The sequence below is a fragment of the Natator depressus genome, chromosome 8 (assembly GCF_965152275.1).
Source record: "Natator depressus isolate rNatDep1 chromosome 8, rNatDep2.hap1, whole genome shotgun sequence".
Lineage (NCBI taxonomy): Eukaryota > Metazoa > Chordata > Testudines > Cheloniidae > Natator > Natator depressus.
Genome location: NC_134241.1, coordinates 12,436,388 through 12,987,307, shown reverse-complemented (window position 1 = coordinate 12,987,307; position 550,920 = coordinate 12,436,388). Strand labels below are relative to the sequence as shown.

General features: G+C 42.4%; 6 protein-coding genes across 12 annotated transcripts; 2 read left to right on the top strand and 4 right to left on the bottom strand.

Annotated features, from left to right (window-relative positions):
• Window positions 1–15,931: 15,931 nt before the first annotated feature.
• Window positions 15,932–31,412, bottom strand: C8H5orf15 (chromosome 8 C5orf15 homolog). The gene is made up of 3 exons (XM_074960456.1): window positions 31,073–31,412; window positions 20,080–20,645; window positions 15,932–18,613 (listed from the first exon to the last, which is right to left on the bottom strand). The coding sequence occupies exons 1-3, from the start codon at window positions 31,368–31,370 to the stop codon at window positions 18,482–18,484; spliced, it is 996 nt and encodes a 331-aa protein (XP_074816557.1). The 5' UTR covers window positions 31,371–31,412; the 3' UTR covers window positions 15,932–18,481.
• Window positions 31,413–37,801: 6,389 nt separating this feature from the next.
• Window positions 37,802–64,782, bottom strand: VDAC1 (voltage dependent anion channel 1). 4 transcript variants are annotated; one of them, XM_074960454.1, is made up of 10 exons: window positions 64,698–64,724; window positions 63,661–63,761; window positions 55,548–55,617; window positions 54,647–54,696; window positions 50,590–50,742; window positions 50,442–50,494; window positions 44,276–44,503; window positions 41,494–41,644; window positions 40,866–40,923; window positions 37,803–39,999 (listed from the first exon to the last, which is right to left on the bottom strand). In XM_074960454.1, the coding sequence occupies exons 3-10, from the start codon at window positions 55,612–55,614 to the stop codon at window positions 39,908–39,910; spliced, it is 852 nt and encodes a 283-aa protein (XP_074816555.1). In that variant the 5' UTR covers window positions 55,615–55,617; window positions 63,661–63,761; window positions 64,698–64,724; the 3' UTR covers window positions 37,803–39,907. The 4 variants fall into 4 exon arrangements, with proteins under 4 accessions (XP_074816556.1, XP_074816553.1, XP_074816555.1 ...); XM_074960455.1 differs by lacking the exon at window positions 63,661–63,761 and having other exon boundaries at window positions 37,802–39,999; window positions 64,631–64,707; XM_074960452.1 differs by lacking the exons at window positions 63,661–63,761; window positions 64,698–64,724 and adding an exon at window positions 64,123–64,256 and having other exon boundaries at window positions 37,802–39,999.
• Window positions 64,783–195,197: 130,415 nt separating this feature from the next.
• Window positions 195,198–314,579, top strand: TCF7 (transcription factor 7). The gene is given in 12 exon segments (XM_074960451.1): window positions 195,198–195,350; window positions 195,352–195,473; window positions 195,475–195,763; window positions 195,891–195,957; window positions 196,638–196,744; window positions 282,948–283,080; window positions 286,739–286,829; window positions 294,095–294,205; window positions 294,611–294,773; window positions 295,710–295,817; window positions 304,672–304,720; window positions 314,493–314,579. Coding segments are annotated over 12 exon segments (1,473 nt in total). The 3' UTR covers window positions 314,573–314,579.
• Window positions 314,580–322,509: 7,930 nt separating this feature from the next.
• LOC141991963 (S-phase kinase-associated protein 1) lies at window positions 322,510–439,490 on the bottom strand. 4 transcript variants are annotated; one of them, XM_074960450.1, is made up of 19 exons: window positions 439,335–439,490; window positions 436,281–436,466; window positions 433,678–433,872; window positions 432,722–432,900; window positions 431,583–431,695; window positions 429,875–430,014; window positions 424,105–424,193; window positions 418,648–418,801; window positions 417,772–417,849; window positions 415,272–415,606; window positions 414,209–414,302; window positions 413,076–413,238; window positions 412,029–412,126; window positions 368,626–368,835; window positions 366,400–366,573; window positions 366,084–366,173; window positions 365,446–365,607; window positions 364,781–364,899; window positions 362,637–363,361 (listed from the first exon to the last, which is right to left on the bottom strand). In XM_074960450.1, the coding sequence occupies exons 2-19, from the start codon at window positions 436,443–436,445 to the stop codon at window positions 363,289–363,291; spliced, it is 2,631 nt and encodes an 876-aa protein (XP_074816551.1). In that variant the 5' UTR covers window positions 436,446–436,466; window positions 439,335–439,490; the 3' UTR covers window positions 362,637–363,288. The 4 variants fall into 4 exon arrangements, with proteins under 4 accessions (XP_074816549.1, XP_074816550.1, XP_074816551.1 ...); XM_074960447.1 differs by lacking the exons at window positions 412,029–412,126; window positions 413,076–413,238; window positions 414,209–414,302; ... (8 more) ...; window positions 436,281–436,466; window positions 439,335–439,490 and adding an exon at window positions 385,447–385,785 and having other exon boundaries at window positions 362,660–363,361; XM_074960448.1 differs by lacking the exons at window positions 362,637–363,361; window positions 364,781–364,899; window positions 365,446–365,607; ... (14 more) ...; window positions 436,281–436,466; window positions 439,335–439,490 and adding exons at window positions 322,510–323,686; window positions 326,689–326,829; window positions 327,552–327,695; ... (1 more) ...; window positions 337,071–337,167; window positions 385,447–385,774.
• Window positions 439,491–444,554: 5,064 nt separating this feature from the next.
• On the top strand, window positions 444,555–456,651 carry UBE2B (ubiquitin conjugating enzyme E2 B). The gene is made up of 6 exons (XM_074962083.1): window positions 444,555–444,799; window positions 449,214–449,294; window positions 450,152–450,177; window positions 451,730–451,819; window positions 454,073–454,161; window positions 455,311–456,651. Exons 1-6 carry the CDS (start codon window positions 444,756–444,758, stop codon window positions 455,437–455,439), a joined length of 459 nt encoding a protein of 152 aa, XP_074818184.1. The 5' UTR covers window positions 444,555–444,755; the 3' UTR covers window positions 455,440–456,651.
• A 7,488-nt stretch (window positions 456,652–464,139) lies between these two features.
• CDKN2AIPNL (CDKN2A interacting protein N-terminal like) lies at window positions 464,140–469,227 on the bottom strand. The gene is made up of 3 exons (XM_074960446.1): window positions 468,946–469,227; window positions 467,641–467,740; window positions 464,140–465,459 (listed from the first exon to the last, which is right to left on the bottom strand). Exons 1-3 carry the CDS (start codon window positions 469,149–469,151, stop codon window positions 465,448–465,450), a joined length of 318 nt encoding a protein of 105 aa, XP_074816547.1. The 5' UTR covers window positions 469,152–469,227; the 3' UTR covers window positions 464,140–465,447.
• Window positions 469,228–550,920: the final 81,693 nt, after the last annotated feature.

The following is a 550,920-nucleotide window of genomic DNA, read 5'->3' as shown; positions in this document are numbered from 1 at the left end:
GACTTCTGGAGATATCTATCAAAGTAGCAGCCGTGTCAGTCTGTATCCGCAAAAAGAAAAGAAGGACTTGTGGCACCTTAGAGACTAACAAATTTATTTGAGCATAAGCTTTTGTGAGCTACAGCTCACTTCATCGGATGCATGCGATGAAGTGAGCTGTAGCTCACGAAAGCTTATGCTCAAATTTTTTAGTCTCTAAGGTGCCACAAGTCCTCCTTTTCTTTTACTGGAGATATCAAGTTCAGACTAGGTATACTCAAACTTAATACACACATTAGAGTCGTGATAAGTCACCATTCTAATATCACTCCAAAGCGATAGACATGCTACCTATCCTTGCACATCTTGATGGCTCCAAATGATCTGGAAAAAAAATGCATTTTTAATAAACAAAAATCAGCTCGCCTTGAATCTTCCCACCATTCTGCGTTCTACTCTGCATTGTCTGATAGGTGAGTGTAGAAGTGGGAAACCTGGAAGTCAAGCAGCAGGCATGGAGGGTTGGATAATGGGCATTTTCTTTTAATTCTTACAGTTTGATGAATGCAATTGATTTCCTAACAAAAGTTAATCTTTGGAAAGAAGTCGTGTTAGTGTTCTTGTCAATTTAGTGGGTGTTTTTAAAATTCTTTTGCATACAGCTTGAAAAGTATTCAGAACTCTGACGTGCTTCAGAGAAATATATTAGACTGCTTTGAACTTTAACAAAGCTCCCCGTTGAAAACTTAGTGTTTGGAATTACAATTGATTTTAAAACAGAAAAAAAGTGGTACTGTAAACATGAAAAAAAATCTCCAATACAAGGTTTACTTTGGACATTCTGAGATTAAGGATCCATGCTTCTAAAAACAGGATATGTAAAGAGACCCTTACAGCTCTCTTGTTTGTCATGAGCTGACTGTAACATCTGCACTGTGCCATAAAGCCCTTAGGAAAGTTCAGCCAGTCACACAGCATTAGAAAGAGAGAGAAAAATATATACACTTCAAATTTGTGACTGGAGCAAGTGGACCAAATTAACAGGTCCTAGGAGAGCTATGTTAAATGAGCATGTGTCCTCTATGACAGGTTGTGGTGTACGGCTCCTGTCGCTCAGAAAACATTGGCTTAGTCTCACACTACCCAACTTGCTCACCCGACAACACATTTTGAAATGTGCACGCAAAAAAAATGTGTGCGGTTCACCAGGGAGGCAACTGGGGGGGGGGGGGGGCTAAAGCTCTGCTCAACTGTATGTAACAGAACAGGGTTCTTCTGCTTATCTTCTCGGGGGGCAAGTGTTGGAACCCTGCAATGAAAGCTGATGGGCTCCTAATGACTTGATGCAATGGGGTTCATTAGTCACACCCTGGATATAAATGCACATGAGAGCATCTAAGCTGAACAGTCCAAAAGAAGGAACCATAGAAGTAGCCAAGCCTGGGGGAGGTGACTCTTGTTGTATTATAGTTAATTGTAAACAAAGTCAAACCTCAAGAAGACTATCAGTTGTGTCCCTGTACAGCATAGTGGGCTGCATTTTGTAGTAAATTGGTACAATTGGTAACAAACCTGATAGCAGCCATGGAATAGCAGGCATCGTACCTGTTTGTATTCACGGGGCTGACTTAGACCAGCATTCGTCATTCTGAATTTGAACTGAGAGGGGCTTGTTTTTAATTGTTGATCTTCACAGAAACAAATAGACACAGACCATGTCACAAACTAGGTCACAGTGTGGCAAAGAAGGGGGTAGAGGTTGAACAGGAGTGGAAGAAAAAGGTTGACAATCGTTAGTAAGTAGGTTACTCAGTAGGAGACATGGACGGACCTCTCTGGTGCTATCGAATTGCAGTTTTTCATTCATTTTTTAAATTTGTAATTTCTCCAAAATGATGAACCAGGGGTGAATGTGCAGGAAGCATTTGAATAAGCTGTCAGATTTTGAGAGATAATGCTTATGGACAGTAATGAAGCTCCCAAAAGATGCACAGTGGCTCTCATCTGTGGTTATTACACGCTACAGCCATTTCAGTACTGTTACAACTGGGGAGGGGAGAGCGGAGAATAAAATTTGAGGTAGTGTTTGATTAATTAATTTTCATGCCTCCAAGGTTTACCTCTCTGAACTTGAGGGAAAGGGGTGGCTCCTTCACAGCACTGGGACTGTCCTGCAACTTCAAAGTGCTCTACCCTGACACTACAACTCTTCAGCCCTTAGACACTTCCATGCAATTACTGCATTTCTGTGCTTAATTGAAAGGAAGTGGGGTTAGCCACATCATTAGATGAGCAAACTATATACAAATATAAAATAACCACTGTTCAGACACCCAGATCAATAAAGAAATGGGGGGGAGGGAGAAATTGATTAGATATTAGCAGAACAAATTAACTAGTCCACTAACCAGTAATTTTGATAGTCTTTCTAAATCTATATTTACTAGAATATCCAGCAATATCTCAAAAAGCTGTCAGGTAATAATAATCATATAACCCCATAATTATCAACAGTTTCTCATTGCAGTTATTACTCTAGCATGCAGTAATATTTAGAGAGCTCTGTAGCTTCATATTTCAATGTTTTCCTTGAACACACAGTAATAGAAATATACATTCTGCTGAGAAAGCAGGTTTGTTTTCCCAGGGGTAAGGCAGAATATATTCTGAAATCAGTAAGTTAATGTGCTCACTAATGGAACAGGAAAGCCTATTTTAGTTGTACAAACTTAAATATTAAGAATCCAAGATAGAATACTATGTTTTCCTTACATTACATAACTTTGCAGAATCATGGGCTCTAACCGGCAGGGCCTTGCACGGTGCACAGAAAGGTCATTGTGTTTGGGAGTAGGCTATGAATGGGCACAAGTTAGTTAACTGCAAGGCAGAGTCCTTTGCCCTAGGTAGTAGTGCAGGGCAGCTGTTGTGTAATGATGTGCTTACAGAGGTCAGATGGGCCACTTTCCATCTTGGAGCAGAGCTGTGGACTACAGAGGATGAGCTGCAGGCTCTGGGTTCTCTTGGGCTAGAGCAGGGGCGGCCAACCTGTGGCTCCGGAGCCACATGCGGCTCTTCAGAAGTTAACATGTGGCTCCTTATATAGGCACCAACTCCAGGGCTGGAGCTACAAAAAAGGCGCCAACTTTCCAATGTGCCGGGGGGGTGCTCACTGCTCGACTCTGACTCTGCCACAGGCTCTGCCCCCATTCCACCCTTCCCATCTCCTCTCCCAAGCCTGCTGTGCCATTGCTCCTCCCTCCCCCGCAGAGCCTCCTGCACGCCACAAAACAGCTGATCGGGAGGGAGGAGGAAGCGTGATTGGTGGGGCTGCAGGTGGCTGGGAGGCATTGGGAGTGGGAGCAGGGAAGCTGACAGGGGGCTGCTGACATATTACTGACTCTTTGGCAATGTACATTGGTAAATTCAGGCTCCTTATCAGGCTCAGGTTGGCCACCCCTGGGCTAGAGTTATGTAATCCTTAAATATGAGCTTTTAACACGAAGAACAAAGTACTCTACCTTAACCTCTTTGCCCACCTCCCCTTACCTACAACTACACTGGATAAAAAAGGGGGTAGAGTGTGGACAGAGAACAGAAATCAGGCTTTAAATGCTAATGAAACACTTTGCTTCACATTTCTTCCCTCTATGTTCTCATTCTTTAGCCAGCATCTCCTGTACCGAACCAGGTTGAGGAGGAAGACTGAGGATCCCTGCCTGGCTTTTCTCCATAATCATTCCAAGCCATCTGATCTCTCAGCATCCATTAATCCAGGGAGAAATACAGACCAGAGCCATCTGCATGGAGGCCCTCTGCTTCTGCACCAGCTCTAAAGCCCCACTCATATCTGTCTGTCTATCCCTTTACCCCCAGGCCCCAGAATTCAGGCTTAATATCAGGGACTTTCCCTAAAGGCAAATCTTCACCTCTTGGCTGGAGTTGGGAGTCCAGCATCATGCTAGAGCCTTACATTGGCAAAAATAATTCCTGATACACAACTAATACATCTCTGTAATGGGGTCAGCAACCCCCTCTCTCAGGCACCCCCTTTCTCTGGGGGATAGTGCCTGCAAACAATTCTTTTTCATGGGGCAGCACCCACCTCTCATGGATGGCCCCATTTTCTCATTTGGGTGAGCCTGCTTTTGCTTTTTTGTCATATATTGGGATGGCACTCACCTCTTGTAAGAGCCCCCCCTCAGCAGGTCTTCAGCAGCTCAGTCCTCCGACCGAGCCACCCACCCACCGTCCCCCCTTCCGGGGTACGCAGTCCAAGTTCTTATCTCGGCCTAGTATGGGGCCATAGATCTAACACTTCTCCCAGAGGCACTGCCTTCTTCAACCACCCAGCTGGGGCCCATCTCGGTACCTTCGCTGGCCTGGCCAGGTTCTATGCTTAGTACCCCTGGGCTTCAGCCTGCCCGCACTGACTTTCTGCTGGTCCTGCTGCTCTTCCTGCCAGCCAGGCACCTGTTCTTCATTCCTCCAACCCCACACAGCAACTGAACTCCCTGCTCTGCTGCTTGTCTTATATAGGGCTTTTCTGGCCCCTGATTGGTCTCTCCAGCAGCATCTCTGATTTACTGTTCCTCTGCAGCTACTCTAGGCTGCCTAGAGACCTCTCGCTGCTCTTATTCTAGGGTGGGATAAGGCAAGGCTGCAAGGCCTCTGGACCTACTCCACCCTGCCACAATCTCCAAGAGGTATTATGTAGTGTCAACCCACATCAGGCACTTGAGCGTTATGGTGGATCTCCAAGAATCCTTCATCCACTTTAGAACAGCCAAATTTTTCCCATATTTAAAAAGGTGACTTGTTAAAAAAAAGCACCAAGTATTCATAACCGCACTAATGGGGGGCCTGAACCAAAACCTCCCACACTTGGAAGACTAAGATCTGAAGGGCAGGAACTGCTGTACTTCATATCCATTCAGCACAATTTGGATCCATCCTGTAGCCATTATTCTTCTAAAGTACAAATAATAAGGTCAAAGGTAGGGTCCAGATGGGGGTCCCAAAGGAATCATGGGAGTACATGGGACAGGCAGAATTCCAAGGTACCTCATGCAAATCTGACAGTGTCCACACCCGTCTCAGTGGAACAGCAGGCTAAAGGGATTGAACCTCAACTTCCTATTATCTGCACTGTAATATCAATTAGCTGTTCCAGTTTGGGATCACCAGCCTATTGCACTAGATGTGGTGCACAAGCTGCACAAAAGAATGGTCTCCTACCCAAAGAGTTTGCAAGCTAAGTAACGGGGAATGCAAGGCAAAGCTCAGCACCTACAGGAAATGAAAAGGAACCTTCACAAGCTATCAAGCATTCTTACAACTACAATACCCACCTGCAGAAGTGAAGAAACAGATTGATAGAGCCAGAAGAGTCCCCAGAAGTCACCTACTGCAGGACAGGCCTAACAAAGAAAATAACAGAACGCCACTAGCCGTCACCTTCAGCCCCCAACTAAAACCCCTCCAACGCATTATCAAGGATCTACAACCTATCCTGAAGGATGACCCAACACTCTCACAAATCTTGGGAGACAGGCCAGTCCTTGCCTAGAGACAGCCCCCCAGCCTGAAGCAAATACTCACCAGCAACCACACACCACACAACAGAACCACTAACCCAGGAACCTATCCTTGCAACAAAGCCCGTTGCCAACTGTGCCCACATATCTATTCAGGGGACACCATCACAGGGCCTAATCACATCAGCCACACTATCAGAGGTTCGTTCACCTGCACATCTACCAATGTGATATATGCCATCATGTGCCAGCAATGCCCCTCTGCCATGTACATTGGTCAAACTGGACAGTCTCTACTTAAAGAATAAATGGACACAAATCAGATGTCAAGAATTATAACATTCATAAACCAGTCAGAAAACACTTCAATCTCTCTGGTCACGCGATTACAGACATGAAAGTTGCGATATTACAACAGAAAAACTTCAAATCCAGACTCCAGCGAGAGACTGCTGAATTGGAATTCATTTGCAAATTGGATACAATTAACTTAGGCTTGAATAGAGACTGGGAGTGGCTAAGTCATTATGCAAGGTAACCTATTTCCCCTTGTTTTTTCCTACCACCCCCCCCCCCAGACGTTCTTGTTAAACCCTGGATTTGTGCTGGAAATGGCCCACCTTGATTATCATACACATTGTAAGGAGAGTGATCACTTTACATAAGCTATTACCAGCAGGAGAGTGGGGTGGGGGGAGAGAAAACTTTTTGTAGTGATAATCACCCATTTTTTCATGGTTTGTGTGCATAAAAACATCTTCTGTACTTTCCACAGTATGCATCCGATGAAGTGAGCTGTAGCTCATGAAAGCTTATGCTCAAATAAATTGGTTAGTCTCTAAGGTGCCACAAGTACTCCTTTTCTTTTTGCAAATACAGACTAACACGGCTGTTACTCTGAAAATTGTTACTCCTGTGCAGGAAAGAATAGGACACGAATCAGGAGTGCCCAGTAAGAATTACGGCCTTGTGTATCATCCACACCAGTTCTATTCCAACTACTCAGAGCCCCACAGTTTGTTTGTGTGCGTGCTCAGCTGAATATTTGTATCTCAGTCAACACCTCAGTGCAAATCCAGGCATTCAAGAGCAATCAAAGCTGATGAGACAAACTTTTTTTTATTATTATTATTATTTTTGGTAATTCAGTTAGCAATACTGCTCCTCATTTCCTAAGAAAACAATCCAGAACAAAGGCGTATGCTTTATGGTATCACACAATATGTCTTACAACGTCAACTTTTATTTAAGGGCTCCCAATGAACAATTTAAAAACTTACTTTGTTCTTTATTTTATCATCTCTGTTCAATGTGGTCAGATTGCCCCCTGCTGGATAGTCATAGGATTGGTGGAAGCAGTTATAGAAAGTGTGCTTTTAAAAGAGGATCTCTTTGTTTTTAAAAAGTAGACATTTTTCCTCCTAGCTATTACTCAAAATTTTTCTTCATGAATGGCAGTTTCACAGAAGCAGAAAGGTAGCTTCTCCACACTTACAAATGGCTGCTTGAGTTAAATCCAAACTCTTCCAGCCTCATCTCCCTCCCTGGCACCTTCCCGAGGCAGATGGCATGGCCGAGGTTGCATGTTCTGAGACAGAGCATTGCAGCACTGAGCAAAATGCTTGGGGTGTGCTATAGACCACCGGGATCTAATTTGGATATGGATAGAACCCTTTTTAATGTTTTTAATAAAGTAAATACTAATGGAAACTGTGTGATCATGGGAGACTTTAACTTCCCAGATATAGACTGAAGGACGAGTGCTAGTAATAATAATAGGGCTCAGATTTTCCTAGATGCAATAGCTGATGGATTCCTTCATGAAGTAGTTGCTGAACCGACTAGAGGGGATGCCATTTTAGATTTGGTTTTGGTGAGGGTAGTGAGGACCTCATAGAAGAAATGGTTGTAGGGGATAGTCTTGGCTCAAGTGATCATGAGCTAATTCAGTTCAAACTGAACGGAAGGATTAACAAAAATAAATCTGCAACTAGGGTTTTTGATTTCAAAAAGGGCTGACTTTCAAAAATTAAGGAAGTTAGTTAAGGAAGTGGATTGGACTGAAGAATTTATGGATCTAAAGGTAGAGGAGGCCTAGGATTATTTTAAATCAAAGCTGCAGAAGCTATCGGATGCCTACATCCCAAGAAAGGGGAAAAAATTCATAGGCAGGAGTTGTAGATCAAGCTGGATGAGCAAGCATCTCAGAGAGGTGATTAAGAAAAAGCAGAAAGCATACACGGAGTGGAAGAAAGGAGGGATCAGCAAGGAAAGCTACCTTATTGAGGTCAGAACATGTAGGGATAAAGTGAGACAGGCTAAAAGTCAAGTTGGACCTTGCAAAGGGAATTAAAACCAATAGTAAAAAAGTTCTATAGTCATATAAATAAGAAGAAAACAAAGAAAGAAGAAGTGGGACCGCTAAACACTGAGGATGGAGTGGAGGTCAAGGATAATCTAGGCATGGCCCAATATCTAAACAAATACTTTGCCTCAGTCTTTAATAAGGCTAACGAGGATCTTAGGGATAATGGTAGCATGACAACAGGAATGAGGATATGGAGGTAGATATTACCATATCTGAGGTAGAAGCAAAACTCAAACAGCTTAATGGGACTAAATCGGGGGGCCCAGATAATCTTCATCCAAGAATATTAAAGAAATTGGCACATGAAATTGCAAGCCCATTAGCAAGAATTTTTAATGAATCTGTAAACTCAGGGATTGTACTGTATGATAGGAACTATGTTAGCAATTCTCCAATTTTTAAGAAAGGGAAAAAAAGTGATCCAGGTAATTATAGGCCTGTTAGTTTGACATCTGTAGTATGCAAGGTCTTGGAAAAAATTTTGAAGGAGAAGGTAGTTAAGGACATTGAAGTCAATGGTAAATGGGACAAAATACAACATGGTTTTACAAAAGGTAGATCGTGCCAAACCAACCTGATCTCCTTCTTTGAGAAAGTAACAGATTTTTTAGACAAAGGAAACGCAGTGGATCTAATTTACCTAGATTTCAGTAAGGCGTTTGATACCGTGCCACATGGGGAATTATTAGTTAAATTGGATAAGATGGGGATCAATAGGAAAATTCAAAGGTGGATAAGGAATTGGTTAAAGGGGAGACTACAATGGGTCCTACTGAAAGGTGAACTGTCAGGCTGGAAGGAGGTTACCAGTGGAGTTCCTCAAGGATCAGTTTTGGGACCAATCTTTTTATTACTGACCTTGGCACAAAAAGTGGGAGTGTGCTAATAAAGTCTGCGGATGATACAAAGCTGGGAGGTATTGCCAATTTAGAGGAGGACAGGGATATCCTACAGGAGGATCTGGATGACCTTGTAAACTGGAGTAATAGTAATAGGATGAAATTTAATAGGGAGAAGTGTAAGGTCATGCATTTAGGGATTAATAACAAGAATTTTAGTTATAAGCTGGGGATGCATCAATTAGAACTAACGGAGGAGGAGAAGGACCTTGGAGTATTGGTTGATCACAGGATGACTATGAGCCGCCAATGTGATACGGCCGTGAAAAAAGCTAATGCGGTCTTGGGATGCATCAGGAGAGGTATTTCCAGTAGGGATATGGAGGTTTTAGTACCGTTATACAAGGCACTGGTGAGACCTCACCTGGGATACTGTGTGCAGTTCTGGTCTCCCATGTTTAAGAAAGATGAATTCAAACTGGAACAGGTACAGAGAAGGGCTACTAGGATGATCCAAGGAATGGAAAACTTGTCTTATGGAAGGAGACTCAAGGAGCTTGGCTTGTTTAGCCTAACTAAAAGAAGGTTAAGGGGAGATACAATTGCTCTCTATAAATATATCAGAGGGATAAATACCGGAGAGGGAGAGGAATTATTTAAGCTCAATACCAATGTGGACACAAAAACAAATGGATATAAACTGGCCACCAGGAAGTTTAGACTTGAAATTAGACGAAGGTTTCTAACCATCAGAGGAGTGAAGTTTTGGAAGAGCCTTCCAAGGGAAGCAGTGGGGACAAAAGATCTATCTGGCTTTAAGATTAAACTTGTAAGTTTATGGAGGAGATGGTATGATGGGATAACATGGTTTTGGAAGTTAAATATTCATGGTAAACAGGCCCAATAGCCTGTGATGGGATGTTAGATGGGGTGGGATCTGAGTTACCCAGGAAAGAATTTTCTGTAGTATCTGGCTGGTGAATCTTGCCCTTATGCTCAGGGTTTAGTTGATCGCCATATTTGGGGTCGGGAAGGAATTTTCCTCCAGGGCGGATTGGAAGAGGCCCTGGAGGTTTTTCGCCTTCCTCTGTAGCATGGGACACAGGTCACTTGCTGGAGGATTCTCTGCTCCTTGAAGTCTTTAAACCACAATTTGAGGACTTCAATAGCTCAGACATAGGTGAGAGGTTTTTCGCAGGAGTGGTGGGTGAGATTCTGTGGCCTGTGTTGTGCAGGAGGTCAGACTGGATGATCATAATGGTCCCTTCTGACCTAAAATATCTATGAAACATCAACATCCCTTTGGGGCCAAAAGAGAGTGATGCTATAAGCTAGTGGTTAGGGTACTCAGCTAGGAGAGGGAAGATCCAGATTCCAGTCCCCCTGCTCAATGCATGCTTAATTATTTGTAGAAGAGTGAAAAAGCTTCAAGGGGAGAGACTGAGGAAGACATAACCCAGTAGTTAAACCACTATCATAGGAGGGGTTTCAGAGTAACAGCCGTGTTAGATTGTATTCGCAAAAAGAAAAGGAGCACTTGTGGCACCTTAGAGACTAACCAATTTATTTGAGCATGAGCTTTCGTGAGCTACAGCTCACTTCATTGGATGCATACTGTGGAAACTGCAGAAGACATTATATACACAGAGACCATGAAACAATACCTCCTCCCACCCCACTCTCCTGCTGGTAATAGCTTATCTAAAATGATCATCAAGTTGGGCCATTTCCAGCACAAATCCAGGTTCTCACCCTCCATGCCCCCACACACACACAAACTCACTCTCCTGCTGGTAATAGCCTATCCAAAGTGACCACTCTCCTTACAACGTATCATAGGAGGGGGAAAACCCAAGTTCTAATCTCTTCTCCAGAGAAGGAAAATGAACCTGACTCTCCCAGATGCAACCTGATGTCACTACCACCACTGCTTCATCCATGTGGGTTTACATGTGCATCACGCACACCTACCAGCTCAGGCCCCACAGGCAAGAGAGGGGTGGGAGAATACTTAATTGGAGGATCCTGCCGGGGCTTAGGTATGAGACAGGCATTTAGGTGCCTAGAGCGAGGCAGTTGTACACATGCTTACTGACAGATTTTCAAGCGTTGACAGTGTTAGGCGGCAGCTCAACAGTGGTCTTAGGATCGCATTGGCACATACATGTTGAACTCAGGCATCTAAGTACTTTTGTGGATCAAGCCTTAGACACGTCTAAATTTTTACCCAGCACCACCATTTTATAAATGGGGAAACTAATGTACAAGGAGCTTAACTCATTTGTCCTGGGACATACAGCTGTTAAGTGGGAGAGGCAAAAATGGAGTCCAAAGAAGTCCTCACAATTCTCCTGCTCTAGCCCCTAGCCAACACTACTTCTCCATTTGAACCTGAGTTTAAAGCAGTGGTGGGCAACTTGTGGGCTGTCAGGGTAATCCTCTGGCGGACTGCCAGACAGTTTGTTTACGTTGACTGTTCACAGGCACGGCCACCCACAGCTCCCAGTGGCCACGGTTCGCCGTTCCCGGCCAATGGGAGCTGCAGGAAGCAGCACGGGCCACAGGGACATGCTGGCCGCTGCTTCCCATAACTCCCATTGGCCAGGCATGGCAAACCACGGCCACTGGGAGCTGCAGATGGTCAATGGAAACAAACTGCCTCGCAGCCCGCCAGCGGATTACCCTGACGGGCCACAGGTTGCCCACCACTGGTTTAAAGGCTGTTAAAGAATATCCACAATACTTGTAATTCCATGCTCCGAGCAGAATTAGTTGACCAACCCAGGAAAGTATTAAAAAAATTCCCCTAGTTAATGTAACGTGAATTCAAAACAATATCTTAACATCTTTAGTACACCTGTGCATCAATTAAAATCCTTGGCCTATTAATTTCCATAAATGGTTAATAATGTGCATTTCAGCATTGTTTACAGAATTGTGATAAGTCTGCTGATTAGATCAGGTTTCGATTTAATCTATAATAAATTAAACCATGATTGCTCCCCCATCAGAACAACATGACCTTGGTATATTAATTTTAATAAAGATAAGAAATTGCCAAGGTAAGTAATTTCCAGTGTTAATAATTTAATAAGGCAATAGACCTTGTAATTAAAAATAAGTTTAAGGAGGCTGCTAAGTGATTTTGATAATGATTTAAGGACCAATTATAGAAAAGATCTCATTCTCACCATCCTAATTAAATATCGGGAACAGCGCAAAGCAGAAGATCTGAAATTAACCATTTTTATTATATTGAGGGCAATCACATACTATATTTATATCAGAAAAGTTTGACTGAAAAATGATAATGGGATTGTTAAAGAATGCTCTGCTGCTTTGTAATAGCCCACTAGGAGAATTGCAGTGGCAGAGTTGCCAGAGTACACTCATCTTCCAGATGCTCCCTCACATCTATCCCTCAGGGATTTATGTAAATCCAAACTACACCAGCATCATGAGTCAAGGATTTCACCCACAGTAGCAATACAAAAGAGTGACCTCAGCACAGATCCGAATCTGACACTTCAGCAGTAAGCAAAGCTTAATATTGAGATTGCCTTTGTATGATGGGTGTTAGTTTACTAGAGGCTACTAACTAAAAGAAATCTCTTTAAGATGAAGGGGGACTTGTGGGGAAAATAACTCATCCATACACCAGTACTTTTAAGAACGGAAGCTGACAAGCTGTAATTGGGGATTAAAACTGGTGTCCCTCAAGGGCAATAGGAGAGCTATAAAGCCTGGTCTAAAAGGCACCTGGAGAACCCAGGCTATGAAACCATGTAATTGTTGGTTTCAGAGTAGCAGCTGTGTTAGTCTGTATCCGCAAAAAGAAAAGGAGGACTTGTGGCACCTTGGAGACTAACCAATTTATTTGAGCGTAAGCTTTCGTGAGCTACAGCTCACTTCATCGGATGCTGTAGCTCACAAAAGCTTATGCTCAAATAAATTGGTTAGTCTCCAAGGTGCCAGAAGTCCTCCTCTTCTTTTTGCGAATACAGACTAACATGGCTGCTACTCTGAAACTTGTCCAATGTCACTCAAGAAATCTACTGCACATCTGGAAATTGACCCCAGATCTCTAGGGCTACAAATTAATCTGCCTCCCTCTAACAATTTTTGTTATCCTTTCTTATTTGAAGCATTATTAATTCTCTTCTTTCACAACCCATCCAACTCAAATAAACCATTCTCTTTTCACCCTGCATGCAGCTGAGCAGGAGCCAAGGACAGATGACTTAGCTGAACAACATGCACTGGTACTAAATGAAAATTAAAAACTACAAATTTTTTAAATATCTGATTTCCTATAAATGAAATGTATTTGTTTAAACTCTCCTATTATTTCTTTCCTCATTTCATAAAATCAAATCACCCACAAAAACCTACATAAATAGAGCTTCAACTCTCATCTTGAGAAGTTTAATAAGAAAAAACTCTTCAGGAATTCTATTTCTTTTATCAGAATACTGATGGAAGTCATAATTCACCTTAATAGAAGAAAGTTTCCTTTCTCCAGGGGAAGAATTCATCAAGACTTCTCCTGTAGGTAAGATTTGACACATTTGCTTGTTTCTTCCTCTACCATTTGATCTCAGTACTTTATGACTATTTGATTGTCTGCTACTAAATTTTCAACTGGCAAATTCAATTAAAAACAGAAAGCAACAGTTCCATCCTGCTTACCTGATCAACAAATGGTTTTGTTTATTACACAAAGGATGATACATGCCCCACTCTTGTGGTGGCGAATTGGATTATATGAAATATTTCTTCCTTTATTGGAGTTAAGGCCATCAACTTAACAGGCCAACACCAGACAGGTGTGACCTTATCCAATTAAAGTAACAGTCCAGGCAATATTGCAAGTGACAGAAAATTCCTTAATGTGCAGAGGGCTTCTGTCTACATTACAGATCTTTTTTCTCTACAAAGATGCATGTTTTGTCCTTTTACAGAATGAGGATAAGAAAAGCACTGCAACAAGTATTGCGGAAGGTACAGTGATTGTCTTGCTTTGAAGTTAATAGAAATGGTCATCTCGGGTTTTTTTTATTCCGTACCTCTGCCCTTATACACACCTACAATCCAATGGAATATTTCTGCTGTCTTGGATACTCTCAATAGAATTCTTTCTTGGAATTCACTCTTCCAAAGCCGGGTTTTGGGACACAGACTAACACAGTTGGTGCCACTTACTAACTGTCAGTTGGGAAGTGAAAGTGATGGCAATCCACTAATTGGCTTGAAATTTGTAGGATACCAGTATTACCTGATCATAATTTGAATGAGTTTTTGTAATGCTTAACAGCCACACAAACAAGGGAGAGCTTTCTGTCAGACTTCAACAGTTGTCTAATCTTATATTTTCAAACCTCTCTCTTGAGACAGCAGGCTAAAGCATTTGTCAATTATATGATTATTCAGCCCCAGTTGATAATGGATTAAAATTCTGAAAATGAATGTCTCCAGTGATTGCCCAATGTAAAACCCACAGTGTATGTTATTTAAAGAACTTCAAGGATTTCACATCCATGTTAATTTCTTGTGAATTTAAAACATACAAATAAGTATCCCTTAAGTACCATTTGCAGGAGCCTTATTTAAAATTTGAATATTTGCATAAAACAGTTTAAACAAGATGAAAACTGTATATTACAGGCTAAATTGCATTAAAGGAAAGGAGCAGCAACTTTTGTCAATACGTATTCCCATCTCTGCGTTAGAAGAGCCAGCCTGGTTGCTCACAGCATGGTGGGGGTTGGTATGTGCACGCATGCATGTCAGTTTGGGTGTCAACCTTTGTCACAGATACTTTATAAGCCAATGTACTCTCTCAATGGCATAGTGTTGGGATGGGGTTATTTTTGTGAATCCAGTTTAAGATTCAAAGTCAGCCAGCTCAAGACTTCACTCCTCCCTCATCCGATTTCAGAGGATCAGTAAGTTCAAGATTATGCAGTTTCTAATTTCAGGCCTATACTTGCAAGAGAATTTTCAGAGAAGACTGCAGACTATGCCTTTTTAAAAAAGACAATTTATAAATATGAGCACTCCAGTCACATGAGCACTCCAGTCTTAGGTTAAAAAAGGGACAGAGAATAGTAAGATTGAGGGACAAGTATGACGAAAGTTAAATATAAGACCAATAAAAATAAAGTGAATTCTATTAAATGAATTTTAAGAAATAAACTTAGTAATCCCAATGATGAGAAAGTGAGGGAACAGGACATGCTTTTTTTCCATGAATCATGGCAGTGCCTTTCCCATACATAATACAAACACTATGTGGGGTATGAACAAAGGTAGCAGATGTATCTAACCACAAAAGAAGGGGCGGGGGGGGGGAAGATACGGCATTCAACAGTACATACATTCTTCTCTTCCATCCAGGCGCCCACATCCCTCACCACTGCAACACTCACCGTCACACAACTTCACTCTTTACCCTATAGGGATGCCAGCTTTCTGGGACCCCCCCTTCCCCAAACTTGCAGCCACCATAAACAGATTCAGCTCCCCCACCTACTCTCCATTCAAGGGCAGGGGGGCAGAAAGCACACTGAAGGACTTGTGTAGTTTTTTTAAAGTGCATATCACATATTCTGAGGGGCAGACCTGTTTGATCTCCACCAGGAGTTAAATCAAAGGAAACTGTGAAGGAAGAAACCAACAGGAAATGAAACAATGGCAAAGATAAGAGGCATCTTCAAAGGAGTGATAATGGCAGCCATAGATTAAGTAGCAGCTACCTAGCTGGCTCCATTGAGGCTGCTCTTCCTAAGGCGAAGCCTAGAATCAAAGGGGTTCCTAAACCTTGAAAATGGGGGCCTCAGGAAGGAGGATGGGTGAGTTAGTTGTCAGCCAACAGCAGCCGATACCAAAACTGACAGAATATGGCCACAATACCAAGACTATACTGGTATAACTACAGTTCTGTAGCTACAATGGTATAAGTCCCATGCTATAGACGCACTGGAACGATGACACAGATGCACACATATTTGAGCCTTCACACTTGAACCATCTTTGATCAATCAGTTAGCTCAAAGACATTGTAAATCTTGGTCTCCCAGCTAACCATAGTGCATAAAAATTCATTTAGAATGACCACCAACTTTTTGTTTAATTAACAAACCACCCCAGAGAATCCACCTAATGTGCAAATTGTTGGCTTTCAAAGTGTAGTTCTTAAGCCAGAAGAACAAATCATGAAGTTCAGAATCTTTTGGGGAGGGGGAAGGGGAAAAGCTACTTTGTAATTAATAGAACTTTGAAATTGGCCAAGTTTTCTTGAAAGTCATTAGAAGATTCAAGATTTACTGAATTTGTGTGCACATAGAACAGACAAGACACTCTGTACTTTAAATGCAAAACCAAAAGACAATTTCAACTATCGCATCACAATGGCTGTCACAGAATGAGGAAGGCACATTTCTGGAAGAAAAAAAAAAAAGACAGTATTGTCAGAACTGTTACAGTTTTAATCATTTACATTTCAAGACACCATTCTTAGTCTCTTAAGGAAAAGGGATGGCTAGAGGGTTAGTTTGCCATCTCACTTTCTCCAGAAAGCATTTGCTACAATACAGGCAAAGAATGCATATCTTGTAATAGGATATTGTTTTTTCAGCCCTTCTGAGTAGGGAGTTATAGCAGGCCTAATTAAAGCTATGGTTTACCAGTAAAGCTGAGAACTATACTTCACAGAACTGAGGATGGCTCAAAAGGAAGGAGAAAGTAATGCATCCATAAACTCCACAAAGAGTTAAAAAAAGATATTTTTGTTTTGTTTATAACTGTTTCAATACAAATTTATCATATCAGTGCCATGGCTTCAACACTTTCCTCTCCCTAACCCCCTTCCTTTCCCATATTCTGTAAACTATAGTTAAGGTGGTTTAAAATAACCTACCCGACAATTTTTCTAATTTGATATTCTTACACATTTCTACTGGAAAAAAACACAGCGATACTGCACAAGATGACACTTATTGAAAACCTGACTCCTTCACAAGACTGGGTTGAGATGAATGGCAGCAGAGGCGCTGGAAAGTGCAAATGGTTTGTCACATATACCATGCCTATATAATCATATAAAGGATTCCATACATAGTGAATCCACACATAATGAATGGCAAAAACAGTTGTTTTGAGTGCCAAAAGAGAGTTTGCAATGCTCTGTTCAACCCTAAACAAAAGATAAATTATTCACTGTCATTGGAATATGCTACATAACATGAATATGTTCAAACTGATCCAGATATTATAAAAACAAAAGCTTATATTTTCCCCATTTATTTTAAAAACATTATTCAAAATATTATGTGAAAATCCAAGTATGATAAAAATTACTGCAAGGAAACAGTTCGGGCATATTGTTTATGCTTCACTTTCTTATGGTTATCAAAAGAAAACATGTAACTGTAGGGGTTTACTATTTATGAACTATTTCACCCATAACATATCATGCCATCACAATTCTTCTCACGCTAACATCTGTAAAGTTTTGACCTTTTTCAAAACAGCACACCACCACTTGTATACCAAGTCATTAATTGTGGTTCTTATTCACCATTATTTACATATTTATCAGCTCTGAAAATTAAATCAAACAATGTACAAAAAGGAAAACTATGAAATTTTATATTTTACATCTCATGGAAAAAACAAATAGCTGCACTACGTAGGACAAGGTAAAAAACCAAACATACCAATAACTTGCTGTACACCTAATTCACGTGTAAAATTAGTTTTGACAAAATTAAATAAAGGTGCAGTGTTGTCCATAGATTGTGGCAACCCATACGCTTTTAATTTCTACCCCACCTGCCAATTACTTGGGTTTAGGATAATATCAAAATTAATCATACTAACATTCCCAGACTTAACATGTTTGTAGTATACAAGAAACCACATGATTGCATAGCATAACTGCCTTAAAATTCAGGGGAAATTTTTGTTGCACTTGCCTGCTAGGTATATTTTTATTTTATAAATTATACCATGAAGCTTATTTTCAGTTTAATAATCTTAAAACGATAGATGAAGTTTCCATAAGTAGAGTTACAGAGTAAATCTTGGGCAATCAAGAAACAGCAATACTTTCATACAAACCTGGGATATTCCAAAGAAATGTAAGGTATAACTTGAAATCAAGTCATGCTTGGTACATAATTATTTTAAAACACTTTACTGCATGAAGCATCTAGAGAAGAATATCAGCATAAAGTTTGTCACATTAGGTAGCCTAACATGAGAAGAGTCTGAGTTTGCCTAGTGCTGCAAAACTTTCATCTAGATATCTTTTGGCTATCTATACATGGAAAAACATTTAACTGTAAGATAGCTCATAAATCCAGCTATAGTAATGATTTGCAGAAAGAGACCATTAATTTAATTCAGTGATGGCAGACTCAATTTATCAGATCTAAAATGTTTTATGCCCACATTTTTATATTAGCCCTGTTGGCACTGCTCTAGAGAGAAGGACAGGATGCACAAAAGAAAATGAAATAAAGGAAAAAAACAAGTGAAAAATTGTTTAAATCTAGTTTCTGTACATGTGATTTGAAACTTGACTGTCGACAAAGAATTTAATGCTAATAATACATGCCCTGTGTCTTACATAAGCTTTAATCTCAAACCCGTCCAGGCAAGAGAGACATCTCATTTCAGTACAAACTTTTTATGGCTGACACTGCACAACATTATAGAAAGTCAGGCAAAGAAAATAATTCAGCAAATTGATGCTTTTAAAAAATGTAATCATTGGTTATCTTCAGCGAAGGCATTGCTTCATTAACATTTTGATCTAAACGATGATATTCCACTGTTCTAGAGCAAAGACCATCACGCCACCTTCGGCTCTGGACCAACAAGAAGATCTGGAAGAAATCACAACCAATTTTGATATGGATGAAATGACAGTGTTGTGCAAACGTTTCACTTTTGTCAGCTAACGTAACAGCTACATTTGTAATCACACTTCCCATCCAGAGCTACCAGCATGACTGGTGCTAGCACTGTAAATTTTAAGCAATTCCTCCCCACAACTAATCCACTCACTGTTAACCCACCTCTTGTCCACACCAAGACTTCTCCCACAATTTGGCTAGCACAGGTACAGCTCCATAATGGCAAAAGCATTAGTATTAACAGCATGCAAGTTTTCAGCACAGTCAGCGTTAGGTAACCTTGGTAAAAACCTTTGTCTGATACACCCTGCAACTTACACTGTTACTGCCAGTCAGAGAATGCTGAAAAGATTCTGTAGTTTCAGAACTAGAGTATTTTCTGCTGCTACTCTCCAGCAATAAAGGAGCATGCAGTGTCAACCCAACCGAAGTCTGTGTACTCTCAGCATCAAGCTGTAGTTATGGGAGTTGTGAAGACAGAAATCTGTCTCTGTGCTGACACAAGAGACAACCAAGATAAAATTTTCAACAGCACCTAGCAATTTAGTCTTTGGTCCAAGTCCTATTTCTAAACATGTCATATGCACTTCTAAAAATTTTACCTATACTCAGCAATGCACTTGTTTTTGGCATAATATGGTGTTATAAGTTAGCCATGTTCGTTTCAGACCCAACAAAACATAAGACCAAATAAAGTTAGCTAAAGGGATAAAGAAAAAAAGAACAGGGAAAGAGAAACATATTTAAACTTCTTGGAGCATTAAATTAAGAAAATGCACACACGTTTGAAATAAACTGTGGGCTGTCACGTCATAGCTGTAGATTCTGAAATAAGATAACACTGATTAGACTGCAGAAAAATATTTCAATGATGATCTGATTTCATCATCAGACAGCTACAGTCAGAGATATTTGTTAGAACTGCGAACAAAAGTAACCCACCATGCTAATTATCAAGTTGTGATGGGCAAGGGTTAAATCCTAGGCATACCTACAGTTCAAAAATGGTCTCAAATTGTAAGCATTATCACCATCTCAGGAACATTCTCACTTTACTGAAGATTAAATTTTCCTTAAATTGAGGTTTATAATCCTGTGCAGACCCAAAATTAGTTCATCAATCTCCTTGCCCTTGATCTTATTTCTAGAAACCATATATATCATCATAGCATATTACTGAACTGATTGATTCTCGATGTTAGCATTTAATTGATTTTCCCAACCTAAACTGCTTCTAGTTCTAAATTAGCTTTCTTTTTTGTACAGATATTAATGATCTGCACATTAAGATCACAAAACAGAATACTGTTTGTAAGTGTACTTAGACCATTAGCACAACTAAGTTTTTATTTAAAACATTTTTCAAGGTTTCAAAGCAAAAATTACTTTGAAATATTAAAGTGGAATTTTTCATCTCGCTTTCATAGTACACCTACCTTTCTCTTATTATGATATGTGATATAAACAACAGCTACTAAGAAAGCAATAATAACCAGGTGGAAAAAGAAATGGGTGTCGTCTTCTTCCAATCCTGAGACGGAGTCCTTTATCTTGGCATCAAGAGATTTTGTGTGCTCATAACTTCCAAAGCTATCAGTCTCCTCATCTTCTGGCAAATCTAGAAGGTCTGTATTATATCTGGAATTGGACGTCATCTCATAATGGCCATAGTCATCACGCCCATCAGGCTCCATAGTTTCTTTTGCTGCTGGTGGTGAACTATTCAGTATGTCTTTGAAGTCTGTTAGGAGACCCTCTTCCTCAATTTTAGAATCTTCAGAAGCATCCACATCCATTTGTGAAATGGGGCTAACAGATGTGGCATGAGTTGCAACAGATGTGGCTGCGTCATCCTTCACAGTAGCTGGTCTAAGTGTGACAATATTATCGACTTTAAGAGTTGAGGACATTTCTTTTGTTGTAATCAAATTGTTCAGACTGGCTGTTGAACTCTGAGATGTATTGAACACTTCACTGTCTTTTTTAAGAGCATCTGCAGTATCTGGGCGAAAGGAGAAAAGACATTTATTCTATGTTTGTTTTTGTTCTTTAGATTTGTGTACAAACAACATACTCACTAAGTCTCTTGACTTATTTTACAAGGAAGTCATACCTCAATGAACTAGGCCCATTTTGGAGTGCAAAGATTTTATGGATTTTAAAACCAGAATATACAATTCTGCCAGTTCACAGAGAAAAATGGAACAGGGATCATAAAGTATGCTATACTAGTATGTTAAACTGTTTAGTGACTTGAAATATAGGTTTTGGTTACTATTCAGTTTTACAACAGTAAAAGATCTCACTGTGGAGTTGAGAAGTCTTGCAGTGTATAAACCCCAAGATTTAAATAGATATTACTCTAAAAACGTCAGACCCCTGTAAGTAAAGTTCATTCCATTTTCAAATACCATATTCACACCTTTTCTGAAGAACTTTTAGTATATTTATAAGTGGACGGAGTTGATTAGGGCAACAATACGACAGGCACATTAAATTTTCCCAATCTGCCACAGCACACACAACCATTAGCAAAGAAAAGGTAGATGCATTTACAAATTCACTCTGGACTGGTATTTAGAATAGAAGATGTCTATATGAAATTTTAAAAGTCTCAAATATTTACTTCCAAAGAACCAAAAAACAAGTCTATCAACCTCAGAAACCACTTTTCATCACTAAGTGAAAAATGGATTTCGTTTCAATAACTCATTTTAAAAGACCCACATGAATCAAGAGAAACCAGGAACTTGAAAGCTTAGCCTGACACTTCACCTGCAGATCAAACTGTTCCCTTTCCACTTTGCCCACCCGTGAAAGTTACTCAACTATCAGCACTAAACTTTGATTGTCCTTATTTTCAATCTGTGTCATGGTATTGAAAGGTGATATGCAAAGCAATGAAGTGCGTTGTATTCTTATGGTGTCAATGTTGGGTTTAAAAAACAACCCTACACAAACAGAGTTTTTGAGACTTGCCCCACCTTCCTAGAAGATAGTAGTAATCTTTGGAGAACCTGGAATAGGACATCAAAGCTTGAGGATGAAACCTAAGGTGCACTTGGCATCCCATTCCCACTCACCTAGGGGCCAGGAAAGCTTCAACTCAGGTTTCAGCCTGCACCTGTAGTGTTATTTTCCTGCTCCTCAAGATTGCGAAACTCCTCACTCCTCAGGGCATAGCTTCAAGAGATTCTTAGGAGGAGAGAATTTGCATTCCACTCACATCCAGGTACTTCCTAGGAAATCCACTTCATATGTATTGTTCCAAAAAGCCCTCTGAAATTCCTACTAACTTCCAGAGTAATCTTGTCTTCCTGCTATAGCGTTCCATACAATCTCACAGTAGAACATAAAAATTTTAATTTTTAATACAATTAACTCCAAAAGATATTAAACTAATTCAATAAGGTTTAATTTAATTCAGTAAAATTAATTCAGGATATTGCACAAATGGTCAGTATGTCACACCACTGTCTTCCATCAGAAGTATATAAACACTAACTTACATCATTTCTCTATGGAGTATCTGCTTAAACCCAGAACACTATCTGGAAGTTCAGCAAACAAATGATGAAAAAGACTACACTTACAGAAGAATGAAGAATTAATCTATTAATAAATGTAGTTTACAGCCAAAGAATCACAGTTCACCTCAAAATTATGGCTTTTATAGGGCCCCCATTTCCCACTTCATCAATGTTTTCCACTGAAAAAGGAAAATTTGTTTTCATCTGAGAATTTCCTTTCTTTAATTCCTCATGTCGCATGATCACAAAAGTGGGTTTTTCCACTCTCTTGTAAGCGATCAGGGGGAAAACCGACCCCTTGTTCTGGCTAGGACATGTGACTGCATCTTCTGCACCTTTCCCAGAAGGGTCTCAAGAAAGTGTGTAATTCCCTGAAATGGTAGCAAAAAAATGCAGATACCTACAATGATACATGTGGATACGAATGTGGAGGTATACCTCTTTCAGTCCTTTTGATGAGGAAATCCCAACAGAATAAGGCAGGTATCAGAATCATGGAAGAGACCTCTTCCCAAAAAAAAAAAATTTTTGTTGTTGTTGTTAAGGGAACCAAAGTTCCATATGAAACTGGGTAAGGAAAAGTTACTACTTTAAGAATTAAAATACTGTCAAAGCTCCGTAACAAGTAGAGGTCCATAACCTACCATTTGCAACAGAGGCAGAGAAATCTGGGAAAGACTCAGAAGGGGCTGTCCTGTTCCCTGGGCAGGACAAAAAGTCTGACCTGCCTCAATCATCCAAAAGAGAAGGGAAACCCACTATTAATTAAGACTGTGAGAAAAATTATTTTCACCACTTGCACGTAGATCTGAAGTTACATATAAGCAGCACAAGCAGTGAAGGACACTGTCAAAGCTTACACGATCTAAAACGATCAAGAACCCAAATTGAAAAGATCCGAGCACTGATTTTTTTTCCAGAGTCTGACCCATTTAACAAAATAATCAGCACTCCAATAATTATATAAATAAAGTCAGATAATATCCATATTCCAGCTAAACATTCTAAACGGGCACTGGGTTTGTGTGATGTGCACACTATGCCTTCACCCTGCAAACGTGCTCAACTGCCAAGACAATGAAATTAGTTTAGGGGAAAACGTTGCTTTGCCTGCTTTATGACTGGTGGTAAAAAGGGTCTCTTTACTCAAACTATGAATTCACTAACAATGTTACAGGGCAGAGGTCACATGACCATACATAAGCACACAGAAAACTAATAGAGAAGTTCTATTTTAAGAGGTGATTAAGACATTTTTCTTCATTTTCACTTCCAGCAGTTTTTCTGTTCAATATTTTTGTGTGTTTGCAACTGAAGTGTTTAGCAGGTTTACAACACAGTACTAAAAACCACATACCAAGCTATTTAACAAAGTAGCAGATCTCACTGCATTTATTCGTAGTACATTTTTCTTTGTTAATGATTACGCTGTTCAACGCATGGCACATGAAATAAGGTTGACTGACTTATTATTTACTTTTTACTCCACATTAAAATGTCAAAGTGCCTTTCTTGAAAGCTGCAATATAAAACTGCTCTGAGTTTTAGGGAAAACTGAAAAATTCTGTCAAAAGACTTCCTTGGCACGTGACAATAACTTTCGGGAGCTACAGCAGAAAATCTAGCACAGATTTTTAGCGTGTCAGCAAAACTTCACTATACACTAGATTTTAAACCAAGTACAACTGATAAAATTTCTCTATGTATTTCACATCAAAACTAATCAGTCTGATTATCAGCAGTAGACTTTACTTTTAAAAAGTTTTCATGTCTACTGCAGAAATCTTAAAATACTCCAATTCACCTGCATTAGCATAATCTTGCAGTATCATTATGTCCAGGATCACAATTTTGTAACAAGTGTATAGATTACATTTTAAAAAAAACTTAAAGTGGAACATAGGAACTGCAAGATTGGATCAGAGCCAAGATTGAGTCCAGTATTCTGTGTCATAGTAGTCAATACCAAAGGCTTCAGAGGAAGGCATAAGAACTCTGCAGATGCAGGTATCATATAAACCTGGCCCCCACATTTGGTCTCAAATTGATCTAATAGTTAGAGATTGTAAGCCTTTGCGTTTCAGGGCATAAGCCAAAGTCCTAAGAATATTTATATTATGGTTTGGAAGACTTATTGTTTAGAATAAACTAAGTTGGCAGAGTCACTACATTCTGTATGGGAAAAAAAAACTTAATACATTTCAAGCCAGAACCTTTAATTCAAAGTGATTTTGGGTGGGATTTTTACAGTAAAAAAAAAATAACTGAGTGACCTAGAAGCACAAGTCTCAGTGAAAGTCAAGGGAACTCATACTCCTGAGTGAATTTTTTTGGTGAATATTAAATTCACTGAAAAATGCATTTTTCAGACCACTGAAACTATTTGTGATTTCAGGTGGAATTCAGCAATTTCATTTTGACAATTTTAAAACAAAACATTTTGAAGTTTCATCCTGAAATGAAGTTCTCTTGAAATTTATCTAACCAAAAAAAAAAAAAAAAAGAGGGGGTGAAACACCAAAAAAGTTTCAGGTTAACTAAACAGTTGCTTTGACTCTACACAAAACAGGGGAAGGGGGCAAGTTCAGATTTGGTTTGAAACGAACCAAAATTATGGAATTTTTCCATCATCCCCCCCCCCCAGGTGTAAATGTCTACACTTGGGCTTTTGGTCACATGGTTACATTGGTTAGGGGTGCAATTTTTTCCTCACTCCTAACCAACATTGCTATGCCAGCAAACTTTCAAGAATAAACCAGCTTTAGGTATTTCTAAAAATCCCATACCACACAAGATGTGTTTTACCCAATGATTTTAAAAGTCAACATGAGCATTTGTTCATTCTTTTACCATATCACCATTCAACAATTTCCACATACCCCCATAAGTTTAAATTCTTCCATTGCTGTTATCTTAGACTACTACAGTGGACTAACATAAATCCTATATTATTAGGATGTTATGTAATCATTATCCATGTTAGCTTGCATAAAACTAAATTTTTCAGAAGACTGCAATGCTATCAAGTTGTTCTTAAGAACCTAATTGGGACTCAAAACAATTTTAATACAAGTGTTTTACCCCAACTAGACAAAGGTGGAATTTTAGTGGCACAACTCACATTAAACACAACAACAAATAAACACAACAAATAAATACTCCGCACCGTGCTTGAACATTCATTCCAGAGGAGAATTGGAAGTACAAAAAAAAAATAATGAGTGATATTGCAAAACAGTCCATCCATGAGAACAAAGCTAATGACACGATCTATGCAGGATTGGGACAATTTTGCAAAGTGCTGCATAAAAGCAGGATAAATATGAAAACAACATGAAGTCCTGGATTGAGATGCATCTGGTTACAGAAAATCAGATTTCCCTCTGTAAGGAGGGGGAAAAAAAAGCTCATAATGGCTAATAGGTCTAAGTGTGCAAAATAAGGAAAATTCTCAACACCTTGTAGGATCAGACCATAAAACTGCTCATTTTTATGGCACTTTACCTCAATCACGAAACATTAGGAGACTGCTTAAAAAATAAAGTCACATTATGTACAGCAGTTTGAAAAAGCATTTGGCATGCCAAAAATACATAGGAATGTATGTTCTAAAACAGTGCCATTATTTATGGTTATTTAATAATTTATTAGTTCTTTGGCATATTGAAAAATTACGAACTTCGGCACCTAAAAAACTCTAGGAATGAATCATTCACAACCAGCCACTTTTTGTCAGATTACTTATCAATAAAATGTTATACAGACACTAGAATGAATCAAGTTACTCACAGACCCATGTACATTTATAAAGGACTAGAGCTGAACAAGCTACTCTTTGTTTATAAGGCAAACTTTTCCAACATGAAATAGGCTTTAACCAATTGTAAAAACAAAAATCCCTCAGCTAACCCCAGTTGAGTTAGACATCACGGAGCCTTCTAGCTCCTAAAATAAAGGAGAGTCACAAATAATCTAGCCCTGACTAGAGGTACCATTTACCAAATATAAGGAAACTATTTCTTTAAACTACTACCTTTGCTACTAGTGATGGAATTTTACATAAATTTTAGAATTTTTTTTTAGTTTTTACTAGCAGAAAAAATAAATACTTGATTGGTGATGCCAAGATGAGCATTCCCCAGATCTAAAGCTACAGTTCTGCCAGGAAATCCATCAATGCCCTATTTCTGTTAGCTGGCACTGTAACTGATGGCATTAAACAGGAAAGACTTTCCGTATGAACAGTCACATCTTATGTGAATGCCTCCAAAAAAATCATTACACTTAAAGGCTTCAATAGAGAGCCAACAGGCCACAAGGAAGAAGTCCATACAGGGAGCCAATAAACAATTTATCCCACATTACTCCATCAGAACAGATGATTCATTCAACCAAGACTTATACCATATGATAAGTTTACAATAAGATCAAATAGTGTATTATTGAGACATTCACAGAGGTCACACATTGTGACAAAGTCTGACAAGGAAATCGGTATAGCCACTGAAAATTCTTTACCTTTTCGTAAACAGACAGAACAATACTGGCAAGTGTCAAACATTTAACACATTATATGAAGAAAATGAAAGAGGAAATATGGCTTACTGTTCAAGTCACTTCCTTTTAGATTTGTTTGTATATCCTTGTAAAGGAGATATTTAAAGAGATACCATCAACTTGAAATCTAGTCAATAAAAACAAATAAAATAAAAATAATTCCTGATTCTCCTTATGACAGATATTGCAACCCCATGCAATATCTTTGGGAACCAGGTTTATTAAGTTTATGTATCACTACCTCCAGAAGAAGAGCATGGACAGCTCGACCAGGAACTAAAAACAGTGGGGGGTGTTTAAGGTGAATCACTTAAGACAGGTTATAAACATCTCCAGAGAGGTACCACCCCTTCAGAAGCCAACAGAAAATCTTTTGATCTAAATGGCTGGATTTAAACAGACTCAGGACCTTCTATCCAATGGAGGCCCTGACCCTTGCAGAAGGGCTGGAAAGAGTTTGGCCTACCAGGGCCTCATATGACTGAGCAGTGACCTCTGGTAAGCTTTTAGAATGCATACAGGAACTTTTATTGGTTTTTATATTTGTTTTCTCTTTAATTCTTTTACCTTAAGAATAGAGATCTTTGCTTACAAAGAGTAAGGTACCTTGTAACTGCTAGCAATACCCTGTTCATAGCCCTCAGAGAGAAAACAAAGCATGGGTGTTGGCCTTTAGGAAGACTAGCTTGCTGGAGATATCGCTGTATAAGGCAAGGAGCTCCGCAGCCTTAAATCCCCCATCAAGAGGGAGACAGCCACAGCTCTCCACCCAAGAGAGGTGATGGCTGGGAGCCAGAAACCTTAAGTGGGTATCCTTGAGGGACCACAGAGGGGGAACACATGCAGTTACCCTGAAAGTGAGACACCCCTGAATCTCCCTGCTATTTTTGTGAGGCTCACAAAGACAGTTTCCTATTTTTAAGAAGGTTTCTCTGTCCCTTGTTGTTTATCTTTCACACAAACAATGGGGGAAAACTGACTATACACAAATGTTGGACAAAGTAAAATGAAAAAGCGAAGCTCATTAATCACTTTCAATTGCAAGAACATTACATTACATGCAACAACAGTAGATAAAAAAAGTCAGAAAGGATTGTGATAGTTAAGTTGACAGCGTCCCTTTAAGTAAACTCTATGGCATACTGTACTAGGATCATATGAATGGCTTTTCTGGACATGCAGAGTATTATTGACTATTGGCTCTAAAGTGGTTAAGACATTTAAAATTCATAGCATAGTAGTTGAACTATAATCAACTTTTTGGTTTAGGAATGTAACCAGATGTCTAATCCAACACAACAATCCTCAGCAGCCAATGATACCACTGACAATTCATGCCATATCTTAAAACTTCTATTCACATGCATGGTGAAAGAAAATACATAGTTTATTTGCTGCCGCTACATGTGGAATGGTATTTAAAGTCAGACACATGAATATACGGGTGCGGTGAGGCGCATACCATGAAGCACCAGCGTGCTTGTGGACACTTTGGGGAGACCTATATGAAGAGGACCTTGCTGCAGCGACGGAAAGAGCCATCACTCGTGCACGGTTCTGGAAAAACATCTAGTTCATGACATGGGCACAAGAAAACAAAGAAGGCAAACGTAAAAACTTTTCAGGGCATGGGCCATATCTTCATGCGTTTGCACAACACCTAACATGATGAGGCCCTATATATAAACTGAAGTGTATCACTTTACATTTGAGACATTTGTTCATGCTGTAAGACAAATGTATTCATTTGTCTTTTCACCTCAAACTATACCTTTTTAGCTCACTGCTTGAGAGAAGCTTATGAAAGTCTGCTCCTCAACTGAATTTATATGGGTGGACCCTGCACTGAAGTCAATAGCGCTGAACTGACTTGGATGAAAAAATTAGGAAAGAGTTGCAAAAAAAATTAATTTTATCCAGTTTCATATTTGTAGTTACTGGTCATGGGATATGCTGGGCAGCTAACTCTAGGAAGTGACCTCACCAGATAGAGTTGGATTTTGAAGGACCCTGAGGTAACTGCTAAAACTAATGAAATGCATATGTAGCAGAACTTAGCTTTCCCTTTGAACTATCAAGTTTTGTATATCCTCACATTTTTAATTCTCACAAAATGAGTGGTTTTGAAACAAACCTTCCTAAAGCCTACATGTATGCAGAAGGAAGAAGTTCTTATTAACCAGCAATTATATTTATAGAAATGGACCTCCCTTTCAGAACTAAAACTATCAAGCAGTTACTACTGTGTACGGTATAAAGCATTTGACTTTTAAGAAACTCAAATCATACTATTTGTGGAGTGATTCAGAAAACAAAAGAGTTCTTTTCCCCCCCATAAGCTATTTTTACATCAATACAACAGGTAATTAAGGAATAAAGTTTAAAATTCTTATTAAACATACATCATTCAATTGGCCATATATCTTTGAGCTGTGATCTCTGGGCTTGTCTGTACTTAGATTTTATAGCACTCTAACTTGCTGACTCAGGGCGTGAAAAATCATACACCCACCCCCCCGAGCACAAGTCTGAGAGCTTTACAGCACTAGTGTGGACAGGCTCCGAACGCTGGGAGCCGCGCTCAGGGGCCGGGCAGGATAGTCCCACGGGCCAGATGTGATCTGTAATTTGCCCATCTCGGATATAAACAGTGTGTTCACATTTACCTTTTAACTTTTAAAAAAAATATTTTAAAGGTATACTTTATGCATAGGACAATGCTGTTAAATTAAGCAGTCTGTCAGCATTCCTTATTCACTGGAATGCACAACATTAAAAGCAACAAAGACAGGTTAAAACTAGATGTTGCTGAACAGAAACAAGGTGAGAAACATCTGGTGTATCAGCTGATGGGAGTGACCTATATATTTACCAAGGCCTGGGCTGGGGGGCAGGTCCTACCCCTTGGAGCAGAGAAGAGCAACAAAAATTATTAAAGGTCTATAAAACATGACCTATGAGGGAAAATTGAAGAAATTTGGGTTTGTTTAGTCTGGAAAAGAGAGGACTGAGAGGGGACATAACAGTTTTCAAGTACATAAAAGGTTGTTACAAGGAGGAGGGAGAAGAACTCTTCTTCTTAACCTTGGAAGACAGGACAAAAAGCAATGGCCTTAAATTACAGCAAGGGCCGTTTAGGTTGGACATTAGGAAAAACTTCCTAACTGTCCGGCTGGTTAAGCACTGGAATAAATTGCCTACGGAAATTGTGGAATCTCCAATCACTGGAGATTTTTAAGAGCAGGTTAGACAAACACCTGTCAGGGACGATCTAGATAATACTTAGTCCTGCCTCAGTGTAGGAGACTGGACTAGATGACCTCTCAAGATCCCTTCCAGTCTTAGCCTTCTACGATATCTAACACATCTGAATGATACCAATGTTTTAAAGGCACACTATCAATTAGTTTTGAAGACACTTCTCCCATAATTTCTACTTCACTTCGTCTTTAGACAGTATGTCAAACTAAAGCTATAGCTACATTACGAGGCTTTGAGCGATATGGCTGCGCCGCTACAGCCATGCCGCTAAAAGGCGCACAAAAACTTCCACTCCGCACGAACAGCGGCGGCTTTGTCAGCAGGAGAGCTGACAAAGTGCTGTTCACACCAGCACTCTGTGTCAGTAAAACTTTTGTCATTGGGTTTTTTTAACACCCCCTGAATGACCAAAGTTTTGCCGATGAAGTGCCAGTGTAGACAACGCCATACTGCAGAAAATGTAACATCTACCAGTAAAGTTAATTGTGTGAGATTCCTGTCATCAACACCTCTCTCCAGAGGTAAAATAGCAACAGGAATCCTCCTAATTTTATCGGGATAATATCATTAGGCAGTAGTTCACAAGACACAGCTTCCTGGGTTCTTTGCCATTCATGATGAGACTGGAAAAGAAAAGCACCTGCAGCAGATTTTCAAACTTCTGAACTCAAAAATGCTAAATTAAAGCCCTAAGAGGAAGGAAGGCAGGAAACGCGGAACTGGTTTACCACAGGATGTGGGGGGAGAAACTACTCATGACAACACACTTGAGTAAAATAAATGGAGTGTCTCCCCGATTTAAACATTTTCCCATTAACGGAATAGGGGTCCCCCCCACAACGCCGTCTCCTCCTCACCCTCCGACAGGTGCCCCCACTTCACCCCGAGCCATTCTCTTACCTCTGGTGAAGTGGCTGCCCAAGGGCCTGGGTTCCCACCGCAGCCCTCCCAGGCGCCTTCTTCTGACCCTCCCCCCTCCGACCCCGGCGCCCCTCCCTGCGCGGGTTCCCCCCATTCCCCGAGCCCAGGCAGCGCCTCCCCGGTGCCCTCCGCGGCCGGTGCCAGCGCCCCCCGCACTCACCGTTGGGCAGCTGGCTGCAGGCCGGCACGGCCAGGCCAACAAGCAGCAGCAGGGAAAGGGCCCGGCCCGGCGGGGACGCCGCTCTCGCAGCTCCCCGCAGCCTCTCCCCGGCGGCGGCCATCTTTGCGGGCACAGTGGGGCGATGGACTCGGAATCGGAACACGGACGTGGCTAGGTCCCGCCTATCGTTGCTAGGATGTGAGGTTCCGCGACGGTGACGCGCTCCCTCTCCACCACCAAGCGCTCTCAGAACCTCGCGCCCCTGCCCCGTGGCAGAGAAAAGGCAGGGACGGCGCATGCGCACCGTAAGGGGCCTGACTGCGCACGCGGCGTAGAAGGCTCCGCGTACGCTTGTTTGAAGGGGGCGGCAACTTCCCGGCAGATTCGGCGGCGGCAGCCAGAGAGCTGGAGTCGGAGTGCGCATGTGCCAAACGGGGCGGTTCGTGTGCGGCGCTGCCTGACCGTTTATAGGGCCGCGGCCGGCGGCGCACCTGTGAGGAGGTTTGTTGCGGGGCTAAGCGCTCCTGCTGGGGGGTGGGGCCCTGGCAGTCCTGTGGGCGCCCCACTGAAAGTGCAGGTCCTCGGCTCCGCCTCAGGATCCTGGGCCTCGGCGCACCCTACCTAGTACCGCACCGAGACAGGCGTATCCACCGGCAGCGCCGCCCCCGGGGGTCCCGGGCTCTCGTGTCCGGCCTCCAGCGGGCCTGTGGGGCCGGGCGAGCTGCTCCCTGACTAGGGTGACTATAAGAAAGGAGGACTTGTGGCACCTGAGAGACTAACCTGCTGATTTGAGCATAAGCTTTCGTGAGCTACAGCTCACTTCATCGGATGCATTCAGTGGAAAATACAGTGGGGAGATTTATATACACAGAGAACATGAAACAATGGGTGTTACTGTACACACTGTAAGGAGAGTGATCACTTAAGATGAGCTATTACCAGCGGGGGCGGGGAGAAAACTTTTTGTCATGATGATCAAGGTGGGCCATTTCCAGCAGTTGACAGGAACGTCTGAGGAGCCCGGGGGGGGGGGGGGGAATAGATTTACTTTGTGTAATGACCCATCCACTCCCAGTCTCTATTCAAGCCTAAGTTAATTGTATCCAGTTTGCAAATTAATTCCAATTCAGCAGTCTCTCGTTGGAGTCTGTTTTTGAAGTCTTTTTGTTGTAATATTGTGATCTTTAGGTCTGAAATCGAGTGACCAGAGAGATTGAAGTGTTCTCTGACTGGTTTATGAATGTTATAATTCTTGACATCTGATTTGTGTCCATTTATTGTTTTATGTAGAGACTGTCCAGTTTGACCAATGTACATGGCAGAGGGGCATTGCTGACACATGATGGCATATTTCAGAGTAGCAGCCGTGTTAGTCTGTATTCGCAAAAAGAAAATATATCACATTGGTGGATGTGCAGGTGAACGAGCCTCTGATAGTGTGGCTGATGTGATTAGGCCCTGTGATGGTGCCCCCTGAATAGATATGTGGACACAGTTGGCAACGGGCTTTGTTGCAAGGATAGGTTCCTGGGTTAGTGGTTCTGTTGTGTGGTGTGTGGTTGCTGGTGAGTATTTGCTTCAGGTTGGGGGACAGTCTGTAGGCAAGGACTGGCCTGTCTCCCAAGATTTGTGAGAGTGATGGGTCGTCCTGCAGGATAGGTTGTAGATCCTTGATGATGCGTTGGAGAGGTTTTAGTTCGGGGCTGAAAGTGATGGCTAGTGGCGTTCTGTTACTTTCTTTGTTAGGCGTGTCCTGTAGAAGGTGACACTGTGTGGGGCTAGTCTGAGCACCCCCCCCTCCCCCCGCCCACTGGCTGGCCCAAGTTGTTCTCCCGAACCCGTCCCCTGCATGGGGCTGGCCCAAGCCACTCGTGTGTCCCCCCCACATTCCTCCACACCCCACTCTTTTGACAAAAATGGGCATTTGTCACGTTATCAGTTGGCAAAAGCAAGTGGGACAAATGCTCACCTTTGCCAAAAAAAAAAGTCAGGACAGCCGGGACAGAGCTTAAAAAGGGGGCTGTCTCAGTCAAAACTGGACATATGGTCATCCTAGGCCTCATGCTCCATGACTCACGTGAAAATGTAAATGCCAGAACAAGGCACAGTTCCCACTTTCACGTGGTGAATAAGCACCCTGACTTTCACAATAAGTTAAAAATCAAGCTAATCTCATTTCAAAACAAGGTGAAAACAAATCAATCCCTAAGAACCCCAACACTACATGACTAGATCCCCCACCGTGCAGGTGGGGACTGTGGTGGGCCGCTGTGCACCCCTGATCCTCCCCCTGCTTGCTGGCCGGGAGCTGATCAAAAAAAAAAAGAAGCAATAAGCCAAAAATTAGCCATCAAGCAACTCACAAGCCAGTTAAGCCAAAAACAAGCCCAATTTCTGCATTTTTTCCGTGGGTTTGGCATATCTGGAATGAGGCAGTGTCCGGTACAGCAAGGAGAAGGGGCACTGCCTCGCCCTTCCGCTGTCCACGAGGGCTGAGCTGCACAGACGAGAGGCTGCCTGAGCAATAGAACTGCTCCTGAGTGAAAAGTTAAGCACCCAGCTAAATGACTGCAACATCAGGGCGTAATTTTGCATTGCAGGTTTCGCAACCTCCATCTGCACCCCTAGGTGTTAGATTTGTAGAGTTAAAAAACAACAGCAGACATAGATGAGGCACTGCAGGCAAAGGACAAGACAGATGTTTTCATCTGAGATCTAAAACCTTGCCAAGAGGTGGAGGAAAGTTGTTGCAACTGACAAATGCAGCAGCTCTGAAGGTTCCTAAACACATTTTTGAGCGACTGTGTGGAGGGATAAACAGGAGACAGAGGAACCATGCAGAGAGTAATGAGAGACACAGGTTATGTTGAGATAAACAGGAGGAAACTTTATAGAACAGGAAATTACATATTGAGAGTCTAGAAGATAGATACACATTTTGAAAGTAAAATTGTTACCTTTCCCTTAAGATAAGCAAGTAACACTCTTGGCCTTTTAGTCTTCACTAACCAGTACATGTAAATAATGACAGGTTTCAGAGTAACAGCCGTGTTAGTCTGTATGCGCAAAAAGAAAAGGAGTACTTGTGGCACCTTAGAGACTAACCAATTTATTTGAGCATGAGCTTTCGTGAGCTACAGCTCACTTCATCGGATGCATACTGTGGAAACTGCAGAAGACATTATATAACACCGAGACCATGAAACAATACCTCCTCCCACCCCACTCTCCTGCTGGTAATAGCTTATCTGGATGGGCTATTACCAGCAAGAGAGTGAGTTTGTCTGTGGGGGGGCGGAGGGTGAGGAAACCTGGATTTGTTCTGGAAATGGCCCATCTTGATGATCACTTTAGATAAGCTATTACCAGCAGGAGAGTGGGGTGGGAGGAGGTATTGGTTCATGGTGTCTGTGTATATAATAATGTCTTCTGCAATTTCCACAGTATGCATCCGATGAAGTGAGCTGTAGCTCACAAAAGCTCATGCTCAAATAAATTGGTTAGTCTCTAAGGTGCCACAAGTACTCCTTTTCTTTTAGCTTATCTAAAGTGATCATCAGGTTGGGCCATTTCCAGCACAAATCCAGGTTTTCTCACCCTCCGCCCCCCCCCCCCCCACACACACACAAACTCACTCTCCTGCTGGTAATAGCCCATCCAAAGTGACCTCTCTCTTCACAATGTGTATGATAATCAAGGTGGGCCATTTCCTGCACAAATCCAGGTTCTCTCACCCCTCACCCCCCTCCAAAAACCACACACACAAACTCACTCTCCTGCTGGTAATAGCCTATCCAAATGACCACTCTCCTTACAACGTGCATGAAAATCAAGGTGGGACATTTCCAGCACAAATACAGGTTTTCTCACCCCCCCCCTTTTCCCAAAAAACACACACACACAAACTCACTCTCCTGCTGGTAATAGCTTATCCAAAGTGACCACTCTCCCTACAATGTGCATGATAATCAAGGTGGGCCATTTCCAGCACAAATCCAGGTTTTCTCACCCCCCAACACACACACAAACTCACTCTCCTGCTGTAGTCTTTAAGGTGCCACAAGTACTCCTTTTCTTTTTACATGTAAATAGCACTTTAGTCAGATTTACAGATGTAAATGAACAACAGCCCAGGATTCTGCTTTAGCCAGTACAGCCTACTGGTACTTCTTCCGTACCTTATTTTATTTGAAAAAAAGTTTCTAGCTGTTATAGCTGCTGAGGTAGCCCTGACATTTTGAACCTGGTGTAACTGATTTAGTGATAACTGCTCACAGTTGCAGAATCTGAAACCATACTCAGGAACTGTTCCATTTGTATCAGTGGTCACTAACTGATGACATTGCTATCACTGGGCGATACATAAAGTACTATTTCACTGCTCATAAAAACATGTAAGAAAAGATATTAAGGTCATACAATCTACTGTGAATAATACAGGGGTGGGCAAACTACAGCCTGTGAGCTGTTTTAAGCCAGCCCACGAGCTCCCGCTGGGGAGCCAGGTCTGGTGCCGCACCACGTGGCTCAGCCCTGCTCCAGCTAGGGCACCGGGTCAGGGGCCGCACACATGGCTCAGCCCCGCTACAGCCGAGGTACCAGGTGGGGGGCCGCACCACGCAGCTCCCGGAAGCCATGGCATCGCCCCACTCTGAGGGTCGCAGGCCACTCCATGCCTAGGAGCAGAAGGGACATGCCACTACTTCCAGGAGCTGCTTGAGGTAGGCGCCACTCAGAGCCTGCACCCCTGAGCCTCTTCCCATGCCCCAGCCCTGATGCCCCGCCCACTCTCCAAACCCCTCAATTCCAGCACAGAGAACCCTCCTGCACCCCAAACCTCTCATCCCCAGCTGGAACCTGCACACCTGACCCAGCCCTGATTCCCCTCCGAACCCCTCGGTCCCAGTCCAGAGCACTCTCCTACATCCCAAACTCTTCATCCCCAGCCCCACCCTAGAGCCCTCACTTGCTCCCACACCCCAACCGCAATATTGTGAGCATCCATAGTCCGCCATACAATTTCTATTGCCCAATGCAGCCCTCAGTCAAAAAAATTTGCCCACCCCTGGAATAATACCTCCTTTAGGCACCATGAGAGTAGCAGACTTGGGAGAGCATGACCACTTTTCCCCAGCTCCTAATCAATGAGCTGCCTAGTTCAAGGAACCGAGCATCTGCGGCCCATTTAGCAAAACTCAACCCCCAAGGGGAAGCCAAGCAGGAGACCAGCAGAACATATAGATACATTTGAATCACATGAAGGCAGAGAAAGTCTAAGGACTCCAGAGAGCATCTGCACAGTCTGTTGTGATCAATGTCCTATATGAGTAGAGCTTATTTTGTTGGCAGAACTTGAAAGAGTATCACCACCTTTTTTAATCCCTGCATCTGAGTAGTTGGTCAAGCAATATAAAAGAACCTGCAGTAGCTTGTAACATGACCTGAATCTGGCGGAAGTGCTGTAGAGTTTTGAATCTGTCATTAAGACCCACTACTACCTTTTTGGTCCCTTGAGTCTGTTAAATTTATTTTGGAATTTTCACTCCCAGTATGTTTTCAGACTGTCTCATGACCACATCCTCTTCTGTTCAATGATCTCATAACATTCTCTGTGGCAACTAAAGCATTTGTTTATAGGGGACTAGATTAGGGCTGTATTTCAGCATTATAAGTGTGTTAACTCTTTCCAAAAAAGGACAAGTCACACTGTTGGTTTTTGCTTTTCATTACATCTTCTACCCCCTTGTTTCTTTCAGATGGAAATGAGGAAGAGAGCTGGCTCCACACAATGAGCCAGTTTTCTGTAAGTGAGCATCAAGTGCCCTAGTCCAGAGGTTCTCAACCTTTTTCTTGTTGAGGCCCCCCTCAACATGTTATAAAAACTTCAGGGCCTGGGGGAGACCCTTGGGCATAGGCATAGTTTTACTTCTAGTTTTGTGGCTGGCAGGGCTCGAGCTAGCTCCATACATCAGGGTCCAGAGAGGGAGCACCACCTCCACCCCCTGACTCACTCAGGGGGCCACCCAGCCTGTCTGGGCGGTGGGGGGAATGCAACCAAAAAAATATAACTCCAACGGGGACCTCAGTTCAAAAAGTTTGAAAACCACTCAGGGTGCAAGGACAGATAGCTAGGGGCTATGTACGGGCAGGGGGGCTTCCAGTGCAGCTCCCAGCTTCCGCAGGGGGTGCTGGGACTGCCAGCTTCAGCCTCCCCGCCCCCCAAGTTTGCTAGCTTCAGCCCCATAACGCTCCCAGCTTCAGGGGGTTGGAGGGGTGCCAGTATAGTGGTACAAACTGCTTTGCTACACCAGCTTCAGCCCTGTGCTGCTCCTAGCTCGGTGTGGGGGGGAGCAGCTTCAGCCCCATGTCGTTCCCAACTTCAGTACTGGGGCTCAGGGCACTGGGTTTCAGCCGTGGAGCCCTGTGGCCCCCCTGAAAGGGCTCATGGACCCCCAGGGACTGCAGACCTCCAGTTGAGAACCACTGTCTTAGACCACTGTTTGTCAGAGTTCCAGGAAGACTATCCTTAGCATCATATACAAAAGGAGTAAGAGTTTATTTGGTGGCAGCACAATTCCTTTAATTTTTCCTTTAAAGAGGTTCCAGTTGCTATTTGAAGATTGAGGAGCTGATCATGACATTTTCAAAAGTATTGGAGAGTTTGATTATTGCATTTTCAATTACTGGGAAAAGCTGTATATTGATTTTTGAGTTTGTATCTGATCTTTGCTAGCTTTGTAAATGGAGAACCAGAAGAAATGTGCTGAATTCTTAAATATTTGCTGTTTTATGGAAAAGGTTGAATTACAATTCTTTTCTGAATGAGTTACTCTAAATTTTTAAGTCTCCCAAACAATTTATTCATCACGTACAAGGATACAAGTTAGAAAAAAAAACAGCAATAAAGTAAGATGATGCAGGACTGTTTTTGTACAAACCAAGAGGAATTAATATAAAGACAAAGTGTTGGATCATATTAAAGAAGTTCTGTATTAAAATCACAAATGAGTTTGATTCCCCATAGTTTAAATTCCAGGGTATTACTAATTAAGAGGTCTCTTGGTTTTTGGTACTGTTTCTCTCCCTCTATGTGTGAAACTTGCAAGCTGCTAATTGCGTTAGTACATTCTAAGACAGAGTCTGTTCTCAAAGCAATTCACAGAGAGAGAGACTCAAAGCAATACTCTAACAACAGAAACAGCACCCAGAGGCTCCCCACCCTTTTGTTGTATTAACAATTGTGATTAAAATAGAGATAGAGGATGTATGTGGATGGATGCTTGGTGTGGATAATAACTGAATGATCAGGGAGGTGCCAGCCTAAGAATCCAGTGTCCATCGGCTGAAGAAGGCGTCAAGTGGAAATAACTAGAGGACCCCCCGGCGGGCAGACTGGAATCCACCCAACAGCCTCAAGAATGGGAGAACCAAAGAACAAGATAACATCTAGCAGCACGGAGCCGTCAGGAATGTGCCATCTGCTGATTGATTCAGCAATAGCATGATGAAGCAATTCCCACAGACTGGCCTAGGAAGAAATTCCTATAAAAAGAGACTCTAAAAAGTGAGAACTTTGGGGTCTGATTCTGCAAAGCAACTTCCAGGAGCATCAGATGAGCATCTGACAGGGCCCTGCTCCCTCCTCATGTCCAGGCCACCTGGCCAGTGGCTTGGCATGAGCAACTCTAAGGCTGGTAACTATGATAACTTTGCAGAACCTCTGTGTGTATGAACGTATGTGTGAATAAATATGAGATTGAATGGAATGTTATAGCTATAACTAACTGCTTATTATGATAACAACCTTGCAAAACCTGTGTGTGTGTGTGTGTGTGTGTGTGTGTGAATAAATATGAGATTGAATGGAATGTTATAGCTGTAACTAACTGCTTACTATGATTCTTTCTGAATTCACAGTAAATGTGGTATTTTGCCTTTTTCCCTTTAATAAGATCCTGCTGGTTTTTAATTTATTGGTACAACAAAAGTAGAAGGTGAAGTTTCAATATTTTATTCAAGTTGGGTTTTTTGTTTATTTCATTTTAAGTAGTGTCAAGTACAGCATTTTGGGGGTCTAGTTCCACACAAATTGGAAGACTCTAAAAATGTACCCATTAAATTGCTAAAAAAAAGTGGTAATAAAATAAAAGACCATTTTAAATTCAGAGTGATGTGAGGACAGTTACAAAGACTCTTCCCTGCTTATGGCTCTGTCTTACAAGCTTTTCCATACTTAGTGCAAGGGAAAGGAACCACAACACAAAACAAGTATTATTGACTGAGTCACATCAAACCTTCTCCATACCAAAATTACACAAGGTGAACAATCTAAAGCACTCTGAAGACAGCTGTAGATATCAGACAACTAAATAAGACAAACAGTTAATGAAACATCTGTCTAAAAATATATTTTTTTCCTGACAGTTTTGCACACTCCATCATGGACTGAAACTCTGATAAATTAATATCCAAAAACTATGCTTCATGAATTAAGAGTTCACGATGGTGGCTTGCAATTCTCAGTCACAGTTTCTATATCACTTTTCTGTCCTTATATAGCCACCACTCTGGAACAGGTAATCAGTACCATCATTGTATCCCTTGTAAAGTTGTAATTAGCAGCTGTGATGGGCAACAAGCCTAGAATTAGGATTTTGATTAATGTTTTCTTCTCAAAGAACAACACTTTAAAGCTTAGCTGTCTTTAACCAGGTTTAACATGACTGATACATAACAATACTTGCATCCCAGACATAAAACATTGAAAGGTTCACTAAATTCTGAAGGTAGCTATACTGTAAAGTATTTTCAGATTAGTGATTGTACAATCCCTTTTTATGCTTCAAATTCCAATCCTAGACCAAGTTTGTGTCCACCCGCATTGACATTCTTGCCATCCAACAAAGCTGACAATGTCAGTTTGATACCTGCGTAAGAGAACAAAGAGAGAAGGTAAATCCTGGAATAGAGGTACAGTGCCACATAAGATATGGTGTGTGTACATTTTGCTTCTTTGAATTATTGGCTAGTTATGGTAATTTAATTTGGTTGTATGGGGGTGACTCTTTGTGTAAGGATTTTTCTTTTAAAATAACTTGTAAAATGCCTAGAGCAGTGGATGCATTTCTATCAAAAGAAATAATAATGAACAACATAGGGCTAAATTCTGCTAGGTTTTTACTCATCTGGGTGGTACTTTACTCCAAGTCATTCTATTGATTTCAGTTGGACTAATGGCAGAGTAAGGTATTACTTAATGTGAGTGTGAATGACAGAATCAAGCCTATTATGTCTACACAACTTCCTAAAGCACGTTTAGATCTATGTATGAAAGTGCAAAATGCAAAAAAGAGTTATAAAAATCTGTATCCATCTGGTATTCTGACAGCAGCATCATTGTGCTTCAGTAATTCTGTGATCAGCAGCACTGAAGTTTTCCTCTGGGCCAGTGGAACTCAAGCGTGTCATCCTTTGAATCAGAAGAGAGGCTTACAATAGGAGAGCTCCCAGTGACTATGAATGCACTTGCTAAATCAGGTCTTTACATGTACAAAAGGCCTGTTTGTGTGTCTAACCGGTCATTTGAGGTGCTGCATGCCTCTGGCAAATCTGTTCCTCATTGAATGTCAAGAACTTTTGAAAAAAATCCAGGCCTAAAAGGGTCAGTTCTTGAGTTGGCAAGTAGGACAACAATGTTACAAAACCAAATCACTTTTCTCCATGAAAATTCTCTGCTACTTAAAGACTAAAATGTATCTTTCTCAAATTCTGAATTCCTTCTGTCCACACTTACCTGGCTTCAAAGTCTGAGTGTATCCTAAACCAATCAGACTGGAGTTGTTCACTTTAGCCTGGGGGGGAAAAAAAACTGTCATTTTAATAATCTGGTATATTTCTTCAAAGTCTTTGCTGTTTAAAAGGTAAGTAGCTTTTTTTTATTTTTTAAAGCTTAAACTATTTCAGATTCCAAATCATGAACAGAATTTGGACCAAATTTTGCCACTACTTACATCTATGCAATTCCACTAAATACTTCCAATATACAAAGATGGTTTTGTTAACCAACTTAACAACTATTGTAATGAGTCATGAATACCAGAGAATACTCTTCCACTTCACTTACGTCAATTCTTATATGCCAGTCTGCTGGTAAGACAGCACTTTGTGCTACTTTTCAGAAAGTACAGGTAATCGTGATCTCAAAATGTCTGATTGATGGATAGCAGGCAAAATACAGAGAATGGGTCAAATTCATCCCATGGAATTACATCAAGGATGTATCTGACTCCAAATATTATGACATTTGGAGCTTTCTATCATTACAGACAGTGCACGTAGCAACACTTATAGTTGAGGTTACTCAATTTCCATTATAATAACCTGTTTTCCATTGCTTATAACGCCACATGTACAGTACTCACAGAGAAAGATGCATCGGGGTCAATCTGATATTTGGCTGCTATTCCAAAGCGAGTGTTGCTATTTCCAGCTGTCCAAGCGAGATTGACAGCAGTTTCCAATTTATCATTCACCTTCTGATAAATGGAGCCTCCAAATTCTGTGCCATCATTCCTGTAATGAGCAGATTAATTTTAAATTGCACAGGAAACTTTAGGTTCTTCATCAGGATCCAGGTAAGTACAAACTTCATTAATAACTCATTTAAGAGCTGTGTAGCAACTATATAGAATGAAAACAATGGACCAGATTGATTTTGAGAAGTCATGCATTACTGTTTTGTTTTTTAAACGCTGAATTTCATGAATTGCTTATTATATTTCAATAAACCCATCCATTACCTAAAGAGAAGCCAGGAGAAAAACAGAAATGGGCTCATAACTGTGATGGTTTCCAGTTTCCCCTCCTCAGTGGTTGAAATCTTTGCAGCAAAGTGGGTCCATCAGGCTTGTTTTTATCTATACATCTAAGAAATCTGTTTCCCTAACACAAACACCTCTTTTAGTGCTCATGGAAGGGGCTACAATGACAGTCCTGCAGACTGAACCTCCTGTTTATCCACAGAACACGTGTAACACTGGCAGTGTAATTTCCTCCTGCTGCTTCATCAACACGTCTTTGCATAGACATGGAAGTACCATCTCTAAGGGTAAAATGACAGTTCAGTTTCCAGGTCCATGCAATCCTTGCCCTCCCTTCTGCGAATGCAAATTAGTGCCATTTGCAGTAATAGCAGTTTTATCGTGTAGACACTTTTGTATTAAAAACTTATTTCCATTTCGTTCACCTACCAGATGGTAAGAACTTTCAGTTAATACTAGCCTGGCTTAAACAGGCTAGATGAGAGGTAAAAATGCTCCAAATTTCATTTAACAAATTTATGAACCCTCTCGGCAAGAGTGGGTTTTTTTAAAAGAGCAAACCATTTTTACTGACGCACAGCTCATGGTAAAAACTGTGTCTGGCTTTTGCATTTTCAGTATAGCTCATTCTGCTGAAAGAGGGTGCAAATATATTGCCCAGAACAGGTAGCACATAGGAGTTTATGAACTGATTAGAATTGGATCAACAAGCAAACTTTGTGCAAGCTTCCTACACAGCTCTGTCTGGACCTGTACTCACAAAAGCTAGGAAAGTTGTATTTAAGGTGGAAACTCTGTCTTGCCCTACCTAATACTTAGATACCATAATTAATATATATGTGTATGTTATTTTATATCACGATTTTGAAAATACTGAAATATCCACACAGAATATGGCATGCTAGGAATGGAGTTCTAGGTATAAATCAATTTCCTGGATGTTGTGGATTACACATCAGGCCCTTGGTTTTATTCGGACGTGGATTTTTGTTTAAATTTCTTTAAAAATGCAATTTTAAAACCCGCTACATAAAACAAAGTGCCATCAGCTTACGATGGGGTCCAAGTCTTCTTCAGACCTGAAATCATGTCAAAGGACCTATTAACCCACTAGTACCAGGAGTTAACATTTTTGCCTTGTAAATATTACATTTAGTATTTTTGTGTATTATAGATTGATGATACCAAATGCAAAAATAAATATCCTCTGGTGAATAACTGCTAACTAAGAAATACATTTCCAGGGGGCTATGAAAGGGCAGTGGAGTCTGAGGTATTGTTTAGAAAGGTCTTCCAGCTGTTGCCTTCATTTAAAAAAAAAAAAAAAAAAAATCTGTATTTTATAGTAATGGCCCCAAACATAATGTTTTGGACTACTACACACTACTGTAGTTGAAAGCCATTGTAAGTGTTTGTTTGATGGGATAGCTCATAACTTCTGATAATCTGTAGGGACCAATGCGTACACTTAGAATCCAAGTTCTCTGCTCATGCATTTGCGATTTGCCAGTCATTCCTTTCTGGACTATGTGGATTCAACTGTTCTTTAAGGCAATTTAAGCTTCCTGAATCATACTTTCAGAACCATGGGAAAACTGAACAGAAGCAGGGTTTGAATAAGCAGCTCCTAGAAGGCAGAACAGTTGTTCAAGTTCCAAATGCAAATGGCTTGCAGTAGCCCTGCTACATATAAAATGACTGTTATCAGAAAAGGGTGAGGACAGAACTGAAGATTTTAATTAAATTTTGCCCCCTTTTTTCCATTTGTGCAGAAATGACAAGTGCTTGTGTAGATGGATTATTAGGAATTCCAATTCTGAAACATCTCACGATTAAGGCTATATGAAGTTTGATTAAACGCCCTCGCTTTTGTGTTTCATTTCCTTCTGTTTCTGTTCTTGTACATTGTTTGTTTTCTCTCTCTTGGGCCAAGCCATTAGTCTCTATTATAATTTACCTTGCATAAATGGAGAAGTAGCTTTTTATTTTCTCGTGCATGAAGGAAGTGTGTGTAATTGAATATGTTTGCTTCTTTTATTTTTCCAATAAAAATCTGTTACAAAAGTTATACAGTTGAATGCCAAGCCAATTAATTGCTCACAATCTGTTCTTATTCCCTCCAAAACTGAATGAGTGCTAAAGGTTCCCTTTGTCTCCCACGCCCTCACCCACATACAGCAAACAAAGGCCCAGTGCAAAACAGCATCTGAAGTCTTTAAGCAGATCTCTCTCCAATTTCTGGAGGCTCGGAGCCTTCTCAGTAAGTGAAGAGTCCATGGCAACTCCATCATTCTCCCTCTTATTAATTTTGATTAATCTCCCTCCCCCCTTCATTACTAAACCAAGGAGCAATATACATTAATGCTCATTTTCTGGTACTTACACATTAGTGTGAAGCTGGAATTCATCAGTCTTATAACCAACAGCGAAGTTGCTCTGGGTTACTCTGGATTTAGTCGTCTCAAAAGTCATTTGGTAACCTGCCAACCAACCCTCATAGCCGAACACAAAGGCTCCACGTATTGAAGGTCCAGCAATATCAAAATCCATGTCACAGCCAAGGTTGATGTGTTCCCGTTTATATCCTGTCTTAATTTTAGCATTTTTTTTCCTGAAGGAACGGGGGGGAGAAAAAGGGTAGATATGGGGTGGCAACAGAGTTTTATGACAAAAATCATTCATACATAGTGATTTTATCAGTACATTAAAAGAAAAGGAGTACTTGTGGCACCCTAGAGACTAACAAATTTATTTGAGCATTAACTTTCGTGAGCTGTAGCTTATGCTCAAATAAATTTGTTAGTCTCTAGGGTGCCACAAGTACTCCTTTTCTTTTTGTGAATACAGACTAACACGGCTGCTACTCTGAAACCTATCAATCCATTGTTACTTTTAACAAAACAGAACGATGCCAGAAGACAAAGTACACATACCCAGAGATCTGTGCTTTAAAATTTGTTTCACATTGTATACATAATTTATTTGCAGTTATATGCACATGAAGCAATAAAATTGAAAAAAAAAAAAGTTTGGAATACTGAGCCTTACATGCAGATCTTGAAACTAAATTACAGTATATGAAAGTTGCAATGCAAAAAGCATGAAACTCCCATTTATAAACCTAGTTTGTACTGAATTTTTTTGCAATTAAAAACTGAGTTATCTAGAATCTACCTAATTGCTTTGTAAACTGGTGTAGGTGAGAGAGAAGACAACTTAGCAGTTTTTATTTAAATATAATTTTAAAAGCTTGTTTCACTGATAGCTCCTAAATGCCTTAAACTGGAAACTTCTGAGAAAACATGAAGCAGAGAGCTTGCTTAGTCAAGTTTCGTAAGCAGACTGCTGTCAATCAACAGAAGTCCTGTTCTGGGTTCTAAATAGGTGGGAACTGTGTCAAGAAAAGTCCATTGTTAACCATATAACAACAGACAGCTCCACCATATCTTACTAACTACGCCCCCAATGCAAAAAGATAGCCTTCAACTGGACTACTCATGTGCTCAATGGTACACAGGTGCCTCAGTACCTTCCTGAATCAGGTCCTAAGGCAGAAAGTGTAACCTTTTCCCCATCTTTCTCTTCCCAAAAATATTATTCAACTCTATGGCATTAACAGCAGTTATAATCCCATTTAACACTGTGTTCACCTTCCAAGATCAATTTCTACAAGATTACAGCTTGACTAAACTCTGCGTTTGGTGGTTCCCTTACAGTCATATTAGGATTTGATTATTAAATATCAAAAGATTTTCATCCCATGTTAATTCTTTGCAATTAAAGACTGATTTATATATGATCGTACCTAATTGGTTTGTAACTTGGTATAGATGAGGAAGAAGATTACTTTGCATTAGACAATTTTTATTTGAATATAATGTTAAAAAACTGTTTAACTGATATTGCCTGACTACCCAAGACTGGAAAACTTCTGAGAAAAACAACAGGAAGAAAAAAGTTTGTTAATCAAATGACATATGCAGATGGCTGGTTGCCTAACAAATTCATACAAACACTTTCATTCAGTATAATGGGTTTGCAACCCAAGGTGGAAGGTCTTCCTGTCACACATCTAGTCTTTCTGTATATAAGTATTAATTTAGGGCATTCATTCTCTTGAAATACTCTATACCTACTTAATTAAGCTCTTACCCATTAAAAATAAGCAAAATGCCCTACTTGCCATCCTGTTCAATTTCTATTAGCAACAATGAATTATCCACAATCCATGTAACAGTAAGAGAAGGACACTTCTAATGACTAATGATCACTTGTGGCTAATGGCCTTGGCAGCTGCTACGTATCCCTCTGCCTTGATTATCAGATATTTACATCAATAGCATTTTAGTCTCCAAAAATAATGCAAGATATAAAGAATCACAAATTTTCAGAAGTAATCAAACTCCCTGCCCCCTCCCACCTCATAGCTATTCCCATTATTGTACAGCCACCCTGAGCTATTGCAAACATTTTTAATTTGAACATTTCCATTAAACATGAAAATTGGTGGAGGGGGGAAAAGGATAGCTGTTCCATTAGTAATCTCTCAGAAGAGGTCAGCAGAGCATTGCAATAAGGAGCTGCTGGCAACTGAAAACGTATTTTCCAGTCTTGCCCCAATATTACTCACAGAAATATCTCCTTTTCCATAAACTAGGATAGTTCTGAGTAGTAGGAATTTTTGAGCCAGTCTATGGAAACAAATGCTCTACCATACCACCCTTCTTTCACAGTGACTATTAACCTTTCAGCTTACTGCTGCTTCGGGGGGCCTACACACCACAGAGGTCTTCATCCCACAGCGCCATCTGTGTAGCAAAGAAGTCTAGTTTTTCAATGGATTAAGTAAAACTCTGAAGACGTTGGAGGAATTTGGGTCTTGTGGCAGCTATGCATCAATCTATGCATTTCTAGTGCAGATGTGCTAAATGCATTAGGCACCAAATACAAATTCAAGAATGCATAATCTTAAATCCACAAAGCCCCTCTTATCCGTCACTCTTACTTAGCATTTCTTTCTTTGCATTTACAGGAAATTATGCTGTGTCATGCTACCACACCCATTACTGAGGGAGGCTTGCGCAAACAGGGTGGGTCTTGCATCGTGATCTGAAAATAGGCTCAAGACCAACACTGCCCCTGGAAAGTTTCATCTTGTGCTCTCTTAACTCAGTGGGTCACAGAGGGAGAGGCATTCTCTCAGACAGCTAGGTCTTAATCTGTTAAGGGTTTTAAAGACTAGTACCAGGACCTAGAACATTAGAATAGAAAGCCAAAAGGAGCATGCTGAGCCCCCCTATACTGTCCTTGTATCTTTCAACATAGAGTTACACCTACAGACAGACCTACTGCCTGGAGTCACTTGCTCCTTGCTACAGTCTTGTCCAATGCATATCTCTCTTACACCTCCTTGGGTTTGTTTACATTAAGGGAGCAGATTCTCATTATCTGGTGGACTCACACTCCAGAATTTTTGACTGTCATTTTTAAGATCGTTTCATTCCTTTGAACTTACAAAGTTCATTCCATCAACAAACTTAAATTTGGGGGAAATTGTATCAATAAGTTTCTTCTGCCACTTTACTTGGTCACTTCCCAGAGTCATTCCAAACATATGGCTCAATCTAATTGAAATTTCAAAGTAATGTTCTACTTCAGCTGGGGAGAAAGAAAAAAAAGTCTTTCACTTTAATGGCTTCAAACTTGCCTGTATCACACTTTTATAGAGACTGCACCCTTCCTTCTACTCTCAGGACTTCTTAAACTTTGCATTGCTCAGCTGATGTTCTCTTCTGAGGTCATCTCTTCTGCAGAAGTGTAGGAGGTGGAAGTCAAAGACTGTCAGCAGCACTCAGCATTGGCCTATCTCTGCTTCCACTGAACTCAGTAGTAAAACTCACGACTGCAATGGGAACAAAGACAGGCCAACACTGAGCGTGTCTGAAATTCCCATTCGTGGTTAATAGGTTCATCCAGGAAGGAAGGGAAAGTAAAAGATGTGTCAAACTCATGTCTTGTGTAATTCTACTGAATCAGTGGAGTCACACCTGATTCTGGCCCAGTTTATTCAGATAATTTTTAATGGCCCTCCACAGAGGAATCCCCATTTCAATTATAAGGCAGCTGGTATAATGTCTGGGGAACTGTTGTGAGATAACTGCTGAGCTACAATTTCCCATTCATACATGATTATTTTTAAAATCCGATGATGTAATAATTCATTTTCAACAAAACTTCAGGTTATTATTAGGGCTGTCAAGTGATTAAAAAAATTAATCGCAATGAATCGCACTGTTAAAGAATAATAGAATACCATTTATTTATGTGTTTTTGGATGTTTTCTATATTTTCAAATATATGGATTTCAGAATACAAAGTGTACAGTGCTCATTTTATATTATTTTTATGACAAATATTTGCACAGTAAAAAACAAAGGAAATAGTGTTTTTCAGTTCACCTAATACAAGTACTATAGTGCAATCTTTTTAACATGAAAGTTGAACTTACAAATGTAGAATTATTACAAAAATATAACTGCACTAAAAAACAAAACAGTATAAAACTGTAGCGCCTACAAGTCCACTCAGTCCTAAGTCTTGTTCACATCACCTGAAAGTGACAACAGGTGTTCGCATGGCACTATCGTAGCCGGTGTCGCAAGATATTTATGTGCCAGATGTGCTAAAAATTCATATGTCCCTTCATGCTTCAGCCACCCTTCCAGAGGCCATGCGTCCATGCCGATGATGAGTTCTGCTTGATAGCAATCCAAAGCAGTGCGGACCAATGGATATTCATTTTCATCATCTGAATCAGATGCCACCAGCAGAAGGTTGATTTTCTTTTTTGGTGGTTCAGTTCTGTAGTTTCCACATCGGAGTGTTGCTCTTTTAAGACTTCTGAAAACATGCTCCACCCCTCATACCTCTCAGATTTTGGAAGGCACTTCAGATTCTTAAACCTTGGGTCGAGCGCGGTCTATCTTTAGAAACCTCACATTGGTACCTTCTTTGAGTTTTGTTAAATCTGCCGTGAAAGTGTTCTTAAAATGAACAACATATGCTGGGTCATCATCCGAGATTGCTATAACATGAAATATATGGCAGAATATGGGTAAAACAGAGCAGGGGACATATAATTCTTCCACAAGGAGTTCAGTCACAAATTTAATTAATGCATTATTTTTCTAACAAGCGTCAGCAGCATAGAACCATGTCCCCTGGAATGGTGGCCGAAGCATGAAAGGGCATACAAATGTTTAGCATATCTGGCACTTAAATACCTTGCAATGTCGGCTACAACAGTGCCACGCGAACGGCTGTTCCAGTGACGTTGTAAATAAGAAGTGGGCAGCATTATGTCCCGTAAACGTACACAAACTTGTTTGTCTTAGCGATTGGGTGAACAAGAAGTAGGACTGAGTGGACTTGTAGGCTCTGATGTTTTACACTGTACTTAAAAAAAACCCCAAAAAACCATCTACATTTGTAAGTTTCACTTTCATTATAAAGAGATTGTACTACCGTACTTGTATGAGGTGAATTGAAAAATACTATTTCTTTATCATTTTTACAGTGCAAATATTTGTAATAAAAATCTAAAGTGAGCACTATACACTTTGTATTCTGTGTTGTAATTGAAATCAACATATTTGAAAATGTAGGAAAAAATCCAAAAAATACAATTTCAATTGGTATTCTATTAACAGTGCGATTAATTGCAAATCATTTTTTAATCACGATTAATTTTTTGAGTTAATCGCGTGAGTTAACTGCGATTAATCGACAGCCCTACTTATTATGCTATAAAACTAAAACTGAATAGACTATCTGCACATGGGATAGCAAGCAATTTGAAAGGTAGAACATGAGGTCTGCAACCTGGGGTGAAATGCCTCGGTCGCTTGCAGTGCCGTGTACCACTTTCAGAGGCAAATCTGCATGATATTCTCAATCATCACAACATTTGTTTGTGTGAGGGAGGGAAATCAACCAACAGCTGCCTTATCCTCCTGGCCCATATAAAATGTCACTGTCCAATCACACCAACCAAAACATTCATCCAATCCCAAACCATGTTACAGCCTGCAAGAATTTAGGCTTTACATCCAGCTTGAAAGAAGAACCCAATTACTGAACTGAGTTATTGGAGCAGGCAGCCAAATGGCTTGCAGTGCTCATTAATCTGAGTACTTCAACTGATTTGTTTAGGGTTTTTCCTGTTCAGATGGTAGTCAAGTGTACATCTTATGATACGAACTGCATTAAGTCACAATGACCAAAACAAAAAAGTGTTTCACCTGACACCAGTTTGGACTATAATTTTCAAATTATTGTACTTAATCCTTTGCTTCTTATAAATGTCAAAAAAAGAATTTTCAATTCCAAGATTTAGTAAGATGTGACGTGATTTGATTGTTCAGGGCATACCTGCTATCTGTTCTTATACTTCAGTTTGAAGGGAGTAAAAGACTAAGCCAATATTCAGGAAATAAAAACAAGCAAAATATCCCTTTTTGGTCACCCATGCAAACTTACTCACTTCTTACCCAGTGTTAGGAGAGAACGAGGAGTCAAAGGTCAGCTTCAGTCCATGTGCAAGCTGAACAGAAAAGAAATTCACCAGTTGCATTTATAATGAAAAAGGAGACTGTGATAAGTGAATTGGTAAACTGTGGCTTGTGAGCTAAGAGTTACCTGATCTTCAAGAGTAATCTCTGTGCCTAGTGTGTTGTCAGTGTTCCACTTCTCCGTGAACGTCAAGCCATATTCCCCCCATTTGTATTTTGTTTCCAAACTGCCAGTAACTTTGCTTGTCTCTGAGTTTGCTGACCCTGAGCTTGTAAATTCCTAAAGCAAAGCAAAATAAACAAACAAAAATGCAGAATGTACTGATTACAGTAATTTGGGGGAGTACTCAGCATCACAATGCTTTTCCAAATGCTTTTTCTATATTTGTTTCCTTGTCGTTAATATAAGCATACGCTTGCTCTGACAAAACTGCAAAATAAGAATGCTTCACATTTAAGGAATGCACTGGTGATGGGTGTGTGAATAATTTTCTCTACTGACATATCACAAAATAAGACACTATTTCAAGTGTTACTATGCAAGATAAAGCCTGTGAAATAAAATAATTTCTCTCTCAAGTCTTCAACTACATCTTTCATCAGATATTTCAATCAGCTTAAGTAAGCAATCAAATAACAATTAATGCTTATTTTGTAGCATAAGCTACAAAGAGAAAAATGCATCAATTCTTCAGACATTTTTGGGGGGAATCACATTTCAAAAGTTCTGACACAGTGAAGAAGAGATGTTGCAAGTCACAGCAGCAGCCAACTGCATGTACACTTTATTTTAAAACAAGTGACGGACAATGCTGCCAAATGGTATTCAGACATAGGTTCCCAGAGAGCAGTGGCTCAATCCTGAACACTTTATTGAAAACCAATTCAAAGTCTGCAGGGGGGGGGGGGGGGGAGGGAGTCGAATCAGCAGCCTTTGCAAGCTGGAGTTCATGCAGTTTTCTATTCATCCTATTCAGCTGGGTAGAGAGGGAAAGACAATCCCCTCATCATCATCTGGGCAGGGGACCCAGCCTAAAAAAAGCACAGACAGTACGAACACAGAGCACTCCTAGGGACCCTTAAGTAATAGGGAAAACTCTGCATTCTTTTAAGGAGAGACTGGGAAAAGGGGTACTCCCTGGGCCATCCCTTAGCAGGGGTACTAGGAGGGATGGAGTTTGAGATGAAACTGGAGGGGTGGGAACAGAACTACTCTAATCTTGGGGACAGGGGGAATTCATGAACATTTTCACAAAATGTTATTCTTTTGGGGGGGGGGGGGGAGATGAAGTGGCAAATCATCAGATTCATCAAAAAAGGCCATGGAAATTTCAACTAGTGCTGGGGACATGTAGGAGATCCTGGGGTGTGTGAGAAAGAAAGGTGAATAAAATTCCAGAGGGGTTTAGGAGGGACTATTACTCTGTCTTCTGTAGAGAGTATGAGTGTGTCCGATGGACTTCAATAAAAACGGGAGCCAGATTACACATCACAATACAGTTTACATAAGAACAGAAGAGCTGCCATGCTGGTTCAGACCATGGTCCAATCTTGCCCAGAATCCTGTCTGTAACAGTGGCCCACACCAGAACTTCAAGGGGAACACACAGAGCAGGGCAATTATAGAGTGGGTATATCTGTCTTCCAGACCTAGCTTCTGGTAGTCAGAGGTTTAGAGTCACCCTGAGTATGGGGTTGCATCCCTGGCCACCTTGGCTAATAGCAGTGGATGGACTCCATGAACTTACCCAGTTCTTTTATGAACCCAGTTATACTTTTGGACATCACAACATTCCATGGCAATGAATTCCACAGATTAGTTGTGCATTGTCTAAAAAAGTACTCGCTCTTATTTGTATTAAACCTGCTGCTGATTAAATTAATCAGGCAACTCTTGGTTTTTGTATTGTGTGAAAAGGTAAACAACACAACACTTCTCTGTTCACTTTCACCACACCATTCATGACTGTATAGACCTCTATCATGTCCCCCCCTTAGTTGTCTCTTTTCTAAGCTGAACAGCCCTAATCGTTTCCTCACATGGAAGCCATTCTATACCCTCAATCATCTTTGTTGCCCTTTTCTGAACCTTTTCCAGTTCCACTATATCCTCTGTAAGATGGCGTGACCAGAACTGGACACAGTATTCAATGTGTGGGCATAAAATGGATTTACATAGTGGCATTATAGTATTTTCTGTCTTACTTTCCATCCCTTTCATAATAGTCCCCACCATACTGTTAGCCTCTTTGACCCTTGCAGCATATTGAGCTGAAGTTTTCAGAGAATATCCACAATGACTCCAAGATCTTTCTTGGGTGATAACAGCTAATTTAGAACCCATCATTGCATATGTACCGCTGGAATTATTTTTTCCAATGTGCATTACAGTACACCCTTGACATAACACCCTCCATAATAACAAACCTTAGGAATATGAAATCCCAGCCCATTAGGAGTTGTCAGCTGCCCCCTTCCCCCTCCTGTGGGTGGCAGCCTGGTCGGTGGGTGGAGCCCCCCCTTCAGGGACGCTAGTCCCCAGCTCTGCCCCTTCCTCCCGCCGTGCACACACCCCCACAGCCGTAGACCTGAGACCCCTCCATGTCCTGCTGCCCCCCACCTGGAGGAGCCCTGATCACCCCAGCCATGGGCTAGCCAAAGGCCCAAGTGTCCCCCCCACCTCAGCCAGAGCCCCAAGCCTCCCCTTGGCCGGAGCCCTGAGACCCTCCAGCCCAGAGGAGCCCCGGGCCAACTGAAGTCCCAAGCCCCCACACCACCTGCCAGGAGGTAAACCTCTCCCCCCCCCCACACACACACACACCCCCCACCTGCTCAGAGGAGCCCTGGGGCCAGGCACAGCTGCACCTCTCCTCCCCAGACCCCACGCCGCTGTGGGAAAAAGCTCTCACTCTCGCAAAGAAGCTTTTGATATGCCCCATGCAGGTTCCAGGGCAGCTGAGGAGGCGGTATTTGCTACTCAGCTTCCTGGGTGCCTCAGTAGTCTCTCTGGGGTCCAGGGAGATTACTGATAAACCCAGGAAGCTGAATAGCACATACCACTTCCTCAGCTTCCCCAGAACCTGCCTGGGGCATAATAAAGCAAAAACTTCCCCCGCCAAACCTGCAACTGGGGGTCCAGCGGCTGCGGCAGTGCCAGGGTAGGCAGAGCCTCCCCTGGCCTATTTTACCCACCGCCCATGGGTGGCAGGACTCTTTCACTGTCTATAACGAACCTCTGGCTATAATGAACAAACGGTGTGGATCCTGACATGTTCATTATAGCGAGGATGTACTGTACTTTGCACTTTTCAATGCTGAATAGCATCTACCATTTTGTTGCCCAGTCACAGTTTTGTGAGAAATCCTATGTAACTCCATACATTCTGCTTTGAACTTAACTATCTTGAATAATTTTGTATCATCTGCAAACCTTACCATTCCCTCCTACCCCATGGCTACTTAGTTCCCTTAGGAGCCTTTGTTAAGGGACCTTGTCAAAGGCTTTCTGAAAATCCAAGACACTATTATCCACTGGATCACCCTTATCCATGTGCTTGCTGACTCCCTCAAAGAATTTTAATAGATTCGTGAGGCATGACTGCCCTTTACAAAAGCCATGCTGATTCTTCCCCAACAAATCATGTTTCTCTGTGGGTCTGAACAATTCTGTTCTTCTCTATAGTTTCTTCCAATTTGCCTGGCGTTGAAACGAGGTTCGCTGGCTTGTAATTGCCAAGATCTCCTCTGGAGCCCTTTCTCCAGAATTCTCTTACAGAAGGACGGTGCGTTGTATAGTACCATGTTCTCTAGCAAATATTATACCATACTACAAGTCTATTCACCAAAATTGCACCTACTAAAAGGGAGGAATTTTTTAAAATGGCAATCAAAGAGTGGAAATGATAACCTTGAAATTTTAGCAAGTAGGAAAAAAATTAAGTCGTTTTGTAATTTAACTGCTCTCATAAAATGCAAGGTATAACTAGTATTTTATACAAGTGATGCATAACTACTACGTCATACATACCTCATTACAGAAAGATAACTGCAAACCATAGTATAGTCACATTATAATATAATCCAGAGTGTAAGAGGTGTGAAATTCATATTTTTCCACTTTTAGAAATGGGGACATAATAAACATATAGTTGATAGATACTAATGTTCTCTGTTTCCAAACTCACCAGTCCATTTTCAGATTTTGTTTTCAAATCAAGTTTTATTAATCCAAATCCTAAAAGATGGCAAAAAAACAAGAATTTTACATATTAGCTTGAAACAGCAACATACAAAAACAGCATTTCTGTTTTATCTCTTACAGCTCCCAGCTACATCTCCTTTGAACCATCTAAGAAAATTAGGATTTATATAAGAGTCGGCAGCTGCTCCTATTACTTGTTTGCCAGGACAGATTTTGCCATTTATATTCATATTAGGTAGCATCTTCCTACACTAGTCCTAGTGATTTCAGTGGTGCTACTTACACAATGCTAGATTGGAATACCTCTACTACTACTGAGGAGTACCTTGCTCCACAAATAACCCTATTGACTTCAGTGATACCATGCATAGAGTAAGGTAATGTTCAACATGAGTAACAAGAAGCTCCCTTATTGGTCTTTACCAGCCAGGACAGACAACATTCTTAATCTCAACTTGTGGGATGCAGTTCCTCCAATACTCAAACTCAGCCAGAAAGCTCAGCCTGAACCCAAATATTATCTGCAAAATACTTTAAAATGTCTTCATCACAGAAGGCACTCAAATTAGCAGTCAAGCTGTCACCAGCTCAAAACAAATCTGATTAAGACTGGGTGGAAATTTCAGATGAGATTTTTCAATTGGTTGCCACTGGTTTCAGCTAGTTATTAGGTTTTCCAACAGGTCTATTGGTTGACCCGTTCCTGGGATTACTGGTTCTTCATTAATAACCTATAGAGACCACAGTAGCAGAAACCAGGTAATGGGTTCTAATAGAATATACTGAAATTTCTAGTAGGGAAGAGAGTAAAAATCTTAGGAAGACAGCTTCAGGAGTTGGTTATTCAGTGCTAAAAACTGTGTGTTCCTCCTGGTATTATTTACCATAGCCCTTGGTGAAAACATCTCTGGCAGACTTTCCTAGATCAGCGTAAGCAGGTGGAACAGCCATTTTCTGCAAAAACAACAACAGAGATTACAATATTTAGATTCTAGCAGATAATTTAAGCAAAACTCCTACAGTACAGCCACTCTCCTTTTTCCAACCATCAGCTCTCAATTAGCTATAGAGCTGGATAAAGTATCGGCAACGATATTGATATTTTCTTTATTGGCCAGTATTAGTCACTGAGGCATATATGCCATGTTGAATCAGAAACAGTCTGCAAAACAAATACAAAAAGGATAATAAAATGTGAAGAAACTTTCTGTGCCTTTGAAGACAATTAAATGCTGTTGCTTTTACAAGAACTGCATGATCTACTTCCTGGTTTTTGTTCTCAGTAAAGTTTCTCTTTATGTTCGCTACTTGCCATTAATCAAGGTGAGTATCACAATCAATCGGGACTGTGAGCAACCCAGGTTTAATTCAGAACATTCCTAACGTGGGCTAACCTCTATAGTCAGTTGCACCAAAATCCCTCCAACTCAGAGGATCTGATTCCAAGCACAGAGTAAGGTAAGCTCCTCTGTTACATAGTCCAACAGGATACAATTTATGCCAGCAAAAAAAAAAAAAAAAAAAAAAAAATCTATGAATGGCTATTCTTTACCCTAAACTTTCTTTTACTTGGTTATCACTGCTGCTCCTGGATCAGATTTTTAAACCTCCTTAGACATTGATCCCTCGTTTCCCTTCTGTTGCCCAGTGGGAAGAAAAACTGAATTAACTGTGCAAAACTGGAATTGAGGGGATTGCATAGGGAGTAGAGTGGCTACGTACAACACATCCAAACAGGCAGCCATTGGCTACCCCTCCATACCAACTAGATACAAAATCAGAGCACCACGCAAACTCTGAGGCCTTGCCAGGAGATGAGGGAAAATGGAGCCTGGGAGAGGTGACTGTATGAGAAGCTTTGTTTGGCATGGATACCCTGAGAACCGTAGGCTTTGGCCCAGATTTTCAAATAGCTCTTCAGTTTGTATGCACTCAGCAGAACTTGCCCCTGCTGGTTTAATACTTACCAGGAAGAAGAAAGGATTCATCACATTTCCCCTCGCTCCCCACACCCACAGAGGTTTGTAAGATATGCCATGCCGGGGGAAAGAAAACTGCCCCCCCCTTTAAAAAAAAACAAAAAAACACCAAGACATGAAGCTGTGAGCCTGACATGTTTTGTTTCGTTTTTTTGAAGGGGACAGTCGAAGTCAGCAGACCTGAAGTTTTACAGACCTTCTTCCCTCATACAGAAGTTCACTATTCCCCACACATTACAATTTAAAAACCACAAAATTGATGGTTTCTCCCTGCCTATCAATACCAGACATTGCAGTAGGATTTCATATTCCTAAGATCCTTCTTGGTTTTGTGACATTAATGACATAATTCCAGTAAAGGAGAGTGCAAATGTGATAGAGGGAATTTTCTGCCAGGAATAACCAATCCTGACTCAAAACAATGCCTTAATATAAGGCCTAAAGCCATAATGAAACAAAAAGACACCAATCCCACGCACACAAGAGGGTGCTGCTTTTACTTTTTTTTTTGCTTCAGACTTGGATGTAATTTGTTTCCACATGAGCTTCGCCACCCATTAATACCTGGCAGGCACTTTTAAACAGCCACTTAAACCCTCAAGCATTCACTTCAACAAGTTGTTGCCTGCCAAAATAGGATCCTGCTGTTACATAAGTGAAGAATCCCTATCCTAGCGTGTACAAAACAGCCGGGGTAGTGAAATCAAATTGAACTGTCTTCTCAGAATGCACATAAAGTAGTATACAAGGGTGCATAACAGACATATTAAGATCCAGATTCAGTTACCCAGACTACATTGTATCTGGATGCATCAAAAGACCCTTAGAGACACAAAGTGGGTAAGGTAATAGCTTTTATTGGACCAACTTCTGTTGGTGAGAGAGACAAGCTTTCCACCTCTCTCACCAACATAAGAACGGCCATACTGCGTCAGACCAAAGGTCCATCCAGCCCACTATCCTGTCTACCGACAGTGGCTAATGCCAGGTGCCCCAGAGGGAGTGAACCTAACAGGTAATGATCTAGTGATCTCCCTCCTGCCATCCAGCTCCACCCTCTGACAAACAGAGGCTAGGGACACCATTCCTTACCCATCCTGGCTAATAGCCATTAATGGACTTAACCTCCATGAATTTATCCAGTTCTCTTTTAAACCCTGTTTAACAGAAGTTGGTCCAATCAAAGATATTACCTCACCCACCATATCTCTTTAATATCCTGGGACCAACACAGCTACAATAACACACATCAGAAAACCCTTTATTAGTCGGGTGCATCACAAAGTATCTGAGAAATGATAGGCGGACATCAAGCAGCTAAAAGGTTAATAAAAAGTTCAGGCCATATTCCAAAAGATTTGAAGCTGCTTACAACATTAGGGCTGAATTTTGCGCTTTTTTTTTCCCCCAGCATGAAAGTCGGGATTTAATTCCACTCCCAACAGTGAAAACCATTTTTAAAAGTTGATCAGATGTGATTCTGCAAAAAAATAAAAATAAACAAACAGCCTACAAATCTGTTGATGCTTCTACTTTAAAAAAATTCCTCTGCTCCGCAGACCGCAACATGTCATCAAATTTAAAAACATAGCACAACTATGGCCCTCAGTGCACAGCTCACTTCACAGAAAATAGAGTCAAGGTAGGCCCAGCAACTCCAGAATCCTGGACATATTGAGATGATTCAGAATCAGGACCACTTACAGTTTAGACAATGCCACTTTCCAGTAATAGCAGCCAAATCTCACTAGAATCCAAAAAACCTAGCAGCAACAAATCACAGTATTAAAAATCCCCACATTTGAAAAGCAGGTAAGGATTGCTGTGAAGGGCAACTCATCTGCTGTCATTGGACAGAAGCCCTAATTGCTCTCAGTACAAGGAGCATTTTAGTATCCATACGCATTTCCAATACACACTTATGAGCACATTGGTTCGGTTGGTTTTCTTAAAATCAAAATGTTACACTAACTTGTTTTCACCAAGACTGTGTGTTAATATTATTGTTTGAGTTATATATTTGTAATAATTCTCCTGTATAAAACTCCAGAGTGCCAAATTCTGCTCTCACTTACACTTGTGCAACTCCACTAACGGCAATGCAGTTACTCTTACACAAATGTATCAGAACGGAGGCAGGCCCCAGGATTCAGTTCTAAGATATTATCCCCAAGAAGCTATCAGCAGGGAGAGTCAGTCATGCTTGTCTGATGAATCAGCTGTGACATGCTGCTCCAATGCAGCAGTTGTCTGTGGTTCTAGGGCAGTGACAGATGCCTAGTCTCCTCTTATGCAATCACTATAATTAAGAAATAATATCGTAATGCTAAATCCATGTCCACTGTAAATCTATTTGTAAGGCAAATCATTTAAGTAACACAGAAAGAGGTGTCTAAAATTGGTGAAAAAACATTCTGTGTATAAGGTGGTAGTTAACCTTATTGTTGTCAGTGACAAAGAAAAGATAATTATTTCTGTTCAGATTAGCTTGTCAACAGAGGCCTACTGTATTACAGGAGAAAAACAAATCCATCGCATCATATAAGACTGCAGCATGCTTAACCGGAATAAAGGGCCAGGGACGAAGGACATACCAAGCGCATGCCCTCGTCTTTCACCTCTGGAATACCAGGAGGTGAACTCAGACTACGTCACAAGTGAAACTGAATGTGCTCGTCTTATCCCCATCCTGCTGTGTGTATAGATCATAAAACTACTAAGTGACTCAATCCCTGCTCATAGGAGGCCAAGACTTAAACGGTAGGAAATACTGGGAGTCACTGAGGCACTGACAGCTACGTGGGGAAACTCTGAACAGACTGCCTGGCTCACAGTAGAGCTAGTAACCTGAGCACTGATTTCAGAATTGTCAAAAGAGAAAAAAATGGGAAGCTTCCTTTCGAGCAGTGGGGGACAACCTGTGGCCCATCAGGGTAACTCGCTGGCAGGCCACCAGACCGCGTGTTTACATTTGCATGGCCAGCCGCAGCTCCCAGTGGCCGCGGGTTTGCCATTCCTGGCCAATGGGAGCTGTGGGAAGCGGCAGCCAGCATGTCCCTGCAGCCTGCGCTGCTTCCTGCAGCTCCCATTGGCCGGTAACGGCGAACCACAGCCACTGGGAGCTGCGGGCAGTCATGCAAATGTAAACAAACTGTCTGGCGGCCTGCCAGCGGGTTACCCTGATGGGCCACATATGTGGGCCACAGGCTGCAGGTTGCCCACCACTGCTTTAGAGTGTGCAGCAGCTTCTACTTATTGTAAACAACAGGGGCCAAATTCAACCCTAGTTAAGAAAATTCCTCTGAAGTCAAAGTTCCACCTGGGCTAAATCTAGCTCTAGATGTTTCCAAATATTGTGAGGCTGGCAAGTTTTCATTGTATAGCACAATTTTGGGGTCCTGTGTCAGCAGTTACCCAACTACATGCAAACAACCATTTATTTACCTGAGTGTCATATAAAGTGGGTTTTTTTTTACCCAGTAATTTTAAATATGTGTTTGCTAGCAGCCTCCCTTCCCACAGTGAGGCTGAAACGATATAATTAATGAGGATACTACCTAGCTATTACATTGAGATCTACTGATGTGGAAACTGAGGCACAGAGGCAAAGTGATTTACCAAAGAACACCCAGCAGGCTAGTGGCAGTGCTGGGAACAGAACCCAGATCTCCTGATCCCAGTCCAGCACTCTAGCCACCAGCCAACATGCCTCTGCTATGATACTGGAACTTTCCCTGCATAGACTATTGGCTTTTCCTTCAGTTTTACTAATATTTCTATGGTGGAAAATATACCACAAATTTAAAAATAAGAAGGAAAAAAAACCCATGCAGGACCAAAATTAGTGGGAGTCTATGAGTAAGGATGTCTTGATTTAGACCTCAGTTCAGGCTAATTTTCACTTATAAATTTGAACATATGCAACAATTCTTGGAAATTGTGATCCCTATTGAATTTCAAAGGATTTCCGATTACCATTTCCACATTTTTACAGCATCTTAAAGGCAGACTTTGTGCCATGATATAAGCCAATGATAGATTTCACTGAACTATCTGTACAAACCACAGTGACATACTATCACAAATTATGAGACAAATGACAATCTCTCTGCATAAGAAGGAAAGCAAATCAAGGACCTTGTCCCTTACAGTCCACAAACCTAAGAAATTTGATTCATTTTCAAAATAGTTGCTAGAAAGTTACAACTTGAAACAATGTTCTGGATTCTTTGGCCATGAGATAATTTACAAATTACTAATAATTTTCAAAAAGCATGAGGGATGGTGGGTTTGTCTTACAGAATTACAAAAACAAACCAGACTTCAGGGTCTCAAAAAACTACTCGCAGTTGAAAAAAATAACAAAGCCTGCCCAGGCCGTGTTTTAAAAGAAATTTAAGAGCCTCATACAAAGCCCATTCAAGTCACAATTGCAAAGATTTATGCACGTGCTTAACTTTAAACACAAGTCATCCTACTGAAGTCAAATGTGAAACACATGTTAGCCTTTGCAGGACCTGGGCCTAAATGCACATATTTATGAATACTCTGAACTATGGATCAATGGGAAACCAAAGTCCAAATTTTGCCCCAACTTGTAATTTCACTGAAATCAATATACCATAATGACTCAAATATAAGTCCAAAGCCTGCAAGCTGTTCCACACAGGAGGACCACTAAACCCTTGCAGAGTCAAACTAGCTAAGGTACTTATATGGCACCCATTTCCGTAGTATCTGAGCAATATCCCTGCAATACTCTTGTGAGGTAGGGAGATACATTTAACAGATAGGGAACAGAGGCACAGAGTTTAGTTGACTTGCCCAAGATCACACAGGACATTTCTGACAGAACAGGGACTTGAACCTTAGTCCCACACTGAATTCATGGAACTGTGTGCAGCATAAGGGCCCTATTCTTAGTTTATTGAGCAAATATTATGCATTTTAAACCCTCTCAAACTAGTTACATTATCATCCAAATAAGTAATCTATTTAGTTCTTAAATACTGATGTATTTAACATACTCTAGCGTCTCCTTTGATTAATCAAGCAATAAGCATTTTAAAAAAACCTTTAGCACATATTTACAAGAACAGTTCAATGATGTTTGTGTTTAGGGAATTAAAGAAAGAGGTGATTCTGATCTGAGTTACATGGGTGTAAATACAATTTCAATTAAGACAGTTTTTATTATTATATTATTTAAGATACTAATTAAATAAAAAACAGAGGATACAACTCTGCTCTCCCCTCTGTGGCAAATAAAGTTAAAAAAGCTGTGAAAGCCGAACAAGTCCCAGGGATCTTATTCTTTACAAATAAAATCCCACACATTAGCAACTGTTCATGCAAATACATGTTTAGGAAGCAGTGAGCAGTAATGTGATCACTGGCAGCACAAGGATGGGAACAGAATTAGGACAGTTAATTAGCTGGCCAGTAAAGTCTGAGTTACCACAACTATATCACCTATGCAGTGCAAACTAACCAGGTACAGAGGGCACAGTAGGCATGGGCAAAGCACTGAAGAAGGGACAGAGCACTCCCTAAACATTCTGGGTCTTCTTATATCCTCTATTACATCCGTGCTGCCTCAAATCAATGGGCCTGACTAGTTAAAACTGAGGGAAATATCTGATCCTTCAGGGTATTTTTGTTTGCTCGTTCCTTTCACACTGTAGAAAAGCATTTACTATATTTAATCTTAAATTGATCTTCTCCTTTATGTTTTTCATCTGCCATGTTCTCAAAATATGTATGTTTGGGCTTTGCACTCTCGCTGCTTAGATTCAGCCGACACCATCCTGCAGGGAAGTCACAATACTGACTTGGGGACATCACTCATGTTGCCATACCCAATTCAGACTCAACTGTTCAATCAGACAAAAGTTGAGGCTGGATGGAAGAAAAAGGAGAACAGAAAATGATGGACCAAATAAATGACTTTTCGTGTAAGTTGGAGCAGGTGTTGTATTTTAAAAAGAGTTTTCAAAGAGATTCTGACACAGTTCATACCAGGGAATAACAGAATTTTCATTTCTGATCCTCACAAGGCAATCTGGAATGCAACACAGAATCAGAACAGTTTTTGTTGGTATCACTATCACTGCTCTTTAGAAATAGCCTGACTAACAACAGCATGGATCCGTTCTACTCCAATTTTATTTTAACTAATGGCCAAAAACAGAAAGTACATGGAGACAGAGCTACTTCACGCCACCAGAAATAGTTCCTCCAGGTCACAGCTGTGACAGGACAGGGTGGGGAAACTCATGGCTGCTGCACAAGGCTGAGCCTTTTCTGAGGATAAAGGAATTCAGTCCCTAGCATTCTCAAACTAGCCCACTGCCCCAGTATTAAAATACAGTTAAAATATAAATATTTTTTTTTAAAATTACAAGTATTTTGGGGGTTGGAGTTTTTGTGTGTTCTTTTAAATATTTCATGCTGAATTTTCCTAACTTCTGGAACTCCACTAAGCCCCATCATTTATTCACACTTTCCACAAGAATAAGGAAGATAATGAGCTGGTTAAAATAAGGCAAATTACTGGCCATCAAAGACTCTGTGCTGAGTCATGCTATCATACAAGACAGCCATATAGGTGGAGACATAGCCAGTGGCCTTTGCTTTATCTGGAAAAGGAAGCACACACCTCAGGAAGCGAGGCCATTCAGAAACATGAACACCCTTCAAGGGCTGAAGGACAATTACCTTCAAGACAACTCTCAGACTGATTAGCACCTAGTAACTTACAACTCAATCTAAATCAATGGGATTGCACAGAGCGTTAATGACAGAATTTTGTCCACTGCATGGAAGTACCCTAGTATAACCAACACTCTGTCACGTTATTGCTCACATTTATATTAACCATATTGCAAGTCATGGTTTAAAGGATCAAAAGCCATCTGATATCAAAGGTTATCATCTAGACATTGGTTTCAGAAAAAGGTTATATATAGTTGTATATTTAAACTGTTAGAAAAAATATTCTTATTTTGCCTCCACATACATTTTAAAACATGCAAATCTTAGCTGCTATGGAATTTCCTCATATCATTCCTGAGACCAAATGAAGCAGTTCACATTTCAGGATCCTGCAGTTTTAACAGCCTGATGGATAAACAGCAAGCGTTATTTTTTATCACCGTCAAGCCTCAAAAAATAGGCATGAAAAGGGCATTAAGCTCATTCAGAGTGCATGGAAGGGGCGGGGGGGGGGGGGAGGGAGAGGGGAGAAGAGGAAAATACTGGACGTTTTAGAGCCCAAAATCCAATCAAGAACAGTTATAAACGCAGTATAGATAATGAACAATAAAATCTTGCTAATGGAGAAGTTAGGATTTGTAGGCACTATATTTATAGCCCTATCATCCTGGCTGTGAAAACAATGTATATATTGCATCAGCTAGCACAGCCCTGCATTGAGATGTAACCAGCTCAAGCCTAGTTATTCCCCAGGAAGCCGACTTACATTTTCTTGTTGGGGCCTGGCACAATGATAATGCATCAAGGTAAACCACAGCGCTGAGCGTGCCTTCCCCAGAGAGAAGGTCACCTCCTGCCGCGGGTTACGGGGTGGGGAAGGAAGCTGCCGACACCCTCCTGCAAACCCCTCCCTCTCTGCCTCTGAGCCGGCGGGCAGGCTCCCGGCTGGCAAACCGAGGGCGCTGCCTAAAATCGGTGCCAGCTCCCCAGGCTGAGTGCCGCGTGACTGCACCAGCCCCGACGGTGACTGGGGGCGACCGGCTGAGTCCTTCGGGATCCAGGCAGCTGGTGCATGGGCCCAGGCTCCCCTCCAGGGAGCCCCTCCCCACCTCCTCCCAGGCAAGGGCCTGGCTTTCCGCTGCCGACTGCGCGACCGATGGCACCGCGCACCAGGCTTTCGCACGGCACCACCCGGCCCTGCCCCGTCCACCCTGCCTGCCCCTGCGGGCGGCAAAGGCGGCCGCCGCCTCGCCCGCCCGCCTCCGCCCGGTTACCTCTGCAGCCCCGCCGCGGGACGGGAGGCGGCTGCGGAGCGGCTCCGCCGCCGGCCCACGCGCTTACCTTGCTCGCCGGGCTCTGCGGCGGCGGCGGGGCTGAGTGACAGCAGGCGGGAAGGGGGAGGGAGCGGGGCGGCCCTTGCCCGGCAGGAGCCCGCGAGAGCCGCTCAGGCGCGCCCTGGCGGCCGGCAGACGTGACTGCGCGCTGGGCTGGGCGGGCTCGCCCCGGAGCTGGGTGCGGAGCCCTGACAGGGCTTGGCAAGCGTCGGGAGGCTCCTCAGCTCCCCGTGTTTCAAGAGCCGGTGCTGGGCAGAGTCCTAAGGCGGGCAGCGGGTGGGCAGGATTGTTCCCAGAAGGCTCCTCCAGCTTCTGGGCGTCCTCGAGGGCATGCTAGCCCTTGTCCACAGGTGCTGGAAGTGGGGGTGCTGCCTCACCCCCTGCCTTGAAGCGGGTTTCCATCCTATACAGGGTTCTACAGTTTGGTTCAATGGCTCTCAGGGGCCCCCCCACACACACACATACACATATTATTCAAATTGCTCCAGCGCCCCCTGCTCTTGTCACGTTAAAGGGGAAAAATTAAGGTCAACCGTGGACCTAATAAAACCCGGGGGGTGGTGTCCTTTGTAGGTCTAGTGGCAACAGGATGCGTGTTTGTTTCGGCTTCTGTTTTTTACTGAAGACACAGCCGCTTGCCCTGTCTGCTACCTAGCCGTGGTATCCTGGTGCTGGGGGTAGAACCAGAAAGGGAAACACATTCACTTATTGAATACAGCATCGTACCCAATGTAGAGGAAAATATGCTCCCTGCCCCAAGGACTTTACAATCTAAGGCCCCGATCCAGCAAACACAGACATATGTAACTTCACTCCAATCAGTAGTCCCTGAAGTCGGAGGGGTTACTCATGGAAATAAAGCTTTTCACATGCTTAAGTGTACGCAGCGTGGTAGTCAGCACTACACTTGACAGAAAGGTTGTGCTGGATCAGACGTGGAAGATAAAGTTAGAAGCTGCGTTTTGTATGGACTCAGGCAATGTGTGTGTAGGGAGACCCACTATGCTGAGGCTGCAACAATCAAGTCAGGAGACAACAGGGCCTGAAAAAGAGGAGAAAGCTATCTGAACAGAAAATAAAAAAAATCAGATCTTAAAAATATTGTGGAGGAAGAAGTGGAAGGATTTGGACAGTGGCTGAATTTGGAAAGGGAGGGAACAGGGAAGAGTTAACAATGACCCCTGATGAGGCAGGTGATGGTGTCAACAGTGACAGAGACGGTTTCAGAGGAATAAGAAGTTCATTATTGGCCACGTCAAATGAAAGATGATAGCCATCCACCCATGAGGAGCTGTCAGACAGGCTGAAATGCAGGACTGCACGGAGGGAGACAAGCAATGTGCCAGTCAACCACTGGGGTGTGGGGCGGGGGGAGCACAGCCCAAAGTCATACAGATAAAATCACTGAGATTTACATTGTTAACCATTTCCAGCAAACTCATGAATGAGAACCAGTGGTGATTAACAGGAATATTAGGACTGATTGAGCCCTGGGTGAAATTCCCATGGCTGAGGAAATGCATCCTTTTCAAAAGGTCCTCAGCTGAGGAACTCCCTGCTATCAGAGACCAGCATCACCCAAGTCTTGTTTCCTTCAGGGCAAGACATAGATGCTGGAACTAGGGGTGCTGGGGGTGCTGCTGCATCCCCTGGCTTGAAGTAGTTTCCATTAAATACAGGGTTTACAGTTGGTTCAATGGCTCTCAGCATCCCCACTATAAAAATTGTTCCAGCACCCCTGGAAGTAGAGATACTGGGGGTGCTCAATGGCTCTTGGAACCCCCACTATAAAAATTGTTCCAGCACCCCATGGGCAAGATGTACTGGCTGTCAATACCAGTCACTGCAGGATAGCCTACCAGCATTACCCCTTCAAGTACAAACAATGATAACCCCACCTAAGAAAAGGGTGTTGGTTTTGGTACTGTTACTATTTCTGGCCCGAGCCATTTGCCAATATTTGAGACCTTGCATTAAGAGGAGAAATTCATGATACAGTCAGGTTATTTCTTTGATGCAGTCTTGTTTATTTACAAAGAATGTACACAAAGTCCCATTTCCCTGAACACAATAGGTGCAAACAACAGGAGCCAGTTTCCTTGTTCACAATCCCAAGCCTCCCTTTGCAGCCAGCACTCTGCCGAAAACACTCTCTCTTGGCTTTCTCTCAGGGCCACACTACAAGTGCTTCTCTTGCTGTCTCCTGGTTTTCTGCTGCTCTTTGCCTGCTTCATAGCCGCTTCTCATTGAAATTCACAGCACTGTACTGGAACTCCTGGAGCTCACTTTCACCCCTTTCTCCCTTGCATTTACTAGATCCACTGGTTCTTGTTTTTCCACTGTAGTTCCCTTTTCTAATACTTGCTGTTTATCAGAAACGTTTAGTAAATGAATAGGAATCCATTCCCACTTCCCACCCCCAAGAACCTTAGCAACTAAAATTCCTCTGAGAACCTGGGTTTTAAAGCAGGCTTCAGCCACTCTCCATCTTCCTTTTGCTCGAAAGCTACCCCCAGCATGCTGCTGGAGGTAAGACAACTTGCTTACTGCAAACTAGATGCCTAAAACCATTTGTCTTATTTGTGCCACATCTTTAAAGGGAATTTCCACAGAATGAATTCACAGGACACCGTTCCTGGTATTTATTAGCAATTATTAGTCATAATGAAATCCAGACTAATTATTACCTCATCCACTGTCTCGCTATCCAGAATTCTTGCTAAAATTACAGAAGTCCAAGTTTCAAACACAATTGCCCCCATTTTTGGATGGGTGGAAATTCCCCAGTCACTGTGTCCTTTGGAGACCAAATAGGTGTTTTAGTTTTAGATCCCCTCTTACCTAGAATTTTGCTAGGAGAGATTTAAGGAGCTAAAAAGTCACCTTGAGAAAGAAATCAAAGGGTCACAGACCACAGTGGAAGAAGTCAGTCACTTGGATGAGGAATTGGGCCAGCCAGAAACAGGACATTTACATCAGTTTTCTACCCCATTCTCAGCCTACGTATTATACCTAGATGACATTCTGGTGCGTGCTAAACCCTCTGAACAGGAACTGATATAAATGGTTTGTGATTGAGGCTGCCAATCTGAAATCGAACCCAGAGAACTGTGAGGTGTTCCAAAAAGAGGCAATCTACCTTGGGCTGGCTGGAAAGGCAGGCTTGGAAGTGTGAGCAATGAAATTGCCTCCTGTCATTTGATCCTACTGTGTTCAGTGAAACAGGACTTTGTGCACATTCTTTGTAAATAAATAGGATTGTGTCAAAGAAATACCTGACTCTATCACCAATTTCTCCTCCTACTGGAAACAATCTGCAAGACGCCAAATATTGGCAAAGTGCTCAGGTCAAAAGGAGTAATTTCTTATGGACATCGTGGCCCTCTCAAATAGAAAAGTGCTATTCTCATTCACCATTGTGGGTCGTGCCTAGATATTAGTATGATGGGTGCATTATAAAGATTAGATTAGATTAGATTAGATTAGATTAGATTAGATTAGATTAGATTAGATTAGAGGAGGTGAATTTACTTAAAATGTGGCACACCAAAGAATTCTCAGACCTTGCCAAACTGCTTGACATACAAACCAAAAATGTTGGCTGACTAACAGAGCATGAAACCAGCTGAAACTGGTTTTGGATTTCATTACAAAAACTTCGGGCATGTCTAAAAAGAACCTTAGGAAAGGGGGAGAGTAAAAGAGAGACTGTGGATAAAATATTGCTGTTCGGACTAGCCTCCTTCCATTCTCCCATCGATGAGTGCAGGATTCAAAGTAACATTTTGTTTTTTTAAATGCCTGTGGATGGGAGATAAGTGACAGCCACTGCTTTTACTGATCACAGCTACTGTTGCCACAGTACTAGGTTTGCTTACTGCCAGGAGCAACTCAGTTTGGAAGCTGTGCACAATACGAAATACCAAATTAAAGCCTCAGCCCTGTAAACTGCTTTGCATGGATGGACCTTAGTGTCCATGCACAGCAATGGGGCCAGTTGTTCTTAAAACAGAGCCTTTGTATTAATGTTCCAAGGTGACAGTTACTTAGGGACTTGGGCCTGTTAAGGAGACCCCATCCTAATAGCACCCACTATCATCAGATAAAGAAACAGATCTTAAGATGGTTAAAGAAAACTTAGTTTGATAGCATTCTGTCTGGCAAGAAACCACTTATCAATAATTGTGGCTGTGAAATCCTCATTTCTTTATTATTTTGTCATTATGGTCCCCACTTCCCTATTGTTTCTCTGTATGATCTCTGTCTGGTTCTTTGATTGTTTCTGTCTGTTACATAATTGATTTTGACAGGTGTAAATTAATTAGAGTGGTGGGGTATGATTAATTGGAGAACTTTGTTACAATATGTTAGGATTGGTTAGCAAAATTTTAGTAAAATCATTGGTTAAGGCATAGCAAAGCAGGACTTGAGTTTCACTATATAAACTGGGGTCCAAGAAGGAGACCAGGAGAAGGAACAGAAGAATAAGAAAAAGGAAAGACCTGAAAGAAGAAGAACTCACCTCCAAGACAGAGCCTAAGATCAGAGCTGTTAAGAATCCTCTGCACGACCGTGACGTGCAGCAACCAGAATCCAGACAACACTGACCTTGTCTGGCCAACAGGGAAAGTTCGCCTGCCTGATAAGGATTGGTGAGCATAGCACTGTATGCTTAGCATGCGAATTCTGCTTGGTAATTGTCAATAAATAGAGGATAAGGATATTACTGTGTAAGGCTCTGTGGAGGAGCAGAGAGACGGCTGCCAGGCACAGCAGGGGTTAAAGAAAACCTGTGGGTTCAGCTAGCCCCACCCCATTATACCTGCAGCCAATGAGAAGCCTGGAAGGGGAGAAAAGAAGGGAGCCTGGCTCAGTCAGGGGCTGACTGGCAAAGAGGCAGGAGCTCTGTGTGTGTCTGCCTGAAGACACAAACACAACCTGCCTGCCAACGCAGCCACTGGAAGCCAGCCAGCCCTCCCTCCCTCCCCCCCTCCCCCCCCTGTGAAGGGGAATCTACTGCCAAGTCCCATCTGTGAGGAAACTGGACTACCAGGGCCACACCCCAAACTAAAGGACTTACATAAGGAGCAGCTCAGACAACAGGTACTGAGCACCCCCCCCCCTGATGCCTGGGGGCTAGATCCATCTCCCTGTCTAGGGGTGTGAGTGGCCCAGGACTCTGAGACAGGACCTGAAGGAAAGGAGGGCAGGTCCCCCACTCCAGCCCCTAATTAATGATCTAGCTGCTAGGCTGCCTGGCCAGTGAAGGCCCTATCACAAATGGTGGAGAATGTGGGCATTGACCCCACTCTCTGCTGAAGGGAGTTAAAACAAAAAAAAAAAAGGAGAGGGAGATAAAGGGAGAAGAAGCCCTGGGCCAACCCCTTGAATGGAGATGGAACAGCTACTTAAATGGATGGCCAAGCAAAACACATACCAACAACAGCAACTCCTGCAACAGATGGCCAAGCAGCAGCAGCAGCTAATTTGTGAATTGGCACCCCAGCAGCAGCAACAGGAGCTGGTCCAACAGGTGGCCTCCATTTTGCAACCCGCTGCCCCAGCAGAGCTGCCTAACCCTGCCCCTATCTGGCTTGCAAAATGGGGCCTGACAATGATCCTGAGGCTTTCTTAGAGACTCTTGAGCATGTGGCCATGGTATCCCGGTGTCCCTGAGACCAATGGGCTGCAGTGCTGGCCCTGTACTTAACCGGAGTAGCACAGACCGCATAGCGAGCTTTAGACCCCACCACTGCCCAGGACTATGCCCAGGTCAAGGCAGTGATCCTCGACACCCTAGATATCTCGGAGGAAACATTCCAGCAACGCTTCCAGGGGGAGCAGTACCTGCCGGGGGCCTGACCCAACTTGGTTGCCCAGAAGCTGTGTGGCAACCCTGGGGGATTTTAGACCTTATTTGAGAAATGTGGGAGGAGCAACCATCCCGAGCCAACAATATGGTACAGAATGTGCTAAACCTGTGGAAGAAACTTGAGGCCCTAGGTTCCTTTGCCAGGAAGAACCTCCTACATGCCCAGGATACCCAAGAAGCGGCTAAATAAACAGGCACGCCTCCGGGAGTTTCAGCCCAGTGACCAGGTGCTGTTATTGTTGCCCAGTTCGGAGTCAAAGCTTCTGGCCTGCTAGCAAGGACCATACAAGGTGATCCAGCATGTGGAGCAGGTGAACTATGAAATCAAGCAACTGGACAAACGTAAGATACAACAGATCTACCATGTGAACCTGTTAAAACTGTGGAAAGCTCAGGAAGGCTTACTAATAGCACCCTACCCATCAGAGCCCAAATCTGATGGCCTCAAATCCCGGGATAGTCAAGATTGAGGACAATCTTAACCCTGAGCAGAGAGGCCAGGCACAAGAATTGATCACCGCCATTTCTTCCCTTTTCTCAACCCAACCAGGGCAGACTCACCTGAAAACTCATCATATTCAGATGGAGTTGGGCATTAAGGTCAGAGAAAACCCCAAGCCCCTTCCCCAAAAGCTTAGAGAGACCATGAAAGAGGAACTCCACTCGATGCTTGCATTAGGGGTGATTGAGGAGTCATTCAGCAACTGGAAAAGTCCCATGGTCCTGGTCCCTAAGCTCGATGGAAGCACCCACTTTTGCATAGACTTTCGCAAGGTCAATGCAGTATCGAAGTTTGATGCCTACCCGAGGCCTCGGGTTGATGAACTGCTCAACTGGCTGGGAAAGGCAGAATACATCACCACTTTAGACTTAACGAAGGGCTATTGGCAGATTCCGCTCGCACCCGAGTCCAGGGAAAAAACCACTTTCTCCACCCCCTTCGGGCTTTTTCAGTTCCGGACCATGCCCTTCGGCTTGCATGGGGTCCCGGCCACATTTCAGTGGCTAATGGACTGAATTCTCCGCCCCCATAATGAATATGCAGCCGCGTACTTAGATGATGTGGTAATCTATAGTCGCAACTGGCAGCACCATTTGAAACATGTGACCATGGTCCTACAGTCCCTCAAGGAGGCTGGCCTGACAGTGAACCCCACCTTGAGAAGCATGAGACCATGTACCATAGGTACACACTGGGAAAAGGTATAATCCAACCCTTGGGTAGCAAAGTCCGGGCCCTCCAGTTTTGCCCCACGCCGTCCTCAAAGAAGCTGGGGCTAGTCGGATATTACTGCCACTTTATCCCAGAATTCTTCTCTATTGCAGCCCCCCTTTCTGATCCCCTCAAGAACGAGAGTCGTAAAAGGATCCAGTGGACCACAGCCTGTGAGAAGGCGTTTCAAACTCTGCAGACCCGGCTCTCTCAGGAACCTGTCTTGTACAGCCCTGACTTCACCAGGGAGTTTTTGTTGCAAACGGATGCCTCAGACATAGGCCTAAGAGCGGTTCTATGGCAGGTAGTAGGGGGTGACGAACACCCCATCCTGTATATTAGCAAGAAACTGTTCCTGCGAGAGAAGGCCTATTCTGTAATCGAGAAAGAAGCCCTGGCAGAAAAATGGGCCATGGACTCACTCCATTATCTTTTGGGCACACACTTCACCTTAGTTACCGATCATTACCCCCCTCCGCTGGCTCCATGCCATGAAGGACACAAATGCCCAAATCATGAGATGGGACCTCTACCTCTCCAGCCTTTCTCCTTCCGCATCCAGCACCGGGCCGGGAGAGCCCATTTGAATGTGGACTTCTTTTCATGAAATGGTGGACGACAGCTGGAGGGAGGGGCAGACCCCAAATGGGATCATGAGGGGGGGATGTGTGAAACAGCAAAGAGATGGCTGCTAAGCACAGCAGGGGTTAAAGAAAACCTGTGGATTCAGCTAGCCCTGCCCCCTTATACCTGCAGCCAATGCCAGGCCTGGAAGGGGGAGAAAAGAAGGGGAGCCTGGCTCAGTCAGGGGCTGACTGGCAAAGAGACAGGAGCTCTGTGTGTCTGCCTGAAGGCACAGATGCAACCTGCCTGCCAATGCAGCTACTGGAAGCAAATAAGTCTTCCCCGTGAAGGGGAATATACTGCCAAGCCCCAACTGTGGGGAAACTGGACTACCAGGGCCACACCCCAAACTAAAGGACTTACATAGGGAGCAGCTCAGACAACAGGTCCTGAGCATGCACACCCCCCACCCCCACACAACTGGAAGCAAGATCCATCTCCCCTGTCTAGGGGTGTGAGTGGCCCAGGACTCTGAGACAGGACCTGAGGGAAATGAGAGCAGGTCCCCTCCTCCAGCCCCTAACCAACAATCTAGCCGCTAGGCTGCCCCACCACTGAAGGCCCTATCACAGGCTCTTTCGCTGGTAAAAGGCCCTGCAAACCTGCAGAAAATTACACCCTGAGCCCTAGGAATTGGGTAAGGGTGAGTGACTAAATTGACAGGGTTACACCTGAGCCCTAGGAACAGGATAAAGGTGGGTGCCCCTAGAGTGTATGAGTTTCAGAGAATTTTGTGCAGATAAGTCCAGGGCAGCAAACCAGTTGCTGTGATTCAAGATGGAGAGGATAGTTGCTAGGGTGACTACATGGAATCTAATGTATGTGATATATTTGTTGAGATCGCGGAGGTCTCATCCCTCCCTTGGGCTTGGGGAGCAGAAACTACTGCGAGTAGAATCCCGGACCCCGATGATGCACATGGACCTCCTCTACAGCCCCCAAAGCCAGCAGAGACTAAACCCATTCAAGGAGCATTGTCTCATGAGAGGAGTCCCTGAAGAGGCATAGGTTAAAGGGGTGGAAAGAGGGATGGAGAGGAACCATCTGACATAACCCAATCTGATGGTGCTCAGGACCCAGTTATCCATGGTAATCAAGTCTCAAACACTGTAAAAGTGGGCCAGCCTGTCCCTGAACAGGGGAGAAGGAAAGGTTACCACTGATGATGAGGCAGTGGAAGCCATGACACCAGTGAACCCTTGAACTTGTAGAGAGTCTGGGACTGAAAGGCAAAGCAGTGCTAGTGCCACCTAGGAAGCTGCTGCAAATGCACAAACTACATAGGGGATGGGAAAGTATCTGTAGTTAGCTAAAATCTAGCAGCTAATCTCTGCCATTTTTCCTGTAGAAAATCAGGCCTGGGGAGATGAGGTTCGTGCTTATTTATTATATATCAAAACCATAGCTCTACTAATCCCCAAACTTGGTGTTTTTTACTTTTAGTTAGTTTGGTAAATCAAGTTAGTGCTTTAGTGATCAATCAAATTTGGAACTTCCATTTTCTGCCTGTTTCCTGGCCTGGCAGGCACTGCCCCACGTCTGCCAGGAGGCATCAGACCAGCGCTAGAGGACAGGCCAGCAGAGGCACAGCTGCCGAGACCCTGCCTGTAGAAAAAGACACGGTGGTAGCTGTGTGGGATGGTGCAGTGAGGGGTGAGCCCCACTGCTACTTGGTGGAGTGGGGGGCATTGAGAACTTGGCAGTGGGCTAAGGCAGAGCAGAGAAAGCAGGTGTTTATAATGGGTGAGTAAGGGTGAGAGCTACACTATACAATAACTTGATTCTCTACTTACATAACATGCATCCACCGAAAGGTGGCAGCACATCCCTCAGTATGTTAACTAGAAATTTGCATCATTCTTTTCTAAGGTAATAAACACAGTGAACTGCAGCTTATCCTACTAAATGCTGGCTGAAGTGAAGGATTGTGCTGTCTACTGTCACAGGACAAAAATCTATGCTTTCAGCTCTGGTTGAAATGGAGGAGGCTCATAAAAAATAACCAGTGTGCTGTAAAGGCACAGGTCCTTCATTTATTTAAGCTGTCTGTGGTTTGGATAATGTTGCATCTCTGTTTATTTTGTCATTGACACAAGTGAGGCTGGAGTGTCAGGGAATCCCTGCTCTGCTGTCAGATACTTCAGATCTTGCCCTCCAACAGGCTTGTTTAGTATGACAGCTTTTATTGGATGCTTACCTTAGTAGTAAATCTGGAACTGATTTACCATTGGTTATGTAAGTTAGCATGGCAGCTGAGGAGTTACTTTTAAACTCTCTACTGTATTACTTAAAGATGCACCTTTTCAATTCTGAGCCTGCTTATGGGCCTATTTACACCAGTATAGATCAGAAGTAACTCAACTGAAGTCAGTGGTGCTGCATCCATGGCATAAGTACAATCAGATTTGGGCCCTGTGGGTCTGATTCTCCTCTGCATTACATTTTGAATTCTCATGCAGATCTGGCAGCATTTTACACTTATTATGCACAGGAGTCAGTAATGACACAAGATGCAAGGCAGCAAGGAATCAGGCCCTACCTATTATAAAATCTGCTTCTGATTCAAGCCCCTTTACAAAACAGGAGTGATTAAAGCTATTTTTGCTTACCAGTATAAACCATCTCTCTCCAGTAGTATATAACTAATCTATACAAAAAATGTTAACCTCACCCCCACCCTCCCTGTAGACTTGTTCCTCCCACTTGTTGCATCTGGTTTTAAACAGATTGTAAATTCTTTGGGGCGGGGACTGACTCTCACTATGTTTGTACAACAGCTAGCCCATGGAATCCCTGATCTACTTGGGCTCTGTAGACACTACTGTACTAGAAATAATAAGCATGTCCTCCAGGCCTTAAACTAGGATTGTTTTCTCATTCGGTAATATTAATGGGAGTTACATGGATGCAGCAGAAGAAGGCATTCCTGAGCAGGGCTGGATCACGTAATGGATACTCACAGATCAGGCCCTGCGCATTCAAATGCATTCATGTCATTTTAATTCTGTTGCTAACATTTCCCTTCCGGTGACCGACAGATGAGTTTCATTACAGACTGTGATGTCGTTACTGAGATCAAGAAGGATTTAAGTCTGGCTAGTATCTGGGCCTTTGTCCCAGTTACTCAGAGCATTAATCCTGTCTGGCAGGGGTTCCCTATGAATTGTGTGGTGATAGCATTTCCAGTCTAATGCAATAGTTCACCCTGCCAGTTCCTCCCAGTAAAATGAGACCGTTTTCTGTTTCACACAAGGCAGTATAGATAAGATCAACAGGCTTGCAGCAGAAACAGGTGTTATAACTGTGGGTTCTCTATCATGCATGCATTTGTAATTTATATGCTATAAAATCCTAAGGCTCAATCCTGAAAAGTGGATCTCCTACAAGCACTTGCCATGAGCCTCTCAGCCACTGACAGGATCAAACCTCTTACCCCAAGGGGAGATGAGTAGTATAATTAGTGTGAGCCTGTAAATTATGTTATAGGAGGTCAATAAATTCTGCATCTCCAAAGGTCTGGACACAGTTGTTTGGGTACTGGCCAGTCTTACAGCATCATAGGTGACAATGAGGTTCACATTTTCAGCACTGCCCTGCCCTCTGGTTTTGCTTACTCACTTTTGCACATGCAGCTGATTTTGCCCACGGAGCTGGCTACACAGGCAATTCCTGCATTTGCGCAGGCAGTCCCCTAACCACCTCGTGTGTGTGCACAAATGGTTGTTGGAGCACGCAAAATGGGTGTGTACCTCTCCTAGCAGGCCCAAGCAGTTTTGTTCTGTAGGCTGCTTCATGGAAACCAGAAGAAGCCCATTTACGTCAATTGCAGTAGAGGTGTGGTGGTCTGTTATGCCCTTGCAGATGCCAAGTAAAGGTATGTGTGCTGTTTGCCTGTCACTACAGCTTTTATGTAGCTCTTGCAGTTCTCGTACATGCCCATTCGCTACGGTACATGATCAGCAGGCATTTAGGATCTTCATTTGTTTTGTGAAACAAATATTTTATGTATGTAAAAGCATGAGCCTTACTCATCACCCAGCAGCAAGGCATCTGGGTGCCGACTATCAATTAAAGCAATCAAATACAGATCAAATGAACATAACTGAATTCCCTGCGTGTTAACAAAGAAAAAAAAATATTTAAAAGGTCATGTCAAAACTTGGCAAACAAATAAGACTTAGAGCTGCAGGCAATGAATTTTCAGTGGCTCAAACCCTATATATGTATGAGTATTTGAATTATATCCAGTCATTTAAAATTAAATGATCAAGTTAGGGTCATCTCCAGCAAATACTTAAGAACATGAGTAAACTCATAAAAGTCAGGGCCCAGGGGATTACTTCGGTAGGGAAAGTTACTCAGGTGCTTCAGGTTTCAGAGTAACAGCCGTGTTAGTCTGTATTCGCAAAAAGAAAAGGAGTACTTGTGGCACCTTAGAGACTAACCAATTTATTTGAGCATAAGCTTTCGTGAGCTACAGCTCACTTCATCGGATGCAACAGGTGCTTCAGTGTTTGCAGGATCAGGTCCTTACATACCAACTGTGAAACATGTGGGGATATAGTGTGGGCCAGATTCTGCCTTCAGTGACACACGCACAACTCCAAGTTGGGAATGCAAAGGCTCAAAACTGCAGTTGGCAAACCAACATACCCAATTCCAAAAGAAATTAAGGAAAAAGGTTTTATAGCATCACCTATCCCATTTTATTGATTTTGGCAGTGGGGAGGTGAGGACGGGGACAGAAAGCCAAAAACAGAAACAAAAGGAAAATGTAATAAAAGCGAAACTACCAAGCCTCTTTTGATCTAGGAAAACAACAAAGAAATTGACCTGGCAATATTTTATCTTTCCTCCTCCCTCTCTTCCTCTGCCCCCCGCCACATTAGGTTATGTTTTGATTTCCTGTAACTGGCAATGATCAAAGTCAAGATTCTTTCTGTCACTGTATATTTTCCTTTTTACTCTGAACAAAAACTGTAAAGGCTGCAACACTATCTCCCTTGTCTGTCCTGGACCAGTACTCTACTTCAAACACAGCTGTTTAGAGGAGAGCAAACTCCTGTGGTTTCTGTAATCGCATCCTCACATTGCAAAGGCAATTGCATGCTAGTTTAGGCAAGTGGGAGAAGAATGTGGTAGGTATCCTGCAGCCTTGGAAGCAGGATATCAAAACGCATATAATGGCCTCTAAGACTTTAATTATTTTGGAAGGGTCTGGATTTTAATATACCATGCAAGGAGATGGCTGCTTAGAGTTGTTGTCTGTTTGATTATGGGCCCTGGACAATATTAGAGTCAATGGGGAAGTCAGTGAGGGAGTGATGACTGACACTGGAAGGAATTTGGGGTAGTATCATTGTAGTGTGATGTGACTGCAGGTACAAGAGAAACCTTCAAAGAATAAACTAAGAGGAAGAGATGAATATATATCAGGTGGGCTGCTGAATTCCAGGTTTGATTGCTCAGTGGATATCTTCTGTTGATTGCAATGAAGAAGACTGGAGGGGAGGGTAGAATGAAAAATCAATATCTGGTTGACTCACAAAAACATGTCATGGACCCTTATCTTAGCCAAAGGATCACCACAGGTGCATTAGTAGTGTTACCTTCTTGGAGAACCCTTTATACAGTGTGCTCCAATGCTGACCCATGGTCCCCAGGATATTGGCCTCACATGATTCTTTAGATGTGATGACACTTAGGTGTGAAAGGAAAGACTATGTCCTTACTGAGTAGAAAAGAACACACATGTTCAGTTGCTCCAGGACAAATTGCAGGTTTTATTGCTGTTGACACTGAAGAAACTCAATAAGCCTGACGGGATCAAGGAACAAGATGAGCCACACAATGGTACAGAATTAAGAGGGGATGCTATTTCACTTTCATCAGACAATACTTTGTATTTCTGTAACACCCTTCATCTGAGAAACTCAACACACTTTAAAAGCAAGGAACTGTGAAGTAGGTGAGTCACAAGCTTATTTTTATAGATGGGTAAACTGAGACACAAAAAATTAATAGTGTGATTTTTTGAGGTAGTGAACTACTGCAGCTCCTAGCAATTTCAGGGGTCAGCATTTTTGGAAGTCAGGTCATGGTTGACTTACATAGAAAAACTAAAACCAGAACCCAGGAGTTCTCTCAGCCTGTCTGTCTTTTAGACCACGCTTTCTCTCACACAATATCATGACAGTTTGTTGGAATATAGATCTTGCTGGTGTAGTTGGTGTGAGCTGACAGAGATTAGTGGCCCACCAATTTACAGGGGACCCTTTCTATTGTTAGAATTCATCCTGTACTGAACATTTCCTTTAGAAGAAAAAGTTGAAGCCAAGCACTTCTAACACACTCCATTTCCGAAGGACATTCAGCTCTGTTAATCCCCCTGAAAAATGCAGAACCAAGGACAAAGTTTTCACAACCACTAATTTTTTTAAGTGTACATGATTATCGTATTTTACAAAACAGATTATAGAAACAGAAAAGGTATGGTATGCATGGCAAACAGATAAGTATATATCAAGCAGGAGATTATTTGTAGGCTATTAAATTCAGAGAGCTATTTTTTCAAAGGAAGTAGGAGTATTAATTTGGCAGACAGATCCACCACACTGATTAGGCTTGCAACACAATGTCATAGAATCATAGAACTGGATGGGACCTCAAGAGGTCATCTAGTCCAGTCCCCTGCACTTGTGGCAGGACTAAGTATTATCTAGACCATCCCTGGCAGGTGTTTGTCTACCTGCTTTTAAAAATCTCCAATGATGGTGTGACACTCTGTATCTCGGGGGAACACCCTGCACCCCCATGTTCATCCTTATAATACGATTGTGTGGTATCCAGTGCAAAGTTTGTCATGTCGGGTGTCTTTGGAAGGCTCATGATGCAGTGAGCATTGTTGTTATAGTAATGTTATAGGTTGTAATTTCATGTATATAGTTATGAGGCTGAAAATGTGTCCTCATGACTTAAAACAAGCCCAGGCAAAACCCTCCAGGAACAGAGGGGCAGTTCACACCATATCAGGGCATGTATGGGACAAACCCAGCCCTGCCTCACAGGAACAAAGGACACTGCCCTAGGCAGCAACAAAGGATCTGTTGGACTCTCAAGTGACTCGCTCCCCTTCCCTTGGCCAATTTGGGACTACGATGAGGTAATACTCACCTGACCCTGAAGAGGGGGGGCAAAGCCAAGAGGGAAGAGAGAGCATGATAAAAGGGACAGACATTTGCCATGCTCTTCCTCTCTCTTCCACCTCCATCTACAGACATCACCACCAACTGACTGAAGCATTGATCAAAGGGGAGAGCCTGGCTGAAGGGCAACCAGCCAGCCTGTGGTGAGAAGCATCTAAGTTTGTAAGGGCACTGAAAGTGTTAAGATCAGCTTAGCTTAGAATGTGTTTTGTTTTTATTTCATTTGACCAAATCTGACTTCTTGTGCTTTGACTTATAATTACTTAAAATCTATCTTTTGTAGTTAATAGATCTGTTTATTCTACCTGAAGCAGTGCGTTTTGTTTGAAGCATGTCAGAGACTCCCCTTGGGATAACAAGCCTGGTGCATATCAATTTCTTTGTTAAATTGACAAACTCATATAAGCTTGCAGTGTCCAGCGGGTTGTGTCTGGGACCGGAGATACTGGCTAGTGTCATTCGGTTGCACAATCCAAGCAGCTTACATGCCAGAGGCTGTGCGTGAACAGCTCAGGAGTAGGGGTTCTCACAGCAGAGCAGGGAAGGCTGGCTCCTAAAGTCAAGGATTGGAGTGACCTAGCAGATCACCAGTCCAGATAACACCAGGAGAACGTCACAGATGGAGACTCCACAACCTCCCTAAGCAATTTATTCTAGTGCTTAACCACCCTGACATTTAGGAAGTTTTTCCTAATGTCTAACCTAAACCTCCCTTGCTGCAATTTAAGACCATTGCTTCTTGTCCTATCCTCAGAGGTTAGGAAAAACAATTTTTCTTCCTCTGGTTAATAGCATTGCAATAGAACACTCTGTTTACTGCAACTACTTGTTTAGGGCTAAATTTTCTTATGTATTCTCACAGAACAGTACCTTTCATTGAAATGAAGAGGGCAACTCATGGAGCAAATGTGGCAGAAACTGGCCTTTGGGTGACAGTTTTCTACAACCACCAGCTAGTGAAGATGTGTAGATTATGCCCCTGAGAACTAGGCTCCAGGTGACCGCTCAGATTTCTCCATGAAATATTATTTCAGCAGAAAGAGAAATCAGTGATGTGAGGTGGGATAGGTTTCACTTTAGCCACCTCTTACATCCTCCATCCTTCCAGTAGTGAAACACAGCCACTGAGATAGATTTTGGAGCGGGTAGAAGAAATATTGGCAACTGTGGAGGTCATGTTTGCGATGTAAGTGCACCTCACTGGAAGCATCTCTGCAGAGATGGACATGTGCTTTTGATATTTCTCCAACACATTCCAATGACTATTACTGCCAAGACTTATAATAATGGCTGGGAGTCACTAAATAAGCCTCTAATACACTGTCAGTTTTTTCTAGGCAAAAATTTACTCTTTGAAAGACTGCATACTTCTGAAGGAAAAAAAATGGTTTGAAAGAAAGAGAATCCTCTCAATGGATTAGCAATGTAAAGCCTACTATGAGTGATGTGCAATTCTTCCCTAATCTGGGCTGGCCTCATCTTTCTGGCACAGGGAGATGTGATGTGTGCCAATGAGCTGTAGTTACCAGGAATAACTTCCGGGAAAATCTGAGCACAGCCTCATCTCTGATAGAGAAGGAAAAAGTACCTGGTGTACACCTCTGTCTGTTTCCTGAAACCTGGCTTCCTCCTGAAACATATATTTGCATATATTATACCAGAGCTAGCAACTGCAGCAAAATCTTTGGGCACAGTCAGATGATCTGTAGCAAACACCACTTTTGTAACATGTAGTTTAATAAGATTTACAGATGTTCAGTGGACATCACAGATTCACCCACTTCCTGTTACCCAGACAAATCCCAGTTTATCATACTTTGCAAGTTCCCAGTCCTCAATTACGTCTCCATTATTCTAGTTGGAAGTAGTATGTACTATCATTGTTTTAGCTATAATGCCACAAGGGATATAAAAAGTTACTGGAAACACATCATATGTGCTGTCCATATTAGCATCTTCTTGGCCTTAGCCTGCAGATTTGAACAATTGGTCCTTTCCATTAAAATAAAATAACACAGTATCCTACAGTAGGGACCATTAGATCTAATCTGACCTCCATAGCATTTTACCCTGTATTGAGCCCACTAACTTTTTTGGCTAGAGCATATCTTCTAGAAAGGCATCCAGTTTTGATCTGAAGACTTCAAGAGACAGAGAATCCATCACTTCCCTGGACAGTTTGTTCCAAATGGTTACTCACCATCACTGTTCAAAATTTGTGGCTTTAACAGAATGGCTTTAACTTTCAGCCATTGGCTTTTGTCATGCCTTCCCCAAAGGCTGGGGCCCCTTAATCTGAGTTGGTTACAATTAAAGATAAGTGAATAATAAATAATTTGACAAATTTCTCTTTTGTCCATGAATTATCCATGAACAGATTTAAGAATGTCAGAGGGTACTTGTCATGCAAAATTATTCAGGAGTTCACTCAATGATTAATTCTTGGGCTGCAGAGCATTCAAACTGCGAACACTCAACTATTCAATTCACAGCTCTTGCCATGTTGGTTAATTACATGGCATGTTTCTGTTCCCTGACTGAATAATTTCTACAACTAAAAGTTAGCCAGTCTCAATTGTATATTAGATTATAAAATTGGCAATTCTCACTGTGTTCCTTAGCAAAAAAAAAAATTAGAATTGAAGATGCAATACAATAAAAATGAACTTTTAGCAAATGTGTAAGACTTGAGCTAAAATTTTGCTTTGTATATCTATTTTCACAAGTAAAGCTTCAGCACTTGAATGTTGCTGGAAGCAAATACAAAATAATAGTAATGTAGGGCTGGAAGGGACCTGGCGAGGTCATCTAGTCCTTACCTCTGCATTGAGGCAGGGCCAAACATCCCTAGACAGGATATTTGACAGGTGTTTGTCTAACTTGTTCTTTAAAACCTCCAGTGATGTGGGATTCCACAACCTCCCTTGGAAGCCTATTCCAGAGCTTTACTACCCTTATAGTTAGAAAGTTTTTCCAAATGTCTAACCTAAATCTGCCTTGCTGCAGATTAAGCCCATTGCCTCTTGTCTTGTCCTACCTTTGGTGGACACGGAGAACAATTGATCACTGTCCTCTTTATAGCAGCCCTTAACATATTGGAAGGCTTATCAGATCCTCCCCACACCACTCCACAGTCTTCTTTTCTCAAGACTAAAACGACCCAGGTTTTTTTTAAACTTTTCCTCATAAGTCAGGTTTCCTAAACCTTTTATATTTTTTGTTGCTCTCCTCTGGCTTCTCTCCAATTTGTCAACATCTTTCTTAAAGTGTGGCACCCAAGTGGTCCCAGTGCTCCAGCTGAGACCTCACCAGTGCCAAGTGAAGCTGGACAATTACATCCCAGGTATTATGTATGACACTGCTGGTAATACGCCCCAGAATTATATTAGCCTTTTTGGCAACTGCATCACATTTTTAGCTCATCATCAGCGTGTAATCCACTATAACCCCCCAGATCCTTTGCTGCAGTATTTCTGCCTAGCCAGTTATTCCCCATGTTGTAGTTATGCATTTGATTTTTCTTCCTAAGTGTAGCAGTACTTAGCACTTGTCTTCAGTGAATTTGTACCTATTGATTTCAGAGCAATTCTTCAATTTGTCAAGGTCATTTTGAATTCAAATCCTGTCCTTTACAGTGCTTGTGAACCTCCCTTGGTGTCATCTGCAAATTGCATAAGCATACTCTCCACTCCATTATCCAAGTCAGTAATGGAAATGTTGAATAGTGCCAGACGCAGGTTAGATTCCTGAGAGACTCCATTAGTTATGTCCCCCCAACTAGACAGCAAACCATTGATAATTACTCTCTGAGTATGCTCATTCAGCCAGTTATGCACTCACCTTATTACAGTTCCATCTAGACCATATTTCCCTAGTTTGCTTATGAGAATGTCATATGGAACATTGTCAAAAGCCTTACTAAAATCAAGATATATCGCATCGTCACCTGCCCCCATCCACTAGGCCAGTAACCCTGTCAAAGAAGGAAATTATGTTGGTCTGGTATGATTTGTTCTTGACAAAACTATGTTGGCTATTACTTATAACCCTATTATCCCCTAAGTCCTTACAAACTGATTGCTTAATAATTTGTTCCAGTGTCTTTCCAGGTATCTATGTTAGGCTGACTAGTCTTTAATTCTCTGGGTTCTCTGGGTTCACCTTTTTAAAGATAGGTACTACGTTTACTCTTCTCCAGTCCTCCATGTCTTCTGGAATATAATCGCTAACAATTCCAAGATTGGTGCAGCTAGTTCTTTAAGTACTCTAGGTTAAATTTCATCAGGCCCTGCTGACTTGAATACATCTAACTTATCTGAATATTCTTTAACCTATTCTTTCCCTTTTCTGGCTTGTGATCCTTTCCCCTTGTTGTTAATATTAATTGTGTTAAGCATCTGGTCACACTTAACATTTTTAGTGAAGACTGAAGCAAAATGGGCATTAACACACTCAGCCTTCCAGAAGTCATCTGTTATTAGCTCTCCTTCTCCACTAAGTAGAGGACCTACACTTTCCTTCATCTTTCTCTTGCTCCTAATGTATTTATAGAACCTCTTCTTGTTCCCTTTTATGTCCCTTGCTAGGTGTAACTTATTTTATGCTTCAGGATTTCTGAGTTTGTCCCTACAAGTTTGTGCTTTTTTTTTTCCCCCTGTACTAATCCTTAGCAATTTGTGCATGTTTCCACTTTTTACATTTTCAGGTAATTAAAGAGCTCCTGGCTTCAGTAATATTGGCTTCTTACTATTCTTCCTCTCTATCCTTTGCATCACTATAGTTTGCTATTGTGCCTAGAATATTGGCTCTTTTTAAAAACTGCCAGCTCTCCTGAATTCCCTTTTTCCTTAGATTTCTCTTCCTATGGGACCTTACCTACCAGTTCTCTGAGTTTCTTAAAGTGTGCTCTTTTGAAGTCAATTATCCTTATTCTGTTGCTTGAGTGTGTAATATATGTCACAAAAATGTTCAAATCAAAATTCTTTAAAATTCGAACAAGTATTTTTTTTTTAGAAATCTACTATTTGTTCCAATCTGGTTACAATATGTAATGTAATCTATTCATATTAAGCCAGACTGACTGAATAATCTTGTATATAAAGACAAAAATGTAATGTTGATAAAAGAGCCCATCTGGTCATTAGCTGCAGTGTTTATTCTGTGCATATTAAAGCCAAACAGAATACTTGAGATGTAATTTACTTTGAGTGGTTTACATGAACCCAGCTTCAGCTTTAAATGGGGTATTGTAATTTTAGTATGTAATTAAACAGGACACATTTTAAGCTGTGATTCTTTAAGTATGTGATAAATGGCCCCAGCCATTAGCCTGGCTTCATGGCCAATGGGAAAGTGATGAATTCAGCTCCTTTTTCAACTGTAAAAAGAACCCCAACATGACATTGTTCATCTTTAAAACCACACGTTCAGAGTCTGGCTTTGAGATACACTTGCTAAATTTAGCATTTGCAAGGGTGAAATCACTAGAGAGAGAAAAAAATGCATTCAATTGCTTTCTGTAGCATTTTTTCCCCAGTTCCAACACTAGGTGGGAGTTTTCTCTGCAGTTTGATCAGCTTGACCTCTGCACTACATGAGCTTTTCTGTTCCAGTTCCACCTGCTCTATGAGTTCAGGTTCTGCTCTAAACTCTAAAACCTTTGCAGTTAGCTCCAGGTCCCTTTTTCTGATCACATGACACACACAAAAGCCTGGTAGAAAGAGTCAGGGGTTTAGCACTTGGATCACTTGTTTCTTTTGGCAAATATGTTCAGCCTTTATAAATCCTGCTTGGAGTCTTTTTGTTCTGTCTGTACAGTGCCTAGCACAATGGGGTCTTGGTCCATAACTGGAGCTGCCAGGTGCTATGGTAATACAAAAAAAGTGACACACAGGGAGTGACCACCAACAAAAATGAAATGATTGCTGTACATCTACACAGCATAGGTGCAAACTCTGTGAGTGCTCTGGGGCTGGAGCATCCACGGGGAAAAATTGGTGGGTGCTCTGCACCCACCGGCAGTTCCCCACCCCACCCCTGTCCCCCAGCTCACCTCTGCCTCCGCTCCGCTCCGCCTCCTCCCGAGTGCACTGCTGGGTTCTGCTTCTCCTCCTTCCCTCCCTCCCAGCGCTTGCGCCACGAAACAGCTGTTTCGCGCAGCAAGACTGGGAGGGAGGGGGAGGAGGGGGGAACACTGTGTGCTTGGAGGAGGAGGCAGGGCCGGGGCGGGGATTTGAGGAGGGATCCAATAGGGGCAGGGAGAGGCGGAGTTGGGGCAGGGGTGGATGCAGGGCTGGGGGCGCAAGCACCCACTGGCGCCAACAAAAATTGGCGCCTGTGCTACACAGCACCTGTCCTCCCAAAGCACTTCACAACTATAAGCACACAACACACTGAAACGTAGCCAGAATGGTAGCCAAGTAGTGCACAGCAATAAGGACAATAAGAACATTGCGGCCACTGGGGCTAACTCCTCTTCTTACACGAAGCGCCTCGAGATCTCTGATGCCTCCACACAGTAGGACCTCATTAGTTAGAGAAACCATGTTGTTTAAGTCAAGTCTTGCCTCCTCCTTGGCCTCCCTCTTCTTGAGAATAAGGGAGGTGAGTATTATGGCCTTCCCTAGCACGTATTGCTATCTAGTCTCCTCTTGAAAACAACACCTCGCAGAGTTCCCTGGTTTGAGGCTCAGCCAAGATCAGGGACATGCCCCTCCTTTAAAGGGCTTGAAATTAGACAAGGGTTTCTAACCATCAGAGGAGTGAAGTTCTGGAACAGCCTTCTGAGGGGAGCGAGTGGGGGCAAAAACCTAACTGATTTCAAGACTGAGCTTGATAAATGTATGGAGGGGATGGTATGGTAGCTTGCCTATAATGGCATTTGGCCCATCTGTGACTGCTAGTAGCAAATATCCCCAACTGCCACAGATGGGACACTAGATGGGCAGGGCTCTTGAGTTACTACAGTGATTTCTTTCCCAGGTGTCTGGCTGGTGGGTCTCATCCACCTGCTCAGGGTCTAACTGATCACCGTATTTGGGGTTGGGAAGGAATTTTCCCCCAGTCAGATTGGCAGAGACCCTGTCGGGGGGGGGGGAGGGGGGTGTCTCACCTTCCTCTGCAGCTTGGGGCACGGGGTCAATTGTTGGTATGAACTAGAGTAAATGGTGGATTCTCTGTAACCAGAAGTCTTTAAATCGTGAGTTGAGGACTTCAGTAACTCATCCAGAGGTTATGTGTCTATTACAGGAGTGGCTGGGTAAGGTTCTATGGCCTGCAATGAGCAGGAGGGCAGACTAGATGATCACAATGGTCCCTTCTGGCCTATGAGTCTCTGAGAATGCCCTGCATCAAACACCCAGCCAGGGACCCACATGATGTATTTACATGGCCCATGCCCATTTTCAGATTTTGCTGAATCTAAGTTTTTGATTTTTAAGAAAGTTTCTAGCCCTCATGGTTACAAAGAAAAGCTTCCAAATGTGACTCAACTGTTGGTTTCCTGAGTTTGCAGGCAGCTGGAACCATGACTCTAAATGGTATGCTATCTGCTCATCCCCATTCTCATTGGAATGTTGATCCTAAAGCCTAATAATGACATTTTACACCTCTGCATTAACTATTTAATCACTGATTATTTTAGCCAACAGAATGGAGATGGAGGGAACCCACACGGGGCAAATCAGCAGTTGCTGTGGGTTAGTGCAGAATGCACTGGGAAGAACAAAGGGTAAGCACAGGTGAGGAAAGATGAGTAACAGAAAGGAAGATGGAGAAGGAAAAGAAGCAAAGGGCAGGAATAGCAGTTCTCTTAGAGGTGAGAATATTTTCCCATGGGGTAACTATTGAACATGATTTATAAGTAATAATTAAAAGCTTAATTATTAGATGATGGCTGCCATCTAGCCTTGATCTTTATGCAACCTCCTATTGGCATCAGTGGGAGGTCTGCTGTGGACTGAGGATGGCATGCAGTCCTAAATTTACGCACCAATCTAGGAACTATAATTAAAAATGGAATCCACCCTGCTGAGACTGGACCTTTTATAGAGAGCATACACGCCTTTGCCAGTTCCCCTCTATCTATCTATCTAAGCCCTGGTCTACACTAGGACTTTAGGTCGAATTTAGCAGCGTTAAATCGATGTAAACCTGCACCCGTCCACACGATGAAGCCCTTTATTTCGACTCAAAGAGCTCTTAAAATCGATTTCCGTACTCCACCCCGGACAAGTGGATTAGCGTTTAAATCGGCCTTGCTGGGTCGAATTTGGGGTACTGTGGACACAATTCGATGGTATTGGCCTCCGGGAGCTATCCCAGAGTGCTCCATTGTGACCGCTCTGGACAGCATTCTCAATTCAGATGCACTGGCCAGGTAGACAGGAAAAGAACTGCGAACTTTTGAATCTCATTTCCTGTTTGGGCAGTGTGGCAAGCTGCAGGTGACCATGCAGAGCTCATCAGCAGAGGTGACCATGATGGAGTCCCAGAATCACAAAAGAGCTCCAGCATGGACTGAACAGGAGGTACGGGATCTGATCGCTGTATGGGGAGAGGAATCCGTGCTATCAGAACTCCGTTCCAGTTTTCGAAATGCCAAAACCTTTATCAAAATCTCCCAGGGCATGAAGGACAGAGGCCATAACAGGGATCCGAAGCAGTGCCACGTGAAACTTAAGGAGCTGAGGCAAGCCTACCAGAAAACCAGAGGGGCGAATGGCCGCTCCGGGTCAGAGCCCCAAACATGCCACTTCTATGATGAGCTGCATGCCATTTTAGGGGGTTCAGCCACCACTACCCCAGCCATGTTGTTTGACTCCTTCAATGGAGATGGAGGCAACACGGAAGCAGGTTTTGGGGACGAAGAAGATGATGATGATGAGGAGGAGGTTGTAGATAGCTCACAGCAAGCAAGCGGAGAAACCGGTTTTCCCAACAGCCAGGAACTATTTCTCACCCTGGACGTGGAGCCAGTACCCCCCGAACCCACCCAAGGCTGCCTCCTGGACCCGGCAGGCGGAGAAGGGACCTCCGGTGAGTGTACCGTTTAAAATATTATACATGGTTTAAAAGCAAGCATGTGAAAGGATTAATTTGCCCTGGCATTCGCGGCTCTCCTGGATGTACTCCCAAAGCCTTTGCAAAAGGTTTCTGGGGAGGGCAGCCTTATTGCGTCCTTCATGGTAGGACACTTTACCACTCCAGGCCAGTAACACGTACTCGGGAATCATTGTACAACAAAGCATTGCAGTGTATGTTTGCTGGCGTTCAAACAACATCCGTTCTTTATCTCTCTGTGTTATCCTCAGGAGAGTGAGATATCATTCATGGTCTCCTGGTTGAAATAGGGTGCTTTTCTTCAGGGGACATTCAGAGGAGCCCGTTCCTGCTGAACTGTTTGCCTGCAGCTGAACAGAAATGTTCCCCGCTGTTAGCCACGGGGAGGGGGGACAGTTGAGGGGGTAGCCACGTGGTGGGGGGAGGCAAAATGCGACCTTGTAACGAAAGCACATGTGCTATGTATGTAATGTTAACAGCAAGGTTTACCCTGAAAGAGTGTAGCCACTGTTTTATAAAATGTGTCTTTTTAAATACCGCTGTCCCTTTTTTTTTCTCCACCAGCTGCATGTGTTTCAATGATCACAGGATCTTCTCCTTCCCAGAGGCTAGTGAAGATTAGAAAGAAAAAAAAACGCACTCGTGATGAAATGTTCTCTGAGCTCATGCAGTCCTCCCACACTGACAGAGCACAGACGAATGTGTGGAGGCAAATAATGTCAGAGTGCAGGAAAGCACAAAATGACCGGGAGGAGAGGTGGCGGGCTGAAGAGAGTAAGTGGCAGGCTGAAGACAGGGCTGAAGCTCAAATGTGGTGGCAGCGTGATGAGAGGAGGCAGGATTCAATGCTGAGGCTGCTGGAGGACCAAACCAGTATGCTCCAGTGTATGGTTGAGCTGCAGCAAAGGCAGCTGGAGCACAGACTGCCACTACAGCCCGAGCACAGACTGCCACTACAGCCCCTGTGTAACCAACCGCCCTCCTCCCCAAGTTCCATAGCCTCCACACCCAGATGCCCAAGAACGCGGTGGGGGGGCCACCGGCCAACCAGCCACTCCACCACAGAGGATTGCCCAAAAAAAAGAAGGCTGGCATTCAATAAATTTTAAAGTTGTAAAATTTTAAAGTGCTGTGTGGCATTTTCCTTCCCTCCTCTACCACCCCTCCTGGGCTACCTTGGTAGTCGTCCCCCTATTTGTGTGATGAATGAATAAAGAATGCATGAATGTGAAGCAACAATGACTTTATTGCCTCTGCAAGAGGTGATCAAAGGGAGGAGGGGAGGGTGGTTAGCTTGCAGGGAAGTAGAGTGAACCAAGTGGCGGGGGGTTTCATCAAGGAGAAACAAACAGAACTTTCACACCATAGCCTGGCCAGTCATGAAACTGGTTTTCAAAGCTTCTCTGATGCGTACCGCGCCCTCCTGTGCTCTTCTAACCGCCCTGATGTCCGGCTGCGCGTAACCAGCAGCCAGGCGATTTGCCTCAACCTCCCACCCCGCCATAAACATCTCCCCCTTACTCTCACAGATATTGTGGAGCACACAGCAAGCAGTAATAACAGTGGGAATATTGGTTTCGCTGAGGTCTAAGCGAGTCAGTAAACTGCGCCAGCGCGCCTTTAAACGTCCAAATGCACATTCTACCACCATTCTGCACTTGCTCAGCCTGTAGTTGAACAGCTCCTGACTACTGTCCAGGCTGCCTGTGTACGGCTTCATGAGCCATGGCATTAAGCGGTAGGCTGGGTCCCCAAGGATACATATAGGCATTTCAACGTCCCCAACAGTTATTTTCTGGACTGGGAATAAAGTCCCTTCCTGCAGCTTTTGAAACAGACCAGAGTTCCTGAAGATGCGAGCGTCATGTACCTTTCCCGGCCATCCCACGTTGATGTTGGTGAAACGTCCCTTGTGATCCACCAGTGCTTGCAGCACTATTGAAAAGTACCCCTTGAGGTTTATGTACTCACCGGCTTGGGGCTCCGGTGCCAAGATAGGGATATGGGTTCCGTCTATGGCCCCACCACAGTTAGGGAATCCCATTGCAGAAAAGCCATCCACTATGACCTGCACATTTCCCAGGGTCACTACCTTTGATATCAGCAGATCTTTGATTGCATGGGCTACTTGCATCACAGCAGCCCCAACAGTAGATTTGCCCACTCCAAATTGATTCCCAACTGACCGGTAGCTGTCTGGCATTGCAAGCTTCCACAGGGCTATTGCCACTCGCTTCTCAACTGTGAGGGCTGCTCTCATCTTGGTATTCATGCGCTTCAGGGCAGGGGAAAGCAAGTCACAAAGTTCCATGAAAGTGCCCTTACGCATGCGAAAGTTTCGCAGCCACTGGGAATCGTCCCAGACCTGCAACACTATGCGGTCCCACCAGTCTGTGCTTGTTTCCCGAGCCCAGAATCGGCGTTCCACAGCATGAACCTGCCCCATTAGCACCATGATGCATGCATTGGCAGGGCCCATGCTTTCAGAGAAATCTGTGTCCATGTCCTGATCACTCACGTGACCGCGCTGATGTCGCCTCCTTGCCCTGTATCGCTCTGCCAGGTTCTGGTGCTGCATATACTGCTGGATAATGCGTGTGGTGTTTAATGTGCTCCTAATTGCCAAAGTGAGCTGAGCGGCCTCCATGCTTGCCTTGGTATGGTGTCTGCACAGAAAAAAGGCGCAGAACGATTGTCTGCCGTTGCTCTGACGGAGGGAGGGGCGACTGACGACATGGCTTACAGGGTTGGCTTCAGGGAGCTAAAATCAACAAAGGGGGTGGCTTTACATCAAGGAGTATTTCAGGCAGGACTTCATGGAGGGTTCCAATAAGAAATGGTGCACCTAAGTTATTGTTCTTATTGGAACAAGGAGGTTAGTCTGGCCTCTGATTGATCCATGGCTAGATTTACCTCGCTGCACCTTCTCTGTGAGTGACTGCAGTGTGACCTAGAGGAATGAGTCCCCTAGATGGGTGGGGTGTAAGCAAATGAGTACAAAACAAATCTGGTCTATTTCTTGTTTTGATCCACTCCATCTATCTTTTACATCTTTGGCTGGCAGCAGACGGTGCAGAAGGACTGCATGCCATCCACATCTCATGGCTGCTCGGCAGAAGATGGTGCAATACGACTGCTAGCCATCCTCATCTCTTGCCTGCCCGGCAGAAGATGGTGCAATACGACTGCTATCCATCCTCATCTCTTGCCTGCCTGGCAGAAGATGGTACAGTACGACTGCTAGCAATCCGTATCGTCTGCCTGCTCACCATAAGATGGTTCAATAGGACTGACTGCAGGACTAAAGAGAATGACCTGGTCAAGTCACTCCAAATTTAGTCTCTGCACCCATGTCTGCCCAGGCGCTCCTGGCCGACGTGGCCAGGAGCACCTCGGACATGACGATGACGGCTACCAGTCGTATTGCACCGTCTGCTGCCAGAAGGCAATGGGTTGCTGCTACTGTGTAGCAATGCAGTACCGCGTCTGCCAGCACCCAGGAGACATACGGTGATGGTTACCTGAGCGGGCTCCATGTTTGCCGTGGTATGGCGTCTGCACAGGTAACTCAGGAAAAAAGGCGCGAAACAATTGTCTGCCCTTGCTTTCACGGAGGGAGGGAGGGAAGGGGGGACTGACGATATGTACCCAGAACCACCCGCGACAATGTTTTAGCCCCATCAGGCATTGGGATCTCAACCCAGAATTCCAATGGGCAGCGGAGACTGCGGGAACTGTGGGATAGCTACCCACAGTGCAACACTCCGGAAGTCGATGCTTGCCTCGGTACTGTGGAAGCACTCCGCCGAGTTAATGCACTTAATGCACTTAGAGCATTTTCTGTGGGGACACACACACTCGAATATATAAAACCGATTTCTAAAAAAACGACTTCTATAAATTCGACCTAATTCCATAGTGTAGACATACCCTAAGGTGCTTGAAGGACATAAATCCACACCGTGTAGAGGTCAAGAATAGGAGTTTATTACGTACAGCGCTGACAGAGTGTCACCTCGCTTATTAGGCTCAGAGACACTGTCAATCAATTGATTACAATAGAATATATGGATTTTCCACGGGCGGGGAAAGTGACGGGGTAGGCAGTCCCACAACCCCGGATAGGTTTAGCTGCTAGACATGATAGCACAGCAGCCAATGGTCAAAAGGTTACATAATGTCTCCGTCCATGGTCTCAAGTTAACAAATTAAGATTTAGCATTTAATTAGTACTTTAATAAATGTATTAGTATGGAATATATGTTGGATTTAATTTGGGGTCCACAGGAATGAAGTAGCTCCTTTGATTGTCCAACAGATACATATCTAGGGGTAAAAGCAAAGAAACAGTGAAAGTATATGGCAATAAAGATTGTCTTTCAAGTTGCTTATTTGTGTTTTAAGGCAGGCATTGGTTCCTGGGAAAGGGAGGTGGGAGGAGGCCATATCTTATATTGACATGCTTGAACTTTTCATAAACTCAAGGTTGGATGTGTGGGAAGAACATCTCCCTACAGAAGAAACGAACACAACAGAAACAGGGCTTCTTCTATTTGCGACTTTGAATAAGACACACTTATTGTCCCCAACATCTGGCGTTTTGCTGACCAGGCATATCTTAGCAAAAGCAAGGTTATCTTTGGTTATTCTGCTTTCTCTTAGCTGTTGCTAGGCCTCTGACCTCTTGACCAAACTCTGGACTTTGGGCACAAATCCATATACCAGGTTATTACATCAGCAATGGATTTTAACCCTTCAGTGCTTATATAGCTCTCGTTATGATAGTATCTGAATACCTTACAATCTTTACCATGTTTATGCTCACACTGTCCCGGTGAGAGAGGAAAATACCATTCTCTGTTTCACAGCTGGGGAGCTGAGACACTAAGGGACTTCTTCAAGGTCACATGGGAAGTTTGTGCTAGAGGAGGAATTTGAACCCACATCTCCCAATGGCTAGACCAGTGCCCTAGCAATTGGACCATCCTGCCTCACTCCCTGGGACGTGTCCATTCACCACTCCTGGTTTTCCTGCCCTTAATTGCCTTTGTTGCTTCTCCTGCCACGTTATTCAATGGGCAATTTTCCCAGGATTTTCAATAAGGTTTTGGATAACACCTAAGATCTCAATGTCATGAGTTGTTAATAATCTCCATATAGATAATATATAGGCAAAGCAAACAGGATTCTTTGGGTAGGTTTGCCAGTATTATTTTACAAGGACGAATGCAGCAAGCAGAACTGATTCATTTCTAAAACTACATTTTGCTTTAAAAGAATACATTCATTCTTCAGCTCCATTATAGTCTTTTATCACCTTTGAGACCAATTCTTCTGAGCGTAAAAGGAATATACAGTGCAAGATGTTCCAGATCCTTAAGGGCTAAAATAAAATTTTGCTATGGTTGCTAAGATAACACAACTTTAATTAGTACTAGCTAGTGAAAATTGATGACTAACAAAATGAGACTATGGTGCCAGTACAGCAGTACTGCGAGATGGTGAAGATGTATTAGATTGTTGAATCTCCCTGCAAAGGTAAAATATAATTTCCCCATATTCATAGATTCCAAGGCCAGAAGGGACTATTGTGATAATCTAATCTGACCTCCTGTGCAAAACAGGGTCATAGAACTTCCCCAAAATATTCCTGAAGTATATATTTTAGAAAAACATCCAATCTTGATCGAAAAATGGTCAATAGTGGAGAATCCACTATAACCCGTGGCAAATTACTCCACTGGTTAATTACTTTCACTTAAAAATTTACATCATATTTCCAGTCTGAATGTCTCTAGCTTCAATTTACAGCCATTGGATCATGTTATACCTTTCTCTGATAGATATAGAGGTTTCTAACATTATACATATTGCATTAAGGGAATTTTCCACCCCAGTTGCCCTTCCCAAATCACCCAGAGCCCAACCCATTCTCTATTTTGGAAAAGGGGAGGCATATGTCCCAAGATCCACAGTTCCTGGTTCCCATCCACTTAAATTACTGCAGGGAAGCAAAGAGCCCAGAGTATAGTAACTCAGCCTCTGGATTCAATCAGCAGTAGGTTTATATCTGAAGCTGTCATTGTACAGGATTAGCCAGATTTTTTTTTTATTATTTTTACAGCAGCTTTCTGTTCAAAGAACTCCAAATATTATGACTGGGCAAACAAAGCCTTTGCTAACTGTTACAAGAAGGATGTGGATGTAATGTTAGGAGCGCAGGATGAACGATTTATAGAGTCAGCAGATTGCAAAGAGAAAATACCTTTTCATAGCTCTTAGGACAATCCTTGGCATCAATTAAAGTTAGGTATCAAATGTATACGTAATCACGTACTGCATACGAATGTGAAGGCTCCATTAGCAAAACGCAAATCATGGTTTGCAGCTGAAGCCAGGGATTGTTCCATGAAAGATATATTTGTTCTCCAAGAAGATGATAGACTACGGCTAAGCTGTTAAAAAAAATCGAGCACATATCGCTCCATTCAAGAAAGCATGTTCATGCCATGCTGCTGTGAAGGTCTGTCCCCACTTCCACTGTAAGCCCTTTAGGAGTAGGGGTTTTACAAGACAGCTGTCAAAATGCACCGTTCTTGGCTGGAAGTCACATACCAGAGCATCACTTAGGGGTATAGGAATGCAATTGAGAAATGTTACCGAGAGTTAGTGATGGGGATTGCTAGGACCTATTGTTTATCTTAGGGATTAAACCCTTTGATATTGTATAATATTAAGAGAATGGAGGGATGATGCAGGATGAAACTCAGAACTAGCCAAGAAGAGGCAGAAGCTCAGGCTCAGGTTCCTGTTTAAGTAAAGAATAAAAGCAAACGCCAGGATGGGATGTGAGTTGTGAAGGGCAACTTTAAGACACAGACTTTCCTCTCACCTGTGAGACAGATCAATGGCAGTGTGGAAACATGGCTAAGTCATTGGAAGGGGTTCAGTCCATGCATGATACATTGGGAGAGGATTTGGTTGGCTTTGTCACCACATGTTTACTGACACCTCCCTTAGTCCCTGGAAAGGATCAGAGACTTCCAAAAATGGTGAATTTTTTTCATTCTAACTTCCAGAAGAAAAAGGAGGAATTCAATGCTTGGCACTGACAGCAGATTCCAAATAGATGTAAACACACAGGCAGCAGGGAATAGTCAGTCTCTCTCACTCTCTCTATTTTTTAAAAAAAAATAATTACTGCAAAGATATGGCAAAAGCTAACAAAAAAATCAGGGGATTTGAATTTCCTATATATTTTAGCTCTTTAATTCATTAATTGGCACTAGCAATATCTATTTTCTTTTGATCTTCATAATGTTTTCCATCATAAATGATAGATATTTACAACCCTCCTCAGAGGCATTCTCTGAGTTTTGTGCAACTCAGGCAGAAAGGCTAAAGCCAACATTTTCCAGAGTGGTCACTAATTTTAGGTGGTATTTCTGGGTCTCAATTCAAGCACCTTACGTTACTAGACACTTTAGAATACTTGAACTTGGCTTGACTGGAGAGGAAGTCAACATCAGAGCCAAGATCTGAGATTAGGCGCTCCTGGCTCTTAGTCCTTCACTGGATACCTCTAAGTTCTGGACCTATGCTCAGCTCACTAAGCCCTATCATTTTGTTTGTATGGAGTGCAATATGTTGCCTCGATGTGAATAAGGACATGGACACTTTTGAATAGGAGTCTACAGGATATTTACATTTTAGACCATGCTGAGCAAAGTCACTGCTTGTGCATGCCATCTGGTGGCTCATGGTAGATTTCACTGTACACTCCAAAAATCATTCTTTCCTCTGAAACTAATTTTTCCACTCTATTTGGAAAAGGGCAAATATAGTGCCTATCTATAAAAAGGGAAATAAGGACAACCAGGGGAATTACAGACCAGTCAGTTTAACTTCTGTACCTGGAAAGATAATGGAGCAAATAATTAAGCAATCAATTTGCAAACACCTAGAAGTTAATAAGGTGATAAATAACAGTCAGCATGGATTTGTCAAGAACAAATCATGTCAAACCAACCTGATAGCTTTCTTTGACAGGGTAACAAGCCTTGTGGATAGAGGGGAAGCAGTAGATGTGGTATATCTTGACTTTAGTAAGGCTTTTGATACTGTTTCGCATGACCTTCTCATAAACAAACTAGGGAAATACAACCTAGATGGAGCTACTATAAGATGGGTACATAACTGGTTGGAAAATCGTTCCCAGAGAGCAGTTATCGGTGGTTCACAGTCATGCTGGAAGGGCATAACAAGTGGGGTCCCACAGGGATCGGTTCTGGGTCTGGCTCTGTTCAATATCTTCATCAATGATCTAGATAATGGCACAGAGAGTACACTTATAAAGTTTGCGGATGATACCAAGCTGGGAGGGGTTGCAAGTGCTTTGGACGATAGGATTAAAATTCAAAATGATCTGCACAAACTGGAGAAATGGTCTGAATTAAATAGGATGAAATTCAATAAGGACAAATTGAAAGTACTCCACTTAGGAAGGAACAATCACACATACAAAATGGGAAATGACTGCCTAGGAAAGGACTGTGGAAAGGGATCTGGGGGTCATAGTGGATCACAAGCTATATGTGAGTCAACAGTGTATGCAGAAAAAGCAAACATCATTCTGGGATGTATTAGCAGGAGTATTGTAAGCAAGACACAAGAAGTAATTCTTCCGCTCTACTCCGCGCTGATTAGGCCTCAACTGGAGAGAGTATTGTGTCCAGTTCTAGAAAGATGTGGACAAACTGGAGAAAGTCCAGAAAACAGCAACGAAAATGATTAAAGGTCTAGAAAATATGATGTATGAGGGAAGATTGAAAAAATTGGGTTTGTTTAGTCTGGAGAAGAGAAGACTGGGAGAGGACATGATAACAGTTTTCAAGTACATAAAAGGTTGTTACAAGGAGGAGGGAGAAAAATTGTTCTTCTTAACCTTTGAGGACAGCACAAGAAGCAATGGGCTTAAATTGCAGAAAGGATGGTTTAGGTTGGACATTAGGAAAAAATTCCTAACTGTCAGAGTGGTTAAGCACTGGAATAAATTGTCTAGGGAGGCTGTGGAATCTCCATCATTGTGGATTTTTAAGAGCAGGTTGGACAAACACCTGTCTGGGATGATCTAGATAATAATTAGTCCTGCCTTGAGTGCAGGGGACTGGACTAGACGACCTCTCGAGGTCCCTTCCAGTTCTATGATTATTTGCGATTTCAAAAGCTCTCTTGTAACTAAGTTGTTTAAGAGAAATCAGTGCAAGTGATTCTTCAGCTACACAGTTGAAATTAAATGTAGCATATTTAGAAAGTTGTTTAAAAGACAGAAAATACTGGATGTTCATAAATCCTTTCTCTGCCTTTCAAAACTGCTGCATATTGAGAAGGAGCTGTAAAGATGTAAAGCAAACACATAGCAAGAAAATTGTTACCCATGGGCAAATTTTGATCACCAGCATCTTAGAAAGGCTGTAGTTCAGCAAAGGCAGAAGTCGCTCAATAGACTAAGGACAATATTTTCAAAAATCTTATCGTCATCGTAAGGATGGTTTCATATTTGGAGGAGCTGTCCATTTCTTGCGAAACATGCCAGATGAATAGTCCATTTTCCCTTGGATTAGATACTGACTCAGCAGGGCCAGCTTTTCCACTCTGTTCTGAAAGAGCTTGTTTTAACTAGAAAGTTAGTTTGTGTTAGAACTCAACCTGGAGGAAACGTGTTACTAACATGATGTCGAACAGAAGGATGATGGAATGTAGACAGGGACAAGCTGTATTTAACATCATGTCAGATGGTGTGGTTAAACGTATAGTTCTATGCAATAGAAATGCACGATGTTACTGACCAGACAGAAGCAGCTACGTGGCTATTACAAAGTGTGTACGTTACTGTGAGTGGGAAGAAATCCTAGTGTCTAACCATATGCTAATATTTAGGTAATAGCCCCCGTCTGCCATCTAGTGGCAGTAATATTTAATGCCTTTTGTATCTTCATACAGTGGGGCCAGAAATAGACGGAGCTGTTTGTGATAGCAAAAAATAGATGCCTTTGGCTTGGTGCGGTACTGCAGAGCTACGAGAGAAAGCTCATTCAGTCAAGCTCCCTGCCTTCTGCACTCTGCTACTCCCAGTTCACTCCAGTCTGTTTGCACCTTAAGTAACCCCTTCCATCCAATGCTGCAAACTCCATGGAATTTACTAGGGCTGAAGAATGTCCCCTGCATGACTTTCAGGAGGAAGAGAGAGGACTGTCTTTGGTCTGGCCTGCTGAACAAGCTAAACAATTTGGGTGAATTCCCTGCCAGTGTTGGGGTAGGAAACCCTTTTGTTCCCTTACCCAAGGTCAGCTGATGCGGCTAGGCTTTGTTTAACTTTGTTAGGAGGCTCCATTCCTGATCACCACAGGAATGGGTTACTCTGCAGGCTGTATATCTTTCCTTCTCTCCTCCTTGGATGACCACTCCCTTTCAAAGCTAGCAGCCAGCAGGAGAGAGTCTTATAACGCTGCTACTTTAAAATTCTTGCTTTGCTAACAGATGTTTAGCCACCCAAGGCAGAAGTGAACCCCCTGCCCTGGGACAGTGGCAGATTCCTAGAGGAACACTGAACATCCTTCTGAGAGATGGATTGCCACCTATGGTCATCCAGCTGGGATGAGGTAATGCAAAATGACTATGCTGGAATCCTACAGCTACATTTCACTTTCACAAATGAGAACGGCCCACAGGAGCTATTTAATGCTATTTGTTATTAGTTTTACACTAATGTGAATCAGAGCTTAATAGGGACAGAGTACTGCCCACTTAGAAGAGGGGACTGAGTCAGGTCTCCTGGGTGAGGCTGACAACTTTCTACTCACACAAAACCGAACACCCTTGCCCCACCCCTTATCCAAGGCCCGCCCCCCTCCCGCTCACTCCAACCCCCCCCTCCCTCTGTCGCTTGCTCTCCCCAGCCTCACTCACTCATTCATTTTCACAGGACTGAGGCAGGGGGTTGGGATGTGGGAGAGGTACGGGCTCTGGGCTGCGGATGCGGGTTCTGGGTGGGGCCAGAAATGTGAGGTTCAGGGTAAGGGAGGGGGCTCTGGGCTGGGGCTGTGGGTTGGAGTGCAGGGGGTGAGGGTTCTGACTGGGGGTGTGGGCTCTGGGGTGGGGCCAGGGATGAGGGGTTTGGGGTTCAGGAGGGGGCACTGGGCTGGGGATAGAGCCAAGGGATTCAGAGTATGGGAGGGGGCTCCGGGCTGAGGCAGGGGGTTGGGGTGTGGCAGGGGGGTCCAGGCTCTGGGCTGGAAGTGCGGGTTCTGGGGTGGGGCCAGAAATGAGGGGTTATGGGTGCAGGAGGGGGCTCCAGGCTGGGGCCAGAAATGTGGGGTTATGGGTGCAGGAGGGGGCTCCAGGCTGGGGAAGGGGATTGGAGTGCAGGCTCTGGGGTGGGGCTGGGGATGAGAGGTTTGGGGTGTAGGAGGGAGCTCTGGGCTGGGATTGAGGGGTTTGGAGGGCGGGAGGGGGGAATCGGGGCTGGGGTAGGGGATGTGGGGGGTCAGGGGTGCAGGCTCCAAGTGGTGCTTAACTCAAGCAGCTCCTGGAAGCAGCAGCATGTCCCCCCCTCCAGCTCCTACGCAGCAGCACGGCCAGGCAGCTCTGCATCCTGCCCTGTCCACAGGTGCTGCCCCTGCAGCTCCCATTGGCCATGGTTCCTGGCCAATGGGAGCTACAGAACCGATGCTTGGGGCGGGGGCAGCATGCAGAGCCCCCTGGCTGCCCTTATGCATAGGCACCAGAGCGGGGACATGCCGCTGCTTCTGGGAGCCCAGCAGAGCCAGGGCAGGCAGGAAGCCTTTGCCCCACTTCACTTTTAATGGCCGGCCAGACTTTTAACGGCCTGGTCAGCAGTGCTGACTGGAGCCAGAAGGGTCCCTTTTTGATAGGGGCGTTCCGGTCGAAAACCAGATACCTGGCAACCCTACTCCCTGGGTTCTCTCTGACTCTGTCACTTGTTCATTCAGGCTTGATTGTGAGATGACATCGTAGTCCATTAGCTCCTAGAGGCCCCAGCGGCTTGGGCCCCATTCTGCTAGACACTGTACAAAGGTAAGAGACAGAGCTACTTCGATGAGCTTACAATTCAAGTAAGCAGTTGGAAGTGCTTAGCAGCAACCAGGCTACAACACCAGGAGGCCTCTGGTAAGTCAGTGAACCTATGTGTAAAGCACTTATGATAACTCACCGACATCAGAGTTGTGAATTTAGACTTTTTCCTCTAGCTCCCATCAATTTAGTATCTGGGCACCTTGCATACATTAGCTAATGTATGCTCATAATCCCCTTTGATACAGCAAAATATTGTTGTCCCCTTCTACAGATGGAGAACTGAAGCACAAAAAGCTTAGGTGACTTGCCCACAGTCACACAGGAAAACTGTGACAGAGCAAGGAACAGATCCCAGCTCTACAGAGCTCCACTTCTGTGCCTTACCCACATACCCATTCTGCCTACATCATTTGTTTGAAATCCTAGATAAGGCAAAGCATTATTATTATGGCTTTCTCCACAGTTCCTGTGGCTTATCCACTAAACCTACCTTCTTAGAAGAGAAAACTTTCTTTTCTCCTTTTTCTACATCCACTCTACCCCAAATTTTCTTCTTGTGTTATCCTGTCTGTTCAAAGTACCATTGCTCACAACTAAGTAATTTAGGATGCTTGCTTAAGAGAATCTAGTTCATCAATTTCCCCTCTCCTCAACATATTTTCTTTTCGGCAGTTCCCTTCCCTCTCCCTCATCTTTTGTCTCATTTTTTACCAACTTAAGTATTGTTATTGTTCAAAAGGGAAATTAAAAATTTCTCATATTGTAGTGGGCAAGCTTCTGCTGGAGTAATTGTTCCTGTCTGTAAATGAATGAGCTGCACTTGTTTTCAAAAAAGATTTTGAAATGTTGTAGAACAGGGAATCCAGTTGCTCCATCCTGCACTCTACATCCTAAATGCTTAATCAGTCTTTGCTCTCAGCAGTTGCAGGACAGAGATTCCCAAACTGATCTGTAGACCAGTGGTGACATGCTGGTGATCACACAGCTGTCTGTGGACCACAGGGTGTGTCTCCAACTCACCTATAGCTGCTAGATCACATTAAAAGCAATTAAATGTGTAAAGTGTTCCCACTCCCCCCAATATTAATTTTCCAGGCAAACTCTTGCTGTAGGTGCCACTGGGACATTAAATGACTGGGAATTGGAAGGGAGGTGGTCTGTGAAATTGCAAATGGGAAAGCAGATGATTTTCAACTTGTGAAACAGGTTGTTTTTAGAAGCGGGTGAAATTTTAAGTGTTCCATAATATTTGAATTTTTAATGAATTCTCTTCAGCCACCCAGTTTACTAACAAAAATGTTCACACAAAAACAAGTTTTGAAGTGGACGTCAGTATTCACTCCAGAAGGAAAGTACTTTCAAGCTCATCCAATTAGGACACTGTAACAGGGTCAGCTTACCTCTCCCAATCACAGCCACGCCTTGGTTACCTTCTTCTGGGCCTCAGTTTCCCTCCTGATGACTGTCTCCTCTTAGCAGGTAGACAATGCAGTTCCGCACTCTCCCGGTAGAGTCCCTTAATTTAGCCCCCCAGGCAAACATAAGAGCCCATCTCTCCCAATGGAACAAAGAGTGCAAAACAATCCTAAACAAACAAAAAGAAATAAGATGCATCCAATGAAGTGAACTGTAGCCCACAAAAGCTTATGCTCAAATAAATTGGTTAGTCTCTAAGGTGCCACAAGTACTCCTTTTCTTTTTGCGAATACAGACTAACACGGCTGCTACTCTGAAACCTGTCAAAAAGAAATAAATAAATCCTACCACCATTCTTCACCTGCAGGGTTTCATGTGTCAGTGCAGATGTCAGTTGTTCTTCATCCTCCTAAGCTGAACAGTCTCTTGCCCAGGGTCCTCCGGCCTTGTCTTCCCCACTCAATGCAGGGAAAAAGAAGAGATTTCTTCCTTCCTTCTATGGGAGCATCAGCCTAGGATTCCTCAACAGAAACAGATGCAGGCACCAAGCTTCAAGGCTACACCGCTCTTCTTATCCCAAATAGAGCTGGGAGAAATTTTTTGGCCAACATTTTCTGCAAAAACCAGATGCATAAATTCATGTCCATTTATCAAATTGTTTCAGTAAAAAAACCCAAACAAACCACACACACACAAAAAAACCCACCCTCAAAACATTTAATTTTGACATTGTCAAAACAATGTTTTATTTGAAAGTTTCTTTTAATTTTATTTTTTAAAAAAACAACCCAAAACATTACATATGGTCAAAGTCAAAACATTTCATCTAAGCAAAACAATTTTTGGACTTTTCAATACACCAAAGATATAACAAATATTCATTTTCAGTTCAACCCCCAGACTTTTTTTTCCCCATTTTTCAGAATTGCTAGCAAACCAAAACCAAAACCAAAACAAGGTGCCTCTTATTCACACAGCAATAATCCCACACCATTTCCTTTCCTGGTTTTAGCACCGGTCTAAATTGTCATTGCTCAATGCAGAGCTCACAAGGAGCCTTTTACTATTCAGAACCATTGGCCCTCCCCAAGCTTCTTTCTCTTTGATCCTTCCTCCCAAGGATTCCATTCCAGCCTCACACTTCAAGGCCTCTCAGTTAAAAACCCATTACTGTCAGCCTGACCCCTTGTAGTATAGCCAAAAAGACAGCTCTTTTATATCCCTTCTCCCAGCATGCACTGCTCCCAAGACTACAACTCCCATCACCTGCCCCCCGAACCCAACTACATCTGTTGAATGCCTAGAATACCCTTGAGCTGCACTTAACCAAGACTGGGCCATGCCAGGCATGGAGCTTCCCTTAAAGAACCAGCACCATCTGACAGGCACAACATGATTTATCTGACCCACCAAGCCACACAGTTTGAATTTAGAACTGATGTGACCATTCTGTAGAGGGGAAAAAAGATACTTGTCAAAAAATATCAGACAACAAATTTATTCAGTGAAATCACAGTCTCCTTAGGAATCTACTTTAAATAGAATAGAAGACTAAATTAATAGAATAAAGTGTTCTCTAGGACCTGTGGGTTCTAGGTATTTTGTGTGTGTGTGTGTGTGTGTGTGTGTGTGTGTGTGTGTGTACACATGTATGGGATGGAGAAGGTGGGGTGGGGATATACCTCAAAAAAAATCCCAGTCAGACTTGTCCCTAATGCCAGAAAACAAAGTATGGATGACACAACTTCTTAAAATTGCAAGAATGAACATTTTAAAAATAAGTGAATCAATTTTATTCTGGGGCCATTATCCAGGGGCTGAGCATGAACACAGATCAAAGGCTTGAGGTTATACAGGACTCAGAACGGTGAAGTTACAGCACTAGAAAGAATGAAAACTAATGGCAGTCATTCCAATTACCATTTTAATGACTAGAAGTTGCGTCTGAGGGCGCGGACTAAAGGCAATCCCTGAACATGGTTTGAAGGAGGATGTATTAAGAGTCATTCATGGAAAATGGAAATGGATGTGCCAACGTTATTAGTATAGTGTTTGCAATTGGTATGCATAACCAGACATGTGGAAGTTCCCATCTGGGCGATGCAGTGGGGTGAGTTCTATTAAGCAGAGAGACTCTGACACAGAGATTATTTGGAGTCTTTGCGATTTCCTACTGCAGTTCTCAAGACAATTGTTGCTGTCTTAAGCTGCAGTGGTGTGGGGAGGAGAAGCAACGCACCTGTTGCTAGGCATTGGCAAAGTGATGCTTCCACATGAACTTATTAAAAAATAAATGGGGTTAGTGGCATGTTCCAGCCCAACAAGTTTAAAAACAAACAGAACACATGATCAGAGAGAACAGAGGGGGACTGATCCTGCCCCAGTAAAGTCAATGGGAGTTTTGCCATAGACTGCAATGGGGAAAGGACAGGCTCAGAGACGGATAGATGAGCGAGGGGAGAAAACCTGTGCAGTGAATTAAATCACCATCAAATGCTGGGGAAATTCAGAATCAGAACTGATAGTGTCTGAGGTCCATATCTAATCAGATACCAATACATTTGGGGTGGCTGCATTGCATTACTCATAAGTGGTGAAACTGTGAGCTATCTATGCAGGTCATCTTCAAAGAAAGCTAATTACGCTGAAGTGATTGAGACTAGACCCTAATGAAATGCTCCTTTAAACTTTAATAATTTTTAAAGCTAAGAGACACAATCTCTGTAAGTGTTTACAGAGTCAGCCTTCTGGCCAGGCAAGTTTACATATCCATAATTATTCTGTTTCATCCTTCAATTTACCCTTTCCTTACTGCAGGATACTTTCAGCCTCAGCTATTAATCATTCTATACAGCAATTATAATTGACTGAGATTAAAATAGATATTTTTGTGCATGAGGCTGTCGGCCTATTATATCATGAATTGTTTATTAAAAAGCACATGGCAAGTGAAAAAGAATGGGTCACCATTTACAATTCAGAATAAACTTCCAGAGACTCTGGATACAGAAGGCACTGAATTCCTTCATTCTTGGAAGGAAATTTACCCCATCAAAACACACACAGACTCTTCAACTGCATTGAATGTGAAAATGTGCTGATCAAATAATAATTCCTCGTTAAGTCAGCTCAGACCAAAGAGTTTGGTTAAATATTTGCTACTGACACAGATTTTCTTTAATGCAAGTAAGAGAAAGGACCATTTCCCTGTTACAAATGGGAGACTATGTAGTAAATGCACACGCTAGTCGAAGGCCCAAACATACTGTAGGGATATCAGATTTGTCATACCAGAGATCAGAGTAGCTGCTCTTTATTTGTCAGCAACAGCTGATGGTTCAGAGGAGGCGAAACAAAAATCTCATAATGCACTTGCGTACACTGTGGTGAGGTGAGAATTCCTGCCAGATCCCTACAACTAAGAGTCAATGTCAAAACTCCATTTGATTTCAGTGGTGGAGAATTTGTTTCTTACATTGTAAAACTGAAAATACATCATAAATTTGGCCATAAAATTATCCAAGCCTTTTAAAACTACAGCCACTGTATTTTTCTCTGTGTTCTCCTGTGGCCGTAAATCCCACAGATTAATGACTTTGTACATCCTGGGAAGAAGCCTTCTCTTTATTCTCTCAGTTCACATACATTCCACTGAATGCCTTGTTCTCATATCATGGGACAGGATGAAAAGAAAGGACCCCAGGATGTACTGAAGCTCCAGGAAGCTTAATTAGACATATCTGTGGGCAGTGAGAAGCAGTCCTGAGCACCGGGAGGATTTTGAGAGCAACCCATCCACAAAGAGAATGACTCATGGGATGACTGTGGGATAAAGATGCAATGTTGATGTTTCATGAACCAAAGCCTACAGCATTTGTTCTTCCACATGCCTCAGCACAAACTCACCAGGTCACTATGGCTTGCTGGGTGGACCTTTGCCCCAATTCCCTGATTGTCAAGGCATCATCATTCTTGTGGCCTTAGTTCTATGTTACCTATACAGTATCATAAATCCTTTCATACTTTGGAGCGCCGCATAAACACACCCAACTCATCTCTTGGTTCATGCCCATGAAGTTACTTTTCTGCTGCTGCCTTCTTCCTCAGTCAGATGTCCATATTGAGAGGCATGACAGACATCAGAGACCATGGACGGTCACAAAGAGAGCAGGACACAGCCGCAAGTTGAGGTTCTGAGTACACGGTGGTAGGGCAAACCTGGTCATAGGTGGGATAGAAATAGGTAGGATCCTGCATGTCTTAATTCGTATTTAGGTCCCCAAAATCTTGTTCTGCCTGCCATAGTTTTCTCCTTGTGCTGTTATTTCTTACTGCATTCAGACCGTCCCACACTCAGAGGCTTCTGGCTCCAAGTACAAGAGCGCTCCCCTTTCCAGCTGACATAATTATTAAACAGTCAATTTGTAAACATCTAGAGGATAAGAGGGAGATAAGTAAGTAAGTCAAGGACAAATCATGCCAAACCAACTTAATTTCTTTCTTTGACAGGGTAACCAGCCTAATGGATGGGGGGAAGCAGTAGACATGGTATACCAGGTCTTTAGTAAGGCTTTTGATGCCGTCTCGCGTGACATTTTCATAAGCAAACTAGGAAACTATGGTCTAGAACAGGAGTCGGCAACCTTTTAGAAGTGGTGTGCCAAGTCTTCATTTATTCACTTTAATTTAAGGTTTCGCACACCAGTAATACATTTTAACGTTTTTTAGAACGTCTCTCTCCATAAGTCTATATATTATATAACTAAACTATTGTCATATGTAAACAAGGTTTTCAAAATGTTTAAGAAGCTTCATTTAAAATTAAATTAAAATGTTGATCTTACACCACTGGCCCACTCAGCCCGCTGCCGGCCTGGGGTTCCATTTACCTAGGCCAGCAGTGGGCTGAGCGGGGCCAGCAGCCGGGACCCTGGCTGGCAAGGGGCTGGCAGCCAGAACCCCAGACCGGCAGCGGGCTGAGCGGGGCTGGTGGCCGGGAACCCAGCTGTCAAGGGGCCGGCAGCCAGAACCCCAGACCAGCAGCGGGCTGAGCGGGGCTGGTGGCCGGGACCCCAGCTGGCAAGGGGTTCTGACCACCGGCTCCTGCCAGCCAGGGTCCCGGCCGCTGGTCTCGGGTCCCGGCCCTGTCCACATAGAATCATAGAATAGAATATCAGGGTTGGAAGGGACCTCAGGAGGTCATCTAGTCCAACCTCCTGCTCAAAGCAGGACCAATCCCCAATTTTTGCCCCAGATCTCTAAATGGCCCCCTCAAGGATTGAACTCACAACCCTGGGTTTAGCAGGCCAATGCTCAAACCACTGAGCTATCCCTCCCCTCTGGTTCTGGCCCATTCTCTGCACTAAGCTAAGGGTGGGAGTGCACTGAGAACAGGGCTGGGGGTTGGGGTGCAGAGTCTGGCCAGGAGCTAGAATGAGGGAGGGGGCTCAGGGTTGGGGCAGGAGGTTTGGGTGTGGAGCGCTTACCTGGGCAGCTCCCATTTGGTGCGAGGGGTCCAGGTGGGAATGTGGATGTGGGGGGTGCAAGAGTCAGGGCATGCGGTGTGGGGGGCCTGGGTATGTGGGGGGGGTGCAGGAGTCAGGGCAGGGGGCTGGGTATGTGTAGGGCATGCCAGAGTCAGGGCTGGGGTTGTGGGGGGATGCAGGGGTCAGGGCACAGGGCTGGGGGAGGGGGTGCAGGGATGAGGGCAGAGGGCTGGGTGTGTGTGAGGAGGGGTCAGGGATCAGGGCAGAGGGCTGGGGTGTGTGTGGGGTTCCGGGGTGAGGGCAGAGGGCTCGGTGCATGTGAGGAGGGTTCAGGGGTCAGGGTAGAGGGCAGAGGGCTGGGGGTGTGGGCTGGGGTTGTGGGGGTGCTCCCAGCCCCCTGCCCTGAGCGGCTCACGGCAGGGGGCTGGAGGGGATATGCCGATTTCACCCCCTTCCCCAAGGTCCCCGGAGCAGAGAGCCTGCTGCGGCTCCGCTTTTCCCTCTCTCCCTCCGTAGCAAGGGCCATCAGCTGATCGGAGGGAGAGAAGGAGGGGCAGGAACCCTGCAGGCTGGGGAAAGAGGCAGGGGGAGGGGGAAGCTTGCCTGCCCTGCAAGGAGAGAATGGTGGGCGGAGAAGATTGGGCCGGGCCGGGCAGGATTTTTAATGGCACGCTGCTGTCCCCGGCAGACAGCAGCGTGCCATTAAAAATTGGCTCATGTGCTGTCTTTGGCACGCGTGCCATAGGTTGCCGACCCCGGTCTAGAAGAAATCCCTATAAAGTGGGTGCACAATTGGTTGAAAAAACATACTCAAAGAGTATTTATAAATGGTTTGCTGTCAAGCTTGGAGAATGCAAGACCCACAGAAGTCTGCTCTGGGTCTGGTACTATTCAATATTTTCGTTAATGACTTGGATGTGGAGTAGAGAGTACACTTATGAAATTTGCAGATGACACCAAGCTGGGAGTGGGGTCGGGAGGGCAAGCACTTTGGAGGACTGGATTAGAATTCAAAATGATCTTGATAAATTCAAGAATTTGTCTGAAATCAATAAGAAGAAATTCAATAAAGACAAGTGCAAAGTACTGTACTTAGGAAGGAAAGATCAAGTGCACAAGCATAAAATGGGGAATAACTGGGTAGGCAACGGTATTCCAGAAAAGGATCTGGGAATTACAGTGGATCACAAATGAACATGAGTCAACAGTGTGATACTCTTGTGAAAAAGACAAATGTCATTCTGGAGATGTATTAACAGTAGTGTCATATGTAAGATAAGGAGGTAATTGTTCCACTCTTCTTGGCACTGGTGAGGCCTCAGCTGTAGTGCTGTGTCCAGTTTTGGGCACCAAACTTTAAGAAAGATATTGTCAAATTGGACGGAGTTCAGAGGAGAGCAACAACGAGTAGAGGTTTAGGAAACCTGACATGAGAAAAGGTTAAAATAATTGGTCATGTTTAGGCTGGAGAAGAGAAGGCGGAGGGGAAACATGGGAAGTCTTCAAATATGGAAAAGGTTGTTATGAAGAGGACAGTGATCAGTTTTTCTCCATGTCCACCAAGGGTAGGATAAGAAACAGTCAGTTTAGTTTGCAGGAAGGGAGAAATACGTTAGATATTAAGAAAAACTTTCTAACTATAAGGATACTGAAGCACCAAAACTGATTACCTAGGAAGGTTGTGAAATCCCTGTCACAGGTGATTTTTAAGAACAGGTTAGATAGATAAACATCTATCAGGGATGGGCTAGCTAAACTTATTTCCACCTTAGCACAGGGGATGGACTATATGACCTCTTGAGGTCTCTTCCAGCCCTACATTTCTATGATTTCTGTAAGGGAGTACTCTGAGAGATGCTCCATTCCCCCTTCCACTACAGTACGTGCACTGGATAGCATCATTTAGGGCCTAACCCAAAGTCCATGGGAGCCTTGACTTCAGTAGGGTTTGGATCAGTCCCTTAGGACTTTCTTTTCTTTTAAAAACCCATAAAGGAGGAATTTGGAATTTTGACTCTAATGATAGTTCAAGGACTTAAAACAAATGTTGGAATCTCGTGATCCATTACAGATAACAATACTTGACCCATATTTCTCGTTTATGCATGTTTCTTCTTCTGTCATCTGTCATCTCTACATGTATTTGAAGTCTTTTGGCTCTCCTCTGTTTTCTGGAAATTTGTTTTATTGCACTAGCATTGTGATGTCACTTGCATAATATCAGAATTCCACTGACTCACTGTGCCTGTCAGAAGCCCCTTTATACTAGTGTCAGCTGGCATGCTAAGGAGTTAGCCACTGGATACAGCGCACAGTTTGTGCTTCGACATTCCTGAATTTCAACTGCCTTGTAAGTTTGTAATGTTAAATTTAGCTTCTGTGTCCAGTTAATTAAACAAGGCCCTGATCCTGCAATAAACTCTGGATGGGCCCCTGGGGTGACAGGATAGGCCAGTTTCCACAGTAGCCCTTCTAGGTCATGGTTGAGATTTGACTGCCAGTTCCCACACTGTATCTACTTTATATCTAAAGAGAGGGCTTCAGGCTTTAGGAGAATCAAGCCAACAATTTTCCAAATCACTAAAGCTCACATACACCATTTTAAAAACTCAATGAGGTTATTGAGTATGTCATTTCCAAGTTAGGTATAGGCTCCTGATGGCTTCAATCTGCAGCATCTGTGTAGGAATGGTGGAGAAAGGAGTGGTTAACCCAGCGTAGAACTAAATCCCCTCTTTTTTTAAGGTTACTGCAAAGCACAAAAGCACCTGTTTCCCCTTCTGAGTTAGATTTTGGCGGGCATCAACCTCAAGTTTCCAATCCCCCAACCTGTGACGCCCTTCCTGGAAGGCATCCTGCTGAACTGATCCAGCATGCTCTCACAACTCATCTGAAACAGCAGCTGAATAACTCCGCCAGGTGCATGTTCTATAACCAGGTGACTGTGTGAGCACCTACGAGGAAGAGAGGGGCAAACTTTCCCCTCACTGACCCCAGACGGAGCATGAGCATTAGCCTTCTTTGCAGGAACAGAGCCAACCAATTTAGGTCTTCCTGTCCTGTGCTCCTCCCACCCCTTTAGTCCCAATGCTAAAGTGGCACCTTTGGAACAGCTCAGAGATCAAAAGATCGCAGTGTTCTCCCCTGCTGCAGTCATTTCCTTTCACAAAGCCATCTCCCCTTGTCTCGTTCTGAAGCTCCTCTCCCCAGCTAACGTCTCTACCCAGGCTCCCATATGACTCTTTGCCCCTCATCGCCGAGCCCACCTAGCACACAGCTCTAGCACCTGGCCTGCAGAAGCATATGCTAAGCATTAGCTGTTCCCCAAGATTCCCCTTCTTCTTCTCATTGCTGTTGCTCTCTGACCTATCTGGATGACTTGCCAAAATCACCATGTAATCAGTGCATCCCAGGCTCAGAACTTTCAGACTTACTGGCTGACAGCCTCGCTTAAGGCACCAGAAATGCCCCGACGCTTTACAGATCACATCACTTCTGTAACTTCTGAGGAAATATGCAGAACATTGCTGTTAAATGAAGCCTTTAAAGCTCAAGTAGGTCACAAGAAAGAGAACACAGTGTCTTCCCCCACCCATTAGGAAAAAAGTGCTTTTTATGTGGGGAAGACACACACAGTTAATTAGCAGTTACAGGAGTCATGTGACAAGCATGCTACTCTGGAATTTTCATGTCAAACAACATGGATGATTTACTACCAAGGTAGAGAAGAGCATGGTCATAAGATTAAAAAGGCCAAATGCTACTAGTTTTGCAGCAAGGTGCTTAAAAAATTCAAACAAAATGAAAAATAGGTCACTTTACAAGACAGTTGCTCAACAAAGCTTGTCATCAAAAAAATGTTAAATAACAAAATTATGGAAATGTCTCATGATAGTTTCATTGTAAATAACAGGTAGTTCCAGAAACTATGGAAAATAATTGACTAGAAAGCCAACCTTATTTCAGCCCATAACTGTTGTATAATTTATGACTTTTAAGCTACATTGAGTTTGTGAGATTTTCAGCTGACTGAATCCAGAATTCAGGTCCAGGTGGGCAGGCCTTTGTGCCCATACAGACCCACACTGATGTTGGTGGAACTCATCCATGTGAATCTGATTGCAGGATCATGGCTCATGCGTTCAGCCTATTGAAGAGAGAAATGGCTCAGCTGCAAACTTTAGCTACCAATCCAAACTTCTGCAAAGTTAGGCCATAGTCTTGCGAAGACTTACACATACATTTAACTTTACACCATTGAGATCAGTGGGGCTAGCATTAAAATGTTGCTCCTTTGACGTATTAACAAGAGAAAGAACTTGCTTTCTCCCACCCTTGGTCTGCCTCATCTATTGAGATTGTAAACTCTTTGAAGCAGGGACTGCTTCTTATCAGCTGTATATACTGTGTCTAGCAAAAGAAGCCCATAATTGTAATCAGGGTCTCTGTAATGCAAATAATAATAATACTCAGCTGCTTAGTGTTAAGTATGTCTGTAAGTCTTTGGAGCATTGGAGTCTGAGATGATGAAATGCTGTTTGCATCCAGGCTCTTGGTGTAGGTCCATTTCTACTGGACAGATTAACAGAAATCACTTGTTTTAATTTACCACCCATTAAAAACCTCTAGTAGGGAAGCTTTGTCTAGACCTACAGAGGGCATCTACAGGTCACACTATAGGACACCATAGCCTCCTTTAGGGACACCTATAGAGAGAGACCAGCTAGCATGCAGCAGTGAGGGATAAATGCTATACTGACTTTACATTTGCACAACTCTATGCCTTCAGAATTCAGCCCTGTGTGTGTAATAATAAACATATGGATTATCTCAGTTAAATTATGATAGATGAAATCTTGGCTCCATTGAAGTCAATAGAAAAACTCCTATCAACCTCTTTGGAGCCAGAATTTCACCCAGCAGTTATTTATGTTGGTTCTTCTCTTGCTTTTTGGAGTACAGAGATAATCTTACTTTTTTGGATTAGTTGCCATGGTATCTGAAAACAGATGTTCCAGCCTTTTAGAAGGACAGCTAGGCAATGGTGAGGTACTGTATGATGGTTGTTATGTGTTATGTGCAGTTAAAATTACAAACACAGGCATGGGCTAAAACAAAATATTTGAAAAGCCATGACAGTCAGATTTCCCTGCCAAAAACTGCCTTACTGCTGAGTGACTACAGTGGGTGGTCCCAGTACTCATAAGAATGGCCATACTGCGTCAGACCAAAGGTCCATCCAGCCCGCTATCCTGTCTACCGACAGTGGCTAATGCCAGGTGCCCCAGAGGGAGTGAACCTAACAGGTAATGATCTAGTGATCTCTCTCCTGGCATCCAGCTCCACCCTCTGACAAACAGAGGCTAGGGACACCATTCCTTACCCATCCTGGCTAATAGCCATTAATGGACTTAACCTCCATGAATTTATCCAGTTCTCTTTTAAACCCTGTTATAGTCCTAGCCTTCGCAACCTCCTCAGGCAAGGAGTTCCACAGGTTGACTGTGTGCTGTGTGAAGAAGAACTTCCTTTTATTTGTATTAAACCTGCTGCTCATTAATTTCATTTGGTGGCCCCTAGTTCTTATATTATGGGAACAAGTAAATAACTTTTCCTTATTCACTTTCTCCACACCACTCATGATTTTATATACCTCTATCATATCCCCCCTTAGTCTCCTCTTTTCCAGGATGAAAAGTCCTAGTCTCTTTAATCTCTCCTCATATGGGATCCATTCCAAACCCCTAATCATTTTAGTTGCCCTTCTCTGAACCTTTTCTAATGCCAGTATATCCTTTTTGAGATGAGGGGACCACATCTGTACGCAGTATTCAAGATGTGGGCGTACGATGGATTTATATAAAGGCAATAAAATATTCTCCATCTTATTCTCTATCCCTTTTTTAATGATTCTTAACATCCTGTTCGCTTTTTTGACTGCTGCTGCACACTGCATGGACATCTTCAGAGAACTATCCACAATGACTCTAAGATCTCTTTCCTGATTTGTTGTAACTAAATTAGCCCCCATCATATTATATGTATAGTTGGGGTTATTTTTTCCAATGTGCATTACTTTATATTTATCCACATTAAATTTCATTTGCCATTTTGTTGCCCAATCACTTAGTTTTGTGAGATCTTTTTGAAGTTCTTCACAGTCTGTTTTGGTCTTAACTATCCTGAGCAGTTTAGTATCATCTACAAACTTTGCCACCTCACTGTTTACCCCTTTCTCCAGATCATTTATGAATAAATTGAATAGGATTGGACCTAGGACTTTCCCTTGGGGAACACCACTAGTTACCCCTCTCCATTCTGAAAATTTACCATTTATTCCTACCCTTTGTTCCCTGTCTTTTAACCAGTTCTCAATCCATCAAAGGATCTTTCCTCTTATCCCATGACAACTTAATTTATGTAAGAGCCTTTGGTGAGGGACCTTGTCAAAGGCTTTCTGGAAATCTAAATACACTATGTTCATTGGATCCCCCTGGTCCACATGTTTGTTGACCCCTTCAAAAAACTCTAATAGATTCGTAAGACATGATCTCCAACAATTTGGTTTTAAGGCCAGAGGGAACCATTAAGTTCATCCAGTCTGACTTCTTGCATAACGCAGGCTATAGAATTTGACCTAGTGATTGTTGCATTGAGCCCAATAACTTGTGATTGAACTAGAGTATGGGCTTGATCCTGCTCCCATTCAGGAAAACGCCCATTGACTGGAACTGTGAAAGACCAAGCCCATATCTTTTAGGACAATTTCTGGTCCCCTTAGCTATGGTCTACCAGACATCTACCTACTCAGGCTATGCCTAAGGCCACCCTGCTCCTTCCTCTTATCTTTCTCAGTCAGCTAATTAGACTGTGCTGTGCTGAACAAACAGTGAAGTGACATGTGCCAGCAATGCCCCTCTGCCATGTACATTGGCCAAACCGGACAGTCTCTACGCAACAGAATAAATGGACACAAATCTGACATCAGGAATCATAACATTCAAAAACCGGTAGGAGAACACTTCAGCCTCTCTGGCCACTCAGTAAAAGATTTAAGGGTGGCAATTTTGCAACAGAAAAGCTTCAAAAACAGACTCCAGTGAGAAACTGCTGAGCTTGAATTAATATGCAGACTAGATACCATTAACTTGAGTTTGAATAGAGACTGGGAGTGGGTGGGTCATTACACATATTGAATCTATTTCCTTAAGTTAAGTATCCTCACACCTTCTTGTCAACTGTCTAAATGGGCCATCTTGATTATCACTACAAAAGTTTTTTTCTCCTGCTGATAATAGCTCATCTTAACTAATTAGCCTCTCACAGTTTATCATATCATACACAATGTAAGGAGAGTGGTCACTTTGGATAAGCTATTACCAGCAGGAGAGTGAGTTTGTGGGGGTGGGGGGTGAGAAAACCTGGATTTGTGTTGGAAATGGCCCAACTTGATTATCATACACATTGTAAGGAGAGTGGTCACTTTAGATAAGCTATTACCAGCAGGAGAGTGGGGTGGGAGGAAGTATTTTTTCATGCTTTGTATGTATATAATAAGATCTTCTACACTTTCCACAGTATGCATCCGATGAAGTGAGCTGTAGCTCACGAAAGCTTATGCTCAAATAAATTGGTTAGTCTCTAAGGTGCCACAAGTACTCCTTTTCTTTTTACAGTTTGTATGGTAACTTCCAACTTATCTGTATGTATATATATCTATCTTACTATATGTTCCATTCTATGCATCCGATGAAGTGAGCTGTAGCCCACAAAAGCTTATCCTCTAATAAATTGGTTAGTCTCTAAGGTGCCACAAGTACTCCTGTTCTTTTTGCGGATACAGACTAACACGGCTGCTACTCTGAAACCAGGAAAAAACAGGCCACCGAAACAGCTTTGGAGCACTGGGAAGTCATACCATTGACCAGTGCCCCCTGAAAGTGGTGAGAAAGAAAGACAATGTCCTGGAAGGAGAGAAAAAAATTGCAACAAACACTGAGTCTAACAACACAGTTAATTCTATGAGTCACATCGGTTTTGCAAAAACACTGCCTATCTTCAATATTTTCCCATTATATTGAGCTCAGTGGTGGCCTGTGTAAGGTGATACACATGTCAATAGAAGTTTCTCCATGGTTCGTAGATTGTATGTGATCCACAGTATGCAAACCATCCCTTTCTTTGGAGAAATTACACTACAGTAAGCGTTAGTAACATTATTGCAATATTTCAGGCTTTGTGGGCAGACAGGTTAATATTCACCATCAGCATTTTATAAGGGTTCTTCCTGTGGCACACGTGTAGCACCGGAGAGAAGTTTATTTTAAGGATTCCTCTGATGGGTATCAAATAAATTCCATGACAATAGTTAAAAAGCAGTAAGTTATTTCTTACGTTAACAGAAACACATTTTGTGGTTGTTTAAACATTCTGCTTGGCGTCTTCCTGAAGCACTTGACCTATATCATCCTCCCACTCTTGCTTCAGCTTCTGTAGATTTAAACTAACTTTTGAAGGGAGCAATCCATTTTAACGTGTTCAGCTGTAGTGGTGACACTCTAACGAGGTGGTGGGAGGAAAACTCACTGGCTGAGCCCATTTTCAGTTTGTAAAATCTACCATATGCCTTATTTTTTCAGTAAATTTAATTACTCTCTTTGAGCCAGATCGTCAGCTGGTGTAAATCAGTATAGGCCTATTGAGCTACACCAATTTGCATCTGCTGAGGATCTAGTTGTTTCATTTTATTGAATTTTTTTGCCACTCATTCTTTTTGTGTAAATCTCTGACCGCTTTGTCCCCACCATGACTCCAGGAAAAGGAGCAAATTCCCCATGAATTCCAGGCTGGGGAATAGCCAAAAGCCATTAATGGACCTTTTTCTGCATATAAAGTGGTGTTAAGGAGCCTGACTCTGTGGTACTTGTGTAGCCAAAACTCCTTGTGATTCAGAGGCCCGAGGCTGCTCATTTAAAATGTAGAAATGAGAACACTTGCTGGTTTAAGGGCTGACCCTGAATTACTTGCACCTCCCAATCAACTTTTCCCAGTCTGTCCAATGACCTAAGCAATACACAATTCCCAGTCCCTTTTATGGCAAACTTTGAGAAAGTATGGCCACAATCTACAGCTTCACTAAAACACCTGAAAACAGCTTTTATTAAATAATTTCACAAAAGAGAAACCCCAGAGGGGAGAGGGGGATGTAAGTGTTTTGAAAACTTAGGACTCCTTCCGAAGGTTGTAAAAATGTCACACCACCCCAAGCTTTCTTCTCTCACACCCCCAACTGATACCCAATTGACAAAATCTGTATCACACTTCTGGAAACAGGGAATGAGGTGATATTTACCCCTGTGCTGAGGCTTAGGTGGCACTTAAGTGGTGTTGGCTCTCTCTGGAGAGGTGAGTTTCCCTCATTATGACCAGGAAATAAAATGCATAATGCATTTACCATAAAGCATATTACAAGAACAAACTAGTCCATAAAAGATTATGGGACAGATCCTCAGCTGGAGTGAACTGGTCTAGCTGCATGGACTCCAACAGAGCTATGTTGATTTATACCAGCTGAGGATCTGGCCGTTTGTGCTAAAGTTCTCTAATATATTCTAAGAGGCACCTGAACCAAATACCTTGTCCCTTTCCCCATACCAGCAGATCTGTGTAATAAGGAGGCACTTCAAGGATGAAGAGTGATATGCATTTGAGTCACACATCCAAAGGAGTCGTTCCATTGCCCTACTCTGATTCATCACCATTCCAGTCGGGAAAGCTCAGGACCAAAAGTCAGGAGATCCGGGAAGTATTCCTGTCCCTGCTGCTGATTTGCTGCATGACCTCTGGTAAGTTGCCCAGCCTCTCTGTGCTTCAGGTACCCTATTTGTAAAATTGAGATAATTATTGGCTGGGCCTCACAAGAGTGCTGTGAGGCACAATGCATTAAGGTGAAATGCTTTTAAAATTCCTCAGACGGAGGAGTTTTAGAAGTACAGAGAATTACTACTATGATAAATATACATACTGTATTCTAATCTTTGCAGAGTTCATCTGACCAGGGTAAAAGCTATATTTGATTAGATTCCTTCCCATGGAGCGTAATCAAGATTCCACCTCCGAATGGACCGCAGCATGCCTCCTCCATCTCCTGATCCTTCAATTTCTGCTTGCTTGTCATCTGATGCAAAGAGTTCAGAATCAGATATTCAGAGAAGACACAAGAGTGTTGACATACGAGTGATAGATGTGGGTATCAGATACCCAAATGAGTGCCACAAGACTTTTGCTATGCTCCTCTATGCTGGATGCTCTTTGTTATTATCATCTTCCATCGTCGTTTTTGTCAACAACTGGTCCTCAGCAAAATATGTGATCTCACCATTCCCAGATCTAATTTCCACATATGTCGGACACGCTGACTGGGCTTTTAAAGCCTCTGAAGTCAGCAGCCTCATGCTGTTAATACTGTGGTCCATCCAGTGGTTTTTATTCTGATACAAGTAGGCATTTCATTGACATCAATAGTAGCTGAGCCCTTAAATAGCTATTTAAAATTATCAGAGTGCCACCTTAATTAAACCTCCCAATCCCCCTGCCACGTATGTAAGGAAGCATCAATTCCTGTTTTACATACGAGGACAGGAATGGAGACAGAGAGATTAAGTGACTTGTGCAAGGCCAGATGGTGTATCAGTGGCAAAGCCAGGATTAGTTCCTTTGGGAGCTGGCCAGAGAAAGGGTGTGGCTAGGGCACCTGAGAGATGCACTAATTCAGCATTGCCCCACATAGCCTCCAGTAGCAAGGCACCTATGGAGACACAACTACAATTTAAAGCTACCCTTTCATGGGAAAACTCTCATGTTCTCTCATGGGAAAACTCTCAGGGAGGGCTCTGGTGCCAACCTTATCTGCCTTTCCTGTCATAGCCCTGGTCTACACTAGGACTTTAGGTCGAATTTAGCAGCATTAAATCGATGTAAACCTGCACCCGTCCACACAATGAAGCCCTTTATTTCGACTTAAATGGCTCTTAAAATCGATTTCCTTACTCCACCCCTGACAAGCGGATTAGCGCTTAAATCGGCCTTGCCGGGTCGAATTTGGGGTACTGTGGACACAATTCGACGGTATTGGCCTCCGGGAGCTATCCCAGAGTGCTCCATTTTGACCGCTCTGGACAGCACTCTCAACTCAGATGCACTGGCCAGGTAGACAGGAAAAGAACCGCGAACTTTTGAATCTCATTTCCTGTTTGGCCAGCGTGGCAAGCTGCAGGTGACCATGCAGAGCTCATCAGCAGAGGTGACCATGATGGAGTCTCAGAATCGCAAAAGAGCTCCAGCATGGACCGAACGGGAGGTACGGGATCTGATCGCTGTATGGGGAGAGGAATCCGTGCTATCAGAACTCCGTTCCAGTTTTCGAAATGCCAAAACCTTTGTCAAGATCTCCCAGGGCATGAAGGACAGAGGCCATAACAGGGACCCGAAGCAGTGCCGCGTGAAACTGAAGGAGCTGAGGCAAGCCTACCAGAAAACCAGAGAGGCGAACGGCCGCTCCGGGTCAGAGCCCCAAACATGCCGCTTCTATGATGAGCTGCATGCCATTTTAGGGGGTTCAGCCACCACTACCCCAGCCGTGTTGTTTGACTCCTTCAATGGAGATGGAGGCAATACGGAAGCAGGTTTTGGGGACGAAGAAGATGATGATGAGGAGGAGGTTGTAGATAGCTCACAGCAAGCAAGCGGAGAAACCGGTTTTCCCAACAGCCAGGAACTGTTTCTCACCCTGGACCTGGAGCCAGTACCCCCTGAACCCACCCAAGGCTGCCTCCTGGACCCAGCAGGCGGAGAAGGGACCTCCGGTGAGTGTACCTTTTAAAATACTATACATGGTTAAAAAGCAAGCATGTGAAAGGATTACTCTGCCCTGGCATTCGCGGCTCTCCTGGATATACTCCCAAAGCCTTTGCAAAAGGTTTCTGGGGAGGGCAGACTTATTGTGTCCTTCATGGTAGGACACTTTACCACTCCAGGCCAGTAACACGTACTCGGGAATCATTGTACAACAAAGCATTGCAGTGTATGTTTGCTGGCGTTCAAGCAACATCCGTTCATGTGTTATCCTCAGGAGAGTGAGATATAATCCATGGTCACCTGGTTGAAATAGGGTGCTTTTCTTCAGGGGACACTCAGAGGAGCCCATTCCTGCTGGGCTGTTTGCCTGCGGCTGAACAGAAATGTTCCCCGCTGTTAGCCACAGGGAGGGGGGAGCGTTGAGGGGGTAGCCACGCGGTGGGGGGAGGCAAAATGCGACCTTGTAACGAAAGCACATGTGCTATGTATGTAATGTTAACAGCAAGGTTTACCCTGAAAGAGTGTAGCCAGTGTTTTATAAAATGTGTCTTTTTAAATACCGCTGTCCCTTTTCTTTTCTCCACCAGCTGCATGTGTTTCAATGATCACAGGATCTTCTCCTTCCCAGAGGCTAGTGAAGATTAGAAAGAAAAAAAAACGCACTCAAGATGAAATGTTCTCCGAGCTCATGCTGTCCTCCCACACTGACAGAGCACAGACGAATGCGTGGAGGCAAATAATGTCAGACTGCAGGAAAGCACAAAATGACCAGGAGGAGAGGTGGCAGGCTGAAGAGAGTAAGTGGCGGGCTGAAGAGAGGGCTGAAGCTCGAATGTGGCGACAGCGTGATGAGAGGAGGCAGGATTCAATGCTGAGGCTGCTGGAGGACCAAACCAGTATGCTCCAGTGTATGGTTGAGCTGCAGCAAAGGCAGCTGGAGCACAGACTGCCACTACAGCCCCTGTGTAACCAACCGCCCTCCTCCCCAAGTTCCATAGCCTCCACACCCAGACGCCCAAGAACGCGGTGGGGGGGCCACCGGCCAACCAGCCACTCCACCACAGAGGATTGCCCCAAAAAAAGAAGGCTGTCATTCAATAAATTTTAAAGTTGTAAACTTTTAAAGTGCTGTGTGGCATTTTCCTTCCCTCCTCCACCACCCCTCCTGGGCTACCTTGGTAGTCATCCCCCTATTTGTGTGATGAATGAATAAAGAATGCATGAATGTGAAGCAACAATGACTTTATTGCCTCTGCAAGAGGTGATCAAAGGGAGGAGGGGAGGGTGGTTAGCTTACAAGGAAGTAGAGTGAACCAAGGGGCGGGGGGTTTCATCAAGGAGAAACAAATAGAACTTTCACACCGTAGCCTGGCCAGTCATGAAACTGGTTTTCAAAGCCTCTCTGATGCGTACCGCACCCTCCTGTGCTCTTCTAACCGCCCTGGTGTCTGGCTGCGCGTAACCAGCAGCCAGGCGATTTGCCTCAACCTCCCACCCCGCCATAAACGTCTCCCCCTTACTCTCACAGATATTGTGGAGCACACATCAAGCAGTAATAACAGTGGGAATATTGGTTTCGCTGAGGTCTAACTGAGTCAGTAAACTGCGCCAGCGCGCCTTTAAACGTCCAAATGCACATTCTACCACCATTCTGCACTTGCTCAGCCTGTAGTTGAACAGCTCCTGACTGCTGTCCAGGCTGCCTGTGTACGGCTTCATGAGCCATGGCATTAAGGGGTAGGCTGGGTCCCCAAGGATACATATAGGCATTTCAACATCACCAACAGTTATTTTCTGGTCTGGGAATAAAGTCCCTTCTTGAAGCTTTTGAAACAGACCAGAGTTCCTGAAGATGCGAGCGTCATGTACCTTTCCCGGCCATCCCACGTTGATGTTGGTGAAACGTCCCTTGTGATCCACCAGAGCTTGCAGCACTATTGAAAAGTACCCCTTGCGGTTTATGTACTCGCCGGCTTGGTGCTCCGGTGCCAAGATAGGGATATGGGTTCCGTCTATGGCCCCACCACAGTTAGGGAATCCCATTGCAGCAAAGCCATCCACTATGACCTGCACATTTCCCAAGGTCACTACCCTTGATATCAGCAGATCTTTGATTGCGTGGGCTACTTGCATCACAGCAGCCCCCACAGTAGATTTGCCCACTCCAAATTGATTCCCAACTGACCGGTAGCTGTCTGGCGTTGCAAGCTTCCACAGGGCTATCGCCACTCGTTTCTCAACTGTGAGGGCTGCTCTCATCTTGGTATTCATGCGCTTCAGGGCAGGGGAAAGCAAGTCACAAAGTTCCATGAAAGTGCCCTTACGCATGCGAAAGTTTCGCAGCCACTGGGAATCGTCCCAGACCTGCAACACTATGCCGTCCCACCAGTCTGTGCTTGTTTCCCGAGCCCAGAATCGGCGTTCCACAGCATGAACCTGCCCCATTAGCACCATTATGCATGCATTGGCAGGGCCCATGCTTTCAGAGAAATCTGTGTCCATGTCCTGATCACTCACGTGACCGCGCTGACGTCGCCTCCTCGCCCGGTAGCGCTTTGCCAGGTTCTGGTGCTGCATATACTGCTGGATAATGCGCGTGGTGTTTAATGTGCTCCTAATTGCCAAAGTGAGCTGAGCGGACTCCATGCTTGCCTTGGTATGGCGTCCGCACAGAAAAAAGGCGCGGAATGATTGTCTGCCGTTGCTCTGACGGAGGGAGGGGCGACTGACGACACGGCTTACAGGGTTGGCTTCAGGAGGCTAAAATCCACAAAGGGGGTGGCTTTACATCAAGGAGTAGTTCAGGCAGGACTTCACGGAGGGTTCCAATAAGAAATGGTGCACCTAAGTTATTGTTCTTATTGGAACAAGGAGGTTAGCCTGGCCTCTGATTGATACATGGCTAGATCTACCTCGCTGCACCTTCTCTGTGCGTGACTGCAGTGTGACCTAGAGGAATGAGTCCCCTAGACAGGGGAGAAGGCAAATGAGTACAAAACAAATCTGGTCTATTTCTTGTTTTGATCCACTCCATCTATCTTTTACATCTTTGGCTAGCAGCAGACGGTGCAGGACTGCATGCCATCCACATCTCATGGCTGCTCGGCAGAAGACGGTGCAATAGGACTGCTAGCAATCCATATTGCCTGCCTGCTCACCATAAGACGGTTCAATAGGACTGACTGCCGGACTAAAAAAAATGACCTGGTCAAGTCACTAAAAATTTAGTCCCTGCGCCCATGTCTGCCCAGGCGCTCCTGATCGACCTCACACAGGCGACCAGGAACACCTCGGACATGACGAGGACGGCTACCAGTCGTACTGTACCGTCTGCTGCCAGAAGGCAATGGGTTGCTGCTACTGTGTAGCAATGCCGTATCGCGTCTGCCAGCACCCAGGAGACATATGGTGACGGTTACCTGAGCGGGCTCCATGCTTGCGGTGGTATGGCGTCCGCACAGGTAACTCAGGAAAAAAGGCGCGAAACAATTGTCTGCCCTTGCCTTCACGGAGGGAGGGAGGGAATGGGGGCCGGACAATATGTACCCAGAACCACCCGCGACAATGTTTTAGCCCAATCAGAGTCCTCCATTGTGACTGCTCTGGACAGCACTCTCAACTCAGATGCACGATTGTTTGCCGTTGCTCTGATGCAGGGAGGGGCGACTGAGGACACAGCTTACAGGGTTGACTTCACGGAGGGTTCCAATAAGAAATGGTGCACCTAAGTTATTGTTCTTATTGGAACAAGGAGGTTAGCCTGGCCTCTGATTGATACATGGCTAGATCTACCTCGCTGCACCTTCTCTGTGAGTGACTGCAGTGTGACCTAGAGGAATGATTCCCCTAGACAGGGGAGGAGGCAAATGAGTACAAACAAATCTGGTCTATTTCTTGTTTTGATCCACTCCATCTATCTTTTACATCTTTGGCTGGCAGCAGACGGTGCAGAAGGACATATTGCCTGCCTGCTCACCATAAGACGGTTCAATAGGACTGACTGCCGGACTAAAAAAAATGACCTGGTCAAGTCACTAAAAATTTAGTCCCTGCGCCCATGTCTGCCCAGGCGCTCCTGATCACACAGGAGACCAGGAGTACCTCGGACATGACGAGGACGGCTACCAGTCGTATTGTACCGTCTGCTGCCAGAAGGCAATGGGTTGCTGCTACTGTGTAGCAATGCCGTGCCACGTCTGCCAGCACCCAGGAGACATACGGTGACGGTTACCTGAGCGGGCTCCATGCTTGCGGTGGTATGGCGTCCGCACAGGTAACTCAGGAAAAAAGGCGCAAAACAATTGTCTGCCCTTGCTTTCACGGAGGGAGGGAGGGAAGGGGGGGACTGACGATATGTACCCAGAACCACCCGTGACAATGTTTCAGCCCCATCAGGCATTGGGATCTCAACCCAGAATTCCAATGGGCAGCGGAGACTGCGGGAACTGTGGGATAGCTACCCACAGTGCAACGCTCCAGAAGTCGACTCTAGCCTCGGTACTGTGGAAGCACTCCGCCGAGTTAATGCACTTAATGCACTTCTGTGGGGACACACACACTCGAATATATAAAACCGATTTCTAAAAAACCGACTTCTATAAATTCGACCTTATTCCGTAGTGTAGACATACCCATATACAGTTTCCCTCACTGCTACAGGGCAGCAAACTATACTCCCTTATACCAGCAGGCAGCAAATCAAGCTTGTGATGTCCAAGAAAACCTGTTTTGATTGGTTTCAGGGTAGCAGCCGTGTTAGTCTGTATTCGCCGTGATGCAGCATCCGATGAAGTGAGCTGTAGGTCACGAAAGCTTATGCTCAGATAAATTGGTTAGTCTCTAAGGAGCCACAAGTACTCCTTTTCTTTCTGTTTTGATTGTAGCAGATTTGCTAAACACCCCCTGAAAACGTTGTTTGCAACCAACTTCTGTAAGAATCCTATACTCACAGTTTAGCTGCTTCCAGACGAGTGTGTCTGTAGCACTGGAGATTGGATCATTTCATAATTTTCCCTCCAGCTGCCTCCAGAATCTATCACTGAGCAACACAAACAAGGATGTCATGGAAATGACACAGCCAGTACACAAACCATAAAGTGTTATTATTAAATAATGAAAGGACTAATTTCATGGGAACACACAGTATGCAACATAATTTTCTTTAGCCCCTGCCATATCTTCCAGGTCAATCGTTGGGCGCCGTTTCCTGTTCATTATTGGTATAGAACCATAGAATATCAGGGTTGGAAGGGACCTCAGGAGGTCATCTAGTCCAACCCCCTGCTCAAAGCAGGACCAATCCCCAACTAAATCATCCCAGCCAGGGCTTTGTCAAGCCTGATCTTAAAAACTTCTAAGGAAGGAGATTCCACCACCTCCCTAGGTAACGCATTCCAGTGTTTCACCACCCTCCTAGTGAAAAAGTTTTTCCTAATATCCAACCTAAACCTCCCCCACTGCAACTTGAGACCATTACTCCTTGTTCTGTCATCAGCTACCACTGAGAACAGTCTAGATCCATCCTCTTTGGAACCCCCTTTCAGGTAATTGAAAGCAGCTATCAAATCCTCCCTCATTGTTCTCTTCCGCAGACTAAACATCCCCAGTTCCCTCAGCCTCTCCTCATAAGTCATGTGTTCCAGTCCCCGAATCATTTTGCCCTCCGCTGGACTCTTTCCAATTTTTCCACATCCTTCTTGTAGTGTGGGGCCCAAAACTGGACACAGTACTCCAGATGAGGCCTCACCAATGTCGAATAGAGGGGAACGATCACGTCCCTCGATCTACTGGCAATGCCCCTACATATACATCCCAAAATGCCATTGGCCTTTTTGGCAACAAGGGCACACTGTTGACTCATAACCAGCTTCTCGTCCACTGTAACCCCTAGGTCCTTTTCTGCAGAACTGCTGCCGAGCCATTCAGTCCCTAGTCTGTAGCGGTGCATGGGATTCTTCTGTCCTAAGTGCAGGACTCTGCATTTATACCCTGCATTTATAACGGACTTTGACCATATATGGCACGGTTCTGACTGTTCCATCATCTGACATTACCTGTGAAGAAAAAGTAAAGCTTTAGTGGCACAGATTGTAAAAGGCAGAGCAGAAACCAGATAAACAGCATGGGGTGACAAGATGTTGGGTTCTTCATTCTTGGTTAATGTGCATCTTTGTGTGACAGGAAAATGGGTGATGAGGGAAGCACATAACACATTTTATTACCAACCTAAACTGCAGGTATCATACTCCTGTCCTCATGGGCATGCTGAGCTCGTGGGGAAGTCGCTGAGCAATACAGCATGTAGTTGTAGAGCATATAAAAACAGGATTCCAGATTTAGCCTTGCAGCATATGTGCCAGGCTTAGTAAAAGATGAGTCAGCATTTCTATTCAAATTGGTCATTTTAATTTAGCTCAAAATAGAGGTTAAGGGGTGCATGGTGCTGGCACACATATTGCTATGGTGTCCTCAGAGAGGCCAAACCATGCCCCTCACATCACTTTCAATTCTGAAAATATGTTTTAAAACATGTTGTTCTTTATTAAATTCTGCGTGATCCTCCAGACATGCAAACACAGAATGAATGAGCGTACGCAAATATCTCAGTATTCTCATACTGTCACCAATTTCAAACCATTACTGTATATAAAATGCCTTTAATTAGTCATATTTTACCAATAACTTCAATGGGGGCAGGAACATGCCCATAATACTAACACCCTCAGGGTAATAGGAGAGTACTGTTGGGGCAGAGACCATCTTTTTGTTCTCTGTTTGTGCAGCACCTAACACAGTGCGGTCCTGGTGCATGACAGGGATGCCTAGGCACTGTGATCATATGAATAATAACTAAGAACTATCCCTATTTTATAATCTGGAGAAGCAAACGCATGCAGGATGGAAATTTCAAAAGCACTGCATCCGATGAAGTGAGCTGTAGCTCACGAAAGCTTATGCTCAAATAAATTGGTTAGTCTCTAAGGTGCCACAAGTACTCCTTTTCTAAAAGCACTTAAGTCACTCAGGAGCTTAAGTCAGTGACCGTCAGTGACTTTTGAAGCCAGTGGGACTGAGGCACTTTTGAAAATTTTACTCAGAATGAATAAGTGAATTGGCCAAGGTCGTACAGAAGATATGTGCTAGAGCTGGGATTAGAATTTAGGCTTTCCTGGTTCCCCATCCAATGTTCTTCCACTAAGGTACACTACCTATATTCTACATACCGTAGACCCTATATAAACTCCACATACAGTCACACCTTCCTCTCCTGCTGCCTGGATGAAAAGGACACAGTGAAAACACTGTAAAAGGAAAGATTTTGTTTGTTAAGATATTAATAGGGTATATTACTGAAATATAGATTCAAGTAGATTTTTTTAAAATCAACTGATGAATGCTCCAAATTTGTCAAGGAATCTAGAACGTGATATTCAACAAATCACAGAGCTGCTGTTTTCTGTTTTGTTTTCCCTATTAGCTTGATGGAGACTGGAAACTTCTGCTAAAACAGACAGTGAAATTAGTATCTACTGGTGGATTCTTTCAGAGATCCCCAAGGTTCTGTGGTGATTATGTGCATAATGGCCATGCAGCTAGTCTGATTCTTACCTATATGTTCATTAAAGAATGTAAGTACAGCTGAGTCGCGGATAAAACCACTTAACCAAATGAGCACTTTTCACAGGCTTCCTTCAAACAATGACACTTAGGCAGTGGCATGCCATCAGTGTATGCAAGGAATACGTTGCATGCCCCAGGACTAGCTGTACCCGCAAGACAATTTAGTCTGGTCCCCAAACGTGCAAACAAAATGGTGTCCCCTGCACAGCGTGGCCTCGCATGCACTGTATGTGCAAAGTCGCACTGCATGGAGGACACCATTTTGCTTGCAAATGTACAACTCCATTCCTGACTAAAAATGTCAGGCTTGCCAATGCACTTAGGCAGTTTTTTGTTTTGTTTTGTTTTTTACTAAGACGCCCCCCCCCATTAAACTCGTCGATATCCCTTCTTTGATTGCTTTCCTATTACTGCTGCTTACTGCGATGTGTGTGTGTACATGGAACCTTTATATATATATACACACACAAATTCCATTGTTGTTATCACATAAATGCTCTCTTTCACAAAACCTGGTATCTATTTCAAGCTATTGCAAAGACTGGGCCAAACTCATACCGGAAGTAAGCCCTCTGATGCCCGGGGATCAAAAAAATCACAACAGTTATAAGTGTAAAAGGCTTATTGGTTCCTCCAGTCCATCTCCCTCTGCCAGTGCAGAATTGCTCCATCACACATTTTCTAGTACTTTGTCCAATCTAGTTTTTAAAAGGTTCAAGTGATGGTCCAAAGTCCACTTCTCTCAGACCACTATTGCATGGGCGAACATATCTCACTGTCAAGATTTCCTGATATTCAGCCAAAGTTTTCCATTTCTTAATTTCATCCCATTACTCATAATTACATCCCACTAAATTGCTCCTAATGTATCCCACTAAATAATGTGTTTACATTACTGATGCTAAACCTCTTCAAATATTTGTAGACTATGTCCCACCTTAATTGTTACTTAGCCAATCTAGCCTTATTTAGCAGTTTTAAACTTTCCTCCTCAGTTCGTACCTCTGAATATTTTATGTTTTTCTCTGACTCCCACTAATTAGTCAATATTTTTCGGATAAAACCCAGAACTGAACACAGCTACACATAGAATATTGATTATTAATTTTCTACTTTATGTAATGATGTGCAGTGCTATTAAAATGTTATTTCCACTTGTCTGGATAACCAGCATAGCCTTCTAGTGACTCTACCGCTCATGGGCAATGTGATGGTTCCAAAATCATGGACAAAATCATTGTAGTGCACACGACAATGTAAATGATAAACTAGAAGACAGTAGACAGACACCGTAGACATAATATTGTATGCTGATTCCTGTATTATAGCAAACCCCGAAGATTTACTTCTTGTTTCAGATTCCCCTGGAAAGTTCGGGGTCTATCATTTACTGTGCTGGTTCTTATGTGTCATGGGAGTGGCATCAGTTATGTTCACCCACATGACTTTGCTGCTAGATGTCATTGCTACTTAATTTTGTAACTACCAGGGTGTTCTGGTGGTACCATACTTTGGCTAACAATCAAGTAAGTCACTGCTATGTATACTAATAAATATTGTTACTTACAAGAGGATGAAAAGAAAAGTATTAGAAGCAAATTAATGGAAAACTCCATTCATTGTAAAGTATGACCTCTTGCTAAAATTACAAAGAATTCCCACACCAATATTATATTAAAAATGCATATCAAATAAGTTTAAAATGAGTTGACATGTACAATAATATATTTCCATTCATAAAGTGTAGTTTTTAATAGCTTACTCATCAGTTATGGATCTTTATAAGATCGCTTGTAATTCAATTCTTTCTTAATAAGGTATTTTATTTCTCAGTAGGGTAATGTTTAAGTGGCTCATATTCAGTATTAACTGGTTTGTTTTAAGGAGTAATGTGTTGCAATGTGTGCTTGTTGCATGATTTGAGACATTCATTAAACATCAACTAATATATCTGGGATCTAATCCAAAATCCACTGAAGCCAATGGGAATCTTCCCATTGATTTCAGTGGGCTTTGGACCCAGCCCCTAGTGAGCAATATGCAATAGTTCTATATAATTTCAGGAACTAACAGGTGTTTCTTCTCATTAGTGTCTGAAGATCCCATCTCCTCACAACTACCTTTCCAAGGTCTGGTAGTTCAGGATCTTTGTGTTCTGTGAGGAATGTGTCATGGGAACCGTCCCACTGTCCTATTCATGGCCAGTTTCCTGCTCAATATGTCAAGACTAAAGGCAGCAGTAGAAGGACCAGCTAGATTGTATGGAGTTGTCATATATATATAAAGGGAAGGGTAAACACCTTTAAAATCCCTCCTGGCCAGAGGAAAAAACCTTTCACCTGTAAAGGGTTAAGAAGCTAGGATAACCTCGCTGGCACCTGACCAAAATGACCAATGAGGAGACAAGATACTTTCAAAAGCTGGGGGGGAGGGAAAAACAAAGAGTATGTCTGTGTGATGCTTTTGCCGGGGACAGAACAGGAATGGAGTCTTAGAACTTAGTAAGTAACTAGCAAGATATGCGTTAGATTATGATTTCTTTAAATGGCTGAGAAAATAAGCTGTGCTGAATGGAATGGATATTCCTGTTTTTGTGTCTTTTTGTAACTTAAGGTTTTGACTAGAGGGATTCTCTATGTTTTTAATCTAATTACCCTGTAAGGTATTTACCATCCTGATTTTACAGAGGTGATTCTTTTTACTTTTTCTTCTATTAAAATTCTTCTTTTAAGAAACTGAATGTTTTTTTCATTGTTCTTAAGATCCAAGGGTTTGGGTCTGTGGTCACCTATGCAAATTGGTGAAGATTTTTATCAAGCCTTCCCCAGGAAAGGGGGTGTAAAGGTAAGGGAGGATTTTGGGGGGGAAAGACATTTCCAAACGGGCTCTTTCCTAATAATAATAATAATACCGGTTAGACGTTTGGTGGTGGCAGCGAAAGTCCAAGGGCAAAGGGTAAAATAGTTTGTACCTTGGGGAAGTTTTAACCTAAGCTGTAAAAGTAAGCTTAGGAGGTTTTCATGCAGATCCCCACATCTGTACCCTAGCGTTCAGAGTGGGGAAGGAACCTTGACAGGAGTCTTATGCCAAACTAATTTTGTAAGAACGTAAGAAATGGACATAGCATTGTTAAAAGAGTATATTTCCATATTGCCTATTTAATTTTAATTGCAAAAAAACAAAAATTCCACTTGCTTGAACCATTTTCCATGTGATTTCCAGGATTTCTGGCTGGATTCCTTTACAAAGAGGATACAGTTCTTCTTTCAGGAGTTATATTACAACTCTCTTTGTGTGTCATGTTCTGCCCATCACACTGTATGTTTCCTCACAGGAGAAAAAACAAATCATAAAATCATAGAATATCAGGGTTGGAAGGGACCTCAGGAGGTCATCCAGTCCAACCCCCTGCTCAAAGCAGGACCAATCCCCAACTAAATCATCCCAGCCAGGGCTTTGTCAAGCCTGACCTTAAAAATATCTAAGGAAGAAGATTCCACCAGCTCCCTAGGTATGCATTCCAGTGTTTCACCACCCTCCTAGTGAAAAAGCTTTTCCTAATATCCAGCCTAAACCTCCCACACTGCAACTTGACATATCCACTTAGGAACAAGATCAGGACTCTGCCATATTCAAAGCTACTCTTCCTACATGTCCAACTTGAGACTGGATTCAGACCCGATGTAATTATTCCATGCAATTGTATCCACTTATGCCAGGTCTGAACTTGTTGCTCAGTGTCAAAGCAGCTGCTTCAGCAATCACAGCTGCTAGTTGTAAAGAAAGGGAGCAATAGCTCAGAGCAGCGGTGCAGACTCACAGAAGGAAGAGAATACATAGAGTGTAGTGACTGAGTAGGCAAATGCAGGAGCCATGCAATGACAGCATAGTCTTGAATTTACTGACACATAGACATAGAACCTGAGTTTCCTGATGGCCAGGACACAGTTTATGGCAAAGTCCTATGTAACGGATTAAACCAATGGAGTGCTATAGAAGTGTAATAAGGTTTTATAGAAATTACCCTAAAATCCTAAATGATTTAATGATATTCTGTTCTGAACTATCCTACAGAAATTCTATAGCAGGGAAATAATTCTCTATTCCATTCTGTCATGGTTCAAAAACTTATGGATGTTATAATTTTCTATTAAATTCTACAATTCCTCCCATGCTGGGATGTCAGAGAGACAGTCTGGACCTTTGAACTGTATATCAGCACTTGGCCAAGACCCTGGATGCTTTTCTTCATGGGACATAAACCTTTAATCTTAAAGGCTCAATAACAATTCTCCCTGCTCACTTTGAGTTATATTCACCAATATGCAGAGAGTCAGCCCAAGGCTTGAGCATCACTTAAGTCTCACTTAAACCCTCAAAATAAAAGTTGTGTTCTGGGTTTCTGCACATGGAAGAATTTCACCCTGACAAAGTAACACCAATTGCTCAAGCGAAACATTCAACTGATCTCGTAGATCAGTAACAGAGCTGGGCAACTACTGCAGAAAATCCAAGACTATTCATTTGCATCTTTAAACAAATTTGCTTCGGCTGGAAATCACAGCCTTTCGTATTTGCTTTCCACAAATATTCTGGGCTGGAATTTTCAAAGGAATCTAAGGGAATTGGTTAGGCACCCAATTCCCATTAAACTCTCCATAGAAATTGGGTGCCTAAATTGCATTAGGCCCCTTCAAAATTCCCTGTCTTACTGAACAAATTCGCTAGCAGGAATATTGGCTGAGACAGGAAATATTTCAGAATATTAGTGACAAGCAAACAAATTTATTGCCCATGTTAAATTTTACAAACAAAATATGAGAAAAGCTTGTAGGCATGAAGATTTGAATCAAGCACATCATGGGGGCGGGGGGGGAAGGAGCATTTCTTCTTTTGGAAGAAACTATTTGCCTCTGTGGCTGAAGCAGTGATATCAAAGGGTGGTAAAATGTTTTCTCATCCAACATATTTCTTGATGTTTTGTAATTTACTATGCCACTGTGTTTCTGATATTAACAATGGTTTATCAGTTGTAATTTAGCCCTTGGCCCAACATAGCTTAATAATGTTAAATTAGGCATTAGGCATGAAGAAAGGAAGAACCTGATTGGCTGATGAAAGTTCCAACTGTATGTGGAACCAGCATAACTGCATGGTGCAAGTTAGGTCTCAGTTACCAAAACAATCGTTGTATACAAGTAAATCATGCTTAATATGCTTCCAAAAGTAAACACATACTAGACTAGATGTCCTCATTTCCCAGGTGACTGAAGGTTCTTGGCTTTCAACTTCACCACCCACCCATCTGCATGTTTATTTCTTGTTCATAATACACCTTTTACCATACAATCAGGATAGCAGGAACATCACGTTAGCATTAAACTGAGTCTTCCCAGTACAACATACTGTTTTGGACACAAAGGTTTTTTAAAACAAAACAAACTATGGTGTACATAAAATGTTTTGTCCTTACGGATCTCAGCTGTCAAATCTGTTCTTTCAGTCACTGCTGATTTCTTTTTGTTTGCAAACTGTAAATTTTTCCCCAGAATTTTTTTTTTACATGAAAGACTATGAACAAAAATAGGTGAATAAAAAAAGGCTACTAAAAGACTGATGCATATGAATCTATCAATTTTATATATGAGTTCTCACTGTTCAATTTGTACATTTCTGGCTTTCGGAGAAGTGTGCCATGATTCTGTGGTAATAATATGTCAACTGAAACCAAGCCAAACCCCCTGAACTTCCTTTCATAAATGATATAAAAACAGATTCTAGAGAGCACCTGTGTAAAAATATACTTCTTTGGAACATTTTCATGCTTTTATTTCGTCATAGGGGGGATTAAATAATTTAAATTCCACAGATGGATACAGCACACTGGGTCTTACTTCAGTCAGAAGAATCAGAAACTTGGAGGCAGATGTCAGAGTAGATCTCCAATTAATCTTTCAGACATGTCAACAGTTCTGGTAAGTGGCTTTTTTCCCCAATGCTTATGATGTTATGCCGAAAAGATTGTCCATTGCAAAAGACTGAGCAAAGCCTGGACTTATTGTTAGGGGACATCGAGCAGTTGGTTAGGAAAAATGAGCTGTTGGAGGAGCGGTGTGATGGAGGAGATGTAAAACCAAGGTCCTTGTGGTCAGTAAAGTCCTCAAGACCCTTTTCAGAAGAGTTAACCACAGTATCCTGGCCAATGGGGTAATTACGTTCTGGCTTTAAATTCCCTGTGCAGTGTCAACAGAAGTAATCTTCACTTCCGGTTCTAAAATGCCATGTACCCATGTTGTGCACTGCTAAAATAGTTGCCTTACTTCATCCTGCACTTCAGTGGTGACTGAAGTAACTTGTGTAGATCGTATGCATTTCAGCTGGATACTTATGTGAGCTCTTTGGGCTTCTCTGTGGTGAAAAGCTCTATATACAAGTAATAGCAATAGAAAGTAATGAGGAGCTGCTTAATATATTTTGAGTTATTTAATATAAAAACCATGCTCCAAACTCAACCCTGGCTTTCATCCAGGAAACCTCAGATTAGAATTTGGCCTCAAAGAACAAAGCTCTTAGAGCAGATTAATACTTCTCTAATGCTCTGGGTATATATGCTTTTTCCTTCAACCCTTTTAGCATTAAGAGCCCTCAGTATGTAGCTAAGTTTCCAATCAGAACAGAACATGCTATATAGTTTAATCCCCAATACACAGAATGTAGGTCTGTTAAATACAGTCACTTTCTTTTTTTAAAAAAGCACGTCAATAAAAGGAAAATGAAAGGTAAATTCTAGCTTTGAAGCTGAGATTTCTGTGCCATCAATGTTGTTAAGAAACACATTCCTCTCAAACACCATGGCAACGTAGTGAAAATGCCCTCCTTATTTCACAAGGACTATGTGCTTGTTTTCGCTCAGTCTCCAGCTTGATTGACTGCACATTACATATTTTCCCAGCATTATGTGGCCTATTCTGTCCTTCCTCTACTATGAGATAAGTAGACATGTAGGGTGTAATTCTGACCCTGTTAAAGTCAATGGAAGATTTGCCATGGACTTCAGTGAGCCAAGATTTCAACCACATACTTCAAAACCTGTACTGTTCCAGAATGATGAAAAGTTAATTAGGGCTAAAATGTTCATTTAGATACTCTCACACATACCTGCCATTGAAGTTAATGGGAACCCAATGCATGTATCTGAGGAAAGATTTTGGCATGAAGTGTTTTGAAAGGTTCTTAGGATCAGCTTATATTTTACTGAGCCAAGTCTTGGTCCCATGGAAATCAATTCCAAAACTCTCATATCAAGGGTGTGGTGGTGTTTTTGTGCAGAATCTTAGAATTCTTAATTTTTCTCCAGTGGAATCTTATAAAGCTTTTCAGAGTGTTAACATCACAGAAAGCAAGGGTCTCTGCCATATGCACATGAAGTTTCGAGACTTGCACATTTAAATGAACTTTACTACCAGCGTATTATGTATGCTCGTGCATTTATTATTACTTATTTATTAAAAAACAGCAACAGGTGCTCTTCCTCTGCCATGGGCACCCATCCCACAAATCCAAACACATAACATAGTATAAAGAATTGGCCACAAGCAAGACTTTTCACCAGGTGAAACCACCCACAGCTGAGGTCAAATTTTCAATAGAGTTCTGCGCCCACAAAGGCACCAAAATCACTGGCCTAACCCTGGGGCTGGCCCTGAACCCTTTTGGAAATCTAGCTCTAAATATCTACCAATTGCCTTTGCCCTGAACTTCACCTCACCTCACCCTCAGTAGCTCAGGTAAATAGATGGACTTTTCACTGCGCCCTAGGAGGGCCAAGCTGGACAGAATACAAGTTCCAAACACCAGGGGAATATAGGAGCTTCCCCGATTAGAAATAGAAATAAAAGTAAATAAATAAATGAGGTATAGCAACAAACAAAATATCTCTTCCGCCCCCTCCAGGCCCTCCCCCCCCCCCCGAAAAAAAATAAAATATTAAATGGGAATGTTAAAGTTTTTGGATGAGCAAGTCTTGAGGATACAACTATAGAGTATTTGTGTCTGTGTACGTACATGTATACACAGAGAACAATAGGACTGGTGGGTGCACGGGGAGGATGTATATGAACATCTACAATAATTTCTCTTTTTTAAAATAAGTTTCAAATGGAATTAAGTCAGCCACGGCAGTAATTAGTCAGTGGCAGCAAAGCACTCTGGAGGAAACTCAGGAGACGCGTTGTGACTGATCTCTCATTTGATAAACACCCAGCCTGTCCACTGAAAATCAAAACAGTCAGTGCCCTGTTTGTTCCAGTCCTACTTCCCTGGTGATCTTTCACACACTGCAATGCAGAAAAACTGTCTCAAAGAGGCAATTTGTTTTCCATTTCGCTATGCTTCATTACTTCTGAGCTCCAACCAGGGCTACTAAAAAAAAAAAAAAAATCAGTTAGCTCAAGTGGTCCGAAAGCGGTTTTCTTTTTCCCTTCTTTATGAGAGTTACACTTTAGTTTTTCAGATGTGGTTACCTTTGCTTTTCTGAGAATGGTCCCTTGTTTGCTTTCTCTCTCCTGTTTACAGAGCATTAGGTTACTGGGGAGGTAGATTGATATAGTACTGTATACTTATGATAACAATAGAAACCTGGGAAATTAGAGAAAGTGGTCATTGCATTCGTATTACCACAGCTCTCAACATATGGCTCAGGTGGGATTTAAGTGGCATGTAGGCATCAAGCTGGCCTTCTGCAGGGGGGTACATTTTACTCTGGGTGAGGTATTAGGCGCCCCAATCCGCAGATGACTAGCAGGCACATCCCTCACTGTAGGAAAGGGAGAGTTGTGCACCAGGAGGCTTTGTAGGCACAGACCCTGCACTTGTCTTCTTGATGGAGTCAGCATGGCAAAGTGAAAATCTGCTTTTTCCTGCAAGATGCTGAGCCCCTCCTTGACCTGCCCCTGCCATTAAGATGCTCAGATACTTTGGTGATGGGAGCCATACAAGTACCGTAACAGAGTAAAGCCAAGAGGCCAGAAGCTACATTATATTTTCTGTATAGCCCCTTCTGCACTGAGAACTCACATGTACACAAGCAAGTGCATGCGCATACACACGCATGGCAGTTGTGCAGGTCAGAGGAGTCGGGAGTGAAAACAGAATATGGGGAGCAGTAACAGCACCTGCAGATGATTCTCTTCCACTAGCAGAGGGCTCCTTGTGTCAGTAGAAGGCATGCCAGGGCAGAAGACTCCAGAGCCCTCCTCTGGCATGATCCTTTGGAGACTGCAGAGAGCTGCTCAGGAATTGATACTGCGTCAAGTACAATTAACCATTCCTCAGAGACTCCAACATTACCTCTCTGTCTTAGTGCTAATGACTCCCCATTACGGTAGCACCAGAGCACCTTGAAAACAGCACCAGAGCACCTTGAAAACTTGCTGGTTTGTGTGTGACTTGAGGGACAGCTAAAGCAAAGAGATGAAGATTTGAATTTGCAACATAATGGCTGTTCATGCTGGTTCTGGGGATGCTCAGGCTATGAGCTACTAGTGATGGGCAACCAAAGAAAATGCAAACTAAAGCTACAACTAGGAAGAAAATGTCTAAAAGTTGCAATATTATGTTAAGTGGATGGGATCTGTATTGCTGAAAATTATTTCTGGGAAGTCCACAAAATGCAGATAGATTGCCACAAACCTTGGACGGCTCATTATCCCTTCATGGCCTTGGAGTGCGAAAATTATTGCTTTGAATAATGGATCTATTAGTCATTTTCCTGTCTGGGAAACAAACCCTTTAAAGGTGAGACATCTCCACATGTTGCCTCCATTTCTTGCGTGGGGAGCGTGTGAGAACAGATCAACCGCCCCAGTGGGAAATCACCTTACAAACTGCTAAAGGATGTTAAAGGCCTGAGAGAGGCACAGAAGGCAGAGGGGTTGGAGCCAGTATGAACACAGCTTGTTTGGGGGGTTAAACAGGAAAAGCTGCTCATTGCGCAGGAAGATGGAATGTTCCCTGCCCAAGGGATGACGTAGTGGTTTAATCACCAGGCGGGGATAACCTAGATACCTGGGGTTAACTCACTTTCATCTTTCTAAAAAATATAATTTAGGGCTGATGTCTTTTTACTCAGATCAGTCTATGGTTTGCTGCTTCCTAACTTCAGCAAAGGGATATCCTATTGGATAGAGCTCCAGGTGCAACCAAATTTTCAGCGCTTGTAAAAGTAAAACTCAGTAACTGTCCAGCACTGATAGGTGAGGAAACAGCGAACACTGGGAAAATGCAATAGGAAGATAATACAGCAGCTGACCCTGAAGACCAATAGTAAGATACCACTATGTGGTGGCAGTGCCCAGAGATATACATCTACCCCCCACTCCTTGTAGGCCCAAAAAAGAAGCAGACCTAGAATAGAAGTACCATCACAAAGCTAAAATGTTGTTCAGAAAATGTTTTGCATTTCTTGTTTCTTATATAAGGAAGGAGTGTTAGATTAACAGATTTTAAGGCTATAACAGACTCTTATGTTCATCTAATCTGACCTATTGTGGGAACACAGGCCATAGAATTTCATCCAGTAATTCCTGCATCAAAACCATAATTTCAGATTAAACTACTGTACATTTGTTTCCTTGTGCCAGGACAGATGATTTTATAAACCAGAGTGCCTTATGTAACAGGTAATTATTCCAACAGCACACCAAAGGTGCGTGCATAAAAGCCATTACTGTGGAGCTGTTTGAATCTAAATACTTTCCCTGGACTGTTTTCACAATTTACAACCCTTTAAAGCTCAGACATCTTGTAATAGCGGTGTTCCAAGCTTGGAAGTACCTTCACGTGAAGGTTTCGGCATCACTTTAACTGTCCATTAACTAAAGCTGAATTACAGCGAAGTTCTCTTGCGAAAGGATATTTACTTAAAAATCAACAGACTTTATTAGCATCTATGCTACTAACTCAGAGATTGGGCACACAAATGATTACGTTGGTTTGTTTGCTGCACAAAGGTTTCTAATATATGTTTTCCCATAATTATTTTATTAGAGCCATTTGAGAAAGAGACAAGTCAGGCTATCTATCGGCTTTCCTGAACTCAAAGAGTTGTGTTAGAACTGAATTCTAATGCTATATTCCCTTGCTGGCATCGGAAAACTTTGTGAATCAAAAGACAACAGATCTTATTATAGAACAAAAGACAAATCTAAATGCTGCACTACAAAAAAATTCAAGTTTTTCAACAAATTGGCAACAGAGACGGGATTTTCCATTGGCATCTAGTAGTCTTTGTCATGACAGATCAAATAATGATGGATAAAAATAAAAGCTGATTTACATTTGGCTGGCTGTCTTGTTACCCTAGTTCTCTTATCTAAACACCAGCTAAACATGAGAAAGAGCTTAGCTTGAAAGAAAACTACAATACCCAGATTCCTAAATAATCCATATGCATGATGTGACCTGCTGTTTATACCCTTTTGAAGCTGCAGATTACAGTTGTGCTAACTCTCAGCTTGCCAGGGTGAAACACTGAGCATCACTGAAGCGATGAATCGTAATTACTATACAGCAGGCAGCAAATCCACATTTCTGGTGATTTCTGTTCTTCTGAACAAAGCTGTAGCATTGAGGGAAGGAAGGGGCTCTCAAATTGACAGAACACCTACAGGATCAGTTAAAAGATGGACAAAAATGGGTGTAAGATGTACTTTCTCCAGGAGAGGAAGGTGAAAAAGTTACGGCAATACTGATAAACAAGACTAAGAATTAATGTGGAATAAATATCTGCAATTAGGTGTCAATTCAACTCCCACTTCAGTCAATGAAAAGACTCCCACTGACTTCAATGCATACGGAGTCATGATTCGGCAACACTACACATCAGTGCAAAGTGCTGCAGATCTTTGGAAATTCTGATGATATGCGCAAAGTTAGGGCCTTTTATCCCACTTCTTTTGAAGTCGCCGGCAAAACTCTCATTAAACTCAGATAGGGCAAGATAGAGCCATTAATAAAATTGCAAAAAATCACACCAGTTTAGCATCATCAGAATTATGGCAAATATTCATATGTAGTAGAATAAATGTGCATTCCAGTAAGTTGATTAGAGTGTAAAAGAAATGGCAAATGACGCAAATATGAATCAAGGCCTTCAGAAGTAAAACATATCTCATCTACAGCTGTGTGAAATCTGGGGCAGGAGGGAGAATCTGCCAAACACGCATATTTTAATTTTCAGATGATTTTGCAACCACAAAATTATATTATGGGGGGGGGGGTGTTGTTGCCTGTTTGCTAACCTTCAAAAAATGGTGGTTTTACATCAAACCATATAAAAATCTGAAAATTTGGATATTTGCATTACGTATCTCCTTTGCTTAAAAATTGGCCAAATTTTACTCAAACCAATCAGATCTCTAACACAGAATTAGAAGTTTCCTCTCTCCTGACATCATATTCCCGCCCCCACAAATAAAAATGAAAAACTGTTAAATTTAGGACAGAAACAGAAAATATTCCCATTAAATTGTTTTTAATCCTGGGTATTTCGAGTATGGCCAAAACAGAGGAGGTGCTTGAAAACTTGCGAGACAGCTGATCTTCTAAGATTTGCAGCCTGGTTTTCAGACCAAAGACATCTGAGCTTTTGGAAGCATGTCTACCTTTAGATAGTGGACAAATTGTTTTGAAATGGATTGTATCTATAAACGGGGGGACAAAGATTCCACTTACTCATAGAAGCTCCCTCTAGACGGGAAAGAGAGAGACCAAAGGAAAAAAACATTTATGGAGATAAAACCATGCTAGTAGCAAAGGAAGTCCACATCAGAAACATCTAATCTGAATTGATTTTGTGGTTCTCTCTTAACTTCACTAACATTTTTTTTTCCCACGCCATTAAATGGAGCCCAAACATGCCCGTTGTCATATGCAGCCACCCACACACAATCTTAACAAAAAAGAATACAGCAATAAAATTCTACTGAAAATCAGCCTACATCACATTGTATTTTAAAGCTGTTTTCTTTTTTCGTTAGAGTATTTCTGTTGTGTTCTTTTTTTAAAAAAAAACCCAAAGCTACACCACAAGGTTGTTAAAGTCTGAGAACTAAGAAGCAATGTAAGACATATGGACTCCAAAGAAGTGGGTTTCTTGGCAACATAAGACTTCTCAGAATTCCTTCCTCTGCTCATGTAGCAGTTTTTCAGCAGTTCAGAGGCATCAAACAGTTGAGCTGACTGCTAAGAGAAATACCTGACTGTGGAATACGCTGCACTTCTGTATCATCTTTCATCTGAGGATCTCAAAACAGTTCTTAAATATTAGTTAATTCATCCTCCTAACACCCTTGAGAAAAATATCATACCCATTTACAGATAGGTAAACTTAGGCACAGAGGACCAAATTCTGTTCTCGCACACTGCTATAAATCCAGAGGAACTCCACTGAAGTGAATGGAGTAACTGATTTTACACCAGTGTAACCATAAGCAGCGCTCAAGTGACTTACCTGAGGTCACATCAAACATCAATGTCAGGTAGAGGAGCCCTGCCTCCCAGCTCCCTATTCTAGTGCGGAGATCACTAACTATTGGCTCTCTGGGCGCCAATTCATTGTCTGAAATAAAACACTTTTAAACTACTATAATGACACAAAAAATATTACAGTAAAATTTTGCTACCTTGTACTTTGCTAATTTACACATAATCCACATTAGTGTGGGTCTCTATCTGCCACTAGAGGCTGGTTCACAAAAAAGGTTAAGAGTCTACTTCTGCCAGTGGCTAGAAGAGTTGTTCCTTTAGCTCAAGCTTTAAAGGCTCATATTTTCAATGCTGAGGCTCCTTGTTTCAATCCCTACAGATAACCCATGGCAGAGGGTGGTTACACGCACACAACCTGTACTTCCCCCCCAAAAAATATGGAGTCTGCCCAACTCTCGGCAAAAATGCAACAACAAAGGTCTCCTATTACCACCGCCTAATGGGCCAAATTCATTCCTGATGTTGTTCTACATTCTTCATTAGCAAAGAGCAACCATACCACTTGCAGTCAAAATTACTTGTTTTTAAACATTAAAACCACAACATCAGAGAAAGAATAAAAGTATTGTCTCCAGGACAGCTCTCACATTGTGTAATGACCTTCTTGTAACAGTTTGCACCAAACAAAACAAAAAATGGCTGCCAGTCTCCTGCGAACCACAGATCTTTAGACGTGTCAAGGTGCAGTGCATGGAAACAGCATTATACCTGGTATAAAGCTACATACATCACTCCACACTGTGAAGTATTTTCACAAATAATTAAAATCAAATTGCAATGGTCATATACATGAACAAAGTACGATTCGGGATACTCACTCTTGATCAATAGTTTCCTTACATAGAATCTGCCCATGTTAAGCAAGGTACTGAGACCCAGGTCTACAAAGGTATTTAGGCACCTAATTCCCATTGATCTCTATGGGCCATGAAAGCACTGAGCACTTGCAGGATCAAGGCCTCTTTGCAATTCACAACATTCAGTCATTCACAAGAGGTCTCCCAGTCATTAGTGTGAATTAACAGTCTGTGCTTGGTATTTATTATTGGCATTGCGAAGGGCCCAAAGGTTCTCATCAGAATCAGGCCCCAAGTGTGCCAGATGCTGAACAAACTCTTAGGAAGATGTAGTCTCTACCGAAAGAGCTCAAGTGCAAAGGTGTCTTTCAAGTGCAAAGGTCTCAGAGAACTACTATCCACAATGACCTATGCTAGTTTGGAATAACTTGAGCACTTTATTATTGTAATCTGCTCTACACAGACAATAATTCTTTTTCCGGGCATATAGGTTTCATTTATGGAAACATAAAATCATTTAAATATTGCATCATGGAAACAGCTTGGTTCTCAACCCTGGCTGCATTTATTCCGCTCCAAAGCAGATGTGCAATGTGAGAAGACAAAGCAGAGACAAGGGACCACCAAACAAATGTTTCTACATGTATAGCATTTATCTTACCTTCACTAAAATAATCTGCTGAATCCTGTCAGTGACTGTTACAACCTGTCACTGATTTCCATGTTTTCCCAGCTTTCTGGCATGGGAATATGTTATTGTAAAACGTATGCAGAAATTTCAGACTAATTAAAAGGATTTTATCTAGTTGAAATAATATTTTAAAAAGACATTTCCTTGCCTATGTGTTCTAATAATAGCTTAGATTATTAAAAATGACAAATTTTTAAAATCAAATTTATATTTCACTGTTTATGCTTTTTTGTTTGTTTTTGCATTTCTCACAGTGTAGTCAATTTCATATTTGTTTACAGTCAGTTTCTAGTCAAGTTCATTTTCAGGTTCTCTAGTGTCTACCCATGAGGCAGGATGGTCCAGTACTTAAGACGCTAGCCTAGGACTTGAGAGTATGTCTACACCGGATAAAAGCCTCACAGCCTGGCAACAACTGGCCTGGGTCAGATGACTCAGGCTCATGGAGCTCTGGCTGTGAGGTTAAAAATTGCTGTGTAGATCAGAGGTTTTCAAACTGTAAGTCAGGCCCCCCTAGCGGGGCCTGGACGAACGTTCAGGGGGGCAAGCGGCAACACTAGGTGGCTCCTGCCAGCCCTGCACAGCAGGGTCCAAGTCAGCCCCCCCCCCCCCCCCCGACTCACCTCAGTGACCCACCCAGCCTGCGGATCAGTGTCAACATCAGCCATGGCCATGCTGATTTCTGCTCCCAGCAGCCTCTGTGCCCAGCGCTGGCTCCACCCCAGAGACCGTCGCATGTGCCCATTCATGGGCGGCGGGTGAAGCTTCCCCTGGGGGAAGCTAGCTCCCTGTCCTGCCTCTTCCTCCCATGGCCCAGCCCACACTCCACAGCCACTCTGCCCCAGGCCCCGCCCCCTCCCCACTCCACCCCCCCACTCTCCGCCACTCACCGCATCCCTCCTCTCCTCCACCCCTCTCCCTCCTGAGGTCCCCGCTGCTCACACTCTCCTTGTCCCTCTTCTCCTCCAACCACCTCCCCTGTAGAGGTGTGGGGGAGAGGAGAGATGTGGCGAGTGGTGGGGTCTTGCAGGGAAGGGGGTGGAGGAGAGGGGGAAGGCAAGGTGGTGGGGGCCTCACAGGGGAAGGGATGGAGGGATGTGGGGTGGTGGGGGCTTCATGGGGGAGGGGGATGGAGGAGAGGAGGGACTCACCAAGCAGTGCAGGGGCCTCAGGGAAGGGGCAGAGCAGGGAGAGGGAAGAGGCAGAGCATGGGCAGGGCCACTACAGCCCAGGCATCCGGTGGCAGGTCAGTGGCGGCTGCGCCAGGTGAGGCTTAGCCTCCCTGGTCTATTTATACCCACCACCCATGAGCCTGTTGCTGAGGAAGCCTTGGCTGTGCCATTGATAAGTATCTGCTCTTTGAAATTGACAGGTGTAGGTAATTTAACTAAAGCTGTGTGAAGGTCTATGTTAGGTTTATGAGTGGGAGATGAAGCATACTTTTGCACGTATCTAGTTTTGTCTAGGTTGGGACGCAACCGAATATTGTAACTTGAAGAGGGGGCTCAGCTCAGAATGTTTGCAAACCACTGGTGTAGATGTTCAGGCTTGGGCTGCAGTCCAATCTCTGGGACCCTCCATCCTCACAGGGTCCCAGAAGTAAGGCTCCAACCCGAGCCTGAACATCCACAACAATAATTTTCAGCCCTGGACCCCCAAGCCGCACAAGCGCAAGTCAGCTGACCCAGACCAGCCATGGGTTTTTTGTCCCCATGTATACGTACCCCGAGAGACCTAAATTCAATTCCTTGCTCACCCATAGACTTCAGGTGTGACAAAACAAGTTAGGCACCTAAATACCTTTCTGGATCTGGGCCTTAACCTCTCTGTGCCTCACTTCCCCAGCTGTTAAATGGGGACAATAGTACTTTCCTACCTAATCGGGTGCTGTGAGGTATAAATACATTAAAGATTGTGATGTGCTCAGATACTATGGTGACGAGGGCCAGATAAGTACCTAAAAAAATAAAGAAAGAAAAGAGTGTTTGGGTTGAAACACATGCTGCTACCAACATCATACGAAACTAACATATGTGAGAGAAAGAAGCTACTTTTAAACCCTTATGTATTCCACTAACAGGACCATGTACATGCTGTTACAAAACAAAGTACATGAATTGCATCTTGTCACTACAATGAAACAGCAGTTATTATATAGAATTTTGTGGTAAGTCATATATCAAAAAAAGTGTAAAGATAGTGTATTCTCTGTACTGGAATATGAACTCAATAAACATTTGGCTCTGAATTTTGAGCCCAAAACATTAAAGTTGTTTGAAATTAGGGAGATCTAATTCCTCGACCCTTAGAGTAATCTGAAGTCCTAATAACAAAACAACATAATGACAACACCGAGTACCTATATAAAGCCTTTCCTCCATAGATTGTAAAGCACATACCAAAGGATGATGAATATCATCATCTGTTTTACTGAGTGAGAAACTGAGGCAGAGAGATTAAATGACTAACCACAGCACACATTCAGTCAACGGGAGAGTCAGGAATAGAACTCAGATCTCCTAAATCGCAGTCCCATGCTTTACCTTCTGCTGAAAAATAAAAACACAGTTTATGATTCTAGTTCATTTTGTGCAGAATACACCAACCATCTGCACACAGAAGGCTGGTGCCTCTCCAACACATCCATTCCAGCCAGATCTGACTATATGCTGCTGCTTATCACACCTAAGGCTTGTCTGCGCAGGGAAATTGACCAGTAGTACTGCCCATGTGGACACTCTATTCTAGACTAAAAGTGACTTTATTCTCCTGTGACTCCATATAGGAATAACACAACAGTGGTTTCTCCTCCAATGTTGGCTATTAAGGATCTTTGTGCTTTATACACTGGCATGAATAATGATGGAGCGGTACATGACTGCTGCATTTGATATTATGTGAAATAGCATTAGACCCAGAAGGAAAAGATGCTCATTTTGTCCAAGTGAAGTCTTTGACCATTCTGCACAGACAGTATGAGATAGTTTGTGACTAAAGCTGCATAGCTGTGTGAGGAGCATATAAAAGGGAGCAAGGACTGCCTTGCATGGGATACCCACATGGTGGCTCCAGGTGTATAGGAACAAACAGCTGGGTGTATCAACTACTCCCCACATCACTGGAGCAGGTGCAGCCTGGAGCAGCTCTGCAGCCCTCCCAAATGTAGTTTTCAGTACATCTGAGCCAATACAGGGGATGTCTTTGCAGCTGTCCTATACCAGCAGCACATTAATTCTCCCCCTGTCTACATGTTAAGCAAGGACAAAGCAGGGAGGTAACTGTGCATCTCTGAGGAATCAATCCCTCCAGGCACTGTTCCTGAGTAGGCGCAGCTACATGCAGCCCCACAGGCAGGGTTTGTGGCAAAGCTACAATCTAATCCAAGGAGAGGCATCATACGCTGTTACAGCCATAATACAAAACCAGAGTATGTGAGATAAAGGAGTTAGTGTCACAGTGTCATTATATATGAAAAGACAGAGGATGCTAATGAAGCTCTTTTCCAAAGGGACCTGGTGATCTATAAATGTACCAGCTAGTTTCTTGTTGGTGAATTCCATTGTTGTATGTGTGTAATTCCAAAAGTCAGAAAGCCCTTACAAATTAAGCGTCTTTCATGATCACGTTAATTCTGAAAAATCAAACAAAAGCTCCTGAAAAGATTCATAGCAATTCTAGGGCAGAGTCTCGAAAACACCTGAGTTAACACAGCCAGTTGTTCTCTTTCCCTTACAATGCAATATGGTAAGGGGCTAAGGGGAATGCAACTGAGACACAGAAACTTTCAGTTTTAAGTTGCTGGATAAAATCCAACCCAGGTCAGTAGTGACCAAAGGTTCTTACCATCTGAAGGTTGTTTGCTGGCTGATGTGAAATGAGTTTGGGAGCCTCAGTTCAGTTCCTTGTTGGCAGTCACAACAGAGAAGTCAAAGACCAAGTGGGCTACAGAGCTCTAACAGTCTCTCTTACCCCAGTGGTAAGAATTGAGATGCACTGTGAAGGAAACACAGGAGGGGAAGATTGCACTGCTGTACCTGCTATGCGACATGATGTAGGTACAGTGGATCTTACCACACATGCAGAGCTCCCACGACTTAAATAATAGGTCTGCATGCAGAGGACATACTGGATTGAGCCCTGACAATTTAATCTCAGAATGACCCAGGTAAAACCAGGAACGAAGAGGTTTTGGAATCAAATTTTAAAAGTAGTGAGGTTTTAAAGCTTTGCTCACAGTGGCAGGGAACACGTTTTGTTATACGCTCAGAGTCTAATAATTATATCCCTGTTGTGGTCTCCTGAAGGCTGGCAAACTGCTGCAGTCTTTGAGTGGGATTTCACATTTGCCATGGCACAGTGCAAGGAATAAAAAAGCTCTCCATAAATCTAAATGCAGATACTCATCAGAAATGTTATTGAACACCTAGGTACCGGATCCACACAGCCCTCAGCGCATGTACCTAATTTGCATCAGTGTTAACCCATTTACCTCAGGAGATGAATTTTCCCAAGAGTGTGGAGGAATCACAACTGCTATTTACAGCATTAAAAGGCCATGAAAAACAAACATAGTTTATCTATTCCATGGCTGAAATAAGGAACAACCACAATAATCTATTATCCAGGACCTGGTGAGTCTATATGTAACCATAAAAATACACAATGCAACTACAGTACATACAATTACTATTAAGGTGCCTATAGCTACAGAACATACATTTACTATGAAAGGACAGTTTATTATCCATATGCCTTTAAGTAGTGAATTGAATTGAATGTAGTTATATATACTTACAGAAATGCCCACAATGATCTTAGCATATCACTGCAGTGGCAGTGATGCTGTAGTATTTACATGGAGACACCTCTCAAAACAGAAGTATCCACCACCCTACTGGATGCCTCTTGGTATAAGCGTATACATGACCATACTACATCAGATCACTTGCTTCCCATTCCACAGGGGTCAAAGCTATGTCTCTGGCCAGACAGCCAGATTTGCAGGATCAGAGCTTGAGCACGAGAAATTCATATTGGCTGACTCCAGAATTTTTCCTGTATGTACTGCACTCTGCAGACTGAACTTCCAGCGATAAAGTGCATTTCGAGCCAGTGAACACACATGGATATGGAAGGCACGATGCAGATAGCAAACTTAGCCACATGGGCAGATGCAGCTTGTCAGTACTTTAATATTTATTGCTAATCCGAGTTGCTATCAAAGCAGAACTTAAACGTGGCCCACCATCAAGGACCTGATTTAGCAAAGCACTTAAGCACGTACTCACTTTAAGCATGTGATCTAAGCACGTTGCATAAGTGCTTTGTTGAATCAGGGCCGTAAGAAACTGGCTCATAGCTGGAATTATTTGCCATTGATATTTCATTGGCTATTAGGAGTTAGAAATAAAATGCATCTTAGAAATGAAAATGTTCCCTTTACTAAATTGCAAAGCATAGTAGAAGTGGTTATAATTGTTTGATACAGTAACTGATCACTTTCTTCTTACCATCTTCTTATTTATGGGCAATTAGGATAGCAGCGGTTTGATGGATTGAGAATTGAAGATTCCTGTCAATTTGTAGTTGGGGTGGGTTAGTTTCACATTTCATATGGAACAGACTGATAATCAAATAAATTGTACCGTAGTTTTTACATGTTGATTTGAATGTTGTGTTTTAAATTATGAGAAATGTTTGAATCCTGGGTAAATTGAAATAATTAAATTCCTTTCACAAGTGCAGTGACTCTGTTGCAAGGTTGGAAGTAAAGAGCAGCAGACAGTATGTTACTAGACTGAAACATGGATTTGTAAGATTGAATATGCATATTGGTCCATTAGGTTCAGTATGCTTGATGAGTCATGGAACAGTTTAAAAAAAATCCTGACACATTCAATCTTTCATGCAATTCTGTTCACAGAGAAACAAAAATTTTCCTGACCCCTGCAAGGATCAGCTTATGTCATGGACCATGTCAATTCCTTACCACTATTTTAGAATATATCACTCACTGTAAGTATTATTACTAATCATATTATCCAGCTGTTTTTAAAATCCAGCTACAGAATTTAACTTTATGGACATTTTACTGTAAGAAGTCTTTACCATATGTTCTGTCCCTTAATTAGGCATGCCACAAAAGCATATTTTATAATGACAAATACAAAGCAAGATGAAAGTAATGGAAATGCCTGTGTGTTCTTTTCACAATGCAGCTGTATTTGTGATGTTTTTCTCATCTGCCAAGCACACATCATAAGAGAAAAATGATCCTCCAGCGTAGTAGCTTTCCTAATACAGTGAATGTTTTCCATCATGAACATTGGTTGATGTCATGAATGATGGGCTGTTATACATTTTCCCCATTCCCACAGGTGCTGAAAGGCTTAATTCATTTAATATCTATAAATCACATTGAATCCTGGGATGTAAAGTGCTTAGAGCTGCAACATTTACTATATTAATTGTTATTATTAAAGACTGGGAATTTTCTATAGTAGTTAGAGCAGGCGGCTGTTAGCTAGGATTCCTACATTCTGTCGCCTGCTGTGACAATGACTCACCGTGTGACACTGGGCAAGTCTCTTAACCCTGCTGCAAAGTGTGTGTCAGAATATTTCCTTAGTTTTTTGAGATGCCATGAGAATTAATTAATGGTTGAGATCCTCCAAAGAAAGGTATTTTATAATTAGTAAATACAATTATTTATTGTATTTAAATTTTCAGTCAAGCATACAAACTATATAGATATATGTTTGCAGTAATGGGAAGTGGTGTCATACATACAAATTTGGGTGCATTTAATGTAGCAGCATGAAGGGAAAGAAACCAGGTATTTTCCTGACCTTTCCCAAGCCAAGTACTATTTAAAGTGAGCCCTCTGCTATATATTATCTATTTCCTGTGTGAATTAATGGGTCTTTTGGTGCGTGGTGGTTCAAAGCCAATGTGTCCGTTTCTACTGAAGCACCCAGAGGTTCACTTAAAACCACATGTTCAGCTCTTGTTAATGTCACAAATAAATGACGTACCAGAGAAAGTGTATTTTGTCCTGAAGAAATACAGGACTTCCACTGCTCGAGATTCTGAACCTGCCTCTGAAGACTTGCTTTTTCTTTTCTTTTTTTTCTTTTTTTTTTTAAATAAAAAAGTTGTTGACATTAGAGGAAAAACCAGGTTTCCTGTTTGAACTTTGACAGGTACTGGAAGATATGAGTAACGTCAAATCTTGGTCTGCTCTAAAAGCAGCCTGTGGTCAGGGGGTTCTCACATTTGTTGTGTAGAAGAGCTTTGAATTGTTTGCAGGTACCTCGTAGAAGAAACTCAGAGATTCTTATCAAGATGTAGGGCTTGTTATGAAATATGTGCATTTGTGAACAGGCTCGAAGAGATCAAAACGGCTCCAGATGACATGCCTCTCATGCTGTAAAATGTGGTAGATGCTCCCGAGATACCTCTGAAAACATCACATGTCACAGTGTTGTCAAGTACACACACTGGCTACCTTTATTTCCATTTCATGCTGCATGGCAGCAAAAGGACCTTGGTACTTTTCCAGGCCAGCTTATTTTTTGTAATAGCTTGAATCAAAACTTTATATCTTGCCAACAGAGCTACCCAGCAGGTCATTTGTGAAGTAAACTGAACCCTGGAGAAGATTTAATATAAATACTCGGTTTTGTCTGAACTGAAAGTGAAGCATTCCAGAGCTTCTGAAAATGGTGGGTTGGATAAAGCTTGGCAGACTGCAAATCCAGGAATATATAGGCTTCCCCAGACAGCACAGCCAATACAAGTTAATCAAGCCCTACAACACCTCCTTCCATCCAAGTCCTGGCTTCCCATGAGCAGAGGGTGCCAATCCTGCCAAGTGCTGACATTGTTCATCTATTTACCTGTAGGCTAACACCTACAAGCTCACTGTCACCTAGAAAGGTTTCAGAGTAACAGCCGTGTTAGTCTGTATTCGCAAAAAGAAAAGGAGTACTTGTGGCACCTTAGAGACTAACCAATTTATTTGAGCATAAGCTTTCGTGAGCTACAGCTCACTTCATCGGATGCATACTGTGGAAAATACAGAAGATGTTTGTTTTTATACACACAAATCATGAAAAAATGGGTGTTTATCACTACAAAAGGTTTTCTCTCCCCCCACCCCACTCTCCTGCTGGTAATAGCTTATGTAAAGTGATCACACTCCTTACAATGTATATGATAATCAAAGTGGGCCATTTCCAGCACAAATCCAGGTTTTCTCCCCCCCCCCCAACACAAACCCACTCTCCTGTTGGTAATAGCTTATCTAAAGTGATCACTCTCCTTACAATGTGTATGATAATCAAAATGGGCCATTTCCAGCACAAATCCAGGGTTTAACAAGAACGTCTGGGGGGGGGGGGGTTAGGAAAACAAGGGGAAATAGGTTACCTTGCATAATGACTTAGCCACTCCCAGTCTCTATTCAAGCCTAAATTAATTGTATCCAATTTGCAAATGAATTCTAATTCAGCAGTCTCTCGCTGGAGTCTGGATTTGAAGTTTTTCTGTTGTAATATCGCAACTTTCATGTCTGTAATCGCGTGACCAGAGAGATTGAAGTGTTCTCCGACAGGTTTATGAATGTTATAATTCTTGACATCTGATTTGTGTCACCTAGAACCTGATGCAAACACCACTGAAGTCAGTGGGAGTCTTTGGTGCAGTCCCTTGTTGTTTAACCAAGGTCTGCAAAAGCAAAAGGCAAAAACATTTATCTAAGGTGCCACCTAGACCCCTTTCCCTGTCACAGCAGGATCCCCTAACTTCCACCATTTACTTCTGCTTTTACATATTTTGAACTCTCATTCTAGTCAACCACCCCAATGCAGCATTATAGTACCTTTGTACATTCAAGAGCCCTAAGTCTCAATTTTCTACACCCCCTAATGCAAACCATATTTTCAAATATTCTACTATGGAAAAGGCCTCCCAGAGCTCTGCTAAATCTAAGGCGTACTGGGGGATATGTTTAGTTCATGTTTTCACATTACAACTTAATCTCTGAATATTTTAGTACATAACTTTTTTCTTAATACCCTTAGGCAAAACTCTGAACTGCCACCTTCAGATCTCTTTAACCACACTCTGGACTCTGTCATATCCTGTGCTCATTCCACACACAGAAATTCCACTGACGCCACCAGCAGTTCTGCACAAAGAATCAATGCAGAATAAGCATTTATCCACAAAGGAGAATTTTCCCTTAGACTAGATTAATAAATAATCAAGTCTGTGAATACATTTATGCAAAGTAGACCTCAGGGTATTTTGTAAATTTCCTTACTCTTTTATGGATCCTATCTGTTAATTAATAATTATGTAGGTGCCCTCAATTTCAATGGAATTGAAGGTGCTCAGCATCTCACAGGGTCAGATCCTACATGAACTCTCTGACAGACACCAGCACACCTGGATGTGATTATGTAGGTGACGATACACAGTATTTACCTGAAACATACTGGACTGATGAGATGGCAGAGGTTAACTTATTTTAAAAAACCTTTGCTATTCTGGAACTGTGACTCCTTCTGCACTAAACATTTACTGAGTTTCAAGATGCAGGCGGAAACACAGGCGCACCCCAGCTGTATTGCAGTTCTAGAGAATAATGCAAAATACTAAAACAATAAGATAATAAATAATATAAAAATAAAAAATATAGTCTGTTTAAATTTGTAACTGCTTTGCTTTGGCGATTCTCATGCCCCTTCTGTATTTGTTTTCCATGAACATTAGTGTGATACAGTTATACTAGCATGAATGATAAGAGAAAGCTAATTTTAATCTCACATGCTGGAATAGACGTGGAAAGCACTTGTTAAAGTTAGACCCCTCCAATCACAGGATAGAAACAATACCATGTGGTTTGGGTGGCAGTCATATCTAAATAACACAGTGTGAATTTTGGATTTGGAATAGTAAATCACAGATTAAATTAAATTTGAGCCTTTTTAAAGTGATTTCAAGCAACCAATAAATCTGAGAATAATCACAATCCGAGAATTTGTGAACAGAAAAAAGTTTAAATTCACTGGATTCTGAATCATGTCTTATGAATTAGTCACTCACCTCTAATTATAACACAGTGTAGATGGAGTCAAAGCACATTAAAAAAATCATAGCCTTTCAAGATATGAAATGGAAGAGAAAAATGTATGTTTAGTTCTGATATGACCCTTTTTACAAAAAAAAAAAAATCAGTGATTTACATGATTTGTTCTTGTAAATTAAGTGAAGGAAATTATTAATTACCTTTTAAATAATTGAATTGATTTTGACAACTGGATTCTAATCAGATATTCTGGCACAGTTGACAAAGAAATGTAATTTTAATGCAGTAATTTAAGACAAGCTCTGATCCTTAAGTCCCTTTGAGTCACTGGGACTTAAGCACATGCTTCAAGTTAAGCATGTGCATAAGCGTTTTCCTGGATCAGGACCATAAATTACAAAGAAAACAGAAAGTCTAAAATCATGCTCCCATTGAAGTCATTGGGATATTTGCCATTTCAATGGAATCAGCATCAGACAGATACACATTTTCTAAAAGAACTAACATCAACATTAGTAGAAATTTTTTTTTACTGAAATATAGTATAGAATGAAAATTCTCAATACCGAGATCAAGAAAACGCAATAGAATTATAACTAGAAATAATAACAAACACTGAAATGATATTGTAGTGAGGAATAACTTTTGCTCAGTTTATGTACAGCCCAACATCATCATAAAACCTGGGTCCTGGGAAGACAGTTTTTTTAAATAAATCTTTGTGGTTTTTTAAAAACCAATACCTTCCCCGGCAAAACAGTTTAAAATAACTCATTAAACTTTCACTCCTCCTTTGATTCCTTAATTATTAATGTATAACTGTCCATTAAATTCAAAGTGCCATACACTGCTTTGCTGTTATAACCATATTGATCATGTTCTCTTTGTCAGAATGTGTTAACATAAAATAAGGCCAGGTGTTTTCTCTCTTTGTCAATTTTGAATATTAATGGACAATCAGACTGTGGATCAAACAACCAGGAGATGTGAACAAGTCTGATTAACACTGAGGCTCATCCACTTTAAACATATCACTAAAGAGCATGCAGTTATCAAGGACTGTTTGTGTTGTCTTATATTCACAAATCACAATATAAAACAGTCATGCTCTCATTAATGAAGAAAAATGTGTTTAATTATTTTTGATTATCTGCATTTTTAAAGTACTGCTAGAAAATATTATCATTCTTACTTAAATTTTAAAAATGTAAATTAATATTCCTGCAAAGACTTTTCATTTTAATTTGAATTGCACTCTGGTATGGAGAAAGTTCAGAAGAACCAAGAAAACTGTGTGTGCTCCCAAGAAAATCTTAATTTATTACATCCATATTCTCTTTAGTATATACATGTGGTGCAGATCTACTTCTATGAAACCCACCACACCTGCTCTTAAATTCTAGCAATCAGATGCCACTGTACGTGACTTCAGTCCTACCAATGAACGCTACATAAATTTAATTTTTAACAGCAATATTGCCTAATTTCAAGGTCAATATATTATCAAATAACACTGCAAACACAGACTGAAAATCATAAAAATGCGGTTGCTTATTTAATGAAATATGTTTTTAACCAAGCAACTGATTTTCAAAGTATTTAATTTTTTTTTTAATTCTGTATATTCACAAACATGAAAGCAAACTACAGAAAAAAAAACTGTTGGTAATTTTCTGTAAGTTTCAAAAGATAGCAGGATATACACGCTGTTTATGTTTCTATGTATAGCTATCTACTGGTAAGCGTACAGTGGAACAAAGATAGACATCTAAATATATTTTTACCTGCAGTAGACATGTTTGCATGGAGATAGATTCATAATTAGATAAGTAGACAATGGAAACTTCTGAAATTTGTAGCTTTGGTGTGTATGTAGCACCTTTATTTCTTGAGTGAGAAATTGTCACACAGCACTAGATATAGATACAGATTTATTAACTAAATGCATCTAATTATTGCTACTGTGAATTCACTATTTGATAGATCAGATTATATTCATTTGTGGTTTGCTTTGTTAGATTCATTACAATACAACTGAATTTATAAAAATGGAAATGAAATAAATATATTAAATTGAAACTTTTCTTTGGCATCAAGTGCTAGATTATTTAACAGATGAACCATTTCTGAATTAGCAAATGAGAAGATTGTGACAAAGAATAAAAAGCAAATCATAAGCAGAGTTAAAAGCAGCAAACTTTGAAAAGTGGCAAGCCTTGAAAAAATGTCACTCTCAAGTCTCTTTTTTTAAAGTAGTCAATCCTTTAAAAAAATTGTTCATAATTTGTCATTACATTTTTTCACATTAAGCATTAAAAACCTGAAGTCACAAAATGGGATACTCCTGAGCAATCCTGTCCGTTATTTTTTCATTAATAATATCAAGGGCACAGATTTATTAAACATCATCAACGGGAACATTTTCAAATTAATCTAGGTCAACACAAAGGGAAGCAGAATCAAACCTCTTTCAAATCAGAGAAATTCAATGCCTAATAGATTACACAAAACACAAACACACCCACAATCTTTTATTTAGTTTTTGTCTCCCTCTATTTTTATTAACTTCCTGCTGCAGATCATTCTCAGGGTACTTATGTTTGTCAAGAGTTCTACTAATTGCCACTAAACACTGCTCCATGTTAATATAGTGTAAAGCCTTAGCTCCAGAAAAGTTATTAAGAACCTAGGGAGGCAGATCCTCAGCTACTATAAATTGTCCCACCTCCATTGACTTCAACTGAGCTGTGAAAACTCACACAAGTTGAAGATCTGAGGGCCTGATCCAAAGACCAATGAAATCAATAAGAGACCTTCCATTGACTCCAATGGGCTTGATATCAGGCCCCTGTACTATTAAAAATAAAAAGCCATCCAAATTTCTCCAGAAGTCAGTCCTTTTTTCCCCAACAAACTGAAAGCAACTTGTTTATTTTTTATTAAGCTTTCTTTTTCCCTACTCTAGCAGAACTTTAAGGCAGCAAAGATATTAAACAGAAATATTTAAGAGAATGTTCATTAATTTGTAATAGCTACGACATTGGATGTTTCAAAACTCAGGCTTTCTCTGGGAATCACAAGCGTTAAATATTCATTCCAGTGGTTATGAAATGCCAAAGAGGAAATACATTTCTTTGCAACTAAACTTAAAAAAAATAATAAAGCAAAATAAATAAATCCAAAGAAATCCAGACAATGGCTATGACTAATGTCAAAGGTAGCACCTTTTTAAAGGGGTCTGGCAGCTCAAAGTCTTTTTTCCACTCCCCACAGTCAATGTGGTTTCTGTTTTGACTATATTTAACTTTTTGAGTACTGTAAATAATTTCATAAAGCAAAGCTCTGTCAATAAAAGCTGTTTGTATAAACAGAAAGTCAACATGGCATTGACTAGGAACCTCCAGCACTGCTTCCCACATACAAGTGGGCTGAGTGATAGACTACTCCACTCTCTAGCAAACCCCTCTGGCGGACACAGTCACATCCAGCCCTCCTCTACCAGGAGAAGAGCCAGCATGACACTGGATCCGTTAGAAAGGAGAAAGAAAAATAGGAGATTCCAGGGAGGTTGAAAAGCACCCTGAAAGTAAATGGGCCCCCAAATATTGCAATCTATCTGTTGACTGGTGCAGAGAGTAGTGATGAGGATAGTCCAAGAGTTGCCTGTATTACTCACATCCTGTGGCATCATAACACCATCCGACTGGCATGTAGGGGCTACTCCAGCAAATTGAGTGGAGCCGCAGCTCTGAGCCATACAGGCTGAGGTGGGTGGTGGATTTCTGTTCCCTAGCACCTCCAGATCCAACCCTTCTTCTGCCCCGAGTTTTAGTTTCACAATCAGTAGAGTGGGATAATACTGCTTCCCTACAGTCCCTCAAGGGTGTTGTGAAGCCTAATTAATGACATTGTAAAGTACTTTAAGATCCTCCATTGAAACACACTTGTATTGTTATTGTTTTACATGTGTATTCCATTAAAATCAATGGCCATTCATTGATGTTTGTCCTTTTCCATAGCAGACAAGTGAATATAATATGCACCAAGTCCTGAAACCCTATCTTCTGACTTCCTCATCTGGGCTCATGTTAAATATACTGATGCAGAGAAAGGAAAGTGAGACATCCCAGAGCCTATAATTATAATTTTGTAGAAAAATTAAATGGGATTAAAATTTATTTATTAAGATAAGTACCCAAACACACAAACTCTTCCAACTGAAGCATCCAAACAACAATGATATAATAGCATAAGGTAAAAGAGGCAAATGCTATTAATGCCAAGTGCAATGCAAACTCCTAGTGAGCGTTAAGTGGCTGAATGTTTTAAATGGATTCCACTTATTCAGATTCCAGTACATTAACACCAGGACCCCTCCTGTAATCTAATATAGATTTCAACAGCTCTTGGACTGCAGATTTACTTGGGTTTATGCTCTTTTAAAAAAAAAGTCTTGCAAATATTCTGTTTGCTCAGTAGGGTAGGATTTTTGGTTTCTTTGGGGGGGGGGAGGGTTTGGATGGAACATGAAAGTAAAATAGCATTTGTTTTTTTTCTTATTACCATTATCATCTTCATGGGGGAGGGGATATTGTGCCTTGGCAACAAAATTTCTGTGACAGTTTTGAAAGTCTGTTTAGAAGCTGTAGTATTTCTTGAGCAGTTAAGATAACTTCCTGATTTAGAGCCAGATCCTATATTCCTGGCAGCGCTCAAATGCCTACTGCCTCAATGGAAGATTTGGGAGTGCAAGGAATACTGAATCAGATCCTTTGTTTGATCATAAAGTGCTTACTGTATTTTATAACACTATGGTTCATTTATTGCAAAAATGTGGTAAATTAACTGGGTGTGAAATTCACCCCAAGAAGCAATCAGCCCACAACCTTCCACTTAAATCCACTGAAGCCTGTATGTGGGCTTTAAGTGGTGCACTTGCCTTGTGATGCCTCTCCTTGCTTCACTTTGAAATCTGTGATATGAAGCAAAATGGATTAGTAAGTATCCTTCTCTCTTCTAAGCAAGGGGCTTCTCCTACACGGCAATGTCCCTTTTCCCTTCAGTCATGAATTTGTTCTTATTGCTCATCTTTAAAGTCTGTATTGTGCAAATATTTCCTTTTTATCCACACTAAAGGCTATTCATATCCCTTGAATGCATGTGGCCTCCCACTGATGCTATTTCAGGGCTCTCTATGGCAGTAAATTTCTTACTAATTTTAATGTTGACATTATCTTTTTTTTTTTAATACAACCTATCATTGTCTGGTAAATGTCAGAAAATCACAAATGCTGTGTCGGATCATCATGGAATTTCACATCCACATTCTAAGACTAACACTTTAGAAGCTAAAAGTCCAGCACAAAAGCAGTAATGTTATCAAGTTCTGCAAAACAATCAAAACTGTTTGAGTGTTTCTAAATACAGGCTATTTTTGTCCCATACTAACCATCCACTTTCCCAAACTTTGATCTTCTTCATGGACAATTAAATATAGGCAGAGATGAATGAAAATTTAAACAGAAGGGTCACATCACAACGTGTGAATTGCTACAGCTCTGCATGTGTTTCTAGTCTAAGTGCACTTATTTATTGACCTCACTGAGCACTTTCTAAACAGCCAGAATGCTTTCAATTCTGTCTGTCAGAGTCAAATTCAGACTGAAGTAAACGGGTGCAAACCCCTGGAAGTGTCAGGGCCAAATTTAGTAGGGTACGTTGTATATGTGATACATGGGATCTAAATTGCCTCAAGAATATTGGAAGGTGATGCAGATTGCACCATCTTGGCATTCAGTGGGTATACAAAATGTCATCACTGAGGTAATCAAGCACAACTCCATTGAACTACACTACCCACTGATGCTAGGGGTGTATTTGGTCCTCATGGTTGTATATGATCACATTTTCTAAAATAGATACACAAGGCTTATGCACAGAAAAAGCATAGGCACAAAAGGGCACTCACACTTTTGCATATAGTTGTAATTATAAGTGCAAATCGGGGTAATGTGCACACAAGGGGCTGGTCAGTCATTTAACTGTCCTTTTCCACATGCATTTTTGGCACACCCGTGCCTTTGGGATTTGAAAATTACTGTATGCCTTTCAACCAACACATGCAAAAGTCTCTCTGTTACTGAGTCCCACATATACTTAATGCAATTATCTAAAGCCTGCTGCATGACTGAGGCTCATGTCTATAAATCACCAGTCATGTAGGAACTTCACAGTTGTCATTCTGATTGCACACAGTGGCCACATGAAATTTCACAGAGACATCAAGAATAGGACTATGAGTCTCCTGCTGTAAAAACAGAGGCACCTGCCGGCACAGAGAATCTCTGTTGGCCTTTAAAACTTGGAACACATAACTGAGCAGTTCTAAATCCATCCAGTAGAGGGCAGTGTACTAGTTGGTGTATTACAATACATATTTTTCCAGGCAATGTTGTACATGTGTATGTGTGTGTTTCGTAACAACTTCTAGAAATACAAACTCTCCTAAACCCTTTGATGCCAATAATGGAAAGTGGAACTGCAAGTGTTGTGGTGTTCTAAGTTACTTACACTCCTCACTATTGAAACAAGCAATCAACATACATCTATTAGATACTAACAGGGGTAAAAGTAAGTTAGAGGACTTACCGGTACGTCGGAGTCCTGAGCAGGGGGCATGGCCTCAACCGGAAGAGGCAGGGTCTTAAATCCCTGGGCCCTTGAAATCTTGATTTAAAGGGCCAGGGCTCCAGCTGCGGTAGTGGCGGCTGGGAGCCCGGGGCCCTTTAAATCACCCCCGAGCTACCAGCTGCAGAGGTGGCTGGGAGCCCCAGGGCTCAGGGGTGATTTAAAGGGCCCAGGGCGCCAGCTGCCGCTACCGCAGCAGAGCCCCGGGCCCTTTAAATCACTGAGGAGACCTGGGGGCTCCCGGCTGCCACCGCTAGCCCGGTGCTCTGGGCTCTGGCAGAGCTTTAAAGGGCCTGGGGCTCCACTGTGGTAGCGGCTGCTGGAGCCCCGAGCCCTTTAAATCCCTGCCGGAGCCCTGCTGGGGTAGCGGTGGCTGGGCTCCATCGGAGATTTAAAGGGCCCCGGGGCTCCAGCCGCCGCTACCGCCCCGGCCCTTTAAATGCGCTCCAGAGCCCCACCGCCGCTACCCCAGGGCTTTGGCAGCAGGGCTCCGGCGGGGATTTAAAGGGCCAGAGCAGTAGTGGCAGCTGGAGCTCCGGGGCCCTTTAAATCCCCACCAGAGCCCCGCCACCACTACCCCAGGGCTCAGGCAGCAGGGCTCAGGCCGGGATTTAAAGGGCCCTGGAGGGTAGCAGTGGCTGGAGCTCCAGGGCCCTTTAAATCCCCGCTGCAGCCCCACCGACGCTACCCCAGGGCTTTAAATTGCCCTCTCAGAAAGCCGGTCCTGGTACGGCGCACCGGCTCTTACCGGTAAGCTGTACCGGGGTGTACCAGCTTACTTTCACCTCTGGATACTAAATAACATTCCAGGACACTTACACAGAAGGTGCTGTCCTCATATGACTGTTATCTTACTACTGATATACTGCCATGTGAAAACATGCACAGAAAATGCTTACAATCAGGGCATGTGTTCACATAACTCTAGAACAGTCACACACGCAAAAAGCAGTGCCATTATTTAACCAGAGCAAAAGAATAGCCTCTGATCAGCAATTCTGAAGACAGATCAACAGGAGGCACATCATGTCTGCCTGTCGGACACATAGAGGAAACTGTACATACCCCATCACAATCAGCAATGGCACAAATAATGGGTGCCTTTATTTAATAAGGGCAAATGGACAACTGAAGAGCAGCAATTAGCAGGACAGAAAAAAGGGGTATAGCATGAATGTTATTTGCCTTGAGGAAGGAACACCTCACAAATATGTGGCATAGCTAGTTTGTGGTCTCCCATACACTAAAATTATTTGACACTTTCCAAAGACATTCAGAGTCACTAACACATGTGCGTGCCCTATACCTCGGTATTTTTATTGGAATTTCACAGCCATTGCTGCTGCAGTACTCAGGATGGCTGGCCAGTCACAACCAGTGGCACAGAGAATATCTCCCTTATTCAGAAAAGGAAGAAAACTCACTCACCAAAAACCTTATGGTGGCAGAAAGGGTGGCCCTGTGCAGCACTGGATTTTCAAAAGGCTTTTTTTTTTCCCTTTAATTCTTCTGCACTGTTCCTCCTTGCCCGTGTTCTCAAAGCCCCTGTCCTTTTTTTTTTTTTTTTTCCTCAATTGGAGGATTTCTCTAACAGACCCACACATTTCTGTAATCGATATTTTCCCACAGCCCTTGCCAGAAAAGTATTTTTCTCCCCTCTCCTCTTTTATCAAACCCCTTTCTTTAAATCATGTATTTTCTCCCTCATCTGCTGTTTTAAACAGAGCCCATCTCCATGGGCCTGAGCCACAGCACATTCAAAGCAATGGAAGATTTTCCATTGCCTTCAAGGGCTTCTGAGCACACACTCAATTCAAAAGTTTGTTGCCCCTTCTCACCTCCAGAGCCCTTCCACACAATGGCTCCCACACACACACAGAAGCCAGTCTCTATGGACTGGAAATTACATGAGACAGCAGCTCTCAGGTTCTTTCCAGTTCATGAAGAAGGAAGTGTCTTTTGGCCTCAGGGGTTACAGTAAGTCCCATTCTGAACTGGGAGTAAACACAATTCATTTTTCAGCTGGAAAATAACCTCCCATTTGGTCAGGCCAAGGCAGAACACAAGCCTAGAAAGGCTGGAGTCCACAGCCCAGTTTTCAACCCCAGAAAGTTTGAGAAGCTTTAAAATTAGGTGTGCTACGTTCAGCCGCCCCTAGTGCAACTGTTCAACCCTATAGTTCAGGGTCTCTGAAATGTCAAGGTGAGCACTAAACCAAACCCAAGGCAACTGCAGGATTTTTAAATGTTTTAATGGTACAATTTTCTGCATATTTGTAAACTCCCTTTATTTGATTTAAATTCAGTTAGCAGCTCATCTTGCCACAAAGCCTTATGGCTGTGGAAGATCCTCTGGCAGTGAAACTGGTGCAACTCCACTGTACGGAGGTAGACTTGGGGGAAGAGCATTAAAGAGGGGTGCATTTGAGCCCTGATGTGTGGATCCACAGAGTCACAGAGCACCTTCCACAGGGCTTGGCAATAAGGAAACTGGGGATGGGAGGAGGAAAAGATCCATTGACAAAGAGTCCCCTCTTTACATGGATTTCCATGGCACATTTAGGCTCACACCTTTTATTCAGTCTCTATTCAGGCAAAAATCCCATTGAAGTCTATGACATTTTTGCCCCTACCTCTCTCTGGGATTTGCCCCTCCCTCTCTCTGCCCCTCCATCCAACCAGCAGGGGCTCTGCCGATGGGCCGCTCAGTTCCACTCAGGGACCATGGGGGGCCCTGCTGAGTTCAGGTTCTCAAAACTGGGGGGAAGGGAGGGATAATGGCCCTTTGCCCTCTACCCCATTTCTGGCATCCAGGCATTAAACCCTCTTTGGGCTTTTCTGTAATATTAGTTCCTTTTTTAAAGGAAAATCATTTCAATCATTCCTCCTCTTAGTACATATCCATCTGATTCTTCTCACAATTCATCTTCAAGAGGGAAAAAGACCAAACCAGGTTCCTACAATGCAGTGCACCCAAGAGCAAGAGCCAAATCCTCAGCTGGTGTAAATTGACATTGAAGTCAATGAGTGATGTCTATTTACACCAGCAAAGGACCTGGCCATCCATTTCAGCCATAGTTTACCCTATTATTATTATTGTTAAAATTTTGCTGCATGCATAAGGAGTGATCAGTTTTCCTCTCTTAACTACATGTTGTTTACTTATAGATAATTTTTCATATGGATTTATTGTTCAACTCTTTCTTTTTTTTATTTCAAAATCTGCTAACATTTAGAAGCGTGTTCAGCCTGCAAAGCATTTGAAATGTAATTCTATAGTGGTTTATTTTCAGAAATGAAATAGTCAGTGGTCACTATATTTTATTGCTAGTACTTAGTGGTTTTACAAGTTGTTTTCTGTTCTGTGTATTAGCATAATTTGTTTGCTATAAAAAGACTCCTAAACATATATTTCTGCAATCTTCCTGGCCCATCACAGCATGAAACCTTAAAGTTATGTTAAACAGACTCTGAGCAAAGTTTTAGGGCCAAAATTTACTTACTCTAAAAGCATTTTCCTTGCAGGATCTCCCTAAATACTTATTTTTCCACATAACACTGCAAGGTGAGCGCAGAAAGCACACACAAAAGGAGCACATCAAATTCACAACTTGACCTAAGAAACACACAGAGACTCACCTGTCATAAAAGCCGAAGCCTCAAACTGGGCAAGGTGGACATTCTGAAAGAGGAGGAGCTAACCTTAAATAAGCAAACTCTTGAAGGCAAAATATATAACGATTTTAAAAAGTCAGTTACATCAATTATAGGTGTGGATGGGCAGCATTAGCTCCCGCTATCGGCTCCTGTAGTGCAGAGATCTCACTGGCATTGGAAGCTTCTTTAAATAAAATCTCTAAAATGCTAGGCAAACACAGCCTCTTTTCCTGTATCAATCATGCATGCATTCCTTCCTCTAGTGTTTCTCTCCGACAAACATTTAATTATGGCCAGTAACCATGGGACAAACTCTACTACTCATTTGTGGTACAAAATGTCATTACAAGTTAGAGGAGGTGATATTCTCTTTAAGTTCATCTCTGGATCTTCCACAGATGTACCAACAGATATGGCAACATACCAACTTGATCCACGTGCACGACTCCTACCAATATAATGGGACTTATACACGTATACTGAGGACAGAATAAGGCCCAGAGAATAACGTGCTGTTTGGGAGATCTTATTCAAAATGCTGTTGATAAATGAGTTGCAGTTCAAGCGAGGATATCTAGATAATGACGGGCTTAGCAGTAATAGATGAAAGAGGGAAGATTAGAAGAACTGAATATATTTGCCTTTGAGAAAAGGAAACAGCCCACGAACATCTGAAAGGTATCAACATCCCAGGGGAAAAGGAACTGTTCAGGGTGGGACTGGGTGGATAACTAGGAGCAATTATATGACATTCCTTGAAGATAAATTTAGACTCAACCTGAGAAAAAGAGAATTACAGCAGAAAATTAGAATACAGAATAAACTAGGGGTGAGAAGGAAATTTGTGGAAACTCCATCAATGGCGATGTTTAAAGGCAAGCAAGATAAAGCACTAATAAATATTTGTTAGGGAGAATCCTTTGTGGTGCTGGTGGATGGTCTCTGCATGACCTACTAAATCTTTTCCAGTTCCAGTATCTCAAATTCTATTTATATCTTACTATAGCATGGGACACAATGCAACATAGGGTCACACTCTCAGTTTAAAGCTTTTGGGAGACTTCTTTTTAGAACTCCAGTGTAATATGGCAAAACTGATCCCTGCTGAGACTCCCTGAACTCCAGTGGAGTTTTGGCAAGGATCACTAAAGACCAAGGGCAAAGTGTATCTTCTACCACAGGATAATGGTTTGGATGTTGAAAATTATTTTCCTTATCTTGACCTATACAGATCTAGAGAGGGCCTCATGACATTTGCCCAGCATACATAGTGACATCAGCAGCAAGGTAAATGTAAGCAGCAACATTCAGAGAATCAAAAGTTGCCACATCAAAGACAGCAAAAAGACGACCATATTTATGAGATAATTGCTAGATTCTATACTCTGAAAAAAATAACCAGATCCCTGAATAATACACACCATTGCTGGTTGCCTGCCTGTTGCCAAGTACTGTTTAAAGGGTTCAGATGAAGTTCAGACTTGTACATTTCCTTTATATTAATGTGCTAAAGCATTAGCCTTGGTTAAACTATAGTGTCACCACTGTGAGATAAACAGAGTGGTCTTGACTTGACCTATGCTATGATAAAGATCAGAGTTCTCAGGACTTCCCTAAACCAACTGCAGACAGTTGGGCTCTCCCAGCGCTCTAAAAAAAAAAAAAAACCCACCTGCATGAGGGGAGTAGCTCCCAGCTCTGGTGCACTGTCTACATGGGCACTTTACAGCGCTGAAACTTGCAGCGCTCAGGGGGGTGTTTTTTCACACCCCTGAACGAGAAAGTTGCAGCACTGTAAAGTGCCAATGTAGACAAGCCCAATGGATTTTCTATACTTTCTTAGTACTTCTCATGATAATGTTTAATTCAGATGATGCATAACTGTGCAGAACAGCATTAAGCAGTGTGCTTTAGTGTAGATCTCAATGCCCAGTCTTAGAATTTCCTGGAAAGTGATATTTCACACTGTTGCAGATGATCTATCAGAAAAATCATGTTGATGTAAAGAAATTTGTTTTATTTTACCTGTCATCCTATAAGAGGTAGAAAGAGACAGCGGAGACATATTTTCAAACAGCCTCTATTAATGTCCTTCTGTGTGCAAAAGCCCCATATAGGCAAGCATAAATTGAGTCATTAAGGGTGCAATTTCCCTGTGTGCATGGGCAAAAGTCAGTGAGCATGTGCAAAGGTGACCACTAGGTAAACAATAGAACAATTTGAAAATATGGCCCAGTATGTCTGATTGGAAATCTTTATGCAAATGAGATTTGTATGAGGCCAGTACTCTATGAAGCTGTAGTCAGGAAGAACTAGAGGTTTGGACTTTGAAAATTTATAGCCATGTAGTGCCCATGATCTTTGTTCACAGCTCCTGTTACTGTCAATGAGAGTTCCATATGTAGTGAACCACCACTGCATACATACAGACACCATAGTCATCAGCAGAATTTTAACCCAGGATCTTCCACACCAAAATAACGCACCCTTATTACTTAAGCTAAATTGGTTATTACTAGCTGTTAAAAGCAGGCTGTTACAGGTGCTAGAACCATCACTAGGGGAAGTCACATTCACACACACTCAGGTAGTGTGAATATTCCTGCCATTAGACAAGTTTGTCCAGAACATCTGAGGTTCAATGGAATTCAAGTCCCATATAGGGTGCTATCTTGTAACAAGCCATGAGCGCATTCACCTAAATACCATGATCATCAGAGCTGATCAAATCCAATATATTAAGCACCAGCCCCTACCACTTGAGCCTAAGAAGCAAGCCCATTAGCTCTCAATTAGCAAGATTTTATAATTCTAGGGGTCAGTCACTAGATGGAGCCTTGGTCAGACACACAAAGCTATGCGCTGCACCTTCAGGGACAGATGAGTCTTTAAACATCAGTGAGTGACCATCACAAAACTAGGCTGGCCTTTAAAAGCTTCAAAGGGGAAGTCTGACCTGAATTTTGCCTGCCATAGTGTGGAGTGATGGTTTATAGGAGGCTTGTCAAACATCTTTAATTTGATAGCCTGAATTTGCCGTGAGGTCATGGATGCGATGATGGTTCTACTCTAGAATCTGTCAGATGGGATTAACATAATCTTCATGATCTAAAACTACCACAGATCTGTGTACAAGAAGTGGAAAAGCAGTTAACAGGAAAGTAGAGGGTGGAAAATCTGACTGAACGACCAACTATAATACTAGGGTACCAGTTTCATTGAGGCTTATTTCTATTCCCCACTGTGTTGATGTTCAAATTGGGACATAGGCAAGTACACATTTTAGGCATCTATGGCCAACATTTTCAAACTTGGCTGCCTACAGTTAAGGCAATGACATTTACTCAGTCAATGGGATTTAGGCTCCTTAATGCCTCAATCCCTTTTGAAAATGAGAGTGAGGCTCCTAAATCAGTCAGGCATTGCAACATTGAGCACAGCTAGTTCCTCAGCTGGTGCAATGCCTACATAACTGTAAAAATCTGGGGCCCTATGCCTAAACACTGACATACAGATTACAGCCTGGGTAACTTTAATTTAGGTGCCCATGTTTAAAAGGTGGCCTTGCAAGCTGGGATTTCAAATCTGCCCAACTCCTATCAATAAAGTTTTTCAAACTAAATCCCTTTTGAAAACCCTAGCCATAATCTTTACAGACTATTCTCCTGTTTAGAACCATCACGTAGAACCATTAGGGATTCTTGTTAATATCTGTATTTAAGTTCAACCCTCAGCTCAAAATTATGAACTAAATACTGGCCAGTTGAAATTTCTTTGTAGGTGATCTATAAATTAACTATATGATATACTAGATCACTTTTGGAAGTAATCATAGAATTTAATAGGAAAAGCAATAAAAAAAAATTAGTGGACCATGTCACTTGAACTTTTTCTGTATAACTGGAACAAATTCAAAAAAATGCTGGATCAAATTCTCCGATCTGTTACATACACCAAAATCCAACTGATTTTAGCCGGAGTTTTTCCTGTGTAACTAGAGCTGAATTCTGCCTAATTCAGGTCCAGTTGCAATGATATTCATGCAAACAGATTTTTTCCCCTAAAACATATTGTTTAATTTATAAAATGTTTCCGTGCAAACCACCAATTTAATGTAGCAAAGACATTCTATAGGCTGTAATATTTATTGTGTAGGCCTATTGTTTACATATATTCCGTATAAAAAATAAGGGGGATTTTCAAAAGGTTCTGAGTGATATAGGAGCACAAGTCTGTCTGAAAGTCAATAGTGCTCAAGTTAAACCACTGGCTTCAATGGGAGTAGGAGCAGGCCCTTATTGCTTTTGGAAATCCTGCCCTATATAGATAAACAGTTCTGGCATTAGTGCCTTGGACACAATTAGCAATTTAGCTAGCTTTGCATTCATAACCACGCAACATATTCAGAACAATTACTAACCATTTCACTTCACATTGACAATATGTAGCTATCTAATAATGCCTAGCTGAGGCTAATTAGTTACAATAATAAAGTAAGTGATAACGCATAGTGCTGCAATCTGTGAAAACTAAGAGTTCCCCCTCGTTTAAATTCCAGTGTCTCAATAGAAAACACACTATTTTCTGTTCTATGGACAAACAGGTTGGACTAATTACCAAATATAATAGTTATTTTTTATGCTTTGAAGACATCAGAGTCTGGTCTTTAAATGAATTTATAGCAGGGGGAAAAATCACAAAGATGAATAATCTCTTTAATTACATGTATAAAATTCTGAATGGAAGAAATTAGGAGAAAGAAAGGAACAAAGGTAAGCTAATTATTCCTTGTCTTGCAGCTAATATATTTCTATGGCAACCACAGTGGCCTTAGAAGAAATTAAATGACTTTTTAAATCAAATCATCAGGAAAGTCACCCAGTAAAGCCACAAAACACCAATCCTTCAAATAAGTCTAGAGATGATGAAGAAGGAAGGCATGCATTTTTCCAGCTGTTGGCCATTAGAGCTATGAAACTGCATTTTCATTAAAAACCACCAAGGGGATTCTTTCTTATATGCTTTGTGGGAGGGGTGTGTGGGTGGGTGGAGGGGTGTTTGGGGGGTTGTGCACGTGCGAGCATGCGTGTGTGAGAAACAGAGAAACTTCTTTTAGGTCTTTCACATGCTGTATGTCAGTGTATAGCAAGGAAATGTGTGTGTGTGTGTGTTGTCTGATGGGTTGATAATGACACTTTTGTTTTCATCTTACCTGATGATTCTTGGGTAGATTAAAAGCTCTTTTGTGTTCCCACTTAAGTCCACATAGCTCATCTTTTTGGGGGTGATTTTGAATAAATAATAGGACGGATGCCATGATTTCAAGTACGCAGTGTCCAAATTCTCTCTTCCAAAATATGGAGAAGCATGCCAGGCCAGAAAGATGCACATGCTGGAGAGGGGTGGCGAGCATGCGGACAGGGGTGTAAGGTCCAGCAAAGACCATGTTTCACACATTCTTACCCTTAAAAGACAGGAAATTAATCAAACCCATGCTTTATATAAGTTTAGCAAGCCCTCCGCCTGCTTTACATTGTTAAGCTTTAACTTAGGGGGTACATTGCCAGAGGAATAATTCAACCAGAATGGTCTGTGAAGCAAGCACATTCTGGCTCTGTGGGAGGTTGACTCCTTCAGCCTTGCTTTGTAAGCACCACAGAGCTCAGTTAGCTGAGGAGAGCTCATGCAAATGCGCTCTTCTCCTCCCCTAGACCACAACACCACAATCGATGGTTTCCCACATCACATCCGTGGCCATACTGGCAGCTACAGATAAGGGAATTGACTTACCAGCTTTATATGAAGAGCCCCCAGTTTTTCAGTTAAAAGGAAATTGCCAGCATTCAAGCATGGGGAACAAGACTGTAACATCTTTTAAAGTGGGGCAGCACTTTTTTCTCGCACCAAAGCTTTGAGCCTTGTATGGGTCCTCTAGAGCTACAGTATGGCTGACTTACCTCCTTCCAGTCCTGTGATCAGCCAGGAGGAGCGCTACAGACAAAGCTAGACACCATTTGTCATTTTCTCTCTATCAATAGTAGGATAACTTTGTAATGACCACATGGACTCGGTCATAAGCAGAAATCAACCTCAAGAACTTCTGTTCTGAAAACACACGTCTCAAACATATTCACCCAATAGAAGGCAACATGGTTTCATGTATGAGTAGCCAGTATAAAACATCCTCAGCAACAGACAAGTAAACTAGGGTCAGACTCTGACTCTGGCCCTCTTAAAGTTCTTTCGGGTTGATTTTCACCTCTTAGGTGCTGTTATATTGCCACACCATTTTTTTAAGGGCACAAGAGAGGTCACATCACGAACAAGGCAGGTTACAACATGAAAAACTAAAGCAGAGCTACAGCAACCACTTTGATAAACATGTGCACAAGAGCGATCCAGTGGATATAAGAAAAGGCGTACTTGTGGCACCTTAAAGACTAACTAATTTATTTGAGCATAAGCTTTTGTGAGCATCCGATGAAGTGAGCTGTAGCTCACGAAAGCTTATGCTCAAATAAATTAGTTAGTCTTTAAGGTGCCACAAGTACGCCTTTTCTTTTTGTGAATATAGACTAACACGCTGCTACTCTGAAACCAGTGGATATAGTGTACTTGGACTTTCAGAAAGCTTTTGACAATGTCCCTCACCAAAGGCTCTTAAGCAAAGTAAGCTGAGAGAGAAGGTCCTCTCATGGATCAGTAACTGGCTAAAAAACAGGAAATAAAGGGTAGGCATAAATGGTCGGTTTCCAGAATGGAGAGACCTAAGTAGTGGTGTCCCCCAGAGATCTATACTTAGACCAGTGATGTTTAACATCTGGAAAAAGGCGTGAACAGTGAAGTGGCAAAATTTACAGACAATACAAAATTACTTAAAATAGTTAATCCAAAGCAGACTGTGAAGAGTTACAGAGGGATCTCACAAAACTGGTTGACTGGACAACAAAATGGCAGATGAAATTCAATGTTAACAAATGCAAAGTAATGCACATTGGAAAACATAAACCGAATACTACATACAAAATGATGCAATCTAAATTAGTTGATCTTGAAGTCATTGTGGATAGTTTTCTGACAACATCTGCTCAATGTGCAGCAGCAGTCAAAAACACTAACAGAATGTTAGGAACCATTAAGAAAGGGATAGATAAGACACAAAATATCATAATGCCACTATATAAATCCATGGTATGCCCACACCCTTGAACACTACAAGCAGTTCTGGTCACGCCATCTCAAAAAAGATAGATTTGGAAAAGGTACAGAGAAGGGCAACAAAAATGATTAAGGGTATGGAAGAGCTTCTGTATGAGGAGAGATTAAAAAGACTTTTTTAGCTTGGAAAGAGACGACTAAGAGGGGATCTGATGGAGGGCTATAAAATAGTGAATGGTGTGGAGAAAGTGAATAAGTAAAGGTTATGTGAAGGAGTAAATAACTCAAGAATTCAGGGGTCACCTAATGAAAGTAATAGGCAGCGGGTTTAAAACAAACAAAAAGAAGTAGTTCTTCACACAACACACAGTCAACCCGTGGGACTTGTTGCCAGGGGATGTTGTGAAGGCCAAAACTATAACAGAGTTCAAAAAACAATTAAATAAGTTCATAGAGAATAGGTCCAACCAGGGCTGGCTCTAGGTTTTTTGCCGCCCCAAGCTCAGGCGGGGCTGGGGCTTGCAGGCGGCACTGGAAGCGGAGGGAGTGATGTCACCTTCTCCCAGCACCTGCAGGGACTTTATCCCCTCCCCTGCCCGGCCGCGCCGAGAAGCCCCGATATAAGGGGTGGCACAAGGCAGCACGGCAGCCAGTGCGCAGATGAGGTGGTGCAGCCAGCAGCTCCCCAGCAGGAGTCGCCCTCCCCTCCCCAGGTAGCGGCTGGGCCCTGGCAGCTCAGCATCCCGGGGCTGGGGCTTCCCCTTCCCGCTGCGGCCGGGGGCATGGCGCCCTCGCCCCATCTAAGTGGCGCAGCTCCGAGAGCGCAACTGCCCCCAAAAAAAGGATGGCCGGAAGGCCACCCCTGGAAATGTGCCGTCCCAAGCACAGGCTTGCTTTGCTGGTGCCTAGAACCGGTCCTGGGTCCAACAGTGGCTATTAACCAAGATGGTCAGGGATGCAACCCCATGCTCCAGGTGGCCCCAAACCTCCAACTGCCAGAAGTGGGGTCTGGACAGCAGGGAATGGATGACTTGATAATTGCCCTGTTCTGTTCATTCCCTCTGAAGTGCCTGGCATTGGCTACAGTTGGAAGACAGGATACTGGGCTAGATGGACCACTGGTCTGACCCAGTATGGCCGTTCTTATGTTCTGATGATATCTGCTCATTGTTTCCCAAGACTGGACATGAGCCTTTATTTGGCTATTTTGCACTGCTGGCTTCAGAGAATAGTTTATGCTTTTTCAAAAGGTTCTGATTTTAAATCCCCCAGGGGCAATGTAAATATGGCCTCCAGCTGAAAAAATATGGACCAGAGTTATGACTGAGTCATTTGAAAAGAGCATGTGATGTAGATGATGGGTTCAAAGTATCCTGCTATAGGGAGAAATTCATACTGAAATGAAAAGTAGATACAATTTCAATATGAAAATCTTTATGGGTGTGATCCAACCCCACTGAAATGAATGAGTCTCTTCCACTGACATCAGTGGGATCCTAATACAACATCCAGTCCTACAAGATATTGAGTGTGATCCACACACAGAGTTAGGAGCACTGCGCACCTCACAGGATTAGGACAACAAAAGGAAAGGAGATTTGGGCATATATTTACACTTGTCCATGGAAACATATAATGCAACACAGAAAAGGTATTTTGTTGCAGTAATAGAAGCCTACTTAGATATGATTCAGGTCTCTCTAATCCACTACAGTGGTGCTAGTTTGTTAGGTCCCAATCCTGCATGAACCCAAAACTCATTATGCCCATTCCTATTTCGTTCTGCAGCACTATAGGATCAAATACAAACAGCAGTGGTGCCAAATTAACTTCACCTGTACGGAAGCGTGGTATGAAAGAACGGACACACTAATTTTTTTCACATGTTGAAAACACACATATGAAATCAAGCCTACCAATGCTCCCCCCCTTTTCTTTTAAAAAAAAAAAGTCCAATAAAAATGTCAGTACCTGTAATAAAACAATTTTATATGGGGCCTTTAATAGCATAGACAATAGAGCTGAAAAATCCCCTTGAAGTCAATTAATGTCTGATCCTACAAATCACTTTAAGCAGATGAGTAGTAGTTGAATTCAATGGGACTATATACCTGCTTAACGTTAAGCGTGAGCTTAAGTGTCTTGATGGATCCAGGCTTTAGTTCATCCCTCTGTCTGTATCAGATGGTTCCTTACAGTTTAGTCTGCAGTGGGTCATTCCCAATCTTTAATAGATCTCATTGTTTGATTGTTTCACGCTGCTAGGTTATATTTCCTATATGTATATTATTAATGTCTAAATAATGTATCGTAAAACCAACAGCTAGGCTTTCCCCACAATTGCATCGGAATAATAATATTTTGATTTTATAGGTCTAGTTCTTCAGCTGGTACAGACAGTGGGGCTCCTTCCATCTTAGATTTTCAAGATTTTCATAAGAACACATTTAGTTCTTTAAAAGACATAAGGCTTCTGGGTACCAGTAATATGGTGCTCAATCAGATATCTGAATTTGAATTGGTTTGTTTCTGTCTGTCTATGTTAAAACTTTAAACCAGTGCTTTGGGATGAAGCTTTCTTCATCTGCACTTTAGGTTCCTTAGTCACAGAATTTTGAGTGATAAAAAGTCCATCACAAGTATGATTTAGTGCCTTAGCAGCACAGAGGCACTTCACAGGAAGAATAAATGAATATGTGTTGTTTGTTGAAGACTGAGGCATGTTTTGTACACATGATGTCACTCTTGCAACTCACAAAGGACTAATTGCTCAGCTTGTATGCTGGTTGGGTTCAGTTTGCAAATTATAGTTGTCTGCAGAGCTACGGTATGTCATCAGTAAACAGCAACGTTGTCTAAAGCATAATTAATATCTTTCTTTTAAGGTTGCTTATTTATCCTCTCTCCCTATGACAAATATGTTAATGACCTCTCCAAAACCTACAATTTGTCATTTTCAAAGATCCTGTCTTTCTGCCTGGGGCCAAACACTTTAGATAAAATCACAAGCAGCCTGATCATGCTCCCATTGAAGGACATGACAAAACTTCCATTGACTTAATGGGAGCAGGATCTAAAAATATATTTTCTTGTGTAGCTTAAGTCAAGATAACAAACAAAGGGCAGAGATGGCCTTATGGTTTGCAAGAGCTGAAGTAAATTCAGGCTCAAGCTGCCCAGAGCAGTATTAGGGTCATAAGACATGAGTTGTCAGTTAGGAGGATCAGGCAGAGCCTGTGGGTTGCAAAGCTTGTGTTAGAACACAGAGCAATGCAAAGCCATTCTGTTGGCCCGTGCTTTTGACCAGGCCCTGGCCAAAAGGTATACTCTCAATTCAACATGTGCTGCTTTAGCCACGTTATCTCCAGGTAAATAAAATGCTGGAAATGGGGTTGAAAATATGCCCATGTAAAAATAACCACAGCAATTTCTCCAAACTGGATGTGGTGGTTTGTACCATTACTGTAGTCCACTGTGGCACCCTTTGTCGGTGCATTGCTCCCACACAAACACACAAGAATATGAATAATTTCATGCATATAACTTTTTATATGCATCTCTTTACAAATGACAGGAGGTTTACAATTAAAAGTACGTTTACACTAAAACCAAAAATATGAGAGCCTATGTTTAATTACCTATTTGTCTCTATTTTACTTTTTAATTTTCATTTAAAAAAAAAAATCCCCTGATTAAATCATCTGCCATGAGGCAGAAAGCTCTCATAGCAGAGTAATACTATTTCCACTGCTGCATATCGCTGCTAAAGTCATACATTAATACAGCAATTCACTTTTCCAAGATCTGAACACCCGAATAAGTCCACATGCCACAACTGCTATGTTTTTACATGTTCATATCCTCCTGCTTTTGGCAAGATGGACCTCTTAGAATTCTTACCATATTACCGATTGGACAACAATTGCAGGTAAGAAACTTATAAATCTTTGTTTTGTATGTGCTGTTGTAGTGGCCCCAAGCTTCATTTTGCACTGCTCCTTCCCCCTCCTTTGTATAATTCCATTATCTCTTTCCTATCACACCAGTGTGCCTCACGTAGGGCCCAATCCTGCACCGGGATGGCAGCCCAGGCACTGAGCACCCCTTTCGAGATTCACAGCACCTTGCAGGAGCAGACCCTTTGGGACTGCATCTGTGAACACATGCTCACCAGCACAGTCCCTCCTCAGCTGGGGAGTAGTTAGAGAGTCAGAGTTAAAGGCCAAAAGGGACCACCAGATCTTCTAGTTTGACCTCCTGTCTTTCCCACTTTAATAGGACTCTACTTGAGGGTGAAATTCACCCCTGTATAGAAGGCCAGTACAAGGATTATGTACCACTTCACATGAGTTTTAACCCTCCGCACAGAGGTGAATTTCACCCTGAGGGAAGGCCTTTTCCCTCTACTACAGCTTATTTATACAGCTGTGGCAGCATAAAGGGGTCATCAGAGACCCAGATCCAATCAGGAGAGAATTCCCCTGGCAGAGACTTATGCTGCCCTCTGAGGTCCACGACACACTGATGGGGCCAGGAGGGATATATCAGCAATGACAAAGGGCAGGGCCATAATATATAAGACTAGGCATTCCAAGGGGTGCAGCCGCCCATAGGTGGCTGTGGACAGGTTGCCATAATTTAGGCAACCCTACAATCTTGCTAAGTCACTCCAGGGTCTGCAGCAGCCCAAAATCGTGTAAGAACTACTCCTGCGATAAGGGTTTGGAAGATCAAGTCCTTACTTAGCTGGAAGAAAGACTGTCAGACCATTCTGCAACCAGCCACCACCAGGGGGTGCAAAAGCAAAGTATCTTCACCTTACCATGGAAGCTGTGATTTTCAACACAATGAGGGTCCCACCTGCCTAACAGTTCCCAAGAAGTCCCTGCTCCTCTACTGCACAGCCCTGTGCCTCTGGCCAGAGGCCATTACATCTTTTAAACAGCTGTCATGTCACACGGTTATGTACAGAATATAAACATTGCATATCTGCTGTATGACAAGAAAAGTCAATTTGAGAAGTGTTTCATCTTTCTTTTTAATTTGATTTATTTTGGTTTGTACTCCATGATGGTTTAATTGTCCTTCAGTTAAAATATCCTCTTGCACGCAGCATCTAATAAACATAACCCCTCTGCATTTAAGAGACTGGTAAATTTCTAATAACTGCCAGGCTTTGTAGCAAGTCTGGGTTGCTTTAACTATTTTTTCTTCATCTTGTTCTTTTTTCCCCCGTCACTACTAGAAGCGATGTAAAACCTAGCTATTAGAGCATGGGATTAAGATGCAGAACTCCTGGGTTCTAATCCTGGCTCTACAATGAGCCCTTTTAGGCAAGTTATGTAACCTCTCCTTGCTACAGCTTGCCCGGATGTTAAATGGGCATAGTAACACCTATTTCACCTGGCAGTAAGGCCAGTAAAGTCTTATTTAGTTAGAATAATTTATGAGAATGGAGATCCTTGGAAAAAGGATACATATATGTAAGGCCCTACCAAATTCACGGCCATGAAAAACACGTCATGGACTGTGAAATCTGGTATTTTGTGTGCTTTTACCCTATACTATGCAGATTTCATGGGGGAGACCAGTGTTTCTCAAATTGGGGGTCCTGATCCAAAAGGGAGTTTTGGGGGGGGGGTCATCACAAGTTTATTTTAAGGTGGGTCACGGTATAGCCACATATATATATATATATATATATATATATATATATATATATATATATATCTACCCACCTAACTCACGGGGGGCAGGGGGTCACATGGGATTTAATTTATCTCTGTAAGGGACTTTGAGACCCTTGGATGGAAGGTATTTTAGCACTGTTGAGTATTATACATTATTGTCACAATACAATGTAATTTGAAACTATATATCTCTTTTTCAAAAATGACAACATGGAAAGAGGCAGCATTGTCCAATATTTAGGGGAAAGGGGCTAGCTCCAAGAGAATGTGGATTCTATTCCTGGTTCCACCACTGACTTGCTGTATAACCTTGAACAACCCATTATATATGGGGACAGTGACAATTATCTATTTTTGTAAAGTGCTTTGAGATCTGTAGATGAAAGAAGTAGATCATTGTAGATTATTATTATTATTACCATTTTTCTTTGATTTTTCAGCATGAGCTACTACTTACTATCAGCTACAGACTCCATTTCATATTAGAAACAGATAGAGTAGGAATGAAAACCATACCTTTTCAAGATATCACAGCACAGACGTAGTTTGAAGTAGTGGAAATGGATCCAAACCACACAGTTTGGATTCAGATCAGAAATTCCCCAGACCTCTGGGTTTTTCAGAGCCCAAGTTCTGGTTCAGCCCATTGGAGAGATGGTGTGGAGGGGTGGCGCATACTGAGTATGGATCCAGCTCCAAAATTCATCAGAGTCCAGCAGCGGTGTTTGTTACTGAGTATTTGGTTTGGTTCCATCTCTAGCACTGCAACCACAGCTTAAGTAACTAGAGCAAATGCCTTTCTATTCCTCCTCCATGCTCTGTTGCAGATGCAGTGGTGGGGCATAGGAAGAGGAAACAGATAAGGACTCATTGATGGGGATTCCCTATAACAATAATATTCAATTTATCCCTGACTTAGCATTTGATGGGACTGAGAAAAACTTGTTTGTTTTCACCTGACAACATTGTACATAACTGCTATTTCACCACTAGGCTGAAAAGTACTGGCATTTTATGCAGGAGAACTGTATGTAGAAATCATTTATAATTCAAGAACAGTTATAAAATCCCAGAAGATATGATCTCAGACAAAAAGCTTACTTCTTATATGAACTGACATGGCTCAGTGGACAGGCCACTAGACTGGGAACCAGGAGACCTGAGTTCTATTCACAGAGCTACTGCTGTCTAACCCGGAGCAAGTCACTGAGGGCTGGATCCACTAAGGGATGTAGGTGTTTAAGTCCAACATTTCAATGCCACTGAGGTCCTCAAAACCTCCTGCTCAGCTGGTACCTAAGTTTCTACCTGTAAAGTTCTCCACGGCCAAAATGTCTGCCAGTACACACGTGCAAAGCCATCTATCCTGATGCTGCCTAGCTCATACCTCAGCCCTAGTGGGATTTTTAGACTAGATGTATTCTCACCTGCAGAGCTCAATCACAAAACACAGCTGAGGAGGTGCTGCCTCTGTTATACCCAGTGGTCAGGGTACTCACCTGCCATGTGGGAGAACCAGGTTCAAGTCTCTCTGCTCTGCCTAATTTAGAGCAGGGCCTTGAATCAGGTATGCCACCTCCCCTTCAGAGCCTGGAGCACTGACTCTTATTTTAAGACAGATCTCTCTCAATCTTTCCCACTGTATGTGTGCATCTATAGAGAGAGATATAATTAAATATTCATTGGAGCAAAGGCTGGTACCTCAATGTCGCCACCCCCAGATGAGTGCCCTGACAACCAAGGTTAGTGCATCTCGCCCTTCCCACATTGTGCCTCAGTTTTCTTATCTGGAAAAGGGAGCTAATTATATTTACCTTCCTTTGTCCTGTAATATTATACAACATAAAAATGGCTTTTGATACCTATAGATGGAAAGAGCAAAATATAATAATATTACATATTTGTATACAAAATGCACCAAACATTGTGCTGCTCTTAAAATCTGGGTAAATTTGGCAAGGGCAGTGCTTAGGTTTGCTTAGCAGCTTTTTTCACTTTTCTTTGTTGACCGTTTATATGGAAGAATAGGAAATGACTAACAAACGAGCTGGAAATATTTAGTACATTTCACAAAGCTTGAAAACGAACTTAGTAACCTGTGGATGTTACAGCAATCTGCTTTGGGTGCTTAGTTTCAGTTTAACAGAAAACTGAAGGGCAGTGCACTTCTTGCAACCGTTCATGATGTAGGTGGCAAACAAAATGCCAAGAAGAGTGCATTGCAATTCAGCTCTCACCTCAAGTTAACACAAGCTGTGGGTGATCAGAACCTCTGAAAATCAGGCCTAAAGTTTTCAGATTAAAAATGAAGGAGCCTAGGTCCTGATCAGGGGCTGATGGATAACACTATGTACCATCTCAAATGAGAAATACGCAGTTATGGGTACAGAACAACTATAGAGCATGTTTTGATGCTTAATCACTTAATCACTATCTGTACACAAATTACTGTTTTGCATTCTCTGTTTTCTGTGCTCACTCCTCAGAAACTTTAAAATAGCAGACCTGCAAAGTTTGGACCCAGGCTAAGATTTGTATCCTCCAAAGCTCAGAAATGGTTGGATTCAGAGAGGGGCCAGTCATGAGATGAAGATATAGGTTTGGGTCACAAAGAATCCCTCCAGCCTCCTGAAAATGAAGGGCAACAGACCTGGAGTGTAAGATCCAGCAGCTGATCCCTACAAAGCAGTTTTTCTTTCCTTATGGTTTTTGTCTCTTTTCAATTGGAAAAGCATCAATTTCACCACCTTGGAATCCCCACATCCTTTCAGCCTGACACAATGTCACATAAAATGGACTGTTAAGTAAAACCACCCATGTTAATTTTTGTTCCATTCAAAACATAGGAAGGTCAGTCAGTCGATGTTATACAAATAAGAAAAACAAACTCGGTGACAGAGTACATGTTGCTAGAGAGGATAAAATATTTCAGGCTTCATCAAGGATACAACAAACAACAGAAAGGAAAAATACCATTCCCAACTATCCAAACAGTGACCTGAGAGCGTAAACTTAACATCTTGAGAACAGCAAAGCGTGAAAAGAACTCGAAACCCCTTTAAGGTCTCTAAACAACCACAAGATCTTGTCCACAGTGGCCAAGTCTTGTGCAGCTCCATGCAAATCAACAAGCTAGTTTGCACACAGCCATCAACTTCAGCTTATGACTAACCCTGCCCTGTGAGCTGGGGAAGGTAGGACACAGGAGTGCACAAAACAGGGCAGGTGGAAGGACGCTGGGAGACACCGGTGACTGTCTGAGGGGTTGCTGAGAGCAGTGAGATGCCTGGGGGGGCGCAGCGGCTGCCTGTGGGTACGTGGGGATTGTTTGTTGGAGCTGCTGAGGTGTGTGATGGGGGAGCCTAGTGCAGCTGTCGGTGGGTGGGAACCCTTCGCCTCTTCCACCGCTACTGCTGCCGCTGCCGCTGCCACCGCCACCGCCACCACCTCCTCTCCTTGCTGTTCATGCCTGGCTGTGATCCAACAGAGAGGTGGAGCAGCAAGAGAAAACACCTGGCTGCCAGCTCAGCCAGCACTACAGCAGCCCCATGTGGCAGAAGGCTCAACAGCAAGCAAATGCCTTCAGCCTGCCCACAGCTCGGCTGGATGAGTGAGGACCCAGCAGGGCCTTCAGGTGAGTGTTGTTGGAGCTGCCTGAGCCTTGGTAGCCCTGATTGTCTAGACTGTCAACAACTGGCCACATAACCCACCACAGGCGCAGCTCTACCACACAAGCCCCACTCAAGCAGTAGGCTAGGGACTCAGGGCCCAGCCCAAGTGACCAAGAATACTCCCCACTGGCTGTGGGACATCCATAGACCTACCCTCTAGAGAGTCTTCAGCCAGTGCCATCCACTGCCCCAACACATGACAGCCATTGCAGTGGGGCAGGGCAACTGCCCAATGGTGAATCCTCTGGTTCCACCTTCAGCCCACCCCTGCTATGCCCACCCAGCTTGCATACTACCAAGCAGGGATTCTGCAGAGCTGAGCTTCATGCCACATCAGGTTCAGACTCCTGCACAGGTACATCAAATCAAGCTGCCGCTCCCCACACACACGGGGACTCCCTCAGGTCCTAATGCAGAAGGACATCCCTATCCACAGAGGCAAATTTGCCTCTAAGGGCTTAAACAGTGCATGGAGCCAAGTAGGCCTTCTGCACTAGGCTGAATTTTACCCTAACAGGATATGGGCCTGATCCTGTATTCCCTGAACATAGAAAACTCCTATTGACTTAGATGATGATGATGATTTGTATGGTGTTAGGGGCTAGGAGCCCCACTTGTGAATCAGGACCCCATTGTGGTAGGCTCTGTACAAACACAGAACAAAAACACCGTCCTTGTCCCAAAGAGCTTACAATCGAAGTATAAGTCAAAAGACAGTATGTGGATATAGACAGACGGATGGGAGAGCACAAGGGAACAATGAGACCATATTAGTCTACATGAGAGGCAGTGGGGTCTCAGCATACCAGCAGCCTAAACATTGCCAAGTTTTTTTGTAGGCACCACAGCAAAGGAAAATTATGTGTGAACTTTAAAGTTTTCATACATTTTACAGCAAAATATTTGACAGTCCATTTCCCTATTACTTGCCAGCCAAGTCCTGTGTCTAGGATTCCAGGATTTGCCCTGAAATAGCTGATGGCACCGTATGGGCCTAACCGCATACTCATCATGAACAAGCACAGAGCTACTGCATAATATCAGTTAAGGAAAAACCTGGACTTCATTTTATTATTACTTCTAAAGAAACTGTAAAATCTGCCAAGCCCAGACATATGGAATTATTGAACTAGCACTCACAGAAAGATGGGGGCAGATTCTGCTCCAGCTGAAGTCAGTGAGAATATAGCCATGGACGATTCTGAACAATATTTGGGTCCAGAAATATATTACGGTTATTCCAAGTGAAAAGAAAAGTGCTGATCCAAATTTAGAATAGGTCATGATATTTTCTTTGTGAATTACAGCAGGCAGCAGCTATCCAGATCTAGTTCTACTTGCATTTCACTGTTATATATATTGTGAACAGGTAGTGCCCCCCACCCGACTCTCTCAACACACACGAGAATGCAAAATGCACCCTCTTCCTGAGGTTTGCTTTATTGTTAACTTAAGTAAGAACAAAAGCTAAGCTACCTCCTCCTGAGCCTGGCTTGGTCCCAGAGGTGCTCCCTGAACCCCATCTCTGTCCCAGTGACCTTCCCACAGAAGCCTATCCAACTCCTTTTATATTCTGGTTGGAGTTAATTAAAACTGCCTGCCACTCTAAGTCAGCAGAATTACTATGCATCTGTTTGCTGGGTTTCAGTACCTGACAACATGATGATTCAACAAAGAGCCCCACATCCTTATGCAGTGTCCTAGATCCTGCTCCCTCGGAGACCATATAGGAACCACATTTTGCTCTGTAGTACAGAATATGAGAACATGCACTGAGGATGTTCACATAGCTAGCCTGGAAAACAGCAAAAGACTTAATATAGTTCCAACCCCCAGGCTCTATTTACTGTATGCTCCGGACTTACCTTATAGAGAGCTATATTGTGAGATAACCCTCTTCCCTGATTAAGGGGCAAAGGGTCAGTGCAGAGTCAATGGAGAACCACAATCACCCTCCCAGTTCCTCTGTTGCTCCAGGGAAGGATTAAACTACACTGGGTCTACACTGGATGTGCCAGCAGTTACTCCACCAGAACCCCTGGAGGGTGGGTTCGGCACTATTTCCCCTCTTCATCCTGTCCCCTCCTGCCCACTTGTGCTAGGGGCTGGGGATGTAGCAGCCCCACAGAGCTTGCTTCCATTAACCCACTTCTATCTATGATGCGGGTAACCAACACCAGGAGATAGGTGTGCAATCACCACTACACAAGCCAAGCCCTTATTTGGCCCAGGATAAAAAGAGAAGATGCCCTTTCCCCAGCTTTGAAGTATACGAGTAGCTGGTCAGCCCAACTCTGCATAAATGCCACTTGGTGAGGTTCGTGTTGGTGAATTCCACGCACTGTCCAAGGTTGTTGGCCTGGACAAAGCCATCATCAAAGGTAGACTTACACAGTGGTACAGTAGTAAGAAAAAAAACAAGTGGGTAAACTAAACTAACCTCCATATTCCCTAAATGAGAAGTGGGCAAACTCAATTTACCCAGCTTTACCCCCAGCTAGACTGCTGGACTTACACCTCCTCATTAAGCTGAGAAGTGGTTGTGATGAGAACCCTTAATGCATCTCCATGGTATAGAAAACACCACAATAGTTGGTCACTTGTTGGCAGACTCAGTGGAGATGCCAAGAGCTGAGTGGGGCATGAAGAATAAATTCCCTTCTTAGTCTTCTTTACCTGGAATATAGCACACGGGGGGAGCCGGGGGGGGGAATAAGGAAGCTGCTACTAGTGCTCTACCCTCTCTGTGGCTAAACAGAAGACATCTGCCTCCGGTGATAGCTACCAACATCTTTCACAAGCAATAAATTCACATGCGCAAAAATATTCTCAAAAAATTATTTTCTGATTTATCGGGGGGGGATATTAGATGCCAGACAGCTCAAACTCCAAATCTGGCTCCCAGTGAACTCAGTGGGATATTTGCCACTGACCTGAATGGGATGAGGATCTAGAGGCAACATTAATATACAGATATGATCTGTAAGTCACAAAAGTCATTTTAGCAGTTACTATTTACCCAAATAAGCCGGGGGTGCCATACAAGATATGTGCTGATTTGTCCAGGGGATGTGCATAGTCACACACACATTAGCTAGGTCTCTGCTCCTCATGGGTCAGCACAGATCCACCTCAGAAAACTGACAGTGCATTGCCACTCATTTCCGAAAGATTCCAAACCCTTCTGGGTTTTCCATGCTCACACAGGAGAAAGGGGGAGAATTTAGCCAAAAATACTGAATACGTATTTCCCAAAGGAGCTGTTTTGTTTGAATTTGTATCTGTGTAGTTAAGGTCATAATGTAAATTCCAGTATATAGGAGCTAAAAGTGTCATTTAAAACTCATGAACTTTCATACTGAGCTGAGAGACAGGCTGTACTGAGATCATTTTGAAAAACAGCCACACAAACCAATTTCCCCCTCATTTTCAGCAGTGTGGTCCAAATAGCTACGGTGCTGGAGTGGGAGCTAGGAGACTTGAGGCATATTCCCAGCTCAGCAACTGACCTCGTGAAAGTCACTTCAGCTCTCTGGGCTTCATGTTTCCCATCTGTAAAATGAAGATAATGGTACTCACCCTTGGCTGCAAAGCACTTTGAGATCTAAGGGTAGAAAGTGCTGGATGGGAGCTACACACTGTTCTGTGTGGCAAAACAGCTTGACACTTGGGCTGAGGCTTTCCATCACCTTTCAGAGGGGAGTGCATCTTATGGGAGCAATATTTTAGGGCGGGGTGGGCAAACTATGGCCTGCGGGCCGCATCTGGCCCTTCAGACATTTTAATCTGGCCCTCGAGCTCCCAATGGGGAGCGGGGTCTGGGGCTTGCCCTGCTCTGCACGTGCCGGGGCTCCACGCAGCTCCCGGAAGCAGCGGCATGTCCCCGCTCCGGCTCCTATGCGTAGGGACAGCCAGAGGAATCCGCACGCTGCCCCTGCCCCAAGTGTCGCCCCCACAGCTCCCATTGGCCGGGAACACTGAGCATTCATGGCCTGCCATACAATTTCCATACCTAGATGTGGCCCTCGGGCCAAAAAGTTTGCCCACCCCTGAGTTAGGGCCTAATTCTGTGTTCCTTATTCAGACAAAATTCCCTTACCAATCACTGAGTCCTTCCCTGAATAAGAAGTGCTGGTTCCTGCCCATAAGGAAGTATAATCTGAATTCAGTTTGAATTCAGGAATATTATATTTTCTTCACCATCTGTTTTCCTCATTTCTTTTCTTTTTGTCTTTTCACCATGCTTGTGTGGAGGCTGGAAAACATATTTAAAACCTTCTGATCTTCTGTAAGACACATTTAAGGCCCTCTGTAATGTAGGTTTCTTAATTGAGGGTTACAATTAAGCATATATAATGAGCTAGAAAGTTTAAGTTACTGAATGTTCAAAAAGAGAAATCTATTCCACTTAGATTCTAAACTAGAGGGATTAATGGGTGTATAAGACAATAGGAAGCAGCTCCCTGCTTTAAGCAGACTGACACAGATGTTACAACAAATTTCTTCCTTAAACAAAGGCCATTCAAATTGCTCCATATGCTTTCCAAATTATTTCCACTGCACGAGGAAGTCATTATATAGCTTATTTCACTGATTGCACTAAGTGCTACATGCTGAGACACAATCCTGAGATTTTCACTCACACAAGTAATCCCACTGGAGTGAATCTAGTTTCCTACTAAACGGAGGCAGCACCTGGTGTTTTGCTCTCTTTTGTCTAGTTTGATTGCCATAAAATAACTCTGAATCTGTTCAGCGTTTTCACTGAAACCATAAATGTTTGCTGGCATTACTGCCTGTCTTTATTGATGTCTGAAATCACATTGCTTGCTGAAATGATGAGTAGAGTGAAGCAGGCAAACAGAAACTATGAAGTTCTCACTGTGCTACATTTTGTACAGTTTGTAAGGATGGCAGAGATTTAGATCGGTTTACAAGAAACAGAAATTACATCAGTAGTACAACCAGCCTAACTATCATTCTGGTAGGGTCAGCTGCACTTGGGTAGGAATTCTCAGAGGAAAATCCAGGTGACACAAAGTGTTGCTGGTGGGGGGAAAAACACTCTTCCTTCTGAACTAGTATTGAACCAATACTCCAGCATGATGCTAAGGGACACAGCAAGGCTGGAAGTGCTGTCTTGCCAATGTTAAAGCAAGGTCTTGACCGCATGTGGTCATTAATGATCTTACATCAAGATGAAACGTGTTAACCTTGGTGTCCTGTCCAACTGCAAAGTGTTTAATCGCAGAATGTGATTTATATATACATATATATAGACTTGCTGTGAGCAGCTTAAGGTCTAATTCTGCTATCTTTAATCATGGAAATAGCCCCATTAATGTCAACAGCCTGTCTACACTAGGCAAATTTTGCAGCAACGTTAGCAAGAGTGGGAGCCAGCCTAGTGTAGATTAGCCACCAGCTGCCACCAGCATTTTAAACACTGTGTTGGTTAGACTGGCTTTGATAACACAGTGCTCAGAATGCCAGCAGTCCATCTAAACTAGCACTTCCAGTGCTATTACCAGAGGTAGTGCTGAACTGGCGATAGCAATGTTGGGATGTCCCTCATGTTGACAGGGCCAATGGGACTACTTGGTTGAGTAAGGATTACTTCTATAAATTAAGGTTGCAGAGACATGCCCTAAACAGCTGCAACTTTTCTCTCCAGAAGAGGGTCCATTTCAGTGGCAGCTGAAGTGATTCCGGTGAGGTATCCTTCAAACCCTTGATCACATGAGTAATCCTGACTCATACAAGGAGACCCACTGAACTCACTCACATGACTATGAACTATTCTCACGTAATCCTGCCTTGGCATGGGGAACTGGACTGGAAGACCTTTTGAGGTCCTTTCCAGCCCTATGATTCTATGACCCAAAGGTTTACAGGTTCACACCCAACACATGTAAAGTTTGTAAAACGTGTTAAGATTCTCTTGGACATAGTGAGGGACAGAGTCTCTAAACTGTTATTCACACAAGTAATCCTTACTCGTGTGAGTTGGCAGGACTGAGCATCGATTATTACTGTTCCTTTAAACAATATGAATTTTGGAGGATTTATGACTGGTCTTGTAAAAAGGATTATAAAAATAACCTCAGTCTACTTGAAATGCAGCTAAAGAAGGTCCCTTTTAGTTTTGGAATTTCAGCACTGAGAAAATTAAGGTATGACGGTGAAGATTTTCAGGAACCTTCACAGTGGCCTAAATACATTTTACCAAATTCCCATCAAATACTCATCACACCTATGCAAAGAATGTATTCTTCCCTACAGAAGCTTTCTGTTTGATCACAATGACAACCTTCTGCTAGTCTGTATCAAATACTAATGTTATGGAGCTGCAAACCTTAGAGCAATCACATCATGGAAATATATATCAATTAATGCCCACTCCTCTGCCCTTATACATTTGAGCAGCCCCATTCATTCAATTAGACTTACTAGTGAGAATAAGGGCTGCTGGATCAGGCCCAGGATTTTGAAAGTTGAATTGATAATCCGAAAGAGAACAAACACTTTGGAAGAAAAAAATCACAGATACAGTTTAGGATTATTGTTATGGGAAATGGACTTTGATTCTAAACCACTACTATCCTGAAATAGACATGCACTGATTTATCTATGAAATTCCTAGAAAACCACACACAGATCTGGAATTTGCAAACCAGTGTAAATAAACCCATCAGACTATCGTTAGCAAATAAATGAAAATGCAAACCATTGAAACATACGTAGAAGATGCATGCCCCTGGCTGAGTATTATTGAATGTTGAGACCCAGGGAGCCGGTATTTTGGGGTGGAGTGACTCCTACAAATCAATCATGGCAGAAAGTTAATGTCACAGAAGTTATACATCTAACAATCAGTGCTCAACTGCAAGAAACAGGCTGCAGCATGGAAAAATCTCACAGGGTATTTTAAGCCCTCCATCTATCCCAACCCTACTCCTTGTACAGTTCCTTTGTAGGCTGTAATTTACTAACCCCATCTGTTGTTCCCTCAGCTTGCTTTCTGGAAATGCTAAATTTCAAGGGTCTGCTTGTTACAGAAGGTCAAAGAGTGAAGCAGGCCCTTTCATTTTAAAACAACTTGAAAGGAAATTTACATTTAGAAATAGCAATGGTTAACTAGGGGAAATATATTAAAGCATTAAAATAAATTACATGAAATAGGTCTTACATCAAATAAAGGTGACTTTGCTTCAAGAAAAGTATTTATATATGAAAAGCTAAGGCACGTTAGGCTGCATCGAGATGCAACCATTTCATAACATAATTCATGTTTAGCCTTCATTGTCCTTAAATACCTGTATGAATTTTATGTACTTTTTCTTCTTGTCCTGCTAAAATCACTGTTTCTGTGTTTTATTCTCTGTCCCCTCTCCCTCCCCAAGCATTTTAGCAAACCTCTTATTTATCTAAAAAAGAAAAGGAGTACTTGTGGCACATTAGAGACTAACCAATTGTTATTTGAGCATAAGCTTTCGTGAGCTACAAAAGCTTATGCTTAAATAACAATTGGTTAGTCTCTAATGTGCCACAAGTACTCCTTTTCTTTTTGCGAATACAGACTAACGCGGCTGTTACTCTGAAACCTGTCTTATCTGCTACTTATTATTAAGCTCTTTATTATTGTTGTTTAACTTCCACCAGAAATACAGCTCTTATTACTGTATAGGTTTTGCACATTTGTAGAATGATGAAAGCACATGACTGTTGCCCGAGAAAAGGAGACTACTTGTCGCAAGGGGCTTGGGATTCAGAGCCTTTCAGCTCTAGATCTGTGGCTTGAATCCAAACCAATCTGGTAGTGACTTCCTCTGTGAAAGGAACTGGTGGTTTCATTCTAGTGCCTACTGGAAAAAGCCTGACCTGCAAAATGCTGACCGCCCTCAAGTCAGTGGGATTTGCCTAGTCCCTCTCACACACCATGAAGGAACAGGTTCATTTACCTGTATAGGAACTGAAGATCCCCAGAACTTTTCAGAATCAGGCCTCAAATGCCACATCACTAAATCACCATCACCACCAAAATTGGTGGTCTCAGCAGAGAATACAAAGACTGACCCAGCCCTGGAGGCTCAATCCCCTCCCACCACTAGACAAAGAGCAGGACAGATGCACAGGAGCAAGCTAGTGTGTGGCTTGCTTGTACAAGTGCTGTCTTATCTCTGAATGCATTTAGGACTTCAGACTCCTGGTCTGTCTGTGTGACAAGCTAATGAGCACTAGATTCACTTAAAATATAAAACTCCATTTTGAATAATTTCTGAAAAGTAATGACCCTCCTTTTATATAGACACTATATCCTAGGATCAATTAGCCATCCAGGAGGTGTAATGCACTGTTTAACAGTTCACATCAATACTACACAGACAGAAAGGGAGGAATAACCTATACATCTGAGACTACAGGAAGGATTTAGGGAGGGAGAATGAAAGCTGGCCTGGACACAGGCGCTAACACCTCTCCTTATGCAAAAAGTATCACGGGATTTTTAATGACAACAAGTGGCCAATATCTCAGTTTGCAAAAATCAACAGCTCCAGCGCTCCTAATCTCCTGCTGGGACATCAGCACTGACTCAAAGGGAAGCGTGCCACCTATTGAATCACCAAAACCACTCCTTGCAGCACTTAGAAGGTAGACCTCCAAGGAAACCTAAGTACTAATCAGGCACAACCCTCTATTGAGCTTATGAAAGCTGACAAGACCACAGTTGGAGGTGGAATAGCTGCAATGAACAGCATGTTTTTAAAAAAAGGGCTCTCCCTTTCTGGAAAAGCATCTCTACTATATGGCGCTTTGTCAAAGAACTGACAATGGGAGGGTGAACGGCTGTTTGCATGTAGTTATGGAAGAGCTATTCAAGCAATTTCTTTCAAAGAAATCTACCTAACAGACTCTGAAGGCAGCTTCAGTACAGTTATTTGGCCACAGTTCATCTAAACTAAATGGATGGACTTGCTTCAAATAGATTGCACAAGGACTAGTGATGACACATATATTTAACATAGCAATATGTAAATATTTAAAGGGATGGTGTGAGGTCAATCTTGATCCAAAACTTTGGCTTTGTAAAAATAAAAATAACGATTTAAGAAAAAAATTCAGTGGAAACAATGAGCTTCATTCTGCAGGTTCTGAGTCCTTTTAACGCATGTGAGGAGGGACAGCTTGTATGACTGTGTGACTAAAGGATGCAGGACTGGATCCAGTGACTTTTGCAAAGTAGTAAATATGCCCTTTCCTGTTTGCCAAATCTGGCAGCATTGGGCTAGTGCATGAGAGCCTGATAGTAAAATTGTCTAGAAACTGACAATAAACACAATGACAACAAAGTTCGTGCAAGAAGTGACTACAATACATAAAGAGTGAAAAATGAATGAGAATTTGTAAAATCATCTCAGTGTTAATAATCTCAGGTGTGGTTTGTATTAGGATCAAGGATTTTTAAGTGAAAACCATCAGAAAGCACTACTCAAGGGACCAACAAAACTCTGTGGCTCAATGGAGGTAGCCTTGTAACAACAGGTAGAGCAGTATATTTGACAACAGTATGGCCTGTTCTCACAAAACAGGTGGTTAGCTAATAATGATGGTGACTGGAACAGGTTTCACTCTATGGTTTTTCTCTCTGACAGTAACCTTTTAAAGACTATTCTCATTCCTTTTTTCTCTCCTTATCCTAGGATTGCCTAGAAAAGGCAGAACCCTGGCCCCAACTAACAGATTACAGTGTCTTGGCTGATTGCCTGCCAAGAGAAAGAAAAGAAGAGTCCTCAGTCATGGTATCTAGGAATAATTCTGATATATACAGAAAAGTGTTTAGTCATTATAAAGCAGCCTCACTTGTAATATTGGAGGAGTAACTTTCTGTGGGTACTTTTAAAAACTGCCTTCTGGATGCTTCAGGCAAATCCCTTAACTACATCTACCAGATCAGTGTGTGTCCTAAAAACTTGTCACTTAAGTCAAATTAATTTCTTAAAATACTGAAAAATCATCATGGATAGAGAGAGTCTCAGTGCGGGGATGGACTGATAAATTACCTATCCTTTTTATCAAGGGTTCAAATCCTGGATCAGGCATTAGGTGCCCAAAATACAACAAAACCCTGTCATGCCAATACCTGTTCAAGAGAATGGGAATCAAAGGAGCGATAAGCAAGTGGGGTGCCACAGCTCAGGAACGAGGTGCAATGTTTATCACAGCTATGTGGGGAAGTTGCAGTTTACAAATGATGAATTCATCTTCCTTCTTAGAGCTTGTCTAGATCAGGGGAACATTCACCGGTGTAACTACATCAGATAGTTACACCAATGTAAACCCTCTACTGTGCAAAAGAGGACTTGCAGTGGTCTGATTTACTCTGGTAAATCATCAGGATAAATTGCACTGATATTAACCCCATTTTACACAGTACAGCTCATCTATACTGGGCATTTATACCAGCATAACTACATCACTGTAAGATACCACAGTATAGACAGAGCCTTAATCCTGCACTTCCATGAGCAATCAACAATTTGTGCAAATGTTTCCAAAAAAGAATTCCATATATTTTTGCAGCCTCTTCAAGCATGTAGAACACTTACGCTAATGGTAGAATTAACCAATCTTCTGTGAAAAACACTGTAAACAAGTCTTTTTAAAATAAATCTTGAGGGTAATTTTGTATGCACATGACAGACACACATATGCCCCAACATAAGATGAAACAATAAGACATATACACAAAGAGAGAGAAGTGTATGAATACAGATATAAACCAACATCGGTTAAGATTAGCCCTTACTTACACCCATTGGCTTCAATGGCGCTGCACTGGTGTAATGGAGGATTGAATGTGTCAAAAGAGAGCAACATGTCAGCTAATCAGAACTTCACTGAACTTCTCAACTCCTTTTCCCATTTACCTTGCGTCTGAGTTGTCCACCATTCTTAGCCACTCCTTCTGGTCCAGGGCACAGAGATCTTGGAGTTCCAGTCCCTTTCTCTTCAAACTTTTTCTTGACAGTCTTTCCATTGTATCCTTAGTCTTTCACATCCTTTCTCATTGTCCTCTTCCTCCCAGGATTTCTTTGCTGGTCTTTCTTCTTTCATTCTTATCACATGTCCAACCCACCTCAGTGCACCCTCCGTGCTATCACTGAAGGTATGTTTACACTGCAATAAAACACCTGTGGCATGGATGGGTCAGCTGAGTCAGGTTCATAAGGCTCAGGCCTTGGGGATAAAAAATTGCAGTGTAAATGTTTAGGCTCAGAGTGGAGCCTAGGGTCTGAGATCACGTGGGGAGAAGGTCTCAAAGCCAGGGCTCCAGCCCAAGCCCAAATGGCTATAGTGCTATTTTTAACCCTGCGAGCCCAAGTCAGTCAACCTGGTTTCTGAGACTTGGTGCCATGATTTTTTTTAATCACAGTGTAGACATACCCTAAGAGTTCCAGGTTCATCTTTCCTTAATTCCTTCCTTCCTCTGCCCCCTGTGCTAGCCTGCCATTCTCCTTACTATATTACTTTCAACTACCTGTATCTTCTTTTCTTTCATCTCTGAAAGACCCACTGTTCCCAAAGCATAGAGCAGGTGGGGACAAGCACATGCAGCATTCATTTTTCTTTTCAATTTGTTACTTAATTGCCTGCTTTAATTACATCACCTAATCAGAACTGATATACCAGACATGAAAAAAATATTTAAGAAAACAATTAAAAAAAAGAGAAAATTACAGGACTGAACTGCCACCCCCCTCCCCCCCCAGGTTCTAGAATCATGAGTCAGACCCCGAAAAGATCATGAGATTGGCCCAAAACCTATGAGATAGTTTATATATTAGTTTCGATCTGCTTTTGATATTTGAACTCCCCCTGACCACACTCAATGTGTGTGACACACATTATTGTTGCCAACGCTCCCAAATGTATTTATAATTCTGCCCTGCATATCCCACTCCCATTAGTTCTTCCCTCCCAGCTCCCTGTTCAGACCCCTTAGTTCAGCACCTCATCAACCCCACCCATCAGTTCAGCCCCCCTCAGTCACTCCCAGTTCAGCCCAATTCCATCCCCCCATTTAGCCTTCCCCCTAGCCTCACTTCTGCTCCTTCTGGGGCTCTTCGCCCTCCTTCCCTAGGCCTGGGGGGCTGCAGGGTTCCTTCTTCACCTTCCAGGATGGGGGGGAGGGTAGCTGGGGTTGCCACCATGGAGATACAAAAAAACAGACCAATAGGAATGATCCTGATTCCTGAGCCCCTGGAACTGCACAGCTGGCAGCATGTGCTGAGCACCCTTATGGATTGCCTGGGACAGAAACCTCAGCAAAGGGGCAATATTACAGGGGCAGCTCCAGAGTCCCCTTCCCAGGCCAGGAGCTACAGGAATGAAGAGGAGAGGGAGAAAGAAACAGAGGAGCAGTCCCCTCACTCACAGAAGGGGTGGGGGAGCTGCCCCCATCCCCTCCTATAAGAATGGTGTCAGGAGCAAGAGCGTGAGAGAGCTCTGCTTACTTCCTGCAGCAGCTCTTTCCTAGCAGGCATAGTAGAGGGGCTCCAGCCCAGACTCCTGAAACTCTCAAAGAAATCCCCACAGCTGGTAACACTGATAAATAGATTCAGCCATCTCAATCTGAAGCTTCTTTTCACAGAATAATGGGTGGAATCCTGGACCCAATGGCAACGCTCCCAGTGACGTCAGTAGACCCAGTGAGGATGAAGATCCGCACTGTGATACCCACAGAACATTTTACCTGTTTGACTGAACAAATTTGTACAGTATTCAGAATACACCATGTTGATAAGTGTGGGATGATTAGATTCGATAAAATAGATCTCTTTATTCTTTAAAACGCATAGTTATCATCCGTGACTTAGTCACATAAAAGTGACAATGTTCTGAAAAGTTATTGTACATGTTTAATTGTAAAAAACAAAAAAAAAAGGTAATTAGAAAACGTAATGATGCTGATCGCAGATGTGCTTCTTTACTTTATGTGCCTGCTTATTAAAAAAAAAAAAAAAAAAAGTATGTCAGAGGCACAAAGATGACATCAGATAAGGTTCCTTGATTCACAGATGACTGCACCTTTCCAAAAACATTAAAATGGAAAAGCTGGATTGATTTAATCACCCATACAAGCGAAACAACGTAATGATGATACTTAGTGCCAAATTGGTCTTTTGGGACCTTTTCCATGTAAATAATACAAATCAAACCTTGAGGTTCAGTGTAGATATGATCTGACAAGTGAGCCAGGCTTTTCATTTTACTTTGATCCAGCTCCAAAAACATACCCAAGGTAAAATTGTTTTTAACCATTTTCCATTTCAATTTTAAATTGTAGACATTTATCATATGGGAAAATTGCCTATAGTGCTTAAAAAACAAGCCTGTCTAAACTGACTCATAGCCTTAAACATGAAGATATTCCTATATTTGCTATGAAGACTGAAGTACAATCAAAACTATGCCATCTGATGAGATTCTGCATCATCTGATTGTTTTTAATGGTGTGTTCTGGATTTGCACAACCTGACTCGGAATCTTGAAATATTTTAGCACTATTCCCCTTCTCTTAGATATAATTGTTTGAACCTATAGTTCTGAAAGTGGATAGGCCTTTGTTTTCTAAATGACTTCTCAACTTTACCACATGCTTCCTTTCTACAAATAGCCAGAATATACTCTGCAAACTGCAGTGAATTGCTTTAGACGAAAAATTCTGTGTGTGTTAATTTTATTTTGATTTGTGAACTCCTTTGGTTATTTTGTTACTATAGTCAAGCTTAGGTGTTAATTTTATTTTCACATTTGACTGTAAAAATAAAAGTCTCTTTCCTTAGACCCTATTTTAATAACAGAGTGAAGATTCAGCAACTTGAAATCTCTACAAATAAAGAAAAAAAATCTTGACCAATACTCTCAGAATTGGGTGCCTAAATATGGATTTAGTAACCTAGCTTTAGGCACCCAGATTTTTTTAAAAATTGGCTCTTGTGAATAATATAAATCTTGGGGATTTTTTAAAAACTTCTATTACTCACTCACTGGTGTATTTAGGATTTAAAAGGCTTTTCTCTGCCCCCCCCCTTTTTTTTTGTATGTGTGGGTCAAGGTTAATGAAAATAAGATAGATATTTTATTTTGGGTCTTAAATATAATATTATGTGCCTACCACCAGAGATATAGGATAAAATATTTGCTCTGCTTGAAGATTATGTGATATTTGTATTCTAAGCCTCACCATAGTGGGTTTCTTTAAATAGAAGCTATACTTTACTCCTAAATTGCTTAAGGCAAAGGAAGCAGAGATGATGTTTTTATGAATGTTTAAATGCAAATGGAACTGAGAGTGAATGCTATGCTAGCTAACATCAAAGGCTCACCAAAATCTCTGCATTAATGAGGCTCTTTGTTTCCTGGATCACAGATTACAACAGGTTTCCAACTCATTGCCAAGGTTTTATCTCCATTTGGGAGGGCTGTAAATCTCAGGCGATATTTTTTTTTCAGATGCAAAACAAGAGGATCATCTGAAAGAAAGGAAAATTTAAAGTAGCAAATATTTCATTCAAATTATTCCTTACATTGATTGCAGGTTTTGATTATTTTAAAACATAATCTGAAAAAGAAAGGAAATGTACAAACTGATTCGCCTAAACTGTAGCACTTTCATTAATTTAGTTTGACTAGCTGAGTAAGGAGACGTATAAGCAGTACCAGGTATAGTATCCTAGCCATTTCACATATCATCTATTTTTCCCCATAAAAAAGTAGCAACCATTTTGTGACATTAAAAAAAAGTCACATATCTGGTCAGAGTGGTTTTTAGAAATTAAATATATTGATTACTTTTTAAAGTGGCACCAAATAATTATTCTCATCCCAAAAAGCAATAAAAAAGCCATACACAGCAATAAGCTCCTTAATTAACAGGCAAAATAGGGACCCAGATTTTCGGCTCCTTAATTAAAGTGTTGAATGCGACAAATATGTGCTATATTGGGTCATAAAGACCAATTCAGCCGGCGTCGTTATAGCCTGTAGAAAAACCTTCCAAAACTCCAGGCTATCTTATGCGATCTTAATTAAGGAAAACAAACAGCGGTGTGTTTTTCTAAGCTACCAGAGACACGCACAAGACCTGTTGTCTCTGACCAGCCGAGATGGGGAGTCTCCTTTCCATGGGAACTGTGGGATTGTTGTTGTTTTTTTCTTCACACTGACGCCAGAACAGACGTGTCTCGTGTCTTTAGAAAGTGGCTGCGAAGATGTTTAATTTCATGTTTCCGGACAAGTTAGGAAAACTAATAATTTTCTGAAATCCGACGTCACGTCTGTGTTCCTAACGAGACCGGGGAGGGGGGTTTGCAAGACTTGCCAAGGCGAATGCGGCCGCCCAGGACCCAGGCAGGACGCCGGGGCTGGGCAGAGGGGACGTGGGGAGGGAGATGTACCCTCCGAGGAGAGGCTTTGACCGAGCCCTCGACGTTTGCACGTTGCCTCGGCAAACACGCAGCCACACAAATCAAACCCCCCAAGCAAACTTCAGGGGCGGGCCCGATCCTGCTCCCGCCGTGTGAGTCGGGGGCGCCTCCCACTGACCCCGGGAGCGGCTCCGCGGCCGGCCACCCGCCCGAGCGAGCCAGGTTGGCAGCGCTAGGGCGGGGGGCTTGAAATTTAACATTTCAGCCCATTAAAATCTCGCTCTGGAAACCCCCCGAGCCCGCTTCAAACCCCCCCTCCCCAGGGAGACCTCGCCCGGCCCCTGGGACAGCGAGCCGCACGGGCCCCACAGCGGCGGAGACGGGCTGCGCCCCCACGGCGTCTGGGTGAGGTTGGGGGGGGGGTAGCGGTGCCTCCCCCCACGCCCAGCCGGACTCCAGCTCGCTCCGCGGGGACGCACCGGGGCGTGCAGGCGGCGAGCGCGGGCCCTTTAAGACCGGCGCGCGGGGCTCCATGTGTGCGCGCGCGCGAGAGAGAGAGAGAGAGAGAGAGAGAGCGCGAGCGAGCGAGCCCGCCACCCAACCCCTCCCCTGCGCTGTCAATCAGCCGGCGGCTGCTTTGATGTCTCCAGCCCTTGGCTGCTGAGGCTCCGCCGCCTCGCTCGCACACACCGCTCGGCGCCGGGCGCTCCAGAGCCGTGTCTCTCCCGGTCAGAGCCTCGGGCTTGCACTACCCCGGGCTGCTACTTCGCTGAACTTTCCGGGGGCTGGCTGGGGGGGGGGCGGGGAGGGGGGTTGCTGCTGGCCCCGGGATCCTGCTGCTGCTGCTTCACCATCCCCCCCAGGCTGCAGCCTTGCAACCCCTCCTGCCCCCGCCCCTTCCCCCCCAAAAGGGTTTGATCTTCGGGGGTGGGGGGAGCGCGGCTGCAGCCGGCGAAGTTCCCGTGTGGCTCGGAAGGGGCGAGGCGGGGACGCGGGGGGGTGGGGACCATGCCCCAGCTCAGCAGCGGCGGCGGGGATGACCTGGGGGCCAATGACGAGATGATCGCCTTTAAGGACGAAGGGGAGCAAGAGGAGAAGATCCAGGAAAACGCCTTCACCGAGCGCGACCTGGCCGACCTCAAGTCCTCGCTGGTGAACGAGTCGGAGAGCAACAGCAGCCCCGCCGCCGCGGCGGCCGATCCGGAGGTGAGAGCCCCCCGCCCCGCACAAAGGGCTTTGCCCCCTCCCAGCCGACTCCCATCGGGTTTAGTGCAACGAATAAAACTTTGTCTCCCTCCGCCTTTCCCCTGCTGTGCTTTTCTCTCCCCCACAGGCGATCAGGCGTGTGCAGGATCCTCAAAGGGTTTATCAGGAGAAACTCCCGGATCACATGGAAGATGGTTAGTTTCGTAAACCATTCATTTCTCCTGCCCTTCCTCTTTCTGCAGCCTCCCTCCCCCCCGCCCGCAACCACTTGGGTGATGTGCTGAGTCCTGGGGGGGGGGGGGAGAAGAGAAATTTCGTTTTCTTTCTATAAATCAGAGCAGACAAAAAGAAAAAAAAACCAGGGAGGAACTTTGATTCGCCAGATGAAGAAGCCCTTGCGGGCTTGATACATTGGATTGCCACAACACAAGGGGCTTTCAGTCACTCCCTTGACATTTAACGTGTAAACAATCCTCCCCTTTCTCACAGGGTTTGAAATATTATTGATCTGCTCCTCTCTTGGTGGGGGTCCTGGGAGGCAAGTTTTGCAAAGCGGCGGTGATGCCGGGGGGATGGTCCAGGAATACTACCGCTATGTGAAGTGTGCGAAAGGGAAAAGCTTTTATTTGGCTTTATTACTAAAGCCAAGTCTGAGCCGTTGATGGGGGTGGGCTAGTCCCACAGGTAGACCATACAGAGCGTTTATAAGTCCTAAGGGCAAACCATGCACATGAAATAATTCTACTGGTAGAGAAGGCACCAAAAAAATACATGATGCAGGCAATGTTCTGTTTGTAAACTACAAGCACCTCGCACAGGCAGAGGAATGACCTGTTGCAGGGCAAGTCCTAATGAAGTACTTTAATTTTAACAGGTATAAAGCATCAGGACACGGGGATGTACAAAGGATCTGCTTATTCTGGCTACCCTTTTCTAATGCTCTCAGACCCTTATCTGCCAAATGGATCTATGTCACCTTTGGTGAGTTCATGATGTTTTTGAGACTTTTTAACCTTTCACAATTGAAGTATATTGCTGTCTGCCGTGCAATCACTTGACGCCAGTGCTTTTACTGACATGATGTAGCATTATTCCTAAAATGCCTAAGACGGTGGCCTAAAGAAATTAAAGGAAAAAGATCAGAGAGTGTAAATGCTGCTCAGCCGTAAGACAGTGGTGTAGTTCTGAATTATCCAGAGGGGTTTCTTTTCAGATCACCTCAGCTTCTAGTTTCATCTCCAGTGTTTCAACAAAAAGAGCAAGAGCTGCCTCCAGAATGCCCCCTTCATTTTTGCTTAAATATTAGATGATAATTTGTGATGTATGTGTTTAAGAATCTAGCCCCAGTTCAACTTCCCCTTGTAAAATGGCTTGCTTTGCCACCCCCTCCTCCCCTGCGCCAAATGAAAGGGTTCAGTTGTAGATTATCTCCATACTGATGGACGTTTTACCATATTTAATTAATTGCAGTTGGTCCTACCCAAAGGTCTAATGTTACTAGCAGGCAATGTTTGTTCCAATCTTTATTTTACAGAAGTTTTACAAAGAAATATCAAGTAAGTTCTAGTAATTAGGTACACGTTAGTACTTACTGTAAGTTGTGCTAAATGAATTATTTGATATAGTATGCTATTTAGGGAGGGGTTTTGCCAGAAAATCCCTATCCATAGCCACCTCTAGCAGATTTTCCAACAGAAATTGCAACTAACAAACACAAAGAGGCAAATTCTGCCGTCGTTAGTACAGCTGTAAATCTGGAGTGACTGTATGGGTTTCAGCCATTATTCTGGACTTGGAGTTGTGTAAATGAGAACAGAATATGTTTTCATTTTTAGTTTTGATCTTACTGCTACAAGATTTTGAACAATATATTTTGACCTCCTTAATGCAAACTGGAGGTTCATTGAAATTCTACTAAATTTAGAAATTTCAATCATTTGTGCACTGGAAAAGTCAGAATACAAAAACTGCTGCTATGAAGAATGCTTTGGTGATGGGGTACTATGAAAATCTATGAGTGAAGGTGTAATATAATAATGTTTGTGTGCATCATCCAAATGATTGCAATATCACAAGGTTTAAAGTAGTGAGCTTGTAGGGTAGTGGTGGTGTCTGGTTATTTTTGAAATCTACTGGTGTATGTAGTGCAGTTACACTTTACTGGGCAGACCTTCAGCTGGTGGAGTTGTCGTAATTCCACCGAAGTCAGCTTACAGCATCTGAGGACCTGCCTCTACGTTTTTATAATTTTCTTCATTATTCAAAAATAAATGATACATTTGCAAGGCAGGGCCAATATGGAGCATTGTATATGCATCTCGTCACTTGCTTCCTATCCCCCTACCCATTACTCCAGGTTCCTGTTAATCCTCTCATTTCTCTAACAGATAACGCCCTTCTTTCACTATTACATTTTGAAGTGTGATACTAAAGCTGTTTTTTACAATAGCGTTAATTTGTGCTCCCTGGTACAGAAGTTGGATGAGCTGTCACTTATGTTGGCACAGCAGCTATTCAGATGCTTCAGAATTCTGTGAATATTTATATCCATCTTAACCCTTTGCAGATTTTATTCTATTGGTTAAAACTGTGGCAGCCTATTTATTAGCAATGTGGTTAAGAAATAGGCTTTTGGTTAGTGAGCCAGTTAAGGAACCTCCCACCACTGCTAATGTAAAAAAGTACAGGTTTACAGTTGGAGGAAGACAGGGTAAAACAAACAGTACAGTAATCAAAAGAGTGAAAAATGACAAGCAGAGCGAGCATGATTCAAAGCCCATTAAAATCAGTGGAAAATCTTTTAATCAAGCCATACAGATTGTGCAATGCCTTCAGTTTGGTGGATTGAAATGGTGATTTAATTTTCTATCTAAAAATCTGCAACCTATTTAAGAAATATGGAAAGAGTGCTTCATTAAATCAAAGAAGTTGCTAGTCTTCCTTTAATTGTAAAGAAGGTACAATACGTATAACTTTAATATTTTCTTCTGGGCAATTTGGTCTGTGCTGGTATTGACTGACTGATTATAAAAAGTTAACCTAGTAAGTACTTTTATTACTATCATTTGTGATTATATTAATACTGTCCATGTTCTGTAAGAAGTAGGTCTTGATCTAATGATTATTCCCACTGATTGTGTGATCTGTATTATGACTGAAGATTTGGGATACTTATCCTCCAAGAAAAATATTGTGTTTTTTAATTAAAATTCTGCCAGGTTAAGGGAATGGAGTTTGTTTTCTTTTAATGTGTGAACAAATGGGGTTGTACATCACTACAGTGCATGTACTTGATAGTGAAGCGCTTTCTCTAACTGGGGTTTCCTGTGAACATTTGTAGGCAGCTGGGATGAATTTTGTAATCCTCCCCGCCCCCCTACCCACACCCCAAAAAGAGAGAATGAGCCATTTCAAACTGTCAGAGGAGTTTTTCATTAAATGGTTGGAAAAAAAAATATCTCAGGCATAGCAAAGCTCCCTGAAAGATCCAAGAGCATTCAGAATTCAGGCTGAAAGTTGAACCCCCGCACTGTAGTGCATTATAAAATTACATATTGTCTGGAGATTCCTACTTTACTTAGACATGTTGTTGTGAATTAAGGCTGGCATTAGTTCGGAGTATTTCTGCTTTTGTGAACAAGTCACAACTTAAGCATTACTGTGGTAACATTAATTTTTTAAAATTTATTTTCACATTAGCCCAGTTGTGTTTCAGTTTCCCTTAGGGCTCAGTCATAGCTTGGTAACTGAAGTAATAGACTAGGTGTGCCTTGAACTGATCTCTTGTCAAAACCTCGTATATGTATATAGGAAACATACTATGATACATTTTATTGAAATGCACCCAATCCCTGTTTTTATGTGCATGTGTGCCTTTCTTGAACCATGAATTAAAAGTGACTTGGTGCTTGAGTTCACCAGCAGTAGAATGCGCCAGTTGATGAATTTTGCTCTCACCTTACAGTGAGATGGTGACTAAAGGCCATAGGTGCTGGAACTAGGGATGCTGGGGGTGCTGCCACACCCCCTGGCTTGAAGTAATTTCCATCATATATGGGAGTTACAGTTTGGTTCAATGGCTCTCAGCACCCTCATTATACAAATTGTTCCAGCACCCCTACTAAAGACCTCATTTTAGTGCCCTGTGGTCAGCTATTTGGCAGTCTGGCCAAATTCAGGCTGCCCATGCAATAGACTGGCAAGGCTCTTTTAATGCGATTATGATCTATCATATTGATACCTGCTTGAGCATGCTTTCCACAGATTGTGGCTGTATTAGGTCATAAGGTGTTCTGGACTAGCATCATCAATATTGGTACTGCATATGTGTATCCAGGGACTAACCCTGCACTCCTTCCTCTGAGAAGGCTCTAGCTTTTCCCAGAACAGAAGGTGTAGACTCTGTCAGTTACAAATCTGCATGAAACTTCCAATGAATGAATATGAATGTGTTCAGAAAGTATTTTTCCAAATGAAACATCAAATCATAAAAGTATATCCTTGTTTTTTAAATAGTACAAATGACTTTTAAAGCAAATTAAGGTGCCTCCTTTGTAACTACCTAAAAGACAGATGTAACTACTAACAGTAGAAGTAAAACATGTTAAAACTTTGATCAGATTAAAATCTTCTTCTTGCTCTGGTTGTATAATTGAGTGTAGGCCTGAGGGAGTTTTCTGAACATTGTTACATCTTGTAGCGCATGGTAGTTAAAGGTTTTCAGAAGCACTGATAAGTTCCTGTATTTTGTATATGGGAATATAAAATAAGGATATTAACTGTGTGGTAGTGGAAGTGTGTAGGGGCCAACCTTGCGCTTCTAAAGTCAGTGACAGAATTCCCAGTGACTTTAACTGGGCAGGATCAGGCCATCTACTCTTTGAGCCAAATTTTGCCATCATTTTACATGCAAAATGGTTGGATTTGGTGGGCTTGTAAGGTAACTTATGGAATAAGTAATGCTTTTCAAATGCAAGGCTGAGACTCTGGAGTGGCTTTCCCATTCTTTGGACTCCAGCAAACTGAGGCTTCAGTGCACCCAGTTATTTGGAAAACAAACACCCTACAGGTTTCAGAGTAGCAGCCGTGTTAGTCTGTATCTGCAAGAAGAAAAGGAGTACTTGTGGCACCTTAGAGACTTAACAAATTTATTTATTTGTTAGTCAGTCTCTAAGGTGCCACAAGTACGCCTTTTCTTTTTGCAAACACCCTACAGAATCTCTTTAAAAGTATCTAAGAATAGATATTTAAACCAAAGCTCAAATTGGAAGGGGGGAAGTAGAAGTACTATCCTAAGCTTCACCCACTTGACATGCCACAGTGAGATGCCATTGACAGAAGATTGTGTGGATTTTCAAAATCTGATATCCTGTAACTCTGTGGGGCTCCTCAGATTTGGTTCTCTCTCAGTGGGGTTTGTATACAACCTTGGGCAAGGCTGGATTAAGGCATAGCCACGCAAGGCATATGCCTATGGCCCCAGTTCTCAGGAGTCATGTGATAATATCAGAATCTGTTTGAGCTAAAAGAGAATCTCCATTAGCTGTTAGCAGTATGACATCTATGGCACACAGCGAACCAGTTCAGTTTCCATTCAGTAGAAGGCAGTGCTACACAAACTCTAACCGTTTTCATAGAATACATTAGCATTTACTCAGTATAAAAAGAAGACCATCCTCCTTAAATCAAACAAGACACACTAAGAATCTCCCCAGAATTATCCTCTATAGTCCATTTCACCTGGGAGGAGTCCAGAGTTTTCTAGACAAGCCAGTCAGTTTTGTGTCTCCTCCATTACTAGTACAAGACAGGGCTAAATTCTATTCTAGTGCCTTTTGCTCAGAGATGCAAAGTTGTTTTCTCAATGTCTGAAAATCTAGTCCTGTTCCTAGCAAGTTCCCTCCACTTGCTGTGCCAAAGTATCACATAGCAAAATATTGATCCCTAATTCTCCAGAATATGAACAGGAAAGAAATATTACAAGAAGTGGCCAACAAATTAATGTGTAAATGTAGTTCAGTGAGCTACTCAAATATATTTTAAATCTGGAACTTTGGTGGTTCTCATTCCGACTGGTGCAAATATTGTAATGGTTTGAGATTAAAAAATATTAGGGGCAGATTCTGGTCCTATTGCAATCAATGGTTCAGTGTGATCATAATGTGTCACTATCTCTTTAGGTGCTCAGGGCCATATAAATACCTGGTTAGATAGATCGGCTCAGACTAGCAGCTGCAAAGGAAAAGTAGCTCTGTGCCTTACCACTAGTGCCTGCTGCTGAGTGAAATCAATGGAGCCATCACGATTTCAATCAATCAGTTTCTCTTGACAGTAGGTGCCACTCTATTGGGCACTAGTGGGACAGTGCTCTTCCCCTGCAGATGCCAACACTGGTTATCCTGCTTCTGTCTCTTGAAGGGAAAGGAGATAGTTGAGCAACTGCCTGGCCAAGGGACATCTGAGCAGGCCGGCAGATGACTAATTTGCTCTCCCCTGACCAAACCACATCTTTCAGCTCTTCACCTTGCTTGAGAAAAGATGAGGGTGAAAATAGTTCTTTATATTCAAAGTGAAATGTCAGCTGGTCAAATGTACTAAGAGACAGAGATTCCAAAGTAGTCTATTTATGTTTGGTTCAGCTGTGGTCATATCCTGAGGAAAGTGTGTGTGTGTGTTAATTTCTGGGGATTCATATTATATCACCATATTGTATTTGAAGCAGTAGTTGAAATAATTGAACTATCTGAAATAAATTAGAGAGTTCTGCATAAGAAGCAATGACAAGATATGGCCTTTTGTCCCCCCGATAATAAAACTTTCTTTTAAAAAAATTTTGACCGAAAAAAGGTGAAGAAAAATCTCACATGGAAACAAATAAAAGTTTTTTGTATAACTCTTTGCTTGTGTATAGCTGTTTGCACATCTTTCGACAGTTTAAAGGGTGTCACAACAATTCCTTAATAGGATATCTTGTCACTTGTTACACCAATCATGAGCATAGTTTACTGATATGTAGTTAGAAGAAAAGGAGTACTTGTGGCACCTTAGAGACTAACCAATTTATGCTCACGAAAGCTTATGCTCAAATAAATTGGTTAGTCTCTAAGGTGCCACAAGTACTCCTTTTCTTTTTGCGAATACAGACTAACACGGCTGTTACTCTGAAACCTGATATGTAGTTGTAATTATGTTAATTTTGATATATGTTAAAGTCACCACCCATGCAGGTTGGATTATTGTTGTTGCTGTCTGTTAAAGTGTTACCAAATCAGCTGTGTGAATATTTTAAAAACAAGAACAAACCTAAACCAAAACTCACAAGGCTCATCCATGTTAATGATTAATGTCTTTGAAATTTTCACTTTGAAGAACAAAGTGATTTTTAGGTTTATCAGGGATACAATGTATCTGAAACAAGGAAACATACTTGTTCAGCCTAATACTCACCATTTAGTTCTTTGCAAATTGAGATTAAAAAATAAAATCTTTAAAACGATATTGCTCCAAGCTCAAGAGTAACACATTTCAGCCTAGTGTCAATTTTTTACAGTCGATTTACAGACACTATTAAACCTCTGTGTTCACATGGAAATCCTGACAAAACCATCAGTGCAGAGTTGTTGCCAGAATGCTTCTCTTGTTTACCTGTACATGTAACCATTTATGTGACTAAACATGCAAACACATTAACACGTCTGTATGGCTGACTATATTTACTATTCTCGTAGTGTATCTATGATGGGCCAGATTTTAATAGATATATGAGCAGCTTGTATCCCTGTGTATCTTAGAAAATCTGCTAGTATAGCAGATCTTTCAAGGTGCGGTTATGTGCTTTGCACACGTAAGATTAAAGTCTGATCCTTACTGTCTATGTGTAAAAATGTCAGATTACAGTTGTACCCTGACACATACCAACGTTTTTAAGGAAGTATCTATCACTCATGCTTATTTCACCTATACGGTTCTGTCTGGTTACACTTGTACTGTAAGTATTACAGTGACACCACATTTAAAGTTCCTTTAGTGCAATTTAGCATTTCACTTTCAGTGATTCACTTGTGGCCTTAGAGAAAATAAAGGAAATTCATAATCCAACGTCCCCTACCTCTGCTCATATAGAATTTAAGTGAATGATGTGAGTATTTTTGTAGGGAGATGAATGACATTTTCTTGGACAGAGTGGGTTTGTGTGAGTTGTAATAAAGTCTGTGGATCTGCCATTCAGTCAAGACTTCTGCCTTGGGTATGAGTCCTGATGGAAACCCCCCAAGGGTTTCATGCATTCATTGTTGCTTTGATTCTGCAATGGGCCACTTCAGCTGTAGTGCTGGCCATCCACAAAATACTTTGCTGTAGTAGGGTATTGGTACAACCAGAACTGCAGCTTCCCTCTCACTTACTACCTTGATGCATGACCTTGCTTAAAGTGACTCAGCATCAGACAATACTCATTCCTTTATTCTCTGCTGCTATTCTTTAGCTTTTTATGCCTCTCTCTCACTGCAGTTTACTTCTTTATCTTGGTGCTCGTTTTTGGTACTGTCAGCATCTCTCAAAGAGTCCTCTATATTGTTGCCTCACTTTACCAGTGGTGGGTGGAGGTCACAAAGGCAGGAAAGTCTGTACATGACTCTTGTCAGAGTCTTAAAGGAGTCACCATTCTCGGGGAAAGTTCTCAGCGTACACAATGTCCTGTGTTGCTGCTACAGTGGGATCTCATGAATATCCCCACGTGGACTGTCATGCTGTCTTCTTTCAAATAGCTCCTCAAGAAAAATTAAAAAAAAAAAAAAGCTTTAACATGATATTTACTCATTAATCTTCCTGAATCTGGAAGATGGAACAAAGGTTCAATAGGAGGACTTGATGACTCAGAGGACTTTTAATGGGCTACAGAGCTGTTCACTTTGTGGTTGCTAGTTCTAATCTAGCTGGATCATAGAGACCTAAAGACCATTACTATCTGATAGACCACAGCACTAACTCCTCTCAGTTGGACATCTTAGTCCAGTTCCTGATGGATTTGTGCCTGCATTATAAAAGCCACTGTTGCTGTTGAGCGGGCTGGTTAGCCATCCCAGCCGACACCAATTTCTGAATGATCTGGATAATGGAATGTCTTCTCACGCTGCTATGTCAGTGCTGTGGCACACTCAGCACCTCATGTTGTCTGCACCAAAACTATTGTGTGCGTAAACTGAGGACTTCGTTCTCAAGGGCAACCACTTCAGCACATTTTATGAGCATTACATCCTCCTGCTTTGTTTTTGTAAGGGAAATCACAGCATCATATACTTTTGAGCCTTGAGGATCCATATGCACACAAAGGCCTTTTCTCAGTCTCCTCTAAACTAAATTGGCCAAATATCTCTCACTGTGCATTGGTCTCTCCCCACCATGTGACACATAATCACCGCAGAGACCCACCCTCTTCTGTCTGTTTGCATTTAGATGTTTATGAATCAACACCACACTCCAAGCTACTGAGGGCAAAATTCTGCTACCATTACTCAAGTTGAGTAGTTTAATGGAAATCAGTGGGACTACTCAGAGTGAGATACTACTTAATGTAAGTAAGGATGGCAGAAACTGGCCCCTAACTTAACTCGTAGACGTAAGTCATTGAGTGAGAAGGAAGCAGTTGACTGTCCAGGAAAGATAAGCCTTTGAACAGGCCCTTTGTGGTTTAGCTCTGAGCAATGGTACCTCTAGTTAGGAAGCCCATCTGCTTCTCTTTTCTCCACACCTGATATATGGAGTGTTTAGTTAAAGTCAGAAATAAAGTGAGTTACTGATGCTCTTGGTGCATATTTTTTTTAAATATAAACATGATACATGTTGAACTATTAGAAAGTGTCAAAGGATAAAATGTATATAACACGATGATTCTCAAAGGAGATAGCTGCTGCATTGTTAGGCTTTGCAGAATTCAATTTTTTTTTTTATAATTTCAACAGCTAATATCGGGTTTTTAAGCATTTATTTTTATCAATTTAAATTCACAGTTGTGGGAAATTTATGGAGGGTGTCAGAATGGGGGGGGGCAGACAGCTAATGGCAGATGTTGAGATTCAAAAAGTTAAAACTTTAATTGTTAAAACACAAAATTGTCAACAGCACATGTCAAACTGTACAAGTAAATATTGTTAAATCAAACTAACTTCTCAAGCAGCATTTTTCTTTATTTGCCTATAACTAAATTTCAGTCATCAGTGGAAATATTTTTCATCAGTTTGTGAGTGTGGTCAAATTGACGTTTTACTGACATTCACAGATAAAAATCTAATCCGTCGAAGCCTAGTTATTGTGATGAGTCATTTCATGTGAGTATTAAAAAATTCTCTAGAGGATCTGTGACTGACTGTTTGCTGTAATTATTGACTAGAAGGCTTAATTAATCTTCTGTGATGATCTAGTATTATTGTTCATATGATATTGGTGTAAATGGTCACTCAGTGTTTCTAGGTTTCTAAATATCTTGTGATTGTTCCTGGTCTTCTCTCTCCTTCCAAGTCAGAGTTGTTTTCTAGTCTTTCAGTGGCATACGAAAGGGGTCATGGTTGGGGGGTGCATCCATACTCTGGCAAGCCCCAGCTGACAAAATGGCCTCTTGGAGCCATTGGTACCCGGACTGTCAAACTGGCCAGAAGCTCAGGATTGAAGGGTCACTAAGGTGGCTGACACCCCAACCTCCAGTCCCATGCTAAGCCCAGCTCAGTTGCACCAAAGAATCTGGTCCATTTTGTTTTACTCGGTCCCAAAATTAGTATTCCCTTAAAAACTAACATGCGAGGTTTTAACTACAAACTAAAACTAGGTATTTAGAATCTAAAGCACTTTCCACATCCACTTAGAACAGTTTGAAGTCTGGCCAAATGTTAGGCAAAAAACACTGAGTGTCTCTTTTGTTCCACTGAGCCATTTGAACTGTATACACAAAATACACATCTGTGTAAAAGAACCACACAGTAATCATGGACTGACCAAATAAGTATATTTTTTAAAAACGTGATTCAAACCCTATGCTGTATGCTGAATTTATTTTCTCCTGTGGTTGATTCTTTGGAATGGCATATGTTAGTGGAAACAGAGATTCTTCTGGGATGTGACATACACAAAAAGGAAAATGTGAGAGGCTAGAATCACAAAGTATTATTGACTCAGCAAAAGGGCAACAAAATGAGCATGTTTTTAAAATAATTGTTTAGCTGATGTTCTTCACGCAAGCTTCTTGAAATGAACCTGTGTTCTAACAGAGGAGGGGTCCTTTAGATATTGTTTTCATGTTTGGGAGATAAAAATCTCCTAAGATCTACCAAGTGAAAATTGGTTCATGTTCTACGGTATGGAATGGTTAATTATTTGGACCTCCTAAAATATTGCATCGTGGAAATCACTAGCAAATGCTTGTGTGTCATTTAAGTTGGAAGAGAAAAGAAGTTGTTTCCTGCTGAAAAATGTTCTGCATCCAACCTCTTTTTTAAGATTAATATGACTTGGCTGTTTAGATGTTGGACCAAATTCTTCTCTCCGTTACACTGGCAGGCACAACCTCATTGACACTGGTATAATGCAGATCAAAATCTGGCCTTTGGACTGTGGTTTCATGCCATAACTTACAACAGGTGGCAATGTGGGCTTTGAAATCAGAACACTTTAAGTGGCAAGCAGATTTTTTAGGTCCCTACTAATGTTTTCTGGACTCATGAGTTGATTTGATGAAATGCCGTGACAACCAATTTTGTCACTTACGACAAACAAATGCTAACCCTAAATCTGAAGCAGAAGCAATAATTTTTAAGTAAGAAATGAAAAAAATTCTTAAACTTTCTCTGATACAAAGCGATTTGAGCAGGACTCTACACCATATGAAACACATTATAAATACTCTTGTAAAATCCACATCATTATACCACATGAAAAGCTGGGTCCTAAAAATAGCCATTCACAGAGGATGCTGGCTAGTAGTAATTTTGGCAATCATGAAATAGTTGCGTTGACATCCACATGCATGCACACCCACAGAGTGCTCTGACTTGAATATACTTAGCAACGGGACATTATTGTCCCATAAATAGTCTTCCATCTATAGCCTTTTCTTTCTGCTTTTATTCCTGCTCCTCCGACTAGTTTTATTGAAAAAAATGGGTAATCAGTAGAGATTTGCTTTCTCACAGGAAAACTCTTTCCTTGTCATCAATTTGACAGCCTCAGTGCTTGAAAACATCAGCTGTGTTCTCCTTTTACCATTCTTCTGAATTATTCCTCTTTTTTCCCCTCAACAGGGAAGTTCTTCTCACAGGTATTGTCACTATAATTTTCTTAAACAGTCATATTTTTCTTGTATGGTTTATTAAGTTTTCAGTTTGTCATAGAAGCAAAGCACGTACTTGCCTGATATTCAGAAGTCTGGCTGTCAAAACTTATATTCTTACCTAGTGCTCTAGGTTTAAGAACTGCCAAATCTAATCAGACCATGTTGTTTAGTATTCAGAGGAATGTGTAAGAGTCACCAGTAGGCAGTTATGGAATAACTTGTCCAAAAGGAAAGCTTCTTCCTAACTTTATCAGTTAGAGCTTGGCTTATGCCTTGAAGCCTGAGAGTTTATAATTTCCAAACTTTGGAATCTGGGGGGCAGATCCTCAGATAGTGTAAATTCTCATAGCTCCACGGAAAACAATTATTTAGGTCCATTTACATCAGCTGAACTTCCCTTGTTTAAAAAAAAAAACCTCACTATTGGAAGGGTATTTCTTTTTTTAAAAAAGTTTGCAATGTAGGTGTTGATCTGTAATTGATTTTTTTTCTTTTGTAAGTAGAGATCTGGACCATGGATCCAAGAATCTTCAAATATGGGAGTGTTTTGAATGTTGTGGCTTAAGCCCATCCCTACCTTTAACTGTATGTCTCCTCTAAACCCACTGGAAACTATTTATTTCCCTAAAAGTTAGTTTGCTTAAGGGATTGGGAGAAAAGCTTTGGAGATATCAAACAAAATAATAGGGTGTTCAAGAAAGTAGCTGGCATGAAAGTAGCTGGCATGAAAACCATTAAGTCTGAAGTTTCATTCAAATCAGATGTAACTGTGGTTCTAATCGTATAGACGACAAAGTCTTTAGGAAATATAAGTTTAAGTGATTCACAGTGGGAGTTTTATTCAGCCTCCAAATTGTGTTTTAACTTAAAGGGTAAATCTTGTCCCATGTCCAGCTTCAGAGTTCCTTTCCAGGAACTTTTTAATCAAGCTGTTGAATTTTTATGTGCCTTCAGTAAGTTTGGAGAATCAGTTGCCATCAAATGATATCATATAACTGTTAGCTGCTGCTAATGTAGTTCCTTAAAACAAGGAGGGAAAAAAACCGTGATGAAATAGTCCTTAGAATTTGAACTTATACAAGCCTCATAAAGTAAACAGTGTTTTAAGGGTATATTCCTATCTCAGTGGTAACCAATCCAGGCTCACACCCTGGGAAATACACTGTATAAAGTATCTGGTACTTATATTTAGATATAACGTTTTTTAAAAAAGGTTTTGACCACTTTGTGGTTTTGAAATTAACATTATGCCTAATTCTCCTTTTTGGTTGCTTTTTTCCATGACTAACTTCATGGCTGAGACCAAGGTCACATTTGGCAATATAAGTGTGTTTAGGTTTGCTACCACTCCACTGGGCTGGTACAGGGAAACTTTGTGGGGTACTTTTTATGAGCCGAACCCACTAAAGAATACATGTTAGATTGGTGTTATGTTTGAATATTGGAAGTTCTTAGTGGCACTTGAATGCAAGAGTTAACGTAGAGACAATTTTACTCTTACTTTCAAAAGAAAGAGTTGCTCATTACATCAAATTACAGTTTTCAGTGTTTGGCGTTGATTGAAATTATTGTGTAACTAGAAACATTGTAAACCTGCTTGCAAAGGTATGACTGTAATATATTTAAAATTATAGGAGTTGTATTACTATAGTGCCTAGAGGGTCAGGTCCCTATACTACTACACACGGTACAAAAAATTGAGACATCGCTATTTTTTGTAAGCATTTAAGCCCAGCCCACATATATGAGTGAACACAATAGGTCTTGGCTAAACCTAATTTATGTTGCCTGGTGGGAATTTAACTCACGATTTTTCTGGTTTAAAAAACAAAAAAACCTAAACAACTTTGGCCTCTACTACTCCAGTGCCTTATAGCTGACTCTCTCTTTTTGAAGAAACAAGGTGGGTGAAGGAATGTCTTTAATTGGACCAACTTCTGTTGGTTACAGAGACAAGCTTACACAGAGTTCTTCAAGTCCTGAAGAAGAGCTCTGTGTAAGCTTGAAAGCTTGTCTCTCTCACCAACAGAAGTTGGTCCAAAAAAAAATATTACTTCACCCGCCTTGTCTCTCAAATATCCTGGGACCAATACAGCTACAACACCACTGCATTTCTCCTTTTTTAGACCTCCTGCCACTAGCAGGTGAGACCATTGCAAACTAATAAGCACTTGAGCAGTTTTAACACATTCTGCTTAACACAGGGGATTGCATTACACCCTTAGGGCCAACTGTCTCACAGATAAGACTTTCATCTTCACTTTTTGTGACAGTTACTCTTTTGGCTACCATGCTGAAGACAAATAGGAGAGTAGAATGATTGTGCAACCTGATGTATCACTACTCACCTCACACATAAGCTTGAAAAAATGAAACTTGAAGCAAACAGTAGAAATTGTTTGACACAGGATACTTGATGGGGAGGTGGCCACATAGCTGGTTATACAAGTGACAGTTGAACAAAGAGCTAAGATCCACCCCTGGAGACTAACTTCTGTCACGTGACTAGAGGGAGGAAGTGAAGATCAGTCTTTTACCAACACTTGTGTGTCACTCTATTATATGGTGTCAGAAGAAAATGAAATATCTGGTAAAATGGAGATAATTAAGATGCCCAAATCCCTCAGCTGGAAGGAAACCTGGCACAGAGCAGGAGGAGGTGGTTGCACCATTTCCAAATTTTTAATGGAAGCAGTTGGTATTGTCAAGAAGTTGGAATGGGTGCAATCCTCTACACTGCTGCAGAGGGCAGACCTGGAAGATCTAAAACCACTGGGAGCATGGAAAGGATGGCAAAACATTCAAAAGTGTCACCTGAAAACATTGCCAGGTGAGACCAATGATGATTACATTATAGGCCTGCATAAAGAAGTTAAGTCACATCTATTTGAACAAATGGACTAACTAGAAACCAAATTGTTTGTGACTTAACTTATAATTCAGTCAAAACCATGGTTATTGCCAAGTCAAGTCCAATGCTTGCAAAGAACCGTGGACGTTTGCAGGACTAGTGAAAACTGTTTCCCAGACTATGTTTAATAGCAGGAAAAGAACAGAAGTGCATGTAAATAAAAATATATTCTAAGGGATTAAGGCAGAATACTAGGATAAACAATGAGACCAGATTTGGCTTCAGTAAGCGTGCAAGCAGAAGCGTCCAGCACAGAGGCTGGTGTCATTCATACAATGACATTCAAAATGGTTGCTAGGTGTGTCGCTCTTGGCCCAAGTTGGAAAAAAAAATGCAAAAGCAAATACACGAATTGTGAATCCCAGCCATGAAACACACTCAAAGGAGTTGTGCCTCTTTCTACCAGGCTGGATTTGACCCTCTGTATAGCATATAGGTTCTAGTAAGGTGTTCATATTTTTTTATTTGTAATTGAGTGATCAAAGGGCACCAGCCGCTTTGCCTGATAGGCACAACATGTAAAACATCTAATGAATGTGCATTTGTATAGAAGTTGTATATGGAATAATGGAGAATGTTCCAGTCACGTAAGTAGTGAGGGATGTTACCAAAATTTGTGGAAGAGAAATTGGATAGCCTTGTGAATAAAGCACAGGACTGAAAGTCAGAGAACCTGTGTCCTATCCCAGCTCTGACATTAACTCCCTCTGTGACACTGGTCTTTACTTTGCTGTGCCTCAGTTTTCCTTGAGGTTTAATTATTCAGCGTTTTATAAGGTGGTTAGGAAGCACTGAAAGGAAAGCCATGTCAAATTTAAAAACAAATATCTTGTCCAAAACCCACTGTCAACCTACTAAGGTGATAGGCATTTTAGAAATACTCAGAACGGTTTAAAAAAACAAAACCCCAACTGTTGCCTTCTACAGCATGTATTTTTGAATATTAAACCAGTTGCAACTTCATAATCCTTCAGCAAGTTGCAGGTGGCTCCAAACCACTGCTTCCCCACAAGCAAAGGGCATTATGTTTCCCTTGAAAAAACAAATAGCTTTTCCAACATAAATGATAAATTCCATAGGGTGGTGGTAGCTGGATAGAAATGTTGTGGTGAATGTATGATCCCAAAATATTTTAAGATACATGGACTATACAAATCCGTGTTATTAATCTGACAACAAAGTGTCATTGCTTATTTACCAGCTTGTAACATGCTGATGAGAAAAACCTCAACAGTTGTACTACATACTTTTTGGACACATGTACCAAACCTCTGGATGCATAATTCAAATTCCTTGTTGTAAAGAAGCCTGTTTAACTTGGAACATTTTTTACTTAAACAGTAATCTCTGGGAAATCATTTGTTAACTGTAGTTAGCAGCCAGTCTGTCAGTTAATGGCTTGAGGCAAAGTCAGAAGCAAATAGGATCCTTTCATATGGCACAGAAAGGTTTATAATGAAAATATTAGAGGACTCTGTCAACTGGATATGAACCAAATTTTGAAGACATGAAGGAACTAGGAGTTATTTGGCTGCATAAGTGAGTCTTGCTAGCACGTCTGTTCGTAAAATATTAAAGCCATCAATCATGCCTATGTTTTGGCTTTTAATTCTCTGTTCTTCAGACCAAGAGCGACAGGTGAGAGCATGCAGGCACACATGTGTTCATGCAGGCTGTCTGCACATTGCTTGACACCTCTTGCATTGCAGCACATTGATTCTCTTCTGGGCCCAGAGAGCTCCCACAGCTCAGACCACTGGAGGAATCAACCAAAACCAGCTTTAGTGACACTTCAGAATTTGTCTGTGGCAAAATTTTCCCAAACCCACGTGGGTTTCATAGCAGCAGAAAATGGGAGGTACAGATCATATCATTTCTAAATAAAAACATGGCTGCTATTTTCATTTAGTTAAGAAGAGTTATCTGCTTTTTTTTCTGAAGAACATCCCAGGCACAATTATATCCTCAAATTTCTGTGTACGTTCAGCTAGATGCTGTGCAGAAGGGAAGCCAAGCAGCAGATATGGCCCAGAATTCATAAGAAGGGGAGTAGAAAAGTCTACTTGGTCTACTCTAAAACCTCTCCGTCTCCGTGCAAGGATGGGGAATAGCTGCCATAAGCAGCACCTCTCCTGGTAACCCACAAAAGCCAGCAGAAATTAATGCTGCTTCCTGCAGCAGGATCTTCCATTCCATCCTGTCTTTGCACCAAGGGCGGTAAGGGGTACATGCTGCCAAGAGATCATAGCACCACAGGCAAGCTATGTGGCCAGAAGTTATGCGACCTAGACAGAAGTACAGATAGGCTGATTCTCCGTGCCCCCAAGATGTGTGTCTGAAGCCAGATTTTCCCCACAGATTTTTGGCCTTCATATGATTTGAAGATACCCCCGTCTGCAGCTGCAGTCCTTCCCTCCCCTGAGGGGAAAACAGGGTGGTAACTCAATGAGCTGAACCCTGCGGAGATTTAGGAGCACAGCCATGAGAGGGAAGATTTGGCTTATTATTGTGGAACGTTGTGTTGTCAGGACTGAGTTTTGGGACAGAGCCAAAAGTGTGGAAACAAATGCAGTCAGCTTTTACTGAACTGGTTTGTAGATTACTTTAAAAAGACAATGTGTGTGTCTTGTAAAAGGCAAGACTCTCCTTTCAGATCCACGCAGCAGAGCTTAACTCTGATATCCGGGTCTGCCTACAGGTGCAGAACTCCCATCAGGAACTCCCATGTGGATATGAGAGAGGAATTTGGTCTTAAGTGGTGTTTCAGAAAAATGTGGTTGAATTATTCCTTTAAAATTTTTTTTACTCCTTATATCTCACTTGGAAATAGCAACAGCTTTAAAGTCAGAGTTTAAGGTCAAAAGGGGCTATGAGATCATCTAGTCTGACTGCCTGTACATCACAGGCCATTTAAATTTCACCCATTTACCTCTGTGAGTCCCTTGTATTGAACCCCTGTAATAAGAGATGAGCACAGATTTCAAGGATATTCAGTCTCGTTTAAGACACCCTCGTTTTGCAGGTGGAGATGCAAATAAACTCATCTTCGAACCAAGTTTTGAAGCACTGCTCCACTCAGCAATTTGACTCATGCTTCATGTTGCTCTAATTATCTCAATTACACTTAACTTCTCCAAGCAATGCCTTGGATCCCATTTCCTGAAATATGACATTCCATGATCCCAGAAACAGTGATTTAAACTGGTTCTGTAATTGCACCATATTGGTACCTGGGTGGAATACCCATCATTCGCATTGAAAGTTGTCCTTTCTACCTCATCAACAGAGCCAAGCAAAGCCATTGCTACCTCAGAATTTCATCACAGCTCACCCCTTTGCCAGCTCTAGTGATAGCCTGAATATTATTGTTCTTCCTCATATGCTTTCACCACCTCTCCCCTGTTGGGCCCATTATGTCATGGTCTTCTGGGCATAACAGGCATGGTCCACCCATTATGGTCTTTTGGTTGTAACTAAGCATACGTTCCATATGTTTCAGTCAACCACCAGTAGTCTTTCTGGACTTCCATGAGCATTACCTCTTTTCACAGTGATTTCTGCAAAAGCTTCATAAACACAAAACACGCATAGAAATCTTTTCCATATATTCTGCACCCAAGGTTAGATCAACAAATGGAGCAGTCTTTCATTCATGTGTTCCTTACGTACTCATTAGTCCCAGAACATTCAGTAAAGTATAATGAATGACTTTTCAATCTTATTATTCTGTCCTCTCTCTGCTGTGCAATACTGTTCTTTCAGCTAGTTTCTAAATAGAGTTGTTCTGGGATCTGTAGACAGCACAATGAAAGTCTGGATCTCATCTCAGGTTCTGTCTTTCAGCTCCAAGGGTTTAAAATCATACCACCACATTTCCAGGGCTTTCACTCTTCTTATCTAATGTGTAGCATTTTGTATCTCTCACAGTGGTGCTCTCACTTGCCAACTTTCCAGTCTTTTCTTTCTTTCCTAACTTTTATGGAATCCTTGTCTAAACTCCCTCTGCACTTCCTCACTGCAGCTGTTGTTGATCCATCAGGCAGACCAGAGATCCCTAGCTTTACTACATTTGTTTTGGGACCACCATATTATCCAATAGCCTCCTTAACGTGCCTCGCTTAGTTGACAGCTGCTCTTCATGGTCCCCCATGCCATTGCTGGAGAGGATAAGGCTCTTATAGTTCTAACACGCTCATACTGATATGTGATTTTTTTTTTTAACATCTTCTCTCCATTTCCCCATCCCCTCCCATGTTTTTGACGATAACTTGTAAGATTCCACTTGCATGGGCAATATGTGTGTGAGGTGTCTTTCATGGTTAGCTGCAATACACAACAACATACAGTATGGAATGTAACTTGCTGGTCCTCCTGAACCTAATGGAAGCACATTCAGCATCTCTTTGGCTCTGAGTATGTGAGAAATGGATGGATTGTGAATAACTAGGTGCTAATTTATTTATTGGTGACAGTCATTTCACCCATAAAGCCTGTATAATCCACACTCCAAGCCCAGGGCAAGGCTATGGGCCCCATCCATGGATGCTGCTGTAATTTATATGCTTGAGTGGTGTTTTCAGTCACCCTTCCCATGCTACTTATGTAGGATGCTAAGGGTGCTGAAGCCATGTAACTGCAATTTCCCCCATCATCCCATCCCTTCCAGCCTAGTCAGGGCTGGCACCAAGTTTAATCATTCCCCGCCAGCTTGGCGTGCAGATGAAATGGAGATCCTCTTTCACAGTCATTCCACTTGCATTCGCCCTTCTCCCCCAGTCAAACTAATGACTTAAGTGGCATGTATGGACCCTACATGGGCTAGTTTCATGGATGCAGGGATGTGGTTCACACTAGCTATTTTGTTGTATAAGTCCTTCTGAACTAAGTACAATGGTAATTAGCAAATGCATGGCAGGCAGATTAGTTCTTCTGCCAGCTTTGCAATTTCTGTGCCAGTTTTGGTTTTAATTTCAAATACGTTACTGCCAATTCCCTTGCATATTGTAGCAGTAGGCAAATTAAAACATTTGGGCACAGTTGGGTTGGGCAAGTTTCAGTTAAGAAATTAATGGCTGCTGCCAACCTTAAATACGAACTCAAAGACCTTTCTCCTCCCGCAGCTTTTTCTAAACTGCAGTCTGCACTGATGTGTTAAGAAGCTCTACCAATTTTGTGCAGCAAATTCCTGTTTCTTTCAACTCACGGTCAAGAAATTTTGTAGGTATGCAGCTCTATCGCACAGAATCCAGTGGACCAGATCCTCAGCGGGTGTAAAAAAGTGTGGCTCCAATTATTTCATGAGTTCACACCAGCTGAGGATCAGGCCCACAGTGATGTTATTTCATGGAGAAAATACTGTATAATTGATGTAATATACATCTTGCAAATGGGGCCCATTGCCGTGTATTTTCCAGGTGAGAATTCCAGGTAGGCTGATGAGGAATGGAGACTAAAGGAGTCAAGTACAACTTAACCTTTTTAGCTTTGAGGGAGTCTCATCCCTCTCTTAATACTATAGAGTTTTGTATCATTAATTTGTATACAAAGGCCTGGCCTACGCACAAAGTTACACCAGTTTAACTAAAGGTGTGATGTTAAACCATTTGGTTAAACTAGTGAAGCTTTGTGTGGGGGCATCTTTATATCAATTTAAACTTGTCTTTACAGATTTAGCTTGCACCTGAAAGGCCGTTGCCTTTCTTGCACAGAGAAATTGCATTGTTTAACTTAAATCAGTTTTTAAATCAATGTACTTAAATTGGTGCAAAAGACTTGCTCAGTGGCTACTTTTATTTCATTTTAAACCAGGCTTATTTCAGTTTCAGGAATTGACTTAAACTAAACCAAAATACACAGGTCCACACATGCTTTTGCACCAGTTTCACTAATTTTTTTTTTAAATCACACATTGATTTACACTAATGCCATGTCCCCATGTTGACAACAGCCTGGTGCAAGCTAGACCACTATAATTGCGTTTTAAACTGTTATAAGTGTGTCTACACAGCGGTTTGCATCACTATAACTAAATAATTTAAAAAAATTTAGGTTAAACTGGTGCAACTTGTATGTTTAAGCAAAACCTGCAGGGGCATAAAGGCCAAGAGGACTGAGACTGCAGAGGAGTGCTTGTTCTCTTAAAGGTAACCCAAGGTAACAAGTGTGGAAGTTCTTAAAGAGAAGTGTGGAAGTTACCTTGGGTTGTTTTAGTTTGCTTTTTTAGGCTGTACAAAGCAGCAGAGAGGAGGGTGCAGGCAGGGGTGTGTGTTTCAAAATAAAAAATACTTTAGAAATTCAGATCTTACCTATGCCTGTTTTTGTCTGAAAAATTGCAAAGGTAACTAAGGGACTGGTAGGACTATGCCCTCACACATACCATGCTAGTGAAAACTTGAGTGAGTGAGAGTGTAGGAGAGTGATTTTTATTCAGACTATTTAAAACTCTGTTTCTCTGGAGAAATCTGTTGGAGAAGTACTTGAGAGAAAAGGCAATTTTGTTAAAATTCTGCAATCCTGCCCTTTCGATAAAGGGCTGAGAAAGCTCATCGTTTCTCTGAAAATTAAGTTGAGTCATCCAGCAAAACCAGGTATGATACCACTGCTATTTCTAATAAACAAACAAACAAAGAGAAGCAGAGGGGAAAAAAGCCCTTAAGGCAAAACTCACAACCATGGAGGTTTGGACATTGCTGCAGGGAAGGAAATGCGGAGGGAGAACCCAGAAAGAAGTAAAGCAAGGAGGATGGGAAGGGAAGAGAATCAAAGGGAAGAAATAGTAGTGCTCCTTCCGGAGACCATATTTTCCTACTGAGCGGTGCAGAATGTGACAACAAAGCATACCATGAATAATGAGGGTAACTAAAAAGTTTAGTTACAACATCAAAGCCATATTTTTAGGGACATCAGGGAAGATCTTCTGTGGATTGAGGTGAATGTGGATTCCTTAATTTATACCCAGGACCATAATTAAAAATGGAATTGTGGCCTTCTTCACACAGGGATGGATTAAGACCATCCAGAGCCCTAGGCACACCCATCTGTGTCCCCCGCCCATGTCCTCACCTGGTATTGGCAGGGAGTAATCACACAAGAGCTGCCTATCATCACCCCTCCTCTTTTGGCAGGTTAGGCTTTCCCATGTCCATGGACCATCCATTCCTGTCTTCATGTGAGCTGGGGTCCAGTTCAGTGCAAGGAGAACTCAGCCCCTGCTCAACTGAGCAGAGAATTCTGTGTGGGGGAACCCAGCTGATGCTACCCCAGCAGAGCCAGGATGGAATGGCCCAGTGACACACACAATCTGTGCCTATATCTTGCCTCCACAGAATGGGTTTGACACCCATCTCTTATAAAGTGGCACAAGTATCATATGCATGTAATATGGTGTTTAAGCTTTCTGATTTTAGGTGATATTCAGTGCCCTAAACTCTGAGTGACTCCAATGAGTTGCGGGTACGCTGTGACAAGATGTGCTGATTTCCCGTACACTTCAGTCTCCTGATTAACAGGCCAGAGCTCCAGCTTCTCATGACGAAGATCTATTCTATAGAATTACACTTCGGAGAGAGACTGACACAATTTCTTGGAGGAAAAAACACAACATTGAATAAAAGTCATCTACAAATCCTATCTGAGTTGGTTGTGAATTTCTCCTAAGCAACTATTGTGACACAGCCCTTTGTTTCTCACCCAAACTTCCACACTTGTTGCTCTGACAAAATGTTGAGGGAATGTTTACTTGTACCCCCTCACATACACTTCCTTTCAGTTCTCTCGTGGAACGAGTACTCATCCCGTCTCCTTCTGTGACTCTGGGGGAAGAGGGAGGGAGTACTGCCTGGATCCAAATGGACTGGCACTCTCAGTGGACATCTCGTGTCTTAGTGTGGTGCAGCTGGTGAGTCTCCTCTCCTCACAGTCACTTGGCATGCTCCTCACCCTCAGTGGAGTTTTCCCAGGTAGCTTCTGACTGCCTTTTGAGCACACCCAGTGCTCACCATATCCAACATCTGGCTCATTCCAGCACAGTCCCCACTGACTGACAGCGACAGATCTCCAGGCATACAAAGCACTCCAAAAGAAAAGAAATTATGTATTCTTCCCCACTGTTTACTCTCTTATGTACACCACTATATCCCGAAATGCATGCACGTGGCTTACATTATTACTACCATGTCTCAGTGCTAAAGACAAGCTTCAAGTGTATTGTTGAATGTTTAAAAAATCTAGGGGAACTACAACTTATTAGTCAGTGTAGTTCTCTGGAAAACTTAACTAATTCACCCTGATCCAATAATGAAATGTTGTGCCAACAATACGTGTAAACAATTGCTCAGCATTGCGGACAGATGTAGATCTCCTCTGACTGTTCCCATTCTTATTTCTCCTTTCATAGCCAATACGGCTAGTTGAGAGTTTTTGAAGTTTCAGTATGGCACCCTGAAAGTGTTTTGAGTCTCTGCCAGTGCAGACCAATAGAGTGATGGAAAAGGGAACTGGATTAAAATCTGGTTCCTACATCATGCAGTAAGTGTGCATTCAAAGAGGCAAGCAGTGAGTGAGGTCAGGTCATCACTCAAAACCTGGCCTCCTAGATAGCTTATTGAATTTTATTTTGGCATGCTGCCTTCCATGGCTAGGAGCTTGATTACTTTGTTTCCATGATAATTGGCCCAGTGAGGTATTAAAATGCGATTCTTCTCTGAAAGTGGACTCTAAAATTGTCTAACTGTGCATGAAGCTAGTCTATATAATTGCTTGTTCCTACCCTTTTTCCTCTTTCTCCTGTTCCCTCCAGTTGTTTAACATACTTGCTCTGTTTTGTCTATTCAGTTTGTATTCTCTTCGGGGCTGAGGCTGTCTGTTGCTGTGTGCTTGCATATTGTCAAGCGCCATGTAACCCTGCTCCATAGTGGAGCCCCTGGGCACAACTGTAATGCACATAAATAATCTATGCTCAATAAATGAACTTTTTTGTTTTTTGACGGCTAGCCCTGAAAACTTAGGTTCAGGTCTGAGTATCAAACTAAGTTCTTTCCTTCTTGTGCATTATCATCAATAAATAGAAATACTACAGGACAAATTATGCCTTCAGTCTCACCTGTAAAACCTCTATTGCCTTGAGGGAGGGATAGCTCAGTGGTTTGAGCATTGGCCTGCTAAACCCAGGGTTGTGAGTTCAATCCTTGAGGGGCCCATTTAGGGATCTGGGGCAAAAAATTGGGGGTTGGTCTTGCTTTGAGCAGGAGAGAGGGTTGGACTAGATGACCTCCTGAGGTCCCTTCCAACCCTGATATTCTATGATTCGCTGAGTTTGCATATATGTGAATGGCTGGAACTTGAACAATTCTATTGATGATGCATGAGGAATAGAATCCAGCTTTCTCTGAGTTGCCTCTGCATCGCTAGGGGAGGGTTTTTGTTTTTAAACTAACTTATTTTTGGTCACTAAAGCCAGCTGTTGTGTCTCTGAATTGTTGAGTGAGGTGGACAGTTTTTTACATAGTCAGTGTAGAATGGCACTTTAAACATTGTTTTTGTTTTCCGAACAGAAAACAATGGAGGAAGCACAGTTTTGCTTTAAATTACACTCTGAATATCAAAGAGCATTTATTCAATACACATTACCGCCCTTCCGTTCTGCAGCCGGCACCTAGTTGCTTCTGAGAGGGCTTAGAAAACGGCATACAGCGTATGAAGTACTTGAGAGTTCTGGTTCAGTGATGTTGTGGCTAGCAAATCTGACTTTAATTGTTCATCATCTCTATCAGTGCAGACATCATGTTTGAGTTCAGCCACCATGGAGTCAGGAGAAGTAAATATGCATCTACAGTAAGATCAAAGCACCAGAGAGGTGCGCATGTGCTAATAATAATAGCTTATGAAAGCTCATATTTTCCTTCAACAACATCCTGTCATTTGTGTATTAGCTTTGAAAGGGTAAAAAAAACATTCAGTATAATTTACTCCAGTGAAGTGAGAGATAAGGCAGATATTTGATTGCAGCAGTGCGTATGTGGTTTGCTAAAGGACTGTATATGAACCACCTCCTTCAGTGCATGAGAGAGTCTAGTATGCAGAAGCTGAGCTTGCTGTTACCGAAGTACCATTGTTATCTGATTTTTTTTTTTTTTTTAAATATACACAGTCTGACAATGTGATGCAGAAAGAAAGCTGAGGTAAACAGTCACAAAGTTGGTAACCGCATCCACACCTGGTGGACCTCGGAAAAACGTCTGTAAACAGATTGCGTGGAGTGTGAGGTTACAGCTAGGCTAAACATGGGTGAAGATATGTAACGGTTTCTAACTACCCAGGCAATCTCAGGAAAATAAACAAGGTTTTTTTGTTTTTACACTGGTGTGGTTGTTTCAATGGCGTTGCTCCGGATGTACGCAGTGTAATTAAGATCAGAATCTGGCCCGCTTACTATTGCATGCAGACCTACCAGGCTTTTTAATCAACTGAATAGAAAATATGTGATCACTGGAATGAGATCAAGATAATCACATCACATGAGGCATTTCAGGACAAAGTGTCCTCCACATTAGCCTAAATGTCAGGTCAACAGTGATTTATTTTCCGGACTTACATGACCTACTTAGGATGAGGTGTTCGGTCTTCAAAACTGGACATAACGAAGCTAGGACACAGGAAACTGTCACTGTTAAGTACTGTAGAGACTTTGCCTATCAGTTTTTGTGATCTAGGGCACAGACCTACATGTTGTGTTAACGTTTGTTTCACTCTCTACCAGATTGTAATGATCCCGCCAGCCGTCAGTCACAGAGGCTTTGGGAAGTTAGTTAACTGCAAGGGGTGATACTGGGAGATAGGTGACATTTGAACTGAGCATAAAATAGAGCCATTTTGCCCAAGAGCAGTTAACTTATGGAGGTGTGCCAAAAGGAGGGGCCAAGATGGAATGAATGGTAGTTGCTCAAAAAGGCTACTTTTCTTTCACATTTCACACAAAACTTCATAGTGGTGAACTGAATGTCAACATTTGCAGTTATCTAGTCTAAGGAGAAAAGGAGGACTTGTGGCACCTTAGAGACTAACACATTTATTTGAGCATAAGCTTTCGTGAGATACAGCTCACTTCATCGGATGCATTCAGTGGAGAGAGGGGTCATTTGGGGAGCAGGAAAGCAGGGGTAAGAGGTGGTAAAGTAGTCCAGGTTAGTTATTAAAGATGGGCTGGTTGAGGAACTGTAGAGTAGCTAAAAGAAAAGGAGTACTTGTGTCACCTTAGAGACTAACCACAAGTACTCCTTTTCTTTTTGCAAATACAGACTAACAGGGCTGATACTCTGAAACCTGTAAAGTAGCTAGAAAGGCCGATAGGGATACCTTTGTTCTTTTAAAAAAAGCGGGAGTGGGGGGTGGAATTAGAACAGCTCCTCTGTCTAAGTATGTTTACCCATCTCTCTGATCCCTTTGCTTCTATGATGTATCCAGCATAAGTCTTTAGGACAGGGACTTTTACAATATGTTTGTACAAACAGCCAACACAATTAATTAGCACCTTTAAGCACTACTGCAATAATCTTAGCAACCATAAAGCTATAAACTTTAAAAAACAAAAACAAACAAACAAAAAAAGCTGATTCTGCACCCTAACTTTGAAGCCAAGATGGAATCTACAGCAAATTCTGCAGCCACTGAATCCCAGTGAACATGAAATCCTAGTTAATGAAGTGGGACTACAGTAAAATAATAAAATATAGGGTTATTTAATGCAGAAGAGAGTCTTATCTCAAGGAGAGTGTTATAACAGAGAGCCTTAGATGGAGGATGGAATATACCTGTTCTCTACTTTCAACAGTTCAGCTGTGGTGTTGCAAGCAGGTCAAATGGTAATAGTTATTTATTATTTGTATTTCTACAGTGCCTAAGAGCCCTATTCCTAGACCAGGACCCTTTGTGCTCGGCTTTGTACAAAGACTGAACAAAAAAAATGCTTCCTCTCCTGATGAGCTTACACTCTAAGTATAAGATGAGACGACGGATAGGGGAATAAAAGGAAAGGGTGAACAGGATTGTTCAGCTTATACACAGTGGTCTTGGTGCATTAACAGCCTAACTATAGTCAAGTTTTTTTAGGCATCATGGCAAAGGAGAGTTTTAAGGAGGGAGTTGGAGGATAATGAGGTAACTTTTATGTTCACGGGAAGTTCCTCCCAAGTGTGAGGGGCAGCATGAGAGAAAGCATGAAGGCGCTTGTTGAAAAATGTAACAAGTTGGTGATAGAAGCTGGCATCACTGGCTGATCAGAGGTGGGAGTCGACATTTTGATAGTGAATGAGAGAGGACAGGTAGGGTGGAGATAGACTGAGAATGGCTTTGAGAGTGAAGTATTATGTTTGATGAGGAAGAGAAGGCAGAGCCAGTGGAGGGATTCAAAGAGGGGCATGGCTTTGTCAAAGTGATGGGCTAGGAAAATGATCTTTGCAGCAGCATTCTGAATGGATATGAGCGGGGCAAGATTGCATTTGTCAACGCTAGAGAAAAGGATGCTGCAGTATATCAAGATGTGATGAGATGAGAATTTTAGCTGTATGGTTTTACAGGAAGGGCCGTGTCTTGGAAATGTTATTTAGACATAGCTTGGATATAAAATTAACAGTTGTGCAACTAGCTGGGAGTGCAGGTCTGGGAGTCTGGAGACAGGGTTTGTTCTCCGCTACGCCACCGGCTTGTGGTGTGACCTTTGGCAAGTCACATCATCTGTGTGCCTAAGTAACGAACACACCTTAGGGCGCTACATAATCATAACAACAAAGCTCACCCACCTCTGTGAACGGTTTTAGAATCTGTGATTAAAAAGTACAAAGTATTGGTGTTAAATTTATATCTGCCATTCTAGTGTGTAATTAAAGTGGAGTATTTATGCATACATCCTTCTCCCCATTAAGGAACAGAGTAAGTCAAACTGCCTTGCCGTTCAGTAACTGGCCTAGAAAGATGATAGAGGTAGATAAGTGCTGCCATGGGCAGAGTTTGGAGGGGGTCAGGGAGCATTGCCCCCCAAAACTGCAAGCCTCGGGCAAGTGTGGAATTTGCTCCCTCCATTGGCCTGACTGGAGCTAATTGGCCTGACTGCCCCCCTTAATATAGAAGTCAGACTACACCTGTGAGCGCTGCTGTGGCTGATGCTAGTGGTACTGCTCCTTTGGCTTGCTGGACAGAATGTTTTGAGGGCTGAAGGGAATGAGATCTGTGCTGCGTGCACGCAGTCCGTGCCTAGTGCTGCGCCACTGAAGTCAGGAAGCTTTGCCTTTAGCGTCAGCGAGCACAGGATCAAACCCTTCGCTAGCAATAGTGCTGCCAGCGCAACCAAGCGTCACTGCAAATTGGCACTGGATGGACTGATTTCTTGTAAAGTTCACATATTCAGAACGGAACCGGAAGGCAAACTGCCTTCGCTGCGGAGAACATATAATGTACTCTTTTGTGTACATGTGCTCCACTTCCTATTACAGATGGAGTGGGTTACCCTTGCCTGAGTCCTGAGAGATTCCTTCATTAGACTGATCCAGCGGAACTGCTCCATTAGTTTCTTTCCTTGGAGATGAAGGTTGAGAGTTGTATTCGCCACACAACATGCAAGTGATTAGCTGGTGAAAAGACATTATTCCTTTTTGCAAGGGCAGGGGGTTCCATGTTTGCACTGTCTGGTTTTGTGTCGCTAAACAGAACCAGTGCCAGACCAAGGGGTCTCCAGCTTTTCCATTCATTGACCCATCTCAGACAAATATCCTGTCCCTACCTATCTCGGTCCCCCAGACACACCACAGCTTGGTTCACAAAATATAAACGTGTTGAGTAGTACCTCACACTCCTTCACTTAACCCCCCTATTTCCATAATTATAAAATGCCCAGTCATTTCCCTTCTCCGCAGAGACTTCATAGCACATCAGGGATTATTGCCAAAGTTTTGTTACTTTTACACACTATAGTACAGTATATTCACTAGTATAATATAAAATATTCTCATAGCTCAACAGAAGAACTGAACAAAGTAGATTCAACAATGTAAGCTCTTTGATTTTTTGCAGTCTGTGGTGTTGGCATGTTGTTAATTCACAAAAGGTGGTAACCTGCACTGAAGTCACCAGTCACCATTGTAATTAGCATGGTTCTGATCTATGTAAATAAGTAACTTACAACCCCTCTAATACAATTTGCCGTCATCATTACTGCTTCACAGAGATGCTGAATCTAATCAAGAACAAACTCGCTCCCCTGCCAGGTACACAAAATAACTAAAAATAAGGGCAAAAGCTTAAAGTACTGTAAAGAGCATCTTGTCTAGGTGCAGAACACATCAGTGGCAACAATGATGGTGTTCTTTTGTTTCATAATTGGTCTGTGGCATCCCTGCATATATGCCTTTGCAGATTCAGGGCTGGATCCTCAGCAGCTGTAAGTCAGTTAATGGAGTTACACTAACTTACATGAGCTAAGGATATGGCCTTTATACTGCCAGCATCTAGGGACTGCAGGTAATATACCACCCTCAGCTTCATATTTTAGCTTTGATTTTTGTGGCAATGGTTTGCTGTTTCCCTACAGCAGCAGCTCCTCTTGCTTTTTGATCATTCTTCCACCATATAGAATAAGTCACCAGGGAGACTAATAGGCTGGTAATCTCAAAGGATCTGTACTTTTTATTTATGATGGACTATTATGGAAAAGTCCTAGGAATCGAATAGATATAGATAACTTTTCTTTGGAATTTGTTAGGCCAGACTACAGATTTGTATAGCAGGGTATGACACGGTCACCACTTCCAGAGCACCCCTCATCAAATGGGTGGCTCTGCAGCAGCCCTGCCTCAGTTCTGCCTCCCCCTCCTCCACTTTCTCAGGGCTCCTGAGATAAACCCCAAAACCTGGGTTGGCTGCTGCAGTGGCTTGGCCCTCCAGCTAAGTCCTTAACAAAAATCCATCCCTTCCAGGGAAATAGAGTTCCTTAGTCCATGTTCAAAACAAAGTACAAAGTCTTTGACCCAGTCTCAGACTGGGCCCAACATCTCCACTAATCACTCTGCCAGCCATCCAGGCTAGGCTTTCAGCCCTTCCCAGGCTCTTTTCCAGCTCTCCCCTCAGCCCATCCATTGGGTTGCTCACTGCTCCTTCCCAAGCACTCCCAAACCTTCCTACCTGGAGTCTTCCCCATGGCTCTGCCTGCCTTGTGTTTTCCTCAGCACCATCTGCTATCACCCTTTCTCCCCAAGCCTCTGGACTGGAAAAGGTAGAGTCCTGATTGGGTCACATGATATTCATTTTCTTCACCTGTTGAGGGGAATTAACTGCTGCACAGGTGAGGAGAGATCCATCTTCCCTTAAACAGCCAGCCAGCCAGCCTGTGATACAGGGATATAATTCTATATTACATTCTGCACAACACTTAGGATACTTCAGAGAAAGGAGAGAGTTCTCTGCAAAATACCGTAGATTTTTAGATAAAACTTATAGAATCCTATTTAATGTCTGTAGTACTCGGTCGGTTTCGTCCCTGTTAAATTCTGTATGACTTTTTCCTAAAGCAGAGGTCTTCAGTCTGTGGGGCACAACCCCCCACCCCAGGGGGGTGTGGAGTAACATTCAGGGGGGTGCGGCTGGGGCCTGGCCCAGCCCCCACAGGGGTGGGGAGGGAGTTGTCGCCCAGATCCGCTCTTGGCCCTGGCCCTGGCTGCTGGCCCCAGTCCTGGGGTCATGGCTGCCAGTCCTGCACCCGGGGGTCTGCTCCCAGCCGCAATTGCCCGTCCCATGCCCAGAGTCCCGGCTGCCCACCCCACACCCAGGACTCTGCACACAGCAGTGGCTCTGCACTCAGCCGTGGCTGTATGCCTTGGCCCCTGGCCAAGAGTCCGCTCCTGCTCCCAGCCTTGGCCCCAGCTTTGGCCCCCTTACCCCATCCGCGTGCCCCCTTCCTGGAGCTGTGACCCTGCTCCCGGCTCCATGGCAGAGGCGTGGACGGGGTAAGGGCGGAGGCGTGCATGAGGTAAAAAATTATCTCACCAATGGCTAAAATCTCAATGTAGACAAGGCCAGAGGTCTATGCAGCTCAATCTTTTGCAGTAGTTATTAAAATTCAGGGTTCTGTCAGTTCTTTATGGATGCTAAGGCCCAGAGCTTCCAAGATCTGTAGGTGCCTAACTCCCATTGCAATGGGATTTGGGTACTTAGATCTGGGTCTGAAGGCCCTATGGCATTGTGAGTAAAAGTAGAGTTCTGAAACACTGTCCTTTATCAGAAACAGCCCCTAGTTCCAACTTCCCTTAAAGTTGGTTGCTACTTTCCACTCCACAAGTGACTTAAAAATTTCTGTGTATTCTATGTACGTAGGCTCCTACCCTGCGAACATTTATGCATATAAGTAACTCTGTGCACATGGACAATCTTGCAATCGGCTATACACACGTATAAATGTTTGCAGCATCCAGGAGGTAGTTTGTAAAATGTTTAAGAATAAATGTAAATACTAATCACGGTGTTATTGGCTAGGATGTTCAAAGGATCCCAATGTGGTTAAATGCTCAGCTCCCATTGAATTTCAGTGAGATTCAGGCACCTATCTGGTGCTCCTTTGAAAATTGTAGCTCCTGGTATTATTTTATAATTTATGACAAAGTAAAAAATTGTTTAATTTCAATCCAGGAGGCAAACCAAATATAAGATGTAGTAGATACAATTGGCAATATACAATTTTATATAGCCAAAGAAAAGATTTTGCATAGAACTGAGGAGTATACTTTCACCCATGGCCTGTTTCAATATGATCAATTAAACAAAGACTATAGTTATGCTGATTTGCATCTGGATTATTTTAATACTCTGCTACAACATCATTTTGACTGACAGTATCTTGAAATTGTAGATTTTGCTGTTAATCATTATATACATGAGATAATTCTTCATCTGGTCTGATCAGTTGTTTAGCATCTTACAACTCTTTAGACAAGACAAATTGAGTAATATGGGACAAAATTGATTTCATTGTCATTTTGGGGTCTGAATGATATCCAGGCAACTATCCCAGTAAATTTCACTGCAGCTGTCTTCCAAGTCTATTGCTGATGTCTTACAAAATAGTGCACTGGGAAGAGTTTTCACCAGTAGGCTGAATAGCCAACTAGTACCCAGAATGGAAGCTAAATTTCAGTTTTGAAGACATTTTTAGGCTTTCTGTGGTATCAAAGGGGATAATTTTTCCCTGAACGCTTTGATTTTGAAAATCCTAACTCACAATTCATGTGGTCTAGGAGCTGGCAATACTTACACTGGGTTCTCCAAATTCAACAGGAGCCTGCAATCCGCTGAAGCACACAATGTAGGCCAATTACATCAGCAAAATAAACCTTTCTTTGGAGGGACAGAAGTTCCCCTCCCCACATACACACACTTTCCTTCCATAAACATTTTAAATGCTTTTTTTCTTAGTCACTGAAATCTGTAACATTGTCAGCAATGCACTATGGCTGCTGGAAGAAATAAATGAAGTCTTCGCATGCTACAAAACTGTAATCTGTAGTTTATGAAAAAAAATTGAATTTGCCTTGATAAAGTCTAGAAATCTGCCTTCAGCACTGACCAATGCCTGATGCACTCTACGACTAAACAAACAAACCAACCTAAAAGCCATAATTTAAAATTCTCTATATTGTCCTCATCTAATTTTCTCTAGAATTTCCCTTCTGCTTTAAAATGTTCACCTCAATAGGCAGAGTGGAGGTTTTTCACTTTATCTTACAATTGACTTGCCTGGTGCTAAAATCAGAGTAAGACATTGAACTGGTGCGGAGGGAGCAGAAAGAAGGAGAAAAGACAGCAGCGGAGTTAGTAGTTTTCAGTCAAGTTACAAAGAGGAGGGTCAGTTCAATAACTTAGATACATTGTGAAATTATACACCTGGCACTTTTGCTATCTAGGCTCCCACACAACAAGATCACCAACAGATGGGGGAGCTGGAACCCATGGAAAGAATGGAAGGAAAGATCAGAGACTTGTAGATGTTTGTGTAGCCTGGTGTATTTAGACTTTAAGATATTTACCGCATCCAAGCTCTGTACTTTTTATCATGTACCTGCGTGTAATTTTATCAAAATCTATTTGTTGATGACCAATCTGGGGGGAGCAAGAGGAGTTACATTAATTTTTGGTTCCATGTTCTCCCCTTCCTTCCCCCGCCCTTTCCTCACCATAGCATACATTTTACAAAGCATCTTTTTTCTCTGGAAATGTACATCGTGGTCAATATTTTTTTTAAACATTCTGTAAGTGTAATGTGTATTGGTGGCAGTGTGAGTGAGGGCAGATGTCCCAAATGATAAAACTGTTGTAGCACAGGGTGTGGTGATATATTAATTGTTGATGATCATGATAATATAGTCCTTTGCACTTACTTATTTAATCACCAATTTGGTTTTCAAAGCACAGATTTGTAGTCTTCTTATAATGGCTTATAGTGGTACCCAAAGACCACTGTAGAATATTTTTGTATGCAAACTGCTCTTCATAAAACCTGGAGTGTAAATCTAGATTCATAGATACTAAGGTCAGAAGGGACCATTATGATCATCTAGTCCGACCTCCTGCACAACGCAGTTCCACAGAATCTCACCGACCCACTCCTGTGAAAAACCTCTCACCTATGTCTGAGCTCTTGAAGTCCTCAAATTGTGGTTTAAAGACTTCAAGGAGCAGAGAATCCTCCAGCAAGTGACCCATGCCCCATGCTACAGAGGAAGGCGAAAACACTCCAGGGCCTCTTCCAATCTGCCCTGGAGGAAGATTCCTTCCCGACCCCAAATATGGCAATCAGCTAAACCCTGAGCATATGAGCAAGATTCACCAGCCAGATACCCAGGAAAGAATTTTCTGTAGTAACTCAGATCCCGCCCCGTCTAACATCCCATCACAGGCCATTGGGCCTATTTACCATGAATAATTAAAGATCAATTAATTACCAAAATCATGTTATCCCATCATACCATCTCCTCCATAAACTTATCGAGTTTAATCTTAAAGCCAGATAGGTTTTTTGCCCCCACTGCTTCCCTTGGAAGGCTATTCCAAAACTTCACTCCTCTGATGGTTAGAAACCTTCGTCTAATTTCAAGTCTAAACTTCCCGATGACCAGTTTATATCCATTTGTTTTTGTGTCCACATCGGTACTGAGCTTAAATAATTCCTCTCCCTCTCCGGTATTTATCCCTCTGATATATTTATAGAGAGCAATCGTATCTCCCCTCAACCTTCTTCTGGTTAGGCTAAATAAGCCAAGCTCCTTGAGTCTCCTTTCATAAGACAGGTTTTCCATTCCTCGGATCATCCTAGTAGCCCTTCTCTGTACCTGTTCCAGTTTGAATTCATCCTTCTTAAACATGGGAGACCAGAACTGCACACAGTATTCCAGGTGAGGTCTCACCAGTGCCTTGTATAACGGTACTAAAACCTCCTTATCTCTACTGGAAATACCTCGCCTGATGCATCCCAAGACCGCATTAGCTTTTTTCAATGCCATATCACATTGGCGGCTCATAGTCATCCTGCGATCAACCAATACTCCAAGGTCCTTCTCCTCCTCCGTTACTTCTAATTGATGCGTCCCCAGCTTATAACTAAAATTCTTGTTGTTAATCCCTAAATGCATAACCTTACACTTCTCACTATTAAATTTCATCCTATTACTCCAGTTTACAAGGTCATCCAAATCTTCCTGTATGATTTCCCGGTCCTTCTCTAAATTGGCAATACCTCCCAGCTTTGTATCATCTGCAAACTTTATTAGCACACTCCCACTTTTTGTGCCGAGGTCAGTAATAAAAAGATTAAATAAGATTGGTCCCAAAATTGATCCCTGAGGAACTCCACTGGTAACCTCCCTCCAGCCTGACAGTTCACCTTTCAGTAGGACCCGCTGTAGTCTCCCTGTTAACCAATTCCTTATCCACCTTTCAATTTTCATATTGATCCCCATCTTTTCCAATTTAACTAATAATTCCCTATGTGGCATGGTATCAAACACCTTACTGAAATCGAGGTAAATTAGATCCACTGCGTTTCCTTTGTCTAAAAAATCTGTTTGGTTTGGCACGATCTACCTTTTGTAAAACCATGTTGTATTTTGTCCCATTTACCATTGACCTCAATGTCCTTAACTACTTTCTCCTTCAAAATTTTTTCCAAGACCTTGCATACTACAGATGTCAAACTAACAGGCCTGTAGTTACCCATCACTTTTTTTTCCTTTCTTAAAAATAGGAACTGTGTTAGCAATTCTCCAATCATACGGTACAATCCCTGAGTTTACAGATTCATTATTCAAAATTCTTGCTAATGGGCTTGCAATTTCATGTGCCAATTCCTTTAATATTCTTGGATGAAGATTATCTGGGCCCCCCGATTTAGTCCCATTAAGCTGTTCGAGTTTCGCTTCTACCTCAGATATGGTAATATCTACCTCCATATCCTCATTCCCATTTGTCATGCTACCATTATCCCTAAGATCCTCTTTGCCTCAGTCTTTAATAAGGCTAAAGTATTTGTTTAGATATTGGGCCATGTCTAGATTATCCTTGACCTCCACTCCATCCTCAGTGTTTAGCGGTCCCACTTCTTCTTTCTTTGTTTTCTTCTTATTTATATGGCTATAGAACCTTTTACTATTGGTTTTAATTCCCTTTGCAAGGTCCAACTCTACTTGACTTTTAGCCTGTCTCACTTTACCCCTACATGTTCTGACCTCAATAAGGTAGCTTTCCTTGCTGATCCCTCCCATCTTCCACTCCCTGTATGCTTTCTGCTTTTTCTTAATCACCTCTCTGAGATGCTTGCTCATCCAGCTTGGTCTACAACTCCTGCCTATGAATTTTTTCCCTTTTCTTGGGATGCAGGCTTCCGATAGCTTCTGCAGCTTTGATTTAATAGATACTAAGGTCAGAAGGGACCATTATGATCATCTAGTCCGACCTCCTGCACAACGCAAGCCACAGAATCTCACCCACCCACTCCTGCGAAAAATCTCTCACCTGTGTCTGAGCTATTGAAGTCCTCAAATCGTGGTTTAAAAGTAATCCCAGGCCTCCTCTGCCTTTAGATCCATAAGTTCTTCAGTCCAATCCACTTCCCTAACTAATTTCCTTAATTTTTGAAAGTCAGCCCTTTTGAAATCAGAAACCCTAGTTGCAGATTTATTTTTGTTAATCCGTCTGTTCAGTTTGAACTGAATTAGCTCATGATCGCTCGAACCAAGATTGTCCCCTGCAACCATCTCTTCTATGAGGTCCTCACTACTCACCAAAACCAAATCTAAAATGGCATCCCCTCTAGTCGGTTCAGCAACTACTTGATGAAGGAATCCATCAGCTATCGCATCTAGGAAAATCTGAGCCCTATTGTTATTGCTAGCACTCATTCTCCAGTCTATATCTGGGAAGTTAAAGTCTCCCATGATCATGCAGTTTCCATTAGTATTTACTTCATTAAAAATATTAAGGAGGGCTCTATCATATCTAAATTAGATCCCAGCAGTCTATAGCACACCCCAAGCACTATCCCAGGGGAGGCTCTAGTTTTCTTCCCCAATGTAATTTTTACCCAGACGGACTCTGTCTTATCCATTCCATCGCTTCTTATTTCTTTACATTCTACCTCATCATTGATATACAATGCTACTCCACCACCTTTACCTTTATTTCTGTCTTTCCTAAACAGCACATACCCTTCAATACCTGAAGTCCAGTCATGACCACTATTCCACCATGTTTCTGTTATCCCTTAATATCTGGTTTCACTTCCTGCACCAGTAGCTCTAGTTCCTCCATTTTGTTACCTAGGCTCCTCGCACTGGTGTACAAACATCTTAATTTTTGCTGTTTGGCCTCGCTCACATTTTGTACCCTATTAGGCATGGTCATTCTACAGCCAGTATAACCTATTAGACTGGAATCCACACTGCCCTTCCTCCTTTATATACATTCTCCTACCCACGGCTGTATCCTTTCTTACTTCGTTTTCTTCCCTCACAATGCTAAAATCCAGCGTGGAGATTACCTGGACATATCCCAACCATCTCCCCCAAATTCCTAGTTTAAAGCTCTCTTAATCAGTTGTGCCAGCCTCCATCCTAGAAGTCTATTTCCTTCCCTACTCAGATGAAGTCCATCCCGAGAGAACTGTCCTCTGTCCATGAATGCCTCCCAGTGGCCATACATCCCAAAGCCCTCCTTATAGCACCACTGCCTAAGCCATCTGTTGATAGTCATAATCTTGTCACACCTTTGTTGCCCTTCTCTAGGAACAGGCAGAATCCCACTAAAGATCACCTGAGCCTCAATTTCCTTAAGCGTCTTCCCCAGCCTAGCGTAGTCTCCCTTAATACTTTCCAGCGAGAAGCTAGTCGTATCATTTGTTCCCACACGAAGGATAATTAGGGGATTCTTTCCTGCTCCCTTTAGGATCCTTTTCAACCTCAGGTCTGTATCCCATATCTTAGCACCTGGAAGACAGCACACCCTTCTAGGCTCTGGATCAGCTCTGGTTACAGGCCTGTCTATCCTTCTCAAAAAAGAGTCCCCGATCACATAGACTTACCTTTTCCTGGTGACGGTGCTATGCTCCAGTCTATCCCCTGTTCCGTCTGGCTGCAAGTTCCTTCCTTTCCTGTTCTCCCTTGTAATCCTCTTCAACCCATCCTGTATCCTCCTGGGGCTCATATTTGGTGTAGTCTCCATTGACTCTTCCCCTTTTCCTATAGGACTAGCCGCTCTTCTCTTCTTCCTTGCCCTTCCACCTTCAGTGACTACCTGCTGAGCGCCTTCTTCATTTTCCAACTCTGCAAACCTGTTCTTAAGCTCTATTTCTCCTTCACTAGCCCGTCTTTTCCTCTGCCTGGTTCTTTTAGTCACATGCTTCCACTGACTACTTTCCTCACCCAGTTTCCCCTCAGAATTCCTCAGTCCTGCTACCATCTGCAAGTCTGAGCTTTTCCCTTCCGAAACCTCATGTCTGTGCTCCATAATCTGCTCAAACCCCTTTCTAAACTCAACCAGACTTTCCACCTGCATCTCTTCCTCCATCAGCTCTATCAGATGGCATTTCATGCAGACAAAACTCTTACCAGGTACCCCCTCCAGGATCATGGACATACCGCAGCTTCCACATCCAGTCATCTTCTTTGTGTCTTCCGCTACATGAGTCACTCCCACTGCTGCCTCTGTATCTGTCATCGCCTTCCCACCTAAATCCCGTTAATCTGGGAAACACAAACCACACCAAAACTCCACCACCACAGCAAAAACAAACCCCAAACAAGCACTGCAAGACAAACTGCCCTTACAAACTCCCACTGAAACTCCCGTTTACAGCTCTGTTTGCTAGCTCTTGTGCCGCTGCAGCTGTCTGAATGTCTTGGTCAGATTCTAACTCAATTATATTCAGTCTCCCTAAACCTTCCCTGCATTTTCTTGTGGGTATGATATTCTTTGCTAATTGTCCTAAACTGTAGAGTTTCTGTGCAATGGTGAAGATGTTTAGGGTTGTTGCTAAAGATATTGAAAGGGGTTGTATTAAGAGCACTGCGGACTGAAGTATTTTTTTATTTTCTGCATAGAGATGGGAAGATTGAATGGGCATGAAATTAACTATCATTTGCCTCTCTGGTGAGGCAACTGTGGTGCTGTGTTTTTGTGGAGTGGGTACTGGAAGCTGGATTCATTTTTCAAAGGCCATCAGACAGCTCTCAGATTAAAGCAACTTTCAGTCCCTACTGATCTGGGCTGGATTCAAATTGACAACCTTGAAGCAAATGTCTCTATGGACCAATGCAAATCCTATGAGTTTTTCAGCCCTCAAGTAAGGTTGGATTTAAAATGCAAAATTGCTGGGTTGAACAGGGTAATGGGCATAATTTGAAGATGATAGGTCTGGACAGTGTGGCAGAGTAGAATTTGGCATATATAATCTTTAGAATTGGTGATGATGTGCAAGGGAAGAACCCAGCTTGGTTTTCAGAACCCAGGATGAGTTTGCAGGATGGGCATGTAGAAAAACTATAATTTTATTTTGTAAACTTGGCAAATGTGCATTGAAGTCACTGAGAGGCAATAAACACGGAACCCCTCATGGCTATTTTTGTAAAGCCACTTATCAAACCCACACTTTAAATGTGAAATGTGCTAACTATTTGGAGATGAACCCACATTTAATGTGAGATTCATAATGTCCACCTGAACTAAAAGGAAATTTAAAATTATTAAATCATTTTTTTCAGAAATTCAACTATAAAGTTACCTTTGAATAATTTCATCTTGTAAAAACTATGGCACTTTGTACAGTTGAAGACCATTCATACACCTTGTTGTACCATAGCATAGGTTCAGTACATGTGTTAATGAACAGCCTTATGGAAAGAGCTATAATAAGCCAAGCAAGCCAATACACAGAAGATTATAACAACCACATGCAACAAAAATGACTCTAGGCTTTATGTTCAGAATGTTTATTATACAACATCATGTTCCATTTAATGTTACTGGCATTGCAATATATCCACCCATTGCAGTCTTCGCCTGAGATATGTTGCTTTCTCTGAACATCCAGTCGGGAGAACCACTGAGAAATAACAGAACATCAATTTCAGTTACTTCTACATTTACTGTTTAAACCAGTGGTTCCCAAACTGTGGTCTGTGGACCATTGGTGGTAGCCAGAGTACTGACTGGTGAGCTGCCAGATCACATGATTTTTGCTCTCTTGCTCTCTGATAGTTGCTTCTACAGGTCTCTAGGCTGCTCATTGCAAAGAAGAATGTGGAAGCTGAAAAAACCAGCTGGAAACAAGGAGAAGCCAGTCTTGCTGCCTCTACTAGGCTCCTCTGCCTAGGAAGAGGAGAGGTAACAGGGTCTTTCCTTAAGGACTGGGGTCACCAACGGGACTGGAGTGGTCAGCCACCAGTGGGGAAAGGAGCGTCCAAAGCAGGAGAGAAGAGAGCTCAGCAATGTGTGAAGAGGAGAGGAGAAACAGGTGGCTTGGCAGGTGTTCTGCACAATCACAAATCGGTGTAGAAGTGTCCTGGAGACAATCTGTCTAGTAAGAGGGGCCCACAGTTTAAAAAAATTAGGGGGAACCCTGGTTTAAACAAAGCCATTATTTGCTCCTCCTAACATATGTTTCTATCTTACAAGATAACTAAATAGTAATTTTCCTCTTCAATCTAGCTAATAATCTCAGCAACAAGTTTATATGAACAGAAACTATTTTTTTTATATTTCCTTACTCTTGTACTTGTGAGTAATGCATGAGTAAACCCTTCATGATGCATATTACACATTGGGACACCTTAGGGCGGTGTTTGAAAGCTAATGGTAAGGACTGGTATTTTGCCAGCCCATCTTACCTCCAGATCACTGGACACTGCCTCTGGAATTCCCTGGAACGCTGGGTGGAAAGAAGTGATACTGGGTGTAGTAGGAAGAGCGCATCAGACATAAGCCCTTGTATCAGAGGCCTGGTATGGGGCTGGACCTGCTCACAGAATCTGGCAAGAACAGGGTGTGACGGGTTGGATCACAGAAACCCCCTTGGGACTGCCAACTGATGTGCCAAGACTACTTCTGTCCCTGCTTTCCCTGCCAGCTTGGGACTCCAGCGCCCTGTCTTGCTGAGCCTGACACGCCAGTCTGCTCCAACACAGACCCAGGGTCTGAACCACGTGCCCCAAAGCTGCAGACTTAGCTGAAAGCAACTTAAGAAGTGTACCTGTCTTTATCACTCAGATGCCCAACTCCCAATGGGTTCCAAACCCCAAATAAATCCGTTTTACCCTGTATAAAGCTTATACAGGGTAAACTCATAAATAGTTCGCCCTCTATAATACTGATAGAAAGATATGCACAGCTGTTTGCCCCCCCCCCCAGGTACTAATACATACTCTGGGTTAATTTAATAAAATCACTTTTTACTTATTAATACCGAAAGTAGGATTTAAGTGGTTCCAAGTAGTAACAGACAGAACAAAGTGAATTACCAAGCAAAATAAAATAAAACATGCAAGTCTAAGTCTAGTACAGTAATAAAACTGAATACAGATAAGATCTCACCCTCAGAGATGTTTCCATAAGTTTCTTTCACAGACTGGACACCTTCCTAGTCTGGGCACAATCCTTTCCCCTGGTACAGCCCTTGTTCCAGCTCAGGTGGTAGCTAGGGGATTTCTCATGATGGTCCTCTTTGTTCTGTTCCACCCACTTATATATCTTTTGCATAAGGTGGGAATCCTTTGTCCCTTTGGGTTCCCACCCCTCCTTCTCAATGGAAAAACACCAGGTTAAAGATAGATTCCAGTTCAGGTGACATGATCACATGTCACTGTAAGACTTCATTACCCACTTGCCAGCACGCAGGTATACAGGAAGACTTACAAGTAAAACAGAGCCATCTACAGTCAATTGTCCTGGTTAATGGGAGCCATTAAGATTCCAAACCACCATTAATGGCTCACACTTTGCATAACTACAATAGGATCTCAGAGTTATATTTTATATTTCTAGTTTCAGATACAAGAGTGATACATTTATACAAATAGGATGAGCACGCTCAGTAGATTATAAGCTTTGTAATGACACCTTACAAGAGACCTTTTCCATGAAGCATATTCCAGTTACATTATATTCACACTCATTAGCATATTTTTATAAAATCATATAGAGTGCAACGTCACACAGGGCTGATATTGCCAAAATACACATTCCTAAGAAGTTCTAGGCACAGAGTACTCATGCAAACACATCCCGATATCAAGTGTTACCAGAACATCCTAATATCAAGGATGGTACAAAAACATTCCCCAAGGATAACAGGAACACACTGACTGCTCCTAAAAGATAAGGTCAGGATGACAGTATGTAATAGAGATGTTTTAATCAAACCAACATGTACAAGGTGATGGGTAATAACTAGCCACGTCAAGGGGCAGTAACTAACTATGTCAGAGGCAGTACATAACTTGTTTGTATCCGGGTATAAATATCTATCTCAAAGGAACTATCTTTGTCCAGCCAAGGGGGGAATTGAAAGTCCCACCGTTCACTGAGCTGCATCCCCATTGTCACGGACATACATAGTATCCTTGTAGAGTCTGCCAGGTGCTATTATCGTACTTTGTCGACAATAAACTTGGCCTGGTGCTTTCGTACCTTAACAGATCTTGTGGTCGTTGGGCGGTTCGCTCGAGGTCTGCTGTGCTGGCTGTCAGTGCAGAGCTGGGGCAGCACACAGGAAGCGCGCGCACACACACACACACACACACACACACACAGAGCCAAACATCTAACCACGCTGGGATGGACTGGGCACACTCAGGTAGTTCAGGTGACCCCATTTTTATTAATCTCCACCAGGGGAAACAAACCAAAAAAAAAAATCTCTTTTCATCTCATGTGGTAGAGATCAGTTGCCAAGTCTGATTTTTGAAGTCTTGTCTATCTCGCTGCTTGTGGCAGTAAGTTGACATTTGTAGTAGGGAGTAATCATGGTGCTGAGACAGCAATAGACTCCTTTTAAAGAAAGATTACTGTACCTACAAAGAATGTAGGTGAGCCAGATTAAATGGTGCAACTTTCTTAGGGAGAGACTAGCAACAGTTGCAAATAAGAATATCTGGCCACTCACACAATGGCTTTATTGTCTTTCTCCCACCCCACGGCTTCTGTTTTATCCACCAGCTGACAAGGAGACAATATAAGACATGGAATAACATCCACTGCTCTATCAGAGGAGCCCTTTGAGCCCTTCTGCTGCTTCCCATCCCATAGACAACTTTCCTAATAAAGGAGAGACATGAAAAGCCTGATTAGGAGCCACAGGACTTAGGAATCTGCCTTTGCACCACCATAATATCACAAAGTGGTTGGCGCTCTGGGGCTAGGATCTGATCCCTAAAATCTAAAAGATCCAACCTGCCAAGTTTCTTGCTGCATGTTGGATGGTGAATGGGAGTGATCATTTAGACAGCAAGCCGGCAGTATTTAGATGCAGGTCGTGGAGTTGGGGAGAGGATTGGTATTCATTAGTCTAGTACCTGAGAGTATGGCTGAATTCCATCTCAAATGGAGGTGCTGGGGAAAGCAGTCAGAGAGTGCAGGGGTAGTTGTACTCAGAATCTGGTCTTAACCAACCCAGACAGACCAGGTTTTTGGCCCAGAAAAATACCATGGCATGGAAACCAAAATTTAAGCTCCAATTCTGCTAGGGCTACACAGGACACAATGGGGCCAGCTCTGAGGTTTTTTGCTTGTGGTTGAGAATTTAACTTTCTTGTTTTTGAAAGTGCTTTGACAAAGACCGTTCAGGGGTTAGGGTTTGAAATGAAACTAGGATTTCTCTGCATGCAGGAGCTGCTTGTTTCAAATACAGTGAAGTGAATTTAAACTCATTGTGGTTTACCATGGAAAATAGAGACGTAGTGTTTTTCACTTGAGCTACACTACAAATAAATTGCAGTAGAGGAGACCACTATTGAAGAGTAAGTAACTTCAGGTATGAAACTAAAATTAACCCCCCAAACACACACACAGCTCCTCTCAGGTAATTTCCTAATATGTACTATTTTAGCTTGTGGGGGCAGTTACTGTCACTAGTGAATAGGAATTGGTGACAACTTGACAGAATTTGTAAGGAAAATCTGTCTTGTATCTGTCTTGTATCACCTAATTAAATACATTCGAACAGATAAGGCCTTGTCTACACACAAAAGTACTAGTCAAGTGGTACAGCCTCCCTAGTGTAGATGCTCTTACACCAGTGTAAAAGTGCATAGACAGGTATTGCTTGTTGCCATAGCGATACCAGTATAAGAGGAGTAAGCTCTACTGATATAAGCACTCTTAATAAATATAACTGAGTCCACAACCGTATCAGTATATTAAAAAAAAAAATCACACCCCTGACTAAAATAGTTATATTGGTACAAAATCTGTGTGTAGACAAGGCTTAAGTCTTTTATTTAGAGCCATAGAGTTTAAGGCTAGAAGGGAAAGCCAGATCATCCAATCTGACCTCCTGTATATCACAGGCCACTAAATACCACCCAGCCACATCCATACCAAGCCCAAGAACCAGGATTAGACCAAAGTATTACAGCTCTCAGGAGACTAAACTATTGCATGCCACGGGCTCTTGCTCAGGGATGAAGCATAAATGCAGTTCTTGCATCCTCTGAGTGCAAGGCTTATGTACTTGAGCGTAGTACCCTGATGGCACTACATTCACCAGCATGGGAAGGGCATGTGTGAGGCTCTCCTACACCAGTTAGGAGGTGTACACAGGCCACACCATGTGCCTCGTAACCCACGGCTGTGCTACCTCCAAACACCTTCTGCACGACAATGGATCAGGCACCATGGAGCAGAACTCCAAAGTGCAGAGAGTCTGAGGCCTGCAGTGAAGGGATGTGCAGCACATAAATTCATTTTAAACAAATATTATTCATTCTAAAATATCTGTTAATTAGTGTCAGGGATAAAATTATGACTGATCAGGTCTAAGAATAATCATTTGAGATTGTAAGTTTCTGGTTTGATATTGGAGATTCAATCTGCATCAGAAGAGAGGGAAACCCAACAGACATCATGCCGATGAGATCTTCTGGATTCATTTTATGACTGTGTCTAAGACATATGGGTCAGATAACTTCCCCCAGCATTCAGAACTGCATTCATTTCCGATTCTTTCTGGCCTAACTTTATAGGCTGTATGTAGTTCAGAATGGGCTGTGGGTTTCACATATTAATGTATAAACCTTAAGTGAAATGTATTCAGCCTCTCCCTCTCTCACACACGAACATGCTTTTCATGAGCTCTGGGGATTGCCAATAGAATGTGGAACCTTTCACTTCAGTTGCTTCTGGATGATCAGTTAGCAGCAGTAGAGAGAGAGCATTAGTGAGAGAGCATTAGTTTTCAGATGGCAATAGGTGTGTTACTTTCTCTCTCAGACGTGGAATTTACCACAGTGATCCATTCCTTTGTAACCTCCAGAGTGGATTATTGCAATGTGCTCGACATCAGGCTGTAGCTTCAGACCATTTGGAAATGGTGCTGAATATGACAGCCTGCTTGTTGAAAAGTATTTAATGCAGGAAACAAGACACTCCACAGTTGACACAATTGATTTTTGGGTGAAACTTAGGTTCTTGGTTTTGACCTGTGGTATAAAGGCATAAATTGTTAGGGTCCTGACTACATTAGAGCAAGTCGTTTTCCTTGTGTGATACAGCGGTTGCAATCAGATACTGGCTGAGTATTTTCCTTCATGTGGATTCCTTTACTTTCAACCCTTCTTAAAGTGGGTCTAGCTTCAATTCAAGCTCAGATAAAAGTATTTGGCCTTCCCAGGGATCTGCTCTGATGGAAGGTGCATTTTCTGGATATGGGTCTGTCTAAACTTGCTAGCATCACAACAGAGGATGCTCTTTCTGTGGTCGGAGTACAAAGCAGCAGAGTGTTCCTTTTCATTGTCTGACTTTGCTTTGGGATTTATGAAGGAAACTTTGGTGCTATTTCAGCATCTACCAAAAAAGCCTTTCTTGGAAAAATCTAGATTTCATTAACAAATATCTATTGTCATCACTAAAGTGAACTTCATTAAACCACTGGACCAGAATCTTTTCCAAAAGTGAACAAGGTGAGCAGATGGACTGCTTTGAGGTTCAGTCGTATAGCAGAGGGAAAGCATTAGTAAGTTCTGTTGACTTTCAGAAGAGATCAAGGCATTTTAATAGGGAGTGTGCAGGATCTATCGATAGTTCTAAAGATAGCAGTTTGCTCTTTGGATCTTGTATTTTGCCTGGATACTGCGTTGCAGGTTAAAAGTAGTTCAGTCTCCAACTCCAGCACAAGAATCAGCTATTTTCTGATCTTGCTTGCAAATAACCTTGATGCTTTTTTTCATGGAGGTATACATATGCAACAGAATGACCTTTCCCACTTTGCAGCTTGCTAGCAAACCTTCCAGATGTGAGTGTTGCCCCTATTCTGCACGAATAAAATAGTTTCAGAATTCATTTGATCAACAGTTCAAATATTTTCAGAAGGGCAAAAAAAGGGATCAAATTGTTTGCAGTCCCACTTTCAGATGACCCCAAAGAAACTTGAGGCCAAGTTCACCTAGAATTGAATAACTTGCTGTGCTCCAGTCCACTCCTTTCTTATTTCTAAAAATAGTGGCTGAATGACAAATGAAGAACTTACATTTTGGGGCTCATCTTTTCTGATTTGACATTAAGCCTTTCAAAAGATTGAAGTCTTTTCACAGATTCAAACCTGCATCCCATTATGCCTGTGGACACCTCAAAGATAAAGCAATACATCAAGAAGCTAGTTTTGAAAAACAATGATCGTTTTCCCATTGATACTCCTTCCACTTCTGGCTTCCAGTTGTATTTTTTCTTTCTACATGCTTTGTGAAATGCTGTATACACCTACTATAAATAAAAAATCAGATGCATTTCATGGTTATTAAAATCCTCTTTAAATTTATATGCAAACTAGTTGCAGCCACAGCCTCCGGGCAAGTTGCCTTTGAGGCCCTTTGTACTCTTAAGGTTGTATACCACTGATGAGGCAGATAAATTTGTCTCCATCATCATAGTCTTGTCTAGGCCCTGAATCTTTTTATAACGCCTGGAAGATGTAGGTTGAGAAATGCTGGTTTGATTCACTGAGCTTGCAGTTGGTCTTTTTTGCACGCCGACGTCACACCCTTAAGTGTTCCAGTCATGGCATATACTCATGGAATCTATTAATACATTTCTTCTGGAGGCATCCTAATTCCTAAAGTAGTAAGTGATGAAGCATCAGGATCCATCTTGAAGATAAGCTATCTAACTTAAATCCAAGCTCCAACCTATGTGAGAAAATGTTAACTGTGCATTCTGTTGGCTACCATTTAATTAATTAATTTTGGTTTCTTAGGTTTTTAAAAATGCACCTCTTCAAAGCTCAAGACACATGTAGACATTTTTTTAAAAATACATAACAAATTGAGCAACCTTTCTCCACCCACTATCCCTGATTGGACCCACTGACACAGCTTACTGCCTCAGCAGGCCCTGAAAATCAACAGACCGTGGGTCTGTCAACCCAGTGGGTGGAGTGAATTCCATATTTGAGGAGCTTTTTGTGAGAGAACCCTGCTTGTAGCTCCCTTACATTATAATCTGGAGGCTGTTAGCTCCAGAATTTGTTGATCTAACTTCCTGCAGTTTCACAGAAGGAGACAAGAGGTGTCACATTTAAGGAGTTTCAGAGACAATAGGTGGCAATAGGAAATATTTCTCTGTTGTACCCCGTGAGATGATGTCGGGTTGTTGTGATATCAGACTAAATTCCCCTCACTTTACACTAAAGTTTGGTTTAATTTTTTTCAAACAATTTTGAAGAACTATCTTCTTTTAGAAAGTCTTCCTTTTTACCTTTGACAAGAAAAATACCTAGTGACAGTGAATGCTGCAAAAACTTTCCCAGGTATAATCCATAGGAGAAAACAGTCTGGGTTTGGCATGGACAATCCTGGGCTTTTAAAGCTCATCACAGATAACTGATGCCACAATTTATGTACAGGGACCATGTTGCTGTAACATAACCAGCTGCCTCTCAGCTGTTCACAGCAAGAGGCCAGTATGCAAACATGACCCTTCTGTGGATCCCAAACTACTGATTTATTTAGAGACTTGTCCCTGGCAAATTTCTTTTCAAGTTGACAACTACAGTATTCATTCAGTTTTTTAATGAATTGGCTTCAGCTCTCCTCATAACCTTTTGTTTTCTTTAAACATTGGTGCGATAAAGTTTTGCTAGCACAAATGCTGGTGGGAAAATGAATTTTAAGATGACACTGTAGTACTAGCAGAAAGATCATTGACTTTCAGTAGGATTTAGGTTCCTTTGAGATAGATTTGTAAAGACTTTTACACCTTGTCTAAAGACACACCCTTGAGTGCTGCAAGTTTTAGCACTGTAAAGTGGCAGCGTAGACAGTGCACAGCACTGGGAGCTATTCCCCTCATGGAGGTGGGTTTTTTTTTTATAGCGCTGGGAGCGGGAGTGCTTTTGTTTCATGTTCTCTGTGTATATAAATCTCCCCACTGTATTTTCCCCTGAATGCATCCAATGAAGTGAGCTGTAGCTCACGAAAGCTTATGCTCAAATAAATTTATTCGTCTCTAAGGTGCCACAAGTACTCCTTTTCTTTTTGCGAATACAGACTAACACGGCTGCTACTCTGCAATCTAACATTGCTAGTAAAGACATGCCCTTAGACACCTAGTGGGATTTTCCTAAATGCCTAGTTATCTAACTCCCATTGATTTCAGTATGCCTAGGCACTTTTGAAAATCCTAAATACCATCAAAACTCTAGCCCTAAGTGCCTAATTCACTTTTGAAAACGGGACTTAGGGCATCTCTACACACAAAATTTAGTTTAGGTTGTGAATCTACCTCACGCTCACCTGCAACACACTGACTATCCGCGTGCACCCTGCTGGTGCGTATTGACAGTTTGTTAATGAGCTTGAATCTAGTCCTCTTTGAAATGGGTTTCATATCCCAGCTTGCCGCAAACTGAATATTCATGTAGATAAGCCATGAGTCTCCTAAGTCACTTAGGTGCTTTTGAAAATTGTTTATAAAGTTCCTGCAATGGAGACTTCAGTGCAACTCCATATTGGTGCAAGGTGTCTGCACAAGAGCCTCCCCAGGTGTAGGGGAAAACAACTTGTTTCGCTCTGGTGTGTGAGTTCAGAGGTCTTTTAAGAATCAAAATTTAAAGGATTTGTGTCTGCAGTTGTACTTCTCTAGTTGTTGTACGCCAAAGGATTTGCACCTTAGGCAGCCAGAGACACAGATCAGGTTATCTGCCGTTGGAAATGCTTCTATCTACAATGGAATTTGCAGTGGTCTAGTAAATTATAATTATGCTGATATGATTCCTCCATTATTGTGACACACACATGCACGCGTTTTTGAAAAAAACTAAATAGACTTTTTTAAAGAAACCACTGTCAAAGGGTTTCAATGCATCACTGAGTTCTGCAGAGTTCTTTGGGGTGGGGAGGAATAGATGCCTTTGAACTTTGGCTCTCCGATTTTAGCATAACTTTTTTGGTTTTGAGACCTATCCTATGGATCTGCACTGTACTGGTTTGAAACAGAGGTACAGGAATCCCTATTCAGTTTTCCTAGAAGATGAATGGATAGAAATATTTGGGAGAGTTGCGTGGCTTTATACTTACCAGCAGATGTCATTGTAGCCAGATTAGGATGCAGAGGATGAGAACAAAGATGTTCACAAGTTCAGTTAACAACCATCCTATAAATTAAATTTAAGAAAAAATCAAATGATCACTGGATCTCATTGCTTTATTTGGGAAATCCCGGTTAAGGAAATTAGGGATAGCTAATTTAAGAGATGCGCCTGGGGTGTAACATACCACGCAGTAAAGTTGTTTTCCATGGAATACTTATGACTCATATGTCACAAGTTAAATTAGTTATTTTGTATCAGATTTAATATTAAAATTTAATATGTAAGTAGAAACGTACTTAATTATGCTAATCTGGACCATGTAGCAGACATGCCAACTCTGAATTCATTTTCCCAGCTGTGTATTCCTTTCCAAAATTCTGTGAGTAGCACCAGACTTAACTGCAAAAGGAAGCGCAGGTAATTTCTCTTACACCTACCCTTCCCATCACCACCTGCTGAAAACTCTTCTGAAATCATGCATCCGATGAATGCATCCGATGAAGTGAGCTGTAGCTCACGAAAGCTCATGCTCAAATAAATTGGTTAGTCTCTAAGGTGCCACAAGTACTCCTTTTCTTTTTGCGAATACAGACTAATACGGCTGCTGCTCTGAAATTAGTCTATTAGGTGTCACAAGTACTCCTCGTTGTTTTATGCAGAAAATAGTCATGTTTAAAAATGTGTTAACTAACACGTTTTAACTAATACATCTTAAGCACTACTGCAGATGGGATTTAGCACAATTTAAAGGTGTTACATCCTGTGTATACCAGTATTTAAGTGGGGGGTGACTGGTGGGGAGAGAGGGGTTTCTGAGGGGCCAGAGGAGAGTAATCTCTCCTGCATTTTACAGAGAGGAAGCATTATTTAGTAGCTAAAGCACAGAGTGGAGCATTGGGAGGTGTTAGTTGTATTTCCAGCTCTGTCCCAAGCACCCTGTGTGGCTTTGAGCAAGTAATTAAATTTTCTGTGTCTCAGTTTTCCTGTCTATAAAATGGGGAGAGTAATATGCACCTACATCATAAGGCTATTGTCAGGATTAATTAGTCAATGTTTGTACAGGGCTTTCGAACAGGAAAAACACTGTGGGCTAAATTCAGATGTTCTTACTCATGGTAAGCGCCTATTAACTTCAATGAGAATGTTGTTTAATAAGCACATTAGGATTTGGCCCTATCTAAATGCTGAACATTATTGTTACTAATAAGGAAGAAAGACATATGCTAACAAAACCATTGCATAATATAGCCAGAAATCATGTTAAAGATGCAATCATGCTTTCTGTGTTGAATGTATAGTGACAGGTGCTACAGAAAAACACCTTAGCTGAAATTTTAAAATAGATGAACTTTGTGTAGTAGAAGTAATAATAATAATTAATAACACAACCTTCTTAAACAAAAGGAGAGCTCAGATGCCTTTTGTATTGCCTTACCTCTTGTTTTTCATTTTAACTCCTGATACAGATATTTAAAGGACAGTGTTCATAGAAATGTGTATGTATTGCATGGACAGCACCCAGAAGTGTGCTAGGTGATTTTGAGATACACATGCAAAGATAAGGGCCCTGCCTGGAAAGTTTACAGGCTAATTTTAGATACCGCACAGCTACAGGATGGCAAACAACAGGGTTAGGTGTGTAAAGACAAGATTTATAATACTAAACACATTCATATTAATTAATTCTCTTACATTTTGTAGGTGTGAAGGCAAAAGGTTTTCTAAATTGAAACAGTTGTTGTTACCATCATCTGTCAGATGTCACTAGTGTGAAAGAACGGAGCACAGACAACTCTTATAACCAGAGGCAGTTTTTTAAAAGGAGCTGTGAAATTAATTTTAACTGAAAAGAGACAAGATGGTAGCCACTAGTGACCTTGGTCAATCTTTCCAGGGCATCTGTGCCAGCAGACTTGGGAGCAACTGAATCTGAAGAGATTTGGTCTTATACCTTACTTGTGTTGTGACGTGATGATATTTATGTCATGGCACCAGCCCAGAATATTATTTAACTTTTAGAATGACACAGTGGTTAAAACGGTGGCGGCCAGTCTCCATTAGCAGTCTACATTACGATCACCAATGGTGTTGTGCGGGCATTAGTTCCACACGGGAAGATTGTAAGAAAACTACTAGTTTATAGGTCCTAGATGCCAGAGAAAGCAAAAAAGGGAAAGTTAGTATAATAGCAAATTATATGTTGCATCACTAGTCTACTGAACACTCTCCCCAGTCCACAAAATGTTTAATTTACCATCTGGTTGCTTTCCAGCCACCATTTGTCTCCCTTTGTGCTTCTGGCTGGGCTGTGTGATCCCACAGCAGACCAATGCCACAGATGTGGCAGAGGGAGTGGGAACTAAGGTCAGGTGAAGAGCTAGTGTCTGGTGAAGACGCTCTATGTGGGAGAGCATCTCCCGCCAACATCGCGCCGGTGTGGACAGCGCTTAGGTCGCTGTAACTTGCGTCGCTCAGGGAGGTGTCTTTTTCACACCCTTGAGCAACTTAAAGTTAGATCGACTTAAGCGGTAGTGTAGACCTGCCCTAAGCCTGTGTGGAGGTCCCTGGCCCCCAGAATGTCCCACCTTTGGTTCGTAAGGAGCAACCATAAGAGAGAGAGAATCGTAGTGAGTTTTGAAAATGGCAAGACATGGAAAAGAACAGAACTTTAAGAGGAAATTTTCCTGCAGATCTGCACAGAAGAATATAGAATAGTGAACATACATCCTCTAGCAGTGTTGTCTGCTGGTGGAGGTGCTTGTCCAATTAGCTTCTAGAGTGACAGGCCCAAAGTCTTTTAGTGGAGGAGAAGGAGTATCCTGGCCATCGGACCACATGAAGGAGTATGGGGGTGTAGCCAACTGTAACCAAACATTGCAACAAACTGTTTTGGATTTGCAGCCAAACACCAAAGAACTGGAAATCAAATGATTGATATATAGTCATCACTGTTACAATAAAGGCATATATAGTACAATACATAACTGTTATTATGCTGTTAATTGGTATTCAGTATTATCAGACATAGAATGTAATATTATCTCAGCATTTACTGTGCTGTACTATAAATGTGTTCAGTATACTGTTACCAGCTGTTCATCTGCAGGGCACCTACTTCAGCTCGCTGTGCTGGGAACTGTGTGATAGGAATCCACAATGCACTGTCACTGCAGACTTTGCAGGGAGCACTGCATATTAGTGTACCCCCCACCCCAAAAAACAAAAATAAAAGCATGGTTAGTGTGAGCACAGTGGTAACTAGCAGTGTTTCAGTCCCGTCACTGGAAGTTTCAGTGGTATGATTTCAGTGCAGACAGAGCGTCTCTGTTTGCCAACCCGCAAGGGGACTTACTTTCCAGAATGCTATTTCTGTCCCATGGCTTCTGATCCTGGTGTTTACTCCTCTCTGCTACTAATCAATGATCTGGCCTTTTGTTTGTAAGGATCAGATAGGGAGGTGATTTTCTGTGGTGCTTTCACGGGTTTGAAAGAATTTCACACCTTTCTGGGTGCAGCTTAGCTAAAAGTTTAAAACAAAATGTAACAACTCCTTGTGGGAGCGCTAATTACAACCAATTATAAATTGATTCACCTTTCTTGGTACGAGTCATGAAACCACATTTAGTTGTCATTCGTACGCATTAATCAAAAAGAGAGATGGTTGTCTGCCAAAATGACCTCCATGGGCTCCTCATGATTCATCTGAAGATGCTTCAGAGCTGAGACTAAGCCTCTTCCAAGGTCCCTTTGTGTGCTTAGCTCAAGACTCAAGATATTGAAGGCATAAAAATATGACTCCTTTGCACATGATCATTATTGTGATGTGACAAGAATTTTGGAAACAGCCTGATTGTCTCCAGTCAGAATTATGCATTCCTTAAAACAGCCTGACGACAGACTCTGTCATCTGGTTTCTAACACAATTATTTCTCTGCACAAACACACATTACAATAAAGTGCTAGTGCAGTATACCTCCTATTGAGCTGGCATGATGGCTTAAGATCCTTAGAGAAGTCTCACCATTTGAGAGGATTACTTTAGCTAAACATGACGGGCTTGACAAATAGCACATACGCATATGTGTATTTGGAGTCCTTCCAGCTTATTCTAGTACTTTGGGGTTAGGGGGAGGATTGTCGTTTTCTTCACAGTACAGAGAGAAGGCCTAGTCCTAATTTGAATTATTATTTGTATTGTAGTAGCATGCAAAGGCCCCACTCAAGATCAAGATCGTAGTGAGCTAGGTGTTCCAAACATAAGATGACACAATCCCTGGCCCAAGAACTTAACAGCTGAGAAATAATGAGTTGTGATTGAGCTGTTATTGTATGAAACCGGGCAGTCACCCCCCCACACCTCCCCCCCGCAAACTGTAGGGGATAGCTATGAAGATAAGATTATCCCTGTTTAATGCAATGTATTACCAGACTTATCTGTGTTACTGGTAGCCTCACAATACTATAGACAGGGATTTATCTTGTGATAAGCTTAAGGGTGACTCTTCAAGGTTTTACACAGGAACTTTGTTCACAAAAGGTAGTTGGTTATATTGCAAAAAGATTGTACGTGCACAGTACCTTCTATACACCTGTATGAAACCATACTCCTTTAGTGTGGTTCTCTTGGGAACCAGGATAAAATACTATCAGTTAAAAAGCAGAGGTGAAGTAGCTTTGCAGATGTTCTGAAGAAATAGCAGAGCTGTAGCTGTTACCTTCATGCCTGAAGCAGCTTTTAGGCCTGGTATCTTTAGCCTGGTAAAGCAGGTGGCTTTTCAGTGGTGCAGTTGGTTTGAAGTAGTTATACCTGGAGGTGAATGATTAAAAGGAATACACTAAAGTCTAAATAGGACACTGTAGTCCTAAATAAAATAAAATTGTATATTCTTGTTAAGACCTTCAGAGTGATTTTTGGTATCTTTGTTATCTATTTAGATATTTATGCCATGCATATCACCATAGTAGCTGTTCCTCAGACGTTCTTGTCAACTGCTGGAAATGGCCCACCTTGATTATCATTACAAAAGGTTTTCTCCCCCCCCCCCCCCGCGCCCGCTGGTATTAGTTCATCTTAAGTGATCACTCTCCTTACAGTGTGTATGGTAACACCCATTGTTTCATGTTCTCTGTGTATATAAATCTCCCCACTGTATTTTCCACTGAATGCGTCCGATGAAGTGAGCTGTAGCTCACAAAAGCCTATGCTCAAATAAATTTGTTAGTCTCTAAGGTGCCACAAGTCCTCCTTTTCTTTTTGTGAATACAGACTAACACGGCTGCTACTCTGAAACCTGTCATAGTAGCTGAGTGTTTTACTAGTTTAAAGCACTTTGCATCTTTCATGAGAGTAGAAAAAAAGAAAATATAATGTAAAAAATATTTGAACCGTCCAGCACGCAGAACATGATTGTTACTGTGCATTGTTTACCCCCTCACACATTATGGGTGAGATTTTCAGGAAGTGCTTTCAGGGTCAGATTTTCAAAGTTACTTGGGCACCTAAAGATGCAGATAGGTGCCTAATGGGGTTTTCAAAAGTCTGAGCAAGTTAGGCACCCCCCTCCCTTCCCCGAGCGCTGCAGGTTTCAGCGCTGTAACATGCCAGTATAGACAGTGCTGGTAGCTATGTCCCTCGTGGAGGTGGTTGGAGCTCTCCCAGCACTGTGCCGCGACTACACAAGCCACGTTAAAGCACTGCCGTGGTAGTGCTTTAACGTTGTCAGTGTAGACAAGCCCTAAGTCTCAATGATTTTGATGGGAGTTGAGCACCTAATCTTCTTAGGCGCTTTTGAAAGACCCATTGGACTGTATCTTTAGACACCTCCGTATCTTTGAAAATATGCCCTTCTGTGCCTTGAAGTTAAAAGTAAAATTCCCATTGACTTCAGTGGGAGCAGTTAGGCCAATGCTGAGCACTTGTGAAAATATGTCTTAAAAAAAATTAAACTATTCCCAGCCTCACAGGTCACTTTTTCATTTAGCCACAAATCTGATAAATGACAAAACTGGTCCATCTAGTCTAGCATATCCCCTCTTGACAATGCCAGTACCAGATGCTTCTGAATAAGGTGCAAGAAACCTCATAGTGGACAGTGATGGAATAACCCATGCTTGAGATGTTTCTTCCTAAATGCTGTCAACTAGAGGTTGGCTTGTATGAGGATGTATTTCTTCAAAAAGTCCCAGCTCAGTCTCCTTTATCATCTGAAACAGTACCAGAAAGAAGGCAACAAATTAAAGGGGTATGGTTAGGCTTAGCAGTATGTCTAGTGTAAATGTCTTTCAGTTTTTACTAAGCTAAGGCGTCCCACAGAGAAAGAACTTTTAAAAATATCTAGCCGTTCATCATTTATATGTTAGTTTCCTTTTTGCTTTTAAATTATCTTAGACAGTGGACGCAGAATAGTCAGTTTCATTTTTGGAAATTATGTTTTAGCACAAAATTATCATGTTTAGGCTGCAAACACTCCAATGGAATATTTAAATCCCAACCAAATAAAACATTGTTTAGTGTGGATTTTTTAAAACAAATCCTGAAAACATTTGTTTTGTAGAACATTTTTAACTTTTATAAAACCTCAATTAAGGCCTCAGCTCCGTAGCGTGTTCCTTTTTAGCAAGTTTCCTTTGTCCTTTAAGCATGCTCCCATCATAAAGAGGGTTTTTTTGATTTTCAGACTTTCAGAGATCCAGGTGTAGAACACACAGGCCTTTTAAAAGTGTATGGCAAAGGCCCTAAATGAGAGAGAGACAAATTAAAAAATAGCAGCATATGGATCTGAAAATGATTTGGAGGTGGGTGGGGTAGGTATACCACTTGGGTACAATTGATGTTCTGTATAACCTCCGTTTCAGCGTTCAATATTGCCACTGTCAATTACAGTAATAAAACAAGGATAATCCAAAGTAAGTTCAAAAATGAGTTCCGTGCTGCAAAATGATCTACAGCTGAGCAGTAGGTCGCTGCCATTTTATTAGCGTGCTTCTGTAAATTAGTTAATTATCTGGCAAGAAGCATGTATAATTCTATCATCAGAGAAAATCTTATTCCAAAATATCCACAATCTTGGTGTGTGAACTAAAAACCAGAATTGTAATTTGTCGCCTTCCTTTTTGTTTTAAATCCACCTTTTGGAACAAATCTGGCTGCTAAAGTTGTTACAGTGGATGAGAGCTTGCATTTCAGGGCAAAAGCAGCCACAAAATAATGCCCAAGTACTTTAGTACAGTAAACTACAGCAGCGGAAAACCCCTCGGCAGTTCTCTGAGTTCTGCTATTAAAAGGATTCAGATTCCTACATACACATTAAAAAGTGTACCTTTTTTTTTTTTTTAGATCAGACTGTTTGCATATTCAGATCTGCACACTTAACTCAGGAGTATGATGATAATATAGACTCAAATCTGCTCTCAAGGCAGTGTGGTCTAGCAGGTTAGCACAATGGACTGTAGGAACCTGGCTAAGCCTGGGTCCTATTGTTGTTTGAGTCAATAGCTCCCAGTGTGACCTTGCACAGGTCACTTCAGCTCCTTGTGCCTTAGACCAGCCTCTACCCATGGAGCACAACCCTTCATTTGTTCGCCATGGGACATCCAGTGAGCCACAACCACAATGTGAGAAAAAGACGATGTCACAGAGAGCTGAGATATAGCAATGAGGAAAAGCTAATAAAGTATCCCTCAGCTTTCTAAGGAATTAACCCCCTCAAACAACTGTTACTTAAGAGCCTGTCTACACTACAAAATCAACCATGTAGGGGGAACTTATAGTTGTAACACAGTTGTCTTTTGACATGTTTATAAGAGGTCTGTCTATATTGCACGACTGAACTAAGTATGTTATAACTATAATCCTTTAAAGAGATGACACAGGTGAACACCCACTGAAGTCTTTGGGGATCTGTATGGACACAGGAGGTCCACCGCTCTCGGTTCTCTTTTTAGGAATGGTTATCTATCCTTATCTGTACTGCAAGCTGAAGCTAGGTCTTAAATGTGTTTGCAGACTAGCAGTTTCTAATCAAGTTCCCTGACATGGCTGAGTTTGTAGTGTCAGTGGTTCCTAAATCGGGTGACTGGCTCCCACTGTGAGGATCTGATCACTAGGACTGCACTACATTCCGTGATTTAGTTTCCTGTGGGTTTGTACCCTTTGTGTTTCATGTTCAAATGAACCCCAAACTCAAAGCAAAATCAAGTTGAAAGAGCAACGTTGCACAGGGAAAAAAAAATTCTCATCAAAACCATATGAAATTGCAAGTTTCACATTGTTTCAACATGAAACCTTTGATCAGTCCTAGTTTGTGAACCTTTTGATGAGCCAAGGCTGAGTTTCATGTTTGTAATGAAACCCAAGGCCAGCCACACTTTGTGTGGTCTCAGATTTCGTAGTGAAAGTTTTTCATGGCTCTACAAACCATGTTATCCCCAGAGTGTAGTTCATGATCCGCCTCTTCAAGCAGTAGCTGGAACCTTAGAAAAAATTCTGCTTCGAAGCAATTCTGACTCTCTGTTCCCTCATTATTTAATAATTAATATAAAGCAAGGAGAATAATTAATCTGCTGCTTCTTCTCCTCCTAGTCAGTCATAATCCTCCATTTATAATGTCACCTTGCCACCAGCAACTTGTTTTGGGATCACAAACAGGAGATTATAACTTCAGCCGAGGTTTGAACAGCAGAAGCAAACAGCCTCTCAAAATCCTGGTTTTATATCAAAGACCAATAAACTGAAATGATCATACCACTTGGCATTTTTGTACCAAACATTACACAGTCCAGTTGAGGAATCTCAATACCTGAAAAACAGGATTTGATGATATATGATGAGATCTAATTTATAGTATGAGTGACATAATACGAGTCAGGGTAGGTAATCCTTATTATGCCAGTTTTATAGACTGAGAAACTGAGGTACAAAACAATAAGGAATAGAACTAAGTTTTCTTGACTTCACGCTGTTCCTTGACTATAATATCATCCTATTATCACTCCCACCCCCAAAATGATATCAGAATAAATGTTTCTAAATGGAATGTATTGACAACACTGATTAAAACCTAGAAAAAGAACTCAGAAATCCCCAAATGTCAAGTGTAGGTACAGGTTTCAGAGTAGCAGCCGTGTTAGTCTGTATTCGCAAAAAGAAAAGGAGTACTTGTGGCACCTTAGAGACTAACAAATTTATTTGAGCATAAGCTTTCATGAGCTACAGCTCACTTCATCGGATGCATTCAGTGGAAAATACAGTGGGGAGATTTATATACACAGAGAACATGAAACAATGGGTGTTACCATACACACTGTAACGAGAGTGATCACTTAAGATGAGCTAATACCAGCAGGAGAGTGGGGGGTGGGGGGGAGAGAAAACCTTTTGTAGTGATAATCAAGGTGGGCCATTTCCAGCAGACATTGCTCTGGCAGTTAATATATCATAGATTGCTGATGTTTGTTTTACTATGTGTCCACTAGTATATGGTGTGAAATGTAACATAGTAATTTTATTAACAGTAGAGCTGGTCCTTTGAAATATGTGTTAGCTACTTGTGCTAAACAATCTGTTCAACCTTGTATTCAGCTGTGACACTCTGAGTACATTTCCTAGACCTGAAAAAGAGCTCTGTGTAGGCTGAAGAGCTTGTCTCTCTTACCAACAGAAGTAATAAAAGATATTACTTTATCCACCTTGTCTCTCTAACAGAGCCGGTTGAAATTTTTCAAAATTTGGAATTTTGATGAAAAATTCCATCTGGTATAAATCCAGATTAAGGGCTCAATCGAGCTCCTTTTCAATTGAGTGACAATATTTTCACTGACTTCAGTGGGAGTTGGATTGAGCCTATTTGTGCTGATGACTGGCAATAGAGTTACTTGGGTTTACAGCAGATGTAATTGACTGTGGATTTACTCTGAAGTAGCTGAGAGACGGTAGTCTACAAACCTAAGTGCTTCCGTTTGTCATTTTTTCTTTATTTCCGAAATAAACTAATTTAAAAATACAATCCTGATTTCCTTTCTCGACCTCCCACCCGACCCCCAAAATAAGCATTTGAAACAATTTCCCCCTTATTGCCAGTTGAGTATTAAATATAAGAGGAGGCAAGGCGTTAATTTACATGCAGGGTGAGAGAGAAATCAACAAACACTTATGCAAGGTTACATGTGAGTACGGATGGAATGATTGGCCTTGCTGGACCGGCACTACGCATTGCCCTGGAATGCAAAGAGTAGCAAGCATAGCAGAGACTGCCTGTTGAGACTATTATATTTTCAATTTAATTACAATTGCCATTTTGGCTAACTGGGGTGTTCTCACAAGTAAGAACTGCTCTCACAAATCTGTTTTTCAGTCAGGCTTGATTGATAGCCACAAAAATGGTTCATTGTGTCAGAAAGGTGAAAAGCAAAAGGAGCAAACAGTTTGTTGTTTAAATCTGGGTGATCTGGAGCACATTGAGTCAGCCCTAATGTATATTCAACACTCCCAACATGGGCAAAGCTCTCATTAAAAGTAACTAAAATCCTATTTAAATCATTGGGCCAAATTTGACCTTTCATTACACCAGTGCAACTCCATTCAAGTCACTGAGGTTGCATAGATTGTATCTAAGTGAAAAATGTGGTCCATAGGGAGTTTTACCAACAGAGGGCCAAATTGTGCCAAAATGGTGGAGATATGGGTCCAGGGGAGGGAGGGAGGGATTATTATGAGGGCCTTTGGAAGGTGCACTGTGCTCTCCTCTTAGTGCCTAGTCACCTCTAAGGCCTCTGCTGGAGTTCTTTGTCCAGTTCTGGGTACCACACTTCGGGAAAGATGTGGACAAATTGGAGAAAGTCCAGAGGAGAGCAACAAAAATGATAAATGGTCTAGAAAACGTGACCAAAGATTGAAAAAAAACATTGGATTTGTTTAGTGTGGAGAAGAGAAGACTGAGACAGGGACTTGATAACAGCCTTCAAATACATAAAAGGTTGCTACGAGGAGAGTGATAAATTGTTCTCCTTAGCCACTGAGGACAGGACAAGAAGCAGTAGATTTAAACTGCAGCCAGGGAGATTTAGGTTGGACATTTGGAAAAAATTCGTAACTGTCAGGGTAGTTAAGCACTGGGACAAATTGCGTAGGGAGGTTTAGGAATCTCCATGATTGGAGGTTTTTAAGAATAGGCTGGACAAACACCTGTCAGGGTTGGTCTGGATAATACTTAGCCCTGGTCTACGCTGGGGGGCTCGACCTAAGATACGCAACTTCAACTACACGAATAGCGTAGCTGAAGTCGGCGTATCTTAGGTCGACTTACCTGGCCATGAGGACAGCAGTGAGTCGACCGCTGCCGCTCCCCCATTGACTCCGCTTCCACCTCTCTCAAGCTGGAGTTCCGGAGTTGACGGGGAGCGCGTTCGGGGATCCAGCGGGTAGTGAAGATCTGCCCTTAGTCCTGACTCAGTGCAGGGGATTGGACTTCATGATCTATGGGGTCCTTTCCAGTCCTACACATCTATCATTCTAAGATTCTGTGCCCTGTTTTCTCCCCACTCTTCATTTTGGCGCCATTTATACCCCCAGAGACATAGAGAGGGAGCATTGCCTATGCTGCCTAAGCACAGGAATTGCAGCTTTCCCTGGACCTTACATGGGGTCTGTCCTCTACCCCTGCCCAAGGCTTTCCTATGGTCCTCTGACAGTCTGGCCCATAAGGAGTCAGTAACGATGGCTGAATAGTGCCTGCAGTGGGGATTAGCTGACCAGTCTTCAAACTGCTCCTTGTTTTAAATTAAATTGTAGGTAAAATTGAAGGAATTTCCAGAAGCCAAGTGGCAAAATGAGATTAGTTGGGATTCTTTTCTAAACCTAGCAATGGGGGCGTTTTGCTTCTCACTGTAGGAAGTATTTAGTGCCATATGTATATGTTTGGATTTTTATCCCTTCCTGCTGCTCCCCTCTTGACAAAAAGTTTAAGTAACATTTAATACATTTTTAAAGTGGTTTAAAAAACAAAATCAAACTCTTTTGTCTTTAATCTGGTAAAAGCATCAGATGTGGCAGAGGCGGCAGCCATTAAATTCCCTGTTAATTTCCCTGGCTGTCTAATTTTATGCAAATCCATCAAGCACAGGTTTTAATTCGGCCATTCTCATCAAGAGATCAGAGAGAGAATCAAAACGGGAAAGTGGGGTTTGACATATCAATGGGAGCTTTCAAGAATTCAGCTGTAAAAAATTTTTACATTTTAATTAGTGTTTATTTCATTTGGCACAATAAAGCATGCTTGCTTTCAACTGAAAAAAGGGTGTTAGGCATTAAAGAAACTAATTCCATATATCAAGAAAATTAAGATTTCTCCCAGGCAGACCTATAGTATCATCCCAGATTAGTGACAGTGGCATTCTTTGTAAACATGTCATCCTTGAAAGTGAGTAACAGGGAAAGCTCCTATCACTTTCCTGCTGTAGGGTATCAATAAAAGATTCATTTGACTCCAAAGAGGATTATCTTCCCTCTGCCTCCTCAAGAGAGGAGTTTAAGCAAGAAACTGAGAAAAAACCATTAGTGCAGATTAGTATAATATGGTTGTTGTTGTGAGCAGAAAGACTGTTCTGGGTTGCTATCCCTGTCACAGAGTGGCTCTCCACTAACCTGCGTTGGGGACGTATTATATGTACCAGGGCTTCTCATTTGTGGCCATGCTCGTGAATTTGATTTTGTGTTTCTGAATTTTAGTTTAATTGCTTCAAGGAAGTATTTTAGACTTTAGCAATCAACATTCCACAATCAAAGCTCTGGGTGTGCTGTCACAAGACTGGCCTAAATTCTTCAGAGAGGGGCCTAGATTCTGCCGCAGTGCAGTGCTGCAGAGTGGAAATTCTGCAGCAGTTTCAGATAAATTAACAAAAACGAAGTTTTTATTGAATTAAACATGGGAATGGGTAATACAATTCACAGGGCGTTCACCAAGTTACTTAAATAAATGTAATTCTGCCCCCTAGTTTTAAATTTTCAGCATGTGACAGATTAGATTTTGGAACATGTTTTTGTGACAGGGGTGGGGTCTGCAGAAAGTCTTATGGCAGCAGAATCATGGTGTGCGCAAGGCCTTTTCCATATTGGAGAGAGAGGGCATTCACGTTCACAATTGGCATAAGCAGAGGCAACACCGTGGGAGTAAAACAAACAAAGTTCCACTCATTTATGTCAGTGGTGAATTAGGACCATGCTGTCAATTTCTCTCTTATATTCACTAGGTGAATTTCTGGTCCCATTGAAGCCAATGGCAAAACTCCCATTGACATCACTGAGGCCAGGATTTTACCCACTGTGTCTCTTTTTCTGCCCTGGACTCTGAGATTTCACTGAGAATTTGGATCAGGCCCTAATTCAATTATTCATGATTATTTACAGTGGAAATGCTTTTGGCATCCACATAATTATCGAAGGAGTTCATCGTAGCAATAAAATAAATACCAAGGAAATGTAATAATGATTATAAATTACTATCCCATGTTGTCTGTACCTCATTATCTTTCAATTAGGCAGTAGCCCACACCACAGAATGTAGGTGTGATGTGAAGCACCATGTCCTGCATGTTAAAATGACCTCACCCTAATGTCGTCTGACACTGTGTAAGTATGTAGCCTTAGGAAATGGGTGAAATAGGGATCTAAAAGGGATATCAGGATTAGTTTATCATTATTTTACTCTTACTGTTTTTGCTGAGTGCAATCAGCATGCTTAACACTGTGCAGAACATGGAGGAAATGTGCTGTGAAGCTGACGAACAAAAACAGCAGACAACAACACACTGAAAGTATCAGTCAAGGATGAAATGATATCGTGCAGTGGTGTAGGAGGGGATTTTGTTTCTCTGTTTTTTAAATAGATACTGCCCACACTTCTTTTGGTGGAGAGTTAATAATGATAGACTTTGAGAAGTGTGTTTTGGAGAAGGGATCTGAGAGAAGACAGATTGGACATAAGAACATAAGAGCAGCCATACTGGGTCAGACCAAAGGTCCATCTAGCCCAGTATCCTGTCTTCCGACAGTGACCACTATCAGGTGTTTCAGAGGAAATTAACAGAACTAGGTACTCATCAAGTGATCAATCCCTTGTTGCCCATTGCCAGCTTCTGGCAAACAGAGGCTACGGACACCATCCCTGCCCATCCTGGCTATTAGCCGCTGATGGACCTATCCTCCATGAACTTGTATGGTTCTTTTTTGAACCCTGTTATAATCTTGGCCTTGACAACATTTTGTGGCAAAGAGTTCCACAGGTTGACTGTGCGCTGTGTGGAGAAATACTTCCTTTTCTTAGTTTTAGACCTGCTTCCTATTAATTTGGTGAGCCCTATGTCTTGTCTTATGAGAAAGAGTAAATAACACTTCCTAATTTACTTTCTCCACACCAGTCAGATTTTATAGACCTCTATCATCTCTCTCCCACCCTAAGTCGACTCTTTTGCAACTGAAAAGTCCCAGTCTTGTTAATATCTCCTCATAAGGAAGCCGTTCCATACCCCTAATCATGTTTTTTGCCCTTTTCTGTACCTTTTCCAATTCCAATATGTCTTTTTTGAGATGGGGCAACCAGATTTGCACGCAATAGTCAAGATGTGGGCATACCATGGATTTATATAGAAGCAATATGATATTTTCTGTCTTATCTATTCCATTCCTAATGATTCCCAATGGACAGCTACTTTATGAGGAGAAGGGAGGACATTTCAATATTGCCAACTACAGATGTTAAAAAATCATAAGTCAGACCTGAAAAACTCAGTATTTTAAAATATAATAAATTTGGGGGTCTTGTTATTTTGCCTTTGGGCTTTTGAGCACTTAGGGTTCACAGTTTCAAGTTTTTCTCTCCTACCGGGGCTAGACACTTTTTTGTTTTGTTTTAGATTTTCACATAACAACAGGTTTCACGCTGAGATTCTCACATAATAACAGGTTTCAGAGTAGCACCTGTGTTAGTCTGTATTCGCAAAAAGAAAAGGAGGACTTGTGGCACCTTAGAGACTAACAAATTTATTTGAGCATAAGCTTTCGTGAGCTGCAGCTCACTTCACAATGAGCTCACGAAAGCTTATGCTCAAATAAATTTGTTAGTCTATAAGGTGCCACAAGTCCTCCTTTTCTTTTCACATAATAACATGACTTCATGAGCTGGGACTAAGAAAAACATCAGATGTCCCAAGACACAAAAGGCCTGATACAGGTCCTGGTGTGAGAGAGGGGTTGGAGGTAACTCCTTTCCCTGATGTAAGACAGGGTTTGCGGGTAACTCCGGTGAAGCCAACTGAATTATACAGATGTGAGCAGACACTGGTCAAAGGAAGAGGTGAGGTGAAAGTAGAATAAGTGGAGTGTGGGTGGGAATGGTATAGGCAGGAATGAAATTGGAGGTGAAGCCAGGTGGGTGAGGGAATTCATGTGAATAGGGAAGGGAAACCAGTGAAGAGATTTAAGGCGGCAAATTTTATGGTCAGGAGGGCTGATGGTGAAGATGATCTTGGTGGTAACATGTTGGAGGGATTGAAGGGACGTTAGGTAGCACAGGGAGGCTGGAGAGGAGCAGGTTACAGTGGTAAGTGAGTCTATTTGAGAGACTTTTGTTCAGATGATTGCTGTTTGGCTGTAGTTGTGCAGCAGTTAGCTGAAGCACCACCCAACAGATTGCAGCCATTCATGCCCTTGAATTTATATACAAGGCCAGCCAACTTTCAGCTGCTCCACTTAACGCCTTCAATTTTACCCAGCATGTGTTTGTGTCAGTAATGGGTGCATCACCAAGAAGAACTCGTGTGAGTCAGATCGGTGCAGCCCTTGTCACTTGTGAAGAGGCTAAGTTTCACCACCTCTGATGTTAGGGAAAATCGAAACACCGTGAATCGCATCAGGTTTTTTTTTTTAAATTTCCCTTCAGCTCTTTCAAGTGAAGTAGCGGTTTTTGTTTTTATTTTTGTTTTAAATGGGGATGGGGGGGGGAATCTAAGCAGTTGCAAGCCTTGTCATGAGTGGAGAGACAACAATTTAGCAAATAATGAATGGCAGAAAATAACAGACTGATAACAGACAAGGAAATCATGAGGTATTTGCTGATAGATATGCTGAGAAATCTCTCAAAAATTTGCCATCCCTCTGCTAGAGCATATCCTGACTAAAGATGGACCCAAACCCAGATCCTCAATCTGATAACCCCTTTAGCTTTTGTTCCAGATTCAAACCCATATCTGGATCCATGTGTTATAAATGTCTCCTTCAGAATGATGTAAACTAAGCCCTGGATCTGAACTTTTAGATTGTTTGAAATCCGGATCCAGATCTTGCGGTTGAAGCCCATTTCTAGTTCTCACCGAAGAGTATCTGTCTTCTTGTTTTGTCTGTCTTGATGATGTTACATACATAGCAAGTCAAAATAATTCCTTTGGTACCTTATGAAATGGCTATCTCACGGCTCCTTAAAACATAATGCAATAAATAGCTACGCTTCCTACTTTCTTGTTTTTGCTTTCCTCCCCTTCTCTCTTGAATATTTTCCTGATTATTTCTGAGTAAGATCTCACACCTTTATCAGACTCTTAGCATAAAAGGGAGGCCAGATCTTACCAGCCTTTGAGGGTCAGGTAAGTGCCTTTTTATTTTTGCAAAGTTTTTATTTCAAACATCACAAAACTGCATAATGGCCTATAAAGTCAGCACTTATATGGCTCTGTTTGGGCTCACTCAATGCTTCAGAAGATACATATGACAAATGTTTTCCGTGTAGCCTAGAGCAGTGGTTCTCAAACTTTTTTTTTTTTTTTTTTGAGGACCCCTTGAAAATTGCTGAGGGTCTTGGTGGAGCACTTAATGTTCTTTCCAGATGTTGTTTGTACAGTTAGCTAACTAGTGTAAAGCACTTTGGATAAAAGCATTATATTAAAAAAACCTTAATAATTAACCTTTTTTTCCCTACAAATAAAAGCACACAACTCATATTTTAGTATCAATAGTCTTACATTTCTAATGCGATGGATGTGCCCTCTCTCCCCCGCCGTGGCAGCCCCCGAGCTGGGGCTGGGAAGGAGTGGGGATCTTTCTCTCTCCCCCATCCCAGCAGCCACAGCTGAGGCTGGGAAGGAGGACCGTCTCTCCTCAGCAGCAGCAGCCCTGGAGCTGGGGAAAGTCGCCTCTTTTTCTGGCCTCTGCAGCCCTGCACATCCCAGATTCCCCCCACCCCCTCTTCTCACCCCACTGCCCCCTCCCATTTACTCCCTATTTCCTTCAAGGCCACTACCTTACCTTACAGGTACGTCTTCTCCAAAGTCCAGGCACCTAATTAGTGTAGCTGCCCAGGCGCGCACCTTAGAGGGAACTGTCTGCGGACACCTGAATGGAGCTTGCGGACCACTGGTGGTCCGCAGACCACAGTTTGAGAACTTGTGGCCTAGAGGATGGCACACATGACATTGAAGCAGGCACTCAGGAGGCAAGTGGAGATGGATGTTACAGAACTGAAGTAGAAATAAGCAATGGATTAAATAGTGCTTTCTGTTACAATACAGTTAGTGTGGTTGTACCACTGTGACATTTGTTCCATTACCCCGAATGGCCCTTTTACTTTGGCACGTCACTACACTTTTAGGGAATTTTGGTACAGTGTACAGGTCGCCTTGAACATGTGCATTAGTGTGAGTTTGATTAAGTTGATTAGTATTGCAGCCGTGGAGTGTTTCATAGGCAAAATTTGAGTGGAGAGCAGCGGGACTTTCTGCACCATTAAGAAGGCTTCTCGAAGTGAGGTAGCTCTTCTTCTAAATGTGACTGTCAATATTGGGCAGTGATGTCAAAAGTTCACTTTGCAGGGTTTTTCCTTTTCTCTGATAGGATGTAATCAACTCAGTACTTGTCCCTGCCACTCTAGGAGAGAAGTAGCCACTAAGGGACCTTTCTGATCTTTCTTTCTTTCTTTCTTTCTTTTTTTTTTAATTTCTTTCTTGCAAAGAACCACCTACATCTTTCTCTCAACAGATAAATACTCAAGAAGTGAAATGTCTCTTCCTGTGCCCGTAAGCAGTGAGAAGTTCAGCTCTTTCCCCTACTGAGTGTAGCTTAAAAATAATAACCATCCTCATTTAAAAACAGAAACCCACAGCAGCAAAATGAACCTCACTGGTGAACTGCTCCTTTTCTGAGACAAAAGAACCTCATGCCAACAGCAAGCTCAGAGCATTTTAGCTCTTTGTTCTTTTAGGAAAAGTTAAAGTCCTCTGCAACTTAAACTTTGCCAGTGTTGGAACAGGTGTGGAGCTCTGACCAGAAATATATAGACAACTGAGAAGGTTGCTCAATTCTTTCCTCAATCATGCATAGAGCTATTTATAAATAACAAAGTTGGCATTGCTTTAATATTGAATAACCTTAACTTTTAGGACAGATGAAATTATTTTCATAGAATCATAGAAATGTAGGGGTGGGAGGGTCCTTGAGAGGTCATCTGTCTGCCCCCAGCACTGAGGCAGGACCAGGTATACATAGACCATCCCTCAGGTATTTGTCTAACTTCTTTTCAAAAATCTCCACAACCTCCCTTGGAAGCTTGTTCAGAGCTTTACTATTCTTATAGTTAGAAAGTTTTTTTCTAATATCTGTCTTAAATTTCACTTGCTGCAGATTAAGCCCATTACTTCTTGTCCTACCTTCAGTGGACATAGAAAACAATTGATCTTGTCCTCTTTATAACAGCCCTTAACATATTTGAAAACTGTTATTAGGTCCCCCTCTTAGGCTTCTCAAAACTAAACATGCCCAGTTTTTTAATCTTTCCTCATAGGTCAGATTTTCTAAATGTTTGATCAGTTATGTTGCTCTCCTCTGGACTCTCTCCAGTTTGTCCAGATCTTTCTTAAGGTATGATGCCCAAAACTGGAAACAGTACTCCAGCTGAGGCCTCACCAGTGCTGAGTAAAGCAAGACAATTACCTCCCATGTCTTACATACAACATTCCAGAATACACCCCAGAATAATATTAGCTTTCCTACAACTGCATCACATTGTTGACTCATACTCAATTTGTGATCCACTATAACTCCCACCTCCTTTTCAGTAGTACTACCACCTAGCCATTTATTCCCCATTTTGTATTTTGTGCATTTGATTTTTCCTTCCCAAGTATAGTATTTTGCACTTGTCATTATTGCATTTCATCTAGTTGATTTCAGATCAATTCTCCAAATTTGTCAAGGTAATTATGAATTCTAATCCTGTCCTCCAAAGTGCTATCAATCCTTCCATCTTGATGTAATCTGTAAATTTCAGAAACATATTTTCTACTCTATTATCCAAGTCATTAATGAAACTATTGAATAGTTCCAGATTCAGGACAACACACTGTGAAAACAGACTAGATACATTCCCCCTAGTTTGACAGCCAACCATTGGTAACTACTATTTGAGTATAAAGAACAGGAGTACTTGTGTACCTTAGAGACTAACAAATTTATTTGAGCATAAGCTTTCGTGGGCTTATGCTCAAATAAATTTGTTAGTCTCTAAGGTGCCACAAGTACTCCTGTTCTTTTTGCGGATACAGACTAACATGGCTGCTACTCTGAAACCTATTTGAGTATAGTCTTTCAACCAGTTACTTTATAGTAATTTCATCTAGACCACATTTCCTTAGTTTGTGGAGGAGAATGTCATGTGGGACTGCGTCAAAAGCCTTTATCAAGCTATATCTTATCTACAGCATCCCCCCCATCTTTGACTAATAAACCTGTCAAAGAAGGAAGTTAGGTTTGTTTGGTAATATTTATTCTTGGCAAATCCATGTTGGCTATTACTTATAAGCCTATTATCCTCTAGATGCTTACAAATTGACTGTTTTATACATTTGTTCCAGTATCTTTCCAGGTATCCTAGATAGTCTAACTAGTCTGTAGTTCCCCAGGTCCTCTTTGTTCTCATGTTTAAAGATAGGTACTTTGTTTGCGCTTCTCCAGTTCTCTGGGACCTTATCCATCTTCCATGAGTTCTCAAAGATAATTGCTAGTGGTACCAAGCTTCAGCTAGTTTCTTAAATATCCTAGGGTGAATTTAATCAGACTCTGCTGACTTGACTACATTTCACTTATCTAAATATTCTTTAATTTGTTCTTTTCCTATTTTGGCTTATGGTCCTCCCCCGCCCCCCTGCTAATATTCATTGTGTTAAGTATCTGGTCACAATTGACCTTTTTATTGAAGATTGAAGCAAAATAGGCATTAAACACCTTAGCAGCCTTGATGTCATTAGTTATTAGCTCTCCTTCCCTGCTATCTAGAGGACCATGCTTTCCTTCATCTTTCCGTTACTCCTGGTTCTATTTATAAAATCTCTACTGATTTGCCTTTTATGTCTCTTGCTAGATGTAACTCATTTTGTCATTTTAGTCATTCTGATTTTGTCCCTACATGCTTGTGCTATTCTTTTGTACTCGTCCTTAGCACTTTGTCCATGCTTCTACTTTTTATAGGATTCCTTTTTGATTTTCAGCTAACTAATGAAGCCATACTTGTCCTCTTATTATTCTTCCTTTCTTTCCTTTGCAAGGGGATAGTTTGCTGCTGCGCCTTTAATATTGGCTCTTTGAGAAACTGCCTGCTCTCCTGAACTCCTTTTTCCCTTAGATTTCTTCCCTTTGCACCTTACCTGCCAGTTCTCTGGGTTTGTTATAATCAGCCTGTTTGAAGTCGATTGTCCTTATTCCGCTGCCCTCACTCCTTCCTTTCCTTAGAATCCTGAAATCTGTCACTTCAAAATCTTTCACCCAAATAGCCTTCAGTGTTCAGACTCTCAACCAATTCCTCCCTGTTAATCAGAAACAAGTCTAAAATTGCTGTCCCCCTAGTTACTTCCTCCACCTTCTGAAACAATAGCAGAGAAATTCAGTGTCCTAGTGCAGCGAGTGCTGCTCTAATGTATGGCTTTGAAATTGGATATGGAAAAGATTTATCCGTTCATCGTGTCTATCCAGGCTCAGCACAGGATTGTTTTCTCAGCACATTCATCAATGTATTATCCTATCAAGTTTTAAATGCCCTGATATGCAAGGCTTTCTACCTCTTTCCTTTGGAGACCTCTTGCTAACAGGACATTTATTTTGATATATGGCTTAAAAATTCCCTTTTCTGCATTTCATCCCATTATTCCCAGTTATCGACTTTTGGACCGAGGCAATTCTTCTCGTCTTTGGTGTTCACATCCTTCAGGTATTTTGCAGATGATCATCACATCCCCACCCCTTAATTTGTTTGGCCATGCGCATTATATATATTTAGCTCTTTTAGTCTTTCCTCCTAGGTGAATCCCTCTTGCTCCTTAAATGCAATTTACAGTGGAGTCGCAGCTTACGCGGGGGTTAGGTTCTAAAGTCAGCGCGTAAGGCGAAAATCACGTTTAGTCAAAATTACCCTTGAAAATCCCTTAAATCGCCCATAGAGTACAGTATACTGTACCTGGTTTTGTGTATACAGCCCTGTACAGTAATATGTATAAATGTAAAATGTATACAGTAATTACAGTATATAATAAAGAGTACATATGTAAAATATAATTTTACAGTACTGTATTTTTAATTACAGGGAGGTAATTACAGGGGGGTCGTCAGGGCTTGATGTCGATCCAGGAGACGGAGGTGACGGAGAGCTTGGGTGACGGAGAGCGAGTTGTAGACGAAGTGGTTGGCTCTGGTTCAGCTCAAGAAGTTGATTGCGTAGGCTCATCTGCTGCTGGTTGTTTTTCCTTGAAAAACATGGTGATCGGCAACTGTCGCTGTTGTCTCTTGAGCTGCTCAAACATTTCTTGATACGGTCTCAAATCGTCCGTAATACTGCATGTGATTTTGAGGCTTCGTTCCACAGAGGGATCGTATCAGAAATTAAATCATTCAAGTGTTTCGCTGCTTGGAACACTTCAGCAAATTTATGAAGATTCCAACTTCCTGGCTCTTCCTGTTCATTGTCATCATCTTTGTCTTCTGTAGACAATTTTATCAGTTCCTCTAACTCTTCGTTAGTCATTGTTTCTCTATGGCTCTCAATTAATTCTTCAATTTCTTCCTCAAGGATGTCGACGAAGCCATCACCACCCACTTGCCTGGCCACCTGAACAATGCGTTTCACTTCTTTGTCAATGGTCGGGAAACCCTTAAAATCATTCACACATTCTTTCCATAGGTTTCGCCAACATGCATTGACTGTTTCAGGCTTGATTGCATCCATTGCCTGCTTAATATTAGTGATGCAATTGGCAATGTTGAAGGACTTCCAACACTCCATCACATTAAGATTAGGATCAGCATCCATAGCGCTACGTATCTGTGAGAATGTAAGCCTCGTGTACGTGGCCTTGAAACAGCGAATCACGCCTTGGTCGAGAGGTTGGAAGATGGAGGTGGTATGAGGGTGGAGAAAGACGACTTCAACGTCGTTATGCGCAAACTGGAGTGCCGCAGGGTGGCCTGGAGCATTGTCTACATTCACAAACACTTCAAAGTCAAGTCCTTTCTCTTCGAGGTACTGCTTGATCTCCGGAATGAAGCACTTGTGGAACCAATCCAGAAATAGTGCGGTTGGGCATTTTTTTCCAGAAGAGCCCAGTCTCGTCAGCATTAAAAACTTGTTCCGGAAGATAGCCCTTTTCTTCTATGATTTTCCTTAATTGTTTGGGGTAGGCTTTTGCTGCCTCTTCATTGGCAGATGCAGCTTCACCAGTAGTCTGCACGTTTTTGAGGTTGAAGCGGTTCCTAAAACTGTTAAGCCAACCTTGGCTGGCTTTGAATTCCTTCTCATCAGAAGGCTGTCCCTTTTCAGAGGGAGGTTTGAACAGCGCATAGAGGCTAAGAGCCTTTTCTCGCAACGTGTTGCCATCGATAGGCACACGTTTTACAGTTCATGTCTTCCAGCGATAAGTTGAATGCCTTTTCAGTCTTCACTAAAGTCTTATCACGCACCTGGCTCATCACCTTAGGAGTTATTGGAGCACTTGATGCCACGGCTTGACGAATTTCTCTCTTTTGAACCTTGATGGCATGGATGCTAGATTAGTTGTGGCCATATTTACGCGCCACGTTGGAGACCGACATACCGTCTCTCAATAAGTCCAACACAGCCAGTTTTTCCTCTAGCGTTGGAACAGATCGCTGTTTCTTCGGTTGAGCACCAGATGAAGTAGTTGGCTTGCGTTTAGGGGCCATGTTGTACAAAAAATATGTACAGTATCTTTAAACACTAGACTCACACTCAGCGCAGCAGATGCTCACACTGTGAGAGGCACGCGGGAACTGAGACCGACTGAGGGAACAGCAGATTCACGTCTCCCATCTCACGCTCACTCTGGGGCATACATTCATTGAGTGGAATGGTGGGCGGAATCGCCCGCACTATTTTCAGGTATCTTGTTATTTTTCTTTTTCTTTTTTTTTTTTTTTTTTTTGCGAGGGCATATAGTTGAATTAGCGTAAGTTAAATGCACGTATGATGCGACTCACCTGTAACTCTGAAAAATAGGTAAATAAAGCAACTTCTTACTCAACAGATCTGCTTTCTTTGTCTATTCAAAGTCATATAATAGAATCATAGAAATAAATGTAGAGCTGAGCGGGACCTTGAGAAGTCATCTAATCCATCACCCTGCAATGAAGCAGGCTTAAAGTACCTAGACCAACCCTGATGGGTGTTCGTCTAACCTGTCCTTAAAAACTTCCAAGATAGGGATTCCACAAACTCCCTAAATAACATGTGCCAATGGTTAACTATCCTTATACTTGGAAAGTTTTTCTTCTTATCCAAGCTAAATCTCCCTTGCTGCAAACTAAGCCAATTACTGCTTGTTCTATCTTCAGTGGACATTGAGAACAATTGATCACCGTTCCTCTTCATCACAACTATTTACATATTTGAAGACTTGTCGTGTCCCTCTTCAGCCTTCTCTTCTTTAGCCTAAACATGCCCAGTTCTTTCAACCGTTCCTTATAGGTCATTTTTACTAGACCTATCACATTTTTGTTGCTCTCCTCTGAACTTTCTCCAATTTGTCCATGACTTCCTTAAAGTGTGGCCCCAGAACTGGACATGGTACCCAGCTAAGGCCTCACCAGTGCTGAGTAGAGTGGAACAGTTACCTCCCCCATCTTGCATACAACACTCCTGTTAATACATCCCAGAATAACATTTGCCTTTTTCTCAGCAACATCACACTGTTCACTTTAGTGACAAAACTAAGTTTTTTACGAAGTTATTTTACTCTTGCTGCTGCTCTTATTATTTTTCTTATTTATTTCTACTACAATAGCATTTGGGGACTCCAGTCAGAATCCTGCACCCCCAGGTGTCAGGTGCTGAACATACATAGAGTAAGAGGACAGTTCCTGCCCTGAAGAAGTTCTTATAGCCTGGGACAACACAGCAGTTGGAGAGTAAGCTGAATTCTATTCTGGCTCATGCACAATAAATAGAATTCTGAGATATGTTCCATCTGCTTCTCATAGGGCTCCATGCTTGTCATCTTACTAATTTCAAAGGCAAATTTTATCAGTAAAATGATGGTTTATCTAGTTTATCTCCTGAAAACTCAACCTGCAATATGAAAGTTAAGCAGGGCTCCCTCTGGCTTGGGGGTTTGTTCTGGTGGAGAAGGGCAGTGATGAAGTGTAAAACTCTGAGCTGGCAATGGCCCTTTGAGGGACACAGCCAACTATCATCTTTTAAAGCTTCCCCAGGCACATCTGCACCAGCTGTGTGGCTAGTACATAGTTCGCCTCAGAATCAGAGACGTTAAACTAGCTCCTTTTTGCCCTCTCCAACCACTCATGGCACCTTGCAGCTGGGAATCTGGCCCAGAGGCTTTAGCATCTGAGTACCTATCTTAGGATTTCAAGATGCAGCAGCACCCTGCCATTGTTTCTGTCACCCCACTCATCACTCGTCCAGTCCTTTTAGTTCATCTCCACTTTCTAGTAGCTCTTTTCAGCATTCATCATTTGTTCATTAGAGGAAGCAGGCAGGCCTCCATTTGTTCTAGCTAGGTCAGAGGCCAGTACTCATGCGAACCCAGAAAGCCATATCTGATAGCCAGTACCTCAGTGACACAGAACAGAGCAGCAGCACCAGAGATGCTAACCCCCCTCCCCGCTACATTTGGTGAAGGGAGCAGCATAGCCACGGAAAGTAGCGCCCAAGTGTGAGCGGCATTAACTTTCCTTATTTCCTTTCTGCTACAGCAGTGGGCTGGAGATATGAGACAGTGTAGCAAAAGTGAGAAAAGAGAAAAAGTGCACAGAGATGTGAAATGAGTTGACACTGGAGGTAGCCCAGTTGCTAAGAGAGTTGAGGTGGCGGCGGCTGCTACTGCTATATTCAAGTGGTATGTGCTCACACGCTTTCAAACAACAACAAAAATTATATTGAATTTTTACCTTGGGTGTGATATTTTCTATCAGTAAAGTTTTTGTGGTGCAATAGCACAAAGAGACAATTGCTTAAGGTGTCTAGAGGCATCAGAACAAGCATCAGAACAATCCTATTTGTTTTATTTTTATTACGCAATGGCTCAAACTGGCAAAGCAGCCAGATTCTAGACATACCATGGGGCTGTTCAGATCTGGTTCTGAGCTAGGTTGTTCAGGCCAATACCTGCAGTGGGCCTAAATCAGAACATTGCATGCAAACTCACATCCACCCACCCCAGTGAGCTTCTAATAAACTTCAGATCCAATCTGCAGCATGGATCACATCCCTAATACTTTTGCACTAATTTGAGTTGGTTACAGTGCAAGGAGATGAAAATGAAATCAGCAAAGGCATGAGGGTATACCCCATCTGAGCTTGGGAACTTCTTCCAGTGCAAAGCGTGCTTCATATTCACTGCAGCCTGACCTTATAGCTTTATTTCTCAAGCACAAAAGCTGGGCTCGGATGACTAATTTTACAGAAAAAAGATAACTCCCCATTGAATCAGCAACAGTAAATGTTCATGCATTTTGTTTTTCATGGTCTAAATGTGGACTCATCTCTCCCTGAGAAGTGAAATGTGACAAACACATGTAGGATGACTTTTCCTGACTTGACTGCATAGCTTGCAGCATGTATGTTAGAACCACAGTCATTCTAAAGTCTTAAGTGGGAGATATCCATTTACTTCAGATTATGGCTCCCCAGCAAGTCTGCATGCAGGCTTTAGAGTCTTTTCCTCTTAAGCCACCTCACGTGTAATGAACAGCTATACAGAACTCTTAGGCTCTGAGGACTAAGCTCTGCACATATACAAAATTCTACAGAACTGGAGCTTCTCTTTTCGACTGGGCAAACAAAGGAAGCAAGATTTTAGCTCCTGTGAGCAGGCTAGCCTCAGGGAAGCCAGCTCAGCTGATTATCCAAACTTTTCTTATCTGAATTGTCCAGGGGACACAACTCCCCTTCAGATAACAGGGCTTTTGAGATAGTCAAGGCTCCGCTGCTGAAGACTGCTGTTTTCCAGCAGACCGAGATGGACTATGAAAAAAGGTTATTCAGTGAGTACGGCTTACAATTGTCCTTGTTTATGTGGCTCTTACGGGAGAGTGACATGAATATTCACGTGAGTTCTGATTATTGCCAGTCTCCCATCCATATCAACATGTGCAGCTGTGTTTATGTGTAGGACCTACACTAACTGTGGTATATGTTCGGATTTTCTACTTCGAGTAGGAAAAGTTAATCCATTTTAAAATATTTTGGGTTTGATTCTCTACTGCCCTGAGCCCTACTTGCGTGTTTTGGAGAGGGGAGGCTGTCAGGGAGCCTGACGTGCTCCAAAGCGGGACAGCTTTAACTCACATGTAAGGTCCTTAACATCAGTGGAAAATTGGGTGTATAGAGGAACAGATCTTCCTTTCCCTGCCCCAGCACTCCCCTCGCCTCCTGACACCCCGGTGTTCCAGCCCAGATGGCTACAGAGGTAGTGCAGGTGGCAGCAGTGTCACCTTCTCCAGCTTCGTGCTGATGGAGACCACCTCCCTACAGAGGGGCAATTCTCCAGGGGCAATCTCCAGCTGCTTTAAGTTCAGCTTTTTGGACTGGGGAATCCAGGCAATACATATAATTATAAGCAGGATATGGAACAGCATATAGTGCTCTAAGGATGGGGAAAAATCCTTGGCAACATACCTCAGAGCCTGGATCTCGCGAGGCTCGTGTTATGGTGCTAAAAATAGCCACGTGTGGACATTCTCATTCAGGCTCTGAGGCCTATCCCCATTGCCAACTTTCAGAGCCCAAGAGGGAACATCTACCTGGCTATTTTTAGCACCATAGTGCAAGCTCAAGTCTGTAGACCCAGGCTTTAAGACCTGCTGCCAAGGGTTTTGGGTTGTTTTTTTGTTTTGTTTTAGTGTAGATGCTAATACGAGTCAGTGCAGTCCCATGTTTGAACAAGTGGTGAAAGGAAAAAAGGAGGGAATTGTGCAGGTCCTCAACTTTGTTTAGGATCTAGAGGTTAGTGACTAAGGGTCAAAATTTCAAAAGGGCCTAAGTGCTTTAGGCACATCTCACTGAAAGTCATGGGATGTAGTCTCCTAAGTGCCAAAGTCACTTTTGAAAAACGGGGTTTAGGCTCCCAATTCACTTAGGTGACTTTGAAAGTGTCACCCTACACGTACAACAATGCTTAGCTCTTATCTGGTGGTTTTCATTCTTCTATTGAGCTCACACACTTTGCAAAGATGGATTATTATCCTTATTTTACAGACGGGAAAACTGAGGCAAAGGGCAGTTCAGTGACTTGCGACACAGCAGCCACTCACCACTAGAGCTGGAAAGAGATCTTTGTTCAAAATTTTGGGCAGCTCATTCCATGCTATTTCTTTATTTTGCCAGGCAGGGATTCCCGGTTCTTTGCTCAATCCCCAAAACCACAATTTCCCTTCCATTAGATGGAAAATCAAATGCTTCCTTCAGTTGTCTGAATAACTTTCTTGCCTATCTCTGCCAATTAAAGTCAATCTGGTAAAATACAAAAATAAGATGGAGTGAGCTGCCCAGATTTTTGACTTTCATTCACAAGAATTTCTCATGGAGTCATGGAGAGTCTTCCCAAAGATTAAGGAAGCTGACAGACTTGCCTGCTGCTTTTTCAATGAGCTATTTCTGGGGCCAGCAATGTGGGAAAGTTTGAAAGTGATATGACTAATCTGCACTTACCGCTGCTTAGGTTACCCTGCCGAATGCTAGAAACCACAGTGATCACTCAACTCAGCAGTGGCGGCGGCAAACTTGTGTACAGTATTTGGTTAGTGACAGTGAGGGACTAGTCATACAAAAACTTAGGGGGGTGTTTCCAGATTTGCGCCTCTTGTGACTAGAGCTCACTGGTAGTAGCTCACTGCTATGTGCATGTGTCATCAGAACACAAAGAGATTTCAGCAAGGTGGGTAGGTGCAATAGGAGAGGGGAAATGCAGACAATCTACACAGCAAGCTTTTGTAATGATACATATGTATAACATCGGTAGTGACGTCTACTAGTTAAAAGACAGGACCAGGAACTGATTCTTTGGATTCAAGTCCCAACTCTGCCACTGCATTACTGTATGACAGCAGGCAAGTCATTTAACCTTCCTGTGCCTCTGTAACCCATCTGTTAGGAAAAAAAAAAAAAAAAGGGCACATCTGAAGACTTTGAGATGAAAAGAGCTTCAGAAAGGCAAAGTATTATAGTAAGCAGCAACCATTCGCAAATATATCCTCGCTGATGGTCTTTTTTTCCTACTGATCTCTTGCATGTGGCGTATTCCTGTGATCACAAGGAGACCGTATGATCCCTGAGGAATGGTGTATGATATACTCATAAGGCAGCAGCGACATCACCAGGGAAACAATTATGTAGCAAAAATGGAAATTTTACTTTTTTGTTTGTCTAAACAAAAAAAAATTGGGGAAAAACAACCCTTCTCCCAGATTTACACTGCTTAGAAGCCTGGCATTTTCTGTGGTGTCTGCCGAACTAATTTTCAGGAAGCCACGGAGGCAGTATTGTCCTGAGGACTGGGCAGGGGTTTGGGATCTTGGTTGTATTCATGAATCTGCCATTGACTTGCTCTGTGATTATAACTAAGTCACTGTGCCTACCTATTTGTAATATGGGGCTTATGATCTTCCCTCCTTTGTAAACTGCTTTGAGATCTAGGCATGGAAAGCGTTATGTAAGTGAACATGTTGTTATGATCATTAATTCTGCCTTTGCGAAAGAAGACCGATTGTGTTTTTCCATTTGGATGTTGAGGAAACAGAATGTGGCAGTGCGAAGCTCCATGAGCCAGATCCTCCATAACAGGCACAATTGATTACCAAAGGGTCAGTGTAGAAATGTCCTGCGGTCAGTACGTGATTTCTGTTTCCTTTATGGCTGACATGTTGGTAAGGTCTGGAGACCACAAATGTCAACTGTCATCCACTCCTTGCAGTTTACCCACTCAGTTTAAAGTAAGTAATCAGTGAATGGAATGAAAAGTCAGAAGGAAATTAAAATGTTTTAAATGTAGATCATTTTCACATTACAAGGTTTCAAACATTGAAGCTGATGGACCAGATGAGCCCATTGTGTTCTACTCTGCAGCTGCAAACCAGCCTTACAATAGGCTAGTGTAGGGAAATCTTCAGGTGGCATAGAGCTGATTCAGCCAACTTGACACCACAGTCCCTCCCAGCCCTTGGCACAGAGGTTAACAGGAAGGGGCATAGCCAGAGCATGCTATGCTCCAGTGATCTCCAGCTGCTGCAATAGGCTCGAGGGCCTGCTGAAGACAGATAGAGGTTAGAGCAGCCCTGAGACTACTCTAATTTATGCCAGGAACCCAAACCAATCCACGGCAGCCCCAGGGAGCCAGAGGTGGCATAAAATATATGTCTCTTACAATAGGGCAATAACTGAAATATGATCAGTGCTCCCTTACTGTTCCTCCCTGAAAGAGAGTGTAGGAAAGAAAGTACAAAAGCAAGGCTCTTGCTTTAAAGAAAAGATTTGAGGTAGTAAATAGGAATTGGGAGCCAGAGGTTAGGATATTTCATATGATGTCTCAAACATCAATGTGGACAGCAGATACTTTCTTACTGTTTTACTTATATTACTGGGATATTTTGTAGTGGCTTACTTGGATGAAGTGCTAACAGACTGGTCTGTAGCTGCAGAGTCTGCCATTTGACTATAGTTTTCCAAAGCCTCAGGAATACTTTGCAGTCCTTTTTTAAAAAAAAAAATAGCTGGCAGGGCAGAATAGTGGCAGAGTATTATTTAAAATATCAAAAGTGTAATGGAAGAAACTTTGATTATAAATCCTCACCCTTATGTTGAGGATTCAGGAACCTGAAGTGCATGATCAGTTAGTTTTAGCCCTCTTCATTTCGAGTGGGGATAGAGTGACATTGCAGGTTCTGAAATTTGCTTATCTCAGCTGGGAGGGTCAGTAACCTGCTGCTAGGCCTGATTGTTATAAAGTGTCAGCAAAATCCTCCAGCTAGTTTCTTCTCAAACAGAGGGAAATCTAAGAAATTACTTTTGTAAGTTTCCCTCTTACAGGAGATGCGCCACTTAAGTAGTTTTATTAAACATCTTTGTACTAGTTCTGTTTTGTTCAAAATGGAGGGTGGGGGGAAACCTTGAAACATTAGCACCTGTATCAAATGTGCAAATGTCTGTCCCAGCAAAGATGCCCCATGCACAGATCCTCTGTTGTCTTTGTTGTGTAATTCAAATTGTGGTTGGATGCGTTTGCTCTTTTGCTTTAATGTATTAATTCTTGTGTTACCTGCATTTCTCTCTTATTTTAATGTGTGAACAACAAAGCACAGACCTGGAATCTCAGGTGAGAATCCATAAGAAGTTTGGTATCATCCTGAATGCTATATCCAGAGTTTACAGCTCATGTCTGCAGACCAGCTGAGGGCTTTGACCCTGGGTGCTTGCTCCAACTCCCAGTGAAGTTAATAACAAAGGCTTTCATTGGCTCAGGCCCCTAGTGAGTTAAGGGCCACCAGCATTACGTGTCTTCCTTTTAGTTAGGACTTGTCTACACAAGGGAATATTTCTAAAACATGTCCTCTACCTGCTACTACTGATGCAGCTCCACCAGCAGCAGCAGTGCTGGGATACCAAGTGTAGACAAGGGTCCTGTGACTGTTAGCATTTTCAGCACTGCGTCAATGATTTAACACCTGCTTTGAGCAGTTTTGGATAATGCAGTGGTAAAACCGCTGGTGGCTTCAGGAACCTTGGGCAGCCAGGGATAAATGGTACCCGTTTGCACATGCATCTTGGTCACGTTTGGCCAAGGATGGAGTTGCCTAGCCCTTCATCCTGCTGTGAAGGGAAAGATACTGCGGTGATGGTGGTGATGATGAATCTTCTGGTTTTATGTCCATTCAGCAAGAATAAGAATTTGATAGTTAGCCTAGAGCTTCTCTTGAAGTTGGACACACCTATATGTGAGGGAGGAAGTCTCATAATTGTCCCTTGCCAGCAGTTCATCTTCCTTAATAATCAATGCACCTGCATTTCTGCACTGCCCATCCAATTACATTAGTTAGGAAGGTGGCTTTTCAGCTTCAGAGTGATAGCTGCTGGTGTCTGGGTCTTCCCCCCCAATTTCACACAGGTTAATAGAGGCTGAGTAATCTCAGTAGTGTGGCTACTTAAAAGTAAGAGCAGTATAAGATTATGCATGACGGTGACAGGAATTCTGCACCAGAACACAGTGTTGTTTGGTTACCAGGGTGAACAAAACGAGAATGCGCAGTTGCACACTTCAGAAAGTATGTGTTTAGAGACAAGTCTGAGATGTCAAACTTGTTAGAGAAAATGGTGATCTGGGACACAAGAACATTCAGATACTGTGTCCCATTTGGGAAAAACAGTTTTTGTGTCCATCCTCTTGTCCATAAAACAGGCCCTGTGTGGGTAGCAGAGCAGTGTGTAAGCTGTCCTGTAGGGTCGTGTGAATGGTCCCACTTTTAAGGGTGAGAAGATGTTAATCTCTGTGGCCCATTCATTCCTTGGCCTCTACTGAGACTGCGAACAAAGACTCCAGTTTTGGTGGGTTTTGATGTAGACATCTGTGCATGGGAGGCTGGACTGAAACCAGACAGGTTATTTTAGATAGGCATCTAAAATAGCCCTCAGTTGATAACTAAAAACTTTCCGCCACCACTGACCTAAAATGGATTTGAATCAGTGACTTTTTGACAAAAGTTCATAGAGCCCTTCACCAATCCCAGAGTCATCCAGTTCCTCATATTTTTAGTATAACTTACATTTTTCCATCCCAGTTTCCCCTGTGTTCTAGAGAGACATTCTAGATAGACCTATTTCTGATACCACCACATCCCTTACAATGTCATTTCAATGTTTTTTTTCCCAGGTGAAATATTTAAACTACATAAAAATACATGCAAAGCAGTACTGTTCAGAGTCCTCCAGTAACAGTTCTATTTCTCCTGCGTTCTCCCTGCAAATTGTCTTCTCAAAGCTAATATAGGTTGAAGGTTAAATAGGGGCCTGGTTGGAGGGACTATTAAAATTTTTAAGATACTCCTATATTAAATGCAATTCAGCTTGTGGAAACATTTGTCTTCAGGTCAGTTTTCCTAGCATAAGGCAGTTATTGGTTGGCAATTTCAGACTTACCTTCAAGATTCTCTCAGGTATTAATGTATTGTTTGCAGGAACTAAATCCAGGCCTTATCAAAAGGGGAAATGATGCCCCCTGTCTTGAGTATAGGCTTTCATAGCCGTCAGATCTGTTTTTACAACTTGCAGTGCCTGGCAGCTTATAGAGAATCTGATGGTGACCAGTAAACCATGAAGGTTTCAGAGTAACAGCCGTGTTAGTCTGTATTCACAAAAAGAAAAGGAGTAATTGGTTAGTCTCTGAGGTGCCACAAGTACTCCTTTTCTTTTAGTAACCATGAAGGTGGCTCCTGGTTGTGAACAAATACGGACTAAAATATTTAAAGCTGTGCATCAAAGTAGAAGACACCTTCTCAGTTTCTCAGCATCTTCCCAGAACCTTCCTTCCTTCTCTCTGTTTGTCTAGCTCAGGAAACAGACTCCCATTGCCAACTTGCTGTTAGAGAGGAAGCAGCACCCCCGGGCAGGCCCTTACTGACATGCTTCTGCCTGCTTGCTTGCTTAGGGTCTTGGCCTGCCTGATGTGTGTGCCAGGCCAGGAGTAGTAAGAAAGGGTATTATAGCCAGGTGAAGGAGTAATTTAACAGGAGTGGGGGGAGGGGGGGGGGGCTGGACTTATCTTGGTGTACGCAATATGTTTTCCATCTGAACTGACAGAAAATCTGAGTAACTGATTTGCAGCCCTTTTGTATGCCAAGCCCTGGTGTCCTGCTTTGCATCTAATGGGAAAAAAAAACAACTGTCAGTTTGTGCCTTTGCTGTGACTGCATGACCTTTGTGTTTTGTTCCTTTTTATATATATTGGGGATTAAAATAATGATGAATCACATTTTTTTAAATGGCCAGCTGTTTTACTCATTGCTTTAGAAACCCACAGTCCACACATCAGAAGAGCACAGGACTGTACCTCCTACCGGGATCAAATAGTAGAATGATGCTCCACTTTGGACCAGATTGGATGTGAAAGAGTGAAAATTCTGCCTTTTGTGGACAACAGAAATGCTTAGGTTTAGATTTTTCAAAAGCACTTGGCACTAGTCTAACTCTGCTCCCATTTAAGTCAATGGGAGTTTTATCACTGATTTTGAAGGAGGCAGAATTAGGCCCACTGAGCATTTTTGAAAATCCCACCCTTAATATATCAAGGGCTGGATTATCAGTTAGGCAGGTGAAGTTGCACATATAATTTTGCTTGTGCCTAAGTTCTGCACATAAAGCACTAGCTGTGTGCACAAATCAAATATTTGTACAAGCACATGGGTATAAGGGTGGCTTTTAGTGTGCACAGAGAACTGATTTGCACGAGCCTGCTGGGTATTAATGTATTAAGTTAGGAACGTGGAGATATGCATATAGAGTTGCATATCCTTAACTTTGAAAGTCCGGCACTTAATTAGGCTTCAACTATAGCTAATTTCAGAAATATCCCTGAAAAACTATTCCAGACTTCATCTCATGATCCAGAGTGGTCAAAATTCAGTGCTTCATGGCATATTGTATTTTTTACCCAAGGATTTTAAAATACTTCATACAAGTTCAGCTTTGCAAGACTGCTGTGGATTATGTATTATTATCCTCTGTTATAGATGGAAAAATACCAAGACACAGAAGCCTGATTCTCCACTTTCTTCTACCTGTGCAGATTAAGTGTGAAACTGCTATGAAATCAGAAAAGTCATGTTTTATACTCACGTTGTACAGGTGCAAATGCTAAACCAGATGAAAGGTAGTGGAGAATCCAGCCTAGAGATAAGTGACTTGCCTACATCTACACAACAAATCATTTGTAGATGCTGCAATTAAACCCAGGAGAGCTGATTCGGGGTCCCCTCCTTTAACTACTGATCAGCATTTGTATGTGGTCCACTCTTATTCCTCCGAAAACTTGTACTATTATCAGTCCTAATGTTGTCTGCAGATTTTCCCTGGGACAAATCCTGACTGTTTCCCTAATCATGGTGAAGTCAGTTTGGGTTTAAAGGCAATTGTGGGCGAAACTGGGCAAGTATGAAACGGCAGACATGCTTGAGGCAGACAGCAAAGTTTGTGTGTGTGTTTTCCTTAAAGCACTGCAACTGTTTTAAACAAGTTCCCTTTTCTGTGCTCCAACATGCAGAAATATTCTGCATTGTGCTTAACACAGAAGCCTGATTTCACAAAGATTTCAGGACTTGATTGCTCTGATGGTGAAACAGAGAGAGAGGGGGAGACAAATGTTTTTTCTGAATTTAATTTTGTTTGCTGCATCCTTCAGATTTGTCCATGACTAGCATGAAGCTACTCCGAGGTTACTCAGGTTTGGCAGGGTAGAAGGTATAGATTTAGTTGATGTTTGTTCTGGATGAGTGCTTACACAGCACTCAGGAAAGCCAATCCTTTCAAAAAGTGTCCACTAAATACGGGTTTCTCCATTTCTGAGAACCATCCATTAGACATTTTGGGCCTGATTTTCAGAGGTGCTGAAAACCTAAAACAACTAGAATCAGTGACTAGTACGTGTGAAAACCCAGAGTGTTCCAAAGTGTGGACCTATAAGCTCCTAAATTCTGTGTCCCGGAATGTATTTGACTTGGTGTAAAACTATGTAGGAATCTTTGGGGCCAGTCTTTCCTTTGGGTATTCCAAAGTATAGCTCAGGAATCTGGAGGGCCTGTTCCCAGGACACACTGTCCTTTTGCTTCCGATTGTTCTCCTTTCCTTTTTTGCGCCTTCCTTTCTTCACCGGCAGCTGAAGGGATTGTGCTCTTTCCAGAATCTCTACCTTTGACACCTGTCCCTACTTCAAAAAGACCACTGCCTATGGTTTAGCAGAGTCTGAGGCAGGGAAGTGTCTTTGTAAGTACAAATTAGCACAGAACGGCAGTTTGTGCTATTTATTCTTTACCTTTAGTCACACACTTTTCTGTGCCATTTTTTCTTTGTCATATAGGGCAACTAAGAAGGGGTAATTTATCCCTTTCCTTGAAACCATTTTGCTGTGTGTTCTTTCAGCTTTCTTTCAAGGGATTACGTTTTTCTGCCAATAGGGAAGAATTTGGTAGTTGAAGTGGCTAGATGTAAAGTGTAGCACTTTATACACTAACAAAGGTGACGAAACTTATTCCAGAGACGGGGACAGAGTGAGGGCAGTGGCTTCACCGGATGTTACTGAGCATGCTCAGTCCGTGTGAGCATGCTCAGCACAAGCCAAGCAGCAACTCGGGGGGGGGGGGGGGGCGGCACACATGACCTCATGTGTCCCCCCACCTCCTTGCTTCGCGTCTGACTCATTCCCTCCAACGTCTGAGAGCCCAAGAAATAGGCATGCTTCAAGTCTGCTAAACTGAGGGGCCCCTGGAGTCAGAGGGCTGGGTCTCTGTATTAGTGAGCACCTTTGATATAAACACACCGGGCCTGTCGCTTACTTTAGAAAACACATGTTCACATTTAGATTTAGAAAAAAGAGAGAGAGAGAGAGAGCACACCCCCCCGCCACGTGCCTCAGCAGAGGGAACTGGCAGGGCAAAACAGAGGGCGCTAGGATAGCAGTACATTTGCTAACATACTCAGTATCATCCTGAGATAAAGAAGGTATTGTAGGGCCAGGGGTTCTCACAACAAATTTTTTGGTGGCCTTAATGTGCGGCCACCAACTCTTGGTGGTGGCCGCGCTGACAAATTTTTCCTAAAATACTGAATTAACTTTAGGAAAAACAAATAAATAAGCGTATACACGTGTCCAAATCATTCTAATGTATTGAATCTTTTTTCAGACTCAATAATAAAAATAATGTAGTTGTCTCTGTTGTTTACTGAACCTACACAGAATAGAAACACAAATAAGGTGCTCTGCCGGTTCTTGTCTTTTTTGTTGTTGTTTCTTTTGCTTTTTTGGTTCCTTTTTTTAAAAAGACTTGCTAGCTAGTAAGTCTGCTGCTGTGAAAAGTGATATTAACAAACATACAAATATCACTTTTCACATCAGCAGACTTACTCAGTCCTGGCAAGCCCAGGGACAAATTAAGCCTTGGATGGGGAGGTAGATAGGGAGACAGTGGGAGAAACATGACAGGCTGGTGAAGGCAGCAGGGGGTCAGGGATGATGGGGTGTGAGCCCCACAGCTGGGGTTGGAACCCGGTGGCCAGAGCCTGCTGCCCAACACCCCAGGGCTGGAGCCCAACCCTACCATCCCCAGGAAGGTTGGAAACTCACTAGCTGCCTGCTCCTCCAGCATTTGTCTCCAGAGGGAGGGACCACTGCTTTGTCCCCCGTCCCTCATCACTGCCCAGGAGGCTGTGGCCACAAGAAAAGCCACTGGTGGCCACATTTGAGAAATTCTGTGTGGAATAGGTAGTACTGAAGAGTTTGAAAACTTCATGTTGGTTGTGCTGGTCCAGGGTAACATCATAAATATTACAAAACAGTGTTTTATTTTACTGTGATGGTCCAAAATACACCAGCGTCACTGCTGGTGTGGATCTTTCCTGTAAGGGACTGTAGCATTTATTTATTTAGGTAAAGATATTTTTCTGCTCTGTCTTTGAGAGGATTTATTATAATTCTCAGCATCTCACTTCCAAAGCCAGGCCTATAGAGGGCACTTGCAGTCTTAGGCAGGCATGAATGGCTGCTTTCATAGAATCATAGAATACCAGGTTTGGAAGGGACCTCAGGAGGTCATCTAGTCCAATCCCCTGCTCAAAGCAGGACCAATCCCCAATTTTTGCCCCAGATCCCAAATGGCCCCTTCAAGGATTGAACTCACAACCCTGGGTTTAGCAGGCCAATGCTCAAACCACTGAGCTATCCCTCCCCCCTGTGAAGTCTCTGATCCAGACCTTTGCTGTTGCTAGGAATAGCAGTTCTAATGATATTTGCTTAGACACTTAATACCAGATACTCAATATACCTGGATTGTAAAGCACAAAGGCATAAATTGCTGAAGCCTTTCCCCTCCCCTTGTATTTTACAGTCCAACAAGGTTCCTGTAGTGCAGCCGTCCCACGGAGTCCATCCACTCACCCCACTCATTCCATACAGCAACGAACATTTCAGCCATGGCTCCCATTCACCACACCTGCCAGCCGACATCAACCAGAAACAAGGTAACTCTTATCCTACATAAGCTTGTTGGGGCAGGGGTCCTCATGAAGACTTAGAAGAGGGGGCTGATGCCATAAGCTGTTGAAATTAGAGTTGCTACATAGCCTGTGTTTTTGCAGCATGGTCAGATTCTTTAACCTATGTCCAGTTTAAAAAATAAATGACCATCAATGCAAACACTCAGTGCAGCGAGCCATGGGCAGGTAGGGGCATCGGCTAGCAGGGGAATTGCTTGGGATTTAGCTCCCTGAGGATGCTTTGCAGTCATGGCTAAGAGAGGCTTGAACATCAAAAAGTATCTGCCTTGATCATCCATTTTGCTTAATTCTCCGTGTAATAACTCCCTTTGTAGCCTTAGAATAGACCAGAGTCTGGGGATGAGTCACAAAAGTCAACCAGAAAATGGAAAGTAACCTTTCTTTTGACTCATACCCGAACAGTTGTCAGGTTGTCATTATGAGAAAATAAATGCTTGAAACAGGAAATATTTTGACTAACTGGGATCTGTGTCTGGTGTGTAGCTGGATTTTTACAGTCTGCAGCCGTGCGTATGTGGTTGTCACTCAGTTTGAGTATTTGGATTTCTCTTATTTGTTAATATAATACATAGCAGACAATCATCTCAGGAAGAGTATAGAGGAAAGTACGATAAGGAGAGGTTAGTCCCTGTACTGTGAAAAGTGAATACATGTGTGAATTTATCATAAATCATTTTTGGTTTGGGGGCTAGTGAGAAGCTGCTGTTATATGTTGTATTGGTGCAACAGACTCAAAATCTTCCAAATTCATCCAAAGCTTTGCTAAGATTCACAAACTTTGGGCAGACCCTGGGCATAGTTTCAAGTAAAACTAGGTTAATTTACAGCTTTGTGTCAACCTAAATTCTGGCAGGGATCTTGGGTTCATTTGAACCTGGAAGTCAGTGGAAAACTCCAGGTGCATACACAAGATGGTGTGTTTCACGCAAAGCCCTGCATACCAAAGCCACATGGCTACCTACCGTTCTAAACTTTATGTGAAGCTATCCTGCCAACACCCCCATTGAGAGGTAAAGAAATGAAGTGTTCCACCCACACAGTATTGTTGCTCACCTTTTGGAGTTGGGGGAATTTTCTGTAATTTCATACAACAGTCACCAGTCCACGTAATCTCAATTTCTAAAGCTTCTGAGCATGTTGCAAAATGATAGTTTAGCTGAGTTACGAGTGCCAAACAATGTGCGATAAAGTAAGGGGAATGGCTAAGGAGGTGATGGTGATTTGTCAGCAGTTTGAACCCTAGGGGCCACATTCTGGTCTCACCAGTGTTACCCTCAGTAAATCCACAGACTGCTGAGGATTTACACCCATGGAACAGATACCAGAATATGTCTGGTGTCTCTTCCAGACAGCCGATTGCTTGCCAGCCACCAGCATGTAATAAAGTCATCAGAAAAATAGAAAGTTAAATTAAAACCTATTAGAAGCATAGCTAATGGCAGATTTCCAAGTCTCACAAAAGTGGCGAGGGAAGATTTTATTTTTTTCCAATCTTGCTTGGCTCCTGAGGGAATATCACACAATGCACCTTATATCAGGCTGCCCTTGAAAACTACTTGCAGAACACAGCTCCATGACTCCTCAAGGGCCTTTGAAAGTCCCTGCCTGTGAGTGTGCTTCAGGGACTTCCTATTAGTATGTAAAGCTTTAAACAGTAGAGCACCAACCTACCCCAGGGACTGGCAGCTGCCCTATGTCCTTTCATGAAAATTAAGATTGGCACTGGAGCTGCTAATAGTCCCACAGCATAAATCTCTATTGAAGACCCATGAATCTAGAGTGATCTCCTCCTGGAGATAGACCAAACTACATCCTCAGTGTCCTTCAGGGCAAGGATCTATTGGCTAATACATAACTGGAAGATTATTTGATGTTCTGTTGTCACCAGGTAACTATACAAAAGGTCAGTGTTGTGTGCAAGGGATCATTCATTTCATATCCTTTCACCATAAGGCATTTCCCTGGCAACATCTCACTCTTCATCACACAGACAGGTGCACACACGCTCGCTCTCTTTCTTCCCACATGGGGGACATTAATCTGGGGATCTTTCTTCCCCATGTCCCTTTTGGAGGTAAATACCTAAAGCCTGGTTCTGGGTTTTAATCCTGTGCCAAGTGCAGTGAGAGCAAAGCAGGGTGTTTATGTTTTTCAGTTCCCCAATTCTGAGGGCAGCTGAAGACCCATTTGGCCCTCCGTGTAGGAGCAGCTTCAAGGCTGCTCTAACTTCTTCCCAACTGCCCAAGGCTCCAAGAGAAGCTGTCCTGAAAGCCAGAAAAATAGTCAATGTATAAAGACACTCTGGCCATACCCCCTTTCCTCTAACCACACTCTGTTACCGACAGCTGTGAAGAGCACCCAGGGAATCCCATTAGCAAAGGGGAATTCCCAGCTGGCCACATGAACTAAGTTTATGGCCCCTTGACACCAACAGAGCAGCACAAATAGGTTGTGGCGGAAGAGACAATCAGGCCCTTAAAATCAAGACCTCTCTGAAATGGAATACACAAGGGACACTTAGAGAAACGGCCCTGAGGGAAGTGCATGGAAAAAGTCATTATGGATAAAGAAAGTGCATAATGAAATGGCAGGAAGCCACAGGGAAGGAAGGCCTTGCTCCTGAATGGGGTCATTGGTCAGCATTACCGTGACACCCCATAAGGAAGAGTTTATCTGTGATGAGCAGAAGCAGTGTGAGTGGGAAGAGAGGAATAGAAACTGCTGGGATGGAGCCGAAATGCAAAGCACAGTGGTGTTTGGCAGGTGAGTGTTGTGGCCTTTGGATGAACGAAACATGAGTAGAGTCGTCATCTTTTTTCTGCAGTAATGTTTGAAGGTTATCGCTTTGCCCTGCCCCCCAGCAAAGGGCTACACCGAAGGGCATGCCTGGGAGGGAGCCTCCCAGCCCTGGTCCGTGGTGTTAGCAGGGCTCAAGCTAGCCCTATAAAAATAGCTGGCTAAGTGGTGCTTTGACCTTGCCTATCAGGCTGGAGCTTGGACTCCCAAGCCCCACTCCCCTCCGGCCCAGACTTCAGATCTGTTTTCAGAGCGCTAGTGAGAGTCCACCCAGCACAAGTCTGTGGAGCCGAGCTTGGAGGCTTGCTCCCAGATGCAGCGTAGACCCAACCAAACCATTAAAAGGGATAAATTGTTGTACCCTGTCATTTGGAATGATTGTGCGAAGGAAAATACTTTTGTCACATACGTTTCTCCGGGCAGGTCTGTGCTAGACGCGCTACAGCGCATCCGGTGAACAAGCTGTATGCTGATGGGAGACATAATTACTACACCCCTGTGAGAGGCAGAAGCTACCTTGGCAGGAGAGCGTCTCCCGCGGACATAGCGCCAGTGTGGACAGCGCTTAGGTCACTATAACTTGCATCGCTCGTGGCGGGGCGTGCATGTGTCTTTTTCACATCCCTGAGCAACATAAGTTACATCCACTTAAGCGGTAGTGTAGATCTGCCCTCACGAGTCGCAAACCTAACTGAGTGGCTGTCCTTGGAGTACATGGAAGTAAATATAGAAGTTGAAAACATATGGATGACCAGAAACCTGGAAATGCTACTGCTTGCTCTTCCCAAATTTCCTTCTCTAACTAAAGTCTTGATCCTCTGCTTAGGTGTGCACCGTCCTTCCCAAACATCGGATATCCCTGGTTTCTACTCCCTCCCTCCCGGTGGGGTTGGACAGATAACACCTTCTATGGGATGGTAAGTGTTGACAGTTTATCCAGGGCCTCAGCAGGCAAATTGAGCGTTGCTCTTACACCTGCATCCTAAGCCGCACCAAGGTCCATTTACTCTCTAGGTCTTTGATCCACTCTAAACAGTATAATTTACTGGTGCACAATTTGTTTACCAAAGCACTTTGCAAACATTAGCTCTTTAATCTTCACAATGGCCCCACCTGTGGACTCACAAGGCCTAATTTCCCCTGTGAGGTTGGCAAGTAGTATCACCCCCATTTTACAAATGGAAAGCAGAGACACAAAGAAGCAAAGAGAGTTGCCCCAGGTGACTCAGCATCAGAGCTGGGACTGGGAATCTGGGCCACTAGCTAGATATCTCTCTACGTTCCCCGATGCCTTTCACATGACATTGTGTAGGGATTTTAAATAAAATAAATAACATAAAAAAATTGAGAGCTGCTTAGGTCAGCAGTCCATTGCCCAACCTGCTCTAGGTATAATCAAGTCTTCTCGTTTTGAGTGGGATCTAGTTCTGTCATGCTCTGGATTTAGCCATGGGCTGCTATTTTTGAGCATATCAAACTTTGGTGTCCCAGCCCTGCATTCAATCCACCAGAAGCTGCCTTTCAAAAAGTGTAAGACAGAAAAACACAGTATGGCAGAGAACTGTCTCAGCGGAGTACACAGAATGCTTGCTCACCCAACAGCAGGATGTGTGTGTCCTGACATTATTCAACCCATGATCTCTTGGAATCCTGCATTCTGAGTGGCCCAGAGACCTATGTAAATCCTTCACTCCTTATTAGTTAATATTTTATTTTTGTCATTAAAACTGAGTGACTTTGAGTACTCACAGGAACCAGATCTGGTGAGTCATGACATGACATTTTTGCGTGATCTCTCTTCAAATTAGATTAACATTTTCAGTGAGTGCCATCACCAGTTCCTGATAATGTATTGAAATTGTAGAGACATGAGGCAAGATTTATAGCTGTAGGGTGAGTTTGGGAACATACATCACTGACCATTTGCATGGGGGAATCTTAAGGTGAAATAATCAATGGACAGCAGTGTGCAAAAATTTCCTGACTGTTTCTCTTGCAAAAACCTGATATAGACATGTAGGTATCTTAAAATGAGAGAGGTGAAACAATTAAAGAACAATGTGACATGTTAACTAGATTTTTGTTTGTTGTTAGTGTTCCAAATATTTAACCCCAAAGAAACAGAGACGGAGGCCAGCCTTAGATTTAGGTTTGGGTGTGAGGAGATTAAATTTTGCTTTCTGTCCTAAACCTGCTGCTCTTGGCCGATGGTTTAACTCCTTGGACAATGTGATTCCTCCTCAGGACAGACAAATAGAGACTGCAGGAGTGACTGTGCTGTAACATGAAAAAAAAAAAAAAAAAATTGGAGGAAAAAGCAGCTACTCGGCCAAAGGCACAGCTGGGAGAATGGGAAACAGTTAAAGGCAGCCTAGTTACATGGAAAAAGTTTCTTTCTCAAAATGTTTGTTTGTTTGTTGGTTGGTCAGACAGGAAATTCATTTTGCTGACAGCCGGCATCTGGCAGGATTTGGCGCCTTTAACCAAGCTAGTCAGACAAGTTCATTAATGACTAATGAAACTGATATGGTAAAATGACAAATAGAAAAACAGCCCTGTGGATCAGAGAGCAGACATTTCAATTAGCACTTTTACAAATAGGAAATGTATGTAATATAGACTTTTAATTTTTAAAATAGTTGTCTGCTTGAAGTTTACAAAATTCCATAGAACCACTTCCCAGTCCTAAACTTTAGTTTGATGCTTATTTTTCAAGATCTGTTGTGAACAGAAACACATGGTAAGCTCCAGTAAGTTTCAAGCTTGGCTTCCCCCAGAGGAATGATGGGCCTCCCAAAGGGAGTTCCCAGTCAGAACTTCCTCTGAGTTATGTAAATGAAGAAATTCTGCATTTGAGAAGTGCCTAGAAGCAAAGATGGTTCTCAGCTGTGTCCGCTTAGAGCTTCTGTGTGTGTTTACAACCCGAATGCTGTATCTCTCCCCACGCACTTCAGGGAAGTGTGACTGATATTTTCAAATGTTTCATCAAAGAGATAGGTCACCAGTTTATGCTTTTACAGAGGTTTGGTGCTTAAACAGTGTGGAAACTAATTGTGTAGGAGAAGAAACACCGCAGAGACTCCTTGTGCCAATAACTAGTGCTGTGGTATGTGGACAGTTCTTAAGGTTCACTGTTCTGGAATGAAGCTGACTTCAAACGCAAAGCGGTCTTAATACAGGAAGCAGCTTTTCCTTAGCAAGCTGCCTAACAAGAGTTCAGCAGAAATGGTCTTTGTTCCTGCTGAGCATTTTGAGAAGAGGAGCTGCAATAACTCTCTCTTTAATTAGCTGGGATGACAGTCAGGAACTTCGAATAAAAATGAATTATAGTCCAGTCCAGTGAGTTTGATCGCTGGAGCCTGACAACACACCTTAACCAAGAGCCTTGTAAACTGTGTCATTTGCACAGCTCACCAGCTTAACTATGCACCAGGTTTGCTGCTGTCTCATTATTATGTTTTCCCCTTTGTCTAAAAGCTGTTCTCTCATCATGGGGTGATAAAATCTTTAATTGTACATTCCCAGCGATCATGGATTGGTTTTGCAATTGAATTAATTTGCATGTCAAAATCACTTTGGATAAAGGCTTGAGTGCCATGATCCTTTTATATTCAGATATCTTGGCCCCTAGAGTAATGAATGTCACTTCTGGATTAACTTTGAATGTTTTCTCGCCCCTGGGGCAGGAATGCTAAACTTCAAAGGTTGTTTAGGTTCCTGATATATTGTAGCACTTGGCTGTTTGTTGACATGTTTATACACTACTAACTTCTAAGTAGTGTGAGAGGGATTTTTGACTGGCAGGTTGTAAACAGAGCAGGCCAGTTCTCAACTATGTGCACTAACTTTAATACAGGTTTCAGAGTAACAGCCGTGTTAGTCTGTATTCGCAAAAAGAAAAGGAGTACTTGTGGCACCTTAGAGACTAACCAATTTATTTGAGCATAAGCTTTCGTGAGCTACAGCTCACTTCATCGGATATGCATCCGATGAAGTGAGCTGTAGCTCACGAAAGCCTATGCTCAAATAAATCGATTAGTCTCTAAGGTGCCACAAGTACTCCTTTTCTTTTTGCAACTTTAATACACACAGAGCTTTTTAGATTTCATCAAGCTGAGACACAGTAATTCCCTGAGTGCCATAAACAAAAACCTTGTTCTTTCGGGTTTAGGGGTTAAGTGCCATGATTCCACAGTGATGGCTCTTCAGACAGAGGTAATCACGATGCCTGCTCTGAACAGCACCAGGCAAAAGGCAATCCCAGTCCTTTGCAGGACATCTGGATGCTTCGGGGATATAATAATAATAATAATGGACCTCATTTTCAGAAGGGTGGGAAATCAATTGAAGCCATTAATACCGATCATGTTCAGTAATTACGAATGAGGCAGCACTTCTGTTCTAAACCCCAATTTGCTTGTGCTTAGCAAAAAAACCCTCTCATTTCAATTTCTTTAAGTTTGAAACTTCATGCCCAACTTTAAGCCAGAGGTGAAATAATTTTTGGAAAGTGTGTAGAAAATCCATTCTGATGGGGGTATTTTAACCTATCTGAGCATGAAAAAGTTTTTCATTGATTAAGAACGTTACTCGGACATTTGCACTCTAGTAACTCAAAAATAGCTTCGGATTCCAAACCTGGCACGTACACAGTCCTGAGTATGGAATGTAAGCATTACTTCATTTGAAGAAATATATGGCCTGACCCTCAGCTAGTGTAAATTAGCATCGCTCCATTGAAGTCAGAGTCTTCAGTTGAATTCAATGGAGCTACACCAATTTTCACCACTTGAGAGTTTGTCTCCTACTTTTGAAATCAGATCATTTTAAAACGGTATAATGCAGTGTGTTGTTTTCCTTACTGACTTAAAAGATCTACCAAAGCCTGCTACTCCAGTGATCCCAGGTGCAGATATTTGATTGGCTGACCATTCCCCTAATGACCAGAGTGGGATTGAGGCTGATTTTGAATTCGGCAGTTCATCTTGGTATTGCACAGCAAGTGTCTATGCCTTGTAAACACCTTTTCAGTTAGGGTGCGCACTGCTGAACAATGTGTTCCTACAGTAATAATCCACCTGAACCTTTCATCTTGATACCTGTATAGCAGATTTTAAACTGTTTAGAGCTAATGAAGTGATACACTCACATAATGCTCTAGTATTTTTCAACACTTGGGGGAAGTTGGGATCCACATTCAGATCTGAACTTTGCAATCTGGGTCCATCTGCATTACCTCTGCGCTGAGGCTGGAAAAGACAGATGCTTGTGGCATACATTCTAGCCGCCAGAGCGACTAAGGCTTTCACATCAATGAGTAGCAATGAGTCCAATTATAGAGGATATTTTTAGGAAAAGCCACACGGATGTAGATGCTTTATAGACTCTTTCTTCCCGATCCCAGGCAGAGCCAGTCTGTCTATCCGCTTCCGTCATGTGGATTTAGACAGCCGTATTCGTCAGCGCTCTCTGCTGGGGCTACTTTCTCCAGGTAAGTATGAGCTGTGTGAGACAAGACAGCAGCTCTGCTGGTCTCGCAGCTTGCGCCATACAAGCTTGCAGCAGACTGCAAACGTCCAGGGAGGGGCTGTCAAGCTTCCAGATGGCAGGAGCAGGGAAAGAATTTTGCTTTTAGTCAAGTCTTTCTAAAATCATAAAAACATTGAGTTTCCATGGAGAAGCCACAAAGATTTTATTTTTATACTTTTTTTATTGATTAAAACCAAATATAAAAAAAAAATCCCCCGCTATCAATATTATAAAGATTGGATGAGGTCCAGTTTTTATATACAGTGTCATTGCAGCCACTCCAAACAGCTCCCTTACCTTGAACTGTAATCTTTACTAGAGATAGAAATGTTCCTTTCCTCAGTATAATGGACTGAGTTATGTTGTGCGGAGACTGACATGTTTTACTGACTCTTGGTCAGGCTGTAAAGCTGGCGGAGAGTATGATCACTACCAGTGATTTTATTTGTCCCCATGACTGCAAAATTTGAACATCTGAGCCTTTTAAATTCCATTTGTCTCCTGCTGCACTTCCCTGCATTCCAGTAGAAGGGTGAGGAGTTGCTATGCTGCATCACTGGATTGTTGGAACTAACTCCTTGCTAACCCCTATTAAAGCCTCCCCACAAAACTTAAAAACCTAGGGTCAGGTACTTAGCGGGTATAGAACAGCGTAGTTCCATTGACTTCAGTGGATCTCTGCCAGTTTAGACCCGCTGAGGCTCTGGCCGCTAGAACACAATAAAACTTACATACAGAGCAAGTTGCATTTTGCAACACAAGCCTAGGACATTGGAGTACTGTAGTGTCCCTCTCTTCTCCATACGTTACCCTGGCAGATTTATTAGCATGTCGGGCCCAACTCTGCCTTCATATACATGTGCACAGATCCCACTGATTGCACAGGCATGCCTGTTAACACAATTTGCCCCTTACGTGTGGATTTGTCCTACAATTACATAGCACTAGAGCGCTTACAAACATGTTTGGACAAAATTATGAAGAGTTCGTTACAAACGCTTGCATTGTTCCTTCCGCCGACCGACAGCAAGCCCCTATGCTCCTGTTGGTCTCTTCAGCTAGAGTAGATTAAGCCCCATGGGAGTTTATGTGCAAGCAACATTTGTTCGCATCTCCAGCTTTTGCTTCTGCTATGTGTTGTCATGATATGTAGGAGATAACATTCAAACTGTTGTTGAAGGCATTCTTCAGGGACTTATCCCTGGAACAGTGGCAGGAAAATAGTCAGCCTATTACTTTAGTTTTCCACCATGCTGCCTGAGGCAACTTCTTCTGTCTGAGCATCTAAATAGACTATAAAATGATAGAGAGGAGTTTACAGTCCTCAATAGTTGCCCAAAAATCTCATCTTGCATGGTGTTGGCATTTTCACATATACTATAGAGTGGGACAGGTTTTGCAATACTGCAGACAAAAAAGAACACCTTGTCAGAGGAGGATCAAACTTCACAGTGTGGCCAATGGATCAAATCAAAACATCTTTTTTGTGTGTGACAACATATCTCATGAACAGTTGTTTATCTCCCAGGGGAAATTCTTGCTCTCTCCAAGCTCCAGCCGTAATATGGCAAGCTTGGCAAAGCCTGGCTGTAACCTCAAAAATCTATACAGAGCTAATGAAGCTTGTAAGCTAGTGAAACCTCTTATGAACTCATTTCTGTGTTGGTGGATAACGTGGCTAGGGCTGGGTGTACCTCCAAGGGTTGCAGTATGATTTGTGCTGAGACTCATGCTTTTTCTGTTTAAAAAAAAAGAGAGAGAGGTGTACGGGGGTCCTAATTCAAATCCAAATGTTGGTGTGGTTTTGGTTTTTGCTGTAACACTAACAAAAATAGTGTGACAACCGAGATCTGAAAATTCCTTTTTTTTCTTTTTTTTTTTTTTAAATAAAAGCTGCTGATCGCTGTAAGTCTAGATTACATTGCAAATTAATTTTTATTTAAAAAAAAAACCCATGGAATCTGAATGCTGTTCCAAATCTTTTCTGCTATCAGTTTGGCTACTATGTTATCCACTCATCCGCTGTGATCATGACAGAGGAATACTCAGCAAGGGATGTATTGATGGATGAAGCCAAAGAAAAGTATCAGAGACCCCAGGCAAAATGCACACCTCCCCTTTGTTTTCATTGATTCAGAAACTTTGTAAGTGTCATTCCTCAGGTGAAATCAAACACCAAGTGAAGCACTGCTGCCTTTATTTAACTACTACTGCTAGAGCACCAGCAGTGATGGAAAAGTCCTGGGTTAGGCTTGGCAGATCTGCAGCACCTTGGCATCCCTACATGGACCCCTATTATTCTTTCAGGAAGAATGCTTTCCCTACAAAATTTCAGAGCTGCATAAGATAAAGGATGTATCTCAATGATTTGCTTTGTTTACTTCAGTTTAGCATTTGTTCTTGTGACTTAAAAACAACTCAAAGAGTGCCATCTAGTGAGAAAAGATGTGTTCTCCATCTGCCAGACGTGACTACTGATGGAAAGAGCTGTACCCAGCCACCCATTTTCCTGTTCATCTGGCAGTAATGTTCTGCAGACGGGTCTCTCTCCCATATCTGAATCCTCCTTTAAGAGCCGAATCCAGCCATTTATCGCGGGAGGGTTGTGCTACACAGAAAGTCCCAGTGATCACTGACATGCCCTCTATTGCAGGTTTACACATCCCCTGATGCTGAGCTCTGGAATGCACACCACTGGAATCCCTCATCCAGCCATAGTACCCCACTCTGGGAAGCAAGAAATGGATCATTACGACCGGAGCATGTAAGTCAGCAAGTCTTGAGACAAGGGTGAGACTATCAAAATGATCTCCTTAACTATTTAGTCCGAGTCTCAATTATTCCACTGTTTGTATGGAAGGGGACAGTTAGGGTGATAAAACCCTGTGGAGGCCAGTTGTGGAACGTTTGCAACTCTGTCGATTCAACAAGCAAGGTTGGCGGCACTACACTGTTGCCCCATCAACTGAAAGGTGCCAACGTAATGATGGGTATGATCGTTAGAAGGGTCCGTGCCCTAGTTGCATAAAATATGCATTAGTCTACATTTGAGGTAAAGTGTTTTACTATTTAATATTTTCACGAGGAACAGTTTCTTCTGACTACTGTTCAGTTCGGATAGCTGAGATGCAAGAGCGTGATTGTTACTGACTGTTTTGTTTCTGTCAAGGAAACCCCAACCAGAACCAAAGAGAGAGAAGGAAGCCAAGAAGCCCACTATCAAGAAGCCCCTGAATGCTTTCATGTTGTATATGAAAGAAATGCGGGCAAAAGTCATTGCTGAGTGCACCCTGAAAGAAAGTGCAGCTATCAATCAGATTTTAGGAAGGAGGGTAAGACCACAGAACAAAACATATTGCTTGCTTCTAAGCAAAGCCATTCTCTTCTTCACAATCCCAGAGAGAGAGAGAGAGAGAGAGAGAGAGAGAGAGAGAGAGAGCTGATCAGCTACTTAACAACAAAACTATTACCTGTAAGGCTTTGTGGAAAATCAGTGTTTCTTTAAATGTGGTCTGTGTACTAGTGACTCCACAGAATAAAATGTTTAGATGAGCAAACAGTAGGAAGGATGGGGGGTGTTCCTTAGAGGGATGAAGCCCATGGGGAGGTCTCTCCTCTACTAGTGCTTTTTAAATAACATTTTTAAACCACCAGGGTAGGTGCCTTTTATGTACTGTTACTGAAATGAACATTTACAAAGCCCCTTTCAATGTATGAGGGCAGAGGGGTGGAAATGCAAGATAGATCAGTGATGTGTAAACTATCGGTAACAAACCACTCCGACACTGGATCCTAATTTAAGGGGTATTATGACTAGGGCTGCGAGTTTGTCACGGAGGTCACAGATTCTGTGACTTCTGGAGCGGCCGGTGCGACTGGCTCTGGGTCTGCCCAGCAACTCAGGCAGCCCCTGGGCCAGTCAGACCAGCTCCAAGCACCACTAGCTACATAGAGAACCTTCACTTCCTTCCCTGGGGAAGCCAATTAGCCATACCACTGCAGATTCAAGGGTCAGCTTTGCTCACATACCAGTGCTTTCCTCAAGCAGGTAGCGAGCGGCTCACTTTTAAAAATGTGTACATTGTCCTTATGCCACTGTAAATACCCAGCATCAAATTACCCTGATGGAACTCAGCTGACACGGGTGGCTCTACACCAGGGATAATGGAAGGAGAGCCCGTCTAGCCCTCATCTCATTCTGACAGCAAAGAGGGATGGTGATGAAATGCACTGAGGAGTCTCACAACTGACGCATCTTTTTATTGCAGTGGCACGCACTGTCACGGGAGGAGCAGGCCAAGTACTATGAACTGGCCCGGAAGGAACGGCAGCTTCACATGCAGCTCTACCCAGGCTGGTCTGCTAGAGATAACTATGTGAGTGCTTAATGCAGCTAGGGACTAAAGGCCCCATCTTGGCAGCATGTTTAGAAAGCTATAGTTGAACTTGAAAATGTCACCTGCCTTATTTAACAGCTGTCCCTGATACCGTATCTCCTGATAGCCATGGGGCGCACCAATGCACTCATACAGATAGGTGATAGAGGGGAGGGTATTCATATACCCATAGGCATAAGAATATATGTCTAAGCAGTATGTTACATTTTGTCGTCTGGGGATTAATGTATACTTTTGGCAAGCATGTCACATTTCCCAACAGCTGCTAAATGAAGGAGGTTTGCTTACTTATTGTCTTAGAATAGAAGCTTAGAAGCTCTAATAAAAATACCCAAGTTCATATGAAAAATAAGTAGAAATCAAAATTATTTTTAAATTACTTGAGTGGTCATTGGCAATATTAGTCCTATGGAAATATACTCCTACGATGTGTGGCCTTAGGCAGTCAGTGGTTTTCCATCTATGGTCCATGGACAACAGAGGAGCATTTCGTGGTGATCCGCAGAATGGAACGTTTTGAGAACCACATCGTAGGTTAGGAAAGGAGTGGGTCTAGGAGGAAATCTCAGCCTCTGAATGACAGATCTGGAGAACTCCTGGCCTAAGACATTGATAAATCGAGAGCTGCAATGACTTCCACAGTACTCGCTATGGTGCTTGTTAGGCCCTTTTCCTGAATTCCTTAGGGGGATCAGCTTTATGATTCAGGAATAACTGAGAGAAAATTCTTCTCCTTTAATATGGCTACCTCCCCTGTGGAGATTTAATGGTTTAAAGACTTCATACTCATTTTTTATTATTTGTTGATGGTAGCACTTACTTTGCTGGTAAGATGGAATGGTCCCTGCCTTAAAGAGCTTGCAGTCTAAAGACAGACCAACAGACCAGTTGGCAGAGGTTAGGTGTAATAGGAAACACACTTTTTTCTTTCCTTCTACTTTATTGTGCTTGTCAGGAGATTTACTGTAGGTGGCAGTAGGTCTTCAAGAGTGCCTTAACTGTGGAAAGTATACACGCTTTATAGATGAACACCGTTACTGGTTAAGCAGTCTCTCATCTATCCTTATAGTACTCTATCATAATTTTAAAAACTATTTATTTAATCTAAAAAATTAGAAATATTCCTACTGAATGATGTGACATGTAACTTCAATACCGTTTTGCTCTGGGGCTGATGCTTCTCTCACTTAAGCCTGTTTTACACCTGAGTAACTCCACTGATGTCACAGGAATTGCTCCTGATTTACACCAGCGTGAAACTAGACAAAGTCCTTTTATAAGTTTGCCAGCTCTGGCCTAATGTACAGAAGCAGCTCTGTTGCCCAGAATCAGTCACTGCCCTAAAGTTACTGGAAATATCAGTGTCTGTACTTTCCGTTTCCTTAACTATACAGAGTATAAAATATTCACAAGCTGATTCTGTTGTATTTCCCACCAGTAATGTTAATTAGCTATAAAGATACTGTAACAAGTGAAAGTTACTGAACTTTAATGAGCTTTGGGGAATTTCAAATGGGATCCTTATTGTTTCTTTACTCTAATTCCATTTACCATGGTTATATCCTCTCTTGGCCATTATTATAACACCTTTATCATCAGCTGAGTTGGTGGCCTTTGGACTTTTTCCAATATTATTTGGCTTGCCATTCATTAGGAGAGAATTCCACAACAGTGGAGGTAATGATCTTCATTGTACAGATTCTAGTCCTGGCCTTAGGTTAGCAGCCTATCTGGGTTAACTTTCAATCCATTCATGATTCTGCTGTCATAAATAAGGGTATGAACCTACATCAAGGTAAGCACAATGTTGTCTGATCAGGGCTCATATGCTGCGTTTGCAGGATGATTGACTCCCTGATCTAATAGGTCTTTGCCCGACCCTGTGATTCTAAAGGGGTCCCAAACAAATGTTACATTCACGGTGTTCAACTAAAACAGGAATATCCAAACATGGCAGCACCAGTGGTTGTACTGACAGTCTGGGGACTAAGCCTAACTCTTCCATGATTCTCCTGTCAGAGCAGGGATACCAGAGGCAGGTCTTTCTATTTTAAATGACCATTTCAAATGAGTGTCCAGAATAAGGTTGCTGAATAGACCACCAAGAAATCAGCTCCGTAAACATCTCAGCTGTCACTGCTGGATTCAACACATGGCAGTGTCAGAGCAGCGTTCCCCACTGGTTGTTGGCAATGTGAAGCATGATCTGAAGTAACCGATGGGGAAGGCCATGAAGCATACTGAATGTTGGGATTTCAAGTACCCATAGGCTATGTCTACACTTAGGGCGGCATGTAGAGTACATACACTGGAAAGCGGCCTAGCATGGGTATAAATAGCAGAGTAGCTGGTAAGGCACTGCTTAGGTGAGTAGAGTAAAGACATCCTAAGGTTCTGGCGTATGTACCCAACGTGGCTCTCTACGCACCCAAGCCATGCCTTCATAGCAGTGTGGCATCCTGCCGCCTCCCCCTGCCAGAGACTTTCCCCGATGGGTGTAGCTACACTCTGCAACATGGACGCAGCCTGCAGCTATGCACACCCTACATGCCGCAACCACCAGTGTAGACAAAGCCATAGTCACACAAGCCACATGCTCAAATAAATTAGTTAGTCTCTAAGGTGCCACAAGTACTCCTTTTCTTTTTGCAAATACAGACTAACACGGCTGCTGCTCTGAAACAAGCCACATCTGGGTATCTCTGATATAGCCTAACTGCGCTCCAGTTCTCTGTATGTTTGGTCTCTTCTTGATTAGATTCCTAGAACAGCAGGATCCAGCAGCCTTGGTAGCAGTTCTGAATCAATTCATTAGACATTAGTGAAATGTTATTTGGTTTGTTCTGTCTAGAAATCTGATTAGGTTGTTCTATTTACAGAGGATGGGATTTTCAAAAATGCTCCCTGTTGGCCTAAACTCTGCTCCCATTGAAATCAAGGGGAGTTTTACCATCCACTTCAATGGGAACAGAGTTAGGTCATCCTTAGGTGGCAGGAGATAAATCTATTGGAATCAAGTAAGGGAGAAGTTTGAAACACAAAGGCTTATTTGAACTAGACCCTAAAGAGTATTTTAAAGCAGACACATGAATCCTGATGTCCCTTTAGCACTATTTTCTTTGTGTTCTAAGTTGATTTTTTTTCCTCCTGACCATTCCAGGAATGTTTCTGTGACTACTAAGTTTCAAGCGAGTACATGCTTCCAGTAGCCAAGCCCCGGTGTAGAGTTTTCTGTCTGAAACAGTCCCATCATCTCTTTACTTTCTAATCTGTGGTGCATTTGAGAAGAGCCACTATAAAAATAAATCATTTCCCCTATTTTCTCTTAGCTGTACTAATCATTTAAGAGGCAACCCCATTAAGTGTGGTTTTATAGGCATAAGAGTGCTACACAAACGTGCACATTCAGCTTTGCTTTTCTAGTCTTTATTTTGATCCTAGATAGAAATGCCTAACTAGTTAGCTTGGGACTTGACCCAAAGCCCATTGCAGTCAATGAGAGTCTTGCATTTTCTTTTAGCTGCTCCCTTCTCTCCTAGTGCTGATAAGATAAATGATCACACCACCACTGTGTTTATAGCCACTCTGTGGCTTCCCTGAAAGGCTGTTCTCCAGGTGACGCCTCATTCCACAAGCCTGCATCTGTCTCTGCGGCACTCCACCAACCTCAGCCAAGGATCTCCTGATTTTGCATGTAGCTCTTCAGGATTCTCAGTGGCGTGTATTCCACTGGGATGGCTGCTAAACCAGTATCCGAAGCAGCAGTCGGCGGTGTTATGAGAGCCAGGGCAACACCAGCAGCCTCTAATACAGCAGGTTGCATCACCACACACACACCAAGATGGAGTGCTTCCTTTAACAAAACCTCCTCATTCTGCATTTCTCTCACCGAATCTTTTGTCCTCAAAAATGGGTGGAGGGGAAGCTGCCATCTGTGCTCTGGAAACATTCTCTCACCCTACCTGCAATTCTCCAGTAACCCCCATATCTCCTGCTGGCCATCCAGGCTCTAGCAGTCTGGTGATCAGATCATCCAAAGTTGTTTTGGGACAGGAGTGCCCAAAGCCAGGAAGCGGCTGCTTTGTGATTTTTCTCACTGTATCTACAACAAATGCTTTTCTGTCTTCCCAATTTTGTAACTCAAATGGGGAGGAGGAATCTGGGTCAACGCCCTTGGCATGTGCCTTGATATGAGACAGGAAATACAGTTACTCCCACACTGAAGAAAAGCTCACCGCGATTCGGAGCTTTCCACCTTCACTCAAACCACAAGAAGTCATATAAGTCGTCACAGGTCAAAGCCAGCACGGCAAACAGCCCTTTCATACAGGACAGATTTGCTCCAGCAGCTCTTGTGTGCTTGCTAATAGAACTCATTGGGACACAAAGGGCGTTATTATGCATTCTGTGTCAGAGAAGCAAGTAGAGGATAAAAATGTGTTTCCTTATTAATGGGCAGAAGAAACGGAAGAATTGATAGGCGGGTCCAGAGCAGTGGAAGAAAGAATTGAAACACAAACCTGGCTATAAGAGTCCTTAACAACGCTAATGTGGTCATGGCTGTTATTACCAAATAGTGTACACTAAGAAGAGCATCTTCTCTTCATGATACGTCAGCAGCACAGAATACTGTCCATCCCATGGAAGCTCTTCTGTTCAGCCTTAACATAGGCTTCCTTTAGAGTGCACTGCTTTACTATCGTGAAGATAAAATATATTTTAGTTTTACAAGTTTTTCTAAAATGCGCCTAGCACTGCTCAGAAACATAAAAAGGCATGGTCCCTTCTGCAAAAGATTTTAGTTTCATTTTCTGTGTGATGCAGTGAGGTGACAAGCAATAGGAAGGGAAGCTTTGAGGAATGACCAGAGTTATGGTAATAAGATCACACTGTGCCTCAGTTGGGCATGGGCATATTTTGGTCTATTCTTTTAAAAAAAGAAAATGGGCCAGACTTACTGCTGGTGTAAATCACTGGGAGGAGCTAAAGAGTGTTGTTCAGTAGTTTAGACCCAACGCTAATGTGAGTAGAACTATCAGTATGTAAAACAATTCCAGTGAAAACACGGGGGAAGGGGGAGGCAAGGATTCAATTGAAATATTGCCATATGGTGTTGGCAACCCAGATAAGAGAGGTAGTTTGAAGAAAATACTAAACAACACAGTAGATTATTAACACAGGCAACATATGAATTTATCTTGACCATATTCTCGAACATCTACATACTGAGAGAAAGAAAATACCTCTTAGGGTTGTTTAACCAACCAGTTGCCATTTTGCAGAATCAGTTTTGGCACACCGGGAAGCAACAAGAAGGGATTTGCTGATTAACCATTAGTGACTTAAGGATGGGACTAGTACTGTATTGTCAATCAAGTAACAGTGCATTACTTTGCTCTTTGGATCTCATTTATACCCAGCTTTGCCAACCCCAAGCAGTCAAGAGTCATACCTTAAAAACAAAACAACACCCACACACACACACCCCACTCTTGATATTTTGAAAGTAATACATTTGGGGTTCTTTTTATTTGCCTTCTGCTGTTTGAGCTTTTAAGGTTCATGATTTCAAGCTTCTCCCTGCAACCACGAGGGCTATTTTTGTCTGCTGAGATTCTCTCATACCATAATTCTATGAGCTGGGACTTTAAAAACAGCCATTGTGAGACTTGCAGTAAAGTCTAGGGCGTTGACAACACTGTTTAACTTCTATGCATGTATTGGATTTATTTAAAAATCAGTTACTATTTTAAAACTTTACCATTTTTACTATTTTAATACTTTGCTCTTCAGTCTTCAGGCTCTTCAGCCCGTGAACACACTCAGTTATACTCAGGGCCCCTGGAATTCTGCGGCACTTCAGGGCCAGTTTCTGCGGCAAGGGTAAGAGAATTCTGCAGCGAATGTTAGTCAACTCTGCAGCAGTGAGAACGTATAGCTGTCTGCCACTCTGTACCCACCGACTCCAGTGTTAGCTGCAGAATTCCAGGAGCCCTGAGCTTTTCACACTTCCATGGCCATGGAATCGCTCACTGGCTATGGAATTTATTTAATCCTTTCACTACACTTCAGAGTACAGTGTGGACTAAATGTTGCTTTAAAGTCAATGCCCAGTATGTCATTGGACATTGTTCTGTTACGGAACATAACAGAACAGAGACAGACGAGAAGAAATTGCAACAAATGGACGATGTGTTTTTTCTATTGAGGTATTAAAAAAGTTCAGTCTAGGACCAGCCCAGTAGTTCTGGTATCTTTACTCCTGATACTCCAGCTAATGTTCTTGAAGGTGAGCATTCAAAACTATCCAGCGACTTATACCCATAAGTCAAGCCTGGGCCACCATGGCAGCTGGCATCAGACACTCATTGACAAGCAACACTGAATGGAGTGCCCTGGATTTAAAATGCCAGCATTATTTCGCTCAGATGGAGTTTAGTCCAAAGGAGGAGGGGTTACAGCTGTGTTCTAACCAGCTGCTTCAGTGCAGCTGAATTTGTAATGTGGATGTGATCGTAGACTAGAGTTACATAACATGCTTTGACCGTACCCACAATTATCAGGGACGCAGTGTTAGCACCTTGCTAACACTAAACATGTTTGAGCGCAGTAAAAGCTAGAGTGTGGACAGGGCCTCAGTGGTCTCCAAACTCTTAATCACTTTTCTTAAATTATATGTAAATCTTATGCACCATCTTTGCAGCCTGTTGTGGAATAATCAAAGTGCTTATGATATTGGATTCCAGGACTTTGAAAAATCAGGAAAATATATTCCAGAAAATAGTAGATTTGTGGAATGTGAAAAACAGGCCCTAGATAGTTGAGCAAATGCTTTTTTTGTAGTTATTTTAAAAAACACCGGCTATGGTTTCACTCAAGGGGACCAGAACGTGTAGATGGAAAAGCGGGTGTTCATATAAACAAACTGTTTGGCCATCTCACCTGCATCGATTTCCATTCCATGTGCCTGGCACTGAGCCTTGGAATGGAAAAAAAATCCAACCATCACTTCTCTGTTTTTCGGTTAAGATCAAGTGTTTTGTTGGTCTAACTGGGGGTCGTATTCTCCTGTGACTGGAGTCTATGATTTGCCACACTGGGGCATTTCCTTCTTTAACTACTTGACAATGATTTATCTAGAGAGACAAAGTGGGTGAGGTAATGTCTTTTATTGGACCAACTTCTGTAGGTGAGAGAGGTAAACTTTAGAGCTTACAGAGAGCTATTCCTCTGGTCTGGGAAAGGTACTCAGAGTGTCACAGCTAATTATTTATCTATAACTAGCATCCTCAGAACTGATGTAACTGCTCATCCCCTCTCATTTTAGTGACTCCCTCATGACAGTTAAGGAAGGCCCAGCCTCTCTATAGAATTTGCTACCTATGTTTGTGATATCCCTTCCTATCGGTTTACTCATGCCTTTAGGCACATTCCTCCAAGAGGAGCTTCAGGAAGAGGAAATTCCATCTCCAAGTTTCTTGCTGCACAAGAGGAGCACAAAGCTTCTATGCTCTTTCAGGCCCCTCCCTGCTGCAAGGCCGGGCCATGACGGTGACTCTCTGCTGCACAGGGGCCCAAAGCAGGAGGCTCCTTATAGCTTCCTTCCCTCCCCTGGCACTTTCAGAGATCATCAAGGCACAATCTGGCCCTACATCCCCAGAACTGTCTGTCTATACACCATATATATTACTGTATGTGGAGAGAGATTGATTTGCTGTTTAGTGAATTCTGAAAAATTGTGTGTTGCATCCTGTAACTTCCAGTGTATGCTGAAATACTTGTCCTAAATTGTTACCAGTGTGTTCCCTTTCCCTGAGGGCTTGCGCTGTATCTTTTTGTCTCTCCGTCTGTGTTGAGTTGGCATTTATATGGATAAAAAGCAGTGTTTCATTCCTGCAAAGATTCAGCTGGCCTCTTGGCAGCTACCTTGTGGAAGATCCCTAAGCCTGCTTAGTCTGATTTGTGGAATAAATCACTGGTTTTTGTCTGTGCTTTCATTTGGGAATATGGCTGGCAAAGGAAAGCCCACTCTGCTGCCTCGGCACTTCTTTCACTGAAGGGGAGACAAAGTATAACAGTTGTTGTTCATGACTCTGTGTCTCTTCCTTTGTATTTAAAAATATGGTATTATTTCATAGTAGAGTTTGCTGTCCCTAATTGTCAAGAAGGTTGTTCAAAGTGAACATCAAAGACTAGATAATCTCTGGAAACTGTGAAGACAGATAGCTCTAAACCAGACAGAAAATGAAGCAGTGGTTTCTCCCATGACTTGCTAAACTGTATCTTAACCATGACTGATGGGAAGTACTGTACATGTATCTCAAACGCTAAGGAAAGGCTGGTTTTACCAGCAACCTTTTGCAGAAGTTATCAACCATAGCTTTGGGAAGAAAAAAAAACAACACACACACCTTTAATTCCTAGTGTGTGGATTTCTGATGGGCAAAGGCCAATCAGATGACACAGAAAGCTGTCTGGCTCTGTACAAGGCCCCTCGTTGCATCATCTGTGATGACTGAAATGACAGAGGGAGATGTACATATCAGACTGGGCAGGTCATGTTGGGAGGTTTGAGTTTGCTACTGCCTCTGAGCTAATGGACCTGTTTTTTTGTTTGTTTTTTTTTAGTTTAAGCATGAGAGGCTCATGCTTTTAGTTCCAAAGGTGCTTGGTTCAGTCCTCACGGGCAACAACAACTCCAGATGTTGTGACGCTTCATGAATTTTACTTATGCCCTATGACAGTCCCTTGCAATTGTTGTATTCATAATACTGAGCAGCCTCCACCAGTCCTCTGAGAAGCAAACTAATATTATTTCCCTCTTACATCCTAGGGAAAAAAGAAAAGACGAGCAAGAGAAAAGCAGCAAGACTCCAATTCAGGTAAATTAATTGGTACTGAATGCAGCATGTTACTCAGTAGCTTATCACTGGGTGTTGTATTTTGCCATCCATGTTTTAGCTCATTCAGTCAGTTTTCTAAAGCTAAAAAATGGTATATTTTAAAGCCACAGTAAGTTATTTAACTATCTTGTTCTTAAAAAACACATGTGGACCAGACCATGGATGGCATTCATGAAAACTGAGCAAGAGAGATTCCAGACCTGAAGAAGAGCTCTGTGTAGCTCAAAAACTTCTCTCTTTCACTCAGTGGAAGTTGGTCCAATCAGAGAGATTACCTCACCCATCTGGTCTCTAGTATCTTGGTATTGACACAGCTACAACACTGCAGTCAAACTAGATTGTGGCTAATAAATCATTTTTAATAGAAGTCACGTCTACAATTTGTTCTGCCACAGAGATATGCAGGGGAAATGCTCCACTAGGTTGTGAGTGGCAGGAGGCACCAATGTTCTGTAGTCAAAAGTGATGCCTTTATCTGTTAGATACGCAATACCAATATTGCGTATCTAAGAGCTATGAAACTTCTTTAAAGACCACCCCAGGGACCATATCGCAAATCTTTTTGTAGTAGAAGTAGCCTAAAAGTCAAACAAAATTGCACTGAAAACCATGGTGTATTTTAACGTGGTTGCTTACTACAAAGTGCTCTTTATTGGAAGTAGACCCTTGTGCAGATTTCACTGTGTGTATAGATGTGTGCGCACACCCACACCATCCAAAGTTATTCACATCGTCGATTTGGAAGCATTTCTAATTTAGCAATATTAATGGACCTTTGTTATATCACATCAAGAGAAAACGTTAAGGCATCTGCTTTGTGTCTCTCATGAAGCTAAACTGCACATTTCTCATAGTAAGTTAACTTTTCGTCTCAATTGTTGCCTAGATTGATAACAAGTGTAAGATTTTATGTAATATACGTGGTGTAAAAATAATAATTTCACCCACCACTGGAATGCAGCCCACTTTGGGCTGGAAGGCAGCTGCCGATTAACAGCACATAACAGAAGTTGGCAATTATGAGAGTGACATTGACACAAAGGTACTGCTCAGATCTCATTTACACTAGTGCAAAAAAGTTCACATGTATCTAAATGAAAATAGGGCACTACTCTAATCAGACCCTATGTCACACAGCAACACTACACAGGACTTTAGGGCAGTACATGCAGAAAAGAGTAGCTTGTCCATTAGAACTAGAGAGAGAATTTAGGGAAGCAGAATAGAATTGCCCCATATAGGTCTTATTGGTGCTATTTGTTTTCAATCTGCTTCTGCAATATTTTCCTCTTCTGTTTTAATATATATATGAGGACTGAGTTCTTTGGCCGGCCACTTAACCAGGGAACCGGTAAGGATTTCAATACAGGGGGCAATGGGCGGCTCTCTGATTTGGCAGCATTTCAAAACTAAGAAATTTGACATTCCGTAAGAAGCAGTGAATTCCTAGCTTTCCTGTAGCTGAACTCTGACTGCCTGGACTCGGCTTTGTGGAGAAGTGGTTGAGCTGGGGGAGCACCACAGGTTTGAGGGAACAAAGTCTCCAACATCTGTAACTGAGGCCATTTCCCAAACCTCTCTCCCCACACCCGCCAGGTGTAATCTCTCTGATACTTGCCTAACCATCCCTTTCTTACAGGAGAGTGGTGTCTGAATAGTTCCATTGTTGAAGAATTGGATTTTAGTCTGTTAGTTTTGTCTTAAGTGGCTGAAATGATGTTGCATCTTTTCTTCTTCCTCCTGCTCCTCCTCCTCCTCCTCCTTGTGCCTCTGTCTTGCCCATTCTCCGCCACGCATGCTTCTGTGTTCAGATCCCGCCTCTCCTAAGAAATGCAGAGCTCGCTTTGGCCTCAACCAACAAACGGACTGGTGCGGCCCATGCAGGTGTGTATCAGAGAAACTCTACTCTGCTTTTAGTGCCTTTTCCTGAGCGCGTTGTTTTCCCCCCCTTTATGTGGTTTTATTTTTCCATGCATGTTTCTAGTGCCCTTGGCTCCTAACACACAAAACAAACTACTGGCATTGCTAAAATTTGTTCCTTCCAAACTGGGAAGGTTTTCCCAGGGTATCATTGCTGTGGGCTGGTATTTCTGAAGGTTCTACCCAAATTCTTTCAATGTCTAAGAGAAAAGAGAGTATGTTGTCAAGGTTGCTAGACCCAAAAGTCAGCATATGTTTCTTATACCAGGTTGGCGAAGCGCATGTAATATTTTACATGTTTTATTAAGATTCCTATTTCACTGTTCTTGAGAGGCTGATCTACAGGGTGAGAGATCCCTACACACTGGTGCACGTGTGGAATGGAAGAAAACAAATGCTTACTGCTCTCTCCCTCCCCCCCCCCCCCATCTTCCTATTTCCAAAGAGGGACCTGATGTGGAGCCTTTCCCCCCCCTACATGACCACCGCTTTGAGGGGCCCTAGAGTGTACCCAAAGGCCTGCCTTTACCTATTTACATTTGGGACTAAAAGTGTCCATTACAGTAGCACACGGCCACTAGAACACTTTAGTGCCCCAAGCAATGAGATGGTCTGAGGACTCCACCAACTCAGGCTTCTAAGGAACGAATGTGGAAATAGAATGAGGAAATAGCTTGACAAGTGAACAGAATGAGTATTACCTGGGTCAGTGCGTCATTAAACATTCCCAGGCACGGGAGGCCCATGACCTACTTCTGGACAACCATGTAAGGAGTAAATGCAGCTTGAGCAGAGGGGAGGTGTGTACAGGAAAGTGGTGTCTGAATAGTTCTCAGCACAATCTGCGAGCCACAGGGCATTATAGTACCATCTTTTGGCTTCTGTCTAGCAAAACCTGAAAGTTATTTGCATTAGAGATTCAGATTATTTGCTTTTTAATGTAAAGGAATATGCAGCTATGAGGGGCCTAGATGTTGGCTGATCACAGCTTGTGATGCTGGTGCATTCTTGGCTGGAAACTGGGGCTTCCAGATTGGGGCTGAAAAATAAATAAATCACTTGTGATTGAGCCAGGGTGTCAGATACTGGCTATCCTTCCTATTTAACTGGCAGTGTCCGCATGCGAGTCGTGTAGTTATGCTGGAAATTGGACCAGTCTGTCACTGGTCCTAAAGAGGCTTAGTTAACCCCTTGTATTCTCCTCCTACACAAAATCGCTCCCTGTTTGTATCTGATCTTTCAACTGGGGAATTTTGTATAGCCCTGAAAATTCCTCATTTCCATTTTTAATATAAACACACCCTCATGATGCCACTGCAATCACCATCTTTCTGAACTTGGAAGACAGGGGTGCCCTTGGCAGCCCTGAATGCTGCACCTTAAAATTGGTCAAAGAGCCTCTTGTGTGATGTAGGCCTTTCCTAGCAGCAGTGCCAGTCAGGGAATTGACAGACCAGGACAAAGTGTTGAATCCAGGTCTCCCATACAGCCATGAAGAGCACAATTACTAGGTGTCTGGGCAGTCTGCGTATCTTTACTCCCAAGTTTGAGATCTCTTAATTAGGATGCAGTGCTAACACTTTGCTTTGCCTGACGTTGCTTACCAACTAACACGCATTGCTGGAGTGCTCCTAAAACCTGAGCATGCTTTCTAATGTTTTACCCTGACATCTCACATACTGTGTAATAGCAGCTGTTCTGCAATTCCAGGTACTAATATACAACAGCCAACTTGGAGGCTTCAGAAATGTATGTTTCCTCATCACTGACTTCTGCTTCGGACAGAAACCTCCAGAGAATATCCATTCCAAAATGGGAGAGATTTAACTGATTAAAATGCTTTGTCCCCTCAGAGGTTATCTTCCTCTGGCTCTGCTAGTATAATCTGTAAATCCTAATGGGAAAGCTTGGTCCTATGAGACTCCTTTTCCATCCAACATTTAGAGGAAAGATAGTGGAATCTATATAGTTAGTGAACCTAGTCTAATCAATCCATTGAAGTCTCTACAGCTTAAGTCATGAGGTGTATTTGTGTCCATTTATCTTTTAAGTTGCATAGCATACATGTAAATTTTAGGCCTCGAGGGTTAATGTATCGAATCAGACACAGCAGGTCTCCTTATTGTTTATAATTTTACTGTTTAAAGAGATTCATTCAATTCATTAACCTTCCCTCTCCCCCAAACAGATTTGATGGAGTATAAATACAGCAGTCAGTTTTCTTCCTGCACCCCCTCAGGCACAGCAGCAAGTGCCTGAGGTGGCATGGGGAAACAACTTCACCATGGGCTTGTTTACAGTGGAGAATTCTCTCCTGTTAGAACCCGCGTGAATGAACACCGGTGGTGAACATTCAGTTTACACAAGGACTGTCGTGTTTAATACCATGCCAGCTGGTTCACCCTAAAGTTAACCACAACACTGACACATAAGTGCAGCAGTGAGTGCAAAGTCATGTTTAATAGCATATTAGTTAATACATGTTCTAACACAAGGCCATTTTTCATTAGCAAGCTCATAGACAGATGTATGCCTGCCCTAGAGTACTGTATTTTAGCTGTGCTCCTGAAGTGGGACACCTAAGCAGGTGATTGAACTTGACTGACTACAGTAGGTAGGAGAAAGTTCTTTTCTACCCTCTCAGCTGGGAATCTAAACTCAAAATCACCAGTATCTTCAAGGAAAGAGTTGTTCCCCTCAGGACATGTGAGATCACATCCAAAGGGCTCCGTTTTAAACCATATAGAGAGAAAGTGGAGAGGATCCAATGTTAGGTGGCATAAAAGGTTTATAAAAATGTCTTCCTATTTGAAGAGAAATTAGAGATTTGAATATAGAAATCCTAGAGACCAGGTGAACTGGGGCAATGTGATAACTTTAGTCCAGGCCTTCTTGCTGTAACACTGAGAACACTAGCTTAACTCCTCCTACGTACTTACAGTTAACTAAACGTCCTGCGTACACACAGATAACTAAACATAGGCTAAATCTTAGCATTTCCAAGTAGATTGGACAATGGATAACCTGTCAATGACTCACTGCCCAGTAAGTTTACAGAGAAGATGATTATTAGTACATGCACTTTTGAAGCATCCATCCTCATAGTACGTGAATGAATGGGGCCCATGGAGACACTCTTCTGCAGCGATGTATGGGGTGGACTGCACGCCTCAAGTACCCTTTTCTTCTGCCTGGATGTGTGTGAAAGTTTGCTTTTCAAAGTGGTTAAAGTTTGTCCTACAAACGGATCTGGTCCATAAGACTGTGGTCATGTGAGGCTAGAGCTAGTGGAATATTTTAGTGAATACTTGCTGTGAATTTGTCCATTTTCCCATTGTCTTTATTTTAGAATGGATTTTTCTCAACCTCTAACCAGCTGTTTAATCACAGACCATTGAGCAAAGTTTTGAATCAAGGGTTTGGTTAGGGGTTCATTCAAAAACACTTCTCCCTATTCTACCTCCACCACACTCCTTACCAGTGTCTGAGCTTCTTACAGGGACAATTCATGGTAAGCTTTCCTCACCCAGAAGGTACATTGGTTGAAGTGTGAGCAATGGAGTTGTCATGACAGCTGCTGTCTTAAAACAACAACTGCAAGTGGCCCATACACCAGTATAAACAGGAGTTCTACCCTCCAGAAACTCACAGGCCAGACAATTATATGTATTCCTGACTCTGCTGACTTTCCTCCTTCTCCAGGCACCTCCCCAGGGACAATGCTGGCCCTAGATTCATTACCATCCCGGACTTCAAGGGATTTGGCACCCTCTGACCACTTTCCTCCTCTGGCCAACCCACCCAGTCCCGTACCTCGCAGTTTTTCCTCCTCCAAAAGGTGGTCCCTGTTCCTGCTCGGCCATGGGTAGCTGAACATGTTTCAGTCTTAGATATGCCCCAGAGTGCTCTGTGGTTGTGCTTTAAATGGAGGCACTGCACAGCCAGTGCAAAGAATTTGGGATCCAGAGACACTGTGGAGGCCTAGGCAGGATCAAGGATCCCTTTCAGGAGGAACCAGGGTGGGCAGATGTAGAAAACAGTTCAGAATGGCACTGGTGATACATCTGTTCTTCTAGGAGGAGCCGTGGGTGGCCATCTGCTATGCCTCAGGCTGTCTCTGCCGAGGAGGCAGAGCCACAAGAGGGGGGATCAGATAGAGGAAACTCAGTGAGTGGCACTGCAGCTAGAATGGAGGGACATGAGCGCCCTACTGCTAATTAGAGTCCAGTTTTTGAAAATGTTGGCCTCTTTTCGATCCTCCGGGGAAACTGCCATCCTTTCCACTGGCTAATCCTGAAAGGGAAGGGCAGAATGCTATAGTTATCCTTCCTTGTTTCCCCAGTTACTACTTTGTTCCCAAATCATTCTTCCTTGTGCCTTTGTTTCCACTTCAAACTATAGCTGTAGAAGAGTTCAGGTTGGTGCACCCCTCCTCCTCCACTGAACAGGGATGTTACCAACATGCTATCGTTGTTGGGTTCTCAGAACGAACTATTGGTAGGTTGTCAAGCTACCATAAAAATTATCTCGTAAATACTAACAAATGTTAAACACATGTTACAGGTCTTACAATCGATTGATTGAGATACATGTATAGAGAGAAATCGGTTTGTTCTGCGCTTCAAGCGTAGCCACCTCTGGGGTAACACACAGCCCACACTAACACTACTCAACAACTTGGAAAAGAAAGAGTCTATGGCCAACTGAAATATCCACAGGGAAGGAGGTAGACAATTAACCTCAGCAACAAAATCCAACTGGGGTAACACCCACTCTCTTGAGAGAAGGCCGTGAGTCATCTGAAAGCGTTACGTCCGATCTGAAAGAACCACCAGTTGCAGCAGTGATCTCAGAACATGACTGGGCAGTGGTTCAGTCTGGATTCAGTAGGTGACACTTTTCCCTTTGAATTACCAGCACCATTTCACTTCCCACACCACTTGGGTTTTCCCTATATCCTAGCCAAGTACCTGCTTAGCTTATGTGGTCCAGCTAGATCTCAGCTTAGTGTGGTCTGAGTGCCAGACCATTGCGTGGTGGGCTGTCCAAACACCCTCATTAGTCCTTCACTTCCTACCACTCTGTAAAACCAGTATTTCAAAGTACTTACAGGACTGGAAAGGATAAGGAAGCTGTAGAAGAGAACTCACCACTGGCACACCCCCTTGTGGCTGGTTGTGGCATAGCGTGCTCTCTGTGCCCCCTGCCAACAGCTGTTCCGGCTCTGTGGTGACATGCTTCTTTTGGTGACTCAACCCATCCAGCCAGGTCACTTTAAAGTGTCTCCTCTTCCAGGGAAACCAAAAATCCAACAAACAATAGTCCTGCATCCTCAAGCCAACTCTTTGACCCAAGTCCCAGCTTGCTAGTCCTTCCACTCCTGGTTTGCAGGGTCTTTGCATAACCTTTGCTGACAGCCAGTAAGGGAACCCAGGCCCCCCAGCTTCTCTGGGCTCCAGCCCAGAGACCCTGTTATAAGCAGGTAAGGTCTCTCTATTCAGGCCACCTGCTTCCACCTTGAGCTTCTTCCTATCTCAGCCAGGACATCGGCCCCCATACCAGCCCCTTCCTAGGCTCACCACATACCTACATTGCCCCCTAGGCTCCCAGGGGTCTCAGGCTTTACCCTTCCTGGAGGGCCTGGCTTGCAGGATTCCCCTGGAATTCTCCAAATCCCCAACCAAAAGTTCACACTTTAACCACTTCTGTCCGTGCTGGGCTTGAACTGGAGTTCTTCACAAGCCTTCTGCAGTACTCTGCTCCTCAGCTGAACACCAGCACCGTCTCCTCAGAGCTTTGACCCTAGTTTGAGACCCACCACCAGAACTAGCTCCCCTCTTACTGCTTTTCCCAGTTCTCTCTCTTGACATCTATCAGCCCATTTTCAGACAGCAGGGTTGTCTCCAGCTGAGCCCTCTCAGGCCTTTTAAGGAAACTTGACTCACTTCCAGGTGGACCTGCTAATTTACCCACTTGACACCTCTCTAGTGCCAGCAGGTCCATTAATTGAGTATTCAAACTCCTGCTAACCCTCTGGGAACCAGTGTGGGCTTTACACCCTATCACAGGGGCCCTCACTTAAGGACCTGCTGTCTGGGCCAGATAACGACAGCCCTTTCTGTGCCTCTGGTTCATTGTCAGGTTACCAAGGCTGAGCGCCCTCTTACTGAAGGGATCTGCCCTGGCTGTTGCTTCATAATTGTCTCCCCTTGCAGGGTGACCCACTTCTGTAGTGGGTGTGACTCTTTCCCAGCCATAGCCAGGTCCAGCTTTCTCATACAAATGCAACACTGCCCATCTTCCCAGAAATGACTTTGGGCTACATAGGCACAACGTAAGTGCTCCTTAGACTTAGTACTTTTCAGTACATTGTTGGCCAGCTCCTTTATTCCTCCTGGGATCCTGGGCTAGACATGGAAGACAGAGTTGAGAATCAGCCCTTTTCTCCAAGTTAAAACAGAAGGTAGCACTTCCATCGCAGTCATCACATGCACCCCTTTGTTAGAAGTGAGGGAGGGCGCCCATGCTCACATTTGAACTTTGCATGGCAATTCATGCTGACCATAAGCCTTTGCACAATTTCCACAAACCTAGGCTTTGTTTTGGGTCTCATTTGTAGGAAGTCAGCAAGGTTGCATATGCCAGGTATAGGCAAGGAAAGCCACAATCTGCATCTGCTCAGCTCACCCCAGTGTCAAGCAGAGGTAAATTCAAGAAGTGCCAATCACAGCATTCCCTGATTCTACAAGGGGTTTCAGCTGTTGCAGCCATACTTGTTGCTGGGGTCTGACATCTGAATTGGAATTAATCCAAAGTATAGACCAGGCCCTAGACTGGGGTCAAATTCAGATCTGATGTAAGTGGGTGCACCTGTTGAATCACCAGGGATGGGTGGGCACAAGCCCGCCTACATCTAAAGTAAGTGGGTGCAATTGTACTTGGCATCATGGGGTTTCAACCCATTTACATCAGGTTTGAATTTGGCCCTGCTCCCATTAGGTCAGCAATACAGCACACAACTCAAATGGTGAGCAAAAGGCACCTTTTGAAAATGGAACAACTTTGCCATTAGAAGGGCTACGCCTAAGGAAGGGAGTAACCATGAAGGAGAGTTAAATTTTAGTAGCTTTAAATATTTAGCACTTGTTTGCTTGACCCTCATATTCTCCACTTGACTTGTTTTTTGAGCTATGAATAGTCACACTCGAGATGTTGAGAATAATGGTGTCAGCTGAAGCTTTATTTCTTGGCTCATTCTGGATTAGTCTAATTGTCCATTCTTATTCTTGTCACTGGGAAAGGATGGTCTTCATTTGATAGGGCCTTTGTTTCTTTATCCATCAGCCTAATAAAGTAAGGCTGAATTCTGTTGTTATGCTGCCACCTAGTGACAATGATTGGAAATTGAAGGTAATCAAAGAGAACACAGGCCCAGTTCTACTCTGAGTTATGCCGGTTTGTACTGACGTTTTGAAGTTACTCTGCATTTATACCAGTTCAGCTAAGAGCGGAATTTGGTCCTCCGCTTCTGTTCTGCACACTGTCTGTCAGCCAAAGGCTATCTCCAAATACTTTATGGAGTTGGACAGTCCAGTTACACAGTTATCTAACAAAGAGTAGCAGAGAGCAAGACTTACAGGCCCAGAAGAGAGGGGCTGTTGGCTCGGCATTTAAATAAATTGGATTTTTTCTTTTGTAATTTGATGTTCTGTTTTTAGCACTCATTTCTGCTGTGTGCCCTGTTTACAGTGAATACTGTAATGTTTTCATTTTAAATATGACACTGTAAATTCACCCTTTATTTACAGATAACTCTCTTCACTGTTCTTAGGAGGAAAAAGAAGTGCATTCGGTACTTACAAGGAGAAGGACGCTGTTCCAGCCCAGTTTCTTCCGATGGAAGTGCTATAGACTCCCCTCCCTCTCCTCTGGATACACTCCAATGCATATCCTCTGCATTTACTTCAGACAAGCTTGCGACACCTGCTGATTTCGCACACAAAGAACAAAGCAATCCTTTCCCCACCTCTATTCATGTCAAAAGCGCTCCATGCTCCTCTGGACTGACCACTCACTGCTCATCCACTCGGTGCTCATCCATGCCACACGTATCAGTAGCATCCAGCGACTCCTCAGAGTACAGTGTGCCATCAACAGGAACATAGTGCCACATTGTACAAGTCAACACTTATTAATGCATTGGGCACTTTGCTTTTACCAAGTGGTTTTGCTGCCCATTGAAATGGACTGGAGGCCCAAATTACTCACCATGCTGTAAAACTGTGTTTTCAAAGTCAAGGGGCAGTTGTGTCCTGAGCCCCAAAGATGCTGGAATAGTCAACATTTTTATCTGGAGCAAAGATAGAAAAATGGTGTCTCCCTCCATAAAAAGGTTGAAATGAGGACTCGCCAAAATTAAAAATGCCAATCAGTAAACGAATCTTTCATCCCCTCCCTGAGTTTCCTTTTACTGCATCATCTGCTCAAGTAGCTGAAAGTGAAAGCTAACTCCCTGGCTTGTTGCAGTAGATGGTAGGTGCTATAAATCTTAAGCATTGGTTTCTGTTTCTTGCATCCCAAACAGCTTTGAACTGTAGTCAGTCACAGATCTCTTGTAGCTATTTCACCATGGAGTTAGGAAAGCTGGTACAGGAGCATTTTTTAAAAAGCCCGTCTCTGTCCAAGAGCTAAATGTTGGGAAGCTAGATTTCACTCTGACTGGCTGATAAGAAAAAAGTGAAATATAGGCAAATGAGGTGAATATTATTCAACAACTTGTTTGAGGACAGAAAAATATTGTTTACAGGTAACAGGTCTTTGCAGACATGTCAAGTTCTCTTAGTGTACAGAATGGCAGACAAACAGTGAGAGCACTCAAGGCAGAAAAGGAAGCTTGGACTGGCTGCTTGAAGGTCTATCTATCCAATGTTTCATTGTTTTAGAGCTAAAATACAATAGTAACATGTTAGTCAAGTGCAGAGTCCTCCTTGCTGCTCAGGTTGTTCACAGTAAACACTGGAGAGTCAGACTCCTTCAGTAAAGGACCTTGCAAAGGCTCAAAGTAGACCCCATTTGCCATTACGTACTTGATCCTACAAGTCCTTGCGTAATAGCTGCAGCAGGGTGCGTGGGATTAAGAATCAGCCCAAGTATAAGTAGAGCAGAGGTGGGCAAAGTACGGCCCGCGGGACCGTCCTGCCTGGCCCTTGAGCTCCCCGCCGGGGAGGCTAGCCCCTGGCCCCTCCTCCACTGTCCTCCCTCCCTCACAGCCACGTGGGCAGCACTCTAGGCGGCAAGGCTGCGCAGTCCTGCAGGGCGGCGTGGCTGCCAGACATGCTGCTCTGAGCAGCATGGTGAGGGGTTCGGGGTGCAGTCAGGGAGCAGGGGGCGGTTGGATCGGTGTGGGAGTTCTGGGGGGGGCAGTCAGGGGACAGGGAACAGTTGGGGTTGGAAAGGTATGGGAGTCCTGGGGGGCCTGTCAGAGGGTGGGGGTGTGGATAGGGGGCGGGGCAGTCAGGGGACCAGGACTGGGGTGGGGGGTCCAATAGGGGTGGGGGGTCCCGGCAGGGGGCCGTCAGGGGACAAGGAGCAAGGGGGTTGGGAGTTCTGAGGGGGGCAGTCAGGGGGTGGGCAGGGGCAGGCTGTTTGGGGAGTCACAGCCTTCCCTACCCGGCCCTCCATACAGTTTTGCAACCCCGATATGGCCCTCGGTCCAAAAAGTTTGCCCACCCCTGAAATAGAGGCTATATGTAAGGTCAAAGCGTGGCCTGCTGCACAGAGCTGCTGTAACTCAAGCTCCTGTGCACTCACTCCCTTACTCTTACAAACCCAGGGTAGCGCAGAGAGTGGACATGACTTGAGCATGATGCTCATCACATTCATGAGGTGCTTAGCTCCACTCTTCCCTCTTCAGCCTTTCTCCCCTTGGAGGCAGGGATTTTGAGGCAGATCACAGAGTCCCTGCTGTAGGGTTTGGCACCCCACACTCCCTGCCCATCACCTTTAACCTCAGATGTCACTCTACAGCTATGCAGTGCAGGATCAAGCTCTAAATGTGGTTATAAGTGAAATGAGCTGGTATACAGCGTCTACTAGCTAGTTACACTGTAGATTTTACAATACAAATTATTTCCTCTCTACTCCTTTTCCCATCCAGTGGCTGTCAAATATTAATACAGTCTCTCGCTCTTGAAAGTGTCTATGGATTTCTGATATTTTATTTATATTTTGAGCCTGGTAAACATAAACCTTTAGGGGCCAGATTCTGATCTCAGTTCCACTGATGTAAATCCAGAGATATTGCACAAAAGGAACTGGCATAACTCCAGATTTATACCATTGTAACTAAGATCAGAATCCAGACCCTTGTTTTTTTTCCTGCTTTATAAAAACCTATTCTAGACTGAAGAGAAAAGTACCATAAAACATGGGGGGGGGGGGGCTATTTTTTCTATTGTACACGATAGGATTTAGAATACTGAATACAAACTTAAAGTAGTATTATATAGGCTTGCAAGAAATTTAAAAGAACCTTTGATATACAAACTATTTTTGTATTTTTTTCTTAAGGCAACAAAACCTTTTTTATATATGTTTATTCCAACTTTTTAATAGGTTTCTATGTCAGAGACTGAAGATTAGAAAGCTGCTTATAGTGTAGAGCACTATAGTTATTGGTTCCCCCCTCCCCATTCAGTTCCTTTTGCTTGAAGTTGGTGTAGATTTGGGGGGGGGCGGGGGGGGGGGAGGAGAACCATGCAAATTCTTTGCAAGAAAATCTAAAGCTGGTGCTTTATTAGTCTCTGTTTGCCGTGCAACTGTAACCTCTATTGGTACTAACGGAAGTTACACGCACAAATCCAAAAGAGCCTATTTAACCTTAGACCACTGGCATTGTCTGCACTTCCACACATGTATATGTAAAAGCATATACTGACAGTCACCATGTGGTTAATTATCTAGCACTGGATCAATATCTGAACTAGTACCATTTAAATGATTTCCAACCAAAGTGGTTAAAGCTGAGGTAGGTGACTAGTTGCAGCTTAACCACTGACTGTAACCTCACGTAAGTCTCTTCACCACTCTGTGCCTCAGTTTCCCCATCTGTAAGATGAGAATGCTAATCTTTTTTCAAGTGCTCTGAGATTCTCAGATATAAAGTACTGTGGACATGACAAGTAGTAGTATTATTAAAACCACAAGATATGGTTCAGCTATAGCATGGGTTAGTGGTTGCGTATGTTAGTCAAAAAATTGGGTGTAAAGTGAAACTTGCACCTACTGTGGTTGTGCAAAACAAATGTAACCTACCCCCTCAGCAGCCATCACAAGAGAGTACAAATGGACAAACAGATGTGGCTAGCTAACACTCCAGGATACTATGGGAGAAAGTCCTGTAGTATATAAATGGCACCATTTGACCAAGAGCCAAACTCAATGCTGGAGTAAACAGACACCACTACCATTGACTTCAGCATTCAGTGGAAGTGGCACCCACTTAGTCTAATGCTAATTGGGACCCCAGAAGTGCATGGCAACATCTGGGAAGGGCTGCCTGATATCACAGTCTACTCAGTTGATTGATTTCCATTTCCCACTGTTGCAGGATCTGCTTAGTAGCACTCTGGCTAACAGCCCCTGTTCCTGCTACAGCTTTTCCTCTTCTATCCAAAGTGGGCAAGTGATGTTTGCATAGCTATGGAACCAGGATCATTGGATCCCTTTGCAACTTACACCCATTTTCTGACTGCTGTACACTATCACTAAATGTGGCCCTTAACCTCTAGCCTTGTTCTGACTTTGTGTGAAATATAATTTGCCCTGCTTTAGTTGTACAAGTTCAGCTGTTGACCCTATCCTCTGCTCTCAGATACTAGGCTAAATTCAGTAAGTCCTGTAGGTGGAGGGCTGTAACTGAGAGAGAGAGCGTGAGCGAGTGAGTGAGAGAGAGAGAGAGAGTGTGTGTGTGTGTAACAGAGCAGACTTCGATTGTTTAGTTTTTGGAACATACAAGGAGACCTTTAAGCTGCCCATTCCAAGGAAAAAATATTGAGTAAATGTTATCACCTTTTACAACTTGCCCTAGGAAGCCAAAACAGAGATCCTAATTTTTTTAAATACCAAAAAAACATGTCTTTAGATATGCTATAGGAAGTTTTACTTTTTTTAAAAAAAAAAACAAACAAAACCTTGCCTGTAAATTTTTACTGCAGCAAGATTTAGTTCTCATATGACAGTTTCATTTTTATTAATTACCCATTTGATTTCCTGTTTGAATGTAGAAGTCACAGAAATACCACTTCATTAAGTCAAGTAAAACCACTGTATGTATGTAGCACAGATAAGTGTTTTGCAGCTGTACTTTCATTTGTCCAATAACTATCCACCATATACTGTAATTTTTTTTTACATCACTGAGTTTGTATTTTTTGGCTTTTATGTTCAAAATATGTTTATAGCTTTATAAATAAAGAAGTGTGCCAGCCTGGCCCTTCAAAAAGGACCACTGGGGGGTTATAATCCTATACAATTATATTGTAAGATCTCATTTCTTACTATTTTAAAGATTCCTGTGTTTCTTCCCCACTTGTAGGCAACAGGGCTTTTAGACTAATTGCATATAGCCAACTGAGTATATGAATGACTGGAGAATGCTAGCAGCTGAAGCAGATTTCTTTATCACCAATCCTCTTTTCCATGCACAAGGGCCTGGTTCAGTCACCCTTTACCTTGGTTCAGCCAATAAAAGCTGTATCTGTTACTGAACATGGCAATGGGAAAAAGTCAAACAGAAAAGAACATGGGCATAACTTGCCTTTAAAGAATCAGAGTGGTCAGATAAGCAGTCACTTTTTTTTTATTATTATTAAGGTATTTTGAAATGAATGCAGTGCTGGTAAAAGATGCTCATTTATCCACATCACTGCTAGAAGCCTGGGCTACTGCCTCCTGTATTCTATGTCCCAATAACTAGAACTACCACCTTTATGTATGAGGGGAGCTCCTTCTCCCACTCCTTACATGAATGACTGACCTGAGCAGTCTAGTATATCCTCCTCCCTTCCCACCCCCCCCGGCCCAAACAGTCAAAAACCCAGATGCTTTAGAGAAAGCCTATAAGAATTCTGCAGTAGGCTGCTATAAAATATGCACTATCCCTACCCACTCCCCCCAATCTCATCCTGCTCTCTAGTAGCCTGGCTTTAGCTCTGAAATGTGAGCCTTATAGATCTCTCTTCCAAAGCTTCCCCTCCCTCCCCCATTACTTATAACAACCCTAGCTACTCTTGATATCCATAGAAACCTCCTGTCCCTTTTTGACTCGGATTAAGTTCACCCTACCTTATCTGCTGAGAGTATGACAACTAACATTTCACAGGCTAGCAGCCCTTGGCTGGTTTTGAACTGGCACTACAGAAGCTGAAGCCTGGAGTCCTGTAATAACTCCTGAGCCAGTCAATTCCCCAAAGAGACATTTCTAATGCACACTTATAAAGGAAGATGTGTAAAGGCTAAAGGATGAGGTGTTGGATTTAAATCTTGTTAAAACTGGAAGAGTAGAGATTAGATTACAGTAGCTGATTACCAACAGCCTGAAAGTTTGGGGATGGGGGAACCACTAATACAAAACTATCTTGACTTGTGCTGGGGGTGGGACGGGCAGGGTTCTTTTCTCCAGCTCACCCAAACAGGAACACAGTGAGTCACAGAGCAAGTGCTTTTTGAGCAGTAGATTAGAGCCCCAGCTAAAGCATGAAGAGTTGTTCCCCTAAACAGAGGCATAATCAGCTATTTTTATGGGGCAGCCCACCCTTCTAGTTTTCAGAACTACTAGGAGTATCACTGAGTATGCTTCCTACCACAGTCCCTTTAACTAGGCCTGTTCTGCAAAGACCTCCCCACAGCACTTATCACATTGCTTCTCCCTTCACACACAAAGACAAAATTTTGCCTATGCTAATCTTCTTCCCCAGTAGCATGGTCCTTAGCACAGAGATTTCTACTGACAGTGCCCCAAATCAAGGGCACCCATAAACTCCCCTCTGTAGCTTTGCTACTTGAAATCACTTAAGGCAGCAAGTAGCACTTTAAGAGGGCATGTTCTGCCTTGGAGAAAAACAGTACTTTCCCTGAACTTTGGTACAGACACAGCCGGAAGTCATTTTAGAGCAAGCTACTCCACATCTACTTACAAGCTAGAGATTCTTAGGTAACACCAAGCCAGTCTTGAATGCCTGTAACTTCTCCTGGAATGGCTTGGGTAACACTATTTCTTTGGATTAGAAATGGTGATGCGCTTCTCCTTGTCTCAGTAAGCACTGAAGTTATTATAGCCTTCCAGCACTATGCTATGATTTTTTTTTTTAATTTTTAAACACTACTGAGACTAGTTAGAATATCAGACCACCATTGCTCCAGGTGGCATTTTAAATTAGAGTTTGTTATTCTGAGGTCATAAGAATCCTGCAAACATGAGTTAGCATTAAAAGATCATCGAGACAGATAATATAATGAACGAACATCTTGGATTATCAAACCCTCCAATGAAGATCAGCAATTCTCACACCAGAGAAGAGGTCTCTTCTCAGGTGCATTACACACAGTTAGGGCAATTCAATACATATTCTTGAGTCTGCCCCCCTCACTTTTCCCATTCTACTATGTGGCATTACACTTCTGCCTCCTCCCCATCCTAAACCCTGCCAGTCCTCACCTTATGGTACAGCTGAGCACTGATACCCACTCCAAGCCTAGGTCAGGATGTACCTGCAGACAGCAAGAGTGCAGCTGAGCTGCATGTAGGTTTGCCTCTTGTCATAAGGCATAGTTAGAAGATAAGGGAAGGGAACATTTAATGAGAGGAGAGGTGAACGGCCCCTGATGTGTAGGACTGTAGTTTCTCTTCCACCCACCAAAAAGAAGAATCAGTTTGAAGTAGGGTAGATCACATCACTTTTTAAGCGGTGGCCAACCCTTGTCTCAGAAGATACACTAAGCAAGTTTAAGCCCTTTGTTGCTGGATGCAACATAAAACAAAGCCTAAACACAAGTTCATCTTGATACCTGTGTTAAGGAAGGAATTGAACATCTAAGGACCCATGACCTCGCTTTAATATTAGTCTTCGAAACAGGATTAACTTGCTCCACTAACCGTAGCAGTGGGTCTCATTTTCTTTCCTAAAGAGAGTGTACTGTTTCCTACAGATGATTTTTGGTGTTAACATTTCTAAGATTAACTGCATAGAAGAGGCCCCATTTGTCACCAAGAGCATTTTTTTTGGTAGCATTAGGATGCTCCAATGATGCTACCATTACTCTGAATGTAGGACCCATTATTCAGCAACCCCTCTGGAGATGCTGTGGCAGGCTGGAGGAAGCAAGTTAAGGGATGGGTGGAGAGCAAGTCTGCTTGGGTGCTACAGCAGTGGCTCTCCAATTTTTCATGCTGTTGCCCACCTCTTAATAGCTATACCCAACTCTCCATTGTTTGGACACTCATTCCATGGACTGTAGTTGGAGCAACTGTTTATAGTGCAAACTGGCAGTCAGTCAACACAGAGTCAGATGTTAAAATTCTCTCTACATAGATTTTGTTTATGCAGCAGCTACATGGAAGTTTATCAGCAATTTCAAGTTTTAATGTTTAGTAAGACATGCTATTCACTGAGTGTTCTAGAGGCTGTCAAGTTCCTCTTGTTAAATTAACAAGATTTTTCTAACACATCCATCATTAACCCTTTAACACCACTTAGTGCAACACCATGATCTTTAAAATGAAGAGAAGTACATTTATTAAGGTTAATTCTAGACTAAGGATTATACAGAAAATGGAATGCAATAAGCTAAGATCACACCTCAAATGTTTACTACACAACCATCTCCTACTCCCTATAAGGGAACTGTAAAAGTCAGAAAACCAGTTACTGTTTAACTAGTTGCAAGTGGCTTTGTCCAAAAGAAGAAGTCCCACTAGATACAGCATTAGCTTTGTTTTGTATGCAATAATGAAGAGTCTACAAGCTGTGATTTCGTGTACAGTACATAGGTGAAATGTTTCTTGCAGACACATGAAGCCATGTTTAATAAAGCTACATCACAAGCGGGTTTAGAATTGCCTAAAGCCAGCTACTGACAACATGCTGGATCAATAAGTTTAACTTTGGTAAAGTCAGTCATGTTTTTGGTCAAACTGGGAATTAGCTTTTCCTATTAAAATTCATAACTCTCCTGTGCCTACAGCAGTTCAGATTTTGCTTTGTACCAGCTAGAGGCAGGTCTTAAGCTACATGGCTGAAGAGTTCCAGGTTAACTGTAACTAGCTTACCCAGTTTTGCCAAAGCCACATTTGTGCCAGGACTGGTCTTTTGCAGGCAAAACCAAAACAGGCTTAGAAAGTACTAGCCACTGAAGAGATTTTGTAATGCCTAAGTATTTGCCTGTGACCTACTAAGAACTGTGTCAAGTACTAACTTACTCCAAGGGTAATTATCCTTCATATTTAGAAGTTTGGAGGAAACTCAGCAACTCTTCACTCAGCCTGGTTCCCCAAGAAACCCTTTAGTTCTTTGAATAAAAATATGCTTTGTTAATTCCATTTCAGAAAACTTTTGCAAGTGGTTTTATTTACAGTGGAGTTTAAATGCTTATCTAAATTCTGACATCTCAAGATAACATTGTAACTGGACATGGACAGTTAAGAGTCATGAACAGGATAACCTGAAGTGCTATTTCCATACAGAATCCACGCTTAGTTCAGTTTTATTCATTGCTGAGTAAAGTAAAAAGACATCTGATTACACTGGTAAAAACTCAACCATAGGATTTAAATCTGTACTCAAAAAAACACTACACATGCAAAGGGAACAATATCCTGCTAATACAACTTCATTTGCTGCTGCATTTGTCTAATATTAACAATTATAAACAGAGCAGTGCAACTAGTACTTGGAACGATCCTTACAGTGTTAGAGTGTCAGGCACAAAACTTCACTTCTCTTCACACCACTGGTTCTCTTTGCGTACCTTAAACAAGATAAAGCTTTAATTAGATGTAGTACTATACGCATGCTATGAACTTCTAAAAACTAATTAGACAAAAACAGCCCCAGTGGCATCCTGGATTATGCTCCTTTCCCACAAAAAGGGTGACATTGGAAGAAATGCCAGATTTTTACTTGGATGATTGAAACTAATTTTCGTAAAATATTTACCATTGCAGATTGAGAAGTTACTGAAGATAATATATGCATCTTCCAACCACTTCCTAAAATAGCCTGCATGTTCTACTCATGAATAGCTAGTTAACTGGTCATCTTGCTATACATCAGCGGTCTCCAACCTTTTAACATACAAGATCACTTTTTGAATTTAAGATCAACCCAGAATCTACCCTGCCCCTTCCCTGAGGCCACGCCCCGCTCACTCCATTTCCCCCCCACACACACTCTCACTGGACTGGGGCAGGAGGGGGTGCAGGGATCATATGGTCACACTGCACCTAATCTCATAGAATCCACTGGACAGTTCATGAATTTTACTTATTTAGTGTCATTTGTGGTTTATGGAACCAAAATCCTTCAGGGACTGTCACAAATCAGTGTAACATTCTCAACTGTGGGGCATGCACTGGCTGAGCCTGGGGCAAGGGGTGAGCAGTGTGGGCTCGGGGGGGGGGGGGGGAGTTTGGGTGCAGGAGGGGGCTCCGGGCTGGGGCACAGGACGGGTGAGAGGTGTAGGCTTCGGCCCAGAAGGGGCTTACCACAGGCGGCTCCCGGCTGGCAGTGCAGCTCAGCTCAAATAGGCTGCCTGCCACGGCCCCACACCACTCCCAGAAGCAGCTAGCTGCTGATACATCTCTGCAGCCCCTGGAGGAAGGGGGGGGGGGGAGCAACGGGTCTCTGTACACTGCCTGTGTCCACAAGCAGTGCCCCCGCAGCTCCCATTGGCCAGCTCCACAGAGCCACTTTCCCCCCACCCCAGGGGCTGCAGAGACATGCCAACAGCTAGCCACTTCTGGGAGTAGTGTGGGGCCATGGCAGGTAGTCAACCTGCCTGCCTGAGCCCCGCCAGATTTTAGCAGCCCGGAGATCGCGACTGACTGGCAGAGGCTCCCCCGGTTGGGGACACTGCTATACAGGGTTTAGGAAGAGCTGAAGTGCATTGACTTTACACTCAAGTTCTATAACCTGTTCAATAAGTTTGCAGCTTCCAGAGTACTCTGCTTAAAAATGGTTGTTTAATGATCATTTTAAGGTAGACCATAAAGCACAGCTTGTTTTAATTAACTCTTTGAAAGGCCTTATTAGGGAAATTCTGAGTAGCTTGAATTTGTAAGGCCTTTCAAAGAGTTAATTAAAACAAGCTGTGCTTTATGGTCTACCTTAAAATGATCATTAAACCACCATTTTTAAGCAGAGTACTCTGGAAGCTGCAAACTTATTGAACAGGCCCAACACACCTACAGCTTTACTGCTGAGGCTTTGGAAAGGGCAACAAAGGACTATTTATGGCAACCCAGAATGTCCTATTATTGGTTTAGCTTCAGTGATTCTTCCCTCAACCTACCTGCAGCTAACACCAGGGTTTAGGTCAGCACAGCTACGTTACTCAGGGGTGGGTAATTTTATTTCCCCACACCCGAGTGATATAGGTCAATCTACATTTTAAGTGTAAATCTGACCTCAGTCAAAAAAGTTTGCAAGTCTGACATAGTGATATTAATTCACTTGTGAAAAAAGCAACATGCTAAACATTAACCTGTAAGGGTACATCTAGAGAGGGATAAGAAACCTGCAGCAGAGCCGCAGCTGGCCCAGGTCAGCTAACTTGGGCTTGCAGGGGCTCTGGTTGTGGGGCTAAAAACAGCTCTGTAGATGCTCAGGCTGGAGCCTGAGCTCTGGGACTCTCCACTCTCCCAAGGTCCCAGAGCTCAGGCTCCAGCCCAAGCTCAACCCTCTACTCAGTGATTTGTCAGCTCCAGAGCCCAAGCCGCATAAGCAGAGTCAGCTGATTTGGGCCAGGCACAGGGTATGTCTACACAGGGATAAACTTAAGTGGCAAGTTAACTGAGGCACCAATTCTAGCACAATTGCTTTACACTTTATAATATTTAGACCAAAAATCCTAGTTTTAGCTGGGAAGTCTATGAGTTGAAACACATTAGCTACACCTCTACCCCGATATAACGCAGTCCTCAGGAGACCCAACCAAAAAAAAAAAACTCACCATGTTATAGGTGAGACCACATTATATCTAACTTGCTTTGCTGCCCGCCCGTTCCTTGTTCCCTGACCACCGCCTCCAGAGACCACCATCCCTAATCACACCCAGGACCCCACCTCCTACCCAACCCCCCTGCTCCCTGTCCCCTGACTGCTCCGACACCTATCCACACCCCCTGACAGGCACTCACTGGCAACAGCGGGAAGCGGAGCACACAGTCCCATCCCGCTCCACTCCGCCAGCTCCCAGCTGCGGTGCTCCGCTTCCCGCCGCCAGTGAGTGCGGGGAGGTTGGAGAAAGGATGCCCCCCGTACTCACCTGCAGCGGGAAGCGGAGAGCCGCGGCTGGGTGCTGGCAGAGTGGAGCAGGCTGGGGCTGGGCTGCTCCACTTCCGCCGCTGCCAGTGAGTGTGGGGGGGGATCCCTTCCCCCATACCCCCTCCCCTGAGCGACACAGCTGGGGCGAGGGAAGCGGAGCGGGCTGCTCCCAGCCCCCTGCTAATCCCCTGGGCCACTCTGGGACTACGGAGCCCCCAAAAGTGCCCCCCCACAGCTCCTGCCTCCCAGACCCGGGGGGGGGGGGGAGCCCCTGACCGCCCTCAAGACCCTCCGCCCCTTATCCAACGCCCCGGCCCGGCACCCTTAACACGCTGCTCAGAGCAGTGTGTCGGAGCTTTACTGCGTTGTATGCGAACCCGCGTTATATCGGGTAGCATTATATCAGGGTAAAGGTGTATAACACTAGCGTGGCTACTTCAGTATATAAGCAATCCAGAATTTAATGAAACCCAGACTATGGAGTACCTGTGCTTCTTCCTCTTCAGTGAAGTCATTCTTGATATTGAAGGTCTTGCGAATTTCTTCTGGAGTTTTCCCCTTAATCATATTTGCAACAGTCTTGCATGTGACATCAAGCAAACCTTTAATGTCTAAGTAATTTGCAGCCTGCAAAAAGAGAGTCACCAGATTTAAAGTCAACATTCTGCCTCTGTGGATGTACAACTTAAACCAAATACAGACTACCTTCATTTTATGATCAACTAATTTGATTAGGTAGCTCATTACAGCAAGTGTTTAAGTATATCTGACAGGGCAGTCCTAGTGGAACGCTTCAGAACAGTTCTAAGCAAACTTAAAATTTGAGACATTCCTGTTAGAAAAGGCTTACAGAAGCCTATGAACAATGAGGTCTTTTGGGCAGCCAGTTGGCTAGCCACGCAATACAGCACATTGCTTAAGTGCACACCAACTTACATACCATTAGGGTCAGGGGGAACTAGGCCTCAAAACATTAAGACTGACTTTTGAAGTTAGAAGTGGGTTCAGGCTGCTGAACAGAATCTAGTACACAATGCTTTTTCAAATGAAGGAAGTTACTGTGTTTGCAACAAACTTGACTCAGGTAGAAGACCGGATTACTGAACTTGAGTGCAAAGCTAAACGTCAAATTTGTACTTCGGTCCTCAAGCGTAGATTGGGCTGCTTAGTAGTTAGTAAGTATTTGAAGGGTGTCCACAACACACGTGATCTTGAATGATTTTACTATGAAGTGGGGAAAGTCAGACCAATTCTACCACTTCTATCTACACCACCAAGATAAAGTTCAGAAGCCTAGAGAATGTGGCTATGCGCTGAAGAGAGCATCTAATGGAACATGGACACCCTACCAGGATAAGTTCAAAAAGCGTTCCTTGGTCTACTTTCAGGAATTCTTGGTCCCATACAGGGATGTCATCTGTTCGTTTTTCCTTGTTCTCATCGTCCTCAGGGGGAGGTGGATCATCCTTGTGGTGGGTGCACCACTGGATCACCTGATATTAAGACATTAGAATCAATATACAAAACTGTTCTTAAGCATTCTCATCAGCTCTGTTTAGACTGACTTCAGATTACAGGAACAGTTACTCTCCCAAAACTGCAAAAAATGCACAAAATCTTGGACACAATGTGCTGTGAGTGCTATTTGTGCCTGATATAAGACATGTACAGACCCAGTCTTAACTACAAGACCCTGGAATTTCAAAGCCTTTTAAAATCCTGTTGAGTGCGCCTGGGTAATGAAAGTCAGACATTCTGGTTCTGGAGATTTCCCAGAAGATATCTGAGCAGACTTACATTTGCATTAGTGCACGGTCTAATCCAGGGGTGGCCAACCTGTGCCTCCGGAGCCACATATGGCTCTTCAGAGGTTAATACGCGGCTCCTTGCATCCTCCCCCCACCCCCAAGCCTGCAATGCCCTCACTCCTCCCCCTCTCTCCTCCAGAGCCTCCTGTGCACCGTGCAGGGCAGGAGGGGGGGGCATTGATTGGCAGTACTGCCGGCAGGCAGGTCGGGGGAGCTGATGTGGGGCTGCTGACGTATTACTGTGACTCTTTGGCAATGTACACTGGTAAATTCTGGCTCCTTCTCAGGCTCAGGTTGGCCACCCCGGTCTAAGCAACACAGACACACAGAACTGTGTTCTTAATGTTAACACTAACACAAGACGGTTTAAGTACGACCTTCTCCATACAGTTTTGAAGATAGTTGAGAAATGCAGATAGTTTTCTTGTTAAGCAAACCAAATACCACCTATTAGCAGACAGTATGGTCAGGCATTAGTGCTACTCTGCATAAATGGTTATGCATTTGTGTCAGGGAGAAAACAAGTAGTTAATCTACTAATATTACATTTTTTATTTCATCTGAATTTTGACTAGTGAATGTTACCTAAGCACTGCACAAGGAACAGGGGTTGCCTGCTCTTACAGTCACCTTTTGCACTCTGGAGTTTATATAACGCACTGTCCTAGTCTCACTGGTCAAATGCTGCTTATTATAGAACTAACCCAATTCATTTCAAACATTTAAATTGGTTCAAACTCTTCCAACACAATGCAGACAGGATCCTTGAAGAGCCCTGACCTGCAAATTTGTTCCTCCTTCCATTTCACCTAGTAACAATAGATTCCAGCCAGTGCATTTAATGATCTGAACATAAGCCTCCCAATCTTTCATTTCAATTTGGTGCGCTCAAGTGAGTCCTCAGATAATACCACAAGAAGTCTACAACTGGAGAACCCCTGGACAAGAATAATGAGGGTGTGGATGGTGAGTTTGGTGCACAGCACTTGTATAGTATGTCTGGCAACAGCTATTACCGCTGCTACTGGCCCCACGCCCTTTGAGCACTAATATTAAAAGAAATTAGTTTATCTGTATGATTTACAGGAAAATCTTATCTAGAAATTGAAACTGCAGTTCAACAAATCCTGCTTTTGACTGATAAACAGTTTATGTTCTAAAAAAATGTAACTGGTACACAAGAAAGTTTGTGTTTAAATCTAATATTTCCAGTTCTCATTAAGCGATGGCTCAGTCTACACATTTTTGTAGTTCAAAGCTACTAACAGCACCTGGGTAGCATCTTACCTTTTTTAATATAGCTGCATTAACATTTGGAAGAGGGACTGGGTCATCATCTCCTTCATCGTCCATTCCCAGATCTAAGAATGGAAAGAGGATTTAGATGCTGTAACTTGCCATTCACTCATTTTTCTGAAATCCAAATGGTTTCTTCAATCCACAACTACAGTATACCATTCTGATACAGAATGTTGCTAATCCACTCAATTTGTATTCAGGTTATGGTTCTCCTGCTCAAGTTAAGCAGTCTTAGACAAGGCTTCATAATACCACGGCTGCATCACTTTTACACGCTACGTAACAGAATGCTCATCATACCCAAGTAGCTAGTATTTTTATTTATATTCTATATACACTGATGCATTTATGTTTCCTTATTTGCAAGGCTATTAAATTGCCATTAGAAGTTCTGTTCATCCCTATTTCAATGTAATCCCACTATTAACAGTGTTGGATAATTGGAAGGAAAACTCTTTAGTCAGTACCAGCTTTTAGGTCCCAAATTTGCTACACGTGTTCCAAAAAAGAATTCCCTTTGAATCTACTATTAAGTGAGATCTTAAAGAGCTACTGTATGAACTACAGACAATACTTTGTCCTCTCTGCAGGAGCAGTTAATACTGTAGCCAGAGAGATTCTGGGTATTTGGCTTACAAGGCATTGTATATTGAAACCTAAAAGCCATATTAGTTTCCAGAGACAAGGTGGGTAAAGATATTACCTCACCCACCTTGTGTCTCTAGTATTCCAGGACCGATACAGCTACAACACTGTATACAACTAAGTTAATTTCCACTCTATTTGAGGTAATGACAGATCACTTGACATGTTAAGAAAAATCCTTTAGGGAAGATGGTAAAACCAATAACCACTGTTTAAAAACATTCAGAGTATACTTGAGACATGGTTAAACACATTTATGCTCTACTGAGTCATCAAATTCAGAACTAAGAGACTCACATCATCATGTAGAGAATACTGAAAGCACACTGCAATTCACAACGTAGACTTTAATCCATACCTGGATTGAACTACACAGGATAAATACCACATTAAGGTAACTGCCCTGATTAAATGATGCACCATACCATTTTGTTGCAAATCAAGATATCAGAATTGGTATGTTACCTTAGTTTGAGTGTCCTGTGTAAGGTTATGCAGCCATGTAAAGTGATGTATAAAATTATCTATGCATTTGATGAATAACTGATCTGCATCATCCAAATACATTAAGAAATTAACTGAGTTAGAATACACCACTGTTGCACCACCACAACCTGCACCTCCCCAAAGCAAGCCTACACACAGTGGCTAACATGCCAATGTCCTACCTACACTGGCACTCCAAAATTACCACTATTGGGAGATTTTAAACAGAAATGCTATTGTTAATCCAAGTCTACTTGCAGTAGTGAGCTGTAACAGGGTTTGTGTATTTCACTGATCATTTTATTGGAAACTTCAAATATACTTCATTGAACGCAATGACATATATAGGTGCAGGGAGAGAAGCTAGTTGTCAAAGTGTTGGACTGTGGAATGAAGAATTTAAACATTCCAAGGGAGAGAGCAGATGTGTCCTGGCTGAAGCCTCTAGCACCCCCAAACTAGGAAAGACTGCCTCCTGCTTTCTTGGTGTCAAAACCCTACCGTCCCTCCTGCTCCCCTTTAGAAAGATAATTCTGCTTTATCAGCATATGAATCTGCAGCACAGATGTCTGGGAGCAACAGCGAGTGTCTTATTTGCACAAGGGATTCTAAAGCAGTAAGAGGCAGTGCCATGTGATTCCAGAGTTCCCAATACATGGTCTGTCTAGTGTGCTATTTATGGTATTACAGAGATTTGTTTAGAAGCACTACTTCTGATTTTCAATGTAAACCAAAAGCCACTGATAACACTGAAGAGTTTAACAATGTTCTGAACTCTAAAAGTGGCAAGATCCCTTTGGATGGGCTTACCAAGCAAGTGCATTCTCTGCCACCTGCTGAGAGAACTTTTATAACTTCCTGCTTGTGTTTTCCAATTTTGTTTATTGGTCATCCAGAGCAGCATCACACTAAGCAGCTTTTGGTGGTGTTACATGGTGGGAATGAAGGACAAACAGTAAAAAAATACAATTTTAAAAGGTCTATAGTATTTTATCTTGTGCGTCTCATTGCTAAAAACAATTTCTACTTGAGGGCATCCAGTCTGTTCGACTAGATCTATAAGAGACATTTCTAGAAGTTAAGGCACTAACATACTCATTTCTAATGTTTGTGATTTTGCGTGTAAGAGCACAGACAGGCATCCCTATTTAGAAGGATTAGGCATAGTTTGCTGTACATACAGACCATCTGGTAGACTTCCACAGATGTTTTTGTTTGCAATTTGTGTCAGTGGGAGATCAGAGCTAAGCATTATCCTGAATAATTTAACTGCTTTCACAAATGTGAAACATTGTTTCTGCTTTACTTTTCATGTATTGAGACTTTCTGAAGTCTCATCCAGTGCTCCAACATACGAAGGAGAGATCCACTGTATTTGGAGCGGACCAAGCCATCTGGTCTGTCCATCTTAGCATTATCTACTATAGTTTAACATATTACAACAGTAAGCAAAGGCTGGATGCAAATGAAGGTAGGTGGCTTATGTTTTTATGAACCTCCTTTCTGGGAAAATGTTGGAACTACACAAGACTAGAATATTCAGGGGACAAACATTTTAAAAGGCTTTTGCCTAAGAGTCATTATAACCTAGGAAAGAACTGCTGTTAAACATGAATACATTTGTAACTTTTGGTTCTGTTCCTACCACTTCACATGGGAATGCCAGTTTTCCTTATATCCTTACTGGCTGCAGGCAATATCTGGATGGCACTTTTAAGTGACTGCCTCAGCCAGCTGCAGGTGGAAAAAAAAAATCAATGACTTTTTTTTAAATCTGATTTTTTTTTTAATCTAAAATCAGATTTTCGTAAAATGCTTTTTGAGGAAAAACCTATCTAAAGAATTTTAATTAAGATACATTATAGAATCATAGAATATCAGGGTTGGAGGGGACCTCAAGAGGTCATCTAGTCCAACCCCCTGCTCAAAGCAGGACCAATCCCCAACTAAAATCATCCCAGCCAGGGCTTTGTCAAACCTGACCTTAAAAGCTTCTGAGAAAGGAGATTCCACCACCTCCCTAGGTAACGCATTCCAGTGTTTCACCACCCTCCTAGTGAAAAAGTTTTTCCTAATATCCAACCCAAACCTCCCCCACTGCAACTTGAGACCATTACTCCTCGTTCTGTCATCTGCTACCACTGAGAACAGTCTAGATCCACCCTCTTTGGAAACCCCTTTCAGGTAGTTGAAAGCAGCTATCAAATCCCCCCTCATTCTTCTCTTCCGCAGACTAAACAATCCCAGTTCCCTCAGCCTCTCCTCATAAGTCATATAGCTCAAATATATCTCATCATGGAATAGGGATTATAACTTCTAATTCTATAGTAGGAGAATATATTCATGTAATGTTTAAGAAAAGTTTTGTAAATGAGTTACAATAGTTCATGGATTAGGTACCCAATTTTATGGGGCTCCAGGGGTTTCTGTATATTTAGGTTAATCTACCCTATTGGACTCAGTGCTCAGTCTAGAAGATATCAGAGAAGCTTAGTTTTGCAGTTCTCAAACTGTGGATTGGTCTCTCCAGAGATAACATGCTTGTTAACAGCAAAAATGTTTTTAAACAAATATATAGAGGTGAGAAACAACAGACCTCAACCCTATTGTCTCTCTGCAAATTTGTGTACACAGAGTCAATCTCTTACCTCTCTCTAAAAGTACAAACTTTCAAAAAGTTCAATGAATAGAAGATTGTTGGGGGTGGAATAGATCTGGACAAGAAGCCTGGAGATAAACGTGAGAAGGGAGGGACAGGCAGTAGAAATAAAAGTGAAACCGTTTGAGCAGTATATTCCAGAAGTCTTGAGGTCTTTTTGAGTGTAGCCTTCATTGATTTGAGATCTACCATACCATTCTCTCACTAGAAGGGAAAAACTATAATGGCAGCAGGCCGTAAAAGAGACCCAGTTTGGGAATAAGAACGATTCAAGAAATATATGTTTGCTGATGATGTTTTAAAGGAAGTCACACCAGTGAACTGGTGGAAGTCACTTAAGAACTTGGATTCAGAGACTGTTGAAGTGATAATCTCACTTTTAACAGCAGTAGCTTCTTCTGCCAGTGTAGAAAGAATATTTTCTTCCTTTGGACTAATTCATTCCAAATTGAGAAATCGTTTGGGACCTGAAAAAGCAGGAAAGCTTGTTTTTCTTTTCCAGATTATGAACAAACAGGAAATTGAAGGTGAAGACGACAGAGTTAGCTGCATAAGCCAATATTTTAAGTTTCTCATGTTGACCTGGCTGACAGTCGATTTAAACGAAATATTTTTAACACAAAAATTACACTATTTTAGTTTAAAAAACAAAAAAACAAACCAACCTGATTTTAAAAACTTGAATGTTTAACTAAATTTGAAAATTCATATGTTTGTTTTGTTAAAATATTATATGTTTGCTGTTGAAGAAAAAAATCCAGAATACATAATAATGTCGTTTTAGTTAAAACAAAAACAACTTTAATGTCTGTCTGGTGATGTTCTCCTCCTAATACAGCCTGGCAAGAAAATCCTCCAAATATTAATGATTAACCTGTTGAATTGGAGATATTTATGAAGTCATTGGGAGGTGAACTATGTGCTTCAATTACCTTTGGTAAATGAAATAATCAAACAATCATTCATTTTCTGATATAGCTGTAAAACTAATCTGAAAAGTTTTCAAAATAAATCACGTTAAAAATGTATAGTGTACACCTTCTAAAAATGAAATCTACATCTAAAAGTTGTGAAGAATATGTATTAAGGTTATAACAACCAACAAGAATGCACTTTTATGTAGAAATAGTGATTAAATTGAGTCTTCCTGACTAGTGATTTAAATCAAATCCACCTGGCCAGCTGCTCAAGGGTATTGCTGTCTTCTCCCCAACTGCCTTCAAACCTCAAGGACAAAAACGGGAAAGCTATCTAAGAAACAAGTTGCCTAAATAAAGCCAACATTAACATGGAAAATTGAACAAGGGAAATGGTATGCATAATCTAACCTTTACTCTGAAGGAGGTATACTAGAGAAAGCAGCATCTTACAAGTGTTAGATATGTATCCTTTCTCTGCACTAATATTGGTGGCACAGAGCATATCAGAGAGGCCCCCAGTTTCTAGCATATTGCCACACCCGCACTGCAATAATGTAGTCTGATCCTCAATGTTCAAGAAGTAGCCTGTTTCCGTAAACCCAGGCATTTGAACAAAAGTATTTAGATAGACATCACTCCTGAGAGAGTAAATTTAAAACCAAATTAATTCGGACTCACACGATTGTAATCACTGATCAAGTAAATGCTTCCTCCCATTGTACTTATTTTGGTAAAAGGCTTTCTGAAGGCATATCCACAAATCAGTTGTGCAGAAGTCCAAATCAGCATCTTAAGAGGACTTCTAACAGTCAGCCTGAGGGTGACGAATGCAAATTTGCCATTCAGACTATCCCTGACCAAAACAGCTCAACCATGAAAACAGCTGACTGCCTATAAAAACATTTCTTATTTTCAACTGTATTCAATATGAATTTGACATTGACAAATGTGTCACACTTGAGGAAATAACTGCATTTAGAAACAAGCATCTTTTCTGACACTTTAGGAAAAGATAAGATAAGAAACAAGACACGAGTGAGTACTGTATAGGCCCTTTCTCTGAAGTAGTAGTGCCAGTTAAAGTGAGCCAAAAGACTGGGGGGGGGGGAAGACTACAGCACATCTACAAGAGGGACTGTAGTTTGGAAGGAGTGTGCCACTGGTTTCACAGGTGAAGGTTCATGACAAACACCCTGGGGCAGACACTGCTCAATACCATGTCATCACTCTGCTCAAAAGAGGCTAAAAGCAACAGTGATAAGGACTCTGGTGCTAAAGCCTTGTATATACCAGGGCTTCCACCAACTGGCAATTTTTTGCCAAAGAAGCTTAATGTAGACTATTTCTGAGGGATTCCGTACCAAAAATAAAATGAAAATTCTGCACACAGTATTTTAAAATTCTTCCAAATTTATTTGTCAATAAATAAATGGAGGCTCCAGCATAGCAGTAGGGAGCTCAGGCCGCTGGCTACACAAAGGTGGGAGATCACCCTGAAGCCCCCACGCATGGGACACAGCGGTGAGGCTGCACCCGATCCTGACAACGCAAGGGCCCAGTCTGTCCAAAAACACCCTGAGGCCTGGCGCCTCTGAACCAGGGCAGGCTCAGACTGGCAGGATCCAAGCATGGAGGGATCCAGGTGAGGTGAGGGGACTTTGGGTGGGGCAATCTGGGTGCAGGCAGCTGACTGGAGGGCTGGATGCGGGGGCATGATCCGGATTCAGAGGAGCTCACTGGGGGTGCAGAGGCAATGAGACTCTGCAGGGGGGTCCAGGTGAAGGTGGTTGGAGGTCAGCAAGGGGTTATGCAGGGAGGAGCAGCTGCCTGTATAGTGACTCACCCTCCCACCACAGCTGAAGGAGCAATGGGAGCAAGAAGCTAGGGTGGGTGAGATGCAGCACTTCCAGCAGCCAGGGGAGGTTTCTGGTGGTTGGTCTAACCCAGCCCCGCCGTTCCTTGCAGGGGAAGAGGAAGGCCTGTACTCCCGCACCCACAGCCCAGCCAGGACTAAAGGATAGGCGCAGGATAGGTGCCACCAGTCTTGGCATCCCCTTGCCGGCATTACCTCTCCACCAGCTGCTCCAGACGCCTGAAACAACATGCCCGAGCTGCTGGGGAGGGGTGTGTGACCGCTCTTACAGTTTCCCTTTGCTTCCCCCATCAGAAAGTCATTTTTCCATGGGGAAGCCAAGAAATCTGAGGGGGACATGAATTCTACCCACATGCCATGATGCAAAATTCCCCCAAAGTTGTAGACAAGGTTTAAGAGAAACATTCATACCACAGACATGTCAAATACAGAGGAGCGTTTTGCAGAGGCTATGATGACAAAACTTCTACAACAGAAAGTCAGACAAAAGATAGTTTTCACATCAATTGGAAGGTATTTGGTAGACTTGCACTGATAGTCTGTCCTCTGTTGTAAGGTGCCAACAGTGGGAGGTTAATGTAAATGAGACCTTGAGACATACTGGGTATTTCAGTTTTAAAAAAGCAGCAGCAGCTAACAGCTAAGTTAAAGATTCAGACAATAGGGCCAGTCTGATACCCCCATCACCATTTACTTCTTTTTACTTTTTAAACACACTCTCATCTCTTAGCTTTGATGTTTAAGCTACGTTTGTTGTACTTTAGTAGCCATCACACAAAGCCAGTACATTCAACCCAGAATAGAAGTGTTTTGTAGAGATCAGCTATTTAGCATGATCACATGCCTAGAATCAATTTGTGCTACTTGCCTACCACCACAAATCAGTACCTGTACTTTAGGCCTAAACAGCCAAGTAAGTTGCACATCAAAACTCATCTCTATCTTACAACTACACCATAAGAACCCACACTTAAGTGTTACTTACATAAGTGTTTGCTTTGCTATTTCTGGTTGTACTAATCCCTTCTCTTATTATATTTGTGCCTAAGACAGTGCTTCCAAGAACCATTTAAGTGGAGTTGTGGTAATGCACCTCAGTTTTTAAAAATTCTGATTTGAGTGATGTTTCCTGGGACATTAGTTTGCAATAAGCTTCTCTCTCAAATCTGGACTCTTACCTTCCAACATAGTCTTGATAGTTACAGATTGCTTTGCAATTTCAACGTCAACTTCAAAAATTTCTCCATCTGAACTCTGCAGTTTAATGGAAGGCATCTACAACACAAGAAAGTCACCAGTTATTTTCATGCAATAGTTTGCAGAGAAGTTAGTGTAATACAAAGTGCTGTTCAAGTTACAAAAGCCATCTTTACCATTCACATTGCCTCTTCAAGACAAATGCCATCAAGATGGGACACACCATTGTATATGGAAGGGCAAATGAAGCGTCCCCCATACAATCAGAGACATCTTTACAAAATTTACTGTTTGGATAAGCAAGTCTTAACTCACTACTTCTAGAGAAAAGCAGCTGAGGATGTGAGAGTGGAAAAGAAGTAGTCTAAGATTAAGCAATTAGGAAGTGTCTAGTATGTTGAACAAGAGGCCAACACATTTCACATTTAAGTTTTAGGGCAATGATGCAATGTGAATGAATGCCAGCCATATGTTGGCAGTACTACAGCTGCAGTAGCATCCCTCTCTGGTCTTGAATATGGTTTTAAGTGACGCACCAAAACTTCCAAGTACTCCCAAATACCAATATTTCTTCAAATCTGCTAGCCCCTTCTGCCATCTGGAGACTATTCAGGTGAAGTTAGATCCCATGGCACTTTCAAAATTCTGGTTTCTTGGACAAGTCTCCCTCAGACGAAACAAGTTTGACATATTACTGATATTGGAGAGCTTTCAGAACAGATACTGGGTAAGCTTTTCACACCTGCCACCACACTTACTGTTCAAGACATTACTTAATACATTGCTAGGTTGGGGCGGGGGGGGGGGGGGGAGGAGGAAGAATTTTAGAACATAAATCTTAACAAGTTCAGGAACAATAATAAACTGTAAGATTACTTGTTGCAGCATATGCGTTTGAGTTTCCTGGAGGTGTTTTTATTAGGAGTCTGATTATCAAGCCTCACAAAACTGATCTTCCTAAGAGTTATGCTACAGCTCAAATACAAGTTATGGGTGAGGTTCTATGGCTATGCAGATGGTCAGACGAGATGATAATGGTGCCTCAGTGCCTTAAAAAAAAAAATACACACACACACACACGTCCTTCAAGAGTGCTTCTGAAGCCAAGCTACTTCAAATTTTAGAAACTGGCTTTAATTCATTACAATTAATATGTAAGCTGTATCAGTGAATTTCTCCAGTTAACAGCTAATAGAAGAAGAAAGCAAGCTTGCTTCTATTGCAGTGTTAAAGAATTAGTCTAGACTAATTGGTTCTATACTAGCTGTGAAAGCAATTTACGTTAACAGGAAAGGTCTTTGAAGGCAGCTATACTTGGAGAAGAGCCTGTGTGAAGTCATTAGCCCTAGTGCCTTCCATGTCTCAAGACCTTTTTTGGTCATTTATTACCTATTTGTTATTTTGCTTTGCAGAAGGATATCACAGTTTAGAGCTCCATTAGTGGATATAGGAGAGCTAAGTCATGCATCATTTGACACAGTCAGACAATCCAGTTCAAAACCTGCTGGAAAAAGCTTTGGGGACAAAAGGTAAGGGTTAGGGGGCCTAAGATTCCACAGACCCAAGATCTACTGCAATTAAAGCAGCTGACTGGATGTCGCTCTTTCAGCTAGCTTGCATTATCTGCTCCACAAGGCAGACTCTAGCATGTCAATACTGCTGATCCGGAGTACTGCAACAAACCCAGCCCAATGAAGCCCAGCCAGTGCAGGTTATTAAGCAGCATACAAGCTGAATATAGAACCTCATCTCAATTTATGTTTGGCAGAGTTCGAGCCAATCCTTTAACCCCATATGAAAATGTTACTATATCTTAAGTGGTATGGGTATTTTTGGATGGACTCAGACTCATGAGCACTGCATTTCTCACTGAACTAGGATACTGAATTTATTGCTGCAATGTTACAACTATGGTTTTTCTTTTAAGACTGAATATTGATTAAAGTTACATCATTCAATATTATTAAGCAGACCAGTCCTACAATGAGAAGTTAAGATTTCCTCAAGTACAAATCTAGCTTATTCGCTAGATATAAATATAACTTCACATCTAAAAACAGTCACCCTGCAATCCTTTTTACTTTTTTTTTGGGGGGGGGGGGGGAAGGAAGGGGGCAGGAGGGAAAGCAGTGACAAGACACGAAGTCTACTTTTGACTATTTAGACTTCCTGCATTTTATTAATTAATTAATTAGTTTCCTTGAAATTTTGGAATTAACTTATTGCTTCCAGTTTGTTTAGTGTCAATACAGCAAATTTCTACTAAGTGTAATTTGATTTACATCATAGCACTGCTTGTTCCATAAGCAGACTGAGTCAGCAGTATTTTTAAATGCCCTATTTTCAGTCTAACTAAGCTGAAATATTCAGCGAAGGGAATACATCTAAGTATTTTGACTGCATGATGTCATCTAGAAATTGCTGCTTATTGTGATCAGGAAATACAAGACTTTCTTTAAACTGAAATTTACACTTCTCCCTTCGTGTGAATGTTTTTTGAAAGGAGCAATTTCAAGTTTATATTTGTTATTAGAGTGACAGCGTCAAGTTTTCTTGTATATTCAGTGCATTGACACAATAGGTTGACTAGTTATTAGCACAACCTGATTAACTACATGACATTAATATTTTCAGCACAGAATATTTTCACACAATGAATAGTTTAAAATTAGACATAGGTATAATGTCAAGATGCTATTTGGATCTAGTCAGCCAAAACTTAGTCATGTTAAGGTGCAACAAATGCAAGAAGTGTAAAATTAATGTTCATACATGCCTAGGTTGTAGAAGTCTAGGATTATTACATAATTCTGCACGACAGGATATATCCATAGATTTTGCCTGATCAAATTCAGTCTATGCAAAACTATTTACATTAAGGTCAGTTTCACACATCAGTTTTAGTCCAAAACTCAAATACACATTGATTACATCAGTTTCACAAACACAGCTTTATTGTTAGAAGTCCTAATCAAAAGGACATTTTAAGTAGTTTAATTCTCATTATCAATCAGGGAGATCAGGGTTTGTACTTCGTTAGTAAAAAGAGTACCTCCTGGAAGAGACTATCATTTGCAGTAGAGAACTTGGAAAACAAGTTAGCCTCAGACACCAGTACAGCTCAGTGACTAAGCAGAACAGTGCAGATCCTGTATTTTGAAAACACTTAATCAGGTAGCGCTTTAGTATTACTATTAAAGAGATGTACTTAAATTACAGCACTGCGCTCAAATATTACTGGAGCAGCTGCTCAGCTGAACCATTTACGGTATCTTTAGCCAACTCTGCGCCCTGCGAAGCTGTTAAAAGACGTACTCCGGGCTCGCCCCCTGTATTTCTCAGGCTCCCACACAACATCCATTAAAAAGGGTCACGTTTCAGACACTCGTTTAAGGTCTGACAAACACACACACACACTAAGGAAATGCTCCGTGGAGCCCAGGGCAACACACAACACAGCGGAGCAGAGAGCAGACCGGGGTTTGCCTGCGCCGCAGGGGCTCAGAGGGGTCCTTCTACCTGAGCAGCACCGGGGGCAGGGATCCTGCGTTACCCCGCGCTGACCGAGGCCGGCCGGCCGGCCTGCCCTTCGCCCAGGGAAACCCGCGGCCCTCCCCCCGCCACAAGCGGTACGAAGCCCCCTGGCCCGAAGGCGCTTCCCCACCCCACTTGGAGGAAGAGGAGGCTCCCCAGGCAGCAGCCCACAGCAACCACCTCCCCACTTTCCTCCGCGCGGGGCCAGGCCCCGCTTCCCCCAGGCGGCCGCTGCGGCCTCCAGCCCCGGCCTGGCCTAGAGCCCTCGGCCCCGCCCCGCTCCCGGGATTGCCAGCCCCACCGCGGGCAGGCGCAGGCGAGCTTGGGGAAGAGACCTGAGCCGTCAGCCCCACCCCCCCCCTCCTCACCGCGAGACGGCGCCCGGCTCCACGTCCCTCCGCGCTGACCGACACCCGGCGGTAGCAGCTACAACTAGGGCCCGACTGCGGCGACGCCTTTTATAGCGCGGGGCGGGGCGGGACTCCGGGAGGTGGAGAGCGAAGGACCCCTCCCCCGCTGCGTCACAGACCAACTGTAGGTGTCCGCGCAGATCGCCTGAGTGATCGCCAGGAAACGTAAAATGCAGCCCTCCCGCGGGACACAAACGCCCTCCTCACCTCCACCTTAGATACAGGGCGGGGGGGGGGGGGGGCCGAGGGGGAAGGGATTTCATGCATGTAAACAGATTGGGGGAGTTAAGCAACAGCCACGGCGTCTTTCAGGCAGAGGGTGCCCCTGCCGGAAAAGCTGCCTCACATGGCAACGGCAACAGCCTCATAGTGGATGGAGGGGGTTACGCCAGCACGTGTTTCCTGCACGCCCCTTGCTAGGGGTGTAGACGGCCGTAAGGGCTAGGGCCCGTGTTGACCTGTTCCCAGGGCCCAGCTTCTAGCCAGCAGCTTCTCATCCCCCCCCTTCCACCTTCCTCACCCACCAGGAGAGGGAGTAGTGCAGACTCCTCCAGGACTAGGCCCTCTTGGGTTCTGTTCCCAGTTCTGGCACGGACGGATAATACCATTACATCTTGAAAACTGCATTGGAGGAGTATCATAACAAAGCTCAGTCCAGTTTGGACATGGCGAGTGTTACTGACCTAAACACCTCAGCTACTCTATCCTTCATAGGAACAAAATTCAGCCTTCTGCCCCAAAACACGAAGACCTCTAACCCTTGCACTAAAGGGAAATCTCTATCAGCTCTGTCAAGTGCACCTCATTTTCAGAGGTTTAATCCCCAAGTTCCCTACCTTTTACACAAATTGGTGTCCCCTCATTTTTATTGTTGGAAGAAAAATTATTAAAACAGGTTACAGCAAAGTTATTTTCACTATAAAAAGATGAAGCCTATAACATTTTAGGATTCCTGTATGAATCCTTTTTGTGTCCTTCATTTTGATTCTCTGATGCACACATTTGTGCCTCTGAAGGTGCATGATTTTCATTAACCGTCAGCAGTACAGAGCCTATGCTGCATAGTTGAGAGGTTCCGATTCTAGCTTGTTGAGGTCAAGGTTACTTAAAGGATTATGATTGCATAACTACATATATTTTACTCTATACCTCAGAAGGCTGAGTCAACTCTGCGAAGATTCATACCTCTGTTTTCAAGGTATTGTACTTACCTGCATGGACTGGGAGTGTAAAACAAAGAAACTCACTGTTGTCAATTCCTCTGAGTGAGCTAGGGATACAATTATTGTCTAATGAAGGAAGCTTGACAGAAACTAGGCTATTAAAAAAATTAATGTTGAGGGCTGAGGATAAATTTACTAAGCAGCACTTTAATCTAAAAGCTGCATGTCAGCTAAAATCCTCTTACATTAATGTGTTAATGCTGTCAATCGTTACATTAAACCCCATCTCCACTAAGAGAAATGCCATGCCTCTACTGCAGCACTTGATTTGTGAAGGAAGGTTGGCTCAGTGCCATCTCTTGCAAACAAACGGCCTAGAGCCCTCAGGCACTTTTCACATTGTTTAGTACTAGAATAAAACACTATTCAGAGTAACCCTGATTCAGTTTAAGGGCCTACTTGTATGGTTCCTGTCATCCTCTCAAAGCCTCAGTGTGACGTAAAATTTCAAAATAAGAGATCTAAGAAAAATAATGGTGAGAGAAGCTTAAAATAATGGATTCACTCTGTATTACTTCAGTTTTTTGAGTCACCCTTTCAGATGTAAACACAATAAAACCTTGCCTTATGCAACCACTCAGCAGACTAGCAAAAATTTGGTCTTTAACTAAACAAAATAGTATTGGAGATCTTGAGGATAATATTAAATTGTTGCTTAAGACAACGGTTTGCCAGTCTAAACTAGAAATTTATAACCATGACGACTGGATAGCAGCTTCACACAAGTTTATGTGGCACACAGTTAAATTTGAGTCTAACTGGTGACCATTAATCATTTAAACCCCAGGCCTCCGTTGAGCTCCAGGTAGGTGGACGGAACACTGCCTCTGAGTGGAGTCCTACTGATGTCTATGAAGGGGAGTCTGCCAGCATGGAGCTCATAGCAGTAATTGGCCCTTGGGCCCAGAACCTCAAAGTACTTAGGTATTGTTCTGCTCTGCATTGCAACACCTAACCCCTAGGGCTGTCTGCTGCCTAGCAGAACCCTCAACTATAAGGTGCCCAGACTCCATATACAATGCAGGAAACAAGTTAGGCACCTAAGCAAGGGATCCTCAGAAGCCAGCAAAGGATAGGGGAAGGGATAGCTCAGTGGTTTGAGCATTGGCCTGCTTAACCCAGGGTTGTGAGTTCAATCCTTGAGGGGGCCATTTAGGGATCTGGGGCAAAAATTGGGGATTAGTCCTGCTTTGAGCAGGGGGTTAGATTAGATGACCTCCTGAGGTCCCTTCCAACCTTGATATTCTGTAATTCTAAGCAGCTGACCTGGTGCGCTCACACTACATTTCCCTTTACCACCAGCTTTTTTGCAGATGCTGTGTGTGATGGGGCTCCTAGAGTGCAACAGGGACTGTGGAACCACTGAGCCCTCTGTTCCACCAACCTCGGACATCCCTCTCACACTGTGATGATGTTAAGCCACAAATCACTGGCAGGTACTGCACTTACACAGACATCCACAGGCAAGGACACACCCAACTGAATTACATGGATGCTTTGCCAGCCACTCATGAACCAACAATAGAGAGGATCCCACCACTCCAGCTCCCCAGCCTTGCTCCCTAGAACTGTACCGTCTTGCCCTGTTCAGAAGCCTGACCAGTGTAAATTCATTACCCAGTCCGTTCTTCCCCTGCTGTGGAGAGGACACACACTAGCCTTTGTAATCTGTGCTGAGATTTCCTAAGCACTTCAACCAAAACATACATCTGTTCTATATTTTACCTAAAAGAGTATTAACTACAGAAAGATAGATTTTAACTGATTAGAAGTAGCAAGCATATAGATCAAAGTTGGTTACTTAAACAAAAATAAATTCGCAGTATGAGTTCTACAAATTAACAGGATTTGAATGAAGCAATGTCTCACCCTGACAGATGGAACAATCCTCAGTAAACATGTGGGACTCTTTTCCAGTCTGGGATCATCCTGACCAGTTCAAAGTCTGTCAGCCAGACGTTTCTTTCAGGTGTTGAGTTGGGGAGGGGGGAAGAGAGGTCAAGTGATGATGTCACTTCCCCTCTTTTAGATATATGCTTGTGACACAAGGGTCCACCCTTACTGGTCAAGCAGTCTATTGTGTACATCAGGAGTGGGCAAACCACGGCCCGCGGGCCAGATCTGGCCCATCAGGGCTTTGGATCTGGCCCACCGGATTGCCAGCCCCGTGGCGCAGCAGGGCTAAGGCAAGCTCCCTGCCTGCCCTGGCCCACGCCACTCCCGGAAGCGTCCGGCATCACATCCCTGCGGCCCCTGGGGGTGGGGAGCAAGGGCTCCGCGTGCTGCCCTCGCCTACAGGCGCCGCACCCTGCAGCTCCCCTTGGCTGGGAATGCGGAACCTCACAAAACGATACCTCACAAAGCATACTTTGTACACAGCATAATTATATGACAGTGGTGAATATGGGGGTTCCAGGGTGCTACTCTGAGGTACAGAGTGTCACACTGTACTGCCCCTAAACCTAGTAGTGGCTTGCATCCAGCCCTTCTGCTGAGGTCTTCCAGGCATGAAGTCAGGATCAGGCCCCACTGGCAAGATAGCCATTCCCTCACTTAATATGAGAATCCTGCTTCATGGTCTCCAGGGCTTTGGCTTGAGTTAGGCCTCCAAGTGGTTCATTAGCTTTGGGGTGGCATCAGCACTTAGGTGACTCTGGGAACACCAACCAGCAGAAACACAGGTGCCTGCAGAGCTAGGCACCAGTTTTGAAAATGTCACCTTTTGAAAAAATGGTGGACTTAGGTACCTAAAGAGTCAGATAGGCACCTAAATACCTATGAGGATATGGGCCTAATTCATTAATAGTGCCTATCCACTTGAAAGAAAGAAAAGCCTCTAAACTGCAGTTAATGTATGTAACCTTGTGGTCCTATTACTGTCACCCTTGTCTTCTTCTTCCCCAACCACCTTCACGGTGTTCTTCAACTCCCTGTTGGTCTTGTCCCTATGTTGGGCCACTAGTCCCTTCAAAGTAAGCTCTTTAAACTAGCTTTGATTTGCAGTTGATATAGCATCCAGTACAATGAATTCCTGATCAGGGCCTCTGGGTGATACTGTCATAATACATAATTTATGTTAATTATTATACCTGTCCTGTGCACTTTATCTTCACTTTCTATTATTAGAATTGTTAATCTGCTTTGCTTAGCCCAAGTATAAATACAGTAGACCGAAGGTGGGAAAATCCTGTCACACTCCAAGTTATAAAAGTCACTAATTGCCTTTAAGAGCCTTGTTTTCCTAGAACTAGCAGAACCAGTCTCATGTACTAGGAAGGTGCCACCAGAGAGAGAACACAGACTTCCTGGGTACTCAGACAATAGCATAAACACATCCAACAGGACAGATGGGAGAAAATATTAACGATAAAGATGCCTGTGGAGTCAGTGGATGGGAAAAGAAACCACATATACTTAACTTGGTTCTGCTGTTATCTGTTGGTATTTTGTTGTTGAACTACTCCCCAATAAGCAAGTAGAGGTGGGAGGATGTCATCACGAAATACTGTGGGTAAGTGAAATGTCTGTCCAAGTGTTATACCAAGGGGATGAATCATTTTTTGTATGTTTACCAGTCTTCAAAAAGAGAATTAGCATATAATTTTCTGAAGCTGTCTGCAACCAGCCACTTCCACCAGGGAAAAGTGTTTCCAAGGCCAGATTATTGAGGCATACACAACATAGGCCCAGGCCTAAAGCCCACATTGTGAAGTCATGTGATGACTTTTTTTTTTTTTTTAAATGAACGTGGATGTAAGTTTCTTGTTCTCCTGGTTACAAAGAAAAGCTTGAAACCGTGATGTGGGACCAATGCATTGATGTCTTCAGGGGGCCTGAAACAATAGCTCTGAGAGGTGAGAATTGCTCCATGGATCTCCCTGAGGTATTAGCTCCCAGACTCCAGGGGGTCCCACCAACACCATCTCAGCAGAGGATTCTATAGCCACGTCTATACTAGGGGAAAAAGTGGTGTGTTTAACACCTCTTAACATAAAACCATAGTGTAGCATTAAAACCCCTGCATAAATAAGACAAGCAGTAGTTCTAACACCTTAGCTGGATGAATTAAACCTAGGCTCCCTCTTAGGGTTGACCCTGAGCAGCTAACACGTATGAAAATACAAATTGCTGTCTAAAGTAGGGTTTTAAACACACATTCTATAAACACTTTTTTCCTAGTAAAGATTAGGCCTGTGTGTTGGAAAAGAAGAGAACAACAACCATGAACCATCCACCCCACCTGCTGGGAGTAAGTACTGAGGGCTACCTCAATACACCTGTGACAGGTTGGGTCACAGAGACCCCCTTGGGACTGTCACCTGATGTGCCGAGACTACCTCTGAGCCCATTTTCCCTGGCAGCTTGGGACTTCAGTACCCTGTCTTGTTGAGCCAGACACGCTAGCCTGCTACAAACATAGACCCAAGTCCGAACCACGTCCCCCACAAGCTGCAGACTTAACTGAAAACAGCTTAAGAAGTGCTCCTATCTCTAGCATCCAGATACCCAGTTCCCAATGGGATCCAAACCCCAAATAAATCAGTTTTACTTTGTATAAAGCTTATAAAGGGTAAACTCATAAATTGTCTGCCCTCTTTAACACTGATAGAGGGAGAGATGCATAGCTGTTTGCTCCCCCAGGAATTAATGGCTTACTCTGGGTTAATTAGTAAACAAAAGTGATTTTATTAAATATAACAAGTGGGATTTAAGTGGTTCCAAGGAATAACAGACAGAACAAAGTAAATTACCAAGCAAAATAAAACAAAACACACACAAATCTAAGCCTAATACAGTAGGAAATTAAATGCAGGTAAATCTCACCTTCAGAGATGTTGCAATAAGCTTCTTTCACAGCTAGACTCCTTCCTAGTCTGGGTCCAGCAATCACTCATACCCCCATAGTTACTGTCCTTTGTTCCAGTTTCTTTCAGGCCTCTCTTTGGGGTGGAGAGGCTATCTTCTGAGCCAGATGAAGACAAAACGGAGGGGTTTTTAGGGCCTTTTATATTCTCTCTCTTATGGGTGGAACCCCCTTTGTTCTCCTGTGCAAGATCACAGCAACAAGATGGAGTCTGTAGCCACCTGGGCAAGTCACATGTCTGTGAATGATTCAGCTTTTTGCAGGCTGACACCATTGTTTACATGTTAGCGTGAACTTTCCTGGGAAAGTTCAGATGTAGATTGGCGTCTCCCAAAGTCCATTCTCAGTTATGTGTTTCTTGACTGGGCACTTACTGAGAATAGTCCTTTCTCAAGAAGCTGACCAAATGCTTCACTGAGGCTACTTAGAATCAAACAAATATATAGCCAATATTCATAACTTCAAATACAAAAATGATACACATACAGACAGCATAATCATAACTAGCAAACTACAAGCTTTCCATAGACACCCCACTTGGCCTCCTCTGTATAAGAACTAGTACAGCCATAGGACCCTGGTTGCAACAGTGATCTATACGGTCACAGTTTATGTCAATAACATCACAACACCCTTGCCTCTACAAAAGGAGAGGGGATCCCTGCTGCCAGGGATGTGAGGGCATGCTACTGCCTGTACTTGGCTGAGAGGGGTGACAGGGCAACCCTCACTAATCACTGCTCCAAGTGGACGGCAGGGCAATGGCATGTGGACAGAGTTCGGATTGCCTAAATCCAGATCTGGATTGGACAAAACAGTTTTCTTTTCTGAGATATCTAATTGTGCATACATTTTTGTAAGGAGGGGCTAAACTTGAGGAACTTTGTCATAGGAACAAGTATAGTGTGTTTAAAAAAAAAATCTGCATCCATCTCCTCTTTCTCCATTGTAACTCACGTTATATTAAAAAACATGGTTCAGAGGATCAGACAACGGTAACAGCTGGTCTGTTTTTCATATTGCTTTGTTACATCTCTGAAGGAACAGTAAACCTAATCCACTTTTTTGACACCAAAAAGTGGGGGGCCACCTGCCAGAAGAGAGACTGTAAGCTCTCCCTCTAAACCAGGAGGTCAGACCCATTGGGAGATGATGTGTTGTTTGTTCTTTATACAATATACTACCAGTTCCTACATCCATGCTTAATTATGGTCCATGGCAGGGTGTATGCATATAAATTCAGAACATAGTCTCTCCCACCCCCTCATCCTGTACAGCAGTTCACCCAGTGGTATTAATGAAAGGTTTGCACAGATATCAAGGGGAGAATACAGCCTTTATGGTGTAACTAAACATGTATAATCTATTATTTGTGCTTTGTCCTGTCACTGCATCCATCACTCAAAGAGAAGATACAAGTGGGCCCAACGGGGGGGTGGTGTGTATTTCTGCCCTTTGTATCTCTTCCTCCCACATCCTCCTAACTCTATGCCATTGTGAGTTTCCACTGTTCCTTCTACATTTTCTTCCCTGCAAAAACTCCAGATTCCCCCTTACTAAATTCCCCCTTTCCAGCAACTAAACTAATCAGCCATGAAATAGTTAATGTTATCAAAATGTCATCACTGGGCTTTAGAGCGGATGCTTTCATCAGATCAACAAGGAGCAGAGGCGTTTATCCCTCTCAGAATCGTTAATTCATACTTTGTATTGCCAACTCTCACAATTTTCTCTTATGTCTAGGTGTTTGTTTTGGGGTTGTTTTTTTTAACTTATCTCATGAACACATGATGAAAGGCTGCCAGCACAATTTTTCACATATTCAAAATGGTCACCATCTCCTGTTACAGTCAATGGGGCTGAAACCAGCAAGATGGCCACCGTTTCCATACAGTCTATCTGAATGTGGCAGTGAGGCTGCCTATAATAAAGTTGGCTGCCAACACTCATTGTTTTGCAATTACATTAAAACCCAGACCCAAAAGAAAAATGGCTGCCTCTCCATGGTTCAGGGGGCTCAAAAGACACAGACTGTGAGGCATAGCAGAGACACTGAAAAATGGATGGGGAGAATGAGGAATATCAGAAGGCAGATTTAGAGGTTGTAGTGGGATGGCATGCAGGAGGGAGGCTGAGAAGGGTGCTGAGGACAGTGATGTGATCAAAGATGGATGGGATGGGAGACTGTCTTTCAGGGGTGAAAGTAAGTTAAAGGACTTACCGGTACGCCGGAGTCCTGAGCAGGGGGCGTGGCCTCAACGGGAAGAGGTGTGGCCTTAAATCCCCGGGCCCTTTAAATCACTGAGGAGCCCTGGGGGCTCCTGGCTGCCACCGCTACCCCAGGGCTCTGACAGAGCTTTAAAGGACCTGAAGCTCCACTGTGGTAGCGGCTGCCGGCGCCCCGAGCCCTTTAAATCCCCATCTGAGCCCTGCTGCCTGAGCCCTGGGGTAGCGGCGGTGGGGCTCCGGAGGGGATTTAAAGGGCCCCAGGGCTCCAGCCACTGCTACTACCCTGGCCCTTTAAATCCCCTCCGGAGCCCCGCCGCCACTACCCTAGGGCTTTGGCAGCGGGGCTCCGTCGGGGATTTAAAGGGCCAGGGTGGTAGCGGGGGCTGGAGCCCCGGGGCCTTTTAAATGCCCACCGGAGCCCTGCCGCCGCTACGCCAGGGCTCGGGCAGCAGGGCTCAGGCGGGGATTTAAAGGGCTTGGGGCTCCGACAGCCGCTACTGCCCCAGCCCTTTAAATCCTGCCGGAGCCCCACCACTGCTACCCCAAGGCTTTAAATTGCGATCTGGGAAAGCCGGTCCCAGTACAGTGCACCGGCTCTTGCCGGTACGCCGTACCGGGGCGTACTGGTTTACTTTCACCTCTGCTGTCTTTAAAACAGCCACTGGCTCAGTGGCTGTGAAAATCATATGCACTCTGAATTATTCAGCTGTACTATTTGTCAGACTATTATGGAGCTGATAGGTCTACCTATGTTACTATTTATTGTTTCAAACAAGACTTTGAGCCATTGTATAGCTACCATGAGTCTTAATGTGTTTCCTGTTATATTTTTATGCAAAAAGACTATTCTGTAGTTTTAAAAAGCTTTGAGGAGAAAAGAAAAATGCTCCTCCACAGTAACCACACTACCACAGTTTCTTCCCTTCAAAAACACCGTCTGACAGTAACATCTTGTGAGTAAGATGAAGAGCATCATGTTCCTCTTATAGAGATGTGGGCCAGCAGTTAAACAGCTGATGCAGTTTGTCTCACCATATTAGGTGTATGGCAGGTTCAAACATCCTCAGTGTAAGTGTAAGCATTCTAGACATACAAAGCATAAATATTAACAAGTCTGAAAAAGAAATCAGATTATGGTAAGAAGCAATTCAGTCTAGAGGACTGAGCATGGGATTGGAAGCTAAGAACCCCAAACCTCTAACCTCAGGTCTGCCACTAACTTTATGCAAAGCCTAAGAGCAAGTCACTTCCTTTTTGTAGATTAAGGATACTACTACTTACCTATCTCTTACAGTTCTGTGAGAATTAATGAAAGATTGAGTAATGCTTTGACATGCAAAATGATTTTACATGACTGTTTAAAAAGGAAAATAATAAATAAATCTGTACCTTGAATGCATCTATAATGGGTGTTGGCCAACCCTATCATCCCCCTCACTTGGTATTTATACCACACTATCTTAGTCTCAGCATTACCACCATGGGATATCTACACATACATCCATGCACAGGTTACAGAATTGTTACCATATAGCTAGTAGAGAAAATGGTGCAAGACTGGTGATGAAACTTACATTCCACTGAGAATCAAGAGATTTGTTTGAGCTCAGATAATGCAGGCACGAGGGCCACATAAATACCTAAAATATGGAATTAAGTGAAAAAACAAACAACTTTAGCCATGGAGTTGCTAACGATATCACCCTGATAGATGTCCACCGTGTGCAGAGAGTAATACAGATTTATCCCCAAATCTCCAAACCCAGCTACTGCAATTTAGAGCAGTTCTGAGGATCCTCTAGGTTGCAGCAGCGGCTGCTCTCAGGTTTAGGGGGATGAAAGAGCGGTGAATGCTGCATTTGCCTCTTCTCCTCAAGGGCGGGAAATCTTAAACCCTTTCAAGCTATCCTTACCCACAGAGAAAATGGACAACCCCAGTGCTGTATGTGTGTTTATCTTTAAGTGAGAGAGAAACAGCACCAAAGTAAATGGCTGAGGATGAATGTGTTATTTAGTTTTATCCAGCAGATGGTGCCAGACTCAGAATTAGATAGACCCAGATAACAGGCCGCTTGCCAGTATTCCACATTGCTGTAAAAGGAAGTTTCAGAGATAGTTAATTCAGTACTGGAGTTCTCAAGGTGAACCATTCAACATATACTGCTCCCCCACAGCGCGTGCACGTACACACACTTTTTTCTAAAACATAGCAGTTGTCCTGCCTACCCAAACCTCTGCTGTATTAGATCATCATATAAATGTAGACAGAGCCGTAACTTTATATGAATCATTTTAGTGCCTGGGGAGAGCAAGCATATTTGCACCCCCTCTAGGTGACATTTGGGGAGGCATGCAGTCTGTGCCCCTCCCCAGATTTCTGCCTTCCATTTACTACAGAGGATTTCAAACTGTGGGGCCCCTTGCTCCCCTGCCCCAGCCCCATGGCTGCAGGGCTTGTGGTTGCACAGCCCAAGCTCTGAGCTCAGCCAGGCAAGCCCGATGCCCAGCCCAAGCACTGAGGGCAGGCAGCTGCTGCTGGCAGGGCAGATTCGTTCTCACCAGCTCCAGAACCCAAGGCCCTGAGAATGGAGCAACCCCTAGAATGACCATATTTCAAGTTCCCAAATAGAGGACACTGCCAGGAGGAGAGAGAGCTGGAAGGGGGTTTCAGGTGGGGAGTGCTGGAGGGGGTGTGTGTGTACTGGGAGAGTGGGAGGGGGGATTTGAGGGGCACTGGAAATGGTATTGGAAGGTCCTGGAGGGGGTACTTGCAGCAGGCAGACCCACTGGAGGAGGTGGGGGGGGGCAGTGTCGTGCTCCCTAGCAGGGTGCAGGGCGGCTGGCACAGGTCTAGGATGCAGTGCTAGGCTGTCAGTCAGCACCTCCCCATGGGCCTCTCCCCCTCCCCGAGCTGGCAGCACTCAGCGCCCTGCCCACTTGCTGACACAATCCTAGTGCCATGGGGCAAGCTTGCTCTGGCCAGGATTCCTGGGCCTGTGGGGAGGTGGATGGCACTAAGCACCTTGGGCTCCAGCTGCTGCTGGGCCCAACTCTGCCAGGGGGTGGGGACTGAGATCATAGTGCTCTGGCTGACACCACTGGGCCCGATCCTGGACCACTTCATTTTTCCATCCATCGGCTTTGCGCCCTGGGCAGCTGCCCCGCTCACCCCGCCCTAGTTACAGCTCTGAATGTAGGGCTGAAAAGGACCTTAAGCAATCATCTAGTCTGTCCCCCCTGCTGAAGCAGGACAAAGCGTATCGAGACTGCCTCCAACAGGTATTTTTCTAACTTGTTCTAAGAAACTTCCAATGATGGGGATTCTAGAACCTCCTTTGAAAGCCTATTCCAGGGCTTAATTATCCTTATACTGAGAAAGATTTTCCTAATAGCTAACCTAAAATCTCCCTTACTGCAGATTAAGCCCATTATTTCTTGTCCTACTTTCAGTGGACATTGAGAACTGATCACTGCCCTCTTCCCAACAACCCAGTTACTCTCAGATGGCATTTGAGCACATACCCTTCACTTCACTATGCCCCTGTCTATGGGAATCCCTGTAGGCCCGAAGGACTGTTTGACCTATAAGGATAGAAGATTGCAGTGAAATGGTGGAGATAATTTTATTAAGACAGACTCCACACTTGGGTGTTGTATCTAATGCTGACTAAATAGAACAGGAGAGAGCAAATACAATACATTAGAGCATTAGAGGGAATTTAGAAAGGACTCAGGAAGAGATCTGTACAAAATGGTGGAAAGCTGTTACATTTCATACACTTTAAACAAAGAATCACATGCCATCCTAGCAACTGCTTGTTTACTTCAGTGACAACACAAGTGAAGGCTTCTGAAGAATGAAATGAAACTACTGCTGCTTGCAAATATGACAGATTCCAGAAAAGTTTGTCTGGGTTCAGAAACTTGCTTTGCAACCTACTACCTTCTTAAAGATCTAAAGAGAACTCAGCCCAGGGATGCAGGATCAGAAAAGCTGGCTTCTAATTATCCGTGGGATGGGAAGGAATAGACAGACGAAGAGTCAGTCAGGGTTCCTACTATGCTAAAAAAAAAATCTTCCTCATTCCCTCCCTCCACCCACTTGCTCTTCTAAAAGTTTTCATAAGCAAGTGCACGAGTTGATTTGCCTTTACCTATTTATCCATCACATTTCTTATTAGTAGCATAGCTGGAACTATAGGCTAAGAAACAGGACAGACAGGCTTGGGCTGGTAGTTCTATAGAGAGTAATCTCTTTTATTACCCCTTCTTTTGCCCCACTTTGGCAGGGTCTTCTCCTTCCCAGACCTCTCTGTCTGGAGAGCTACTAGTAATAGTCTCTGTGCTCTGATCTGCCAGGGTCCTTTTCTTGGGCCTCTGCCTTGAGAGCTTGTCTTAGTCCTTGCCCCTTTCAATCAGGGCTTTCTCTCCCAGAACTCTGTCTGGAGAGCCTCTACCTGGTCTTTGCCCTGGTCTCTCAGGGTCTACTCTCCCAGATCTTTCTTACCTGAAGAGCATGTCTATGGTCTTCTGATTCATTCTCTTCTCCTGGATTTCGGGGTGTCTGTACACTGAGCCTCTAGCTGCATCTCCTAATCATATACCATGTGGAGCAAGCACTGTTTTTCATCCTTAGTGAACTGGAGATCTTCGGTCAGCTGTTTGTACTTGAACTTGAGATCCTCCAGTTACTTTTCTGCTGCCTCCAATCGTTTCGCCAGGTCACCCTCTCTTAGGAGGGAGCTCACAAAGCCTGCCTGTGCTACTCCCTTCCCTATCCTAGGGTCCTGTTCTATACCCTAGCTCTTCGCTTTCGCCTCTCCCTGCTGGGGCGATTCTGTTTGAGCCTCTGTGCTAGTAAGCACACTGGGTATGTTAGCTAGAGTTCCTATAGTACCCTGCTGAACTCTGAAATCTGTCTGAGTCTCTGTGGTATCCTGCTGTGCCCAAGGTTCTGTCTGGGTCCCTGCTGTAGTTTGCAGAGCTTTCTCCCTGGGCCAATGCTTCCTGCAAAGCCGAGCATTGTTCCCTCTTCCCCTTGGCTTCCACTTGCACCTGAGCCAACTACTGCTCTACCCGGACCAGCCGGCTAATGACTTTCCCTTGGGAGATGCTGGCCTTGTCCAACTCTTGTAGGCACTTCCTCAGCGGGTCCCTTATGTCTGGGCCATTCTGGTCTCACCTCCGGACTCTTTTCCAGGGTCTCCATACCCTGGCTCCTAGCCCCTGCTTTCCCTTCCCAGGTGGGCCCAGACCCTCTTGGTCCAGGGTCACAGTCCTGGTCTTTCCCACAGGAGGGTTGAGTAACCCACCCAGTCTCTTCCCAAAATTATGGGCCACAGCAGGTCCTTGACCACGCCAACAGGGAGTCCAGCCCAACTTCTGGCATGGGATAGACTCAAGTCTCCATATGTACACAGAAGACGTTTACTGGGAGGTGTCAGTCCAGGCCAGTTGCCCTCTCCTGGTCTTCCCACACCAAGGTGTACCCCACACCCTGAGACTACCAGACCCATAACAACTTCCTCCCAGCCTGTCACTACCCACAGTGGGACCACCCTGATCTTTGGAGTAGACCCTACAATTGGTTCTACTGTAACAGTTTAAGTAGTCACACTCTATTACTGCGCAGTTCCTTTTAATATGCCTGGGCTGGCCACATCTGAAGCAGACTACCGGGTCTCCTAGCTCCTTCCCACTTGTACTTCCCATAGGCTGCAGGGCTCTCTGGGCCCCTTGCTGTTGCAGTGCATCCCCTGAGTCTAGAACTCTCAGGCTCTTTTCCCCTTGTGAGCTTCCCTGGGTCACCCTCTAGTGAACCCCCCTCAGCTTACCAAACAGCTTGGGCCGTTCCCCTCCTTTGGCCTCAAATTAGGCCTCAGTTCGACTGCTTCCCACATGGAGGCCGGCTCAAAATGCCTTACCCAACTCTGTGCCCCTCCTGGTAAGGCATTTAGGAATTGCTCTAGAAGCTTCTCCACCAAGCTGGTCTTTGGACAAAGCCAGTGCATTGCCCGGTCTCAACTTCTGGGCTACTAGTGCGCCCCTTGTGGGGACGATTCTGTCCAGAACTTGTGCCTGTATGCCTCCAGAGTCAACCCCAGCTGATCCAAAATGGCTGCCTTCACCAATGGGTAAGAATTCAGCTGCTCATCACTTACCACTTGGCAAGCCGCCTGCAACATGCCCATCAGGAATGGAGCTATGCGGGCGATCCCAAGTTGACTCTTCCCATCCTGCTGCCTTTGCCACCTGCTCAAAGGTCTGGAGGAAGGCTTCTGGATCATCATCAGGTCTGAGCTTTGCCAGGCCTGGAGCCAAACCAATCACTATTTCCATCATGAAATGGGTTCCTAGGTGGTGTGTGACCCAACCGCTTGTGTATCCACTTCTGCAGGTTGGAGTGGGTATCCTGCCACTGTTGCTGTGCCACCAACTGGACTTCCTATTGTTTCTGTAGGTTCTCTATCAACTGCATCAGGAGGGCCTGGGTCCACAGCTGCTACTCCTGCTGCCAACAGGTAAATCCTCTTCAATGGTCGTGCCCCTTGTTGATCAGGGGTCGGTCTGAAAGAAGCCCCACTTCTGGTACCAAATGTAACGGCATGGCACCTACCTCTTGCGCGCCCCTTCTGGATCGGTGTGTCTTCAGTCTTTAAACAGCCCCAGCCCTGGTATTGGGCCATATCCCCAAGGCTTCCTCCTCGGAGGCAATGATTTCGCCCTTTCTGGGCCATTCTAGCACCGGCTCTCCAGCTGGGCCACTATATAGTTCAGATCCCCTTCTGGGGATTTATCGCTGTCCAATTATAAGTCACTTTTCCCAGTGGCCTATGCAGGGGGCAGAGGAGACTCAGGCCCACCCACTACTCTAGGTCCCAGCCCAGGGACCCTAAGAATAGCAGCCACTCACCACTGTGTCCCTTTAATGAAACTGCTTTCAGTTCCATGGGCTACTTCCCTGTGGCCCCAGCCTTCACCAAAGCTTCACCCTTACTCCGGGGCCCTTTTATGTTCAGGCCCAGCAGCCAGCCAGCAGCTCCTCCTTGCTCCCCCTGGTCCCTGCCAGCACTGAGCTGCCCATGGTGCTGCAGTTCCTTTTGGCCAGACAGGAGCACTGTGTTCACTCCTCTGGCTCCAGCAAGGAACTGACTCTAGTCTGAACTGCAGCTCCTTTTATACTAGCCTGCAACCCTCCAATTGGCTACTTCCTTCGCAGTGTCTCTAAGCTGCTTGGAGTATTTAGCTCTACTGTTTCTTCTCTGGGCCATGTGTGGCAGGACGCCTCCGAGTCTAGTCCACCCAGTCACATGTATATTTTAAATATCTTTTAATGGGGGATGGCTGAAAGATCTGGAAGCAAGTTAACATTAACAAATTCTGAACGGACATCCATCTCCACTGCTTTACCTCGCAGTGAGTTTACACTTGCGCATACAGCACTTCTTGTCAATCACGGATGGAACATGTGTTGTAGTTAAAGTGTTCTCATGGGATATGTACAGCAACCACAGCGAGGGGACTTTGTTCATTTCAGTGGTAGTGAAACTAGTCCAAAATTGCTGGCTAGAATAGGATTGAAAATATTTAAGTTCATGGTGGGGAACATTTCAAGATGCATTTCAAATGCAAGATAACGGAGCATAAAAGATGGAGGACAAAAGTCGGAAAGAAAGTTTGAGAAGGTGCCAGGGTTTCTAATGCAAAAAGAAAACAAGAAGGAAAAATAGTTTCCTATTTTTCCTGGGGAGGGTTGTTCTTTTACGTACGTACGTGTGTGTAGGCATTTAGTTACCTCTGCATTCATGTAAGAATTAAGTGTTGGCGGGTAGGGAATATACCTCAAATTTAATGCTACATAGAGATAAATTGAAGACTTGTTCAGACAAGTGCTGAGACAAGCATATTGAATATCTGAAGTGTGATTTAAATAAATGAGAAATTTCTTACCTGATAACAGAAAATTAGCCACTTCTCTCCTCACTGATTAATCCATTAGTAATGACCTGCACTATGGAATTCAGCAACAACATTGCATCTCCTCTGGAGGCGAGGACTAAGCTGTGTCCTTCAGCTCAGTCCCCCAGAAGAGTTCTTTTGCAGCTGCAGAAACACTCCAGCACTTATTAGCATTAAGACAACTTGATATAATGCATTAAATTAATCTTAAGACAATATATGTCTAAGGCCCTGCTTGAATTGCAGATGATTGTCAAATAATTGCGGCTGAATTGCGGACAAGGCATGGAAAATAATGGAAAAGTGAAAATGGACCTTTATTAATTGCAGGAATTTGGAGTAGACCTATTTTAAGAAAAATTTGCTGGATCAATATAAACACTCAAGTATTACGTTATGCCTGCTATTGGGGGGGGGGGGGGGGGCGGGGAAGGTCATGCGATAACCAGATATTTTGTTGCAATTGTATTAGTCATTAAAAAAAGTGACTAGTACAATATAAAATTCAGAAGACAGTCTTAACTGCTGTAGAAATCGAGTCCAGTCATTTAAGCCTTTTACACTTTACAGGTATTGAAGGTTAGTGCAGTACATCCCGCTACAGTGGTCACCTTCAAGCCCTGTCTTTGCTTTGTGAAGACTTGTCCATACGGAGATACTTCACGCTTGGCATCCACAGAATTAGGCAAGACTGACAGGAATCATTTTGCTATCTCTGCTAACTCTGGAAAACGCTGCAGAACTCCAGATGAATCCCCAAACTCTCCATTTCCATTCACTTGTTAAAAAAATGTGTATGGGACAAGATATGCTTTAGCTTCATGGCCAAACATAGGGGTTGTCTCCAGAGGGAGTGCCTGCTCTGATAATATATGCACTTGTTTCACATCAAATACCCAAACTGCTTTCATAAATGACTGTCCAGGCTGCATGAACCTTGGTCCTTGTCGAGCTGGTCTGGCAACATTCTCTTGTGTTGCAGTAGTAATCCTTCAGGTTTGTCTGCCATTTTCTTGAACACTCCTTTTAAGAATGCATTCTGTTCTGCATCTTCACTGTCCTTTTCTTTTGCATTGGAGTCTGCCCAGTGCATCAAATCCATTACAGTGTTGTACGATTGATGGATAGAAACAGAACATCTCAAAAGATTTAATGATTTTCATCAATGATTTGGCATTCCGAGCAATTACTATGTGAAGTGGCAAGGTCATGTCATTTAAAAGTAAGATCAGTGTGTCCATTACCTGAATGTCAGGTGAAATCTCCATTTCACTTTCAATGAACTCATGGTAATCACATGTTCAGCATGGTAAGAACTGCTTAACTGCTTCAAACCGTGAATTCCACCCTGTCACTACTAGTTCTGGACACAAGCATTTGGTCAGGATTAAGCTTTTTCTCCCGCAAAGAAAGCCCTGAAACACAGTTTGTGAGTTTTCTTCATTGGAGCAATGACTGTCAATTTTAGAAAAAACGAACACGCTGCTGATTGCTAGTCAGACTTACAATATATGCATTGCACATTACATGCACCATATTAGGAAGCAGGCCCTGTTGAACCTGAGTATATGCTCAAGTACAGTATGTTGCACTGTCTGTTACTATCCCAGACACCTTAAAGTCTAGATCAAAATTGGTCAGGCAGTTTGGTGACAGCTTGTGACAAAGGTGAATAATTTACCAGATTAAGAACAGAACTGTCCAAAAGAAACGACTGTAGCTTTTCTGAGCCATTCATTTGGGGTACAGCAATGATATGCAGTACATAATTATCTTTGTCATCTGTTGACTCGTCAAACAGTGCACATAGAATCAGCTTTTTTCGTATGCTCTTTCAGCTCCTTTCTGTGTACTTCAAACATCTTGGGTAAGTAATCTTGGTGATGCTTATTAGCAGAAGGAAGAGCACCCGTGTTTGAAATTTGTTTCTGAAAAAACTCCCTTAAGACTGGGCTATCCAGTTTCTCCACTGGTATATTTGCACTTGAGAATGCCTCGACAAGTTCAATATATGCCACATTTTGAGCATCACGACTCTTGGTACTGCCATTAAAAAGATGTGGCAGTTGTCCGATGTTTTGCTTTTGATGTCAGATCTGCCTCTGCTTTGTGTTTGGCATTATGATGCAGATCAGAATTTAAGAGTATCAATATTTGACTTACATGTGTGGTCTAATGTGACGTTGCAACTTTCCTCCATCAGCATACCATTGCTTGGGATGCTGCTCTGCACAATCTAAGGCACCGATTTTATTTATTTTTGCAATTTGATTCTTGGGATTTGCCATTTGCTTAAACTCATGGAAGTACTGTACTGTGTGTAAACAACTGTTTGTCTCCTAGCAACATAAGCATCACGAGATCAGATGAGTTCGTTCAATTTTGACAAATTAATACAGTACACCCTTGCTATAACAAACGTCTAGGAATATAAGCCATTTGTTCAGTATACCCAGTGGTTAGTTATAGCAAAAAGGGAGGGGGCCACAGCCCCGGAGCCAGAGGATCTCAGCTCCCCACTGCATTTGATCTCAAATGTTGAATTGTGCCAAACAAGCCTCTCAAGGAGTTTTTCCTCTCGAAGTTAGTGGTCTTTTGCATCATTTGGGATGGGACAGCCAAACCTCTCGTCTCAACTACAAACAGGGTACAAAAACTGTTGTAAATGTCTGCTCTTACCCAAGTCCTCCGGCTGACTCAGTTCCTCATCCAAGAGGTTGCCTTCCACTATGATCTGTGATGCTTTGATCTCCTTCTGGAGCTGAATTTTCAGCTCCTTAAGTCCTTGCTGCAGCTCATCTATTAGCAAGTTCTAAGTTGGCAAAAGGTTGCTTGGTCTGTTTTGTGGAAAATGTTCTGGTCTATGGAACTCATATTGTTGGTCACCTCCATCTGTTTTACTATTCCAGCCTGGTTGTGTTGCTGGATTTCCAAATCTGTCCTATCACTTTGTAGTTGCTGCTCCAACAGGGATCTCATCTCAGCCTGCAAGTCAGAGTCCTTTCTGGGAAACTTTCAGCTTGTTGTAGGTAATCTTAATTCCTTTTGCAAAGTCTCGAGCTCCTCGTTTAAACCTTGGCTGAATGTTTCTGATATTTACAAGCATTTCTAATTTGTTTCATCTTGGTTCAACAGGAATACTGTACTCAGTCTTGCTCCCTGGAAACTCGAACCCCACTTCTCTCAGTGTTGTCCCTTTCTGACTAAGTGGCTAACCAAAAATTCAGGCATTGGGGGATGTTCCAGTTGGGAGTAGAGGTTGATGGAGTCTGGTATTTTCTTTGATGCAATCTTGTTTATATACAAAGAACTGTACAAAATGCTACTTCTCCAAATGTTCTTAGTTCCTTCCATAAAAGGAACAGTTTCTTAGACCCAAGCCTTTTTAGCCAACAGACCCAAAAGATTTCTAGTTTTTCCCAGGGTCACACTGTGCTTACAGGCTTTCTTGCCTCTAGCTCTGTTCTTTTCTGTCCTGTGTGTTCTGTCTTGACGTTCATCTATACAGACACACAAATACTAAATATGCAGCAGCAGCCCTCTGCCCACTCAGTCCAAACTCCCAGACAGTTTCACATAGGCCGCTGCCTAGGACAAAGGGGTTATGATTAATGTAGTCTGACAGTTATGTTAATTGAAGGCTGAGTTCACACTATCAGTCTCATGAAGCTTTAACTCTACCCATAAAGAGGTTTCACCCAGCTTTAGCAGTATGTTAAGCTCTAGAGATCTTCTCTTCACACCTGTCTAAAGCAACAAGTATGCTGCTAGTACTACACAATTAGTAATGGAGAAAAAAAAAGGCAATGACGTGATAGTGCTTCATAGACAGCCCTTTATTCTGTTAAAAGTCCCTGTAATGTCTACACTGACCGCAATAGGTAAGCATTGCACCTGCACCACTGTAGTGAAAATATTTACTACAGTGACAGAAGAGGTTTTCTGTTGCTGTAGTAAATCCACCCAGTTCACAGGCTGTAGCTAGGTTGAGGGAAGAATTCTTCTGTCGACCTACTGATCTCTACACCAGGCTTATGTTGGCCTAACTACATTTTAGAGGCATGAATTTCACACACTTTTGAATGGTGTTGCTAGACTGACCTACGTTTTGAGTGTAGACCAGGGCTACAAGACTTTGGTGCTCCTAGTGTCTTAAATTACTAAAACTGAAATTTTTAACTCAGAACACTTTACTCATGGTAATAGACTATTCAGATTCTTTCTGGTTCTCATGCACTAACTTGTAATGTGAGCTGCAAAAAATCAAACCTTTACGATTCTATGAAAGGAGAAACAGGAATAGTCATAGTTTGATTAACTCTGTATGTAACTGAAACACACGGTAATTCCTACCACCTTAAATGTGGTGTGCAGCTCATTTCTTACGTTACTTACTCTGCCAAAACAAGTGACAACTCAGCTTCAAAATTAATCTAAGTTTTGTTTATGGGAATTGTCGGTTTCTCTGGTGCTAAGTAACACAACCGTCCAAATGCTCATATTTGTCAAACTTGTAGGAAGGTAACTTAATAGCAATATTTACATTTTTAAATAGGCAAGCACTTCTTCCTCTGGAATCTTTTGAACAGGTTTTTTAAATGGTTAATGATGCCATGTAGCTCACCAATTTTCAATTAAACCACCCCATTATGAAGACCAATTCTAACATGTTCATGGAATCTTGGAACACACATTACATTCTCCTTGGTTTTCCAAGTAATTAAAATCAGGACAGATTATGCAGAGAAACTAGAGAAAGGCCTTAGAGAAAGATCTGGATGACTATGCAAAGGGAGAAAAGCAAAAAACTATTTTAGTTCAGATTCTGTGCTTAGATCTATTTAGGCAATACCCATTGACTTTACGTGAGAGCTGCTTTTGTGTATTTGCAGATAGAATGTCACCAAGTTACCTGCTCTGTTCACATGCTTCTGCAGAGGCTGCCTTGCACCTCCTTGAAACAGAAAATCCAACATGCCTATTTATGTAATGAGGAAGGACTGGTGAGACAGCAGGGAATGTTGTCAGTTAAGATCAGGTAGCAAGTTCACTCCATAGACCAGTGTTTACAAACATGGGAATGGAAGGAGAGCAAAAGCAATTCAGAGTACAAGCTACTTGTAAAAATCCCTATTAAACTGCAAAGCAAAAAAAACCCCAAAAAACTGACATATTGAACTAAAGCATGGCTCAATAACCCCCCTCTATTTATGGATTAAAGAGCACTGCAGAACATGCTTCTACCCCGATGCTACTTAAAACACATCATGCTAATCAACCTTTTACGAAAACCAGCACAGAGTTGACCTGAGATACTTAGTTCACAAGTTTATTATGAAAAAACACTGCAGTGCTCTCCTGCAGTAACATCATTTTACAGGAAAAAAAACAGTTCTGTTCAAAATAACTCACTATGCTTGGACAATTACAAGGGACAATGAAGGAGGCAGAATGGGGAGGGAAAAAATGTGTGAGACAAAAATCAATACAATTAAATTAAACAGTATTCCCTGAAAAAACAAATCAGAACAGATTCAGAACACAAATAAGAGGCGGGCTTGGTACTTATTTTAAAAATGTTCATTAAGCTTCAATGATTGTTTGCTGCTATCCTTATCTACAGTCATGCTGAATAAAGCTATAGCTAAATGGAAAGTTAAATGTATTCACGAGGTGTTAATGTCTACATCTTAATATTTGCAGTCTCTCAGAGAAAGCAAAAGTAACTACAAATAGTGCTATGCCAGAAACGGGTTTCTTGACCGACAATGTTGCTTCAGCATGCAATGAACTGGTTCATTCTAAAGTGGTCACGGTTGTTGACAAGAGGCTTTGTATTTTATTATGGCACATCTTTTGGTCCATGTGAAAACGAGTTTGAATGTTAAATATTTTCTGACACTTTGGAGTTACTGTTGCTCTTCCCATTTCCTTTAGATCAACATATGGTTCATGGCAATACTGTACAAGTGTAAAATCTTTACAGGAAGTAGTCTGGGGTGCGACGAGTAACGTGTGGTTCACCTCTGCGTGGTGCTGGATCAAACTGCAAGCTGAAAGAAAACACGTTTTTATTCAAATTGCTACAGATTTTGTTGACTTGAATTCATAATTACCATATGTATACCAGATTAGCTGTCTTCCCCATAAGAATTCTGGGACTGGTGGTGTGTTCTTTCTTAAAGAATTGCTTATTCAAGCTATGAAGGTCTTCTGAAGTGTTTTTACATTATATTTAAGTACCCTTTTCTTCAATATTAAACCCAAAGTTGGAGCCCATAGCTTAAATGGGTTTTTTCTACAGTCAATATGAACTGAGGACTGGTGAAAAAATCCAAGGCTGCCACTAAAATGTATTCTCTATAATACCCACAAACCAGGGTGCATTTAGGAAGTCTACAAGGTACCAATACCATTGCTGCAGTATGCCACATTTCCAGGTTCTCACTTGTCTTTCATATTCCAAGCATTCAGTGCTTTTCAACATTTTTTCATTTTGGGGACCCCTAATAAATTTTGAACAGAGGTTGGACATTCAACCTATGGTTCACGGATCCCTACCATGGAAGTCTTAGACTGACTGAACAGAATTGAACTATAAATGTTGCGTATGCTCAGCACGGCATTTGATGCAACACGAGGAAGGGCGCTAAACTGTGGGCTTCTCTGGTACCACCACCACTTCCGGATTTTGACCTGTAAGTGGGGGTATTCACATACTTTTGATTGAGCAGAAAACCGGAATGCCTCTTCTTGGATCTGAAGCTTTACTGTCAGAGTCACCTTTTGCAGACCCCTGATATATAGTCCAAAAACCCCGGGTTGAAAACCACTGTTATAACTAAATGCTTTCAATGTATAACCCCACCCTACAGAAATCAAACGTATGAAGAACTCTAATAACCTCTGATGTGGGTCAAACATTGGAAGAAATATACTTTCTGAATTTAGAACTATCAGAGAAGAGGAGATCTGAGCTGAGCTTCAATGACAGCTTTGTAAGAAAAAGGGCTAATATTCCAAAAACCAAACAAACAAAAAATAGTTTAAAATAGTAAATATCAAGTCACTTTTTTATATAGAGAGAGGCTGCAATATGAAGTGTTTAATTCAGTCATGTCTGAAATGTAATTTCTGGAATCAGTGTTTAACAATCCCTTCTCCTTCCACATTCAAATTATCTAGTCTTAATATTTAACATTCATATAAGTGCTTTCTATTTGCACAGCTCTGTAGAGCTACTGAAGTTTAATTTTATCTTTAAAGAGTTTCAGAATTGCCGTTAAGAATTAACTCTACTTGATGCCTGGACAGCCACCATTCACTATGGCCTTTTTAGATTTATTTGGCATTTGATATTAGTCTTAACAGTTACCATACTCCTCTCCCCCACAGCAATATAAAGGGATCTATTTTTACAACTGTTTTCTTAACTACATTGCTTAATGAGAATCTGCTATTTAAATACTTACAAGGAGTATTTTAGAGTATCATCAAGTTCCATGATTGCAGCCTGGTTGCCACAACGGTAACAATAGTTTGGAGCACTGAAAATTGTTACTACATTCCGATCATGGCACCAGTTGTACCCCTAAAGAGGGAAAATACAAAAATCAAATAAGTCTTTATTAAGGTGTCCTTCAAACATCCATTGTTTTTTCTCTCTGTATATAGCTGTAAGAACTAGACAGTCTCAGTGGTTCACAGATTATGGCTCATTGAACCCTTCTAGGTAGAAGATCTAAGGACATTAAAAACTAAGCAGCGAGGAATCAGAAGAAGTAGTTAATACAGATTCAGCAACGACAGACAAATAGGTAATTGATTTTGTTGTGTGACATTTACTCATGTCAACTGCAAAAATCTTAATTTTGTAAAACTGCAATGAATTCTCAAAAGCAGGGCAGAAGATTAGTAGTTGCAATGCATTTGACTTTAGATACATTAACTATTACACAGAAGTTTAATGCTCTTCCAATTTCAGGATGAAGCTTCTGGGTGTCTTTACTTTCTCCTATCGGAGGAGGAAGGCGTATTGCCATAGAAGCCCATTCTGAAACAGAAGCACTAGGATAATGGCATCTAAGTATCAACTGCTCAAATTGTGGTATTTAAAACAAAACTGCACAATACTTACCTCCATTACCAGCTGATGCGCTCTTGAAACCAACGTAAGGCCATTGGCATGATTAAAAGTTTCTGAAATATCTTGCCCAAACGTATAACCGGCACCACGAGGAGAAATGCCCCAACCACCACGATCATCTGGATCTGACCACAGCAAATCACACATCGGACCCTGTAACATTTTTAAAGTCATGAGTTTTCAGCCATATGACCTATGGGGGATATCTATCTGTGTGTATATCTATCAGACTCAAGTGTTCACTTAAATATACTAACAGCATAGTTGACACTTGGGAAACCCTGGCAACTGATTACAGGAAGTGAAGAATCTTCGTGAGGAATGGAATTGCTCTAAGAAGAGACTGGAGACCTCAGATTAAAAGGGCTTGCTATGACAGCATGGTAGTATGATCTCCTTCTCCAATTTATTCTCTAAACCATGGGCAAGAATAATGTATGCGTACCACTACCTTCCTGCAGACAGTCTGCAGGGACCCAGACATCGTCACACTATGAATACACATGCGTCTGTCATGAACTTCATTCTTGAACTGTTTATATAAGTACACAAGGATATAAAGAAAGTATGCTGAAATGGAAAAAGACTTGTGTCCAAACAGCACATTTTGATAATAGATCTATCAATACCTCGTGGGGCACTTCTTGCAGGCGATCAAGTGCTCTGATGTGATCCAGTGTATCTATGGATGGTGAGAGGCCACCATGTAGGCAAAAAATCTGGAAGAGTTGTACATCTGTTAGACTCATCCACTTGATTTGCGAGTATTTTATATTAATACACATGCTAGTAAAATATAATAGGCAGCAAAATTGCAACAGAGAAATGAGCAGTAAGGAAAGAGCTCTGAGATTTAATCTCGACTCTACACCTCTTAAAAGCAACTCTTAAAAGAAACAAAAAACCCAGCTTTTTTTAAAAAATGTCTGACTCATTTCAACATACCTGACCATCCACCAAGGCAGTTAGAGGAAGATAGTCAAAAAGGTCTGTGAAGTACTTCCAAACATTCGCATTTCCATATTTCCTTAAACATTCATCGTAGAAACCATATACTTGTGTTATCTGCCTGCTTTCATGGTTCCCCCGAAGAATTGTGATGCGTTCACGGTAACGGACCTACAACACACAGCATTTATTATGACTATCAAGTATCACCCCCCCCTTAAAAAAAAAAAGTCAGTCTTCCCAGAAGGAAAACTCAGAACCAAGGGAGAACAGGGCTAGGTTATATTTTTCATGAAATGCCCAACAGAAGAGAGTTATGTAGACCAGTTCTATTTCTTAAGACGTAATCTGCAGAAAGCTAAGAGTAAAAACATTTAAGCAGAAGATTTATTAATAAAAGACCTTGAGCTGCCAAAGACCTACTATGGGCCAAAACTCTGAGCTGAGATAAGGTCTGTGGCCACTACTATTCATGGATTTCACATAAGCTTTTATCTGCTCTCAGCTGCTTTCTCCTAGTAGCTTTCAGTTTAGTATACTATTTTCAGAAGATTTATAACCAATTATTTTAACCCTGACTCATTAAACTTTAAAAGTTTGAGTAGCAGCTGTGTTAGTCTGTATTCGCAAAAAGAAAAAGGAGTACTTGTGGCACCTTAGAGACTAACCAATTTATTTGAGCATAAGCTTTCGTGAGCTACAGCTCACTTCATCGGATGCATTCAGTGGAAAATACAGTGGGGAGATTTATATACATAGAGAACATGAAACAATGGGTGTTACCATACACACTGTAACCAGAGTGATCACTTAAGGTGAGCTATCACCAGCAGGAGAGCGTGGGGGGGTGGGAGATGGAGACAACACCTTTTGTATTGATAATCAAGGTGGGCCATTTCCAGCAGTTGACAAGAACATCTGAGGAGGGGGGGAGGCAGGGGAAAAAACATGGGGAAATAGTTTTACTTTGTGTAATGACCCATCCACTCTCAGTCTCTATTCAAGCCTAAAGTTAATTGTATCCAGTTTGCAAATTAATTCCAATTCAGCAGTCTCTCGCTGGAGTCTGGTTTTGAAGTTTTTTTTGTTGAAGAATTGCAACTTTCATGTCTGTAATCGCGTGACCAGAGAGATTAAAGTGTTCTCTGACTGGTTTTTGAATGTTATAATTCTTGACGTCTGATTTGTGTCCATTTATTCTTTTACGTAGAGACTGTCCTGTTTGGCCAATGTACATGGCACAGAGGTATTGCTGGCACATGATGGCATACACCACATTGGTAGATGTGCAGGTGAATGAGCCTCTGATAGTGTGGCTGATGTGATTAGGCCCTATGATGGTATCCCCTGAATACATATGTGGACACAGTTGGCAATGGGCTTTGTTGCAAGGATAGGTTCCTGGGTTAGTAGTTCTGTTGTGTGGTGTGAGATTGCTGGTGAGTATTTGCTTCAGGTTGGGGGGGGCTGTCTGTAAGCAAGGACTGGCCTGTCTCCCAAGATCTGTGAGAGTGACCCCCCCTGCTCTCCTGCTGGTAATAGCTCATCTTAAGTGATCACTCTCGATACAGTGGGTATGGTAACACCCATTGTTTCATGTTCTCTATCTCCCCACTGTATTTTCCACTGAATGCATCTGATGAAGTGAGCTGAAACTCACGAAAGTTTAGCTCAAATAAATTTGTTAGTCTCTAAGGTGCCACAAGTACTCCTTTTCTTTTTATTAAACTTTGAAGTATCTTTAGGCTCTCCCTTTTGTCAGGCCTGAAACACCTCAAGTTTTCTCCTCTACCTGTAGATAGTCTCTCCAACCCTCTTAATTCATCCCCCAGCCTTTGCCCAGCAGTGCAAGACCCACAAACTTGAGAAAACTGACAATTATAAAACCAACCCTTTCAAACATGAATTGCAAGTTACTCTAGTTAATTAATACAGCACTGGTTTTCAAGAAAATATTGTTAGAAATCACAACTTTTGCTGAGGCAGAATAGTCTAAAGTCTGAGCAAAGAACTGGGATTCAGGAGTTCCAGCTCTGCTGGTGACAAACTGTGGTTTTAAGAAAGTCATTTAGTCAGTGTCAGTTTCTACACCTATAAAACAGAGATAACATCTATCAGGAGTGTTAGATGTAGAGAGTACAAAAAGTATATATTATAAAAACAGTTTTAGTAAGTTAAATATAGTCATAAATACAGAATAAACTTGAGGGGGGGAAATGTTACCTTAAGAGCTACAAGCAGTGTGACTGTTTCAACTGAGTAATATCCTCTGTCAACATAGTCCCCCATAAACAAGTAATTTGTGTCCGGTGATTTGCCTCCAATTCTGAAGAGTTCCATGAGGTCGTGAAATTGCCCGTGGACATCTCCACAGACTGTGACCGGACATCGCACTTCTTGTACATTGGATTCTTTTGTCAAAATTTCTTTAGCCTGGAATAGAATAGTTAAGAAATTGTCTACAAACAGCCATGATGTTAAAGCTCTGCTCTACCATTCCCAGATCATTTACTGTATGCTCCCTTCAAGTACTTTTGCGAGGCCTTTTCAAGGCTGATCTGTCTTAACCCCAAATATTTTGTTAAGTGCATATTCTTGCTTTACTATTTTTAAAGTAGTTTTAAAACAACAACTCAAAGTATGTCATTCTACTTAATACTGTGTTGTTGGGGGGGGGGGGGGGGGGGTTTTGAAAGCAGACATTAAGCCTGTTCCAGCAGTTTATGCCTGAAAACTAATTGGTCCTACTATACCATAGCACCTTTTACAAGTATAGCAGCATTATCACTGCTATTACTGGTCTAGTATCAAGGAGTCTGGATTCTGCCTAACATGCAGTGTAATTTCAAGATTCTGAGATGGTATTCTTCCCTTGTTACTTTCAAATTGTTCAGTATTGATTCGCACTGGTAAGTAGCTCATGTATTCTGCCCCCGTGAAGACAATGTCACTAGTGTAGCAGTTCTCAAGCTCTGGGTCGTGACCCCAAAAGTGGGTCACGACCCCATTTTAATGGGGTTGCCAGGCTGGCTTAGACGTGCTGGAGCCCAGGCCGAAAGCTGAAGCCTGCGCTTCAGCCCTGGGTGGCGGGTCTCAAGTTATAGGCCACCTCCCGGGGTGGAAGCCCTTGGGCTTCTGCTTTGGACCCCTCACTGGGGCAGCAGGGCTCAGGCTTTGTCCCTCCTCCTGGGGTCATATAATAATTTTTGTTTTCAGAAGTGAGTCACGGTACAATGAAGTTTGAGAACCCCTGCACTAGTGAATTAATCAATTCCTGTTTATTATCGACTTTAACCTTCTTGGAATGCTTTGGCAATTTTCAAAAAAGTAGTTCTATTTTAGTACTACCCTAGAAGTGAGAAGGTTGGTGGCTTTCTAAAGAAATAAAGCGTGGGTCAAGTTAAAAGCATATCATATTAACACTATTTCTCACAACAAGGCTACCACACTACGGCCACTGAAAATCTAAGTTGTGTCTAATTTGGAAAAATCTTTACGGATATCGAGGAATTTAGAATAAATTCACTGAACACAAAACTATTCACTCTAATATTTAAGTCAAAATGGTTCCGCTATACCCAAGATTTTATTCATCCCACAGATCTTCCAATGCATTTAGAATTAATATACTTCCACACCCTCCTGTACTCCGACGTTGAAGACATAAAATTAAATATTTGAAAAAAGTCAATTGGTTCAACCTTTACAATTTTGCAACCATTTTCCTGTCAGACGTCTTTCTAAACAAATCCAGATACTGGGTAAAACACACCACCTTTTTCTACCGAGATCATGAGCCATGAAAAAGCTCTCTAACATTTCTGATGTCATTATCGGGTTTCAGAGATATACCAACATAAATGGGTAATACATCATTGTTTCAGACTGCCTGCAGATTCAAGAACAATTTTTTTTTGCATTTAGAAAGATTTCTAACTAGAAATATACTCTAACGTGTTCTGCAAAATGTAATACTTTAGTTTTTAAAAGTAGTTTATGGAAACACACCAAATTTGTGATAACGGATTGATTTAATCAATCCCAATATTACTTACAACTAGGGGAAACTGGAATCAAAGACCTATTTCTGGCTTAATTTCCAATTTAAGTCAGGAGCTCAAAAGAAGACTCTGAAAAGTGATTCCCTGTCATGTAACATCATTGGCTTCATCCCACTCAATCACTACAATGATCAAAGGAAAAGTTTTCAACTGACTACTGTGAAATATTAAGACTGACATCATGCAAATAAGTGTGCCACTGGAGACCTTTACGTGGTGCAGAGCAATGTCCACAGACAGCCTAGAACAATAGCTCAGAGAAACGCAAACTATCTATCTCAATGGGTTAGTGCAGATACTTTATTGCTCATCATTTAGCAGAAACATCAAGCTTAATCAATCATTGTTGGATGCTGTGGGAGACTGGGGCAGCTACTTGGTGTTAATGGTTGCTGGGCTTAGCAGATAAATTCATAACCCTCTCTAACTTTAAAGTAATCTCTACCCTTTTTGTCCCACCCAAAAAGAAATGCATCCCTTTGCCAATACCAAAAACTAAAGCCACCCCCAAACTTTTCTGAGCATCATAGAAAACAATATCCTACTCTCTTGACACAGTATTCTTTTAAATTTTGTGCAGTGTCTAAATATGTTAGACAATTTTCAGATCCCCCCCTCCAAAACCTCCACATTCAATTACTCAGTGGCAATAAAGACAGATGAAGGTAGATCTAGGTTCTCTGCTTTATAATTTAGATCTAATGTACTGCACAGGACAGATTCTTGGCTACAGACCTAAAATTTTTTAAAAAAATATGACCCAAAATTCTATTTTTCCTTCCTGGTTGTGAGGGGAAAACCCAACTCTTTCCACAGTGAAGACTAAAAGAGAAATGCATTACTCTGATCTCTTAGGGGAAGAGATGTCAAGCAATACCCCACAGTGAAATAAAGGAATGATTCCTTCTCCATCAAAAATAATAAAATTTAAAAAAAGCAGCATTACTGTATGGAAACTAGGAGGAACAGAATGTCATGTCAGTATCATAGGTATTAGGTCTGCCATTTGTATGCCCTACATAAAGACTTCATACAAGCAGCAGTAAAATATAGCACAGAAAATCATTTTAAAGCATTCAATTCCTTGCATTAGTTTAATCAGATCTTGCTGCCAGCTGTCATAGTTTGTCCTCATTTTGGGCACAGGATATATGCCAAAAAAAATTTTTTACTTCCCAAGCCAAGGGGATATGTGCAATATAAACAGGAGCACATTTAACAAGATACTTCTCTACAAAAGACCTCCCTGATATTTCAGTTTAACTTCTGTAGCTCCAATATACTTATTTAATATGATGCATCACTACAACTAATCAGAAATGTAGAGCTACAATGACCAATCTGTATCTTGCTTTACAGTTCTGAAACAATAAGTAGGCTTACAAGAATATGTCACTGCTAGTTAGACTATCCGTACACCAGTTCTGTTTCAACTCTGTTCACGGATTACTTAAAATATAAATATAATTATATTAGTTTATACTTTAAGTTGTCCGTGAACAGTCTGTTTCAACTCTAATAGCTCACCTACACTTTATGGTCAGTTTGAAGTCCTAAAACAGAAAATCTGACAATCTAGACCCATGCGCCAGTTTATTTTGTCAAGCACAAAGAAGTCTTCTGAAAGCATGGTAGGTAGAACTAATTTGTGTCCATTGAAAGAGCATTAGATTTAAAGTTTAGGGAACTAGAGACATTTTCTCAAGTCAACAACCTTCATTTAATGTACTGTTTATATTCAGAAACATTGATATGAAATATGCTTCTGTATATCCAAGTTTCCACATTGTTACCATAGCTGCTAGACTGGATAATAGGAACATTGAGATGACATTTCAGGTTAGTCACCATTCAGCTGATTACCTATAAAACAGAGTTTTAAACAAAGCAATGCCAGAGAGGATTAAACTTTAAATATTAAAGGAAGATCTAACTCACCAGACCTCATCTAAACCTGGAAAATAGTAAGCAAAAAAGGTGATAGGTATCCCAGAATACACAAAGCTCACCTGAGGGACAGAATTCTTTGTCCTTAGAATATAACACATCCATATCATGAAATTAATCCAGTTTGCAGACATTCAAACTGACATAAGAGAAACCTGGGTCAGCTGGTGGCATCTACTCATGCTGTGTCCAAGACTGAAGTCACACAAGGCTGGTGGTGGCTACTTACTGGTATGGGAACTTTAGGACAGAATTCTGGCTTAAGTTACTTTAACTCAGAGCACAGATTTTAGTCAACGTTTCAAAAATGCTAGTTGCCAAATACTGTTTTCATATTTAACTCAGTTCTTTAATATGAAATGTTTAATATGACGACAAAAAAAATTTCATTCAGAAGTGGCTCTCTTGTCTTTTCCAAAAGTAACCGATTATGCATAATCATGCACAACAAACATAGGATCAAACTCAAGGAAGTTGTCACAATTGTTAATTTGAGTATTGAGAATGTTATTAGTTCAAATACTCCCTATGGTGTCTCTCTACTAACTGGATTTCTTCATTAAAAAGAGAAGATATTTCCATCAAGCCTTGCTAATCTCACTATCAAAAACATCTTCACCATTATGTTAAACATCTCTTTTCCTGACTAGAGTTTAAAGTTAACATTGTAAGAACAAAAATGTGTTAAGGTGCACAAATTTGCCACTAAATGTCCTTAGGAATAATTTCAGCTGTAATAGAATGTGTAAGCAGTTTTACGCAAAAATAGCACAAGTGCTACAAAGAAGATCCTGCTAAGAACTTTTCATCCAAGGTTAACACCACTTTACATCAAAGTTGCACATACCTCTTTGTTGTCCCTATCTTTATGAGATAAAAATCACTTTCAAATATTAAACTCACCCTTAGTCAGCTTTTCAAAGACCCCTATTTGTTTAATCTTAAGAGCACGTACCCATCCTTTTTTAACAATAGCTATGTTTTCCAGTCTTAAAGCCACAACATAGAGGCACAGATTTCAATATGAAAAGAATTAAAGATTTCAAGATGAACACAGATTTTATGAAAAACCTATGGTGAAGCAATAGTCTTGGACAGAAGTACACTGCTACAGAAAATATTTGTATTTCCACTTTAAAGAGAAGAGGCAGAGGGAGAAGTCACCAAAACATGATGTAATGTAGGCTGTTAATGGAGAATTCCACTTGTTTTACTCAGCAGGGCAATCCAAAAGCTCAAGACATAAGCAGCACTTATCAAATACACTTCAGATTAGTCATACTGTGACTAAAGTTCATTTACAATTGGCATTTGAGTGGTGTGCTTACCCAGCCAGTTTTCTCAAAAGCAATTTGACAATGACAGAGTAAGCCCTCAGACTACAAATGGAAGAGACTCAATATTGGTTTAGTCAAAAATAGGAAGTTGGTTTGCAACATGCTGTAGTACAAGTATAATCAGAGGAAAATTTAACATGGTATTTTTTAACAACACACTATTGGATTATTGCTCACCCTACCCTATGCAGTTTGTAATGAGCTCTCAGTACCTAGGAAGAAGACAAAAATATAAAGTACTATTCTTTAGATTTGCTTTTGAATACAGATCACATTTCTGCAAAAACAATCATTTTAAATACACAGTGCAAATATTTTGTTGGAGGTCATCTTTTTAAGGCACAGAGCAAATTATGGGTCTACTGACCTTCAGTAACCATTACCAATAGTCAATTTGGTTTTAAGATGGGTCAACTGCACCTGCCATCGCTATTAAAAAGCAGATACATAGTTTCACTTAGCAAGAGTCATAGGCTGTGGCCCAGATTCTTTGGTGCACAGAATTTCTACTTGATGCAACAGACATGGGTGCGGAAGGATCATGTGTATGTATACATATTGGCATGCATTTCTTACAGCTTCCTGATTCTTAGGGCAGATTTTCAGCAGATATAGCCCTGCCAAAGTCCAAAACACCCAGGAGCTCCTCTAAAAATAGATCAGCCGGGCGTAGCTGGGGCACACTGCATTCCAGCTTTGCCCCATTTACCACCTCTCTATGCTGGGGCCACATGAATTTGACATAGGTGTATATCAGCCTTGCTCCAGCAGAGCTGCTCTTTTCTGGCCATCTGAGAATTCCCCTAGATTCACCTGTTTTTCAGCCTTTTTACACTGCCAGAGTGCTCCAGTCAGGCACAATCATTTTTCAATCATTCCTGGATTTCCTTCTTCAGGTCCTTTCATGGTTTTCCAGGCAGAAGTTCCTAGCCAATGCATTTGATCAGTTATAATATCATTTAGTAAGTGTAGCACTTTACAACAGCTCAAACGTTGCAGACAAAATAGGATCCCTGCTTTGAGAAACTTGAGGACTAAATGCCCAATACAAATATGAAACAGAATAATGCAGGAACTACTTTGAATTTTGTAGATGTAGAAAACCTAAAAAAACCCATACAGCACAGTATACGCCATGAAGAAACAACAGGTAACAGAAACACCAACTAGGAGCTTGGATGTTAAGTTTTATTTAAAATGATCTGCATACATCATCTTATTCTGAAGAGATCACAGCCTCTTAGATCCCTAACAGACATGATTTCAAGTCAACATGCATACCCAATCTTTGCACAGAAGTCGGAGCTACTCATGCAAGCACAAACCCCAAGTTGCATACATTGAGTAGTAACAAGATATTTCCTCTGTAGGCCTGTCCCATGTGTAGCAGTTTAGCATTTTTTTTTTTTCCTCCTTTAGGAGACCAAATCTTTGAGCTGCTTTTGCTCCTCTGGATGCCCCCAGCATGTTAAACTGGCATGTCTTGCAAGATGGAGACCGGTTTCAGCAGTAACAGCTCTTCTATAATGTGCTGTTTTCAGTCACCAGGAAAGAGGATGCTCTGACCAGGTTGAAGACACCACCCATTCCTCCAACTTCCTCCCCTAGATTGGCTACACAGGATATGACTAAAGCCAGAATGATCAGCTGAATGGGATAAAGACTGGCCTTTGCTCACAGCTTCAGGTCCTGGTACTAGACCACAATTCCAAGCAAGGCCATTCACTGATGGACATTATTTCTTTTCTTTGTGTGCAAAGATTCCTTATTTGTACATTTCAGCACAGCAGGTGGGAGAGGAGAAAGGAAGAGTAAGTTTCGATCAGGGTGATTTTAAAAGCTGTGAGGATCTTCTAACTACATAATAAATACCGGAGTCAGCTGAAAAAATTGCACTTCTATGAACATTCTTAGAATGCAGATGTTGGGCTCTTCTGCCATTTAGCCTAACAAGCCAATTGTGACCTATGTTGAACCTTAGAAACTGCTGATGAGAAAGTTGTGGGTATGTGCAGGAGTCAGATCAAGAGATAAGGCTCTCCCCTGGGGGGGTTTTGCCTTTTAGTTCATATTTTAGCTTTTAAGTTGGAAGCAGACGCCCATCCAGAGGGAGGAACAGCAATTTGGCCAGGCTACTACTTGGAACTGAAAATACTCCGTTCTGGCCTCTCCTTGATATTGTGAGCTTCCTGAACTTCCAGATGTTCTCAGTTCCAGCTATGGTGAATATTTAGGGCTCAATGAAACAATGCAAGCCTGGTCCTTCAATACACATGCTATCGATACATAGTATAGCCATACAGTGTACTTGCTGCCCTTTCTCTTAATGATTGCCAGGGACATGGAGAAAGGTGCCAAAGAGGATCAAAACAGTTATATGCAACCTATGGTTTTATTGTTAGGGTGAAAACAAAAACAAAAGCTGTAAAAAGGATATGGATAGTAGGTTAACTTTAAATGTGAGTAAACTGAACCACTACTGGAGTTCAAAAGCTTTACCCAAAGGCTGACCATTCCAACTGAAGGCACGGTAACAAAATATAGAGCTGCCTGAAGTGAGTAGCAATCCTCAATCTTGAAGGATACAAACACTTCCCTGCCCACAGATTGCTACTTGCCTGAGTAACAGAGGGCGCGACTAAACCAACCTGACTGCACTGATAGAAGCAAGGTTAACAAACAACTCATTCATAAGGAAGTTAACTAGAAAATAAAATCAAGCGAATATACTCTACAATATAGGTAGGCAATTTATTTTTCACTCCTCATGCTTTGGAAGAGTTTCCCCCTCTGAAGGAAAATAGCTTCTACAGTGCTTTTAAGCTCAATTCTGCCAAAGCACTCTCCACCCTTTATTTTTAACTCAAAGCAATAGATTTAATCCAGGTTGCAAATAGTTTTAATGTATTTCTGTCTCCTCCCCTACCCACAAACCTGGAAATCACAGAAACATCATCCTGCTAAAATATTCATTTTAGTTACTAGACTAAATTAAAGACTTTGGGTGGGGATGGGGAGAAACACATTCCCTTAACAGCTGACCTGTCCAGAAATGTCAATAGAACAGGCTCCTCTGAAGCAATTGTCACTATATTTTCCACCATGCAAAGGTCATGCTGCTTTTCCCCCTCCTTGAACTCTAGTTTATGAAATCTTAACACAAGAGTCACAATAGAATGGATGGCTCAGGTAATTAAGTAAACAACCCCTTCATCCTAGATGACTGGTTCAAAAACAGACTGGTAGTACATGAAGCCAACTATTCAGGTCTTGTCTACATGAAAGGGTTCTATTGCTTCAACTTAAATCGATCTTTAAACATTTAGTTAAATCACTGCAAACCTCTGCATGGATGCTTTTTTCAGTTTAAGATGGCTTATTTTTATTCATCTTAAAACATTTCCCAATTCACCTTAAGTAAATCAGAATAAGCATTTCCACACAATTTTACTAGTTAAAAGTCACACCTTTAGTTCAACCAGTGCAACTGTCATATGTAGATGAGCCCTAAGGTTAGTTCTCAGCAGAACACTGATTTTGGTAATATGGCCACTGGAATCAGTAGTTCAGTCCTGCCTGTTAAATGCTTGAAGCACAATAACTCACACCCAAGATCAGGGTTGAAGTACATGGCAAGGACACTGTGGGTAAGCCAACACTGCTGCTGGCTGTCACATATTTGTTCTGTGGATATAGGATTTCAGTATTACATTAGCAACCACTACTTTTCATAAGAACTAGGATTACTTTAAAGAGTGAAAAGATCGTTTTTGTAAAAAAGTGTTTAATCGTAGGAATACAGAGCTGGAAGGGATCTCAAAAAAATCACCAAATCCAGCCCTGGACTGAGGCAGGACCAAGTAAACCAAGACCACCTCTAACAGATGTTTGTCCAACCAGTTCGTACAACTCCCAGAACTTAAATACCCTTACAGTTAGAAAGCTTTTCCTAGCATCTACCCTCAATCTCCCTTGCTGCAGATTAAGCAGATTTATGTCCTACTGCCTACCTTCAGCGGACATGGAGAACATGATCACCGTCCTCTTTATAACAGCCTATACAATATTTGAAGACTTATCAGGTACCCCCATAGGCTTCTTTTCTCAAGACTAAACATGCCCACTTCTTTTAAACCTGTCCTCACAGATCAGGTTTTCTAAACCTTTAATTTTTTGTGTGTGCGCGCACTCTCCTCTGGACTCTTGCCAATTTGTCCAGATCTTTCTTAAAGTGAGGCACCCAGAACTGGACACAGTGATACAGTACTCCATCTGAGGCCTCACCAGTGCCGAATAAAGCAGGACATTTTTAGTTATCAAATGGTTTCCACAAAGCACCAACAGTTATTTAAAAGTGCAAGCTGTGACAGTATGCCCTCCACATCAATGACTCAGTCTTCAGCTGTACCAAGCTCAAGAGGGCAGAGGCAAGGATAGCCGTCAATCACCTTTTCCATTTCTCTTGAAATAGCTAAACAGACTCCCGCAAGCTTCCAAAGCTCAAGGTGTGCTCTTGTAGTGAGCCCCACAAGAAGGGAAAGAATGTAAAGCTGGCTATGCCACTTACGCTAAGGAATCCCCGGCTGCCCCTTTAGTGCAGTGTTTCAGCTGTCTGCAGTAAGTTCAAACAAAGCAAGCTCATTTTTACAGAGCTCTCAGACAATTTGATGAGCTACCCAGTTTTGCATAAAGTTAAGATATAAGATGTGTGGCCTGGCATTCCTGAATCAAATTAAATTAGCCCTCAGGATCCATAAGCAAGCTTTGTTGCTACGGATTGTGCTTTCAACCTACACCACCACCACTTCAATTAAAGCTGAGTGGACAGTCAAGTTCAGAGGTCTAACAATGGGCATAAATTACCTGCTTTCTAGGTTTGTTCTCAATTGTAAATAGTGTCAGAAACTAAACTAGAAGTACACATTAGGTTTCAAATTTAGATTGCTATGAAGAGTTGACTCAATGAAAAAGTTTGTAACAAGTAAATTATGCCATTAATTACAAAAGTATGTTCAATTGAGTTCATATGGCTTTATAAGCCTGTTTACACTAGGAAAGTTACCTATTGCTGACAAGTGCTGAACATGGGTTAAGTAGAAGTGTAGCCAAGGACAGAGTGTTCCAAACTGTTTCCAAAACTGTGGTAAGAGCAGGTTTGAACCAAAGTTTCTGAAAGAGCGCTGAATGCGGTTTGCTCTTGCCACACCTGCAGTTAATCCATGTTCAGTACTGGTTTAACTGTACCTATTCATTACTAGTTAATTTTGCTAGCAACAGAAATACAGAGGTAGAATAAAGCAGTTGCAGCTACCCTTTAAGAAAAGATTTTCCTACATAATGGACTCCCCCCTTAAAAAAAAAAATCTAAAGAGTAGCCAAATTATAAACTGTAAGATCTCCAGGGCAGGGACTGTATCTATTTTGTGCTACTTGTCATATAAACAAAATACTGACTGGTGTTTCTAGAAACTATAGTATTATAATTCAGCCCTTAATGTATCTATAAGGTGGCATCCTACCTCCTTAAGCTACACAACACACCCCTGCAACATCTCTTTTCAGCATACTTTGTCTGCGACAGGCCAGGGGGCAACCAGACCATTGCCCCTTCTCCCAGTAACACACTGTGGACACCAAAGAGTATGAAAATCAGCTCATGTTCCAGAACTTAATTTATGCCTTGCTTTCCTCTTCATTGCATACTCACATAAGAGCTGGTCTAAACCTGATCATGGGGGATTTATACTGCCCTCAATACATAAACACTCATTAAGGAATATTCACCCAACGCAATGTTATCAAAATTAACATTAGCAGCATAGCCATCCAAAAAGCAACAACCTATGGTTTAAGTGATGTGTCCAAATTTTTAATATATTGTTAAGAATTCAAGCCTATGGAATACTTCTGCAAAGCAACATCTGTAAGATGTGTCAGTTATACACTAAGAAACCATTCATCTCAGAATAAATATCAACTGTTGAAAAATCTGATCACCATTCATTACTGAAGTTGTATTTTTAAATTTAAAATTTTTTTTTTTTTTGTAGCTGGTACTACTCAAGGAGTTATTTCTTTCCAGTGGACTTTTTGCCAAGTTATAGCATAGTCATCATTAGCTATATGACCAGGCACAATACTATGAGGTGGTATATTAATGGAGCAACTAGATTAGAGTCATCATATTACAGGATGGAATAATGCAAACATACATGTATTCTTAACCAGGATAGATGAAGAAGGAAAGAACAGAACTCTTAGGCTTATTTCTATTCCACTAGCTCCAATTTACAATGCATACAACTTCTTGGATGGCAGAGTTCAGAGTCTGAAGATCCTTATCAGATATAAGCTATGGACAAAATATACAAGAATCCATTCTAAACTGATTTTTCTTACCACAGCACTAAAATAAGTCTGTAAAACATACTATGTATTCAATACTACCATTCCCCTTTAAAAGGGACATAATTAAATTATTATTTAATTCAGCTCCCACTTTCAAGCATCCCATTTTGTTAATAAACCCTCCCTTAATCCCATTCAATTTTCAATTATTCCCTCCCTCTCCAGCCTTCTATTCATGTCTTGGAACCACCACGAAGCTTCATTTCCACTCCAATCTCTCACTGAAACTACCTTTAGAGTCAGTAGGGCCTGGTCTATACTAAAAAGTTGGGTAGACCCAGCTAAGTCACTCAGACATAGGGAAAATCCACACCCCTGAGCAACACAGTTAAGCCGATCAAACCCCAGCCATGCAGACAGCGTTAGGTCGACAGAAGAATTCTACCTGACTTATGTAGGCCCTGCTGATGCACTCTAAAAGATTCGTAGTGCATGTTAACACAGTATTCTTTCCAACAGGACTACATCAACATGTACTGAGTACCTTTTTGAGCATGTCATCTTTCCTACCAGCAGTATAAGAGGTATTTCTGCAGTGCTCATCACCATTATACATAAGCACTGTGGGAAAGATCCATAAAGGAAGAAATAACGTATCTAACTGCCACTTTGGCCACCTAAGTCCAAAATTCAGATCCTCAAAACACCCATTCAGCAGCTGCCGCCTAATACCGTAGGTCCATATGTTTATTTTCGTGAAGTCCCAGCGGCACCTAAAAACCTACCAGCAATCAGGGAAATACTGCCTCAGTCCTGACTCCAGATGATTCTCTCATGCCTAAAGCCCCAGCAGGACCTTAAAAGGAGGTGTTCTCCCACCACTACCTTCCCTGAGGGGCCCAATCCAGTAGGCATTATTAGAATTAGCCTTAAAGCACATCTACTGGATCAGGCCCCATACAGAACCCCACAGGAAGATAATGGTGTCCACTCCATAAAACCTTTAAAAAAGTGGTTATAGCATTCTGCAAGGATGCGGGAGACCTGAGTTCAATTCCTTCCTCTGATCTGCACCCACATCTCCCACCCAACAGGAGAATGGCCTACCCACTGAGCTATAGTCACTTTCTCTGGCCCAATTAATATTTAATTTATCTATAGTGGAACAGCTTCAATGGAAGATACTGAAATACCAACCCCAGAATACCACTTAGCCCAGTGGCTAGGGCATTCTGCTGAGAGGCAGGAGACAGGTTCAAATCTCTGGTACAAATCAGATGGGAAGGAGATCTGAACCTATTGTCCACCACATCGTGAGGGCGCTAACCACCAACCTAAAGGTTATAAGGGGGCACTACCATCTCCTCCTCAGTTTGTTTTTTTGAGGGGGGAGGCAAGAAATGGCTAAGGGCAAGGGTGAACAAACTTTTTGGCCCAAGGGCCACATCTGGGTATAGAAATTATATGGTGGGCCATGAATGCTCACGAAATTGGGGTTGGGGTGTGGGAGAGGTCTCTGGCTGGGGGTGCAGGCTCCGGAGTGTGGCCAGGCTGAGTGGGGGGGTGCGGGCTCCAGGTGTGGAGCTGGGGGGGTTGGGGTGTAGTAGGGTGGGACAGAGGGGTTCAGAGGGTAGGAGGGGGATCAGGGCTGAAGCAGGGGGTTGGGGCCCAGGCTGGGGGGTGCAGGTTCTGGGGTCAGGCTAGCGATGAGGGGTTTGGGGTGTAGAAGGGTGCTCCAGAGTGGGACCGAGAGGTTCGGAGGGGGACCAGGACTGGGACGGGGGCTGGGACTCAGGGGTGAAGGCTCTGGGTGGCGCTTACCTCAAGTGGCTCCCGGAAAAAGCGGCATGCCCCCCCACTCCTATGCAGCCAGGTGGCTCTGCTACACACTGCCCCTTCAGCAGGTGCCGCCCCTGCAGCTCCCACTGGCTGCGGTTCCCGGCCAATGGGAGCTGCTGGGGCAGCATGCAGTCCCCTGCCTGCCCCAATGCGTAGGAGCAGGAGGGGGGAAAAGGCTGCTGCTTCTGGGAGCAGCCCAGAGCAGCCCCCCATCCCTGCTCCCTGGCTGGTGTGCCAGAGCAGGGAAAGCCCCAGACCCCGCTCCCCAGTGGGAGATCAAGGGCCAGATTAAAATGGCTGTAGGGCCGTAGTTTGCCCACCCCTGGCTTAGGGTGTTTAACTCCAGGAGAGAGTTCATGGCTGTGAGCCCCAAAAATGAGTTCAGCAAATAACTCCCTTTGAGGAGTGGGACTCATGCCGGGGGAGGTATGGCATTTCTATGCTCAACTTGCCGGCTTCTATGGATTCCATTCTTAGGCACCTAGCTCTCCCCATGCATCATACAGGGAAGCTTGGGCATTTAACTCAGGGATGTGGATTCCATTTGGCAGCAAGATGGATAAACTCAGGTACTGTCATGGTATTTAATTTAACTGAAAGCACACTGTGGCAGGGAACTAGTCTTGTGTATTTGTAAAACATTATGCATTATTTTAACAAGTATTAAAGCATAGTTACAGGGATCAACTCACTTACCAAGATACCACTTTATATATCCCTTGGAAGATTAATTTAAGAAAAAGATTAGTATATTGTATTCAAGCATCATATGACTAAAATTAATTTTTGCACATGTCTTATTACCTATTTGAAACATTATAATTTAGAGAATTAAATATGTGCCATTATTTGAACAAAATTAAAGCGTTGGAATACTTCACAGTTGTAAAGTTTGGACTCAGTACATTAATAGACAAGTGCACATTAAAGTTCTTTTCAGTGACTATCAAGATTACAAAGAATCCTCTGGAAAGAAGCAGATTCAAACAACACACTGTAGTTCTTCAGTATTAGTGATAAAGTAAGAGTATTTACAGTAGGTGAACATCAGTGATGTCTTACACTCCGCAAATATTTCCCCCCCACACTAGAATTACATGCACATTCTTATGCTAAGCCATAAAAACTTTTCGATTGTAAGTCAACATAACTTGATCAGTATTCAAAATTAGAACGCCATTTGTGAAAGGCAGGTCAGTATTAAAGCAGAGGGTACTGTGATCTACACAAAAAGTGTTTCTAAAACCCAGGAATGAGAATGCCTCATCATTAATTGCTCCAAGTGATCTTACCATGATGCAGGTTTCCATTTACCTAAGAGTTACCTACAGTAACTCCTCACTTAACATCCTCCCGCTTAACACTGTTTCGAAGTTACGTCACTGCTCCATTAGGGAACATGCTCGTTTAAAGTTGTGCAATGCTCCCTTATAATGTCCTTTGGCTGCCTGCTCTGTCCACTGCTTGTAAAATTCTGCGGAAGAGCAGCGACTTTACAAGGAAGCACTGCACAAGTTCCTCTTCTCTGCCACCTCCTCCTCCCTCCCAGCATTTCGCCTGCCGCCAAACAGCTGTTTGGCAGCACTTAGGACTTTCTGAGAGGAAGGAGCACCACTGCTCCTCAGGAAGCACTGGGAGGGAGGGGGAAGAGCGGGGACACAGTGTGCTCCGGGGAGGAAGTAGAGTGGGGGTGGGAAGAGGTGGGCCTGGAGCATCCCCCAGCAAAGTCGGTGCCTGTTCTTCTGGGGGGAAGCTACCGCTGCCCAAAGGTACTTCCTAGCATCCTTGCCTGCCTCACAGTCTGCAGTGGGCTGTGCCTGCGTGAAGTAAGCTAGGGGCACCTCCCAACCACAGTACAGTTCAGTATATAATGCCTTTTGTCTGCCCCCAAAAAATTTCCTTGGAACCTAACCCCCCACATTTACATTCAATCTTATGGGAAAATTGGATTAGTTTAACATCATTTCACTTAAAGTTGCATTTTTCAGGAACATAACTACAACGTTAAGTGAGGAGTTACTGTATTTGCACACAAGATTTTGGTGACAACACGTCAGAAAGCCACTGCATTGAAATAGACTAGTTTAAGAAAAACCAAAATAATTTGCACTAGCATAAATTTTTCACCTTCTGGCATTAATGCACACTTTGAAGGGGAAATAAAAAGCAAAAAATTATACATCCTCTAACAGCTTTACAAAACTGTCATGAAAATGTACCTGTCCAACCATTAGTTTTTTTGTTGTTGTTTTTTTTAAAAAGTAGAGTATCAAATGATTATTCTCTAGGTAAATTTTGCAGGGCTTTTCTAAACTTATGAAAACCATGAGCACAGGAACAACCTGAAAAATAGATTATAACAGCCAATCCTCAACACCCATAACAACTCCAGTTACAAAACAGGAAGTAAATTTGTTACTTCTTAAATTTAAGTTTACTTCAGACAAAATTTAGAAAAACCTCAAATTAATCTAATTCCCAACTACATTTTAAAGGCCATTCCAAACACATAATGAAGATAAAAATGAATGCAATGAAGGAGTCAGAAAATCCCAAATTCAAATGACTTTTGGGGGATGGGAACAGTTACATTACCACCTTAAAATAAAATTTCCACTTCCATTGTAATTCCTGCTATTTTGACAGACTGTTACAAGAAAAACAAACATGTATTAACTGCCCCAAGGGGACTGGCATCTTGTTCCCAGGTGCTCCAACATGGCAACAATTACAGAATGGGTTGGAGATTAGCATCATAACCCAGAAGACACAAATTTGTGGCCACAACGCTCCCATCTTCTGGGCATACAACTCAACAATTCCAAAGATATTTCAAACACGTTTTTAAAATGGAAAGTGGGGCTGGGGCACTGGGGAGAAGAGGGCTAGCGTTTGGACGACGTGCAAATGTGGCTTTACGGATTTGCCTTCGTCCGTCTAGCACGGAGCCAGTGAGAGCTAGGCCATGACACCCAGAGCGAAATACCCTGAGCGCCGAGGATGGCTGATGTACACAAGAGTCTCTTCGCCCGGAGGATCACGGCGAGAGGCGCCATTTTAGGCGGCAGCGAAGAGCAGCCGAAGGAGTCAGTCTCCGAGCGGAGCGACAGGGGGCGCAGAGCTGCCCGGGAGGAGGACACCCCGCGCCCGGCCGCCCGCCGCGGAGCTCCTGGACCCGCTATCCCCGCGGGGTGAGACAGCTTCAGGCAGCCGCAGCGGCGCTAGAAAACATCGGCCCCGCCGGAGGAGATTCATCCACGGAGCCCCCCCGGCCAACACCGCTTCCCCGACTCTGCCGTGCTCCACTCCCGCAGCTGCCCCTCGGAGAGGCCAACTCCCCCTCCCCTCCCACAAGCTGTTCCCCAGCCCCCTCCTTCCCCTCACCCGGTCAGAGGCGCTCCATTTGCTCGCCCCCTCCGCTTCGCGCCCCCAGCCCAGGCTCCCTTTCCCAGGTCTCGCCTCACCGCAGAGGTTCGCTCTTCCCTGCCTCCCCGGCCCCCACCTCCACTTACCTTCTCGCAGAGGCTCTTCACCTGCCCCTCAGACAGCTGCTTGCACTCGTTGAGCTGCTCCACCCACTGGTCCAGCTCCTTGGTGAAGACCTTCTCCTCCATACCGACCGCTCGCTCTCCTCACCGGCTCCTGCCGCTGGGCTCTGCCACGCCACCCCCTACGATCCGCTCCAGGCAGCGGCCGCGGCCTCACAGGACACAGGGGAGGCGCGGCGGCGGAAGGCGCTAGCAGCTTCCACAGCTCGAGTCCGGCTCCCAGCAGCGGTTCCAGCGTTCACTCGTTCTCCGCTCCCCTCCGTGTAATGGCCGCCGCGCCCTGACGTCACCCCCTCTGCTTTCATTTCGGAGGGGAGGGGTAACGCAGCGCATGCACAGAAGTGGACGAGAAGGCAGCGCATGCGTGATACCTACAGTGAGAGGGCGGGGCCGGCCGAAAAGAGACAGCGCATGCGTAATGATCGTAGCACTGGGACGAAGCCCGAAATATCAGCGCATGCTTACTTCAACGCCGTAGCGATGTCAGGATTAGCGCATGCGCAATGCTTACAGCGAGTTGCGGACGAATGGAAGGACGCATGTGCACCGCTGGAGCAAAAGGAAGAGGAGAGTGGAGGGGCGCATGCGCAGCACCCCTAACGAAGCGACGGGTGAAGGTGCCTGAACTGAGCGACTGGAGACGATCAGAGCATGCGCGGTACAGCTGGAGGTGTTGTTGTCGGGCTCCGCCGCGGCGTCCGGGCTCCAGACTAGAGGGGTGTGAGGCCTCCCTCGCGACAGGGTGCTGCCCCTGACTCCAGGCAACCGGCCCAACTCCGCCCTCCCCCAGCAGGGTACTCCCTCCACACCCGCTCCAGGGAGCCGGTACCTTGGTGTCTGTTCCTCACCTGGCCTGTAGGATAGCAAGTGGCCCACCTTGATTATCATACACATTGTAAGGAGAGCGATCGCTTCACATAAGCTGTTACCAGCAGGAGAGTGGGGTGGGGGGAGAGAAAACCTTCTGAAGTGATAAACACCCATTTTTTCATGGTTTGTGTGTATAAAAATCTCCTCACTGCATATTCCACTTTTATGCATCCGATGAAGTGAGCTGTAGCTCACGAAAGCTTATGCTCAAATAAATTGGTTAGTCTCTAAGGTGCCACAAGTACTCCTTTTCTTTTTGCGAATACAGACTAACGCGGCTGCTGCTCTGAAACCTGTCATCAGCTATGTGGTTTTCCTGAGAGCATCAGATATACAGCTGATATTAGTCACCATGACACAACAGAAGGGTAAAGTTGCTGATGAGCTGGAAGCGGTATGAAGCTTTCAGTTTACAAGGAAGGGTCAGCATGCCCAGTGAGACGTAGCGAAAAGCATTCTTTTGTCTAGGAGAGGGAAAGCTAGGACTAAAGTGACCTGCTCCTGGCTTAGGAGACCGAGCCCGTCTCTACATTCATCCTCTTCAACCTTGCTGGGGCATTTCATGCTGTTGATCATACAGTGTTAATGACATGTATGAGATCCCGCGGGAGTGAATGGTCTGCCCTTTGCTGGATCCACTCATTTCTAGTAGAGAAGTCACAGAGGGCTGTGGTGGGCACCTGGTCCTTGTTAGCAAAGTCACTCTTACAGAGACCCCCCCGGCTCAGTACTCTATCCCTTCTCCTACCACCTTTATAACACTTCAAAGTAAGATTGCACAGATTCATGTGCCCTTAATGAGAATATTATTCCAACTGTATATCTCCATTGATGCAGCTTCCATTATCAGCAAGGTGTCTCACTGTCTGCAGATGGATGAGGAGCTGGTGGCCCAAGTGTAAACCAAGACTGGTTTTAGTAGGAACCACTTAGAAGAAATTTCCAGTAGTTTAGCCTCACCCGTGATCGGGAGAATAAGACCATAGAATAAAGCTTCTGAAAAGCCTTTGAGCCATCTTCAGTCATTAGTACTATTATATACAGCGCTTGTTATGAAGATGTTATTCGCATTTTAATTTGGCAACAAAATCGTGCCCCTTACTCTCAGGTAAGAATCTAGTCACTGTGCGAGGTTCTTTAACTTTCATCATCTCTGAATTACCCCTGGTTGAGAACCACTGGTCTATGTGTACCCCGGGGGTACACAGAGGTCTTCCAGGGGGTACATCAACTCATCTAGATATTTGCCTAGTTTTATAACAGGCTACAAAAAAAGCACTAGTGAAGGCAGTACAAACTAAAATTTTATACAGACAATTACTTGTTTATACTGCTCTATATCCTATACACTGAAATGTAAGTACAATATTTTTATTCTAATTGATTTATTTTATAATTTATATGGTAAAAAGAGAAAATAAGCAGTTTTTCAGTAATGTGCTGTGACACTTTTACATTTTTAGGCCTGATTTTGTAAGCAAGTAGTTTTTAAGTGAGGTGTAAGTTGGGGGTATGCAAGATAAATTAGACTCGTGAAGGGGGTACAATAGCCTGGAAAGGTTAAGAGCCACTGAATTTGACTGCTATAACACTCTTGCTGAGAATGCATGAAATGTCCACAGAAAGGCTAAAATTGGTGCAGCCTACAGTGATAACTGTATTTGTTATACCAATAAAATAAAAACCAGCAGGATCTTATTAAAGGGGAAAAGGCAAAATGCCACATTTATTGTGAATACAGAAAGAATCATAGTAAGCAGTTAGTTATAGGTATAACATTCCATTCAATTTCATATTTATTCACACATTCATTCATATATATATACACACACACACACACAGGTTCTGCAAGGTTGTTATCATAGTTACCAGCCTTAGAGTTGCTCATGCCAAGCCACTGGCCAGGTGGCCTGGACGTGAGGAGGGAGCAGGGCCTTGTCAGATGCTCATCGATGCTCCTGGAAGTTGGTTTGCAGAATCAGACCCCCAAAGTTCTCACTTTCTAGAGTCCATTTTTATAGGAATTTCTTCCTATGCCAGTCTATGGGAATTGCTTCATCATGCTGTTGCTGAATCAATCAAACATTCCTGATGGCTCCGTGCTGCCAGACGTTATCTTGTTCTTTGGTTCTCCCATCCTTGAGGCTGTTGGGTGGATTCCAGTCTGCCCTCCAGGGGTCCTCTGGTTATTTCCACTTGACGCCTTCTTCAGCCGATGGACACTGCATTCTTAGGCTGGCACCTCCCTGATCATTCAGTTATTATCCACACCAAGCATCCATCCACATACATCCTCTATCTCTATTTTAATCACAATTGTTAACAAAGCGAGATGAATACAACAAAAGGGCGGGGAGTCTTTGAGTGCTGTTTCTGTTGTTACAGAGTATTGCTTTGAGTCTCTCTCTGTGTGAGTAGTTGTTGTTACAAAGAATTGCTTTGAGAACAGACTCTGTCTTAGAATGTACTAACACAATTAGCAGCTTGCAAGTTTCACACATAGAGGGAGAGAAACAGTACCAAAAACCAAAAGACCTCTTAATTAGTAATACCCTGGAATTTAAACTATGGGGAATCAAACTCATTTGTGATTTTAATACAGAACTTCTTTAATATGAGCCAACATATTTTATGCTCACTTTAGACTGATTTAAATGACTTCACAAGTTTCAGGACAACACTGAAGTAGTAGTATTTGAGTCAAGCTGAGCCAACTGATTGCCAGACATAGCTTTGCTCGCACTCAGGTCACCGCTGCCGTTATTAGAAAGTCTTATTTCGAAGGTGATATTAATTGTGAGAGTTTGGGTTTCGCTCCTCCCCCCCCATTAATATTGCCTAGGAAGAAAATTAAAGTTTTTTATTAAACAGGTCATGGGAGGGATTTGTTGTTTTCTTCATACTGGAACAAAATCTATCATGGGAAAATACAATAAATGTAGCATTTATAAGTGTAAATTACCTGCTCCTCTAATGGGTGACAGTGCCCATCTTTCAACTTAATTAACACATGACCTACAGTGACACCTCCAAGGCTCTAATATTAGAGTTGGGAGAGGGTGTTTCCATCAGTGGTATTGTAAAAATGCCTAAATGCATCATAATTAATGTTACAAAAATTGCCATTATGGTCACTAGTCACCAGCATGGCACTGCAAACTTTATGAGCTGATTCACCCCATAATGAGGATATAAGCATCTTTGGAAAAAAGTATCAGACAGAGAAGAGCAGCAAAAATAGAGCAGCAAATCCTCACTGATGAGCATCACAAAAGGGACAATGTCAACATGGCTCCCCCTATTATGAATGCAAGGCCAAATTCTTCCCGGGTATATCTCCATCATAGTCCATAGAGTTATATTAAAAATGATTTTAGGCCTCAGGACCACAGCTGTTGATAAGAGTGATGAATCTGCTACCACCAGATCCTTCCAGCCAACAGTAAGCAGAAATAAGGGCCTGCAAAGTATGACAAAGTATCAAGCTGTAGAGAAGAGTGCATACAGCAAACGGGGAGCATTAAAGGGGATGTTTGCCTTACTCTGAAGCAGCAGGCATGGATTACTGCAGGAGGCAAGATCTGGTCTGGCTAATGTTACATTCCTATATAAACCCTTTTGTGAAGAACCTAAACACTTTATAAAAAAAATGTTACTCTGAAAATATAAGTATGTTTAGGACACTTTAAATATGAGCTTTTTGGTTAGTCTGGCCAGAAAGCAAGGAGAGGGTGGCCCTATTCCTTTATTTTTCAAAAATTCAACAATTTCTCTGTGTTTGTGCACATCCAAACATAAAACCAAATAGAACAAAATCTAAACAACCCCCTCATACGCACACACACAACCCAGGACAAAGTCAAGTATAAATATATCCCCCCCTTCAGGCAAAATCATAGGCCCAACATTTTCAACTTCAAATTTTGTGTCCCCAACCTGAGAAACCGTGGATCTGAGTTTCAAAATCACATAGCACCCACATTTTCTTCCAAATGAAGTTAGTCCTTTCAACAGTAAATCTCTCAAATCACATACTTTTGTTATTCAGTGTTGCACTCCCTCACCCCCATATTTTTTATTTCATCACAAGAAAACATGCCAGGTTGTGTTCAAGGTGTTCCCCTAATTATTTGCAGAACACGCAGCTGGGTCTGAATATAATATTCTTAGCATTTACTTAACACTTTGAATCTTCAAAACACTTTACAGACATTCTCTCATTAATCTTGCAGCAACTCTGAGATGGGGTAATAATGCTTACTTCCCTATGTTACCCTCTCTATCTCAGTTTCCTTCTCTGTAAGTATCTTGCCACAGGCCACAGAGGGAGTCAGCAACAGTGGTGGGTTTAGAGGCTCCAGTTCAGCAAAAAACTTAAGCACATCATGCTTAAGTGTTCTGCTGAATCAGTCTCACACCACTTTAGGTTTGCTGACATGCTCACATCAACATACTTCACACCACCAGTTCTCTCAATAAATGCTTTCCTGTTGCCTGATGATCATTTCCAGAAGCTTCTTTTAAACTCTTGGAACATGGAAAAGATCATAAACAGGCAGTTGTCATGGAAGTAATATGTTACAGGTTTTTATTGCAAGGAACATACACTTGGCACCTCCCACATGCATTGTACAGACATAAATCCCACCTAATCTTTCTTGGGCACTGGATGGAATCTCTTCTCTGCTCTTCCTGCCCACATATAAAGGAATGACAACTGTTTCTGACTGAAACAGCCAACTACAGAAATCCAAATTATGTAGGATTTAAATGTATCTAACGTAGCTAAATGGCTGTGGTCTTCCCTTCCTTTAACCTCAACCTCAAACAAAATGTAAGGTCTAAATTCTAGCTAGACCTGTGCAGGAGCAGAAAGTATCTTCTTTTCCTATCCCAGTGAACAGGGCTGAGGCAAAACACAGACATTAGTGATTTCTGCCCACATAGAGGGCAGCTGGCTAATGCAATCAGGCATGCCTCATAGACCTAAGGAGCCAGCTAAATTGGCAAAGAGACCAGGATTCCTTCCCCCTACCTTTTTATAAACCCAGGACGAGCGTATGCTGCACCTTTCATCAGCAAATGTAAAGAATGCAAAGCACTGCCCTTCCCCCTGTAATCCCACAGGCCTTCTACCTGGATCTGCTCTTTACAGATCCAAAACACCAGTGCACCTTTCTTATGCAGCTATGCTTCTATAGCCCAGCTCCAAGGGCAACAGAGAGGAGCAAGACACAATTTAGCCAAGACAATACATGATTTTACTTCTATTTGTGAGCTTATGAAAGCTTATGCTCAGATAAATTGGTTAGTCTCTAAGGTGCCACAAGTACTCCTTTTCTTTTTGCGAATACAGACTAACACGGCTGCTACTCTGAAACCTGAGTTGGTTATGTTTTTTTCCTAGACATTTTCTGCTGATTATAACCAGGGGTTTTCGAAGTCCCCTTCTCCAATTAACACCTCATCTCACAAAGCCCCTGTAATAATGACCAGCTTTCTTTGCCCAGATGGAGGATGAGAGTCTTTCAGAGCTATTCCTAGACTGGCCAGAGAGATCACTGCAGGGAAAAGCCCCTTCAGGACACATGCATACTGCCTCCCCAGTGCACTCAGCAAGAGTACAGATTATGGGAATCACACCCATGTTATTCAAATGGTAATGAAAAGTTTAACCACAGGGTCACCAAGCCAGTGTGATTGATAATCCAGGGCTGAGGCTAAAATTGGTTTTGGTTTGGAGATATTACAACTAGGGAAGGGGAAGACATAGAATTTTACCCCAGGGCAGATTCACTTGTATTTATGTTCACAACCAAAATATAACTCCTAAAGCAAATGCTGACCAGTGCCTTTTATCCAGTTCATCTTCAGCTCAGGGACCTAATTCTGAGAAGTGCTGAGCTCTTGCAACTCCTATTGACTTGACTAGGAGGCAACTCCACATTTGTAAACAGGTCAGAGTTCAAATAAATCCTGACCTTTTCCTATATGTAGGGCAAAGTGTTCAGGAGGGAGAAAAAATTCCATTTGAGACTCCATATTCATGCTCAAGTACAAAGAAACCTGATAAAATGAGAAAAGGCCTGTGAATATAACAGGCACTGCATAGAAAAGCTATTCTCAGATCAGAATTTTAATTTTGTTTCAATGTGACTGATAAAAGCATTAGGTTATTATTTATCCATTATTAGTACTAATAAGGAATCTCCTTTTTTAACAAATACGTAATCAGATTTCAATATAATGAACAGATCCACCCTGTTACATTTTGTTCGTTAGACAATACTATACTGAATTTCTGTGCCTCACATCTTGGCTGTTATAAATAGATGGTGATGCAGTTAGGATAATTATTATGGTTCTCAATGTAGTTTACATCTTACATAACAGAATGTTCTAACCAAAATCCCTATTATAAGGGTGGAGTAGAAGAACATGCTGCAGCACCCTGAAATTATTGATGTATCACAGTTGACTTTATACAGTATCTACATTGAATACTCTTTTTTGGCTTGAGGAAAGTTTGGAAGCAAGTTTAATGCTTATGCAACTGGGCTAACAGGACTGACTCAAGTCTGACATTATGCCATCAGGTACTGCTGCCAGTGCACCTTAATCTCGACCTGCAATCACACCTGCCACTCCACCCAGGCGTCATTAGAGCAGATACTGTCAGGCATAATTTAAATTAGTGTAATAATAAATCATACACAAAAAAATCATAATTCCAAATTACAAGGAGGAAGAACATTCCTGTGGAGTGGAGCCAATCCCCAGAAGCTAAGGAACTCCCCCACCAGTGGCAGCCAGGAGCAGGGCAAGAGCTGAAGCCCACCTAGGTTTCCCTTGTCGCCTCACCCTCTCAGATCTGAAGCAGCTGGGACATCCTTCCCCAGTCCATGTGGCTGTCAGAGGATGAAAAGCATTGGGAGGGGAAGAGAGAAGGGAGTCAACTCAGGAATCCAGGACATCCCAAACCCAGCAGCAACCACCTTCCCAATTCTCTATGTGTCCAGAATGACATCAGACCCTGCCTTCTTCTGCTTGAATTATTGAAAGGGCTGTCGATTAATTGCAGTTAACTCATGCGATTAACTAAAAAACATTAATCACAGTTTTAATCGCACTGTTAAACAATAGAACACCAATTGAAATATAGTAAATATTTTGGATGTTTTTCTCCAATTTTCATATATATTGTATTGTGTTGTAAATGAAATAAAATATTTGCACTGTAAAAATGATAAAAGAAATAGTATTTTTCAATTCACCTTGTACAAGTACTGTAGTGCAATCTCTTTGTTGTGAAAGTGCAAATTACAAATGTAGATTTTTTTTGTTACATAAGTGCAGTCAAAAACAAAACAATGTAAAACTTCAGAGCCTGCAAGTCCACTCAGTCCTACTTCTTGTTCAGCCAATCGCGAAGACAAACAAGTTTGTTTACATTTACGGGAGATACTGCTGCCCTCTTCTTATTTACAATGTCACCAGAAAGTGAGAACAGGCATTTGCATGGCACTTCTGTAGCCAGCATTGCAAGGTATTTACGTGCCAGATATGCTAAACATTCATATGCCCCTTCATGCTTCGGCCGCCATTCCAGAGGACATGCTTCCATGCTGATGACGCGCGTTAAAAAAATAATGCGTTAATTACATTTGTGACTGAACTCTTTGGGGAGAGAATTGTATGTCCCCTGCTCTGTTTTACCTGCATTCTGCCATATATTTCATGTTATAGCAGTCTGGGATGATGCCCCAGCACATGTTGTTCATTAAGAACACTTTCACTGCAGATTTCAAAAACGCAAAGAAGGTATCAATGTGAGATTTGTAAAGACAGCGACAGCACTTGACCCAAGGATAAAGAATCTGAAGTGCCTTCCAAAATCTGAGAGGGACAAGGTGTGGAGCATGCTTTCAGAAGTCTTAAAAGAGCAACACTGCAATGTGTAAACTACAGAACCCGAACCACCAAAAAAGAAAATCAACCTTCTGCTGGTGGCATCTGACTCAGATAATGAAAATGAACATGCATCGGTCCACACTGCTTTGGATTGTTACCAAGCAGAACCCATCATCAGCATGGCTGCATGTCCCCTGGAATGGTAGTTGAAGCATGAAGGGGCATATGAATCTTTAGTGCATCTGGCACGTAAATATCTTGCGATGCCGGCTACAACAGTGCCATGTGAATGCCTGTTCTCACTTTCAGGTGACATTGTAAAGAAGAAGTGGGCAGCATTATCGCCTACAAATGTAAACAAACTTGTTTGAGCGATTGGTTGAACAAGAAGAAGGACTGAGTGGACTTGCAGGCTCTAAAATTGTACATTGTTTTATTTTTTAATGCAATTTTTTTTGTACATAATTCTACATTTGTAAGTTCAACTTTCATGATAAAGAGACTGCACTACAGTACTTGTATTAGGTGAATTGAAAAATACTATTTCTTTTGTTCAAATACTTATCAAAATAAATATGAAGCGAGCACTGTACACTTTGTAATCTGTGTTGTAATTGACATCAATATTTGAAAATGTAGAAAACATCCAAAATATTTAAATGGTATTATATTATTGTTTTACAGTGCAATTAATTGCATGATTAATCACAATTTTTTTAATCGCTTGACAGCCCTAATTATGGATACTTTTTTTCTCTGCTGAGTGTTTGCTGTGACCTCACTTCCCCATCAAAGGATTTGTGCTACCAGTATCATTCTCCCAGCACTCCAAGCTCCTCTCCATTTTGCCCTGCCTCCTCTACCCCTTTTTTTTCTGAGGCTCAGACTTTAAGGCCAGAAGGGGCCATCATGATCATCTAGTCTGACTTCTTGTTTATAGGCTATAGAACAGAGGTGGGCAAACTACGGCCCGCGGGCCACATCTGGCCTGCGGGACCGTCCTGCCCAGCCCTTGAGCTCCCGGCCAGGGAGGGTAGCCCCCGGTCCCTCCCGCGCAGCCTCAGCTCGCTGTGCCGTCAGCGCTCTAGGCAGCGGGGCTGCGAGAGTCGCTGGGCGTAGTGTATTAAATTGCTCCCCGTAGGAATGTGCTACTTACAAGCACCAGGACTGGCAGCCATGAGTAGTACACCATAAGTAGCTCATTCCTACGGGGAGTAATTTAAATACACTACACCTGTGTAGGGAAGGCTGTGTCTCCCAAACAGCCTGGCCTCTGCCCCCTCCCACTTCCCGCCCCCTGACTGCCCCCCCTCAGACCCATCCAACCCCCCCTGCTCCTTGTCCCCTAACTGCCTCTCCAGGACCCCACCCTGTATCCAACCTCCCCTGTCCCCTAACTGCCCCGACCCCTATCCACACCCCCACCCCCTGACAGGCCCCCTGGCTCTCCCACGCCTGTCCAACTTCCCCCTGCTCCCTGTCCCCTGACTGCCCCCTGGGACTCCCTGCCCCTTATCCATTACCATGCCGCTCAGAGCACCAGGACTCGCAGCCATTAGTAGTACACTGTAAGTAGCACATTCCTATGGGGAACAATTTAATACACTACACCTGCCCTCCATCAGTTTCAGAACCCTGATGTGGTCCTTGGGCCAAAAAGTTTGCCTACCCCAGCTATAGAACCTCATCCACCCACTCCTCTAATAGACTCATAACCTCTTTCTAAGTTATGGGGGAGGTATTGCAATCTTTCTCTCACCCCAGTGCCTCCTGCAGGCCAACCTCAGTATGTCTTCAGTGACAGCCCTTCAGACCAGTCACAAAGTCCAACTGAACTCCTTCTGGGGTATTAAAGAGTCCAATATATGAACAGCTTATCTTCCCTTACTAGGATCTTCTGCCCTGATTCTGGGTCCTTTAAATTTAGCCCTTTGTTCAGGCTCCCAGATAAGCTCTAACTCTTCTTGGGGTTTATGTCACTTTACCTGGGACCACACAGGGAACCTGGGCCCAGCTGTTACACGAGATTTCAACCCAGGGACCCTATAAACAGCAGGCACATACTGCTTGATTCAGTTTGTCACCACTTCTTCCCTGTGCCTCTTCCCACCTAGCCTCTTTATCTTCACCCTTATCTCAAGGTTAAGGTTCTTAGAACTTGAAAATCCAGCTATACAAAATACAGCCAGAAAACAAACTCAAGCACTTCTGGCCAGAGAAGCACACATCCCCTTCCTTCATCTGTGATCCCAGCAAGGAACTAACTAACCTGTTAGGCCAGGGCAGTTCCTTTTATCTGGGCCAGCAGGGTCCTGATAGGCTGCTGCTAGCCCTTCTAGGTCTTAGAGGAACAGGTCTCTTTAGCTTCCAATATAGCTATTATAGTAAGGTCTCTCTAGGCAGGCCCAGAAAACTAATCTTTGTTACTCTGGTGGGTGGGGATGACATAGCAGAGCAGTAAGGTCTCCAGCAGGGGGCTGTGAAAGCCTGGTACACCCCTTCACAAGGTCATTATCTTAACTGGTGCTGATCTTACTGGTGGGACATGGAGGTGGACTCTCATGTAGCCAGATCTTGTATAATATTAATCTGGTGCCTTTGCTTGTACAGTATCTGACTGGGATGACTTAACAGAATGGTTTCTCCTTCTCAGAATGTAGACTGAAAAGATAACGAAAATGGTCTTTCCAAATGATCAGAGTGTTGCTTTCACCAGCTGAAATTCAGTAATTATTTAATGATATCAGATGCTTTGTCTGGAGGAGGAATGGGTTTCAGAAAGTTATCATTACCCGTGGCAATTTGAACTGTCTGCCAAATTTTCAATCCTGTAATTAGGGGAATTTATGAGTGAAAAGGAGATACGGGGGTCCATTGCAGCAGTATTTTAGCTCTCTCTTCATTGCCCAATTAGCTTTGCAGTGGGGGGAGGCAGCAGTTTGCCAGCAGCACACAGGTGTTTTTCTATTACACAGAAGCCTTGTTGTCAGGCCTTGAGAATTAATGGGATATTGAATAGAAATTTTAGCTCTGTGAGTTGTAATTCTTGTTTTACTTTAAAAAATGGTTTCACTAAAAACTGAGTGCATTGCCTAGGAAGAATGTATTTGGTTGGTCCAGAAAAGGCATATTCAAGAGTACCCTGATAGCTGTGGCAGAAATTCCCAGTCTTGACAACCCAGCAGTGTTAGATCTACTGGTCTGTGGGCACAATTCACTCCATCCACACTGAGTGTGATTAAACTTAAGCATTTGTATAAAGTGTTTGCAGGAATGAGAACTTAAGGAGTTGCTATTTTGTTGTAAAAATGGCTTTGCCATTTGCCTTTAGCATAATAACAAATACTGTATTGGGTACAATCTTAATTAGGTTCCTGTGCTTATATCTGTCCACAAATGAGCCCATGGTTACTTCTCCTGGCTGGTGCTGGCAATTCTATGGTTTATTTGGAAACTAGAAGTAGTATAATTGTCAAATCATAGAAATAGGGCTGGAAGGGACCTCAAGACAACATCTGGTCCAGCCCCTTGTACTGAAGTAGGACCAAGTAAGCCTAGACCATCCCTGACAGGTGTTAACCTGTTCTTAAAATCCTCAAATAATGAGGATTCCACAACCTCCCTTGGAAGCCTATTCCAGTGCTTAAGTACCCTTACAGTTAGAAACATTTTCCTAATATATTTAAGCCCATTACTTTTGGTCTTACTTTCAGTGGACGTAGAGAACAATTGATCCCTGTTCTCTTTATATCACCTCTTAGTATATTTGAAGACTGTTACCAGGTCTCCCATCAATCTTATTTTCTCAAGACTCAATATGCCCAGTTTTTAAATCTTTCCTCATAGTCACAGGTTTTCTAAACTTATTATCATATTTGTTCTCCTCTGGACTCTCTCCAATTTATCCAACCTTTCTTGAAGTGTGGCTCCCAGAACTGGACATAGTACTCCATTTGAGGCCTCATCTCTGCTTAGTAGAGCAGGCCAATTACCTCTCAGATCTTTCCTATAACACTCCTGTTAATACCCCCAGTGTATTAGCTTTTATGCAACTGCATCGCATTGGTGACACATATTCAATTTGTGATCCACTATAAAGGATCCCAGATCCTTTTCAGCAGTAATACTGTATAGCTGATTATTCCCCATTTTGTAATTGTGCATTTGTTTTTTTTCTTCCTATGTGTAGCACTTTGCCCTTGTCTTATGGTTTTAGTCAAATTATTATTAATAAAGGGAGACAAAAAGAGCGATATGTTTGCAATAATTATAGCCTATACAGGGACCCCAAATACAGGGAAATATGAGTGAATTGGCACAATGGGGTTGCATTGCCCAATTTACCGCACAACGGAACAAATATTACATGAGGTTGCTGGTAACAAGCAGGTGTTTTTGATTTTACAATACGCTGAAGGCTTGCTCTCAGAACAAGAAACATTGTTCACCTAAGGAACTATTCTGGTGTTTCGCTACTTCAGCGTGGAATGAGAGGTTAGTTAGTAGCTATTTGTCTGGGCACATTGAGTTGTGGACTCAGCAAGGGATTGTTTAGATGGTGAATCCTTATAAAAATGTCTTTTCAGAAGCAGTGCTATGTATATAGGCTTCTGAAGAGTTTATTTGGTTGCCAATACCTGTGTCTTTAAGAAACAGTTTCTCTTTAGTCCCTCACTGTACACCACTAGAGAGATGTTTTCTTTAAATTTGAAATAGAGATTTGCCTTTATTTCAAAGCTTTGTTCTCTTCTTTGTAGAAAGCCAAGGCACTTCCTGGTGCTACGTTGTGTGAGAAGCGGATTAAAGACATGTGGTCCCTAATGACAACTGGCTGGAATGGATAGCTTAGTAATGCAAGCATAAGTAGAATACCTAACTTCCACTGAACAGATTCAAATACCAGCTGTATCAAGTCAACCCTTTATCCTTCTGATGTAAACAAACAGACTACCATGCAGTTTACTATGTGGCGGGTCAGGACTTTGATTTTATTTTTCATCTGAAAGACAGCAATCTCCTTAGTGCTCTGCTGTAGTTTTGTTTTCTCTGTATATTCACAGAGCTGTTGTTAGAAACTATGCTTGCTCCGATAACATGGCACTTAGTTTAGCAGCAGCAGATGTTCTTAGTAACTTCAATCCCACGATATAATGTATGTATTGATCACTTTATTTATAATAGGAATGACTCAACAAGACTTTCAAGTTAATTATCAGATTTAGAGTATTTCTAACAAATATCTTGTTGGTGTAAAATCTCATTATAAATGTAAAAAATTATTTTAAAATTGATCCTTAAAGGGATTTAATAATGTGAACATGTTACTAGTTACATTATTAAAATAGGAAAAAGTTGGTTTCTAACTCCCATTATTTCTGCACTGTCAAGGGATAACCTTGCAGCATTAAAGTGTGCAATTTGTTGTAATATAAGAATAATTGAGGCTTTGTATAAAACCTGCTTAAGACTTCACATCCTATTTATTTCTTATAGATTTCTTTTGAAGGGCCAGAATGAACATTAGAGGCCAGTACTTCCTCTGTGATATTCCCACCATTTGACCAGGAAAATATTGATTATTTGAAGTACATTATTAGTACTGCATTTTAAAGTTCAGACCAGCACAGCAGTAACAATGTACTAAAAGCAGTAGTTAGTATTTTGGATCCTATTGTAACATTCTTCAGTAAATCTTTGCAGAAGTGAGGAGTATGTGCTTAACTTTATTCTTATGAGAAATCCTTCTATGGGACTACTCACATGAGTAAAGTTAAGCGTGTGTGTAAATCTTTGCAGGGTTGGGACTATAGTGAACATTTGTATGGTGCGTCATGGGTGTCTGTAGACCTTTACAAAGAGAATAAATTTAAGGACTTACAATACTTTTTTTTTCTTTAAGTATATCTTTTTCTTCTCCTCTTCATCTATCCCACTTGTCTAATTAAATCTTGCTCCTGCAGCTGGATCTGCATGGATGTCTCATGAATCTAGGTGCAGGATCATGGCCTTAAGACTGTAAGTCTTTTGGAGAGGGGGCTTGTTGTCTTGTATGTCTGTAAGGAAACTAACACACCTTTTGGCTGATATACTCTGTGGTAAGCTAGACTAAAACTCTGCTGCAAGACCTGTGGACTTATGACAGGCTGGTGCTGAATTCTGTGGCGGACTAGAATATAGAAGGTTTTACTGAATGAGGAGCAGAAAGCACCACAAGAGTGAGTGTTGTCATATATCTGGCAATGGCAGGAAATAGCAGAAATCTCACAAAAATGCTTATTTTGTGAGCTTGCTGGCCTAAATTTGCAGACAGAAGAGATGTACATTGTTCTGGAATAAGCAGCTGAATTTCTGGAGCCTTAGCTGAAACAAGCCCAACTCCAACTTTTTATGGTTCACGTGTCTCTATATTGAATAACATGTCCCCTCTATTAAAAGCAACTGTGATGTACAGTGGTTTATTGGTTTATATTCACACCATAGATTGTGTTGAAAAAACTTTCCAGTGCAGACAAGGGCTAAGCTAGGTTCACTTCGTTTTTTTCACACTGCAGAGTGTGCAACTCCAGAAGGAGGCAGGGTCAAACAAAACAGGTATAATGGAGCTCCAGCATGAGAGACTCCCAAACTCACACAGATGTACCAAGCCAAAAAAATAATAAAATGGTGTAAGCTTTTAAAAAATAAAGGTGTGTACATTACTGTAACCCAGAGGCAGGGGTGGCTTTTTCCAAAACAAGTTCTGCTGGTTTCATGTGACTATTTAACATACTCTAGTGTTCAAGAAAGATAATTCTTGTTCTTCAGAAACTGCCACACTACATTGCAGTGGGAGGCAGCATGATCTGTTTACTGGTGCAGAGTAGGAGACAGGAGATCTGTGTTCTGTCACTCACTCGCTGTCTGACTTTGAGTGTCACTTCTCCTTTCCAAGCCTGTTTCCCCATTTGTAAAATGGCATAATACTACTTATCCACCCTGTAAAGAGCTTGAGATATGCAGATGAAAGGAGTTATGTAAGTTCTAAGTAGTGTTATTAATGTAATAAAATACCTAATCATAATAATAATTTTCCACCTCTACATCTGAAAGTCTATTCAAAGATAGATACATATTATTATCCAATATTTCTGATAGGCAAACAGAGAGAATTGAAGTTACTTGGCTAAGGCAATTCAGGAAGCCAGTGGCAGTAGGAATACAATCCATCTTCTTTATTCTAATCCAGTGCCCGCTCTTGGGCAACACTGTCTGCCCTGATACATATGCTACAGTATATGAAGAAAAAATGCTATAATCCAAGCAATTTCAATTGTATTGAAATAGGAAATGTTTCAAGATGGCCCTTTTGTCAGAACACGAGCCTGAGAGTTCCATAAATTCTGAGTTCAAGTCCCCTGCTCCACCACTGGCTTCCTGTGTGTACATGGGTGAGTCATTTACACTCTGTGCCTCACTATTCCATCTGTAAAATGGGTATAGTAGCACTTCCCTACCTCACAGTTGTGTTATGAGAATAAATACCACAGTCATGGGGGCTATGTAAATACCTAAAATAGCTAGAAGCTGCAGATATTGTTGACTGAGATATGATACCTGCAAAATACAAAGCTCCTTTAAAAAGAAAACCATGTTTCTCTAATTATTGGGTGAACAAACAGCCCTCTCCCTACTTCAGTTTTTGACAGAGGATGACAATGACATTTTGGTGAAGTGGAAATACTCGCTTTCCATTCCTCTACTTGTAAATGTAAATGCTCTTCCCATGTGACCCAACCTTTACCACTTTACTTATCACTCCTCACACCACTTGGAACCCATCACATGCCATAAATGATCAGAAAGATGCCCAGGGGATAGGTAGCTGGCATTGGGAAGAAGAGGAAGGGTATAGACAGATGTTAAAGAGGATGAGCCAGGAGCCCACTCCCAGCAGACTTTTTAAAATTATTTTAATCAAGCCTGAGGCTACATTTTAGTAACCAAATTAGTTTCAGTTTGGTTGACTGATAAACTGTGTTCAGACAAACCTGAATTTTCTGTTCAAGGTTCCTTACTATGGATTTTCTTCCATTTTTAAGGAACATACTGATGTTAGCTGATTTACTGCCGTAAACAAAATAACATGGTCTTTTTTTTATCATTAAAGATGTGTCCAAGAAGGTGAATCAGAGTCAAGAAAGACTGTTAAAGTAAAAAAAAAAAAAAAAAAAAAAAAAAATCATACTGCTAATTAAGCCTAAGAAAAATAGGGTCATTTATTACTTCTGAAGAGGGTAGTTTGGTATGGAAAATACTACCCAAATGTGTCTGTGGCCTTTGCTTATTACATTTCTGTGGCACCTTTTGTCCAGAAGGGTCCTAAGGCCCTCTAAGGACTGCATTACCCACCCCAAAAAGCAGCTGCCTTTCAGGCAGAAACAGAGCAGCAACACAGGAGAACACAATTTCTAGGGTAGGGAGTGACTACCTATTTAACCAACTGAAACTCCCAGGGAATATTTTTTTGAGTAGGGATGGTACTACATACCAATGGCTTCTAGTCAGGTAGAACCCTTTAGAAACGTAATAGACGCTTGCAGTCTGGAACATAAACATACCTGTGTATCTAAATCACTTCTAGTCTAGTTTTTATGACGCAATGGTGAATTGAGTATTTGTAATTAAAGGTGGAACAGATGTGAAGACTTAAAGTATTGAATCCATTACATTAACCTATGCTATGTTTCCACATGAATATAATGGAGTATAACAGTATAATGGAGTTTTTGCTGCAGTGAAACAGTGCTGGAAAGAAACTAGACCTTGGGAGATGTTTACTTTATGAAGAGCTTCACAGTTAAAGGAGTCCATTGTATTTCAGCAAGTCAGGTTCCATGTCAGTGCCAAATACCAATCATATGACCAGTTCAGTATAAAGAATGGTGTTTCTTCCTGCCAATATATTTCAGGTGTATGTCCATGCTAGTCTAAGCTGCATTCAACTTCCACTATATACCTTTAGTTGTCATATAGAACATATCCTAACTGCATATTAAAACAAATCAGGCAGATATTAACAAACTCTCTCTTTTAATGTCTACTAATGAAGATAATAACTTTAAAGGACTCAGCCATATTTAAGAATGTTCAAACTTTAATCAGAAGCACAGAGTTATCTCCTTGATAGAAAGAAAAGGATTTAGAAGAAAGATGAAATCTCTTCCAAGGGCCAGACTGGCCCATAGCTGAAATCATGTCATCACAATACCCCAAGAAGATGGTATGTGGGAAGGTTGTTCACCAATAATATCCAAATAGGGCTTCTCCATGTTCTGGCTGGATGCTACTGTTGGATGGCTACCAATCCTGAATGCTCACTGCAGCTGCCTTATGTGTAACTCAAATGCAAATGAGGTGGGGTTTTCAAGTTCTATAGCTAACAGAGGAGGAAGCATCTGAAAATAAAGCCATGAATTTCACAAGTAGCAGTGGAACTGTGCTAGGTTCTCCCGGATGTCAGGTAATGTTTTCATTAAATGAGGAATTCCTCGGTGATATGGTTTTTTTGGGCACTAGATGCTCCTGCAAAATTCTTGAGCTAGAGTGAGGTTTCAGCAAACGTTTCACAATACATTTCACCCAGCTACAGCTGTGGCTGGCATAATGCTCATCTCCCAAGGAACTCACCTATAACTGGTATAGTACTGATAAGTAAGGTGTTCTACATACAAAGGAAACTCCTCCAATATGCAGGCATTGGGGCAAGGACGAAATCCTAATGAAAAATGGCATGAGACTGAACACAAAAGACCCACAGTGGGCTAAATTAGTCCCTGCCATAACGCTTATTCCAATGGAAGTTGCACAACGAATTAATCTGGTCCAATGATTAATGATGAAAGAAATTAAAGGGACTGCCACATACCCTATACAACTTTAAACTGTATTTCCTTTTAACTCCATCTGTAGAATTACTATTATGTTCTGTGGAAATGACTTTGAGGTGACAGAGGATAATGAGACAAACTTACCTCTGGCATAAGTGGATGCATAGTGCCATTGGTAAAGTTGTTTGTGTTTTCAACAACGCTGAGTTTGCCTGTATGATTTCATGTGAGTAATAATAAAAAAAAATACTATGAATAAAGTCATAGCAGTGTAGGACTGTGGAGGGGACCTTGAGAGGTCATCCACTCCAGTTCCCTGCACTCAAGGCAGGACAATGTAATAACTAGCGCATTCCTGCAAGGTGTCTGTTTAACCTGTTCTTAAAAACCTCCAGTAACAGAGATTCCGCAACCTCCCTAGGCAATTTGTTCCGTGCTTAACTCTCCTGACAGGAAGTTTTTCCTACTGTCCAACCTAAACCTCACTTGCTGCAATTTAAGCTTCTTGTCTCCTCAGAGGTTAACAAGAACAATTTTTCGCTTTTCTCCTAATAAAAAACTTTTATGAACTTAAACTATTATCATGTCCCCACTCAGTCTTCTCTTCTCAAGACTGAACAAATCCATTTTTTTTCAATCTTTCCTCATAGGTCATGTTTTCTATATCTTAATCATTTTTGTTGCTCTCCTCTGTGCTTTCTCCAATTTGTCCACATCTTTCCTGAAATGTGATGCCCAGAACTGGACATAAAATTCCAGTTGAGGCCTTATCAGTGTGGAGTAGAGCAGAAGAATTACTTCTCATGTCTTAATATGGACTTATTTATCATCATCTATCCAAGGATCTCCAAGCACTTTGCAAACACTAATGAAAGACATTTCCAAATACTCCTGTAGTGAAAAGAAAGTGAAGCAGGGGGAGGTTATACAATTGTCGAAGTTCATACAGTACATCTGTGGCAGAGAACAGACGTTGTATTGTCTAGTGGATAGGGCACTGGACTGGAGTCAGGAGACCATAAGGTTCTGTTCTTGGCTCTCCCACTTATTTTGTGTATAACTAACTCTAATGTATTTGTTCACTCTTTCTGCATAAAAACTCAGAGAATGACACTGAGAGGAATAAATATCTCACACCTTTTAGGATCAGAACCCTAATTTTTTGTTACTCTTCCAAAGACAAATTATGATCTGTAAACCTGTGAGCAGAAACATGCCTGTAGCTGCAACAATAAATGTAACAAATACTTTTGAACATAGTGGTGGCTTTCATATTACTCACATACGCAGTTCTATTCTCAGTTGTACATTTTTGCCTTGAGGGAAGTTCCTGCCTATATCCATGATATTTGATAGCATTGTTGTTACACTGGTTAACTCTACAGGGTGGACGTAGTCATATGCTATTCTTCCTGGAGGAAGAATTTCTTAAGGCAAAGACTGGGAAGTTATTTAAGTTCCTCACTGGGACTTCTTTTTACCACCCTGTCGAATTCTGTATCTAACAAGGATGGGCAAACACACTTCCAGAAGAGTCCAACTATTGGCCCTCTTTGGGGAAACTGACTGTTTTCAATTAATAATACCTAGCTCTTATAAGCCCTTTTCATCATAGAGTCTCATGGCAATTTACAAAGGATGTCAGTATCGCCATTTTACAGATGGGGAAACTGAGGCACGGCATAGCAAAGTCACTTGTCCAAGATTAGCCACCAGGCCCTTGACACAACTAGGAATAGAACCTATGTATCCTGAGTCCCAGTCCAGTGCTCTATGCAATAGGCCATGGTAACTGGAAAATCTTTAGCTGTTTATTCTTGCAGCCTACCCCTAGCACCATGTCTTTGAGCCTCATAGCTGCAGTCCCTTTCCTCTGAGGATCTTCAAAGTACACTAGGTGGATGTTCTCCCATCTTCTGTTTTGGGGTTGGGTGTGTGGTAAGTGCACTTCTTCCTCCCAAATCTGACCTCCAACTCCAAGAAGGCCTTTTCCAGACTAGGTGGCAATGGGCTTACTAGACATCATGTACATCCATCCCCCAAAATACATTTAAGGTAAGAAATGGTTCCCTAGATCTGCAGCGGGAGAGGTTTAAATGCTGATATTTGAGAGATCTAGCACTAAGTAATAACACCCCGCCCTTCCAAATCTCAGCATAGTCTCTCATCTCTAAATTCAAATATCCCCACTATGTGAGCATTGTGTATAACGGTGGGTCTACTCTGGGAATGTATTGGTTCAGTGCTGGTGAGGAGGTGGCAAAGGATCATCCAGCACACATAAAACAGAAATTCCAAGCTGCTGGCTATACGCTAGTGATATTACACATTTGCCTACAACAACTCTGCACTGGGGGGGGACTGTACAGCTAATTCACATTCACAGCTGAGACAACCCACAAAAACATGTTTTTTATTATAATTAGTGCCTGTCAGTCAAATACTTCCCATTTAAACCTGTCAACACTTAAGAAGAGCTAGAGTGTCACTGCTGCATAGTTGGCTTACAGCAAATAGCAAGGCGAAATTGTATGGACCCTGGTATATATGTTTAATCTTGCATGCCTCAGACATTAAATAAAAATCAATTAAACTGTTCTCAAGTAACCTAATTTTGATTGTTTGATTGCTTTGCTACCATAAAATCTGCTTTTTTAAAATGTTAGTAGTATTTAAATAGTATATTTTAATTGCTAGATTTAAACAGCTACCATCTTAAATAGCCATAAAGTGAAACAGGTACTTTTAATAAAGTTTACACGTTGGGTGTTTTTTAAATGTTCCACTCTTTTCTTTAGATTTCCCTTAGCCCCAAATACCTGTCCTTAAGTTATGTTTAATTCTCCCTGTTTGGTTTCTTTTCACTATAAAGTTTTACATATTTTACTACCAAGTATTTTTCTTCCTTATCTCCTAAGGATAAAGACAAGAAGGAAAATGAGGGTCCTCATAATAAGGTACTCAGTGGCTTCTTCTCCCTCCTTGCAGTGTGGAGGATACACTACAAACCATTGCTGCAGCTAGCTAAATTGTTGTTACAGTACTTAGAAACTTCAAACTTTGATGCTACAGCTTTGTATGTATAGAATGAGGAAGCTTCACATCCTCCAGTTTATTGTGATCTAATAGTTTGGGGAAAAGACAAAGCCAAGGAATAAAGGAAATCCTGATTCATCCAGTCAGTGATGATTTAACAACTTTTCCAGCTGCTCCAGTGACCTTCTGGAAAATAAAATAAATATAGTTAATAGAGAAGTTAAAATATGTAATAATTAAAATGAAAAATTAGGGCAGGAAGAGCTGGTATGTGCTTCCTAATTCCTGACATGCCACCTATCCTTCCATCCCCTCTTCATACAATTTACATTCATTTTGCACACCCACTGAATGCCAAATCACTCAAATTTACACTAGTTCACCTCTCACAGACACTTACACATGATGTGTAACTGTTTACATTGTTGTTGAATATGGCCTGTATTCAATAAAGGCAGGATTAGCAACATAGGAAACAGCAATAAGGAATACGAAATATCTATTAATGATCTGTTATCTTTCTCTGTTCTTCCAGTATGCATCTGTTTTCCTGGAGTAGATTTTCCCTTGCACAGATGCATGCTATTGTTTGTTAAGCTTGCAGTGCTATGCAGGTTCCTCTTACATAAGCATACTGATCCCTCTAATGGGTCATTAATCCATAAATGTGTTAAACTAATTCAGACATGCAAATTAGAGAAACATGGTTAAAACATTACTATAGTATCAGAAGCTTGATATATTTTTGTTGTTTTAAATACCACAAAGGCCAATTCATGTTATGGACTGTCAGCTTGCAAAACATATTTAACTACATTAAAAATTTTGAAATAATATTTCAGAACACAAAAAAATCTATAAACTGAGCAAGCCTTTTTATTTCTAAGAATTACACACACACCTAAACAATTTATTTATTAAAAATACTCCTTCTTGTCTGAGACAAGTTTCAGCATAGAGTGAACTCTTATGGTTCACTCGAATAAAAAAAAATAATAAATGAACAATTAACTGTAGCATTCCCTGCAGATACTGTAATACCACAGCTGAAACAAGAACTTGGTTATATTCTGCATACATACTGGAAATATATTCCTTCTCCCTTTTAACATTAACTTTATTGTTATTACATGTTTCCCAGACCCGTTTATCAATAAAAAGCTGATGTAGCTGTGAAACAATGCGCTGTAGAAACCTATTGTTTAAAGTTTCACACCTATCCCAATGTCTTTGTTCATAGTTCATATAAGGAAAATGTTTTCCACCTTGCAACTGGTTTCCCTTAAAATGATAAAGTATTAAAAATGAACTAAAATGACCATCTTGGCTGTTCCAATTCAGGAATTTTCCGTGAGCCAAATAATTTTTACTGAGTGTTACACCAAGAGTAAGTTATCTTAACAATTGCTTACTCCAAGAGCATGAATATTTTCAGCACATAAATGTCTGGAATTAATTTCTTTTATTTTCAGAAACTACAACGAAAATAGTAAGTACAACCCTAATGAGCAAAGGATGTGTGCAGCTCACCATCCAAAATAATAAACAAGAAAACACAAGGGGCCAGGTTTTTAACCCTGACATCTGATTTTGTGTACCCACTTTTGTAAAGCGCACGTATGTCAGCCTTGCATACGCAAACAATCTATAAATGGGGTAGCTGGCCATTAAAATGCCCAATCTGCATGTGCAAAATGCATACACAACCACATATGCAGTCACAATAAATTGTTTGGAAAAAATGGGTGCTAAAAGTAAACAGACAGAAAATTTGGCCCACATTACCCTAAAGCATCTGAACACATCAAATGATCCATTATTATCTGGTACACTATTACAGAAGTCTTAAATCATCTTCTATCAGAGAAAAGAGTAACAGGCTCTTACAGAAATGCCAGACTAATTAATGACCTTTAGCCAATCTTAGATCAGCTGGACATCCAGTAGTGATAGGTGTACAGATTTTATACATAAGTACTGGAAGGAGCCTAATGTTGGTACTTAGCCTTCAAAAATAAGTTTTGTGCGTTTCAGATTTCATAAAAGTTTAATGTAGCTTCATTTATATAAGCAACTTTAGGACCAATGCATTCTAAAGTAATTTCCTGGAGAATAACCATATATTACGTGAAGTCTATAAAATTTTCTGCAGAATTATCCAAATATCTTCATTTATGAAAGATTAAATAGAAAAGCACAGATTTTACTGTACTGTGATTCTGCAGTCTCTCAAGCTTCATGCTTCTACACTGCTTATTCTACATCCGGCAGATTGGTTTTATTTTCACTTTGTGTATTTCCAGTATTCTAAAAAATAAATTGATAAGGAACGTTAGTTGATTGGCTATTCATTCTTACATCTATTCAGTTTTATATTAACACTGTTTCTCTGCTAACAGTTTTTGCATTGCAGCACTAACTGCTAAAAGCTGTCAGATTTGTGAATCAATGGAAAATGATGCCTTTAACCATTCCCCAAACTCCTCTTCACTAGTTTGAATAGCTACTAGAGACCCAAGCAGTGTACTCTCTTATTTCTCATTTCCTCCATCAGATCCTATCTGATGATGAAGATTAAAGCCCTTGACATTCAAGACAGTGCTGTCTTTTGTTTTCCACCTGTCCAGCCAGATCAGACACTTGGCATCAACTACTGGTGTCATGGGCAGGTACGGCCTATGAAGCATTGAACTGTCATCCTCAACCATTTCATTCAATGTCAGATTTTTCCAAATATATAACATTGTCCCATAACACTCTATGATGTAAAAGCATATAGTTGTGTTCAGCTTTACTCTTTTCTTGACTCTTGTAATATTTGTGCACAAAGATGTTAGGACTCAGTTACGCAACAATTCTTCACAGTGTATATCCACAGAAACTAGGGTACCATTGAAGCTTTTTATATCATTGAAGCGGCATGAATTTTCCTTTCTGGCACAGTTCAGTTCTCACTATGTAAATATATGAAATCTGAAAATTATGGAAAATGCAATCAAATGATAATGGGAAAAATCCCTAGGTCCTTAATCAATTTTCAGTTAGCTCTTACTCAGGTAAGTAGTAACTGGCTTTAGTGGGAGCTGACCTCAGTAAAAATGGAGTAAGAACCTCAGGATACGGCCTGTTTAATAAGAGCTGACATTTATACAGAACTTTTCCTCAATAGAGTTCAAAGTGCTTTATGAAGATTATGTAAGTATGACTACCCCATTTGATATATGAGGGAACTGAGGTACAGAGAGTTTAAGGTTATACTGCGAAGTATGCAATACATTTAAGTTACAGACTTTATAATCATACACTTTACAATGGACTGCAAATAAATCTATTTTTTCAGTCTTTCTTACTGTAAAACAATATTTCATATCATTTCATAAACATGTGATCTAGCATGGTAAAGCCAAAAAGGAGGAGTTTGGTATGCTATTTGATTCACTGACATGCCCACAAATGTTGCAACCCTTGTGCTTTCCCCTATTACTTTTAAAGCCTAACCTGTTGGTGACAGTACACATGAGTTAATGGAGTGTCTAGCACAAGAGATGCACATAGGTGCTGGATCATATACAGGATTTACAGTTTGGTTCAATGGCTCTTAGAACCCCCACTATACAATTGTTTACAGTTTGTAAGATATTGCCCTTCTGTTAAATATTGTTTATGCTAAAAATGATCCATCATGGAACAATGCATTATCTATTGAAATCCTTGTCTTCCTCCACACACATAAATGGATTTCAGATAGTGCCTAATTATGATATTGAGATGCAGCATGTCCTACTGGAACAGAATGAAACTGGGAGCGAGGAACTCCTGAACTCTAATCCCAGCTCTAACACTGATTCAAAGTGATTCTTTGGGCAAGCTACCTGTGCTTATCTTCTCTGGGTCTCAATTTCCCCTTCTGGAAAATGGAGAAAATAATACTTACTTTGCTGCTTCACAGAGATATTCTGAAGTTTAATTAGTTAATATTTGTACAATGTTTCAAAACTATAAACTCCTACAGATATGCTAAGAATTACAACTGTGTGTAAATTCAGGTTGGGAAATAGCGAAGGAATTTGTTCTGTGTTTGGCAACTAGACAATCATACTCTGATCTTTATATCCACCCCCAGACATGTCTCGCTTTGGGGTGAGTAATTACTGTGTTTGGTTGCAATGCAAATTTGGAAACCTCTTCCCTTTACAAGCAGGGAAAGATGTGGATTGATTTTTGATGCCCTGCTTGAGTGCAGAGATCCTCAGACAATTGGCAGATCTGCTTCTGAACCTTCCAGACAGTAGCATTTTACTCTTACCTATTTTGATTGCATTGTCAGAAAATGGAAAGCAAGGAGTTTCTGTAGGAGTATCTGGGGATATAGTGAGCAGAATCAAGACTAGCTCAGTAAAGTCAATAAAGTAGCATCTGGTTACACTGGGTCTGAACTGGTTTATTGTGTATTAAGTTCAACATATTCTCTGCAGTCATGGATTCTGACAATAGATCAATTGTTTGCCAGTTGTAGTCATTTATCTTCATCTTAAGTAAAGTTCCAATTCTTAATCATGTATTACATTCTGAAGCAGTAGAATTATATTTTCAGTTACTGTGTTAGAAATATGGCTAATAACTGCTATCTATTATTTACAAATTTAATTATGCAACATGCTTATTTGTAAGTTACTGAACAAGGGAAATGTATATTAGATACAACATCTAGTTTTTAATGAGCTTGTGATTTTAAGTTTTTATCCAATTTCCAGCTAGGTTTACTGAGACACAAGACAGTAATTTTTCCTCATGTTCACATAGTGAGTCAATAGCCCAACCCACATGATTTCTCTACTAAACAAACATACCATATTAGTTTACCTCTTGTTTTTCTTGATTCTGATCCACGTGTAGTAAAGATGGTATTTTAGATACTTCAGATTTCTTTGACTCCCTCTTCAGCACCTTTACCTGTTTAACTTTTACAAATAGATACCTTATTATTTCTGCATATTGTAGTTTTTTCCTTTCTACATGCTCCTTCAGTTTCATCTTCTATGTTTAAATGGTTATTTTTGAAATAGTGTTGAACAAGAAAACCAGGGTCATACTGAAAATTGAGTATGGAGATTACAGAAGAAGACAACCAGTTATTGTTTGCTGGAGCACTGAATATGAGATACAGTTCCCATTTAAATTCAGGCTCTGATCATTTCAATTACAAGAACCAAGTTACAGATATGCTACTAAGGGTGTCCATTTGGCTACACAGCTGCTGTTACTTGAACTAGTCTCTAGATGTCATTGTTTTCCATAGCGACACAAGGTAGGTGAGGTAATATCTTTTCTTGGACCAGCTTCTGTTGGTAAGAAAGACAAGCTTTTGAGCTTACACAGAGCTCTTGTCCTAAAGAAGAGCTCTATGTAAGCTCGAAAGCACATCTCTGTCACCAACAGAAGCTGGTCTAATAAAAGATATTACCTCACTGAGCTTGTCTCGCTAATAACCTGGGACCAGTACAGCTACAACATAACTGCGCACAACAATGGAAGATATCTTTGTTTCCCTAGAAATCCTGATTGAAGCTCATTTGTCTGGCAGTTCACATTCGTGGAAATACAAATAAAATAAAACAAGCTGACAAAAAATTCCAAACTCTATTTGTAAGATTTGTTTAATATGTTAAAAATAAAGGACCTCTTTAAAAGATGGTGCTAACTTCAATTTGCAAATGAGGACGCTTGTCCAGTCCAAAGACTCAGATGAGTGCACAGCAGTGATTTTGTCCAGTCTGATGCATTTTTTTTCTCAGCACCTTCCACCAAAAATCACATACTGGTATCTAAATCTTAGTTAGATTAACCCTTCTTTTCAACTGGCACTTGATGCAGATTTGCAAACAGCAAAAGGCAATTACAATGTCATACCTTCCATTCCTTTCAGCTCCTTTTGTTGTGCTGTTACTGGCAGTTCTGGAAAATGGATGTCTTTCTTTTCAGATTTTGAAATACTGCGTTTCTTTTGGTTCATATTGGCCATTTGATCAATCTGAGCAGCTCGTTCATACAGTGTGACTTTTTCTGTTTGAGTCTAAACAGAAAATCACAATATATTTAAAACTGTATGTGACATGGGTATGGCTGTTACCTATATCTTTCTTGGCATGTTTCAAGAGGCTGCCATCAACTAAACAAAGTAAAATATATTAAAAGTTCAAACTTCAATAATGTTCCAGAAGCCAAGGTCTTCATATGCTAGAGGAAGCTAACTATGTATCACTACCAGTTATGAATCACCATTATGGGATAGGAGAACATTTAGAATTTTTATCTTTCAAAAAAGGTCTATCATAATGTAGTTCTTGCTCCCCTGCAGGTGGTGGTATTCAGGGACATAGGCACTTACATCAGTGTGTATTGTTTGCCACCTTACCAATTTAAAAATGAAGAACAGAAGCATACAATTACTTTGTCATACCTCCTTGCATGTGGGAATGGTCAGTTGACCTGAGACACACCAAAATAAAAATGTGTGTTATTCTTTGGCCCCACCAGCGTTTTCACAATAAAAGACAGGAAGTGAGCTCTGCAGGGAAATGAGTATATTTGTTAATGCCAAAAAGTGGGGTTCTCGGGATGAAAGTATGATTGGTAATTGGTCAAGGATTATCATGGAGAAAACCTAACAGTGACACTAGTGCAAGAGATGTTCGTGAAAGTGTAAAACTCTTAAGACTATAGGGCAAAATCCTGGATCCACTGACATCAATGGTGAAACACCCATTAATGGGTCCAGGATTTCATGCAGAGTCTGAATTTCTTTTACTCTAGTTTCTGGAGCTGCTCCTCCATTCCCACTCCCTCCACCACCCCCTCCCCTTCCACCAGCTGGGAGTCTCCAGAAACAACTAGGCCTGTCCTTAAATAAGAGTTTCACAACATGGAAGTCTTATGTGTCAACAGGAAAAGTACAAACAGATAAGACAGTAGCATGAAATACAGAATACTATGGAAGAGAGAAGAAAGGGTTTAATTTTAAATGACCAGTTTTATAAACATACTTGAGCCAGAGTCCCATCATCCTGTCTGTTGTTTGGACCTATTTGTCCCACTGACTGCCAAGGGCTTCTTCTTTTCTTTGCTTTTTCAGGTAGCCTATGACAAAGAAATACAACTATAATATGCAACATTGATTATCAGTTAAGTGCTATATGCGCTCGTTATGTAAACGAACATGCACATTCACAAATGTATTCTAAACTAGCTTTGTTGGTGCGGGTGGTGTCTGGCATCTGAGAACAGACATATCTCAACACAGCTTTGGAGACTGCCATTTAATAGTAATACTTAGTATTTAAACACTACATTTCATGTTTGAATTATTTTAACAACATTAACTAATTAATTTTTACAACATTCTTATAATAGTGATAGGAAATATTATCCCAAGTGTACAGAAGGGAAACAGACAAAAGAAAAGCTAAGGTTACTGATCTAAGGTCATAGAGGGAGTCACTGTCAGGGCAAGGATTTATATGCAGGAGTTCCTGCCTTGAGACTTTCCCCTGACTTTTCCATGCATCTATCTCCATCTCCCATAATATTCACAGATGCCCACCACCACGCTGCAGCCACTTTTACAGCGCTCACCCTCCAGCCAGAGGACCACTTGCCAACTTGTCAAAAGCTGAAAGGCTACATCTTATTTGGAAAAAAAAAAAGCAGATTACAGGAACCTTCTTCTTCTGAAAGAACAGTTGCTCTCATTTTAATAGTGGTGTGGCCTGTAGAAATGATTGATCTCAGTTTGTCCTATCTTTGACCCAAGAGACCTGACCTGGCTCAATCCATGACAGGACAAGTCATCTCTGTGGGCTCCATCTGTGTACTTAAGATGAAGCAGTGATGTGGGCTGCACTGTGAAATGTCACAGCCACAGCTGGCCTTTAGCTAGCCCTAGTCATACAGCATATTAATCAAATGAAAGAATCGTTCATTTAACCAAACCATCACTAGATACGTAAATGTGGGTAAAAGTGAATTCATTTCAAAAGATATTTCTATTAATTAAAGAGTGACTGTCTATTCAAACACTACCTCATTATGTAAGCAATAGGCTCTAACCTTGTATTTGAGTGTGGGAAGGGTGAATTGAAATTTGCAGTAGTAAGGTTCCCACAATTTGGATTGATGGGTGGCATTGTTGTACCAACTGCTATTAGTGGAGGATCTTCCTTCACACCGCTGGGATCGTTGCTAGCTGCTGCAGTGGTGGTTATCTCAGTGATTGTAGGTTTACTCTCTTGAAGAAAACTGGGAGGATTCTGTGAGGAAGGAGCCCACTGATTAACTGCATCTTCTTGTTCAATCTTTTTTATTTCTGGAATCTCTGGTTTCCCTCCTTTCACTTTTGTACCTTTTACTTTTAAGTCCTTTGATTTTTTGTCCTTTTCAATATCCTGGAACAGATACTATATCAAAATATACATACACTCTGAAACATAATATGTCACTTAATTTAGTCTGCTAGGTCCTGGTCATGCGAGGTGTTGAGTGTCTTTCAATTCCCATTGAGTTCATTGAGAGTGGAGAGTGCTTATTGCCCTGTAGGACTGGACCTTACCATTGTTTATGCTTTGGGAGTCCAAATGCTCTTTTCAGACCATCAAAGATTTTTAGAACTTGTAAATTCAGTTGTTCAAAATCAAGCATCAAATGATGACATCAAATGTACCAAGGTGGCAAGATCATTTTAAAATAAATAATAATAAATTATTATATTGCTGTCCCAGTAGAGGGAAACATAAACTGTATTTCTAACACAAAGTTTGTTTCAGGCAGACTCCTTTGCCATTTAATAACTTGAAAACTTTTAAAAATGGAAGTGTTAATGAAAGGACTATTTAACCTGGCAGCCACATGTCAGAATAAAACTCTAGCTACAGCTTAAAATTAATAACAACAACAAAGAAGTTTCAAGTCAGTAGTTTAATGTGGGATTTTATTTTATTTTTCCCAGCCCTACCTGCTCAGGGGCTGAGGTTACTCTGTTGATGGTGACTGGCCAGAGCAGATAGGGTACCAACAACTATACTGGGACATTGCAACAACAGGTAAGTGACATTTCCCCCATCTCTTAAATGAAGGTCTAGCAAGCTACTAGGACTATGTTTTTCCCCATATTTTCCTTGGTTTGACTCTTGCTGTATGTCTTGTAGGAGGACTACAGTCCTAGGGTTAATCGGAGGGTGGTGGGACAAATGAACCAAGCATATGTAGAAAAGTGAGCTGCTGACAGGCCAAACAACCACTTCTATACATAGTGGTGGGGGAGAGCCTTTATCCCTGAAATGTTCTGGGTCTACTGCCAGAAGCCAGCTCCTTCCTCGGCCTCCCTTCCCTGGATCAGCACTTACCAGCTAATCTCCTGTTCCCCAAATTTGTCTCTTGCCGGTGGTAGATCAGTTGGTGAGGGAAGTATGCGGGAAACAGAGGAAAGAACAGAGCAGGAGCTACTCAGGAGAAAGAGAGAGCGTGAGTGTGTATATGTGTGTAAGCAGAAGCACCCGTCTGTCCTGTCAGAGGCTTCCTTCCTGCTGAGGACGCACTTATATTCTTGGCTTCCCACCCACAAACTGAGCCCTAGCACTGTGGTCTTCCTCTCTGTCTACCCTTGCTAGACCTAGAGAAGGGAAGGAGAGGGGAAAATATCACTTACCTGCTGCAGTATCCTAACATAATAGCCAACTAGCTTCTGGTCAGAATGTCATCAGCAGAATAACCTTAATATATGCCTTCATCAAGGAAATACGATGTGGCCTAAGAAAAACAAAATGTGAATTAAATTTAGACTGCTGATTTGAATATATTTTTCTAACACTCTAAATGGAGTCCGGAATTAAAGGACCTATCCATACCTGCAAAGTGTAGCTAGGGGAATAAAAGGCTATAACCATGCTTTAAAGAGACATGCAGTCAACCTAAAAATTACACTTCAAGAAACAACCAAGATTACTTACTGTAACTAAAAGCAATTTGAGAAAAAATAATAATCTATTTTTTGTTTATTTTTATTATGACAGTACTTAGTGAACAGTCAATTCCACTTTTTATAATCAGTCAATCTCTTATTTAGTTTGTCTCGTCATTCACACAGCAACAGAGAATAGAAAAAACATTTTTACAAATAGGGAAGTGTGATTACAAAACCACAAAATTTGCCAGTAGATCTAGACTTAGTACTTAAAAGTACTTTTAATTCATGCTTTGAAATTGACTGGATTTTAGACTGATTGTGTCCCTTTAATATAGTATTATTTGTTTCTGGAATACTGTGATTCTCCTACCTTTTCATCATGGGGACCACTTCATAACAAAAATAGCCTCTCATGGATCATCTCTCCTCTCAGCCCCTCACTGCTTGGTTCTCAAATTGTTCCAATACCAGTGTTGCTACTTGTATCTTATTGGTGTTTCTGAACAACACTAATATTATGGATTCCTCAACTAATAAAGTGGTCTCAAACTTTCCTTTAAAGGCAGGGTATGTGTTTTCATCTGTCTTTGGAAAGTGCCTAGCACATTTTTGGTGCTACCACAATATGAATAATAATTTGCAAATCACCAAGAAATGTTCCTTGCTCCCTAGTTTGAGGACCGCTTTACAGCTGGAAGAATCCTTGGTACTGTTGTCCCAAAACATCTGTAAGATATAAATGGCAATAGAAAGTGTTATATATACAGGTAGCTAGCAGATAGATTAGAAAGGTATCTAAATGAAGTCAATAAGGACCCTTGCTTCTTTCATCATCTTTTCATCAGATTTACTCTAACTACAGACATCTAGACTCCAGTTCAGCAAAGTATTTAAGCATGTGCTTAAGTTTATCCCTAAAGTTAAGCATGTGCTTAAGTGCTTTGCTGAATCAGGATTGACTGCTGAATCAGGATCCCAATGAATATATCAAAATATAAGATAATGGATTAACAATTTTGTTTCATTTTGATAATATTTGTCTCTCTGAATGTAACAGACCAAATTCATTCCTACTCTAACTACACTGACTTCAGAAACACAGTCCAATCTATTACAGTAGAACCTTTAGAGTTACAAAGACCAGAGTTACAAACTGACCAATCACCCACACACCTCATTTAGAACCAGAAGCACACAATCAGGCAGCAGCAGAGACAAAAAAAAAAAAAAAAAAAAAAGCAAATACAGTGCTGTACTGTGTTAAACGTAAACTACTAAAAAAAAGGGGGAAAGCAGCATTTTTCTTTTACATAGTAAAGTTTCAAAGCTGTATTAAGTCAACATTAAGTGGTTGAAATAACAACCATAACATTTTGTTCAGACAAACATTTCAGAGTTACGAACAGCCTCCATTCCCGAGGTGTTTGTAACTCTGAGGTTCTACTGTACCTCTATATTGTAGTTATACAGTTTAAGATGACAATTTAATGCAACAATAAATATTTTAAGAAAATTAATTCTCACCTTCCCAACCACTGGACCATTCTGAGAGGCAATAATATGAATAGTTCTCTTTTCATCTTTTATTAGCTCAATCTCTTTAGTATTCTCTCTGAGTTTTGAAAGAGAATTTAACTTTGCTTCTTGTAATAATTTAGCCTTCAGTTCTGGTAAGAATCTGATAAAGTGAAATATTCTTTTTATTTTCATACATACAGTTTTTCCCTTAACATTTTATGGCCAATACTTAACCTACCCCATTAATTAACAAATTTACCTGCCAAATATCTCATGAACAGATTTATGCATGATGCAACTATATTTGGCAAAACTATGAAGCATGTTAATAAAGGACATATCTTTTACAAATTTGATTTTGGCTCTTTAGACAAAGGTTTTTAAAAATGTTTGCTAATAAGTACATTATGTTCCTTAGAAAGTCTTTTTCAAAAGGCAAAATTTATTCACGTTTAGAAGGTTCAATTTTAGTGTTGACAAATTATATACCAGTCTATTTATTGTTGTTCTAAAATTCAAGGAAACTTCTTGGCATCAAACACTAACAAAATCCCTTTTAGGTCTGACTGATTCAACATATGTCTCGCCAGTTTTGCAACATTTTTGATAGACGCTTTAATTCTTTTTTGCTAAATACTTGACACCAATATAATTAATCCTGAAAAAGGAAAGTTCACACTGATCTAATTCACACACTATTGTTTTGCATCATGTATAATTTACATTCACTGTACTAATTAGTAGTTAGTTATAATTCCAAACTGAAAAGTATAGTGTTATTCCAAACCATTAATTCAATTTCATGTTTTGTTTTGTTTTTTTCTGGCCACTAGAAATCAGTTTTGAGAAAGGTGGCTGACACTAGTCCTCCTCAAAACTACAACACAGAGAAACTAAAACATTTAAATTATTGTACACAACTGCTCTTAAGAACCAAACATTTAGGGCTGGTCTACACTAAAAACTTACATGTGTATAGGTACATCCCTCAAGGGTGTGAAAAATCCAGACCTTTGAGAGACATAGCAATACCAACCTAACCCATAGTGTAGATAGTGCCAGGTTGATGGAAGAATTCTTCTGTCGATCTAACTACTGTTTCTCGGGGAGGTGGATAAGGTACAGTGATGAGAGAAGCCCTCCCTTCAGCAAAGGTAGTGTCTACTCAGGCTTTGTCTACTCTAAAAAATTAAGTCGGCTTCAGTACGTCACTCAAGGGTGTGAAAAATATGTCCCTGAGTGACATAGTTAAGGTGACCTAATCCCCAGTGTAGACAGCTGTAGCGTCTTAAGCGTAGACATACCCAGTGAAGCGCTACAGCAGTGCAGCTGCAACGGCACAGTTGTGCTGCTGTAGTGTGTCAGGTGTAGACATTCTGCCTGCTTCATTGAGGGTGTGTGTATTGGGAAAAATCTGTACATTTTTGCAATGTAAAAAAAAACCCCATGTATATGCATGCAAAACAGGTAATACCACAAATTAATGGGCACTTGTGTGTGCGATTAGAGATTTTGGGCAAACCCCTGGGTTTCTGAGGTTGCAAAGTGGCACACCCATTATGCCCCTCCCCTCATAGAAACGGTGACCTTTAAGCTATGAACTTCTTTGTGCATTTTCTATTGTTCTCTATATGACTGATTCAACACTGAGGCTACATCTACACTTGGAGATAGGGGTGTGATCCCCCACTTGTGTACACATACTCGCACTAGCTCTCATTGAGCTAGCATGCTAAAAACAGAAGTGTGGCTGCAGTAAGACGGGCAGCGGCAAGCAGCAGCATGGGCTAGCCACCCCGAGTACAAACCCACCCAGAACTTGTGGGTACACACTCGGCGTGGCTAGCCCAGGCCAACACTTGCCACTGCCACTGCTTACACTACTATTTTTAGCATATTAGCTCAATGAGAGCTAGTGAGAGAATGTGTATGCAAACTGGGAATTGCACCCCAGCTCATAACCTCAGAAACCTATGTATGTGATCAAAAGCTCAGGCCTATAGTGTAGGCGTTGCCTTACTGAAGACAATGGAAGAAATCGGATCAACTGCAGTGGGCATCAGGCCAGGTCCTATAGGTATAGCTGGCTAACTATCTAAATGCAGGCCAGGGTGATGTAATATAAAGGAGTGTGTTATAGCGTAAAGTTTTAGGAATGGCTGTGTTACTGATGAGTGATGAAACTAAGAGTGAATTATACAGGCTATCCCAGAAGAATGTTGATAAAGCCATTATTCTGCCCACATCATCATGTCCTCTATATGTATCAGAGAAAATGTATTTTCCAAAGTGCTTTGGAGAGCTTTTAAAATGCTACTGGAAATATTTTTGGTATTCATCCACCTGTGAATCCAGATGCCTTAGTTACCATGAGTTCAACATACAAGGGAGAAAGAGAGCCCAAAAAATCTAAATGTGGTCTAAAACAGCATTTCTGTAGATGAAAATATGACAGTTTTAAGGTCTAATATCTTGCAATCAGCTAGGGCTAAAAGTAAGAGTCTCAACAGAAAGATGGTAATTTCCCTTTCCAAGGGTATAATGATTTTGTTTCTAGCCCTAACAAATTATAAGATATCTAATTGTGACCATTTAAATGCGAACACTGTTAAGTACAGCCAATCACTTTTTTCACTCCTGCTTAGTTTAAAAAAAAACCCTAGAAAATTAAATGCAACACTTATTTAAATAATTTTAGCACAATTAAATTCAATAAATATAAGGAAATGCAAAATTTAAGATTTCAGCAGCAATGTTAAGTCAATTTTGTTACACTTACATTGTATTACATACAAAAAACTTCATATGAACATTTTTAAGATTGCAAAGTCAAGCTCTAAAAGTTTAGGAAATGCCAGAATTAAGGCAACCTTAATTCGGACCTACTGTGCATATGTTTTACAATACAGTCTTTAATAACATCATCACATACTATTTTTTCCACAAGTTTCTCATCCTAGTCCTACTCTCCCCTTCTGGGATTGCTTCCTGAGTTCCAAACTCCCCTTACCACTCCTAGTTCCCCCCATCTGCACATCCAATCCTAATCTCCTTGCCCAGCCTCTCACTCCCCACTGTTCCAGCTTTCAGTCCCAGACTCTCCGCCCCAGCTCCAGCCTTTCCTCTCTCCCAGTCCCAGCATTCCCTTCCCCACAATTACCAGTCCCAGTTTGCGTGACCAGCCCAGGACTGGTGCAATCACTAGGCGAACTAGGCAGTTGCCTAAAGTGCCAAGTGGTTGGGGGCGGCGGTGGAGCGGAGGTGAGCTGGGACGGGGAGGGCCGCCTGCAGCAAGTAACGGGGGGGAGGAAGGGGGACGGCGGGCAGGGGAACCGCTCCCCGCCCCAGCTCACCTCTGCTCCACCGAGCACCACCCAGCTCTGCTTCTCTTCCTCCCAGGCTTGCGCACCAAACAGCTGATTGGCGCCGCAAGCCTGGGAGGCGGGAGAAGCGGCGGCGTGCTTGGGGAGGAGGTGAAGCAGAGGTAAGCAGAAGTGAGCTGGGGCAGGGAGCTGCTGCACGTGGCTCCCTGGGCCGAGGGGAGGGAGGGGGTGGTGGGGAGCTGCCGCCGGGGGGGCTCCCCGGGCCGAGGGGAGGGGGGAAGCTGCCACAGGTGGGGCTCCTCAGGCTGAAGGAGGGGGGGTGATGGAGGGGAGCTGCCGCGGGGAGGGGGTGCCTCAGGGCGGGGAGCTGCCCCAGGGTTCCGGGGGGGAGAGGGGCGGGTGCAAGGTGGAAGTTTTGCCTAAGGTGCGAAACATCCTTGCACCGGCTGTGGACCAGCCAGTCCCAGTTTCTCTCCCTCCTCCTCCAGTCCCAGTCTCAACAGACTCATTGCCCCTTTTTACTCTTTTCCCACCCCGCAGTCCAGCTTCTGTCTGTCCCCACTGCATTTGATTCAGATGGCTTCCTCCTCCATGCTGCCTGGGTGCCAGCAAGGAGACCAGGGGTCACTGAAGACAGGGAAGAGACAGGCTCCCTGCTCTCAGTATCAGTGCCTGGCCCCACCTCAGCCCAGAGCAGATGGGAGTCATTACAGGGAAAGCCCAGTTTTGCGCCTGAGCTTTGGGCAGGAGGGAACATGCTCTAGGAACTCTGAGTGGATGAAGTATGCTCAGTGAGGATGGAATTTTTGGAGATTTTAGCTACTAAAATCAAAGAAGTCTCAAGCACACACAAACTGCGATTTTGCAAAGGCTTATAACTTGCTCAGACTTGGATGGATTTTCACTGTGATAGCAAAAAGCATATCCCTGAGACAAATTTCAAGTCCCTGCTCTCAAAGCATGGGTGTGACAGTGCCGTTCAAAGAAAAAAGTTGCCAGAATTTTTTGACACAGGCAAAACAACATATTTTCCTTTGCTTCAGTCTCAGAAGCAACGGAACCATTTTTGCTGAAATTTTTGAGAAAAATTCAGCCAGTGGTAGACACCTGGCATATAAAATTGCAGCCCAAGCAGTTAAAGTTTGGCAACGTCATAAGCAACTGAAAACCGGGTCTTATAATGAGAAGTGTTGGGCAACCTTAATAATAGACAGCTCAACCACCCCCGTGTATAATTATACAGTACTGTTTCTCTAGTTAGATGTGTAGCTTCATACATTACTATTTCTGTTCTTGACAGTATTTTCTGATTTTCTGTAATTATATCAGTGCTTTGCATAACAGGATTTCTTCCATTTAATTTGCTATTTTTACTTTTATAAAATATACCAGCTGTACAAATAAGCAAATAAAAATTACAAAGAAGTAAAATGTCCCTTGTTTTATGTAATATAAAGGCTCAGGAATATTCAATTATACCTCATACAGGGATTAAAATTCACTTTCTGTGACCTATACAGAATTAACAGAGATTCCTTTATGGCAGACAAAGAGCTGGATCTTCCAGCTGGTGTAAGTCACCATAGCACCATTAAAGCCAACACAATCATGATGACTTACAACATCTGAGGATCCGGCCCAGTGAGGTAGAGACGTGATCGGAATTTGTGAAGTCACCCCTGTATTATGGCCTCCTTTTGGGAGGCCATAATAGCTAAGATTTCTCAGTTTATCTTGTAGAACAGTTTTCCTAAAAACCTCATGTTCAATTTTGGGGACACTGCCATTCTTATTCCCATCTCTGGTTTACTGTTGGCAGGTAGAACAGCTGTAATTATATCTTAAACTACCCTAGACCCACCAACTGGACAGAGTGGGCACAAGTACTTAATGAAGCACAACTTTCATCATGATCTATTACCTACAGGGATGTTGAATTCTTTTAGATCTTAGGGATAAAACAGACAGTAACTGAATGTTCCTATAGCTTCACAAAAATACACTTGTTCTAAATTATTACCCTTGTATATTTGTATACCATGTACTTCCCTATTTACTGTAGCTCTTACAAAAATCATATAAAATTATAAAAATCTGAAACTAGGGCTTTTTATGTTTTAGTGGCCAACAAAATACTTACTTTTCAATAAATCCATCTCTAGTAAAATAGTCATGCTGCAGCAGATCTGTAGATGAGATCCTATCAGTGGGATCCATTTGTAAACAAGCCTGTAAAATATTAGAGGTTATTTTAGAAGGAATTTTAAAATCACATACCGCATAATGTAAGCAATGTTGTTTATTACTGCCTGTGATAATAGTGTAACACCAGCTTACAAATAACTGCATTTCAGAGGCTACTAATATATTTGTACTCACACAACCTGAGATTTGTATCCATACAGATTCTATAGTATAGTCCTCTGCAGTTAGAAATTATATCTCATTAGAGTCTAAAGCATCGTACAGGTATAACACTACTCACTGCCTCTATGCTCTAATCTGTTCTACCTGTACAGTTGAAAGCCCTGTATAACTTTATTCCATTGATTTTTTTTTGTCATTGCACCATGTTTCAGTAATGCCTATTATGTCTAGGTCCTCTTCTATTGCTACACAATCTAGTTTAATTATTTTCACTGTAAAGCTTTTTATGTTGGTACAGATATTTTTAGGAACAGATCTGTAGCTGTAACCAAACTCTGCTCAGTGTCAGATGGTTGGAAGATGGCTCTAAGCCATCATTATGCCCTCCTGATCCTCGGGCTAGCCAACGGCCCAAGGGCTACTCTAAGTTATACTGGCTGGAATGGTCCCCTATGGACTGCTCTAATGGCTGAGGATTTCCCCAGCATATTCCTCCTGCCCCCTTATAGAGGGCTGGAGAAGAGAGTGACATAGAGCAGGTTCTGGCAACTTTACGCCACCCAGGGATTCTCTGCTTTCTCTTTAGGTCAGCTTTCACGCTTTGCACTATCAAAGAAGACTAACTGGCCAAATATCTGGCCCCTCCATTTTTATTTTTGGTTGTGTGCCTATGTTCATTTAACTCCTTACTCTGACACCTTGTTGCTATTCTGGAATTTACCTAACTAGTCTCAACATGACCTTCCTCTACTCTGTCTATAATTTATGTCCTATCCTTTACGGGATGCAGAGTTATGTTTGTATGACTTACATCCATGTCTTCCAGATGTCTTTGTCCAATCAGAGTGCTCCTCAGCATCTGTTAGTTTTCTCCCAGGTCCTCATTTAAATAATATACCAAAAGTGTGGTAGCTTCCTTTGCCAGCACTTTGGTTATGGTGAAGCCCATCATTTCTATATAAGTTCCTCCTTCCGCAGAGATCCTAGGTGCCCAGTAAATGTAAATCCCTCTCCTTTACACCTTATTTTCATCTATGCACTAAGAGTCTGAAGCTTCTTCTGTCTCGCTGCCCAAGCATGGAGTGGGAAGCATTTCAGAAAAAGCTACCATAAGGCCATCAATCTAGATCTTTCCCCTAGTAATCTAAATGTCTCTACCATGACCACAATCCTCACCACTTACTAGATGTTGTCTCTAGATGTCTTGGGAGATTTAACACCTTTGCACCCAGTAGAGAAGTCACCAAACAGTTCACATGGTTGCCAGAGATCCTGCTGTGAATATTTCTATTACCACAGCCTTTCTATGTCTCACATCTGTAACTCCATTTTCTGGAGTGACCAACTTAGAAAATGGGTCCTAACTAATGGAGAATGTCCTGCATCCCCGACTAACTAGATGATCAGGATGAGTAGTTCTGAGATGGGTCTGTTCAACAATATTCCTATATACTGCCTCTGTAAAGACACACAGAGAGCTAAAAGAAATCCACTAAAAATTCACGTTTGCTCTCTCAAGTTTTGTGGATTAAACTTTTAAAAAAAAAAAAAGCTTTGATGAGCAGAAGTGATGCAATATATAAACTATACTCCCTCCCCTGAGGCTTGTGTTCAATGCTGCCTTTGATCACAAATGAAATGAGCTTGATGGTCATAACCTATACCCTTCTGAAAATATATCAGTATCACAAAACCACCACAATTAGCACTACTGGCAATTTCTTCTCACAGTAGATTTCCTACTGGAATTGTGAGGGATGTGTACAATGCAACAGAGCTAGGCAGAGAAGAATGGAATACTCCTGCAACACTATACCCACTTTAGTCTGTGTAATCATTCATTTTGTGAGTGCTATAATTAAAGAAAATTTGGCTTATGGTCCTTTCACTGAATGAATGAGATTCTTCATTTTCTTGAAACCAGCAGTATTTTCTAATGCCAAAGAAAGAACTGCTGTATTCCAACAAAATGCATTCATTTTTTCCCCACTATTACTCTCTGTAATTGTACAGTAGCGAATACAGTAATTAAACAGTACATATATGTATAGCATTGGGTAGAGTTTTCAAAAATCACCTAAGTGACTTAGGAGCATAAGTCCATTGACTTTCAATGCCAGCTGTAAACAGACCAACATGGATGGATTGGGTCATTAAGGGTTTGCTGGAGGAAACTTTGGCTTGTACATGTTTGACGTGGTCTAATTAAAATATAACTATGCAAATCACTATTGTTACCACTGTTATATAATTGCAACAAATCTTATACAAAATATAACTCATGGCCAGAAAGGGTTAAACAGCTTGCAGACTAATTAACCCAAAGCTGACCTTTAAAGACATGTTAGAAATGGTAATTAGAGCCATTCTATGGCTAGGCAGGCTAAAACTTTGAAATGCAAACCTATATTGTTAGAAGTTACAAGTGACACCAACTGTGTGTACCTTAGATGCTACCCATGTAAACAGACAGTTCCTGTCTGTCACTATAGCTCCTAATTCAAAGATCAAAAGGGAATATTAACATTTAGATTAATCTTGGGTGAAGTAACGTCATTGTCTATATGTCTCTTTGAAGTTTGTGATAGACTACCTAATGAATAAAAATAACGAGGAGTCCTTGTGGCACTTTAGAGACTAACAAATTTTTTTTGGCATAAGCTTTCGTGGGTTAGAACCCACTTCATCAGATGCATGGAGTGAAAATACAGGAGCAGATATAAATACATGAAAGGATGGGAGTTGCTTTACCAAGCGTGAGGTCAGTCTAACTTTCTTCGTTGGGCCTGTCTTGTAGTAGGTGACTTCTCAGTACCCTTCTGGCTCTGTCAGTCTAATCTTCCGGAAAACACCATCCTAACCACTATGGATGTAGAAGCCCTCTACACCAACATTCCACACAAAGATGGACTTTGTACAAGCCATCAGGAATAGCATCCCCGATACCATCATGGCAAACCTGGTGGCTGAACTTTGTGACTTTGTCCTCACCCACAACTATTTCACATTTGGGGACAATTTATACCTTCAAGTCAGTGGGACTTCTATGGGTACCCGCATGGCCCCTCAGTATGCCAACATTTTTATGGCTGACTTAGAACAACGCTTCCTCAGCTCTCGTCCTCTTACACCCCTACTCTACTTGCGCTACATTGATGACATCTTCATCATCTGGCCCCTTGGGAAGGAGGCCCTTAAGGAATTCCACCAAGATTTCAACGATTTCCACCCTACCATCAACCTCAGCCTGGACCAGTCCACACAAGAGATCCACTTCCTAGACACTACAGTGCTAATAAGCGATGGTCACATAAACACCATCCTATACCGGAAACCTACTGACCACTATACTTACCTACATGCCTCCAGCTTTCATCCAGACCACACCACATGATCCATTGTCTACAGCCAAGCTCTAAGATACAACCGCATTTGCTCCGATCCCTCAGACAGAGACAAACACCTACAGAATCTCTATCAAGCATTTTTAAAACTGCAATACCCACCTGGTGAAGTGAAGAAACAGATTGACAGAGCCAGAAGGGTACCAAGAAGTCACCTACTACAAGACAGGCCCAACAAAGAAAGTAACAGAATGCCACTAGCCGTCACCTACAGCCCCCAACTAAAACCTCTCCAGAGCATCATCAAGGATCTACAACCTATCCTGAAGGACGATCCCTCACTGTCACAGACCTTGGGAGACAGGCCAGTCCTCACTTACAGACAGCCCCCCAATCTGAAGCAAATACTCACAAGCAACTACACACCACACAACAAAAACACCAACCCAGGAACCAAATCCTGCTACAAACCCCAGTGCCAACTCTGTCCACATATCTATTCAAGGGACACCATCATAGGACCTAACCACATCAGCCACACCATCAAGGGCTCATTCACTTGTACATCTACCAACGTGATATATGCCATCATGTGCCAGCAATGCCCCTCTGCCATGTACATTGGCCAAACTGGACAGTCTCTATGCGGAAGAATAAATGGACACAAATCTGACATCAGGAATCATAAGATTCAAAAACCAGTAGGAGAACACTTCAATCTCTCTGGTCACTCAATAACAGACCTAAAAGTGGCAATTCTTCAACAAAAAAACTTCAAAAACAGACTCCAACGTGAAGCTGCAGAACTGGAATTAATTTGCAAACTGGATACCATCAGATTAGGCCTGAATAGAGACTGCGAGTGGTTGGGTCATTACAAAACCTAAACTTAATTAATTTCTCCCTACTGTTACTCACACCTTCTTGTCAACTGTCTGTAATGGGCCACTCTCTTACCACTTCAAAAACTATTTTTCCTCCCTTGGTATCCTGCTGTTAATTGATTTATCTCTTTAGACTGACCTCACACTTGGTAAAGCAACCTCCATCCTTTCATGTATTTATACCTGCTCCTGTATTTTCATTCCATGCATCTGATGAAGTGGGTTCCAACCTACGAAAGCTTATGCCCAAATGAATTTGTTAGTCTCTAAGGTGCCACAAGGACGCCTCATTATTTTTGCTGATACAGACTAACAAGGCTACCACTCTGAAACCTGTCACTAATGAATAAATTGTTGTATGTTAATGTGTGTAACTAATTACTGGTGGTGTTTAGAAAGCAGAAGGTTACATCAAAAGCCTATTGTTTACCCAGGACTGTATGGTCAAGTGGAGGCTAGAAAACTGTATAAAAGTATGTTGGGTCCTGATCCTGTTTATCTCAGATCTGCTTGAGGTTTCATGCAGGGGATGCCTAAGCCACCAGGATTGAGATCCCAGTTCTGACAGGACCGCCCTGAAATATAAACATGAGACTATAACCTATGAAATATTTCTGAAAGAATTCTTTGCAACTACAAAGCTCACCATCTCTGCCATGTATCTGAACCTCAAGAACTGAACTCACATCTTTATGAATACTGATCTTTTAACCATACTCTCTCTTTTCTTTTTTAGTAAATTTTAGTTTAGTTAATAAGAATTGGATATAAGCATGTATTTGGGTAAGATATGGAATATTCAGTAACCCGATGAAGTGGGCTGTAGCCCATGAAAGCTTATGCTCAAATAAATTTGTTAGTCTCTAAGATGCCACAAGTACTTCTGTTCTTTTTGTGGATACAGACTCACACGGCTGCTACTCTGAAACCTGGGAGGTAATGTGTCCAATCCTTTGGGATTGGCAGAACCTTTTCTTTTATATGACGAAATAAGATTTTAGAAATCTTCGTCATATTTGACTTGGGTGTCTGGATGGAGGCCTGAGGCTGGGTTACTTCAAGGGAACTGTGTTGTTTGGACTTCTGAGTAACCAGTAAGGTATAACAAGCAATTTAGTGTTGGCTTGGTAAATCTAAGTATCGAATTATCCACCAGCTTTGGGGTTTGTCTGCCCCATTCTTTGCAGTTCACCCTAATTAGGTAACCTCAGCTGGCCCCCGCTGAGACCCTGGTCACAACATGATATTATACATTAGGCACAGCTACAAATAATAATCATCAGCAAGCGTGATACTCAGACCTCTTCTAACATACATGAACAATATCTGCCAGTAATGCACAGAGCTTGGGATACTTTTTCTTTGCATTTTTAGGATGCTGGACTTCCGGAAGGACAACCCCTGAAAAAACTGGACTCCTTATAAAAATACTCTGAAGATGAGGTGTCAAATTCCCTGAAAGAAAATATAGTTTTCAAAATTCACTGTGAGCAGCCAATAAATAAGTGTATTTTAAATACATATAATTAAGTATATATACAGTACTCTTATTCTACTATTCATGAGGATAGCTAAGATTAATTAAAAATCTCTCAACAGAAATGCCTTTAGGCTTCAAAGTAAAGCTGAAAACTATTCAGCAACAATGTTAGATTGCTATATTTCCCTCTTTACTTCCCCTCCCAAAGAGGAAAGTTACTTAAAAAGCAGATCCCTCCGGTAAAGACTTGTTCTGCACTATAGATTATATTTGCAGTTTGATGCACAAAGTAGTTTATACATGTATAACCCTGCAGATGATGAGGCTTTACCCCCATCTTTGCATCTTTCATGTCATCACCACAAACTATTACAGCAGCATGAATAAGGATATTGACAATTAAATGACCTTCACTCATCTTTACAATTAGAATTCTCCTTCCTACAGTTTCATATTGTTAGGAGGATAAAATAAACAGGACTTACGTTGCTGCAAGTCTGAAGCTCAGTGCAAAAGAAAAAAAGACTATACTCAAACAGTAGTTATGAATGGTTTGCTTTCCAACTGGGTGGGTGTATCTAGTGGGGTCCTGCAGGGGTCAGTCCTGGGTCCAGTACTATTCAGTATTTTCATTAATGACGTGGATAAATTGGGAGGGGTTGCAAGCACTTTGGAGGACAGGATTAGAATTCAAAACAACCTTGAAAAATTAGAGAATTGGTCTGAATTCAACAAGATGAAATTCAATAAAGATAAGTGCGAAGTATTTCATTTAAGTAGGAAAAATCAAATACAAAACTACAAAATGGGGAATAACTGGCTAGGTGGTAGTACTGCCGAAAAGGATCTGGGAGTTACAGTGGATCACAATTTCAATATGAATCACGAGTGTGATGTAGTTGCTAAAAAGGCTAATATCATTCCAAGGTGGTAACTGTCCTGTTCTACTGGTGAGGCCTCAGCTGGAGTACAGTGTCCATTTCTGGGTACCACACTTTAAGAAAGTCCAGAAGAGAGCAAAAAAAAAAAAAATTATAAAAGGTTTAGAAAACCTGACTTGTGAGGATGGGTTTTAAAAAAGTGGGCATGTTTAATCTTGAGAAAAGAATACTGAGGAGGGACCTGAAAACAGTCTTCAAATATATTAAAGGCTGTTATAAAGAAGCCAGGAATCAATTGTAATCCATGTCCACTGAAAGTAAGACAAGAAGTAATGTGCTTAATCTGCAGCAAGGGAGATTTGGGTTAGATATTAGGGAAAACTTTCTAATTATAAGGGTAGTTAAGCTCCGGAATAGGATTCCAAGGGAGGCTGTGGAATCCCCCTCATTGGAGCTTTTAAGAACAGGCTGTAAAAACACCTGTCAGGGATGGTCAAGGAGGTTTACTTGTTCCTGTCTCAGTGCAGGGGGGTGGAGTTGATGACTTCTCAAGGTCCCTTCCACTCTACATTTCTCTGATTATATAGCGCAACAATCAAATTGATATAACATGTCAATGTTTTTCTTAAATATTGTCTGCATTACACATCAGCAATACTCACCTACTTTTGTCACAATTTTATGGAGTAGGTCTAGGTCAGAGCTACTGGGTAGATAAGGATTTCCAGTGGCCATCTCAATGATCATACAACCTAAAGCCCAGATGTCCACAGGTCTAAGATCAGGAAATGAACAAAGTGCTCAACAATACAGAGATTGATGCTAAGATAAAACATATTTAGAGGGAGCTGATATTTTAAAAAGAAAATTTTTTAAAGAATTAAAATATTTCTAAAATAACAGAATATTTGACAATATAAAAGGATAACACAGAATTAATTACACTTTAAAATATATTCACAATTACGAAATAATATTGCAGCACTTAGCTGTGAAATTCCTTTAGTTTGTGTAACTGTATATGAAGATCTATAATTAATATAGCTACAAAACAACTACAGTATCTACTAAGACAGTCCTTAAACTCGTGTAGTAGCATTAGCATGTATTATGAGTGAATCTGGCATATTATTCTCCAAAAGTCATACTTAACAGCAGAACTTTAATTAGCATGCTCATATGAAACTGCCAAATATTTTTATTTCTTGTTTCATGACATTTCTCTTAATCCTCTTTTTGAGACTCAGACAATAGCTCTAATCTGATTAAAGATTATGATGTTCTTGGTGTTATAACACTTAAAGGATTACCATCTGTCTAGGAACTATATAACAAATATTGAAAATCTGTATGGTCTATAAAATTAGAGTATTCTATTTAATGGTAGACTATGCGCCACTGAAGTCAGTAAAAGCTTTGCCATCGACTTCAATCGGTTCAAGATCAAGCCTTAAATGCATATATGTGACCCGATATATGTGGACATTTTGTTGGGTATTGGGAATTAATTTTGTTATTATTTTACTCTTCTTTAGTAAAGCAAGAGTCACTCTTTAAAATATGTGACAGAACACATCTAACGTTCCCCTACTATGTCTAGGCACTAGAGATTTGATTTGTCAAAGTGATTTTAAATCCTTTTGTTGGTTTAACATGATTTTTACAGGAAAATTGTTTCACCTACAAGCAAATTAATTTCTGACTTTTTGTTAACAGTACTATATTGCTCTAAAAAGTATAAGTTCTAACAATGCTGCTCCATGCCAGCTTAATAATAAGGTATGTAAATAAAAATACATACTTCCCATATGTGGTGTCTTTTAATACCAGTTCTGGAGCCCTGTACCATCGTGTGGCCACATAATCTGTATAAATATCACCAGGGGCAGCTAATGTCCGAGCAAAACCAAAATCACATAGTTTAGTAATTCCCGTCTGGGATACTAAGATATTCTCAGGTTTGATATCACGATGTATGACCTGGACAAAAGAAGGAAAGTCTAATTTACCTTAATAAATAAAAAGGATTCTGCAAAAAAGATTACTCTCAAAGAGCATGGACTGAAACAAACACATACATTTTGCCACGTTAGGATCACAATAAGCAGTACAGTGTCCTAAATTCTCAAAATTGTCTGCAGAGGGTGACAACCATAGGCTGCTACTGCTACACACGGCAACAGCCTAATGTGTATGCGGTGGGGAGAAAAAGAGAAGTAACAATGCACCCCAACCCACCCCTCAAAATAAAGAAACGAACAAACAAAAAAAACAGGCACCCTGGAGACCAGGGAAGAAACTGCAAAAAGACTGAGAGAGCTCGGAGTGGAGAGCAATGTGCTGTAAGCAAACTGCCCTGAAAATCTGAAACGGGAGGATACAGTGGTGTAGTAGGTTAATAAGAAAGCAATAATAATCAGAAATGGACAAGAACCATAACCCAAACTCCAAACATCTCAGAACCAAAGTTTAGATCTGGATCCAAACAGTGTGGACACAGCTCACCCCTGAGAATTACAGTACCTAACCCTTTAATGGCTAACCCTTTAAAGTATTTCATCTTTTACTGCACAAGTGTTTCAGTTCTAAAAATCAAAATTCAGTTGGCAGCATTTAGGCTATTATTATGAAACTAGAATTTTTTAATATGGAATTAACATTTTCAAACTCTGGGAGACAAAACACTATGTAAAATCAATCAGAAATATAACACCACTTTGTTTTAGCCTTATTTTGTAGCTTCTACAAAGTACTTACATTGTTGCTGTGGAGATACTCAATTGCTCGAAGGATCTGAAAGAGGTATCTTCTAAGTCTTTTATTATCCAGTCCTTGACAGTAATGTTGTAGCTCATCTAAAACTGTATGATCAATAAATTCAAACACCAAATGAATTTTTTTTTTCTGTCTAAATACTTCTATCAGGTTGACCAGGTTTTCATGACGAAATTGCTGTCGGTGAGAGGAAATAAAACATTCTACTGTAGCTTTTCAGTATTTATTTCTATTAGGATAGTTTTTCTCCTTGACCAAGAGACATATTTGCAAGGATAGACATGAAAGATTTACATCATTTTGTAAATATTCAGAAATTCTTATTCCCTCTACTCTAACCTTCCCCCAATATTTAAACTATTGCTATTTCAACTATTTTGCCAAAATGAAGCTGAATCTGAACCCCCACTTGGTAAGGAACTCCCATCTTTTCATGTGCTGTAATATTTATACTGCTTACTGTATTTTTCACTCCATGCATCTGATGAAGTGGGTTTTAGCCCACGAAAGCTTATGCCCAAATAAATTTGTTAGTCTCTAAGGTACCACAAGGACTCCTCGTTGTTTTTGCTAATATACTCAAAGTTGCTAAAACTTTGTTGATACCACTGGACCTAATTAAGAAGAAAAAAAATCCATGCTGTACAGACTTTCAAGTCCCCACTAAATCAGCTTCTGCTGTGGTACAAAAGCTAGAACTTTTCCCCCCTTTGTCAGAGCTCACTAACGGTGAACCAAAAACTGCTGTCAGGTACAGCGGTGTAAGCCAGGAATAATATAACTGAAATGGTTGACTGAGAGAAGGTAAGAAAAACTCCTGCACATGCACTTTATTTGCATTGATCAATTAAAGATGCAAAGCCTCATGTCAAACTGGTATTTTTAAAAATGTGCACCATTTCACATTAAGCTCCATATTTTATTTTATTTATATTCTAGTTTTAGTATTTTTAAAGTTTTATTAAGTTGTTTATTAATGGACTACAAAGATGATGTGTCTAAATTTTTTAATTATAACCATCTTGAATAATTTTGGGTTACATTCTCAGTTATAGAGGCATCCATTCAGATTAATACTACTAAGGCAGACGGAAATTAGTCTAGATTTAGAACTAGAGCCTTTATTCCCCTTGACTTCTATACAAGTTGGAGAATCAGGCCCTTACCATAGAATCTGGTTTTTTGTACTTTCGCCAAGTCTTAATTAAAAATTGATAAGGATCAAATTAAAAAATAAACGTCCTGTTAGGGCAATGAGTGGGGTTGGTACTGAGAGTCAGACTTTATGACCCAGTCATTCAACTATAAAAAATAAATTTAAATCTCAGGCTTTGAATTTGCAAACACTAGGTTGGCTGAGAGAGAAAAGGGCAAGCCAGGTCAAACAGGAATCTGCCCCAAACCATCTCTAACGTGTTTAACAAGAAAACATAATACATTATGTTTGCATTAACTTTCTTGCAGGATCCTCCACATGCACTGCTTTGGCCTCCCATGAATACACTGGTTTTGGGGGTAGGTAGGGGAGTAGAAAACACCTTCACTGCCACAAAATCATGCTGGGGAATTTCTGGGAGGGAATAGCCACAGATTCCTCCTCTGTTCCTAGGTGGCACAGAACTGGGATAATGACTACATCACACCTCTGTGGTGATGGTGTGTAGGCTGTAGGAAATGTACTGGAGAAAGGGCTTGGGGAAAGTGGTGTGACCTGGGTACTGCTGTATTCTGGTGATGTGCAGCTCCCAGAATGGCCTCCCTGGGTCTGCTGGATCCAGGCACCAACCACTCAAAGCTCCAAACCTGGAGTTTAGATTGGAAAGTCACAAACGCCACTTTTGCTCTTCCTACCCAGTTTCCTGATGCAGCTGAGGATCTAGTCCCAAAGAGAATGCACATGAGTTACCTGAAGTCAAATGGTAAATCGCTGACAGACTTAAGCATGGGACTCTGTGACTCCCAACCCAATATTAAAAATGGGGAATGTTTTAATTTTGTAAGTCAAATATGTATGTAGATTGGTAGAAAGAGGTTAATCTGTTTTATATTTCTCTTACAGTTCAGAACCTTCAGCTAAACTGCCATGTATAGCAATAGATTGAGACACAATTTTCTGGGGACAAGGGGTAAAGAAATTATAAATTTATCCATGTCAACTGCATCAAAAGCTGACATCAGCAGACTTTTGTGCCAGTGCAGAAATCCATAGGACTACACATCGGATTAATGGTTTGCAAAATTGTGCCAAATTAAAAGCCCATCGAAATTCACATCTGTGCACTCTACTGTTTTAAATATTAGAGAGACAAGGTGGATGAGGTTAATATGTTAAATATTGACTGTTTCACTTATCAAGTTTCTTTTAAAATCATAGCCACAAGTTTTATCTTCACTTTACTTTTTATCTTCACTTTTTTTTTTAAAAGGCTTGGCAATAAAACAAGTCAAACAACATGTTTTTTCTTGGTATCTTTTGTGTGTTTCATAGCCAATGAGTGATAGGTATACGCCAATAATGATGCAAATTTTATTTCCAAGCACTTACCCTTGTGATTTACAAAATGATTAAAGCAAAAGAAGCAAACCTTTAGAAACTTTATTTCTCTCATAGCAATTTTGTTGACAGATTTTTCTGGTTTCTCATAGAATATCTTAATGGCTACTATCTGTCCCGTTTCCTTGTGTTTGCACTTCACTACTGTTCCATAACTCCCCTCTCCCACTTTGCCAAGGGTCTCGTACATCTCCATCTTCCAGTCTGATTTTTATTTCTTCATAGAAAGAGAAAATGTTAAAAATTATTTTGCGGCATACACTATATGTTTAAGAAAACTAAAAGAACAATTTGCAGACAACATTAGCAAGGTGAATTACTCCTACAGACAGCAATATCTCCACTGTACATTTAAAATATTTGCTTCTGTGTGTGAAATTTATCCCAGTAATAACAATAATAGTCTGACTGGATGGCAGGATCAGGCCCTTTCTCAAATGTGCATTCCCAGTTCAACCAAGTGGTCATCTGCAGGATTGGTCTTATAGACAATATCCAGAAACTCCCTAAATAGCAGTACATTTAAAACAATTTTTGTATTTAACTCTCATTAAAAGGAAAGGAACAAACAATGAAACCATGAACAATATAAGAAGCAAAGTTAGTGCGATAATATTCAAATCATTATACAATTCTAAAAAATGTAAAGGTAAGACAAAAAATTATCAACAAGAAGACTTTTGAACAACCTAAATAAAGTCAAATTTAACTTAGTTCAGAAAGTTCATTCAAATAGTGAAATCAAAATCATAGTCCAAAGAGTGGTTTCAGAGTAGCAGCTATGTTAGTCTGTATCCGCAAAAAGAAAAGGAGTACTTGTGGCACCTTAGAGACTAACAAATTTATTTGAGCATAAGCTTTCGTGAGCTACAGCTCACTTCATTGGATGCATGCAGTGGAAAATATAGTGGGGAGATTTATATACACAGAGAACATGAAACAATGGGTGTTACCGTACACACTGTAAGGAGAGTGATCAGGTAAGGTGAGCTATTACCAGCAGGGCGGGGGGGACGGACTTTTGTAGTGATAATCAAGGTTGGCCATTTCCAGCAACAAGAACGTTTGAGGAACAGCGGGGGGGGGGGGGGGGGGGGGAGGGGAATAAACTTGGGGAAATAGTTTTACTTTGTGTAATGACCCATCCACTCCCAGTCTTTATTCAAGCCTAAGTTAATTGTATCCAGTTTGCAAATTAATTCCAATTCAGCAGTCTCTCGTTGGATTCTGTTTTTGAAGTTTTTTTGTTGAAAAGTGGCAATTCTTCAACTTAGGCTTGAATAGAGACTGGGAGTGGATGGGTCATTACACAAAGTAAAACTATTTCCCCCCCCCCCCCCCCGTTCATCCGAGGAAGTGAGCTGTAGCTCACGAAAGCTTATGCTCAAATAAATTTGTTAGTCTCTAAGGTGCCACAAGTACTCCTTTTCTTTTTTGCGAATACAGACTAACACAGCTGCTACTCTGAAACCTGTCAGACATTCTTGTCACTGCTGGAAATGGCCCACCTTGATTATCACTACATAGGGTTTCCTCCCCCCACTTTCCTGCTGGTAATAGCTCACCTTACCTGATCACTCTCATTACAGTGTGTATGGTAACACCCATTGTTTCATGTTCTCTGCGTATATAAATCTCCCCACCGTATTTTCCACTGAATGCATCCGATGAAGTGAGCTGTAGCTCACGAAAGCTTATGCTCAAATAAATTTGTTCATCTCTAAGGTGCCACAAGTCCCCCTTTTTTTTTTAGTCCAAAGAGTGTTGATCAAAATCAGTCCACTGGAAACTCCTTTGGTCAGAGAGCAGGGCCTCCCTTATAATCTCTGTTTGGAATTCCTGAATATCTCCACAAGTTTTTAATTTAGCCATACTTCATGATAAATTTATTCACCAGATTTAGTTATTAAAAAGTTCATCCTCTTTTCATATAGTATAGGTGCATAAGATAGGATTAACTTTTTGAACAACTATTACAAGAAATAGAGGTTTAACCAAGGCAAGAATAATTTGACCTCTACATAGTTTGTACCACTGATTACATGAATACACAAAACGTGCTCTACCTACAAATGAGGAAGGGGCATAAGAATGAGAAAATCACAACTCCTTCACTGACTAGTCTGTGAGAGCAAAATCACTACATTTATTGGGGTGTGGTGAAAGCAAGCCAGAATAACACTATGAGTCACTTGCTCAAACTCTGTGATCTGGAAATGTTTAAGAAATAACCTATGTCATTTTATGGGCGGCAGGTGCTTCTTGAGCATTCAGACAAACCTTAGCTACCCTATGGGACTCTGCCCAGAATCTTTCACATGGGTCACCTGAAACTCTTCCCAGGAATTGCCCACACAGCCACAATGCCTGAAAAAGAGTACCAAATCCTCCCTGAAACCCTGATCTAACTGTCTAGGAATGTATATTGAACTTCTTAGTGCAGTAGCTGCACTTCCCCCACATGGGGGCACATGATTCCTCAGGGAAGAGCCCAAACCCTCCCTTCGTCCCAGTTACTAGGGCTATAAATGGAGAGAGGATAGTTACATTCCACACCTTGCCAGATTTATTACACAGCTGAGGAGGGCCCTGGCTGGATGACAGCTGCCCCCTGAATCCCAGAGAGGCCATGGAAAAACTCAATCACTTGAGCCCTTGCTCCTGATGCTCTAGAGCAACAATCCCCCAAGCCTCCCGCCAGCTCCCAAGCCACGGCAACATCCCCTGCTGCCCGGACCAGCCACAACCCCAACCCAGCACAGTCTTCCCCCAGCCCTAGCTACCCATCCGGTCCAACGCCCCAGCCCCTTCCCCCAGCTCTAACTACCCATCCAGTTCAACCCCCAATCCACAGCCTAGCTACCAGCCCCAGCCCCAGCCCTAGCTACCCATCCAGTCCAACCCCCGTAACGCCCAGCCTAGCTACCAGCCCCTTCCCCCAGCCCCAGCTGCCCATCCAGTTCAACCCCCCCTAGCTCCCCAGCCTAGCTACCTGCCGCCTCCCTGCCGCACCCGCTTCCCCTGCCAGCCCCTCGGCTCTCCCCCTGGCCCGGGCAGCTCCAAGCCCCACCCGCCCTGAGCTAACCTGAACTGCTAGAGCCCGCTTTCCATGCTGGGCCCTTCTATCCCGGCTCGGCACGCCTCTCCCTCACGGGCCCTGTTACCAAAGCAACCACCAGCTACAGCAACAGCGCTCGCAGGATCGGGCCGCGGTGCTTCCGTGACCTCACCGCGTTCCACCCGGAAGTGGCGTCAAGGCGCGGGGGCCTGGGCTGCTGGGGGTGTTAATGGGGACTGGGGAGAGCAGGGGCTGGGGCTCTGGAACCGAGGTGGGGGTGGGATTCAATGCGGGGAGAGAGGGGCGGGTGGCTGCCGGTGATTGGCACAATAATGGGGGGGGGGTCTGGGCTTTCGGGCGGCGGGAGCGACAGCGACGCAGCTGCCTGTCACGTCACTGACAAAGAATACAGAGCGTGGGCAGGAGCACAGTCATCTGTGTCGCACCCCCCTGCCCACGCGCGGGGTCGGCACGGACACCCTGCTCTCCCGCAGCCCCGGCGAAAGGACGCGTGTCACGTCAACCTTGTATTTGCTCACACATCGGTCAGGCTCAGAGCCTGGGGCAGTCTTGTGCGAGCTTGCTGCGGACAGATCATTCTAGGCACGGTTCCCGCTAATCTACATGTGCAACAAACAAACAGACAGCGATTCTGATCGCCTTACGGACTCTTATAGCGTCTACACATGCATGAAGTGGCAATTCTGAACGCCTTACGAACTCTTATAGCGTCTACACATGCATGAAGTGGCAATTCTGAACGCCTTACGGACTCTTATAGCGTCTACACATGCATGAAGTGGCAATTCTGAACGCCTTACGAACTCTTATATTGTCTACACATGCATGAAGTGGCAATTCTGAACGCCTTACGAACTCTTATAGTGTCTACACATGTATGACGTGGCCTGTCCTACTGAACAAGCTCTCAATATATTTATGGTTACATAAATAAGATAACAAAAATGCAGTTTAAAAAGCCAGAGCAGGGGTCAGCAACCTTTATAACTGGTGTGCCCAGTCTTCATTTATTCACTCCAATTTAAGGTTTTGCGCTCCAGTAATACATTTAAACTTTTTTTGAAGGTCTCTTTCTATATGTCTATAATATACAACTAAACTATTGTTGTATGTAAAGTAAATAAGGTTTTTTAAAATGTTTAAGACGCGTCATTTAAAATGAAAACGCAGAGCCCTCCGGACCAGTGGCTGGGACCCGGGCAGTGTGAGTGCCACTGAAAATCAGCTCACGTGCTGCCTTTGGCACACGTGCCATAGGATGCCTACCCCTGATCCAGAGGATAGAGTTAAGGTTGTGATAAAATACCAACTTTTTTGGGCTTGGTAAGAATAATGGGGCTATGGTTATGTTAATATATTGAGAGGAAGCATGTTATAATTCTTTTCTCAGCCTTTACCTGCTCCGTTTACGGCTCAATCATTGCTTTGTTTTGCTGCGTCAGAAGCAGTCTGGGAAACTGTGACTCAGTCACAGTCTGGCTCCCAGTTTCCCTCAGGTTCTGGGAGGTGGGGGGGTATCCAGCACAAACCTTATACCTGGTACAACATACAGTCCTTGGTGCTCTACACATCCACTACTAGTGGTGGCTTTGCAGAAGCGGCTAATCATGATCCTTATATCCAGTCATTCCTCTTCAGAAGAGTACAGAATGCGTCACATTCTGGTCCCTTACACTGTAAACTTTTGGAGCAGGGATTGTTTCCCACTATGTGTTTGTAGAAAACCTAACAGAATGGGGCCTCAAACTCAGCTGGGGCCTCTAGGTGCTACTGTAAAAGAAAAAAAAAAGTTTATGAGAGATGCCTTTGAATATTCATTTCCTTGATTTGAGGTGCTTGGAGTGTAGATTATATTATAGGTCTTGTCACTCAGTCTTGTCACCGAGGCTCTGATCCTGCTATACGCTCCACAGGGACATTGCAGGAACAGGGCCCTAGTAGCCTGAATTTTTTAAATGAAGTTTTGCGGGGTTTGAAATACCATAACAAATATAAAAGTAAACAAACAGTTCAGCTTCATTGCCATTTCCTAACATTCATAAGGCTTATTAAGGGGCAGAAATCCCTTATTTCTGCATGTAAGAAGATTTTCTGTTTGAGGCTATGTTATAAAAATGTCTTGTTTATAATCTGAGAGCTATTCAAGATTTTAACAAAAATAATGTCACTGTCTGAAAATATGACACTTTTGATTAAATTTCTGCCATAATCAAATGTTATCCCTTTTCAGGGGAAAAATAATTAGGAATCAATAACTGACTTAAAACCAAACAATTGTATTAGCCATTACAGTGTTATTCTGCACATTCCTGAATGAAAAAAAACTAGTGATGTTTTAAATATATGAGACCATGTAAGAAAAAAATTCCAGTTTGAAACCTTTTATAATTAATCATTGTAATGCAGTGTTGCATGATGAGTAATAGTATATGATAAAGTGGAAGTAATATTTTAACTAAAATGTCCTTAGTGAAATACAATAGGATGTAACTGCAATAACAAGTTAAGGTCTATTTAACAATGTACTGCAGGAGAACAATATCAGCAGACATGTCTAAAATGACTGACTCCTGCAGTGAGGTTTTTGGTAAATACCAAAAATTCGCTATTTACTGAAAGATTCGGTTACCAAGATTCAGTAAATCTTCATAGCCAGGGAATGATAAGAGAAACCCTAAAATCACATGCATATTAACTGCATACTTTGACTAATGCAGTTGTGATTTAACTTAAAACACAACCCAGAATGAATTTAATTTGATTAAAAAAACCCTCCACATAATCCACCTAGTGTGACATATATATAACCTGAAAGAGAAAATGCACAAACCTTTGTTTTTATTTTTCTAAGAAAATAAATTAATTAAAATGTATCTTTAATCTCAGGATAAAATAAAATATCCCTTAATTAGTTAAAATTAATCTATATGTTATGGTCACACTATGACTGATTTTGGACAAAGCACTGTGCAATATAGTCAGGAACTAGCCAGCGTGGATGGATACCACTGCCCTCTACTGGATGGAATCATAACTGCTGAGCTATGTGTCATAGGCTGTACTCTGCCAGTCGCTAATGTAGTGAAGGTCCCCTTCAAGGAGTAGGGAACTATGCTTTTGGCACAGGAGATCTGAATTGTATCCCCACTGCCACCACAGAGTTTTCGGTAGCAAGGGTATGCACTATATTAACAACAGTGAAGTAAAATAATTTTGTTAAACTAACATTGTTATTATTATCATTTATTTTATTATCTATTACCTATATAGGGCCAAACGTGCACATGGCTTTTACAAACACAAAGTTGGATAATGTCCTTCCCCTGAAGAATTAATCATTTAATTTGCACAATATAAACAATTTGAAGGCCAGGTACGCGAGAGAATTAGAGATGACCAGCAACAGAATAAAAGCAAAGGAAGTCAGGGGAGCAATTTTGAAAGAGAGCACACTTAGCACATGGGCAGAGGGAATTATTTCCCATTGATATAGGAAATAATTCTGCATTAACAAGGATGAACTAGCATTAGCTAACTTAATAGATCCTTTCTGTCTTCCATTACAATGATTTTATAAGATTTTTGTTTCTTTATATTCAGCCCTGACCCTGCAAACATGCCTAACTTGCAAGTGAGCAGTTCCATTGTCTTGGGACAATTGAAATATAAACATTCTTAAAATTAAGCATGTGAATAAGTGTTTACATGATGGGGGGCTTAGATTATAAACTCTTTGGGGGAGGGACCATCTCTTTCTATATGTTTGCATGGCAGCTAGCACAATGGGATCTCTGAATAAAGCACACAAAGCAGCTTTAGTTTAGAATCTACTTCATCTAGTAATAAGAAAATACCATTATTAGCTAACACAGGTGTTTTTAAAATACTGCATTAGGGGTTACAAATAATTAAGGGCCTGATACTCCTCCTCAAGTATATAGGTAGCAGGAAGCTAAAGCAAGCAGGAAAGGGAACAAGTGACAGGTCAACATCCACACTAAGGGTTAGGTTGGCATAGCTACATCATTCAGGAGTGTGGATTTTTCACACCCCTGAGCGATGTGGCTACATCAACCTAAATTTTAAATGTGGACCATGATTCAGTTTAGCTGCTTCTCTGCTCCACACTTGAATTGCCATAGAGTCCCCACTGCATTGTGAATGGGCTTCTGCGTGGTCCAAGGGTAGCTTTGCCAATTTTGGTTGGAAATTTAATCACATGCCATAAGCTTTACTTAAATATTAATCTTTAATTCCTGGAGGCTCCAGGCCAACCCTGGAGGGTTGGCAATCCTACTCAGGGAGACAGTGTTCTTACACAGATGGAAAAACCTCTTCTGTCAGCATTGGCTGCATCTTCACTACTGGGTTATGCTGGGGCGATGTAGCTATACCAGTATAGTCCCTGTAGCGCAGGCATGGCTTCTGTAGCATGTGCTTCTTGGGGACTGTGCTGGAAGCAGCGTTAACTATGCCCTGTGCCTGACAGCCCCTGTTGGGGCTGGTTTACACATGAAACGAAAGGCATTCTGGAATAAGATGAGGTGCGACTTTAAAGCAGAATAGCTACTCCCAAATAGCTCCATGTGTGGATGTTCTTATTTTGGAATAAAAATGTCTTTCTCTGGTTTAACTCAATACACTTCCAAAGCAGAAAAGCGGGGACGGGGGGACTGCAGCCCACTTTGCTCTCTGCTCACCCTATGGCACTTGCATGCCCATCTGCACACCTGGCAGGTGAGGCTAGGCGGGAATTTGCCAAGGCCGCTGAGGATGTACCTAAGGCAGGGACCCCAGTATTTCTCTGTGTGCAGCCCTGCTGGGACAATTTGTATAACGGGGGGCACTGAGAGCCATTGAACCAAACAGTAAACCCTCTATATGATGGGAACCACTTCAAGCCAGGCAGTGCAGCAGCACCTCTAGCTCCACCAGCAGCTCTGTTTGTGTGTAGTAGTTATACGTTTCTGAAGCACTGGGAACCTGTTAGACGCTGAGTTGTGCCTTCAGGGCGTTCTCCTGCCTGCAGGGCAGCTCCCCGCCAGCCGGGCTGCGCTCGCGAAGAGATTCGCTGACGGGGCAGGTGCCTACTCCGGGCCGCGGCACGTTCTGAGACTAGAACGTCGGCGGCTTGCCCCCCACCCCCACGGCGGCAGGCGCAGCGGTACGTTCTCAGGAAGGACTCTCTCTTCCCCCTCCCGGCAGGCGCAGTGGTACGTTCTGAGGGCGGACGCGCAGACACTCTCTCCACCAGAGGTAGTGGTACGGCCGCAGAGGGGGGCCTGTGACTTTCCCTCCCCCAGGCGGAGGGAGACGCCATTGCAGGGTTGTTTGTGCCGCCGCCGCCGCGGGCTGGGGAGGGAGACCGCCGCGCTGTGAGCGGTGCTGAGGCTCCTGGGGACAGGGACTCTTTTCCCAGAGAGGATCATGTCCACTCCGGCCAGGCGGAGGCTCATGAGGGACTTCAAGAGGTGAGCGTCTCGCCTGGGGTGGGGCTCCCCGGGCGCGAGGTGCGTGTTGGGGTTGTGCCCTGCCGAGGGAGCACAGGGGCTCTCCTCAGCCCCCCCCCCCCCGTGGGTCTCCTTGGCGTCCCGCCATGCCCTGCGTGTAATAGCTTCCCCCCCCCCCCCCCCGGCCCGGGCAGGAGCTGCGGTGCGTGCTGGGGGAGCGGGGCAGGGGCTGCGTTGCGTGCGGTGGGGAGCGGGGCAGGAGCCCCCCGGCAGCCCCCCCGCAGGGCCGCGTACCTGTGGGGCTCGGCGGGCTACCCGGCAGCTAGCCCCTTGCTGCTGCGGGGTGGGAGCAGCTGTGGGCGCTGCCTGGCTTGGGGGTGGAAGCGCAGCGGGTTCCCCTTTCCTTTCCCACCCCGCTGCTGGGTTGGGGTCGGCGCTGGGAGCTGGGGGGGTCAGGCCCAGGGAGCGGCCGCCCGCCCGCTCGAGGCTGGCTCACAGGAGCTGCCCAGTCAAAGCCACAAGGCCTCGGGGCCTGGCGAGCTGTGCGGGCGCTGTTGCCAAGGTGTAAAGCAGGGGGCAGGCAGACCTGTCAGGTGTCTCGGGTGTCTGCCTCAGAATCGGCCTGCCATGGTCTGGAGTCCAGTAGTGACACTTGGCTCTTGTATAGCCCTCTCCAGCCACTGAGCTCAAAGGACAGGTAGGTATTGCCGTCTGTGTTGTACATGGGGAAACTGAGGCCCAGAGAGGTGAAGTGACTTGCCCAAAGTCAGTAACAGAGCTAGAGATAGAATCCAGTCTGCTGACTCCCAGTCTAGAGCCCTGTTCACTGGACTACACTGAATCCCTTAATTCTCCAATGCATCAAGTATGTGCACCAGTAAAGGGCTTCTCCATGTTCAGGATTTAATCCGCTTTATTTATCTTTGTCCCCTTTCTCCTCCCCCATGCTGGACTGTTCTTTGAAAGGGAGACTTAATAACACAGAAACAACCTTTTCGCTTTCTGGATTGTCTGCTCTCAAGGAATGCAAAAACCTCTCTTAATGCTGGTAAGAGGGCAGAATGCTGGTTTGTCAAAGCTCTGTTACTGGGGTGAGGACTACAGGACCAGCAGTCTTTTCCCCCCGTACTCCTTGGGACAGAGATGCTGAGCAAGTTTGGGTCTATATGGTAAATGCTGTTCCTACATGCACCTCTTGGAAAGAAAGTTAAGATATCCTGCCCCACTAAAGGGATTAGTTGAATCTCCGCCTCTGTAGGAAGGAGGCTGCTTTTGTTTTTGTTTAGGGTTACTTCCTCCAGAGCTCTCTGCTTCTTACTGTATGCTGACATCTGGAGGCATCTAAGGATAAAAGTCTGTGCTTATGTCTTTAAAACAATGGCCACTCTCCTTTCTCTGTCAACAGCTTGCATGAGAAATGTCCGAAGAACCTTTCATTGTATTGCCTTGGTTCTGTTAGGAAACCTGTATTATTCCTAAAAGCCACTGTATATAGACCAAACACTTAGTTACAATGTTTACAGCAGTACATTCTGATTATAGCAGAGATTCCATGATGCAATAACCCTCTAATTCAGTGGTTCTTAACCTGGGGTGCACACACCCGCAGGGGTGCAAGGTGCCCTTTCTGGGGGTGCGAGACATGCCAGATTTTTTTAAAAGGTAAATCATCTAAAACACAAATTAAGCACAGGCATGTAAGTACAACTACTTTGTTTCATCAAACCTATGTATTTATTAACATTATACATTTTTTTTAAACAATTACTGTAATATACAAACAAAAATATATCTAGGTTTAAAGAACTGACCTACTTCAATGATTTTTGATAAGGGGTGCGAGAACATATTTTGAGAACCAAAGGGGTGCAGGCTGCAGTAAAAGTTAGGAACCACTGTAATTTAAGGGAATTAGCTGTATGATGTCAATCTTTGCTTCAGGCTGGAACTTGACAGAGGAAGGAATATTGAGCCTGTAAATATTTATGCAGGTGTCAAATGCTCGTATATACGCTCTTTATTCAAAGACTTAAGTTGTTTTTTTTTAAACACCTCTGGAGATCACACATCAACATTCTCTAGTTGTTTTTTGTAACTTTTTTATGGGTGTAGAAGTGAAATGCTTAGTGAATAAAGCTAACCTTTTCAGAGATGTTCCCTCATTTTTTTGAGCCTCTGTTTTTGGGTACCTGTCTTGAGGTACTTTGCTTGGTGGTCTTCCACCCTCCTTGCCCCCATCCTCCCAGTGCTGAAGATCCACAACTCCAGCGGAAGTGAATAAAATCAATAGGTTGTTGGCAACTCTGACTTGTCTCAAGATGGGCACACAGAACTACTAAACACTTCTGGACTCATGTATATGCGATTCTGGTTGATAGTTTCAGTCGCACATTATTTTAAAATGTTTGTAAACAAGGACCTTTTTCTATACATCAGTGAAAAAAATAGTTATGTTCTGTTTAAAAAATGGTAAGTGCTGAACTACAGAGACTCTGGAACAACTGTTCCAGTTTGTCATTTAATTACATATGTATGTACAACATCTGTTATGCATGTAGAAAAGCCTTTTAAAAGCTAATTGTTATGGGCTTTAAATTGCATGCTTTGTTTCAACATGATATGAATTAATGTGGCTGATAAATTATTGGAAATGAGTCTACTTTAATAGTGTTCCTTTTTAGGTATAGGTGTATTTGCTGGTACCACAATATTACATCCGTAAACCATGGTCATATGTGTATGATATGCATTTGTAGCTTCACACAGCCTTGTAATACAATATTAAAAGCCTGATTTGAACCTACAAAGCTAGGAACCTCTGAGTTGAGCCTTAGACGCTACGTAACTCACCCATTACATCTGGATATTGCATTATTTGAGCATAACATTTTTTAGTTCCCGTTAAATGAAAATAGGATATTAAATCTTTTTGCTTGTAGTGGGTCATGTAGATGGTAAAAATTAAAGTAATTATGATACCAGTAAAAGGAATAGCTGTTAGATAAAAAATCACTGCTTCCATCTATCTATTTATTTATTGTTAAAATTGGAGGTGAAGTGGAGATTTTACATATGAGGGGAAAATTCATCTAAATAAATAGATTCCATTCCATGTTTTAATGTATCAGATATGTCATCTATCCATCTTATGCCTGGAAATTGAGATCACATATCTTTAAAATGTCAGAGTCTTCACTTAAGTGGGTGGGGAATATATTGTTTTGTTTCCTGCTTCTTTTAGGGTGACATAGCAGCCAGGACCATTCAGCTTACCTGTGCGGCTATGAAGTCTGATTACTGTTTGAATGTAAACTTGGTACAGTGACTAACAAGGTAGTGATGAGAGAGGAATTTGAGAGATTACATACATGAATACTGATTTTTGTCTTCTCTTTGAATAAAATTACAGAGAAATATTAATGTAATTACAACTTTTAGTTTTGCTTGTAGAAAAGGAATGTGAATGCTATAAATACCATATTGTTCCTAGCTCACAAATATCTCTGGACTCTGTTCAAACAAGTTAAGTTTCCAGTTCAGGCCACACCACAAATTCTCTGTAGTTAAAGACCTCCCCACAGTGCAGTGTGTGAAACTTTGTCCTGATTTAAATGCCAAACTTATCTCTGAAGTACATTTATAGAGATTAATGCTTAGGGCTTGGCATGCAATCTGGCTATCAGGTAGGAAAAAGTGACATTCCTTTTCGTCCTGGCCAAAGTGGTAGGTAGCTCATGCTGTTGACATTCAAGTTGTCTGAACTGAGCATGCTGAGAGAACAGGTTACTAGCCAAAATAGGCCTGTGTGGCCTGGCAAAATTTGGTCCATATAGTATCAAAAACATAAGAAAAACCTGATGTGTGTTCCCTTCTACTTGGTTCCAGTGTGTGCATCTGTGTGCATCACACAAATATAATTGGTTGGTTTCCACAATAGTTACAGTTTAGATGTGTCAATTTGTGGTTATAATCATTTTCTCTTCAGGACTGTAGCCAGCGGGTGTTGTTCTGAATGCTCATTTCATCATTTGCTATGTGGTATTTTAAACCAGATGTACAAGATGTTTCATAACTGCTCTTGCATTTGATGCTGTGTTCCATGCATGATGAAACATATGCTTCACTTATTTATTTAGTGCTGATCTGTCTTTATATATTGACAAAATATTTGAAGAGAAAATCCTGATCTGCATCCCTTGGTGGGCTTCTGTCTCTGGGATATTTAATGTGCATATAACACTGAAGTATGTAGTCTGTGTTCTAAACCACAGCCTGAATTCTCTAGTCTCGAAGGAGAAATGAGTACAAACTCTGGATATGCTGACACATTTCTGAGTATTATCCTGTTTTGCTTGTGTGTGTGTATGTATATGTGTGTATATATATATAATTTTAACATGTATATCTTTCCATATTCTAATTTTTTAATTGTTAGATTGCAAGAAGACCCTCCTGTGGGTGTCAGTGGTGCACCATCTGAGAATAACATTATGCAATGGAATGCAGTTATATTTGGGTAAGAGAAGACTTTTGCTCACTGTAGAGAAGATAATACTAAATCGTTAAATATAAGTTAGATAATGGCTGATTCTGTGAAAACGCTTGAGACTATGTGCGTGTACTAAGTCAAAATGCTGAGTATGAGACAAACTGGCAAAAATTAGTAAGTATATGTTTATGAGGAAAGAGGTTTGTATGGTCTATAGCCTTGAATACTGAGGCACGGTAGAGCACACAAGAAAAGCAGCTACATTTTTGTCCTGATGTAGCCTTATAATGTACATTTGCTTGTCTTTTTTTAAAATTTTGTATCCATTCATAGTGAAAGCAAGGAGATGGTTATGTTGAAGATTGGGTAGGAAAACAAGAAAAGGCAAGATTCCCCCTGAGAAGCACATAAGAATTCCATGCCCTTTGCAGATAAATTTAGATGTGTTAGCAGTGACCAGACTGGTTTACAATACAGTTCTGTGGGCAGAACTTGTCTAGTTACATTAGGTATCTCACGGATTGGGAACCAATTCGGTCTTTTATCATAAATCCTAGTACTTTGTTAGTGACCTTATTGCAGTTTTAGTGGAATCTGAATCTGCCCATTGATTCTGATCATCCCCATTTTATGAAATACAGTTATTGTCCTAGATCAATAGTTTTTAATCCAGAAATTGGATTTCTTACAAAGTTACCAGTTTAGTAGGAGAGTACTTTGGGTATCCTGGGAAATATCAAAGAATTACATCTTAATTATTTACCCCCTTCTCCCCCCTTTCCTTTTTTCATTTTTGCCTCTATTTCTGATTGAAAGGATGGGGGAGGTGTGGGTGCCTGTGTAAAAGTAGATGATATATTTATATTTGTATTTTTTATTTCTAGGCCAGAAGGTACCCCTTTTGAGGATGGTAGGTAGCTAATTTTTTTTATTCCCTTCTTCTTTTGTAAATGGCCCCAGCATTACTTTTAGGAAGGATTTTTATATTTCCTATATATAAAATGTTGGGTTTTTTTTTTTTTTTTTAGCCATAATACACACAGAGCTTAATTTTGAAATAGAAAAAGCAAGCCAACAAACAATGTGAGTTGGTAAGGGCTTGCTGTCTAACGGAGACTACAGTATTTTGACCAAAACTAGTGCCAGTGCGTTGTCTTGTCTCTAGAGTGGTTGATGAGTAACTGTAAACCTGTGAAGCAGTGGCCATATCTAGAAGTGTTTATATACAGGGAGAGTGGAATGTTCAGTAGGAGATGCTGAAGGCTAATACCATCAGACTGTTTCATGTGTCTTATGCCTAATCACAAAGAGATTTCATGCTCTCTGGTTATATAGGGCTTTGTCTTTAGCACATGATTCTGATTCACCTTTGTGTTGTTTTCATTTAAGAGCAAGAGGAAATAACCTTGAATTGATCGCTTAATGAAAAAGATCAGATTGTAAACAAACATGAAAGAACTGTATAAGTGTAATGTCTACTGTATATGCAGAAAGCGGGGTGGGTGTCAGTTAAAGAATTATTTGTCAGAAACTCATTGCAATGATCTGCAAGAAGTGGTCATTAAGAAGGGGGCTTTCTAGTTTTCTTGCAAGTGAGAAAATAGCTTAGTGGGGTCGTTTTCTTTGGGGGGGGGGGGTGAAGGGAGAGGTTGAGTAGAAGTGGATGGAAATTGGTTGAAATTGATGATATGTGGCATATATATTCACTGGTCCTTAATAAATATTTTTCAGTAAATCAGTCTCAAGTTTTAAAGGTTGAAGCCATTTCTTATAAAAATCCATCTTTTCATGTACTGGGCTCAGCCATAGTCCATTTTTAGATCAAACTCCCATAGATTTCAATGACTAAGCACTGGAAGGTCAGGCCAACTGAAGAGACTAAAATAGCTAGTGGGTGGTGATAGTGGTTATTTTTAAATTGTTGATTAATGGTGTCCATAGAAATTCAGTAGTTCTCCTTTAAAAAAAATTCTTCTTTAGAAGTGTTTGATCCAGGTGGGAAAACTCTATCTTCTGATCCACTGAATCCCCAAAACTGTCAAAACAGAACCATTTGGAAACTTTGGCTGAATAAAATGGCAGATTTACGCGGGCTCGCTCACTCGTTCTCTCTATTTTTTTTAACTATTGGACACACATAGTTGTCCAAAACTTCCTGTTATCCAAATGCAGTGTCACCTCCTCAGCATCTGGTAAATTACATAGAAAATCCTCCAGTGGTCTGAACTAAGTGTCAGTTACGATTTTTAGATAACTGAAATTGTACTCTATTTAAATAGTTGCTTTTCTGTGTATTGAGTAGGCTTATCTAAAATTTACAAAGATGCTGATGCTATTTTTGTTCATAGCAATATGTATCAGTTTTATTGGCATTTGAAATATAAATAATACGTTGTCAAGTGTTCACAAAGATGTTTTGATACAATTATAGTTACATGATGTTTGTATGTTTTTTTGGACAGGTACTTTTAAACTAATAATAGAATTTTCAGAAGAATATCCAAATAAGCCTCCAGCTGTTAGGTTTTTATCAAAAATGTTTCATCCAAATGGTGAGTATTCATACTTTTTTAGCCAAAACAAATATAGAATAGGATAGTGTGATATCACAGCCTGTGAAGCTCAGCAATGTTTAACATTTTTTTTCAAAGTAGATGTACAGTATATCAGATGTTCAGTAAAAATCCCGATGGCAGGAAAGTTAATTAGAAGAAGCTACTCCTGCATTCTGTAATCATTGTGTAGTCTTGTTAGCTAATGCAAATATTAGTCAGTGTGGAAATGAAATATCTTGGAAGACTATTGATATCCTACTCTCTTATAGCCAATGTAGGTTTCTGGGAACTTTCCATTTTAGCAAGATGCTTTATTTCTGGGTCACTTGTCTCCTGCTCTCACTAAAGTCAAACACTTAATTTTTTTCCTTCTGCTCCTTCATTTTGAGGAAGATCTTTTGGATAGTCCTTTTTACTTCCTTGTTCCACTGCACCTACCTGTGTTGAATAGTGGCAGTCTTCTGTTTGGCAGAGGAGACCTTGGTGTATTTTTTATTTTTATTTTTTACAAAGCTTACCAATGCTGGTCTTTCAGCCTGCTAGAATGATATACTCATGCTCCTAAAAACTGAATGAACTACTTCTGAAGTATTGCTGGCCTCAGCAGCAAGGGACTGAATTCAGACCCTAATACCTGTCACTAGCTACCTGAGGCTATGTCTACACTACCATGGTAAGCTGACCTAAGTTACGCAATTCCAGCTACATGAATAACATAGCTGGAGTCACTGTAGCTTAGGTCGACTTACTGCGGTGTCTACTGTGCTGGGTTGACAGGATACATTCTCCCGTTGATTTACCTTACTCCTCTCGTTCCCAGTGGAGTACTGGGGTCGACTGGAGAGCATTCTGCTGTCGATTTAACAGGTCTTCACTATACCAGCTAAATCGACCCCCGGCGCACTGATTGCCGGAGCCTCGATCTGTTGTGTAAACATAGCCTGAGTTGTGACTTCCTCTGTTGTGTGCATCTCTCCTTTGCTCTTAGTTTGTTTTTGTTTGTTTTTTCTCTGTTCCCCTTTTTCATCAGGATTACACTTGCTTTATGTGTGCATGTGTGTCACAATCCTGCACCAATTCAAGTTAGCAGGAATATTAACTTCACTGGGAGCAGGACTGGGTCCTTAGTGCTTCTCCAGTCATGCTCCAGAGACACTTCACAAGACACTTGGCCCTGGTCTACACTGGGGGGGGGGGTCGATCTAAGTTATGCAACTTCTGCTATGTGAATAACGTAGCTGAAGTCAATGTACTTAGATCGACTTACCGTGGTGTCTCCACCGCGGTGAGTCGACTGCTGCCGCTCCCGTTGACTCCTCTTGTGCCTCTCGTGGCGCTGGAGTGCAGGAGTTGACGGGAGAGTGCTCAGGGATCGATTTGTCGTGCCTAGTCTAGACGCGATAAATCGATCCCCGCTGAATCGATCACTGCCCACTGATCAGGCGGGTAGTGAAGACATACCTTTGGTGTGAGGGGTAGATGAAGTGTATTTTTCCTCCTTCTCTAAGAAGTGCAAAGGAGTGTAATTATACTTCTGCTGCTCAAGAATACTAGTGCTCCTGTTAGGCAAACACTGAGTGAAGATCGCTGGCATCACATCAGTTTGATTCAGCACTGTGGCAGATGTAGCACCAGGATGATTCTTCCATCACATGGGCCATGAGAAATGTAGGCATCCCCTACCCAAATTCAAATCTGCCTACTCATTTCTTTCTCCCCACTGTGAAACATAAAGAATTCCAGTATCTCTTTTTTAGGTACTTTATATGGTCCTTATTACCATAGTATGAGTTCCTCACAATCGTTTAACATAATTATCTTCACAACACCTCTGTGAGGTAGGGAAATACTGTTATCCCTGGTTTACAGATAGGAGACTGAGTCACAGAGAGACTAAGTGACTTGCCCAAGATCAAACAAATGGAGGAGGGAATTGAACCCAGACCTCCCACATTCCAGGCTAGAGCCCTAAGTACTGGACCATCCTTCCTCTCCTCTTATGTTACTGAAAGCAAACAAAGTATGTATTTTCCCCTAAATACAAGGTATAAAACTGGGGTTCTTACAGATTCTTACAGAAATGCTCTCCTCAGAAGTCCACTTTATTTCCCTTTTTCATGCTTCCTAAAATGTTTAGTGAAACTGAATTGTCATATTCCAATATAAATAGTGCATCCATTCATGCAGTGTTTAATCACAACAGATTAAAGATGGCCAGAGTTTTAAATAATTTCTATGTTCTGTTTACAGTTTATGCGGATGGTAGCATATGTTTAGACATCCTTCAGAATCGCTGGAGTCCAACATATGATGTTTCATCTATTTTAACTTCAATTCAGGTAATTTTTAGCAAGCTAAGTATGTGATGATTACCCTCCTTCACAAAACCAGTGACATAGACAGACAGCATCAACACCAATGAACTGTACTCAAAAGTAATCAAGAGCTTTTAAGCTTATTTCAAAGACTAATTAGTTGATGAACTATATACTCACTGTATTTCTAAGCAATAAAAATAATCCTGACAGGGAATGCTTATAGGAGGTCATTTATTTGGATTCATTTTTCTAACCATTATTATTCCAGATGGGACAGTGGGTGTCAGTAATGTTCATGTATTTAAGGCCAGGGTGTGTGTGAGAAATTTTAACTATTTTATTTTGAAGCCTATGTTTTGTTATGCTTACGAAATTGTTAGAGAGACAGTATTATTGGAATCCAGCTATTTCGACTGCATTAATTTAGGATGGAACTATTTCATATGTTAGGGTTACTTCTGTGGGAATTCTGTGCCAAAAATTAAAAATTACGTGCACAATATTTTAAAATTCTGTAAAAATCTGCATATTTTATTTGTCAAAATAACACAATGTAATCACTCCATTTTCAATTATTTTGGTATTTTATTTCAAAATACCCGTCAAGTGTGTCAACAATACACATAACAAAAGAGATTCCCTCAGGAGTAGAGAGTTAAAGAAACCCCTATGACAACTTAGTTCCAGTTGGGGGGTGCTGGAGGGGGCTGTGTGATACCCTCCTCCCCCAGTGGCGAGGCACCCCCTGACCTAGACATCCTCACCCCCAGAGCCTTTATTCTCCCAAGCTTCTTTACTGTTCCACCTGGTATGTGGTGAGGTGCAGCCCTGGTCTTCCTCACCCTTTGCCAGACCTGGGTCTCCCAGGCCCTCTCCCATCCCAGGGAGAATGAAGAGGCTGGGTGCTCCGCTCAAGAGCTGGGCTCTGCAGAGTCCAGCAGCCCCTATTGACAGCCAGCAGCTCTGCAGCCCCATTCTGTGGGGGGTGGGAAACATGAAATTCTGCATTTTGCAGTGGCACAGAATTCCCCCAGGAATATAGGGCTTGAGCTAGCTGTAGAATCAACATCCTGTTATTCCCCATGGTGATCCTTTTAATAATGAAATTACTATCTAGAACATAATGGTCCAAGTATCTCATTTTTTTTTCTTTCCCCCGTCCTCTCACAGTCTCTGCTTGATGAACCTAATCCAAACAGTCCTGCAAACAGTCAGGCAGCACAACTTTATCAGGAAAACAAACGTGAATATGAAAAAAGAGTTTCAGCTATTGTTGAGCAAAGCTGGAACGATTCATAATAGATGACTACTTTGTTAATCTTCCTCCTCATGATCATTGGGTACAATTTAACACTCAGTAGAAAGGCTACCAGAAATTTTAAGTGCCAGAAGTTCTAAGGATTTGCATACCAACATGTTTGCAAAAAAATTAAGCCCTTCAGTTTAGAAACTTTAAAAGCTTGTGTATCTTGATTAATGTACTTTTTATTGCATGGTATGAACTAAGTTATTGCTACATAAATTTGTAATATATCCTGTTTGTATTTTTTCCCAAGTGTATAATGTTGATGTGGAGTTTTCATGAAAGAATATACACATTTTGTAAATCTGTACTTTTTCAAATATTGAATGCCTTATTTTTGAATTCTTTAGATTTTTAAATTGGAGAAAAGCACTTAAAGTTTTTATATATAAATATTACATGTAAAACTGTTAAATACATAACCTCAGTGCAAGACATTCTTTTGTTACTTTCTTTTGTATCTCTTTCAAAGGGCTTAGTTTAAGTGTTGAATCTTTCTCTTGATAAATGCTAATATTATGCACTTTACAAATATGAGGAAAACTGTGCTGTGATGTGTAACTCATTAATAGTGTTCAGTGGAGACATGCTTACCTACACTGGAGCTTAATTTGGTCCTGTACGTCTTCTCGCGCGTATGAGGTAGGGAAGTATCTGCCCCATTTTACTGACTGGGAAACTGAGGCACAGATAAGTGACTTCTCCAGAGTCACACTGCACGTCAGTGGCATAGCTGCAAACAGAACCCATATCATCTGACTCTGTCCTGTGTTTTGGCCCCTAGGCCATCCTTTTTCTCACTAATATAAACTTTATTAGTATCACTGTTACATCTATAATAGGGGTCAGCAACCTTTCAGAAGTGGTGTGCCCAGTCTTCATTTATTTACTCTAATTTAAGGTTTCGCGTGCCAGTAATACATTTTAACGTTTTTAGAAGGTCTCTTTCTATAAGTCTATAATATATAACTAAACTATTGTTGTATGTAAAGTAAGTAAGGTTTTTAAAATGTTTAAGAAGCTTCATTTAAAATGAAATTAAAATGCAGGGTGGCCAGGACCCAGGCAGTGAGTGTGCCACTGCAAATCAGCTTGCGTGCCGCCTTTGGCACGTGTGTCATAGGTTGCCTACCCCAGATCTATAAGATGCTGAATAGCTTGTCACATGCAGGGAAAGTATTAATGACTTAACAGGTCTTTCACATCTCATATTAACACGTATGAAATAGGTTCACTATAACTTGATCTCTGATCATCCAAAATTGAGTAATACCTAAATAAGAGGTCTTGTGTATTACTATAGAAGTTGATACATAATAGGATATTATTATTATTATTATTATTTACTCTTAAATTGTGAATATGGAATTTTCTGAATTTTATCTAATAGATTTAGGTAATGCTTGTCAATCATGTATCACATACTATTACTGAGATGTATTTTTGATGTTTGTTTTCTAATTGTAGCCGAACAGTTGGGTCTCCTACCCATTCCAGCTAGAAAACAAACTGCAGGATGATTTCAGCGAACTACATTTTAAATATGACTGTAAAAGTGACATTGTCTAGTTCCATGTCTGTTTCTCAGAGACTCAAGATCAAATTTGTTTAGTTTACAATTAAAGTGAGGTGGGGTTTTTCTAATTGCCACTTTAATAACTTCTCCCTGCAATCGGAAAGTTAGGTTGGGTCCCTGTAATATCACATCATCTGTAATAAAGATTTTACAGGCCCTATTTTGTCCCCGGTGATACACATGCAATCTTTAGACTTCAGATTCCATCCTCCATTACCTGCGTACAGCCATGCAACCTCTAAGGGGGTTGTACAAGTATAAGGCATGACAAGAAACTGCATTTCTATCTTAGTTAACAATTTTGCTGAGGATGCACAAGCCAGCACAAACTTATTTTTATCATTAAACTAAGGACTTGTCTACACAGGGAAGTAAGTGCAAAGTAAGCTAGGGTTTGAATTTAAAGCACACTAGCTATTGCCTACCAGCTACCCATGTGGACACTTATTGTGCATTGAATGCCTGTGGGTAATTTAGCCTAATGAACTTCCAGAGTGCAGGAAGCTACTGTGCACAAAAACATTTTTAGTGTGCAGTAAGAGTGTCTACTGGGGCAGTTAGTTCAGAATAGCTAGTGTGCATCAGCTGCTGTGGACTTTTTTCCCGTGTAGACAAGCCCTTGGCATACATTGAAAATACACAGGATATCGACGCAGCAAAGGTGTTAATATTAATCACTTTGCCAAACTGCATTTTAAGGATTAATTTGTAAGACATTGTATAAATGAGTAATAAAGGGAGCAATGTAAATATATGCCAGCGTATTGCTCAATACTCCACTTGGAAAAAACCAGAAGTTTAATTTGGCCCCAGTTAGAAACTAAAAGACTCTATGAAATGCTGACCGGTAAAAGCAAGCTCTGCCTTTATTGGTACACTACTGCAGTAAACAGTTGTATTATAATTTTTCATGAACTATTTGCTGATTTTTGCGTGTATTGATATTCGATTTCAAAACTGGAACTGAAACAGTATATGCCCAACAGAGAAATGCCATCCAGTTGAATCACCTTGCTCAGCTAATTACAGTACATAATGAAAATAACTTTGTGTTGGTCATCCTTAACATTATGTGCCTCTTCCTACCTCCAACCATAGATGGAATATATTCATCCAGAATGGTTAATGAAGTTCATCTCATTGTCCTTCAAATTCTCTTCTGTGATGCATATAAAAAAATTGACAGTGGTTAGGCAGCTGGTTGACTGTGACTGCTGCTTATTGTACTGACCTGTGTTGTCTCATTTTTACCTTGAACTTCCCTCTCTAGTGCATCTGCCCGTGGTCTCTCATCTTATGCTTAAGCTCTTCAGGGCTGGGACTGTGTCTGTGTTTATATGGGGCCTGGAACAGTAGGTCTCAGATCTATGGCTGGAGCCAATCGGTGCTACTGTAATACAAATAATAACAGAACTGTGGGATGTTAAGAGAAGACTTATACTTGATCATAGATAAATTTGAGATATATCTCCACATTGGAAAAAAAGTTGTCAAATTACTGTTTCAAACACACAGCTATGACGGTAGTTCTCTGCACAGTTGTTTCTGGAGAATGTGGTGTACAGCAGGGATATTAGAAACTAAGCTCCTAAGATTGCATATATTAATTTTAAATCTTTTGAAGAACATGTTCCATTATGTTACTATAAGAGCTATTTAGATGACTAATTTATTAATGTTACTTTCCTCTATAGCCACAAGTTTAGACTAGCGCTGTGTATTTCAACTTCTTGATAAATATATGCTTTTATTTAAAACTACTGAGCAGCTTTGAGGAATGGGAATGTTTTGAATTTTCCATCCCCAGAAGCTCTTGATACAATCTGCTGCTTAAACAGATTGTTTATAGTCTTTGTAACTCAGGTGACTGATTTAAGCAAGAATATTAAAGAAAGATGAATGTACAGAAGTTGGATTTTGTGCGAGCCCATTGCAAAGATAACAGTAGTTTTACTTTCTGACTACTCTCCAAACATGGTCTTTGTTGTGTTTCTGGTAACATTGCATAGCTATGAGCAGTACTTGTGGACTGAGATATACAAGTACAAGTGTCACTCTAGCAACTTTTATATTAGCAGACGTGCCAGATAATTTAGGCCTGCTCATACAATCACTGAAGGAGAGGTTCGGTGTTGCAGAAGCAGATCCTTAACCCTTAGGAAACTGGCCAGTTCCCATGGGGTTGCAATGTGAGCAATAGGGCTTTAGGGCACCATAGTACAGATGAGGCTAGGTATCTTTCTGCTGGAAGGAGGGGCTAGCTGAGGCCTCCTGCCTCAAGGGAGTCACACTCTTCCTTCCCCTCCCCTTCTTGGGGATATTCCCTCTCCTCAGCTAACCTTCTCTATGAGATGCCTTTCCTTCCACCAGTGTAGCAGGGGAAAGGTGGCACTGGTCTGCAGCAGTGAGTGAGGTGGGGCTGGACGTTTCCTTACATGGAATCTGGATCAGCTCTGGGAGGAAAAACAGGATGGTTGCTGAGAGCAGGTAGGTGCTGTTTGGTGGTGAGAGGAAATGAGAATGAGTACTGTTCTAGTGGTCATGACAGGGATAGAAAGATAAGGAAGCCCTCATTTTTTATGAGGGAAGGCTGAAATGGGGTGATGTGCCTAAGACAAGTATCTATCACCTCAGTGTACTTATTCTTAAGGGTGCTGAGTGGGGACAGCAGCTTTTCATGGCTTGGGTAAATAGAGATCATTACAACTTCCCCTCTCCGGCTGGTGCAGTGAGAGCTTCCCCTCCTCTGTCTACTGTAATCTGCTTAAGAGTAGTTATTTCTTTCAACACTTGGCTGAGAGAGATCATTGCTCATAGTTGCTTGAAATTGATATTTCTGAATTCTGATTTGCGCATTAGTACAGTGGTGTTTTATCTTTCTGCATTTTGTTTTAAAGGAATAGTAATTTGAAGGGATGTAGAATGAAGATCTTTAATTTTGTCCTTCCACTTAAAAGTCCTTCCCTGTTGCTAGTCTAAACTCACTGTACCAACTTTAGTAACCACTTTTCAGCTGCAACTTTCTACATTGCAACTGAAGCACGAAAAAAGGGAAAATATAAAATTATTACAAAAAACATGACTTTCTAAAAAGGTGGTCACATGACTGTGTTAAATAATGCTGACCTCCTCTAGTGGAAAAGTCATAAATATACTCGCTGCAGGTTTCCGTTCTGATAAGCCAGGTGCAAGAGTGAGTAATTAGGCAGAAATGTATGGGATATCTAGGGAAGAATATTTTTGGGAAGCAAAGTCTTCAGTTCCCAAAGTCCAGGACACACACTGTCAATGTAGTTCTGCAACTCAAAGGTAAGCAGAAAGAAAAGGAGTACTTGTGGCACCTTAGAGACTAACCAATTTATTTGAGCATAAGCTTTTGTGAGCTACAGCTCACTTCATCGGATGCATACTGTGGAAAATACAGACGATATTTTATACACACAAGCCACGAAAAAATGGGTGATTATCACTACAAAAGGTTTTCTCTCCCCCCACCCCACTCTCCTGCTGGTAATAGCTTATGTAAAGTGATCACTCTCCTTACTCACTCTAAGGTGCCACAAGTACTCCTTTTCTTTTTGCAAATACAGACTAACACGGCTGTTACTCTGAAAGGTAAGCAGAACACTAGCCACTTCATAAGAAAGTGAGTGCAAACAATAATACAAATTAAAATGTGTTTATTTCCACACAGCTTTTTGTAAGATGGCTGCTACTCCTTAATAGAGTCCCCAAAGCCATTGGGAAATACATACAAAGTAATAAACTGTTGTAAAACACTTAGGGCCCAATCCTGCAATTGTTCTGAACATACAGCTCCCACTTCTAGGAGGTATGCATGCAGAAAGATATCTTCAAAGGAATAACTTAGTGGTCTAAATGTCAGATGCTTCAGAATAGATTCTTTGCATCCATAAGTTTAAATGCTGGCTGGATTTAATTTTCAAAGGTAGATAAAAGCAGTACCATGCCAAGTATGTATATACACACTAGATAGTGTGACTTCACTGGTACTATTAACGCATGTAACGTTACTTGTGTGCCTAAATGATTACAGGATCAGAGCCACAGTTTGTAGCTCATTGGCCAAACCTATTCACTAGTTGTACAGTACTAAATATTTTCAGGAGACTTTTTACATTATTACAAAAGCTTGCAGTGATGGTCAGTCAGCGTTCTTGCATGACTTCCACTTAATAAAACATTGCACGTAATGTGTGTTGCACTTGCAATGATCTATGGCCAAACCCAGCCTCCACAGTCATTAACAAACCGACTATGTACAGCTTTAGAAATAGAACTCTGGACCTTTAGTATCAAATGGGAGAACCAGCTTCCCTAAAGGGGCAACCAAAGGAAATAATGCAGCAGCCTTAATGTTCTGTCAAGTGCACAACAGGTGTGATACTACACACTGTTAGCTACTGTATGAGGGGATATCAGTGCTCCACATTAACTTCTGGAAAATATGGGCATAATGCAATACATTTACAGTGTCTTAACCAGAGTTTAGGCACATAAAGCAGTTCAGTGTAACCTCCGCTCAGAAAAGAGACATTGTAAAAGAAACTGAAGCTGTTTCTTTCTAATGCAACTTTAAGCTTTTGCTGTCTGCCCAGCTTTGAGCGAGAGAACATGATACAAAGGGAAGAATTCTGCTGCCACAACAGAGCGAAGAGGCTGAAAATCAGCTCTAGTTAATAAGTATAGAAACTCGAAGTAAGCTGCAATAAACTAATTTAAGAGGTATGCATGCTTTTTCAGAGTGCAGTTCTCCTTCCACTTTAAACATGTTTTACACCTCAGTATTTCATCCAAGTGTGGTTAGCAGTTGGCCAGAGCAGCAGTTCTCTGCTATATATTATCCATTTTCCTTTTATTGTCCCTGGGATACCCTCATAAGTTGAAGCTGGTAGCTCATTCAGATTATTCAAAGCATTCTTGGAACTCTAGTAAATCTTAATAAACCAAACCTACTGTTTATTACACCCAGCTGAGCACTGCCATATTAAACATGGGTGATGAGTATAAAGAGGGCTTGGTAAAGCCCCATGGAGGGGCTAATGACATTTCCATTCATTGGAGATTTGAAATTTGACTAGAATTTTTTTTCATTTTAGACCATGGCCCTTTTATTCCTACTAGCCCCTGCTTCCCTATTATCTTGACATTGATCAGATTCTTAAACACAATAGAAAAATGTTCATCAGTTCCTACTGTTCTTGGTTTGGCCCCCGATGTGGGGGGGACGGGACCTATGCCTTCACAAAATAGGTAAAATCAAAAGCTTGTTCTACTCAGCATTTTAACATTTCTTACATTGTTTCAATAGGACCTCCACTTATACCATGACTTTGATGCAATGTTATAAATGCAAGAGCATCATATGTATGTCAACTATTGTGTTAAGAACACAAGACTGGGAGTCAGCAGATCTGGGTTCTGTTTCCAGCTTTGACACTGGCCCTCTCTGAACCCTGGTCTACACCAGGAACTTATATCAACATAGCTGTCTCTCTCAGGGGTGTGAAAAGAGACATCTATGCCAGCCTAACCCCCAGTGTAGGCAGCGCATTCGCAGAGAATTCTTCCATGGACCTAGCTACCACCTCTCTGGGAGGTGGATAACCTATGCCAAAAGGAGAAATCCTCCTATCAGCATAGGTAGCGTCTACGCTGAAGCGCTGCAGTTGTGCCACTCTAGTGGTTTAAATGTAGGCATATACTGAGACCTTGATCAAGTCACTTAATCCCCTCAGACTGAGTAGCTTAATTAGCTAATGTCTAAAGCACATTCAGAGAAACAGACGAAAATCAAAAAAGCACAAAATAGCCTTCTTCTAAAATGTCTGGTTAATACTTGCAAATCATGACACCGTAATTGAGTTGAAAGTTTGCTATCCAAAACTGTATTTAACACAGCTGAAAAATACATCAAACCCAGACTTAGGGTACAAGGTATCAGCAAATTTGAGAGATTTTAACCTTTAGAAGCTACAGGCTCTAGGTCATCACTCCTCCCTCTCTCAAGGCATAGCACAACCCCCAGACAGTGATCTATCCCTTCCCCACAAGGAAGCTTGACCCTACTCAACCAAATTCTAATATAGAATATTTTATACTGTTATCACACCTTCCATCAGAATCTCAAAGCACTTTACAAACATTAATGAATTAACCGTTACAATCCCCTTGTCAGATAAACAAGTACTATCCTCATTTGTGTCTCAGTTTCCCAATCTGTAACAGAGACAGGAAGTGATTTTACCTGGTGCCACATGGCAACCTGGATTTCCTGACTTGGAGGTCTGTGCTTCGGCCACTATGTCATCCTTCCTCTCCTTCAGCCCAACACAAGCTTTGTGGACATGGGCTACAGAGTCCAGCCTCACCAGCTGCCCCTCGCTATTCACAATCACTTTACTGACTCAAGTCCAATAGGTTTGCATGCAGTCTCTAGACACAGAAGTTCAGATATAGGGGGGGTGACATCCTAGCTCCACTGAAATCAGTGAGGCCAGGACATTAACTTTTCTTTTAAATATGCATTTTGTAATTGTGTGTGTTGATTTAAAACATCAGTTTGAAAAAACATTGGCAATAGCAAGAGTTATTCGATGTAGAAGTGGCGCTACTGACACCAATACCCATGTACTCTGTGTAAACTGATGTAGTCTTCCCAAGTCTGCAGGCAGCCTGAACATGAAATTTGAATTCTCATTTATGTCAGTGGGGTGTTAGCTCTGAAAACTACTGATAATTTAAATGTCAGCAGCTAACTACTTCACTGCTGATCAAATGAGCAGAACAATTCAGCGACTGTGCTGATTGCAGAATCCCAAACTGCCTCCTTTTGCGTATCTAGATTTTAAAAGCCCCAACACTCCCTACCCCAACACGCAAAATCCTCCAGCTTCCCATTACTTCTCTGATACAATTATACATTGGTCAGTACAGTCTGTAGTATACTGAAAATGCAGGGACAAACAAAATAAATTGAATATCAAAACAACACGAGTTACTGTAGTGATTGTATTCATTTTTATATTTAATGCAATAAAACATTAATTCAGTTTTAAATGTAAATAAAGCTACTGCAGAATGTCCAGTCTGCGGTGCCACAAAACCCATGGAGCTTGCTGCACTATTAAGGTCCAGAGCACAAAGGATCTTGACCTCATTTATGAAATGGCTACTGTAACTCCATGGTGATTGGAAGGGGCTTTCCAGAAAGGCCATTTATCAGTGGAGGCAATGCTTTTGGTAACTGATCTGATTACCAGTCTGGCACTTACACTATTTAAGCCTCTGTTCAGATGAGATCTTCAGCATTTCCCCTGACATTTCCCAGAGATTACAAGATACATGTGAACAAATCTATGGCAACTGTTATTCATTTGGAAGTTTACTAATTTAAAGTATGCTGGGCCCTTGATTCCAATGGGCTTTGGATCAGATCCTGACAGAACAGCAGTAGATATGTTTTATCTAAATAAACTTTCGAGAGAGGGAATTCACTTTACATGAAAGGAACATGGTTTTATTGCTAAAAATCAAAAGACAGTTATCCAGATTTCATGATTGAAATTTTAATTCCAGTGACTGAATGGAGATACAGTTATTAGGCCTTCTAAAGACTTTAAAAATGTGGCATAAAACACTTAAAAATAAAGACTTTTAAAAAAAGAATATTCTGTGTTACTTTTAGACTCCTAGGGTTCCCCTGCAGTAGAGAGAAACTCTGGGGAAGAGTGATGCAGGTATGCAAAGGGGAAAATCAGCTAACTGGGACATTTACCATCACCATAGACCCATCTAAGTTGCATGTCAGAAAAGGGGAAGAGCAGGGTAATGGCCTCTTTGTGTGCCATGCCCTCCCTTTCCCGTTACACGGAATGAAACCCGGGTAAAAACAATATTAGTCAATGCTCAAAACAGCCTTATAACATCCCCTTACTTTCAACTGAGAGTGAAGTGAGAGCTCCTGCTTTCCTAACTGGGTGTGTCCTTTGAGGCAAGTATTCCCCGTGGCCTCACATCCTAAATTGGACTCATTGGTCATTACACAGAATTGTCCTCAAACAGAAGAGGGGATGCTACAGCTCCCAAGCCCTCTCCCCTCTTTTCTGGGAGTTATTACTCTTCCCTGTCTTCATATAAGAGGGGAAAATATAGTCCATCATATCTTTTTCTTTGCTCTACGAATCAATGAGTTGTAAAATAGTTTAAAAACCTGATTCTCTCATTTTAAAAAGCTTTGGAAGTGGATATCCATCATCATAATGGCACAAAGTTTTTTAAGAAATCCTTTCCCTAGGGTCCAGCATAGGGAGTCGTTTTAGAAACAGTATAGTCAATTAACACTGAGTCCTCCACATAAATTGATCCTGTGTCATGACAAAAATTTGAGACCTCCTCTTCTCACGTACTAATGCTGATGCTAAAAATAAAGAGAAAACAAATTATGTATTTGTAATATGGAAATGCTCATGGCAGTAAAAGCAAATGATACTTGAATTTTTACTCCAGTGAAATATTAGGTAGAAAGAAGATATGAGTACTTGATATCTTGCAACAGAAAATTCTGTAGAATACAGCTAGTATCTATTTCTTGTTATCCACAAGCCAGAGCAAATTTAGTTTACATCTGCTGGCAATAATCAAAATACTTAAAATAAAATCTTACTCCAAAACAGTTAGCAATACAGTTACTTGAATGGTTAGAGTGTTCTAAATTAAAAATAGCAAAACCTATAGAGCGATTTTCAAATTTGGCTGTAGTGCTGAATAAAGTAATTGTGGGATCTGAACTTTATTCATTTCTGAATGTAACACTCTCTAACTGTAAAAGTACGGCCACCAAGAAAGTAAAACAAACAACCTGCTCAACATTTTTTGGCACTGAATGAAAATTTACATTCTGTTTTAAACAGCATGAAGAACTCACACTGACTTTTACCTATATTAGCTTTAGAGGATTTCCTTAGCATAATAGAGTACAAGACTTACACAAAACCTACTTTATTACTTCCTAGTGTAACTTCTTGTAGAGTTTTCAAGGAATAGTTTTATTTAATCCCCATTAAATAAGAAAAAAGTGCATCCATGTGCACCTGTGTGTGTGCGTGTGTACACACACACACACTTCAAGACCAAACTCTGTGTATGTGATTTTGCAAGCAACTAGATTTTAATAATCCAAATTGTTTAGATTTGCATTTTAAATTATAATTTAACTCCCTGTAAAGCCCAGAACCAACTTTGGGAGATAAAAGCCCAAGTATTTTCAGCATGACCATATAAAAATGTCATTTAATAAGATTTGGAATCCCCTCTTCATCTGGTTATATATCCAAAATGTATCAAACAACTAAGAGAACAAAGAAATCATAGCCATTAAAATTATATCTATCTTTTAAAATCCCAGTTATCTCACGGTAACTGCCCACTTAGGAGTTTGCTATCCTAGAAAATGATAAAAATACAGGAGATCTCCACCAAAAATGACCCCCATTTTCAGAATACAACAATTTGGAACCATTTTATTAATGAGAAAACACTTTTTGTATCTTACAGTACCTCATTTAACAACACCAAAAGTATTTAGAGTCACAATATTAATAGGCTTTGAGTGTGGAAAATAAAGCTTCCAAAATCGACATGAAGAACAACTGCATATCTACTTAGGGCCTCTAAATGTTGTCTAAAAGAGCAGCGATTTCAATTGTTTCCCCTAGTGGGAAGATATGTTACCATTATTTATTTGTTTGTCTTTTCCTTAAAAAAAAAAAAAAAAAAAGCTAAATTGAGTTTAAAAAAACCTGAGCCATAATTTAAATTTGGTGATTCAAACTCTGCCTGAAAAGAATACGCAGCTGTTTCTATGGCACAGAGGTTTATTAGTTTGTTTTGGGGTTTTAGTACTTGGTTGTCACAGTACTTTCATTTATAGATCTACTTCTCATCTAGTTGTAAGGGAGATATACTAGCATTCCAGCTCACCCACACCCCAGCCAGATCACACTAATGCCTTGATCTTGCAAACACTGGCATATGTGCTTAACTTTAAGCACATCATAGTTCCTGAAGTCAATGGGACTATTTACGTGCTTAAAGTTAAACATATGCACTAGTGTTTCAGGATTGGGGCCTTAAGCCTTTGGGAATTAGCTTCTCATCACAGTACTTTTTGGATTACATAGCACTTGCAAAGATGGTGATACAATTCTTCCAGAGAAATACATAAAGATGAAATTAGTGGTTTCTAATTAGGAGAATGGATAATAAAAATGCTTTTTAATAAACTGTAGAGGTACATTTGACCAACGTTTCCTTAGTAACTAAAACTGAAAAGCAACTGTTGCAAATATGCTAGTAGCTCCACCACCAACGTATAACTGATCCATGTGTAATATACTTCTGGGATATTGTTATTAAGAACGCTGTAAGAAGCATAAGAATGAGAGAAGAGATTTTAGAGTAGTAAAGCAGAACTCTTAGGAAAAAGTACTTGGCATATTTTTCTCGAGACTTATTGGTTCTGTACATCGCACCAACCTGGAAATTTGACATAGTATCATCCTCACAAAGCAAGTTCTGAAATTCTAAACTGAAGAGTTACCTTTTTCATTATTTCATCTCGCGTAGTAAACTGTGGTGCACCTTCAACTTCAATCCCCTCAGCCATTTCTGTTACCTTGTCTAAAAGGTCTTTGCTGTAACTATAATAAAGATAAATGCCTGTGAAAAATTACCAATCCCACATTAAGAAACCGCAGTGCACTGTATTATAAAACTAACCCTCAAATGTCTCAGTATGGCAAGGACATCTGTTCAGATCAGTTATAAAGCTGATTGAAACGTGCATCTCTCAACCTGTGTGGATCGATCAAAATTTAAATACATATAGTTTTTGTGCACAGGTGTTGCATACTAGTTCTGCAGCAGCACAGTGTTGAAACCAAAGTTATACAACTTAATAACATAACCTTTTGCACATTTACACAGACACAGCAATGTTGGTCATGGTTTTTAGACAAAAAGTTTTCCTTGCAGTGTTAGCTCAAGATATAACTCAAGCATTGCCTCTAACCAAACTCCTGTCCACACACACAAGTCTCCAGCTCACGTTAAGGAGTTCAACTTGTGGATGCATACTGAAGCTTGGATCCTGCTAACACTGGAGCTCATAATGCAGTGCTGACTCAGCTGTGTGCTAATCCAGTCACTCCGTGCTGCAATGTGTTGTTTTGCAATGTGATGCTCTCACTGGAGCTAGACTAACCCGAGGCATTAATTCAATTTAACACTACAAGGGCCACTAAAAAAAGCTGTAGGGTTTTTTTTTCTTGGAGGTAACTAATGCGCATGAGCAATCCCGAGGTAAACACACACTGAAGGCACAAGGTGCTTTAGTTCTACAGCAAGATAAACTCTCCCTCGCCTGGGGCTGATCTCAGCAAGTTTGCCTTGATGTGGTAAAACTGAAGTGCCTTCGTGCTGTCTTCAGTGTGCGTTTCCCTGGGGGTTGCTCACACACGTTAGTTACCCCCCCCGCCGCCCCCAGGTAAACCCGCCCACCCCTTCTGGGCAGCGAAGGGGTGCTCGGAGACGTTCAGACCCAGGAGGCGCGTTGATGGCTGGAGAAGGGAGTGTACAGGGGTCTCTCCTTGTCCTTCCCCTACAGGGAAGGAGAATGGAGGAGGCAGGATGGAGCAGCTAACTTCTCCCAAGGACTCTCCACCTGAGCCCGGGAGTGGGTTCAGTGGGCTGTTTCTGCCAGCAGGGAGAGCTGGTTGCCCTTGGAAGGGGGAAGCAGAACCTGCCTCCAGCTCTCTACAGGTTCGGGATGGGTCACTCTCACTAGCCCTGCACCTGCGGCCGGGGCGGGGTCACTGCCACTTGGGGCGGGGTTAGCGGCCCGCACCTGCAGCCCAGGAAGAGGTGGTTGGCCCACACCATGGAGAGCGAGAGCAGGTGGTCGATGCGGCCGGCGGGCCAGGGCGCTTCCCCCGCCCAGTCCGGGGGCAGGTTCCGCAGGATGAACTCGCGGCGGGCCTGCCAGTGCCTCTCGTTCTCCGAGTAGGAGCGGAATCGCTCGGGAACCTCGGCCTCTTCCACCTCCCCCACCATCCCGGCTACCACTGACCCACAATGCAGCGCGCGCCGGAAGCGGCTACCACCGACCTCCGGAAGCGTCAGGCTAGAGCGGCCCCCGAGCAATTCTGCTCTGACTGGCGCACTCGACTACGCTGGAAGACCTCGGCGCGGGTGGCTGATTTGCTGCGCCCGCCCCCGCGCTCACGAGCCCCGTTGCTGAGAGGCCCCCTTGAGTTGGGGGTGGGGTTACCCAGAAGCCGGGGCTAGGTTACTCCAGACACTATACCCAGGCCCCCACCCCAGGGCCTGGCTTCCCCCAGCGCGGGCCGGAGCCCTGCGTCTCAGCAGACCCTGAGCCGGGGAAGCCAGGCCCGCTAGTGGAAACTGGGAGGTCGGTGGCCGCTGCCCAGGCAGTGCCAGGAGCCGGGGGAGCGGGAAGGCCCGGCCCGGGCCCCCCGCGTGGAGTCAGGCGCCGGGCTGGGGCCTACGCAATCAGTGGGCGGTCTGCTCCCCTGCTGGGGGCTCGGCAGTGAAACCAAAGAGCCCGCCCCTGCTCTCCCGTCCTCTGGTTTGACACCTGTAACTTCACTAAAGTCGGGGCAGGACTCCTGGTTTACGCGAGTGTGAAAGAATCAGGCCCAAAGATTAACAATAAACGGTCAGATTTCAGGGCGGAAATAGATTAATAATCAGATGCCTTCAGGAATCCTGCTAGAGCTTGCATTAAAAGCTAATTACCCCTTCAGGAGTCACCCCTCAGGTCAAATTTGCAGGTCACACACAATTATTTGAGGGAGGGATAGCTTAGTGGTTTGAGCATTGGCCTGCTAAAAAACGCAGGGTTGTGAGTTCAACCCCTGAGGGGGCTGTTTAGGGATGTGGGCCAAAAATTGGGGATTGGTCCTGCTTTGAGCAGGGGGCTGGACTTGATTGATCTCCTGAGGTCCCTTCTAACCCTGATATTCTATGAAATCAGTGGTTCTCAACCGCTTTACCATTGTGGGCCACGTATGCAGTTCTCTATGTGTTATGTGGGTCATATCCACACACTATACATATATATTCTCACACTACCTATTGGCCCTGAGGATGTCACATGGACTGCAGCTGTGGGCTACAAGCGGTAGGCTAAGAACCACTGCTTCAAACTCAAAAATACTGTGAAGAATGTCAAGGCCCTAATAAAGCTAGGAGATTAGATGACATGGTGGCATATGAAATTCACTGGGGGGCAAGTGCCTGGTGTGATGTATGTTGGGTGTTTCAATTTGAACTATTTATACATATTGCTGGGTTCTGCATTAATTACTCAAGAAAAAAGCCTGTGTGTCACCATGCCTAGCTCGTTAAAATGTTAAGTAGTGATCAAAAAGGGATGGATAATTATGGAAAATATTCTAAGGACAATGTAAATTGATGGTGTGCTCTCATCTTGAGTGTTGTGTACAGTTCTAGACTCTTCATTTTAAAAAAATACATAGAAGTGGTCTAGAGAAGGGCAATACAAATTATTAGAGGTTTGAAAAGTCTTTCAAAGGAGAAGCAATGGAAAAGGACTATTCAGTTAAGGGAGCAGATTAACGGGAGCTGACATGATAGTCTATAGAGATATATAAAACAATGAATGGTATAGAGAAAGTAAACTGTGTGTTTTTAATTTACCCTCTTATAATACAAGATCAAGGGGACGTCCACTGAAATTAAAAGGCAAACAATTGTAAATAATAAAAAAAATTACAGTAAATAGAGATGCCTTAAAATAGGCTCTAGAAAGAAGACTCTTGTCTGGTCTTCTTTAAAGTAATACTGATGCTGGATTCTTTTTGCATTTACAAAAAATGAATGTAGCGAGGCAGAATGTAATAAACCACGATGGAATTTTGCTAGTATTAAGAGAAGTTAGTAATCAAGATAGACTTTGATTTTATATCTTCTCTGGATATTGGTTCATTAATAATAAAGAAGTTCATAATACCTTTCCTTTCCATAGACTTCCATATAAAAGTCTGAAATCAGTTTAAAACATTATTAAATTAATCCTCCCAGTATTCCTGTAATGTAAGTAAGTGGTGGTAGGCCTATTTTACAGATGGGGAAGCTGAGTTTGAAGGGCTTGTTCAAGATCAGAGAGGAAGTCTGTAGTGGATCTGTGAATGCAAATCCAAATCTGTAAATATCTCCTGCCTCTCAATCTTGGGCTTTGACCGTAAAATCATCTTTCCTCCCAGATTCAGTTCAGAATTTAGTCATAGGAAGAAGTATCAGATATTGAACCACCAACACTCTTGCTCTTGGTTCCCTAGAAATCTTTCATCCGAATGCCGACCTGACCAAAACTTAAGTCCTGATGCTGCAGACACAAACGTGCTTAACTTTACTACTGTGAGCAGTCCCACTATTATTTCTCACAGTCCCCACTGGGACTACTAGTAAAGTTAAACATGTGCATAAGTATTTGCAAGATCAAGGCCTTAGGCGGTGGGATGTGATGAAATCACAGTTTGAGATGACATATCCATAGCTTCTTGTGGGAGTGGGGAGGTTTTGAAATAATAGTGAGTTCAATGTGTCAAACAAACAAATCTTTAGATATTTGGCAATTAGAAGCTCCCTAAAAAAACTGACTGATCCATCAGAATGATACTTAGATAATCTGGTGATGGGCATCATACAAATGCCTACTAGATAGGATTAGATACATAGATTTTAAAATATTTTTGCATTGAGCCTGTAATGAAAGCCACTGAGGGCCAGAGAGTGTAGTTCTTGACAAGTGTCCAGTAAGAGGCAGCATAACCCTCTCATGACTGTTCCACTGTGGATTCAATACTTAAATTGTTATTGAATTGGTTAGGGCTCCTGCCTGGGAGGTGGGAGACCCTGGTGCATTTCCCCTGCTCCAATCACTCATTTGTCCACCGTGGCTAGCTTCAATAAGAGAGTTTGAGGAATACACATCAGCATATCCTATAACTCAGTGCTTAGAGCACTTTCCTGAGAGGTGGGAGGGCCCTGTTCAAATCCTTTCCCCCCTCTCAGGCAGAGGGGGTAACTGAATGTGAGTCTCCCACATCGAAGATGAGTGCTCTAACCACTGGGGTAAACGTTATAAGGTGGGCATTCGGACCACCATCTCTTCATCCTCCATCAGCTGGGTTTTGAATGGGACCCAATCTGGTAGGCAGCCTACTGGATTGGGCCTCACACTCAACGAATGCCTACTTTCTTGTGGTTTGTGAATTGCTCTGGGGAATAGGTGGGATATATGAGTTTGGAAGCCCATTGGGAGGCAACAGTGCATGTGCTTCTTTCTAGGCATAGGGGCCAAGGGAACTTTTACCCTGAAAACTTAGGTGCCAAGTGAGGTAGGCACCTCCAGGGTTTGACAGGAATTTTGTGGTTTGCAGTGGAGCCTAAAGCTGGGACTTAGGCACCTATGTCTCAAGTTTAGGCACCTAAATACCTTTATGAATCCCACCGTAAACTCCACAACACTTTGACTTTTTAAACAAAAATAATGTTGTAGGAGGAAAAGAAGGAAGGAGCTAGACTCAGAAATAGGCAAGAATTAAATAAAAGGCCTTACTCCTAAACATTCCCACTTCTCAAATTATTGTAAATGTAAAGGACAGAGTAGTTCTTTTTAAAACAGAATATATGCTGCACTATGAACTTCAGTCTGACTTCTCTTAGTGATGATGTGTACTGGAGGTTTGGGGAAGGCTCTTTGAGCTGGATGTTATGGAATTTTGAAAAGCTCTAGCAAGTTTGGATACAAGTATTCAAGATGACATTCAAACTTTGGACTATTCCCCCCTTGCCCCCCAATGTTCCTCTTGCACCTTGAGTCTCTGTCAAATCACTGTTATCATGAGCAGAGAACACACAATTTCCCCCCCCCCCCCGCAACTTTAGATTATCTGTCATAACAGCTGTAATTAACATCAAAAGGTTATGGAAATTGCTATATTCTCCAGAGATTTTCCATCATTCTTCTGTTTCTACAGTACTAATAAAGATTTTAAAACAGGCTATCTTCTGTGTTTGAACTATCCTGCCAATGATAATTAATATTCCAGTTCTCCATGTCTGTGTCAATCTGTTATTTATATTTGTGATAGTATGGCATTTCTAAGTTAGATTCTGTGAAAGCTCTATCCTGTTTCAAAGTAAGAATAAGACGCTTAAAGATAAATTATGCTCTTTTGTGTCCCAAATGGGGCAAATTGTGCCTTTTCTCTTCTGACCTGGTTGCTCTTCCAAAGTATGCAGCATGCTTTTTGTTGGCCAGTGAGAAGACCAGTAAAATAAATAAAATACTTTTGTCAATTCCAGCATGGAATTTTACAATCTGGAATTTGATGATGTATAATGAATTATTCCTGCCTATAAACACAGCAATGTCAAGAAGAGCTGTTGAATATAGGAGTTGTTGGGCTGGTGGGGCGCTTGATTGGAATTCAGGATACCTGGGTTCTAATCCTGATGCTGCCACTAACTTCTGTGATCTTGGGCAAGTCATCTAACTGCTTCATGCCTCATTTTCCCCATCTGTAAAATGGAGTAATGAATCTTAAACTCATGATGTTAAAGGGGTGTTAACTGTGTCTTGTCCAGCTTGAGTAATTGTGACAACTACCGTCTTGGATGACACACTGGGGACCGATAGAGCTAAAAGCATGAACTATAGCTTGAGCTAAAGTGCTGTAGCTGATGCTATAAAATGCTCCTATCCTTTGTGGATTGGGCACAGATGGGGACTTGTAAATATGCACACCAGTGAATTACACACTGCTTCCTCTGATTAAACTAAGCTCATCCTGAGCATCTGAATAGTTCAAATCTGATGTGATGTCTTCCAACTTCGTCAGTATGTCCACACAGCCATTCAAAAGTTCCATTACGTGTTTTAGAAGCATTACATTAGGTAATTAATGTTTTATTGACTTAATATTTATTTTGTTTTCATTCAGATCTCATTGGGTGTGGAGAGAAGACCATGGGGTTGGGACTGTGGCCAGAGTTCAACCGTTCAAGCAGATGTCTGGTAAATGCTAAGTATTATTATCTGACATTATGGTGGAAGTAGAGTTGGGGGAGTTTAGACTTTGAAATACAGCCCTTTCATATATCTGGAGGGGCTGCTTTATCTTTTGTTACTAAACAAAAAAGAAAATAGAAATGCCATCTCTTTTGAATTAATTATGAGTGACACAGCTCTTGCTATTATCTGTTTACACATTACTGACCTTGTGATGTACTGGTGAGAGATTTTCTTTAATCATCTCTAGCTTTCAGATTATGTCCAACTTCACTTAAAAAGGCTGTTACTTTAGTTGTTGAATGGGTCACTACACGGCCTATTCAAGTGTTTTTATTGTGCTAGTTTCCTCTGAAACCCATTAACTATTTTGTAAACTGAACATTTGATGCTTGTGAAAGTTGCTTTACTGACATCCTTGGAGCCTGAAATGTATTGTCTACAACAGTGGTTCTCAAAGCCTGTCCGCCGCTTGTTCAGGGAAAGCCACTGGCGGGCCGGACCGGTTTGTTTACCTGCCGTGTCCGCAGGTTCGGCCGATCGTGGCTCCCACTGGCCATGGTTCACCGCTCCAGGCCAATGGGGGCTGCAGGAAGGGCGGCCAGCATGTCCCTTGTCCCGCGCCGCTTCCCGCAGCCCCCATTGGCCTGGAGCTGCGAACCGCGGCCAGTGGGAGCCGTGATCGGCCGAACCTGTAGACGCAGCAGGTAAACAAACCGGTCCAGCCCGCCGGGGCTTTCCCTGAAGAAGCAGTGGACCAGCTTTGAGAACCACTGGTCTACAGAGATCTTTAAAGTGACACTAAGTTTCAGCCAGAACTTGTGGAATTCAGGTATTTGTTGTTAAATGTTATGGACCTCATGCTGTTCCTAAGTGAAATCTAAAGGAGTTTGCCAATGGGAAATTCAGTGAGAGTAAAAGCAGGACGTTTATTCATTGGGGAAGGACAGGAGTAGATAAGTCATATCTAGGTGAATTTGTTGTTGCTGGTTTTTTGTTTCCACGTGTGTATGTATGCTTTTGCTTGGCTTGTTCTGTAGTTAAACAAAGAGAACTGAAGAGATTGAAAGCATTCAAATTAAGATGAATCTGCATGACACTTATTGCAGGGCAGTGTCTTGAGGGGACAAATGCAGAGTCTTCTCTGATTGATTTATGGCCAGTGTCTTTCCCTGAAGTGTCTGTGACATTTCAGGAGGCCACTGCATATCACTCCTGGGTGCTAAAGGTCAGCAGTGATACAGTCACTACCTCTTTCTGAGTGTTGGGTGTCAGGTGTTCTCAAGCAGGTAAGATCTCTAGTCAAGAAATGGATCCATAACGATAATGATTTCACCAACTAGCTATCGGGTAACACTGAATCGCCTGGCTTTTGGATAGATAATCAAGCAGGTCATGGTAAAGCAGCTATGGTAATATTTGCAGTCTTCAGACTCCCTCCCCCAGGCTACCACAGGTTATGTTTGGACCCAGCTTCTGATTCAACGCATATACAAAGCTGTAAGGGTGGTTAGTAAGGAAAAATGGGATAAAGTGTATCGGTTGTGCAGATGACACTCGGCTGTATAACTCTATTGTAGATGAGTCAGTGTCTACAGGAGGTTGGGGCTTGGCTGAGGTGTAATCCAGATAAGAGAGATGTTAGTAGGCTGGGGAAAGTCACAGAAAGAATTGGCTACAAATGTATCTTCCCTCAATTAGTGGTGATTGAAGCTGGTATTTATGAACCAGGTTTGCAGTGGAAGGTTTTTGGTAGACCCATTCTGCTCCTGGATGTAGGGAAGTGCATTTTTCTGTCTGTACTTAGTAAGAAGAATGTGACCTTTTGGTTTGGATGCATAGTGTGCTACAGCTATTCGTGCCTGTCGTTGGTTCCCATGATGCTTTCATGAAGGTGTTGACTACTTTATTTTAACCTGCTTGTGCAGCACCACAAACACTGGGTGGAAGGAGTGTGCTTTTGAAATATTACTATAATTATAATTTCTTTGTACATTTAGAAGCTTCTCTGAAAATTTTTTACTGTTAATATGGTATACAGCCTCTAGTTCTATAGTGACCATAGTTCTTCCTTCACCATGACCTAAAAGTGAAAGTGCTGCTGTTACATGTGATCTCTGGGGGCCTTGCCTGTGTGTTTATGGTTTAGTATAATAAACTTACGGTCCAACCCTAGAGTTCTTGCACAAGCAAAACTCCCATTGACTTTAATGGGAGTTCTGGGCATGGAAGATCAAGGCCTAAAAATTGTACCATATGATGCTTGTAGCAGGGTCAGCTGCCTCCTGAGCACTCCCTCACAGCTAGAGGTCACTCTTCCATACCCTGCTGCTGTTCCCCTCTTCAAGGTCACTTACTACCTCACTCAGTCCAGAGGTAATTAAAACATTCCCCTTCTGGTGTCCAATTTATTTAGTCCTTACACACTGGTCTTCCAGATCCCAACTCCAGCTCAGTGTCTGTCTCTCCATGTAGGTAGGGAGTCCCCAGCCCTACTTCCTAGACCTGGGTCACAATTCAGAATCACTCTCAGGCTTTACCTGGTTTGAGTTAAGACTCCTGGCTCTGACTTCTTAATTCCCCTATTGTCCAGTTGTTCCTTGTAGGAGCCTCTCTCTTCTATTTCCTGCTGCCTTTTATAGGGGAATCAGTTGTCATCTATCAGGCCCAATCAAGGCTGTTAAAGTGGCACAGGTGGGCTGGAGCAGTGCCTTCAGAAATCGGGGTTGGCTGGCCCCAGGCCTCTAGCTCTTAAGTGGGAAGCCATCCAGTTACAATACTGGATATTTCAGAGTAACAGCCGTGTTAGTCTGTATTCGCAAAAAGAAAAGGAGTACTTGTGGCACTTTAGAGACTAACCAATTTATTTGAGCATAAGCTTTTGTGAGCTACAGCTCACTTCATCGGATGCATACTGTGGAAAGTGTAGAAGATCTTATTATATACACACAAAGCGTGAAAAAATACCTTCTCCCACCCCACTCTCCTGCTGGTAATAGCTTATCTAAAGTCACTTTAGATAAGCTATTACCAGCAGGAGAGTGGGGAGTGGGGAGTGATATCACTTTAGATAAGCTATTACCAGCAGGAGAGTGGGGTGGGAGGAGGTATTTTTTCACGCTTTGTGTGTATATAATAAGATCTTCTACACTTTCCACAGTATGCATCCGATGAAGTGAGCTGTAGCTCACGAAAGCTTATGCTCAAATAAATTGGTTAGTCTCTAAGGTGCCACAAGTACTCCTTTTCTTTTTGCGAATACTGAATATTGTTCTTCCAGTTGAGATTTTAAGGTGAAATCCTGGCTCCACTGAAGTCAATAGGATCGTTGCCATTGAGTGGGGCCAGGATTTTACCCATAATGAAGATCTTCCTTTTTTTGGACCACAGTGAGATTTCTCTTGTTCCTTTTTTAGTGCTTTTTGACATATTCACTTCCTGAAGTAGAGGATGATTAGAAATTATAATTTCATAGTCCTTTTTAAAATATTTTCCCTTTGAGGACCTTCTAAAATGACTCCTAGGAGAAATTCTTCATTTAGATTTTGCTATTTATAAACAAATCTGAATGTGGTTAGGCTTTGAATGTTCTGGATTGCTTGCCTTTTTCTTTGTAAAGATGTATGAGTCTAGAGAGAGAGAGAACATGACTTTAATTTAAAATGGAGCTAGACTTTACTACCACATGGGACTTCTTGTTGTAGCTGTCTCCCTCAACACAAGTGCATTAGTAATATAAATAGGATCAAAGAGTTCTGATTATTTCAGTTTTACAGCAGGTTGGAACCTAGTTTTCAGTGTCTGACACTGGATTCCCTCACTACTTGTTACATAGGAAGGCCAAAATCCTGTTCACATTTTAGTTTATTATTACTATTTTAATATTTTATTTTGTTACCATAGTGCCTATGAGGTTTAGTCATGGACCAGGACCCCGCCATGTTATGTGCTAGAGAAACACAGAGCAAAAAGATGATTCCTGCTCCAAAGAGCTTACAGTCTACGTGTAAGACTAGAGACATTCAGATGGAGAGATGGGGGAATACAAGGAGACTACTGGTCAGCATGATAGTGGTCTCATTAGGGACTTCGTTACTGCTAATCTATTTTTTACATGAAAGGTGCTCAGATATTACAGTGATGTTCAACAGTAGAAAGCCTTAATATAAATAGATTAATTGTGACCATTTTTTACTTTGAATTGAAAAATGAGGAAGTTAGGCACACGTGAGCAAAAGACCAAATTGGCTCCAATACGTGTCTCAGAGCTCCAAGAACTCATGACACACAGTACAGTTTGCCTCTAGAAGGACAAAAGATTAATGTTTCATTTCCTTTTGTTCAAATACATATTTTTGTATTTGTCACCTGAAACCAAATCTGTCAACATAAATATATACTTTATATGCCTATATCTAAACAACAGTTATAAATTGTCGTTAAAATATTATGCATAAGGCATTTTTATTGAATTGCACTCAAGCATTATCATGGTAGCTTGAAAATGATTCTCAAAACATTTTCAGCGCTAAAATGGTTTTTAACAGTGTTGAGAATTGAAGGAGACTCCAACTGTTGCTTGCTTTTAGCCTTCCCCAGATATTCTGCTTACGCAGCAGGTAAATAAAAGGGATGAATTGTTACCTGCGTGATCAATAACAACTCCCTTTGGCAATAACAACACTTGCATATGCACTTCAAAGAGGCAGTACCTCTAACTACTACAATTACATCTGCCATACCGTATTGCAGGTACTAATGTCAGAATATCTATTTATGATCTGCGTGAACAAGTACAGATCTTGCTAATTTCCTGCATTTGCTTTTTAATAAGAATCAGATCCGCAGTGTTCATCTCAAGTCCTTTTGTCACCGACTGCAGTGGGAGTAGGATGGGGCTCATAATAACTTTGATCAGCAGAACACAGGTCAATCAGCAGACAAATCCACAATTTTGCCCCAGGCATCAAGCAATAGGTGTGTGCAAAAATATATTAGTGCATGATGTGCACCATTATAATAGCAATATTAAATATGAGCAAGGACAGTCAACATTAATGGAGAGTTTGGTCTATGAATCTATGAGTATGGTAAATAATTAAGAGGACAGGTCACTGATACAGAACGATCTGGTTTGGTTGGTAAGCTGGGTGCAAGCAAACAATATGTATTTTAGTACAGCTAAAAGTAAAAGACAGACAGTTTGCCAAAAATAGCAGGCCAAGCGGTGGTCAAAATTTATTACACTAAAACAAACATCCTTGAAACCCAGATGTCAACCAGTAACATCATATTAGAAGGCAAAAATATCAAGAAACTAGAACAGTAGTTCTTCGAGTGCTCGTTCATGTCAATTCCCATCAGGTGTGCACGACAGCCAGAAGATTTTTCCCCTAGCAGTATCCATAGGGTTGGCCTGGGTGCCTCCTGGAGTAGCGCCTTCATGGCGCTCAATATAGAGCCCTGCTGACCTGACCCTACCCCCCCGTCAGTTCCTTCTTACCGCCTGTGACGGCTATCTGGAACTCCCCATTGCTCTTGCTTCGGCTTCGCAGTATCATGTGTATATAGTTAGATTCAATAGTAGTTTAGTTCGTTTTCTCTCATAAGTTTTCTTTGGGGGTTCCCTCCTGCCCCAACATTTTCCCCAGCTCCGGGGTATGCCTTGGTCCCCAGGCTTTAAGCCGTGCTCAGACTGCGGCAGGTTTATGACAAGAAGTGACCCTCACACTTTGTGCTTTAAGTGTCTCAGGGAGGGTCACCTTAGGGACTGTTGTAAAATCTTAGAGGGTTTTGCCCCAGGACCCTCAAGGACGGAGAACAGCACCTCCAAGTCCTGCTTATGGAGGCAGCACTTCGGCCTCAGTCAGACCCTGGCGCGGCGGCCTCCTCGGTGCACAGTGCTCCAGCACCATCGACGCACGAACCAGTGCTGAGGAAGGACTCCTCTAAGGACCCTTAGCGTCGCCACAGCTCCGCGCGCAGGTCCCAGGCATCGGTCAGGCATGGATCTCACTCCCCGGTACCCCGCAAAAGAAAGAAGGCCGACAGAGGGTGTTCCCCGACCAGGTCTAAAGACCAGGTAGCTAGCAAGCCCCCATTGGGTGCCCAATCAATGGGGCCTCCGTCAACTCCTGCCCCAGGAGGGGTCCAGTCAAGTCCGGACCCACGCTGCTCGTCAGTCCGCCGCCATGATGACCTACAGCTTCCCTCCATGCCGGAAGCGTTTGAGGTGGCATCAGACCTTCTGGTGTTGACAGCACCACCCTCCCCTCTAAGGCAGGAGAAGTCTCCAGCACCGGTTCCTGGTCCAATCCACTCTGTGGGCAAGCCGGCGATGATGGTGGCAATGACGGTATCATGCCCTGCATGGCGACCCCCGGAACCGGTGGCCCGTGTGGGGGAGCCACTCTGGTTCCCCAGTTGGCATCGCTTGCCAGTGCCAAGTGGCTCCGCTCCTCTGTGGTCTTCACAGTCGGAGATCTTGGAGTCAGAAGCGGAGTCATCGCGCTCCAGAAGGAGCAGAAGATCCTGCTCCCGCCATGACTGACAGCCCTACCCAGCACCATGGCCCGGACAGTGGCAGGCTTCTCAATGGCCCTTCTGGACACCCTGGGCCTATCGCCAGGGGCAGAGCCAGGATTCCAGACTGGCGTCGGTGGCCTCGACGTCCTTTGGGCTGCCACACACGCCCTCTGCACCGCTGAAAGGGACCCATCCATCAGCTGTACTGATGTCGAAGATCTCAGCACCAACCGTGACGTCGACGCTGATTGATGCATTATCCTCAGCACCGATTGCGGCACCACCAGTGACAGCGATTGTGGCTCCATCAGCAGCATCGCCAGCGGCACCATCCATGGTTCCTGTGTTCCTCACTCCTAGTGTCCCCAGAGGGGCTGAGGGCAGGGAGCAGGCTCTAGTATCAGTCACCATCTCATCCTTCTCATCTCCAGATGAGGCAGTGGCTGGCTCAGCAACCGCTCTGGCCTTAGAGGACAGCAGGGTCCTACAGCAGCTGCTGAGATGGGTGGGCCAGAACCTGAACATTAAACCTGAGGAGGCGGTGGAGGAGGCCGACCTGACGGTCAACATTCTCTCCCCTCCATGGCCATCCTGTATTGCGCTGCTGCTGATTAAAACCATCAGCGATGCCATGAAGATCCTGTGACAGACCCCGTCCTCGTTGCCACCTGGAGGTACGAGAGGAGATACTGTGTCCCCTCAAAGGGGTATGAACACCTTTACACGCACCTGGAGCCAGACTCCCTGGTAGTGGACATGGCCAACCAGCACGAGCGCCAGGGCTACCAGGGGCCCTCTCCCAAGAATCGAGAGGCCAAAAAACTGGATCTTTCTTGAGAGGAGAATCTATTTCACAGAGGGGGGTTTGCAGCTCTGTATTGCTAACCATCAGCTGGTGGTTAGCAGGTACAATTATGATTGTGGGGCTATGCAAAAATTTGCAGAACTCCTCCCTATGGTCTCTCGCGCGGACTTTTTCACAGTAGTAGAGGAGGGCAAATTAATTTCCCGTGTATCCCTGCAGGCAGCCCTGGATGCAGCGGATGCAGCATCTCCACCATGGCTACCGGGGTGGCCATGAGGAGGAGTTCCTGGCTGCAGGTCTCTGGCCTCCCATACGAGGTGCAGCAGACAATCCAGGACCTCCCCTTTGAGGGTCAGTCTTTGTTTTCCGAGAAGACTGACTCTCGTCTGCACAGCCTCAAGGACTCTCAAGCCACTTTGAAGTCCCTGGGCCTCCACACCCCTTGCACTTTAGACCCCAGCCCCCTCAGAGGAATTACCAACCTCAGGGTAGGCAGGACGGGTTGTGCAGGAGAAATAGGAACTCAGGGAAGAGACTTCACCCCTCCTCTGGCCAGTCAAAACCCTCCTCAGGCCCAAAGCCAGCCTTTTGAAGGTGCGCCCAGGGATGACGCACCAGTGCAAAGACTGGATCCATCCCACCATACCTTTTTGTCTCATCTGTCCCCTTTCTATCAGGCATGGGCCTGTATTATGTCGGACTTCTGGATACTCCGCACAGTAGAGAGGGGATATTCACTCCAATTCTCTGCCCTCCAACCCCCTCCGCGCCCTCCCCCCCACACACACACATTCCCCATCCCTCTTCAGGAACCCTTCTCCTGAGCAACTCCTCACACAGGAGGTGCAATTGCGCCTCTCGCTGAGGGCAATGGAAGAGGTTCCTCAGGAGCAGAAGGGCAAGGGCTTCTATTCCTGTTATTTCCTAATACTGAAAGCCAAAGGTGGGCTCAGGCCCATCCTAGACCTGCAAGAGCTCAACAAGTTTATGAAGTTTCACATGGTCTCCTTGGCCTCCATCATCCCTTCCTTGGATCCAGGGGACTGGTATGCCGCCCTTGACTTGAAGGACACGTACTTTCATATAGCAATCACACCGTCCCACGGAAAATACCTCAGGGTTGTGGTGCACAACAACCACGTCCAGTTCAGTCCTTCCATTTGGCCTGTCAGTGGTGCCTCGAGTATTTACCAAATACATGGCAGTCATGGCTGTGTTTCTGCGCAGGCGCCGGGTACAGGTGTTCCCCTACCTCGACGACTGGCTGATCAAGGGCTGCTCCAGGGTGCAAGTCGGATTCATCATTGCAACGTTTGACGAACTGGGCCTTCTCCTGAACGTGGGGAAGTCAACTCTGTCCCCGGTTCAGAGGATAGAGTTCATAGGGGCAATGCTGGACTTGACCGAGGCCAGGGCGTACCTACCGGAATTGAGGTTCCGGGCTCTGGGTAACATCATTCAGGCAGTTCCACACCACCACAGCAAGGAATTGCCTCAAACTCCTGGGACACATGGCCACTTGTACCTATGTGGTGCAACACACCAGGCTCAGACTTCGGCCGCTCCAATCATGGCTAGCCTCAGTGTATCGGCCGGTCAGGGACAGTTTGGACAGGATCGTGACTTTGCCTTGCCTGGTCCTCAACTCCCTTCTGTGGTGGCTCAACCCACAGATGGTGTTTGCTGGGGTCCCCTTTGTCAGCTGCCAGCCGACTCTCTCATTGGTTATGGATGCATCGGAGTTGGGCTGCGGAGCGCATCTGGGGAGACCTCAGGACACAAGGCCTCTGGTCTCAGGCAGAGCTCACTCTCCACATCAATATCAGAGAGCTTAGAGTGGTACGCCTGGCATGCCAGACTTTCTGAGCCCACTTAAGTGGGAGATGTGTATCAGTGATGGCAGACAACACCATGACGATGTTCTCTATCAAACAGGGGGGTGCATGCTCCTCTCCCCTGTGCCAGGAAGCCCTCATGCTGTGGGACTTTTGTGTAGAGCAGTCAATACACCTACAAGCATCGTACATCCCTGGGGTACAGAACGAGTTAGCAGACTATCTCAGCAGGTCGTTTCACGGCCACAAGTGGTCCCTACGCCCGGACGTTGTGAACTCCATTTTTCATCAGTGGGTCTTTCCCCAGGTAGACCTCTTTGCCACGTGGCACAACAGGAAGTGTCAGCAGTTCTGCTCCTTCCTGAATCACAGCCCGGGCTCCATAGCCAATGCGTTCCTCCTTCCCTGGGGAGGCCGTCTCCTATACGCATTCCCATCTACCCCTCTCATTCACAAGGTGCTCCTCAAGATATGGTGGGATCGAGCGCTGGTAATATTGATAGCTCTAGCCTGCCCCCACCAACGCTAGTACACATTGCTCCTAGACAAGTTCATGGAAGCCCCAGTCACTTTGCTGCTCTTTCCAGACTCGATAACTCGGGATCATGGCCGTCTCCAGCACGCGAACCTCGAGTTATTGCACCTCACGGCGTGGAAGGTCCATGGCTAAAACCGGTGGAGCTTTTCTGCTCAGACCAGGTTAAATAAGTTCTCCTTGGCAGTAGGAAACCCTCCACCAGAGCTACCTACCTTGCCAAGTGGAAGAGATTATCAGTCTGGTCAGCACAGCATCGTTCGTCCTCAACGTTCACCTCTATTCCACTCATTGGATTACCTTCTCCAACTCAAGCAGCAGGGACTGTCCATGTCATAAATAAGGGTTCACTTGGTCACTATCTCTGCCTTCCATCCAGGCGCAGAGGGCCGGTCAGTCTTCGCCAACCCTATGGTCAGCCGTTTCCTCAAAGGTCTTGACAGGCTATATCCGCAAGTGCGACAGCCGGTCCCTGTCTGGGACCTCAACCTGGTCCTTTCCAGACTGACAGGGCCACCCTTTGAACCTCTAGCAATGTGCTTCCTGCTCTGCCTCTTGTACAAGGTGGCATTTCTGGTAGCGATAACCTCAGCCAGGAGGGTGTCTGAGCTCAAGGCCCTAACATTAGAGCCTCCTTACACAATGTTCTATAAGGACAAGGTTCAGCTCAGGCCACACCAAGCTTTCCTCCTGAAGGTTGTGTCCCATTTCCACATGAACCAGGACTTCTTCCTCCCAGTGTTCTATCCTAAGCCACACTCAAGTGGCAGGGAGCAGAGCCTTCACTCGTTGGATGGCCACAGAGTGTTAGCCTTTTACATCGAGAGAACAAGGCCATTCTGAAAGTCCGTGCAACTTTTTGTGGCTGTGGCAGACAGAATGAAAGTTCTTCCAGTCTCTCCTCAATAAACTTTGTCATGGATCATGTCCTGCATCCGAGAGTGTTACAAACTGGCAGAGGTGCCTGCCCCTCTGCTCACTGCACACTCCACCAGGGCGCAGACTTCTTCAGCAGCATTCCTGGTGCAAGTTCCCACCCAGGAAATACGCAGAGTGGCGACATGGTCCTCCATGCACACTTTCACCGCATATTATGTGATTACCCAGCAGGCCAGAGACGAAGAGGCCTTCGGACGAGCAGTGCTCCAATCAGTGGACAGCTCCGACCCCACCTCCGTAACTTAGGTTTGGGAGTCCCCTGATTGGAATTGACATGAACAAGCATTCGAAGAAGAAAGAACAGTTACTCACCTTCTCGTAACTGTTGTTCTTCAAGATGTGTTGTTCATGTCCATTCCAATACCCACCCTCCTGCTCTGCTGTCAGAGTAGCTGGCAAGAAGGAACTGAAGGAGAGTCGGGTCAGCAGGGCACTTTATTGAGCACCATAAGGGCACGACTCCAGGGGGCACCTTCAGATACTGCTAGGGGAAAAATCTTCCGGCTGCCGTGCACGCGGCGCGCGAACACACCTGATTGGAATGGACATGAACAACACATCTTGAAGAACAACTGTTACGAGAAGGTGAATAACTGTTTTTTCACCTACCTGGGCAGCACCATATTAGCCAACAGATACCTCAAGAAGGAAGTGATAGCAACAATAGGAAAGGTGCCTGCTGCATTCAGTAAACTCCGCAACGTATGGACATCAAAGTTATACAGCACCAGAACAAAACTGAGAATTTTAAATTCAGACAATCTCGGTACTAACATATGTCTGTGTGATGGGGTAAACAAACCCCATACTAGGCAACAAGGGGTTAAGGAGCTGCCTTGGGCTCAGCCAGCTCAGTCCCACCACACCTGCAAGAGATGCACAGACTGGAGGAGGAGTTAAAAAGGAGAAGAACAGCTCACTTGTAGGCAGGTCAGGGAAAAGAAGGGACCTTCATCCTGCAGCTCCAGAAGAAAGGACTCAGGGAAGGCAGGATCTCTCTTATCCACAACTGCCCGAAGGTCCCTCCCTGAGGGAAGGGAAGACCTGCTTTAGGTAGACCCTGAGAGGGAGACATTTTCCCCTCTCATATGTTAACCCAGTTTATTTGTGTTGATTCCCTGTGTTTTGTTTATGGACCCCTGAAGGAGAGAGGCTTGGAACTGACCTGGCTGGAGGGCCAAGGCCTGAGAGGAAGCAGCCACTGCCTCGAGAGAGAGAGAGCGACCATGTCACTTCCGGGCACAAAGAGGCATCACACAGCGAGCTGACCTCCTTCATGCTTTCTTGTACAAACCGCAAACTGTGGACAATAGTGGGGTGGTAGGAAGTGGCCCAGGGAGGGCAGCCCTAAGGCACTCCTGGGTGTCAGACCCTTTTGTTACTGTCACAGGGCCCTGGGCTGGAGCCCAGTGGAGTGGGAAGGCCCGGGCTCCCCTACCAAAAACCTCTTTGTATGTCAAAGGGTCTAAGCCCTGACCACTAGGCAATGCTCCCCATGAGTGCAGACCATTACAGGCTGCAAGAGCTGGAGATCTACAAAAATTTTAGAAAGACTAGGCACCTTCAAAAATAAGTGCCTCCAGAAAATTCTGGGCATTGATTGGAATGACTATTCATCATCAGCAAAGATATCTGAAAAATGACCAACCAACACTCATTTTTACCAGCATCAGATGGAAGCACTGGACATGTCTGGGGCATGTACGCCTGATGCCAACACAGTCTCCCACATGAAGCTGTCAAGGGAAACCAACTGGTGTGAGGAAATGAGGGCACCCAAGAGAAACCTTAAGAAGACTTATTAGCAGTGAGGCTAGAATAGTCCAGTGTTTCCCAAACTTGGGACGCCGCTTGTTTAGGGAAAGCCCCTGGCGGGTCGGGCCAGTTTGTTTACCTGTCGCGTCCGCAGGTTTGGCCGATTGTGGCTCCCACTGGCCGCGGTTCGCAGCTCCAGGCCAATGGGGGCTGTGGGAAGCGGCGGCCGGTACGTCCCTTGGCCCGCACCACTACCCGCAGCCTCCACTGGCCTGGAGCGGCGAACTGCAGCCAGTGGGAGCCACAATTGGCCGAACCTGCGGACGCGGCAGGTAAACAAACCGGCCCGACCCACCAGGGGCTTTCCCTGAACAAGCGGTGTCCCAAGTTTCGGAAACACTGGAATAGTCGATCTCAACACCACACAGCAAATGGAGGCAGCAGCAAATGAAAGGGGAATGGACGAGACTGGTTTTCTCCCTGTGCGCCAACATTGGCATGGGAACGATGTTAGGGGAAAAAAAAGTAAATGTATACATCTAGGAACAAAGAATGTGGGCATACTTACAAGATGGGGGACACTATCCTGAGTAGCACTGACTCTGAAAAAGATTTGGGGGTCATGGTTGATACTCAGCTGCTCCCAGTGTGATGCAGTGGCCAAAAGAGCTAATGCAATCCTTGAATGCATAAACAAGGGAATCTTGAGTCAGAATAAAGAGATTATTTTACTTCTGTATTTGACGCTGGTGTGACCACTGCTGGATACTGTGTCCATTCTGGTGTCCATAATTCAAGAAGGATGTTGATTCATTGGAAAGGGTTCAAAGAAGAGCCAGGAGAATGATTAAAAGATTAGAAAACATGCCTTATAGTGATAGACTCAAGCAGCTCAATCTATTTAACAAAGAGAAGGTTTAGGTGTGACTTGATTAAAGACTAATGTACCTACCTGGGGAACAAATATTTGATAATGGGCTTTTCAGTCTAATAGAAAAAAGATATAACAACCCAAGGGCAGGAAGTTGAAGCTAGGCAAAGTCAGACTGGAAATAAGGTGTACATTGTTAACAATGAGGGTAATTAACCATTGGAACAGTTTATCCAGGGTTATGGTGGATTCTCCATCACTGACCATTTTTAAAACGACTGGATGCTTTTCTAAAAGATCTGTTCTAGAAATTATTTTGAGAAAGTTCTATGCACTGTGTTATACAGAAGGTCAGACTGGATGATCACAATGGTCCCTTCTGGCCTTGGCATCTATGCATCTAAGAATTGCAAAGCACAAAGTGAGTCACTACATATCTATCACCTTACTGAACTGAACTGTCTTCCCTGCTGACTGCACAGTACAGACCATTTTTACCTTCATTTTTAGAGACAGATAAGACTGTTTCAACTATATGAATGATCAAAAGAATATTTTACTGTGCACACATTCAGAACTTGCAGCCTATGAAACATTCCTTCAAATGAATGAAATATCAGGACATGACAGGTATATCCAACCTCACTGAATAAGCATGTTTGCTGGAGGTTTCTAGTACAAACAGGCTAGTGGTGAGATAGGTACATTAGAAATATCATGATATAAATTTGATAGCGAGATTAAATTAGGACTCCTATTACTGTAATTTAGGGAATCATAAAAAATATTGGAAATTAACACCCCATTAATATGAGTGGGGGGTGGTGAGGGGGAAGCTGCATTTTTTTTGGTGTTATTGTTTTAGTCTGTGTCCCAAGATAACTGAGCATGTTGCTTTATATTGTTAACAATATTCTTGTGGTCCATAAAGCAAAGGAGAGAAATAAAAGTAATTTTTTTAAAACTCAGAATCTTAGATTGTAGAGAATTACATAAGAAGACAATAGATCCTTGGGACTCACCAATTTTACACTTCTAGATGAAGTTTTCATTGCAGTCTTACTGTTCTTTATTGTTTGTGTGTGTGCATTTTATTCCAGTCTTTTTCACATTCTTTTGATTCTTAGTATATCTATTAAAATGATACAGATTCTCTCTGCTAAATTAAGTGGTTAGGAGCTCTGAGACCTTAGACTGTAATTACACTGCTTCAAATGTCAAGTTCTTCAAAAGCATATTATTTTTCATGATATAAACCTAAGCAGCTTAGGTGATAAAAACCTAAGTAGCTTAATAGCTGTATGATGCCATATAATAGACTGGGAATGTCCCCACACAGAGAATCTGATAGGAGAAATCTGAGGGTGACAGCTTTAACAAACATGAGGACAGTTAAGTAAAGTGAGTATGTGATGAGCTCAGAATAGGTGAGTTGATGATTTTCTATTTATAGACTCACTGAGAGGCTCAGTGACAGGAACTCCAGACAGGGACACTATTTGCTGCTATATGGAAATTATTCCTTTCTAGACTTGTAAACAAAATGGAATTCATGATTCATATATAAGCTCTGTTGGGGAGGATGGAGGGGGGGGAACAGTTCTGAGTCTCTGAAGCACACAGGTGCGTCCCAAGCACCACTTTGACAAGAGCCTGAAACACAATAGCAACCCGATTTCGTTTAAACAAAAAAATGATGCTGTGCCTCCTTCCACGTCTCCGCAAAACGGGCCCTTTCATACCATGCAACCCCCTTGCGTTGTCATGGGGCCTAAATCAGGAGAAAATTTCACTCAACTTATTTACTGGAAATCCCCCTCTGCTGACCACATTTGGAACAAGACTTATGGAAGAACCCAAATGCAATAAGAAGCTTTGTTTTCTCTTCTTAATGGAGTTAATGACAGGAGCAGCAGCACAGGAGTCAGCAACCAGAGCTGTCGAGAGGGGAGTTTGAGTGGGAGTTCTGTGGGAGGAGAAGGGAGGAGGCTTGCCCATGTTCCTTAGGAGCAGTGAGTGAGTTTTTGTGTGTGTGGTGTGTTTTTTCTGTTTTGTGGGGTGGGGGGAGTTCTGTTCAGTTTGCAGAGGCTCGGAGGGAGCAGTGTGCTGTGAGAGAAACAGAGCCCTGATTAGGGGGTGGGGCTGCCCTGATTCGGGGTCCTCCTATAAATGCAGCCAAACAATGAGTCAGCAGTACAGGAGCCCGCAAACAGGAGAGTTTGTAAGTGGAGTATGGGGGAGGGGTATATGTAGTGTGTGTTCGTGTGATTTTCATTTTATTTTTTTGTTTGTTTTAGGTTTTTTTGCTTTTCCTTGATAGGACTTTCTGTGGGAAGGCTATGACAGATACAGAGGCAGCAGTGGTAGTGATCCAAGGAATGGAAGAGACAATGAAGATGACTAAGGCCATGTCTACACTAGAGAGTTTACAGCAGCAGAGCTGTCCCCATGCAGCTGCACCGCTGTAATATCACCCGTGTGGCCACTCTACGCCGATGGGAGACAGCTCTCCCATCAACATAATTAAACCCCCCCAACGAGCAGTGGTAGCTATGTCGGTGGGAGAATGTCTGCCGCCAACATAGCGCTGTCCACACTTGCACTTCTGCCAGTGTAACTTTTGTCGCTCGGGGGGGGGGGGGAGGGGTTGATACCCTGAGCAACATAAGTTTATACCGACAATAGTGCTAGTGTAGACATAGCCCAGATGTGGAAGCTGCAGGATATACATGATCCTGGAAAGCACTTCATTTGTTTGAAGTGCCACCTGATAGAACTGATGGAAGAAAAGATCCAAGGTGTGGAGATACAGGTGGAAACTATGATTGAATTTTGAAGGGGACTTGAGCAAATGATGGAGGGAAGGCAAGAGGAGGATGAAGGAAAGAGTCAAGACTTGCAGATGCAAGCTGGACTGAAGAATTCTGAGGGGAGACTGCTGGGTGAGGAAAGTGGCCAGTAGAAGCATGTGACTACAAGAACCAGGCAGAGGAAAAGACCAGCTAGTGAAGGAGAAATAGTATTCAGGAACAGGTTTGCTGAGTTGGAAAATGAAGAAGAGGCACAGCAGGCAGTAAGTTGAGGTGGGAGGGCAAGGAAGAAGAGAAGAGCGGCTAGTCCTACAGGAAGAGGGGAAGAGTCAATGGAGATACCCAGAGTTCAGAGCCCCAGGAGGATACAGGATGACTTGCAGAAGATTGCCGGGGGAATAAAAGACAAGAGGACTTGCAGCCAGAAAAAAATGGGAGGACTGCCAGAGAATCACATCATCACCAGGAAAAGGCAGGTCTACGTGATTGGTGACCCCCTACTAAGAAGAACAGACAGGCCTATCACCAGAGCTGATTTGGAGTACAGAAGGATGTGCTGTCTGCTGGGAGCTAAGATACGGGATGTAGGCCCGAGGCTGAAGAGGATCCACATGAGAGCAGGAAGGAATTCACTGATTGTCCTTCATGTGGGAACAAATGATACAGCTAGATTCTCACTGTAACCTATCAAGGGAGATTATGCCAGGCTGGGGAAGATGCTTAAAGAAATGGAGGCTCAGGTCATCTTCAGTGGGATTCTACCTATCCCTGGAGGAGGAGAATGAAGGCAAGACAAGCTTATGATGATCAACAGATGGCTCGGGCAGTGATTATATAAGGAGGGCTTGGGGATGTTTGACCACTGAATGGCATTCATGGACAGAGGACTGTTCTCGTGGGATGGACTCCACCAGAGTAGGGAGGGAAGAGACTTTTGGGATGGAGGTTGGCACAACGCATTAAAAGAGCTTTAAACTAGGAATTCAGGGGAGACGGTTGGGAGATACTCATGTAATCTCCATGCCCGATTCTGGCATTGAGTGGGAGAAAAATCAAGTAAGAAAGGTTACAGCAATGGACAAAGGAACAGCAGCGGGTAGGAGAATGGATATTAAGGGGAAAGATAGCTTCATTGGTATCTGCACTAACAGTCAGGTAGGCAGTACTGGCAGTAGAATGACTGTACCCAATTGGGAGAGGAATGTGGGCAAAGCTAAGCAGAAACAATTAAGATGTTTGTACACCAATACAAGGAACTTGGGTAACAAGATAGAAGAACTAGAATTACTGGTGCAGGAAGTGAAACCAGATGATATAGGGATAACAGAAACATGGTGGAATAGTAGTCATGACTGGTGTACAACTATTGAAGGGTATGTGCTGTTCAGGAAAGACCGAAATAAAGGCAAAGGTGGTGCAGTAGCATTGTATATTAATGATAAAGTAGACTGCAAAAAAATTAGAAGTAATGGAATGAGTAAGACAGAGTCTGTTTGGGCCAAATTCACTTTGGGGAAGAAAGCTACGAGAGATTCCCCTGGGATAGTGCTTGGGGTATGCTACAGACCCCCACTATCTGATTTGGATATGGATAGAGACGTCTTTAATGTTTTTAAAGAAATAAATACTATTGGGAATTGTGTGATTAGGGGAGACTTTAATTTCCCATATATAGATTGGAGGACAAGTGCTACTAATAATAGTAGGGTCCAGATTTTCCTGGATGCGATAGCTGACAGATTTCTTCACCAAATAGTTGCCGAACCAACAAGAAGTGATGCCATTTTAGATTTGGTATTGGTGAGCAGTGAGGACCTTGGAGAAGAACTGGTTGTAGGGGACAACCTTGGTTCAAGTGATCATGAGCTAATTCCATTCAAACTAGATCTGAAACTAGGGTCTTTGATTTCAAAAAGGCAAACTTTAAAAAATTAAGGGAATTAGGGACGTGAACTGGACTGAAGAACTCAAGAATCTGAATGTGGACGATGTTTGGAATTAGTTTTTGCAACTTTGACTTAAACTTATCGGAAGCCTGTGTCCCAAGCAAGGGAAAAAAACTCATAGGGAAGGATTGCAGACCAAGCTAGATGAACAAGCATCTCAAACAAGAGATTAAGAGAAAGCAGAAACCCGATAAGGAATGGAAGATGGGATGGATCAGCAAGGAAAGCTACTTCTTGGAGGTCAGAAAGCGTAGGGATAAAGTGAGAACTGTCAAAAGCCAGGCAGAGTTGGACCTTGCAAAGGAAATTAAAACCAATAGTAAAAGGTTCTATAGCCAGGTAAATAGAAAGAAAACAAAGAAAGAAGTGGGACTGGTAAACACTGAGGATGGGGTGGAGATTAAAGATAATCTAGGCATAGCCCAACACCTAAGCAAATACTTTGCCTGAGTTTTTAATAAGGCTGATGAAGAGTTTATGGGTAGTGGCAGCGTGGCTAAAGGGAATGAGGTTATGGAGGTAGAAATTACCACATCCAAGGTGGAAGTCAAACTCAATAATGGGACTAAATTGGGGGGGAGGGGAGGGGCTGGATAATCTCCATCCAATATATTAAAGGAACTGGCACATGAAATTGCAAGCCCAATATCAAGGATTTTTAATGAATCCGTAAACTTGGGGTTCATACCCTATGACTGGACAATTGCTAGTATAGTTCCTGTTTTTAAGGAGAGGGGGGAGTGATCAGGGAAACTACAGGCCTAATAGTTTAACCTCAATTGTATGCGAGGTCTTGGAACAAATTTTGAAAGAGAAAGTAGTTAAGGGCATATAGAGGTAAACAGTAATTGGGATAAAATATAACATGGTTTTACAAAAGGTAGATTGTGCCAGACCAACCTGATCTCCTTTGAGATAACTGATTTTTTTAGACAAAGAAAATGCAGCAGATTTAACCTACCTCAATTTCAGTAAGACATTTGATACAGTTCCACATGGGAAATTATTAGTTAAATTGGAAAAGATGGGGATTAATATGAGAATTGAAAGGTGGATAAGGAACTGGTTAAAGGGGAGACTACACCGGGTCATACTGGAAGGTGAACGATCAGGCTGGAGGGAGGGTACTAGTGGAGTTCCTCAGGGATTGGTTGTGGACCAATCTTATATAACATTTTTATTAATGACCTTGGCACAAAAAGTGGGAATGTGATGATAAAATTTGTGGATGACACAAAGTTGGGAGGTATTGCAAATATGGAGGAGGACCAGAATATCATACAAGAAGATCTGGACAACCTTGATAATGAGTAATAAAAATGGGATGAAATTGGATAGTGCAAAGTGAAAGGACATGCATTTAGGGATTAACAGCAAGAATTTTTGGTATAAACTGGGGATTTATCAGTTGGAAGTGACAAAGGAGGAGAAAGACCTGGGCGTATTGTTTGATCACAGGAGGACTATGAGCCGCCAATGTGAAGCAACCGTGAAAAAGGCTAATGCAGTCCTCAGATACATCAGGCAAGGTATTTCTAGTAGAGACATGGAAGTGTTAGTATTGTTATACAAGGCATCTGGAGTACTGTGTTCAGTTCTGGTCTTTCATGTTTAAGAAAGATGAATTCAAACTTGAACCAGTGCAGAGAAGGGCTACTAGGAAGATAGGAGGAATGGAAAACCTACCTTATGAGAGGAAACTCAAAGAGCGTGGTTGTTTAGCCTAACCAAAAGAAGGCTGAGGGGAGATACGATTGCTCTCTATAACTATATCAGAGGGGTAAATACCAGGGAGGGAGAGGAATTACTTAAGTTAAGCACCAATATCGACACAAGAACAAATGGATATAAACTGGCCATCAACAAGTTTAGGCTTGAAATTAGATGAAGGTTTCTAACCTAACTGGCTTCAAGACTGAGCTTGGTAAGTTTACTCCTGGGGGAATTCTGCGCCAAAAAATTAAAAATTCTGCACACAATATTTTAAAATTCTGCAACTTTTGTCAAAATAACACTATATAATCACACCAGTTTCAATTATTTTGGTAATTTATTTCAAAATATCTGTCAGCAAGTATGTGTGTAACAATGCAGACATATACAAAAATGCCCCCAGGAGTAGAGAGTTAAAGAAACCCCTATGACAACCCTGTTCCTGCTTCTCTGCGCCCTTCCTTCCCCAGAGCCCAGCCAGGGGGTCAGGCACTCACACTCCCTTTCCCTCAGAGCCCAGCCATGTCCCTCCCAGCCCAGACACATCCCCCTGCCCAGCGCCCAGTTGTGCGCCTCCTCCCCAGCCCAGACACTCTCACCCTCTTCCCCCCCAGAGGCCAGATGCAAGGCCCCACCCTGCCCAGATACTCACAGACCCTAACCTCATATTGCCCAGGAATCCAGAGGAAGAAACAGCCTGATGCTGTGTGCTGGGCTTGCACAGTTTCCTTCACACCGCTGCCTCCTTACTTTAGGGCAGGAGTGGCCAACCTGTGGCTCCGGAGCCATATGCAGCTCTTCAGAAGTTAATATGTGGCTCCTTGTATAGGCACTGATTCCGGGGCTGGAGCTACAGGAGCCAACTTTCCAGTGTGCCGGGAAGTGCTCACTGCTCAACCCCTGGCTCTGCCACAGGCCCCGCCGCCACTCCACCCCTTCCTGGCTCCTCCCCTGGGCCTGCTGTGCCCTCACTCCTCCCCCTCCCCCCCAGAGCCTCCTGCACACCACGAAACAGCTGATCGGCCGGGCTGACGGTGTGTGGGGGCTGATGGGGGGTTGCCGACATATTACTGTGGCTCTTTGGCAATGTACATTGTTAAATTCTGGCTCCTTCTCAGGATCCCCCCAGCTTTAGGGCATGCTGGAAACTGCAACTGCTGGGAACCCTCCAGTTCCCTCCTCCTCCCCCAGGCCTTGTCTTTATTTGTGAGCTGCGATCTGCTGGGTCCAGCAGCCCCTAGTGGCAGCCAACATCTCTGCAACCTATTTCTATGGGGAAAAAGGAAATTCTGCACGCACAACATTAACTTCTGCAAAAATTCTGCATTGCGCAGGGGTGCAGAATTCCTCCAGGAGTATAAGTTTATGGAGGGGATGGTATGATGAGACTGGCTACAATGGCATGTAGCCAATCTGCTGCTGCTAGCAGCTAATATCCCCAACAGCTGGTGATGGGATGCTAGAAGCGGAGGGCTCTGAGTTACTACAAAGAATTTTTTCCTAGATGTCTGGCTGGTGGGTCTTGTCCACATGCTCAGGATCTAACTGATCACCATATTTGGGGTCATGAAGGAATTTCCCCCGTGTCAGATTGGCAGAGATCCTGGGTTTTATTTTTCACTTTTTTCTGTAGCATGGGTCACTTGCAGGTTTAAACTAGAGTAGATGGTGGATTGTCTGTAACTTAAAGTCTTTAACTCATGATTTGAGGACTTCATAACTCAACCAGAGGTTTGGGGTCTATTACAGGAGGAGGTGGGTGAGGTTCTGTGGCCTGCAATGTGCAGGAGTTCAGAGTAGGTGATCATGATGGTCTCTTCTGGCCCTAAAGTTTATGAGACTTTAATTTTTACAGAATCTAATTGCACTACCTTCCATCAGCTCAAATAAAGAGAAAGAGATTGTTTGTTTCAGTTGTTTAATAAAATTAACACATACTATAGCTTGAATCCAGTACTACAGGGGACTCCAGGGCTCAGGTCAGGTTTCACTTCTTGGTTGCTGGATAGAAGCCTTTTACATGTTGTTTGGTGGCCCATGTAAAACGAGTCAGTGGTCTCAGTCTTGTTATTAGTGGAAAGGTGGCTATATCACAAACACACCAACCATAATTGTCACAGAAGTAGCATGGAGGTCAAGGATTGATTAGCCATAGAAAACATACAGCTCATTAACCTCTGGAGGTGGGCCTTTTAGGGCAATGTAGATCTATATTACCTACTTGCATGGGGAAGCTTGCATTGAGGTGGTCTGTTTTCCCAAGCAGTTAGTTTACCACCTTTTGTGAGTATCATAGAGGGGAAAATCCAATCTTAAAAAAAACCACAACAAAATATCAGACATTGTTATTCTATGGCCAGTTTAGAACCTTTGTCACCAAATATTTCCTGTCTTTCTTTAAATCCTAATAGGAAGCAAATTTGTATCTCTGAAGTCAATGGATCCAATTCTGCCTCTACTGAGGCCCTAATCCTGCTTCTATCAGGTCAAAGACCAAAAGCCCATTAACTGCAGGGATGCAGGATCAGGCCCTTAGGGCCCGACCCTGCAGATAATGAGAACCCTGAGTTCAATCGGTATTAAAGGTGCTCTGCACCTTTCAGGGTTGCACTCTTATTCTGCTCTCATTGAAGTCAATGTGAGTTGCATCCTTATAAGGGCCTGATCCAGCTCCCATTGAAGCCCGTGGGAGCTGGATTGGGCCCTCAGTGATATTACATTGGACTTAATGGATGTGTATGAAGCTTACAAGAAGTTATTTCCTGGCAGTGTAAAATTCAGACATTTTTTCAGGTGTTTTTGCACAGCATGAAGCTAGTAAGCTGAACTGTATTCATCTTCTGCATAATGAGACGAGTCACTAGTCTTGTAAGTGGCAGATGGGAAGAACTGCCACATTGAGAAATATTGGACCTGTTTATAGGATTGATTTTAAGCACACTGTCCAGCTCCTATTAACCAAAGTGAGAGTTATGTGTCTAACATTCTGTGCTGCATGCTTACAGTTATTTATTCCATGATGTGCAGGAAGGAAGGAGACGGGTGCAATCTCCGTTCTTGTTAACAGGAATTGTGCACCTCATTCTTTGTGCATTATACTGAAAATGAACCAATAAGCCGTGTTCTGAATCAGCAAAAAGATTACCCTATTCAGCTGAAATGAGAACATGCCAGCTATAACTTGGGAGGAAAAAAAATAACTGCAAATGATTTTATTAAAAGACAGAATCTGTTTTGGGGGTTTTTCCCAAAATGTTGCTCAGACTGAAAATTCTGAATCATTTTTCTTTCTCTCTTCCACTCAGTTGCTAACCTTTGTGTTGCATGCAATTCAGCTGTAACCAGCACTTTCGTTTCGGTGGCAGTTTTTCATCTCTTTACTAGTTTATGGCTAAAACAATCCTTGTAACAGTAATTTTACAGTTACTTACTTTCCAGTATAATTATTTTGTGCTCTCTCTGTCTTTCTCTGTCTCTCAAGTTTCCCTAGGGGAAGGGCTTCCCTTCCTGCTGTGTCACCTTGATAGAGCCAGCCTCAGAATTCCTGTGCTTAGTGTAAACATCTTCACTGCAGGTGCAAAATCAGGTGACAGCTCCTTCATGAGGCACCCTTTCAAGCTGTAGTGACTCCTTATTTCTAGCTTTATGTTGGTTGCGTCACTGTTGAAACTTTACCAGCTGGTTACTCAATTGGTAAGTGGAAAGTAACATACGTTGGCTTACACACCCTTAATGGTGAAGATACTTTATATTTATGTGGTAGGTTCTGTCTGAAGATTCCAAAGCACTTTGCAAACTCTGGGGAGAATGAGACTGCCCCTTTCTTTTACTCCACAGCAGTCCTGACCTCTCTAGCTTCTTCTTTTCAGCATTGGTCATTAGCCCTTCTCTCTTGCTTGGAAGGTTTATGTGGGCTATGAACCTTCATAAAATGCTTATTTGTCTTTATGTACTGTGAAGAATGCACCCAGGAACAATATATGGTGAGTGCATGCCTTTTCTCCTTCTATGGGCAGAATGCATGGATTTTGGAAGTACAGTAAGATATGAAGAATAGTATGACTTACATTGGTATATCATATGAACTATTTTGGCAATATTTATGTCCCTTCCTATGGATGAGCATACAAAACTAAAACATAATGTTAAAAACACATAACGCACAGGGAAGAGATTAGAAAACCACCATATGAAAACAAAGATGGGCTACCCTAGGGAAGATGCTTCCTGTGGCTTCCTCCAACTTTTTTAACATTGTACTTAAAACTCAATAACTGTGCTTGGAATCAAGTATCTGGGGCAGTATAAGAATCTGAATAGACATTTGTTGAGGTCTTCACTTAAAGCCTTGACCTAAGTGGCAGTTTTACCTTAATAAAGGTTGTCTAAAGACTTCAGGATAATAATGATGATGATTAATAATTAACAACAATAATCAACACCACCAGAAGCATCCGTAACTGTCCAGCTCTGAGAGAACCACCCAGGCAGAGAGTGAGGTTAGCAATGTATGAAGTTACACTCTGTCCATGCTCTATTTACGGCTTGTAAAGAGAGTTCCAAATGAGAATGTAATCCATGGCTAGCTGAAGAGTCACATCAGTGAGATCTGCCAAGCAAAGCAGACATTCCAAGTGTCAGGTTTTCTGAAGGAATGTTAGTCCCTCCCACTGTCTACTTGATAGCAATGAAGGTGTGAGAATCATCAAATGATTTAAAAATCTGCTTCTCCCGAACCCAAATTATGCTGAGGTTTGCAGGGAATAGGACAGGTGGAAATAGCTCTACATCTTTCAGACTCTTCTTTGCCTCATCAACACTTTTCCTTGACTTAATGAGGGACAAGCTGCCACAATCCCAAGTCATTTGCATTAGCTATTTTGAGACTCTTGTTCCTGATGAGCTAAGTCTCACAGACTTTGTGTGAGACTCAGGAAAACAGGACACTATGCTTTCTCAGTAGCTTTTGGGGCTCCCACAAGGGAGGAGTAGAATGACCATGAATTTTGGCATCTTCAGGACAGAACAAGAGTCTTGTCTCTGCTATAGCATTCCCACAAAATGACATTAATGAAAGAAAAAGTAAACCTTTCCCTCCCATCTGGAGGAAGAGGCCAAAGTGCAGCTGTGATTAAACTATGTGGTAAATCTATATAATTCTGTAGGGTGTTAGATATCAAAGAGATGAATGTTCTATACATGCTTAGGTAGACTAGACTAAGTTAAATTAATATTCAATATAAGAATAGATTTTCCTTGGTACTTTGGGGTCTATAGCGTAAGTCAGACTAAGTCTACTCAGTAAGATTGAACTGTGTTTTAATTACGTTGGAAAACTACTGAGTTGTGTAACTGGATCCCTTAACACAGTAATGTAGACGGGACTATTTTCTTTCAGCTCCTCTGTTCTTGGCTTCCATATAACCTTCAGTCTAGGAAAGTCTGTAGTGCAAAGAGAATGTATTTACTGCAGTACCTAGAAGCTGATATTTCAGCATATTTACACTTTCCATTTTGTAATATGAAAATAGAAAATGTTCAGGAGGTTGTTCAGCTGTATAGGAGACTCAGGACGCTCTTGGCTGAGGTGACCCTATAATGGTCATTTATTACTAATTACCAAATGGCTAATGCAAATTAAGTATTTTTTATTTTAAAGTTTTAGTTCTGCAGAGGTAACCCAGTCTCTGTTATATTTGTTTGTATACAACCATGTGAAAGTGATTTTTTTTGTGTGGTTTGCTGTCCATTTTTGTTTTTTCTTTGTATTCTCAGTGTGAAAAATGTGGGGTCAGAAGCTTGGTTTTATTTTGTTTTTTTATTTTTAATAAGCGTAGGGCCGAACTTTCACTATCCTCCAGGTTTTCACACAGCTTTTGCAGGCTTAATAAGTTAGGCATGCAAAAGTGGGGGCACAAAATGTGGAGGCTTAAGCTAAAAATGTGTCCTGTATTGCTCAGAATTCTGTCTCCCATGTCAAAGTCTGTATCTAAATTCAACACCCAGCCAGGGTCCCGTAGTATGGTGGGAAATTAATAATTCAACCCAGATCATGACAGAAGGTGGAGTGCACAGACTTCATGTAAGTATGCCATTTGGAAACAAATTAAATTAATTTCCCCAGGGTGAAAACAGTCAGTAACCACCTTCCCATTACCCAGAGATGGGTGTGGGCATGGAGGAAAGGTACTGAGTCAACAGAATCCCAGCTAGATTTCATGATGTTCTGTTTTAATTGTGTGCAGAGAATGAAGTTGCTGTTTTCCCAGGAAGAGGCAGGTCTTCTAATGAGCGCGGATAATACTAAGGAAAGCCTTTTCCTCGGTAGAGGAATGTGTGCTAGTGCTGGGTGTGACGTTGAGTTGGCAGACAAAGATGTATGTGTTCAAAGTTTACAGCAGGGATGGCATTCGGCTTGGAATTGCAATTAAACCTTTAAGTGACCTCCTAAGACACCAGAAAAAGTCAGTTGCCTTATAAATTGGTCTTTAACTACTGCTTGAACAAAATTGCCCTAGAAACATGGAGACACTTTAAAGTGAAACGGGATTGTTGCCTATTGTCAGAATTTCTTAGTTCTGGATTCATGGTGTATTATTATGTCCTCCTATTTATTCTAACCTGCATGTGATACTCAGTTATATATGGTCACTGGTGACTGCCGAATGTGACAAACCACAAAATCTTAACCATCCATTGTAAATAAACCTGAAAATAGAGCAGACATTTTGTCCTGGATACTGGATAAAGTATGCACCCTTTATGGCTAGTCTTTGAGTGAACCTTAAAAAAAGAGAGATGATCTCTTACCTGGCCTTTAGGAGAACCAGATAATACAGGCACCTATAAAATATCTCACGACTCCTCCTGGCTGCTGAATCCTTTTTTAAAAAGCCCCTTTCAGGTGTATTGGGCCATTTCTACATAAGGCTGCATTTCAGCCAGGAGGTTCTGATGGGATCACTGGAAAAAGGCTAATGTAGTGCCCATCTTTAAAAAAGGGAAGAAGGAGGATCCTGGGAACTACAGGCCAGTCAGCCTCACCTCAGTCCCTGGAAAAATCATGGAGCAGGTCCTCAAGGAATCAATTCTGAAGCACTTAGAGGAGAGGAAAGTGATCAGGAACAGTCAGCATGGATTCACCAAGGGCAAGTCATGCTTGACTAATCTAATTGCCTTCTATGACGAGATAACTGGCTCTGTGGATGAAGGGAAAGCAGTGGACGTGTTGTTCCTTGACTTTAGCAAAGCTTTTGACACGGTCTCCCACAGTATTCTTGCCAGCAAGTTAAAGAAGTATGGGCTGGATGAATGGACTATAAGGTGGATAGAAAGCTGGCTAGATTGTCGGGCTCAACGGGTAGTGATCAATGGCTCCATGTCTAGTTGGCAGCCGGTATCAAGTGGAGTGCCCCAAGGGTCGGTCCTGGGGCCGGTTTTGTTCAATATCTTCATAAATGATCTGGAGGATGGTGTGGATTGCACCCTCAGCAAGTTTGCAGATGACACTAAACTGGGAGGAGAGGTAGATACGCTGGAGGGTAGGGATAGGATACAGAGGGACTAGACAAATTGGAGGATTGGGCCAAAAGAAATCTGATGAGGTTCAACAAGGACAAGTGCAGAATCCTGCACTTAGGACGGAAGAATTCAATGCACCACTACAGACTAGGGACCGAATGGCTCGGCAGAAGTTCTGCAGAAAAGGACCTAGGGGTTACAGTGGACGAGAAGCTGGATATGAGTCATCAGTGTGCCCTTGTTGCCAAGGAGGCCAGTGGCATTTTGGGATGATTGCCAGCAGATCGAGGGACGTGATCGTTCCCCTCTATTCGACACTGGTGAGGACTCATCTGGAGTACTGTGTCCAGTTTTGGGCCCCACACTACAAGAAGGATGTGGAAAAATTGGAAAGAGTCCAGCGGAGGGCAACAAAAATGATTCGGGGACTGAAACACATGACTTATGAGGAGAGGCTGAGGGAACTGGGGATGTTTAGTCTGCGTAAGAGAAGAATGAGGGGGGATTTGATAGCTGCTTTCAACTACCTGAAAGGGGGTTCCAAAGAGGATGGCTCTAGACTGTTCTCAGTGATAGCACATGACAGAACAAGGAGTAATGGTCTCAAGTTGCAGTGGGGGAGATTTAGGTTGGATATTAGGAAAAACTTTTTCACTAGGAGGGTGGTGAAACACTGGAATGTGTTACCTAGGGAGGTGGTGGAATCTCCTTCCTTAGAAGTTTTTAAGGTCAGGCTTGACAAAGCCCTGGCTGGGATGATTTAATTGGGGATCGGTCCTGCTTTGAGCGGGGGTTGGACTAGATGACCTCCTGAGGTCCCTGCCAACCCTGATATTCTATGATTCTATGATTCATACATTAAGAAAGGGATAAAATACTACGTGGACAAACGAGCCAACCAGAACCTTCTCCTGTAACAAGAGAGGTGCCCAAACAAGTGCCTTGAGAATCCAGACATCCCCTCACTTTGGGAAAGCAGAACTCAGGATGCAAAGTTGGGTCTGGATGTAAATTTCACAGTGAAACCCCTGTCTCCAGACTGAGCTGAACTGAACCAAAATTCTGAAAGTGAAGGCTTGCTGTTGTCACAGTGTGGAGAAGCTTGTATTGCTACCATGCATGCTGTACTAATTCTGTAGAGAAACAACTGACTTCACTCTCAGGGATTGTCAAAATGGCACCTATCCCCAGTGCTGTATGCGCTTTAAACAAAGAGTGCTATACACCAGGACCATTTGGGAAAATATGCATGAGAGGTATTTCATCAATGCCTGTGGTTTGCGATCTAACATCTAAGCAGGTTAAAACATGCATACTGATTACGTCTTTGATTAATTATCCAGTATCAAAAACATATATATTTATGGCTTGCAGAATCAGATACTTTCTTTAGATGTGGCTTCATTTCAGTTAAGTAGAGATGAATGGAAATCAAAACCTCTGATCTTTAGCCTATCTGAAACTTGATGACGTAAGACTCTAGAAAATTACACATCAGAGAGCAAGTGACCATTCAGAACCTTGATACAGTGGCAGCAAAAATTTAAGAAAAAAACTCCAAGAAGTATAAATACATCATTAGATCTCTACTGGTGTATATAAATAGCAGTCTTCCAAGAAACTTACTTTTAAAAAACACATTAAACACATTTAAATACATTGATTTTATGTTCTAGCTAACTGATAATTTTCAACACATGAATATCCTCCTTGCTTCATAGAACTGGCAGAGAATGTCACCATGGGCAAACGAGATTCTGGCCACCAATAAGGCTGTTTCCATTGTTCTAGCAGTGTAAAGCAGACAAAGCTGGCTTCCTGTGGTGAAATCTTCAGGGTATCATAGGGCCAGCATCACCAACTCTGTGCCAGTCTCCTCACAGCCCTGAGGAAGAAGTAAAGAATAGACAGAGAGCTGCAAATTCTGGCTACTGTAATGCCTTATGGAGGTGATAGGCAGCTGGGCATGAGATAGAGCAGCTCCACACAGTATATACAGACAGCACCCCTGAAATACAGCCAGCTCTGGTAGAGGGCAGCACCAGCAGCCAACAGATGCACAATGCACTGCACAACAAAAGGGGAAATGCTCTACTTACATCACAGGATCCTTATCATCAGCACAGAGCTGACAGGACCTTGGTTTTTAAAGGTCTCCTCAGAAAGATCCCACACACAATAAGCAACATGGAGTGCAGTTTATCTACTCGGGTGGGATGATGGTCTGTGGCAGTGATTCTGGGATTTAAGACTGTGGATGGCTCTATGGAAGCAAGATATATTTGTCCATTAAGCCATTCCCCACCCACTTTAGGTCATAACATTAAGAAAAAGATAATTTGTTCACAAGGCTTCTTCAGTTATAATATAATACTAACAAATTATATTGAGATAACAAGCCCAAATCAAAGTCCTGCATCCAGATGCAGTTGAGATCTTCTCTCTAATGGTTTGAATCCAAACATCCTGACCTTTGGGAAAGTTAGGAGCTGGATTTTCAGACACCCCACTTTGGTAGTGTTCAGACCCATCTGTATTTAGAGGTACAGTCAAATCCGTAAGGTTACTGATCGCATTTTATGAAACATTGTTCTTTTGCCAGAACAAGATAGGCTGCAGGGTGCTACTTCCCCAAGCAACTTACATAGTTTGCTACCGAGACATGCATTTTTGTGCTTCCTCAGATATTTACAGTGCATATTTTCTTATGTATAACTTCCATGTTGAATGTATTGGAGTGTAGTTCCAATGTGACACACAGCTTAAGCTGTAAGTCTAGCTCAGAGAGACTTCCAGAGCCATTGGCACAAAGAGAAGATTTCCACTCTGCTCCCTGTTGCAAGAGGTTGCTGTTCATTTTTATTTGCTTTTATTGCCCCTCAAACAATTCTTCATGTATTTGTTTAAATTTTACATATAATTTACATGGATTTAATATGACCTTATAGTAATCTTTGGAAAGCCGGGGGATCTGATATTTCAACCAAGACATTCTGTTCGATATATTATCTTTGCAGTAATGTAGGTGCGGGTTTAGCCATGAGAACTAGAGAGTTGGGCTGTCATATTACACACCTTCACCACTCACAATGAAATTATGCTGAGCCTAACAACTTCTGTTTCAACAAATATGCATCTCAGCAATACCATATGACAGTGGACAAATAATTTTATTTTTTAAAACAGAATTGGCAAACTCTTGAGCCATGTTGAACTCCATATTAGCTCCACCTCGGGCCTTCCATTCTGTTTTATGACATTTGATACTGCAAATACTTTTTTCTACTGTCCTAAATATCATTTTACACAGTGGGCCAGGTAATTCCTATTAAAAATCTGAATATACTTTCCTAGTGGAAATACATTTTTCATTCTTTTTCTATCTGCATTCCAGCTACCAGGAAAGTTGTAGGGCACCAAATAGAGCTGTTCAAAACTGTGATACAGTGTCACACATACAAAGTCACTTGGGAGCTACATCATCTGAGCATGAACATCAGGGTCCAGCAGAGGAAGTTTCATGAACAGCATTATTGTCTCATATTTTGGGTTCAGCAAATTCAAAATGATTCACTCCCTAGGTGTTTTGGCATGGCTGAAGTGGTTATAAAAATGCAGGAAACGTGGAATTTTCAGCACAGGGAACTTTATATTTTGTATTTTACAATAGCGTCAGTAAGAGTGATGGTTCCAAACTGAAGAACTTTACTGTAGAGGGAAGTCGTGTTTCCTTACAGCACATTTCTGCTGCAGTTGTTCTTTCTGGACCTTCAGAACAGCAACAAGAATGAAAAGCTATAGTGACCAAAACCATGTCATTTGAAAAAGTCAGTAAAATGTAAACTTTAAAAAGAAAAAGGGTTGTTTCTAAGAACAAATTAAAGTAACAAGTATCAGGCATGTAGCTTTACTGTTAGAAATAACATTTTTGCAGTGGAAAGCACTAAGAAACTCCAGCAAACATTGCCCTTTCTGCCCTCCCCTGTTCTGCATCCAGCAGTGAATTGCAGCTTCAGGAATATATATTGCAACTCCGCTCCAAAACTAATGCTTCTCCCTAGAGTGTATTTTGGGAAACAAAAGATGAACAATGAGAGTGATTATAGTAAACACACCTACCTAGGTAATGTTGCAAGTATAATTTCCAGAGAAAAATTTTGTTACGATAGAGCTAAATTTATAGTTACAGATTAATCAGAGATAAAAGGCAGATTAGGAAAAGCCCTATATTATCATAAAATGTTGTAGTTACTTTAGAAAAATGTTTGAAAGCAAAAAATTCTAAGATAAAGATAAAGGGCCTGAACCTTAACAGCTATAAATCATTGTAGCTCGTTTGAGGTCCATGTATCTATATCAATTTGCATCCACTAAGGATCTGGCCCTGTCTTAAAAATACTACTACTAAATAATAAAAAAATCAATTGCAGAGTGCCCACATCACATCACAAAAATGCCTTAAGTGGCACCACAGGTGATGGCAAAGACTGAATGGATTGTGGAAACTGAGTGACCCTCTCACCTTGAATGTGGTACCTTCAGAACAGAATTGAGGCAGAAATATAGGGGAGCCTGCCATTAGAGATAACAGCACTTAGATACTGCAATGATGGGCACTATATTAGCACCGTGTCCAGTACGTAGTACTTCAGCTAAACTACATCCCCTGGTGTTCTGCCAAGTGGCTAGTGATTTTACTTTTTAATATGTAGGAACAGCCTTGGGAATGTGCAATGATCCATCTTAAATTGAATGGATGGAGTGCTTGGCTCAAGATGTAACATGCATTCTGAGACCTGTAATCTGCATTAGAGATGAGTGGTCACAGTGTATTAGATTTTATGCAGATTAGGTATTGCCTTAGGCTCCTGGCCAGTTGACACTATGGCCCTCGATAGGGCAAAGTTTGGGCACCCCCATTGTACAGTATTCCTGCTGCTGATGTGGTATCCGTCAAATGCGTTAAATACAGTAGGTTCTTGGGACAATATAATCAGCTCATATAGTCTAGTGCTAACATTCCCTGTTGCACTCTTCCATATCAACTTCAAATTTCCTTGGTTAACCTTATGCAACTCCTGAGCAGAAGGCTGAGTCATCGCATAGGCCATTAGCTTTATCTGTAATAAAAAAGTTTACAGTCTCAAAAAGCCGCAGGCCCATATGGTTTCACATCTGATTTGTTTCAAGTCATTTAGGTAACAAGTTGAAACACTCTCCCTTTGACATATGTTTGGGCATGGGGGTGTGTGTGGATTTCCTTACTAAAGGCATCTTCCACCAGCCTTTGAAGACAGTGACACTGTCTTTGATATATAAGCAAAGAAGGGGCTTAGTCTCATGACAGTAATAAACTGTATTTCTTTCACAAATACCTTGACTGTAGGATGTTATTTATAGTTTGTCTAGGAGACTGGGGGCAGAGCCTTGCCATACATTGCTAATCCTGATCAGGCAGAATTGATTATAATTTACAGTACAGTATGTGTACTCTCATTCATACATTTTGCTCCTGTTTAAAGTAAGGAAGCCTTTTCGTCTTACTAGGTAGAAGAACTTTTAAGTCTTAAATCCATTTGCTTTAAAGGGGAGCTTTGTGAGATGAGTCATGACAGGGATTCAAGGATTTAATAAAAATGGATCTTTCACAGGGACTGGGAACTTTTGGGGAAGAGAGGGCACTCTCTAGTGATCTCTTCTGGCCAGTGCTTGGAACAACTTTGGAAGACTCCTTAGAAAGGAGAAACCTCCAGGCCTCTAGAACCAGGTGCAGCCTTGGAGGGTAAAAGGGAGTTAAAGTGACCTGTTGGATGTTCAGATGAGCCCCCAAAATGATACATGATGTTGGGCTATCACTTTGCTTGGCAGAGGAAGACAATTATGTCATTGAGCCAATTATGAAGCCTCTTACAGAAAGGATAAAGTGACATCCAGGAATGGTTGATAGGAATGGTTTCAACCACAATGCCTTCCATATGCAATATATAGATGATCTGAGAATATTATGCCACCCCAAGCCCCCTTTACCCTAAGGGCTGGTTTAGATGAACAGTTAGTGCATGGCAAGCTGGGGTGTAAATCTACATCACACTTACTGTCTGGGTGGACCCTGCTGCCATGTACTAAAAGTTCCCTACAGCGATTTTATCTGTTTTGAAGTGGGTGGATCAAAGTGCATTAGGAAACTTTTAGTGTGTAGCAGCACACTCCACACAGAAGTGGGTGGCAGGCTAGTGAGGCAGATTTACAACCCAGCTTGCGTGCACTAACTTTCATCTAGACAAGCCCGAAGTCTATCCTGAAATCTATAGACATTTGCGTAATTAATGTGAAACATAAAGTTAATGTTTGTTCCAAATCAGAGTCTCTATGTCTGAGCTTTCTTATTTTAAAAGAGACAATAGTCATTAGTTACTTTCCATTTGTTGTTACTGTTGTTTGGCTTAAATTCCACATTAAATACAGGAATCTTTAGGGCGTGTCTACATTTACTGGTAGATCGGCACTACTGCAATCGATGTGAGTGTATGCCTATGCTCACTGCCTTCTCCTTCCCTCTGCCTCTCTGCAACCTTTTGTGAGCTGGCCAGAGTATAAGGATCCTGCCCTTTGAGAGGAGAATGAATTGCTTGCACAATTCAGTCCTGTGCCTACTTAGAACGGATTGGGTTGACAGAGTCGAGGGAGGGGCAGGATGACCTGCACATGCTCACATCATATGTATGTAACCCTTCTGCCCATCAGAGTTGGCAGCAACAAGGGCCGGGTTCAATATCTAGGGGATCCATTCCAATAACACAATGCAAACCGGCTCGAGCCCCCACCCAGTGACCTGGGACAAATATATACCACCCCCGCTGGGCGCCTTCAAGAGGCAATACTTCCCCTCTCGCAAGCACACAGTCTGAGTGTAGCAAAAAGCCTTTTAATAACAGAGAGAAACAATGTGGCATTATGTTGGGGAGACACCACCAACAGGATTCATAACACAACCCATGAGCAAAAAAAAAAAACCCCACCCCAAGCAAATTGGGGCATGCCCCTTTCCCTCGGGTTCTTGAGTCCCAGCACCCAAACGTCTCTTGAGTCCAGCAATCCACAAATCACCCAAAGTCCAAAAAGTCCAGCCCCAGAGTTCAAAAGTTAATCTGCATAGTGTTACTCCCCAGTCTGGCTAAAATGTGCCTGTGTGGGGGGGGAAAGGGGTAAGGGGCACCTTACGTGTCCTGAAGCTGACTGCCCCACAGGGCTCTGCTCTGCTACGCTGTCTCACGAACGGCTCTGCTCCACCACGACCGGCTCCGCTCTGCACAGCTCGCCGTCTCACGAACAGCTCTGCTCAGCTCGCCGTCTCACGAACACACCGCTGTCTCACGAACGGCTCCGCTCCACCACGACCGGCTCTGCTCTGCACAGCTCGCTGTCTCACGAACAGCTCTGCTCAGCTCGCTGTCTCACGAACGGCTCCGCTCTGCACAGCTCGCCATCTCACGAACGGCTCCACTCCACCATGACAGGCTCTGCTCTGCTCAGCTCGCCGTCTCACGAACGGCTCTGCTCAGCTCGCCGTCTCACGAACACACCGCTGTCTCACGAACGGCTCCGCTCCACCACGACCGGCTCTGCTCTGCTCAGCTCGCTGTCTCACGAACGGCTCCGCTCTGCACAGCTCGCCGTCTCACGAACACACCGCTGTCTCACGAATGGCTCCGCTCCACCACAACCGGCTCTGCTCTGCACAGCTCGCTGTCTCACGAACAGCTCTGCTCAGCTCGCCGTCTCACAAACACACCGCTGTCTCACGAACAGCTCCGCTCTGCCAGCCTATCCACGAACAGCACCACTGCACTCTAGATCTTCCAGCTCCCCACTACTTGACACAGTGCTCAGTGATTTCAGCTCATAGTAGTGGGGGCCTTAGTGCTGGTGCACCATAAGGCCAAAGTGAATGCAGCACAGTACCTGTAGCAAGACTCTTAATAGACCCAAAATTAGCTCTGACATGCCACAGTGGAGAGAGACAGAGGTGCAATTGGTGCTTCAGGCCCTCACAAAGGGGCCCACACCACCAGGTACTAATACCTGTCTCAAGTCTCTCTCCCTTCACAGAGTTTTGGAACCCATGTCCCTTGCCTAGCGAGTGCTACTCAGTTGATGGTGAGTCCCTCCATCATAACAAAAGGCCAAGTACAGTTCCAAGCACAGTTCCCATAATCAGGGTAATAACAATTTACTCTTCCCGCCCCAATAACAAAGACACTGGGGATCCCACAACAGCCAAAGTGACCATTTGGGCAGTTATGGCCTCATTCTAGGCGGGGTGGGTGTGCCTATGCAAATTGAGATCAGCCCCTGAAGTTCTTTTCCACTACTTGCCACACCTCCCCACCAGATGTCAGGGTGGAGCCCATCCTGACTCTGCTTACATCCTCCCCCCAGCCGAGAATTTGGCGTCCCGACAAATCATACTCCCTTTATACCAACTCATTGGTTTCCTCCAAAGGGCCTCAGGAAGCCCACTTTAGCTTCCACAAGCCTGTGTGCTAAATGTATTGGCTCCTCACTAGTCACCCCAGGTGCATCATAAGTTAACCGTTTCACTGGTCTTATCACCCTGTCTCGTCTATTGAGACTCTCTGTTGCCGAGGAAGGGGGAACATCCTCTTGAGTGACGGATGGAGAGGCTTCCCTGGAGGGTCCCTCGGCTACTGGTGTAGGCCCCTGCACTCCTAGTTCTAACGCTGGTGGGTCCAAGGTGCCCAGGGCATCCTCTACCTGTGTGTCTCCATTGTCCAATAACCTGTGTGTGTCATCACAGGGGGGTCTCATCAGCAGCACCGGGGTGTCAAAAAGGGGCCTAAATAATTCCGCCATGGGGTTTAGGGCGGAAGAGGGAAAACTCTCATTTGGTTCAGCTGATCGAGACTGAAATCTTGTCTCCATCCCAGGATACACCAGGGTTGTGTCTGCCTCCTCAGACTCACTCTCAGATGTGCAGAATAGGGGTAAGTTAGCTGCACGGGGCCTGCTGTCTGTGTTGGATGGCGGCTTTGATCTAGCACCTCTGTTCTGCCCGGCTGCCCTGTCGTGGCCCATCTCATAAGGGATGCTTACCAATTCCCCCACAGGGAGCAAAAGGTTTCTATGCACCGTCTTTATTTGCCCTGGGCCGTCTTCAGGTTTGATCTTGTAGACCGGCAGATCTCCCAGCTTTTCCATCACCAGGTAAGGTATTGCCTTCCATCTGTCAGCTATCTTGTGTTTGCCAGCAATACCCAAATTTCGCAGCAGGACTCTGTCCCCCGGCTGGAGCTCCTGCGAACGTACTCTAGCATCATATCGATGTTTGTTGCGGTCTGCGTTCTTCCGAGCCGCAGCGGTAGCTAAGCGATAAGCATCCCGCAGCTTTTCTCTTAGTCGGGATACATATTGCTGGTGAGTTTCATAGCTATCTCCATCCTCTGATACACCAAAGCACAAGTCTATGGGTAATCTTGGTTCTTGCCCAAACATCAAGAGATATGGGGTGACTCCCGTAGCATCGTTCTTTGTGGCATTGTAGGCATGCACCAGAAATGCGACATGCTGGCTCCAGGTTGCCTTCTGCTCTGGTCGCAAAGTTCCCAACATATCTAATAGGGTTCGGTTGAACCTCTCTGGCTGAGGATCACCTTGGGGGTGATAAGGCGTTGTCCTAGACTTTTTAATTCCTGCTATCTTCAGCACCTCCTTCAGAAGGTGACTCTCAAAATCCCGGCCCTGATCAGAGTGTATCCGAACCGGGAATCCATAGACTGAGAAATATTTGTCCCACAATACTCGAGCGACGGTGGTGGCCCTCTGATCACGTGTGGGATATGCCTGTGCATACCGTGTAAAATGGTCAGTCACTACTAGAATGTTCCCAACATTCCTCTTGTCTACCTCTACAGACAAGAAATCAATGCATACCAATTCCAAAGGTTTGTTGCTGGTGATGTTCTTGAGATATGCAGCCCTCGTGGGCAGAGTTTTCCTTTGAACACATCGAGCGCAAGTCTCACATTTCCTGCGAACATCTTCAGCCATTCGGGGCCAATAGAACCTACTACGAATAAGTTCCAGGGTCCTCTCCATCCCTAAATGCCCAAAGTCATCATGCAGGGCCCTCATGGCCAGGGCTCTGTACTTTTTTGGCAGCACTAGTTGTGCTCGTTGTTTTTGTAAAGGGTCAGTGGTCATTCGGTGTAGCACTCCCTGAATCAGTTTTAGTTTGGTCCATTCTCTCAATAGTAGTTTACCCTCCGGGTTAGGTGGGACAACCGCAGCTGGGCTTCGCCCCTCCCTTTTGGCAAGTAGTGTATCACGAATGTCAATATCTTGCCGCTGGGCTTCTTGCCAGTCAGCCGCATTGAGCATGGGCAAAGGAGATTGGTCCAATGCAATATAGTTCACTGAAGCAGAAGGCATGCATTCAGGGGGCAGGCCCAAAGCTTCTGCAACACATCCCTGAAGGCTCTCACGGGCCTCTGGCTCTCGGCGACTCACACTGCAAATAGCTCTCACTCCATCTGTGGGTATCACAGCAACTTCTGGAGCCTGTGGACGCCTGGACAATGCATCTGCATCTACATTGCTTCTCCCTGATCGGTACTGAATGCTGAACTCATAGCTAGCCAAGGCGGCCACCCATCTCTGCCCTGTAGCATCCAGCTTAGCACTTGTTAACACATAAGTCAGTGGATTGTTGTCTGTCCACACCTGGAACTGAGCACCATACAAGTAGTCTCGAAATTTCTCAGTGATGGCCCATTTCAGGGCCAAAAATTCCAGCTTGTGGGTGGGATAGCGAGTTTCACTATCAGACAATCCTCGGCTGGCAAAGGCTACAGGTTTACGTTTGCCTTCCACTTCCTGGTACAGGACTGCTCCCAGACCCTCCAAACTGGCATCAGTATGCAGGATAAATGGTTTGCTTGGGTCAGCAAAAACTAGGACTGGAGCATGAGTTAGGCAAGTAATGATTTCTCGAAAAGCCCTTTCACATCTCTCATCCCACCGTGGCCCAAATGGTTCAAATGGGCCATAGTGTCTCTGCACAGGGGGCTTTGGGGACCTCCCCTTATTCTTGAACTTAGATTTGTTCTTGCTGGACTGATGTCCCCTGGTGAGATCGTTCAGAGGCTTTACAATCGTAGCATAGTTTTTCACAAATCTGCGGTAGTAGCCACTAAATCCGAGAAAGGTCTTGAGTTCTCTGTAGTTACTTGGACGTGGCCATGTAGTGAGTGCTTCTATTTTATCAGGATCAGTACTCACACCCTCTTGGGACACGATGTGACCCACATACTTCACTGAGGTTCTGCAGAACTGGCATTTGTCAACAGAAAGCTTCAGACCATAATCCTCCAACCTATCAAGCACTTCATGCTCCTCTAAGGTTCTTCCAAACACAATCAGGTCATCCAAATAAACTAACACTTGCAGTAAATTCATGTCTCCCACAACTTTCTCCATGAGACGTTGAAAGGTGGCAGGTGCTCCAGAAATCCCTTGGGGCATGCGTTCGAACTGATAAAACCCTAATGGGCAGATGAAGGCTGTCTTCTCCTTATCTTCTTCTCCCAGAGGGATCTGGTAGTATCCACTTCGAAGATCCAACACAGAGAACCACTGGTTTCCCAGCAAACAGTCTAAGGCATCTTGCACTCGAGGCATAGTGTACTGGTCGACCACAGTACGGCTGTTTAGGGTGCGGTAGTCAATACACATCCGAATTTTCCCATTCTTTTTACGGACTACCACAATGGGTGAGGCGTATGGGCTGCGGGACTCTGTAATGATGCCATTCGCAGCCAGCTCCTGAAGATGATGTCGCACATCTTCCATCTCAGAAAGAGCAATCTTCCTAGATCTCTCCCTGAAAGGTCAAGAGTCATGTAGTCTGATATTGTGCTCTACTCCTTTTGCACATCCCACTCATGCAGTGAGAACACCTTGGATCTTTCACAAAGTTTCTTCCTCAGGCGATCTTTCCAGTCCTCGGACACTGGTGAATCTCCAAAGTCAAACTTTGCTGGGTCTATTGTGGGAACTTGAGTTTCACACTGGGGTTTTACAATCGACTCAGGCTCAAAGAGGTCTGCTATCTTTTGTCCTTGCTTCACAACAACATCACGACTCGTTTCATTAGCAATCAGTATAGTCACCCTTTCCTGGGCTTCAACGGGTAGAGTTATGACTCCACTGGGGACCAGCACTACTTCAGGGAGCTCTCCTCCCATCGGCTGCTCTAACATTGCTAACGTCCGTTTACTGCCTTTCAGACAGGTACTCATGACACGCACTTCTTGCTCCGTCCTTGCAGGCACTACTAAGGGGGTCGTGCCCGCGTACTTCAGTGCCCCAAGCGGTAGCTCAGCTGTGTCCCTTTTAGCGCTCTCAATTTTCCTACAGGCTTCAGCACAAAGCGTATGGATCATCAGGGTATTCAGGTACTGGTCCCCAGCCCGCCTTCTGCAGTAATCCGCGAGTACCTTGAAGAGACTGGAGTTGGTCCCTATCAGCACAGACATATCAGAGGTCCCTTTAGGGTCAGGGCATATTAAGGCAGCTGTGTCTACCTCTTCTCTTACCCCAGCAACCTCCTCTGGGAATTCCAGGTGCACTATGACATACCCTTGGTAGGGGTATTCATCCATGCTGAGGCCACACAGGCCAAGGCCAGTCAGCGGCTGTATAGGCAGGTGCCTAAGCATCTGCTGGTAGAATGACTGAAATATAATAGTCACTTGAGATCCAGTGTCAAGCACTGCTTTACACTCCACCCCTTCAATCCTCACCGTGACCTCTGCTCGAGGCCCTATCAGTCCTGCGGGGATCCCAGCTGGACAGTCTTTTCTGGGGGAATCTTCAAATCCTGCAGACCTGGGGGGTCCCCGTCCCCAGACCCTCTGGCAGCTACCGGATCTCTCCCAACTGATCCTCAGCTTTCCATACAGTAAGGAGGGGTTTTCTTCATTACGGCACTTGGCAGCACTGTGTCCATCCTGACCACATTGGTAGCAGAAGAATTGACATTTCCCCCTTCGCCTGGGTGGGATGGTGGCTCTACGTGCGGGCTTCTCAATCGCCACCGTTTGAGGCTTCTTATTCCTGGAAGTCTTAACTTGGTCAACGGTACTTTGCAGCTCAGCTATCCATTCCGTCAGGACCTGCATTTGTTGGGCAAGTTCCTCTCTGGTGCTCACCATCAGTACAATGGCCGCTTGCAGTGGTGTTGTGTTGGCTGGATCTGATGTTTGGGCTTCCCAAAATTCACTGGCAGCCTGCCTTTCTTCCTCCTCTCTGACCTCTTTTATCAGCTGGGAGTAACTTGGGGGATGTTCCCGTCATTCTCTTAGCTGGAGATGAAGTAGAATCGGGTTCTGATACTGAATTCCTCTTACAATTTGAGCCAGTCTGGTCTGATCCATCTGCTCAGCAGTCACTGCTCCCCTCATGACAGCTCTCTGAAGCAGTCTCTCCAGTCTCTGTATGTAGGCTGAAGCCTTCTCGCCCTTTTGTTGTCGGGAATTAAGGAACTTACAGTAGCTGTCTTCAGGGTCCTCTACGCTCCCAAAGTTGTGTTCAAGGGCCTCTAGGCAGTCCTTCACACTGACCCCAGGGTCAGTGAGCTTCAGGGTGCGAATCACATCTAATGCTGGGCCGCCAAGGCTCTCTATGAGGCATCTTCGCTTTTCTGCATCTGGTACGGCCCACTCTTGCAGCATTTCAGTGGTATGCTCTAACCAGGGTTCAAACTCCTCCTCACCAGCAAATAATCTTAGCTTACGACAAGAGTTTGACGCAGCATGGGACAGCACAACCTTTTCCAATGTTTGCCCCAGAGCTTTTGTCCAATCATCAGCCGAGGCTGCAGCCTCTGAGCTAGAAGCAGCTGAGCCAGGGCCCAACAAACCTGACAAATTAGCCATTATACAAACAGTAATTTCCTCAAAATATAAGCACAAACAAAAAAAATATAAATTGTTTTCCAATGTAGTGGATCACTCAACAGGTGCTTGCGAGGGGTACTGATCCAGGCATCCCGGACGAGCCCCCAAAAATGTAACCCTTCTGCCCATCAGAGTTGGCAGCAACAAGGGCCGGGTTCAATATCTAGGGGATCCATTCCAATAACACAATGCAAACCGGCTCGAGCCCCCACCCAGTGACCTGGGACAAATATATACCACCCCCGCTGGGCGCCTTCAAGAGGCAATACTTCCCCTCTCGCAAGCACACAGTCTGAGTGTAGCAAAAAGCCTTTTAATAACAGAGAGAAACAATGTGGCATTATGTTGGGGAGACACCACCAACAGGATTCATAACACAACCCATGAGCAAAAAAAAAAACCCCACCCCAAGCAAATTGGGGCATGCCCCTTTCCCTCGGGTTCTTGAGTCCCAGCACCCAAACGTCTCTTGAGTCCAGCAATCCACAAATCACCCAAAGTCCAAAAAGTCCAGCCCCAGAGTTCAAAAGTTCATCTGCATGGTGTTACTCCCCAGTCTGGCTAAAATGTGCCTGTGTGGGGGGGGAAAGGGGTAAGGGGCACCTTACATGTCCTGAAGCTGACTGCCCCACAGGGCTCTGCTCTGCTACGCTGTCTCATGACCGGCTCTGCTCTGCTCAGCTCGCCGTCTCACGAACGGCTCTGCTCAGCTCGCCGTCTCACGAACACACCGCTGTCTCACGAACGGCTCCGCTCCACCACGACCGGCTCTGCTCTGCTCAGCTCGCTGTCTCACGAACGGCTCCGCTCTGCACAGCTCACTGTCTCACGAACACACCGCTGTCTCACGAACGGCTCCGCTCCACCACGACCAGCTCTGCTCTGCTCTGCACAGCTCGCTGTCTCACGAACAGCTCTGCTCAGCTCGCCGTCTCACGAACACACCGCTGTCTCACGAACAGCTCCGCTCTACCAGCCTATCCACGAACAGCACCATTGCACTCTAGATCTTCCGGCTCCCCACTACTTGACACAGCGCTCAGTGATTTCAGCTCATAGTAGTGGGGGCCTTAGTGCTGGTGCACCATAAGGCCAAAGTGAATGCAGCACAGTACCTGTAGCAAGACTCTTAATAGACCCAAAATTAGCTCTGACATTCCACAGTGGAGAGAGACAGAGGTGCAATTGGTGCTTCAGGCCCTCACAAAGGGGCCCACACCACCAGGTACTAATACCTGTCTCAAGTCTCTCTCCCTTCACAGAGTTTTGGAACCCATGTCCCTTGCCTAGCGAGTGCTACTCAGTTGATGGTGAGTCCCTCCATCATAACAAAAGGCCAAGTACAGTTCCAAGCACAGTTCCCATAATCAGGGTAATAACAATTTACTCTTCCCGCCCCAATAACAAAGACACTGGGGATCCCACAACAGCCAAAGTGACCATTTGGGCAGTTATGGCCTCATTCTAGGCGGGGTGGGTGTGCCTATGCAAATTGAGATCAGCCCCTGAAGTTCTTTTCCACTACTTGCCACACCTCCCCACCAGATGTCAGGGTGGAGCCCATCCTGACTCTGCTTACATGTAGAGTTGCCATTGGTTGCACTGGCTTAGTTACTGTTGGGTGGCTGTACTGTTTGACAGCCTTCAGTGTGGTGATGCAGAGCATTTTCTGAGATTCAAGAGGAAAAGTTTTTAAAAAGTAGACCAAAGTTGGCTGTTGTTTTGGCTTTGTTCCTCATCTGGATGCACTTATGTTACTAGCCAATACAAGGCAAATTACAAATTGTATAGGTGAGTGTAAAATCCTGTTGTTGCTATTGCTATTTTATTTATTTTAATGTCTCTATTGTGGTAGCACCTACAGGTTTGTTGTACATTTTGAAATTTGCATTTGTTAGCTCTCTGGGGCAGCGACTATATTTTGGTTCTGTGTTTGTACAGTACCTAGCTCTCCTGGTCCATGATCAGAGTGCCTAGGAACTATGTTAATATAGATAATAATAATAAAATAACAATCAGTGATATGCACTACCTTAAATCTTTATTTTTTTTATACTTTTTACATTTTTTAACTGTACCACCTCCTGTGCATGTTCCTAAATTGACTAACCACAAGGTAATTTTGCTATAACCCTCATCTTTCCTCACTCCTTCCTCCTCCTACTGTTAGTCACACTCATTTCATCCCATACCAAATTTAGGTTTGAGGTAGGGACAATGTCTTTCTGTGACTTCTGAGAAATGTTTAACACACTTTTCAATGCTGTAAAGTAATAATAATCATTAATTGTACTTTAAATATGCAAAGGCTGTTGTGCGGGATGTTTTTCTGGGAAATAATCTTTGCGGGTATTTCATGCTGATTTTATTGGAGACTGGCTGAAACAAAAGCTAGTTCCAAGCACCTACTTATTTTGGGGGTGGGAAGGAGGTTGAAATTTGGATCCAAATGTTGTAGCTGGAACTTACCTCCTAAGAAGCCAAAAGAAATCAGCCTATTTGACTTTGGGAGCAGAATCTGGCCTGAAAATTTGGACAGCAGGGTTATTGGGAACATGTGGTAAGAGACTTCACCTTGAACCAAGTCTAGTTTGTTAAGTTTTAGTTACTAGAAAGCATTTTATCTTTATTTCTCTTTTAACCATTTCTGACTTTAATGCCTTATATTTGTACTCACTTAAAATCTCTCTCCTTGTAATTAAACAAACTTGTTTTATTCTTTAATCAAAATTAATCCAGTGTTGTGAAATGTGTGGGTAACTCCATTTAGGGTAGCAGACTGTTGTATATTGATCCCTGTAAGGGGCAACAGACCTATTATATCTGGACTGTCCAGAACACATGTTTTGGGGGAAAATCTGGGACTGGGAGTGCATTAGGGTCACCCTGCAAGTGGTAATCAAGGCTGGTGGAAGCCAGAGAGAGTGTGACTGGTGTGTGGCTAGCAGGCTGAAGCTGTACACTCAGGGTGTTACCTGCAGGCTGGAAGGCTGTTTGTGAGTGGTCCACAAGGCAGCTACAGCAGCAAGGCATCATGAAGTACTCGAGTTTGTAGTGCAGGGGTGACATATAGCCCCTCACTGGTCTAGATTGCACCCTGCAATGTCATATTGAAAAAATGTGATTTTCAGTTTAAGGAAAGTAGAACAAATGTAAAATTTCCATTATATACAAAGCAGAGTGTGTGTCTCTCACACTAGAAGGCCCTCTATCTAAAATTACCTCAGAGCACACTGCCCTCCCCAGGAGCCTGGCACAGAGACAGCTGGTTTAGAGGGGGTAGTACACATAAACTACAATTATAACATTGTTTCACAGTTACATAGCCACGTGCATCACACCCCAAACTTTAGGTAAGATCAGCTATAAATCCAGTGTTGTGTCTTTGGCCCTATCTTGAACTCTGAGCAACAATTCTCTGTGTCATAACCTGGGCAGGGAGCTATTGAATGTAATGGGAAAAATCTGTTTTCTGCCATTGAACCATCTATCCTGAGTGCAATAATGGGTTGCAATGAAAATGCTGATAAAAGCTTTAAATGCACGGCTGCTGATGCACAGCTATAATGCCTGTTTAGTTTGCTATCACACAGCATATCAAACAGTTACCGCTTGCCCTTTGATCAACATTTTTGGTATAAACTGAACCTGCTGACAAATTATGTCACCAAAAAGAAGTTCAGCTCTTTGATTAAATAAAAGGAAACAAGTGAAAGCTGAGAGTTTTAAAATGTATGTAAATAGAACAGATTTTCATTTTACATAGATCCCTTCATGCTCAGGGTATCTCAAGGTGTCTGACAAAGAGATGGGTTAGACAATTGTGGGATTGTGTCCTTCTGGCATAGGCTGATGCAGCAGCCCCTACATGCTTGAGAGTGGCTCCCACATAACCCCCTTTGCGTGGGATACTAGCCAGAACACGAGGGTTTTAGCCAGTCTTTTCTGTAAGTGCCATTGACTTTTTAACATCTACCTGGGGCAGATGCCAGAGATGGTCAGAAGTGAATGTTTCATCAGAAGGATGGCACTTCAAACAGCACTGCACCTTCCAATGCTGCACTGTGGTGTCAGCAGTAGACACAGGATGAGACTTGAACACATGCCCTTGGGATTAGAGCACTGTGACCTTTAATAATACAATTTGAAAGCAAGAACATTTGAGGGATTCATCTGAGTTTAGCTTTGATTTTGGGGGGTTAATTTGAACCTGAAGCTCAAAGTGAAATTCTGGGCCTGCAAAGCCCTCTGCTAAGAATCTCCAAAAAGATTTGCACAAGCCCCATTTTTACTGATACCACTGAGTTTCCCACAGCTTTGCATTTTGCCCAAAAGTGAGAGTGCTACCAACTGCACCGAGCCATCATAAATAGCCCCAAAATGCAAAGTTTGGTTCCAGATTTGGATCAAAACTTTTCCAAAGTGTGAGGTTGTTCAGGTCCAGGCTTTTCATTCAGTCCATTATGGAGTCAGGGGCCAGCCTGGGAGTTTGGATTAAGATCAGATTTCCTCAAAGTTCAGAAATCTTTTGATCTTGGGCTTTGGTCCCCTATGAGTACTGCTGTAAATAAATGTCTCTTTGGAATCAGGACATATGAAAGGGTGGGTCCCAAAACACAGCTAAGAGGTTGAAAGATCTGCTTCTCTGTAGTAAACAGGAACTGCAAGATAGGATCCGGCTCATGGTCTATCTAGTCCAGTAACCTATCTCTGACAATGGCCTGTCTCAGATGCTTTAGAAGAAGATGCAAGAAATCCGCAGTAGGCAGATGCATAATAATGGGTCCCCCATGAAGGTCTCATTCTAATCCCAAATAGTTAGAGATTGGCCTTAAACCTGAACCTGAAATTTTATCTCTCTTCTAGGGGTTGTTGTTTTTTAGCAAAAAGTATAGTTCTAGACATGCTATTTATCTGTATAAATGTCTAATTCTCTTTGAATCTTGCTAAGTTCAGGGTTTCAATGATATCCTGTAGCAGTGAGTTCCACATTCTAATAACAATGTGTGAAAAAACTATTTCCTCATATCAATTTTGAATTTGCCACTTAATTCCAGTACACGAATTACATTATCATTCTTCATTTGAACACATTATACACGTTAACAGAAATGATGTCCCGAGGGATGTCTTGTCTTGGGATGTCTAAGGGTATATCTACATTGCAAGTCAAGGTGTATTTGCAGCTTGGGTGGATATACCCACACTAGCTTTTCCCATGCTAGCATGGCTGAAAATAGCAGTGTAGATGTGACATCATGGACTTCAATAATGTGAGTAGGTACCTAGGTTTTGGGCAGGCTTGTACAGCCCATGCTGAAGCCCATGCTACCAGATCTGCTATTTTTAGCCATGCTAACATGCCTAAAGCTAGCACAGGTATGTCTACCCAAGATGCATAACATATTAGATTGCAGTGTAGACATAATCTAAATTAAAGATGGAGGTTTATAATGCACCTTATCAATGGTTCATATACATGATACCTCAAAGAAATGCAGCATAGCTTGGAAAATACGCAATGAAGTACAATATGTAAAAAAGGGGCAATGAGATGAATTATGTCATGGAATCATGATTCTACGTCCATGTGGGTGACTACACACCAAAAGTTACATATGAACAAAATGGGTCTAGATTATGTATGTGTCCCTTTTGTGTCACCACAATTTGATCAGAGCAAACAAAATAAATGGGAAAAGGCAGGATGTGTTCCTAGAGGGACTGATGATAGCTAAATAAAGAAACAAGAGAATTGGAATAGATGCCAAAGACTGGAAAGTGCCATAGTTGTAGACAAAATACCAGATGGAGAATCAAAATATTTCAGCGGGAGGACTGGAGAGTAGATATGATTTGACAGGAGAGGCCTTCATTAAGTTGTTGAATGTGAATTATAATGCTTAGCACTCATACAATGCTTTACATTTTCAAAGTCTTCAAGTGCAGATTGATCTTTACAACATCCCTGGAGGGTTGACAAGAAAGTATTATTATCCCCATTTTACAGATAGGGGAACTGAGATGCAAGGGATCTAATTCTGATCTTACTTCCATTGGTATCAATAAAAAACAACTCCATTCAAATCACTGGATTAAACTGGTGTAAATGAAATCAGAATCAGATACAGAGATTATGTGATTTACTTAATATCATAAAGCAGGTAAGCAGAAGAATTGGGAAATAGAACCAAGCTGTATAGTTCCCACCAGGCCAATGGCCTGACCACTAAGGTTGTTCTCCAGCGATCATTCCTATACAGCAATTTTGGTTACAAAGCAACTTCTGATTTAAAAAAAACAATAAAAACTACTAAGTAAAACATTAGGGATAATATAGAAAGATGCAGAGTAAAAGCAGAGATGGGTCTCACCCACATGTTCAGCCTCTAAGTGATTGCCATATTGGGGTTTGGATGGAATTTTCCCCCAGGTCAGACTGGCAGAGACCCTGGCCAGGGGGGGGGGGGGGTGTTGGTTCGCCTTCCTCTGCAGCATGCGGCACAGGTCACTTGCTTGTTTGAACAAGAGTAAAAGGTGGATTCTCCGTAACGTGATGCCTTTAAATCAAGATTTGAGGACTCAGCCAGAGGTTATGGGTCTAGTACAGGAGTGGGTGGATGAGGTTCTGTGCAGGTCAGACTAGATGATCATGATGGTCCCTTCTAGCCTTAAAGTCTGAGTCTATATGGTATGTTACTGTAACACAAGACTATTAGTAATGAAAGTAAATTTAATTTATGCTTAATAATTTTTCCATGGAGCATCCCAGGCAATTACACGTAACTAAGGGCCAGATTTGTAAAGGTATTTAAGCACTCTGAGATGCAGATAGGTGCCTGGTAGGTTTTTCAGATGCTCCTAGAGGTCTAACTTCCATTGATTTCAATGGCGCTTTTGAAAATCTCACTAGGTATCTATCTTCATCTTTAGACAGCTAAATACCTTTAAAAATGTGGTCCTAATGTTCAGTGTAATTAGTTTATACAGATTTTTTTTAAAGTGGGCAAAATCTATGATATTTCACTGGAAATAATTTCAGTTTTACTGGCTATAAATAACAAATGGCATAGAGAAGACCAATGAGGAACACCTTTATAACCCGGTCTTGAAAGAAAAACATTAAGGGAACTGTCACAAGGCAAGTATACTCAGTCATCCTTTGGGGGGGGGCATTATAGCCCTGTGGCAGAGCCCAAATAACTGCCCTTAGCCTCAGGACAATATGGCCTAATGGCCAGAGTCAATAAGGCTGCCCTCCTTGGTGGGGCCACTGGGCCTAGGGGCCAGGGGAGAGTGGGCCACCACCCAATGGGTGGGTGGCAGCCAGGGTAGGAGGACCAAGGCCCTCCCTATTTCACCAGGTCCCTGCTCTGTTCATTCCCTCTGAGGCACCTGGCATTGGCCACTGTTGGAAGATAGGATGCTGGGCTAGGTGGACCTTTGGTCTGATCCAGATGGCTGTTCTTATGTTCTAATTCTTCACTGCTGGGCACAATGGGTGTGACAGTACCCTTCTGATCTGATATCATTTCACACCCACTTTGTACATACATAGGGCTGCGGCAGTGTATCTGAGAGGAGAGACTGAGGGCTTGTCTACACTGAAACACGAGTGGCACAACTGCAATGCTACAGCTGCCTCACTGTAGCATTTCAGTGTAGACACTGCCTACCCCAACAGGAGGGGTTCTCCCGTCGGCGTAGGTAGTCCACCTCCCTGAGAGGCAATAGCTAGGTTGACGGAAGAATTCTTCCACTGACCCAGCACTGTCTACACCGGGATAGATTGGCTTAACTGTTCACTCAAGGATATGGATTTTTCACACCCCTCAGCAATGTAGCTGGGCCGACCTAACTTTTTAGTATCCACCAGGCTTTGGCCCTTCTTTCTCCTGAAGTAACATCACAGCTCAGTTCACAGAGTGGTACAACTCTTCTCTTTCAAACACTGCCTTCTATGGGAATTGGGCAAAGCAGGTAGCACAGAGCTGCCTTTTGCTAAAATTAAATTCTGCACCAGGTTCTGCTGTCACATACACTGGAATGCATCCGATGAAGTGAGCTGTAGCTCACGAAAGCTTATGCTCAAATAAATTGGTTAGTCTCTAAGGTGCCACTAGTACTCCTTTTTGCACATACACTGGTGTAAATCTGGAATAAGCAGTGTTCTTCTGGACTCACCCTGGTGTAAGTGAGAGCATCTCTAACACACTTGCGCTAGTACAGGGAGTCCTGCTCTGCTCTCTAGCTACACTCTGCCCTCTAGCTTAACTGATAGAGCATGAAAACTCCACACCAGGCAATAAGGCAGCCACTTCCACAATTAACTGTACAGCTGCACAATTCATTTCGTCCCTCTGACTGTCTCACGCTTAGGGCTCAATAAATGCTTTCGATACAGATTTTGATAAAGCTACTACAGCAAGGGGGGCTCTGAAAATCAGTGCATTCACTCAATAAATTTAACCTGCATGAGTACCTAGCAAGAGGGCTTTCATTCCATTTCCCCAGAAAACAGCTGAATTAGAGAGAGGAAATTTCTCAACAAAAACAAATATTGTTTGACAAGCTCAGGGTTAGCAACATACTTTCCAGGGTACTTTGGGGCCTAAGCCTTCCCCCTTTTGCTGCCCTCGACTCGCCTCTTCCCATAGTTGATAGGAGTGGGATGGTGATAATATAAATAATTAATAATAAATAATAATAGTAAAGTAGCCCTGATTACCCGCTCTCACAAGAGGGGCACAGGGAGAACTCCACAAGTTTCTCTTCACTGAGTTTTCTCTGAGTTATTCTACTCGGGATGAGGGGATGCCCTGGAAGAAAAAGGGGTTCAGCCCCCCAAAATGCAGCTGATTCCCTGAGATCAACATGGACCTTGGGAATCCTCCAGAGGCACAGGTCCAGCTATGGGAAGGTCCTGTGCTTCTGCTCTGCCTCCTGGCCTCCAGCCCCTTCCCTTTGTCTCCCTGGCATTGGAGCCAGGTTGGCAGGGAGTCTCCAACTTCAGCTGCCCCTGGACTTCTTCCCCCAGATGGGAAGGGAGGTTCACCTGTGCAGCACCAGGCTAGGGGATGATGTGTGTATCTGTCTTCCTCCCCACCCCCTCAGGATCACCCCTCTCTGCCCTGTCCACACATGCATATTCTGGACCTTATAGAGAGACCTCCCTAAATCTCAGGAAGGAGGGAGGAATCTCAGGAAGATGGTGTGCGGAGAGCTAAGCATCCTCCCAATGCAGGTGAAATGAGAGCCATGCCAGGTGATTGTTCCAGGAACAGGGAGCCTGATTCTCACTTACCTCTGCCTGTTTGTCCCTCTCTGGCAGTGTAAAGGGGCCTTAAAGTGGCTTTAATGTAAATGAGAATCAGGCCCAGGAAAAGCATGGTACAAGGTAAGAAGCCACAGAGTAAAAACTCTGTGAATCATCTACCTCTGATATTTCCAAACTGACCTAAGCGGGGCTCAGACCCAGGCTCCCACTGATACTGACATTTTAAAATATAACATTTTTACTGCTTGTGACCCAAGGAGCGCTTGATACCAACTGGCAGGGGGCATAGGGGTACAGAGATCCCCTGTGTTCACCAAAGAAGTCATGTAAAGTCTCTAATGAAAGCCTGAGGCACACTGGTCATCATAATCATTGAGAGATGTATGTATGGAAAATATGTGAGAAGTTATGTATATAAACTGAGAAGTATGTTCTCTAGGTCTGAGTTAAAACAGGTCACCAACAGGTATCCACATACTCCTGGCAGGTTTTGGAAGAGATGCTTATCTCACTCTGGCTGGTCATATGCAAACTGAGTATTGTGTCACTCACAGTGAACATCTGTTTACAGTCTGAGAAAAAGGCTAATCGATAGGTTGTGGGGGGCTGGAGGAAAAAACAGAAAACAGCAGGAGGCATCCTGTTTAGGGGTAAGAGAATGAACTTTAGAAAGTACAGATGAACTCCCAAGTATTCCTTCAGTCCGTGAGGACAAGCTGCCAATGGGCTTGATCTTATGAGAAGGGATCTCAGCCAAACTGGTTGTAAATGCTGGGGAAAGAACTTGGGGCAAGCTATCTAGTGGGAGAGAGGGGATTGCCTCATTAGTTAAGTTTAGGCTCTAGAAAGCATGCGATAATTTTGTTTTATATGTAGCCATTTGTTTCCAATAATCTTACTCAATGTCACTTGAATCTCTGTTCTTTGATGGTAAACTTATTCTTGTTTTCACTATATATATATATATATATATATATATATATATATATATATATATATATATATATATATATATGCTGTGTGTTAAGCAAAGCAAAGTGGTGATCCTGACTTAAGTCTGACAAGCTGGTGAGTAGTACAGTATTCCTTTGGGAACAGAGGATCTAAGAGTTCTGGGAGTGTTCACTGGAACAGGGGCTGAGCACCCCAGAGGATCATTTGGAAGATTTGGAGGCTGCTATATGCCTGGCATGATCCCGTACAGAGAGAATGAGGCTTGCGGAGGTCTGGAAGGCAGTGCTTGTGCCAGAGGCAGGTGGTTTCACGGAGCTGATCCACAGCAGGCACAGACAAGACTCTCTCACGCTAAGGGCAGGTGGTAGTGAGGTGCCTTCCAACCCAGAGTGCCCCTGGGAAGCGTCACAATGTTCACTCAGGTGCCAGACTGAAAAGAGCTCTGGACACCAAGTCCCCATCTGTCCAAAGAACAGACATAGCACATGCAGCAACAGTGCAAATCTCCCCAGCATATCTTTTAAAAGAAATCCAATCTTTATTTAAAAATTGCCAGTGATGAAGAATCTATACAACCCTTGGTAAATGGTTAATTACCTTCATTGTTAAAAATCTACACCTTATTTCCAGTCCGAACTTGTCTTGTTTCAACTTCCAGCCACTGAATCTTGTTATATCTTTGTCTGCTAGCTTGAAGATCTCATTATCAAATGTTTGTCCCCCAGCAGCTCCCACAGAAATGTCCAGCACCTTTGAGGATTGGGCCTTGGTTGATGGACAACTGTTCTGGCCCAAGTGCATTCCACTTCCTGCATTCCATTAAACTATGGACATTCTAACCTGGTATAGAAGTTGGGCTGCTTCAACCCCTAGTCTTGCTGTTGTGTGATGAGGGCTTGGAGCACCTCAGGCTCCCTGGTAGACTAGATAGCACATAACTGAATAGAAGGTGGTGGGATTGGCTCGTACAGCTGGGATCTTAGTCTAGCAAACTGGTACAGGTGTCTGAAAAGGCAGAGAACCACCATCTCAGGTGTTTCCAACACCCAGGAGGCAAAAGATCTGCAGGAGAGAGGAAGCAGCAAGGATGGAAGTAGAAAAAAAATCAGACTACCAGCCGTGGGAGTTTTTATCGTATTGATTCGTTTCTAATGCTCTAAGTGTAGACATTAATAGAATATTAAAGTCCTTTGAAATGAAGCTACAAGTATCAGCCCATTATACTTTATCTATGACCTTTCTAACATTAAAACCACTTCATCATCATTATTATTATTATTATTATTTATTATTATTTATTATATTTTACATCTGGAGATTTTTATTAGGCTTCCAAATGCTGCTGAAGCTTGATTCATAGATATTGCTCACTCATTGGCATTAACGTTGTATTGTTAGTAAAGGAGATGCTCCTTTTGTGTTTTTAACAGAAGCTTTCTAATGCCAAGAAACAGCCATTGCCCTTAACAGATCATTGAAAGCTGATGAAAGCTCCCTACTGAGGAATATTATATCTATTACAATATAACTTCTGATACTGCTGCAAATAAAATCTAAAGCCCCCTGCAAAAGATATAGGTGAATGATTTCAGAGGCCCAATTGATGGGGGAAAAAATCCCCTTCAATTAGTTGGGTCAGATTTACTTTCACATAAAAAGCAACCTTTTGATTCAATGCTCCTTTCATGAGAAATGTCCCAGTTTTAGGGGGCTCATACTCCTGTGAAGTTGAGATTCAGGTTTGAGGAGAAGCAACCTCATTAACTGACGGAAGTAATGAAAGGCATGGAAACAAGCGCACTGTGGAGCAGATTCTAAATCTGATGTGAGTTGGGGGTAGCACATTACAGTGTATCTAAGAAAAATCTCCTGTTGCATTTTGCACATACATGCCTGGTAGTGGATCATTCAAGAGATGCACCGATATCTGCCACTTGTCTGAAACTAGAATTCAGCTCCTGGAACATTTTCTTTTGATTCCCACAAAATACTACAGCATGTGAATTGTTATTTTGGACTCAATTCTGCTTACCACATATGAGGAATATTGCTTGCTGCAATGGAATTACTCACATGCTACTCTGAGTAAAGGTTGTAGTCTTGCCATTTATAAGCAAAGTGGCTTTGTCTGGATTTTATATGCAGCAATGCAAAGCAAGGTTTATCAGTCTGATATTATTGGAACAGGCCAATTACAAACCTGCTCATTATTATTATTTACTGAGCAGTGATTGTGTTAGACTCTGTCCAAACATAGAAAAAGTCACTGTCCCTTTCCTTAATAATAGTCACAGAGTTACATGTTGTCCGCCATCTTTCTGTCTGCTAACTGTACTGTTTTACCATTGCAAACTGTGCTGTACATACAATCCCTGATTCTTACATAGCTGCAACCTGCAATCCATTTTCCTTACTGATGCACAACAGATTGAGAAATGTGGTATAAACATTTTCAGTCCCACTTGTTTAACAATAATCTGGGTTACAGCTGGGTTTAAGAATCAATTAAGGAAATGCCACTTTTTGTATCTACCCTGCTGGTATCCTGGAAGCTCTAAAAGCTCTATGTTGGTTAAGTAATTCACTTTAGACTGCAACACTTTCAGATATTTTCAGGAGGCTCATGGAAGGAAATCAATGATTGTGTTTGACACAGTCTAGTGGGTAAAAAGTCTGAAGAATAAAAAGTCTTAAACTACCAAAAGGATTAGAAAATAAAGGTTGGGGTTTTATTTCTTTTCTGACGCAACTCCATTCTTTATTTTGACATTATTTTTATGATCTTTGCTCCTACAATACATATTGGTGACTCACAGTGAAAGATCTGCAATAATGTTTCATTTCTATGAAGTCACTCCATAATCACTATTCATTGCCCAGTCTATTGCTGTTATAGATATTTTAGAATATGACCAGCAGTGAGCTAGAAGCCATAGAATTATGTGTAACAGAATCTGAATCAAATGAAATGAGCAACAAAAGAGCATAATGAAGCACATACCAAGAGCTTATATACATCCTGCATACGGTGTTAGGATGTATTGTAGTACATCAGAAAGGGTATGTGTAAATTCAGTGACATACTATGTCATGTGATAGTTGTTATTAAAATAGATTATTGTCTTCTTCCTCCAGTTCAGATCCTCACAGTTTGCCCTCGGTTATTGTGCAGTCCTGTGCTATGAGTCGCAGTGACCTTTCACCCTCCATTTATCTTTGCATCACAAACTGCCTTTCTGACATCGCTTTTTTGTCTTGCATATATTGTAAAATAATATGTCTTAATCTATGTTTGTAAGGAGATGAAAATCTGACAGTTTATTTAGGTTACCTGACATGAGATGTTGGGTGCTGCCCAATAATAATGAGTCCAATCCTGATGGCTTTTCTCAGTCCTTACTCATTATAGGGGCATCCCACAGGACCAAGTCCTGAGTAAGGAATTTGGGATTTGACCCAATAATAACCCCAGTGACTTTGGTCAGAATTTGATTCCAGGTTTTTAGTTAGAATTGGCATTTAGTGAGCCTCTCACTATGAGGAAGCCTCTCTCATAGCAAACATTGGCACTGGACAACAATGCAACAGAGAATATCTGGAGAATGAACGCTGGCTTAGCAGTGTTACACAGCCCCCTCCCAAATCCCATCCATTTCTCAGCTGTTGCCTGCCTTAGGTCTTAGCAAAATCATATTTATTTACTTGGCTGCATTGCTTTAATGAAAAAGCCACTTAAAACAAATAGAAGGAAGGACATTTGCAACCAATTATGTTATTGCTGATCAGTCAAATTGCCTTGGAAATTACATGTTAAAGTTCATTTTAGGCAGCTGATAAATTAAGTAGTAGTCTGGCACCAATATTCAGTATCAGATTAATAAATCAATTTAGTTTCAGTCAGAATGGCAGAGGGGAAAATATATATATATATATATATATATATAAATAAAATGATGGTTAGTTACTGGGCCAAACTCTGTGCTCACTTATATGCCATGCTACCCTACTGAAGCCAATGGAGTTGCAATAGTGTATAAGTCAGTGTGGAATCTGGCTAGCTAGTCTGTAAATATACCCTTGGGCACATTTAAAATCATGGTTTTTAAACCTTTATTTCTCACAACCACAAGGGAAGTTAATACTCCAGCATCTAATTCAGGGTTGATCAAATTGCCAGCTCGAGATCTGTTTAGGGGGAATACTTTGTACACTCTGGCTTCTGGAGAGGATTGTAACAAAATTGCTGCTTTCTCTTCCATGGCAGATGCACTTCTTTGGTGTTTTATGCACAGCTCCTTTTTCTTAATGAGTTCTGACATTTCAGCCTTCATGTTATAGAGTTGTTTTAGAATAAAGGACTTAAAAAGCCAGTCTCTTCTGAAAACAAAGTTTGATTTAAATTAATGTAATTAAAACAGAGAAGTTTCTAGCAATCTGAAAACTATCATACAGGGCTAGAGCCAAGATTACAAAGATTTTTGAGCTATGGGATCTACGTGTCACTCACTTCTCCCCAAAATATCAACCATTTATATTGCCTGTGATCTCATATTTAATTCTTGTTAGTGTTTCTGTGCGGTTTTAAGCCGCCCATGTGCTTTGCACCAGTGGTGACTGCATTCCAATTGTGGGCCCCTGTCTGCTCCTTTTTCACCTCACAGGCGTGTTGTGAAGCTTAATTAGTTAATGGGACATATGTGTTACCCACTTTGAGTACATCCTTGAGCCCAGTGGGGTTTCACACCTGAACTGAGAAAAAAATTTGTCTTACTGTGTGAAAAGTGCTTCAAAATCCTCATAATAAAAAAATGCTACATTTTGTGACGTGTTATTGGGCCCAATCCTACCATCCCTTTTCAGTCTTTACTCATCATTATTAGTAAATATTTATATAATGGTAGCTCCGAAAGGCCCTAGTTGGGACTGGAGAACCCCACTGTGTTCGGCACTGTACAGAAGCGCACTCCCTGCTTGGAAGGGCTTGCAATCCAAAGAGGCACACCGTCAAGGGGTAGGAGATGGGGATACAATATACAAGCAGTGAGGAATTGACATAGCTTTGTTAGTTACATGGATTGTAGTTGTAGATCATCTGGCCTATCCAAGATCATCCTCCAAGGGACAGTACAGGGAAAGAGAAGAAAAGGTAGACAGAATAAGAGATGTATTGACAACATAAAAGAGTGGACAGCAATGGACTTCGCAGAGACTCAAGCACTGACACACAATCATCAGGGGTGGAGACAATTGGTTGCTTGCTCATCAATGATGGTACCCCAACGACCAATGCGGTTATGGGAGTGATGATGATGATGATGAAGATGTTAGTTACATAGATTTTAGTTATTTGGGGTTTTTTTAATTGAGGGCAGAGGTAGAGTGTAAGAAAAGGAAAGAACGTGAACAGGGACAATCACATTTCACCATCCCAGCCATGCTCCATGCTGGGTTTTGTAGGCTTCCCAGCAGAGGGGAATGTTAAGGAAGGATGTAAAGGAGGATAAAGCAGTGGCTGCTGGGATTTTATCTGGGAGTTCTTCCCACATACGGAGCAGTGTGGGGGAAAACAGGGAGATGTTTAAGGAAGAAGTTGTGTCAGTAAAGGCTGGCAATGCTGGCGGAAGGCTGTGGTTGATGGCATGGTACATTAGTGGATCAATTAGGTAGGGGACTACCTTCTGAAGGGGGTTAAAGATAAAGACAAGAAGCTTGTGTTTGATGCAGAGGTGATGAGAGAACCAGTGGAGGGACTCTCAGAGTGGGCTGATGAGGTCCTTGAGGGTAGTAGGTTTGCACTAGTCAAGGCCTGAAAAGAGGACACTGTAGTAGTCCAGTTGTGATGAGAGTTGGGTGAGAGTTCTGGCTGTGTATACAGAGACAAAAAGCTGGATTTTAGGGATGTTGTGTAAGAAAGAGTTGCAAGATTTAGAAATGTCCTGAACATGTGGATCCAGTGAGAGAGCTGAGTCAAAGATGGCACCAGATTACAGGCCTGAGAGACTGGGAGGATGGTGGTGTTGTCCACCGTGACAGAGAAAAGCGGGGGAAGAGGAGGATTTGAAGGAAAGATCAAGAGCTCAGTTTTGGCCATGTTCAGTTCATGCAAAGACCTGTTGAGCCACATGGAGTGAAAATACAAAGGTAAGGGTCCCTGGCATAATGCCTCTTGTGTCTACACAATCTGCCAGCGTGAAGGGGGTCAAGCCTCTCAGCCCCTACTTTGTGGGATCAAACCATGCCAAACCGTGACAGAAGAACTACAAGGTGAATCTCTGAGTTTCCTCTTCTGTATATGGGAGTCACCTGGAGTGCCTCTAGAATTTATTCTTTGGGCGTGGGAGGTTTGACCCCTCTGGAGTAGACCAATATTCTATCTCCTAAATCCACAGATCCCCCATGATCCATGTAGATCTCAGGGATGCCTCAGAGGAAAAGACCATCCACACAGAGATCCCTTATCTTTGTTCTGCTGCTCATGTTCCCAACCCCTACAGGAGCTGTGCTTTTAGGGACTCCTCTGGCCGCTGCTGCTCCCAGAACCCCAATCTGGAAAGGAAGGTGGTTTTCCATGACCTGGAGGGGGAACTGTGTCTGTGGATTTGATTAGGAGGAATCCAGCATACACAGATTATAATTCTTTAGCAGGTACATTAGGGTGTTTTCAATTCCCTTTTCTTTCCATTGTGTTTGATATTTCTGTTTTTTTTTTCCTGATTCCTTTTTGATGAAAGAATATTCATTTTTTATCATTGTTTTTCTTATACCTTGTCTTGTGTAATGAAATATTAACAAAAGTGGGAGGCATTCAGGGTCAGAAAAAGACCCCAAACTTTCCAGTCGATCCAGTCCTTTACAGTCTGTAAACATGTGCAGAAATCTCGCACAAACAAGCTTTCTCTTGAGATTTCAAGTGCTTCATGCTACAGTTATGAAAGAAATACTATGAGAAAAGTTTTTCTTGTGGTGTTTTATTCTTTCCGATTCTGGTCAGCACTCAAACCATGAATTGCTGGGGTGTGCAGAAAAGAATAATAATTAAAAATAGATGTGCAGTAAAACGTTACCAAACCACTGAAAAAGGTTCCATTAATCTTGAATTTTGCAGAAAGTCTGGTTCTTATTTTCAAACTGCTTTGTCCATTCCTTACAAAATACGCAATCTAATAATATCTTCCCAGGATACAGAATGATGAGTAGATTCAGAATTCAGATACGGTTCTTCATATCTGTCCAGTCAACTGTAAAAGATAATTAGCTGTTTGCTCTCTTCCAAATCTTTACATCTAGAAATGGCACAAAGTTCATTTGTTTCCCTTGATTAATTTATTGGGGTTTTCTTTCTGTTTCGATTTTTTGTTTGTGTTTCTAGTCCAAGGAGATGGTGGAGAAGAGATGTGTGTAGCTATGGTGAGGAAATGGGGGATGTAGATATATATGCACGTTGTATTTATAAACCAAAACTCAGTGGGTGAAACTCTTCCCCGGTTACATCAGGGCACCTTGTAGCTTTATATGGTACAACATGGAGAGAAAGTGAAATCCTGACTCTATTGAAATGAATGGCAAAACTCCCACTGACTTCAATGGGGCCAGGATTTCAGTCAGAATGTTTAAATTACTATTGCACTCATCATATACCTCCAAGAGCAAAGACTGACTACCATCAAAAACACAACGTTGCCTTGTGATCTTCTCCAAAACTGCCAACAAATGTATTTCATTTTACCACTCAGACACATTTATACCAGCTGTGGCTTTCTATCTGGAGATGGTCCTGAATAAAAATCTCAGCTCCAAGCTGTATGACCTTCTGCATGCACTTCCATGTGGGAATTCCTGAGCTCTGCAGGGAATGGTGCTGCAGGGAGGCACTGCCAATGTTACCCTTCACCCCCTGCCGCCGAACGCCTGCCCCCTCAACTCTTCAAAGCTCCAACCAATGGAGGAGCAACCACAAGGGGACAAAGAAGGAAAGACAGTGGTTGCAAAGGCAATACTCCCCAGTTCCTCTGGAAAGCAGGAAATCTGCTTGTGGAGTGTGCCTTTCACATGTGGATCCTCTGGGGCAGTCTGGCAGACAGATAATGCATAAAGAACCGTGGGAAGGGAATGGCTCTGCCCACTGGAGAATTGTCTTCTGCTGCAAGTTCTATGGAAGGCAGCTGTGTGGCCAAACAGTCTCTTGAATCTGGTGTCCTCTAGTCAGTGAGGTTGTCCATTGTCAATACTTCTGGAGACCCATAAACTCAGAGAAGGAGGTTCTCTTCCTCCCAAATCATTTAATGGAGTTTCTGGCTAGCACCAGTAAGTGTGAGATTAATGGCTAATGTCTGTTGCCACTGGGAGATCTAAAAGCATTGTTAGAGTGATTTCAGCTGAGGCCAATATTTGGGCTAAAAAGGGCCTGTGCAATCAAGTAAGTCCATTAGACATGACACTGTGTTTTAGTAAGAATACTTGGCAATTATATAATACTTTTCATGCCTAGATTTCAAAGTGTTTTGCAATGGTAAGTACCTACCAGTTTAGTTCCACTGATAGTCATGGTTATTATCCCCATTTTACAGATGATGCAACTGAGGTATAGAGGTGAAATTACTTGCCCGAGGTCACACAGTGACTCAGTGGCAGAGCCTGGAACCTTAGATCAGTGTCCTGTCCATTGAAATATACAGTCTCCAATGTTATAATATTGCAAGTGAACTGAGAGTTCTATAAGAGAGTTGTCTGCTGCACAATGAGATTGGCCAGATCACTGAGCTTCAGTATGCACTCATGAGATGACATATTTATACCAGGAGAGGTATCTTAAATAGCCTTCGATTCAAAACATTTCACACTCCTAACCCAGAAATACTGTATTTGTATAAGAAGCCAACTGAGTGAGCAATATTTGCTTCTGCAGAGACATCAAGTGCTAGAAGTATTTTGTAGTCAACCTGCTGCTGATCCTGGGCAGGGAAAATGCACCTTCCTCAGCAAGCTAACGATGAAAGCTTTTGTGGCAACATCTGTTCTTTGAAAATGACAAAGCCGAATCATCTGCACAAGCAACTGTTCTGCTATCAGGCTGAGTGATCTTTCAAAAGCAATTAACACCACAGCTTAGAAAAAACTGCACCAACCCAACTGGAGTCTTAAACCCTCTTTGTATGACTATTCCAGGTCTTAATCTCATCCCCATCAAAATATAACTGTGAGTTACAGAGAAATTTTTTGGAGATTAGTAATGTGTTAAAGAGACTTTCACCTTCAAGTTGCTGATTTGAATCCAACCCAAGTTGGTAGTGATCAACAGTAATTGCCATCAGATGGTTGTTCAATGACAGTGTGAGTGGAGTTGGGGGTGTTGGCCTAATTCTTACTGGACAGGTGTGCACATAACAAAAACATGACAAGTGGCACTAAATTGGGTCTATGATTGTCATCTCAACAGTGAGACCAAGGATGGACTAGTATGGACATTGAACACCCCTCTGCAGGTAGGACCTCCAGCTCAGGGTTAGGATACATTGATTGGACAATGTGTAGAAGCTCGTAGAGCTCCTGCTTGTGCTGTATGTGTTCTGGGCTTCCACCAAAATGACATACATTTACATATATATATAACTGTAAAATTGTAGGTTTTCAGATGTAGTCTGAGGAAGTGGGTTACCAACAAAACACTGAGTTAATATAGCTTCTTTATTTACTGTGAGAATCTGAACATCACACTCATTTTCACATCACCTAATATTAAAATCCAGGCGTTTGGGTAAACTGGTAACTAAATGCCCCAGGGATTTAATTACTACTACTCTGTAATCAGAACTAAAATGTGGAGAAAGCTGTAGCTCTCAGCTTCAACAAGAAATGTCACTCTCTGCAAAGCAGTCAATAAAAAGAAGATATACAGCACACACTCAAATTTTGTGGTCCTTCCCATAGCTGAACTTGCAAGTCTTCTAACAATTTTCTTTCAAAGCTCAGATTTTTCCTTAGCTATTATCAAACTTCACAGCGTCTTGTCACTATGTTTTAATTTTGCTCTGTCTATAATTTCAATCTCAACATGTGTGGTATTGAATTAAAAGGAGCTTGCACAGTTGGAAACTGAATTCCTGTTTTTCCAATATCGGCAGAAAGCATTTGTCTGACCTGGTCCAAATTGTCCCTGATGATTTAAGCTTTGACCGGTGGCCTTAGAGAAAGAAGTGACAAAAGGCTAAATGGTCTCCTTCCACAAGAAGGCAGACAGAGCTTGGCTAATGGGGTCTGTGTCATGTGTTCTCTTTTTCTTGGATGCTTGTCTGCTGGAGCTCCTTAGGGTCAGAACTTGGTAGGTTTAAGGCAAAGGCCAGGAGGGAGTTGATTAGTGGACCAGCATGGCACATCATCCCCTGCTGACCCTGCAGCTATCCCATAGATAATGCTTGAAATATCATGAATTCTATTCTGTCCCATCCATAGCTGCTATTCCTCAACCATGTGAGGAACTCAGGAGCATGCTGTCAGGGTCAGGGGACCAGTAGGGCAGCACAGAGGGGCCAACCCTCCAGTTGCACTCTTTTGTCTCCATAGTTATAGGGTTTCCATTCCCCACAGGGGCCATGAGAAAGAAGCTGAGAATCCTCAGAGTTCGGAGGATGTACTCCAAAATCCCTCCCACCTGAGGGAACAAATGGCTACACAGTGCACCTTCTGGAGGGAATTCCCTAGGCCCTTTGCCCATTGTTGTGGGTCTCTGCAAGTGGGGATGATCCAGCTGTAAATTCTTATGTCTTGCAGTTAAGATCAGAGAGATGACATGGCTCATACTTTTTTTTTTCTTGTCAATTTCTTAATAAACTAAGAGAGAGAGAGAGGGACTTGGCTCCAATACTGTCTGCTCTCTCATTGCCAAAGGAAGGGTTAACTGGTTCCCTGTTAAAAACAACCCAAGTTGCATCCTGCCCCTATCTGCCAGAAGAAATAAGAGATGCCCTATTAGCAGGCCTTGTACAAACAAAGCATTGGCGTGGTGAGTGCCAGCTATTACCATCCAGTAGCATTATTTGTTTTTCCATGCTCTTAATCTTATAAACTGAAATGAGACAGCTAAAAGGGACTTCCTGAATGTTGTGTAACATTCTGTACGTGTCAAGGTGGAAGACAAACAAACCTGACTTTGAACCTAGGAAAATTTTCATAGGCCAGGTAGATGCCTGCAGGAGTCTTTCCAGGGAGGCTATGTGCTTTCTCCCTTAATGGCTGCAGCCTGCAATGGGCCTTCACTGGCCGTTAAACCCTTTCAGAAAGAGCCTAGGAAGCATGAGATTTGCGTCCTCCTAAGTGTGCTACTGTTTGCTGTTGGTACTGGAGAACCCCCAGAAAAGAGCTGCAGCAGTAATAGAGGTCTGATATCTCACTGTGAAAAGGAGGAATTCTCTAGTTCATACGTAGAGAAAGGGGCCTGGTTGGGCTTCAGTGATGAATTAGAGGCTTTAACAATTCTTATTTTGGATCACCAAGCTCATCTCTCTCTCACTGTAGCATACAGCTCCAAACAAAGAGAAAGTAGATTGCTTTCAAAACAGTCACTAAGAATCCACCAACTGTTTCAATTCTTAGCTGTCATAAGCGGTGTTTTCTTTGTTGGGAATAGCACAGAGAGGCCGGACTTTGCTCTCCTCAGCAGCAGAGTGTGTCATTGCTGAGAACAGACCCTTCAATGGATGCAGCCAAGAGGCAGCAAACTCATTTAATGTAAGATGTAGATTCTGTGATGATGGGCACATAGCTAGCTAGCAAGTTAAATAGAATCTGGGGTACTTGAAGTCATAAGGTGCTATACTATTTATCTGTCATATTTTCTTCAGCTCGCCCCCCTTCCTAGCATTTCTTTTAGTATTTCATAGGTGGTGTTTTTCAAACAGGTTTTTAATTAGCCAGTGATAGTCCTGCCCCTAATCACAGCAAAACAAGTGACCTTTCTTTGGCCTTCATCTTTGGGGCAGCAAGGTGGACCCCCATCCCAAGGAAATTTTGCAGCTCACGGGCCATTCTGGTCTCCCTCTCCTCCAACAGGACTAGAAAGAGAGGAAACAACTCCCAGCCAGACCTTCTTCCCCCACTCTGCAGGCATGACCAGAGAGTCTGATTTTACCCTTGCACATGGGTACTTGAGGCCCCCACTTTTGCTAAGGGCCCTGCAGATCATAAGGCCAGCCCCAGCTGGTGCAATTGTATTCTGACTCTATTACCTATTCCAGTTTGGGTTTCTGCTGCTCAGACTTCATTATTGTAAACCCCATAATATCTGATTATCAGCTGCCCAGCCAGACCGGATACAAAACATCCTTGTAGATCCCCAGCAGCATCACAGAGGGATAACTTTCCTGACCTTAATGCAAGTATGCATGGAGGGGGAGGAGAGAGAGAGCAAGCATTATGGAAATAACAAAGCAGTACTGGGCGGGAGGCTCTCCACTGCTGCAGCCCCAGAAAATGGAAAAACTTTTCTACCCTGACTGCGTGAATACCTAGCTGTTGTAACCAACAAGGATATGGGGAGATCTGCAATGGCAAAAGTTTGCCATCCGACAGGACACATCAGAAACTGGCATCCTCGTGTGCACTAACCCCACGCAAGCAGATGGGGATGGTTCTGGAAGCACAGCAGACTGAAAAAAGCGTAGAGCTCTTCTCACCAGTACAGCGATTGTCCAGGGCTGTACAGCATACCAGCCTGTTCAGCTTGCAGTGAATTTGTAATGGAGCAAGACAGTTCGGTGCAGCCCTTGATGGCCTGGTTTTGCTCTTACCCTTAGGTTCTCTATTGTCATCCTAAGGCTCCTCCTCCCCCCAGGATGAAGACGCCTCCAGATGGACTAGGAGGCTTATCTGCTCTGTCTGTCTGGGTGTTAACAGTCTATTTGCATAAGTACCCGTCACTATCACATGCCATGTTTCCTTTGTGTATTTGTTTATTTTTTCCCCTCAGCAGTTTGGCTTCAGGCGCTCAACCCTCCCCGGGGGACCTTACGCCAAAGCAGATGCGGAGGAAGTGCAGGATGATATATATACATTGGTCAGGGTTCCCATCCCTTCTTTTAGGTTACCTTTTCTCTTGGAAATTAAATGTGTAACTCATGGGATCTTATTTTCTCCTGATTATAGAGATAAAATTGAAAGTGAAATCTTCCTCCCACATCTCAGCAGCTGCCGCAATCAGTGCCCTGAGGCTGGAGTGTATGGCCATTGCTGAGAAGGTGAATCTAGCTTTTGGGGCATGGATGGGGATGGGAAGGGCTAGTGCAAATGACACTAAATTAGGGCGGATAACCCACCACTCCCCCCCACAAACTGTAACAAACTCAGCCTTATGTGATCCAAGGAGGGGAGAGTCCCAAAGTCCCTTCTGAACCCTGGTTTCTCATGTGACAACACAGAGCGCTTACTGTTAGGCCACCAGGCTGAGATCCCATGAGTTGTTATAGTAAAGGCACCATAGCTACAGTTCTGCTCTAACTGATGGTGACCCTGGACTCACCTTCCAAGGTAACAGCTAAACTCTCTTTTTTCTGGTCATTAGGTCTGAAAGGTTTTTTCTCTCCATAACAAGAAAGTCATTAAAATTAAACTTTAGTTACCAGGTACAATTGATCTGAAAATTATAACCTCCATAAAACATGTATGTACTGCATACCCAATGTGTTAGAAGTCTGACATGTAAGAATTGCCTCGTTGATGGTTGTCTGTCTTTCGTATGACAAGACTTCCAAAATGTATGTACTCTTACTTCAGGTATTCCTTTGATGGGAGAGATGTGCAGCATGAATGCTGTTACTGTGGTCGATTTCCTAAAAGTAGTCTCAGTTCAATATCTGATGTGTCCCCTATCAAGGCCTCTGTCCTGCCCTGGCAGGGAAATGGACTTGATGATCTAATAAGCCTTTGCCATTTCCTACTGCTGTGATATTTTACAAATATGGGGCACAACCTAGAAGTCCTCATAGTTTTCATGCAGGCCTGACTCAGGCAAGCACCCATTGACTTCATTTTGCCTTCATTGAGAGTTTTGTCACCATATGGATTTAGTGATAGCTAAGCAGGGTCTTTAGAATTTGGCACAGATATATTAACTCTTGAGGTTACTCTATACCTCACTGGCAGAGTGTCTGTGTAGGTAAACCATCATCATACTATCTAGGTGCCAATTCAGCAGAATAACCACCATCGTGCTAGCTATACACAAATTCAGCAGAATAGCAACTGTTTGCAGGTTTTGATAGTGTAATACGTTCACTGCAATAGATACAGAGTGTCTGGAGAAGAGGGAAGGTTTGGGAGAAAAGATAAGGAGTTCAGTTTTTGTCATGTTTAGATTAAGCTGCTGACATGACTTCCAGGAGGAGATGTCGGAGGCGCAGACTGAAATGTGAGTTTGGCTGGAGGGAGATGAGTCGAGAATGGAAAGATGGATATACAGATTTATGAGACATTAGTATAAAGGTGGTAGTTGAAGCTGTGTCCATGGATGAGACTGCCCAAAAAAGGGGGTAGAGTGAGTAGGGGAGGGGGAGAAGGAGATGTATGCTAAAGGAGTGGCCAAAGAGCTAGGAGAAGAGCCAGGAGAGGACAGCAGCATCAAAACCAAGGGAGTGCAAGACTTTGAGAAGAAGAACTTAACTGTCAGAAGCAGCAGAGATGTCAAGGAGGATGAGGATGGAGCTGGGGCCCTGAAATTTGTTCATGAAGAGGTTGTCCTTGAGGAGAGCAGTTGCAGTGGAGTGGAGAAGATGGAAGCCCAACTGGAGGGGATACAAGATGGAGTTACAGGAGAGCTGTAGACAGCTGAAGCTGTATACAATGTATGAAGTGAGCTGTAGCTCACGAAAGCTTATGCTCAAATAAATTTGTTAGTCTCTAAGGTGCCACAAGTACTCCTTTTCTTTTTACAATGTATTCAGTAAGCTCAGAGGGGAAGGGGAAAGAGAAATGGGACAGTTGTGCAGTAGGTGGGGTCCTGGGTGGGTTTTTGAGGAGGGAGAGTCAGCATGCTCATACTGTGAGGAGAAGGCACCAGGAGAAAGTGAAAAGAAAAGGAGTACTAGTGGCACCTTGGAGACTAACCAATTTATTTGAGCATAAGCTTTCATGAGCTACAGATGAAGTGAGCTGTAGCTCACGAAAGCTTATGCTCAAATAAATTGGTTAGTCTCTAAGGTGCCACTAGTACTCCTTTTCTTTTTGCGAATACAGACTAACACAGCTGCTGCTCTGAAAGGAGAAAGTGAGACATTAAGGAGGAGGGTAAGACGGGGCTAGGGAGGTCAGGAGGTGGGAGGGAATGGAATAGGTCTCAAAATATTTTCCAGAGATGGGTGTCGTTATCCCTGTTGTACAGATGAAGAAGCTGAGACAGAGAGGTAAAGTTTTGCCCAAGATGATACACTGAGTTAGCAGCAGAGCTAGAAATAGAACTCAGGTTTCTTAACTCCCTGACACGATCCCCTCTGCCTTCAGGTGCTCAGTACCTCTCAGGATCAGGCCCCAAAGTGGTACATTTAATAATGGATGTTATTGTGTAGGAGCAAAGTTCAACTATAAGAGAGACTCTCTTAGAAGCATCTTTTCTTCCCATTCCACATGTAACCACGTTCTGCTGAACACTAATCTCATAAACAGAACTTTGTTTTTAAATTCTATGCAGAACATTTTTTTTTTTTTACTGTAAAGGCAATACCTGTTGATTTAAGAAAATCATCCAAAATTGTGGGTGTATTCAAGAGGACAGGTTCAGGAGATTAACCCAAAACAAAGAAATGGGACCTGTTCTTTTCTGTTCACCGGCACTAGTGCAAGTGAGACAGAATGTGTAAGAATTTAATTCCTTTAGACATGCATCCTGAAAGTGTTACACTTACAATTTTCCTTCACAGAGCCAAATTTTGTTCCCAGCTATACCACTGTAAATCCAGAGTAATAGAAATAAAGCCAGTGGAGCTATTCCAAATTCACACTATGTAAATCAGATTAGCTCATATTCTTCATTAGCCCTATCCTGAAGTATTGTGCAGTGTTGCTGTGCACTATTAAACAGCTGTTGAATTTCACATTGGCGTGACTGCATTTCTGTGGTGAATTAAATGATCCCTATACATAAGGCAGCATTCCCCGCATGCTCTGCATTGAACCAATTGGCAAACTTTAATTGATATCACTGGGAATTATATGTGCGCAATATGAAACTGCAGTGTAGGAAAGAGATCCAGTGTAAATCAGATGGTGATGTCCACATGGTCTGTAACTCATTTTGCAAGGCATTTTGTGGTCCCTTTGAAAGAATGGCAGTATGGGCCTATTTCTGCTCCCACTGCCTTCAATGGGAGATACGAAGTTTGCAACCAGATCTGGATCAGAACTTCTTCAGGATTCAGAGGAGTAAAGGATGGAGGTTTTGGACCCAGCATTTTGTTTATTGTCAATCTCTAATATAAAATATTAATTGTTAGCTGATTCTCCAATCCTCAAAGGGCACTTTGCGCCACATAAGCATAAATAAGGCTGAACACTAGTGGCCTGATTCAATCCCCAATTAAATCAATGGGAGCTACAGGGTACACAGTACTTTGAAAGTCAGGTCATGCATTTACATGACTAAATATGGGGAATGAAGGATCAGTATCAACTCCCACTGGTTATAACTAAGCTCTTGGACCAGCCCATCTCATTTTATTTATGTCCAAACATTTGTTGTAATGGAAGTAAATTTACTACAAAGACACTTTCGGACAGGATAATGAAAATAGAAGTGTCTACTTCACCGTTTATATTCTATAAATGCCTCAGCATTTATATTGCAACAGGAGAAGATTCAAGTGACATTATCTGATAAATACCACATTAGACAGCTGCAATTTACAATGCATATATTTTTAATGGTGCTTCTAACCTAAATTAAATGCTCCTAAAATATGGTACTTATGGAAAACAAATGTGTGTTCTAGCAATTTTGTTGTTCAGGGTACACTATTTTTTAAAAACAGGTAACATCTTTATCCTGTCATACAGTAAATTATGCACTGCACTTTTGTAAACTTTCCCCTTGGGAACTTATTCACTGAAGTGGAAATGTCTTTTTTACATGTTCATACCTCCGGAGAAATAGAATGAAATTGGCTAACTTAAGTTATATACTGAGCATCTAGAGGGAATCCATATAGAATATGGAATTTGGGCAGTCTTAATGCCTGTATTGTTTATGTATCTTACACTCAAATGGTGCACTGATGGTGGCTCAAATCCTTAGTCTTTGACAAAAGTGGGAAAGTCACTGCATTCTATAAAAATACTGGACAAAGCTGGTGTTTACTCATCCAACAGTGGGAAAGAACATCTGCCACTGGCATCTCATCCCTCACTTCCACAGGAAGTGATGTCACAGAGGGGGAGGGATAAAGCTCCACTTTTTCCTCACATGCTGCTTTTGATGTCTGAAAGAGGGAGCCTCATGTATTACTCCCCCTGCCCTCCCTGTAGGAAGTGACAGCAATGGAGGGGGGAGGGGAATAAAACTCTGCTGGCCTCCTTGAAAGTTGCAGAGGTCCAGGAGGCAGGAGCTGCCTTTGCAAATTAATGGCTCTATCAGAGTGAATTTAGGCATATGCCCAGGGAAGTTGAGGGCCCACACCAGCATGACATTCCCTTGCTGGAAGATGATGTTGGGGATAAGGGGCTGCTTACTTTCCCTTTTGTCCATGCTATTAGGCTCAAATACCTTTATTTTTTGTCTTGTTTCTTTTTTATTTATGTTTCAAACCATCTTTTTACAAAGAGTTGGCATGCTTTATAAAATAAATCCTTATTTTTAATGTTAATTTATTATAATTAACAAGACCTCTTATAACTGTTATTATGACTATGTAAACTGCTCAGCTGCTCCTAGCACTGCTCATTTTGGAGTCTACAAAATTTTCCTTTATTCGTCAAACGTCTTAAGTGCTGCACTCAGTTGTATTTTAAGGGCTATGTTTCCCCATCATTGTATTTTAATTGTAAAAGTTTAAAATGTCTCCAGAAAGGGAACTGAGGAATAAAAGTAGAGTTACAAGGAGAAAGTACATTACAGCGGAATCTACTGTGATGCCTAAAGTATCCATACAAAGCAAAAGGAGATATAACAGGTCTCCAATCACAGCCACAGCTGTTAAAGCCGTTCAGCTCTCTGACAATGCTTCTGATTTCCCTAAAACTACTTCTACACCTGCAGTTTCTTTGAAAACTGTAACTCTTGCAATGCAGGGATTGAAGGAAAGGTTTGCTGTATTTGACTCCAAATTAGATTTGCTTTCTAATGGAACTGCACAGGTAGAAAACAGAGATGTCAATGAAAAGAATTTTGAAAAATTGCAGAAGAAATTCAATTCATTGGAATGTGAACAACTTTACACAAAATCCCTTATGGATGCGTGAATGAAAGATTATTCCTTCAGATGCAGGAAGACTGACATTGCTGAAAATGATATTAAACAACCAATGCTAGGATAGTCTTGAACTACCTGTGGTGGGGAGGAAATTTCTTACTGAATATCTGCTTTTTTCTTATTTTATATCTTATTTTGACCCAGCTTTCTGGTAACTAAAGGTATTTGGGATTGCAAATAAAATCTCACAATCCTCTAATCTGCCAGATTAAGTTTTCCTTTAGGGTAATTCTAGTACCTCAGTTTCATATAGAGAAAGAATTATGCAACAAGAATGGGAAGGAAAAGGGATTCTTTTATATAATGACCATACGATCCATCTCTCCCCAGATCTTTCTATGACAACTCATGCTGGAAGATGGAAATATTATTATTATTATTATTATTATTATTTTATTATAACATAACAGATCTTGTTATAAAGAGGACGGTGATAAATTGTTCTCTTTATCCACTGAGGATAGGACAAGGAGTAATGGGCTTAAATTGCAGCAAGGGAGATTTAGGTTAAATGTTAGGAAAAACTTCTTAACTGCAGGGGTAGTTAAGCACTGGAACAAATTACCTAGGGAGACTGTGGAATCTGCATCATTGGAGTTTTTAAAGAACAGGTTAGACAAACACCTGTCAGGGATGGTCTAGATAATACTTAGTCCTGCCTCTGTACAGTGGACTAGACTCAATGACCTACTGAGGACTCCTTCAGTCCTACAATTCTATGACTCTTGCTTTCTGTTTTTCTATATCTATTTATTATCCTGAAAATTTATACCTGTTTTAAAAAAATAAAAAACACATAGCCCAAATCCTCAGCTGTAGCCAAAGAGTGGACATTACAAATTGGGAGAGGGATGCACAAGTGGCTTTAAGCCACCTTTCTGCTTCCCAATCCATCTTGCTATGTGCCAATCTGGTCTCCTGATGTAAATTAGAGCAGTTCTTAGGTGGCTCTAACTTCTGCTGGCTGCCAAAGGCCTCATGAGGCAGGTACAGCAGGCAAGAATCAGCAGGATCATATTGCCTACAACAACTGCAAGTTGTGTAGTGGCAGAGAAGTTGCTATTGCCAGCTCTGTGTCATTGAGGATCTCCACATTTTGATGATCCTCCAATGGCCAGCAACCCTGGCTTTAGGCCACTTTGTGCTGATAATGTGGAGAAAAGCAGACACACTGCAGCTCAGGATCTGAAACTTATGTGTTCATTGCAGTGACTGTCAGGAGTTTTGGAACTCTCAAATAGTAAAGAGGTTGTTTCTGAAGGTCTTGAAAGTGATCTGCAAGAGATTTCAGATGCTATATTGCAATTTCATATTTTGTGGAGAATACAAGCTGTTGAGTCTGATGTTAATAGACACGGCAGATTTTAAATCTGATCCACAGACAGAGTTTGTTTCTCATTTCTCTTATGAGAGATCTGTCTGCCCCAAGATGTATAGTGGTCTTAATCATGGTGACAAGGATTAGCATATGTAATTGTTGTGAGATAATTTAGATGCAGTATTTTATGTACTTTGTCTTTGATGCTGTTATAATTTCTGAAATTATAAATATATTTTACTAGATATAAATAGCCAAATCTACCACTGAAGTCAATGGAGTTGCACCTGCTTATTAATGCAGTTAATGTGTTCCAAAGTGTATTAATGGGCACCACACACAAATAAGGTAGATAACAATCTCATGGTGCTTTTGGGGACCCATCTTTAGTTACTGAATTTAATTTTTAATGCAAATCATATAAAACCTCAAAGCTAAGCTCTTAATGTAAAAACATCCTGTTAATGCTAAGAATGTGCTCATCATCCAAAGGTTATTTTTTTTTCCTTTTCTTTCTTTAACATCTTATATCTTCAAATGTATAGGGTGTTCAGAATTTTCTGCCATTTATTTTCGTGTTGTGCTGGTTTGTTCAGACTTCTGAGTGTCATGTTGATGGATTTAGCCTCTTTCTCTATTGTTCTGCTGTCTTTTTCTCTATCCAGATGATGTCCACATTATCACTTGCATTGGGCATTGTATTGGTGGATCCCTAAAGCATGTCCAAAATCTGTCCATTGTCATCTTCTTACCATTTTTGATTATTTGGATTGGTTTGCTCTACTTATAATTTCTGGTGTTGCAAGAAACACTTTCCAATGGACTCTGAAGATATTCTGAAGGCATTTACTTTGAGATGAGTTGATTTTCTTGTCAATTTTTGTTGTAGGTTTCTATGACTCTGCTCCATAAAGGAGGACAGATATACTGCCGGTGCTAAAAATTCATATTTTTTGTCAGTATCAATCATGTTACTTTTCCAAATCTTTTCAAGTTTATGAAAGTTGTTTGCTGCTTTTGATAGTTGTTGCTTGACATCTAGCATAATGTCACCATCATTGCACATCTCACTCCCTAGATAGATTAAATGACTTTTTTTCTTCCAGTGTTTCTTCATCCACTCTTGCTTTTGGTTGCTTTTGGGATGTTGATAGCCATATATTTTGTCTTCTCGTTGATGAACAAACCAACTTTTTTGCTGCCAAAAGCTGGGTTTTTTTTCTTCCATTAAACAATGCGTTGAACTAAGCAGGACAAGTTATCAGCAAAAATGAGGTCATCCAATTGTGCTTTATCAATTCATAAAATTCCTCAGTTGCCTTTGGAGGTTACTTTCGTCAAGATACAGCTAATGACCAGTGCAAACAATAGTGGGGATATAAGACACCCTTGCCTTACTCAAGTTGTCACTGCCAACCATTGACCGATGTTGAAGGTCACACTTTATCTGTTTCTTGATACGTTCCAGGATGATGTTGCACATGGTTTTACCAGGCACTGAGAGTAACATGATTCCTCGCCAGTTACTGAAGTTGGTAAGGTCACCCTTCTTTGGGAATTTTACTATGATGCTTCTCTTCCAGTGGGTTGGGTTCTTTTCTTGGTTCCATATTCTATCCAAAACACAAGGAAAGTCTGTAGGGGTGGTTTTTGTTTTTTGTTTAGTTATGCAAAAATAAGTACTCACACTGTTTTGGTGAATGAAGATGAAAGAAAAATGTTGCTGGTTTCTTCCCCAGAAATCACATTTCTTACTTGTCACAAAAGTCCTTATTTAAGCATTAATCATCTTAGCCTGTGCTGTGTAGACAACTCTGTTTTTTTAGAGGATTTGTACTGTTATTTCTTCTACAGTGTTAATTATATATTACACACAAAAACTATGTTAAAAGAACTTCATTAAGATTGCAAAATAAAAAATTCACCAGTTAGGAAATGCTGGAATTCAAGTTGCTTGTGCAACCTTAATTCAGCCCCCTTGTGCACACAGAATCATAGAAATGGAAGGGACCTCGATAGATCATCTAGACCAGTCCCCTGCACTGAGGCAGAACTAAGTGTTATCTAGGCCAGGGGTTGGCAACCTATGGCACGCGTGCCAAACACAGCACGTGAGCCAATTTTTAATGGCACGCTGCTATCTGCCGGACCTGCTCTTTTCCGCCCCCCGCACCTCACTCTCTCCTTGCAGGGCAGGCAAGCTTCCCCCTCCCCCTGCCTCTTCCCCCAGCATGCTGGGTTCCTGCCCCTCCTCCTCTTCCTCCCTGCGGCTGATCAGCTGTGAGGTGAGGGCAGAGGGCTGGGTGTGTGTGAGGAGGGTTCAGGGGTCAGGGCAGGGAGCTGGGGTGTGTGGGGGGGTGCAGGGGTCAGGGCAGAGGGCTGGGGGTGTGCGCTGGGGTCATGGGGGGTGCTCCCAGCCCCCTGCCTTGAGTGGCTCACGGCAGGGGGCTGGAGGGGATATGACCTGATTCCACCCCCTTCCCCAAGGTCCCCGGAGCAGAGAGCGCGCTGCGGCTCCGCTTTTCCCTTTCCCCCTCCGTCGCAAGGGCCGTCAGCTCATTGTTCAATGTGTAACCTGAGGCCTTATATATGGCACTATTCAAATCCTGCTCTGAAAACAGAATTATTAATTTCCTCATGGGCTTTTCTATGGCACTCATTACTACAGTATCCAAGTGCTTCACAAACATTAATTAATGTAAGACCCCTATGCGGTGAGGGGGTAGTATTATCCCTGTTGTACAGATGGGAAGCAGAGGCAATTAAGGTAAAATGTATCCACTAATTTTGGGTGTCCAATTTAAGATGCCTAGGCACTTAGCACAGAACACTTAGCGTTATATGGCACTTTATATGTTCAAAGGAAACCTTCCAATGACTTCATTTACAACTCTGAGTGGTCACCACTTCTGCAAATCATCTCCCAGGTTCTCAAGTTTGGTACCTAGAAAAGGAAAAAAACACAGTTAGGTACTACCTCTGAAAAGTTTGGTTTAAGTGACTTGCTTAACATCACCCAGGAACTCTGTGGCAGAAGCAGGGATTGAATTCAGTTCTCCAGAGTGGCATTCAGTTTCCTTAATGATGAGATTCCTCCTTTCTCTTGCTACAATCCCCAGCCTCATTCAGTACATACTTTCCAACTCCTGCTACAAATGAAACAGGGGTCCTACAGAAAACAACCTTCTTCACTGCACTGCCCTGCTCCATCCCCGGAGCAGGTGCATCCTGTGCACTGAATGAGGCAGGGGTTGTGGAAAAAATAGTACGTTATCATGTAATTATAGACTGTATCAAACGCATACACACCAGGGGAGCAAACTGAGGTTGCACAAGCAAACTTCAGTTCCAGTCTCACTGGACTCCTTGTTTGAGTTACTCCGTTTCCTTCTATCTGTTCTGGCTTTTGTCTCCTCTGCATTTGAATCAGATTACTTCTTCCTCTACAATGCCTTGGGTGCGAGCAGGAGGGGATTGTTGAAAACACAGGAGAGACAGCTCCCTGCTCTTTGTTCCAGTGCCTGACTCAACTGCAGCCTGGAGTAGCTGGGAACAGTCATTACAAGGAAAACTCTCCTGAGCCACTGTATATTGCGTTAGGCTGGACCATGCTGAGTCTCTCTGTGGCTTGGCCACAGGATTAGTCTGGTCAGCAGCACTGGGAGCTGTGAGGGCACTGAGCATGCTCAGTGAGGATAGAAGCTTAGGAGACTTTAGCTGTTAAAATCAAAGAAGTCTCTACTGTGCATGTGCAAACTGCAATTTTACAAGGTTTATAATATGGGCAAATGTGGGTGGATTTTCACAGGGATGGCAAAAGGCACATCCTAGACACAAAGGCTATCCCTGCCCGCAGCAGATTTCAGGTCCCTGCTCCAAAGGATGGGGGCATTCAAAGAAAAGGTCTCAAGATGTTTTTAATATGGGCATAACAGTGTATTTTCCCCTGACTTTGTTCTTGGATGTGGCTGAACTGTATTGGCTGAACAAAACAATAGAAATAAAGCAGACACTCAGCGACATCCTCCCATTCCTGCGCTGCAAATGGTTACAGGTTGACAAAATTATAAACTGAAAACAGGGTCTTATAATGGGAACCTTTATTAGAGGAGGTGTTGCCAGCCCAGTGTGTAACTATATACATCAAATTATTGATGAAGTTAACAATCACTAACTAATGGGCAGTTTTAGGTCTAATAAATGCAACAGAACTCTTCCTAACAGATTATGTTTGAAAGGGGAAAGTGGACTCTGTTGTTAAATATACTACAGTATTCTGCAGCAATGGTGCTGCAGAATTACGCAGAATTACAATGGTGCTGCAGCTTACAACAGAGTTACTGTAGTGGTTTTTGACTGTTCCTGTAGAATACTACAACATATTGAAGGGTAAGGTCATATATAGCCTAGTCAATTTAATTCAGGTAGTGAAGCTTTTTAGTTTAAAACTATCAGTTCCATATTTTAGTAGCAGTTTTTCAAAAATACCTTAATTTGAATTCTCATCCTTCCCTTTTGGAATTGTAAAACATCTCTAAATTATTTGACAGGATCTGTGAGCAATCAGAGGCAAATTGAAATAATGAGGGAGCAGCCACTGTATATGAGAAACCTAACCAAACTGCAGGGTATATTTTGAAGAAAGGTCTCCATTAGAGGGGGAGAATCAGCGTAAACTGCCTTAAACAACCAGACAGTTTAGGAAGGTTGGGCACCTCCTCCCCCCACTTCCTCCCCTCCACCCAAGATCCCTCACTGCATAGAAATAACTGTTCTTCCCACAGAGTAGGTGTCTAGTTCAAGCAGCCAGCGGTGGGTGTGGCCAGCTAGATACTGGAGCAAGCTCCTGCTGCTACCACCACCACAGAAAATAGAAAGGCAGAGCAAAAGCAACAGCAACAAACCCTTCCAGAAATCAGTAACCGATTGAAGTGTATTTTTTGTGCATGACAAGGTCACACTGACAACAAGACTGGAGAGCTGTCTGCTCTCCTTTCTTGGAAAACTGTGCAAAGTTTTTTGTGTTTTTAACCCTTTATATTTCTGCAGTTGGGGGGCGGAGGATGTGGGCGTGTGGGAGAAACAGCCTTAAGAAACCAAACCTAACAGCTCCTAGGGCACCATCTGAATAGAGTGTTTTATTTTCAAACCCCCCACCCCTTCCCTCCGTTGCGACTGCTAAAAAAACAAACCCAGCATTTAACGGCCCCTCCCCCGCAGCCTTCTCCAGAAGTGATCAAAATAATAAGGGGGAAAATCCCGTTTCCTAAAGCGGTGGTATTTCAAATACCCTCATCGTCACCCTTCCAGCCACCCAACGAAGTTTGTTTGTCTAGAGGAATAGCCTTCGATTGCATTTTTATCCTGATCTTACCGCCCTCCCCCTTCCCCACCCAGCTTGCACTTTCAGGCACTTCTGGGCAATGCAAGCCCCTTTTTGCCCCTCACGAGGGTCTCCTGCAGGATTTTTTTGGGTCCCTCTTTCCGCCTTGCCCAGAATCTGTTATTTGCAAGAAACGTCTTTTTGACGCAGGA

What these genes read in the sequence shown, in the direction of transcription:
- LOC141991963 (XM_074960450.1), bottom strand. Translation starts at nt 436,445, where the DNA reads ATGGAGATGTACGAGACCCTTGGCAAAGTGGGAGAGGGGAGTTATGGA. An exon ending in AGTATCTCCACAGCAACAAT is followed by an intron (nt 432,901 to 433,677) that starts GTAAGTACTTTG and finishes TCTTTTGTCCAG; the next exon opens with GTCATACATCGTGATATCAA. An exon ending in TGCAAGAAGTGCCCCACGAG is followed by an intron (nt 365,608 to 366,083) that starts GTATTGATAGAT and finishes AAAATGTTACAG; the next exon opens with GGTCCGATGTGTGATTTGCT.
- UBE2B (XM_074962083.1), top strand. Translation starts at nt 444,756, where the DNA reads ATGTCCACTCCGGCCAGGCGGAGGCTCATGAGGGACTTCAAGAG. An exon ending in AAAAATGTTTCATCCAAATG is followed by an intron (nt 451,820 to 454,072) that starts GTGAGTATTCAT and finishes TTCTGTTTACAG; the next exon opens with TTTATGCGGATGGTAGCATA. An exon ending in CTATTTTAACTTCAATTCAG is followed by an intron (nt 454,162 to 455,310) that starts GTAATTTTTAGC and finishes GTCCTCTCACAG; the next exon opens with TCTCTGCTTGATGAACCTAA.
- VDAC1 (XM_074960452.1), bottom strand. Translation starts at nt 64,158, where the DNA reads ATGCATTATCATTGTGCCAGGCCCCAACAAGAAAAT. An exon ending in AGATTACTCTTGAAGATCAG is followed by an intron (nt 50,495 to 50,589) that starts GTAACTCTTAGC and finishes TTTTCTGTTCAG; the next exon opens with CTTGCACATGGACTGAAGCT. An exon ending in TCGTTCTCTCCTAACACTGG is followed by an intron (nt 44,504 to 50,441) that starts GTAAGAAGTGAG and finishes CCGTTCCTTCAG; the next exon opens with GAAAAAAAATGCTAAAATTA.
- CDKN2AIPNL (XM_074960446.1), bottom strand. Translation starts at nt 469,151, where the DNA reads ATGGTGGGGGAGGTGGAAGAGGCCGAGGTTCCCGAGCGATTCCGCTCC. An exon ending in CACCTCTTCCTGGGCTGCAG is followed by an intron (nt 467,741 to 468,945) that starts GTGCGGGCCGCT and finishes TCTTTATTATAG; the next exon opens with TTACAGCAAAGACCTTTTAG.
- C8H5orf15 (XM_074960456.1), bottom strand. Translation starts at nt 31,370, where the DNA reads ATGCGCCGTCCCTGCCTTTTCTCTGCCACGGGGCAGGGGCGCGAGGTT. An exon ending in CTGCAGCCAGCTGCCCAACG is followed by an intron (nt 20,646 to 31,072) that starts GTGAGTGCGGGG and finishes CCTTTCGCCCAG; the next exon opens with ATACTGCAGATGCTCTTAAA. An exon ending in CATATCATAATAAGAGAAAG is followed by an intron (nt 18,614 to 20,079) that starts GTAGGTGTACTA and finishes GATTTCTTCCAG; the next exon opens with ATCTTCTTGTTGGTCCAGAG.